Raw genomic sequence first — 576716 nt, forward strand, 5'->3', positions numbered from 1 at the left:
AGAAATTTCCCCTCACCCACTGGTTACTAATGTGTGCACATGTATGACAGCACATGTACCTGTCAGTGAAGGGGGAGGTCAAGTATCCCAGAAGGAGCGCTGAGACGTCATCCACCTGTCTGACCCACTACCCCACTGCTACTCTCAAAAACGTGTCAGTCCCTGATCCTGAGACTCAGAGGAGGGAGAGAAGAGGCTGAAAGAATGGGAATGGGAGATTAGCCCTGAATCTGCATGGCACCCTCCTAAAGAGTGCCTATTGCTTGCTTTGAGGTGGTTGACCCCTTAAGATACATGTGAGGATAAACAGGGACAATGGAATACCTTTTTGTTTGAGCAATGACAAAGCTCTACCCCAAACCTACCCTAGCTCTGCCTCTAACCCCACCTCAGTTCCACGCAGTCCTGCCCCAACCCAATTCTGTACCTCAACCTCCCTAACCCTAGCATTTTCCCTTTTTTTACCTACCAACCCATAGTTCCTCTGCAATATTGTCCAACATTTCTCTCCTTCCCTACCTCTCAACACCCCTCCTCCATGGTGTTAGCATTTCTTTTCTTCCTTCCCTTCCTCCTCCCCCTGTAGTGTCTAGCATTTCTCTCCTTCCTTCCCTTCCCCCATCTCTTCAGCATATCTCCCCCCCCCCCATGGTGTTCAGAATTTTTCTCATTACTTCCTTCCCCTCTCCTCTTCAGCATCTCTCTCCTTCCTTCAGCATCTCTATCTTCAATCCCTATGGTATCCAGCATTTCCCTCTCTTACCTACCCCCAAACTCTTCAGCATCAATATCCTTCCCCACTTTGTGGTGTCCAACATTTACTTTCTTTCTTCCCTCCTACTGCTGCTGCTTCTTCCATATCCTTCTTCCCTTGTGGTGTCCAGCATGTCTGTCCTTCCTCCTCACCCATGGCCTCCTCTTGTGATTTTCCCCGATCTGACACCTATGAGAGTACGTGAAGGGGGCAGCTAATACACTCCCAGGAAGGAGACACATGAAAGGGGTAATCCAACAGTTTGTTACACCTTCTGCCCTTAACATGATGTAGTAGTCATAGACTGGCTCCCATGAAACAGAATCAAACAGAAGGAGATAGAACAGGATGTATAAGTGTCTGTGATGTGTCTGCATTAGGCTCCATCAAAGAGAAATAGTTGATCTCTGAATACCAGAGTTGTCCACCTACTTGGTTATGTGCATTGTCTTCCCAGAAGGCATTCAGTCACCCCAGTGAGCCCTGAAAAATGGTAGAATGAACCATCCCAATTCATCTGTGTGACTTTTCTTTCTTTCTTTCTTTCTGTGCAGATTGAGGATTTGAAGGAGATTCAAGCTGAAATGCACTTGGTACCAAACCCTCACATATGCTGTTATATGAATACGTATAACTACTTCCACTTCAGTCCTTGTTTCAGCAGCTAGCAGCAGGCCTACTACCAAGCTGTGAGAGCAAGAGTTTTCTTTCCTCATATAAAATATGATAGGATAATGTGAACACCAGCCAAAATTAGTGACAGGTTCATGCCACCTCATTGCAAACCTCTGCATAATCGACAGCTTCTGTCAGCTTCCATATTTATTAGCAGAGGTTAGCATGAGTCTGGCCTGTATATACCTGGGGCCTGAGCAATTCTAAGCATTACATGCAAGTACAGTAAAGAAAATGAAGCTGGCTGGCACACCAGTATCTTCAGCTATGGGCACAGAAGAGTAGACATATTCTTGAAACCAACTCAAATAAATTTCATTTTTAGATATAAGGTCAGATAAAGCTTTCATGTCTAGGGGTGAATTACTACTACTGCTACTTATCATTTCTATAGCGCTACAAGACATACACAGTGCTGTACACCATACACAAAAAGTCCCTGCTCAAAGAGCTTACAATCTAGATAAGACAGGCAGACAGACAGAACAATTAAGGGTAAGGGAATAAAGAGGTGAGGATAAAAGGATAAGGCAAGTGAACAGTGGTTAGGAGTCAAAAGCAGTGGTAAAGAGGTGGGCTTTAAGTTTGGACTTGAAAACGGCCAAAGAGGGGGCTAGTAGTACAGGCTCAGGAAGTCTACTCCAGGCGTGAGGTGCAGCAAGATAAAAGGAACGGTCTGGAATTAGCAGTAGAGGAGAAGGGGACAGATAAGAGAGATTTATCAACAGAACGGAGTACCCGAGGGGGGGCATAGGGAGAGACAAGAGAGGAGAGGTACTGGAGAGCGGCAGAGTGAATACACTTATAGGTCAATAAGAGAAGTTTGAATTGAATGCGGAAACAGATAGGGAGCCAGTGAAGTGACTTAAGGAGAGGGCTAATGTGAGCATAGCGACTTTGGCGGAAAATGAGTCGCGCAGCAGAGTTTTTGACTGATTGAAGAGGAGATAGATAGCTAAGAGGGAGGCCGGTGAGAAGCAGGTTACAATAATCAAGACGAGAGGTGATAAGAGTGTGGATAAGGGTTCTGGTAGAGTGCTCAGAGATGAAGGGACGGATTTTGCTGATGTTATAGAGAAAGAAGCGACAGGTTTTGGCAATCTGCTGAATGTGAGCAGAGAAGGAGAGAGAGGTGTCAAAGATGACCCCAAGGTTACGAGCAGTTGAGACAGGGAGAATGAGAGTGCCATCCACAGACATAGAGAAACGGGTGCTGTGGCTGCTGAGGGAGGTGGGGCCAAGCCCTAAAATAGAATGTATACGTGGATTCCATTAACGGCTCAGGGTGAATATCTTTTTTATAACATCTTCCAAGTGTTTAAAAACACATTGAATAATGATCAAATTACTTCTTTTACAACAGTAAATATTTGGCAAAAAACTGTTATCATCTGATTTTCACCTGCCTGTGATAAACTGAACCCATAATGCTGAATATTTTATTTGCAGATAAGACACTTTAAACATAGTATCATTCCAAGAAAACATCACAGTTCAATGATTTCATTTTCTTTTTTCCTGTGGATTAATTTTCTTAAAAGATAATTTTCAGGAAATTAATTCAAGAACAACTGTTTACAATCAACAATGATAACATTTTGCATCAGGCCCCACAAGCCAGAAATTCATGGCCTTGTACAGTTTTCAGTATTCACATTTAAGTAGCATTTTTGTAGGCAATATTGAGTGATAGCTTTCACTTGATTAAAAGGCCTCTAGATTCAACACGATATCTTTTTTCTGGTTATAAGAAAGGCACTACAGAAGAAAATTGGATAGTTCATCTTCTAAGCTATCCTATTAAAAAAAAAATGAATGCAAGCAAGTCATTCCCATGTGACATTCTGTATTTATGCAGTCCCCTCTGTTCAGAAAATATGAATGTCCCTGTTTTACATTCTTAACAAAATGGCTTATTGAAAGCCAATTTTAAAAGATGATTGTCAGCATATTCTTAAAAAGATGAGGAGGAAAAAAATGTTCACAATGTTTTCAGACCCTGTCTTTTGGGTCCTCTTAGATTGACAGCATATTAGATTTAAGAAAAAGGCTCCTCATTTCACATAGCTAAATGAAATACCTAGGAGTATTTGCAATAATATTATCAAGAGGCTTGATGAGAAAAGTCCTTATGAATGCAATTGCATGTACATCTGTTGCTTTAATTTGCTTCTGATAATTCCCATTGGTTTTCACTGGCTTGGTGGTAAGAATAATTACAAAGGAATCATTCTTTTATTCTCATATTAACAATAGAAAGTATTTCCTTCTCATCCGGATGCTTCATATTTTACTGCAAAGATGTTTCATTTAAATGAACTTCAGAATGTTTCCATGTATGTATGTATAGTAAACCATTTCATTATTAATCTGCATTTTTTTTACATCAAATTACTGATCCTTATGATTCAAGATGTCCAATGGCTTCTTTAGTTTGGATGTAATAAATATAGTGAGCCTGATCAGTGCTAATTAAATGGGTAGGAGAGGCATTAGCATTTAAGGCTCTTTGTTCTGGTATTCAAGATTACTTGGCTTCTTTAACTATTCCGCATATGTCTGCACGTGCTCTGTGTTCTTTTAATAACCACAGATTAGTTTTGCCAAATCCATCTAAAGCTTACTATGAGTCTACTAGGAAGAGTCCTTTTTTACATTACTGCTCCTTTTCTGTGGAATTTATTACCTGTTTCTTTGAGAGCTGAACCCTGCTTTCGCCAGTTAAAATTGGGTTAAAAACTTATTCTTTTTTTCAATCAGGCATTTGCTAGCTTTTTATCCAATTGATATTGGTTTGTGTCTGTTTCTATGGGTTGCCTGCATGTGAGATTAAGTTTTTATTAAAGTTTTATGAAATTTAATTTTTTAAATAGTTTTGTTAATTTTGTTTGAGTAATTTTTACTGTGTCCTTGATATGTGTTCTATCTAATTTTGGCATTATTTTCTGACTTTTGTTTTATTTTATTTTATTGTATTCTGCCATGATTTGCTTTAGTGATAAAGGCAGACTTAGCAAATTTTAATAAACAATAAATGATTTAAGAGGCCCTTTTACTAAGCTGTGCTAAGAATGGGCTTAGCGTATACTCACGGGCCTTTCCTGCAAGCTAAGCCCATTTCTAGCATGACTGTCAAAAAGAGCTTTTTTTCTCCTTGTTTTATTTCGGGCCATGTGTTAATGTTAGCTTTAGTGCGTGACCACATTAAATAAAAAAATTACTGCAGGAGCACTTTCCGCCTCTTATTTAGGAGGCGCTAAAGACTCCCGCATTATTGATATGCTAACTGGTTAGTTTGGCAGTAATGTCAGCACGCTAGCTGATTAGCACATCCATGCTCATTCTACACCACTGTCCCCCAAGTGCATTGCTACCAGTGGGGGGTGGTGCTTCAATACTGTAGGGACAGACAGGTTCCCTGAAGTCAGGGCCACCGAGAGACTGAGCCGGGCCTTGGGCAAGGCTTCACCACCCTCCCAGGATTGCCCCCCACACCCCAATCGATACTGCTGTCACCTCCCTCTCCTGCTCCCAGGCCGCTGGCGCCACATTCCCCAGTCTCCACCTACCTACCCTCAGCTCCCTTCTGTCTGCCACCTGACCCCCTGCATTTAAATTAAAAAAAAAATCTCTAAATCGGCAGCGCAGCACTACCGTGCAGTGCCTTCTGAGCGAAAGCAGCAGATCGCCTTGGGTGGGCCTTCCCTCACTGTGTCCCACCCTTGCGGAAATAGGAAGTTACATCAGAGGAGGGCAGGACACAGTGAGGGAAGGCCCGCCCGAGGCAATCTGCTGCTTTCACACAGAAGGCGCTAAGCTGCTGCTTTACAGATTTTTTTTAAACGCAGGGAGTCGAATGACAGACAAAAGGGAGCTGAGGGTAGGCAGATGGAGACGGGACTACGGCTCCAGCGGCCTGGGAGCAGGAAAAGGTGAGTAACCCCGGTACCGGGATCTCCATGGAGGCCTGGGCCCAGGGAATTTTGCCCCCCCCCGCCCCCTCTCTCGGCGGCCCTGCCTGGAGTCCTGAAGAACTTGCCTATAACTCACTGTAGAAAATATGATAGTGAAACAGCACCACCCACTGGTAGGACTGTAGATGGAGGACTCCCACTCAGTTTAGAGGGAACAATCTCTACCCATGACACACCCATCCCCCCCAAAATAAGAAAAAATAAATATCACGCCCTTAGGGTACGTAGATGGCACAACTAATGCAGATCATTTTAGCGTGCCTTGCGTTAGGCCATTTTTGGTGTGTTAGGTGCACATTAGCACCTAATGCACCTTAGTACAAGGGCCCCTAAGTAGTGCTAACAGGGTCATACCAGATTTTCAGCAACACATAATCAAATCTTGCTGCTGAAAATCCAGGCAGACCATTGTGGCAGTATATGGTTAGTGCTAGTAGTCATAGAAGCAGACACGGTTAATGGAGGATAAAAGATAATTTATCGGAATATCAAATATTAAATCAAGCCCAACATGGCAGTGTTTTACCCAGCAAAGGCTGCTTCAGGGGCAAAATATTACCTTTTGGTGTGTCACTTCACCATAGGCTATAGAGGACCTCCAAACTCCAGGGGGCTCTTCGTCTGGGAGCATCTCAGTTAGTGCTGGGGCAGTCCAAGCACTGGGTCAGGGTGCAGCCAAGAGTTATCTAGACACAGCCAATATTCAGCAGTGGTAACTGGATAACTATTTGGTTAACGTAGGATAGCAAAAAGGCCGCCCTAAGTTAAACAGGTTACTCTGGGTACTGCCGTTGAGTATTGGCAGTACTACCTGTAATTCCTGGTGACTGCCTTGTGCCAGTACTTGGATAGGTCCCAACACTGAATACCTGGTCATAGTGTTTAACAAAACCCTGACTGCCGCTGGCTGAATATTGTTTATTGTTTAAAAAGACTTACTATACTGCCTTATGGGACCCTTTCACTAAAGGTTAGCACGTGCTAATGGACATTACTGAATGCTAGTGCCACATAACCAGGGCTTTTTTTGAGGGGGTACTTGGGGGTACTAGTTACCGGCACCTTTTCCACTGTCTGCTAAAATTGACCCATAAGTCCCAAGTTTTAATGGAAGAGCTCAGGCTCTACACACCAATTCTGCCTTGTCATAGATTCTGTGACTGGCTGCATGGGGCCTGGCTATTGTGGGATGGGTCCATCAGTAATCACCTCACCCCTGAAGGGTGGCCTTAGCATTTGAGTATCGGCACCTTTTATGCTAGTAAAAACACACTGCACATAACCCATAAATATTAACTAGGATGCACAGTATTTAGCATGCACTAATGTCTGTTAGCACATGCTAAGCTTTAGTAAAATGACCCCTTAGTGTCACCACAGGATATCAGTTTACAATTGAACGTTAAGGAGAATGCAAGGAAATTGATAAAGAAAATGAATTAGAATCCAAAGATTTGAGAGATCATAGAAGAGAACAAGTGAAGAGGTTAGGTAAGCAGTCAGCCTTGACAAGATCAATCACAGCCTACGGAACGTGGGCCTTGAGACTAGCCTTAAAGTTTACCTAAGAAAGCTTAGCACATAATGTAATCAGTAGTGAATTCCATAAGAATGGGGCTAAAAAGAAGAATGTAGAATGATGCATTGAGTCAAGGTGGGCCATGAGAAGGTTTAGGGAGCAACAGAAGTAATACATCAGAAGAGTGCAAATGATGGGAGGGACAGAATGGAAGTATGAAAGAAGCCAGGTAAAGTGGAATACCTGTGTATACCGCTTTATGTACCAGAGTGAGGATCTTAAATTGAAAATGGTATTGAATGGGAAGTTAATGGTACTGATAAAGGCTAGGGGAGATTTGGTCAAATATTTATGTTTTTTGTTTTGGACTGCCTGATGACATTTAATGGATGCATGTGGGAGGCCGGCAAGTCTTACACTGTAACAGTCTAGCCATGATATAACTGTAGCATGAAAAATTGTCTGAAGATCAGATATGTCCAAAAAGCTACATACAGATCTTAGTTGACAGAAAACATGGAAATAATACAGTCAAAATATGGGAATCAAAATAAAGTTCTGATCCAAAGTAACTCCAAGGTATCTGAATGAATCCTCAAGTAAAACTGGGGAGAGAGATGGATAGGAGGGTTGATCAAGTCAGTGAAGAAACAATATTTTTGGATGGACTATGAACCCATAAGTGCTCATAAAGCCATTCAGTGATTTTAGTCAAAAAATGTTCCAAAGGTAGTAAATCTGGGTAAAGAGAATCTGTGAGATGCAAAAGCAGAATATTATCAGCATGACAGTATGAACAGATCTCACAATCTTGGATGATTGTGGTCAAAGGATTAAGATAAATATTGAAGAGCAGGGGAGATAGTACTGAACCTTATGGAACAGTGCGTGGTAGAGTATTAATAGAAGAGGTGGACAACTGAGAGATGGCCTTGAATGTAAGACAATGGAGAAACGAGGAGAACCATTCCAAGACAGTACCTGTTAAACCAAAAGAAGCTAGTCTGTGCAGAAGGCAGTTGTGGTCCACCAGATCAAATGCTGCTGTAAGAACTAGTGAAACAGCTAAAGTGAAGTTAATTTAGTAAAAGGTTAATGATTGTTTCTGTCCTATAGCCCACCCTTAGTCCAGATTGCAGTGGGTGCAGACTGTGGGTCTGCTGAACAAATTACAAGAATTGCTGAAAAACTTCTTTTTCTAATATTTTTGACATGTACACCAAGTTGGAAACAGGTCAATAATTATTGCAGATGGACAGGTCTAGTGTGGGATTCTTGAGAAAGGGATGAACAAGGACTGCTTCCAAGTTTCAGGAAAAACACCTGTGCTAAGACTATTTTTAGTGAGCTGTAGGATAAGCGGAAATAGGCCAAGATGAGGGATACTCATCCATGTTGATGGAAATGGGTCTAAAGGACATATTGTGGTTCTAAAAGAAGTAAGAAGCCTGGTAATAGAGAACTGAGTTGGTAGAGTAAAAGAGGATCAAGTGGCTACCTTAAATTTATTGAGAACTGGATCTGACAGAGAAGGAGTGCTAGTAGAAAGAGAGACTATGGAAATACCTGTAAGCAAACTTGCTCTGTGAGATATAACGTTGGACTCTAAGGCCTGTGTAATCTCTTCAACTGTCGGGATTAATGAAGAAGCAAATTGGATATGTAAGGAAGTGAGATGAGAAAATACATAGAAAAGTTTTTTTCAGATGATTAGGCGCTGAAGTGAGAAGTAATAAATAAAAAGATATCTTAACGGCCTTTACAGCTAGATGATGATAATGATGATGGCGTTCATTGTGTACAGAATGACTTTCAGATGCTCTTTTATGTCTCCAAAGTCTTTCACCACATCTAACCTAATGCTTCAAAAGACATAAATCACTAATATACCACGGATTACACATTGCAGCCGAGGAGACAGTTCTAAGAGGAGCAATGGAATCCAATGCAGATATGGGCATGATATTCCAGGATCTGGCCATTTCATCTAAAACTAGAGCCCAAAGGAGTAAATGTTTGAGGATCAATTCAACTACGACTTCTAGTATGAAAAGCAGACAGAGAAGGTAGTGAATATTTCAGAATAATGGTCTGGAAAAGAATCAAATCAGTGTGAGACAAAACAATATCAAGAGCATGGCCAAAGGAATGAGCTGGAATAGTGATGTGTTGTTCTAAAGCAAGATCATTAAGTAGTAATGTAAAGCGTTTATCCTGGGGTCTAATGGGAGAGTCCATATAGAAATTAAAATCACCCATTATGAGAAGGTTTGGGAAAAGCCTTAGAAAGAATTGATAGTGAAGGAAGAAGAGTATTTCAGAATAGGAGAAACTGGATATGGAAAGTTCAGTCACTGGGAAAGAACTGAGATAAATAAAAGCTTTTCCTTTCCCCTTGCTGAATATACAGGGTAGTTAGGAGGCACTGTGAATGGAGAGCTTCCACTCCTTCTCTTAACCAAGCTTCAGTTAAGCAGAGAAATGAGAGTTTGAAATAACATCATGAATCAAAGAAAATTTAGAATGACTAGAGCAACAACTCAGCAGAGAGTATTGTAATGTCAGAGCAGATGAAGGACGTTCCTGACATGCAGAGACTCAATAAAACAGGACAGATTATTAAAAATCTTACCCAGGGATGACAGAACTGTGGAAATTTGTGTGCAGAGCAGTGCATTCCAGAACACTGGGATACTTGACAACATACTCTGTAGCAGGGGCATAGCCAGACTTCGAGGTGGGAAGGGGCCAGAGCCCAAACTGAGGCAGCACATTTTGGTCCTCCTCCCCACCACCCCCAACCGCCGCCTTGCCTTCTTGCCGCCCCCCACCCATCGCCACCTTCTACCTACCCACCACCACTGCTGCTACACATACCTTGTCTGGCAGAGATCCCCAACCCCCGCCAGCTGAAGCGCGTTTTCCAGCACTGGTCTCCGGTACCGCTGAATTTCCTGCCCTGCTCTCTCTTCCCCTTATGTCATGTCCGGCATGCTCATTTTAATGAAATTGAGCATGTGCGAATGTTCAGTTTCACTAAAACACGTGTGCCAGATGTGAGGGGAAGAGAGAGCAGGGGAGGAAATGTGGCGGCGCTGGAGACCAGCATTGGAAAAAATACTTCAGCTGGCAGGGGTTGGGGACCCCCGCCAGCCAAACCAGGGGCACAGATCCAGTTTTGGGGGGGTCCAGGCCCCCATGGCCCCCTGTAGCTATGCCATTGCTCTGTAGGTGTTAATCAAAATATGTGATGATTAAACATGCAGAGGTTTTGGTAAGAACAGTAATCTAAGATAAAGTTGCCCTTGGAGTCACCACAAGGAGCATGTCCTACTCCTTGAGCTAGCTCCTTCAGTGCACACACTGATAATGCTATTGCTTTTCTAGCACAGGTAGTGACGTCAGATCCGGTCCTGTTATGTGGGCGGGTCTTAGCTTAGCATAGAGAACTTGCAAGGAAACAGACTGTGCACCTATATAGAGAAAAGAAACAGAGTCAGTCTTACAACCAAACAACAACATAGCAAGTCCAAATGGATAGTATAAATGCTGCTAACACAATTGCTTCTTAATGCAGACACTGATGTCAGATCTGGTCTGGCAATATGGGCGAGGCTTAGCAGGTCATGGAGAGCTAATCATAAAGCCCTTTTATATGCATTCATATATATTTTATTCCAACGCACATTTGTACTTCAGGATTACTTTGGATTTTAGAAATAGTTTTATACATCAGAGAGGGAAGTACGATTTTGCCTGAATCACTCCTGCAAATCACAGTCCAAACTATCAGTTTTCTGATATGTATGCATTGAATCAATGTAAATGCACATGTCTAAGAAAATAACAGTAGCCATACTAGGTCAGACCAATGGTCCATCTAACCTAGTATCCTGTTTTCAAAAGTGGCCAAGCTGGCAGAAACCTAAATAGTGGCAACATTTAAAGAGTCATCACAAACTCCCACAGTGGGAATCAATCCTATGACACTTGTATTTAGCTACTACAGCCCTAACCCTTAAACCAAGCACCCATCTAGGTTTTGTATTGATTTTGTAAAGAAAACTAAAGATAGATTACAAACACAGTTCCTGACCCAAACCCCAGAACTTATGGATTTTAGTCTGAAGCTTCAGCTTACTGGTCACGCTGCTTCCCACATTTACAAATACCTTCTTAGCAAATCCCACACTAAATGTACTGGTTTATGTAGATGCTGGGAGGAAGACATACAGCAACCTATATCAGATAAACTGTGGGAACAGCTTTGGAAGTCCCTCTTCAGATGCTCTAACTTTTCTAATACTACACAGTCTATGTGTATGCTGGTCTTGCCAGTCTCAAGTGGGTAAAATAAAGCATTTTATATTTGACTGTGTGTGTCTTCATAAATACTGGCTAGAAATCTGGTCACAACTGGTAGACATTTTCACCTTCCTGGCTCAATCACTTATCAATTTGTGATTCTCAGGGATCAGTACTACAAGAGTTTGCTGACCCACAGTGAAGGGACTCTTGTTAGCACCATGGTATCTTTAGCACTGAAGGTAATCTTCTCACATTGGAAGTCCCTACACCAAGCCACCTACCAGGAATGGTGGAACTTATTGCTCCAAATTTACAAATACGAATTACACCTTGCAAAGAAATCTTCTCGCTTTGCTTCATATAGGGAAAAATGGCTACCACTTGTATCTTATTTTGACACTGTACAGTGATAAGCACTAAATTAGATGTATTTTAAGGCCTATGCATGCCCCCCCTTCCCTCTTCTTTTCCTCTTTCCTACCTCTCTCTTTTTTCACTTAATCTGAACCTAGATATAGATAGCTACTTCTTAAATGTGAGCTCCAGTATTGCCATACTTTGTAAAATATTGCTTGTTGCTATGTTCTGAGTTCTTGCTTATATTTGTATCGAAAACCATTAAAAGAAATTAAACTATAAAAAAACTAAAATAGTACTAAAATGAAAAAATATATATTGCTCTTGAAAATTGAGAAAGTGTATGCCAAATATAAATATTCTATTAATAAACTAGACCCTCAACTGCCCTGGGATAAGTCATAGACTTTAAAGAAAAGCAAAAAAGGCAACAGTCTACTTGCTACATAAAAGTCTGTTATAAAAAGTAGACCAATACACATATATAAAAACAAAGAAATAATTTATTCAAACCAAGATAAAAGCAGTACCCAACGTGGCCACGTTTCGCCCTCAGGCTGCGTCAGGTGAAAAACTACAAATAAAAACATAAAAATAGTGATAACATCATCTCAAGTTATGTATGTATATATATATATATATATATATATATATATATATATATATATATAAAGTCATAACAGCAAATGATAAATAAAGTACAATAAATGCATTACACATTCAAAAGTAAAATGGAGGAGGAGATAAGACAAGTCACTTTCCAAACATATAAAAGTGTATAAAACGTTGGATGGATTTAATCAAATCCAATAATGTATCAATACATACCTAAAAATCAGGGGTGATCAACATACCCCTTCAAAAAAAGCCTAAAACAAAATTAAAAATATATACATTAATCCCATCTTGATCAGCCCATGTATCACAAACTCTACATCTCACCAGTCAGCTCAATTAAAATTCTCATCATATCAACAATTGACTATATTTCATGGTGTAAAGCATTCAATTACTCACTGTTATAAATCTTCTACAAATAGACCACCTTGAATCCTAAAACTTTATCAGCCTTTACTATAACATCATCAAAAGACATGGCTGCATAAATGAAACTAACTTTCAAAAGACCATAACTCATTCTATAGTAAATATACTTATACATCTGCTTTACTCCATGCTGCCATCTCCCATAACATCACATAGATTAAAGCTGACTACTTGTCAGCAGACACTGCTCTGGATCAAAATGCAACAGCAATACTATCTGTGCTGTGGCTTCCCATTTTTTTAAAAAAAGAGAAAACACTCTATTTCTCCCTCAATCACCAAACAAGCTCATTCTTACTAGATATACTTGTACACAGTGCCTTAGCGAGGGTGCCTGACACCTGGGGCGGGTCACCGCTGCGCACCCCCCCCCCCGGGTGCAGGGCACAGTGCCCCCCTCTGGAGCGCACTCCCCTTCCGGAGCGCACCCCCCGAAACGCACCCTACCTTTCAGCGGGGGGCAGGCGGGAGGGCTGATCCGCCCCCAGTGCACGTCACTGGGAGCTGCGTTGGCTCTGCTGCTTCCCTGCTTTCTCTGCCCCGGAACAGGAAGTAACCTGTTCCGGGGCAGAAAGAGTAGGGAACCAGAGAAACCGACACCTCCCCCCAGCGCGTACACCCGGGGCGGACCGCCCCACCCCCCCCCCTTCCTATGCCACTGCTTGTACATCTACTTTACTCAATGCTACCATCTCACAAACATCACATAGATTCAAGCTAGCTACTTACTGTGCTTGTTAACAGACACTGCTCTGGATCAAAGTGCAACAGCATTACCATCTGTGCTGTGGCTTGCTATTTTAAAACCTCATATCCAGGTCAAAGGTCATTACTTACTAAAAAAATGTCAAAAACTAATAACTTCACATTATTCAATTCTCAACACATACCTATTGCATAAATAGTGACAAAAAGAATAATCTATCTTAATAAACAAACTTGCATTTTGATCCAGAGCAGTGTCTGCAGACAAGTAGTCAGCTTTAATCTATGTGATGTTATGGGAGATGGCAGCATGGAGTAAAGCAGATGTATAAGTATATTTACTATAGAATGAGTTATGGTCTTTTGAAAGTTAGTTTCATTTATGCAGCCATGTCTTTTGATGATGTTATAGTAAAGGCTGATAAAGTTTTAGGATTCAAGGTGGTCTATTTGTAGAATATTTATAACAGTGAGTAATTGAATGCTTTACACCATGAAATATAGTCAATTGTTGATATGATAAGAATTTTAATTGAGCTGACTGGTGAAATGTAGAGTTTGTGATACATGGGCTGATCAAGATGGGATTAATGTATATATTTTTAATTTTGTTTTAGGCTTTTTTTTGAAGGGGTATGTTGATCACCCCTGATTTTTTGGTACGTATTGATACATTATTGGATTTGATTAAATCTATCCAACGTTTTATACATTTTTATATGTTTGGAAAGTGGCTTGTCTTATCTCCTCCTCCATTTTACCTTTGAATGTGTAATGCATTTACATAACTTGAGATGATGTTATCACTATTTTTATGTTTTTATTTGTAGTTTTACCCCTGACGCAGCCTGAGGACAAAACGTGGCCACGTCGGGTACTGCTTTTATCTTGGTTTGAATAAATTATTTCTTTGTTTTTATATATGTGTATCGGTCTACTTTTTTATAAGTCATAGACTTTTACAGGATACAACCCATTAGGGCAAACTCTCATCAGCTCAGACAACTCCCAAAAAGGGAGAAAAAACCCCACTGCTGAAAAAAACCAACTGCCACATATGATCAATACATTGCAAATTTTAGTAACAACTTTACTGAATTTTCAAATTACAGTATGTGCAACAGTTTCAAGGACCCGAGCTGTGTCTCTGAATTTTCAGGACTATGATCAGCTAAGTTCATTTGCTTAAAGAAATATAAAATAACTTGAAACCAGCAGATCAGATTGTTGGAGATCAATCCCTTACAAAAGGAGATATAAGTCGTGATAACTCATATTTCAACAGTAAGCTTATTCCAGATTTTAGCCCCTTGAAATCTGAACAAACATTCCCAATATACTTTCGAGCTCATACCCTTTACAGATGGAAAATCCAATACTAGTTTTTTCCCACTTCTCAAATGATTGTGATTGCATGTAAATTGAAGGAGTCCTCCCACTGATTCTGAATTCAGACCATAAAAACTTTCATGTACTAAATATGCAATTTTGAAATGAATTTGAGATTCCAATTTTAGTCAATGTAGCCTGTTCAAAAGAGTCACATAAACATAGATAATAACAACAAATAAAGCTGTAAAATTTCACATTGAAATTCCAAGTGGTTACATACAAACATGATGGCAGATAAGGGCCCAATGGCCCATCCAGTCTGCCCATCCTCAGTAACCCCTAACTCCTCCTTTTTCTAAGAGATCCCATGTGCTTGTCCCATGCTTTCTTAAATTCTGACACAGTCATCATCTCCACGAGCTCCACCGGGAGGCCATTCCACGCATCCACCACCCTTTCCGTAAAAGAGTATTTTCTTAGGTTCCTCCTAAGCATATGTCCTCGACTTCATCTTATGCCCTCTCATTCCAGAGTTTTCCCTTCATTTGAAAAAGGCTCACCTCCCGTACATTATCACTGAGGTATTTAAATGTCTCTATCATATCCCCTCTCACCTGCCTCTCTTCTAGCGTGTACATGTTGAGGTACATAAGCCTGTCCTTACGGCAGAAACCGCTTACTAATTAATTAGTACATGCAGATGCCTGAGCGCATCTTGAGGTATGTCATTTTAAGCTGCATTAGGTACATATTAATGCCTAACGAGGCTTAGTAAAAGGGTCCAAAGTCTCTTATGACAGACACTTGAAGAAACTAGAAAGTCATGGGATAGAATTCGTCTTATTGTGCATTGGTGATTTGTTAAAAGATAAGAAATAGTAGAACTAAATGGCAAGTTTTCCCAGTGGAGAACTGTAAATAGTGGATTGTGTCAGAGATCTGCAATAAGTCTAAGGGCTCCTTTTACAAAGCCATGCTAGCGATTCTGGTGTGGCAAATGCAACAAAGCCCATTCAATTCCTATGGGCTTTGTTGCATTTGCCATGCATTTGGAAGAAAGGCGGGAGAGAGGAAATATGCTAAAGATGTTTAAATACCTCTATGGCATTAATGCACAGGAGTCAAGTCTCTTTCAATTGAAAGGAAGCTCTGGAATGAGTGGGACAGGATGAAGGTGAAAGAGGGCAGACTCAGAAGTAACCTGAGGAAATACTTCTTCATGTAAAGGGTAATGAATTAGTGCAACAGCATCCCATTAGAGGTTGTGGAGACAAAAAATGTATCTGAATTCAAGAAAGCTTGGGACAAGTACATAGGATCTCTAAGGGAGAAGAAGGGATAGTAGATGGAATAGATGGGCAGAGTGGATAGACCATATGCAGGCTCATTTTCAAAGCACTTAGCCTCCCAAAGTTCCATAGAAACCTATGGAACTTAGCCTCCCAAAGTGCTTTGAAAATATGCCTCATGGTCTTTATGTGCCTTCAGTTTTCTATGTTCTATAACATAGGCTAATATAATCCCAAATACAGGTACACAATGCTAGGTTCCATATTGGAGTGATTGTGAATGGCAGTCTAAAATCAAACAGAACATTAGAAATGTTTAGATAAAGTAGTGCAGTTGCTATGTTAGTCTAATCAAATGAACATAGATAAATGTTAGCAACTGTACTTATGTATAAAATCTTATATTTTGCTACACACACAGGAAAATAAAAATTATTTCCGGAGTGCATAGTGGACACGCATATAAAACAAAATTATCGCCCAGGTCTCTCAGTAGCCAGGTGGTAATTCCAAATTGATGCGCGTGTGCGCATAGGCACACGTGGCTTAATAAAAGAGCTGCTCAGTGAAGAAGTGAATCTACAGTACTGTGAGCAGTATACTTTAAAACTTGTTGACTGGGCTCTGATTGACTTGGAGTTTGAAATTACCCAGCAGTTGCTGTCTGTTGCTTCAGTTTCAGCCTGAGTAAAGAGAGAGAGAGAGAAAGCTCTTTGCTGAAGCCCTGTAAAAAAAAAAAAACAGTTATATTTGATAACTGGTGAACAGCTATATATGTCCTGATCTCCCCAGGTACTTTTTAGGAAGTAACCAAATGTATAGTTAGTTTTACAATTGATCCATATTTCAGTTACCTGTTATTGTTTGCTGACTGCACATTGTCTTTTTGTTCATTGTTCAATTATGACATCCTGATCATAAAAAATTTTTTAAAATAAAATTTAGAGGTGAATACTGCAACCTTTGCCTTGATCTCAAATTTACGTGACAGAAGAGCCTGTGAGTGCCTATCCTTAATGTTGGCATTTGCAAAAAAAAAAAAAAAAAATATGATCAGGATTTCAAGATAGCAAAGCTGGTGGTTTAGCTCCCGAAGAAGCATATAGTGAAATAGAGGCGCTCTGTTGAGCTAACCGAAGAAGTAAAAGTAGAATCCTTCGGAAACAGATAAGTGCCTTTCAAATCCTAAGATTGTATCCTGAATACAAAGTTTGTTCTTATCAACAAGCACAATTAGCATATGATTAGCAAAAAAATCAGAGAAAAATATTTTGAAGAAAAGGAAAAAAAGAGGAGGTTTTTAAGATTTTGGATGTTTATTCTCAGTAGCAAGGTAATTGCCACATTAGTTTTCAAATATATAGATAAAAATAATAGGAAGAAAACTTAACAAAAGGGCTCCTAAAGTTCAGATTGTTTACAGTATTAATAGCTATCAGCTACAAAACAACCTTTAATGCACGACCCTTGGGTTAGAAGAGAGCTGCCTTCTAGGAGAAGCTATGCTGTATTTTAGGAATGTGGCTCTTGGGATTCTGGCTATAGCTCAGGACAGGCTTGAGCATTTCAGTTCTGGCTATTGCTGCAGAATTGTCAGTTCTCCATTTGGTTCCTGCGGGGTTTTTTTTTTTTTTTGCCTTACTTCCTGAGGGCTCAGGATCGCAATGTCATGCTCTTTGTTTTCAGTAATCCTAATTTATACTTTTGTGTTGGATGCATTTATTGGAGGTGCCATTTTAGACTTACCTTGCCGAAACCTAGTTCTTGTCTTGTTCTAGTCTAGTATTCAATCTTTAGGAATCCCTACTAGGCATTTTGTGACAGAATAAACCAGCCAAAGTAAAGGCAGTGGAAAATGGACTCAGTCACCTATATTTTAAAAAAGCTAATAGAAGAACTCAGCTAAATTTGAGTCTAACCTGGAAGGACAGGAAAAAATACCCCAAATGAGTTTCTTTCCTGCACCCTTAAATTTAAACATTATCCCCCAGTGTTAGTAGTTACCATGCACAAGGCAGCCTTAAACTTGTGATCTGCAGGTTGTAAAGCTGCCACCTTCCAGGAGGAGCTGTTCTGCCTCTGGAGTACTTGGTATACTCCATGCCTATCTGTAATTTCTGTTTCTGAGTATCTTAGTCCCTGTCTCCTAACTGGCCCAGCAAGGACAGGCTTAGGGCATTTGAGAATTTCTATCCCACCTCTGGACTTGTTTCCTATCACTTTAGTATTGATTGTTGCCTAGTTGTATCCTAAAAGAAAATAATAAATGCAAAATGAAACAAGATTTAAAAAAGTCAGCAAATGACACAGAAAAAAAATTATATATATTTGTTTGTTTGCTTTACCTGCACATCTCTAGAGAACAATGCTGTGTGGAGCTGTACCTCAGGGTAGCTCACTTCCTGGAGGCTCAATAGTTTGGTTTGTGGACAAACAACTATATTAGCATGTTCACAATTTGGAAAAGTACAATATTGTAAATGCATACCCTGAATCGGCTTATCACAGGAGAAACAGAGTTTATGTTCTGTTGTGAATGAACAAGACTGTGCCTGAATGAAATTCACGATATTTTACCCAAATAAAATTCGTATTGTGTGGACTGAATACCACTGATATTTGTTTCATGCACTTAGAACACTAATTTTATTTTTATTTACTTACCGCCTTTTTGAAGGAATTCACTCAGGCGGTGTACAGCAAGAATAAGTCAAACATAAGCAATAGACAATTACAGCAGTAAAAATATTCAAACAACAATACAACAGATGGCATAGTATGCTACATTATAACACCGACAATACACAATAAAACATTTTAATAGACAGCATAGGGTCCAGGCAAAGATGGAACATATAGATAGATAAGATTGAGTAACAGGAGTAAGAAGATAAGGGACTACTTAAAGGGAGTTACAAATGAGGTCCGAAAAGTGCTTGAACATTATTTTGGCTAATATGTGCAGCCGATGTCATTTACTTCTTCCGTTAAAGGCCTGGTATGTCACATCACACTGAGTGAATATACTCTCATGGGATAGTTTTATGCGCTCTTGTAGATGTTCAAAAATTCGAAGTTATCGATGTTAGTTATTTATTTACCAACTTCTGGTGATTTTGCTATATGGACCCCTTTTGTTTGTGATTATAATTGAAGTACATTCCTTAGCAATGAACAAAATTCAAGCTCAGGGGAAAAACAAGAACAGAAAACGATCGATATCTATTTCTGAAACCACCAAATGTTGTTTAGCTTTGGGCTTTAGGAAGGCAGAAAAAAAACTCCTCTTGTCAGCTACATGTGTGATAACAGTATGATCAAGTGTGTCTCAGAAAATAGTACAAATCTGAGCAAAGGAAATGTCAGAATTGCTAAAAAAAAAAAAAAAAAGCATGGCTTAGCAGTTGTTAATGAGAAATATCAGCATATTGGAAAAGATGAGTAATAATCTTTTTTTGTTTTTACTATAAAATAACATTTTTAAATTTGTGTAAGAACTACCCTTTTCTTTTACATGCTGGTGGTCAACTGAGTTCCAGTGATTGCCATGAAATGTGGCTTCATATGAGGGCATGAAATGTGGTTTAATATGGGGGCAGGACAGGAAATTATTACGGTGCATTATGGCAATTTGCCCATTAATACAAGTTTAAAGGCAATAAGATTAAATTGTACTACTAAATTCTACAAAGCCTAAACTGAAAATCTTCAAAATACCCATGTTGTAGATTCCAACAGAACAGCAGCTCATCATTGGTCAAAAAACCTCCAAATTGTTTTATTCTTCCATGCAAATGATTTTTTATATTGTTTTATATTATTTTTCTTAATCAATGTCTGTAAAACTGCTTCATTACAAAATATCAAATGCAAAACTGGAGAAATATAATACAGCTCGAAGCACACTTATCTTCTCGATCCTGATGAGGTCATGTTTCATTCATGGCTTTCTGAAGGGATATAATGTGCTCAGCTGTCATCTAAAAACAAACTCCTGAGCTTACATGGTTGCATTGCACCAGTGTTAGATGGCTCAAGATATAAAGCAAAATATTCATCCATTCTAGTTTCTTCAGGATCATAAAACTGCCTGGACTGTACAGCTGCTGATGTAACACACTAATGTACTGACAATAAAAGGCCCTTGTGTGGCAGCTTAACCCCTAATGGTAGTACCATGAAACTACTGCTAGGGGTCATGACTCCTATTTTGAATGTAGTGCCAGTGAGGGTCAGGAGTAACTGTGGATTGCTCTTGACCTGAACCCACTAGATACTAGGGAAAGTGGGCTGGGGGGGGGCACAGGGGGGTAAGGGGACTTAAGGAGAGTAGTTCTGCTCAAGGAGGAAACTATTGGGAAGGGCTGCTCATGGGGAATACTTTCAGGGGGGGGGGGGGAATCATGTTTGGAGGAAGTTTTTTGGGAAGGGTCATATTTGGAAGGACCAGGGAGAGCCTCAGTGGGAGAGGGAACCAGGGATCTGTTAAGCCTCCTTTAAGGTGGAGGAGTGGCCTAGTGGTTAGAGCACCGGTCTTGCAATCCAGACATGGTCAGTTCAAATCCCACTGCTGCTCCTTATGATCCTGGGCAAGTCACTTAACCCTCCATTGCCTCAGGTACAAACTTAGATTGTGAGCCCTCCTGAATGTAACTCACCTTGAGCTACTACTGAAAAAGGTGTGAGCAAAAAATAAATAAATAAGGTTCATCCCAGGAGCATCAGATGCTCCTGGGAGACATGATGAATGCAGCTTACAAGGTTTATCACAAGTTGCATTCTTCATGTGCCATGGGAGTCAGTAACCTGTGGTACTGAGATACCACAGGTGTGTGACTCCTGCAATAAATTATAGTATGGTAAAATACCACATTTTACTACACCTAAATAACTATCTCCTTTCAAAGTGTTAAGCTATTAGTTTGATGTGCTCAAGAGTATATAGAGGGTATGCTATTAGTTTTAATTTGCCCAAAAAGGTATGAAGGTCAGGGAAGAAAAATGACACCCCAAAATTGCATTTTCAAATATACACATATAATTTCCCATGTTAAGTACTTGCACAAGAAGAAGCTACAGTGTTCACACAGCAAGCTTGGGGAAAAAAAAAAGGATACTTGTCTTTTATTATTGGCAATAGCTGCAATCCTGCAATCTCTGCAGGTAAAAAGCACCAGTGGGCTTTGTCCCAATAAAGACAACATAAAAATTGACCCCTGCAACACGAAAAATGGAGAACAGTCGCCCAAGGGCCCCCAAAGGGACTACAGTAAGGAAACACTGCGAAGATGTGAAGGTCTTGGTTAGAATGGTGAGCCAAACTAAAAGGAGCTGCCATAAGCACAACAAATCTTTCTTAGGAAAGTAAATAAAAAGTGTTTAAAAAGCATATGGCTTTCAAAAGAATTGGCTGAAAAAAGCAAATAGAAAAAGATTGTTATTGAAAATGGGCATGGTGCCATCAGCTATTGGATCAAACACTCATTACACAAAGCCTTTAGGTTTTCTGAAAAGGATCTTGCTTTGTGTATTTGCAAATGGAATGTGTGAACGATGCTGTTAGCATTTTTGTTAAAGGTCACTGATAATTGTGAAAAAATGGTGTTAAAAACTGCCTAATTAGAACTGTGCTATTGTCGTTCAAAATATAGACCTGGTCAAGTGTCTAATAATTTGTAGAACTAGACTGCGGAATTTATATCCCCACTGAATTCCCAGAGAGCAGCTGGATTTTAATGCATTTCTTTTTATGGGCTTTGTGAAACTGTATTCCTTTACTTAAGCTGGTCCATGGTTTGAAAGTAAATTGTCAAGTGTGATTTTATTTAACATTTAAAAAAAATAAAGGTTCACAACTACTGAAAATCAGACAGTGGGGAAGGGGGAGAGGGGCAAGTGCTGTTCACACTTTTTAAACATAATGGGGCTCTTTTACTAAAGCTTAGCACTTGCTGATATAATCAGTGCAAGGGTTAGATTCTACATATGGTGCCTAAAAATTCCAAAAATCTAAAAATTGTGATTAGGCTGTTTCTGTTTGCAGGGTATCCAGATGATGGCACTAAAAAACTCTGAAAGGGAGAGCTTAAAGGAAATTTTAGGAGAAAAACTCCCTTTGGGAGTTTCCTTTCTAAATAGGAAGGGTTGACCATTTTTACTTATAACTCTGTGATTATTGAGAAGTGCATGTTTCTGAAATAGAATTGAGTATATAGCCTAAACATTCCACGCAGAGGAAAAACTCTGCCTAAGCATATTCTTTAAAATGTAGGTACGATATATAGAATACACCTAGGGGCCACATGTACACCTAAATCTATGTGTGGTCCATGACTTTCTATTTATGTGACTACATTCCCTTGTTCCACGCAGTATATAGAATACACGTGAATGTATGCACAGTATATAGAATATGCCTACTAATCAGCACAGATATGATGTCAACGCATACAAACATCATGATGTTATATTCATGGGGACATTTGCAGCAATGGCACCGAAGAGAAAATTGCCCATATTCTGCTTGGATGACACCAAACTCCTTGCCAGGTTGTTCCTCCACAAGGAAGAATGGTACTTTGTCATCCCAGGCCACAGAAAGGCATACCCATGCTACAGATATTTTTATAGAACATTTCACTAGAAGCTTTGTTCTCAGACCTAAATCCTTAAACATGCTTTTGCAATACTTAATTGTTACAGTAAGATTCAAATGGCTGTTCTTAAGTTTAAACTAGCCAAAGATAGGCCTGCTATTTCAGCAGCCTAGCTGGCAAGGCACTGAATATTCAAGGATAGCCAGCTATATCGCACAATATAGCCAGTTATCTGCTAAGCATTGACTGGGAATATTCAGCGAAAGATAACCAGCACTCAATATTGGGAGGATGGTCTTTAACTACCTTGATTTTTCTATGTTTCAATCCTCAGGACACACCTAGCCACTCAGGTTTACAGGATATCTACAATGAATATGTATGAGTTATATTTGCATACAATGGAGGTTGTGCATACAGATTCATTTCATGCTTATTATGAATATGCTGGAAATCTGACTGGTTGGGTGTGTCCTGAGGACTGGATTGAGAACCCATGTACTACTAGTACTACTACTATAAATCATTTCTATAGCACTACCAGTCGTATGCAGCGCTTCACTATACTATTCTCATAATATATAATCTGTGCATTACTAAACAGTTAGTTAAACCAGCTCAACATATAAAAAAGTGTAACCCAAGGGGTTAAATAATCTCAACTGGGCTGAATAAGGGTTCTATTCAGTGACATCACTCTCAGACATCACTCAGCTGAGCAATTGGTTGTCTGGGAAACGGCTTGCTGGGCAGTTGGGAGGTAAGGTTGAAGCTGGTAGCATGTGTGTTAACTGAGTACAGCTGTGTGTTACAGAAAGTTTATTTTTAAAGAGAAGATGTTCTGTGGTTAAGGTGACTGATTTAGGAAAGAGGTGATTGCTGGTAACTACAGTGTTTCAGCAGTCTATCACATTTGTAATATGATGAAAGTGTGGTGACTGATGATACTGACAGCTGTGTGTGACCAGGCTGGGCAGTAAGTAGCACAGCTCCTGACTAATTCTGCCATGGGAAAATCTAGATTTAGAATAAATCTGAAAGTGCTGTAAAAACTGTTATTTAGAGTCCTGGCAGATAAGAGGGAATAAAAAAAAAAACCACTTCTTTTAAGTGTTTGATTAAGGATCACCTAGTTGGGCTGAGTATGCAGTGAGCCCTGTTGATTGTAAGAACTGAGTATCTTATTCTGGTGACGGAATATGTTAATACTGGAAGAGGATAGGGGTTATTGAATTGATTTCTGATGGGATAACTGTGGGGGGGAATAGAATAGGGAAAAATAATTATCTGTTTTTTTTAATTGGGCTAGCTAGTTAGGGAAAACATTTAAGTGTGCCTACAGAAAACGTGTTAAGTGGTTTAGTTAAGTTTAGGGTTTTTAATTGTTGATTTTTAGAAGCTTAGGTTAGTAGGTGCTTCAGTTCCTGAAACCTGCGCTCTGGCCAGAGATCATCACTGCAGTGAGTCATATGGTACCCAACGTGTAAAAGAGGAAAGGAAAGAAGAAGAAGGCGGGAATTGAAGTATCCTTTCACATCTGTGATCCGCTGGAGTGAAATCATCAAAAAACAGTAAAGTCAAGAGAGTAAAATAATAAACTTGTATACTTACCTTGTGTAGTTTGGAGAACCTGCAGGAGATAAGAGAAAAAAACAAAGGATCAGTTCTTAATATTTGACATATGCAGTTTAGGGTTGTTAAATGTGATTAGAATCACTAGTTAAATAGATACTTATCTGACACTGTTTAATTGCTGGAGGTGGTGTCTGGGAGAGAAACTGGGGAAAGAAACATAGAGTTAAACATAGAATCAAATGATAAAGGTTAAGGTTATCCAAATTTGTAAGAGTCCATGATGTTAAGTTGTAACTGCATGCTTAATGTTACTAAGTTGATGTGAATAGCAAAACCGAGTGATTGCAGTAGGAGTTGCAAAACTTGTGTTCACTGAAGTTAAAAATTTAATACAATAAATTTGTTTTTTCTGAAAAATTCATTCCATCTGAATTAATATTTTTTTTGTATTCCTCATCTTGCTCCTGAGGAATGTCAGAGTGTCTGGCCAGACTACATCTCAGAGGCACTCTGAGTTCTTGATTGGAAAGTTTAATTCTCAGGAGAGACGGGGGTTACAAATTTTTGGCGTAGTCGGCAGGATAGGGCCTTCACTTTAAAAATAAAGTGAAACTGGGAAAGCTGAGATATATGTGTGCATATATGGTGAAAAAATATTTGCTATTTCTGAAGTAATTTGTGTAAAGGTAATTGTTCATCCCGGGTGAGAGAACTATCACAATATTTTGATTGCAAGGGGAGCCACTGCTGTGTGGGGGAAGGGGAATTTTTGTTTTCTTGTTGGGACCACACATCAGGCGACAGGAGAAGAACATGGAAGAACTACTAAGACAAATTGAGGAATTAAGAAATATAGTGGAAAGACCAGAAGAGAAAGCACCAATAATCCAACAAAAGAAATCTTGGAGAGCTGAGAATAGATGGAATGAAAGTTGGGAAGAAAATAGGAGAACATGGGAGAACAAAAAATACGGAGAACCGTCCGTGAATCAGTTCAGGAAAAGGGAAAGATTTCATGAAGAGGATGGAAATAATCAGAGGGGATCCTATTGGGGAGCTCAGCAGAGAAAGAGAATCCCTGTTTGCTATCGTTGTGGGCAGCTTGGGCATATTAGCAGATATTGTGGCGCCGAACTGGAAATGCAAGAAGACCTAAGTTTTGAGAATATGGAGAGATCCTTGAGTCCAGCAAAGCTTGGTCAAAGAGGCTGGAGCCCGGAAAAAGAGAGAGATAAAAGCCTGAACTCTGGAAAGTGTTATTATGTTTGGTACCCGGTACAAACTGTAGAGGAAAACAAAGAGCGGTGCGGAGAACAAGAGCAAGTGGTGGAAGAAGGGCAACAGCAATTAGTTAACTTGAATGAACAACTAGGAGTAAATTCTTTGTCTTTATTCTTCTTCCAGGTTCCTCTTCAGACGGAACTCAGGGTAAATATAAACATTACTGTTCTAATAGTCCTTCTTTCATTTCTTTCTCAGTTAAAAGGATACTCAAATTTGATGTCATTCTGTCAGCTCTTCCTCCTCTTTAATTCACGTTGGGTACCATATCTGATGATAAGCCGAAGATCCTCTGGCCAGGGAACAGGAACCAGGAACAGGCGTGTACCTACTAACCTATGCTTTACAAAATCAACAATAACAACCCTACACCTTAACTAAAATTATTTAACAAGTTATCTATGTTCTTCACTATAAATTTATTCCCTAGCTGGCTATTCCAATTTTAAAAAAACAGATAATTATTTTTCCCTATTCTACGCCCTTCCACACCTGCTTAAGTTGGAAACAAAATATTGGGATACTCTAACCCTTAAATTAATAAAGATTTTTAGATCTTACAGCCAATGCCACAGTACACACAGCATGTAAAGTTCTTTTCCTTTAAACCAGCTCTGCACAATAGTGCTTTAATTCTTTCCCTTTAGCTCATTAGACAGAGGTAGCCACTTCTGTATTGCAAAGCAATTAGAACAGGACGCATCAAATAATTTTCCTTTCAGAGTTACTAATATCAATATTCCCCAAATGGCTATATCTTTAAAGCTTCAGAGCAGCATCACATCTCTCTATGCTTTCCTGAAACAATCAGGCTCCATAGAATTCTGAGTTGCACTACTGCAGCTGGACATTAACCTTGTTAGATACATTTAACTTTTTACACATCCCACTTCAAAAATTTAGGAAAATTTATTTTATCAACACAATAATTAGACTACCCCAACACAATTCCCACCCCTTCAAACCCTTCAAACAATCATTAACATTTCCCTGAAGCCCCTAACCTCGCGTAGGGCTTTACAATTTTAAATACCAAACCTCCAGCACAACTCTAATAACCACACCAAACTTTTTAAACCTTTTAAATCAATTTTCACTCCAATTCCTCAAACAAGCATACACTTAGCACTAACACACATCTACCCAGTGACCAGCTTACCACCCAACTGTTTAACTGCCAAGCTTGGAACCCTCACCCTAGCTCAGGCTGCTAGCACGAGCTCTGCATTCTAATTTCCCTAAGTACATAAACACAGCATTTCTAAACTTTTTAAAACCCATTTTACACCTATACATGCAACCAGCAATTTACATTTATATGAATATTTGTACCTTCTTTGTCCCTGACGCTTGAAAATCTCCATCTCACCTCTGGCACGAGCCTCCCGCCGTTCCATCTCACCAGCTCGCTCTGCTAGCCGTTGCTGCCGTCCACGTGCACTTCTCCCAGCTCGTGCAGCATTAACGCTGCTATTGGCCGCTTTACTTAAAATAAAAACGTTGGGGAAGGGCACCGGAGCCCTTCCCCCCAAAGACTCCAGTCCCGTTCTGCTTTTTTTTTTATCTTCAGGCCCGGCTCTGCAATCAAAAGAGCCGGGTCTCTTTAAGAATGGGGATTCCTTGGCCCTGCGCCGGCAACGTGCATCTGATGTCATAGCGTCAACGTCAGACGCCGACGCAGGGCCAATCGCAGCTAAGCTTCACCCAGGCCTTCCCTCTCTTCAACCCCGCCCCGCCTTTTACAACAGCAGCGTTCCCGCCGGGCCCGAACAGCTGACCTCAGCTTCCCGGACAGCTCCAGCGTGTCTCGCCACCCCCAAACACGCCGCCCAAAACTAGCAGCCCCAAACACCACTGCAGCCCGAGTTTCCTGCAGCACCCGACACCCTCAAAATCGCCGGCCCAAACCTCACTCCAGCATTTTTTTTATCCCTATCTTACCCCAAATAAAAGAACGGATAATTAAGAGTCCCTATGCTAATTCCTTCCCAAACAATGATTCCCAGCCTTATCCAACACAATTTATAAAATAGGTATAAATACCAATAAGTAAATCTAGAAATAACAACAGCCTCAGTTTACAGAAACTGTGCAACAGTTCCAAAGTTCTTCAACTAGAACTTTTCCACGTTGCCAAACTCTCACTTATTACCTTCCTTTACTTACAAAGGAATTCAACTGAGTTGAATAAATGGCTGATGTTCACCAATCTCACCAGGTATCTCTGTCTCATGCAGCAGCTATAGAACTGTAAATAAAACTTCCACTGCTGCCATGAACACTTACAGAGTGACAAGCTGTTCTCAAACTTTTCCAGCATTTCCAATTGTTAAAGCATATTGTCTTGATTCATTCATTTCAGGTTAAAGACTTTCAGACTAGCATGCATCAGCATACATTACTCTAGAGCCTTAAAATCACTGCGAGGCTCTTACAAATTAGTAACTACCCATTTCAGCTCAAATCATACATCAGCCACCTTCAGACTTCACTTTCTCAGTTTGTTTTAAACAGAATTCTAGCACAACTAAACAGAGCACATAACTACAGATCTGTTCAGTCTCATATCTTACCTCCCAACTGCCCAACAAGCCGTTTCCCAGACAACCAATTGCTCAGCTGAGTGATGTCTGAGAGTGATGTCACTGAATAGAACCAGGATAAATCCAATTTTAGTTTTTTTCCCCTTTCATTTCACGGGAGTGAAAGGCGAGGTTAGTGACCTGTAAGTCCCTCAAGTTTCAGCGGGGTGAGTTTAGATGTCGGTCATGACTACTAACAACAGATATTCTGAGCACACCCATCTTCGCTGAAATTCAGGGGGTCCATTACAGGTTTTGGCGTAGTCGGCAGGATTTTTCCTGTTTTGGGGGGTAACCAGTGGGGTAATCTGCAAATACAGAAGTGTGTATTGTGTTGTGGGAATTTGGGAAAAAGGGAATTGACTAATTTTCCATTTTAGAGCTTCCAGTGAGACGGTATAGCTGATTTAATAAAGTTATTGGGGAAAAAAGGGTCTGAGTTTTTGTCTCCCGGGGCCTCTGTTTCTGCAACAAACCCAGTCTCCGGAGAGAAGAAAGAGAAGATGGAAGGGGAAGCCGCCATGGGAAGCCTTACCCTGCCACAAATTGTGACCCACACGGTGGTAATCCCGCAGGATAGAACCATGCCGGATTTTCACGGGTTCCAGAGAGGTCCCGATGACCTTAATGTAGAAGAATGGATTGAGAAGATGAAATCGAGATTGAGAATTTTAAGGGTTCCTGTAGAAGACCAGGTTGAGGTCATTCGTGATCACCTGAGGGGAATAGCGCTGGACACAATCAAGTACTCCTTACTGAGAGATTGTTCTGTGGAGGCCATTTATGATGTGCTCCGCCAGGTCTATGGAGACAAGGTGGCTCTGGGTCTTCGGATCCAGGAGTTTTATAATTACCGGCAGGGAGAACGTGAATCCATCCGAGTGTTCGCCTACAAGCTACAAGAGAAGATGGAGATTATCATGAAGCGGGACAGAAGGAGGATGGGGAATGCCGAAGAATCGTTAAAAGAGCAATTCTTAATTGGGCTGAGAGACGAAGGCTTGAGGAGAGAAATTTCAAAGCGGAGTGAGGACAATCCAGCCATGCCGTTCTCAGACCTGATGCAAGCTGCCATTTGGTGGGCAGGAGAGGAAAGAGAACAACCGCCAAAGAGAATTCTTCAAAGGAACCGGGAGGAAGCTGGCGATTACAGCCATTCTGGGGAGTCAGCTACGGTTGCTATGATGCAACAAATGACCAACATGTTAGCCCGGATGTGCGAGCGTCAGGAGGCGGAATGGGACAGGCAGCGGAGAGAAAGAAATGACTGGAGGTATGTGAATCCCCCAAGGGAACGTGCAGGACCTAGCCAGAGCTGGGGGCCGACAAGAACACAGTCGGGGAAGATCATCTGCTTTCGGTGCCGGGAACCAGGGCATTTCGCCAGAGATTGCCAAAGTGAGAGCATCAGTAGACCTTATGCCGGACCAAAAAGGGAAGAACCAGCTGTACCAAGTACAAGTGGGAATTTCCCAAGGAATAGCAGTGTACGTGGTGATCTGGTAGAAACATCAAAGGGAAGTGATCCTCATGCGGTTGTCAGAATGCAAAGGAACTTGAATAGTATGGAGCCAAAGGAAGAAAAGCTTTTTGGAGAAAAAGCCATTGGAGCCAGTCCGAAGCTTAAAGTGAAGATTGATGGTGTGGAGATGGTGTGCACAGTGGACACAGGATCTAGCGTCTCCACTATCATGGCCAGTTTTTTCTACAAAAACTTCAAAAACACTGATTGCCTGAAAGATGCTAGTCAGCTGACACTGGTAGCAGTTAATGGGACTGATCTACCAGTACTAGGCTACATTGACGCTGACGTTCAATGTTTAGGACAGCGGGTGCCAGAAAGGTGCACTTTTATCGTGAAGGATAATTTCCAGGATGGGCAAGTGGACACTACTTCCTCACAAGGCATTGTGGGGATGAACGTCCTTCGACATCTGGAAGGGTTATTTAAGGACCTATCCAGTTTTATCCTGGAACCAATAAAGATAGCGGGAATCCTGTCCAAAATCACACAGAAACATTCCAACTCCAGAGAAAATGATGGAGGGGTAAAAGTGCAAGGGATCGTGAAGCAAATTATTCCAGATATGTCTGAGAAAGCTGCCAGAAAAACTTCCGGAGTTTTATCAATGTCTGTCTCCAGAAAGATTACCTTTCCGAGTAAGATTATGATTGCAAATATGATGGTCAAATCAAATCGAGAGACTTTTCTGGGAAAAATGAAAAATAGAGAAGTACGAGATGTCATAATCCCGGAAAGGACACAGTTCGCAGATGAGCCACTAAGGGAGAAATCTAATGCGGAACCGGAGGTCAGTAAAAAGGCTAATAGGGGAGATTCAATGATAGTTCCGAGTCTGCTTCAAGAACAAGATAAGTTGCTTCTGGCAGTAAAGGAGGAGGCTGATCTGACCAAGGAGCAATGTAAACAGTTAACCCAGGCGCTCTTAACAGAGAAGCAGAAAAGCAGTTTGTTTGAGGCCAAGATGAGAGAACGGATCAGTACACTAGAGGAAGAACATGCAGCTTTACAGAACAAGATGCATACCAGATATCAGGACACCCAACAAATGCAGCTGACTTTCAAACAAGTTAGTGCGCAGATGGAGAATTGGATCACTCACCTGGAACAAGAAAATGGTATCCTTTGAGACGCAGTTAGCTCTGCTACCAACCAAATGGAAAGCAAGCAGACTTCTGAACTTAATAAATGGCGGCAGAATTGTGCACAGCTCCTGAATGAGTTGGCTGAAAAGAATAGTAAAGCAGCTCAGGAGGAACTGCAAAAGAAGAGGGCAGAACAAGCAGTGGTACAGTTAACGGCTCAACAGCAAGAAGCTGAGAGAAGAAGGGAGGAAATTGAGATCTATTTAAGGAAAATGACAGTACAATATGAAGACATACAAGCTAAGTTGTTGGCCAAAGAGAATGAAATCAAGAGTCTACACAGTAAAATGACGGATACAGTTGTATCCAAACAACAGCTGGAACAAAGAATGATACAATTAATTGAAGAACAACAAGCAAGGGTGGAAGAAGATTCACGCAGAATACAGATGCAGGAACGGGTGGAGCAGAAGGAGCTAATGAAAGTTCAGAAACAAAATTGGCCCACACAGGTGGCAGCCCAAGCCTCTACGTCAGTTACTGCAAGAGTACAACAGGTTGTTGCAGAGAAAGAGAGATTGGGTTTTGTTGTGGTGACAGAGGTTCTCGGGGCGACATAAAATTCAGGACCTCTGGGAGGCTCAACTGGATAAGCTGATAGAAATTTTGGGAAGTAATGACAATGTTTTAAGAATAAGGAATGAAAAGCTGGAGAATGTCTTGTGTACATCCTGACTGGGTGTCTAAAAAATATGGTTGGTACATTATCCTGCTTATAATCGAACGAAAAAAACGCCCAAGAGTCAACCTAAATCGGGAGATGGACGTTAATCTCACAAAAACGAGTAAATCCATATAATCGAAAGCAATGTTTCAGTGCGCCCGTGTCGCTCGTACGTGGACGTAAAAACGCCCAAATAAGAGGCGTGTCGGGGGTGTGTTAGGGGCGGTGATACGACGTGGACGGGTACAACGTATAACGAATAGCGAAATGGCTCTGGTTGAGCGGGAAGATGGGCGTAATATGATGGACCCGAAATAAAAGCGACCAGAGCAAGGGGGAAATCGTCTTTAGACCCATTAGCGTTTGTGTGTAGTTGGAGAGTGGCGATATTGTTGGTGGAAGAGCTGAAGTGGTGGTTGCAGAGAGAAAGCCGAGCGTGTTGAGTACCTGTGACGGTCGTCTGTGTGCCCTGCCTCTTTTTGTGTCTTACCCTTTCACCGTTGTTCCTTACTCCTACTCCTTTGCTCCATCGCCCCCTTCCCCTCCCCCTATCCCTCCCCATTCACTCTTCCCACGTGTATACTCTATTCCCTGACCTCCGTTTGTCTCTGTGTGCCTGTACTGTTTGGCGAGTGAGTGGCCAGAGGGCGTGGTGGCTGGAAGTGACAGATCTGTGTGTGTTGCTGTTTGTTTGACTACTAGTCCTAATACTTGCACTGGTGGTGGGGATATGGATGCACTTAATGCACTTGTGGCATGCATGCTACACGAAGAGGCCACCCACCGCAGGAGGTATTCACGGCCCCGAGTGTTTAGGCCCCGCACCACCTTCCTACAACTCACTGACCAGCAGTGTCTAACAAGGTTCAGGTTTGATAGGGCCACCATTCGTCAGCTGTGTGAGCAGCTGACACCCCTCCTTCAGCCCCAGACACGTAGGAATAACCCCATCCCTGCCCCACCTCAAAATCACTTCCGCTCTCTCTGTCCTGGCCACTGGCAGTTTTCAATCCGTATTAGCTGCTAACACAGGCCTCACCCAGGCTTCTATTTCACACTGTCTCACCCAGTTCCTGGATGCCTTCATGACTCACACCTCACACTACATCACTTTCCCCACCACCCCCCAGGCCCTGCACAACAACATGGCCGCCTTCTATGCTGTTGCTAGATTCCCCTCGGTCATCGGTGTGATAGACTGCACACACGTAGCCCTCAGACCCCCCCGGGCACACGAAGCCACCTACAGAAATAGGAAGGCATTTCATTCTATGAACATGCAAGTTGTATGTGATGCCCAGGGGGAGATATTAGACGTGTGTGCCAGGTACCCCGGCTCCAGCCACGATGCCTACATCCTACAGCACTCGGGCATCTTCCGCAGGTTCGAGCGAGGGGAGTTCATTGGTGGATGGCTACTAGGTAAGTGCAACATGCATGTACCACCCATACTAGACCTCCTCCACTGGCCAACCCTCCGCCCTGGCTTCCTCCACCACAACCCACTATCCAAATCCCCCGCCCCCCCTGTACCTGCTCCAAGCGATACACACTCATCTATCTCATTCTGCTTTTCTGCAAAGGTGACCGAGGCTACCCGCAGAGGACATGGCTTATGACCCCCCTGATCCACCCACAACCAGGGCCAGAAGAAACCTACAACAGGAAACATCGCAGCACCCGGGGGATCATTGAGCGCACCTTTGGTTTATTGAAAAACCGCTTCCGCTGTCTGGACCGATCTGGAGGAGAGCTGCTCTACAGTCCAGAAAAGGTGGCCAAGATCTTTGTGGCGTGCTGTATGTTACAGAATTTGGCCCAGCGCAGAGGACAGCCTCTCCCAGAGGAGCCACAGCCACCACCAGAAGAGGCCCCAGATGAGCTGGAAGAGGAGCCCCCTCCACCCCCAGCCCACAGAGCAGAGCTCAATGCCTACCAGCTTGGCGTAAGAGCAAGACAAAGACTCATTGAAACAAGTTTTAGGTGAATGTAAGTGAACATTTATTTTGTACATACAGTGCATATGTGTTTGGTCACCACCACCACCACCACCCCCCTCCCACACCCACCCCCCTCCCACCAACCCTCACCCTACAGCATGTCCCATCATTTTCCCCTTCCCTTCCCCCGTCCCCTCCTACCCCTCCCACGCCCTTCCTTTGCAGCTGGTGGTGCATGGGAAGTCTCTTCTGAGCTGCTGCTCCCAGTGTCCTCCTCCCTATCCCCACGGCAGCCTGCGGCTTCGGCTGCACCGTGGAAATCGGGCCACCTTCTTGCTTCTAGTGGTCTGGCCACAGGACCCAGAATGGGAGCAGATTGCGCGGGTGCTGCAGGAGTGGGTGCGGAGGCTGAGGAGCGCAATGCCCACCTCTTAGCTGGTGGTTGCTGGTGGTCAGTGGAGGAAGATGTTGATGGCAGGGGCTGCTCCAGCAGCACGGGGGCTGGAGTAGGCGCGGTGCCCTGAGGGCGCAGGTGTTGGATGCTCTGCTCCAGCCGTCTCAGTTGCTGGAGCACCTCCTGGTGGCCTTCACGGTGCGCCTGGAGGAGTTCCTGGTGTGCTCGCTGCTGTGCCTCCAGTGCTTGGCGCTGCAGCTCCAGTTTCTGCTGGCGGTACTCCTCCAAGCGCACGTTGTGGCGGAGTAGCTCCGTGGCCAGCCGCAGGAGTTGCCTCCTTTGGCCGGATGGCCTCTGGCGGGGAGCTGGGCCCTCCTCCTCCTCAACAAAGTCCTCCGGTGCTGGAGGTGCGGCCTCTGCTGGTGCAGGTGGTGGTGGTGGTGGCAGAGGCTGGACAGCTGGTGCAGGTGGTGGTGGTGGTGGTGGCAGAGGCTGGACAGCTGGTGCAGGTGGTGGTGGTGGTGGCAGAGGCTGGACAGCTGGTGGTGGTAGAGGCTGGACAGCTGGTGCAGGTGGTGGTGGACGCGGAGGATGCACAGCTGGTGCAGGTGGTGGAGGCTGGACTGCTGGTGCTGCAGGCTGTGGAGGTTGAGGCTGGATGGATGGTGTAGGGCGTTGGCCTTGCAGGCCACTAGGGCCAGCCTCCTCTGAGTCTTCACCTGTATAGCACAAGAGTGAGGAATAGTGTTGGTGCAAATAACCCACTTTTGTCTTTCAGCATTCATATACATTGGTATGTCCCCCAACCTGATGACCCAGCAAAGAGATGGTGAGGAGGAATGGAATTGACACGGGTACGAAAGAGAGAGGCCCGCAGGCAGCTGGGTAGAGGTGGTGGATGAGCAGCCAAGAGAAGGACACCACTCACAACGTTGTGCTCAAGCTGTTAGTTGTATAATTGTTAAATTGAACAACATTGCAGCATGTGTTGTGTTACTACTGACTTGCTAAACTGCATAGGACTGCTTTATGACCCCCATTACAGGCTCCTTCAGTTGAATGCATGTGGCCCACACTCAGTAGAGCACAGAGGTCACAGGAGGAACTAGGCACAGTTTGGTAATGGGAAAATAGGAGGGAGTAGTAGGGAAGGACGGCCCCCAGAGTTCTGCCACAGTAGTAACCTACACACACCCATAGGAGCCAACTGGAAAGTAGTATTGGGGGTGCTAAGCCCAGTGACCAACACTCCTCCCTGCACAGCTACATGATCTTTCCTCAATATTGGGGGTGCTCACACACACACACAGCACCCACCCTGTCTGCTTGCTCCTATAATACACATGACCACTACCACTACTCAAATAGAGCTTACAATTAATTCTATACATATGGGCACACAGGACAAGTAAGAGGAAACCCAATGACAACGGTAGGGATAGGGAGTAAGGGTAGAGAGCTAGTGAGTAGGGGTTACCAGGTCACAACAGCATCATAAAGGTGGCCTGTTAATATACAGAAAGACAGCCAGAGATACTCCCCCCCCCCACCCCCACCTACCTCCCTCCTCCTGCCCCCCACTCCTCACCTCCCTCCCCCTCACCCCAACTTCTATAACACAAGTGTACTGCAGCACAACAGATACCCCAACTGCATAATGAAACACCTACCTGAGTCCTCAGCCTGGCCCGAGGTGTCCATGGAGCCAATCCCGTGGATGCCCTCCTGGGGTAGGAGGGAGTACACCATCAGCTCCATGGGTGTAAGGTTGGCAGTGTCATTGCCTGGGGGATTGGCCCCTGCCTTCCTCCGAACATCCCTCCTCAGCTTCCGCCACTTCCTCTTGCAGTCCTCCACGTCTCTCCCAGCATGGAAGACAGCATTCAGGCTGTCCCGTACTGCCTCCCATTCCCGCTGCTTTACTGTTGCTGCCAGCCTCTGCCCTGTGGGAGCAAACAGACTCCGGTGCCGCTGTACAATTTCTTGTACCAGGAGCTCCACCTCTGCCTCGAGAAAATTACCTTTCCGGGTCGGCGGCATGCGTGGTGGCATTGTACCAATGGGGTTTTCGAAAATACGGAGTGGGCGTTTATATAGGCGCCAAGAACGCCCATTGAGACGGGGGAATAGGCGTTTCTGATTTGGGCGCTACTTTTTCAATTATACACATAATTCCTAAGCGTGCCCAGCTCAGATAGCGATTAGGAACACATGGTTTCGATTATGAGTAGATAAGTATGGGCATCTCCACCTGCCTTCCCTTTCTTCATTGCCATTTTACCTGCCATTTCCTGCACTGAGACCTTGCCGGTTGTTCGTAATAATCATTTACAGGGTTTTACCCTCACTTAGCATGCTTGGGTACACCTGTGTATTTAGGGGGGGGGGGGGGAAATTATTGTTGGCCCTCAGCCACCACGCCTTCCGTTTCCTCTCTTCCACATCGCCTGATGCTCCCTTCCTTTCTCCCATTCTCTCTGCCTGGTTGTAGCAGGCAGTGTGTGGGGGCCACGAATTTGCTACACTCACCCCAAATCAAGCACCCCTCGGTAAGGGTCATTTCAATCAGGGAGATGTGCAGCTAATGTTCCAGAAGATAAAAGGCGCACTACACAGTCTTGAAACAGACGTTCATGGTAAGCTCTCGTTTGTCTGCCACCCACCTCTTCTCTTTGTGCTCATAGTCAAGGAGTGTGCATTCACTGTATGTATGTAGTCTGGAGTCAGATGTTAGGTAGCTCTGTTTTCACCAGGTTCCTGTGCACTGTACTGTGGGGTTGGCAGGTCCTCAGTGGTGTGGGCCAGCTGTTGGAGGTGCTGTATTGGTTCCCGGTAGCTTCCATCTTCCTTGTTTATGTGGTGTACCCCAGTCCCCATTTATGAAGTGGCCACCCATTCTCAAGGTCCATAGGCGGGGGAGGGGAGAATGATTAATGCAATGGATGTGTATAGCACTTTATGCAACACCTTCCTAAATTGCTCCATAGGTAGTAGGGTAGGGAACATGCACATTACATTGTTTTTAATCGGTAGCCTGGACAAAATGATCGAGGTGGCTACAGGTAGTGCCACTGAGGCCTATGACGTGGTGGTGAGGGAAAGGGGTGTGTGTACAGGTACCAACCCAAAGTAACTGGTGGTGGATAAAGCCTAGTGGCTGCTGTGGCCTAGTGGTTAGAGCACCAGCCTTATAATCATAAGGTTGCTGGTTCAAATCCCACCTAAGGCAAGTCACTTCAGAGACAAAGTTGGACACAAACCCAGAATACTTGAATGTAACACACCTTGGTTCACTACTGGAGAAAGTGTGATCACACCTGCAAATAATGAGCACCATTTTTATTTGTGCCCTTCCCTAACACAAGTATTACATTGCAACTGTGATGAAGTAACCATCCATCTATTGGGTTTCCCATTGTTTCCCTTTTGCTCCTCAGCATTATATACCATAGCTGATGTATTCAATGTGAAAATATGAGCCAGCTGTTTGTAGGTCCTTCTTGGGCCCCCCCCCCCCCCCCCACCCCACCAATGTGGCTTGTGGGTAAAGATATGTGTCCATCAGACAGCAAACACTGTGTATGTGGTACCTGGAGTTATGTGGAAGTGTGTACCTGGCAGATCACACGTGGTACAATATTCATCTCTTATTGATGGCACTCTGTATTGTGGGTCAGTATGGTGGAGGGGAGGGAGGAAGGGAGAGAGAGATGCTGGCTGGCCATTTTTATTCATGAACACAAATATCCAGCCAGCCTCCCCGGCCCAACCCCCCTGCACATATATAGCCATGCAGGTTGGAATGAACAGGTGGCGTTCTGTCTGGCCAACATTCTCAGACATACATCACCTTCTCATTCACACAGCACATTTAATGCTATGCATATTGCTGCCTCCTTCCTCTCAACTCAACAGCACCATTTGGTGATATGTAATGCACAAGGGAGACAAACACACACACACACACCCTGATAGTTATATTATAACAAACATTTATTTCCCCCCCCCACCCCCACCCCTACAAAATAACCCCAACAATGCCCTCCTCCCCCCACAACTCCCCACACACCCCAACATTTCCCTCCCCCCACACACACAACCCCAACAATTCCCTCCCTCCCCCCACACACACAACCCCAACAATTCCCTCCCTCCACCCACACACACAACCCCAACAATTCCCTCCCTCCACCCACACACACAACCCCAACATTTCCCTCCCTCCCCCCCACACACAACCCCAACAGGCCCCCCCTATTTAAATTAAGGGCGGCCACGCCCTCTTAGTAAGGCCCTCTGTAGCAGGGCAATGAGCAGCCCCAGCAGTACCCTTAGTGGGCCCTGGAGCTGCTTATTGCCCTGCCGTAGGGCTGTCACCTCCTGCAGCAGCTGTTGCTGGCCAACTAGAAGTTGCTGCTGGCCAACTATAAGTTGGTGCTGGCCATCTACCAGCTGCTGCAGGAGGCGCACTACCGTAGCCGGGCCAAAGGCTGGAGGTGGCCCAGGGGACACGGAAGATGGCCCAGGGGATGGAGGTGGGCCAGGGGACACAGAAGCTGGCCCAGGGGATGGAGGTGGGCCAGGGGACACAGAAGCTGGCCCAGGGGATGGAGGTGGGCCAGGCGATGGCGCTGCAGGTGGGGAGGGAGAGCCCTCATAAGGAGCTGCAGGTGGGGAGGGGTCCTCAGGAATGTCTATGATGAGGACTCCCTCCTCCTCCTCCTCCTCCTCCTCTTCTCCCTGGTGGGCCGCCTCCTGGCCTGGCTGCTCCTCCTCCTCCTCCTCCATGTGCCCCTCCTCCTGCTCCTCCTGCTCCTGCTCCTCCTCCTCCTCCTCCTGGAGGTGGTGGCCCTCCTCATCTTCCCGCTCGGCTTCCTGCTGGTGGAGCCCTGTGTATGTAAAAGGAGTGTGATTGAGATCAGTGCATACAACATGGCTTGCATAGTGCAGTAGCTGGGTGGCGTGAGGCAGGGGATGGGGCAGGGTGTGGTAAGGCGTAGCCTATGCCCATGGGGAATGAGCTGCATCAGATGACATGACACAGAACCCTGGACCCTCCTCTGATACACACCACGCAGGACATGTTGCCATACCAAATTCATTGCTGACCAGCATGTTTGCATTGTGAGATGCAACGAGGGGTTGATGGGCAGTTGTTGTAGGAGTTATTGGGGGGGGGGGGGGCAGTGGGAAGGGTGTTGAGCACAATTCTTTTATGTGAGTTAGGCCATAACATGCAGTAAAAGTAGGGCCTCAGGCAACTGTACCAGGACACACTAATCAGCCACCACAGTAAGGGGAATAGTAAAGTGTGGCATATCATCTCATTCATCTCGGGGGGATGGTCGGACGTTGCAAGCACGCTCATGGGAGAACCCCTGCAACCTGCATCCTTGATCTGGGACAGATATGGTATTACTAGGTGGCTATTAGGCACATGGGAAGTGATATTGTACAACACATTTGCTTTATTCATGAAATGTATGTAGTAATCTGTACAGGTGTCCTGTTTTTGAATACTTACGCCGAGCCCTGAGGTGCCTTTGCACCGCCCGGATGACGTCGGGCCTCTCCCACCTCACCCTGCGGAACCGCCTCCGCAGGGACTCGAGGTCCCGGTGGACTCCAAAGCGTCTGTAAGATATAAGTTTGGAGAGCAGGGGTCAGGGGTGTTGGTCCTTTTTGTCCTCTGCACACATTCATTTGCTATTCACATACCAGAGAGAGAGGGTCTACAGTGTTGGGGGGGGGGGCACCTCCATTGGTAGTGAATCATAGGAGCCACCTTTTTTCCATTTTGGGGGGTGGAACCCCCAGTGGAGATGACCCCTCCCTCCATACATATTTGATATTGGGGGTGGGGTGGTGAAGCACCCACAGCAGCCACCGAGTTGGTTCCTATGCAGATGATGCCAGAGAGGTGGGCATCAGGCCAGGCAGTACCGTTTGTATACATTATAATGTATGCTTGTTAAACTACTTTATATGTGTTATCATGACCATGTTATAAAGTATGGTATAGGTTTCATTGGTCTCATGCTTCCACTATTCGGAGGCTCCAAAGAGGGGTTGGAAAATGTGGCCTTCACATAACTAACGAAATTGTCACATAACACTAATAGAATAGTCACATACCTAACCTAACGAAATACATTCTTGTAGGGATGTGGGAATGGTGGTCGTTTCAATAACATACAAATTATTGGTGATTGTGCATGTTCCTATATTACTCATGATCCTTGCATGGACACTCCAGTTACTGCTGGTAACATTGATGACGGAGCTGTTATATGTGTAGGTACAGGAGGGGAGGGGGGTTGGGCCATAACCTTACCTCTCTAACCTTTCCCGGATGCGGGACCAGGCTCGCATGGCCTGCAGCCTGGGGGGCAGGTGATGGTGCTGAATGAAGAGCCTGTGCCGGTGCCTTACACACAGCCGCACCAGCATCAGGCTCTCCTCCTGCCCGAAGTTGGGTTCCCTTCGTTGTGCCATTTTTCCACGTGTTGGAAAAGAAGTGCCTTATATAGACGACCTTGCGTGAGGGACGTCGTTTCACGCACAGCTCCATATATGGATGACCATTCCATATATGGCCCCTATCAGCACGTGGACGCCCTCGTAAGCATAGACGTCTTTGACGTGCACATGCCTGCAGGAGTGTGAAACGTGGCTTCTATAGATGAGTATGACGCACCCCACCCGACCCTTTTCACATATACACAATATACATTTACTGCATGTTCAGTAGGTGTACAGTGCATGCAGATCCGCACATTCAGATGGGCACATATGATGAATGTATGGGTGGAGCAGCATGATATGTCTGTAGTTGACACATATATGCGTTCGTCATATATTTCCGTACCTGGATGGCCTGAACAACATGTACTGTACTTGCGATACACCTATGTACATTATTTTACACACCACGTGATTTGGTCGTTTGCACCTGCAATAGTCGACCGTGTTAGGGCGCCCAATTTAGTCACGCTTATGCGCTCGTCATTTGATTGTTTTCTTACAGGGATAATCAATTATCGAAAACCGCCCACACTATTTTTCCATTATACAGGTCTATTTTTGGACGTTATCGTAAGAACGCCCTAATTTGTACTTGGACGATCTTTCCATTTTGCCCCTCTATACTGTATGTACTGATATAACTATTATACCTGCTGAGCCAGATTATGAGAACACTGATAGTGTAAGAAGCTCTAGTAGGAGCACTAAGGCAGTGCATTCTCCATATTTGAGTGGATGGTTGGAGGGATGATTGAGGGTTGGAGGGAAATTTTTGTTTGATTGGTTGGTAGGGAATGGGAAAGAATGGGAGTAAGGATGTATTCTTTTGGTTGGGAGAAAAATTTAGAAAAGGGGGATCTGGGGGTTTGGGTAGAGGTGATGCGAGGATGAGTTAGTGTGATGAAATATTGGGGACAATATTTGTTTTCAGCATGGGTGAATGTAACATGGGGTTAGGGAAAGAAGAAAAAAACAAAGTGGTAAAATGGGGATTTACTTGTGCTGGTGAACATTCCGCCAGTCAGCAATGTAGCTTAGAATTTTGAGAAGGGTTTTGGAATGGGAAGCTAAGGAGGGGTTACCTGGGAGACGGGGCTGGCTGGCAGTTGCAGAGAGGTTCTGGCAACTGAAGAGAGTGGATGTGCTGTTTGATGTGGGACAGGCAGTGTGAAATTGAAGGAAATTAAAAGTTTTAGGAAGTGAGTTTGGTTGGCAGTGAAAGTATTGAGGTGAGAGTGATAGTAAAAGTGAGTTGAGAAAGTGAGATTTGGGAATTTTGTGTAAATGTGGAGTGAATGGTGAAGGGAGTGAGTTGGACAGCCAGAGAGAGAGGAAGTGCTGGGATGTGGCAGAGTGTTTTTGATTGCCAAGGTGAGAGTAGCTGGTGTGCTGTGTGTGAGCAGGTAAAGGGTGATATTGATGAAAGAGAGGGGAAAGAAAGATTTTAAAGGAATTTTGGTGATTGAAGGTACTAAAGCAGCTGTAAGACAAGGGTGTTTGTTTGTAGAGGAGAGCATCTGACAGTGAAAGCGTGAGGCGGTGCTGCTGTGAGTGGGAAAGTCAGAGGGGAAATTTGTGGAAAAGAAAAGTGTTGGAGGGAGTTTGGGTGGTAATAATAGTGTTGTGGTGAAAGTGGGGGTGAAGGTGTGATTGGGGTAGAGTTTGAAATTAATTTTCTCTTATTTGAAGAATTTTGAGAAAATTTTGGATGAATTGCAATGAGACAAGAGCTGTAGTGATTGAATGAAAGCTAATTGATAGCAGGGTGAATGGGATAGGTGGAAACAAGGAAGAAAAATAGGAAGGGTTTGGATGATTTAGGTATCTGTTTGTGATGTAAAGGGGATATGCATGGAATGTTGAGTGTGATACATAGTGGCTGTCAGTCACTCTTGCACAGTATAGGGAAATAAAAAAAAAAAAAAAAAATTAGCTAGGCTTGGAAGTGTTAGGGATTGTTATAGTTAATTTTATTTGTTAGATTGTAACTGGCCACAGTATTTGTTAATATGCCCCACCAGTGAAAAGGATGTTCCATAAAGTAGGAAAGACAGGGTTTTGCCCACTTTGAGTTGCTTAAGTGTGAGGTTTAGGTGGAACCTTCGACCAGACGGGACCGGCTGGTGATCAGAAGACGACAAGGGCCCCGACACAAGAAAGACTTCTGTGAACTGCGGCAATACCTGACAGCTGTCCCGTCTGTGGCCGTGACAACCCTCAGACTTACCCTGTTTCTGGGAGTCAGTGTCTGTGCTGGCTTCTGCTTGTCTCTGTGTCTGTGTCTGTCTTAGGTTCTCTCTGGCTCTGTGTGCTGATTGCCCTACTGAACCTCACCTGTGTGGGCTATGCCTCTTCCAAGATGGCTGCTGCCTCCTCCTCTTTGCCAGTATCCAAGATGGCTCCCGCTGCTCCTTCCTATGGGCTGACTGCTCTGTGTGTCAAGCCTCTGTTTGGTTGCAAGGTGATTGCTGCAGCTGTGGCTCTGGTGTTGAAGGGCTTTATTAGTCACTTGGAGACTACAGTCCTGGCCTTTGCATCTCATCTAAATGTCCTGGTGTATAGAGTGCTCTGTACACAGTTTCAGTGTTTGCTGTGTGTGAGTTTCTATGTTTGTTTAGACTAGTTAGCTTAGGCACCATCTGGCTTGTAGCCTGTGCATAGCTCTGCTAGTTCTCTGTGTTTGTTTTCAGTGCATGACTAGTTAGCTTAGGCACCGTCTGGCTTGTAGCCTGTGTATAGCTTTGCTAGTGCTCTGTGTTTGTTTAGACTAGTTAGCTTAGGCACCGTCTGGCTTGTAGCCTGTGCATAGCTCTGCTAGTTCTCTGTGTTTGTTCCTAGTGTTAGACTAGCCGCCCTTGCTAGCCACTATCCCGAGACTGTGATTGTTCCTAGTGTTAGACTAGCCGCCCTTGCTAGCCACTATCCCAAGACTGTGATTGTTCCTAGTGTAGACTAGCCAGCTTAGGCACCATCTGGCTTGTAGCCTGTGCATAGCTCTGCTAGTTCTCTGTGTTTGTTCCTAGTGTAGACTAGCCAACTTAGGCACCGTCTGGCTTGTAGCCTGTGCATAGCTCTGCTAGTTCTCTGTGTTTGTTCCTAGGGTAGACTAGCCAGCTTAGGCACCGTCTGGCTTGTTAGCCTGTGCTTAGCTTTGCTAGTTCCCTGTGTTTGTTCCTAATACTTGACTAGCCAGCTTAGGCACCGTGTGGCTTGTAGCCTGTGTATAGCTTTGCTAGTGTTCTGTGTATGTTTCCAGTGCATGACTTGTTAGCTTGGGCACAGCTTTGTGGTTAGCTGGTGTATAGCTTCCTAAGTCTCCTGAGTTTGCTCTGTGTATGTTTCTTGTGTATGACTGGTTTGCCTGGGTATAGCGTTCCTATTAGCCTGGGTACAGTTTACTAGTCATTGTGTGAAACCTGCCGACTGCCAGAACCCGGACAGTCCCTGCCTGTCTGCCTTGCCTCCGCCTAGGTGCCAGGGGGCACTCCTGGATCTTCATTCCTGCTGTTCCTGCTTGCAAGTTCCAGTTCCGGGTTTTCCTGTAAGTCCTACCGGCTGCCAGAACCTGAGGGCTCAACCCTCGGGGAAAGGCGGTCAAGTGTAGGTGAAGCCTAGGTCCAGTGTGTTCCAGTCCAGCGGGTTTCACTCCTGTATGTTCCAGTCCAGTGGGGCCACTCCAGTGTGTCCAGGCTAGCGGGCCCCACTCCAGTGCGCACCCGTCCGGTGCGTTCCAGTTCCGAGTATTCCTGTGTAGAACTCCAGTCCGGGGTTCCGGTCCAGGGTTGTCTCATCTCCACCTGGAAGGTGATCTTGCCTGCCACTGCCTCTCCACGGTAGTGGCCTATGGACTCACAAACCCCGTGCTCCCGGGGAAGAAGCCTGAAAGGATGCCAAGGTCCTCGAGAGTGCGGCAAGCGCGAGAGACGCGACAACAGCTAAGTGAACTGGGTTAAATAGTGCAAGAAAAAAAAAATACAAACTTACCTGAAAAGTCTCCCGGGAGTGAAAACTAGACGAACCTGTAAGAGAAAAACACAAAGAATCAAATTCTTTATAATAATAGCCACACACACATAGAAATGAGAGAAAGAGAATAGAGGGGGGAAAAACTGGTTATTTTGAACTCATTGGGTGAAAAACATTAAGCATTTGGACTCCTGTGGTTATTTAAAGGGATAATTGAACATATGTACTTATCTGAATTTCTTTCATTGTATTGATATTGGAAGAGAGTTCTGAAACAGAAAGAATGACAAAATGTTAAAATGATATTTATTTGTGGAAACGTTTAAAAAGTGAAGGGAATTATTCCAAAGGACGAAAGTTTAATTGTCAATGTTATTTGATAACCTTTGTTTTAATATATATTCTTATAGACAAATAAATTCAAACTTTATTAATTTCAAAAAAAAAAAAAACAACCCAAAAAAACCCTACTTCTTTTAAGTGTTTGATTAAGGATCACCTAGTTGGGCTGAGTATGCAGTGAGCCCTGTTGATTGTAAGAACTGAGTATCTTATTCTGGTGACGGAATATGTTAATACTGGAAGAGGATAGGGGTTATTGAATTGATTTCTGATGGGATAACTGTGGGGGGGGGGGGGGGAATAGAATAGGGAAAAAATAATTATCTGTTTTTTTTTAATTGGGCTAGCTAGTTAGGGAAAACATTTAAGTGTGCCTACAGAAAACGTGTTAAGTGGTTTAGTTAAGTTTAGGGTTTTTAATTGTTGATTTTTAGAAGCTTAGGTTAGTAGGTGCTTCAGTTCCTGAAACCTGCGCTCTGGCCAGAGATCATCACTGCAGTGAGTCATATGGTACCCAACGTGTAAAAGAGGAAAGGAAAGAAGAAGAAGGCGGGAATTGAAGTATCCTTTCACATCTGTGATCCGCTGGAGTGAAATCATCAAAAAACAGTAATGTCAAGAGAGTAAAATAATAAACTTGTATACTTACCTTGTGTAGTTTGGAGAACCTGCAGGAGAGAAGAGAAAAAAACAAAGGATCAGTTCTTAATATTTGACATATGCAGTTTAGGGTTGTTAAATGTGATTAGAATCATTAGTTAAATAGATACTTATCTGACACTGTTTAATTGCTGGAGGTGGTGTCTGGGAGAGAAACTGGGGAAAGAAACATAGAGTTAAACATAGAATCAAATGATAAAGGTTAAGGTTATCCAAATTTGTAAGAGTCCATGATGTTAAGTTGTAACTGCATGCTTAATGTTACTAAGTTGATGTGAATAGCAAAACCGAGTGATTGCAGTAGGAGTTGCAAAACTTGTGTTCACTGAAGTTAAAAATTTAATACAATAAATTTGTTTTTTCTGAAAAATTCATTCCATCTGAATTAATATTTTTTTTTGTATTCCTCATCTTGCTCCTGAGGAATGTCAGAGTGTCTGGCCAGACTACATCTCAGAGGCACTCTGAGTTCTTGATTGGAAAGTTTAATTCTCAGGAGAGACGGGTTACAAAGGAGACTTACTTTTCTTGATTTTCAAATAAACAAGCAACTTACTGCGAGCAATTGAAACAAGAGTTTTGTCCTGATAGAATGAGTCTTTGTAACTGGATGCTGAGTTAACTGATTAACAGACTAAAGAGTTAGAGGAAAAATTTCTGAGTTAATGCAGAGGTAGATGTTGAGCTTCAGTGATAAAAGGAAAATGCATGTTTCAGAGGCAGAAAAGGAGAGAGAGAGAGAGAGAGATAGAGAGAGAGAGATTGAGAAAGGGGAGGGTATGGACTGCTTGCTTTCTAAGCCCAAGATGGATATGTTTGCACTGAAGGAGGGGTACAAAGACTACCCTTAAAAACTAGTGAATCTAGAGTTGTACATTGGCTGATGTAAGGAGGTTAGATTGAGAACAGGAGATGGCATGACATTAAAAAGCCGAAGCCATTTCCCTCTCCCCCCCCCCCCCCCCCCCCCCCCGGTTCCCCCATGCAGCAGCCATGTGAACTTATCTAAAACAAACAGGCTCATTTTCAAAAGAGAAGGATGCCCATCTTTCGACACAAATCGGAAGACGGGCGTCCTTCTCACAGGGTTGCCCAAATCGGTATAATCAAAAGCCAATTTTGGGTGTCCCCAACTGCTTTCCGTCGCAGGGATGACCAAAGTTCACAGGGGTATGTCGGAGGTTTAGCGAAGGCGGGACTTGGGTGTGTCAAACACATGGACCTCCTCGACCCATAATGGAAAAAAAGGGCATCCCTGACGAGCACTTGAATGACTTTACCTGGTCCTGTATTTTTTACGATCAAGGCAAAAAAAGGTGCCCGAACTGACCAGATGACCACTGGAGAGAATCGGGGATCACCTCCCCTTACTTCTCCAGTGGTCCACTAACCCCCCTCCCACCCTCAAAAAAATCTTTAAAAATATGTCGTGTCAGCCTCTATGCCAGCTTCAAATGTCATACTCAGGTCCATCACAGCAGTAGTATGCAGGTCCCTGGAGCAGTTTTAGTGGGTGCAGTGCACTTCAGGCAGGCGGACCCAGGCCCATCCCTCCTACCGGTTACACTTTTGGTGGAAAATGTGAACGCTCCAAAACCCACCACAAACCCACCGTACCCACATCTAGGTGCCCCCCTTCAACCATAAGGGTTATGGTAGTGGTGTACAGTTGTGGGTAGTGGGGTTTGGGGGGCTCAGCACACAAGGTATGGGAGCTATGTACCTGGGAGCAATTTGTGAAGTCCACTGCAGTGCCCCCTAGGGTGTCCGGTTGGTGTCCTGGCATGTGATGGGGACCAATGCACTACAAATGCTGACTCCTCCCACAACCAAAGGGCTTGAATTTGGTCGTTTCTGAGATGGGCCTCCTTGGTTTCCATTATCGCCGAAAATCAGAAACGACCAAAGTCTAGGAACGACCATCTCTAAGGACGACCTAAATTTCAGGATTTGGGCGTCCCTGACTATATTATTGAAACGAAAGATGGTCGTCCATCTTGTTTCAATAATACGGGTTTCCCACCCTCCATCGAGATGTTTTACGAGAACGTCCTCAGCAAAACTTGGGCGTCCCTTTCGATTATGCACCTCCAAAGCAAGCAAACCTATCAGCTGCTGCATACATGTCATTCTTTATTGTTGGTAGCATTTTATTTGATCTCACTTATATTTTCAAACATGCTGCTTGATCAGCACACGGATGTACACAGAGGAAGTATCGGTTTCATTGGTTAGAGAAGTAATTAGTTCTAAATCGTAATCAGTGTGTCATTTGGAGGGGCTGGTTATAGGGACTCCCTGTATTCATGCAGAGATGTTTTCATCTAGTAAAGGACCACCAAAACAGACATCATATTATGAGAATCAGGTGTTTCAACATTTACAGTTTCTGTTTATAAATACAAATTAAAATATATATATATATTAATTAGGTTGAAACCTGGGTGCATTTAACATCTTTTTTTCCTGTGTGTACATCAAAAGAAAAAGATGGTATGTAGGAACTTGCTCCTTTGTTTTGTGGAATGCAGTGGTATATTATAAAATGCACCTTTTTTTTAATTGCTACTATTTCAAAGAGAGGTATTGAATAACGAGGAAAGAGCTTCCTTCATATAGAAGTTCTGTCCACAGTCAGTTCTAAATGTGCCAACGTTGTCCAATTCTGTTGATATATTTATTTCTTCTTTAAGTCTCTTGGCTGTAAAAGGCCATTTTTTTTGGAATCTTTGTCTCCCGGCTGTGGTGTTTGTACATCGATGAGTTTGATTTTATTAGGCAGACAAACAACACACCACCAAAATACAAGCAGCACATTATTAGCCGCCAAGTTCATTCAAAGTTAATTATGTTCAATGAAAAATCTGTTGCCTGTTTACTATATGAATATTTCATCACTGTTTCTTTATTACATATTATAGACATTTGATTTAAACTTTGATTGTGTTAATTCATTTATCCATGCAAATGAAATTGCTTGTTAAACCCAAATGAGCAACCTAAGGGTGATTAAACAATTTGCTATAAACTATGCTGTCTATGTTGTTGATTACGTTTGCAATGTGTGTATGGATGCCTGTTCTGGTGTGTGCATGTGATAATGTTTGAATAACTGTCTATACTTATGGCTATGATTTCTGAACATGCGGCTTCATTAGCATATATACCCCAGTTGGGTATATATGCTAATCTCAACTTTGTTAAATATTTCAGACATATCCATTGACTTGCTCCCATGATGTTAACTGAATTTTATTATTCTGTCTCTCTGTATTTCCAAATGTTAGCCACATTGAACCTGAGTTTGTTTGGGATAATGTGGGATATGAATGTCAAATTTTAAAAAATGCTTTATCCACCACCTTTTAAAGCATTGCCTATCCAACTCAATAGTGATGGCACAAGGAAAGAAAGTTTGGTCTGGTGAAGACTAACCTCAAATTAACCTGTTCCTTAGCTGGGCTCTAGTATTACCATATTGAAAATATAACCTTTGGATGCATGACTACGAACAAAAAACACACACTTATTTATGCAATATCACAATTCGTCATGTACAGCCACAAACAAACCTTTTAGGGTGGATAGTATTCACAATGAGTTCTTTTATTATCGACAGATAGAAGAGATAGACTGTGCCCAAACTGGAAAAGTCTTAAGTCATCAACAAGAACAAAATTAAAGAAAAACCAATGGACTGCATATAGAATACACCTGCTCCATGTCTAACTTAGGCGCCAGTATTTACACCAAGTTTTACTTGGCGTAAATGGATGCACCTAGAGCTAGGCACACACATGGCTGCTAGCCCCCGGATTCTATATAGCATACCTAGAGATCCTATAACAATGCGCGCAACTTAATTGGCTTAACAAGCAAATGAGTGCTGATAACAGCACTTAAGTAAAAATTAGCAAAATTAGCACTAATTAAAATTTAGATGCACAACTCGCTAAGCATATTCTATAATGAAGTGCGCCAAACTTCTAATGGTAGGCAAAAACGGGCATGGTTATGGGTGGGAAAATGGGCATTTTGTGGGCATTCTGAAATTTACACACATAGTTGTAGAATATGGCCCAGTTTGCATAAATCTACGCACTGGGATTTATGCCACATTTTCATTGGTATAAATGGATGCACGTAGATTTAAGCGCTGAGATATCAACTAAGCATATTAGGTGCCAATTAGAGAATTCGCTTAGTCGGCACTGATTTCAGCACCAACATTTTAGGTGCCATATATAAAATCTCCTCCTAGGTGTATTCTATAAACTGTGCCTAAATCTAGGCGCAGTTTATAGAATACACCTAGGTGGGCACCATATATTCAATTCAGATCTTATATACCACTAATATCCCCTATTCAGGGTTCATATATAGAATCTAGTCCTTTATGACAAAGACCACTGACCATTTTAGTAGCTACCCTCTGTACATAATCTTCTTTCTTTTTTTTATTTTTATGAATGTACAAACAGAGGAGCCCTTTTACTAAGTTATGTAAGCATCTATGCGTGCCCAATGTGTACCAAAATAAAGTTACCGCCCAACTACCACATGCATCTTGCGGTAATTTTATTTTTGGTGCGCGTCCGATACGCACGTCTGAAAAATAGTTTTTATTTTTGGGCGAGCATAATGGACGTGCACCAAGTGGTATTTGATGCGCGTAGGTCATTACCACCTGGATTCTTTACCACTAAGTCAATGGCTGGCAGTAAGTTCTAAGAACCAAAGTGGATACGCGGCAATTTTGATTTTGCCGCACGTCCATTTTCAGCAAAAAAAAGGCCTTTTTTTTACAGGCACACTGAAAAATGGATCAGAATGTGCCCAAGACCCATGCCTACACTATCGCAAGCCATTTTTCAGCATAAAAGGACCCCCTAATCAAACAAAAACTTGTACAGAAATAAAGAGCAAAGCTCAGATTCCAGTCCACAAAATGTGAGGAGATCCAAGGGTACACAATTTCTAAATGAAGCCTCACTAGAGTCTCATACAGGGGCATCATCAGCTCCTTTTTCCTACTGGACATTCCTCTCCCTCTGCATCCAAGCATTCTTCTAGCTTTTGCTGTCGCCTTTTCTACCTGTTTGGCCACCTTAAGATCATCACATACAATCACACCCAAGTCCACTCCCACTCTTCTTAAGTGCACAAAAGTTCTTCATCCTCTAAACTGTACCATTCCCTCAGATTTTTGCAGCCCAAATGCATAAACCTGAGATTTTTAGCATTAAATCTTAGCCGCCAAATTCCAGACCATTCCTCTAGCTTTACTAAATCCTGCCTCATGTTAACCACACCATCAGGGGTGTCCACCCTATTGCAGATTTTGGTATCATCCGCAAAGAGGCAGATCTCACTAGACAGCCCTTCAGCAACATCACTTAAAAAAACCTTTAAAAGAACTAGCCCAAGAACAGAACCTTGAGGCACACAACTGTTAATATCCTTTTCCTCAGAACGAGTTCCATTTACCACTACCCTCTGTCATTCTTCCACTCAAGGAGTTCCTAACCCAGTCAGTTTCTTTAGAGCCCATACAGAGGGCACTCAGTTTATTTATTAGTTGTCTATGCAGAACCATGTCAAAGGCTTTGCTAAAATCTAAATACACCACATCTAGCACTCTCCCTTGATCCAACTCTCTGGTCACCAAGTCAAAGAAATTAATCTGATTTTTTTGTCAAGACCTGCCTCTAGTGAAACCATGTTGCCTTAAGTCCTGTAATACACTGAGTTCAAAACATTACTATTCTGTTTTAAAGTGTTTCCATTAATTTACTTACCAGAGAAGTCAGACTTACCAGCATGTAGCTTTGCATATCAAGCCTTTAAAATACCATTGCTTCACTTGTGGCCTAGATCCCTACCAGTTCCCGTCCTCCTCATTATCATTCATTCCCACAAGTTTATCTCTCCCTTCCAAACTCTACCCATCACCCCACCAGTCTCCCTCTCTCAACCTTCCTACTCTTGTCCCCACTCATAAGCCCCATCCTCCAGTCAACCCTCCTCCTCACCAATTTTGCTACTCTATTCCACTGTAGCTCAGCTGATGTACCTGTTCCAGAAACTCCAATACAGGTTGTCTCTTGTCTTTACTATTTTTATTTGATTAGATCTATTTATTAAGTCCCTTTGCCAATGTTGCAATGTACTGTTTACTTCATACACAAGGCATCCTCTTTGGGAAATGCCTTGGTATGGGAGCTTACCTTAACTCTACCTGGCACTTCTGGATTCTCCTGTGATCCCCTGATGGTTATTTTATTTTGCTGTTCACTCTGGTATCGCTCTTCACTCCTGCAACATGTGACTCTTGGTGTTAAGACACATGGGTTCCTGAACCCCAGCACTGATTTAATGAGACTTTGAGACCAATGTGGGAATTCAGATACCCGCACAGGTACTCACTGATAGCTGTGTCACTGAACAGAAAAGAGGTTGTTTCAAGGTCATTCAGCAGTAGCTGAGACAAATAACATTTAGAGCAGAAAAATCTGTGGTGCCCCAGGGTAATTTCTAGGTGCCATGGTATTCTGGTACCCAGAATTTATTGAGTCCTGGTCTACCGTTTAAGCTACTGGATAAGCATTATATAAGCCCTCCGATAGAGTAAATGTTTGAGTATTGTGTCTGTGATAAAGGTTGTCGGTTTCTACTAGACACTGTGCATATCTGCAGCTTTTGATACTATTGATCATAATATCTTGATTGGTCATTTGAGATCTATTGGCCTAAGTGGCTTAGGGCTCCTTTTACTAAGGTGTGCTGAAAAATGGCTTGCAGTAGTGTAGGTGCGGGTTTTGGGCACGCGCCGATCCATTTTTCAGTACGCCTGTAAAACAGACCTTTTTAAAATTTTGGCTGAAATGGACATGCGGCAAAATCAAAATTGCCATGCATCACGCGGTAACCAGGCCGTAATAACCTACGCACATCAAATACCTCGTGGCATGCGTCCGATATTCGCATCCAAAAATAAAAATTATTTTTCAGCTGCGCATATTGGACATATGCCAAAAATGAAATAACCGCAAGAGCCATGTGGTAACTGGGCAGTACATTGGGCGTGCATAGACCCTTACGTGGCTAAGAGGCATATTTTCAAAGCACTTTGGGAGGCTAAGTTCCATAGGTTTCTATGGAACTTTGGGAGGCTAAGTGCTTTGAAAATGAGCCTGTTAGTAAAAAGGCCCCTTAAGTTTGCAGTGGCTTGAGTCTTTTTTTAAAGAACAGGAAGTTTTGCGTAATTAAAGATACTGTTAGATCAGCTGAAATAGATTGTCCAACTGGGTGCCTCAGGGATTGGCCTTTTCTGCGATGTTACTTAACATTTTTCTTTTACCTCTTTCTCGTTTGCTGAATTATTTAAATTTGCAATACAGGTTATATGCTGATGATATTCAGTTTCTAATCCAAATTGATCAAGCAATTCATGGTTCTTTTAAAAGACTTTCATTGTGTTTGAATGTAATCTAGCAACGGATGAAAGGAAATCAACTTAAGCTTAAAGTGAATAAGACTCAAATGTTTCCACTATCTAGTTACCCAACTAAAGATGTTCCAGGTTATTTTACATAGATGAGATTTCAATACTTATAGTGAATAAAATCAGAGATTTAGGAGTTTTCTTTGACTCTTCATTGAGTATGAAATTTCAAGTACAGAAGATTATTCAAATGGTTTTCTGTAAACTAAAAAAAAACTTAGAAGACCGAGGGATTTACTTACTCCTGCTAATTTTACAACAGTGATATGGAGTATAATTACACCATGTTTTGATTACTGCAATGGTCTTTTAATTGGATTGCCTAGGAATGCCCTTAGAGCTTTACAAGTAACATAGTAACATAGTAGATGATGGCAGAAAAAGACCTGCACAGTCCATCCAGTCTGCCCAACAAGATAACTCATATGTGCTACTTTTTGTGTATACCCTACTTTGATTTGTACCTGTGCTCTTCAGGGCACAGACCGTACAAGTCTGCCCAAAACTATCCCCGCCTTCCAACCACCAGTCCCGCTTCCCACCACCGGCTCTGGCACAGACTGTATAAGTCTTCCCTGCACTATCCCCGCCTCCCTACCACCAGCCCCGCCTCCCGATCTTGCACCCACATTTCTACAGTGTTGAAACAGCTCCACTGGCTCCCCTTAGAGCAAAGAATTTGCTGTTAGTGTTTAAGGGTTTGATTAAATCTGTTTCTTCAGTGATTGTGACTTCATTAAGAATCTATCAACAATCAAGCGCTTTAAGGTCAGCAACTAAAGCTCAACTGGAGATTCCATCTATCCGTTGAATTAAAATAATACAGGAAATCGTTTTTCAAAGTTCTGTCCATCATTGTGGAAAACTTTACCAATGGATTTGAGAGTAGTACAAAGTTTGGAATCTTTCAAAAGAGATCTGAAGACACTTTTATTTGAACAAGCATTTGGATGGGAGAGAAATAACACACTGTAGAGTCTTTAAGTAGAACTTTAAACTTGAATGATAGAAGAAACAATGAAACTGAAGACAATAAAGGACAATGAGACTATGAGGCTCATTTTCGAAAGAGAAAATGTCTAAAACAGGCTTGTACAACCTATGACCCAAGGGCCAAAACCCGGCCCACCAAGTGTTTTTTTCTGGTTCTTGGAAGTTTAGTAATTCTTATGCTGCTTACAGCAGGATTCCTGCTTCCCCACCTTGACATAGCTCTCTCTCTCTGTGACTCAAACTTATGAAGAGCCGAGTCATGGTGGGGAAGCAGGAATCCTGCCATTTTCTTCTGCAGCCAAAGCCAGGCGAGGGAAAAGAAACTGGTGAAGACGGGGGGCTGGGGGTATATGAGCAAGATTGATACTGTGTGAAAGCTGGGGAAGGGTGATGTCTTATTTGGCAACTATTTGATGAAACATGTAGCAAAAACATAACAGTGCATGTTTTGGCTTCCAAATGTTACAAAATATAAAATGTGACCTCCAATAGAAAAAGTTGGACAAGCCTGGTCTAAAAAGTGGCATAAAGCAGCATTTGGTCGTTTTTCTCACAAAAACATCCAAATTGGTATTTTCAAAACCTATATTCCAGACTTTTTTATGCAGTTCATCTGCAGTGCATCCAAATCTCAAGGGGGCACGTTAAGGGTGGGACTTGGGTGTTCCTAAGACCTGGACGTTTTTCAGCCATAATGGAACAAACCAAAAATGTCCAGGACAAAAACTAAGATGTTTTGAACTAGACCAGTTTTAATAATGCTTCAGCCACAAAAAAGTGCCCTAAATGACCAGATGACCACTGGAGGAATAAAGGAATGACCCCCTTACTCCCCCAGTGGTCACTGACCCCCCTCCCACCCCCATAGATGTAAAAGAAACAGTACATACCAGTCTCTATGACAGCTTCAGATGTTATAGCCAGTCCTATTAGAGCAACAAGCAGGTCCCTGCAGTTGCCTAGTGGGCAGTGCAGTGCACTATGGAGATGGGGACCCAGTTCGATAATCCACTCTGTTATACTTGTGGTGGAAATAGTGAGCCCACTGTACCCAGATATAGGTGACACCTGCAGCCATAAGGGCTAATGTAGTGGTGTACAGTTAGGTACAGTTGGTTTATGGTGGGTTTTGGAGGGCTCACCATACAATATAAGGAGGTAATGATGAGATGTGTACCTGGGATCTTTTATTTGAAGTCCACTGCAGTGCCCTCTAGGGTGCTCCACTGCTCTGATGGGATGTTTGTGTGGCCAGTCTACTAAGAATGCTGGCTCCTCCTACATCCCAATGGCTTCATTTCATGTGTTTTTCATTTGGACTTTTTCTTTTTTTTTTTTTTGAAAATGGACCAAAAAGATAAACGCACAGAGCACAAAAACATCTAGCAAGTGGCCATTTTTGAAAAAAAAAAAAAAAATAGCTGTTTTGAAAATGGCTATATTTGTTATTCAGATTCTGGATAAGTACATATGTTTTGCCATACTGGGACAGACCAAAGGTCCATCAAGCCTAGCATCCTGTTTCCAACAGTGGCCAATCCAGGTTACAAGTACCTGGCAAGATCCCATAACAGTACAATACATTTTATACTGCTTATCCTGGAAATAAGCAGTGGATTTTCCCCAAGTCCATCTTAATAATGACTTATGGACTTTTAAGAAACTATCCAATGCTTTCTGAAACACCGTTATGCTAACTGCTTTTACCACATTCTCTGGCAACGAATTCCAGAGTTTAATTACACATTGAGTGAAAAAATATTTTCTCCGATTTGTTTTAAATTTACTACTTTGTAGTTTCATTGCATGGCCCCTAGTCCTAGTAATTTTGGAAAGAGTAAACAGATGTTTCATGTCTACCCATTCCACTCCACTCCACTCATTATTTTATAGATCTCTATCATATTTCCCCTCAGCCGTCTTTTCTCCAAGCTGAAGAGCCCTAGCGGGAAGTCATCCCATCCCCTTTATAATTTTTGTTGCCCTTCTCTGTACCTTTTCTAATTTCACTATATCGTTTTTGAGATGCGGTGACTAGAATTGCAAAATGTCCAAAGTTAGACTTAAACGTCAAATCAAAAATGCCCCACCACGTTATTGAACAATGTCTGATAAGAAATATTTTTATATGTGTTTTAAAACATTTTAACAGTAGAAAGTAATGTGTGGGGGAGTGTCCAGCATGGCCCCAGCAGAATGTAATGATATGACTTTATTATGAATGCTTTGTTGTAAGCCGCCAAGAATTTTGAGATTGATCAAATAATGTAATAAATAAATAAGTTAGAATCTTTCCAATTTTTTTTTATTTTTTTGTTACATTTGTACCCCGCGCTTTCCCACTCATGGCAGGCTCAATGCGGCTTACATGGGGCAATGGAGTTTATTTATTTATTTATTTATTTATTTAGATTTTGCTTCCTTCTTTTTCCGTAGCAGTTCAAGGTGAGTCACTTCCAGACATAATTGATATTTTCCTATCCTTGATGGGCTTACAGTCTAAGGGGTCCTCTTACTAATCGGCAGTTAGCACTACGGAATGCTTGTTGTGCAGAAAAATGCACCACTGCAGGTTGCGCTCAGATGTCCCGTGGTAGCATCTGTGTACGCTTTCCAGGCACTAGAAAATACTTTTTATTTTTTAGTGCTGGGGGCATGTTTGGCAGTGGAGAGTAGGCGTGCCCAGCGCAAATCGATTAGCACAGCTATATTGCCGCGTGCCTACCAATTAGCGCGTGAGCCCTTTCCACCTACTACATAGATGTCAGTAAGGGCTCACATGCTAATGGCCACACACTAATTGTGAAATTACCGCATGGCAATTAATTGAGGAAATGAAAACTCAGCCATTTTACAGCTGCGCTAAAGATGGCCTTAGTGCATGAGGAAACCCACACACTAGTCATAGTGTCGGCCAGCTTTTAGCGCAGCTTAGTAAAAGGGTTGCTAAGGGCTTAGTAAAAGGGCTTAGCACTTCCTTACACGGGATCTTGCCCACGTGCTAAGCCCATTTCTAGTACAGCTGTGAATTCAGCCCTTTTCTATTTTTTTTGGAGGGGGGGCCTTGTGCTACTATTAGCATTAGCATGTAGCCATTTGAAAAAAATATTATGGGAGCCCTTAGCACCTCCTATTTAGGTGGTGCAAAGGGCTCCCACGTTATGAATGTACTAACCAGTTCGTGTGGCACGAATATCAGCCCATTCTCTGCTCCTGACATGCCTCCTCCACAAATGCAAAAAACCCCCCCAAAAAACTACTGTACGGAGAATGCTTTAGTGTGTCCTGTGTTAGGCACATGATAGCTCTTAATGCAGCTTAGTAAAAGGGCCACTGTATTAGTGAGATTATATTGCGAATTACATTAACCTGTACTGTACAATATTTAAGGCCATGTGCTCGGAACATATACTCAGGTATAAATAAAGTTTATTTAAAGTACAGGTAATGCAATGATTGAAGGCAGTTTAGGGATTTTACACAAGGGAAATGTGCAACAAGATAAATATTGTTAGCAAGGCAGAATTATTAATTAGGCTGGCTTAACAGAAACTCACTTTGATTGAGGCTCGGATTAATTCTTTCTGCTGCTGGTTGGAGTGGTGAAGGAGTTTTTTTTTTCCTTAGCTGGATGGTGGATCCTTTGTCGGGGAAAGAAGTTTTCTATTTGCAGAGTTGTTGCTGGAGCCTGGCTTGGCTCACAGAGATTCAGTGAAAGTCCAGAGGGGTGCAAATCATCCAGCAGGCAGGGTACAAGGAAGAGAACAGGTACAGAGAGATGCAGTTCAGAGAGGTAAAGGAACTGGGATTCTTAGCACACTGCTGCAAACACTAGTCTACTCCTCCACTTTCCATCAGCTTTGCTGTGTCACCTGTATCACATGGCCTTCTAGCATGCTTACCTGAAGTTTTATTTGTTCACTGCTTTTTGATAAATAGTTAATTTGATTTTTAAATTTACCACTTCTGGTTTAATTGTCATTGTAGCTTTGATATTAACTGTAGAGTTTTGTTGATGACTTGGAGCTTTATAGAATTACACTCTTAATGCTTCCTCTTGAGGAGGCATTAAGTGCAACAGTGTTAACTGCAAATGATCTTAATGCACACTAGGGAACCTTTCTGTGTGACAACTGCAGGGACATGCTGGACACTCCCCCACACATTTGTACAGTTAAAATGCAGTAAGAGCAAAACCTTACCACCCTTTATTAAGCAGACCCTTTGTATTGCTAATTTAATTTGCAAGGCTATCCCATCATTAAGTAATTGACAATATTTGCTCTCTTGATTCAAGATAATTGACTGTTTTCCTATCGCTTTCCTTCATGTAATTTGTCTGACTGGTCATTTCTGTGTTGCTTTCACATTGTCTACCATAAATAAGAATTTGCTTCATTTCATGAGATGTGTGAAATTCTCTTTACTTATAACACTGCCTTTTGTTCATCCTGTAATATACTTTCACTTACCCTTCCTATATCATTTATTTATTTCTTTGGATTTATTTACCGCGTTTTGGAAGGAATTCACTCAAGGTGGTATACAGTAAGAATAGATCAAACATGAGCAATAGGCAATTACAGCAGTAAAAATATTGAAATAACAATACAAAGTATGGCATAGTATACTATTTACAATGTCAACACAGTACGTAATAGAATATTTTAATTGGTAGTGAAGGGTATAAGCAAAGATGGAACATATACATAAGTAAGAAGAGTTAGAAAGTAACTTGACTAATTTAAAGAAAGTTGCACATGAGGTCAGAGAGAGATGGTTAAATATTATCTCAGCTAGGGTAGGAGTGGAAAAACATGTCCTGCTGCAGTATGTGCAGCCCATGCCACTCCTTGTGTGTGTGAGTGAGACTAACAGTTATGTCTTCCATTAAAGGCCTGGTTTAAGAGCCAAGCTTTCACCTCCTTCCTGAAGTAGAGATAGTCTTGTGTTAAGCGGAGCCTTTCAGGCAGTGCATTCCAGAGTGTGGGGGCTACTCCGGGGAAAGGCTCACTTGCGGGTATCACATTGTGTAATGTCTTTTCGAGAGGGTGTGGTTAGTGATAGTCCTTGAGAGGATCTTAGTGTCCTTGGTGGTGTGTGTAGGATCATCCTATTGTTCAGGTTCTCAGGGCCATTTTCTTTAAGGGCCTTGAAGATCAGACATAGAGTTTCAAATTTAGCCCTGTATTGTACTGGTAGCCAGTGGAGATTTTGCAAAAATGATGTGATGTAGTCACTTTTCTTGCCTAGGTCAGCCCCTCCCCCAACAAAATACCTGTCCTCCCGAATCACCCACCAACTCCACTCTCCCCTACCCCTCACCCATAGGCACTCCTGGGCCTATCTTCTAAAAGCCCTGGTGGTCTAGTGGTCTCTTTGGAGCAGGAATAATCTCAAGTACTACTACTATTACTTATCATTATATAGTGCTACTAGACATACGGAGCAATCCCCAGTTGCTCTTGCTCATAACAGTTCCAATCTCAAAATGGCAGCCCTAACCTCCTGTGACAGTCTCATGAGTCTGAGGAGTGACTTGGGATAACTCCTACTCTGAAGAGGCCACAATACCACCAGGACTTTTAGTAGGTGGGCCTGGGGAGGTGAGGGGTAAGGGGGTGGGAGGAATAGGTCAGCAGCATGGGAGGATAGTTTTTTCTGTTGGAGGGGCTGGTCTGGAAGCAGCAGGAGTGGCAGTTGTGGTGTGTGTGGGGGTGAGGGTGGGGGGGGGGGGGGGTAGGGCTATGGTTTCAGTTTGAGTTCCAGCTGAAACCATGTGGTGAATTTTGGCTGAAGATTTCGGTTTCGGCTGAAACTGGAAGCCCCAGTTTTGGTCACCTTCTAATGCACATAGGGCCAGATTCTATAAATTGCACTGAAAAATGGGTGCCAGAAAGTGCCCTTTATAGAATTGCATTTAGTACCGATTCCCATGCCCACATTTTAAGCGCCATACTTACGCTTGCTAAAACCTGGTGTAAATGTTGGCACCTAAGTTGGGTGTACTGACCCAGTATTCCATAACTATGTGCACAATATTTTGTAACACCCATGGCCATGTCCCCTTTTGAGTTACACACTATGAGGGTTAGGTGCACTGCCTTACAGAATAGTGTTGCAACCAGAAACGCACAAATATTCTAATGGGTGCCAATTAACTTCAGTATTTGGTTTATTTATTTATTTAGATTTTGCTCACACCTTTTTCAGTAGTAGCTCAAGGTGAGTTACATTCAGGTGCTCTGGATATTTCTCTGTTCCAGGAGGGCTCACAATCTAAGCTTGTACCTGAGGCAATGGAGGGTTAAGTGACTTGCCCAAGATCACAAGGAGCAGCAGCGGGATTTCAACTGGCCACCTCTGGATTGCAAGACCGGTGCTCTAAGCACTAGGCCACTCCTCCACTCCATAGGTTGTTAGCAATTGATGGTTCTGAGCTCATTATTCAATTAATTTGTATGTATGTATTTATTTATTTGTTGCATTTGTATCCCACCTCTTTGCAGGCTCAAAGTGGCTTACAATACATCATGAGTAGTGGAAAAGTGTTAGTATCATAAACATTTAGTATTGCATGATTTTGTTAGTATGATGATAAAAACAAAGTAGTAGTATACAAGCAGATTTTAAGAAACAGTTCTGAGATTAAATAGGCGAGTTGTGTAGTGTAGGTTCACTTGGGTTGGTCTTTTTGGTATGCTCTTTCAAAGAGATGGGTCTTCAGTAGTATGCGGAAGTTCATTCTTTCGTAGGTCGATTTCAAGTTGCGTGGCAGTGCAAATTGGGGCACCATATATAGAACAAGACTGAATTTCTAGCATTTGTGTGCATATCAGCCCATACATGCCCATAGGTGCCAGAGCCGGTGGTGGAAGGCAGGACTGGAGGTTGGGAGGCAGGGATAGTGCTGGGCAGACTTATACGGTCTGTGCCCTGAATAGCATAAGTATGAATCAAAGTAGGGTATACACAAAAAGTAGCACACATGAGTTGTCATGTTGGGCAGACTGGATGGACCGTGCAGGTCTTTTTTCTGCCGTCATCTACTATGTTACTATGTTACATGCCCATAGATGCTGGTTTTCAGGTTATTATCACCTTCATGACACCTAATGTTTGGTACCTGCATTACAGAATTAAACCCTAAGAGCATAAATTAGCTCATAGAGCTGCAGTAACCATTATAGCGCTGGCATGACACAATGTGCTAATTTAAGCGCTAACCCTTTAATTCTATAAAAGTCGCCAAAAATTATGCATGCAATTTTTGGTTATAATCCCCCCAATATTCAGCTGGCAGCAGTCAGCATTTTATTAAACACTGATCGTCACCGGCTAAGTTATCCCCCAATACTCAGTGCTGGGCCATGTCCGGGCACCAACACTAAATAAGGGGAGATAATTTGGGGCGGGTGGACAGCTGAAGGTTAAAAAGAGCCCAGAGCCCCCTCCCACCCCTCCTGACAAATGTCCCCTCTTTCCCTCCCCAAGCCCCGCATTAAGACCCCCCCTGCAAGACCCTCCCAACCCCGCCTCCCCCCAAACACAGTCATTGGGGGCAGAAGCACAACCCCTTCGATCTTGCCCCTTGTGGCATCTCAATATCTTTATTGAATTTTCAACAATCGGGAACAAAATTAGAAAACAGGGCTGTACTTAGAAACTCTAAGGTCAGCCAGCCTGAAACAGGTCCACAGCCACGGTATCCTAAACTCTCAACCCCTCCCCTCACCTCTCTTCCCCTACAAATGCTCCTACCTAATTGTGCACACAATTTAATTGAATAATGATCTAATTAGTGCCAATAATTGGCTTTTTAACAAGCATTTTTTGCACTAATTAGATTTAATTAGAACTTACCAGTGTAAATTTGACTGTACTTAAAAAAAAAAAAAGGCACGAAAACAGGAAGGGTCATGGGTGTAACAGGGGTGTTCCTAGCATTGTTACAGAATGGGGGGGGGGGGGATATGCGCTCAATTTAGGAGAGTACATTTGCACCATGTTTCAGCTGGTGCAAATGGCCACACCTAAAGTTAGGCATGAATCCCAGGCATAAGCGCTAGTCTGTAAACCACGCCTAAATTTAAGCATGGCTGATAGAATAGTGCTTTTTTTTGTGCCAATTTTTTCGGTACCATCTATAGAATTCACCCCTAACTGCATAACTTGAGATGGAGTAGTAAATGGGTATGTTAGAAGTAGGGAATGAGTGTTAGTGCGGGTAGTGCATAGGACTTTATTGCATGCTGTGATCAATGCTACTGCAGCTAAACTTATTGCATAATAAAGTAACTTTATGAGAACGTGCAGGAACATGAAAATACAAATAAAATGCCTTGGATATCTACTAACATGCAGGAACACGCTTAACAGCATACAAGTTTTACACTTACAGCACATTCATTTTTGCATGTGCAAAACTTTACAGTACGTTAGTAAAAAGGTCCTTTAATTAAGTCTTTAAGAGGAGCATTTTTAAGATGACATCTAAATTTACTACTTTGTAGCTTCATCACATGCCCCCTAGTCCTAGTATTTTTGGAAAGAGTAAACAGACACTTCATGTCTACCCATTCCACTCCACTCATTATCTTATAGACCTCTAACATATCTCCCCTCAGCCATCTTTTCTACAAGCTGAAGAACCCTAGCAGTTTTAGCCTTTCCTCATAGGGAAGTCGTCCCATCCTGTTAACCTTTTAGTGGTTAAAGATAGACCTGCTATTTATGCGGCCTATTTTAACTGCTGATCATAGCTGGTTAAGCACTGCATATCTGTACCTAACTAGCTATGTTGCATGATGTAGCCAGTTAGGGCCAGATTCTACATATGGCACCTACAAATTCCACGTGGTAAAGATTTCTGTCTAAGCATATTCTATAAACGGAGCCTAGATTTAGGTGCAGTATATAGAATATGCTTAGGCGTAAATCAGAATGCCTAAAACTATGCGCATCCATTTAGGCCAAATTGGCCTAAATCCATACGTGTAGATTTAAGTGCGCTGGGCCATATTCTATAACTGCACGTGTAAATTTTGGAGCACCTATGAACTGCCCATTTCTCCGCCCAAAGCCATGCCCCTTTTGAAATGCGCACCTTAGAATTTAGGTGCAGTTCATTACAGAATATGCTTAGTGAGTTGTGCTTTCAAATTCTAATTATTGCCAATTAGTGTTCATTCTTGCTTGTTAGGTGCTGTTATCAACGCTGATTAGCTTGTTAAGCAAATTAAGTTAAGTGTATTGTTATAGAATATGCCCGGATTTCAGCATGGATCTCTAGGCGTGCTATATAGAATCTGGGGGTTAACAGCTAGCCACTACCTGTAGGTGTTTAGTGGGAGATAACTGGTTATCTCCAACTAAATATCTGTGGTTAGGTGCCAATATGCTATTTAACCAATCAGCGGTCATGTCTGGCTGGTTAAATAGCTTTGAATGTCATTGGAGACAGTGGCTTCTTTCTCTGAATCTGTAAATGCAAATAATATAGCTTATAACCATGTTTTATTTCGCAGACAAAAAGGTTCTTATCAGCTTTCTGAGGGCTACGCTTCAGCCTCCTGCTGTTAAAGTTGTTTTCTTTTACTTAGAAAATGTATTTATTTGAAACACTGAAAGAGGCAGGTATATAGCAAGCAAACTTGGGTCTAGATTCTCTAGATGTCTGTAGAGCATATTTCTTAAAGAGCAATATGCATTTCTGAAAACTTTCCAATAATAAATACAAAGATGAAGAAGCTTGAAATGATACGTAGATGTGTTTAAAGGGATTGTTCAGCCCTACTCATTTTAGCAATGTTGTTCAAAGTACTTAAGCGGCTACACAAAACTTGAAACTACCTCCACTTCAGGAAGCAGGTGAAATCCTGGCTCTTTTCCAAGCCTTTAATACATAGGGTAACTGACTATATACCCATTCTGCATCTGGACTAGCTTGCTACACACACTCTAGATCAGTTCCTTATCTCTTGCTTAACTATATAAAGAACTTGCCTTGATTTTAGCTAACCATCAAATTATCCCAACAGTCTCTGTACCACGCATCCTGTTTCCATCATATATCTGCTCTTGGTCCCTCAGCTATAAGGTAAACCATATTGTAGAAAATCTTTAGCATCATATCTGAATGTTTAGCTGAATGTTCTAATGCATGCTTATTAGGTGTTGTATTGGTATTATGCTTGCATTGTATTATATCTCTGTTGTTTGAATTTCAGTGCTGTTAGATGTGTTTATTTTTAGTTCTGTTTCATGGTAGTCCTATTATTAGGTTTCAATTTGCTGTTTTTAAGTTTACCTCATTTATTGTATATATGTTTATATTTGGTCATTTTACTACTGTTATGCTGTTTTTATGTTAAGCTGTACCTGCTGTACACCGCCTTGGGTTAATTTCTTCCATTTTTGACCCTGCCGCCAGCTCCACCTTTGACCCCCCCCCCCCCCGGCGCCAACCCTTTCGACCCCCTTTTCCTGCTGCCACCAACCCTCCCCAGCTGTCGGGTACCTTTGCTGGCAGGGGTCCCCAACCCCTGCCAGTTGAAGTGCTCTTCTCCGGCGCGGCCGCGTTGCTGATCTGCAGGGGCAGGTTTCTGTTTCTGTGAGTCTGACATCAGATCAGCAATGCGGCCGTGCAGGCTTCTGAACAGAAGCCTGCCCTTGCAGATCAGCAAAGGTTGGCCAGCAAAGGTACCCGGCGGCAGTGGTGGAGGGTTGGCAGCGGGAGGGGGGTCGAAGGGGTAGGCGGTGGCGGGGGGCAAGGCCAAATCTATGGGGGCCCATGCCCCTGTGGCCCCACATAGCTACGCCCCTGGCTGGCTCTGCCGCCGCTTTTTGCCTTGGCCTTTTCTCGGTTAGGCAATGAGTATCACCGGATTCTCCCTGCAGTTTTATATTGTGAAGCACCACTGCAAGGGTGGTATAAGAGCTGTTGAGAGGGATCAGATCTCTTTATCCTTCCTTCGCACAGCTGGAAGGCATTATGAAGGCAATAATCAATGCAATTTCTGTGGGTAAAATAATGGTTTATCCAAGGAAATGGATGTTTGAAAATTGCCCCCTTCAATGTGGGTAAAATTACACATGTTGTTCTGCATGCTTATTTCTAATAATTAGCAGCAGCCTGAATAGGAGTCTAATAGCCTTTCCTTTTTCATTTTGACTAAATGGTTACGTATTTAGGTTACATCTCTGTAGCTCAAAGAGTGCATCTATTCTTTTGCACATATTTATTTATTAGGATTTATTTACCACCTTTTTGAAGGAATTCACTCAAGGCGGTGTACAGCAAGAATAGATCAAACATGAACAATAGGCAATTACAGCAGTAAAAATGTTCAAGTAACAATACAAAGTATGGCATGGTATACTACTTGCAATGACTACACAATACGTAATAGAACATTATAATTGGTAGTGAAGGGTAAGGCAAAATTGTAACATATAGATGAGTAAGAAAGTAGGAAGAATTAGAAAGTAAGGTGACTGATTTGAAGAAAGTTGCACATGAGGTCAGAGAGATGGTTAAATATCATCTCAGCTAGGGTGGGAGTGGATAAACATGTCCCGCTGCAGTATGTGCAGCCCGAGTCAATCCTTGTGTGTGTGAGTGAGACTAACAAGTTAGTTACTTCTTTCATTAAAGGCTTTCCTTTCTGAGCACACTACCAGAACTCTCATCCACACCCTTATCACCTCTCGCTTAGACTATTGCAACTTGCTTCTCACAGGTCTCCCACTTAGCCATCTCTCTCCTCTTCAATCTGTTCAAAATTCTGCTGCACGCCTAATGTTCCGCCAGTATCATTATGCTCATATTAGCCCTCTCCTTAAGTCATTTCACTGGCTTCCTATCTGTTTCCGCATACAGTTCAAACTCCTCTTATTGACCTATAAGTCATAGGCGCCCGATATAAGAGGCTTGGGGAGGCTAAGCCTCCCCAGCCAGAAGTGCAGCAAGGGCGGGGCGGTGGGCGGACCGTGCGATCCCCGTCTAGTGCGGTATCGCTTCTCCTCCACTGCTCCTGTCACGTCGGCTTTCAACTTCGAGGCTTCCGATCTTTGCCCCCCCCCCCCCCCCGTCTGATGCGGTGTCGCTTCTCCCCCTCCGCTCCTGTACGTCGTCTTTCAACTTCGAGGCTTCCTTCCGGTAGCAGCAGCAGCATCAACAATGATGTAAGCGCTGCTTTCAGCCTGCCCCGGAAGCACTCTCTGTACAGCTTCCTGCGTAGGAGGGACGCTGTCCAGAGAAGGCTTCCGGGGCAGGCTGAAAGCAGCGCTTACATCATTGCTGCTGCTGCCGGAAGGAAGCCTCAAAGTTGAAAGATGATGTACAAGAGCGGAGGGGGAGAGCGATACCGCACTAGTCCGGTTGGTGGGTGGGGGTGGGAAGCGATGCCAGCCAGCCAGCTGCCAGACCAAAGGGAAAGGGGGGTGGAGAAAGGAGGATGTGAGATGCCACATCTAAAGGGAAGAGGGAGGAAGGAAAGCAATGGCAGGGCATGGGAATAGGAAAAAGGAGGGGGTGGAGAAAGGAGTGAGAGTGATGGAAGCAAGAAGGGGAGGCAAGAAAAAAGGTGGGATGCATGAAGGAGAGGAGAGATGCATGAAGACGCTGGAGGAGAGAGAAAGAGAAAGTGGAAAAGTGCAGGGGAGAGTCAGGGACATGCAAAAGAGCAGGGGAGAGCCAGAGAGAGATGGGGGAGAGAAAAAGGGGACATGGAAAAGAGCAGGGGAGAGCCAGAGAGAAAATGCTGGATGAAAGAGGGGTACAGAGAGAGAGATTAGTGGAAAGATGGAGAGAGAAAGAAGGGACATGGGCAGGAGAGAGAGAGAGAAGCTACTGGGGGAGACCCTAGCTGTCAGACGGAGAAATGCTGAATGAAAGGAGGGAGAAAGAGGGAAAATGCTGGAAGGAGGGGGAAAAAAGAGGGAAGACACTGGACTTAAGGGTAGGGAGTGAAAGAGGAAAGACACTGGAAGGATGGGGATAGAGAGGACATGCTGAATGGAAAAGGGTCGAGAGAGAGAACTGTTTAGAATGAAGGGGAGATAGAGGGAGACAATGGATGGAAGGAGAGGGAGACAATAGACAAAAGGATTGGGAGAGGGTAATGGGTAGAAGGATGGAGAGAGAAAGAGGGATGACACTGGATGGAAGGGTAGAAGAGAAAGAGGGAAGGTGCTGGACATGGATGGACGGAGGGGAGGGAAGAGAGGAGAAATTTGGACATGGATGTAGTGGAGGGCAGGGAAGACAGGAGAAATGTTGGATAAGGATGGAGGGAAGGAAAGACAAAGGAAGGAGATGTACACGGATGGAGTGGAAGGGAGAGAGGAGAAATGCTGGACATGGATGGAGGGGAGGAAAGACAGGAAGTACATGCACATGGGGAGGGGAGAAATGCTGGATATGGATGGAGGGAAAATTGCTGAATTTAAGGGCTGGATTGGAACATTTTGAGGGCAGATGCTGAAACTGGAGAAAGGATAGGGACAGGGCTACAGGTGGTAGACAGGACGCATAAGGACACAAGAGGATGGTGGACATGTTGAGAGAAAAAATATCAAATGGAAAGAAGACACTGGGACCAAAGCGAATAGAAAAACTAAATGATCAGACAACAAAGGTAGAAAAAATTATTTTATTCAGAATTTATTAACTGGAATATGACAGCTTTTGGAAATGTGCATCTGTGATATTTTGCATGTAAGTTTCAATTTTTCTAGTATTGCTGCATGCTGAGTCTGACTTCTTGAGGTAACTTTCCAGTTTTGCCTTCATATCTGTTGTGTCATGTGTTTTTCATGTGTAATCAAGGTGCAGTATTCTACTAGTGTGTAGTATTTACAGCCCTTTTTGGTTTTTTTTTTTTTGTTTCACTTGGTTGTGTACTGGTGTTTTAGAGCCCAGAGTAATTACAGTGCTGCCTTTCCACGCATAAGGTTGTAGCTCGTCCTGTCCTTGGAATTAGTGCTGTTATGGTTTGCTAAGGTTATGAGTGTGTTTTTGCACAAGTTTGTGTATAGTGTTTTGCAGTGGAGAGATTGTGTATTGGCTTTACTGAGGTGGCACCAAAACATCGGAAAGGGTTTTAGAGCCTAAATCATGACACACTACCTCTTGAAGGATCTACATATAGTCGTTAATAAAAGGAGCTCATTGTGAACACTATCCATCCTAAAAGGGTGTTTTGTGGCTCTACATGAGAATTGTGATATTATGATCCCTTGTTTCATATTGTCTGCATTTTCCATATGGGTGGTATATTGGTGTATTAGGGTCTGCCTAGTGTTATGATACAGTAAGGTTCTGAGTGTGTTTTTGCACAAATTTGTGCATAGTGTTTTACAGTTAAGGGATTGTGATTAGTATATGCTTTGAGCAACCACTTTATTCTTTGACATATGATACATATCTAATATCTAAATTTAATAAAAGGTATTAATTGTGACTTTTATTTTTACTTATTTTTTTTCTGTTAATTGTTGCTATAATCTCCGCCCCTGGCTCCACCCCTAACCCCGCCCCCTTTAACCTCCCCAAACAGTTGGGCCACCGACCGCCTATGCTATAAGTGCATTCACTCTGCAGCTCCTCAGTACCTCTCCACTCTCATCTCTCCCTACATTCCTCCCAGGGAACTCCGTTCACTGGGTAAATCTCTCTTATCTGCACCCTTCTCCTCCACTGCTAACTCCAGACTCCGTTCCTTTTATCTTGCTGCACCTTATGCCTGGAATAGACTTCCTGAGCCGGTACGTCAAGCTCCATCTCTTCAAATCTAAGCTAAAAGCCCACCTTTTTGATGCTGCTTTTAACTCCTATCTCTTGTTCACTTGTTCAGAACCCTTATTTTATCATCCTCACTTTAATATTCCCTTATCTCTTGTTTGTCCTGTTTGTCTGTCCTAATTAGATTGTACGCTCTGTCGAGCAGGGACTGTCTCTTCATGTTCAAGTGTACAGCGCTGCGTACGTCTAGTAGTAGCGCTATAGAAATGATAAGTAGTAGTAGTAGTAGCAGTAGTACTTTCACCTGCTTCCTTAAGTAAAGACAGTCTTCAGATAGTCGGGACCATTTCCTTTCAGGGCCTTGAAGATCAGACATAGAGTTTTAAATTTAGCCCTGTAGGGTAAGTGTCGAATCTAACTGTATTCCAAGGTTCCTGACTTGTGATATTGTATGAGATACAAACCTTCCATGCCAAAATCTATCACCATGGGTGTATTAGAGAAGCTGAATGAAGAACAGTACATATATAGACTGATTATGGCCAGCTGTGTGATAAAGTGTTTAGACCAGAGCCGTAGCGAGGGGAGCTGACACCCGGGGCGGGTCGCCGCTGCACCCCCCCCCCCCCCCGGGTGCAGCACGGCGCACCCTCCTCCCGCTGGAGCGCACCCCCCCCCCCCCCCGCATGTCCATTTTCAGCAAAAATTTTTAAAAGGCATTTTTTACAGGTGCGCTGAAAAATGATTCTACGCACACCCAAAACACATGTCTACGCTACCGCAGGCCATTTTTCAGTGCGCCTTTGTAAAAGGGCCCCTCAGTTTCCTTGTGATGGATATGGAAGGCACATTTCCTGGCTCCTGCAAGTACACTTAGGACTCAGGGGGTCAATTTCTATTGGGCAAATTATGAATCAATGAACTTGCAGTGGTGTCAGAGATGTCTCTGTAGCATCAAGCATGTCTTGGTGAGATACTTTCTTTCCATACTTGTAGGTGCTAATGGTTAGTCGTCTCGGTTTAGCTATTTGCAGTTCTCTACTCCTCTGCCACTGAGAAGCATTAAAGTTGTGGACTTCTCCTCTCTATGAGTTGCTGAAAAGCTAAAGATCCCATCTGTATTACTATTGAATATAGATATTCAATGGACTTCTGGATGAGAATTTGCACTGCAATTTGTTTTTCAATTTATTGGAGCGAGCTCTGAGATAAATATTTTACAAATTTTTGTTTGTTTTTTTGACTCTGCCGATTGAATATATTTCCTGAACACTAGTGTGTAATGACTGAGAAGGGACGCTTTTATGTGAATGTTTAAAGGCACAACACCACTGTTTTGAGCACACATTTTTAAGTATATAATTTTTGTTGTTTATGCTAGATGGAAATAAAATTTATGTTGATTGTATACTCAGACACCATTTTGTTCACATCTCAAGGCACCAATCATAGAAAAATCAGAGCGTCAAGCTAAAGTTTAGAATGATTTTTTTTCCATTTTTTCAGATTATTAAGTCAGTGACATCCATTCTTTCTCCAAATTGAAACCTCTCAGGGATAAAGGGGTCCTTTTACTAAAGTGTGCTAATGGATATATATATATATATATATACTAGATGTATTCCTATGGGGATCTTATCATTTAGTGTACACTAATCGTTAGAGCACAATAAATCCGTTAGCACACCTTAGTAAAAGGACCCCATAGTTTTAAAGTGATGAATCCAACATTGTTTATGACAATTACGTTGACGGTCTTGATCATCTTCAGTCCAATGTTGTTGAATTCTATCTATAACCCACCAGTGAAGGTCTTGCCTTAAGTGCTTGTTTTTTTTGGAGCTCTTGAAAAACAAGTGGGATCGATACTGTGGCAGTATTCAGCTGGCTCTTGTGCTCATTGAGCCAAATCAAATACATTTTTTCTGAACAACCAAACAAACTAAGGAGCAAGGGCAAACAATTATATACACCGCAAAATCTGAAATGTAATCTGCAACACAATGATTGTTAGGGAGAAAGTTATCAATGTGGGTTATTGTTAAAATGTGTTATTTTTCTTATAACCTCAGTTATTAGTATTTATTTTATTAATTTATATTCCCCCTAAAAACTAAGCAGATTACAATAAAAACATGCATAAAATAAATACAAAACCACATCTGAAAAACAACTTACAACTAAACAAATAAAGCAGTGTGCTGTAAAGTCTCACATCACTGTGCCTATACTGTACTTCAGACCACAGGGTCTCATTGCATTAACCCCAGTATTCTATAAACTGCGCCTAAAGTTTTGGAATGCCCCTCCCTTGATTGGAAGGTTCCGTCTGCCAAATCGGAAAGAAGTAGAGAGATCATAGATGCTTTCCAAAGTGCTCTGCTCAGACAGATGGTGACGGAACCCACGAGGGAGGGAGCGATGCTGGATCTGGTGCTCACAAATGGGGATAGTGTGTCAAATGTGCGAGTGTGTGCACACCTGGAAAACAGTGACCATCAAACGGTTTGGTTTGATATAACGGCTGAAGTGGAGGGCGGCCACTCTAAACTCAAAGTCCTGGATTTTAAGCGTGCTGACTTTAGTAAAATGGGGGAATACCTGAGGAAGGAGATGATAGGCTGGGAGGACGAACAGGAAGTGGAAGGGCAGTGGTCCAGGCTGAAAGAAGGGCCACAGACCTTTATGTAAGGAGAGTAAATAAAAGCAAGAGGAAAAGGAAACCGATATGGTTCTCCAAGCAAGTGGCTGAGAAAATAAAGGCTAAAGAGTTGGCATTCCAGAAATATAGAAAATCTCAAGAAGAGGAACATGGGGAGGAATACCGGATGAAACTGAAAGAAGCCAAGAGAGACGTACGTCTGGCGAAGGCGCAAGCGGAAGAACAAATGGCTAGAAATGTAAGGAGGGGCGACAAAAATTTCTTCAGGTATATTAGTGAAAGAAGAAGGACTAAAAAGGGAATTGTGAGACTAAAAGATACAGCGAACCGCTATGTAGATAACGATGAAGAAAAAGCCAATTTACTAAATAGATACTTTTGTTCGGTTTTCACTGAAGAAAATCCTGGAGAAGGACCGCGAGGGACTGGCAAAAGTACACCTGAGAATGGAATGGATATAGCACCGTTCACGGAAGAGAGTGTGTATCAACAACTTGGAAAGCTAAAGGTGGACAAAGCCATGGGACCGGACGGGATCCACCCCAGAATATTGAGGGAGCTCAGAAAGGTCCTGGCGGGTCCTCTTAAAGATTTGTTTAATAAATCCTTGGAGACTGGAGAGGTTCCGAGGGACTGGAGAACGGCGGAGGTGGTACCTCTTCACAAAAGTGGTGATAGGGAAGAAGCTGGAAACTACAGGCCAGTAAGCCTCACTTCGGTTATTGGAAAAGTAATGGAAGCCATGCTGAAGGAAAGGATAGTGAATTTCCTAGAAGCCAACGAGCTGCAAGATCCGAGACAACATGGTTTTACCAGAGGGAAATCGTGCCAAACGAATCTCATTGAATTCTTTGTTTGGGTAACTGGAGAATTGAATCATCAACGTGCTATAGACGTAATCTAATTAGATTTTAGCAAAGCTTTTGACACGGTTCCTCACAGGAGGCTCTTAAATAAACTAGATGGGCTGAAGATAGGTCCCGAAGTGGTGAACTGGATTAGGAACTGGTTGACGGACAGACAACAGAGGGTGGTGGTAAATGGAGTTCGCTCGGAGGAGGGAAAGGTGAGTAGCAGAGTGCCTCAGGGATCGGTGCTGGGGCCGATTCTGTTCAATATATTTGTGAGTAACATTGCCGAAGGGTTAGAAGGTAAAGTTTGCCTATTTGCGGATGATACTAAGATTTGCAACAGAGTGGACGCCCGGGAGGGAGTGGAAAGCATGAAAAGGGATCTGAGGAAGCTAGAAGAATGATCTGAGGTTTGGCAATTAAAATTCAATGCGAAGAAATGCAAAGTGATGCATTTAGGGAGTAGAAACCCACGAGAGACGTACTGTATGTGTTAGGCGGTGAGAATCTGATAGGTACTGAGGGGGAGAGGGATCTTGGGGTGATAGTATCCGAGGATCTGAAGGCGATGAAACAGTGTGACAAGGCGGTGGCCGTAGCGAGAAGGTTGCTAGGCTGTATAGAGAGAGGTGTGATCAGCAGAAGAAAGGAAGTGTTGATGTCCCTGTACAAGTCGTTGGTGAGGCCCCACCTGGAGTATTGTGTTCAGTTTTGGAGGCCATACCTTGCAAAGGATGTTAAAAAAATGGAAGCGGTGCAAAGAAAAGCTACGAGAATGGTATGGGATTTGCGTTCCAAGACGTATGACCAAAGACTTGCTGACCTGAACATGTATACCCTGGAGGAAAGGAGGAACAGGGGTGATATGATACAGACGTTCAAATACTTGAAAGGTATTAATCTGCAAAAAAATCTTTTCCGGAGATGGGAAGGCGGTAGAACGAGAGGACATGAAATGAGATTGAAGGGGGGCAGACTCAAAAAAGATGTCAGGAAGTATTTTTTTCACGGAGAGGGTGGTGGATGCTTGGAATGCCCTCCCGCGGGAGGTAGTGGAGATGAAAACGGTAACGGAATTCAAACATGCGTGGGATATGCATAAAGGAATCCTGTGCAGCAGGAATGGATCCTCAGAAGCTTAGCTGAAATTGGGTGGCGGAGCAGGTGGGGGGAAGAGGGGTTGGTGGTTGGGAGGCTAGGATAGGGGAGGACAGACTTATACGTTCTGTACCAGAGCCGGTGATGGGAGACGGGACTGGTGGTTGGGAGGCGGGAAATACTGCTGGGCAGACTTATACGGTCTGTGCCCTGAAAAAGACAGGTACAAATTCAAGATATGAGTTTATCTTGGGCAGACTAGATGGACCATGCAGGTCTTTTTCTGCCATCATCTAATATGTTACTATGTTACTATGTTACTAACCCGGCAAAATGCAAGCCCTTTGGCCATGGGAGGAGCCAGCATTTGTAGTGCACTGGCCTCCCTGACATGCCAGAACACCAACTGGGCAACCTAGGGGGCACTTAAAAAATCTTTAAAAAAAACACAAAATTAGCTTCCAGGTGCATAGCACCCTTCCCTTGTGTGCTGAGCCCCCCCCCAAAACCCACTGCCCACAAGTCTACACCATTACCATAGCCCTAAGGGGTGAAGGGGGGCACCTACATGTAGGTACAGTGGGTTTTGGGGTTTTTTTGAGGGCTCAACATTAACCACCACAAGTGTAACAGGTAGGGGGGGATGGGCCTGGGTCAACCTGCCTGAAGTGCAGTGCACCCACTAAAAACTGCTCCAGGGACCTGTATACTGCTGCCAGGTAGCTGGGTATGACATTTGAGGCTGGCATACAGGCAGGCAAAAAATGTTTTAATTTTTTTTTGTGTGTGTGGGAGGGGGTTGGTGACCACATGGGGAGTAAGGGGAGGTGATCCCGCTTCCCTTCGGTGGTCATCTGGTCATTTGGGGCTCTTTTTGGGGACTTGGTCCTAAAAATACATGGACCAAGTCCGCCCGGCGAAATACTCGTTCGAGCCAGCGTTTTTTTTTCATAATAAGGTGAAGCCGGCCATCTCGTAACCCCGCCCCACCGCCTCCTTCCCGCCTTCACTACCCTCCCAACACGCCCCCTTGAAGGTTGGCTGGCACCGCAACGAAAAAGCAATTGTGCCCGGCCAAAATCGGCTTTCGATAATACCGATTTGGCCGGGATTGAGAGATCGCTAGCGATCTCCCGATTTGTGTCAGAAGATCGTCGGAGATCCCTTTCGAAAATAAGCCTGATAGGCACCTACGTGCGCCCAATGCACATCAGTTTTGAGCTACCGCGTGGCCCTTGCGGTAATTTCTTTTGTAAAGAATGCCCTAAAAGTCTCAGGTCCCAAGAGAGACCAGTAGGTTAACAGAAAGTTTTCAGTAGTGGGCAATAGTGAGGCACCCTCAGGAGGTGCATGAAAGAGCGCACAAAATAGCACACCTGCTCCTTGAGTGTGCTCCTTAGATGAATCACAGTAGTTGTTAAAATTTAACGATAGAACTAAGTTGCCCAACCAAGGATCAGGCACAGAAGATAGTGAGAAGCCAACAGACTACTAGTAAACCAAACCTTATTACCGTGTAAGCCCAGAAAATATATGGAAGTGCAACAAATTATTAATCACTCTCCATGAATTAAGCCTATGCAAAGAGAAGCATTAATCATGAACAGCTATCTGAAACGTGAGGTCAGGCAAAATGCAACAGTAGTGCTTATCATGCTTTTTGAAGAACCTTGCCTGAGTCTTAGAAAGGAATAGAAATGATAGTCTTGTCCAGTGGTCTAGGGAGTCTCCCTTCACATATTATGAACCACTTTAGAAATTTCCTGTTCATCTAGGCCAATTCAAAAGTGAAAAAGGAATGAAAAATACTTCCAAATGCATTAAACCAGTTGACATTCTGTGCCATTGTTTGCCAGCAGCTTTAGTAAGTACTGCTGCACAAACATATAGGGAACAGGCTGCCCCAACACAAAGTCAAAGCAGCAGAAGCAAACAAAAAATGGGCAAGTTTGTTTTTTTTACAAAGAGGCAACACTTTCTGCAGAGAGCCTAAAATAGTAGGTTCATCTGTGACTGCAGGGAGCTTCTATAATTGATTCAGAAAGTCACTTAACATGCACAGACAGTGTAGGCACATTTTAAAGATTGATGTTTCCATATTTTCATCCAATTGTTTAAACAAACCTCAAATTAAATGCACATTGTCTCATTTCATTAAAAAGAAAAGCTATGGAAACAAAACATCTCAGATCTCTTATTTTCCAAACAAAAATTTGCAAGATTGATGGAACTGCAGGTTGTTACTGGTTTTTTTTTTTTTTTGGTAGCCAATGGGTTGATTGTGCCAAACTGAGTTGCGTGTGATGAATAACAGACAGGGTTATTCAGGGTGATATAAGAGCAAACACATTTACATTACTGAGTTGAAAAATAAACCTGAATGGTACTGAAAGATTTACACTGGTTCCCAGAGGCCTATTGAATTCCCTTCAAAATCCTTACTTTAATGACTTGTATTTTTTATTCTGGTATGCCACTCGTTTTAAGTAGCATGCTGATTTCTCATACTCTTATACAAGTTTTTCGCTACTTACAACTGAATTTAATAGCGATCTCTTTTCACAGCAGTATTCACTTTGAAGTCATTAAACATTGTTCATTCAGAGTGGTGGCTTTAACCCTTTCAAACATGTTAACATGGCATTTTAGAATGGAGGCCTCACTGGGGAAAAAAAATACAAAGTAGGTCTAAAAACATTTTATTTCAGCTCAGTATCTGGCCAATGAAAGAATATTTTCCCCTCTATTTCTTCAGCTGATAATGGCAGACACCCTGAGGATTTTCATATTCTGGTGCTTGGTCATGGAATAGATTGTGCCTGGCCATCTATCCTTGCTTTACTTTCCTTTTTCTCTGGAATATTTTATTTCTTTTTTTCTTTGTAATTGTAATGGGGTTTATAGAACACTGCCCCTTATCCTTAAGAAAAGTCCCTCTTTAACTAGTCTGGGCCACCTTAAGAGTGCAGATCTTCCCCCAGGAGGAAGTACACTGGAGGGGCAAAGACACTACAGAGAAGTTCAAAAGACAGGGCCAGGCAGAAGTTAAGTAGGCCCAGAGACGAAGGAACTGAAGCCCAAGCCTGTGCCCTTATTGAAGATGTCAAATATAATCAATCCCAAGAATGACCTCTGGTAAGTTAAAAACTAAAATTGGTAAAGAACCAGAGTCTAATAAGGAAGGATGAAATGAAAAAAAGGAATGATCCAGATAAATCAAATAAACTATGTAAACAAAATATTTTATATGATGGTGGAGAGATCTCAGAGTGTGAACTCAGCCAAGCGAGACAACACTGATGTGTGCTTTTACTGCAAAATGAAAATTAGAACTCAATACAAGGTATTAAAATATCTGGATCAATTCTCTCATTCACTCCGTCCAGTGTCTTGCACCTAAACAAACAACAAGTATATGTATAGAGAATATCTCTCCTGTAATTTTTCTTTCACCAATTCATTGAAATACTTGTGTGCTGAATTGCCATAGCACTATTGTGTTATTGAAGACGTACCATTATCTATGAAGAAAAAAGTATAGAATGTGATTTCAAAAGTTTTTTTTATAAACTAAAGAATGTAAGATGCATTAGACACCTTGTCACATCAGATAACTTTTGGAAAATAGTATATTAGACTACTGTAATGGCTTATTAAAAGGAATTACGGGTACTTCCTGGCATAGGTGTAGGTTGACTGTTTCATTTGGGGGGGCAAAGGATGGGCGGAGCACATTAGCATATCATTTGCATATATATATATATATATATATATATATATATATATATATATATATATATATGCAAATGAATATGCTAATATGGAGGAAGGAAGGGAAAAAGAGCTAGCTTTTTTTGGGAATAACCGTAATGAATATGTATGAGATATCAAGCCAGCTCTTTCTCCCTTCCTTCTTTCCTCCTTACCCAGCACTCCCTCTTCCACTCCAGCGTATTTCCCCACCCCCTTTCCCATACCATGCCAGTGTTGATCTTAGAAATGCATAAGCTCTATATGTAGATCCTTCAAGAGGTAGTGTGTCATGAATTAGGCTCTACACCCATTCTGATGTTTTGGTGCCACCTCAGTAAAGCCAACACACAATCTCTCCACTGCAATACACTATACACAAACTTATGCAAAAACACACTCATAACCTTACTAAACCATAACAGCACTAATTCCAAGGACAGGACGAGCTGCAACCTTATGCGTGAAAAGGCAGAACTGTAATTACACCAGGCTCTAAAATACCAATACACTACCTCGTGACACAACAGACTTGACACAAGGAACTAGAAAGCAAAAAATATGAAGGCAAAATACTGAACTGGAAAGTTAACTCAAGAAGTCAGACTCAGCATGCAGCAATACCAGAAAAACTGAAACTTACATGCAAAATTTCACAGATGCACATTTCAAAAAGCTGACATATTCCAATTAATAAATTCTGAATAAAATACTTTTTTCTACCTTTGTTGTCTGATCATTTAGTTTTTCTATTCGCTTTGGTCCCAGTGTCTTCTGTTTTATGCAGTGTCTTCTTTCCATTTGATATTCCACTTTATAGATTCAAAATAAAATACTTTTTTGTACCTTTGTTGTCTGGACATTTTACTGTTCCATCATGCTGGTTCCAGTTTCCTCTTTTCCTGTCTTTCTGCTAATTCTCCTTCAACTGCTTGCTGTCCATTTGTCTTTTCTCTTCTCTCCTGTCTTATTCCATTCCTTCACTACACCTACCTTTGACACATTATTTCTTTTTTAGCTCTTTCCTCTCTGTTTTGTTTCTTTACTGCCTCTCTGCTCACTTAAATTTCACCCTCGTCCTCATCCTCCACCTTTTTAGTTTTCAGCTATCAAATTCCATTTCCTTCTGTCACCCACTAGCTGCCCCATTCCTCTTCTCAGTCCTTCCTCCAACCTTCCATTTCCTTTCATCTTTAATCAACTCTCCATTACCACATTTCTGCCCCCCCATCACTATCATCCTCTCATTTTTTTCCTTCCCACCTCCTCTTTGGCCTCTCCCAAATAGTTCCACCATTTGCAGCATCTTCTTCCCTCTAACCTTCTAGCCCAGCACGCCTGCTCCCTTTCTCCCCTCCCCACCCTTGTAGCCTAATATCTCCCTGTCCCTTCCACACACACACACCCCAGCATCTTCCAGCCCCCCCCCCCTTCCCTGTGGTCCAGCATTTCTTCCTCTCTCTCTTCCCTCCCTCCAATTGTCCAGCATTTCTCCCTCACTCCCTTCTGTCCCTGGATCCACAATCTCCCTCTTTTTTTCTTTCCCCTCTAGTGTATATCTATCCCTCCCTCTCATCCATCCCCATGTACAACCTCTCTTCCCTCCTTCTTCTCTCCCACTGCCCACATCACTCTCAGTATCTCCCTTCCTTGCACCCTGGGCCCAACATCTATCTCTTTCGTCCTCTTCCTTCCCCTTTTAGCATCCCTCCCATCCCCATACAGCATCTCTCTCTGTCTCCCTCCCTCCCACTTCCATGTTCCAACATTTCCCCTTTTCTCTTGCTGTGCATCTGTCCCTCCCTCCTCCTCCACATCCAGCACTATTTCTCCCTCTCTCTCCCCATGCATCTCCCCCCACCAACATTCCCCACCTCCCTCTCTCACCTCTACCTAGCAGCATTACCCCAACAGTGCTCCTCCTGTCTCTCCCTGCCACCAGCCAGCATGCTGCCTCGGTCTTCCCTGCCAGCGCTGCCTCGGTCCCTGACTCCCTGCAGCATTCTTGTGTTCACCCGTACCCGTCGCCATCAGCGCTGCCATTCATTCTCACAGGCAGCTAGCTCCGTTCTCGCTCCCCTTTGCATTGCCGCGTCCTCCGGCTCTCTCTGATGCACTTCCTGTTTAACTGGAAGTGTGTCAGAGAGAGCCAGAGGAGTGCACGCGGCAAAGGGGAGCGGGAGTGGAGCTGCCTGTGAGAATGAATGGCAGCGCTGACGGCGACGGGTACGGGTGAACACAAGAATGCTGCAGGGAGTCAGGGACCGAGGCAGCGCCGGCAGGGAAGACACAATTAAGCCCCGCCAGTTTGCCGGTGCGACTTCCTTTAAGAAGACTCGTTTGGGGGGGGGGCAATGCCCCCCTTGCCCCCCCCAATCTATGCCCATGCTTCCTGGAGAGCTCTACAAATTGCCCAAAATTCTATAGGAAGAGTAATCAGAGGAGGATCATGTTTTGATTATATGACTCCTATCTTAAAATCCCTTCATTGGTTGCCTATAAAATTCCGGATTGAGTTTAAGGTCTTGTTGTTAATGATCTTTCCCCAACACTCAGCGCAACTCTACGACACTACTAACCATCACGCTCTCTCAGATCCTCGCAACAACAGTTGCTTGAGGTTCCCTCTTTTAAGCACATTTACTAGAAGAATATAGGTCTTCTATATTCTATGCTAAAAGCCCTAAGTTGCGGAAATCATTGCCCATGGAACTTCATTGTGTATAAGAAATTACTCAGTTTAAGAAGGATTTAAAGACCCACATGTTTAGTTGTGCATATGGATCATCAGATGAATGATAGTTTCCTTTTAATAGGGATTGATGGTATGTTTTTATTTTCACAGCCCTGTGTAAGTTTGTATTAGTTATTACTATGTCTGTTTTTGTTTTTGTAATTAATTATTTTTGTTAATTTGGATTTTATTATATATGTATATTATGTTTCCCGCTTAGATTGTTGAGATGTGGCGGGCTATAAATAAAGCTTTATTGTTATTGTTATTATTATTATTATTATTTATAGCCGCTGTGACTTGGCTGAGGTAAGCCATTGCTAATACTGAACTGAATATTGCATGTTTGTTTTGAGGTCTGGCTGAAGCCGGACCTGTATTGCTGAGAGAAGACAAGAACTAAAGGCTGTATTTGGGGCATAGTCACCCTAGCAGTCACAAACTGTGATAGGCCTGCCTCTAGGGGTCTGTTTAATAACTGTGTTTCAGATCCGTGTTACTAGGAACAAAAAACATGGTTTGAAGTGTCTCTATACAAATGCTTGAAGCCTAAAAAGTAAGAAGGGAGCACTAAATGAAAAAAGTAGATGTAAGTGGCATCTGTGAGACCAAGTAGAAGGAGGATAATCAATAAGACAGTCATACCAGTAAACAAATTATATTGCAGTGATGGGGTGAATCAAATTGGTAGAGAGGTAGTGCCATATGCAGTGGCGTTCCTAGCTTGGATTGCACCCGGGGCGGATCGCCGATGCGCCCCCCCCCCAGGTGCAGCGCGCCCCCCGCCTGCAAAATTACACCTCCCCCCCCCCCAGCGAAATGACACCCCTCCCGGGTGCACGCCACTGGGGGGGGGGGTGCTGCGGCTCGCGCCTGTGGGCTCCGACTTCACTAACTTCGCTCGTTCGCTGTAGCTCCTTCTGCCTCGGAACAGGAAGTAACCTGTTCCGGGGCAGAGGGAGCTGCAGTGAACGAGCGAAGTTAGCAAAGTCGGAGCCCACAGGCGTGTGCCGCAGCACCCCCCCCCCAGTGCGGTGTGCACCCGGGGCAGACCACCCCCACCGCCCCCCCCTTGGTACGCCACTGGCTATATGCAGTGCTTTTTTTGTAGGAAAAAAGGTACCAGTACTCATTATGGGCAGGGTCACTATCTATGGCTCCACCCCTATGGTAGCCACACCCACAGTAGCCACACCCCTTATACCAGCCATGGCGCATATAAACAAGTATCATTGAAAATACTATACCAGTATAGGAGAAAAAATAACTTGTGATTTTTTTTTCATTATAAATAATTTCTGTAAGCTGTTACAGCTCCAGTATACCCAGTGCAAAATAAGACAGCAGATATAAATTCTCAAATTGCATATATTCCAAACATTAAAATGAAATGATTTTTCTACCTTTGTTGTCTGGTGACTTTGTTTTTCTGATCATATTGGTCCCAGTCTCTGATTCTGCTGCTCTCTGACTGTTCCCTTAACTCCGTTTCCAGGGCTTCTATTATATTTATTTCTTTAATTTCTTCCTTTCTTTATTTCTTGCCCTACATGATCCATAGGTAAAAGCTGGGTCCTCCGCAAACTTGACTGGAGGTGGCATAGAGTGGATCCACCTTTGGCCTATTTTCTCCATCCATATGCAGTTTTTCTCTTCTTTTCCCTTTCCCTCATCTACGTCAGTATGCATCTCCTTCCTATTTTTCCCTCCCCTCCATCCATATGCATCTCCTTCCTCTCTCTTCTCTCTCATCCATCCATGTCCAGCATTTTCCCTCTCCCCTTCCATCTATATCCAGCATTTCTCCTCTCTTCTTCCCTCCATCCATGTTAATCTCACTTCCTCTCTCTTCCCTCCCCTCCATCCATGTCCAGCATGTCAACTCTCTCCCCTCCCCTCCATCTGTGTCCAGAATTTCTCATCTCCCTTAAATCCATGTGCATCTCCTCCTCTTTCTACCTTCCCTCCATCCATGTCCAGCATTTCTCCTCTCCCCCTTCCCTCCATCCATGTTCATCTCACTTCCTCCTCTCCATCCATGTCCAGCATTTCAACTCTCTCCCCTCCCCTCCATCCATGTGCATCTCCTTCCCCCCTCCACCCCACCCCTTCCTCTGTCTTCCCTCTCCTCCATCCATGTCCAGCATTTCTCCTCTCTCCCTTCCCCTCTATGTGCGTTTCCTTCCTGCCTTACCTTCCCTTCAACATTTCTCCTCTCTTCCCTGCCCTCCACTCCATTCATGTCCAGAATTTCTCTCCCCTCCCCTCCTTCCATGTGCATCTCCTTCCTGTCTTCCCTCTCCTCCATCCATGTCCATCATTTCTCCTGCCTTCTCCTCCATCCATCCATGTCCAGCAACTCTCCTCTCCCCTGCCCTCCCCTCCATGTCTTTCTCATTTGCCCCTATCCTTCCCTCCCATCCATGTGCAGTGATTCTTCTCTCTCCCCTGCCCTCCCCTTCCATCCATGTCCAGCAATTCTCCTTTGCCCCTATCCTTCCCTCCCATCCACGTCCAGTGATTCTCCTCTCTCCCCTGCCCTCCCCTCCTATCCATGTCCAGCGATTCTCCTCTGCCCTCCCCTAACCATCCATGTCCAGCGATTCTCCTCTGCCCTCCCCTAACCATCCATGTCCAGCGATTCTCCTCTGCCCTCCCCTCCATGTCCAGCAATTCTCCTTTGCCCCTATTCTTCCCTCCCATCCATGTCCAGCAATTCTCCTCTCTCCCCTGCCCTCCTCTCCCATCCCTGTCCAGCGATTCTCCTCTGCCCTCTCCTCCCATCCATGTCCAGCAATTCTCCTTTGCCCCTATCCTCCCCTTCCCTCCCATCCATGTCTAGTGATTCTCCTCTTTACCCTGCCCTCCCCTCCTATCCATGTCCAGCAATTCTCCTCTGTCCTCCCCTAAGTGGAGGAGTAGCCTAGTGGTTAGAGCAGTGGACTTTGATCCTGGGGAACTGAGTTTGACTCCCACTGCAGCTCCAAAACACATGCAAATACATGAAAACCCATCAACAAATTCACAATTTCTTTAGAACTCTCCCTTTTTTCTTCTTCTTTCCCACTATCCTTCCTTTATTACCCTCCTGATCATGTGCAAAAAGGGCAAATAAGTCTATATATTTACCCTTTAAAATTCTTTGATGCCATCCTATATAATAATTCTCACCTCCAACATTCTAATGTGCCTGGTACCGTGGCTCCCTTGGAGGTGGTCTGCTAGGCAGTTTAGAATGCACTGACATCAGTGATGTCACTGACAGCTGATTCCAAGACAAGGGGAGGTTTCCCTACTCCTCCCCCTGCCTACGAATCAGCTCTCAGTGCCCCCCCACTCGGCACAACAACCAAGCACCGGCGCAACACCAAAACTTCTACCCCCCCTCGACGCATCACCCAAGACCCTCCCCCCAGCGCTTTACCAAAGCCCCTACCTCCCCCCCTAGTGGACACATCAACCCCCTCGCCACCTGCAGCCGCCAATACTAACACTGTCCGGTTGCTGCTGCTTCTCCTGTGGAGCAGCAGCGGCCGGTACAAAAAGAAACAAGCCCCCCAAAAATTTTAAACCTGAAACGTGGCTTCATAGACAGCCATCTGGCATTGGTTGTCGTCTCTGCAGCCGCTCCTCCTCTCCCCTCCACGTCACTGCCCCTGCAGGAAGACCCCGGAGGAGCGCAGCGACATCAGAGGGGAGAGGAGGAGCGGCTGTAGAGACAACAGCCAATGCCAGATGGCTGTCTACGGAGCCGTGTTTCAGGTTTAAAATCTTTTTTTGGCTTTTTTGTTTTTGTACCGGCTGCTGCTGCTCAACAAGCGTTAGTATTGGTGGCTGCGGGTGGCGAGGGGGTTGATGTGCCCGAAGGGGGGGGGGTAGGGGCTTGGGTGATGCGCCGGGGTGGAGGGGCTTGGGTGTTGCGCCGAGGGGGGAGGGGAGGGTCACTGGACATGGGTGGCTGCAGGGGGGGCAGGAAAGAGGGAGGTGGGGAGGGGTCCTGAGACCAGATGGGTGGCTGCAGGGGAGGGCAGGGGAGACAGAAGGGACGCTGTAGGGGGGGCAGGGGGAGAGGAGGGTCGCTGGACATGGGTGGCTGCAGGGGGGACGGGAGAGAGGAGGGTCGCTGCACATGCATGGCTGCAGGGGGAGAGGAGGGTTGGTGGGGAGGGGGTCCTGAGGCCAGATGGATGGCTGCAGGGGGGGGCAGGGGGGGCAGGAGGGACGCTGCGGGGGGATTACCTTGCTAGCGCCCATTTCATTGCCTACCGAAACGGACTTTTTATACTAATTTCTGTATAATATAACAATCCAAAGGAGCAATGGAGCATAACATATGACCCTGATGTGACACACCAGGAGTGTTCTCCCTAACAGCAGCTCCTACCTCTTGTCCAGGTCAGGGCCGCCAAGAGACTGGGCCGGGCCCAGGGCAAGGCCGCCCCCGGGGCCCCGCCCCCCTCCACCGGCCCCCCTCTGTCCACCCCCTGCATTGAAATCACAGCACCTCTCACCTCCGTGTGAAAGCGCTACAGGCAGCAGGGCAGTAGATCGTCTCCCTTTGGCCCTCCTTCCCTCCTTGTGTCCCGCTCTTGCGGAAGTTACATCAGACGATAGCGAGACACAGGGAAGGAGGGAAGGTGGCCCGGAGGGAGGTGATCTGCTGCCCTGCTGCGCTTTCACATGGAGGTGAGAGGCACTATGATTTCAATGCAGGGGATCCGGCCCGGTGGCAGACGGTCGACAACGGAAGTTGGGTGGGACTGCGGTGTCGGGCCCCCCTTGGAGGCCCGGGCCCAGGGAATTCTGTCCCCCCTGTCTCCCCCTCTCAGCGGCTATGGTCCAGGTCCATCCCTAGACACATGACCTACCGACTCCATATCAGAGGACGAAGAAGACAAACTGATGAATCCCAGGAGCCAGAAGATTCCCAGACTTGCAGTGGGTCAGCAGCCACCCCACGCCACTGTCATTTCTCAACATCCAGCCACTGCACAACATGTTGTAAATTACGCAAAAACTTCCTATTCCTCAGCTTTCTCCACAACCCTCTACTGCACATGCCTCTTGAATTCCCTTCAGCCCTTACTGACCACTCCTCACCCTGACCCACCGCACTCACACCCATTTCCAAAACATTAAATAAATCATTTAACAACTCACCAGATACTCTCCCTGTAGAAGGACCCTCCAAGGGATTCTCAGCTCTCAACTCACAGTTTGGAACACCACTTCCAGTCTCCCTGGCCACTGGAATCGTCAAAATGGTGGGAGAAGTCTGCTCTACCGCACTTGACCTTGTTTGAGCCTTAGAAGACTCATCAGACTGACCCTTTTTCTTCGTCAGTGATCTAGACTGAGCAGAAACTGAAGCACCCCCCTCGAGAACCACCACAGGACTTGACTTCCAACTGTTTTAGATGGCCCTTACCGCCGCCTTTCCCTTGACTCCCTCCCATACCAGATTTTATATATATATATATATAAACTTAAAACTAACTCTCCCAATTAATAGCATAAAATAAATTTATTTATTTATTTATTTGTAGCATTTGTATCCCACTTTTTCCCACCAATTTGCAGGCTCAATGTGGCTTACATTTGCCGTAATGGCGGTTGCCATTTCCGGGTAACAGAATTGCAAATGTTATTGCGTCACAGCGCATACATACATGATAACATACATGGAACATAACATATATGGAATAGATCATGGTATATATACATATGCCTACTCCCTTGAAATAAATCCTTTAACCCTGTAATCAACCCAAACTTACCCCACCAAACCATACAACTCCAAAAAGCACTGCTCCTCTATCAGTTCTCCAGGCACAGGAAATAATAAATACTGTCACCGTTGCCTTGCAGCTCAGCCTCAACTGTGCCCTCAAAATATCTCACAAATGGAGAGGAAGCTCGACCACACTGCTGCACAGCCTTCAATTCCCAAAGATGGGATGACAATCTCAACAATCTCTCTCTCTCTTTCAATTTCTCTCTCTTAAATCTATCTCAGCCTGCCCACTGCAACTTTGCAGTCATCACACACACACACACACACACACACACACTTCTAGGGGTATGCATGTGACCTAACCTTCAATTTAAGGATATCTGAATTTCATCACATTCTATTTACATATAAAACCTCTTTTCTTCATATAAGGAGATTTGGTGTCTCTGTCTGAAGAAGAAATTAAGAAAGAGAATAAGAAAGTGCTTTTATAACCCTGAGACGTCCTAGTCTATACGCTGCATACTGATTATACAGGGTTGCTCTGCAAGGCACGACGACATAGGAGACCATCCTGTTTGTTGCTATATCCAGCTTGTGATCATTGCACTCATTATGAATTTACCCCATACTGAGGTAGACATAGACACACTGTTAGATAAACTGACAGTAAATGTAGCATGGAAAGAAAAAGATTTAGAGACAGAAAAACAATGTAGTTAAAATAAATCATCATAAACTACAGAGGGGTCAAATAGAAGATATTTTCCTTCTTTGTCATTGTTTTTTCCCCCCCACAAACACATGCACACAGATACTATCCCGCTGCTGCTGCTGCTTGTTATCTTGGGCAAGTCACTTAACCCTCCATTGCCTCAGGTACAAACTTAGATTGTGAGCCCTCCTGGGACAGAGGAATATCCAGAGTACCTGAATGTACTTGAGCTACTACTGAAAAGGTGTGAGCAAAATCTAAATAGATAAAAATACTGAATCATTTACTTGACTCATTTGAAAATATATGGAAACAATATTACACCAATGAAATGGTCATTATTACTAGTAATCATAGTATATATAAGGCAATATCAGTGGTGTATGCACAGAAAGAGATAAGCTGAGTGAACACTCAAGATCAGTGATCTAGGATTTGGGATCTAAACATTCCCCCCTCCCCGATATTCAAAACTATTTAATAGGCTAAGATCAGCTCCTGGCTGGTTAAATAGGGTTTAAACACCTGTGGATATTCAGTGAGAGATCTGGGTGTCATTGTAGATAATATGCTGAAATCCTCTGTTCAGTGTGTGGCGGCAGCCAAAAAACGAACAGGATGCTAGTAATTATTAGGAAAGGGATGATGAATAAGACCGAAAATACTATATTGCCTTTGTATCGCTCCATGGTGCATCCGCACCTTGAGTATTGCATTCAGTTCTGGTTGCTCTATCTAAAAAAAGATATAGCGGATGTAGAAAAGGTTCAAAGAAGAGTGACCAAAATGATAAAAGGGATGGAACTCCTCTCATATGAGGAAAGGCTAAAGAGGTTAGGACTCTTCAGCTTGGAAAAGAGACGGATGAAGGAAGATATGATTGAGGTCTACAAAATCCTGAGTGGTGTAGAACGAGTAGAAGTAAATTGATTTTTTTCTCATTCCAAAAGTACAAAGACTAGGGGACACTCAAGGAAGTTCTATGGAAATACTTTTAAAACAAATAGGAGGAAATATTTTTTCACTCAATGAATAGTTAAGCTCTGGAACTCTTTGCCAGAGGAGGTGGTAACAGCGGTTAGCGTATCTGGGTTTAAAAAAGGTTTGGACAAAATCCTGGAGGAAAAGTCCATAGTCTGCTATTGGGACAGACATGGGAAGCAACTGCTTGCCCTGGGATTTGTAGTATGGAGTATTGCCACAATTTGGGTTTCTGCCAGATACTTGTGACCTGACTTGGCCACTGTTTGGAAAACAGGATACTGGGCTAGATGGACCATTGGTCTGACCCAGTATGGCTACTCTTATGTTATGATAATCAGTTATCTCCTGCTGAATATCCATGGTCTTTGGCTAGCCACTAACTGGCTATATTGCACGACTTAGCTGATTAGGCAAGGATATTCAGAGCATAACCGGCTATGTTGAGTGGTTAAAATAGGCTGCTTAAATAGCAGGCCTATCTTTACCACTACAAGTTAACCGGTTAGCGCTGAATATCAGCATAGTTGCTTAACTTTTTAGCAGCCAAATAAACCCGGATATTCAATGCTGGTTACCGGATATGGCCCAGCATTGAATATCTGGGTTTTACTCTGGCGGTGGAGAACAAATGCTTTTCCCTCCATTGGCTGAATATTGGACCCCTTGTTATTTGTACTGTCTTCCCTTCTTTATTCTTTCCAACCTAATGGAATGGCAGAAAGAAATTATACCAAAGGGGACAAAAATGTATGCCGATCACTCCTTCCTTTTGTTTGCCTTCTGTCTGGGGGCAAAATAACTCTCCAAACATTTAATGGAATAGGACCAAATTTGACTGAGTGGGTGAGAGGTTGTGGAAGACATTTGCAAAGGCCAGTCAAAAGGGGCAGGAGCAAGGGGGCTTCGCTCCTGCCCCCAATGATCTCCACGGACCACCAGGAATATCGGGTAGGCAAGGGGCCGTCTAGAATTTGGTGGGATTGGATTGGAAGAGCTTGTTCTGGGTGGAGAGGAAGAATGGGGCTTTGATTCCCACAGGCTGGGGGGAGGAGACAGGAAGGAGGAGCTATTTTTGAGGCTACGAAGAGGATCGATGGGGGAGGGGCTTTAAAGTTGAATGATATTTATGCGGGTCTTGGCTTAACCAGCCAGGAGCTGATCTTAGCCGATTAAATAGTTTTGAATATCGGGGAGGGGGGAATGTTTAGATCCCAAATCCTAGCTCACTGATCTTGATCAGGCGACCCTCAGGGGGAGGAATGCTGGCTTCGGCCTAACCCCTGGTAAGCCGTTCCTCAGCTGAGAGGTGCCCAGCTCTACCACCAGCTGCCTTTCAGGTGCTGTGGAGGCAGGGCCGGTCTTAGGCCGAGGCGGCCGCATAGGGCATCGCGCCTAAGGGGGCCCCGCGCGGCGCGCCTCTTCCTCCTCCGCTCCATCTCGCTCTGCTCCTGCACCGATGCCCAACCCCCGACAGCCCTCCGTCCTTTCCATTTCTGTCATCTCCCTTCCTGGAACTGGAAACAGCATCGCGCGACGAGAGCTGATTGTATCGCCGGAACCTGCGCATCCTCTTCGCCTCTTCAGTCAAGGCCAGTGCAGTGCAACCTTCTTCCTCGCGCACCGCTTGGCCATTTTTGGTGTTTCTGCCTCCCTTCACCCTACGTGATGCAGCTGTAACAGCAGAGCAAGGCAGGGGCGGAGTCAGGCAACGCGGACCAGCAACGCTCGCGCCGGTCCCCGCAGCCGTGCGCTTGGAAGCAGAGAGGAGGAAGAGAGAACAAGATGGAGGCAAAGTGGAGCAACAGCAACAGCAGAGCCTGAGACCGGGGCTGTACAGAGCAGAGAGCCACCAGTCAAAGGAAGGCTGAGCGGAGCGGGAAAAGCACATGCTGGCGGCGACTGACATGGCAGCCATGCCTGCAGGCAGCACGGAGCCCGAAATCGTCCTCAGCTACCAGGTACCACCAGGGCCGGTCAGGCCTAGGCGACAGTCTTTCTACACCTGACTTTGTACTCATGAGGGAACCATTATTGCCAGAGGAAATGTTTACTGCCCTTGGGAGAGAAAGCCACAGCCTTGTCTAAACTATGACACATGTGGGGTAATCTGTAAGTGATTTTAGCATGTAGAACAGCATTTTTACATGCTGAAATAGGCACTTACAAAATTGCTAGATGGTAGATGTTCAGAGAAAAAGTATAGGGCAATTCTATAACCGTGTGCCTGTGGTTTTGTGGGGCAGCATATGGGAGGACCGATGGTGGAATACTCAGCTACATGTGTAACTTACAAAATACACTTAGGTGCCTACAGTTACACCAGGTCTTTGAGTACTTTAACTGTGGGTACCTAAATGTAAGATTAGTATTGCTGCATGTTGAGTCTGACTTCTTGAGGTAACGTACATCTTTTTTGGCTACTTGGGGTTGGGGATCTCTGTGTTGCCTCTCTGGTTTGATGGGTTACAGAGTAATAGGGGAATTTGAAAGTACTGGATCTTTTCTTAATTAATATTTTTTCCTTTATTCTCCTTTGTTATGAGAATTGGAACTACTAATTGTAGTGGACTTGAACTGAATAATTTCTAAGGGGGGGGGGGGGGTTCATGATATCATTGTGCTTAATTTCAATCAGTTTTCTGTACAAGTTTAGCTTCATTTGTCTTTATTTGAAATTTCATAAATAAAAAAAAATTCTAAAAATTGAATAATCATCAATGGGGTGGGGCAGGGGCAGGGCTAGGATGGGGCCCCACCAAATTGGTCTGCACAGGGCCCCGCACTTGCTAAGACCGGCCCTGTGTGGAGGACTTGCAGCTCATCTGCATATCCTTACAGCCTTCTCCGGGGTGACACCCAGGTCCACTCCGATCCACTCAGGGCCTCCACTCTAGGTGCCGCGCGCCGGGCATTTTTCTCTTTACATCTAATCTTCTTCCCAGTTGCTAAAGTACCTCAGTCATTTATGGCCCCTATTCACATTCTCTTTCTAGACCTGTCCCTTTCTAATCTTTTCCCTCACCCCCTACCTCTCTCCGCTACAGGAACTCACTGCCCATCCATCGACTTCATCACCTCACCTTCTCTCCTACCCTCTTCCTCCCTCTTGGCTTTTAATCTCCGCCTCTTTCTTCCGACCATTTTGCCTTCCCCATTCTACATAAATACCTTTCGCCTTCGACGCCTTCGTGGCCACACCTCTCCTACTCTCCTCCGCTCTCTTTTACTCCTCTTACTCTCAGCCGGTGACATCAATCCCAATCCTGGCCCCCCTCATCAACTATTATCCCAACTCTACAGATCTCACCGCGACCTCTCTAACCTCATCTCTATTTCTCTACTCCCCTCCTCTTCTCTGCCCTTCTCTTGCGCCCTATGGAATGCCCGCTCTATCTGTAACAAACTCGCCTATATCCAGGACCTCTTTATCTCGCGTCACCTCCATCTGCTCGCCATAACAGAAACCTGGCTCTGCCCTGATGACTGTGCTTCAGTTGCAGCCCTGTGCCATGCGGTTATCTATTTTCACATACTCCTCGCCCTGCTGGCCGTGGGGGCGGTGTTGGACTACTTCTCTCTCCCTCCTTCAGATTTCAACCCCTTCTTCCACCTCAATCTCACTGTGTTTCCTCCTTTGAAGTCCACTCTATCCGCCTTTTCTCTCCTCTGCCTCTTCGAATAGCGGTCATTTATCGTCCCCCTGATAAGTCCCTTTCATCCTTTCTCAGTGACTTTGATGCCTGGCTTGCCTTCTTCCATGATCCTTCCTCCCCCTCTCTCATCCTTGGTGACTTTAATATTCCTGCTAATGATCCTTCCAACTCTTATATTTCCAAGTTACTCGCTTTAACGTCCTCCTTTAATCTCCAACTATGCTCCACCTCCCCCACTCATCAAAATGGTCACTGTCTTGATCTCATCTTCTCCTCCAACTGTTCACCCTCTGGTTTCCTTGCCTCTGATCTTCCCTCCTCTGATCACCATCTTATAACTTTCACACTTAAATCTCCTCCCTCCCAGTCCCATCCTATCTTATCTAATTTATCTAGGAATCTTCACGATATTGACCCTTCATCTCTATCCTCCCATGTTTCAAACCTCCTCTCTACTGTGGCACCATCCACGTCTGTCAACGAGGCTGTTTCTTCTTACAACAATACTCTATCCTCTGCCTTAGACACTCTTGCACCTTTGATGACCCGCCCTGTAAGGCATACAAAACCCCAACCTTGGCTGACTTCTAATATCCGCTACCTACGTTCCTGTACCCGCTCCGCTGAGCGCCTCTGGCGGAAATCTCGGGCCCTTGCTGATTTCTTACACTTTAAGTTCATGCTGACCTCCTTCCAATCTGCTCTTTTACGTGCCAAACAGGATTATTATATCCAACTGACCAACTCTCTTGGCTCTAATCCTCGACTTCTCTTCACCACATTGAACTCTCTCCTCAAGGTGCCCCCTCCCCCAACTCCCCCTTCATTATCTCCTCAGACCCTTGCTGAATTCTTTCACAACAAGGTTCAAAAGATAAACCTTGCTTTCTCTACCTCACTACCTCTCCCTCCACTAGTCCGTTCCCCTCTCTCTCCTTCCCCTCATTCCCTTTCCTCCTTTCCTGAAGTTACTATTGAGGAAACTACACTTCTCCTTTCTTCCTCAAAATGTACCACCTGTTCCTCTGATCCCATTCTCACCCACCTTCTTAATGCCATCTCTCCTGCTCTTATTCCTTTTATCTGTCACATTCTCAACCTCTCACTTTCCACTGCGACTGTCCCTGCTGCCTTTAAACATGCCTTCACTCGACCCTACTTGTCCCTCTAATTACCGACCCATCTCCCTCCTTCCTTTTCTCTCCAAATTACTTGAGCGTGCTGTTCACCGCCGCTGCCTTGATTTTCTCTCCTCACATGCTATTCTTGACCCACTACAATCTGGTTTTCGCCCTCTCCACTCAACCGAAACTGCGCTTACTAAAGTCTCCAATGACCTATTACTGGCTAAATCCAGAGGTCAATATTCCATCCTCATTCTTCTTGATCTTTCCGCTGCTTTTGACACTGTCGATCACAGCATACTTCTCGACACCTTGTCCTCACTTGGATTCCAGGGCTCTGTCTTTTCCTGGTTCTCTTCCTACCTCTCCCTCCGCACCTTTAGTGTTCACTCTGGTGGATCCTCTTCTACTTCTATCCCTCTGCCTGTCGGCGTACCTCAGGGTTCTGTTCTTGGTCCCCTCCTCTTTTCTATCTACACTTGTTCCCTTGGTTCATTAATCTCATCCCATGGCTTTTCCTACCATCTCTATGCTGATGACTCTCAAATCTACCTTTCTACCCCTGATATCTCACCTTGCATCCAAACCAAAGTTTCAGCATGCTTGTCTGACATTGCTGTCTGGATGTCTCAACACCACCTGAAATTAAATATTACCAAAACCGAGCTTCTCATTTTCCCCCCCAAACCCACCTCCCCGCTCCCCCCGTTTTCTATTTCTGTTGATGGCTCTCTCATTCTCCCTGCCTCCTCAGCTCGAAACCTTGGGGTCATCTTTGACTCTTCTCTCTCCTTCTCTGCTCATATCCAGCAAATTGCCAAGACCTGTCATTTCTTTCTTTACAACATCCGTAAAATCCGCCCCTTTCTTTCCGAGCACTCTACCAAAACCCTCATCCACACCCTTGTCACCTCTCGTTTAGACTACTGCAATCTGCTTCTTGCTGGCCTCCCACTTAGTCACCTCTCCCCTCTCCAGTCAGTTCAAAACTCTGCTGCCCGTCTCGTCTTCCGCCAGGGTTGCTTTACTCATACTACCCCTCTCCTCAAGACCCTTCACTGGCTCCCTATCCGTTTTCGCATCCTGTTCAAACTTCTTCTATTAACCTATAAATGTACTCACTCTGCTGCTCCCCAGTATCTCTCCACACTCGTCCTTCCCTACACCCCTTCCCGTGCACTCCACTCCATGGATAAATCCTTCTTATCTGTTCCCTTCTCCACTACTGCCAACTCCAGACTTCGCGCCTTCTGTCTCGCTGCACCCTACGCCTGGAATAAACTTCCTGAGCCCCTACGTCTTGCCCCATCCTTGGCCACCTTTAAATCTAGACTAAAAGCCCACCTCTTTAACATTGCTTTTGACTCGTAACCACTTGTAACCACTCGCCTCCACCTACCCTCCTCTCTTCTTTCCCGTTCACATTAATTGATTTGATTTGCTTACTTTATTTATTTTTTTGTCTATTAGATTGTAAGCTCTTTGAGCAGGGACTGTCTTTCTTCTATGTTTGTGCAGCGCTGCGTATGCCTTGTAGCGCTATAGAAATGCTAAATAGTAGTAGTAGTAGTATATGCAGTGCCAGGGCCCACATAACTAAGCGGGTTAATTTAGGACAGATTTCACTGTAACCGCTTTCACTTGTTGTTCAAATGTAAGGAAATTATCAAAGATTACACCCAGTACATTTAAATGTGATTTTAATGTATATTTATTACCATTTATTGTGAAATCTTTATCTGAAAGTGGATTGAAAATACTACTCATGACCATAACTTTGGTCTTATCCCTATTTAATTTTAATTTATATTCTGTAATCATTGGGAAGGAGGCTTATACCTCTAATCATGCTGGGACATCCCTGACATGTTAGTGTATGGTGAGACCTCAAACAATGGATAGCCTAAAGTGTGACCAATCTGTAGTTTAGCGGAAAGTAAGCACCATTAATTTTGAACTCTTAGATTTTGATCCTGATACAATAGAGACTAGAAAGACTACGAAGACTACCAACTGAGAGACTCTTTTAGCCTCCGGTAGTATTAAGAAATAAGAATGGGCCCTTGCTCTGAATTTCAATGTCACCTTACCAAAGTGAGTTGAAAATTCTTAAGGATGCTGTGTAAATATTTTGGCAAAAACAAAGAAGGAAGGGTAAGACCCTTAGCTCATAGGATAAGGTCATCAGCTCAATGGGTTATTAGCTGTCTAAGCTCTCTAAGGCCTTGATGCTCAGAACCTAATGCCAGCGTTAGAGACAATTAGCACTGGAGTTCTGAGCACTGGGGCCTTTGGTTTAATCCCTATGATCTCTTATATTTTCTATAGTCAATCTGAATAGAAATGCTTGTGCTGTTCTGCATGGTACATGAGGATGTACCGACTTCTCTGTAGCTTGCCTAAGGATATAAACTTGTAAATATCTCTGCTTCTATAAATAAAGCAGCCACATTTGGAACCATAGTAAAAAAAACAAAACAAAACCTGATTGCGTAGACGTAATCATTTGATAAGACTCTACCAGTAGTTTTCCCTACAGCGTGCTGAAACATATGAATTAAAAATAACCAGTTTTGCCATAGAAGGGCCTAATCACACTGAAGGTTTCTTCTTGAATGGATCACTACACCATTTGTTTGACCAGAGATAATTAAGAACCCAATAACCCAGGCAGGGAGTGGAACCCAGCTCTCAAGAACAGATTATAGAAGCAACACAGATGTAATATGGTATTTCTGGGGTCATTACCAGCGAGAGGACTGAAGTAATCTAGGAAACAGTAAATTTAATACAAATCGGAGAAACGTTTTCTTCACTCAACATGTAATTAAACTCTGGAATTCATTGCCAGAGAATTTGGTAAAGGCGGTTAGCTTAGCGGAATTTAAAAAAGGTCTGGATGGCTTCCTAAAGGAAAAGTCCATAGACCATTATTAAATTGACTTGGGGAAAAGCCACTGTTTATTTCTGGGATAAGCAGCATAAAATGTATTTAACTTTTTTGGGATCTTGACAGGTATTTGTGACCTGGATTGACCACTGTTGGAAACAGGGATGCTGGGCTTGATGGACCCTTGGTCTGTCCCAGTGTGGCAATACTTTTGTACTTAGATGCATACTTCTGCTTTATTGTCAAGCCTCAGTGAAACAAAACTAGTAGCATCACCAGTACCAATTTCACCTTCGTTATTGGTTACCAGTTCAAATATCTTTGTAAGATTTCCAAATTGTTGTGGGGTATCCATTAAGGATGACATAGTGGATGAACACATGCTTTTTCAGATTATGAGATAGCAGATGGCTTTTGATAGGCAGTGACAAATACTTCTGGTAGGTCCTACATATTCTCTCAGAACAGACATGGTTGGTGTGAAGTGACATAGACAGCTACACTATGTAAAGGTGGACAGATGGTGTTCTTCTACTGCCAACACAGTGCCAAAAAGAGCTGTCTCTCTGATCACATGTTCATTTTCAACCTTGTCTGAAGCAAAATTTTAACATTGTTTTGGTAGTAGACGAAAATGTGGTCATTTGTAAAGTCTTATTTTCTGAGCAAAGCATGTCAGAAATGCATTAAAGTGAAATCATGAGCAGAAATATCATACAGCACATTTTTGTTTTTAGGAGTTCCTCCAGGCCATGAAAACTAGAATAATATTGTATTGAAATGTGAAACTGTGTTGCAGCATGGACAACATGCAGAAGTGTCATGAAAAGGACGTGCATTAATTTTCAATCAAATTGTAATACAATGAATGAAGGCATTTTTTTATTTATATTTTTAAACAAACTAAATATAGATGGATCTCAAATGAACAGAAAATTCATTCATTTTGGGTACCATGAAAATCTGAGGTCACAAATATTGCCCTTTTTTTTGGTTGGCTAGAGTTTGTAGACCTCAGCACCTCTGGCTCAAACATCGTACATCAGAGTCTCATCGCTATTGCAGGCAGGAACTCTGTTATTTTAATTTTCATCTAAAAGAAGCCAGAAAGACCTATTTTCAGACCCTGCTCTCCTCTTCTCTGAACCCTACTAAATGCTTGTTTCAATTGTTTTTCAGAGCTCTCCACCCCGAAGGATGTATCTTCCTCAGCCTCACTTTCCTCAGCTGATTCTCCGGCTCAGTATTTTCTGTCAAAGGTTGAATATAAAAACATAAGCATTGCCATACTGGAACAGACCAAAGGTCCATCAAGCCCAGTATCCTGTTTCTAACAGTGGCCAGTCCAGGTCACAAGTACTTGTTTTAATGTTCTGGCAAGATCCCAGAACATTAAAACAGATTTTATGCTGCGTATCCTAGAAATAATCAGTGGATTTTCTCAAGTCCATCTTAATAATGGCTTATGGCAGGGGCATAGCCCGGGTGGGCCTGGGCCCACCCAGTTTATGCTCAAGCCCACCCAGCTGTGGTGCACCTTTGCCAACGCCGGAGCAAGCTAGGCTCCCGAATCTGTCTTTCCCTCTGCAGCTGTTCGTGTTCAAAGGGTCACCGGCAGCATGTAAAAATTGCTGCTGCTGTCGGCTGTCCCGGAAGCCTTCCCTCTGCTGTGTTTCCCGCCCCCCAACAATGATGTAATTTCCTGGGAGGAATGTGGCGGAGGGAAGGCTTCTGGGTCAGCTAGCAGCAGCGCAGCAATTCTTATATGCTGCCGCTGACCCTTTGAAAGGTGTTGTGATGCTTCCCGATGCTGCACGGGGGGGGGGGGGGGTTGGAGAGAGAGAAAATTATTGGGCATGGGAGTGGATAGGAGGGAGAAAAGGAGATATGCTGCATGGGGGGGGGGGTGTAGGTGTGGGAGAGATGCTGCATAGGTTTGTAGAAGAGAAGGATCATTGCCTCATCAGCTCGTAATCTTGGCGTCATCTTTGATTCCTTTCTCTCCTTCTCTACTCACATTCAGCAGATTGCCAAAACCTGTCGTTTCTTTCTATATAACATCAGCAAAATCCATCCCTTCATCTCTGAGCACTCTACCAGAACCCTTATCCACACTCTTATCACCTCTCGTCTTGATTATTGTAATCTGCTTCTCACCGGCCTCCCTCTTAGCCATCTCTCTCCTCTTCAATCAGTCCAAAACTCTGCTGCGCGACTCATTTTTTGCCAAAGTCGCTATGCTCACATTAGCCCTCTCCTTAAGTCACTTCACTGGCTCCCTATCCATTTACGCATTCAATTCAAACTTCTCTTATTAACCTATAAGTGCATTCACTCTGCTGCTCCCCAGTACCTCTCCACTCTTGTCTCTCCCTAAGGCCCCCCCTCGAGTACTCCGTTCTATAGATAAATCTCTCTTATCTGTCCCCTTCTCCTGTACTGCTAGTTCCAGACTTTGTTCCTTTTATCTTGCTGCACCTCAAGCCTGGAATAGACTTCCCGAGCATATACGTCTAGCCCAGTCTTTGGCCGTTTTCAAGTCCAAACTTAAAGCCCACCTCTTTACCACTGCTTTTGACTCCTAACCACTACTCACTTGCCCTATCCTTTTATCCTCACCTCTTTATTCCCTTACCCTTAATTGTTCTGTCTGTTTACCTGTCTTATCTAGATTGTAAGCTCTTTGAGCAGGGACTGTCTTTTTGTGTATGGTGTACAGTGCTGCGTATGCCTTGTAGCGCTATAGAAATGATAAGTAGTAGTAGTAACATGGGGGAGAGAGGGAGAGATGCTGCAAAGAGGGGGGAGAGAGAGGGATAATTGTTGGATGTAGGGTAGGGAGGGAGGGAAGGAGAGATGCTGCACAGGAGGGGTGAAGGACAAGAGAAGAAGCAATGTTAGACTTGGGAGGGAGGGATAAATGCTGAACAAGGGAGAGAGGGATAAGGGAGAAATGGTGGACATGGTGGTGGAGGGGAGGAAGAGATGTTGCAGAAAGGAGAGAGAGATGTTAGATTTGGGATGCAAGGGAGGGAGAAAGAGATGGTGAATAATGGGAGAGAGGGAAGAAGAATAAGAAGGAACAAAGTTGAACATAAGGGTGGAGGAGAGGGAAGGAAAGATACTACACAGAAGGGGGGAGAAGGAGGGAGATGTTGAATCCAGGGGTAGAAGGGAGTGAGGGAGAAATGCTAGATTATGGGTGGGAGGGAAGAGAGCGTTAGAGAAATGCTGGCCCCTGGGAGAGGGGGCGCGAGGAAAGAGAGAAGGGACAGGAAGGTGCTTGGAGGGGGTGGAGGGTGGGGAGAGGAGAAAGAGGGAGCAGATGCTGGGCTAGAAGGGTTGGAAGGAGGGAGACACTGGGATGGTAGAACCATGTGGGAGAGGCCAAGGGGGGTAGTAAAGAAATGAACGAGAGGAGAATAGTGATTACAGGGATAGAAATATCATGGGGAGTGGTTTGAAAATGGAAAGGAATGGAAGGCTGGGGAAGAAGTGAGATGGGGAATAGGAGAGCTAGTAGGTGAAATGAGATGGAAATCTGATAGGTATCTGAAAAGTAAAAAGAAGGAAAGGGATTAGAAAGAGAGTGAAATTTGAGTGGACAGAAAGCAGGAAAGAAAAAAAAAGAGAAGAAAGACCTAAAATGGAAAGATCAATATGTCAGAGGCAAGTGTAGTGAGGGAATGGAATGAGAGTGGAGAAAAGACAAATAATTCTTCAAGCAGCTGCTATTCAAGAGAAAGACAGGAAAGTGGAAAAGAGAAATTGGAACTAACATGATGGAAAAATAAAATGACCAGATAACAAAGGTAGAAAAGGCATTTTATTTTGAATTTATTAACTGAAATATGTTAGCTTGATGTCATTTGTGTTCAACAGAAAAAGAAATACATTTCTGTTTTTATATCTCCACTGTAGGAGTACATGCTGAGGTTCCGAGTTCAATTTTTGTCTACATATTTTTATTTCTAATTTGAGATGCCTTGTTCTATATTTGGTGAGGGTCTGTCAGTGTGATTGTAATGGTAGGTGGGAAGATTGGAGGGGAGGCAGTGAAGAGAGGGAATTGGGGGGGAGGCTTCTTTATTTTCTGCCCTGGGTTCTAGCATGTCTTAACACCAGTCCTGACCCTTGCATTCTTTTTTGGCCCATCGCCGGCAGCACTGTGATTCACACAGGCAGCTCCGCTCCCCTTTGCCGCGTCCATCCGGCCCTCTCTGATGCACTTCATGTTTATATAGGGCCAGATGGACGCGGAAGAGGGGAGCGGAGCTGCCTGTGTGAATCGCAGCACTGCCAGCGACGGGCCAAAAAAAGAATGCTGCAGGGACCGAGGCAGCGGCGGGGAGGAGCAGAATTTGAGGCAGGCAACGCTTCTGGACGGCCAGACCCGGAGCCGCGGGAGAAAAGGCAGCGAGGGATGTTGGGTTGGGGCTAGTTAGGGCAGGCCTCGGCCCGCCAAGACCCGCCCGTGGCTACGACCCTGGTGAGACCTTACAGCTAAGTCAATGGGTGGTGTTAAATGGACACGCACCAATTTTTAATTTTGCCGCATGTCCATTTTTGGCCAAAAAAAGGCCTTTTTTGCAGGCACTCTGAAAAATGGATCCCTGTGCGTCTAATATGTGCATCTACAACAGCGTAGGCCATTTTTCGGCACACCTTAGCAAAATCCTCAAATCGGTCCTATTCAAACAAACCCTCACAAAGAACAACCATATCTCAAACAATTAATTATTACTCTATTTACCATTAACTTTCTCATTCATAATAGATTTTCTAAATGTTAAACATCCATAACTATCCCAGTATGTTTATGATATTGTATTGTAAAATTAGATTCTTACTTTCTTATGCATTATTCTCTGTTATGTATCTTATACTGTTTATTGTAAGCCACATTGAATTCAAACTTGTTTGGGATAATGTGGGATATAAATGTCTCAAATAAATAAAAATTTGATTCTCCTTTTTCTCACAGCGTCAATACTAAAACACCAAGACTTCACCCAGCTCCTAGTGTGGATGGATTCTTAACAGTTTATCCCTCTTATTAACAAATCAAATGACCTCTAGCATATATTAAAAAGTCAGCAGCAGGTCTTGTTGCATAGTAGCTGCTGTTCGTTGCAGTCCTCTCTTTATAAAGAATGTGACATACAAGTACTTACATGAAGAGCAGTGTGCTATTTATTTGAAAACCTTTTCAAAGGCTCTCCTTAACATGTGTAATTACAAAAACAAATTGCTGAATAGGTGTAGCAAAAAAAAAAAAAAAAGAAAAAGAAAAATCTGACTGCACTATGAACTGCTGTTTCATTTATTCATAATTCTCATGCATGCAAATTGATGCAAATTTCCTCCCAAAGTGACAAACTGCATCACTCTATAGAATGAATGAGCAGATGAATTGCTATGTAAAATTCCCCTTCTTTCACAGCTTTTTCTATAGAATTATAAATATCTCTGAATGACTGCATAAAGAATGTGTGCATTTATACTGTACCTGACTTAAAATCCAATAAGCATGTAAGAAGACTTGCATCCCCAGCCACCCTCATCCCTTTACCAGTGACCTAGTATTGGAAAAGGTTTGTATATAGATAAAAGCTGCCTGTGTCACATTGTGGTGATGGATGGCCTGATCCTTTGAATAGCATCTGATCCTCATCAGTATCTGTATTTTGAGAGGAATAAAGGGTCATATTTCTAAAGAGGTTGTGCAATAACAGTGGTGTAATGAAGAACTGTAAAAGCCCCTGATGGAGGAGTTTTGTGTCTCTTTATGTAGCTCCAGTTCTACTGGGAAGGTGGTCGGGGCTCAGGGAGGAGTGCCTGGATCTTGTACTTAGAGGGTGGTAGTCTTTGCATAGCTCACACGGGAAAAAAAGGAGTAAACTAGGACCCCTTTTAGTAAGCCACGTAGGCATCTACACGCGCCCAATGTGCATCAAATTGGAGCTACCGCCCAGTTACCGCGTGGACCTTGCAGTAATTTCAATTTTGGCATGCGTCTGCTATGCGTGTCTGAAAAATATTTTTTATTTTCTGGCGTGTGTAGTTGACCCTCTCTTTGTCCCTTCCATCAACCCTCCACACTCCCTCCCCAATCCAGGGTGTGTTCTCTCTCTTTCTCCCCTCTTTCCCTCTTTTCAGCCCCCAGTTCCAGCCCCATTATCCCACCAGTCCCCAGTTTCCATTCCTAATTTCAGCCCCAGCCCTTGTCAGTCCCCAGTTTCAGCCCCTTCCCCTTTTCAGACCCCAGTTCCAGTACTAGCCCCTTTATCCCACCTACCCTCCATTTCATCCCCCAGTTCCATCCCCTTCATCCACCTGCCCTGCATTACAGCCCCCTTTTTCAGCGGCAGACCCATTCTCCCACCTGCCCTTGCCCCAGCCATAGCTCCATTCTCCCACCTGCACCCTTCTCAAACCCCAGTTCCAGCTCCAGCCCCCTTCCCCATCTGAGCCCCCTTTTCAGCCCCCCCCCCAAGTTCCATCCCTAGCCCCTATTTTAGCTGTTAGTTTGAGCCCCAGCCGCAGTCCCCAGTGCCGACCTCCAGCTCTCTCGACAGCCCCCTTCTCATTTCTGCCACCCGGCACCCTGCATTTTATCTTTGAATCAGCAACGCAGCAACTGTGAAAGAAGCAGGCCACCTCAGGCCTTCCCTCACTGTGTCCCGTCTTCACAAAAATAGGAAGTTACATCAGAGGAGGGTGGGACACAGTGAGGGAAGGACCAAGGTGACCTGATTCTTTCACAGACGCCGTGCTGCCAATTCAAAGGTTAGATTTTAAAAATGCAGGGCGTCACATGGCAGAAATGAGAAGGCGGCTGTTGAGGGAGCCGAGGATGGGCTGGTGGAGATTGAGGACTGCGGAGGAGAGGCAACAGTGGTGGCCTGAATAGAGGGACTGGAGCATCCTCTTTTTATTTGTACCCAGGGCGGACCGCCCCCACTGCCCCACTGCCCCGCCCTTGGTACACCACTGCATCAGGGCCTTAGCTCTGAGAATTCAAGGAAACCTCTCCTCTGCTTCTGGCAATTACAGGGTAACAATCTCTGGTGAGGGCTCCTCCTCTTCCCCAGGCTCTCCCCAAGCACTACAGCCAATGGAAACACACTGGGAGTCCTCTGCACTTGTGTTCCCATCCTCCCTCTCTCTCTCCTCTGGAGACCACTGTATTGGGGCCATCCTAATCTACTCTGCTCTAGGGCATTTAACCACTTCCCGGGATGAGCCTGGCCTCTCTGACTCAGCCTCTGGCACAGCACCCTCTCTAAGGAGCCCTTTTACTAAAGCTTAGCATATGCTAATGGACATTAGCCTACACTAAATGCCACTTGGCCCATAGATATCAAATAGGACACGCAGCATTTATCACACTAAGCTTTAGTAAAGGGCCCCTAAGTTTGTGTGCCTGCAATTTGAATGGGTTCTGTAAGGGTGATGTCTTCAAATGGGTTAGTTTTCCTATTCCAGGATATATTGAAGATTATCTCAGGCTCTCAGATTCACTCCTAATGTTCATCTCAGCACTTAAATTGATGCAAAAAGATCCTCCTTGTGGAGTCCATAAGTTCTAATATGCACAGGCAACACATCAAGGTGCACTTGGAAGTTCTTTTAATCAGCCTGTGGCACCTAATACAATTAGGATAATTTATGTATCTTCCTGCCGCATTTTCATGGTCTTTAATTGCATTTGCTGATACTTGAGCCATCTCTCTTTCTTGACACGTAGAACAGAATAGTTACTTGAGGCTGACAGTTCTATTTGTAGTGCTGCTCTTGTGCTTTTCTCCCTTACTACAATGGTGTTTTTTTTTAATATATCAATGGGCCCTTTTACTAAAGTGTGGTAGGTTTTGAAGTTACCAATGTTAAAAGCAAAAATTAACATGTAGTAACTGGAAAGCCTTTGTGGTAAATGCAGCATCTGGCTTGTATTACTACACAAGGCAGATGTTTACGTCATTGCATGATACTGCGTTACATGCAGTTGCATATAGCACATGAGTGGCCGCACTACCTTCCCCTGCATGTAACATAGTGCAGGGCCAGCTGTAAATAATGAGTTCTGATGCAATAACACTCTTCCATTGTTCCGCATCCCTTCCTCTGATACCCCTAGTTACCGATGCCAATCGTCCGACAGAACCCGATCCCTACCCCACATCCATGATCAAAATATACCAACCCACCCCACACTCCCTGATACAATATACCAGATCAATGCACCCAATGACTTAACATACTGAACCCCCACACCTCTGATTAAAATACCCCAACCTCCATTCACTAAGCTCTGCAAAAAGAGTATATGTAAACTGCTTTGACTGTATTTACAGAAAAGCAGAATATCAAGTGTGGAATAAACAGAAACATATAGCCTAACCCCTTCCTATCTCCTGACCCTTCCCCTTGGGACTTACCTGGGGGGGTCAAAATATACTGAAACTGTAATGGGTGCATTATTTGATATAGTCAGTGGCTCAGTGAAGAAAAAAAAGCCTTTCTCCTTCAGTTTGATTTGTCGAGTGCATTCAACTTGGTTGACTGATATTCTCCTGCAGATTTTGGATGTCATTCAGATTTCAGGTACAGTAAGATCTCGGTTCTATGGCTTTCTTTAATACAGGAGGTACAGAGTTTAAAAAAATGTTAGCTGATCAATCAGATTATTGGATCTCCACTGTCTCCTTTGTTATCTAATGTGTATTTACATACCTTTGGTTTAGAGAAATTAAGGTTTGTGACCTTTAATTATGCAGATGACATCACCATTCTTCTAATTCAAAACTGATGTTGCTACCAAATTCCCTGCTTTGCAGTTGATATTTTATACTGTTGAACATTGGATGATGGTGCATAAATTAAAGCTGAATACAGAAAAAACAAAGCTGTTGTTGATCAATAGCTCCAGAGGGCCTGTGGAGTCCAGCATTGTAACTGGTCAAAAAATTTACTCTTCTCCTCCTCAGTGAAGGTTTTGGGGGTGATGCTGGACTCTATGGGCACTTTGGAGCCACAGGTTAATAAGGTGATAGAAAAAACGTTCTCTCTTATGCGAAAATTACATTGCATTCGCAAATATTTTACATCCATCTGTTTCGGCTACTGGTTCAAGCTTTGTATTGAGTTTTTTGGATTACTGTAATGTTATTTATCTAGGCTGTTCTCAAGTCTTAATGTGTAAGTTACAGACAATCCAGAATACTGTGCTATGGTTGATACTTTCTTTAAAACGTTGCTGATCTGCTATTAGTAATATGTAACCTGTCTTTAAATCATCCGTAGTACCTGAAGATTGGAGGGTGGCAAATGTGACACCGATTTTTTAAAAGGGTTCTAGGGGTGATCCAGGAAATTATAGACCAGTAAGCCTGACATCGGTGCTGGGCAAAATAGTGGAAACTATTATAAAGAATAAAATTATAGAGCACACAGACAATCATGGTTCAATGGGACAGAGTCAGCATGGGTTCAACTGAGGGAAGTCTTGCCTCATCATCTTGCTTCATTTCTTTAAAGGCATGAATAAACATGTGGATAAAGGTGAGCTGGTTAATGTAGTATATCTAGATTTTCATAAACCTTTTGAAAATGTTCCTCATGAGAGACTCCTGAGAAAAATAAAGAGTCATGGGCTAGGAGGCAAGGTTTTGGTGTGGATTAGGAATTGGTTATTGGACAGAAAACAGAGGGTAGGGTTAAATGGTCATTTCACTCAATGGAGGAGAGTGAACAGTGGAGTGCTGCAGGGATCTGTACTGAGACTGGCACTATTAACATATTTATAAATGATATGGAAATCAGGATGGCGAGTGAGGTGATCAAATTTGCAGATGATACAAAACTATTCAATGTTGTTAAAACACGCAGACTGTGAAATATTGCAGGAAGACCTTACGAAATTAGAAGACTGGGTGTCCAAATGGCAGATTAAATTTAATGTGGACAAATGCAAGGTGATGCACACTGGAAAGAATAATCTGAATCACAGTTACCTGATGCTATGGTCCGCCTTGGGGGTCAGCGCTCAAGAAAAAGATCTGGGTGTCGTTGTAGATAATAAGCTGAAATCTGCTCAGTGTGCGATGGTGGCCCAAAAAGCAAACAAGATGCTAGGAATTATTAGGAAAGGGATGATGAATAAGACCGAAAATACTATAATGCCCTTGTATCGCTCCATGGTGCGTCGGCACCTTGAGTATTGCGTTCAGTTCTAGTCACTGTATCTCAAAAAAGATACAGCGGAATTAGAAAAGGTTCAAAGAAGAAGAACTGAAATGATAAAGGGAATGGAACTCCTCTCATATGAGGAAAGGCTAAAGAAGTTAGGGCTCTTCAGCTTGGAAAAGAGACGGATGAAGGAAGATATGATTGAGGTCTACAAAATCCTGAGTGGTATAGGATGAGAAGAAGTAAATTGATTATTTACTCATTTCAAAAGTAGAAAAACTAGGGGACACTTGAGGAAGGTATATGGAAATACTTTTAAAACAAATAGGAGGAAATATTTTTTACTTCAACGAATAGTTAAACTCTGGAACTCTTTGCCAGAGAAGGTGGTAACAGCGGTTAGAATATTTGGGTTTAAAAAAGGTTTGGACAAATTCCTGGAAGAAAAGTCCATAGTCTGTATTGAGATAGACATGGGAAGCGACTGCTTGCCCTGGGATTTGTACTATAGAGTGTTTGGGTTTCTGCCAGATATTTGCGACTTGGCTTGGCCACTGTTTGGAAAACAGGATACTGGGCTAGATGGACCATTGGTCTGATACAGTATGGCTACTCTTATGTTCTATCCCGATAGCGAGGTTGCAATAGAGAGCATAGTAGACCAGGTGTGGACGCCCAAAATCGGCTTTCGATTATGCCGATTTTGGTGACCCTGTGAGAAGGACGCCCATCTTGCGATCTGTGTCAAAAGATGGGTGCCCTTCTCTTTCGAAAATAAGCCTGAAAGTTATTCAAATTTGTTAAATAGCAAGAGGATTGTGAAAAATTACAAGAGAACCTTATGAGACTGGTCATCCAAATGGCAGATGATGTTTAATGTGAGCAAGTGCAAAGTGATCCATGTGGGAAAGAGGAACCCGAACTATACTGTAGCTACGTGATGCAATGTTCCACATTAGGAATCACCAACTAGGAAAAAGGATCTAGGTGTTATTATTGATGATACGTTGAAATTCTCTGTGCAGTGTGCAGCGGCAGCTAAAAAAGCAAATAGAATGTTAGGTATTATTAGGAATAAAATGGAAAACAAAAATGAGGACATTATAATGTCTTTATATCATTCCATGGTGCAACTTGACCTCGAATACTGTGTGCAATTCTGGTTATTTCATCTCAAAACAGATATAGTGGAATTAGAAAAGGTACAGAGAAGGGTGACAAAAATGATAGAGAGATGGGACAACTTCCCTATGAGGAAAGGCTAAATCGGCTAAGGCTCTTCAGCTTGGAGAAAAGACAGCTGAGGGGCGATATAATAGAGGCCTATAAAATAATGAGTGGAGTGGAACAGGTACACGTAAATCGCTTGTTTACTTTTTCCAAAAATACTAGGACTAGGGGGCACATAATGAAGCCACAAAGTAGTACATTTAAAACAAATCAGAGAAAATATTTCTTTACTCAACGTGTAATTAAACTCTGGAATTTGTTGCCAGAGAATGTTGTAAAAGCAGTTAGCTTGGCGTGGTTTAAAAACTATTTGGATAACTTCCTAAAAGAAAAGTCCATAAGCCATTATTAAGATGAACTTGGGGAAAATCCACTTCTTATTTCTAGGATAAGCAGCATAAAATGTATTGATGGACCTTCGGTCTGTCACAGTATGTATCATGATCCTAATCACTCCATAATGGTCCAGGCAGATCTGGTTCCTTCTTCTTCTGGAGTTGTCCTCTGAAGAACCTTGGAGATTGGAGTGTTTTCTCACCCTCATCAAGCAGAACAAGGGATCTCTACATGCCAACCTCCAGTCTCTGTCTTTCACAGCCTGGAGTTGAGAGCTTAGAATTTGCTTCCTTGCTTCTTCGTCAGGGTGTCTACAGAGTCTTGATGGCTTCCAGGAAATATTCCACTAAGAGTTGTTACTCTTTCAAATGGAGGAGGTTTGTCATCTGGTGTGAGAGCAAGGCCCTAGATTCCCTTTCTTGTCCTACACAGCCCTGTTTGAATACTTTCTACACCTTTGAGTCTGGTCTCAAGACCAACTCTGTAAGGGTTAATCTTAGAGTGATTAGTGCTTACCATCACCATGTAGAGGGTAGGCCAATCTCTGGACAGCCTCTAGTTGTTCACTTCATGAGAGGTTTGCTTTTCATAAAGCTCCCTGTCAAGCCTCCGCCTATGTCATGGGACCTCAACGTCATCCTCACCCAGCTGATGAAAGCTCCTTTTGAGCCACTTTATTTCTGTCATCTGAAGTACTTGACCTGGAAGGTCTTGGTGGCTGTTACTTCACCTTTCAGGATCAGTGAGCTTCAGGCCCTAGTGGTGGATCAGTCTTACACTAAGCTTGATCGCAATAGAGTAGTTCTCTGCACACACCCTAACTTCCTGCCTAAGGCTGTGTCAGAGTTCCATCTGAACCAGTTGATTGCCGAAAGCACACTGCACATCTTAGACTGCAAGCGAGCATTGGCCTTTTACTTGGAGCAGACTAAGCCCTTCAGACAGTCCACCCAGCTTTTTATTTCTTTTGATCCCAACAGGATGGGGGTTGCCATTGGGAAACATACCTTTTCCAATTGCTGGCAGATTGCATTTCCTTCACTTATGCCCAGGCTGGGCTGATTCTTGAGGGTCATGTCAAGGCTCATAATGTCAGAGCCAACATTGCATTGATTGGAGGCAGCCTTCATTGGAGAAATATGCAAGGCTGCAATGTGGTTATCAGTCCACACGTTCACATCGCATTACTGCCTTAAGCAGGATACCTGATGCAATAGTCGATTTGGACAGGCAGATCTGCAGAATTTGTTTGGGGTCTAGAATCCAACTCCACTCCCCTAGGACCATTTTGTTCTGTTTAAGGCTGCACTCTCACACAACTGTACATAATTTCAGGTTAATTAGTATTTTGACCTCGCCGTTGGAAGGTCCATTTGACCAATGGTTGTTGCTTTCGGTGGGCCTGGTAGCTAGGGATTCCCACATGTGAGAATATGGCCTGCTTGTCCTCAGACAAAGTAAAGATACTTACCTGTAGCAGGTATTCTCTAAGGACAGCAGGTCATTCATTTTCACATACCCTCCCTCCTCCCCTTGGAGCTGATTCCATGCTATAGTATTGTACTGCTGGTCCCGCCCTCTTGCAGGAAGGCAGTCGTGCATGTGCGGTGGGGACACTGTGCGTGCTCTTAAAGCAATGTTAGCTTTTTTAATGCTCTGCACCGGATGATGTGAATGACATCATCCACATGTGAGAATGAATGGCTTGCTGTCCTTGGAAAATTCCTGCTACAGGTAAGTATCTTCGCTTTATAGTTAGCCTGTGTTATAATATATGGAAAATAAGAACGGAAATTAAAACATGCCCATTCTCTCCCATCCAATTTATTTGCTGTAGATCTGAAGTTGTCTGTTAAATATGCTTACTGTTTTTACCAAATGGAATTGGTTGACTTAAATCTGAGCAAACATTAGAGAACACACAATGAACCTAAAGCATTATTACTTTACATGAACAGCTTGTTTATGTAATTGTATAGCGTATCTGATATTTCATTAACTCAAAGCTCTAGAAGAAGCCTACTACTAAAAAATGTGCATTGATGCTAACTGCCTTATAAGCAGATAAAACTGGTGGGATCCCTTATAAGCCATCAAGATATGGAAATATCTAATTAATTAATTATTGTTCTAATCACACTCAAATATCACTAAAGGTAAGTTGTTAAAAACTACCCATCTAAATAATAATAATACTGTGCAATGTGAAAACATAGGAATGGAAGACAATTAGCAGAAAATTTCTTATCATAAAAGATAAAGACAAGAGTTCTCCAGTCACGTTTGCCGATGATGTTAAAATTGTGAAATGGAATATAAGCTAATACAGTATGGCATCAAATGTCTGGAAATTATGTGTATCCTCCTGAACAAAAGGGCAGCTGCCAAGATTCTGGACTAGCTGCTCATCAACAAAACGATACTAAAAATTCAAGGAAATAGAAAACAAATCTACAAATGACCTGGATAGACCACACAAAGGCCTTTAACTGACTACCTCATACCTGGATTCTCTCATGCTTGAGAATGTTTGAAATGTGTGCATCAGAAAGGGAATATTCAAAGGGAATTTACTAATCACCTTTTCTATTCAATATTGCTCTGATCCCCTTAACTTATGTCCTGAATAAAACACAATTGGGCTACAAAGTGTCAAAACAGAGTGGAAAAGTCTCCCATTTATTGTATATGGATGATAAGAAACTATAGAGAGTTGAGGGTTGAAATTGAATTTCTGCTGAACACAGTAAGAACTCACAGTGCAGATTTACAGAATACCTAAAGAGAGCCCAGAAAGTCCGTAACTCAAAACTGAACGGCAGCAACACAATCGAGACCATAAATACCTGGCCATTCTGATGATACACAGATGAAACCAGAGTTTATTTAAAAATGTATTACCCACATTATCCTATCAATATAGGTGGGTTACAATAGAAACATATATAACGTGGAGGGGCATTTTCAATTTGATGTCTAATTCCAATTTTGTAAGTTTTGCTGAAAACATCCAAAAATCAAGTGGCAGTGGTTTTCGAACCTGAAAACATCTACCTTTTTGTTTCGAAAATGGCCATTTGCTAGATGTTTTGTAGACGTTTTGTGCTCAGTGCGTTTTACTTTTGTGACCATTTTTGAAAAAAAAAAAAGAGGGAAAAGCCCAAGGGAAAAACACAAAAACAAGCCATTGGGACATTTGAATTGCCAGCATTCGTAGTAGACTAACCATACAGATATCCCAGCACAGTAGTAGGGCAGCTTAGGGGACGCTGTAGTGGACTTCACATAAAAGGTTCTGGGTACACATCTCACTGTTACCCCCTTATATTGTATGGGGAGCCCTCCAAAACCCACCAAGAAACTTCTGTACCCAACTACAATAGCCCTTATGTCTGCAGGTGTCAACTATATGTGGGTACAGTAGGTTTTTGGTGGGTTTTGGAGGGGTCACACTTTCTACCACAAGTATAACAGTTACAGTGGGATTTTTATTTTATTTTTGTTACATTTGTATCCTGTGCTTTCCCACTCATGGCAGGCTCAATGCGGTGGGCAATGGAGGGTTAAGTGACTTGCCCAGATTCACAAGGAGCTGCCTGTGCTGGGAATTGAACTCAGTTCCTCAGGTACCAAGGACCAAAGTCCACCACCCTAACCACTAGGCCACTCCTGGGTCCCTTTCTCTGCAGTACACTGCACTGACCACTAGGCTACTCCAGGGATCTGCTTGCTGCTCTAATAGGACTGGCTATAACATGTGAAGCTGTCATGGAGGCTGGTATGTACTGTTTCTTTCTCATCTTTGGATGGGGAGGGATTCAGTGACCACTGGGGTAGCAAGGGGGCATCATGCTTTAATCCCTTCAATGGTCATTTGGGGTACCTTTTTGTGATTTAGGGAGCCTGTTACTAAGGCACGCTCACATTTTTAGCGCGCGCTAAACATTAGAGACGCCCATAGGAATGCATTGGCATCTCTAATGTTTAGCGTGCCTACAATTTTAGCGCATGCCAAAAACATGAGCGTGCCTTAGTAAAACACCCCCTTAGTCATAATTGATACATGTCTAGACCAAAATGTCTAACTTTTAGCCCTGGACATTTTTCCCTTGTTCCTTTATGACATGCCCCCTTGTGATTTGGACTTGCTGTAGATGAACTGCATAGAAACACGTCTTAAAAATGGGTTTTGAAAATAGCGATTTGGATGTTGTGGCCAACAAACATCCATCTGCCACTATTTGCTGCTTTTTGAATGTTTTTCTGTTTCTAAAATGAGCCCCGAAATCAACAAAACAAACAAAATTGAGAAAGAATGAACAAATGATAGGAGACATTAAATTCTCAAATAGAATAAAATAAAATGCACATTTCAATCAAGATAAAGAATAAGCTTGAGCAAATAAGCCACTTACCTGTATTAGCAGGACTGAAAAACTCCAAAGTGATGATAATGCATCATGCATCAAGCTTAGCCGAGATTGGGAGGCGGGGCTAGTGCTGGGCAAGACTTCTACGGTCTGTGCCCTGAAAATGGCAGATACAAATCAAGGTAAGGTATACACAAAAAGTAGCACACATGAGTTTATCTTGTTGGGCAGACTGGATGGACCGTACAGGTCTTTTTCTGCCGTTATCTACTATGTTACTATCCAGCTTATTTTCGAAAGAGAAAGATGCCCATATTTTGACCCAAATCTGGAGATGGGCGTCTTTCTCCCGTGGGCGAACAAATCGGTATAATCGAAAGCCGATTTTGGTCGTCTTCAACTGCACTCCGTCGCAGGAACAAACAAAGTGGACGGGGGCGTGTCGGAGGCGTGGTGAAGGCAGGACTGGGGCGTGGTTATTGGCTGAGGAGAGATGGGTGTCTTTAGGTGATAATCGAAACAAGAAGGGCGTTTTGGACGAGAATTTGGTCCGCTTTATTTGGACCCTTTTTTTTCAGGTCCAAGTCCCAAAAAAGTGACCCAACTGACCAGATGACCACCGGAGGGAATCGGGGATCACCTCCCCTGACTCCCCCAGTGGTCACTAACCCCCTCCCAACAAAAACCCCCCCATTTTACAAACTTTTTTCCCAGCCTGTATGTCAGCCTCAAATGTCGTACTCACCTCCATGATAGCAGAATGTGTTCTATCCTCTGACAGCCTTTCCCTGGCTCTGATCTGGCTCTCGGGTGAGTGTGACACCTTTTCTGTTATGCGCACTGCAGAGTCACATCAGCAATGCATTGTGGTGGGTGTAGGGTATTGGGCTCCGTGATTCCACTAGCTTGTGGCAAATGCTCACGATGTTGGTAGGCTCTACTCCCATGGTGCTTTTCCCTCTGCTTACTGGGTCAAAGTTTGCCCTGTTTTGTTTCCGGTAGTCCATGAGGTAGTGGCCATTTTTGTAAGCCAGTTTTAACTCCCTTTCATGTGTTACCCACGTTACTGAAAGTGGGCATTGTACAGCATTCTGCCAGCTCTGACCTACTGCTAATCTCAGTACCAGGGAGACTCTTTGCCAGTGGGGCACAACCTCTGATCTGCAGTTAACTGTGAGTAAACGTGCTTATTCAAATAAAGGACGTTTTCAGAGACATTAGTGTTCAGGTGTCAACTGGTGTGTCAAGGTTCTACAGCAGCAACAAGTCCTAGAGGCCTGCGTGTATGCAGGTCCCTGGAGCACTTTTAGTGGGTACCGCCGTGCACTTCAGGCAGGCGGACCCAGGCCTATCCCCCTTACCTGTAACACTTGTGCTGGTAAATGGGAGGCCTCCAAAACCCACTGTACCCACATGTAGGTGCCCCCTTCACCCCTAAGAGCTATGGTAGTGTTGTACATTTGTGGGTAGTGGGTTTTGGGTGAGGTGGTTGGGGGCTCAGCACCCGTGGTAAGGGAGCTATGCATGTGAGAGCTGTTTCTGAAGTCCACCGCATCGACCTCTAGGGTGCCCAGATGGTGTCCTGGCATGTCACGGGGGCCAGTGTACTACGAATCCTGGCCCCTCCCATGACCAAATGGCTTGGATAAGGACGTTTTTGAGCTGGCCAGTTTTAGTTTCCATTATCGCTAAAAAAAAAACCGTCCAGCTCAGAAACGAACAAATCCATGGCATTTGGTCCGTACAAACTGTATTTTCGAAAAAAAAAAAAAGACATCCATTTTTTTCGAAATGGACTGTTTGTCCCTCCTCTTCACTTACCCATTTTCGGACATAGACGCCCATGGAGATAGGCGTTCGTGTTCGATTATGCCCCTCCATCTTTGAAGTGACATCGATCGACTGGCTATATTTATCATGAAAAATAAGTGAATGGGGTCTGCTTCAAGTTAGACAGACTGTTGAAGAGGAAAAATGGAAACTGAGAGGGTCTTTTACAAAGGCGCATGCACGTTTTTAGCACGCGCTAAAATTGTAGGCCCGCTAAACATTAGAGAGACACCCATAGGAATGTATTGGCGTATCTAATGTTTAGCACGCCTACAATTTTAGCATACGCTAAAAACATGAGTGTGCCTTAGTAAAAGGGGGCCCCAATGATAATAACAAGAAATATAAATATTACGATAAAGCATCATGGTGCCTGTCCTTCAGACAGGGATTATAAAAGGAGGAAGCAACCTCTCTTTACATCCAGTTTGCTAACTGGCTAAGTAAAGGGATAAAGTTAGGACTGCAGAAAGGCTATCCTAACTTTTATCTGCCGAGTAAACCGGGCACCATTCTAAATAATCAGCCAGCGCCTGGTTAACTGCTGGGTTGCTGTACTAACCCAGATATTCAATGCCGGAGGCCAGATATGTCCCAGCATTTAATATCCAGAGTTAATTCAGCTGCAGCTGTGAGTGGTTTACAAGTCGCTTACTGCCATGGGCTGATTATCGGGCTCTATGATTCAATCACAGGCGTTTGAGAGCTCTTTGTCTCTATGTGTTTGTACAGTAGTACTTTCAAAATAATAAGTAGTATTAGATGTTCATTTTCTATGAAGCCAGCAGACGAGATTTTTTTTTTCAAATCACTTCTTTCTATTGTACTTGTTGGACAAGTACACCAAAGGCTAAGGCACTGAGCCCTCTCCGTCCTGTATCTATCTGCTTTCTGGTCAGCTTTTATCTCCATTTCACTCCACTGGCAAATTAACAGGGTGGAGATACGAGTCCAAGGCACTTCACTCCCATTTCCCTTATACATATGCAGATTGCTCTTGCAGAAAGAGTGGAAAGAAATTCAGGGGTTTGTGATAGAAAGCTTTTGTGTGTGTGTGTGTGTGTGTGTGTGTGTGTGTGTGTGTGTGGTGTGGTGTGTGATGTGTGGTGTGTGTAAATCACATTTCTCTCCCTACATCTCTTGAGTTTGACATAAAGTGTATCGCTTATTGTTTTAGATTTATAACCCCACTTTTCTGCAGAAAGCACTCACGGTAATAAACAAATAAATGGAATAAACACAGTAAAATATAAAATATAGTAAATTCAAATTAAATAGGTGTAAATAGGTGTAATAAACAAATTACTTAAGCACTTTTAAAACACATAAATAAACCAATAAACAGCATGATAAAATTCCAAAGTGTTATATAAATGTCAAATGATTTAATCAACAGCCTGCATAAATAACCATGTTGCAATATAATGTCTGAATACCAAATAGTCCTTGGTTAAGCAGACTTGAATTCCAGGACTCAATAGCATAGCAGGAGAATATGCAATCATGCTCCCAGCTAACACTACCTCTGGATAGGGAACTTCTAAGAAAGTGTCACAGGCTGAACTAGGAACTTTCAAGGTAATCTCTTAAATTAGCTTGACTAATTCTCTTCAGTATATGAAATATTAGTGAGAGAACTTTAAACTGTTATTCCAAAGTGTACCACCAACCATAGTCAGTTCATAAACAATGAAGTGATGTGGTCTTTATATTTGATGCTGACAAGTAGATAATTAACTCGGTGCTGTACCATCTGTAATTTTTTTGTACTTCATGCAGGTAACCCTACATATTGGGGAATTACAGTAATCAAGGCGTGAAATTATAGAGGCATGCAAAATAGCCAAATCTGTCTTTTCTAAAAAAAGGATTTAACTGTTGTGAAAAGCACCTAAGTATTGTTGTGAAGTCTGAATCTTCATATTTAGCAAAAAGCAGGAATGTCAAACTCATATCAATGATAGGTCAGATTTGTTAGCAATTTATTTCAAGAAGACATTACTGGGAAGAAGGGATGGCCAAGCCCACTCCAGTGTTTTGATAGGACGATTGTTTGGATGCTGAGAGATTGGCAGCGTCGACTTTGGACCGGGCTGCAGCTTTCTGAAACATGGCATGTTGGCGCAGGTCCAAGACAATTAGGAAATTGATCAAGATGATCTAAGGTAAGTGCTTTAATACATAAAGATATATTTAATATTAAGATAATAAAACTTAGAATTTATTAGAATTGATCACTGTGAAACATTGGGGACCGATGATGAGACCAATGAGTTATCGGGCAGTGTTCCCGGCTTGAAACGAGTCACTGCTGAGGTCTCCATTCACAGATCATTAGACTCCTGTCTATGCGTATGTGGAAACTGTTCTGGGTTGTTTGATATTGTTGATCGATCAATCATGTGCATGCACACCCACACATGAACACACACCACTTGCTCCCTGTCCTCAGTCACCACTGCACCAGCATTCAGCACCTCATAGTCCTAACCCAGGACTTCTGGGGGCAGTGAAGGCAGCCAATCTCCTCCAGTTCACCATTCTCTTTTACTTGCCCTCACAATGCAGGCATCTACGCAGATTTCTGTGGCTATCTTAAGCTGTCATTTCTCCAGTGGCTCCTCCCCATTGTGTCCCTTTCTATTAATTCAGCAAGGCAGGATCTGTCCTGCTGAATATACACTCCACGCATAGGAGCCGGCTCTGTGGGTGCTGTGGGTGCTTGAGCACCCCCAATGCTGAGAAAATTCCTTGTATATGTCCATGGAGGGGTTATTTCCATTGGGCTTAGCACCCCCAATAATTTTGAAAAGTTGGCTCCCATGAGCGCCACGAACCCCCCACCCCCACCCCACTGGAATTATTTCCCTCTTAAGGTATCGCTGAGATTTACTTCAATGATCCTGCTGCTTGTTGTTTCTTTAATCTTCTTAATTACCAAAGCTAGTAGCTGCTCAGTTGCACTTCTCCCTACCCGGACAAGAGCAGCTGATCATAGTGGAAGCACTAACTATACTGCTGCTGCCTTGATTCCAGCAGGGACCGTTATTTCCAAGGCAACTACTCCGGCCCCTCCTGCCTGTTATTCAGGGTGCACCAAATCAGCAAAAGGGTAAATAAGGATCAGAGAACAAAGGGGTAGAGCTAGAGGAGGGTTGATTTTGCTGTCTAAGGGACAGGTGGACAACTTAGCATGCAAGAAACAACCCATGGCCTTATGTTTGATATTCTTGATATCAAGTCTAAGATAATTCAACTCCTTATTTTAGTTTTTAATAGTATAAATTGCTCCTATCCTAAGGATGATGACTAGTGAATTTCTAGTTGGATATTTTGGAGATTATACACATACCTTTGAGATAAGTACTTTTTAATAAAAAATATTTGATGAGTAGTTTTTGAATGCAGTTTTACTAGACTTTATTTTAAGGGTGAACTTTGAACACTTTTCTTCAATGATTAAACACTTCGAGATATTAACTGATAGACACAAAGAATATATGGGTGTCTATTTTCTATAAGCACAAATATTTTGAATGTATTTTTTTCCAAGGATTTTACACCATTCTGTGGGATTGTTTTATCTCCTCCTAATAAAGGCAAGATATTTAATACTTCTATTTTCTATTCTTTGCCAATAAAATGACAGTTGTTGATGGGTATCAAGTCAAGCAATCAATTATAGCTATTGAGTTCCTCCTGCTGGCGTCCTATTGAATTCCTGTGTCTACTTCATCTCAGTCCAGCAATCGTAAGGAAAATCCTTGCTATGATTCTTCACTTAGATTAATAAAACAACAACTTCACCATAAAGAAAGAACATGGAGGAAAAATCGTTCACCTGATACTTTACAAGGCATATAAGTCTTTAGGATACCAGTACAAACAAATGATTCAAGAACCCAAAAAGAAATACTTCTCTAGTCAAATAATTAGGGTTTCCCACTCTGTTAAACTATATAGCATCTTATGGTACTTATCTCAATTGATGTCCTTTTCTTGCCTCTTGATGCCACTCTGTACACCCACACATTGCTATGGATGGGCAATTATTATTCTTCTTAGTCCCAACATAGACCTATGTTTCACACAATGTTTCCTCATGGGACTAAATAATAAAAAGCAGAAAGGCAACTCCTAAAAGGCAGGGCTACTTGTTATTATCTCCTGATTTATATTGTTTTTGCATGCCACTAATAAACCACAGAGGTCACAGTCCTTAATTATATATAATTTTGAGGGGGAAATTAGCCACAGTGATTAAGGGGGGAGAACTAAGAGTAGCCATACTGGGTCAGACCAATGGTCCATCTAGCCCAGTATTCTGTTTTCCAAACAGTGGCCAAGCCAAGTCACAAGTACCTGGCAGAAACCCAAATCGTGGCAACACTCCATACTACAAATCCCAGGGCAAGCAGTTGCTTCCCATGTCTGTCTCAATAGCAGACTATGGACTTTTCTTCCAGGAATTTGTCCAAACCTTTTTTAAACCCAGATACGCTAATTGATGTTACCACCTCCTCCGGCAAAGAGGGATAACTCTCTTTATTACTCCTATAAAAGACTGGGCAGAATGAGAACTTTTACAAAACTTATATGTGTGAAGGAGCAGCTGTAACTCTCAGTGTTCAAATATCAGGAAATGCATGTGTATTCCCTTTCTGAAATGGGGACTACTCGTGTAGATTCTGGTCCCACCCAAGCCTCGTCTAAGTCACAGTATCATAGGGACCAATATTTAAAATGATTTAACTGGTTAAAATTGTTTGGTCAGGGCTATCTGTTGATATTCAGTGGTAATTAACTGTTAGTGCTGTTGAATATCACCACAAACCGCTAAACTCAAAGGCGACTATTTTGCAGGTGGTGCGGGGGCAGAGTTGGCACTTATGTGGTAAAGTGCCAATATTTAGCACTTAACCACCTAAGTTTAGCGGTTAAATTGGATCACATAAAAAGTTAGTCCCATCTTTATGTGGTGTCACTTAGGTGGCTGAGTTAAAATAAATTTCTTTCTGAATAAATTTTCTGAATAAATTGAAAAATATCAAGCAACTACCACCTAACACCGTTCTGGTTACGATGGATGTAGAATCACTATACAGCAACATTCCACATGCGGATGGCATTGAGAATACCTGTTCTCTGGGCACGCTAGTTGATGGGCAGTAGAGAAAATTCAGGGCCATCTTACATAAGTACATAAGTATTGCCATACTGGGAAAGACCAGTCACAAATACCTGGCAAAATCCCCAAAAAGTACAAAATATTTTATACTGCTTATCCCAGAAATAGTGGATTTTCCTCAAGTCCATTTAATAATGGTCTATGGACTTTTCCTTTAGGAAGCCGTCCAAACCTTTTTAAAACTCCGCTAAGCTAACTGCCTTTACTACATTCTCTGGCACCGAATTCCAGAGTTTAATTACATGTTGAGTGAAGAAACATTTTCTCTGATTCATTTTAAATTTACTGCATTGTAGCTTGATCGCATGCCCCCCAGTCCTAGTATTTTTCGAAAGCGTAAACAGACGCTTCATATCTACTTGTTTAACTCCACTCATTATTTTATAGACCTCTATCATATCTCCTCTCAGCCACCTTTTCTCCAAGCTGAAGAGCCCTAGCCACTTTAGCCTTTCCTCATAGGGAAGTCGTCCCATCCCCTTTATCATTTTCGTCGCCTTTCTCTGCACCTTTTCTAATTCCACTATATCTTTTTTGATATGTGGTGACCAGAATTGAACACAATATTCGAGGTATGGTCACACCACGGTGCAATACAAAAGCATTATAACATCCTCATTTTTGTTTTCCATTCCTTTCCTAATAATATCTAACATTCTATTTGCTTTCTTAGTCACAGCAGTACACTGAGCAGAAGGTTTCAACGTATCATCATCAACGACGACACTTAGTTCCCTTTCTTGGTCTGTGACTCCTAACATGGAATCTTGCATGACGTAGCTATAATTCGGGTTCCTCTTTCCCAAATACAGCTATTCTGCAGGCTTGTATGCCCACAATGGCCATGCCTCTGATGGGTTCAGCAAGCTAAAGTGTCACAGATGTTTGTGTGGAGGTCTCAGTTGTAGTGGATGGATGCTAGTTTTTGATTCTTATTGTTGTAACTGGGCTTATCAACAAAAATGGTTTTGCTGGCCCCTTGGGAAACTGGCACATAAGTAGGGTTACCATATGGCTCCAGAAAAAGGAGGACGGATTGAGCCAGCCGGGTTTTACTTCCATTGCTTTCAATGGAAGTAATTGAGCCAGCCGGGTTTTACTTCCATTGCTTTCAATGGAAAGCAATGGAAGTAAAACCCGGCTGGCTCAATCCATCCTCCTTTTTCTGGAGCCATATGGTAACCCTACACATAAGACTGGGGAAGAACTGGTAGGCTACATGATACTGTTCATGCTGCAGTACTATTTGCCCTGCTCCAACTCCACTGCCTCTATTTCTTTGATTCTTCTTTTTTTTGTCCCCTTCTCTTCTGAATCACCAGCTTCATCCTCCAATACAACAGTCTATTCTTCAATGGCTGCCTTGAAGGTCTTCAGGGCTTCTCTATCCTGAGTCATATTTGCTTTATTCTAATGCCCTGGGAAGCTTGCAGTAATAACCTCAGCATCCACTGACATATGATAGAAGGTTGTCCATTGCAATACTAGCCTCTCCAGCATCAAACAAGTTGAATTCTACTTGTAGCCAACATCTTTAATAAAGATGTCCCTGATTCTCGGGCAGCTTATTGCCATCCTCCTTCACTTCCTTAGCATTTTTCTTCCCATTATCTGTTATGAATCAGATAGGAAGCATGGTTGACTCTTTCCAGCCTAGCTGCCAGTCCATCATCCTTGCCCTTATTTCTGCTAAGACATCAGCTGAGGCATAGCTGTCATCTATCAACTGCATGTGCAACACAGTCAGTCTGTGACCTGCTGCTGGTATGCCTCCACTGTATTTACAGTATAGCCTGCCTTTGCCTCTTTGAGCTCCCCCTAGTATGTCGTAGGCATACGTACTGTTCAAATTAGCCTATATCAGTGGTTCTCAACTCAGTCCTCAGGGTATACCTAGCCAGTCAGGTTTTCAAGATACCTACAATGAATATGCATGAGATAGATTTGCATACCAAGATGATCTACATGGCTCTGGTGCAATGCATGCTATTAACCAACCTCTGCCTTGGCCAGCTGTGCCTGCAGCTAGGCATGGGCCTGATTATACAGGCTGGGGATTGCTAGCCTATTAAAAGATGTCCCAATGGACATTTAAGGGCCCTTTTACTAAGGTGTGGGAGGACTAACGCTTGGGTAGCGCATGCCAAACTGGCACTACTGCCGGGCTAGAGTGTGCACCCAGTGGTAATTCTGAGTTTGGCACGGGCTGAATCCCGCAGTAGAAAATAATTTTCTATTTTCTACCGTGGGGGGCATTTCTGGTGGTAATCAGCAGTTGGTGCACTGCATGGTTACCGCGCAGGCAGCGCGTGAGCCCTGACCGCTAGGTCGATGGGTGGCGGTAAGGGCTCAAGTCGTAAATAGGCGTGCACTAGTTTTAATTTCAGTGCATGCCCATTTCCCGTCCCATTAAAAAAGTCCTTTTACCTAGCCGCAGTAAAAAAAATGGGCCAGCACGTGTCTAAAAGACGTACCCACACTACAACAGACCACGTTTTACCACGGTTTAGTAAAAGGACCCCTAAGTAATTGGAGATTAGCAAATGAAAGAGTAGTTCCTTTCTAGAGATTCATACTTACTTGCTCTAAGAAAGCCAAGTTATGTCACAGTTTAAAAGAAGACCCATATATTATTATGCATCCCTTTTGCTGCAATTGCAGTGTTTTATGCTGTATTAAAAAAAGTACCTAAGAAAATAACTGCCGCCACACTCAGGCTAAAGGTCCACTAAGCCCAGCATCCTGTTTCCAATAGTTTCCAATCCAAATCACAAGTACATGGAAGGATGCCAAATGGTAGGTAGATTTCGTACTGCTTACCTCCTGGGACAAGCAATTCTCCAAGTCTACCTTAATAACAGTTTACGTAACATAGCCAAACCTTTTCCAAACTCAGCTACCACTGCTTTTACCACAACCTTTGGCAAAAGTCCAGAGCTTAAGGATGCATAGAGTGAAAATATAGGATCTGATGTTCAAAAGCAATTTAAGTAGACAGGAGAGGATCCTGCCCGCTTAAATTGTGCTCAGTGGCACTTAACCGGGCACTGTTGATGAATATTGGCATTAATTGGTCATGTTAAATACAGGCAGGTGAGGGGTGTTTTGGGGATGGAGGCAGGGAGGAGCTGGAAGGTATGCAGGTTCTGGCTGATATTCAGAACCTGTATACCTTCCAGCTAAGTGTTGTCTGCACAGCTAAGTGACCAAATAGGGCTGCATAAATAGCAGCTATAACTCTTGTCACTTAGGGGGTCTTTTACAAAGCGGCAGTAAGCCCAATGCAGTTTTACCACTCGCTAATCCAGAACTACCACCAGCCCAACATGGCCACTGCTTGTAGTTCTGAATGGAGCGTGCGCGATTTCCATTGCTCCAGAAAGTTTTCTGTAGTGCAGCGCTAACCTGGCGGTAATCGGGCATCGCCGTGTGCTGCCCGGTTACTGTCAGGTTACCATGGGAGCCCTTACTGCTACCTCAGTGTTTAGTGGTAAGTGTTCCCCGCTGCGTGGCCATGCGGTAAGGGTTATCTTACTGCATGGTCATTTTGGGGGGCATTTTACCTGCTACAGTAAAAAGGGCCCTGGCACATGGGATAAAACGGCCCCACTACTGCAGGTCCCTTTTTCCCCACAGCTTAGTAAAAGGACCCCTTAGTTATGTGGGTGCCAGCCTTGAATATCAGCCACTACCTGCATAGCTTCCAAGTAGCAGCCTGCATATCTCACCAGTGGCGTAGCCAGACTGCCAATTTTGGATGGGCCTGAACCCAAAGTGGGTGGGCACAACATTTTCTCTCTACCCCCCCTCCCCCAGCAAAATTTAGTCACGCTATTCAGATGCATTTGTCACACAGGGTAAAGTGCTGCTTTTCAGTGCATCAGATTTCAGAAAATTTATTTAATAGTCTAATACCCTTTTCAGTGAGCTTTCAGAGGCCAAAACCTCCTGCCTCAGGTCAGTATAATGCTGTTACGGTATCCTCGCCTGACCTAAGGAAGGAAGTATTGGTCTCTGAAACTTTATTAACACCATATTACTTTATCCTAAATTAAAAATAAAATTATTTTCTTTACCTTTCTTGTATGGCCATTTACGTTTTCTCATTGTGTCGCTCCCGGTCTCTAGATTCTGCTTTCCTTCGTTTTCGCTTAACTCTTCTGCCATGGTTTCCTGGCCATTTCTCATTTTTCTCTCCTTTTTCTTTGCTTTCTTCAATATTTTTCTGCCTCTCTCTCTCTCTCTCTGTCCTGATTTAATTCATTCTTACTATCCATTCTTTAATTTCCTTCATCTATTTATGGCTTTTCATCTTTTTCTCACCCTTGTTCTCCCCATGTCCCTTCCTCTTATTCTCCAGTCTTTCACTACTCTCCTTTTCCATCCAGCAGCTCTCTTCTTTCTCTCCCCATCCTTCCAGTCTCCCCTCTCTCTCCCCATCCTTCCAGTAGTCTCCCCTCTTTCTTTCTGCATCCTTCCATCCAGTGTCACCTCTTTCTCCCTACCCTTCCATCCAGCGTCTTCCCTCTTTCTCTCCCCATCCTTCCATCCATCTACCCTCTCTCCTGATCCTTCCATCTAATGTCTCTCTCTCCCTCTTTCTAACCAGTGTCTCTGTATCACTCTACCCTTTTCTGTTCAGTGTCCCTTCTCTCTCCACATCCTTCCAGTCTCTCCCCTTTCTCTCCCCATCCTTCCATCCAGAGTCTCTCTCCCCATCCATCCGTTTTCCCTCTTTCTCTCCTCATCCTTCCATCTGTTTTCCCTCAGTCTCTGCCATCCTTCCATCTGTTTCCCTCTTTCTCTGCCATCCTTCCATCTGTTTTCCCTCTTTTCTCCCCATCCTTTCATGTTTTCCCTCTTTCTCCCCATCCTTCCATGTTTTCCCTCATTCTCTGCCATCCTTCCATCTGTTTTCCCTTTCTCTGCCATCCTTCCATCTGTTTTCCCTCTTTTTCTCCCCATCCTTCCATCTGTTTTCCCTATTTTTCTCCCCATCCTTCCATGTTTTCCCTCTTTTCTCTTTTCCTCGTGGAGGCCCGCCCTGCATGCCAGCGCCAGCCCCAGCCCCAGCTCCCATTGCCGGCCACTGCTGCTTTTCCTGTTGAGCAGCAGGGCCGGCGCTACAAAAAGAAGAAGCGCTAACGGCACTAAGGACGAAAAATGTTAAAAAAAAAAAAAGCGCGGCACCGGCAGGCACTGTATTGGCAGCCTTGAGGCATTGGCTGCTGGCTCGCAGGCTCCTCCCGTCTCTTATGTTACTGCCCCTGCGTCGCTCCAGGGGCAGTGACGTAGGAGACGGGAGGAGCCTGCGAGCCAGCAGCCAATGCCTCAAGGCTGCCAATACAGTGCCTGCCGGTGCCGCGCTTTTTTTTTTAAAAACATTTTTCATCCTTAGCGCCGTTAGCGCTTCTTCTTTTTGAAGTGCCGGCCCTGCTGCTCAACAGGAAAAGCAGCAGTGGCCGGCAATGGGAGCTGGGGCTGGCGCTGGGCGGGCCTGGGCTGAAATTGGGTGGGCCTGGGCCCAGCCAGGCCCACCCGTAGCTACGCCCCTGTATCTCACCCCTGTTCTCCTCCCTCCTGACACCTCCCCCCAACAAGTTCCAGTCCCCCAACTGGCCCCCTCACAATAGAACAAGATTTGCTGCCACCCCCACCCCCAGGCCTACCTGACTATCCCTCATGGTTCAGTGGGTCCTTGGGGCAGGAGCAAAGCCCACTTACTCCTGCCCCTTGCAGCTCCTTGAGGAACAAACAAATGAAGCCCACCTGGGACTTTTCTGTAAGAACCTCTTGTAGGTGTGCTAGGGCCACTGGACACACTTCATAAGCAGCCTCTCTAAATTCAGAGCTACCAGGTTACCCAGTTCCAGCAGGGAGACCTTTTGGCCAGTCCTGGTTTTAAATTTATACCCCAATGAAGTGAGGGATTTACAGTCCCTAATTCATCCTATTGAAATCTATGTTGCAGGTTCCAAAATGCAACACAAAAGGCTTGTCAGAAATGTCTGTTTTGGGACTGGGTAACTTGGAAGCTGTGCTCATGCTTCTTGAACAGGATCAGAATTTTTCTGAAAGTTTACGGATTCCAGGCAAAAAGGCTAATTGCAGCCTTCACTTTCTTAGAGATGGTTTCACAGAATTTCAGAACTGGATCACTAATTGTACAACATGGATGTGAAGTAAGCTTGCTAAAAGTCTCTGACAGTGTAATAGCAACAGTGAATTTCGCATAAGGAATTTGGGATTCAGTCCAAGAATTTGACCAGGGAAATAATTTTAACAAGAGTTCCAGAATACTTCCTCCAGAACATTTACTTCTAGGAACGCGGCATCTCATTACAACAGTGGTTCCCAAACCTGATCCTGGAGGCACCCCAGTCAGTCAGGGTTTCAGGATATCCACAATGAATATTCATGAGAGAGATTTGCATGCACCGTCTTCACTGCATGCAAATCTCTCATGCATATTCGTTATGAATATCCTGAAAACCTGGCTGGCTGGGGTGTCTATAGGACCAGGTTTGGGAACCACTGCATTACAGTAACATAACACACATTATTACCCTTCAAAGGGCAAATAGCGCACATTAGGGCCGTAATGCACCTTAATACCCTCCTCTTTGTCTGCACACCATAAACAAAATAAAATAGCTCCTCCCTCCCTTTTTCTTGGCCATGATTTTCAAAGTGATTCACTCACAAAGCTTATGGAAGACCCAATATATTTTTCTCTCCTTCTTATACTGGCCAAAACTTCTTCCATAGGAAAGGCTAGAGCAGGCAGTAGCAAGAGTCTAGTTTTCCCCTTCTTTGTCACAATTAATATTCATTTATTCTAATCCAAAGTCCTTATGAGACCTCTTTGTATTTCTGCAATCATTATTTTTCAAATTGTCTTTATATTTCATGCCATTCAAAAGAAGCAATTTTTTTTTAGTATGCCTTCTCTGCCAGTTGTTCATTATTGCCTTATTCCTCAATATTGTGTAGTCTCTAGATAAATTATTTTCTTGTAAAGACTCAAATTAAAGAAACCTCGTTACTTTCTGTGCACCTCCTCATTTACAAAATGTGAGAAAAGTATTACTACTGAAATTGTGGGTAATAAAGTATTAAATCATATCAGTGGTACAGAAAATTTATAATAAAATTTATAGTGATGTGCTCAGTAACTCAAGGCACCACATATCAATAAATTAAGAAGGTAACGGATTGAAATATCGCAGCACAGCACAAAACAATAACTACACCTTTACAGACTGAACTCTTAAAACAAGAATTGTACTTATCTGGTGGCCGGTCAAGCTAATACTTGTGTTGCTATAGGCTAGATTCTATATACGGTGCTAAAGAAAGCATTACATGTAACTTTAGGTGTGGCCATTTGCACCAACTGTACACACCTAAATTAGGTGTGAAACCCCCCCTTATTCTATAACAATGCATGTAAATGCTAGGAACACCCCCCCTTTCCATCCACACCCCTCCCATTTCTCTGCCTCCTTTTTACAATCATAAGTAAATTTTACTCAAGTAAAGTCCAATTAAATTTAATTAGTGTCAATAATTCTTGTTAAAAAGCCAATTGTTGGCACTAATTGACTTGTTCAGTTAAATTGTACATTCAAATTGGGTATGTGCCCAAATTTGCATGTGCAATTTTTGGTGGCTTTTATAGAATTAGGGGGAATATGTGGTGACAATATGGATGTCCTTCTCAATATTTGTAAACCCAGTCAGTCAAAAGTGCAATCCATGTTCCCATATCCCCAACACAAATTTGTTTCACCATAAGCTTTCTTAGGAGGAAGTGAAATGAAAACCTAAAACACAGAAGCATGTGTCACCAAATCTCACTTGGTAACAATATTATAACAACAGCAAAAATTATATAAAATATCAAAAATCCATGCTAGGGCTCAAGAAAGGTCCTGCCACAGCCAGATCTTTTTTCACCTCAATGATGTTTTCTATTGGTTGTGATGTCACACAAGCAGGGTTAAAAAACAAAACAACAACAACAAAAAAAAACCCAACAAAAAATCAGCATAAAGTAAAAGACCTGCTCGTACTAAAATATTTTAAAATGTTTTAACAGGAAATCTACTAATGTGTTAAACTTTAATTATACTATTGTCCATTCAATTTGCTTAACCTTTGTGGGTACGCAGTATTCCAAAACTATATAAAAAGTTATTCCTTCTCAAGTAATGTACAAGATGCATCTCACCCACTTGCGGATTGAACTTGTAGCATAACTACAAAGTTCAGGTCAGATAACTGATGCCAAGCCACCAGTGGCACTTCCTCACAAAGGGGCCCTTGTACTAAGCTGCAGTAAAAGGGGCCCTGCACTAGCAGCAGCGGCCATGTTTACTATGCGTAAGGGCCCCTATTACCGCAGCGGGTAAAAGGATTGAAAACAGAAATGGTCATGCGGTAAGTTCGTATTTGCCATGGGGAGGGGAGCAGTTACCGCCACACATTGAGGTGACGGTACGAGCTCCTGTGCTTACCCGGCAGTAATCGGGTAGCACGTGATGTGGCCGATTACCAGCGGGTAACCACGTGCAGAAATATTTTTTAAATATTTCTGCTAGTGCCGTAAATGACGTGCGCTGGAACTACCGCTGGCACCCACGTTGGGCTGGCAGTAGTTCTGGGTTGCCGCACAGCAACCCTTTAGCAAAAGGGCCCCAATGAGTTCACAAACAACTAAGTAATACAGAGATTCATCTTCCTGTGAGTATGACCAACGGCCCTGTTTACTAAGCCGCGTTATAGGCGCTTTAACATTTTTAGTGTGCTTTAACCATGTACGTGCGTTAACTGTGTACGCACTTACAATATCCCTATAGGCACCTACACACTTAGCGCATGTGCTAATTGTAGGCGCATTAAAAATGCTAACGTGCCTTAGTAAACAGGGCCCTAAAAGTAAAAAATAAAATAAATAAAATAAAGGTTGCATGGGCAAGGAATACAGTAAACAACTTGGGAGGAATCACAATCTGTTCTGCTGCATAAAACATTTTTTTTATTATAAAATTTTCTGCATCATTAATTTGATTTAACACTTTATTACCCACAATTTCAATACTTTTGATAGGGGCAATAGTTTTTCAAATACATTTCTCCTGTTTTTAAGAAAAAATATTACTAATGTGCAAGTTACAGGATTTGCTATCAGCAATCTGATTTCTTATATATACTAAATGTGTAGAAGGCCTTTCAGGTAGGCAACCTATTATAAATTGTAAGCTCTTTGAGCAGGGACTGTCTCTGTGTGTCTCATGTTCAGCGCTGCGTATGCCTGGTAGCGCTATACAAATGTTATTAGTAGTAGTAGTAGTAAAATGTCATATGTGTGAAGGCACACTAGACGGCTGCTTCAACTGAATGATTATGTGTTTTATAGTGAATGCATGTAGTTTTTGACTCTACCTATGCTCTGCCCAAACTCAGCCCCACAGCATATAGAATATGTTGATCCAATTTGAGCATATTTGCCTTATCTGAAGGGCTTCCAGAAAAGAGATATGTCGAGTTATTTTAAATCACTTACAAGTTACTAAAAACCATCAGTCAAAGTGGAGTACAAACAACAACAAAAAAAACTAATACTCCCTCCATGCAACCACCTCCCTCCTCTCCATACCCAATATAACATAAATAATTATGCCTCTAAAAAAATAAATCATGAAAAATTATTCCGTTTCTCATTCTTCCCCGCCCCCCCCTCCCCAGACAGCACAATCAAACCCCTCTTCAGCCTCAGTAAATCCACGGCAAATATGCATTAAATCTTAATTTGAAACTGCTCATTTTCTGCAGCAGTCCTGTATTCTTTAACTGAAAATAACTGAACTGAGTCTCATGTCATTTGCATTTCTGGTTCCTGCATTTAATTAACTCCTAAACAATCCAATTATCACTAGGGTCTTTTGTTAGTAAATGGAGTTCATTCACTGGAATGAGCTAATTAATTCTTATTGCATTCAGTGCCCTTCATAGAGAATGGGGTGAGTGACTAGTAAATTAGTCCAACAAGATGTATGTCACAAATGGTATTAAAGATTCAGCTGTCTATTAGATATTGTGTCTTTATGTAAGACAGAAGTCCCATAGCAAAAATTACATATTTGTTTTCACGTTTGTGTCATAAATTTTATTCTATTTTCTCTTAACCACAACTGAATAGGTAAAAGTATTGTTATTATGTTCCTCAGCTGTGAAATAAAATACCAAGGCAATCCTTAAGTCACTTTGGTCTCCCCTGTATGCAGTGCATCATGGAGATCCTGAAAATCCAATCAGCTTGCAGCACAAGGGCATTGTAGTTGTTTATCTCAGTAGGAGAATGGAATTTTGGATTTAGTTCAGGCCTTTTTTAGTAGTAGCTCAAGAGGCTATGATGGAAGAAGTTAACTTTGATTTATTGGCAGCAGTGTCATAGCTGCAAGTGGGGTCTGGGCCTACCTGCTCTGGGCTCAGGCCTATCCAGCAGCGTGCACCGTTGTTAGGGCTGGCATTGGGGTGAGGTACAGACTAAACCCCACAGATGCAGGAGACCCCTGTTGTCTAGCATTGCCTTCCTTCTCCATGGTTTACCTTAATAAGTGTCTTTCTTCTAGAAACTGATCAAATTTTGGTTTCAGTAATGGTGCCAAAACTGGCCTGAAATCCTTCTTCTGCCTGGTTTTGGCTTCGGCTAAAAGGCTACGCCCATGGTTTCAGTTTTGGCTGAAACTGAAAATTTGTGCTTTGCTCTGTTTGACTTCCTCCCTCCTCTTCCCCTCCAAAAAGGAGTTGCCTCCCCCCTCCATGTCCAAATGCCCCCCTTGGGCCTATCTTACAATGTCTGGTAATTTAGGGGTCTAGTCAGGGCAGGAATGATCCCCAGTCACTTCTGTCCATGATGGCTCTGCTCTCAAAATGGCTGTCATGACCTCTAGAAGCAATCTCACAAGACTGCTGCAAGAGGTCACAGCAGCTGTTTTGAGAGTACAGCTGACATGGCAAGAGCAACTAGGGACCACTCCTGCCCTGACTACATCACTAGACCACCAGGAATTCTAAGGTAGTTGGGGGGGGGGGGGGGATACTCTTTGCATTCTATGTGTGTGTGCAATGTGACTGCAAGTAATGCAGTTATGATCTTGAATAGTACCTATAGTTTATATGGTAAAATAGAATGCTCCAAATAAATGCTTTTGATACAAAAGTTTAGCAGGAATTTAAGTGTAAATATGGGATAAGATATTTAGGAATTAGTGTAACATAGGGGTAAGAAAAAGGAAAGAAAATAAATTTAACTTACCCGGAGGGTTCTGGAGGCTCTGGGGACCCATTTCTGTTGTGCAGGGTAGCTGGGGTACCAGAAGGAACAGCGCCATCATTTTCGGACTCTCGGGGATGATTGGGCATGTTCCCGAGAGTGAAGGAGTGCACCGGGCACTGCCGTTGTTTCGGGTGACAGGGGATGCGGGTTCGCGGCGAGCAGCGAGGCCGGGAGGTGCTGGGGACTGGAGGATACTCCGGAGGGCAGCGCTGCAGTTCCCGGGAGGCTGGCGGTTTTCGGGCCAGGCGGGGCGATTTTGGGCGCCCTCGCGATTTGGGCCGGTTTTTGTGGTGGCCTGGCCCCGTTCAGCAAGGATAGCGCTGGGTTTTCATGCCCTCTGTTCGGAGGGGCGCAGGGAGCAAGCACCAACGCAGGAGAGATGTGCGGGCGCGTGCATGAGGCGGCGCACCTCATGCACGAATCGGGGCCGCACGTTTTTACGGTTAGGCTGAAGCCTGAGCCTAAATTTTGGGCCGGCTTCCGAGGTTTTTTTGTTTTAACTCCGTTTTCGCGTGAGGACCAGTGGGACCGGAACTAATGGAAGCCATCGAGTGAGGGGAAAATCCCGGTTCAGGTAAGGGGTCTTATGACCCAAAATTTTAATTAGCTTAATTTTTAAATATGTAAATGCGGTTTTTGATTTTTATGTTTATATTATCTTTATTATTTTAACTATAATTAACAAGGATACCCTTGTATTAGAAATACAGGCAAGAAAATTAATACAAGAACATGACCATATCTTCAAAATTATTACAATGTAGTCAATTATTTGAAGCATCAAGTAAAGAAGAAAAATTCAATATACAGATATAATAATTATAGCCTTTCTTAGACCCCTTATCTTAAGAGGGGGAAAAGAATTTAAAGAAGTTATTAGGAATAACTAAAGCAAACAAGGCTGCCTATACTCCAAGTCTATTTATACATTATCTCAGTTGTTTCAGTTCCAGAAACGATTTTAGATGTTCCGGCAAAAAATAGGTATATTTTGTTTGACCCAGCTTAACTATACACTTGCATGGATACGCCAAAAAGAAAGAACCCCCAATATCAATTGTCTTTTGTTTCAGAGCAAGAAAAGCTTTCCTTCTTTGTTGAGTTTGTTTAGTTACGACTGGATAGATCCAGACTTTAGAGCCACAAAATTGGGCTTTAGTATTTCGAAAATATAGTCTTAAAATGGTATTATAGTCTTGCTCAAAAACCAGTGATACAATCAATGTAGCTCTGTCAATTATTGTGTCAGTAGATTGTTCCAGTATATCAGATATATTCTGTAAATCAGGAATATCTTTTTCTTCTACACCTCTTAATTCTCCTCTAGGTAGGGTTACCATATGGCTCCAGAAAAAGGAGGACGGATTGAGCCAGCCGGGTTTTACTTCCATTGCTTTCAATGGAAAGCAATTGCTTTCAATGGAAGTAATTGCTTTCAATGGAAGTAATTGTCCATTGCTTTCAATGGAAAGCAATGGAAGTAAAACCCGGCTGGCTCAATCCGTCCTCCTTTTTCTGGAGCCATATGGTAACCCTACCTCTAGGTCTAGGAATAAAGTAAAGCTTATTAACCGGGGGGATGGCATCAAGAGGAATTCTTAATATTTCATTCAAATATCTTCGAAGTGTGTCCATCGGAGTTACCCCAGTTAAAATAGGAAAACTTAAGAAACGGAGATTGAGGCGTCTATTATAATTTTCAATCTGTTCCACTCTCCTTCTTATATCTGTATTATCTTTAACAACTACATTTTTGAAGTCTTTAATTGAGTCCATTTCTTTTTGAAGTGTTGCTACTTGGTTTAAGAAATCTACTTTCACAGAGTCTACAGTTAATTTTAAGCCTTCCAATTTAGCGTCAAGATTTCCTACATCACCTGAGGTCTTCTGAATTGTTGAGTCAATCCGGATTAACATCCCCCATACCGTTTCTAGAGTCACCTCCGTTTTCTTTGCTGAAGGAGTTCCAGCTCCTTCAGCATTCCGCGCCACCTGTTGCGTGCCTGGGTCCTCTCTGGTCGCCCCTGCCGACACACTTCTGGAGTCAGTGGGGTTTCCCTCCAGGGCCGCTCTTGACGCTGGACACGGAGGTGCCGTTGAGAAAGATGGTGGAGACAGGGAGGTTTCTTCTCCCAGCGGGGACGCCGCTTCTCCCGAAATCCCCGCTATGGGGTCCTCTCCCTGCAAGTTCCTGGAGACACCGGGGTAGAATCGCTCCAATGTCGGCTGGAGCGGCGAAGACGCTGAAGTAGGTAGAGGAACCGATCTCAGCGTTCCCTTTCTTTTGGAGTGTGGCATTTTGAGGAAATAATTATTGTAGCTCAAAACCGATCAGAGCGTCTTCTAACCAAACCGGTCAGGCAGCCATCTTGGTTCCCCACCCGGTTTTTGATTTTTAAAAAATCAGGGATTGATCGGATTTAAATTTTGTTTCCGGATTCGGGTTCGGGGTATTTTTAGGGATTTTTCTGTTAGGTTAGTTTGTGATTTTTAATATTTTTAGGGGGTGATTTGGGGGGGGGGTCTAGTTTTAAGTGGTTAATGAAGGGTTAAATTCTTAAATTCGACGGGGTAGGTGTGAAAAGGGTTGTGTGAATTTTCGGAATACTTTTTGAATAATTTTGGGAACTTTAAGGGGGTGTTTTTGGAGGAAATATGGGACGGATGTAAAACAATGTTAAATTTAAATTTTGAAAACATGATTAAATAGAGAAAATAGTGTTTAATATTTCGGGGTGATTTTGGTATGATTTGGGTGAAGTGTGACTTTTTAATTTGGTTTTTAGTATTTCTCCCATTATTTTCTATGGGAAAAGTAAAAATAAAATGGAGATTCAGTTGTGCTGCCCAGGGTTCCGTTGGTCAGCGGGAAGCAATGGAACCTTGGGAAGGATAGCTGATTGGCTGGGGGATCTCCAGAACTCTGGCTGCAGTTCCGTTGCTTAGGCAACGGGGCTGTGGACAGTTGGGGGGAGGAGCTGAAGACACGGAAGAGGGAGGTTGTGTCCAGCTGTGTGTCAGAGATTGTGAGAGGGTCTAGGTGTTTAAAGTGACTGAATTGAGAGATAGAGGAAAAAAAATAAAAGTTATTTGGATGCTAGTAATGGGGGGGGGGGGGGGGGAATGTGTTTGAACTGAGAGCCATTGGAAATAGGGTTTGATTTTAAAGGGATTGATTGGGGTTATTAAGGAACAGGGTGAATGCGCTGAAGTGTAGAGTGGTGTGTGTGTGTGCAGCACTGGTGCTCCTCTAGAGCAGGGAAAGTAAAAGGAAGGACAGGTCTGGAAGAATAGGTAGATTCAGTTATTTTATTTTTGGAGGAGTAGAAGGCCACAGTGTAATCCCTTTAATTGACACCCAGAAGAACTACATGGAAATTCTATGAGGGAGATAGGGTTTTCTTTCCTTTTAAGTTGTTTAAGTTAGGTTTAGGGTGAAGAACAAGACATCCGGACGGCGAGCGGAGTGAACTGGGCCCCTATGCAAGAAAGACTCCAGTGCTACAGTGACAAGCGGCATATGAGTACAGCTAAGTGACTTGGGAAACAAACCAAATAAAATAAACATACTTACCTGAGGTCCTGGGTTCCATCAGTGAAGCGAGGATCCTAAAAAGACAAAAACAATACAGAAAGAATCAAATTCTTGTATTAAAGAGAAGAAAGAAAGTAAATTAACTTAATAAAACACATTAGTTTAAGGATAGAGTTATAAGAAAAATACATAGGACACTTATCTGATGTAGTTGGTTTTGTTGTTATGGGGTTAACCTGCAAAGGAAAGAAACTGGGGTTAGTAATATTGGGGTTCTTGTAGGTTCAAAAAGTAGAACTTGATTATAAGAGTATTGATGAAATGTTCATTCTGTTTTAAAGTAATTGGTTATTGCCAAATAAAGAACATGTGAATTATTTAACAAACAGTGCCTGGTGCCGTTGAATTCTGGGAAGACCAGCATTCTATTCCTAAATTAGTTTAATTTTCCTCTCCCACTCTTTGAGGACGGGAGACGAGGATAGTGAACCTACAACATTTCCGGTGCTCTGCAGTGTGGACCAAGATCTGACCCGACTACACCTGGTTTTGGAAATCACATGGTTACACCTGGAGCACCGGAGGTGCTTGTTAGATTAGCCTCTCTGTGGAGATATGACATCAGCTGTTATCAGTGGCATAGCCAGACCTGACATTTTGAAGGGCCCAGGGGTACATGGGGGGAGGGGCACTTGGCATATAGGTATGAGTAGTGCTTTGTATAAGCCTAAATAATGCCTTACAGTGCACTTGATGACAGATTTCTAAGTAAACAGTCTGTCCCGCATCAACATAAAAATGACATATACATTTATGGAAACTTGGAAGTTCACTAACATTTTAAAATAAAGTCGCATTATCCCATAACTTATACTTTTCTAGTTTAGCAGACTTGAGTCTGGTCAACATCTCGACACACATCACAGTATCCTGCAAAATAATTACCACAATGTCGCATATCCTTCAACTTTGCTTAATAACAAATAAAAGGGTGCCCTTTTACTAAGCTGCAGAAAAAAGGACCCTGCCATTTTTGCAGCATTCCAAGGCCCTTTTTACTGCAGTGGGTAAACAGGCTGAAAAAAGAAATGGCCACGCGGTAAGATTGAACTTACCACGTGGTGATGTAGGGAGAGCACTTACCACCACCCAGTCTCAATCTCGCTCTGTCACACACACAGTCGCACACAGTCTCTCTCTCTGTCACACACACACACACACTCGCACATTCACTCTCTCTCACACAGTCACTCTCACACACACTCTCTCTGAAACATACACACTCCGAGAAAAACCTTGCTAGCGCCCGTTTCCTTTAAAACAGAAATGGGCCTTTTTTACTAGAAACCAGATAAAAACCTCCGTAGAATAGGATACTAAACACTTGGAAATTCAACATGCTATGTTGAATGATCCTACAGTTAACAACTTTTGTGCTACAAGTATGAATACAACAAATTATGCTCTGAAGAAGCAGCCACTGAAGTTTCACTCTTCTAAAAGCTCAGAGGGCACAATAGTAACATTACAGAAGATTATATTGGAACCATTTCTCTCCTTTTATAAACATTTTTACTCTTCAGAGATATCTGCAGCGGCAATGAACACAGATAATTTTTTTCTTCCCTTCCTTTAAAATGTATAGATGACAAGGCTATGAAATCTTTAGAATAGCCTTTTAGGCTACAGGAGGTTGAAGCATTCCCGGTGCCTTGGACTCAAAGCACCGGGAATGGATGGCTATCCTGTTGAATTCTACAAAGCTTTTAGCAATATCTTATCACCGAAATTATTGAAATTATTCTTATTTCAGGACCAACCAACAGCCGGCTCTACCTTCTCAGAAGCCATGATAGTGGTGTTTCCTAAGCCTAAAAGAGAGACAATGGAAACAAAAAATTACAGGCCTATTTCACTAATAAATGTGGAAGCAAAAATATATATTAAAATTCTTGCAATGAGGCTTAATCAGGTCTTGCATCTATCGTCCATCTAAACCAAATAGGCTTGATTTAAGGGAGACAATCATATTCTAACACAAGACTTTTATTGCCCATATTACATGGAGCTAAACAACTAACCTCTCCTGAGACTGCCTTCTTTTTGGACACAGAGAAAGCATTCAATTATGTCAAATGATCATACCTTTTTAAAGTCATGGAGTGGAACTCATCAAGGGTGCCCGCTATCACCGTTACTATTCAACATTGCATTAGATCCTCTTACAACTTCAATCCATCTTACATCACTGATAAAAGACATACAATTGTATGCGACAGAGTCTAAATTTTTTCTATACGTAGACAATATGGTCATATATCTCTCGTATATACAAGACTCCCTCCCTCAATTGATGTAGACTATACAATCTTTTTCAAATATTAAAGGCTACAAAGAAAATCTGTTGTTCTCTCACTAAATGTACAGTGCACTAAGACATCCCTTTGTGGGTCCCCTATTCAATGGTAAATAAAAGGAGTTAAGTACTTAGAAATTAAGTTCTATATGGACTTGGAAACAACTCTTCTCAATAACAGGGAATGACTTTTGGACAAAATTAGTCACATCATCTCATGCTGGTCCCCCTTATATCTTTCGTGGTGGGGCCATATGGAAACCATTAAGATGATGTTGGTTCCCCTAATTAATTACTCCTTGAGATGCTATCCTGTTTGGCGCCCAACAATTTTTATGCACAACTGGAACGCAAAATATGTTCCTTCTTAAGGCACAATAAAATCCCAAGAATAGCCATGAATAAGTTGAAAGCACTATACACAAAGGGAGGTCTGAACTATCACATCGCTTTTATCTCCCAACAAGGTCTATGGTGGTGTTATGATGGAACTTCAGATTTTTCTCCTCCATGGATAAAAATTGAGCAAATACTACATCATTTTCATCCATCTGAACTGTTGGGTTGCTTATTACCAACTAAATACAACCATCCACTATTTAGTTCTACTAAGCGGGCACTGAAACTGTTGGATTTCTTCACCCAACACCCTTGGGTGACTTCTCACTCAGTCATTATGGTATAGATTTATATAGCCATAGTAATATCACTTCAACACGTCTTCTGGTGTTGATCTCAGACCTCTATGGCAGTGCTATCAAAGCGGTACCTAGTAAGGCATTCCTGGTCAATGAGGTCCAGGAAGTGGGTACTGGGCCTAAATATTCTCATAGTGATATCTCCTCTGGGGTCTCCCCTCCAAACACTCATCCTAGCATTCAGCGCATCCATGATTGATATGCAGGTGTCTCAAAACCACAGGTGCAACCCACTAACCCCAGCAACACCAATGTGTGCACCTCCACCTATTGCACCTAATGAGACCCAGCACACAGCGCTCACTCTACCAGCAACAGCACAGAACCCTCACACAAACAGCAACATAACAGTGCCAAACTGGGACTGGACAAACAGAGCACCAATGAGAGACAGACAAGCAGGTAGAGATGTAGAATGAGAGGTGTGGGTGTTTAGGGGCAGTAAGAGTTTGATGGGGGAAGGGGGCCAAATGCAGAGCAATGGATGGATGTGGCTGGGGGGCTAGCAAGTATGAGCAAGGACTTGAGGAGGTGAGACACAGAGGAGGCAAGGCAGGAAATGTGAGTGTCAAAAGGTCCTACTGGGGCAAACAAAGGTTACAAACAACTCAGCTACTCCACTATTTCTCATAAAAGACCACTTCCACCGCTCCACTCTCCCACTCAGCAAATTCACAAACAGGTCTAAAGACAGGTTTGACCTTGACTTAGATGCTTTTAAAGCAGGTCTAAATCACAATAGTTTATAGTTTATTGGAATTTGCTAAACTGTTCTACCTGCCAGGGCAAAAAAGAGCAGAGCAGTTTGCAGGCTAAAAATGTACTGGAAAGGAAAGGAACTTCATTTAATAACAGGTAAGATGTACAATCACTCAAAGCGAGGAAAAACACACAGGAGAAAATTAAAATAGTCTCTACACTCTGGCTGGTACTTCTGGTCTGCCCATCGTTGCAAAGGCTTTCTTTCTGGCCCTAGGAAGTCATTTTGCTACCCGTTATCGTAAAAAAAAAAAAACATCATAAGAACATAAGAGTAGCCATAATGGGTCAGACCAATGGTCCATTTAGCTTAGTATACTGTTTTCCAAACAGTGGCCAAGCCAGGTCACAAGTCCTTGGCAGAAACCCAAATTGTGGCATCAATTACGTAACGCTGGCCATGTCACACCCTTAAAGTGCTCCTTCTGAAGATGTTTTGTTTTTGGCATTATTGGACTTAACATTTTTCTTTGTAAGTTTGATTATATGGTTTAAACGTTTTTGTGTGAGAAACATGTCCATCTACCTCTTAGACCCATTTTTTGGATGTTTTTTTTCTTTTCTTTATGAGCACGAAAAGCTACAGATTCTCAAGAAATCATAAGTTTACTGATCTGATTGATTCGATTTAACACATCTCCTTGCACTGGTCACATTGTGTTGCAGTAAGTTCTATTTCCTGGACTTGGTAAATTTGTGATTTTTTGCACCTATGAATGGAAATCCATATAAAGTGGATGTTAGGTTCCAAGATATTTGACCATGTTTTTTAGTGGATCCACATTATATGGAGTCACATTGTGTTGCAGTAAGTTCTATTTCCTGGACTTGGTAAATTTGTGATTTTTTGCACCTATGAATGGAAATAATATATACTAGCAAACAAACAAATAAAGCAACCATAGCAGGGTCCAACCCTTTACCGTGTCATAAGTGATCTCACGCTATATCATGCTGTTATATGGGGGGGGGGGGGGGGGTCTGCATTTTTACAGTATTTTCATTTTAGGGTTCACTATTTTAGAGATCATTACAAAGGCAAATCCATTTTTTCCCCAAGGACTCTTTTTACTAAGCGGCGGTAAGCCCAACGTGGGCTTACCACTCACTGTTTAGGAAGTACCGCCAGGCTACTGCAGCAACCTGGCGATACTTCCCATCCCTACTGTACCGTCATTTCTGGTGCTATGCAAATTTGTAGCGCCAGATACTACCCGGCAGTAACGCCCGATTACCGCCGGGTTAGCGCACCTTACCGTCACGTCAATGGGTGGCAGTAAGGGCTCCCTCCCCCCAAATGGCCATGCGACAAGTGCTTTACTTGCCACCCGGCCATTTCCTGAAGGAAAGCGAGACCAGCCCTTTTATAAGCTGCGGTAAAAGGGGCCTTGGTGCGCGTATAAAACACGTGTCCACACCAACGCAGGCCCCCTTTTGCCACAGCTTGGTAAAAGGGGGCCTAAATCACTTACCTAGGATTTCAGCTAGAAAAGGGGGAAAACAGAGCCCTTTGAATTATAGCCTCTTCACTAATGAGCAGAGAAATCACAGCTTCATGTTCTGTAAAACTCATTTAGATTTGCTAGAGAGCCAGTGCAACAATAAAAGGCCTGATACAGGGAGAATAATTAAGATAGTTCAGTGCCAATTACGTTTTCATCTTATAACCACTGTATACAGTTCACAAGCAACCGATGCTGAAATGTCATCACCATATCTTCATGATGAGTGCTTATTCAATTCTTTTCTTCTCTAACATACACATGGACAGACAGGAGCCACCTAAGAGCCCACAGCCACATCTCACTTTGAAAAGGTATTTCAATCAATCCCGGACAAAAGAAGACCATTCTTTCTTAGGAATATTTTTAGCACTCTTATGTGCCTATATGGTCCTTATTTCTTACAGTGAATGCAACAGAAATGTTTTTAGCCCTGCTTAATTATATCATTTTATTATCCTCCACAGTATCTACTGTTTTTTCAGAAATATTTTACTGGGTTTGGCGTCAGTTCTTTATCAAGGTGCGGACATCAAACAGCTGTATCTCAAATACTACATTTTCGAATTTCCTGCCACACACTTCTTATGGCTTACCTATCTTTCTTTCAGAGGTGATACTTGGAATTTTTTGTTGCAAACTACATAAAATAAATAATATTTCAATATGTCTATTAGGGATATGCAAAAGAAATATGATTTGTTTTTAGAAAATGTGGCCTTTCCCAATTTTCATTATTTTTTAAAGTTTGGGTCACACGTTCATATTAATAAAAAAAAAAATTAACCCATCTCAAAATTTTTTATTGCATGGAAATTGATTACATATACATTATTAATTCCTTTTAAGGTGCCTTAACCAAATATGTGCTAATGAATGCACATCCCTAAAGTCTGTGTAGATGTTAAAACCAAAAATAATACATAAAATGGACAGCTTAATCTAGTGCTTCTAAGACAGTAGATAACTACTGACATTCGGGTGCTGAAAATTTGTCCCATATTTTTGGACAGCTGTGGTGTGAGCATTGCAGACATGATAGACTGCATACTGGATAGACTTATTGCAAGCACTGCAATATTTGTGGTTCCTCTGTATGCAGAATGCACATGCTAATATGGTATCACTAGTAGCTAAGAAGCCCACATTATCCTGGCTCAACTTGCTTCCCCAGCCCTGCTTGAGGAGGAACAACTGTTCTCATTCTGGGAGGCAAAGGAACTTGGTCCAACTTTCTACCTCCTGGCATGCCATCTGTCACTTCAGCCAGCAAGCATCACATCCTCATAAGGGGCCTGTATAAAAATATCTGTGGACTGGTTCTGGACAGAGAACAGTTGGACCAGCTCCATAACATGCTGCAGTCTGTCTTGGGTAAGTAGGGATTGCTACATATAGTTCTGCTTTCCCTCTGACAAGCTATCTGGAAAGTTCTGTCACTATAGGGTTGAAAGTAGTATGCCTATGAGTATATCATATCCAAACACACACACCTTAAATCTGCCCAAGCTGTCTATGAGTACTGTATATCTTATCCATACATATAATAAAGGCATATAGTGCAGCACTGAAATCCACAATACAGCATTGCAAATAAAGCAATCTCTGGAGCACTGACAAATACATTTTGAATATAACCCTTCCCCCCTTCATAGACCCCTCAAACTCTCCAACTCCCCTTACATCCCCCGTCCCCTCCTAACAGAGAGAATACAAAACCTAGGAGGTTTAATAAAACCTCACAAGTTTGCTAGAATGGCAGAGGAGGAGGAAGAAGTCTGATGTGCAGCTCCTCCTCTTTCCAAGCTGGAGTGCTGTGTGTGCAGGGAGGCGGGGGTGGGGGGAAGAGTTGCCTGGAAAAAAAGGTGGGGAGTGGGAGGAGGGGCTGGAAAAAGGTGGATGGGGTGTGGGGAAGGGCCTGATAAAAGTAGATGGAGTGTGAGTGTGCCATGGAAAGTGGGTGGAGGGCTGCAGGAAGTTGCATCAGGTTGTGCATTCAATGGGGGGGCGGGGGAGGCTAAAGCAAGGTGGATGGGGTGGTGTATACCATAGAAGGAGAGGGGGAGGGCTGGAGCAAAGTGGATGGGGTGGGGTGTACTATGAGAGGGGGGAGTGCTTGAGTAAGATGGATGGGGTGATGTGTTCTAATGGGGGGGGGGGCTAGAGAAAAGTGGATGGAGTGTGTGTGCCGTGGGGGTTTGCATGGGAGAAGGGCAAAAGACCTTGTGGGTGGAAAGTACAGGAATCTTGCTGGGAATTAGGGGAAGCGCATAGAGAAGGCAGTGAAGGCTGAGGGAAGGGGAGAGAAAACTCTAGAAGGCAGAGTGCTTCTAGAGGGTAGAAGACAGTTGAACAGAAAGGGTGGAAGAGGGGAAGAAAAATTGTAGGTATTCACTCTGGAGAAGGGGCAGAGACAGGGCCACCGAGAGACAAAGCTGTGCCCAGGAAAAACAATATGCCCCCCCCCCGCCTGCCCACCCCGCCCCCTGCTTGCTCACTGCTGCTGCCCCCTGCCTGCCTGCTTGCTGCCTCTGCCACCGCAGCCTCGCCTGCCTGCCACCGGTGCTGTCCCCTCACCCGGTTCAGTCTCTCTCTTGTTTTTCCCTCCTCCCTTCAGCAGTGCTCCTGCCAGCTGCTGGCAGCATAAAAAAGAAGCAATTTACCTCTGGCTGGCCTCTGAAGTGATTCCTGTGCTGTGTGTCCCAACTGTGCAGACACAGGAAGTTGTGTCAGAAGAGGTGGGACAAAGCAGAGGGAACACTTCTGAGGCCTTTTTCATGGGAGTCAGTGCTGTTATAGTATGGTAAGGTTCTGAGTGTGTTTTTGCATACGTTTGTGCATAATGTTTTGCAATGGATGGTTTGTGTATTGTTGTTATTGAGATGACATCAAAACATTAATATCATTTTAGTTTGGCATAATATCAGACAGGGTGTTAGAATATTATGCAGGATCTAATGTGTGCTGAGGTGGTTATCTATAGCAGGCTTATGTTTGATCAGGTTTAAATTATGAGACACAGAGAGATATTTACAAAGCACTTACACTTACAAAGTTCCATAGATTACTACGGAGCTCATTTTCAAAAGAGGAAAATGTCCAAAAAGTGGCATAAATCTGCATTTGAATATTTTTCTCAAAAAAACCGTCCAAATTAATATTTTCAAAACCAATTTTTAGATGTTTTACTATGAGGTTCGTCGGAAGTGCATTCAAATCACAAAAGGGCATGGCAGGGGCATGTTAAGTGGAGGATCTAGGCGTTCCTAACACATCAATGTTTTTCAGCCATAATGGAACAAAACAAAAGTGTCCAAGACTAAAACTAAGACGTTTTGACCCCATAACAGTCAACACCAGATGATGAATTGACAAAGAAACCTTCTGGCAACAAATCTATGACAACGATTGGTCAAAAGATCCAAACTCAAACCACTTTCTCACAAAATGGGACCACAGATGCAAACTTATTCTGGATGAAATCGCCCCTTTACTCTCTAAAACTATACGCACAAAGAAAAAACCTTCACCATGGTTTAACGAGGAACTAAAAAAACTAAAGAAACAAACCAGGAAATTAGAAAAAACTTGGAGCAAATCAAAAGATGATCTCACCCTGTATGCGTGGAAACAAACGCAAAAGAAATACAAGAATGACATTAAACGAGCCAAAAGAACATACTAGACAAAACAAATCACAACCACCGGAACAGACATAAAAAAACAATACCAAATCATAAAGAATTGTCCATCTGCCGACCAGCTGGCCAAATATTTCAACGACAAAATCATTAATCTATGCAACACAATCCCACATGACGATGCAAACATTGATACTTTCCTCGACGAACTGGACCCTGACTCAGAAGAGATCCCAGCAGACCGCTCCTGGACAAACTTCACCCCCCTCAGCACTAAGGAAATTTCCACAGCATTATCCAAACTCTCCAAGTCTCACTGCCACCTGGACCCATGCCCCAATTACCTAATGAAAAATGCCCCAGCTCGATTCATTACGGACCTCACCACCCACCTAAATTTCCTATTTCAACAAGGCTCCTTCCCCTCCGAACACGGCAACATTCTACTCACACCAATACCAAAAAAACCCAAAAAACCAGCAAATGACATCACTAACTACCAACCTGTGGCCTCCATCCCTCTCCTAACCAAACTAATGGAAAATAGAGTGACCTCCCAACTCAACAAATTCATACAAAAATTCTCCATACTACATGAGTCACAATCAGGTTTTCGACCTGCACACAGCACTGAAACAGTACTACTCATCCTAATATCCAAGTTCAAACAAGAAATTTCATTTGGCAACAATATACTTCTTCTGCAGTTCGATCTATCCAGTGCATTTGACATGGTAAATCACAATATTCTTACAAAACTACTGGACAAACTAGGGATCGGCGGAAACATAATCAAATGGATAACAAGTTTCATCACCACCAGATCCTATCAAGTCAAATCAACCTCATCTGTATCATCTGCATGGTCCTCACAATGCGGAGTCCCCCAAGGATCACCTTTATCCCCGATCCTCTTCAATCTTATGATGATCCCTCTGGCTAAATCCCTATCCAAAGCTGGTCTAAATCCCTTCATCTATGCAGATGATGTCACCATATTCATCCCTTTCCAATCCAACCTTGCAGAAATATCTGGAAAAATAATCACTGGCATGAACATCTTAACCTCCTGGGCCAATGCCTTCAAAATGAAATTGAATAAAGAAAAAACTCAATGCTTAATCCTCTCATCAAGACACTCCACTCTACTCCCAACCACCCTGATTACCCCTGATGTCACAATCCCAATATCCGACAACCTAAAAATCCTGGGAGTAACGTTAGACAACCACCTAACGCTAGAAACTCACGCAAAAGCCATGACAAAGAAAATGTTCAACATGATGTGGGTACTGAAAAGAATAAAACCATTCCTCCCCCAAAAAACCTTCCGCAATTTGATACAATCCACAGTACTTACCCACACTGACTACTGCAACAGCATCTTCATTGGTTGTAAAACCCAAATTCTGAAAAAACTCCAAACCGCCCAAAACACGGCAGCCAGACTCATTTTTGGTAAATCACGATTTGAAAGTGCAACACCACTCCGTGAAAAACTCCACTGGCTCCCTATCAAAGAATGAATAAACTTCAAAGTCCACACTTTGATCCACAAGATCCTTCACGGAGAATCTCCAAATTACATGACCAACCTAATCGACCTTCCAGCCAGGAACGGGTCCAAATTTTCACGAACATATCTCAATCTTCACCTTCCCAATTGTAAAGGTCTCAAATACAAAACCTACTATGCATCCAACTTCTCCGTTATAGGCAGCCAACTCTGGAACGCCATACCAAGACACATCAGAACAACCAATGAACATCTACCCTTCAGAAAGCTGCTGAAAACATACCTCGTCAAACAAGCCTACCCAAACGACCCAACTTAACTTAAGAACCTAATCCACACCACTAACATTAACATACCTCAATCCTTCCCCTCACATCTCTCCCTCTTGTCCTTCTCTATACAATTGTGTTATTTCCATCTTGTCCTTCTCTACGCAATTGTATTATCTCTGTGATACTCTGTACCACTCATGATGTCATCCCTGTGATACTTGTAACCACACATTGTGTATCTCTATGACACTTTGTATCCATACATTGTATTATCTCTGTGATACTTTGTACCCATACATTGTAAGCCGCACTGAACCTGCTATCGAGTGGGAAAGAGAGGGGTATAAATGCTACAAATAATAATAACGAATAAGGCACAAGGGTGAATTAGGCAAAAGGGTGAATTAATGACCAGATGACCACTGGAGGGAATCGGAGGTGACCCCCAATACCCCCCTGTAGTCAATGACCCCCCCCCCCCCCCACACACACACACACAAATGTGAGCACAAATATGGTTTAGCAACCTGTATAACAGCCTCAGATGTCAGAGCCAGGTCTATTAGAGCAGCATGCAGGTCCCTGGAATAGTGTAGTGGTCAATGCAGTGCACTACAGAGTGGAGGACTCTGATCCTTATCTCTGTCTACCTGTCACATTTGTGGGGGGAACTGTGAGCCCTCCAAAACTCAACAGAAACCCACTGTACCCACATATAGATGCCCCCTTTACCCATAAGGGCTGTTGTAGTGGTGTACAGTTGTGGGCAGTGGGTTTTGGGCGGCTCAGCAGACAAGGGAGCAATCGTGAGATGTATATCTGGTAGCATATTTTTGAAGTCCACTGTAGTGCCCCCTGGGGTGCTCCATTTATCTCCAGAGATGTTTGGGAGACCAGTCTACTACAAATGTAGGCCCATCCTACATCCCAATAGCTTGATTTTGTACGTTTTTCACTTGGCCTTTTTTTTAATGGACCAAAAAACAAAACGTCAGACGCACAAAACCTCGTTAGAAATAGTATTTTCGAAAACAAAAGATAGACGTTTTTCTGTTTTGAAAATGAACTTCTATCCTATTCAGATTTTGGACGTTTTTTGCAAAACGTCTAAAGTCAGACTTAGACATATCGAAAATGCCCCAACACATAACTTTGTAAGTCTAAGTACTTTGAAAATTATTACATATTGTAATTACTCAATCCTCATTTGGGGGGGGGGGGGTCTTTTACTAAGGCATGCTCATGTTTTTGGCACTTAATTGTAGGCGTGCTAAACTTTAGAGACGCCAATGCATTCCTATGGGTGTCTCTAAGGTTTAGCGCGCTCACAATTTTAGCACGCGCTAAAAACGTGAGTGTGCCTTAGTAAAAGACGCCCTTATTTTGTTTTTACTACTTAATGTATACTATCCCGCATCACTTTTTGTCCTGTTAATCACACAATAAGTTGTTAGCCCCATTGAGTCTGATCTATTGGAATAATGTGGGATATAAATGAAATAGATAAATAAATAAAAATTAGCCCCATTGCCTCTTAAGGGATTTTTGTGAAAATAATTCAACTGCATTTAGATGTGTATGTGGTTCAGTGTTGGTAAATGTTTGAAATACTGAGTTTAAAGTATGTAGCTTGCCATGATAGCCATTAACCCTTCCTCAGGCCTTTAGTCCCTTCACAAGTATGCCAAATTTATGCCCAGAATGCATTACAAGAAAACCTCATTCACTGGCTTTCAATCTCACTCTTTGGGATGAGCCAACCTTGGCATTTCTGCACTCTGGTTCAGCAGCTTCCCTCCCCTCCCTGATCCAGCAGCTTCCTTAACCCTCCACTCTCCTCCTCTGCTAGCCCTGCTACTTCCAAGGAATAAATAAATAAGGAGTATACAGGTGTGGAGCTGCTACCTAGGCTGCACAGCTGATGGATCTGCCAATGCCACCCTTTCCACTATGGCCTTCCTGTTTCTGAGGGGCAGAACTAGCAGAGCCATCAGTCCTGAGTCTGTTTTTGAAGAGTCTGATCCAGTTCTCACTCCTTGTTTTTTGACTCATTGACTATCACATCTACAAACTAAAAAGTGACTCAGTCATACTGTCCACTATGAGGACACTCAAGGGTTTGAATGAAACTGTTCAAGTTAAATGGATTGCTTCAAGTATGCTACCTCTTTGGAGCAATCCATATTTCAAGATTAATAAAATTAAATTCTTGTGGACTTTCATAGTTAAATGAGGGTATTTTATCAATCAGTCATGCAAAAGTCTACCAGAGAAGGTAAAGGTTATTTAATTTGCCTTCTTCATCTTAAGATAAATGGCTGCAATTATGAAATTGTATCTGTCACAGTAAAGTTCATCAAACCTAGCACTGCTGTACTGTGCTGTCAGCTACTTTTTGAGGGGAAAGTAGCATCACAAATTTACAGAATTTTATATAGACATTCTAAATTTAAACTCAATGGATATACAAAAGCTATAAGAAAAAGATGCTTGTTTCTCTTTAATGGAGGACTAGCAGGTTAGGTTTTGGGACAAATAATCTCGTTTCACTGTCTGCTTCTCTTTAACTGCCTGTATCTCACTCTCATTTTGATAGCTCATAGATTGAAGCAAGTAAATTTAAGTAAGCTGGTTTTTTGTGAATTAGAATGGTGAGCTTGGTTTGCATGTTGTATGGATATTCATACGTGCTAGTTTTTTGGAAGACATTTCCTAGAAGAAATTTCTGTAGCCATTACCATTTGAGTGCTACCACACTTGGGGGCTCTTTTAGTAAGCCGCGTAGGCACCTACGCGCGCCCAACATGCACCAATTCGGAGTTACCGCCTGGCTACTGCATGGCCCATGCATTAGTTTCATTTTTTACGCATGCCCGCTATGCGCACCCGACAATATATTTTATTTTCTGGCACGTGGTGAAAATTGGATGGTAACTCTGACTTGATGCACATAGGCGATTACCGTACAGTTAACGTGAGAGACCTTGCTGCCAAGTCAATGGCTGGCGGTAAGGTCTCATACCCAAAATGCACATGTGGCAATTTTTATTTTTCCACATGTCCGTTTTCAGCATTTTTTTGCAGGTGCGCTGAAAAATGGGTCTGAATGCACCCAAAACCTGCACCTACACTACTGCAGGCTATTTTTCAGCGCACATTAGTAAATGGACCCCTTGTTCATCCTTTGGCAGAAGAACAAAGTAGATTTATTGTTGGCCTTTAACTGGAAATACTGTGACAATATCCACTTTCTGGTAAAGTTTATTATGGCTAGCCCAATGATTCCCATGCTCGATAGGAGTCTGGTGTCTGCATTGCTAAAATTGGGTTGCCAACATCTGGACGCCATTTTCTCAATGTCCCTGTATGCATAATGTCATAATGTCATTACACACTGATGTCAAATCAGCGCCAAAAAGTCAATGCCAATATGGCAGTTTTCTATAAAGCCTGCAGAGATTTAGGTGGATTCTATAAACGGTGCAGAGTCTAGTTAGACGTATTCTGTAAAACTCACAGAAATTTCAGTGGATTCTGCAAATGGTGCGGAAACTCACGCTGATTGCAATTCTGTAAAAGACGCTCAGCCTTTACAGAATAGCGCTCTGTGCTTAAATTTTTCACTGCCGATTTTTAGGCACCATGTATCCAGTCTACTGATTGCAAAATACAAATGTATATGTGCACTTTACACCCTAATATTTATACCTTCTCCTGAGCAGATATAAAATATCTGTGGTTTCAAGCTAGGCACAATTTCTGCCGCTTTGGTAATCTAAGTTCCCTTTCTATCTTCCTTTGATTCATATGGTAATGTTGCCTGTATTCCTCCTTCCACACATTTTTATTTTCTGAATGCTGTTTTATAATTGTTTGGGGATTTTTCTCCATTGGTCAACTCTGGGGATCCCTTTTCTTCCTTCCTTTTGTCAACATGTCTGCCACAAAGACATAATAGTCAATGCCATTCTAGTCCTCTTTTCCATTCTTGTCCATGTAAAGGCAATGGTGTTAGAGTAGCTAGGTTATACCTGCTTGTATAATATTAGGTTCTGTTCCCTTCACTGGCCAGAGACTAGGAGGTAACATTCAGTGGGTGGTGGCCAGTGTTTTTTTAAATGCTGACTGCTGCCACAGAAATTATGTCCAGATATTTAAGCTAGACCATGTCCGGGTACCAGCATTAAATAGTTGGGTATGTACAGACAGGTGGTTATTAACCAAGTAAGTGCTGATATTCAGCTCTTAACTAGTTAACTTAAACCAGACAAAGACAGGACTGCTGTGCAAGCAGCTGAATATCCCCTCAGGACTCACACAGTGCCAGTTTACTGGGCAAGAAAGTCTCGTACCCGGTTAATTGTCTTTGAACATCGATCTGTAAATGTTCAAATACAAATCTTCAGAAGATCAGAGTATAAATTCTCACAGAACATTCATTTATACCTAGAAACTACAATTCAATCTTGAATCTAGAGATACAGCTGTCACACTGTTCAGTAGTGGTAGAAGAAGCCATGAGAAAAGCAATGAAATGCAAAGAATTTTCTAACACTCTTCTGTGAAAGGATTACATTTGCTGGATGATTTGGGGAAGAAAGTTTGTCACAGAGCTATATTTTCTGTTACAATAGCTGCCCACCAGCTTTACATGGTTCACTACGCCCATACTATCTGTCACAATGTGTAAGGTTTTCTTGCATATTCTTCAAAAGAAAAAAAGGTACAGGCCAGTTCCCAAAATCCATCAGCAAAAGCTCAGGTCTTCTATTAGGGCATTAGCTTTCCTTTCCCCCTCCTTCAGAAGGGTTTAGTAAGAGTTCAGCTCACTTCCAATACAGCACAGCAGTTCAGAACAAATCTTCATGGACAGCCTTTGCACATCAAACCAATACCACAAATCATCTGCCTTTTCACAGCACAGAGGGAACCCTGTAAGGAGCAGGGTTGGCAGTTTCTCCCATCTCTCAGCACCACGCCCGGTGTGGCCTCCTTCACTGCCTTCAAGTGCTGGGCAGGGCAACCTTTGAATTCTCCTACTCCATGGTAGCTGGCTCCTCTCCCTTAGGCAGCTCTAATGGCAGGCTACTTCCTTCTTCCACATACTCCATGGAATCTCTCTCTCCATTCGTCTCCCCTCTCTTCCGGTGACCAAGAGCCTCCAGGAAATCTGCTCGCCCCTTCTCACTGCTGGGGGGAATTATATACTGATGGCGAAGCCAGGGAAACTGAGATTCATCCTTCCCTCTCCCTCTAGTGGGGAAGGGAGTAACAGGCTCGCCCTAACTTGAGCCATTGCTCCCCCTGCTGGGGCTGGGAATTCATTCCATTTTTTTTAGGACTACTCTCTTCTCTCATTCTTGCAAGGACTTATGGGACATGTAGTTCTGGGCTCAACTGCTTCACTGGGGAATCTCTGGGGCTTGCCTTGTCACAACTGGTATTTTTGGCCAAAACTGAAGTAGGGCTGAGCCCGGATATTGGGCCAGTTTTGGTGCCAAAACCAAAACCGAAATTTGGTTGTTCTCTAGCAACAGTCTTATTTTTGACTATGCTCTAGGCCTCCATTTTCTGCAAAACATCCATCCTGACCTACCTACGAGAGACAGAGTTCAATTTTTCTATCAGCTTAGCTGGCGATCACAACAGATACATGGGCCCTATTTATAATCTGGAACGGATAACACCTCAGTTTTAGTAGTCTTTCCCTGGATTGTCATCTATCATGGACCACCTCAGGAGGAGAAGTTCACCTTCTTCTTCAATCTAACGCCATAGAACATGCCCTGCAACAGAATAGGAATTGAGGTGTCTATTCAAGGAAATTTTTCATTCCAAAGAAGACAGAAGCTTGTGTTGATATTGCATATAAGAGACCTCAATTATAGGTTTCAGTGTTCTATAAATTTTATTAGATAAATGAAATAAATAAATAAATACATAAATATCTCTCTATTCTTCCTTTGCTCAATAAAGAAGTTAGGATTTGTACACTAGATCTGAAAGATGCATACACATATATTTTATTTGTTTATTTTATTTGTTACATTTGTATCCCACATTTTCCCACCTTTTTGCAGGCTCAATGTGGCTTACATATTACCGTTATCAGCGTTAGCCGGTTCCGGTCTGAACAAATACAAGGTATGAATGAATACAAGGTGATATTATGGTAGATAAGTTACATGTATGGTAGGTACAATTGGGGGGAACTTAGAGGGGGAAAGGGGGAGGAAGAGTCAGGTAATGCCCATTACGGTCTGTAGTTATATTGTGTCACAGTTGTCCAGGTGTTTTTTTTTATGTTGGGTCGGTGGGATATGCTGATCTGAACAGGATTGTCTTTAGTGCTTTCTGGAAATTTAGGTGGTCTAGCGTAGTTTTTTTCTTTTGGCAGTGCGTTCCATAATTGTGCGCTTAAGTAGGAAAAGCTGGATGCATAGGTGGATTTGTATTTGAGTTCTTTGTTGCTTGGGGTTTAGGTAAGATCGTGCAGATCTTATGGTATTTATGGTTGGCAGGTCAATAAGGTCTGTCATGTATCCAGGTGCCTCGCCGTAAATAATTTTATGAACAGTCATGCAGATTTTGAAAGTGATACGTTCTTTGATTGGTAGCCAGCGCAGTTTTTCTCAGAGTGGTTTGGCACTGTCGAATGCATTTTTCCAAATATAAGCCTGGCTGCTGTGTTTTGGGCGGTCTGGAGTTTTTTTTAATGATTTGATCCTTGTATCCCACATAGATTCCATTACAGTAGTCTGTGTGGCTTAGTACCATTGATTGTATCAGATTACAAAATATTTCCCTCGGGAAGAATGGTTTCACGCGTTTGAGTTTCCACATTGAGAAAAAACATTTTCTTTATGGTGGATTTCGCTTGGGTCTCTAGTGAGAGATTGCGGTCAATTGTTACTCCGAGAATTTTCAGGTTGTCTGAGATAGGGTGTATCCTGGGGTGTTAATGTTTGTGGGTTTGTATGTATTGTATTGGGATGAGATGATGAGGCAGTGTGTTTTTTCTGTATTGAGTTTTAATTGGAATGCATTTGCCCATGAGTTCATGATGTTTAAGCTGAGCTCGATTTGGTTGGTGATTTCTGCCAAATCATGTTTGTAGGGGATATATAATGTAACGTCATCAGTGTAAATAAATGGGTTAAGGCCTAGGGTGGATAAGGTCTTGGCTAGTGGAGTCATCATAAGGTTGAAAAGGATTGGTGATAGTGGTGATCCTTGCTGTATTCCTTGCAGTGATCCTTGCAATCCATCCTTCTTACAAAAAGTACCTTCAATCCAACCATTTCTAGTACAAAGTCATCCCCTAGAGCAGTGGTTCCCAAACCTGTCCTTGGGGCTCCCTCAGTCATTCAGGTTTTCAGGATTTCCACAATGAATATTCATGAGAGAGATTTGCAAGCACTGCCTCCACTGCATGCAGATCTCTCTGATGAATATTCATTGTGGATATCATGAAAACCTGAGTAGCTTGGGAGCCCCCAGGACAAGTCTGGGAACCACAGCCCCAGAGTATCAAAGTGCCTTGTGGTGACAGCTGTATGCCATCACAGAAAAAAGTATATAGTATTCCCATTTCTGGATGATGGCTTCCAGTGGCTCATCCACAGTCAGAGGTATTAAGATATTAACTCTTCTAAAAAAAATTTAAAAATTCTCTTTTTCAGTCCCTGGTATTCCTTATCAATAAGCTTTCAGAAGCCCGTACTTCATCTATCCAACTTTCGGTTTAAACCCACACTAGCTTCTGAGGTGAAGAGCAGCCATTACCCACCAGTTTCTGCAAGCAATTTGTGCCTGTTATTCCATCTAAAAAAGGCTTTATCTGGGAGCATCACCTGTGGGAGAAGCGGTGTCTGCGACCACAGTGACAGTTGATGATGTCACCGACTTTCAGTTTAAATCCACACTAACTTCTGAGGCATTGCGCCTCAGGCGATGGACTGAAGGGCCATGCCAAAGGGGCACACCGCACCCTTTAGGTACCCCAATGCCAGCTTCTTGCTGCCAAGATCCTGTTATAGAATGCTAGCCTACATCAGAATTGGTACTCCTAAAGGTAGGTGCCAACAGTTACACCAATTCAATGACAGTTATAACTGTTGGTGCTTAATTGTATATATAAACAATATCTCAATCTAAAAGATGCCTATCTAGGCTAAATACTTTTTCATTCACACTGTGATACTTAAGGTCAACAATGTGTTTAATATGTGACGAATTTGTGAAAAGAAAGAGGATTTTAAGTCTAGTGCTAAAAACCTCATGAATGATTTAGACAAAAGACGATATCCCCCTAAAACAGTGAAGTCAGCATACAAAAGAGTGAATTGTAATAATAGAGAGCTAGTATTTCAAAATTCTCATCAGAATGTGGAAGATCTTGTTAAAATGAATACCTTTGTGGCTCAATCTTCAACTGGAGGAGATGGTTTAATCAAAATCATAAAATGTAATTGGGATGTGATGCAGTCGCATCACCTTGTACATGACCAAAAAGTCAGAATGGCATTTTCTAGATCCAAGAAATATCAAAGAAATTTTAAGTCCAGCAAATTTGCCACCCCTTTCAGATAGAAGTATTGGTATTGGTGGAGGACATAAAAAGTGTTACCATTGTAAAACGTGCTCCATGATGGCAGAAATCACTGAATTTACAAATCTGGTTGACGGTAAGCATTTTCAGTTAAAATACAACACGGCCTGTCAATCTTCATTTGTGATCTACATTCTACAGTGCAGTTGCCAGAAATTATATGTTGGAAAAACCACCAGAAATTTACATGTAAGGATCACAGAACATCGTTCCTGTGTAAAGAATCAAAAGAAGGGAGCACCACCAGAGGCGTAGCCAGGTTTTGATCTCAGGGGGAGCAGACTTTTATAAAATAGGCACTGGTTGGTGTCAGCTAGACAGCAGTGTCTGTGTTGTTGCTCAGGGGCTGTGGCGGGCAATGATTAATAAAGGCTGTCTCTGTTGCATCCTGCCTACAAGGAAACAGTAAGTTACATCAGTAGGCAGGACGCAGAAGAGGTCCCTGGACTGGCCAAAGCAGGCGACCTGTCTTCTTACCTTCAAATAAAAATATTCAAATCGTGACCATCACCTCAGGAATAGCACACCCAGTCCTTCCACTGCTAGACACCTTGTTTAAATCAGATGGGCTTTTGTTTGTGTGGCGACTCTACAGGATGTGAAGAACACTAGCCTTGAGCATTTTTATCTTGGGTGACCTTTGGTGGCCCTTGCCCCAGAGCCTACTTTCAAATAGGGCTAGACACTTTGTGAAATAACACAAACCCCTGCAAAAAGACACCCACAACCTATACTGAAAACTTACCACACCAAAACAGCCCTAACCCACCTATGAAAAGACATTGCTATAAATATTACAGTGGGACCTAGAGAAGTGTTTCTCTAGGTGGTCTGGAGTACCCCCTTGCTATTCAGGTTTGCAGGCTATCCACAATGAATCTGCATGAAAAAGATTTGCATGTAATGGAGGCAGTATATGCAAATCAATGTCATGCATATTTATTGTGGATATCCTGAAAACCTGACTGGCAAGGGGGTACTCCAGGACTGCCCTAGAACACAAAACTTACCACACCATAACAGCCCTAAACCACTTATCAGAAGACAGTGCTATATATATTACACTGGGCTCTGGAGCACCAATATACCTACTATTGGGAAACTGGAACAAGCTGCACTGTTACACATTCCTACACAGATACTACATGCTGGAAGAATCCTTCACCTCAGTCACACATGCAGATCATGGACAGACCCTCATCTATATAACATAAGAGTAGCCATACTGGGTCAGAGCAATGGTCCATCTAGCCCAGTATCCTGTTTCCAATGTGGCCAACCCAGGTCACAAGCACCTGGCAGAAACCCAAATAGGGAGTAACAAAAAACCCCAAAAAAACAACAACAAAAATTGAAATAGAGACCACCTGCCCAAGGAAGCCAGACTCTAAACAGTGCAATACTGGTAAAAAAAAAAGAGACAGAAATGTATTTTCTCCTGTACTTTGCAAAATAAAAATAGAAAAAAATGTACATTTTGCAAAGCAGGCACATCTCAGTGCTTACAAAGTATTAAAATAAAAATATTTTTTTCTACCTTTTTTGTCTAGGAATATCTTTTTTTCCATGTTCCATGAGTCAGCCTTACACATTCTTTTCCAGGTTGACCTTTCCATTTCTTCTCTCGCCTCTTGTCTTCTTCCTTTTGTTCTTTACATCTGTTTGGCACTGATCTTTCATATTACGTCCCCACTATCAAATAGCTGTGTATAGAGCTGCCAAGTGATCCAGTTCCACAAGGGAGATTTTTCAATCAATCCTAGTGTGAACTCACATCCCAAATTCATGTGGGATTTGCAGTCCCTGATTCTACCCATCAAAATCTGTGATGCAGTACATCCAAATGACTTAAGAAAATTCACTTGGACCCCTCTACTGTTGTTTGAACAATTTATTTTCTCATTTGCTTTGGTCCCACTGTCTCTTTTCTGTTTGTCTCTGTTTCTTCTGCTTTTACAGGGTCTCTTGCCCATCTGACATTTCTTCTGTCTCCAAGTGCACCATCCTTTTTTCCTCTGCACCACTATTTGTCCTGTCCAGCATCTCTCTTCTGTGTCACTTGTCCCTATCCTACCCCCAAGTTCAGATTCTGTCCATTCTGTGTCCCCATTTCCCCCCTTTTTCAGCATAAGCCTACCTGGTCTCCTTATCTCCCACTTTCTAGCATCTGCCGTCCTGGTGTCCCCATGTCTCCCTTTTTCTAACATTGTCCTGTGTTCCCCCTTTTTCCAGCATTATCCCTGTTACCATCTTCCCCCTTTTCCAGCATTACCTCTTTGTCCCCAACTCACCCATTTTTCATCATTGTCCCCATATCCCCCTTCCAGTGGTGCCCCTCTGTGTCCCTATCTCCTCCTCCCCTTTCCAGTAGTGCCCTCTTTGTGTCCCTATCTCCTTCTCCTCCCATGTGATAATCTTTGAATCAGGGGCGTAGCTACGGGTGGGCCTGGGTGGGCCCAGGCCCACCCAAACTATACTCAGGCCCACCCAGTTGTCCTGATAGGATGTGCGCTTTGGCGCCTTTCTGCCATGGCTCAGTTGAGCGTCCACAAAGTGCAGTGTTTCGGTAGCCAGCAGTGCTCCAGTCCTACTCGCGCTCCTACTAGACTTAACTTTTTTTTTCTTAATTCGGGTCCCCTTTCCTGATCTAGACCTGGCCAGTCTAGCGCTGCACTCCCACGACGCTACTCACTATGAGGTCTGACTCTATCTTCAGTCTGGACTCTGCTGCTTTGCCTTGCTCCCCCCACGCCACATGTGCATGCTGGCGCCACAGTGCACTGCAGACCCGGGAAGCTGTGAAACCTGTACTCATCTTTCCAGCACAGTGCAGAATTTGCTTAGGTAACTGTTTAGTAAATCAGGAAAATTCCTTTGAAAACTGTCTTAATTTCTGCCGCCGCTTTCTCTTTATCCTTTCAGAGGCACTTCTATGTTGCTTCTTTCATTTGCAAAGCGACGTGGTGCTTAAATTAGTGTTGATGCGGCTCCTTTACTGTGCCCTCGCTAGAGCAATGTCAGCCTTTTCTTGACCCTCCCCCTCCCCGCCACCCTCAGCACTGCCCTGCGGCCCCAGGCCAGAACAGGCATAGGAGCCAGCACACACAGAACAGAGCATGGTGCTGGAGTCTGCACTGCCTGCCACCACATGCAAGCCAGCTGTCCTCCAGGTAAATAAATAAAATGTTTTAATTTTAATGTGTACAGTGTAATGTTGGCTGGTGGTGGCTTCCTGGTGGGGGTAGGCTGTTCACTGCCTAGGGCAAAAAATGGTATGTGTAATCATTAATATACCTTTTTTTTCCTAGGCAGTGAAGAGTCCAAAATATACCTTTATTTTGCCCTAGACAGTGAAGAGCCCACCCCCCACCCAGAAACCCACCAACAATAAATTTTAGTAGTGACCAGGTTAAAATTTTAAAAAGGTTGTAAATGTTTAACCTGCATTGCCCAGGTAAAAAAAAAATGTTCTAAATTTAATGTAGGCAGGTCTCTGGGTGGAGGTGGGCTCTGCAGGGACCAGGACATTAAAAAAAAATTATATTTAGTGCTGGTGTCCTTTGGGGGAGGGGGGAGGAGATGACAGACCATGGGGGATGGCTAGGGGGTAGGACAGGGCTGACACTAGGCTACAGGGAGGAGTGGGAGAGGGGGTAAGGTAGGGCTGATGCCTAGCTATGGGATGGATGGTGGGGATGGGCTGATACTGGGCTATGGGGATGGTTGGGGAGGAGAGGGTAAGGTACAGAAGGGAAATGCTGATGCTAGCTAAGGATGGACTTATGTCTGGTCAAGTTTGATATGGCATAACATAACTATATTTAAAAATATTGTTTTTTCTATTAAATATGTTTGGGGTTTATGTTGATGCAGGGCAGCTGTTGGGCAGAGAAATCCATCATCAAGTGTATTCTAAGGCATTATTTTGTAGTATGCCAAGAAACACTACTCATGCTTATATACATAGTGCCCACCCATGTTAGCTCTGGGCCCACCCAAAATGTCAGGTCTGGCTACGCCACTGCTTTGAATAACTGTCTATACTTATGGCTATGATTTCTGAACATGTGGTATGAATAAAGGACAAACTTTTAAATGTCCGGTTGGGTATATATGCTAATCTCAACTTTGTTAAATGTTTCAGAGACATCCATCCATTTATTCACATGATATAACTAAATTCTATTATTCTGTCTCACTGTATTTTCAAATGTAAGCCACACTGAATCCGACTTTGCTTGGGATAATGTGTGATATAAATATATTTTTAAAAATCCTTTATCCTCCTCCTTTCAAGACACTGCCTATCCTGCTGGATAGTGATGGCATAAGGAAAGCAAGTTTGGTCCAGTGAACACTAACGCAAAATAACTTATTCCTTAGCTGGGCCCTAGTATTACCATATTCTACCAGCAAAAATAATTTTTGACACTGTTTTAGTGATACTCAGCTGTTATTTCTTTACTCCTCCAGCTTTTAAGGCACTGCCTATCCAACTGAAACAGCTTTAGCGTTGTTACAGATGGACCAACAATAAAGAACAACTTGTATGCAGTAGATCATAAGTTTGCTTGCTTTGAACTGAACGGCAATGACAGCTGAGGAGGGGGGGAGGTGGAGACAGATTACCCAAATTGGCTCCCTTGTTAAAGTGGACTAGATAGGCTCATTCCACTCCAGTCAATTAAACCTCCCCAGGCAGCTTTCTCCCTTCTCCAGCCCCTCCCCCCCCAGCAGTTTCTCCCCTCTCCAGCCCCCCCCCCCCCCGAGCGTTGCATCTTTCACCTTCTCTTCTGCCCGTCTCTCCCGTCCGCGTGGTCACTTTTTACTTCCCTGAAGCCTTCTCCCTCCTGCGTAGCACCGGCGATTCACAGTCAGCCTTCTGCCAGCATCGGGGCCTCTCCTCAGGTGCGTCCCATCTACTCTATTGCAACTTTCTGTTTTTCACAGAGGTGGGACATGCCTGAGGAGAGGCCCTGACGCTGACAGAAGGCTGACTGTGAATCGCCGGTGCAGTGCTGCGCAGGAGGGAGAAGGCTTCAGAGAAGTAAAAAGTGACCATGCGGACAGGAGAGACAGACAGAAGAGACTGGAAAAGATTAAGAATCGGGAGGGAAGGAGCAGAAAAAAATATTTATTGGCACGAGGCGCATAGGCGCCATTTTTTCTAAACAGATGTTTGGGGGAGTGACCACTCCCCCTGCACCGCACCTAGCTACGCCACTGACAATGGTTGCACACTGTCTAGAGAAACAACATGGTTTTGAAGCATTTTGTTGCTTTACCATTGATGTGGTCCCATTTAATGACAGAAGAGGAGATAGAAATAAAATATTAATAAGATGAGAACAGCGCTAGATCTCTATTTTGAAATCCCTTGAACCACTCGGTCTAAATTCACAGATCGAATGGACTGCTTTTTTATAAAAACATTTTTAAAACATTTTGAGGCAATGTATTATTCAAATGATGAGTGATGTCATTCTTCTTCCGCTTCCTGTCCATATAAAGAGGTTGGCGTCCAAGGTATTGAACGCCATCTTTAAGATTAGCGCAGATGATAAGATGAGTAAGTGAGACATTCCACTGTGAGTTTTTGCTGTGATATGTTTCTTCTGTTTAGTTGGTTGATTATATTAGATTTTTTGTAGGTTTTAGAAGCACTTTGTCCCCTGAAGAAGCTCGATAGCGAATGAAACAGAGAACCCCGTTGGGCAAAGTGAAAGCTAAGTGATTTCAGAATTGTCCGTCATGATACAGCTTTTGTAATTACTTAAGATTAAGATTAAGAAAACAGAAGAAAAATTTAGAAAAAAGGTATAGGTTAAGCCAGTGAATTTGAATTAAAATTGACCAATGATAATACCGGAGCCTGTTATATGCCGACACTAAGATATTACACTTGCTGCTGTGCCTAGACTTTTGAGGTCTTTTCCTCTATTAAACATATTAAACACATTGTTGACCTTAATTATCACGGTGTGAATGAAAAAGTATTTAGCCTAGATAGGCATCTTTCAGCTTGGGATATTATTTATATAAGCATTTTTTGCTGAGATTTTGTCCAGATATTTTTGAAAGGTGCTTAACTGTACCCTGAAATGCCCGTAACATATAATACTCTATTATTCAAAGCACATAGACTTACAAAATTATATAGGTTACTATCAGGCTCATTTTGAAAGAGATGGACGTCCATCTTCCGACATAAATCGGTACTTGGACGTCCATCTCTCAGAGACGTCCAAATCAGTTTAATCGAAACCCGATTTTGGACGTCTCAAACTGAAGTCCATCGCAAGGACATCCAAATTTTAAGGGGGCATGTTGGAGGCATGGTGAAGGCAGGACTTGGGTGTGCCTAAGACTTGGACATCTTTGAGCCATAATCGAAAAAAGCAGAGACGTCCATTACTAACACTTGGATGTTTTCACTCGGACTTGTTTTTCTTACGAATAAGGCACAAAAAGGTGCCCAAAATGACCAGATGACCACCGAAGGGAATCGGGGATGACCTCCTGTTACTCCCCCAGTGGTCACTAACCCCCTTCCCACCTTCAAAAACATCTTTAAAAATATTACATGCCAACCTCAAATGTCATACTCAGGAGCAGTTTTAGTGGGTACTGCAGTGCACTTCAGACAGGCGGACCCAGGCCCATACCCCCCACACCTGTTACATTTGTGGAGGAAACAGCGAGCCCTCCAAAACCCACCAGAAACCCTCTGTACCCACATATAGATGCCCCCTTCACCTGTAAGGGCTATGGTAGTGGTGTACAGTTGGGGGTAGTGGGGTTTGGGAAGGTTTGGGGGAGCTCAGCACACACGGTAAGGGAGCTATGTACCTGGGAGCAATTTCTGAAGTCCACTGCAGTGCCCCCTAGGGTGCCCGGTTGGTGTCCTGGCATGTCAGGGGGACCAGTGCACTACAAATGCTGGCTCCTCTCACGTCCAAATGGCTTGGATTTGGATGTTTTTGACATGGACGTCTTTGGTTTTGAAAATCACCGAAAGTCAAAGACGTCCATGTCTAAGGACGTCCAAATCCAAGGACATCCTTGGTATTTTTGAAACGAAAGTTGGACGTCCATCTTTTTTCAAAAATACGGTTTTACCCGCCCCCGGATTTGGACATTTTACAAAGACGTCCAAATCCCAACTTAGACGTTTCTTTCAAAAATGCCCCTCTATGGAACTTTGTAAGTCTATATGCTGTGAAAATAAGCACCTATATGTTCTGCACGTATTCCAGAGCACATCCATTACCCTCCTATACTCTGTAACTTACGCACATAATTGGTGCCTATAGATGCCATTTATAAAATTGCCCTTACAATCTCGCTCAACTTCCTCAAAGTTGCCTTTAGGTTTCGAGCTTTGGAACTAACTGGGGAAGGGTCACAAGTGCCCAGATCTTTAAGTTTTATGCTCTGGGTGAACAGTTCAGTTCTGGTGGCATTAGATGATGTTAACCAAAATATATGCTATCAATCATGCTCTCTACAAAAAAAACATCTGTTACAGGTGAACAACGTTGCTTTTCATCAATCTACTTTTTACATGTACGTGCCATTAATTTTATAAAAGCCCTTATCTGCATGTACAACATGCTTTACATGAGGTAAAAGCTTTATAAAATCACCATCATAATGTGGTGATCTATGTTTTGTATAGGAATGCTGATTTGCTGTTATTCTTGAAGCCTCTTTGTATGCCTAAGATAGACCTTTTACAAATATGCTTTATGAAACAGGGCTTACTGGTCACTGCTGACAAGGAAAATTCACTGCTTATTATTAAATTAAAAATATTTACATATTTGAATGGAGTTACTTGAATCAAATGGAAAGCCAAGCACCGAGGTGGTTGCATAAATTGCCTGCTGCTGGTTCAGTAGAATTTTACTTTGCTTGTTAATTTTCTTTTTAATTAACTATTATGGTTTCTACTCTGCAGTTGGCACTGAGATCTGCATAATTAATTCTATCAAAAGCATGTAATTGAAGTAAAAAAAAGAGACAAAAAAAGATTTGTTATGAATTGTAAGTGCCTTGATTTATTTTAAATAAGGTCAGGATTTCTCATGTCTGGTTTTAGTGTTCATCCTTTATCGACATTAACTTGCCCGAAGGGTAATAGAACACACAACCATATTACTGAATAGAAAGTTCTTTGTTAGAAAAAGAGAAAACACTAAGTTAATTTAAACTTTTTGCATGAGTTAAAAAACTCTGTTGGGCTATTAATTGGATGAAATAAAGGGAGATTGGAGAGATAACAACATTTGCAACTTTAAGCTTGGAATGTAAGTATGTGGAATAGAGTGAAAGTGTGAGAAAGAAGCTGCTTGAAGTCAGTAATAACATTTATGCAAATAAAAAATTAGTTGCTGAAGAATAACACATACATATTCTATGAACCAGAACATTTAAAATGTTTCCTTTATAGAAGATTAAAGGGCTCATTTTCAAAACAGAAAAATGTCCAAAAAACGGCACAAAGCAGCAAATGGACATTTTTTCTGCAAAAAAAAAACTTCCAAAGCACTATTTTTGAAACACATTTTAAAAATGTTTTTCTATGCAGTTCATCTAAATCTCAAGGGGGCGTATTAGAGGCGGGACTAGGGTGGGCTTACGATTTGTACATTTTTCAATGATAATGGAACATTGTAAAAATATCCAGGGCAAAATAAAATGGGATGTTTTTTGATAGACACATTTCAATAACTAAGTGTCTAAAAATTGCCCAAACTGACCAGATAACTATTGACCCCCCTCCCATCCCCCCTAAGAGGGCTCTATGACAGCTGCAAGATAAAATAGCCATTCCTCCTAGAGCAACAAGCAGGTCCCTGGAGTAGCATAGTGGTCAATGTGGTGGACTGTAGAGAAGGGCACCTAAGCCCATATCCCACCCTAACTGGTACACTTGTGGTGGAAAGTGTGAGAACTCCCAAAACCACAAAATACAGGCATAAGGGTATTGTAGTGGTGTACAGTTGGGTGTAGTTGCTATTCCTGGAGGGCTCAACATACAATATAAGGGGGTTATGATGTGATGTGTACCTACCTGAGAGCTTTAATGTGAAGTTCACCACAGTGCCCCCTAGGCTGCCCCACTGCTCTGCCGGGATGTCTTTGTGGCCAATCTAGTAAGAGTGCTGGCCTTCAGACATCCAAATGGCTTGTTTTTTTGCATTTTTCTCTTGGACATTTTTTGTTTGAAAATGGCCCATCAAGAATGATGCCCTGAGCAGAAAAACTTCTAATATAGGGTTATTTTTTAATCAAAATTACCATTGGCACTGGATTTTTGGATGTTTTTTGAAAACCATCCAAAATTGGATTTGGACTCTAAATCTACATAATGTGGCAATTCTGGTATTGATTGGGTGATCAATGGGATGTAATGCAGCTTAGCTCAAGATATTCTTTGATTGCTTGATTTTCTTATTATTTTCTTTTTCCATTGTGAGTTTATTTTCACTTTTGTTGGGTTTTTGATCTCCTCATTACAGGTCAGATGAAATAGAAATGTTGATTCTTAGGACTGGTTCATTGTTTACAGGTTTTCTTTCCTGTGCTATTTCTACCCGTTTTTCTTATTTTTCAAGTGTACTCAAGTGTATATATATAAAACCCTGGTCCCACTCAAACAGTTCAAGATGTCGACTAAGTTCTTTGGGGTAGGTCCCTGGACCAGGATTTATAAAAAAATATTATGTGTGATGAGCTGGGAGCAGGTTGGGGCCAGGTTAATTCCCAGTAGGCCAGGGAGAGTTTCACCACCCCCTTTCAGCTTCCAAAATAGTCCAACAACAAAATCCATGCACACTCCGGGATTTCTTATATAAAACGGTTTAACTTTACTAACAGGAGAAATGCAAGGTCAAATGGAACAGTTTTCATCAACAGCAACAGGGAAAAAATCAGATGCAACGACCTGATATTTTCTCAGTTCTTTTTGTTTTCTACTGCTATTTATTGTCCTGCCCCTATCGAGTTCTGCCTTGCTCTACCAGGCAGAACAACCCAGGGCTGTTGTCTGTTTTATCAAACCAAACAGACGTCCTGCTGGGCTTTTCCCTAGCTGCCAGACTAAACTGAGGACCAGATGTCCATTTTCTGTCCTCCTGAGGTGTGACTTCCTTCATCCACTTATGACTCAAGCAGGTTGCTTCCCTGTTTCAGTCTCAGGGCTCCTCTCTCTCCGCAGAGTCTTTGTACTTTGGACTCTGATCCTGAGCAGAGTCAATTCCCTTTTTTTAGCAGCCCCTATTTCTTATGCCAGACAGGACACTCCCTTAGCTTCATGGGTCCTACTTGGGGTTTGGCCTACCAAAGACCCCTCACTCAATCCTGGGAGTGGTTTTATCCTTTTCTAATCCAACTCATGGCATAACCAGCTATCAATAATAATTCCCATAACCAGATCAGTACATTAGCTTTGCATCTTGTGATGGGCCCCTTGTAGCCAAGGTTCCACTCCATCTAATCTCCTCTCTCCTGGAGACTCTGTCTGGATTCTAAGCACTTTCTCAGACAGTTGAGGCTTTGGTGTGAGTTCACTGGTTCTCCATAGACTTGACTGTAGTCTGCTTACTGTGTTTTGACTTTTCCACAAGTTCTATCTGAGGTGCTATTATATGATGACCCCCCCCCCCCCCCCCTTTGTGGCTCATGACCTTCACCACCAGCTCATGACTACAGCTAATCTGAACTTTTATCTCTAAGAAAGGGCTCAGAAACAGCTTTTCTCTATAGCAGGCATGGTAGTAGTCTCAGTATCCAGGATTGGGGTCCACTTTACACTTAGGGTGACTCGTCTATATACTCCAGTCCTCCAATCCTATTACCCCTGGTAAAGATTTCCAGTAGTCAAACAATAGTTCTGGTACTTCACAATCCTCTCTTAGTGCCTCTTATAGAAATAAATATGCTTGGTTAGCAGGTTTCATGAGGTTATGCAAATTAGGCCATCCATATAGAAACCCACTCCAATTATCCTTTCTAACCACTCTGTTGGAGGGACATTCTTCGCACAAGCAAACAGTTCCTCTCACACACGTAACTGAGCCCTCCTTCGGGAGACCTGGATCTCCGTTAAAAACAGCCTCCAGCCCTTGGACAGGACTTTCAACTTCCACCACAACTTTACAGTCCTGCAATTGATACTTCCCTTCTCCCCCATTCCTAGCTCCCATCTAATCACTAACGATTGGCGAGGTGATGGTCCCTTCCCTGCCTTCAATGGATGCTGGCGTGGTGTTAATCTCAGTGTGCTTGTCACACCTAGAGCAGTGCTGTTTGAAGGACCTTATCAGATTTTGTCTTTGCTGAGAGTACTTGTTTCTGTTTGACCCATGAAGCAGGTGCAGTTTGTTTTGTTTTTTAAGAAATGTACAATTTTAATACAAGAATATATCTTGATACAGAAAAGAAAATTATTGCTATCCCAAAAATAACATTTAAGGAAATATATATCTTTTATAAGTCTTTAGTTCACAATAAGGGAGGCATTACAATATCAGTGGATATATAAAGAATAACTTTACTATAAAGAAATATGTAGCTAGAAAGGAGATTCCAGGATTACTTAATTATTAGATTATGGAGTCGATGTTATTACTACTCTTGGTTGTGTTGAAGAAGTTACAGCTAATTTGGAACAAAAAAAACATATTTAACTGAGTTTAGTTTCAACATGCATTTATAGGGAAAATTCAACCAGAAAAGACCACCCAATTGTATTACTCTTGGGCGAAGTTTAAGAAACTCTTGACGCCTCTTTTGGGTTGCTTTAGAGATATCCAGAAACATTCTGACTTTACACTTCGGAAAAGACTGATCTCTATGAAGAAAAAATTGTTTCAATATCCAATCTCTATCCGGTTGCAGTACAAGTGTCACTATACGTGTTGCTGGGGTTACACTCAAGTTGTCATCTTCTAATATCTGTGTTAAATTCAGGTTCAACATCTCAAAGGGTACTTCCGTTCCTTCAGGTAATGGGTCAGTTTCCCTTTTTTTATAAGGTAACAAGTAATACATTTTTGATACCTGGGGAAATGCTTGTTCTGGTATCTTCAAAGTTTCAAACAAATATTTTGTAAAGGTTATAAGGGGAGCAATTGACACCTGTTTAGGAAAATGTATTAATCTAAGCAGGTGCAGTTTGCACTGAAACACAGCCAGTGTCAAATCTATTGAATTAAAGGACTTCCTATTGAAGGCCCATTTGTGCTTCTTTTTTTGTGTAGAACAATGAGTACCACTACTATACGGATAGCAAAAGCACTATTCTAAATTATGCAGATAACTGTACGATAGTGGACTGAATATCAATGCTACTTGTAGAGCTATACTAAAGTTATCCGGATAGGTTTACAGAGACTGATTATTGCTGCTCTCCATGCACTTTTTGAGAACTCCCTCGTTCTGCCTTGGCACTATCCAGATAATGCTGGAGTGGTATATAATGATCTTCAGTGACACTATCCTTACAATGTTGGCTTTATGGCTTATTATGTGTTTATTATTTTGCATTATTCTGCGAAGCTCAAGAAAATAAATATTCTGAAAGGTCACAAATAGAGCTGAAGCACCATATTTTAAGGTTGGAAAAAAAAAGAGGACAGGAGTAAGGGAATTTAGTCAGCCTGTTGAAGTTTCATGAGAAATATAATTAATGTATCTTACCACAGTGGAAGAATATTTAGATGCAAATTAATGCTATGTGCTGTTATGTTCTAGTCTTCTTATCTGTCTGTAAGAGTACCGAGATTTAACAAAGGTTAAATATGGGTTTTAACTTCTATTATATTTCATTTTTATTTGGTTTTCTTTAAGCATGGGTGACTGGGGTCCGCACAGAGTGGCAAATGTGGCTCTGGCCACCTTGTTGGACAAACTGGATGGACCATGTGGGTCTTTATCTGCCGTCATTTACTATGTTACTATGTATATCTTTTAACATTTCATTTTTAGTCCATAATCAGAAAAATATGATCCTCTATTCAATAGCTTCCAATATACATATATTTAACTGTGCTCTGAGCAGTCAGATCCAGGATTTATATGTTCTGTATAAAGTTTCCTTCTTTAATGTCTATGAGTCGCTTAATTAGTAAGAAAAGAAAAATGCAGCCACTAGAGACAATATCTGCTAAGGAAATATACTTCTTAACTCCTTAGATCCTTCAGGCATGGGATGCACATATAACTGGATGCATGACATTAAGTACACCTTGGGGCTCATTTTCAAAGCACTTAGACTTACAAAGTTCCATAGGTTACTATGGAACTTTATAAGTCTAAGTACTTTGACCAACTACCTGCTCCCTCGACCCCTGCCCATCAAAAATAGTGCAGCAGGCAAGTATGGGCCTCATAGAAGGCATGAAGCCCTTGCTCAGAAAAGACTTTGGACTAAAGATGTTGCAACTTATCTCGTTGGAAGATTCTGGTCCTTGCTGATCAGTCCATCTAATACTTACATATATTTTGACTTTTTCATTTAGGGGATTTCTTGCTGTGAGCTTTGCTACACATAAAGTGTTTCTTGAGTTCTGACTTTGGGGGTGGGAGGATGGGAAATGAGAGTGGTATGATAGTATGTCTGGGGGGTATGGAGTTCCTTATATATAGAAAAGGGGGAAAACCCTAACATTGTGTTTGACAAATTGCTGTAAGTTTCCTCTGGATCAGACACAACCAGGGAATTCTTTGTTATTTGTTACCACTGCCTTGGGCATGTTTTATTTGTATTCTTTTTTTGCTGTGTTAGCTATGTACCCTTGACTCTTGGTCAACTCACTGTTTATATAAATAAAGGTTTAAAAAAAGAAGTTATATTCTAGAAGGTAAAGATTTTCATGTCCTACCTCAGTGCCAGATGCACATGTAGGGATTCATTCTATAAATGTTTAGAATAATGGCATATTCATGCACATGTATGCATGTATGCACATACATAGCAAAATTTCATCTAAGTGGTATTCTGTATATTATATAGTGGAAATTTGAGAAATGGGCATACATATGGGCAGAGTCTGGGCAGGGCATGGGCAGAATACTATAATAGAAGATTTCTCAACCCAGTCCTTGGGGAACCCCAAGCCAGTCTGGTTTTTAAGATATCCATGACATATATTGCATAAAATGGAGGAAGGGTATGGCAATTTATTTCAGTCATATTCATTTTGGATATCATGAAAATCAGACTGGCTTGGGGGTTCCCTGAGAACTGGGTTGAGAAACCCTACCACAATATATTTCTGGCATTTAGGCGCAAGTACTTATACCAGCTCTATGACCAGCCTGAATTCTACACGCACATCTCACTTGTTCCATTAGTATTCTATAAAGGAAAGTAGATGTAGGCTGTGTATCCAATCTTTCAAGGGACTGAATGAAGACTGAACCTTCAAAGCATTAAGAAGCAGGCATATCTGGTTTATAAACTGATTACTTCTCCTGGATATGCAGTGCTGCTGATAAGGCAACAAGGGAAAGCAAAGATGAGGCATTCTGTTTTAATTTTTTAGATCACTACATTCCAGCGAATTGTCACTCCAAGTAAACACCCACGTAAGGTTGCAGTGGGACAAGGATATCATCTATAATTAGAAAAAAGAATATAGTATTTTGCACTTAGTTCTAATAGGAACAGTATTCCGACTTTCCACAGAGAATTCAAAATGGAGCTATCTATGAAGTTGCCTTTTTTTAAAACCTGCCCAGCACACAAATCCTTTATAAAGAACCCATTGAAAGAACTGTAGCAGGTACAAGGTGCATGCCAAAATGAAATCACCTCACTTCTATATACATTGGAAGTGGGATGGAGCGAGGGGTAAATTTGGAAAAAAACCAAAGACCCAAGTAAACATGTTTGCCTTCATAAAACTTTATTAGTCCATAATTGAAACACTGCTGTAGCACAATGGGAGGGAGGCAGATTGTCTTTTCATGTGTTTCTTTTTCTATTTTGGTGGGAGCATCTTTTTATTATAATTATATTGCACATTAATTTAAAGATAAGATAATTTTATGAAGTAGGTAAACTAATGATATATTAATGGCATGGAATGATGATAAATTAGAATTGGAAAAGTTTTGTTGCATGATCAATGATAATTTCAGTCTGTGATTTGTTATGAATGATAATTTTCTTTCTATAGATTTTTTGAATATTAATATTAATGTTGATGTTTCAGGTGCCATTCAGACTGCTGTCTTCTATAAACCTAGTTTTAATTAACTTCATGATTTTAGTATCATCTTGCATTTCTTATAATAATATTCCTACTGGTCAATTCTTATGTTATTAGGGAGTAATTTTTTAAAGCATTTTCCATATGTAAAGTGTGCCTTACAGGTGATAAATGGCTTTTATAAAATTGCTATTCATATATGCACATGGAAATACTTTTAAAACAAATAGGAGGATGTTGCAAAATAACTCTCCTCTCGTGTGTCTGGGCAAAAAACTCTTTATTTGGGAGTCAATCCCCTTCTTATATACTCTATGAATATTCATGGATATTACATGTATTATCATTACTATTGGTTACATTTTGCTTACACAACCATGATCATGCATTGCTTACAAGAACAACTCTACATGAACAGCTCGTGAACCTGCTCAGGAATGTACAAACATCACCTGCTATTCTGCTACTTTCTCAGGAAAGAACAAAAACATCACATGCTAGATTCTCAGGAATATACAAAACATCATCTGCTGCCTGTATCCAAATACATTCTATCTACATCTCCACCTTTTTTTTTTTTTTTTTTTTTTTTTTTTTTAATGAAATCTCCGTGGTGTGCCAGCTGGAGATGGAGGTGGAGATGTTTGTAATAGCTTATAAACATATTGAGCAGAGTGACGTGTTGGAGTGAATGGACGAGGAAAACATAAAGAAAAAAGGTTAGGAATGCATTGTATACAACAGCAAAAAATAGTGAAAACAAAAATACCAATGACTAAATACTGGATAATAGGGCGGAGCCAGGTCCAAGGGATCCATTGCCACAATTGATCCCATACATCAGAGAGTAGGTTATTATGAATAGTAATATGAGTAGTTAAATTCCGTAGGAAAGCTAATTGTTTGTCAATGGCCTTTGAATTGTCAGATAAATTAAAACAGCACATGTCCTGAAACTCTTCGCAACCATGATGGTTAAGTAATAAAAGATAATCAATGGCTGCTCGATTTTGTAAAACTCCATGACGTAATTGCTGTTGCTCAGCATTAAGTAAACTAATAGCAGTGGAGGTTGCATTGATTGATTTAATTGCCCAACAGGCTAATTCACGAATATTTTTTGCATTTGCCGCTGCCAATGCAGGGACACCTATTAATGAAAATGCAAGTGCCAGATATTCAGTTTGACTCAGAAATTTAACATTATCATTGCAATTGGCAGCAAGGGTCATACGCTTGGATCGCATATGTGAGGAGTTAGAAAATAAAATATGTTTACTGGGAAGTACCATAGTGAGTCGACTTAGACAGCATGTAGTACCATCAGATATATTAGCTGGAATATAATTAAAGGTATACATTCCACATGACCAAAACCAGCCAGGGGGTAAATGAGTAAATTTATAAATATATGAAACATTTTCGTAGGAGCTACAATTTAACAAAGTTGGTCCAAAATTAACACAATTTGATCGGGTACAATTAACCATACGAGCACATGTCATATTGATACTAGCTATTTGATTGGTTCTCACATGCATTGCCAAAGTAGGCGGCAACAGGGTTTGTGTTCCCCAATTATGGTATTCATAAGAAGCATTTCGATAGGATGAATTAACAGGAAGCTGTGAATAAAACCAAGTATCATTTTGCATATCTTTAGGATCATGACATACTGGAATCAGGCAAGTTGCCAAAACTTCTCCAACTGCCTTTTGATGAGAAAGACAGAAATCAGTTTGGTTCAGTGAAATTGCAAACGCTTCCCAAATATTTTTTGTGGGAAGTAATTGTGACTGTCCACAAGGTATGTACAAACAACAACACAGTAGAAGCAATGTAATGGAATTAGCATTAAGCGCTGCAATAATAGCCACTACGAAGTTATCATCAGTCTTTTCAATATGAGCTTTTTCTAAAGTCTCTGTAGCTTGTTGACTCAAGGCTTTAATTTGTCCCCAAGTAACAGGAGCATTAGGTTGACGAGTCACTGACCGTTTGCGTGTTTGCATCTGCGGTCCTTGAAGGGTGAGTGTGAAATTGGGAATTGGGTTGTGAAGACCTTGATGCCACGACATGAGGTTTCACCCACTTTGCTGGAATCCACACCGGGCCAGAATCTGTTTGAACAGCAGCGTAACCACGACCCCAGGTAAGGAGAGGCACAGGGGAACTCCACTGATCAGAAGGTAGTTGTCGGTATATGACCAAAGGACGAGATAAAGGTGGGGCAGGAGTACGAAAATGTTGTTCAAATCTGGAAGAAAAAGTTTTTGTAGCAGGATTATTGATGAGATTGAGATGATTCAGTGTGTAAAGGATTTGTGCTAAGCATTCATCAATGCTTACTCTATGACGGAGAATACCGTCTTTTTTGTAGTCAGATTACTTAAAGCAGTTTTCAGTGTGCGATTAGCACGTTCAACAATAGCTTGACCAGTGGAGTTATAGGGGATACCAAAAAGGTGCTCAATATGCCAGAGGGTCAGGAACTCCTGTAAGGAGGTGGAAGTATAAGCAGGGGCATTGTCTGTCTTGAGAGTTTTAGGAACACCCATGACCGCAAAAGCTTGGAGAAGATGAGAGCGGACATGAGATGTAGTTTCCCCTTTTTGTGCAGTGACCCACAAAAATCCAGAATGAGTATCAACAACCACATGAAGCTTAGACCATTGACCAAAAGGGGGAAAGTGAGTAACGTCCATTTGCCAGAGGCTATTAACTTCCAGACCACGAGGATTAACTCCAGGAAAAAAGGTAGTAGGAGCTGAAAAGGAACATTGTGGACAATTTTTGATAATAGCTCTAGCTTCTTCTAAAGAAATTTGAAACTGGCGAGCTAGGCTAGGTGCATTTTGATGATGAAGTTCATGACTGCAGTGTGCTGTGGAGAAAAAATGAAGATGGCGATCCGCTCGAGCATTCCCTTCAGACAGACCACCAGGAAAAGGTTGATGACTGCGGATATGACCTATAAAGAGAGAAGAAAGGCGATTCTCCAAGTAACCTTGGAGGGTTAACAGTAAAGCATAAAAAGAGGCATCCATTTTGAATGATACATAACTGTCGGGCATGCGACGGACAAGATTAGCACAATATTGACTGTCAACAATAAGATTCAGTGGTTGATCTGAAAATAAAGAAAGAGCCAGGATGATGGCAGCAAGCTCTGAACGTTGAGCAGAGGTTTGTGGAGAGGTAAATTTGACGTGCCATTTGTTCAGATTGTACCAAGTAACCACCCCACGAGTGGGACTACCATCTGTAAAGACGGTGAGAGCAGTAGGGAGTGGACGTAAAGAAATGGGATCATGAAGAGTGATTGGCAAAATGGATGTGCCCTGTATGCGAGGGTCTTTAGGATAGTGGCAATCTATAATACCAACATAAGTGGCTAAAATAAATTGCAAGTCGTCGGAGAACTGAATCATTTTTTCCCACTGCCACAAAGAATGAGGAATGATGAGTTTAAGAATGTCGAAACCAGTCATGAATGTTGCTCGCTCTCGAGCTTTAGTAATCAGCAAGGCTAGTTGCTGGGGCCATTGTGTAATAGTAGAATGGAGAGTATTCTGTAAATAGACCCATTCTATCAATTTCGGAGGAGTTGTATCTTGATATAAGACACCAAACGGTTGTCGGTGGGTGGGGTCTTTGAGAACGCAAAAACAAAAAAGGGCAAATGCATCTCGTCTATCTGTCCATTTTGTTTGTAAGATTTGATCCAATTGTGACAGAATTGTTTGTTGCGATGCAGTGAGTGTCAGCAGGTGTTTTATGACCTTTTAATGCGAGAAACAGGGGTTGTAAAAATTCTGTAGGAAGTTTCAAGTAGGGACGTAACCAATTGAGATTTCCTAAAATCTCTTGTAATTGATGTAATGTCGTGGGAGACTGTAAATTGAGATGAGGAGCGACAGGTTGGGCTGCAGCTTTAGTCATACGGAAACCTAGATATAAATAGGGTTCCTTTTCTTGAACCTTCTCTGAGGCAATTGTTAATCCTGAGGAGGCCAAGATAGAAATTAAAGTAGATTTCCAAGAAGGGGGAAGAGTTATCCCTGCAATTAGTATATCATCCATATAATGATATACCAAAAGTTGAGGGAAATAGGCACGAAATGGTTGCAAGGCTTGATGAACATAGTATTGACAAATAGTGGGTGAATTTAACATTCCCTGGGGCAAAACTTTCCAACAATACCTAGTAGTAGGGTGTGCATTATTGTAAACAGGTACAGTAAAAGCAAAGTATTTATAATCTTTTTCCTGGAGAGGAATTGAAAAAAAACAATCCTTCAGATCTATAATAGCTAATTGATAATCATAAGGAATCAAATTAGGATTTGGAATACCACATTGTAACGGGCCCATTGGTTCTAAAATCGCATTAATAGCTCGTAGGTCATGTAAAAATCTCCATTTTCCGGATTTTTTCTTGATCACAAATACCGGAGTATTATATGGAGAATTGGTAGGCTCAATGTGATTTAATTGTAATTGTTCTTCCACCAATTGATGTAAAATCAACAGTTTTTCTCTGGTAATCGGCCACTGCTCTACCCAAACAGGTTTGTCAGTTTTCCATTCCAAAGGAAGAGAAAAAGACATATTTATGAACTGTTAATCAGGTAGGATCAATGATGCATCTAATTGTTCCAAAAGGTCACGACCCCATAAATTAAAGGGTACTTGTAAAATACAGGGCTTAATATGTCCTAGAACCTTGGTATCGTTAGGATATGTAATAGATAACCATTGAGAACTTTGGGAGGCTGACTGAGTTCCCCCTATTCCTGTCACATGTGAAGTATCTTCAATGGGCCATTCCACAGGCCATTGTTTATAAGCTATGACAGAAACATCCGCCCCGGTATCTAATATACCAACAAAGGGCTTTTGTTGCAATAAAAATTGAGCAGTGGGTCGTGCATTAGAAACCGGTTTTAAAACTGCACTTACCTGTCGCGTAGATCCAAAGCCCCCTGTACGAGAGACAGTAGAAGGAATAGGTGCTGTAAAATATGGTAAAATAATTAATTGTGCCCACGAGTCCCCGGGAGAAATTGTTAAAGGTGATGAGGACCATACTTGAATTTTAACAATGCCTGTGTAATCAGCATCAATAACTCCAGGGATAACATGAATACCTGCCTTCGATGCAGAGGAGCGAGGTAATACTAAACCTACAGTAGCCGCTGGAATGGGTCCTTTAAAGGTAGTATTATATACCAAAACTTCATGAGGTAAGATGGCAGTTTTACATTCCGCTGCAATAAGGTCAATTCCTGCACTACCTTGTGTAGCAGTAGTACTATGAGCAAAAGACCCTTGCACTCCCTTTGGACCGAGGTTAGGAGTTAACCCGGAGCAAAGTTTTTTGGGGGTGGCGGTGTGGAATTAATTGGATTAGAGCGACATTGATTGGCCCAATGATATCCTTTTTGACATCGAGGACATTTTCGAGAAGGTCGAGAAGGTCCTTTTGCAAAGTTGGCACCCCCTCCTGGGGCTCTACACTGAGCTCGAAAATGTCCTGGTTTCTTACAATTAAAACACGTCCCCTGTGGCTTATTACCTTTTTGTATAGCTCCTGCTAACAAATTCATAGAATAACCATGAGTCCCCACATCTGCACATGCGCTCAATAAATCTGCTAAAGTAATTCCTGGGCGATGAGCTACAGTCTGCAATGCCTTTTTGCAATCTGAATTTGCATTTTCTTGGGCTAATTTAATCAATAACTCTGTTTGCGCATCAAGATTATCAATTTGCCTAGTTACAGCTTCCTGCAATCGATTAACAAATTGAAGGTAAGATTCGGTTGCACCCTGTTTAATTGATGCAAAAGATTTTGTTGGTTTATTCCCTTCTGGTGTTCTTTTAAATGCTCGCAAGATACAAGTGCCTATGGCTTGAAAACAGGTATCGTTTTGTTGAATTTGCATATCAAGGGTTGAAAATGGTCCCGATCCATAAATTTGATCAGGCACCAAATTAGTCCCAGTGATAAGTTGTGCTGCTTGCTTATATTCATTATCCCACACTACATATTGCGCAGGAGTTAACAGCATACGGAAAAGGTCTTTCCAATCTTTTGGAGTCATTAAGTAACCGTTACTAATCCCTTCTATCATGCCTTGAACAAATGAACTTTTTAAACCTGATTCTACGATAGCTCTACGTAATTCTCTCAAAACTTGATAAGGTAGAGCAGTCCATTCTGCATGATGTGTTTCGTTCCCTGCCTCTATTGTTGTAGTTCTAGTAACTGGGTATAAATTAGGATTAGGTTCCGAATTATCCCATAGATCATCGTTCCAAATGAATTCACCATTTTTTCGTGCTTGCTGTATATCTAATTGAATTAAACTAGGTCGTTCTACGCTCTTTGGTGTTTTGGTAATAATAACGCTATCATTAGCGTTGTTGTTTTGGATATTTTCAATTGGTTTATTAGGGGTAGTAGTAGTAAAGTCAGGAGTTTTGTTTTGCTCTTCCCTTCCCATATCGGTGGCCAGCCGACAAGAAGGAGGAGAAGGTGTAGGTCCAAGAGTCGCGGGAGGTAAAAGAGACCAGGTCTTGCCTGGCAATTTGTTGGATATATTTTCGTTAGTAATGCCTGTCAATCCAGAAGAGAGAATTACTATAGTAGAATATATCTCTCTCCAAGTCAATAATATAGGAGTCGAAACTCTAGGCTCTAAACGAAACTGCTGCCCTATCTTTTCCCATGTTTGAGGATCGAATGATCCCTTCTCTGGATACCAGGGACATTGACAAACTATTTCCTCAATTAAACGCTCTATATCTTTAAGAGTTATTGGATTTCGGGAGGAACCATATCTTTGCGTTATAGTATATAGCTCCTGTGCATGTTGTTTATGTGATGATGTTAAATTTCCCCCCATACTTACAGTGTTCCGTAGAAGGAATGGCGCGCTGACTGTTCCAGTCGTAGTAAGTACGTCACGTTTTCACCGATCACGTCGGGGATCACCAGATGTTGCAAAATAACTCTCCTCTCGTGTGTCTGGGCAAAAAACTCTTTATTTGGGAGTCAATCCCCTTCTTATATACTCTATGAATATTCATGGATATTACATGTATTATCATTACTATTGGTTACATTTTGCTTACACAACCATGATCATGCATTGCTTACAAGAACAACTCTACATGAACAGCTCGTGAACCTGCTCAGGAATGTACAAACATCACCTGCTATTCTGCTACTTTCTCAGGAAAGAACAAAAACATCACATGCTAGATTCTCAGGAATATACAAAACATCATCTGCTGCCTGTATCCAAATACATTCTATCTACAGGAGGAAATATTTTTTTACTCAAAGAATAGTTGAGCTCTGGAACTTGCTGCAGGAGGATGTGGTAACAACAATTAGCATATTTGGGTTTAAAAAAAAGGTTTGGACAAGTTCCTGGAGGAAAAGTCCATAGTCTGCTACTAATCATTTTTATAGTGCTACTAGACATATACAGTGCTGTGCACATTATATGCAGGTGCATTCTCTGTCCCTAGAGAGCTCCACATTACATTTTTTTCTGTAACTGGGGCAACGGAGAGTTAAGTGACTTGCCTAACATCACACGGAGCTACAGTGGGAATTAAACCCAGGTCACTAGGATCAAAGGCTGATGCACTAACCATTAGGCTACTCCTCCACTCAGTTATCTGCTCTTGAGACAGACATGGGGAAGTTACTGCTTGCTCCGGGATTGATAGCATGGAATGTTGCTACTAATTGGGATTCTGCCAGGTACTTGTGACCTGGATTGGCCACTGTTGGAAACAGGATACTGGGCTAGATGGACCATTGGTCTGACCCAGTATGGCTAATCTTATGTTCTTATGTACAAGCAGCTGGGCCAACAACAGCATACATACTGGGTTGTATTTAGGAAAAAATGGGTTGGCACTGCGAGGTCCATGTATACTTCATAAAATGTGCCTATATAAGGGTGCAGGGAAGTCAGAACAGCATGTCTGATAGGAGCCTATTATAAAAAGAAAAGTAGATATCTACTTTCCTAGATTAATTACACTTGGAAGATTGAGGCGTAAGCACTTAGGCCAGCCATAGTTCTGGTATAAATGCTCATGCCTAAATGCCAAAGATGTGTGTATACCCCAAAATTCTACAAAAGTCCCTACAAATTGCGTGTGCAATTTAACTGAATGAGCCAATTAGCACCAATAACTGGCTTTTTAACAAGCATTTATTGATGCTAATTGGATTTAATTAAAAATTACACATGTAAATTTAGGAGTGGGATCCAAAACCCAAAACCAGTTGCTGCAGAAGGTGGCAGCGATGCGGCAGGCAAGCGAGCAGCACTTCGGGGCACAGAGGCAGCTCCTGGTGCTGGTTGTAAACCTGCTGCAAAGGGCCATGGAGGGAGGAGGACAAAGCCCTCATTGAGAACAATTGAAAAAAGTTATATATTTGTATATTGCCATGCCTGATCTCCCTTCCAACTGGGACCTGGGTGGTTCCTGCTTGGCTTGCTTCCCTGGGGCATAGCCAGAGTTCTGTGCTGGGGCAATAGCCAGAGAAGGCAGCTGCTGCACCTTGCAGCCCAATTGCTGGGCCACAATGTGTACCTGGAAGTTTACCAGCGCTAGAAATTAGAGCTACAGGCCCAATGGGAAGCGGTACAGCAGCTCCAATGGCTGGAGCACAGCATCGAGGCCCTACAGCGTGACCTGCAAGCACACAGTACAGCCCTGATGCAGCAACAAGTGCCATCTCCTTCCACTACTGCACAGCAACCACTAGCAAAGAAGAGGAAGTTGAGATCCTCAGCCCCCCCCCCCCCCCCCAGCCACTGGTCCAGCAGCCACCACACCAGCTCCCCTTCTGGGTCCTGTGCCCAGGTTGCAGGGCAAAACAAAAACCACAAGGTGGCTGGACTTCCAGAGGGCAGCCGAGGCAGCAGACTGCCTTGTTGACACAGAGGGCGGTGGGAGCTCATCAGGGGAGGACTCTCAACAGAGTTCCCCTGCAGCACCGACAGCTGGACTGCCACCAGCTGCTCAGGAACACGGTGGGAGGGGTAGGAGGGGACGGGTCAGGGGAGGGGGCGGGGAAAGTAGATAAGAGTGTATGTGATGAGACATGCTGGGGTACTGCAGTGCACTTCAGACAGGCGGACCCAGGCCCATACCTCCCCCCCCCTGTTACATTTGTGGAGGGAATAGCGAGCTCTCCAAAACCTACCACAAACCTACTGTACCCATATATAGGTGCCCCCTTCACCCGTAAGGGCTATGGTAGTGGTGTACAGTTGTGGGTAGTGGGTCTGGGGGTGGTTTGGGGGGCTCAGCACACAAGGTAAGGGATCTATGTTCCTGGGAGCAATTTATGAAGTCCACTGCAGTGCCCCCCTAGGGTGCCCGGTAGGTGTCCTGTCGTGTCAGGGGGACCAGTGCATTAGAAATGCTGGCTCCTCCCATATCCAAATGGCTTTGGACATTTTTGACATGGACGTCTTTGGTTTCGAAAATCGCCGAAAGTCAGAAACGTCCAGATCCAAGGATGTCCAAATCTAGGGACGTCCAAATTTAAGGATTTGGAAGTTTCTGACGGTATTTTTGAAACAAAAGATGGACGTCCATCTTTTTTCGAAAATACGGGTTTCCCCACCCCTGGATTTGGATGTTTTGCAAAGTCGTCCAAATCGCAACTTGGACGTTTCTTTCGAAAATGCCCCTCTATATATTCTATGTATTTTGCATATGGAATACGACTGCTGTTATTTTAATATAACTGCTCGTTGTTAAAATCGCCAATAAAAACATTTCACAAAAACAAACAAACAAAAAAACAAATGTAGAAATCAGAATTTAGACATCCAAGTTGGGATGTGCATAATTCCAGTAGTATTTTAGAAAAGGGTCTGCTAATGTAGAGTCTCTTCTAAAATACACGTAGAAGTGCATATGTAGTTGCTTGAATGTGCAGCAGAAGCAGTCACTTTACAAAGATGTATGTTGAAAATGTGAACTGTGGAAACTTAGCAACATACACATGTAAGTGCATGGCAGTCATTTTACATACCTAGACGTGGGCATGCCACTAATTTACCAAGAGGCCATAATCCTTAGTAATATACAATTTGAAGGGGGAAATTAGCAATGGAAGATTAAGGGGTAGAACTCCACTCCTTTAACCCTTTAAAGGGTTGGCCGAAATGAGCACTTTTGCCAAACAAGAGCAGCTGATGAAATATCAGGACATTCACATGTAAATTTTGGTTCTGCCCAAGCCCCACCCAAACCACTCCCTCTTACATTCTTTCCAGGAAGAACAATGCTATGTACTGTGGCAAACCTTTACCTTTCCATTGTGCACATAAATTTTAGAATACTTAGATATACATGTGTATGTGCTCACTTATGCTTGTGTACTCAGTTTATGAAGCACTATTCTGCAAATACCTGCTGAACTTACATTGTATGTATTTATAAGGGGGATATATACAGGGGAGGAACATGAGCAGGGTTCCCACTTATACATGTAACTTACAGAATATTGTTAGTGTTTCTGTCACACTTACTCCATACACATGTATGGTGTAAGTGCAGGCACTTAGGGGTGAATTCTATATATGGTTCCATTCACTTTGAATGGGCTGTGTCGGCATTGCTGCATGGCAGCCGCTAGCGCAGCTTAATAAACAGGGGGGGGGGGGGGGGGGGTAAATGTTTAAACAATTTTAAAATATTTTGCAACTATGTAAGGGGTCCCTTTTTTTTGGACACCGTGTATATGTGTAAATGAAGAGTTCCAAAACCTAACTATATATTTTTCAAAAATGAGTTCATATTGGAAACAGACTGCCTTAATAAATACCAATAGGATGTGTGAAATTTGCTCTAAAATGCATTCATTCAGTGAAAAAAAACCAATTCTTATTTTGTCTAGAATTCTTGAAAATAAAAATTTGCCTTTATTCAGAGAACAGCTTTTCATACTTAACAGGTTTGGAGCTCATTTGGTTGTTTCTGAGATGGGCGTCCTCCGTTTCCATTATCGCCAAAAATCAGAAATGACCAAGTCTAAGGATCACCATCTCTAAGGACGACCTAAATTTCCAGATTTGGGCGTCCCCAACTGTATTATCGAAACAAAAGATGGACGTCCATCTTGTTTCGATAATACGGGTTTCCCTGCCCCTTCAAGTCCTCAGAAAAACTTGGGCGTCCCTTTCGATTATGCCCCATCCACGTATACTAATGCTCCTGTTATGGAAAGTAATGTTCTAGATCTATCAACTATCAAAGAGGTTAAATTGTTTTTGTTGGTGGCACTCTGAGAACCATGATGGGGATATATTTATACCGCTATTCAGGAAGGACAAGATAGGAAGAAAGGGAGAAGGAGTGGGGCTATATTTATAATATTAAAGCAGCAGAAGTGCAGGGTTTATAAGGTAAGGAGAGGACACTGTGGTTTAATCTGAAAAGAGAGAATGGCATATGTATTTACATTGGTATAATATATAGAGATCCTTCACAGGCATCATAAGTGAATATATTTAATTGAAACAGTCCCTGGATTGCTGTGAAAGGGAAGGTGCTATTGCTAGGTGATTTCAACATGCTAGATATTAATTGACACATTCTGGCAGCAGTACTATTTAGAAGCAGAGATATATCCTGAATTCTCTACAGGGGCTAACAAAATTCACATAGTAGAGGACGCTACAGGGATGGATGTTTTCAAATATAAAGAGCATTTCTGATGTTTATTGATTTGCATTTAGCTCATTCCTTTCCATTGGTACCTCAATACAAATTACATTTAGGTACCTTTCAGTAGGCATTCCCCTGCCCACAGAATAATTATTGTCTAAGGGACTATCAACTAAGCTGCATTATAGCAATAATGCAGCAGCTTAATGCAAAAAGGATCTGGCCCAATGTAAGGAATGTTCTATTGAACTGTGTCACAGACAGATGCATTCATATCAGCTTATTACAATGCAAAATAAATAAGCTTAATTCTATTATGTTACCTATGTTCTTTATGTAATACCAATTGTATCTTTTACGCTGAAATGGCGAAGGACATGATGGAACATTGCAAGCCACATTGAGCCTGCAATTAGGTGGGAAAATGTGGGATACAAATGCAACAAATAAATAAATAAACTTGCTTGTGTTAAAGTTAGCAAGCAGCATTATTCTAAGAAAATTAACTAAATCTAAAAAAAGGAAATGGGACTTGATATACTGCCTTTCTGAGGTTTTTGCAACTACATTCAAAGTGGTTTACATATATTCAGGTACTTATTTTGTACCAGGGGCAATGGAGGGTTAAGTGATTTGCCCAGAGTCACAAGGAGCTGTAGTGGGAATCGAAGTCAGTTCCCCAGGATCAAAGTCTACTGCACTAACCACTAGGCTACTCCTGGTATTTTGAGATTCAGAAGTGAAAACATGTCTTCCTGTCACTCAAGTCTTTTATCCTTTTTTCTCATATTAGCTGTTTTCCCCATTTGCATCTTTCCTCTCCTACTTTCTCAGTATTATTGTTGCCTGTCATTCTTTTTCTACAAGCTCTTGTATGAACACAAGTGTGTTTTCAAAGAGGCCACTTTGGGAGAATAACTTGCACAGTTATGAGTATAAATCCCTTGACTATCGAGCCCTACATTTTTTCCCCTGCCCTAAATCGGTCTCCATTGCCACCAGCTTTTATGCTCCTGAATGTAATAGTTTACTGAATTTTAGGAGTGTTGTTTCAGGCAAGCCTTATCACTGTCATGCTGCCTCACTCCCAGAATGGTTAGCGTGCAGTTTAAACCCAATACTGTAAGCATACAACATCACCAAGATAGAGTCTCATTCTTAAGCAAATCTTCTTTAATGTATTAACTTGAACAAGGAGAAAATAACTTATAGTTTGTTGCTTAAAAAGTATGTAGCCTCTGCTAACAGAGTCCACTCTCAACCAGTGCACCCCAGACTCATGGACTGGTAGCGTGATTTCAGCACACGCTGAGAGATAATGCTGTATAGTACAGTAGGAGTGATAATGGTTGTAGGTTGTAGACAGTAGGAATGGTAAAAAGACGATGGAATTACAGTGATTTTGGAGGCATGCACTGCTTGCTAAGTCAGAGAGATGCTCTCACTATGCTCTAAGGGGGAAGAAGGAAAAAAGAAAGAAAGAAAGAAAGAAAGAAAGAAAGAAAGAAAGAAAGAAATAAAGAAGGGGGGGGGGGGCTACAAGCCCAGCATGCTAGACGGCAAGCAACCAATAGGAAGCCTCCCATAAATCACAGGGAGTTGTACATGTGGTCTGAAGGAGCCCATTAGAGAGAACTACAAAATTGCATAGATTTGTAGTCCAAGGACACAATTTCATCTCTTAGAAGTACAAGCACTGAATATTTTACATAAACAACATGCAACTTGTCTCCATGAATATGGTGGCAAGATATTCTCTGTCTGGTATCAGTAGATACCACTATTTAACTTCTTAGCTATAAAAATTATAAGCATGTAAATGTCCATTTATATCTGGATCTTAAAGCTTGGCAACTTCTTGCTTGTCTTCAGTTCATTGTTGCTCTGGTGACTTCTCTCTTGCAGTTTTGCAGAAGCTGAAATGAAAAATGGACAACACTAACAACAACACAAAGGAGAGAGAAAACTCTCTGAGTCTCTGAAGCGGAATTGAATTCCTGCCCTCTAGAGAGGTTGTGATGGTTCCCCTTCGCTGGATCCTGAAATATGTTCAGATGAAGAACTGAGAGTCTCCCCTGTTGGTCCCTGTCTTGCCCAATAAGATAAGCACTATGTATTAGATCCACAGTTTCGCAGGATATGACAACCCTCAGTTGCTTCAAAATTGCTTGGTGGTGGAATCCACGCTCAAAAGAGCCAGAGAAGCTAGATCCCTAGATGCCTATGGATGGAAGATGTATCAGGCCTTTATGCTCATCTCCCGTATTCAATCTTACCAGCTCTACACAAGCCTACACTTGTGGAACTTGGTGCACAGTATGTTTGATTTAGAGGATTCTGTTCCACAGAAGCAGGCCAAATCTCTTTGCCAGTTGGTCAAGCAGCAGAAGGCATGTTGAAAGTTCTTGGCCAGGGGCACATATAACACCTTTGATGTGGCATGCAGGATCTCTGCCCAGAGTATTGCAGTGCACAGACTCTCATGGCTGCATGTCTTTGACTTGAACCCGGCCATGTGCTGGGGAGATAGCCTTTCTGAGACAAGGTGGAGGAGGTTGCTGACCTCATCAAGAAACACACACAGACACCATTGATACTCTCTCCTGCTGGATATCTTCTGCACCTTCTTCCTCATCTAGGAGGTTTTTGGGCAAGTCAAATAGTTGTCCCTACTACTCTCAGAGATGTAGATATGCTCCTTCTTGCCAGCCTCAGCAGACTCAGTCCCAGCATGCTCATTCTCATCAACAGTGTGTGTCCAAGGGCCATCCAGCTCTGCAATCAAAGCCAGGGACTAGCTTTTGACTGATTCTAGTCCAACAGAGCATAGCCACAGTAAAGGTAACCGTCCCAGATGACATACTAGTTGGGGGAAGGCCATGGGCGTAATTTGACTGTTTCATTTGTGTGTTGGGGGTGGGGGAAGGATGGGGAGGGGCATATTAGCATATTCATTTGCATACATATATATCTCATACATACTCATTGTGGTTATTCCCAAAAAAGCCAGCTCCTCCACAAAAGCTCACAATATCCTTTCCCAATCCCAATCCGATTTTTAACCAAAGACATCTCACCCCCAACAAATAACTGATGTGAGGGCAGTAGTACTGGATTTAGCAGTTGGTGTAAAGATAGCAGATGTCAGGGCCAGCACTTGAGGGGGAGAGGGAAGAGTTGCTACCAGAGCAATTACTCTGGGCCTCCAGGCCAGAGAGGGCAGGGGTCCCCTCTCAAATTTCTGACTTGGGTCCTGGCCCAGTCTAACATCAGCTTTGTACATTCCAAAAAAATGACATATTCCAAATCACCAAATAGAAAATAAAATTCTTTCTACCTTTGTTGTCTGGACATGTTATTTTTCTAATCACATTGTCCCAGTCTCTGGTCTTTGCCTTCTCTTAACTTTTTTTCCAATATCTCCTGTCCATTTGACCTTTCTTCTTTCTCCATGTCCACCATCCATAAACCCCCTTTCTGTGTCCATGTCTTTATCCTCCCTCTGTGTCATTGTTCTTATCCTACCCCATGTCCAGCACCTCACCTTTGTGACCCTGCTCTTATCTTTCCCTGTGGCCATAATCTCCCCCTATTCCTTACCTCATGTCCAACATGTCCTGCATCCTGTCCTTCCTTGTGTGCAGAATCTCCTCCCATTCTTTCACTCATGTCCATCATCCCCTCTCTGTGACCAGTCCTTCCCTGCATCCATTCTTTCCCCCATTCCTTCCCTCGTCACCAGCATGCCCTGTGTCCTCTCTCTCCAAGTGTCTAGAATTTTCCCCCATTCCTTCCCTTATCCAGTAACCCTTCTGAGCATTCATTCTGGGTATCCGAAATCTTCCACCATTCCTTCCTTCATAATCAGCATGCCCTCTCTATGTCCTGTTCCTCCCTGTGTCCATCCCCCCTCAATTCCTTCTCTCATGACCAGCATTCCATCCCTATATCCCCGACCCCCAATCCAGCATCTTCTTTAGTTTCTGTTCTCCTCTGTGTCCTTTTTCCTCACCCCCAATCCTTATTCCCCATTTTCCCCTTATTGTTCTCTGGCACTCTCTTCAAAGTCTTCCTGTCCCCTACAGCAGCTCTCTCCCCTGCAGCCGCCAAGAGCTCCTGAGCTGTGGTTACCACTGGACCACCCAATGATGCAGCAACGATGCAATATTTAGAAGGCGACGTGGGACCTTTCAGCCACGTCATGCTGATGGCACTGCGGCATCTTGCCCCTAAGACACAGACGTCCTGAGGCTGAAGGGGATATGAGAGAGAGAGAGAGAGATAGGCTGAGTGAAGGCTGAGGAGTGGAGATTTGAGAGAGAGACTGAGAAGGCTAGGGGGGGGGGGAGGTTCAGAAAGAGACTGCACAAAGTCTGAAAGGAGTTGAGAGAAAGAGACTGGGTGAAAGCTTGGGGTTTGAGAGTGAGACTGGGTAAAGCCTGGAGGCGGGTAAGAGCTACTGAGAGACTGGGTGAAGACTGGGGAGTGGGTATGTGTGAGCGAGACAGAGATTTGGGCTTATCTAGAGGGTGCTGTCAACACAGCTGACAGTATGCTTTGGAAAGGGAGACTACTGGCTTTTGCCAGTGATTTGTAGAGGCAGTATAAGAAACTGATTTCCTAAAGTTTCTTTGCCACAGACACAAAATAGGAGAAGAGCCCTTAGAAAGCCACTTTCTAAAGAGCTACTGCTGATCTGGAAGGGGATTCCCCCCTCCTCAACTTCATTTGGGACAATGTTTGAAGAATGGGGAGGGAGAAGCAAGAGAGGTGTCTGCTGCTGGCTCCTAAGGTTTGGGGGTGGCTCCTAGGTTTTGTGAAAATGTTTTGAGGCCTGATTTAAGGTATTAATTGTTAATAATTTAATCATGATTAGATGCTATATGAACCAATGAGGATGTTAACTAATTTCTCTTTTTTATACATGTCCTTGATAAACTCTTGAAAATGCTCTTTTTTTATTATTGCCTTTAGTTAACACTCTCTGCTTTTCCTGTTCTAGGCAGATGCAGCAATTTTTAATTATGTACTATAAAATATGTTTTTATGACTTTTCAGACTCATAATATTAGTTATTGATTGTTCACCTTATGTCATAAATACCAAGGCAAGGTATAGACATAAATTTCCACAGTTACAAAAGTATCAAAAACCCTCAAAGCCCGCCAACATCCATATTTTATTAAGGGTGTTAAAGTATTTCATGCTTCATAATGAAATCACTGTACACTTCTATGTAAGAGGAATTTATATGGGGTTTTTTTTTCCAAACTCTATAGGGTCTCTAAAGCAAACTAATATTCCTTCAGGTAATTTTCAGTTTCCTAAGTCTCAAATGTAGGAGAATTGAGCCATTTAACATTATTCAATTAACAAGCCAACCTCAGGAAAAAAAAAGCTGGGGGGGAGGGGTCCAACTTAGGATAGCACCATACTATTCACCATGCTCTAGCACAATTTTTGCATCTTAAACTACAATTATATTTAAAAGACCTTTAAAAAAACTCAAACTTACCATTGTTTTAAGTCATTAGATTTGAAGTAATAAGGGTAGAAAAGGGCAACAAAAATGATAATGAGGCTGGAACAGTTCTGTCATAAAGTTTGGCTAAGCAGGTTAGGGCTCTTCAACATTAAGAAGAGATGACTGAGAAGGCATATGATAGAGGTTTATACATTCATGAATCAGATACAACACAGACACATAGATTATTTGCCCTCACATGCTATTCTTGACCCACTACAATCTGGTTTTCGCCCTCTCCACTCAACCGAAACTGCGCTTACTAAAGTCTCCAATGACTTATTACTGGCTAAATCCAGAGGTCAATATTCCATCCTCATTCTTCTTGATCTTTCCGCTGCTTTTGACACTGTCGATCACAGCATACTTCTCGATACCCTGTCCTCACTTGGATTCCAGGGCTCTGTCCTTTCCTGGTTCTCTTCCTACCTCTCCCTCCGCACCTTTAGTGTTCACTCTGGTGGATCCTCTTCTACTTATTTCCCTCTGCCTGTCGGCGTACCTCAGGGTTCTGTTCTTGGTTCCCTTCTCTTTTCTATCTACACTTCTTCCCTTGGTTCATTAATCTCATACCATGGCTTTTCCTACCATCTCTATGCTGATGACTCCCAAATCTACCTTTCTACCCCTGATATCTCACCTTGCATCCAAACCAAAGTTTCAGCGTGCTTGTCTGACATTGCTGTCTGGATGTCTCAACGCCACCTGAAATTAAATATGACCAAAACCGAGCTTCTCATTTTCCCCCCCAAACCCACCTCCCCGCTCCCCCCGTTTTCTATTTCTGTTGATGGCTCTCTCATTCTCCCTGTCTCCTCAACTCGAAACCTTGGGGTCATCTTTGACTCTTCTCTCTCCTTCTCTGCTCATATCCAACAGATTGCCAAGACCTGTCGTTTCTTTCTTTACAACATCCGTAAAAATCCGCCCCTTTCTTTCCGAGCACTCTACCAAAACCCTCATCCACACCCTTGTCACCTCTCGTTTAGACTACTGCAATCTGCTTCTTGCTGGCCTCCCACTTAGTCACCTCTCCCCTCTCCAGTCAGTTCAAAACTCTGCTGCCCGTCTCGTCTTCCGCCAGGGTCGCTTTACTCATACTACCCCTCTCCTCAAGACCCTTCACTGGCTCCCTATCCGTTTTCGCATCCTGTTCAAACTTCTTCTACTAACCTATAAATGTACTCACTCTGCTGCTCCCCAGTATCTCTCCACACTCGTCCTTCCCTACACCCCTTCCCGTGCACTCCGCTCCATGGATAAATCCTTCTTATCTGTTCCCTTCTCCACTACTGCCAACTCCAGACTTCGCGCCTTCTGTCTCACTGCACCCTACGCCTGGAATAAACTTCCTGAGCCCCTACATCTTGCCCCATCCTTGGCCACCTTTAAACCTAGACTGAAAGCCCACCTCTTTAACATTGCTTTTGACTCGTAACCACTTGTAACCACTCGCCTCCACCTACCCTCCTCTCTTCCTTCCCATTCACATTAATTGATTTGATTTGCTTACTTTATTTTTTGTCTATTAGATTGTAAGCTCTTTGAGCAGGGACTGTCTTTCTTCTATGTTTTTGCAGCGCTGCGTACGCCTTGTAGCGCTATAGAAATGCTAAATGGTAGTAGTAGTAGTAGTTTTAAATATTAGAAGCATTAGGAGACACATGAGTTTGATTCAATAAATTGCACCCACAGTTAGGTGTCAGGATGATCTGCACTAAGCTAGTCAAACATATAAATGGCAAGAGGCGTACTCACTTGCAAATGCGCAGTAGAGACCCTCTCTGTCCCGCCCCCGCGTCAATACGTGATGACGGCGGCATGACAGAGAGGGAACCTGCGCACCTGTGAGTGAGGGAACCGCCGTCGCCACCGCTCCCCCCCCCAGGGTTGCCACTACCTCTCCCCCCACCCACCCGGAGTCGCCGCCGCCACCCACCCTCCACCCGGCCCGGGTACCAGGCTTCACTATTCAAACCGCCGGAACGGAGCACACAGCTCATCTGAGCTGCCGTTGGCCTTCCTTACCTGCCTGTGTCCCGCCTTCGCCACCGTTACGTCACACGAGGGCGGAACACACGCAGAGAAGAAGGAAGGCCGACGGCAGCTCAGATGAGCTGTGTGCTGCGTTCCAGCGGTTTGAATAGTGAAGCCAGGTACCTGGCCCGGGTGGAGAGATGGCGGAGGGGACTCCGGGGGGCGGCGTCGGCAACTCCGGGGGGGAGGGGTGGTGGCAACCTATCGGGGGGGGGGGCTTTCAACCCCCCCTTCCTTTACTAGCCCGTTTTTACGGGCTCAACGGCTAGTATTATGTAAAGGGTGCTCTGCATAAAGCAGCCTTTATAGAATACTAGGTTACTGCACATTCACTTCTAAGTTTGGGCGCAAGCATTTATGCCTGCCAAAAGCTGGTGAAAATGCTCATGCCCAACTGATGGCAGTTAGGCACGCAAATGCAGGCATTCTATAACATCGTGCCTAATTTCTGGGAACCCTCTTGACAGGTCCATGCCCCTGCCATGGCCATGCCCCCTTTGGAGTTGCATGCTTTGAAATTTAGGTGGAAAAGCAAACGAGTCCATACTCCGCACAAAGCAAGAAAGGAAAAAAAAATAAACAGCGGAGTAGATGAGGAAGGCTGGAGATCTTTTAATAGTTCTTCAATCTGACTCAACATGGACCGTGTGACAGGCCTTGCAACTGGTATATAAATGCAAGCATCGAGTTATACAATTGCCCTTTTTCTGCCAGATTCTGTATAGGTCACCCAAAGTTGGGTGTACAAGTTTGGGTGCAGATCACAGATCCATGTGTAAACTAATTATATAGTTAGGTGATAAAAAAACAATTATTGTCATTAACAGCACTTACAGGATCGGTCTTAGCAATTGCGGGGGTCTGTGCAGACCAGTTCGGTGGGGTCCCCTGCCCCCACCTATCTCTGCCCCACCTAGCCCCACCCCTTGTTCACAAGATGTGTTTTAAAAAATTTTATTTCAAATAAAGACAAAGCAGGCCCCTAATGTTGTGGAGGAGACATCCCTCTACCCCATCCTCTACTCTTCTCGCTTTGCTCTCTCAAAATTATGGTTTAAAAATTTGATGTATTACACTTTCCATGGACCAGAGTTCATCAGTCCTGCTGAAGATACTTGCTACCTAAAATATCGAGAAACATTACGATTTAGAACTAATTAGATGAAACCAATACTTCCTCTGTGTACATCCGTATGCTATACAAGCCGGCATCTATGAAAATATAAATGAGGTCCACTAAAAATGCTGCCAACAATAAAGAACGGCAACATGGATAGAGCAGCTCATAGATTTGCTTGCTTTGATTGGGTAAGGGGATGAGGGGTGCACGGAGAAGAGGGAAAGGGAGACTAACCTCATGGGCTTCAGCAGCCATCTCAATCTAACCGCCTTCAGTTCTCTCCTACCTGCTCCCTTAGTTCCGGCTCGCAGCACTGCTGCCTTCTTCAATTTTTTTGGCTGCTGGCAGCATCAGTGAGGTAAGCGTACTGCCTTCGGTGGCCCCGGAAGCTCTCCCTCTATTGCAATGTCCCGCCTATGCAGGCCAGGAAATTGTAGCAGGGAGAAAGTTTCCGGGCACCGAAGGCAGTGTGTTTACCTCACTGACACTGCCGGTGGCCCAGATAAAAGAAGGCAGCAATGCAGGGAGCCAAAAGTGACTAGGAGAGAGCTGACCAAGGTGGTTAGATTGAGAACAGGAGACAGCAATGACAGCTGAAGCAGGGAGCAGGAGGGAGATGCTAAGGCCGCCGTGGGGCCCCTGGGAGCGCAAGGCACTGTGTGACCACCCCTATCGTCCCTGCTCTGAGCACTTAATTGAAAGTAATTAGGAATTGCGTGTGGATCTGCCCTTCTCCCTATTCTATAACATGCACACCTAAATTTCAAAAAAGCAAAAGAAAACAGCTAAGTAAATGAGAAAGGCTGGAGATCTTTTGTTAACAGGTTGCCCTTTGACCAGCCCCACCAGGGAATTTCCTCCGTCATGCTCATGCTGCGTCTGCCTACAGGAAGTGACATCACAGGAGGCAGATACGACAGAAGAAAAGCCCCAGTGGGGCCGCCCAAAGGCAACCTATTTACTGCACTGTCTGTGCCGACCAGCCACTGCCACTGCTTTGGGAGGGCCACGGCAGGCAGGGAGTGATATTCAGCACCTGAAGAAGGACAGCAGAGGGCAGCCCCTGACCCAGTGAGAGATTTTTCCTCCCCAGCGGGAGTGCGGGAGATGACCCACTGAATGTGGGAGACTTGGCAGGTTTGGCTTTACATTTTTGGTAGGACTGGTGGCAATTCTGTGAAACATAACTACTCAATAAGATTTAAGTTGTGACTGCATTTCTTTGCCATCTTCACTCTGTTTTCTCTACAAACAGTTATTAGCCAGGCAGACCTAGAGAAAATCACTACCTGGCCCTGGGAATGAGTATCAAGAAATGAGTTTACTCTTTGGAATTTGCCATATACTTCCCAGTGTTCTGGACTGACTACTATCAGAGACAGAATGATGGGATCAATAGACTCTTGATCTGACAAAGAGCGGCATAATCGAATGGGGCGCCCAAGTTTTCCTGAGGGCGTCCTCGCAGGACGTCCCCGCGAAGGGGCGGGAAACCCGTATTATCGAAACAAGATGGGCGTCCATCTTTTGTTTCGATAATACAGTTGGGGATGCCCAAATCTCAACATTTAGGTCGACCTTAGAGATGGTCGTCTCCGGTTTTCGGTGATAATGGAAACCGAGGACGCCCATCTCAAAAACGACCAAATCCAACTCATTTGGTCGTGGGAGGAGCCAGCATTCGTAGTGTCTTGCCAGGACACCAATCGGGTACCTTGGGGGCACTGCAGTGGACTAACTGATGCACTAACTGAACGGAAAAAGCCCTTCCCTTACCGATTCCTTAGCGATTCGGAAAGGAATGGGCATGCATGAAGGAAATCGCATGCAAATGACCTGCTTGCTGTTAGCTCATTTGCACACGATTTCCTTTCTAAGGAGGGGAAGCCAGTGCAGAGCAGCCAAGCGTTATGCGTGGCTGCTCTGCGCATGCCAAAGACGACTTCATACACGCAGACAAGCTGTGTGTATAATAGCCGTCTACAACCTTTAAAAAACACAAGTACAGGTGAAAACGTCCAAGTCTTTTTTTTTTTAGTATTGGTGAAGGACGTCCAAGTGTTAGGTGTCTTGGGTCCAAAATGTGGATTTTTCTGTGAGAAGGATATCCATGCCTTTGCTATGCCTCCAACATCCCCTTTATTTATTTGGATTTTGGATCACAAGTAGTAATAGTGGGAGTTGAACTAGCCACCTGGGGATTGCAAGACCAGTGCCCTAACCACTAGGCCACTCCGCTCCCTTGAAATTTGGCCATCCCTGTGGGGAGGGGAGCAGTTCAGGACATCCAAAATGTTTGAAAGAAGGATGTCCACGCCTTCGCTATGCCTCCACTGACATACACATACCTCCCCCCCCAGGGGCATGCATACTGCTGCGATGGACCTGAGTATGATATTTGAGACTGACAAAAAAAGTTTTTAAAGTTCTTTTTTTCAGGGTGGGAGAGGGTTAGTCACCACTGGGGGAGTCAGGGGAGGTCATCCCCGATTCCCTCCGGTGGTCATCTGGTCAGTTTGGGCACCTTTTTGAGGCTTGGTCGTAACAAAAAATGGACCAAGTAAAGTTGGCCAAGTTCTCGTCAGGGACGCCCTTCTTTTTTCCATTATCGCTCGAAGCCCATCTGTTAGGCACACCCCGGTCCCGCCTTCACTACACTTCCGACACCCCCCCCCCCCCCAGGAACTTTGATCATCCCCGCAATGGGATGCAGTTGGGGACGCCCAAAATCGGCTTTCGATTATTCCGATTTGGGTGACCCTGAGAGAAGGACGCCCATCTCCCGATTTGTTTCGAAAGATGGGTGCCCTTCTCTTTCGAAAATAAGCCTGAAAGTCTAGAAAGTCTTTTCTTATAAGGCCATGGAATTATGGCATATACTAGGACTTTTTAAGCATCTTTTGATTTTAGTGTTTGTTGCTCTTTTAAAATGCTCAGTCTCCAAAAAATATAGCTCTTGGACATGCAGGTTGATTGTCAAGAGCAGGAAGAAAAATTACTATGATTTTGCAAGAAATGATTATCTCATCTAACTACTGTGTTGATTTATATAACACATCAGGAGGCATGAGCCTCATGAGGTCACTTTATCCCTGCACTTTTGTGAAGTGTAAAACATAGCTAAGACAACTATACCCTGATTTATTATGAGTTAACTTATTTTGTCGTCAATATCACTAAACTCAAACCTCATTTTCTGTTCCACCAAAATACTTTGTTATAAGGAAAATTCACTGTGGTAGTTCAATTGAGACATAGACATTCTAATCTGCTAAGTATCATTTCAGTTACTTTAATTATTTACACACCTAAATAACCAATTGCTAATGCACAATGAATAAATAATTAGTTTCATTGCTGTAGAAGGTGTAGAAGTCTGAGAGAGTTGAATTCCACATGATGCCCACACTGCCCTGTGTACTAAGGAAAACATTGATTGGGTAATAGCCACAGACAGCGATACTCTTAATAATTTTGGCGCCAAACCAACTCCATTCTTTATTTTAGTGGCATATTTAAATCTTTCTCCCAAACTTTTATGACTCTTTTGGGTTACAGTTGTTTGTTAGTACACAGTACATTTTTTTTTAAAGACAGAGAAAAAAAAGATGTTGTATGTGGAGCAATAAATACTTCTGGCATATTGCCACATACTCCAGCTCCTCACCCAAATTAACAATCAAATCAATGGAGAGACTTATACAATGCCTGATTTGTAGTTATGAGAAGTATTGGGAGGTGGGGGAGACCATACCGATGTGACAGACTGGCAAAGGTCTTAACATTCTTAAAGTGAAGTAACTGACCCATAGACCATTTACCACACTGCCACAGGCCGTCCAGCTAATCACCTTATTTTGATTTGCAGTTTGACATTATGCCACTGGGGCATCATCAAGAAGTTGGATTAACCACCTCTGGTTCCAGTGCTGAAATAGTTGTTTTGTATATAGAGTGTGCAAGTTGTTTACTGTATGTACACATTTTCATGGCAAAAAGTAAACTTAAAGGGAGTTGCAAGCGCGGTTCCCTTTTCAGCACTAACCATACTGGGAAGATCTCAACCACATTGTCCAGAAACCATTCCCCTCCCAATTGTAACATAAAAGCTTTATGGTAGTCAATAGAATTGGGGAAATTCATTCCTCACAGACCTTCCTCCTTCCTCCTTCAGCACTATATGGGGCATCTTGTTATTACATAGAGAGCCCATCAAGAACTGGGCCACCTTTTCTTTCTTTCTTTCTTTCTTTCTTTCTTTCTTTCTTTCTTTCTTTCTTTCTTTCTTTCTTTCTTTCTTTCTTTCTTTCTTTCTTTCTTTCTTAATAAAAACTTAATTCAAAGGAAAGCAGCATCATACTTAATGCATAATTGACTTTAGAGGTTATCGTCGTTTTGGTGGTGTTCAGGCTACCCTATCAGATGAGATACCCTGGTATCTGAATCGGCAGCGCAGCACCAGCATGCAGCCCCTCGCGTCCCCCTGTGAAAGAAGCAGATTGCCTCAAGCTTTCCCTCACTGTGTCCCGCCCTTGAGGAAATAGGAAGTTACATCAGAGTAGGGTGGGACACAGTGAAGGCCCGAGGCAATTTGCTTCTTTCATAGGCAGACACAAGGCGCTGTACGCTGGCACTGCAATGCCGATTCAGATGTTTTTTAAAAATGCTTTGCAGGGGGCTGGGTGGCAGAGATAAGGGGGCTGTCGAGGGAGCTGAGGGTAGACAGGAGGGGACTGAGTCGGGGGGGGGGGTGGCTCTGATAGGAGAAGGGGGCTGGAGCTGGAATTGGGGTCATGCCTGGGGCAGGGACAGGAAGGAGAATGGGGCCATGAATGGGGCAGGGGTAGATGGGAGAATGGGGCTGGGGCTGGAAAGGGGGCCATAATGCAAGGCAGGTGGATGAAGGGGACTGGAACTGGGGGCTGAAAAGGAGGATAGAAATAAAACAAATATAGAAAATAAAATAATACCATTTTATTGGACCAATACATTTAGCATTTAGAGGCCAAAACTTCCTTCCTCAGTCATTACAGTATACTGTTGTTACAGTATCCTATCCTGACCTGAGGAGGGGGTTTTGTTCTCTGAAAATTTGTCAAAATGTATTAAAATTAGTCCTATAAAAATATTACCTTATTTCCATGTTCTACATATAAACATTTATTAACATAGCTACAATACTACTTTATCCTAAAGCAAAAAAAAAAAAAAGTTTGTTGTCTCTGGTTTCTGCTTTCCTCATCTTCTCTTCTATCTCCCTTCCATCCACCATCTGCCTTCTCTCTCTTCCTGCCATCCAGTGTCTGCCTTCTCTCTCTCCTTGCCCCTGCCATCCAGTGTCTGCCCTCTCTCTCCTGTCCCCTCCATCCACAGTCTGCCCTCTCTCTCTTCCATTCACCATCTGCCTCTTCTACTACATCCATTTCTGACATTGATATTACTTCTGATATATTTTCCTGCATCTGTCTACAGCTTTCCATTTCTTTCTTTCACCTGGCCCTCCCAATTTGCTTTTCTTATTCCCCAGTCTTTCACTAACTCTTCTCTCTCTCTCTCCCTCCATCCACACAGCATCTCCTGTCTGTAGGTCTCTCTCTCTTTTCTGCCATCCATGCAGCATTTCCTCTCTATATCTCTCTTCCCTTTTCCCAGTCATGTAGCATCTCTTCTCTCTCTCCCTCTCTCTCTCTTTTTCTCTCCCCTCCCCTCCCATCATGTGGCATCGCCTCTCTCTTCCCCTTCATGCAGCATCTCCTTCCCCTAATCCATGTGGCATCTCCTCCTCCCCGCCAAACATGCAACATCTCTTCTCTCTCTCCCCCCCCCCCCCCCCCCCACGGTGGGCAGGAGCGATATAGGCTGGTCCTAAGGCAAACCATCTGGAACCTTAGAGCTTGCTCCATCTGTCTCCAAATAACAGCTATGAAAGATAATATCAACAATTAAAGAGGCATCCAGGATTACCCAATTCCCAGCAAATTTACTACCAGCACTGCCACAGAGAGTAAAGCAACAAAGGAATAGATGGGTCACGGTAGGCTCAGGTAGATTAAGACCTGTTATACAGAAGCTTTCACCCTCCCAACCTTTGCATCTTTATAATTTCTTTGTTACATTGGATCATTATGATGTTGAGAAAAGGAGTACTGAGGGGAACCAGAAGCAAGAAATGTAGTACAATCCAAGAAACATCCCCAAAACAATGTCAGATCGGTGCAAAGCAGAAAATTCTTGCTACTAGGAGACTCTATTATCAGAGGCATTAATTTAGGAACATAGTTCAATGGTCCCAACCTGTGTTTGGTTTATTTTATGATTCAGTTGAGTTCTTCTGCGTACACCTATCTATGGCGAAACATGGACCATGTTGAGAACACAAAGAATGAGAACATAAGAATTATTTAGTTATAATGATATTATTCACGATGGATTGTAGGAATATTAATCACAAAAAGCTGTTACACTAAAGTGAACATTGGTATGGAGCAACATACCACCGCACCAGGAATAAATCACCATCCAAAGCTAAGTGGAACCATATATAATTTTGACTGCCCAATCATTGAAATAAGAACTGGTTTGTGGACCATGAGATGCATGATATATAATGACTTGTGGTAGGCAGGGATGGACAGTGGTGTTATGAAGGTGGATTGGTTGTATTACATATGAAATGGCTCCAGTCAGTATAATACACCATAAATTGAGCACTCATCACAATATTATTTATTTAGTTTTTGAACAGTTGGTTGATGCAATATGTAAAGATTTGAGGTTTCTGAATATTTGTACCAGATAGGTGGAGAGAGATTGGTAAGCTCGGCTCAGGAGAGGGACCTTGGGGTGAGGGTGTCTGAGGATCTCAAGGTGGCGAAACAATGCGACAAGGCGGTGGCCGCAGCCAGAAGGATGCTAGTCTGCATAGAGAGGGGTATAACCAGTAAAAGAAAGGAAGTATTGATGACCCTCTACAAGTCATTGTCTCTTTTGTAAAGGCACACTGAAAAATAGCCTGCAGTAGTGTAGACACATCTTTTGGGCATGCACAGAATCATTTTTTAGTGCACCTATAAAAAATGCCTTTTTAAAATTTTTACCGAAAATGGATATGCGGCAAAATGAAAATTGCTGTGCGTCCATTTTGGGTCTGAGATCTTACCACCAGCCATTGACCAAGCAATCAAGTCTCATGTGGTAACCGTGCAGTAATGGTCTACGTGCATAAAATGTTGATTACGGTCCACGCACCAGAAAATAAAAATATTTTCCGATGCACATAGCAGACGCACATCAAAAACAAAATTACCACAAGGGCCACGCGGTAGCTGGGCAGTAACTCAAAATTGAGTTGATATATATATGGTGAAAAACCTTAGTGCACCTTAATGAATAGTTCTCTGTTACAACATTTAGAAGCAATAATTGCATAGGCGCCTAAGCGGCTTAGTAAAAGGGCCCCTTGGAGTACTGTGTTCAGTTTCTGAGACCTTATCTTACTAAGGATGTAAAAAGACTTGAAGCGGTTCAAAGGAAAGTAACAAAATGATATGGGATTTGCATTGCAAGATGTACAAGGAGAGACTTACTGACCTGAACATGTATACCCTGGAGGAAAGGAGAAACAGGGGTGACATGATACAGACATTTAAATATTTGAAAGGTATTAATCCACAAACAAACCTTTTACAGAGATGGGAAGGCGGTAGAAGTAGAGGACATGAATTGAGATTAAAGGGGGTCAGACTCACGAGTAATGTCAGGAAGTATTTTTTCACAGAGAGGGTGGTGGATACATGGAATACCCTCCCGCAGGAGGTAGTGGAGATGAAAACAGTAAAGGAATTCAAATGTATGAGATAAACACAAAGGAATCCTGTTTAGATGGAATAGATCCACAGAATCTTAGCGGAGATTCGGTGGCAACACTGGTAATTGGGAAGCAAAACCAGTGCTGGGCAGACTTCTACGGTCTGTGCACTGATCGTGACTGAATAGATATGGATGGGCTGGAGTGTTAATTTTAAGGGCTCAGAGTGTGTTAAATCTTAATGCACATGCTGGCGAGTATTGTCATTAGTCTAAAAAACCTCCGAGGACTATCTTAAATACAGTTATTATTCTATGAAGTGCAATTGTACAATACTAGTACTTAGCTGTGGTCTGTATCCAGATGTGGGCGTTCTCAATAGTCGCGATACAGACCACAGCTAAGTACTAGTATTGTACTATTGCACTTCCTAGAATAATAACTGTATTTAAGATAGTCATTAGAGGTTTTTTTAGACTAATGATGATACTTGCCAGCGTGTGCATTAAGATTTAACACACTCTGAGCGAACCAGTCAGCTGTGCTAATCAATCAGACATCAGCTGTAACCGAGTCTCTGAAGTCTTTTCCTCCATACCTAATTAGGACTATGTAGAGAGTCTTACTTGCTTTTTGGAGGGTTTTATATGTAGTAGAACTTAGCAATTTAATCAATTGAGACAATCCTTCCAGGCAACAGCCTTCTAAGATCTTAAACACTAAACAGACCAACTTAAAATGAACCTGAGCCTGCACTGGTAACCAGTGTAGCTCCACCAAGAAAGGTGTAGCATGATCTACTCTTGATGTACAATATAGCAATCTAGCTGCTGAATGTTGAATTGACTGAATCCTCCTGATCAATTTTGTAGCAATTTCCAGATACAAGGAATTTCCATAGTCCAGCAATGCTAAAATCGATAACTGAACAATAATTCTAAAATGATCCTGTAAAAAAATGGACAAAACAATTGTAGTTGTTTTAGGTTAAAATAAGCTTTCCAAACTAAGTTGTTCACCTGGGGCTCCATTTGTAAGTGAGAAATCTAGAAGCATGCCCAGAACTTTGGAAACTCTCTCAACATTAAGCTGAAACTCCTCATTATTCAAGATGAACTTTGGAATGTTAGATAAGTTCATACCAAACCAAAGAATATTCTGCTATATCTTTTTTTAGATTTGGCAACCAGAACTGAACGCAATACTCATGGAGACATTATAGTATTTTCGGTCTTATTCACCATGCTTTTCCTAATAATTCCTGTTTGCTTTTTTGACTGCCACCACACTCTGAGCAGAAGATTTCAGCGTATTATCTACAACAACACCTAGATCTTTTTCTTCAGTGCTGATCCCCCAAGATGGACCCTAGTGTCAGGTAACTATGATTTGGATTATTCTTTCCAATGTGCATCACCTTGCATTTGTCCACATTAAAGGGATTTTCTAACTGGGCGGAGAATAATACCCCCATAGAATAGGTATTACTAAAGTGACAGATTTTTTCAGAGCCTTGGGGGGAGGGAGGTCCATGCTTTGAGGGTAGGATGTCCCTGGGCGGAAGGACGCTCAGCCCATGGGGAGTAGTTTGAAATAAAATGCAGAGAAATAGTGCCCTGGTACTGAAGACTGATGGATGTGGGGTGGGGGGGGGGGGGGGAGAGGAGCTTGGAAGGAGATTAAGCTACAGTTACTGTATGCCTCTTAGGGAGGGAGGGGTCTTTTGGTTGCCTGCAGGTCTTTGGTTGCCTGATGGTCCCCTGTCAATAGACATAAGAATAGCTATACTGGGTCAGACCAATGGCCTAGCTAACTCAGTATCCTGCTTCCAACAGTGGCCAAACCAGGTCACCAGTACCTGGCAGAAACTCAATTAGTAGCAACATTCTATGCTACCAATCCTGAGGCAAGCAGTGTCTTCCCCCATGCCCATCTCAATAACAGACTATGGATTTTTCCTCCAGGAACTTGTCCAAATCTTTTTTAAACCCAGATACGCTAACCGCTATCACTGCATTCCCCGGCCTCGAGTTCCATGTAATTTCATTGAGTTTTCCCTGGTCTTTGTACTTTTTGAGAGAGTGAAAAATCGATTCACTTCTACCCCATTCTACAACACTCAGGATTTTATAGACCTCAATCAAATCCCCACCTCAGCCATCTCTTTTCCAAGCTGAAGAGCCATAACCTCTTTAACCTTTCCTCATATGAGAGGAGTTACATTCCCTTTATCATTCTGGTCGCTCTTCTTTGAATTTTTTCTAATTCCACCACATCTTCTTTGAGATACTGTGACTAAAATTGAATACAATACTCAATACTTTACTGTAGACACATCCACTCTCTGCCCCTTCAATGAAAATATTTTTTAGCCTGAGTAGCATGCAACTTTGGAACTTACTGTGGGATGCCTGAGTACGTCCTGTAGTAAGCCATTTTAAGGTGTGGTAAGTGCATGCTAGAACTTACTGTAGCTTAGTAAAAGGACGCCTACTATTACTACTACTTATCATTTCTATAGCACTACTAGATGTACGCAGCGCTGTACACTTGGACATGAAGAGACAGTCCGTGCCCGACAGAGCTTACAATCTAATTAGGACAGACAAACAGGACAAACAAGAGATAAGGGAATATTAAAGTGAGGATGATAAAATAAGGGTTCTGAACAAGTGAATAAGGGTTAGGATTTAAAAGCAGCATCAAAAAGGTGGACTTTTAGCTTAGATTTGAAGACGGCCACAGATGGAGCTTGATGTACCAGCTGAGGAAGCCTATTCCAGGCATATGGTGCAGCAAGATAAAAGGAACCGAGTCTGGAGTTAGCGATGGAGGAGAAGGGTGCAGATTTACCCAGTGAATGGAGTTCCCGGGGAGGAATGTGGGGAGAGATGAGAGTGGAGAGGTACTGAGGAGCTTCAGAGTGAATGCACTTATTAGTCAATAAGAGGAGTTTGAACTGTATGCGGAAATGGATATGACGGAAAAAATGCCTGTATTTTGTGTTATTGGCCATGCTGATAACACACATTAGCAATTATTTCTTAGCATTAACAGAACAGCTACCTTAACCAAAGTACTGGGAACATCCTCTACAGTTGGGGCTAGATTCTGTATAAGGTGCCAAAAAATTGGCACCAAAAAAGCACTGTTCTATAAGCCACACTTAAAGTTATGTACAGTTTATAGAATAGTGCTTAGGTCCAGGAATCGCACCTAACATTAGGTGTGGTTATTTTATTTTATTTTACTTATTTATTTATTTGTTACATTTGTATCCCACATTTTCCCACCTATTTGTAGGCTCAGTGTGGCTTACATAGTACCGGAGCGGCGTTTTCAGACTCCGGTACTATGCGCAAACTGGTGTGTGGTGCAAATATACTCGCCTAAATTAGGCACTGATCCCCATTATTCTATAACAACATGTGTTTAATTTTAGGAATGTTCTTACGCCCATGACCCTCCCATTTCCATGTCCCCTTTTTCTTATCATGCGTAAATTAAATTAGCACCAATAATTGCTTGTTAAAAAGCCGATTACTGGTGCTCTTTGGCTCATTATTCAATTAGATTCTACAGAATTAGGGGGTTGATGTATATATGGTGAAAAACCTTAGTGCACCTTAATGAATAGTTTCCTGTTACAACAACTACAAGCAATAATTGGATGTGGAGACCAATTCTGCTTTCATTTAAAGAATTATTTATTTATTTATTTATTTATTTGTTGCATTTGTATCCCACCTTATCCCACCTCTTTGCAGGCTCAAAGTGGCTTACAATACATCATGATTAGTGGAAGAAAGTTAATAAGTAAACATTTGATATTACAGGATTTTGGTCATTTTGATGAAGGTAATAATAGCATAATAGATAAAATAAGTGTCTATAATTTTGGCATTAGCTTATACACCAGCCATAGTTTTCACACATAACTGTGCCCAGACACAAACCATGTGTACGCCCACTTGTCAAATACGCACTGTATAAGATATGCACACATTTAAAGAATAACTCTTAAGCAGATTTTTGGCACACACACACATATTCAATGTATAAATGTAAATACCTTATTTGTAGAATTGCCACCTTAGGGGCAATTCCAAGTGCTATTATTATTATTTTGAATATGGATGGCAAATTTTGGATTTAACCTGTGCCACCTTCGACCTAGAGGATTAGGAGCGGTAAAGGGATGGAGACATATAAAAACTCAAATTATGTGGGCAAAATATGGGGACCCTTTTGTGAAAGCGCAGCAAGCCAGCTCCAGGGGGACTCCAGCAGTGGTTCTGACACCCCACCACACGCCATTCCCACTGCTAGAAAATTTTACAGCACTGGGGACATGCCCGGAGGTTATCGAGCAGCACCACGGGCTGCCTGGTTACTTCTGGGCTACAGCAGGAAGTGGCCACATGGCAAGAGTTTAAGGGGCCCTTTTACTAAACCGTGTTAAGTATCTACGCACACCCAACACATGCTGCCTGGCTACCACGTGGCTCTTGTGGTAATTTCATTTTCATTTTGGTGCGCATCCGATGTGAACGTCTGAAAAATAATGTTTATTTTTGGACGCGCATATTGGATGTGCACCAATTGGCATTTGACGTGCGTAGGTCATTACTGCCCGGTTAGTGCATGAGACTTTACCGCTAGGTCAATGGCTGGCGGTAAGGTCTCAGACCCAAAATGGACAAGCGGCAATTTTCTTTTTGCTGCACGTCCATTTTCAGCAAAAATAAAAAAGGCATTTTTACAGGTGCGCTGAAAAATGTTTCTGCGCATGCCCAAAACATGCGTCTACACTACCACAGGCCATTTTTCAGCACACCTTTGTAAAAGGGTCCTTAACTTACTGCACAGACATTTTCTTAAAGCCTTTTACCGGCAGAAAAAGGGGGCCTTGGGGTATGGCAAATCCATACGCCAACGCCACCGCAGAAAAGGAGCTCATAATTTGTTTTCATGTGCATTGGATTAAATAAAATTTGGAGTTAATGTGTCAAAAATTCTACCCTGATGCACACTTTTGATCCTTTTCACAAATTTGGAAAATGGTGCCTGATTATTCTGAACTTGCTTTCTAATTGTTGTAAATACCCGAAACTACAGATTGGATGGACATGCTCCTTAGATTGTGAGTAAGTGAATGAATCTGATGGGGCTGCTATCAAACATCCCAGGTAGTTCTTATTAAAAATCAAAGACAACTTTCTTAAAACGCCAAAGTGCAGTATGCAATGCAAATCTTGACTGACCTAAATTAAAGTGTGTTGGAGTAGAACTGGCATAAAATGCCAGACAAAAATCCAATTTGAGGCAGACTAATCCAAGCTGGCAGCAGTCAAATTACAGAGTCTCAAGGTTTCAGAAATCTTGGCAGCTTGTAATAAGCTAATAGCAGCTGTTTATATAGTAGCGGTTGACTGAAAGCAGAGCCCATTGGCCATGCAAGTTATATAGGCATTAATAGACTTGAAATGTTGTTTCTCTTTTTTTCAGGAAATTAGATCATCTCAGCAAGGAGTGTGTATCATCCAAGAACACTTCTTCATATTTTAAATTAGTATATAATGTGTTATTTATCGGAAAATACAGACATACAGTTTTACTATTTTACCCATTATAAATTTGTCAGAGGTTTCCCTTTTTCAGCACAGGTCATGGCAGTCAGTGGTTTACTTTGTGTTGTTTTCTGTACTCACTGAGGTTCAAATAAAATATTATTACAATTCAATAAATCAAGATTTTTTTGTATTAACTAGTTGATTAAATAAAAGAGAAATATTTCAAAATATAAATAACTATTACTCTAGTTAATCATAATTATATTTTAATTTATCACATTAACAGCCCTGTTTACTAGTCCAAGCTATAGGTGTGCTAGCATTTTTAGTGCTTGCTAAATGCTAGATACACCCATAGGAATATATGAGTGTCTCTAGCATTTAGTGCATGCTAAAAATGCTAGTGTATCTTAGTAAACAGGTCCCTAACAATACTTGAGTAAGCTTACAATTTGCTAAAATATCAATATAATGACAATAAGCTTCCATTCATTCACAGAAGACTGACATTTAGGTGCCTAAGAGGAACATTTTTGACTTTGGACGTTTGCTGCCAGTGGGTGGTGGCACTTCAATATTGTGTTTTTAATCACTAGGGACAAGCAGGTTCCCTGGAGGCCTACAAGCCTTGCCTGTCCCTCACTGTAGTGCACTTATCTGCACATCGGATAAGAGCATTTTCTGCTTATCTGCACTACAGATTGCCAGTCCTATTTTTCTTTCTACTCTAGATGTCCTGCAATTTGGTTTCACAATGCACCGTATGAATGTGAAGATCTGAAAGTTCCTCACCCAGCTCCTCCATTTTGGCTTCTAGTTCAACTGGACCCTCAACTCTTTAAGGTCGGCATGAAGGGTGTCAATTTTATCTAGTATCTCTCCTCACATAGCTTTCAGTTCTTGCTGTATTTCACTGAGATATTTCTTTCATTTGTGGGAAGCTATGCTGGACTTAACTCCTTCGACACCATCAAGAGCTGAAACATCTGATTCATTTTCTGAGGCTGAGTCATGCAGTAGAGACATGACGAGAAACAAACTGAGCTCTAACATGGGATGGTCACTTACTAGAGCCCAATTTCAGACTTTTGGGACATCATGGGCAGAAAAGTAGTATGGTATGTGTTTTTTTTTTTTTAAGTAAGACTAGCAGAAACCTCACGGATAATATTAGTTTGTGAAAATTACAATACAAATGTCTTTTACAGTTTTATATTTCACAATACTGAGTCTTTAAAGCTTTGTTGCAGCCTCAAGGTTGTTCTCCAAAATGCAAGATTGGCAAGGCAACTTTGGGCCACATGCATGGGCTTAGTTTGGGGAGGCGAGGGGGGGCAGTGCCCCACATGTTTTGGTTCTGCCCCCCCCCAGTGTTGCAATTTTGGGCAAATGTGCTGAGCTTTGTCCATCTCCAGTGGTGGTGTAAGGTTGAAATACTACCTAATGTGTTGTTTGGGCAGTATCTTATAGATCGCCCTATTCTGAGGGTATTACAATCATTTCTGAACAGAGCTGTAGTGATGGCTCAGAAAACTATTTTACTGGTGTGGATCATCCTACATTATGGTATATACAAATGCTACAATTGCTTACTATGGAACGTTATGATATTTCAGACATGGATTCTCCAAGGGGTGTTCGCTTACATCAAATCTGGGAACCATTTTGGATTACTTTAGGGTCGGTTGTGTATAGTAGAATTTTGAACTTTCCTTAATGTGACTCTTTTTATTTGATTGTATGCCTTTGCACTTTTTTTTTTTACACTGTACTGTGAAAGTATCCCTATTCGAGCAATTGAGATGAGATACGGGGGTGGGGAGGGAGGGAGGGATGGGGGAGTAGGGAGAAGGGAGGAAGGGAAATGGTACTTATACTGTATTGTTGATTTCTGCTTACTGTTTCATTTGTGTTCTTGGGTAACTTCTTGAAATCAATAAAAATGATTTAAACATAAGAAGTTAAAACTAGGGATGGCTATGGATTGCTACAATTTATTGTGAGTAGTGAAGGAATGACGGAGTTAGGCAGCCATCAGGTTTTGATGCTGTCTCTTCCTCTCACAGCCGTAGTCTGTTGTGGCTTTGGTCTGCAACCTCAGCACTGCTTCCTGCGGGCCACAACTGCCATTTTTAAAACTGCAGCTTGAAGGGTTTTTTTCGTTTTATACTGCTCTCAGCTATCATTCCGGTCCCATTACAGCTCTGGCTTGCTGGGCTTAATCCTTGGCTCTACCTCACCTGGGCCTAAATCTTTTTTCAGTCCTGTCCTGACAGTCCTTCCCTGGAGCTGCCCTGACCTCTGGACCTCCTATTTTCGCATCTATTTACATTTCATTATGTTGTGTTTAAAGACTGGATAATGGATGCTTCTGCTCAAAAGTTATAAGCTTATGCCCATTCAGTTCTTTTTTATGCATGCTCCTGTAACCCATATAGAAAACTATGAATAATTCAGAAATTCCTGTACTAGAGAATGATCTTGGGAGCTCACCAACCAGCACGAAGAGGATTCTTAAAGAATCAAACCTTTAAAAGTTGAAAGAGGGGTTCAGTTTCCAGCCCAGTGAAGAATTGGGTTCTTTGCATATAGGAATGAATTAGTAGTTTTCCTGGTTCCAAGACAGGAAGAATTTTGAAAGAGATCTTTAGTAAGAATTTGGGAGAAAATAAACTCTTTAATGTATTGACAATTGCCGGTAAATATTGGATTGTTTTGGAATACCTTTTCTTTGTGTATATATGCTACAGTAGATGAGCCTCATATTCAAGAGAAGTAAGAGTCTACAAAGGGTGCACTGATGAGTGACAGCATAGCCTTAGAGAAGGAAACATGAAGGGTAAGTGAAAGGAAATGGAATATAATGGAGCTAAAATCTCTGTCCTCCATAGGCTCAGCATAGACAGGGGGGCATACTCTATCCTGAGCACCTTCCTAGTGCCATAGTCATGGCCTACAGGAGATGACCTGAAAAAACACACAGAAGAACCACTCTCCACAATCAAAACAACAAATGATCACCACAGTGGAGATGATAAAAGAAGCACTAGATACTTTTATTGACAATCTTCATGCGACTCAACACGGCTTAGTTTTGGCTTACAAGGCCTGCATCAGGAGTCTAAAAATATAAACCATATATTCAGAAATAAACAAAATTAAAATATGAACACATAAACAATGATCATAAGACATATTTTAAAAAAACTTCAAAAAGATTGCATATAGATAATGCCCCTATATGAACATTTTATAGGATATAAAAACACAAAACTCTAAAACCTATTTTAATAAGAATACATACATATCATACAAATCCGGAGACCCATATGTTTATCTCTATTATATAAATCATATGTGTCAAAAAATGGTGCGTCTGTATGTACAACCAACATACGTATGAAAAAATACTAAAACATGTTATAAAAGGTGTTATAAAAATGAAAAGAAAGGAAGAGAAACATTAAAAACAATTAAGCTACAAATAACTAATCTTAAGAACATAGTCCATTTAGCCCAGTATCCTGCTTCCAACAATGGCCAATCCAGGCTACAAGTACCTGGCAGAAACCCAATTAATAGCAACATTGTATGCTACCAATCCCAGGGCAAGCAGTGGTTTCCCCCATGTCTATCTCAGTAGCAGACTGCGGACTTTTCTTCCATAAACCTGTCCAAACCTTGATATGCTAACCGCTGTTACTACATCCTACGGCAGTGAGTTCCACTGCTTAACTATTCTTTGAGTGAAAACATATTTCCTCCTTTTTTGTTTTTAAAGTATTTCCATGCAATTTCATTTACTGTCCATGGTCTTTGTACTTTTTGAATGAGTGAAAAATGGATTCACCTCCACCCATTCCATACCACTCAGAATTTTGTAGACCTCAATCATATCCCCCCTCAGCCATCTTTTTTCCAAGCTGAACAGCCATAACCTCTTTAGCCTTTCCTCTATCATTTCCTTATTGTGAATGCATACATATTGTATAAAACTAACAGACTTATATAGGTATTGATAATCATAAATCAAATGTACAAAAAATGATAAGCATGGGGTCCATATGTAATCAGCTAGAAATACATCTGCCAATCCAATAGAGCGACTTTAAAGCAATTCATAACAAAGAAGACATCATATCAGATAACACATCAGTACATAACTGTGTATATATACGCACCTAAACATAGGTGGTATTATACGTAAAAGAAAGACACCTCCAAAAAAGAAAAGCATATATCAATTTTTAGGGAAAAACATACCAGGATGAAGTGCAAAAAAGCAAGCTAAGGATTAAGAATCTGTTAGACATAAAAACATAGGGACCCTTTTACTAAGCCACGTAGGCGCCTACGTGCACCCAACACGTGTCGATTCGTAGTTAATTTTGATTTTTACATGCATCCACTAAATAAATAATTTTTATTTTCCAGCACTGGACGGTAATCATCATTCTGCGTGCACAGACCATTACTGCCCAGTTAACAAGTGAGACTTTATCGCTAAGTCAGTAGGTGTTATTTTGCCAAACGTCCATTTTCGGCCCAAAAAAGGCCTTTTTTGCAGGTGTGCTGAAAAATGGACCTGCAAGCATCCAATACATACATCTACACCAGCACAGGCCATTTTTCAGCGCATCTTAGTAAAAGGACCCCCATAATACCTTACCAAATAATATCCATATGTATGTAAAAAAAAAGAGGGAGTTATGTGCATAGAAAACAAAGAAATATTGGATAAAAAATATAAAAATGTGTATATATGCTACAGTAGGTGAGCCTCATATTCAAGAGAAGTAAGATTCTACAAAGGGGTGCACTCATGAGTGATGGCATAGCCTTAGAGAACGAAATATGAAGGATAACAGAAGGGAAATGTAATATAGTGGGGCTAAAATGATACGCTACTAAGGACCAAGTTAAAATCACTGTCCTGCACAGGCTCAAAGCAGGGAGGTGAGCATACTCTGTCCTTAGCTCCTTCCTGGTGCCATAGCCATGGCCTACAGGAGATGATGACAGTTTCGGAGGAGCTACAGGAATAAGTTTCAGTATTCAGCAACAATGTGAGAATTCTAATAATTACAGGGAAACAGTGTTAAGTGGACGGATAAGTTCTCCAGAGATGTCTTACCACCAGATATGACCAAGTAGCTCACAGAATGCAAAGAAAGAGCATATAGAAACTACACATTACCAAATGAAGCTTTACTACATGTCTACAGAGGTTTAGAACATGTAAGTAGGAATGATTAGGGCCCACTGCATGGTTTACAGAATCACACTGACAGAAATCTCTCTCTCTCTCCCTCTCTCTCTCTCTCTCATTATAGACAGAGGATCTGAAGGAGTGGACCTGCTACCTGTCACTGCATTGTGCTACCTGGCTGAAGGATGTGCAAACCAAAATGGACCAGAAGACAGGTCAGTAGATTAAATAGAGGGCAACCATATCCTTTACTCTTTTGGCGTACTTTATGATATAACCATGATAATCCATATCATTGCACCACTTCTGCAGATGGTAATATCTTTAGTCCTAAGTCTATGTTTACCTATTGTAAACATGTTTCTTTTACAGTCACTCTCAGTACAAAAAGGTATCCTGATTGAGTAGATGACCACTTGAGAGATAAAGGTGTGACCCCTCCTTCCTCCCAGTGGTTACTGACTCCCTCTCACCCCCCCCCCCCCCAAGATGTGAATGTGACAGTGGATACCAGGTTCTATGACAGCTTCAGGTATTATGGTCATTCCTAATAGAGCTGTAAGCAAGTGTAAGGAGTAGCCTGGTGGTGAATTCAGTGGGCTTTGAACAACAGGACCCAGATGCAACACCCACTTTAACTCTTATTTCTGTAGAAACATGTGAGCCCTCTGGAACATAGATATCTCTACTGTATCTGAATTTATAAGACACTTGCAAGCATGATGGTTATTGTAATGGTGTACATTTAGATACAGTAGGTTTTTATCTGTTTCTGGAAGGCTCACAATAACATATAAAGAAATTATGGTGGGATGTGTACCTGGGTTTAAAGTCCACTGCATTGACCATTAGGCTGCCCCTCTGCTCTACAGAGAAGTCTGTGTAGCCATTTTTGTATAAATGATACCAGTCAGACATTTTTGGGCCTGTTTTTTTGTTGTTCACATTTTGGATGTTTCATTTTGGAAAATGGCTGTTCATTTTGGATGTTTTCAGAGCAAAAGCATCCTTGTCACATATTTTTGCACAAGAAATTCTGATGTTCATCCTGTCCAAAAATGGATATGAGATGGGTATTTTTTTATGGACATTATGAGCAGGACATCCCAATTCTGACTTGGACGTACTGTAGAAAAATGCTATCAGTTGCCTTCAGTGAAATACAGGTCAAGGCAGGCTTAGAGCTGAGAACTAGGCCTCTAAAAATCAAAGACCATCTCTGACACAGATAATGTCACTGCAGCAGAAGCTGAAATAAGCAACTGAGAGCTGATAGAGGGAGGCGGAATCTTTTTTCAAAACAACAGGTGGACAGACAATAATAAGAGGCAAAGATGTTTTGGTAAAGGCAGATAACAGGGGGTCAGATGAAAGTAAATAAGAACATCCAGGGGGGTTGAAGGGAAACTTGGAAACATGTGAAATCATTGCTATCAAAGATGTTGATATCTAGGATATCTAAGGATAAGATGCAAAGATTGCCGGTGGGAAAATGAAATGTTAATAGGGATCAATGATAGAAGAATTGTATATAAAGGCTGACAGTTAGGGCATTGGGGGAGAAAAGGAGAAGAAAGAAGAGGAGACGAGAGCAGGAGAGAATGCAGTAAACCGGTTGTGCGTCATGAAGCACTGCTTTTCCAGGATGAGATATGAATGCCAGGTATATGCACTGTGATGATCTTGCGTTAATCCTGCTTTTGGTAAGAGACTTTCTCATATTCACTTGATCCTAGTGTCAGTACTCAGGCTGTGTAGAACAGTCTGGGAATGTACGAGGTCTAAGTAATTAAAATTCCATTCAGTACTTTCAAAAATGCCCCTCAAACTGTGCCATCCACGTACAAGCAAAGAGAGGGCCTGGCTTCAGGAGATGTCAAGTTTCTCTAGACATCAAGCAGAGGTGGAAGATTTCTGGAGCACCAGTAGGATAAAGGAAGAACCAGAATGCAGGAAGGTGTGCTCAGGAGCTGCTAGGAGTCTATTAGTGATCAGTAATAGTGAGACAGGAGGTGGATAAGGAATGCAAGGAGCTAGAAGAGGTTTGAAGGCTATTGTTTCATACTCCATTAGGAGATTAGGACAGCTAAAACAAAATCTTCAGCTGTGTCATCACCAGAGCAGGAAGATCCTTTGAATGAGATGTTGGTTGTTCCAGTGACATAAAATCAATACTGAAATAAGAAAACCCAGTCATCATGTGTGCTAGAACCAGTGCACTGATGTGGGAAGATGTGTCGGGCATTAAGACTGATCTGCAGGCCTTTGCAAGCACTATGAAATGGCATTTGGTATGAATCATGAATCTTCTAACTTCAGCTGAGTACTTGCTTCCTTTCTGCCTTCTTCCTCACTATTCTCATTTTCTTTTTCATTCCCTCCTAGTTACTTGAAAGATATTAATATAGAAACAAATCTCTTCCAGAGAAGGGGAATTGGTAAAACTAGAGGACATGAGCTGAGGTTGTGGGTGGTAGACTTAGGAGTAATGTCAGGAAATTCTTTCTCATAGAGAGGGTGGTCAATGCCTGGAATGCTCTACCGAGAGAGGTGGTAAAGATGAAAACAGTGACAGAATTCATAAAAGTCATGGGATGAACAAAGAGGAACTCTATTTAGAAAACAAGGTATAAAACAAGAATAAAAAATCCCGTAAATGGCTGCAGGTGGGTGGATGTGTGAGTGAAGCTTGGACGGTGACTCCGGATGTAAAGAACTAAGGCCGGTGCTGGGCAGACTTTGTAGGTCTGTTTCTCTATATGGCAATCCAGTTTAGGATAGGCTGGAAAGGGATTCAATGGCAACTTCAGTAACTGGAAGTGAGGACAGTGCTGGGCAGACTTTTATGGTCTGGGTCCTGCAAAAGACAAGACGGATTTGGATAGGCTGGAGTGGGCTTTGATGGCAACTCCAGTAAATGGAACACAAGGATAGAGCTGGGTGGACTTCTACAGTCTTTGTCCCAGAAACACCAAAGAAAGACTCATGATCAAGTATATAATATCAGGTTCATTGTAGATTTAATCATGAATTGATAATGAGTGTGACTGCTGGGCAGACTGGATGGACTATTCAGGTCTTTATCTGCCGTCACTTACTATGTTACTATTGTTACTTGTCTCATCCTGCTCCAATCTTATCCCTCTTCCCCTTCCTTTTCTCTGGTCTCATCCTATTCAGTGATGGTATCGTCCTTTCTCTCCTCCTACTCACTGGTTTCCTCCTTTTCCTCCCCCTTTCCCATCACCCCAGATACCATACTAGTACAGAGTATTGTCTGGTTCGCTAGTTTTTTGGATTTTGTAGGAAGTGCAAGGCATGCCTCAAATGTGTCAGAGGAGGAATGGATTCCCCTTTCAGGCTAGTGTGGCCTAAGATGTGATCCCCCTTCATCACTACATGTAAATTGAAATAGTGCAGGATCTATCACTAGCTATGCGAGGTTGTGACTATCTACACAGAAATTTGACACTGTAAATAAACATTGACTCATCATTTATAGATGTCTGAAATCAGGTTCTTGGGGTTATTGGGTTCCAGGGCTCCATCTGTTGTGTTGCCTCCTGCTCCTTATATTTTTCGTCACTGTATGGAGGGGCCTGGCTGTTCCCCCCTCAGGAGAGGACTGCTTGCAACTCAAGTCAGGTTATGATTTATACAAGGAGCAATTCTATAGTTAGGCACCTCCTTCTACTGTACATGCCCTGATTTCATGCTGTTTTAGCCTATTTTATAATGGCACCTGGGTGCCTGGATTCCATTACAGAATGCCATTTTAACCTGCTATTAGTATGCCTACATGTGCACAACCATAGTTAAACCAGCTAGAATTCTGTAAGCTGCAGGAATAAGTGGCAGCCCTGCCCATGCTTCTCCCATGTCCCGTGTACTGCATGTAGAGGGAGTGAAAGCTTTTTTTTTTTTTCTGTTTCTGTGGCTGCCCTCATAGCCTGATTGCAATGAGGATACAATTAATTACCTCCCAAACTGAAAGAAAGTGAGTCAACTCAAAAAAATCCTGTCATGTTTTGATGTGTCTGTTGTTCCTCCTAAGACAAAGCAATATATTAATTGGCTTTCTGAAAAAAAAAAAAAAGCCTCATAGCGTGAGTAATGCACAGTGATGTGGACCACTGATTTATGTCTAGTGTGACCTCCGGCATTCTGGAAGCTACCTGTGACCTTCAAGGCCAGGGCAATGGTGACCTTCAGATGCACTGGATTGACATGCCATCTCAGAGCAGTAGTCTGAAACTGAGCTTCTAGCTGGTGGAATGAGTTGAAATGGAGAAAAGTAGCACAGCATAACAAATTTTATCTACCGTATTAAACCATGTAACTCAGAATGGTTTACAGAGCAATGAAATCTACACTGCTTGAGTGCAAAAGCATGAAAATAAACTAGTCTATAACTGACAAAGAGATATCTATCTAAAGTTTCCTCTTTGAACGATTTCTACCTTTTGACACAGTATGTTAGATTGTAACTAGTCTTCGATGGTTTATTATTTAGTTCTTATTTATACTCTGCTTTTATTCGATCTTTCATTTATGGTGTTGTATACTTTGCTTGTTGTTTTATTTACTGTAAGCCACATTGAACTCAAGTATGTTCAGGAGAATGTGGGGAATAAATGTCAAAAATAAATATTTGTTAAACAGCCAAAGTTTTAAGTTTTTATGACATTTTAGATAGTCCTGTTCTAATATGAGAACAGTTGACTACAAATTCCAGGATCTTACTGTGACAAAACTAAAGATTGTCTTTCAAGAAGAAGCAAGCTTAAAAGAAAGGAAAGTATTAAAGGAAAGCTTGTTCCTATGAACTGTCCTGCTGGACTGGCAATCAGTAGACAAAGAAGCTAAGCTGCGGTATGCAATAAAGTGTGCTTACCACAGCAAAACAAAATGCTTACTGCGGAACGCGCTCAGAATCCTGTGGTAATTTTTGTATATGTATGTACTATTCACACGCTAAAAAATAAAATGTGAGCTGGGGGTGGGTCAGGAGCAGAGATGAGGTGTGATTAGCACATGAGCTCATACCGCCTTCAAAATAGGTGGCAGTAGGGGCTCACAAGCTAATGGCCACGTGCTAATGGGAAAATTGGTGTGTGGCCATGAGTTAAAAAAAAAAAAAGAAAAATCAGCCATTTCACCCATGCGGAAAAAATGACCTTAGTGTGCATGAATGACCCATGTAAGCATGCACTAAGGCCACTTTTTACCACAGTTTGCTAAAAGGGAGCCCCTAATTGAGATAAGTAAAACAGGACATATCCCGTAAAGAGTCTTAAAAACTTAATATAAAATCAGACTCAATTCTTGCAACTACCAGAAGCCAATGCATGGATTTCTGTAATGGTGTAATACTACATAAGTACATAAGTAATGCCATACTGGGAAAAGACCAAGGGTCCATCGAGCCCAGCATCTTGTCCACGACAGCGGCCAATCCAGGCCAAGGGCACCTGGCAAGCTTCCCAAATGTACATACTGTCATAAAGAGATTTATTCAAAATCATTCTTGTCACAGTGTTTTGCAATAACTGAATCCTGGATAGAGAATGTTTGGAGAGAGCTATTTACAAGGAATTGTAGTAATCAATTCTGGAAAGAAAACATGAGCAACCTTTTGCAAATCATCCAAAGACAAGTAAGGGGTACTTTTACTAAGGTGCGCTGAAAAATGGCCTGCGCTGGTGTAGACGCGTGTATTGGATGCGCGCAGGTCCAGTTTTCAGTGAAGCTGCATAGAAGGCCTTTTTTGTCTGAAAATAGATGTGCAGCAAAATAAAAATAGGCGCACTTCCATTTTGGGCCTGAGACCTTACCACCACCCATTAACCTAGCGATAGGTTTCACGCGTTAACCGGGCAGTAATGGTCTACGCGCATATAATGCCAATTACCACCTGGTTAGCACAACATGACAGAAAATTTCTGGTGTGCGTGGAGGGGCATAATCGAAAGGGGTGCCAAAGTTTTCCTGAGAACGTCCTCGCAGGACATCCGGCGAAGGGGCGGGGAAACCCGTATTATTGAAACAACATGGGTGTCCATTTTTCGTTTCGATAATACGGTTGGGGATGCCCAAATCTGGAAATTTAGGTCAACCTTAGAGATGGTCGTCCTTAGACTTGGTCATTTCTGATTTTCGGAGATAATGGAAACTAAGGACGCCCATCTCAGAAATGACCAAATGCAAGCCCTTTGGTCGTGGAAGGAGCCAGCATTCATAGTGCACTGGTCCCCCTGACATGCCAGGACACCAACCGGGCACCCTAGGGGGCACTGCAGTGCACTTCAGAAAAAGCTCCCAGGTACACAGCTCCCTTACCTTGTGTGCTGAGCCCCCGCCCAACCCCCCCAAACCCACTACCCACAACTATACACCACTACCATAGCCCTTACAGGTAAAGGGGGGGGAACCTAGATGTGGGTACAGTGGGATTGTGGTGGGTTTTGGAGGGTTTACATTTACCACCACAAGTGTAACAGGTAGGGGGGAGATGGGCCTGGGTCCGCCTGCCTGAAGTGCATTGCACCCACTAAAACTGCTCCAGGGACCTGCATACTGCTGTCATGGAGCTGGGTATGATATTTGAGGCTGGCATAAAGGCTGGCAAAAAATATTAAAAAATTTTTTTTTGAGGGTGGGAGGGGCTTAGTGACCACTGGGGGAGAAAGGGGAGATCATCCCAATTTCCTCCGGTGGTCATCTGGTCAGTTCGGGCACCTTTTCGTGGCTTGGTCGTAAGAAAAAAAGGACCAAGTAAAGTGGTCCAAGTGCTCGTCAGGGGCGCCCTTTTTCTTTCCATTATGGGTCGAGGATGCCCAAGTGTTAGGCATGCCTAAGACCTGCCTTCGCTAGGCTTCCGACACGTCCCCGGGAACTTTGGTCATCCCCGCGATGGAAAGCAGTTGGGGGTCGCCTAAAATCAGCTTTCAATTATGCCGATTTGGGCGACCCTGGGAGAAGGATGCCCATCTTCCAATTTGTGTTGAAAGATGGGTGTCCTCTTTCGAAAATAAGCCTGTTAGTGGACATGTGTAAAAAATGAAATTACCACCCGGGCCATGTGAGAGCTGGACAGTAGTTCAAAATTGACGTGCGTAGGACGCACATAGGCGCCTGTGCGGCTTAGTAAAAGGGCCCCTTAGAGTGAATTTGATGTTGTCTTCTTGTCAAAACTAAATCTGCATATTCATTGCTCCTCAGACAAATCTTGAAACCTGATACTGTTGTCTTATGTTGCCTTTTCCTCTTCCCAGCCAGATCACAGAGGAGCCACTTGTGCATACTGCACATTGTAGGAAGCCTACTCACCACGTAGAACATCAGATCAACCACCAGAAAGAGCACACTGCACACCTACACACAGAGGCCTGCACAAAAACAGACATATTAAGAGGCACAGTGACAGAAAAGAAAGACAGGGAGGTAGGGGTTCAGAGACAGCAGGAAGACAAATACGTACAGATGAAAAGATAAAGCAGATAAACAGAGAAGAAAGAGTGAGAGAGAGGAGCAAAAAGGATAAAAAAAAATTAGTTGAGAAAGGTAAAAGGATGCAGAGGACAAAGAAGTATGAAGAGCAACATTGGCTTCAGCAAAACAGGACCAAAGATACAGTGTTCAAACTTTCTGAGAGTTACTGAAGCAATTGAGAAAAGTTCCTGTTATAGCACGTTTCACCATGTGAAATATGGCGCATGTTAAGATGTTTGAATAGTCTAGTTGTACCATTATAAACCACTTTGCTTCTTCTTGAAGAGCAGTAAAGTTATCATATCGATAAACATAAAATTGATATTTAAATTGCTGTGCTTGATTTTTAAAATTATGCATATTCTAAAGCCAAGCTATATGTTACCCGTGTTTTTAGTTATTTTGTCAGTGTGGACTAGTCTTTGTCTTCAAGGCTAACCAAAACCAGGCCTGGCCTCAAGGATTAGAGTTTCACAAGGTTTCAAAAAAAAACTTGGCCTACCTGCATTAATCTTCTGCTACTTGCACATCTGTGGTGAAAGCAAATGCTAAAGAGCTTCTCTGGGCCTCCCGTCTGTTCCATGTCTTTCCTACTTTGCCTTGACTGGACCATGCCCTTTCTGCTTTGTACTGCAGGATTTAAGGTGTTTTTAAGATGACATTGTTTTAATTTTCCCTATTCTATCTGATTGTACTGCTGTGAAAGTGTTGATGAATGAGATTTTTAGGGAAATCTTTGTTTGGATGTCTCAGCAATTCTTAAAGATCAATCCTGATAAAACTAATGTTTTGTGGGTTAGGTCTAAAAGAGCAGTTCCATTGAGGGCTATAGATGGGGAAAGAGATATAAATTTGGATACTCTGTGCCTTCATGATTCTGATATATCTGTAAAAAATGAAATAAAGTTGTTGGAAGTTTCACTCGACTTGGGTTTGACTCTAGAAGTTCATGTCAACCATTTGTCAAAAGATCTTGTTCAAACTGAAGTTATTACATAGAGATATTTTCTAGAAGGCCATTACTTTCAAATTATTATTCAGGCAATTATTCTTACATCTTTGGATTATTGTAATATTTGTTTATTAGGGATGCCTGATAAACAGTTATGAAGACCTCAAGTATTACAAAATGTAGCTACTAAAATGATTCTGACAGGGAAAATGTTTGAGCATGAACCTCCTTTTTTACATGAATTGCATTAGCTGCTTATGCAAGCAAGGATTGAATTTAAGTGTTTACTTTTATTTTTAAAATGTTATATGGACTGAGTCCCAAGTATTTAACGGGTCTGATTACTATATATAAGCCATGTCGCCTCTTATGATCATCAGAGAAATTATTAGCCCTTCCATCTCATATGTGTTGCCGGTTAGTGAACACACAAAAAGATGCATTATATGGAAGAGCTTCTGAACTTTGGAATAATATGCCATCTGATTTAAGAAATAGTTCATATTATCCCCCAGATTCTATATATGGCGTACCGAGTGGCACACCTAAATTTGTGCATGCGGTCATTTTATGCACACTACTAAATTACACAACAAGCCAATTAGTCTTGACAATTGGCTGATAATGAACAATTATCAACACTAATTGGGCATAATTGGAATTTACGCACACTTCGTTTTAGATTTATTCTAAAAAGTGGTGCTCATAAACTCTCACACACACAGCCAAAAAGGGGGCACAGTCATGGGAGGAGTGTTGGTGTGACAGGACCATCAATTACATCTACGTGCATGGTTATAGAATTTGGGGGAGTGTGCCTAGATTTAGGCACAGGCATTTACATCAGCTTTTCATTCGCATAAAAGGTTGCACCTAAATCTAGGTGCATCCACCTGGCCTATGCGCTATTCTAGAAACCACATCTGACTGTAGACACGTTCAACTTGGATGAGGGAACGTTGAACAGCTATTAAACTACAAAGAACAACACTGGATTTTTTGGTTGACAACTTCACATCCTGATGGATTGAATGCAGAGCTGGAATGGTGATCTTTGATTTGATTGGTTTCTCTGGCTGCACCAATCAGAGTGTGTGTTGTCAATCAGCTGTGAGTTGTAAATAGAGGAGAAAAAAAATGCTGTAGCCATCTCTACTGCTATTTCAGATTGAACTTGCAATGGAATGTTTGTGAGTGTTGGCATTGCTGAAGATAATATTATGCTGCTGCTGTCACAAACCTGATCTATCAAGTACAGGGCCAGATGCACATGCACACGACGCTGATTCCTTTCCTCCTAAGTACCCACACTCTGGGCACATCTACGTCTGGACACGTCTACGTCTGGGCGCGCCTACTGTGATATCAGACACCTTCAGTTTAAAACCAGGAATCGTAGTTTTCCTCCTTGCCTCGGCTACTTTCTGGTTGGTTGTACTGGTGTGTTTTTCCTCTTGTTTACTGCTTGACTTCTGCCTGGACCTGACCACTGCTGGAATGCCACCTGTCCTGACTCCTGCCTGGACCTGACCACTAATGGAACGCCATCCGCCCTGACTTCCACCTGTACCTGACCACTACTGGAATGCTGTCTGCCCTGACTCCTGCCTGGACTGACCACTAATGGAACGCCATCCACCCTGACTTCCGCCTAGACCTGTCCACTGCTGGAACACTGTCTACCCTGACTTCTGCCTGGACCTGACTACTGCTAGTACGCTGCCTACCCTGACTCCTGCTTAGGTCTGACGTCGCTTTCTCCTCCTGTCGGAGCCTGAGCTCCTTTCTCTCCCGCCCGACTCCTAAGTCCTGTTGGCTGCCCGAACCCAGGGGCTCAACCGCTGGGGAATGGTGGTCACTGCAGGTGAAGTGTTGGGTTTGCTGACCACTGGTTCTTGGACCAGCCTAAGGGCTCACTTACTTCTTTGGACAACCGTGACAGCTGCATTTTTGTATGTTTAACAATGTTTTTTGTTTTTATAGCGGACCTCTACCTTGAGGAAGTAGTTGAAACCTGGCCATGTTGGCAGAGGCTCCATTTTTGAAAAGCTAAGTAGCTGAATTACATTTTCATTTTTACATTGCAGATTATTTAAAAAAAAGTGCTTAAATGGATCAATGAAGAATGGACAGTACTACATAAGAAATGTTAAATGCAGTACATTTGCCAGGCATCTAAAGATCCATTAAAAACAACAACAACAACACAAAACGTTAAAATGTAAAATGTTCCGTTAGTAGTGACAAGATAAAGTCATTAGTTTGCTGGGATTTTTTAATGATGTATGTTTCTGGGCATCTGGTGAGGACAGCCTCATATAAATAAATAAAGCTTCCCTTTGAAAATGGAATGGAATGAAATTCAGTGAAGAGAAATGTTTAGCCCACAGAACCTACCCTGTTAACTATTAAATTACTTGGTCAAATTCCTTTGAACACTGGCCTAATGCTGCCTGCACTCTGCCTATACTCTTTCAGAAGCACAAAAAAAAGTTAACATATTTTATTTTGCTTTTTCCATTTGTAAACCTTTTTCACATGTAAAACTTTGTAAATTTAATATCTTGGACACATGCTGCTGGATTCTACATATCACACCTTAATTTCTGCGTGGAAATCGAAGTGTATTCTATAACAATGCACGTAACATAATTGGTTAGCTAGCTAATCAGCACTGTCAATTGAATGTTAATGAGCACAAATCGCTAAGTGTATTCTGTAATGTGGTGCTTGTAAATTCTAAGTTACATAGTTGAAAAGGGGGCATGACCACGGGAAGGGCATGGGCATTTCTAAAAACTATGTGTTGTTATAGAATACACCAGCTCTGTGTCTAAATTAGGTGTCAGGATTTACGCCAAGTAAAACATGGTATAAATGGCCGCAACTAAATTGGTCACATGGAGAGGCACTCAGTGTTTTCTATATGCCATGCAGAAATTTAAGCCTATTCTATAAAATTTAGGCATACTTTAAAGAATATGCCTAGCCTATTTTTTTCTGCACAGAATTTTCAGGCATCTTATATAGAATCTACCCAGTGCATGTACATCTCACTCTTTCGGGCAGTCCATCCTGGGAATCTTTCATATGTATCAGAGGCAATTGAGAGTGAAAATGATTGCCCAGCTTCTCTAGTTCTCAGCCCACTGCTGCAGATATGCCAAGTTACCCAGTTCCAGGAGGGAGACTTTTTGATCAGTCCTATTTTTGAACTTATTTTCTAAGCCAGTGTTCTATTTGTGATCTCTTATACCACCACTGAAATCAGCTCTTTGGGTCCATAATGTACCAGGGTAGGGTTGCCGAAATCCAGGACTGGCTCAGAATTTCTCTCCTGGAACTGGATAAGTTGGCAGTTCTCCAGCTCCTCTAACATCTAAGCCTCTCCATTCAAAGCATATACTTGTATAGTCCCCATGCTCACCCACAAACTATTATTGCTATGATACCCACAGCTAGGTTCTGCAATTTCCCTGCTACTTCTGGAGAGGTGAAATGATGGTGGGGGACGGAGTCCCTGGTAGGGGAGGGGGGGGGCAGAAATAAATGTTTGCCTAGGGCCAAATATAATGTTAATCCGGCCCTGCACACGGACCAGTTAAAAATTATTGTCAGACACACTATGGTTCAAATCTGTTGCCTAGAGCCCCTCCCCCCCCCCCCCAAAAAAAAAAATGCAGTTCTGGCTGTGCCACTGTCACTCCCCATATGGTTTCAGAACATAACATCCAATCAAGGTAATGGTTTCTTCTTGCTGAGAAAACCAAACACTTAGAAAATCTTACATAATGGTTTCTCTTTAAGGTAATGTAGACTTGTTAAAGCATGAGGAGAGGGCTGGAGGTAATAAAAATGGGTCAGTCCTCATAGTTTTTCTCTGCAGTAAAATTCAGATAAATATAGTAGCTGGTAATAATAGAGATTAATCGCAGCAGGCAAAGGTCATTACAAATGTAACTTATTTACCATTTTTTCACAAAATGTGCATAATACTAATAATCAACCCAAAAACCCAGGGCTCTGCAGATTCCTTTTTCATGTTAATGTTCACCTAAATTTTAGAATAACTAAAAGTTTTTCTTTGAATCAGCATTTTACAGTATAAAAGGTTTGCTTATTGCAGACATTCCTGTACTAAAGAGCCTTCATTAAAAAGAAGATGCTTTGGAATCATCACTCTGCCATAAAATACTGTAATTCACTTTTTGAAATGTAGAATTGGCCACACTTTTTATTAAACTTTTCACTTCTCAAACAGTTCTTCCTGATGTGATATTCTTATGCACACATGAAGGGCCATTTTATAAGCTAAGGGCTGAATTCTATATATGGCGCCTGAAAAATCTGCACCATAAAGCCACGCTCTTAGCGCTATTCTATAAACTACACCTAAAGTTAGGCGAACTTGATAGAATATGCTCATGCACTGTTCTTGTGGCTAAAATTTAGGTGCACCCATTTAGGCCACCTAAAAGCAGGCACACATCGGGTGTATTCCATAACAGTGCACATAGTTTTTTGGAATGCCCATGACCCGCCCATTTCACACCCATGGCCATGCCCCCTTTTTGGCTGTGCACATTAGCACTTATGTGCACCGCGTTATAGAATACACCTAGAAAGTTGTATGCATAAATTCCAATTAAAACCAATTAGTGCTGCTAATTGGTTGTTAAGTACCAATTATTTTTATTATTATTATTAGCATTTGTATAGCGCTACCAGATGCACGCAGCGCTGAACACCTGATACAAAGAGACAGTCCCTGCCCAAAAGAGCTTACAATCTAAATAATACAGACAGACAAGACAGTTACAGGTGAGGGAAGTAATGGGTGAGAAGGGAGGAAGGGACAAGGGGAGGGCAATTGTGGCTAGGAGCCAAAAGCAGTAGTGAAAAGGTGGGTTTTCAGCATAGATTTGAAAACAGGTAGAGATGGAGCTAGATATATAGGTCAAGGAAGTCTATTCCAGGCATAAGGTGCCGCAAGAGAAAAGGAGCGAAGCCTGGAGTTAGCAGTGGAGGAGAAGGAGGACGACAAGAGAGATTTGTCCAGTGAGCGGAGTTCACGGGGAGGAATGTAGGGAGAGATGAGAGTGGAGAGGTAATGGGGGGCTGCAGAGTGGATGCATTTAACGGTCAGTACGAGAAGTTTAAACTGAATGCGGAAGCAGACAGGGAGCCAGTGAAGTGACTTGAGGAGCGGGCTAGTGTGGGTATAACGATTCTGGCAGAAAACAAGTCATGCCACAGAATTTTGGACAGATTGGAGAGGAGAGAGATGGCTGAGCGGAAGACCAGTGAGAAGTAAATTGCAATAGTCCAAGCGAGAGGCGACAAGGGTGTGGATAAGGGTTCTGGCAGCGTATTCAGAAAGGAAGGGGTGAATTTTGCTAATATTGTAGATAAAGAAGCGACAGGTTTTGGCAATCTGTTGAATATGGGCAGAGAAGGAGAGAGAGGAATCAAAGATGACTCCAAGGTTACGAGCCGAGGAGACAGGGAGGATTTGAGAGCCATTAACAGAGATAGAGAAAGGGGGAAGAGGGGAGGTGGGTTTAGGGGGAAAAATGAGAAGTTCAGTTTTGGTCATGTTGAGCTTTAGATGGCGTTGAGACATCCAAGTAGCAATGTCAGACAAGCAGGCTGAGATTTTGTCCTGGATCGAGGTTGAGATTTCAGGGGTGGAGATGTAGATCTGAGAGTCATCAGCATAAAGATGGTACTGGAAGCCATGGGATGAGATCAGGGTACCAAGGGAAGAGGTATAGATGGAGAAGAGGAGGGGTCCAAGGACAGAGCCCTGAGACACACTAACAGAAAGCGGGATGGAAGTTGAAGAGGATCCACCAGAGTGAACACTGAAAGAATGAAGCGAGAGGTAAGAGGAGAACCAGGAAAGAATCCTAATACTTATTGTAACCCATAGAGGGTTAAGAAGAAAACGTACCTGGCTCCGGGGCCATCGCGTCGGCTGCTGGGGGGATGTTTGGCTGCGTTCGTTGCAGCAGCATGTGTTGGTTGGCAGCGTTCACGCCAGGGCCCAGATTGTTTCTGGCGCGTTGGCGCGTCGGCGCTATAGCGGCACTAACGAGGCTGCATCGCGGGGCAGAGACAGAGTGAAGGGGAAGCTCAGGGAGGGTTAGAGAATCTGATTGGCCCTGCGTCGGCGTCCGACGTCGACGTAATGACGTCGGACGTTCATTTCTGACGCAGGGCCTGAGGATTCCTTTTCTTAAGGGAACCGGCTCTATTTTAAGGTACCGAGCCGGTTCCGAAATGAAAATAGAAGCGGCGTGGGACCGGAGGAAGAATGGGGGAGTGCTCCGGTGCACTCTCCCAGCGTTTTTTTGTTTTAATAATGTGGCCAGTCACGTTGTGGGCGCTCCACGCGCCAGGTTAAAGAGAAGGAGAGCGGGGTGCATCGGAGGTGGCACGAGCCGGTGCTGGCTCGTGGAAGAGAGAAGCAGGAGGCTCGTGCCACAAGGAAAAGAGGATTTTTGTGCTGGAGGAGCCACAAGGTACAAATATTTGTTTTTAATTCAACAGCTGTGTTTGTGTAGATGTTTAGAAATTGCTTAATTGGGTCTAAAAAGGCTGTGTTTTTAAAAAAAAGAGATTTAACGGGGCAGGAGGCTCGTGCTTAAAGCACGAGCTCGGGGAGGTTAAGTTAAGATTCTAAACTGTCTTTAGGGACAGTTGGGTGGGTATTGAGCTGCTGAGAGGACGCAGGTGTTAGAGTCCCTCAGAAAAGTTAAAGAAATTACTTATCAGTGAAGAAACATTGTAAATTGTGGTTGGATGTAGTGTGTGTGAATGCACAGAATTGTAGTAGTTAAATACAAAGAGCCCGCGGGTATTTTTGGCTCTGAGGTTGGTGAGTGAGAGACTGAGCTGGAGGTAGTTTTCCTAAACTTAAACTTTACTACCTTAATTTAGCTCAGTTCTTGAGAATTCTGATTAATAAAATATTTATTCTGACCTGGTGTGACCCAAAAGGTTCAGAATATGGGCTCAGATAAAAACTGAAGCACAGAGATATTATACTGAATATCTGGATCAGTGCCTTAATATTTGAGGGTGCTGTTTTTATATTAATAAGAAAGAAAAATACAGCCATTACCTGTTTTAAAGAAAATTGAATTGGAACTTATATATAAAGAGTGATGTGCTGTAAAATAAATAAATAATCCAGAGAAAGCTAAAAATAATTCAAAGAAAGTTATTCTGAATTATATGTTTAATGCCTAAGAGCTGTTAACAGGTATAAGTTTAAAAATCAGATTACAACATAATCTGAAGTTTATATAATTTTTTTTAAAAATCTTTTGAGGGTGGGTTATAGCTTAGGGATACCTAATTATATTTTTATTTACTTGGGGTAGCTAGCAAATAGGAAAAAAAATATTAATATACTGATGGAATGCATATGTAGGGAACAGGTTTTCTTTCTTTAAGTTCTTTGAGATAGAGTAGTAGGAGTGTGAAGCGGATCTGTTATCCAGTACAAGTTAGTCAAATCTTCTATCAAGCTCATGCTGGCCAGTGAAGACGGAAGTCCATGTCAAGAAAGAAGAGGATAGAAGATCAAGGAAGTATCCTTTGATCCTTCATTCTTAACCCTAGAGAAAGAAACTTATCACTGATCAGGGGTGAGAAGTAGAGCAAAGCTACAGATTTTATACTTACCTTGCATGCACGACTGGAAGAGAACCTGAAAGAAAAAGAACAAAGCAAAGAATCAGCCCTTACAATTTCAAGGAGAAAAAAAAAATTAAGCACTGTTTATGTAAAATTTGATATGATAGCCGAGGTTTTTTTAAGAGAAATACTTATCTGACAAATTGTCTTTAGGCGTTGCTGGAGTGAATATTTGTTATTTTCCTAACAAGAAAAAGAAAAATGTTATAACAAATCACTTGCAAGTCAATAAATGTAATTTATTTCTGAATTCAATATTCGTTTAACTGAGTTTCTTATTTAGTTTAATTTCCCTTCTTGTTTTAGAAACAAGAAAGCGAGGATAGTTTTAAAATGATTGAATCTCACCTCTGTTAGTCTGACAGGGGGGTCATCTGAGGTATTGCTAAGGTATTTGTAGGGTGAGCCCTTGTTTCCAGAGGTGAGGTCACATTATGTACATAAGTGTGCACATACTGCAAAAGTACCAGCAGGGTGCCTAAGTTTTATTTTCAAATACCTGTTTAACTTACACAGTGCATATTTGCAAAGGGGTGAACAGAGAGGTGGAGCATAGTTGGAGTCTTAGGGGTGCTTTTACTAAGCCGTGTAAGCATCTACATGTGCCCAACACGCGCCAAAATGGAGTTACCACCCGACTACCGTGTGGCTTTTGCAGTAATTTCATTTTTGGTGCACGTCCCATACACGCATCTGAAAAATCTTTTTTATTTTTGGGCGCACGTAACGGACCCACGCCAAGTGGAATTTGGCACATGTAGGTCATTACCACCTGATCACCGTGTGAGTCTTTACTGCTAGGTTAATGGTTGGTGGTAAGGTCTCAGACCCAAAATGGACGCAAGGCAATTTGCCGCACGTCCATTTTTGGCAAAACTTTTAAAAAGGCCTTTTTTTACAGGCGCGCTAAAAAATGGATCGTAGCGTGCCCAAAACCCACACCTACACTATCGCAAGCCATTTTTCAGCCTGCCTTTGTAAAAAGACCCCTTAGTGCGGCTTCCAGTTTTACTGTAAGAGGTTATGTCTATCCCTGCTGTATTTAGATGACAGCTCTTACACCAGATATATGGCTAGTGTATCTGTGGGCATTGAAACATTAGGCATACTGGGCCCGATATTCAGACCGCGGGAGGTAGGCCACTGACTGTGGATATTCAATGTTGGGCCGTTTCTGGTGACCGGCATTGAATATCTGGTTTTTTTTGGCCGGCTCAAACTTAACTGGCTAAGTGAATATTCAGCGCTGGCTGGTTAAGTTTATAGCGGTCAAAGATAGGACTACTATTTAGGCAATCAGTTTTAGTTGCTAAAATTAGCCAGCGAGCGCTTGAATATTCACAGATCGCTGGCTCTATCGTGCTCACTGCAAATATTCAGTGGAGATAACCAGCTATCTCCTGCTAAATATTAGTGGTTAGATGGCTAAATGCCACTTAATGACCAGGAGCATTTCCTGGCTGGTTAAACAGTGCTGAATATTGGCCGGACTGATACAAGGTTACACTAGTATTTTATAACAGAATAGGCTCCTACCACACATCCTCAGAGCACCTAAGTGGAGACGCCCAGTTGTAGAATTCCCCCCTTTATGTTTAGGGGATGATTGTAGATGAGTTGCATGCAATTTACATATGCAGAAAATGTGGGGTTCTGCTGGCTGTCCTAGCTGCTAATACTCAGAAGACAATGCTGAATGGAAGCCATTTTGAAGACACGGCACAGGTATGTTGACACTTATCCATCTTGTGTGTCATTGGCAGATTATATGTTTGTTATGTAACTGTTCGATATATTCTTGTCAGGTTCTCAGGTTCAGAGCCCGCGGGGCCGGGCTCTGGAGCAAACGTGAGCCCTTGGGCTGCTGCCGAGGAGCGACAGCAGCAGGCAAAACCAACCAACCAACACTGGGTAAGCACACCGGCAGGGACTGCAGGCACTGCCCAGCGAACCGGAACACATGGACTGGAATCCCCCAGACTGGAGGACACAGGACTGGAACACACACCGGACCGGAACACACTGGACTGGAGCACACCAGACCGGAACACACACCAGACCGGAACACACTGGACTGGAGCACACTGGACTGGTCCGCACAGCTTCACCTGCGCTTAGCTACTAAGCCCCCCAGGAGTTGAGCTCCTGGGTTCGAGTAGCCGACAGGACTTACTGGATACCGGATGACATAGGGACCAGGACTGGAAACAGAAGTGCTCCTAACCCTAAACTGATCTACGTGCTCCCAAGCCCTAAACCAGCAGGAGTGTTCCTAACAGTAAACTGACAAAAGGACTTCCTAAGCCCTATACTAAACAGGAGCTCCTAAGCCCTGCTCAAGAAAGGGACTTCCTAAGCCCTAAACTAACAGAGCAGGGAACTAAACACAAAGCTAACATAGGTGCTACTAAGCACCAAGCTACAAGCAGAGCTCTACACTAATAAGCTAAACACAAAACTAACAAGCTACCTAAGCACTGCTCTAGCAAGCTAGATACAACTAACAAGGTGCTTCCCAAGCACTACTCTGGCAAGCAACCAGAAGAGCTCCTAGCACTAAAAGGGAAGACAGGGGAGCCACAAGGGAAAAGATGGGAAGCTAACACATAAGCCAAAAGTGATTCTAAATCACCAAACACCAACAGCAAAGACTGCAATGCTCCCAATAGCACAAACACCAGAAGTACTTCTAACAGCAAACTCTGCAGTGTTCCTAACAACACCAAACCCTGAAGTACTTCTATCAGCAACAGAGCTTCCAAAGCCCTACACATAGCAATGCTTCCAAAACCAAGAGGGAAAAGCAGGGAAACCATAAGGGAAAAGCAGGAAAGCTAAACACACAGTCACCAGTGCACACTGCACTAACACTAACCTGGACCTTAGCAAAAGCAAGCAGGGAAACTAGACACAAAGTCAGAAGTGCACACTGCACCACCCTACCTAAAGCAAACACCACCGTTGCAAAGGCTCTGAACTTCAGAGGAAACAACACCACTTCCTTATCAAGGCCCTCCCTGATGATGTCACACTCCCTAGACCTAGGCAAAAGCACACTGACCCAGAGAGGCCCAACCCACACCAATGCAACACTGTGAAGCACTTGAAGCCAGTACACCCAAAGAGAGGTAGAGCAACTCAGGCAACACACACACAGGTGCAGTATAGTGAAACAATTAGAGCCATGCTGCTGGAAGCTGCCAGCACAGAGAGACAGAGCCAGCTCAGAAAGGACAGAGAAAAGAAACAGAAACCAGCTAAGAAGCTGACCCCCAGGAAAGAGGTAAGTTTGAGAGGGGTTCAGACCCCAATCATAACAATTCTATGTTCAACTGACAACCCCTGATGCAGACTGTTACCCGAAACACAGTCCATGCTGGGTCCTTCGATTAAATTTCGCTTTTGAGGCCAGCTTCACTCTCTTTGGTTTGTGCTAAAATACTATCAGGCTTTTTTTCAAAAGAGAAGGGCGCCCATCTTTCGACACAAATCAGGAGATGGGCGTCCTTCTCTCAGGGTCGCCCAAATCGGCATAATCGAAAGGCAATTTTGGGCGTCCCAACTGCTTTCTGTTGTGGGGACGACCAAAGTTCCCGGGGGCGTGTCAGAGGCGTAGTGAAGGCGGGACTGGGGTTTGCCTAACAGATGGGCATCCTCGAGCAATAATGGAAAAAAGAAGGACGTCCCTGACGAACACTTGGGCGACTTTACTTGGTCCATTTTTTCTTACGACCAAGCCTCAAAAAGGTGCCCGAACTGACCAGATGACCACCGGAGGGAATCGGGGATGACCTCCCCTGACTCCCGCAGTAGTCACTAACCACCTCCCACCCTGAAAAAAACAACTTTAAAAACTTTTTTTTGCCAGCCTGAAATGTCATACTCAGGTCCATCGCAGCAGTATGCAGGTCCCTGGGGGAGGGGAGGTATGTGTGTGTCAGTGGAGGCATAGCGAAAGCATGGACGGCCTTCTTTCAAACATTTTGGACGTCCTGAACTGCCCCCCCCCCCCCCCACACACAGGGATGGCCAAATTTCAAGGGAGTGGAGTGGAGGAGTGGCCTAGTGGTTAGAGCACTGGCCTTGCAATCCAGAGGTGGCCAGTTCAGATCCAAAATCCAAATAAATAAAGGGGGTGTCAGAGGCATAGCAAAGGCATGGACATCCTTCTCACAGAAACAACCAGGCATTGACATCCTTCTCACAGAAATATCCACATTGTGGACATCCTCAACTGCCATTGCAGGGACGGAAGCATAGTGAAGGACATCCTTCACCCATAATCTAAAAAAAAAAAAGACATCCCTGACAAGCACTTGGATATTTTCATCTGGACTTGTATTTTTCTAAGGTTATAGATGGCTATTATACACGCACTTGTTCTTCATTGGCTAAAAAAAACCTTCATGTCTATATTTCTTTTTTACTTTCTTCTTCCTTTCTTTTATAGTTTTGTTTTTATATTTTTAAAATTTTTTTAATCAAAACTGTTGTAAAGTCATTGAATATAGCACTTTAACACATCTGATCACAAAGCCGTTCACACAACCATAGGAGCTGGCACTTATCTTTTATACCTATATATTCTGATGGGGTCCCGTTTTGCCCATCATTCACAGCAGGCTTTATCAAGGAAATCCCAGGTCTGGTAACTGCCAACATTCTTCTATAATATCGATGTTGTGCTTTCACATTTGTACTGTAGCTGAGTTCTTTTTTACTGCCAGCATAGATCGGATATAGTTATGTAATGCAAGGTTCCACATTAGGAGTCACCGACCGGGAAAGGGATCTAGGTGTCATCGTTAATGATACATTGAAACCCTGTGCTCAGTGTGTGGCGGTGGCTAAGAAAGCAAATAGAATGTTAGGTATTATTAGGAAAGGCATGGAAAACAAAAATGAGGACATTATAATGCCTTTGTATCGCTCCATGGTGCGACCGCACCTCGAATATTGTGTTCAATTCTGGTCATCACATCTCAAAAAAGATGTGGAGGGGCATAATCGAAAAGGACACCCACGTTTTGCTGAGGACATCCTCGCAAAACATCCCAGTGGAGGGGCGGGGAAACCTGTATTATCGAAACAAGATGGACGTCCATCTTTCGTTTCGATAATATGGTCAGGGACGCCCAAATCTTGACATTTAGGTTGTCCTTAGAGATGGTCGTCCCTAGACTTGGTCATTTCTGATTTTTGGAGATAATGGAAACCAAGGACGCCCATCTCAGAAATGACCAAATGCAAGCCCTTTGGTCGTGGGAGGAGCCAACATTTGTAGTGCACTGGTCCCCCTGACATGCCAGGACACCAACCGAGCATCCTAGGGGCACTGCAGTGGACTTCACAAATTGCTCCCAGGTACATAGCTCCCTTACCTTTTGTGCTGAGCCCCCCCCCCCCCCCAAAACCCACTACCCAATTGTACACCACAACCATAGCCCTTACGGATGAAGGGGGACACCTAGATGTGAGTACAGTGGGTTTCTGGTGGGTTTTGGAGGGCTCACATTTACCACCACAAGTGTAACAGGTGGGGGGGGGGGGGGGGAATGGGCCTGGGTCCGCCTGCCTGAAGTGCACTGCACCCACTAAAACTGCTCCAGGGACCTGCATACTGCTGTGATGGACCTGAGTATGACATTTGAGGCTGACATAGAGGCTAACACAAAATATTTTTAAATATGTTTTATGAGGGTGGGAGGGGGTTAGTGACCACTGGGGGAGTAAGGGGAGATAATCCCCGATTCTCCCCAGTGCTCATCTAGTCAGTTTGGGCACCTTTTTGTACCTTGGTCGTAAGACAAACAGGACCAGGTAAAGTTGTCCAAGTGCTCATCAGGAATGCCCTTTGTTTTTCATTATGGGTCGAGGACGCCCATGTGTTAGGCACGTCCAAGTCCCGCCTTCGCTATGCCTCCGACATGCCTCCGTGAACTTTGGTCATCCCCACGACGGAAAGCAGTTGGGAAACGTCCCAAATTGGCTTTCAATTATACTGAATTGGGCGACCCTTTGAGAAAGACGCCCATCTTCCGATTTGTGTTGAAAGATGGGAGCCCTTCTCTTTCAAAAATGAGCCTGATAGTGGAATTAGAAAAGGTACAGAGAAGGTTGAAAAAAATGGTAAAGGGGATGGGACAACTTCTCTATGAGGAAAGGCTGAAGCGGCTAGGGCTCTTCAGCTCGGAGTAAAGATAGCTGAAGGGAGATATGATAGAGGTCCATAAAATATTGAGTGGAGTGGAACGGGTAGACGTGAATCGTTCGTTTACTCTTTCCAAAAATACTAGGATTAGGGGGCACGCAATGAAGTTAGAAAGTAGTAAATTTAAAATGAAAGAAAAGTCCATTAACCATTATTAAAATGGACTTTGGGAAAGCCCAATGCTAAGAAGCATTAAATGTATTGTACTGTTTTGGGATCTTGCCAGGTACTTGTGACCTGGATTGGCCACTGTTGGAAACAGGATGCTGGACTTGATGGACCTTCAGTCTGTCCCGGTATGGCAATACTTATGTACTTATGTAGTATCAAGGTAGTCTCTAATATTACTTCAATGTGTATCATTTATAACTAGGAGCTTGATCTGAAACCTGGAGATTGTTCATAGAATCACTCCTACGGAATTGTTTAATGGCTTAAATAACACAAAAGCAATCTGCAGCTTTAAATTGTAAGAAAAGAAAAGGTTTAATTCTTCAAGTTTTTGCTGTGTACATTAAATCATGGGGAGACACAATTGCATAAGTAACTTGATCATCATTACAATCCATACTTGATTGACAGGCATGTCTGATCTGCAGATGGGACTGATGAAATTCTACTACCTGCAATGATAATGGTCAAACTTTATATTTTCCACAATGATGATGACCAAGTGTGTCTGATCTGATAAATTTTATAGTGGCAGCAAGCTATAGCATCCCCTGTAATGTTTTGATCTGTTTACTCTAACAAACAATTTTTACACTGTAGTTGAAAAAAATAACAAAATCTACATTTGTTTATAAAGTTCATTATTATTTTATGCACAATGTGTGCATTCATTTTTGAAATTGTATTGGAGAACTGATCATTTCAATGAGTTTTACATAGCAGTCATCAGTAGGAGAGACCCAAAAATCAATAACATTTTACAAAAAAGCTTAAAATGATCAATTTTTCTGTGTGTGTGTTTTTTCTTTATCACTTATGGTTCCTTATTATTTTCTTCCTACACACACCTCTGTAGTCACTTAGGAGAACAAGCTTTGAGCTTCTGCTGGAAAGGGGTGCCATGTGACAAAACCAAGCACTCAGGATGAGACAAATGAAGCACTATTTTATTTCAAAGTTGGGTTTTCAGAAGCAGGTCACAGTGGTGAGAAAAGTTTTCCTTGCTAGGTATCTTGACAAAATTACTAGTCAGGAGAGAAAAGTGGTTCCTGTTGTGCCAAAAGTCACAAGTTCATCCTGAAATCAAAACAATTTCCCTCCTCCCCCAGGAGCCTGCTGAGATGCATTTGCTGAGAAATCATGTTAGGGATGGAAGTGTACCTGCAGAGAGAAGAAATTAGGCTCTTATAAAACTCCAGTTTGAAACTGCATCATGGTATGCAATTTGATCACCTTTCTGTTACTGGGCAGCTTTGTCACAATCAGTTCTGTGTCTCAGAGGGATGATGATAAATACAGAACAAGTCATTCCACTGATTTTTGATGGAGAATTAAAATGACTTTGCCCATAGTCAGGTGAGTTGGGAATTTATCAAGTTGTGCTCCCAGTGAAAATGCTAATATATTGTTTATTAATAAATGTGATGTAATACCTTTTTTCGTCAAAAGTGTTCTCAGTAATCTGTCATTGCACTAAATCTGACATTGCACTAAAAGGCCAACTATTGGGCTCATTTTCAAAAGAGAAGGACGTCCATCTTTCGACATAAATCGGATGATGTACGTCCTTCTCCCAGAGACGTCCAAATCGGTATAATCGAAACCCGATTTTGGACATCTCCAACTACAGTCTGTCGCAAAGACGTCCAAATTTCAAGGGGGCATGTCGGAGGTGTAGCGAAGGCAGGACTTGGGCGTGCCTAACACTTGGGTGTCCTCGATCCATAATCGAAAAAAGTAAGGATGTCCCTGATGAACACTTGGATGTTTTCACCCGGACATGTTTTTATTACGAATAAGGCACAAAAAGGTGCCCGAAATGACCAGATGACCACTGGAGAGAATCAAGGCTGACCTCCCGTTACTCCCCCAGTAGTCACTAACCCCCTCCTACCCTCAAAAAATATCTTTAAAAATATGTTGTGCCAGCCTCAGATGTCATACTACTACTACTACTACAACTACTACAAATCATTTCTATAGCACTACCAGTCGTACGCAGCACTTCACAATTGAACATGAAGAAAAAGACAGTCCCTGCTCAGGTCCATGACAGCACATGAAGGTCCCAGGAGCACTTTTAGTGGGTACTGCAGTGCACTTCAGACAGGTGGACCCAGGCCCATACCCCCCTACCTGTTACATTTGTGGAGGAAACGGAGAGCTCTACAAAACCCACCACAAACTCACTGTACCCATATATAGGTGCTCCCCTTCACCCTTAAGGTCTATGGTAGTGGTGTACAGTTGTGGGTAGTGGGTTTTTGGGGGGAGGTTGGGGGGGCTCAGTAGACAAGGTAAGGGAGCTATGTTCCTGGGAGCATTTTATAAAGTCCACTGCAGTGCTCCCTAGGGTGCCCGGTTGGTGTCCTGGCATGTCAGGGGGACCAGTGCACTACAAATGCTGGCTCTTCCCATGTCCAAATGGCATGCATTAGAACGTTTTTGACATGGACGTCTTTTGTTTCAAAAATCGCCAAAAGTCAAAAATGTCCATGTCTAGGGACGTCCAAATCTAGGGATGTCCAAATTTAAGGATTTGGACGTCTCTGACGGTATTTTCGAAACAAAGGATGGACGTCCATCTTTTTTCGAAAATACGGTTCTCCCCGCCACTGGATTTAGACGTTTTGCAAAGACATCCAAATCGTAACTTTGGACGTTTCTTTCGAAAATGCTGCTCCACGTGTCACATTGCTCTACCTCTCTCAAGGAAGCTGGACCGATGCTCAGGAGGACATCCTAGATTTCATATCAAACATCTGCACAAACCAAAGAGAGGTCCTATTACTTAGATATAAATCTATACCTAGAAAAACAGCATGACACTAACACCAGAAGTCTAATGGATTTCTTAAACCAATGGAATTTTAAAATAACACAAGCCACACAAGAGGTCACTTACTAGACATACTAGTCCACAGATTCTCAGAAAAAAACCACATACTAGAAAACTACAAATGGGAAGCAGTAGTAATATGGTCAGACCACAGAAAACTCACACTTACAATACAATGGAAAAAGAGCAACACAAAAAGAAACCTAGCACACCACAAACTTTCACAACCAGAGGAGAGGTGAACTGTCAAACTTTCTAGACAACAGTGTTAGATGAATATAGCAATATACAACCCTCTAACAGCACTTCATGAGAAACTGGGACAAAGTAAGTGAAAACACACTGAACAAAATAGCACCACTCAAAAATAAAACAAAAAACAATCATGGCCATGGTTTTAATGACGAGATGCTATAAATGAAAAGACTATGCAGGAAATTAGAAAGAAAATAGACCAAAACCAAAACAGAAACAAACAAAACCATATAGAGTAAAGCCATAAGAACATACAACAGCACATACATAAACCAGGAATAGATCAACACAAAAAAAATATTCAAACTTATGAATAGTCTACTGAAAACCCAAACCATACTAGCATCAAATGAAACACCATCAACTGAAAAACAGCTCGCACTATATATCGAACAAAAAATAATAAAGAGAAGAACAAATCTAGAGAAAACACAAACATCCATCTCAGATTTCCTACACGATAGCGAAACCAATGATAGCATCATAGCTGATAGAATCTGGTCCGACTTTAAAACCACCCTTAAACCAAAACAGTTGTTACACTCTGTTCCACTCCTCCAGAGGTGCAGCCTGCTTGCGCAGGGTATGGGCATTCGAGGATGCGGTGACCATCTTGGATGTGGTATCTCCAGGATAGGACGGCCATCTTGGAGATGGGCGTCTCAGGTTGTGGCAGCCATCTTGGAGAAGGGCAGCATCAGGAAGGAAGCCTATATTTGGGCGTATGGCATCTCTTCTGATGGAGGCAGCCATCTTGGATCAGCTGCACATGTTTGAACCTAATTCCTACACTATTTAAAGCCCTGCCTCCAGTCCTTCCTTGCTTCGGCTTCTAGTGCTTAGAGGTCGTGGTCTATGTCTGTGTTCTACAGCCGGCTAGCTTTGTTTCTGTGATTCCTGTGTACCAGACCCTGGATTGTTGCCTGACTACGCGCTGTGTTGCTGCCTGCCTAGACCTCGGACTGTTTCTCTGACTATTCGCTGCTGATTCCTTAGCTTCTGGACGGTGTCTGCTCTCCCTGCGGTCGCTACCCAGGTGAAGCTAGGGGTTGTCTGGCTGCCTGACCGAGTGCGGTGTCACTCCATCTTCGCCGTGCTCAGTCAGGGCACAAGGGCTCACATTCCCAGACATAACAACAGTTAAGACACTATTGACTAAATAATCACATGGAAACTGTATGTTCGATAACTGTCCCAACTACATGATGAAAACCCACCAGACTGGTTCATAAAAAACCTCACCAAACACATCACACACATTTTTTCGAAGGGACAATTCCCATCTGACAAGTGTGTCATCATACTCACCCCAATCCCTAAAAACACAACAAACAGCGACAGCATCACAAACTACAGACCAGTAGCCTAATTACCACTACTGACCAAAACGAGGGAGGGTCTGGTAGCACAACAACTAATGGACTACCTGGCACAATTCTCAATCCTTCTCAAGTCTCAATCAGGATTCAGACCACAACACAGCACAGAGTCAGTCATGACCACTCTGATAACTAAGTTCAGAAGTCTAATATGCCAAGGACAGAAAATCTAACTACTACAGTTCAATATGTCAAGTGCTTTCAACCTAGTAGACCACACATAGTAACATAGTAGATGACGGCAGAAAAAGACCTGCATGGTCTATCTAGTCTGCCCAACAAGATAAACTCATATGTGTATACCTTACCTTGATTTGTACCTGCCTTTTTCAGGGCACGGACCGTACAAGTCTGCCCAGCAGTATTTCCCGCCTCCCAACCACCAGTCCCGCCTCCCATCTCCGGCTCTGGCACAGACCATATAAGTCTGCCCTCCACTATCCTCGCCTCCCAACTACCAACCTCTCTTCCCCCACCTGCTCCGCCATCCAATTTTGGCTAAGCTTCTGAGGATCCATTCCTACTGCACAGGATTCCTTTATGCACATCCCACGCATGTTTGAATTCCGTTACCGTTTTCATCTCCACCACCTCCCGCGGGAGGGCATTCCAAGCATCCACCACCCTCTCCGTGAAAAAATACTTCCTGACATCTTTTTTGAGTCTGCCCCCCTTCAATCTCATTTCATGTCCTCTCGTTCTACCGCCTTCCCATCTCCGGAAAAGATTTTTTTGCGGATTAATACCTTTCAAGTATTTGAACGTCTGTATCATATCACCCCTGTATGGCCCTACTCGACAATATGGGAATCAGCAGAGCAGTGGCAATACGGTTCAATGGATTCCTAAGGACCAGATCCTACATTGTAAAGTGAATAACCAACTATCAGTCTCTTGGACCTCAAAATGTGGGATACCACAAGGCTCACCATTATCACCCATACTGTTCAATATCATAATGGCCCCACTCAGCATAAAACTGGAACAAATGGGTTTCAACCCATTCATATACACAGATGTCACCATCTACAATCCTTTTAACAGCAATATCACAGACATACTAGACAAGGTCAGAAAAGGCTTGGACCTCATGGAAAATTGGGCCACAACCTTCAAACTCAAAGTAAACAGAGACAAAACGAAATTCCTGGTTCTATTCAGTCCACATAACCCCACATCATACCAAAGATGTACAATCAACCACCAAACCGATCAAATTGAAACACAACTAAAAATACTGGGAATCATTTTCGATAAACATCTAACTATGGACAGTCAGGTATCAGCAGTTATATCAAATTGCTTCAAAACACTATGGAAACTTAGAACGATCAGAGACTATTTTCCAAGACAATCATTCCAACTAATATAGGTGCTGTGGAGGATTTGCAGAGAAATATTTTCTCTATACTATTTTTATTTGCTCTCTGCTATTTCTTATGGCTTCAGTGTAGTTTCTCTTCTTGGTACTTTCTCTTCCCAATCTCTTTCTTCATCGGAAACCACTGTATACTGCAGGAACACATTGCTCACCTTTTGTTTTCATCATCTCACCATCTCTTTTGTCTTCTCCCTTCATCTGTGCTTTCAACCTTCAATATTTCCTTTCTTCCTTTCATTCAACCATGTCCATTCTGTCTGAGTACATCTCGTCTTCATCGCTGTCATTATGCTTCTCCTACTCTTCTCTGTCCTCTCTTGTCCTTCTCCTGCTCTCCACTGGGGATATCAATCCCAATCCTGTTCCTCCACATCAGCTCTCATCCTATTCGTGCAGGTCACACCGTGATGTCTCCAATCTAATTTCTGTTCCTCTCCTCTCCCCTTCTTCTCTGCCTTTCTCATGTGCTCTGTGGAATGCCTGCTCTGTCTGCAGCACTCTTTCCTACACCCACGACCTCTTTATCTCTCATACTTTCCATCTGCTTGCCCTAAATAAGACTTTGCTTTGTCCTTAAGACTCTGCTTCAGCCACAGCCTGTGCCATTAAGATGATCTTTTCTCCCATACTCCTCGCCCAGTTGGTCGTGGTGATGGTGATGGGCTACTACTCTCACTCTCTTGTAGATTTCAACCTCTTCTTCCTTCGAAGTCCACTCCATTCCTCTATTCACTCCTCTACCTCTCCAAGTAGCAGTCATTTATCTACCCCCTGATAACTCCCTTTCTTCCTTTCTCACTGACTTTGACTCCTGGCTTTCCTTCTTTCTTGAACCTTCATCTCCTTCCCTGATTCTTGGGGATTTTAACATTCATGCTAATGATCCCTATGACTCTTGTGCTTCTCAGTTTCTTATTGTAACATCATTTTTCAATCTTCAACTATGCTCCACTACCCCTACTCACCAGAATGGCCATTGTCTTGATCTTATCTTCTTTTCCAGCTTCTCACTCTCCAGTTTCTGCACCTCAGCTCTTCCCATCTCTGACCATCATCTGATAACTTTCACACTTAAACACCTCCTCCCCAGTCTCATCCAATCTCCATTTAGGAATCTTCAGGCTACTGACTCTTCTACTCTGACCTCCAGCATTTCAAACTTCTTGTCAACCATTACATTATCCAAGTCTGTCAATAAGGCTGTCTCTTCCTATAACACTATTCCCTCCTCTGCTCTGGATACTCTTTCTACTCCCATTCCCTGTTCTGTAAGGTGTACCAAACCACAGCCTTGGCTGACCTCTAGAATCCGCTACATATGTACCTGTGCCCGATCTGCTGAACGCCTTTTGCTGAAATCCCATGCCCATGCTGACTTCATAAATTTCAAATTCTTGCTGACCTCCTTCCAGACTGCTCTTTCACTTGCCAAACAAGACTGTTACATCCAGTTGACAAATTCTCTTGGCTCAAACCCTTGACATCTCTTTGCCACACTGAACTCTCTCCTCAAACTGCCTTCACCTCCAACTCCCCTTTCACTTTCTCCCCAAACTCTGGCTGAGTACTTTACTTTCATGATAAGGTTCACAAGATTAACCTTGAATTCTCAACCAAGTCACCTCCACCTCTCCTTCCCCTGACGCAGGCACTCTTTGCCGAAACACGGTCCGTGTCGGGGCTATACTGGAATACTGATTTTGATTAATAAAGGAATTGTGTCCCGTTTTTGAAGGCTCTTGGTGATTTGTAACATACTAACAGAACACTTTTACAGAAAAAGTATGGGTAAGAAGAAAGAAAGGAAACTATATTATATTATATTATATTTTTCTAAGTTAATTTCTTTCCGGAGTGTTTTGATTAGCCATTATGGGCTCTGCATCCACTGTGAATTTTTACTTTTGTGTACTGGAAATATATTCAAGTAAATAAATTTGCAGGCAGATGCAGCCAATATTTTAATGAATGGATTATCTCTTGGTACTTGGGAACAGCAATTTTGGATATCCAGATTTTTGGCATCGACTAATGTCCTCAAATGGCCTGCCAGGAATCTTCGTCTAATGCGGTAAGAATACATTTGTGATGGCACTGCAGTTTAACAACAACAACAAAAAAATAGTCATAAGGCTGCCAGTCAATAGTTGTTGTATACTGAGTTTAGAAAATATCCTCAACAATTCAAAAGAATTTATTTATAAAATATGGGGCCCTTTTATTAAATTGCATTAAGCGCTAACATGTGCTTAATGGAGGAGAAAAAGCTTACTAAAAAACATGTTAAAGCATTTTATGGTAATTTGCCTGTCGGCACGTGCTAATCATATATTTATTTATTTCTTTGGAAAGGAACACGTCATGGGGGGAATGGGTGTAGAAGTATTATCCAGCTAGTATATTCATGTTATTGTGCACAAACTGGATAACGCTGACAACATGGGAGCATGTAGCGTCTGCTACATAGGAGGTAGTAAGTGCTTCTTCGTTAATATTTTTGTAGTTCTCACATGCTAATGGAAATGTTAGTGTGGGACCTGCAAAAACAGTAAAGAAAAAAGTCCATATTTTAGAGACATGCTAGAAATGGGCTTAGCACATGAGAAAGACCCACAATAAGATGAACTATGCCCATTTCTTAGTGTATCTTAGTAAAAGAGCTCCGATAATAGGGGTCCTTTTACTAAGGTGCACTAACAGATTTTTAGAGAGCATTAATGACTACCCCACACTAAATGCTAAGATGCTCATAGGTATATAAAGGGTGTAATCATTTAGCGAATGCTAATCACTAGTGCGCGCTAAGAGGTCCTTTTACTAAGGTGCACTGAAAAATGGCCTGTGATAGTGTAGCATGTGTTTTTGGCATGCGCAGATCCATTTTTCAGCACGCCTGCAAAAAATGCCTTTTTACAATTTTTGCTGAAAATGGACGTGTGGCAAAATCAAAATTGGCGTGCGTTCATTTTGGATTTGAGACCTTACCGCCAGCCATTGACCTAGTGGTAAAGTCTCACACTGTAACTGGGCAGTAATGACCTACGCGTGTCAAATTCCACTCAGTGCGCATCTGATACGTACGTCCAAAAATAAAAATTACTTTTCGGATGCGATTATCGGACATGCACCAAAAATGAAATTACCGCGAGAACCATGCGGAAGCCAGGCGGTAACTCCATTTTGGCGCACAGTAGGCACACATAGATGCTTACATGGCTCAGTTAAAGGGCCCCTAAATCCATAACACACCTTAGTAAACAGACCCCTTAGTTAACCTAAAACAATAGGTTTTCATCAACATGCCTCTTACATTATATCAGTAATTGATTTCAACTATGGTTGCATTAACATTGATTAATTATAAATATAAAAAGTCTTTTTGTCTGTATTAGCCCCCTAATTCTATAAAAGTCACCAATAATTGTGTATGCAAATTTGGTTGCACGCCCAATTTGCGTGTTCAATTTAATTGAATAACGAGCTAATCAGCACCAATAATTGGCTTTTTAACAAGCAATTATTGCCACTAATTAGATTTAATGAGCATTTGTGTGCGTAAATTTAGGCAGATTGTCTTAGGTTATTGTGTATTGGTCAGGCCCCCCTCCTGATGTGGACTAAAGACTGTACTGTTTTTCTGTAAGGAAGTTTTCCCTGACTATTTTCTTTGTAAATTATTGACATTTTCTTGACAAAGTTCTCTTTGGAGTGAAACGTGTATATATAAATAAATAATAATAAAGTAAGTATACACTTTTTTATTCATTTTTAGGAATGAATCTAAGTAGAAAATATATCCTTTAGCTTTTAGCACTATATAAAATGCAGTTGGGAATTGAATATTAAAAATAAACTCTGCTCTGATGTGCAGTGGAAGGAAGTATTTAAAAGGTAACTTTGACCCTAGCCAGGCATGCAGTCATTTACATATGTGAGCAGCCTGTGTGTCAGGCTGCAACTGCTTGGAACAGACAGCTCACTGTGAGCCTTATTCAATGTGCTGCTCTGGTGAGCTATCATGTTTTGACACCTTTAATTTTGATACATTGGAGTATTTTTTAATGTTTTTGGCTGGTTTATGGGATCTTTTAATTTATGTATTTATATTTTTGCATATATTTTTAGTACCAACCAGACAGGGAAACATTTGATTGCTCTGCTGGGTATGTAACGCTTGTTTTTCAGTATTAATATATGAGTTGCTGTTGCTCTTAGATGTTTTATATATTTAAGGTGTATTAAGTTGTAGGTGGTTTTTGTTGTTATTATCTGATGGCCTTTTATGTATTTATTTTACAGTTTATGTTAAGCTCCTGACGCAGTCCTTGAGAGGGTGAAACATGGCCATGTTGGGCAGTTAGAGGAAAGTTGTATACTGATTTTATTTATCTAGGTTGAATAAATTTTGTTTAACTCCACTACGTGGATCTCTTCTTCTTTTTTGCTATTCATTGTGGATATTTATTCAAGAAAGCTTACCATAACAACGCACTCCAATTGTCAATTAATAAGATGTACACTGGACTTTCACAATATCTAATTCTTTATTTTCTATTGCTCAGACTAACTTTGAAGTTTAATATTCATGATGGTTTAAGCTAAGTTATCCCGATTTTTATTATAAGATGAACTTTCTTTCCTGAATACCTACTCCATTCTGTCTACTCTACCTTAACTATGTATTTCTTTTTTCCGGAACTGGTAATCACCATTTCGGGAAACTATGTAAGCCACATTGAGCCTGCAAATAGGTGGGAAAATGTGGGATACAAATGTTGTAAATAAATAAATATCCTGAAAAACTGACTGGCTAGGTGTCCCTAGAACTGGGTTGAGAACCATTGTTCTAAACTAAAGGTCCTGAGTAATTGAACACTGATTTTCTCATTCTGGATAAACAGAGTGCAGTTGCAACAATTCTTCGAATGATGGTGATAATGTATAGAGGAGGTAATTTTATAAAATATTTTTTACACATATATGCTCATTGCGTAAAAGGCCTCTTATAAGATTACCTTGTGTGAAAAGTATGTGTAGTGCAATTAGCTGCATACACATGACTTTGTGGTCAGCATGCCAGAGTCCAGAGTCATCATCGGCATAAAAAACCCTTTCATAGAAGATTTAGTTAAAACTCCATGGAATGTTCAATTCTGGAGTTTTAACAAAATCTTGTATGAAAGGGATTTTTATGCTGATGAAAGAGATGAAGAAATGAGCAGCGATGCACATGCTGATGAAATTCAAAAACCTCCTCCTGTCACTTTTGCAAGAGCGTACGTCTAGTATTGCTTTACAAATGATAAGTAGTAGTTTCTTCGTAATAAAAACACGTCCGGGTGAAAACATCCAAGTGTTCATCAGGGATGTCCTTGCTTTTTTCGATTATGGGTCGAGGACGTCCAAGTGTTAGGCACACCCAAGTCCCGCCTTCGCTATGCCTCCAACACGCCCCCTTGAAATTTGGACATCTTTGCGACGGACTGTAGTTGGAGACATCCAAAATCGGGTTTCGATTATACTGATTTGGACGTCACTGGGAGAAGGATGTCCATCTTCCGATTTATGTCAAAAGATGGACGTCCTTCTCTTTCGAAAAATGAGCCCAATAGTTGTCCAGTTAGTGCAATGTCAGATTTAGTGCAATGACAGATTACTGAGAACACTTCTGATGAAAGAAGGTATTACATCACATTTATTTATAAACAATATATTAGCATTTTCACTGGGAACACAACTTGATAAATTCCCAACTCACCTGAGTGACTATGGGCAAAGTCATTTTAATTCTCCATCGAAAATCAGTGGAATGACTTGTTCTGTATTTATCATCATCCCTCTGAGACACAGAACTGATTGTGACAAAGCAGCGAGATTGATATTCAAAAAGTCAAAATATGATAGAGGAACCCCACTACTCATAATGCTACATTGGTCAAATTGCATCCTTAATATATAATATTAATATAATATATATATATTTTATATATATATAAAGTACTTTTATATATATATAAAAGTATAATATAATATACTTTTTCCCTGAATCTAATAACAGGTCTTCAACAAACCTGGGACTCTGATCTGAAGATACATTTAACGGATGAACATTGGACTTCTTTCTGGACTAATACAATGAGACCACTCTCATCTGCTTCCACAACGCAATCTATGCTCATGCTTTACCATCAAACCTTGTGGTCTCCTCGCAAATTAGCCTCTACTGGACTAACCAAGGATGGTAGTTGTTGGAACTCTAGCTCTTCCACTGGAACATTGTTACATATGATGTATGAATGCCACTTTATTACATTTTTCTGGTCTGATGTATGGTCTAATATAAATATCTTTAACCTATCCTCTAATAGCTTCTCTACAATAGTCATGCTTGAATCTTCTTTGCCTGATGTTAATCTTCCAGTCACATAAAAGACTGACATTCTTCTTACCAATGGACAGAAACATATACTATCCAACTGGAAATCGTTCCAATTTTTAAATATTCATTTTTGATGGCATCCTGCCCACTTAAATAGCTTTGAATATCGGGTTCAGTGTCCTCTTTTAAGAAAGATCACAGGTCTTTTCTTTTCCAATCTACATACTTTTAACAAATGAAAGACACTGAAATGTGACAAATCTTTATGTTGATCATGTTGAAAACCAATAGCTGTAAAATTCTCCTTTTGCTGACTACACCACCTGTACAGTACCACTCCCTTGGATTTTTGCAACCCAAATCCATGACCCAGATTTTTTTTAATTAAATCTTAGTTGCCAAATTCTGGACCATTCTTCAAGTTTTGCTAGATCCTGTAACCAAGTGGGTTACATTATTATTATTAATGACATTTATAACCCACATTAGCCCAAAACAAACAAACAATAAAGTGAATAAAACACAACAATGTATAGAATATAACACAAATTACAATAACTTCAAGAAGCAAATTTATACATGTCTAGTAAGTAACCAGGAATTTAGACTATCTCAAGGGCATACAAATAATTAAGGGTGGATATGTGAGAGCATAATTAGGCAGGACTAGATGGGAAAGAGGATGAAATGAAATTAAGAAAAGGGAATTAAGTTCAAATAGAGTCTTTGTATTCAGAAAACCAGACTGAAGATATGTGTTTTTAGAAGACTTCTGAAAGTTAGGTAATCATCTGTAAACATGATTGATTTAGGAAGAGAATTCCAAATTTTGGTGCCTTGATTGGAGAAATTAGCAGTGTGAATTGTTTAATATATCACATTCTTACAGATAGGGAAATGTAAGACAGGCTATTCTCTAGATGATGAAACAGCATTACGAGGGGGTAATTCAATAAGATTATTCATATATGACAGAGCTTAACCAAACAGGATTTAGTGAATGAATATGCATAATTTGAAAGATATTCTCTCTCTTATTGGTAACCAATTTAGCTCATATAAAAAAAGGAGTGGCTTTGGCGAAATGAGGAAATCTACGTATAAGGCAAGCAGCAGTATTTTAAGCTGTTTGCAATTTTTTGAGAAGACCACCTTTAAGCCTAGCATAGATGGAATTGCAATAGTTGAATTTGGTGAGGACAAGGGATTGAACCAAAGTAAGAAAGACAGATTTAGAGAAAAATGGCTTCAATCTCTTTAGCTTCCAAAGTAAGTAAAAGACACTCGAGGTCAACTTAGAAACTTGGTTTTCAAGTGTGAGGAAACGATCTATTGTGACTCCCAAGATTTTTATTGAAGACTCAAGAGAATAGGTGTTGTTCTAAATAGCAAAATTACGAAGATTCATAGGATGGTGAGGATTAGTTACTGTTAGTTTTATCCATGTTAGGTTTTAGTTTGCAATTAGAAGCTCATGATTCCATACATTTTATCCCTAGACTAATCATGAGTTATGCCAAGTAATTCTTTAGAGAATGGGATACAAATGGAGACATCATCAGCATGTATGTATGTTGAAAGACCATGTTTTTCTAAAAGATGATCAAGAGGAATCAACATAATGTTAAACAAGATCGGGGAAAGAAGGGAACCCTGAGGGACCCCATAGCCAGGAGACCAAGTGGAAGAAATTGCACCTGATTATTTGACTTGATAAGACCTAGATCTTAAGAAGTCAGAAAAACATTTCAGGACAGCTCCACAGATTCCATCAAGAATATTCAAAAGAATATTATAAATAATTTACTTGGGGTATGGAGGTTTGAGGGGGGGGGTGTCTCTGGGCTCCCCGTTGGCATTTGGTAGCCAGTGGAATGGTCCATTGTGGCTCTAGAGGCAGTTTGAGGTCTCCAAAAGGGAGCCACACTGTTCCATAATGCTGCCCGGTCGAGGAGGGAGCTTTCCCAGCAAGGCACAAGTAAAAAAATTGCCAGCATCGACCTGTGTAAGTAGACTCCAAGCATGCATGGTTTTTCACGCATGTGCAGTAGCACTCCTGGGCCAACACTAGGCCCTAAGTGAAGCTGGGGCCTAGATTTTAGAGGTGCCTGGTGGGGTTCCATGGTAACCACAGTAAAATGTGATGTTTGCCCTTTACTGCAGATGGTCCACTGGGACCCAGACCAGTGGTGGAGGTCAAGTTATGATCTTCTGGGGACCAGGTAAGGGCTCTGGTGGCCCAAGAAATTGTTTAGTTTATTTAAAAAATATGTTTTTGGTCCCGTTGGGTCAAGGCTTAAACGGTAAATTTTTGATGAAATATAATGGAGGTTATAAGTTCCTGAGAACCTCTTTAGATGGGCTAGAACTTTGAATTTTTTGGAAAAAAATCATTTATGTGGTCAAATGAGAAGTTTTTAGTTTGGGTCAGTTCTGAGCTTTAAATGTGTGTGTGTGTGGGGGGGGGAGGGGGGGGGTTTGAGCGGGTGTCACTCAGGGGCCATGCAGAATTTTATTAGAGTGGACATCTCTGGTTTTATGGGGATTTTGAGAGTAATTTATGACAAAAATGTGTGGATGTCCTTAAATCTATGTTAAAATGTATATAAAAAAAAGAACAGTATGTGTAGTTTGACAGCACTAAGGGTTATAGGACATTTTGAACAAATTTCATTGTAATTTTGAGGTATTTATTATTAAAAATTCAAGTTTTGTATTATTCTCCATGGAGACATTCTCTTTCAAAATGGAGAATTGTGGAAAAATTAGTTAGGGTCCATGCTTCATAACATTCTGTGATCAGATACCTGATTGGTTAGCAGAGGCTGCTGCAATCAGAGTCACCATCTCCCTTACCAACAACCTGCCTGGTAGTGGGGAGAGGGGCTGAAGACACCAAAGAGTGAGTACATGTGTGAGAGAGCTATGACTGTGTGATAGATTTCTGAGCCAGAAAGTGTTTGAAAGTTTTTTTCCTTCAAGTATTTAAGTACTGAGTGAAGGTAAAGTGAGCTGGAACTGAAAGGTGTCGGATTTGTTCAAGAAAAATCTGAAAACTGAGTATGCTGTTTGAAAGTTTTGTAATTAAGACTGAGGGAGAGAAACCGATTGTGTGACTGTGTGAAACAGGTTTATTTAAGTGGATTAGCTCCAGTGAAGTACCAAGGGAAACTGGTCTACAAGGCTTATTTTGGGCTTGAAGTAAAACAGCTTGTGTGTTATGCATGATTTGCTAGTGTTACAGTGTGGGAGTTTGCACACCTTTTGGAGAGACTGAGTAGCTGTGGGAAGTGTGACAGTAGTGTGCAAAGAAGAGTGTCCTTCTTTAGTTAGGGTATATAGTGAAAATTATAGGATATGTTGCAAAATTAACATTTATTTTCTCAGCTAGAAATCCCCAGTAATCCCTATGCGCCAGCTAGGGATGTTCCTGATCTTAGACATGAAGTAAGTCTCTTTTATTGATTTGTTTTAAAGTGTAAGGCAGTAGGTTCTAAAGCTAGAATAAAAGACATATACTCAAAAGAAAGTTATAATTATAGAGTAAAAGATAGAAAGTAAGATTACTTGGTCAATACTTATCTGATGGTTTCACTGTTGTTCCAGAACAATATTACTGTAGATTTAAACTGCTGGTTAAATTGTTCTATATGAAAAATTGTTTGAATATATGTTCATGCAACAAAAGAACTAATTTTGTTAACTTAAACACCACATTTTCTATACCCCAAATCGGGTTTAAAATAAAGAAATAACTTGTATTTACTATCTGTCTAGTTACTGAGTCTCAAAATCCTTTTAGTTTCCATTCCTCTCCATAGTTTAGAACTTTGGAGGCGAGGTTAGTTTAATTGTCTCTGAGCTCAGCAGTGAGCTGTGAGCTTGAGGTATTTGGCCACGGGTAATGGTAGAGCCCGCAAGTCCCTCTGAGACTCAGCAGCTACAATCCCTTCTCATGTTATCCATTCTTTTCAGGATGTCTACCTTATTGCAGATTTTGGTAACTTTGGAGTCTGGTCAGGGAGGGAAGGATCGGAAGGGTGTCTGATTGGGGATGTGAAGGGATCAGCCTGTCACATTGGGTGTGAAGCTGATGGGGGGGTGTGATGGGGAGCTGGGGAATGGTAACACAGCTGCAATTATTTCTCCTGTTGAATATTGAGCCATGGCCACTGCATTACATACCCAGACCAATTGAACAGAGAGTCCATGCTTTTGGCCCAGGCATGCAAAGCAGCGACCATGTGTTAACTGTCTACACTGTGCAGTATATGCAGACAACACCCCCTGCATTCACTGCACAGGCTTTGCACTTATCAAAGATTAATTTTAGCTGTCAACATAAGGTAAATGCAAATCCTACTGCACTTTAGTAAAAGAACCCCCAAGTTTCATTTTATTGTTCTTTCAAAAACTTCAGAATGTTTGGGCACCACTCCATTCAAACAACCCTTCTCACTCCTTCATCCAGTATCACACATACACAAAGAGGTTAGAAAGAATTTCATGAGCCAAGCTCCACCTACTTTCCCCACTTGTTTGCCTTTTAAAATATATTTTTAAGGAGTTTATGTTTATTTTTTCTTGACATTTAAATGTAAAAAGACTGAAGTCTAGAACAAAACATAATTCCTGTACTGTGGCTAAATATTCACACTACATGAAATGGTTTTCATTGACTCTTCTAATGGCATGACACCACTGACATAAAGTAGTAGTTTTGTGTAATTATTATTACTACTAAGTAGCATAATAAATTAATTTGCTTGGGCTTTTTTTTGCTTCATTAATTTTCCACCGCAGTGTTTAAATGAATGTTCTTCTCTTGTGCCTGAATTTAATTTATTGTTTTTTTCTTCTTCCTTTGATCTCAGTTTAAAATGTATCTGTAATTTTCAAGAATTAAAAAATAATTTTAAAAAGCTCCTGGGCTAGTCAGACTACCCTCCTTCTCTTTCACTTTATCCAGCACACCTTAGACATTCATCTGCACTGTCCAATGCACCAGAGAATCCAAGGAGCCAGTCACTGAAAAAGAGGCATCTGAGTAAGAATATGCTTTTCCCTTCTGCTTGTCCATTGTACAAGCTATTAAATAAATCCATAGTTCAGTCACTCAGAGCTCCTCAGTGGAGGTTCACTATCAGCTAGCTTGGTTCGGCACTTCTGCCTACCCCATATCAGATGAAGTCAAACACCACTTACTAGAAAAGTGACAATAGGACTGCAGTCCAGCCTGGACATTGAATTCACCTCTCAGATTAACTTCAACTGGTTTCCTATATTGCTTTTCTGTGTGAGTTGGCAGGAAATCAAGGGGTCCTTTTACAATGGCATGCTGAAAAATGGCTTGCGGTAGTGTAGGTGCGAGTTTTGGGTGCGTACCGATCCATTTTTTAACAAACCTGTAAAAAAGGCTTTTTTTTTTGCTGAAAATGGATGCTTGGCAAAATCAAAATTGCCACTGGAGGAGTAATGGGAGGTCATCCCCAATTCCCTCCAGTGGTCATCTGGTCATTTTGGGTGAAAACGTCCAAGTTTTAGTTTAGGACGTCTCTGTCTTTTTCCATTATAGCTCAAAGACATCCAAGTCTTAGGCACACCCAAGTCCTGCTTTCTCCACGCCTCCGATACGCCCCCTTGAGATTTGGACGTCCTTGCGACAGACTTTCGCTAGAGACGTCCAAAATCAGGTTTCGATTATACCGATTTGGACATCTCTGAGAGGTGGACGTCCAAGTACAGATTTATGTCAAAAGATGGACGTCCATCTCTTTAGAAAATGTGCCTAATAGGGAATGTGCATCAGCCTTGTCATCCTGCGCAGACCACTCCTTATCCCTCCCCTCCTCTTCTAGGGTTCCTGTCATCTGAAAGGCCCATGTTATAAAATGGAATTTAAATATCTAGACCTTTTCAGATATTTAAATGCTGCTATTTAGATGTCAAGAAGCTTCAAAAATAAGGGTCCTAGTCTTCTATGGTTCACTGAAAATAGATTACAAATTTAGGAACCTAACTTAAGATTCTAAGGGGCTCTTTTAATAAGTTATATTATGCAGCTAGTACAGGTTTTACCACACATTAGACATTAGTGCAGACCTGTGCTAATGTCTACTGTCCCTTAAAACAAGCAGCATTGGATAAAACCCACGCTAGATGTTTAATGCAGGTAAGGGGTGGGAACTAGGCATGACTTGAGTGGGATAGAGGTTTTTCTTGCTGTAACAGCTAGTATGCGGGTAGATACCACGGGTGCCAACAGCGCAGCTGCACTTACCACCATCTCAAGAAGAGGCAGTAAGTGCAGCCACACTACCAACAGTCCTATAGCATAGCTGCAATGAGGCCACTTCCCCTGTCTGATTCCCTCAATCTCCCCACACCTGATCTGATTCCTCTGATAAGCATCTCACTGATTCCAAGCCCTACCTGAAGGTTCAAAACCAAATCCCCCCACCCACCTCCGGACCCTCATCACTCATGGGAACTTCCTGAGGATCTTCCTTGGTGGAATAGTGGGGTGGTGTGGAAATGCTCCTCCTCTGCTACCATCCTGTCTGGCTTGTAGATAATCAACACAGTTATGCACCCTGGAGTAGAGTCAAAGAGCAAAGGCCATAAATCGTGAGGCCCAGGAACTTATGATGTGATCTGATATCCTTACAGGCAAACAGGCCTGGGAAAGGAGGAAGCATAAACAAACATAAGAATGTGGTCTAGCAGGTAAGGGACACCAGATAGTTTTGAAAAAGACCAGATGATCCCGAGTAAGATAACTTGCTGAAGCCTTGTAAATCATTGTTAAATACAAGTGTATAAAACTAGCTGTTTCAGTTCAGTATGTTGGAGTGATAGATACAGAAAACATATGTATGCAGCAGTTCTATCCTCCCATGAGAAAATATTATTTGTATCAATACTTGGTAAGTAAATAAATTACTTTTCTCATAAACGGCAGCCTCGGTCTTTTATCTCTACAAATTGTGGGTAACTGGTATATGAAGATTTGGAGAGGTGGTAAAAAGACCTAAACATTTACACTGAATTAATTAATTCAGGTTCCAGGTGCAAAATGGCACCCACTAATTCCTTTATGGTAGTCTCACAGTACTACTGCTAAGGGTCAGCCTACTGCTAGTGTCACTATTTCAGGGCATGCCCCTATTTGAGGAGGTCAAGAAGGGGAATCAGATCTGAGGGGAAGGTATGTGTGGGGATGGGGTGCACCACCATGGTAGAGGTATGATTAGTTTTTTGTTTGTTTGATTATTAGTGAGTGAGTCCACACTTCATTACCTGCGGAACATGCAGTATGAGGGAAAGTCTATAAATGGTGCTCAAAAATCAGATCTGGAAAAAAATCAGCATTAAGCGCCATTCTATAAAGAGCTCTCCAAGTTGAGCATCAGTTATAAAATAGCACTTAAAGCCGATTCCCATGCCCCACATTGGGCATCGGTATTTACATCAGCTGAAACCTAGTGTAAATGTCGGCATCCAACTCATAGCATTTGGGCGTAGAAATGGCATTATTCTATAAAACCACATGCAACTTTTCAGAACGCCCCTGCTCCTCCCCTGTCCATGCCCCCTTTTGAGTTGCATGTTAGTCGATTTAGGCAGATGCATACACAAATCCCAATTATTGTCATCTAACTGCAAAAATTGATTGTTAACATCAATTAACTGCTAGTCAATGGCACGCTAAACAATTTATTTGCTTGCGCATCTTCAATCCACGCTGAAATTTCAGCACCCATATTTGGGCATCATATATAGAATTCAGGGGTATGTATCTGTTCTATGCAGTGAATGCAGGGCAGATGCCCCACACGTCCCCTGCATTTTCCACATATACTTTGCCCTTACCATGCGCTAGTTTTTGCAACTAATGCACAGTAATTGCAAAACCTTACCACACTGTGATGGGGTCTACAGAATATTGCCCTTCTCCCTTAAGGAAAGTCCCACCGATAGCCAATGCCGCCTTAAGAAAGATCCTTCTATAACTAATCAGGGCTACCTTAAGAGCACAGGTCCTGCCACGGGAGGAAGTGAGCCAGGTGGGGCAGAGCTGAGACTGGGAAGTTTAAAGGGAAGAGCCAGACAGAGGTAGAGTGAGACCAGAAGACAAAGAGGAGGGACCCCAGCATATGCCTTGACTGGGGACATCCCTATGCTGTGATCAGGCTGAGGTAAACCCTTGCTGCTATTTGAACTTTGCAAGTTTGCTGGAGGTCTGGCCGGAGCCAGACCCGACAAATAAAATATAACTGAAAGACTGTGTTTGGGGCGTAGCAACCCCGCTCCCGCGGGCTGTGTTTGAGACTACCGCCAGAGTTGGCTTACTTCTGTTTGCCAAAACTGATGGGGTTTTCCCCTTCTATGCCCCAGGTTCTGTGAAGAAACAGGCCTGGGAATTTCTGTTCTTGTAAATAAATACTTATTTTTGCATTCTACCTTTTGTCCGGCTGTATTATTTTCTCCGGCCATGCTCAACCCCGCAAGGGGTCTAACACACTTTAATTTTAAAAACAAACATAATTTAAGAGCATGCGCACATAGTCAATGCTACAGTACTTTCATGGAAAGGGAGAAGAGAGGTTGCATCATACAGCCACCATTGATATGAGGCCCCCAAACCTAACCTGATGTGACCAAGAAGGTTTTAGACAAGTAGGTGACTGGAACAATAGATGGAACAACAACAGGCTATTCTGTAATGATGGACTACATTATTCTGTGTCAGGAAAAAAGATCTAAGTGAAAACTTCAAACAATATGTGGACAGGCATTTAAACTAGAGGAAGTGGGTGGCACATAGAAAAGACTGAGTTCAGGATGTCACCCAGCAAAAGCATGATAGTAAAAAAATAATAAATAAATAACAAGAGACATATTATCTCATTGATGAGCAACAAAGGAGAAGAGATAAGCAGAATAAAAACTATACAAAGTACAAACAAGCCATTCAAAAATTGCTGAATGGCTATGATCACAAATGCTCACAGTCTAGGCAATACATTTTCAGCTATGGAAGTCCTAATGATGGAAATGAATGAGGACATTGTGGCCATTATGGAGACATGGTTCAATAAGTTTTATGAATGGGATATTTCCATGCTTGGTAATATTCTGTTTAAGAGGAATAAAGATGGTAGAAAAGAGGAAGGGAAGGGGTAGCTCTTTTGTCAAAATCAATATTAAAGCAGGTAAAATATGAAGCTCTATGGATCATCTGTGAAAGAGGAAATGACACTTGCATCCACATTGATATGTTTCACAGATCTCTGACTGAAATGGAAGAAATGGACATAGATCTGCGAAAGTAGAAATGAATGGTGGCAATAATGAGAGAACAGAATCTGCCAGATATGGAATGGAGCATCCCATCTGCAAAACTGGAAAGAACTAGAGAGACTGTGGATGACATACAAGGACATTGTCTCAGTCAAATAGTGATGGAAGCAACCAGGGAAAGGGCAATTTCAGATAAACTACTCACAAATGGAGAAAGTGTGTTTAATGTCTTGCTACGTGCCCGCAGGGCCGGTCTTAGTAATTGCGGGGCCCTGGGCAGGCCAGTTCTGTGGGGCCCCCCTGACCCCTTGCCTAGCCCCGTCCCTTGCCCAAACCCCACCCCCAAATGACAAGGATTTTTTTCCCCAATGTTTTTTTTTAATTTAAGATTTATGATGAGTGATCTTTGTTTACCCAATGGAGAAAGAAAGAATGTGGGGTCAATTTAAAGCTGGAAGATGCTACTTCCAGTCCTACCTACTGTTTGCCTGTTTTCCCTGCATGAGGCTATACCTTTTGTTCTCCAAAGTACTTATATTTTGTGGTGTTATTTATTGGGATGGGAAGCGCGGGGCCCCTGGGAGCACGGGGCCCTGTGCGACTGCCCCTATCGCCCCTGCCTAAGACCGGCCCTGCATGCCTGGTGCCCGCATCACATGGTATAGTTTAATATAAAAACTAAGGTGGAGTCCAAATATACCAAGCTCAAAGTCCTGGATTTCCAATACACTGACTTCAGTGAAACAGGGAAGTACATGAAGAAGGGGTGGCAGTGTGACAGGAGATAAGAAAAGAAGAAAGACAGTGGGCTACACAATGGCGTAGCTAGGTGGGGCGCAGGGGGAGCGGTCGCTCCCCCAAACGGATTTTTAAAAAAAATGGCACCTATGCAATTTTGAACCAGTGGGGTCGGCACATTTTTTTTTTTAATTTGCACTTTCTCCTCTCCCTTCTCACCCCACGGTTCCACAACACACTTCTCTCTCCAGAATCTCCAAGCCCAACACCACTCTTAGTCGCTGCTGCAGCAGCAACAACAAACCACCTGATTGAGCCCGAGCCCGTCGTCGGATCCTTCCCTCTGCTTGCGTTACGAGTCCCGCCCTTGCGCAAACAGGAAATGTCTGAGCTAGAGGAGCGAGATGCGGTAGGGAGAAGGAATCTGACGCCGGCTCTGGGAGTGCTGTCGCTACAGGGGCTGTTGAACGAAGCAGGTTTGACGGTCCGGGGGGGGGGGGGGACACAGAAAGTGGCGCTGGACTTGGAGGGGGGGATGGAAGGAGAGAGGGGAAACAGCGATGCTGGACTCGGGGAGGCGGAGACAGGGGAATCAGAAAGCAGTGCTGGACCCAAAATAGCTCTGTTTCCAAAAATTGCCATGATAAGGCCAATAATAATTTAAATAGAGCTCACCTGTTTCCAATCATGGTAGCTGAGCTGATTACAATTAGTCTTAGATGAAGAATCAAGCTGTTTCTGTTGTATGAATTGAATTTGAAGCAAAGAGCTAAACATATCAAATATGGAGCTATTTAAAGCAGAACGAGTAAGACTACTTAACGATCAGTGTGGGTGTGAAATTGTAAGCGATTCCCTTGTTTTCTTAGAAGAAGCAATTGGCTAATTAGAATTAGGTGCTTAAATATTTGGATAACATAAACTACCCTGAAGAGTAAATGTGCATGACTGAATATGAATATCTGTCCAAAATAAAAACCAAAAAAGGTTTTGAATTTGATATTCACCCTCTCTCAGTCAAAATAAATTTTAGAGGACCTATAAAAACCAGTAGTTGATCTTAGTCTGTCTTAACAAGAGTTACAGGATTATTTCTGGGAGCTTCATCTATGCACTATTAGACAAAGAGACATTCTTTAATAGGATGCCTGGTAGTGGATCACTTGGCAGCTCTATACACAGCTATTTGATAGTGGGAACATAAAACGTAAGTTCAGTGCCAAACAGATGTAGAGAAGGAAAGGAAGAAGACAAGAGGAGAATAGATGGAAAGGCCAACCTGGAAAAGAATTTGTAAGGCTGACTCATGGAACATGGAAAAAAAGACTGGAACCAGCCAAATTCCCAGACAACAAAGGTAGAAAAAATATTTTTATTTAATATTTTATAGGGATTGAGATGTACCTGCTTTGTAAAATGTACATTTTTTTCTGTTTTTATTTTGCAAAAATGTACATTTTGCAAACATGTTTATTTTGCATTTCTGTCTTTTTTTATAGAGTCTGGCTTCCTTGGGCAGATTGGGGGGTGGGGGGGAGGTCTCTATTTCAATTTTTTGTTGTTGTTGTTGTTGTTTTGTTTTGGTGGCTCTGTATTGTGTATTAGATTGGTAGCAAGGAATGTTGTCACAATTTGTGTTTCTGCCTGGTGCTTGTGACCTGGGTTGGCCTGTTGGTCTGACCCAGTATGGCTACTCTTATGTTATATAGATGAGGGTCTGTCCATGTTCTGCATGTGTGACTGAGGTGAAGGATTCTGCTAGCATGTAGTGTCTGTGTAGGAATGTGTAACAGTGCAGCTTGTTCCATTTTCTCAACAGTAGGTATATTGGTGCTCCAGAGCCTAGTGTAATATATATAGCAGTGTCTTTTCATAGGTGGGTTAGGGCTGTTATAGTTTGGTAAGTTATGTGTTCTAGGGCAGTGTTTCCCAAGTTGGTCCTGGAGTACCCCCATGCCAGTCAGGTTTTCAGGATATTCACAATAAATATGCATGACATTGATTTGCATATACTGCCTCCATTAAATGCAAATCTTTTTCTTGCAGATTCATTGTGGATAGCCTGAAAACCTGAATAGCAAGGGGGTACTCCAGGACCACCTCTAGGGAAACACTTCTCTAGGTCCCACTGTAATATTTATATCACAGTCTTTTCATAAGTGGGTTAGGGCTGTTATGATGTGGTAAGTTTTCGGTATAGGTTTTGGGTGTCTTTTTGCAGGGGTTTGTGTTATTTCACAAAGGGGCCTGTTTACTAAGGTGCGTGTTTTTAGAGCGCCTACACTTAGCGCACACGCTAACCATGTAGGTGCCTATAGGGATATTGTAGGCACATACATGGTTAACGCGTGCTAAAAATGATAATGCTGCTTAGTAAACAGGGCCCAAAGTGTCTAGCCCTATTTGAAAGTAGGCTCTGAGGCAAGGGCCACCTTTGGTGGCCCTTGTCACCCCAAATAAAAATGCTCGAGACTAGTGTTCTTCACATCCTGTAGAGTCACCACACAAACAAAAGCCCATCTGATTTAAACAAGGTGTCTAGCAGTGGAAGGAATGTGTGTGCTATTCCTAAGGTGATGGTCACGATTCGAATATTTTTACTTTGTAGTTAAGAAGATAGGTCGCCTGCTCTGGCTAGTCCAGGGACCTCTTCTGCATCCTGCCTCCTGATGTAACTTACTGTTTCCTTGTAGGCAGGATGCAACAGAGACAGACTGTATTAATCAGTGCCCTTGAGCAACAACACAGACACTGCTGTCTAGCTGACACCAACCGGCGCCTATTTTATAAAAGTCTGCTCCCCCCTAAGATCAAAACCTGGCTACGCCTCTGGGGCTACATTGAAAGGAGCTTCAAAAAGGATCACAGATCTTCATGTAAGGAAAATAAATGCAAGGAAACAGATATGGTTCTCTTAGAAAGTCGCTATAAAAATAACAGCAAAAGGTTGTGTTCACAACTTACAGAAGACGACAAGAAGAGAAACACAGAAAAGAATATCAGATAAAACTGAAAGAGACAAAAGAAAGACATCAGGATAGAACACGTACAACTACAAGCAGATGGTTAAAGATGTAAAGGACTTTTTTCAGATATGTTAAGGAGAGCAAAAAGGCCAGAGGGGAATAATAGGATGAAAATGCTGAGAACTAATGTGTGGAGAATGATGAGGAAAAAGAATAAATGTTAAGCGCTTCCTTTTTTTCAGTTCCATATATTTTATTTATTTTAGAAATTAATCAAAACACTGAAACAAGAAAGACACATTCCATATAATAATCTACAGGAAACCATATGGAAAGTGCAATATATAGCAAAATAAACACGTGTCAAGAGATTCCAACTCTTCCAAGGAACAAGTGCTCTAATCAAAGAAACAAATATAGATCTTAAATCCAGGTTAACTGGCCACTCCTTTTGAATAACGTTTTGGTGACTCAAATAATCGCAGAAATCTGCCTTTATAACTATTTTTCTCTGTGTTGTTAGCTTCATACTTGGTTACCAGGCATGGTGAGTTCCACCAGAAACTATGATCACCTCACTTCTTAGTGATCTCCATAGCACTTTGGATAAGGGTCTCATGGCCTTGATGGTTTCACTTGAACTTTCCCCTGCTTTTGATCTTGTCAACCATTTGTTGCTTCTCTTGAGACTTTCTGAAATTGGCCTTGCTGTTTCTTTTGTTGTCCGTGTCAGTTCTTTTACCTCCACCTCATAATCTTAACTGTGGTGCCTCTCAGGGTTCAGTTGTTTCTCCCCTTCTTTTCAATATTTTCATTAGCTGACTAGCCACTCTAACACAATTTTTTAACATTTATGCAGATGATATTTTGCTGGTATATCCTGTCTCATCTTTTAATGTCAATCTTCAGCCCCTTCAGGACTGTCTTACTGCCTTGGCACTTTGGCTGGCTAAGAACAAATTAAAATTAAAGCCAGAAAAAACAGCAGCCTGTTGGATTTCATGATTATTGCCACAACCCAGTTTTAGTTTAGTTTCTATCAATTTGATATACTGCCTTTATTGATGTACAAATCAATGCAGTTTACATATACTATACAGGTACTTGCACTGTCCCTGATGGTCTCACAGGCTCCTCACTGGCTCTACCTTTTTTTCAAATGCTCCCATTATATTTGAAGGTGCAAGATAAGCATTTATTATATAGAGCTCTCTAATGCAATCTTTGGAGGGGTCGGTGTGCCAGGTTGCCCATAGCGGTTCTTCGGAAACCATGGGTGCTTTGCAAGATTTTTCTGTGACTCCCCTGGAGACTTTTTTTCCCCTCCAAAGAACATTTTAGCTGGCTGGTTCATACCATCCCAGGCTCCTCATCTACCTCACTCCAGGGCAACATCATCATGCGTCCGGCCCAATCCACTTGGGGCTGGCTGTGCAAACATCATTTTATGGCAGCAGCAACACAATTTTTGTCTATACAACATAATCGTGATTTTCCACCTGGCTCTGTTTCTGCAGTGTTTCATCATTGGGACCATGGGTGTAGTTTGACTGTTTCATTTGGGGGGGGCAAAGGATGGGGCGGAGCATATTAGCATATTCATTTGCATATATATATATATATATATATATATATATATATATATATATATATGCAAATGAATATGCTAATATGGAGGAAGGAAGGGAAAAAGAGCTGGCTTTTTATGGGAATAACCATAATGAATATGTATGAGATATCAAGCCAGCTCTTTCTCCCTCCCTTCCTTCTTTCCTCCTTACCCAGCACTCCCTCCATCTTATAAGGCACTGCCTACCCAACAAAAACAGTGTTAGAGATCTGGCCATCTGAATTGATTTATTTTCTCCTCGATCTTGTAAGGCACTGACTGCCTACACAACAAAACAGTGTTAGAGATCTGACCATCTGAATTGATTTATTTTCTCCAGTAGCTAGGGGGCTGATCCTTATATAATACGAAAAATTAGAGCATAACTTAAACATTAAACCCCCCTGTTTACTAAGCCATACTAGCGGCTAGAGGTGTGCTAATGCCAACACATCCCATTCACTTTGAATGGACTGTGTCAGCGTTGCCAAGCGGTAGCCGCTAACACAGTTTAGTAAACAGGAAGGTAAATGAGATTCCACAGGCAACCAATGTAGTTTCAAAAACAAAGGTGTGACCCTTTTAAACATCAAAACTTTGTATATCATTCATGCCCTTGTATTTAATATTGTATGAAGTTTCTTCAGAACAGCCTCCTTACATCCCAGATAAATTATGTTGCAATAATCAATGTTGGCCAATAGCATTGTTTTGAACAATTAAACGAAATATATCAGGAGTAAAGTTGAGTTTCCATAATAACCTAAAACCTTTAACTGCAATTGTCTGTGTTTTGGGTTCAAATGTAAGATATTTATCAAAAATCACCCCAAGAATCTTCAAGGTGGATTCTAAAGGAAAGAGAATCCTATCGATGCACAAATTGTTTATGGTCAATCCATTGAAAGGGCTACTAAGCTCCAAGAATTTGTTTTTTTACCTTATTCACCTTCAATTTAAAAGTTGAGGCCCATAATTCCAGGAAGTTTAATCCTTTCTTCATCTCTGAAACTGTATCCTGAATATCACCTCGAAAATGGATGTGTATTGTGATATCATCTGCATAAATCAATGGCTGAAGACTCATGAAAGATAGTTTCTTCCCCAGAGATGACATCATGATGTTAAATAATGATGCGGTGTCTGCACCTGAATATATATGAGAAGAAACTTGAATTTCTAAATATATATATATACCCTAGAAAAAAGGAAGGACAGGTTAGATGTGATACTGATGTTTTAATACTTGAAAGTTATTATAGAACAAATGAATCTTTTCCAAAGAAAGGCAAGTTGCAGAACTAAAGGAAACAAAACGATGCTGCAGGGATATAAACTTAAAAGCAACATCAGGAAATGTTTTTCCACTGAAAAGGTAATGGATAGCCGGTGTACACAAAAACAGTGATTGAATTTTAAAAAAAATGCATGGAATAATCACAGAGGGTTCTTAATGGCAAGAAGATGAAATCTAACTGTAGAGCATTTCCACCTAAAGCAAAAGTTAAATGACATTTTCCACTCCATAAAAGACAATGGGGGAGGGGGGAAGTAACCTGTACCAAGTGGCAGTTACAACCTTTAACTGGATGAACCATGCAGGGCTTTATCTGCCATCATTTATTATGTTACTAGGATATGTTTTAGCAAATGTTTCTTTTATTTCTATTTATTAGCAATCCACAAACCTTGCCCATGGTATTTCATTTCCTGAAGATTCTATCATTAGGGACTTTGTCAAATACCGACTGAAAATCAAAATATACTGTGTTAGTTAGTTCACCTTTATCCACATGTTTGTTTACAACTTCAAAAAAATCTAATTATAATTGGTAAAGCAAGACTTGCCTTTGCTAAACCCATGCTGATTCATTCTGAATAAGCTGTGTCTCTTTATGGTCTGTAATTTTGATTGTCAGAACAGCTTCTACTATTTTGCTTGGCATCCAATGAATACTAATGAATGCATTTCCTTAACACTGAAAAAGCATGTCGAATTAGTTTTGCCTCTATGGAAAGCTTCCTTTTTAATGTCTTTCTTGGCCTGCCTACCTCTGTGTTAAATATAACTTGCCAGTGCTTGGGCTCATCCCTGTTTTCCTCATTATGATCTGTTTTTTTGTTTTCTGTAAGATGCCCTTCTGGTTTTGATTGCCTTCGTCACTTCACTATTAAACTATGCCGGCAACCTTTTGGTCTTCGGCTTACCTTTTTTTTAATGTGTGGAATCCATTTTATCTGTACTTCCAAAATGATATTTTTAAATTGCATCCACGATGGAGAAGTGAAATATGGGGGAGGGGGATCCATGAGCAAAGATCTTGATGAGGAGTGGTGATAGGGAAAGAATACATTGAAGTTAAGGTGGAAGGCTGAGAAAAAGATTAAATGAGGCTATCCTTATATGGAAGATTGACCCCTAGTAGTAGTAGCACGAGACTACCATTAGGGGTCATCAGTGCCATTTTGATACCCGGAGCCAGATAGGACAGCATAGGAAGGAACCACTCCTGCCCAGTTCTACAATATTACCTGGAATGACCCTAGGGTGAGTCCTAGGGGTGCTGGAGGGTCCAGGGGTGAGGGAAGGTTGTTTTTGGGTACATAGAAGGAGCTTTGTGTCAAGGGACAGGGCTTGTAGGGGGATCCAGACAAGGGTGCTTGGGGGGGGGGGGGGGGGGAGGCCAGGGAAGCTCAGATCAGGGGAATGGGTGATCAGGGGAGCTCAGACCTTGGGATGATCTGAGTAGTGGGGTGTCTGTGCTCCTATTTCTTGGGGCCATTTCTATACTTGATAACAATATATCCAAATAGGGAATGTACTGCGAGTCCCAGAGCCAAAACTCACAATTTATTTCAAAACGGCTCTAGTAATATTTCAAAAAACTTTTAATTGTTATAATTATATTAATATATTAACTGTTGGTAGCATGGCTGCACTTGGTAAATGCAGCTGTAGTATCGGCAGTCAGTACAGCTAGTTCACAGTACCACAAATGATGAATACACATTTATGTTTTCATCTCACCCTTGTCCCACCCTAGGGCCAAGACATTTAAATCCCAGCTTCCTAAAATCAGTTTAAACATTTATCATATATAGACATTTATGTGCCAGAATTTAAATGTCTAAATCACATATATGGCTTCTAAAATAAGGGCCATAGACACATACACAGACAAGATGGATAGAACAAACCAGGCAAAGTATATGTATAGTCGAATAAGGTATGTGGAGCTAGTCTTGGATATAAGGTATATGGTAACTAGTCCAGATGCTGAGTAAATATCAGTTGCCACATGTATTAGAGGCTTGGGAGAAAAGCCAGGCTTTCACCTGCTTCCTGAAGTAAAGATGAATTCGCCCTAGAGGTATCCTTCAGCAGACATTAGATGTGCACTAGCTAGGTGGCTGTCATGACTTTCCTGATTGTGAACTGCATAATCCTTCAGAATTATAATCTTAAGTCTGGAATGATGAAAGGGGGGGTTGGGACTTCCTACTGAGGAATTCAGAGGGGGTGAGGGTAGGTCCTTACATTCATATGGTACTGTCCCTTAGGGGGCACTGCATTCAAGAAGCAAGTTTTTTCACTCTGGGGAGTATGCTGGCAGACTTTGAGAAAGAGGAGGCTGTGCTAGAAATTGGAAGGCATTGTTCTGGTGAAAGTAAGAGAAGGTGCTGTAGTAGCTGGGAGTGGCAATTAGGGGAAAGTGATGCTGACATTTGAAGGATAAAATAGCACCTAATGCACATTCACATGTAACCACCAATTATCAGTACCTAAGTAGCATGTAATTTGCAGAAATACCCCCAAATCCCAAAATTTATTGGCCTAAAGAGTTGAGGAACAAACCTCCTGAAAGAGGTCCATAGCTACTAAAGTATTTAAGAAAAGATGATCACAATATAAAAGGTCTCAGATTTCAGATCAAAAGGTACACTAAAATCTCCTAAAATACAACATATCTAAATTAATTGGTAGCATAGTAAAAATTTCCAAAAAGAAAAAACAATCAGATCCCATGTACATACAGTAGGAGGATCATAAACCAACATAAAATAAAAGCAGTATAAATCAATAAAAGGACATCACATTGTTTCTCAAAATCCACAGCAATCTTTTAAAAACAAATTATTATCCCAACAGTTAATAATCTCTTTTTTTATTCCTCTCATGATATTTTGCTTCCAATAAAAAGTTCACTGGGCAACATCTATTCATTAATTTTACATCTGAGTTAACAACCAGGATTTAGTAATATAAAATATCCAGACTGGCATCAACTATGAAATCATGAATCACTGATGTCTTATTATGGATGGATCTAGCATTAATTAAATCAGTCTGAGTCTGGGATAATGAACTTATTCTCCTTCTGAATGTCTATTGAATACAAAAGAATCAGGGTAGGTGGTAGGGGCATAGCTACCATTGAGTGAGCCCGGCAAAATGCCCAGGGCTGCCCAATGGTAGGGAACATCTGAAACTGGACCCCCTTTCCTCCTTTTCCTCCCCACCCCCTCAACTAGGTCTGATGACTCACCTCCCCTCCCCTCGCACCCAAACAGGGCCAGCATCTGCCTACCTCCATTGTGGGTCATGGGTCAAAACCCTCCGATTTTTTTAAAAACATAATTTTTCATTCTGCATATTTATTTTACTCTTTCACAAACTTTCTTCATCAGGATCATAACAAGGAGGAGCAATAAAAATGAAGCACACCTAACTTAATCATCCTGAAGGGGTCCCATTTAGCCCATTGCTTTTTCAAGGAATATATAATGGTACTTCATCAATCAATTGCTCTACATTCACAATCTTCTATACATCATGTGCCCAGGGACGTATCTGCATGGGGCCATAGGGGCCTGGGCCCCCGCAGATTTTGCCCTAGACCCCCCTACCGCCGTCAACCCTCCCTGCTGTCGTTGTTTACCTTTGCTGGCGGGGGACCCCAACCCCCCGCCAGATGAGGTCCGCTTGCCGCCTTTAAAGATATTTCTTCAGCTGGCGGGGGACCCCAACCCCCGCCAGCCGACCCGACGCCTTTAAAGTTCTTCTTCGGCCTCTGTGGCCGTGCTGTAGTTGACTGTTCAATCCAGTTCGGAGTCTGACGTCCCAGCAGGTTGGGCCAAAGAAGAACTTTAAAGACGTCGGGTCGGCTGGCGGGGGTTGGGGTCCCCCGCCAGCAAAGGTAAACAACGGCAGCGGGGGAGGGTTGACGGCAGGGGGAGGGTGGAGAGTCGTTGGTGGGGAGCTTCTGGCAGTGGCGGCAGTGGCGGCAGTGGCGGCAGTGGCGGCGGCGGGGTTGTTGGGGGGGGCTAAAATGTGCCCCCTCTCTGGCTCTGGCCCCCCCTACCGCCAGAGTCCAGATACGCCCCTGCATGTGCCATTTCTTAAAATAGAGCAAAGCTCTGCTCATAGCTGAAAACAATAAATATACTGTGTTATCTTGTACAACAGTCACATGGCTCCAAAGATATTCTATCTTATTCATCTTTAACTCAATATTAACAGCATATAGATATCAAAAAACAAGAAAAAAAAACCCACTTACACTCCTGTATAGTAGCATGCTCAGTTTCAGTGAGCAAAACCTTCAAAGATTGCGCCAACACTAAAAACGCTGACAATGCTCATAAATATCAGCTGACAACTACAGATCCAAAACTGTGGTAGCTAACATACTCCGCTTAATCGCGGAGAATGTCCAAACTTATGAGGTGGTAAGGGCTCATGTGCTAATCACATGCTAATCATTTAGCATGCAGCAATGTAGCTGTGCTAACTGATTAGCACAGAAGCACCCACTCTGTGGCTCCCAGACACCCCCCCCCCCCCTCCATGGTAAAAATAAAAAGAATTTTTTTTGATCAGGTGGTGTGTGTATGCTAACCCTGAACTTACCTCAGGAAGCCTCAGCGCGTCCTGTGATAAGCCCTTTTAAGCAGCAGTAAGAACGCACTAGTGCATACTGCAGCTTGGTAAAAGGATCCAATCTTTGGATGAACAACGTGCTAATTCAAGTGACTCTAAAATTGATTCCCTACTATTACAGTGTAAATACAAATATATTATGATATGCTCAGAAAAAGCAACCAGTACAATATTTCAATGCTTGACTGAAGGTAATAGAAGTGGCCACAGCAGCATATCTCAAACTAAAGCAGCAACAGCAACTTATTTTGGGGATTCAGTTCCCAGAGGGAACACTGGTCACTACCAACAATGCAGTTTTGGCTCAATTTATATCTTTTTATAAAGAACTATATACTTCTGAGGTGCAAGGTCATGATAAAGGGATAGAGAATTTTCTTAATTATCTTCCTAAAAATCAATTGACGCAGCTCAAAAGCCAGAATTTGAAAAAGAAATACATTTGAGGCAGAAGAGGCGATTAAAAGTCTTAATATACACATGACTTCTGGGATAGATGGATAACCAGTTGAATGTTATAAGACCTTTAGTAAAATTCTTGTACCAAAATTGTTACAATTATATTTAATTTAATTAATTAATTTATTTTATTGCATTTGTATCCCACATTTTCCCACCTTTTTGCGGGCTCAGTGTGGCTTACAATACATTATGAATGATGGAAATACATTTTGTTACAATTCGGTTATGGATTACATTGTGAAGAGTTATACGAGACAAAATCAAAGTATCGTTAAGGAATATATCAATGGAAAAGAACGTTGAAACATTGGAAGGAAACAACGAGGAGCTAAGGGGCAATATATCATAACAGAAAACATATGATATACATTTTTTTTTTTTGTGAGTAGAGGTATGAGTGTGGTGAGGTTTCAGGATAGAAAATTCATAAGTGGATGTGTTGATGTATTAATGTCAACACTTATATCCCACTTGGTTACCATCTTCAAAGCAGGTTACAACAGAATAATATTACAATACAACATAAAATAGAGGCAAATTACAACAAAAGTTTCAATACCATAGCTAAATTATCCCAGTAGTAATATGACAGATATTTCATAAACAACCATGTTTTTTACAGCTTTCCTAACACATATAGGGCTGGATTCTATATATGGCGACTAAAATCTAGGCGCGTCCAATTCATGTGCCTAGTGGTATTCTATAAGCCACACCTACATTCAGATGTGGTTTATAGAATAGCGAATAGGCCGGGTGGATGTGCCTAGATTTAGGTGCAGCCATTTACGCCAATTAAAAAGCTAGCATAAATGCCTGTTCCTAAATCTAGGTGCACTCCCCCAAATTCTATAACCGCACACATAGATATGATTGATGGTCCTGCTACACCAACACTCCTCCCATGACCACGTCCTCTTTTTGGTAGCCAGACCTCGAGGTGGAAGGGGGCCAGAGCCCAAAGTGTGTGTGTGTGTGTAGGGGGGGAACATTTTGGTTCGCCACCCTGCCGCGCACCTCCTCCGCCCTGCCGCTCCTCCCACCACCGCCCTGCCACTCCCTACCCACTGCCAACTGAAGCCTTCATCCAGCACTAGTCTCTGGCACTGCCACATTCCTGCCCTGCTCTCTCTTCCCCTCATGTCTGGCATGCTCGTTTTAATGAAATTGAGCATGCATGCATGCACAGTTTCACTAAAACAAGCACGGTGGACTGTGAGAGGAAGAGAAAGCAGGGCAGGAAATGTGGCAGTGCTCATTTCAGTAGAAAGTAAGTGGGAATTTTTACCCTATGAAAGAGACTAGACCACAGACACAAAAATCTTATATAGATAATAGTGTCTTGTAGGTCAGACCTTGGTACATGCCTAGGTTTCTGAGGGTAAAACCCACGTTTTTGTCAATTGTTGTATGATCACTCCATACGACCCTTTGGGATTTTGATTGGCTGTTTTTTCAGTTTTTGTTGTATTAGATTACAGAAGTAGAATTAACAGCCCATACTGTCTACTTGAACAATGGCGCTTAGATCCCATGACACTGGAGGCTTTTCAGGGGGCTTTTTCAAAAGCAAACCTCTCATGAAGCGAACAACTAGAGGCTGTCCAGAGATGGGCTTACCCTCTACACGTTGATGATAAGCACTAATAGCCAGTGGCGTACCTGTATCACAATACAGATGCTGTGTGCTCTGTGACTAACTCAACAGTGCCGGCATAACATGAAACAGATATGGTGGACTGTTGAGTTAGTCACCGAGCACACAGCACCTGTATTGTGATGCATACTAATGACTGGAGGTGGCGTATTTGAACAGCCAACGGAGGTTTAACGGACATACAGAGTTTGTCCATGAAGAACAGTCATCCAGCGTTTATGTGGAAACATTTTCACTGCGTCCAAGCGGAAGGCGTGGCGTTTTTAGGAAAAGGACCATTTTGCTGGCAGGACTGAGTTTTGATTATTTGAGTATGATATAATGTATAAGCATGGCAAAACATATGCACAATACGAAACAGTATAAGTATGCAGTTTAAAATGTAAAATCAACTGTTTTGTATTTAAATTAAATACAGGTGTGCAAGGTGAGCGGAGGAGTGAATGTGTGAGGTTTTAATAGTAGGCAGCAGTGCTAGTGAGGTTAGCGGGCATTGCAATACAATAAAATGTTTTTGTGATAAAGAAAAAATACTGGAGTCTTTGTGTAGTCGAAGTCAATACTGGTGCCACAAGTGGCATCGGTGTCGGAGACCACACTGTTGGCTGAGGGCCAGGTGGGGCCACAGCAGATGGTATGGCAGGTGCAAGCACCCCTGATACCAATGCACATTGCTGCATAAGGCCATCCAGCAGCTCAGGGAGCAAGGCCCGGATGTGCTCATTGAGGGCTGATACCGGGAAAAGCTGGGATGCTGGTTGGGGCACAGGTTGCAGAACCATTGGGGTCGATATGGGAGCAGGATCTCGGCTGCTTGGAGACAGTTGCATCGGCACCTCCTGTATGGAGGGAGAGTGGTCCTCCCAGTGCCGACGCTTCTTAGGTACTGAATCCTTCAATGCCTTGGAGGTCCCAGCACCATGTATCAAGGATGGCTAATGACGATGCTTCTTGGCCTTCACCTGAAGCATGTTACCCAGGCTCCTCAGTGCCAACGAGAACAATGTCAAAAGCTCACGTCACCTCAGGGGTCAGGTCCGACAATGGATGTCCCAGGGGGCCTGCACAGCAGGAGGCCTCAAGACAGGTGGAGACCCACTCAATGCCTCACTGCTACCAGTGTCTAACGATCTCAAAGCAGTCATGCTTACCAAGACTCCCGATACCGGTGCAATGCTCGACATCGATACCAATGCCTCTAACCTCAATGCCGATGCCGAGGAACCGAACTTGGCTCCAAAAATCTTCTCTTGTTGAGCCTCTCAGGAAACCTGGGTCCTCTTCTTCATGCGAAGATGGAGAACACAGTTAGCAGGGCTATGGTCGAGCCCAAGACACTGCAGACACCAAGAATGGGTGTCCTTTCCTGAGATAGTTCAACTGAACCGGGTACAGCGCTTGAAGCCACTGGGAGTCTTCGTGGACATGGACAGGAGAACCTCGTCAGCCAAATTAAACGACTCAATTGTGCCTAAAAAGGAGCAAAGGCATGAATAAAGAACCCGACGAAGTCAGTGCCTAAAAATGGCCCGTGACATCAAAAAAGAAAGAAAACTTAAACCCAGGCAAAACTCACTAAAAAATAAAGAACAGGTTTGAAAAGGTAAAAATTTAAAAAACACAATGAAAATAGGAAAAAGAAAAAGCCGAAAGGCACTAAAAGCTCTCTGAACTGGGTGAGTGAGGAGAGGATCGAAAAGATACAGCTTCTCAAGCGGAAAAAAGAGAATTGAGGAGACCGCATTCATGCAACGGGCAGGGAAGGCACTCGCGCATGCACAATGGAGCACGGCTCGCACTTCACAAAGCTCTACTTTTTTTACTTTGGCATAAATGCCAGACTGTGCGATGCGAATTGGCATCTACCCACTTGTGAGAATATTGGAGCCTGCTTGTCCTTGGAGAATAAAATTTACACACACTTCTATAGAATATGCATAAATAGAGTGCACAGAAATGCTAATTAGTGCTGCTAATTGATTGTTAGTACTCAATTAGTCGTGCTGATTGGCTCGTTAACCAATTGTGTGTGAATATTGGTTGTGAGCCCAAATCTGTGCGCCTCACTTGAAGTGCCATATATAGAATCCATGGGAATATGATGGAACTCGGTCTATATGACACAAAAATTAGGAATGATTTTTGAAATGTGTAACAGTTATATTACTCTGTGCTTTGTTGTTTGCCTTATATATGACTGGTCCCTAGTTGTGTTTTGTTATGTTTATATCTGTAACTGTTTATTTTCACGTGTTAAGTTTCATATGCTTGGAACTTTGTATTGAATCCATATTATTAAGAAGAGTGAACTGAAAAAAAAAAGGCAGTCGGTCAATAGAATGAAATACCGTATGACACCTTCTAGTAAATAGTTATACTCTGAGTTTTCTACAAACCTTCATGCAAAATTAGATACTAAATTTGTTAATTATCCTTTCTAAAGCATTAATCCATTAATCTCATCTGGTAGGTAAACATACCCGTATTAAATAAATTCAGAAGTAGGCCTTCCTTTCAAACTTTTCATTTTCCTTTCTAAGTTCAGAAAAAAACTCTACACAGTCTCTAATTGCTCAATGAGACTGGTTTCTTAGGTTATTCTTTAAAACTGTTCACGCAATATTTTGGTCATTTGGTTCATTCTGAGAAGTGAAAGCTTCATAAATCTTATATTGCATAATGACCGTCTTAATCCATTTAATAGACCTTAGACAGACACCGTTTAATTGACACTGTGCTTCAAAATTAGTTCTGTGGATAAAGGGAGAAGTGAGTTTTCGACAATATCCCAACTTAAAACACTTTACTGTTGGATGCCTAGCAGCAGAATTCACCCATCACAAAATCACAGAAGACGGTGTAACAAATTAATATAAATGGAGTCATTCTTGAGCAACTCCACCTGCTTTGACTTGTTACTCTTGGACACTCCAAAATAGAGTCCAAGTTCAGACGATCAGACCTGCCTCTAAATGAATCACGCAGGTAAATTATAGCTTCATTAACTCTCTTCAGAAAAGCAGGCTTACAGAAATTAACCTTCACAGAGCAGTATATAATCCATTGCCATGAACTTTGGTGTTTCAACATCTAAGAATATTATGGTAATACCGTGTCTAGTGCAAAAGGATATATTCTAGTATCTTGCATATTAGTCTTGTAGGTGCAAAGAACAAGGCTTATCATTTTTGTTTACAAAATTTAATGAAAATGCATTCATAATCTTGAAAGCAAGCTAAGCACACAAGGTGTCTGCAAGCGTCTTTTGTCAGTAATCAAGAGGATTATTATTAGGTAATAATAAACGTTATTCATCTTCATAATAGCCAAATGACAAGCTGTTTAAAAATAACAAATGACTACTTCTCATTGACTATTGCAGGGTGATGATAACCTTTAAGCAAATAAGTCCTCTTTTCAAAGACTTCCTAAATTATTTTATCGATTGAATTGAGACATTTCATCTTTGCTAAAAGATTGGATACCTTTTAAGATTTCTTGTCTGTGGAAAGAGCTATGCAAAGTCATACCCAAGAAAGTACAGATATGATAACACGGTGTTTCCTTTCAATAATAAAAGGAACTTTGAAGAAGATTGTAATTAACAAAATTATTTTGAAAGGGTAACTTTATTATATCAGCTTCTGACAGCTTTTTCTTTGAACTCATAGGAGGCAATTTTCAAGTATCCTGCTTAGCTGCTATTAATTTCCATGCTTAATGCAGACTTTGAAAATGAAGACAATACAGTTTTTTCCCTTTGAAAATTAGCAGCTGAAAAATATATGTATGAAAAGTCCATATACTTTCAAGCTGCTATTTGTGTGGGTTGTTTGAGTGAGGCAATATTGCACATGGACAGTTGAAAATCAACTACACTATTGTATTCATCCATCCTAAATAGGGTTGCCAACTGGCTGGTTTTTAAATGGCCAGACTGGCTGCTGTCAGACACATCAAACTGGCAATTGAAAAGCTGGTTTTCTGTCTAGTTGAATTGGAAAATCTGGCAATTGACAAGGCTCAACCCAAAGCACACACACAGTTCTACCAAATACAGTAGCTGAGCTGAGGCACACCCAACAACTGCAGTCCAGCATCTCTTATCTCTTGCCCCTCACAGTCCAGCATCTCTCTAACTCCACACCTCCCTCCCCCCATCTCTGGCATCAGCAATTTATGCACACTGCCTCCAATCATTCTCTGAGCCTTCCCTCTGCTGCATCCCGCCCACACAGGAAATAGGAAGTTGCATCAGAGGAGGCAAGATATGGCAGAGGGAAGGCTTGGGGGCTGAGTAGGGGCAGTGTGCATGAGTTGCTGCTGCTGGAGGCAATAAGATAAGTTAGAAGGACCTTGGGGGTAGGGAAATGGACAGAAGCTAGACTGTGGTGACTGGGGAAGAAAAGACAGGAGAGAGATGCCAGACTGGAGGGAGGAAAAGAAGAGGAGGAGGAGAAATGCTGAACCAGCAGAAGAAGGGAGGGTGAGATGCTGGACCTAGGAAGGGAGATTGGGAAGAGAAGAAAAGAGAGAGAAACATACTGGATGGAATGGGGCTGGAGAGGGGAGGCTCTGGCAAGAGCGTTAAGAGAAGATAGAGGAAAGCAGAAACTAGACATTGGGACCAATATGATTAGAAAAAATAAAATGACCAGACAACAAAGAAAAATTAATTTTATTGTCTGGTTCCTGATTAGAATGTTGGTTTTTTGAACGTACATTTGCCAGATCTGGTATTAGACAAGGAAAGATATTTGGGAAAGGACCACAAAGCTCATTACCAAGCTGTGCCTTCTTCAGCTTCAGATATGATTGCATCCCTCTCTTACCATGAGTCCAAGAGCAATTGCCCTAGTTGCACCCCTCCATCAACATCATTTCTGACATATGCTATCTTTACATTTTGCATCTTTTTCTATTTCTCCAGTGTTGTACTACAAGCAAGGTCTGGTTTCTTGATTTTCAGTATAATTTCTGTCTACATATTTCTATTTCTATTTCTAGAGTATGGTCACTTGCCCCCTAATTCTATATGGAGGGGCATTTTTGATATGAAGTCGGACTTTGGATGTTTTGCGCTAAACATCCCAAATCTGAATAGGAAGAATAGCCATTTTCGAAACAGCACAACATCTATCTTTTTCTTTTTTCTTTTTTTTTAATGGCCACGTGCAAGATGTTTTTGTGTTCTGTGTGTTTATCTTTTAGGGTCATTTTCGGAAAAAAGTCCAAGTGAAAAATGTAGAAAATCAAGCCATTGAGATATAGGAGGAGCCAGCATTCTTAGTAGACTGGCCACACAGATATCCCAGAAGAGGAGTGGGGCACCCTAGGAGGCACTGCAGTGGACTTCATATAAAAGCTCCCAGGTACACATCTCACTGTTATCCCCTTATACTGAATGCTGAACCCTCCAAAACTCACCAAACATACTGTACCAACTGCACACCACTGCAATAGCCCTTATGGGTGAAGAAGTCACCTATATGTGGGTACAGTAGGTTTGGGGGGAAATGAGGGAGGGCTCACATTTTCCACCACAAGTGTAACAGGTAAAGTGGGATATGGGCCTGGGTCCTCCTCTCTATATTGCACTCCACTGACCACTACACTACTCCAGGGACCTGCTTTCTGCTCTAATAGGCCGGGCTTGTAATTAATATTTTTAATCACATCTTTGGGGAATGGGAGGAGGGTAGTGACCACTTGGGGAGTAAGGAGGGTCATTCTTGATTCCCTCCAATGGTCATCTGGTCATTTAGGGCACTTTTTATTTTACCTTATTCATTCTAAAAACAGGTGTAGAGCAAAGCGTTGAAGTTTCATCCATAGAATTTTTTTGTTATGTTCCATTATGAATGTAAAATGTCCAAGTGTTAGGAGTGCCCTAAGCCCACCCTCAAATCGCCCCGACATGTTCCCTTGTAGTTTGGACGCACTGCAGATGAATTGCTTAGATAAATGTCTGCAAAATAGGTTTCAAAAATACCGATTTGAACGTTTTGAGAAGAAATTTGTCCAAATGCTGCATAATGACACTTTTTGGACATTATTGTCTTTTGAAAATGAGCCCCATAGCATGCCACAAGTTAGACATCAAGTAGGCACCTCACTTTTTTAAAATTATTTTTATTAAAGTTTTTAATTCAAGTAACCATCACCCATCAAGCAATTATGCCTTCAAATCCCCCATCCCCCTCCCTCCCCCCATCCCTGCTAGACTTGTAATCTAACTGATGGCCAGTGTCCAAGTAACGCCAAACACAGAAGAAAGCGGACCTCCGTAGTAGCGCTCTAGAAATGTTAAGTAGTAGTAGTAGTAGTAATGGAAAATCCAAGAGAAAGGGCACAGCAAAGGTGACAAAATAGATGAAGCCAATCAAACTTCTACTGGACTGAAGAAAAGTTCACAGCAAGAGTTTATTATTCAAAAAAATGGACTCGACATGAATCATGTTTCGGCCACTCTGGCCTGCCTCAGGAGTCCCTGTATGGCACAGTGCTGTTGATTCTTTAGGAAAAGTCTTCTCCCAATGTTGGGGTTTGCTTAACAAGACCTGGAAAATGTTGAATCAAAGAAACCTTTCAGCTCCTTTATGAACGGCACTGCTCAAAAAGCATAAAAACTTATGGTTGCATAAGTTTTTATGCAAGCAAACATGCTGGCCACAACTAGCAAATTTGGCACATCTTCTAAGAAGATATTTTCTTTAGCATGAAAGACTTTGGAAGACAGGAGAGATAGACTGAATCCTGAGATTGTTGATGACTTATTCCTCCACAGATTAAAAAATCATAACCCCGTTAGGGCATACGGAACGAGTTGTAATTTGTACCTCTGGACATTTTAACAGGGTGGATTAGGATTCCTTGCGGTAATAGAAGTCAGCTATTGTTGCGGTTGGAAGGGTAGAGGGTGGTGGTGGTAGGGTTATTATAGTTGCTCATTGTTATTATTGTTTTCTGTTTGTGATTTATAAACAACAGTTGTACAGCATATTGTTCCTTTTTATACTTTAATAAAAACATTTAACTATAAAATCATAAGTGTTAAAAGTGTTCAAGGGTTCTGCAGATGAGGACGGAGCCCATGGGGATGGGACAGGGACAGAACCTACGGGGACGGGGCGGGGATGGAGACATGGGCTCTGGGGACGGGAATAGAGACAGAATCTGTGAGGATGGGGTGGGGACGGAGACAAAACCCACAGGGATGGGGCAGTGATGGAGACAAATTTTACAGTAAGACTAATAGAAGGTTGCAAGTGACGTGGCCACATCACACCATTTTTGCAAAAACTTCACTGGCTACCATTACAGCACAAGGCTAAATTTAAAACTCATCTGATCTTCAAGGCCCTTAAAGGAATTGGCCTCGAATACTTGAAGAACAGGACGACCCTCTACACACCTCCAAGAACACTAAGGTCCTCCCAAGGGGTATCCCTAACCACACCCTCTCCAAAAGACATTACATGATGTGATACTCGCAAGCGAGACTTTTCCGGAGTAGCCCACACTCTCTGGAATGCACTCCCTGAAAGGATCTGCTTAATGCAAGACTATCTCTACTTCAGGAAGCAGGTGAAAGCTTGGCTCTTCAACCAGGCCTTTAATGGAAGAAGTAATTAACATTTTAGTCTCACTCACTCACTTACAGAAGGAGTGACATGGGTTGTACATACTGCAGCAGGACATGTTTATCCACTCCTACCCTAGCTGAGATAATATTTAACCATCTCGCTGAACTCATGTGCAACTTTCTTTAAATTAGTCACCTTATTTTCTAACTTCTCTTACTCTCTTACCTATCTATATGCTCCTTCTTTGCTTATACCCTACACTGTGTATTAATATATTCTATTATTACGTACTGTGTTGACATTGTAAGTAGTGCATATGTCATACAATGTATTGTTATTTGAATAGTTTTACTCTGTAACTGTCTATTGCTTATGTTTGATTTAGTCTTACTGTGCGCCTTGAGTGAATTCTTTCAAAAAGGCGGTAAGTAAATCCTAATAAATACAATGTAGATGTCTAATTGCCGACTTATTCCAGTATTCTATAATGCATTGGGTGCGCAAATTTGCTGTTATAGAATACTAGTTTTGTGCCTAGATTTTGGACACTTAACTTTTAGCACCTTTATAGAATCGTGCCCTTAGTGTTTAAAACTTTTTGAAGGAGAAAAACTTGCCACCTGCCACACCCATACCCTGAGAGAGAAGCAAGTGGAAATATAGTTTCAAGAGATCAAGCCAGGATCAGGGGTGAGAAATTTTTGGAAAAAACTGTATTTCCACTTGCTTCTCTCTTGTGTTGAACTTTTGTGGAAATTTTTGGACCTTTTATTTCTACACCCATACCCTGCCCATGTTCCATGTCTGCTCCACCCATGCCACACCCTACCCTTCCCCATGCTTCACCCCTGCCCCACCCTCAGCAAATAACTATATCTAGGGTAGCAGTGCAGGCTTGCAGACCACATGGGCTAGGGGAAGTACAAGAGACTGCACTCTTCAGCCTCCATTGAGCCATAATTCCACAACACATATTTGCTTCCCACATATGGCATTCAGGCCAAATTCTGCATCCCCGACTTTTTCCTAATAATGAGTGCGGAGCAAAGATAAGATATTTCCCCATATCTAAACAAGCATACAGGAGAAACCCTTTCTAATGTGGCTAACCTCATGTTAGTTATGGAACTGGTGGATACTTTTAGCCTTTTTCTAAAGTGGCTAAGTACATGGCAGTTATACAATTCAAAATCCCCTAAATTCTATAAATGGTGCTCAACATTGTGGGTACAAATTTGGGCATACTACTACTTCCTTACTACTTCTAATAATTTCTATAGCGCTACTAGACATATGTAGTGCTGTACACATTATATGTAGGTACTTTTTCTGTCCCTACAGGGCTCACAATCTAAGTTGTTTTTGTACCTAGGGCAATGGAGGGTTAAGTGACTTGGCCAAGGTCACAAGGAGATGCAGTGGGAATGGAACCCAGGTTGCTAGGATCAAAGCCCACTGCACTAACCACTAGGCTACTCCCAATTTGTACATGCAATTCTCAGACAATCTGAAAATTCTTGGCGTCACCATTGATCGAAACCTCACTCTCGACACCCATGCGAAGAATACAACGAAAAAAATGTTCCATTTGATGTGGAAACTCAAAAGAATAAAACCTTTTTTTCCCAAGAAACATCTTCCGCACCCTAGTTCAGTCATTAGTAATAAGCCACTTGGACTATTGTAACGCTCTGTACGCAGGCTGTAAAGAACAGACCATCAAAAAACTCCAAACAGCCCAGAACACCGCAGCTAGACTCATTTTTGGAACACCTAAATACGAAAGTGCGAAACCCCTAAGAGAGAAACTGCACTGACTCCCGCTCAAGGAATGAATTGAGTTCAAGATCTGCATGACTGTACACAAAATCATTCACGCAGATGCCCCACTTTATATATTAAACCTAGTGGACTTACCGCCCAGAAATGCCAAAAGATCGGCCCGCAAATTCCTCAATCTGAACTTCCCCAGCTGTAAAGGAATGAAATACAAACAGGCTTATGCTACTACCTTTGCGTACAAAAGCACACAGTCTTGGAACGCACTACCCATGGCCCTGAAAACCATGACCAATCTAACCAGCTTTCGCAAAGCTTTGAAAACACATCTCTTCAACAAAGCCTACAAAAGTCACCCTCAATGAAACAAATCATTCCTTAAACCACCCAAGTACACCAAAACACACCTCTCACACGACCTTACCTAACACCTTCCATCTAAATCCTCTTTCACCTCTGCTTATGATCGACTGTTTTTTAAATCATGTAACGACGTTATCATATCAATACTCTGTAAGCCACATTGAACTGGGCACTAACACTCAACTATTGGCACTAATTGGGAACAATTTGAATTTATGCATGCATCTCGCTAGGTGCAATTCTATACAGCTGTGCATGCACATTTTTTAGCATGCAAATAAAAGGGGGTGCGGCCATGGAAGGAGCATGCGCAGGTCAGGAACAGTCACTAAAGATGTGCTCAGTATTATAGAATACAGGAGATCCGCACCTGATTTAGGAATGCGGATTTCACCAGGTTTCAGTTGGTGTAAATCCTCTCACCCAAAACCGGCTGTGGATCCCGGCGCTAAGCTCTATTCTATGAGTGATGGCCAACATGCAGCACTATTTATAGAATAGTACTTAGCGCTCATTTTTTTCAGCGCCCAAATTTGAGCGCCATTTACTGAATCTTCTCCTATGTATTCTTACATTCTGCTAATTACCACAAACTGGTTCTATGCGGATTACGATAAAGAAGCTAGTCATTATGAGGAAGTACAATTATACCAAATAAAAGACTTAGCAACAAAATACAATTGAAGCTGGTGCTTAGTTTAAGTCTCTTTCTAACGTCGTTAAGTATGTGGAACTTATGGAGCCAGTAAATACTTTTAACTGCCTCTTGGGATTCAATTTTCAGCCGGACCATGTTTCCTGAGGAAATACCTAATTGCATTTGAAATCTACTCTCATAACTGTACAGATCTTGCGACAAGAAAATGACATTTTAAGTATGCCATTATAAAGCAAAGTACACATATAATCTTAAGAGCCATTTCATCTCATGTGTATAGTTTGATGTAATTGCACATCTGCATCAAATTAGTTATCTGCCAGATACAATATCAAGGGAGTAATAAGTCATATGTAAATTATCCTGATTACAGATAAGTTATCAATTAAGATCTGCATAAAACATACATAATTTAAGACCTGGAGATACACAGGATCACTTGATTGATCTAATTCCTAAACATATTCTGCATTTGTTGAATACGTACAACATATTGCCAGCACTTAGAAGTTTGGGTTTGGTACATACAGTGTGCAATTTTTTTTTCCTGTCAGCTTTCTATGGAGTTATTTTCCTAATGGAAGTCTGTATCCTCACTCCTTTCTCTGAATCCTTGGAGCTTTCATTTGTCTATTAGGGATGTGCAAAATATTCGATGCTGAACTCATATTCATTATCTTTTTAGCCTTGATTAAACACCAACCTCCTCAGAGTGACTTTTAATTTTATTCTCTCAGTTTTCCTCTGGTTCAAATTACAGTTTATATAACCCATTTATGGCCTAATTCTACATATGGCACTCAAAAATGCATGTGGAAATTTGGGTGCATGCCAGTTTCCGTACACAATTTAATCGAATAACAAGCCAATTAGCTCTGATAACTGGGTGCTAATAATTATCAGCGCTAGTTGGCATCAATTAAAATTTATGTGCACATTTTTAGGTGCTGGGATTTGTGTAAACGTTTTATGCATGGATCCAAAAAAAGAGGAACGGCCATAGGAAGGGCATGGGCAGATCAGGGGCATTCCTGAAATTTACATACAGTTTTATAGAATAAGGGAGATCCATGTGTAATTTAGGAACGAGAATTTAAATCCAGTTTTACTTGGTATAAATCCTCACACCTAAAATTGGGCACAGATCCCAGAACCATACGTTTTTCTATACCAAAAGAAATAAGAAGCAGCTCAAACTTCCTTCAATTCAGGAAAGAAATGAAAAACTATCTTTTTGCAGTCCCTGATTCTACCCATCAAAATCTGTGCTGCAGTACAACCAAAATGACTTAAGAAAATGCACTCGGACCCCTGCAGGGTTGCTAATTTGAAGATATCAGAGATGTGCATTTTCAAATGCTGTCATATTCCTAATATCAAATTCAAAATAAAATACCCTTTTCTACTGTTGTTAGAACAATTTATTTTTTTCAATTACTTTGGTCCCACTGTCTGTTTTCTGTTTTTCTCTGTTTCTTCTGCCTTTACAGGGTTTCCTGCCCATCTGACATTTCTTCTGTCTCCAAGTGCACCATCCTTCTTTCCTCTGCACCACTCTTTGTCCTGTCCAACATCTCCCTTCTGTGTCCCTTGTCCCTACCATACCCCCAAGTTCAACATCTGCCCTTTCTGTTTCCCCATCTCCCCCCTTTTTCAGCACAAGCCTTCCTGGTCTTCTCATCTCCCCCTTTTCTAGCATCTGCCCTCCTGGTGTCCCCATGTCTCCCTTTTTCTAACACTGCCATGCCCCCATCTTCCCCCTTTTCCCAGCATTACCCCTGTGTTACCATCTTCCCGATTTTCCAGAATTACCTCTTTGTCCCCATCTCATCCTTTTTTCACCATTGTCCCCATATCCCCACTCCCCCTTCCAGTCCATATCCCCACTCCCCCTTCCAGTAGTGCCCTTCTGTGTCCCTATCTCCTCTTCCTTTTTTCAGTAGTGCCCCTCTGTGTTCCTGTCTCCTCCTCCCCTTTCAAATAGTGCCCTCTCTGTGTCCCTATCTCCTCCTCCCCTTTCCAATAGTGCCCTCTCTGTGTCCCTATCTCCTCCTCCCCTTTCAAATAGTGCCCTCTCTGTGTCCCTATCTCCTCCCCCCTTTCCAGTAGTGCCCCTCTGTGTTCCTATCTCCTTCTCCCTTTTCCAGAATTACCTCTTTGTCCCCATCTCATCCCTTTTTCACCATTGTCCCCATATCCCCATCCCTTCTAGTAGTGCCCTTCTGTGTCCCTATCTCCTCCTCCCTTTTCCAGTAGTGCCCTCTCTCTGTCTCTATCTCCTCCTCCCCTTTCCAATAGTGCCTTCTCTGTGTCCCTATGTCCTCCCCCCCCTTTCCAGTAGTGCCCCTCTGCGTCCCTTTCTCCTCCTCATAAGTACATAGTACTTTCCAATAGTACCCCTCTGTGTCCCTCCCTATCCAATCTCAGTTTTCGTGGATGTAGCAGCTCATAAGTTTGCTTGATTTGTTTGGGGTGAAGGCAATGACGATGATGGCTGCGCAAGGGAGTGAAAACATTAACCAAATTGGCTTCCTTGCTTACAGGACATACTGTACTAGAAAGGCTCACTTCCACTCGTCTATTAAACAAACCTCCTTGGGCAGCTGTCCCCCCGGATGCTTGCAACTTTCTCCCTCTGTTTCTTCTACTGCCCGCTGTCTCCCGTCTGCGTCGTCATTTTTACTGCCCTGAAGCGTTCTCCCTCGGCACCAGCGATTCACAGTCAGCCTTCTGCCAGCATCGGGGCTTTCTCTTCAGGTGCGTCTCAGTCCCATCTCTGCGGAAAAGAGGAAGTTGCGTTAGAGTAGGCAGGAGTCTGGGACGCGCCTGAGAAGAAGCCCTGACGCTGGCAGAAGGCAGACTGTGAATCGCCGGTGCCGAAGGAGAATGCTTCAGGGCAGTAAAAATGATGACACAGACAGGAGACAGCGGCCAGCAGAAGAAATGGAGAAAGATGCAAGACAAGACTATGTGGCAGGCGGCAGGGAAAGTTACTGGCACGTGGCGCATAGGCGCCATTTTTTCAAAAATCTGTTTGGGGGAGTGACTGCTCCCCCTGCACCCCACCTAGCTATGCCACTGGGTCCATCATCATTACCCATATGTCTATTGTGCTTCCGCTGCTGATGCATCAAGAAAGCGGGGGGTTGCTATACTAATTCACTCTTCTTTGCAGGTCCAGGTGGTCAGGGTCAAGCGGGATCCTGTGGGAAGATTCCTATGTTTACAGGCTCAATTGAATAATTTTGCGTTCACCCTGGTGGCTGTATATGCGCCTAATGAATCTCAGGGAAAATTCTTTGTACAGCTCAGTAAAGCTGTTTACTCTGATCCCTATGGTAAATTGGTCTTGGGAGGTGACTTTAATGCATCTTTGGACCCGTCTTTGGATAGATCTAGAGGGGCGACGAAGGTAGATATCATTAATTTCTGAAGCTTTGGGGGACTTGGTAAAGTCGCTTGCAGTGTGTGACGTATGGAGATTGCATTATCCAAGAGTTCGGGACTATTCTTTTAATTCACATTCACATGACTCTTACTCTCACATTGATTATGTACTAATGGATGTATCATTAGCTCAGGGTAGCTGTCTTTCTGGAATAAGCCCCATTACTATCTCGGACCATTCCCCGGAATGGGTGCAATTGTCGTCCTTTTGTGAGGAGGACAGAGACAGCAGGTGGTCCTTGAATGTTTCTTTGTTAAGAGATGATAGTGTAGCTAAATATCGCACTCTTTTGAAAGAATATTTAGATTTTAACATGACCTCTGGACCGTCTATGGGGATTGTATGGGACGCGTTGAAGGCAGTTTCTCGGGGTTTCTTTCTGCAACAGGCTAGTGCTCGGGCTCGGGCCCGGCGAAAGGAGATAGCCGATTGTATTTCTCAATTGTCATCATTGGAGAATATTCATAAATCTAGGCCTTCGATTGCCATTTTGCGGCAGATTCAGTCTTTCCGGTTGAAATTAGATAATATTTACACAGAGCAATTGCAATTTATTCAGGGTCAGCATCAGCTTACCCAGTACTTTAATCATAATAAATCTGGCCGGTCATTGGTCCTTAAGCTGAGGAAACGTAGATTCGATCGTACTATTCTTTGTGTTGGAGATGGCAAAAATACGATCTCTCTATATAAAATGCACCTCCAACGTTCTAATGAAGCCTCTGTTAGCCAACATTCTAAGTGAAGGGGGTGAGATCGCATTGTGTCTGCCCCGCCCACGCGTCAAACGTGATGACGTCGAGGGCGGAGCAATGACACTCAACCAATCGCATCGCTCGGCAGCGAAGCGTCAGGGAAGGAGGCGGTGCTCTAGACGTCTAGCCTTCCCTTCGCTGTGTTCCGCCTTCTTCTGACGTCAAGGATGACGTCAAAAGAAGGCGGAACACAGCGAAGGGAAACCTAGACGTCGGGAGCACCGCCTCCTTCCCTGACGCTTCGCTGCCGGAACCGCCATGGAGGTAAATTTAAAAACAAGAAAAAAAAAAAACACACATGTTGGGGGGAGAGAAGAGGGTGGCCACTAAAGTACAACAATGGGAGCGGGAGGGCAGGGGAGAAACGACAGCATGGATGCGAAGGGGGGGGGGAGAAGAGGGCGGGCCAGGCTGGGACATGGCAGAGAGAGGACCATGGATGCGAGGGGGGGTCATGGAAGGGAGAGAGGGGACTTGCTCGAAAAGGATGAATGCAGGCGGCAGGGGACAGAGGAGCATGGATGGCCATGGATTGGGAGGGGAGGGCTCAGGGAGAGAGGGGAATTGCTGGAAAGGGATGAATGGAGGGGGCAGGGGACAGAGGAGCATGGATGGGCATGGATTGGGAGGGCAGGGCTCAGGGAGAGAGGGGAATTGCTGGAAAGGGATGAATGGAGGGGACAGATGGGCATGGATGGATATGGATTGCAGGGCAGGCCTCAAGGAGAGAGGGGAATTGCTGGATAGGGATGAATGGAGGGGCCAGGTGACAAAGGAGCATGGATGGGCATGGATTGGAAGGGCAGGACTCAGGAAGAGGGGAATTGCTGGATAGGGATGAATGGAGGGCACAGATGGGCATGGATGCATATGGATTGCAGGGCAGGCCTCAGGCAGAGAGGGGAATTGCTGGATAGGGATGAATGGAGGGGGCAGGGGACAGAGGAGCATGGATGGGCATGGATTGGGAGGGCAGGGCTCAGGGAGAGAGGGGAATTGCTGGAAAGGGATGAATGGAGGGGACAGATGGGCATGGATGGATATGGATTGCAGGACAGGCCTCAAGGAGAGAGGGGAATTGCTGGATAGGGATGAATGGAGGGGCCAGGTGACAAAGGAGCATGGATGGGCATGGATTGGAAGGGCAGGACTCAGGAAGAGGGGAATTGCTGGATAGGGATGAATGGAGGGCACAGATGGGCATGGATGCATATGGATTGCAGGGCAGGCCTCAGGCAGAGAGGGGAATTGCTGGATAGGGATGAATGGAGGGGCCAGGTGACAGAGGAGCATGGATTGGAAGGGCAGGACTCAGGAAGAGGGGAATTGCTGGATAGGGATGAATGGAGGGCACAGATGGGCATGGATGCATATGGATTGCAGGGCAGGCCTCAGGCAGAGAGGGGAATTGCTGGATAGGGATGAATGGAGGGGCCAGGTGACAGAGGAGCATGGATTGGAAGGGCAGGACTCAGGGAGAGGGGAATTGCTGGATAGGGATGAATGGAGGGGACAGATGACCATGGATGGATATGGATTGCAGGGCAGGCCTCAGGGACAGATGGGAATTGCTGGATAGGGATGAATGGAGGGGGCAGGTGACAGAGGAACATGGATGGGCATGGATTGGGAGGGCAGGGCTCAGGGAGAGAGGGGAATTGCTGGAAAAGGATGAATGGAGGGGGCAGGGCACAGATGGGCATGGATTGGGAGGGCAGGGCTCACACTCTCTCTCTCATATACAATCTCTTTCTGACTCTCACTCTCACACACTCTATCTCACACTGTATCACATTCACTCTCTATGTGCCACACACTCACTCACACACTCGCTTGGTCTCATACACTCACTCTCACAGAGAATCTGTGTCTCACACACACTCTCTCTCACACTGTGTCTCACATACACACTTGCACACACTCTCATTCTCACACACACACTCTCTCACAAACACACCCACACTCACTCTCTCTCTCACACACTCACACTTTCACTCTGACTCTCAAACAGTCACTCTCACATACACTCTCCCAAACATACACACTCCGAGGAAAACCTTGCTAGCGCCCGTTTCATTTGTGTCAGAAATGGGCCTTTTTTACTAGTATTATATAAATCTTCCTTGATTCGTCAGAGGTTTCAGTCTTTCTATCAGTCATTATATTCAGCTGATTCCACAATTTGTCAGGATGCTGTTGCGGCCTTCCTTTCCTCTCTAAGGTTACCTTCGTTGAAAGAGGAGCAGAGATGTATGCTGGATGGTGTTATTCAGGTGGATGAAGTTATTAAAATTATTAGGGAACTGCCCATTGGGAAGGCCTCAGGCTTGGATAGCCTACCAAATGACTTTTATAGGATGTTTAGAGGGGAACTTACCTCCCTATTGGTTGAGATTCTTAATAGCATTCGAGAGGGGGAGGCTCTTCCGCCGTCTATGAGGGAAGCTTAGATAGCTGTGATTCCAAAACCGGGGAAAGACAAGACTGATTGCGCCTCATACCGTCCCATTTCCATTCTCAATTCAGATGTAAAGATTATAGCTAAGGTTTTGGCGAATCGACTAGCGAAAGTCCTACCTGATTTAATACATCCAGACCAGGTCGGGTTTGTTCCACAAACGCAAGCGAAAGATAATATACGTGGAATGGTTAATTTGCTTCATGTAGCTAAAACTACCAAAATCCCAGTGTGCCTTCTGGGCCTAGACGCAGAGAAGGCTTTTGATCGCGTACACTGGCCTTTTATGTTCAGTGTTATGGAAAGAATGGGGTTTGGTTCTAGGTTTCAGGACTGGACTCAAGCACTTTATAACTCTCCCAGAGCGTGTGTACGAATTAATGGTGGGAACTCTTCGATGTTTTCCTTGACTAGGGGGATGAGGCAAGGGTGCCCTTTATCACCAATGCTATTTGTTTTGGTTATGGAACCTCTGGCTATTGCTATTAGGTCTAATATTGATAGACTCCCTTATCTATCCTTTTTTTCTCTTCTTTCCTTTCTCTTTTTTCCTTTCCCACCTGTTGTGTTTCTTGCTTCCTATGTTTTTCCATCATTGTTTTCCTGTTATTTGTATTCTTGGAAATTAATAAAATATTTGGAAATAGGTCTAATATTGATATATCGGATATTGTAGTAGGGGATATGGAGTACAAACTAGCAACGTTTGCTGACAACATCTTACTCTCTCTAACCAAACCGTCAATTTCTATGCCTAATTTGCTTCAGCTCTTGGTGGAGTACTCTGCGGTGTCGGGTTTTAAGCTTAATATAACTAAGTCTGAAGCTATGGCCGTTGGTATTCCCAGTCCGTGCCTTGAGGCCTTGCAAAAAACTTTTTCCTTCAGGTGGGTTACGCGAGGTATTACATACTTGGGTATTCGCCTTATTCCGAATTTTTCGGATTTATTTTCGGCTAATTACCCTTCTCTCCTGCGAGATATCTACAAGGATTTGGAGGCTTGGAGTGCTATTGATTTGTCTTGGTTTGGTAGGATTGCCTCATTGAAAATTAATGCACTGCCTCGCCTGATGTATCTTTTTCAGGTTCTCCCTCTTCGTTTGTCGCGCAACTTTATGTCGGGTATTCAAGATCGCTTCCTTTGTTTCATTTGGGCTAATAAAAAGCCACGTCTTCTGAGAAACTTGTTATATAGGGACCAGAAAAAGGGAGGATTGGGCGTTCCGAATTTGTTCTGGTATTATAAAGCGGCTCAGGCTTTGGCTGCAATAGAGTGGTTTCATGCTAGCCCCCAAAAAAGATGGATCCACTTGGACAGAATTCGGTAGGTGTATGCCCTTTGCGTTCTTTAATTTGGCTACCTCGGAGATTTCGTTCCTTGGGCCGGGACATGTGTCTATCTATCTCGACCACTTTTTATTACTGGGATAGCTTGATAGTTAAGCCTGATCAGGTTTTTTCTAAGCTAAGTCCAATAACTAATAACCCTCTTTTTCCGCCTGGCCTTGTGCCTGGGCCATTTGTTAATTGGTTTTCTGCTGGTCTGAAGACGTGGGGTCAATTTTTTGATGAAGAGTCGATTATTCCCTCTAACGAACTAGTGGAAACGTCCATAATTTCTCCTGCTGACAAGTTTGCATATTTGCAAGTGAAGCATTTTCTCTCTATGGCTTCTATCAGGGCCAAGATTCTTCGGGAAGATTCTTTTTTGGAAGATTTATGTGAAGATTCTAAGGGAACAAGGGGTCTTATTCATGTTTGTATTCTTATCAACGTAGGAATATGCGGTCCCGTGCAGATCATGACTTGCGTTGGCATCGGGAGCTGGGCTTGACATTGGATGATTATGATTGGAACTCTATGGAACTTGCTCTGTCGAGGATTTCTATTTCCATTCCCTTAAAAGAGAATGCCGTCAAATTTTTATATAGGTGGTATTTGACTCCAGCTCGCTTACATCACATGTTCCCGATGGCTTCTTCAATATGTTGGGGGGGGGGGGGTGGTGAGAGGGCGAACATGGGTCATCTCTGGTGGTCTTGTATTAAGGCTCAGGCATTTTGGAGAGCTATTCAGCACAGGCTCCAGAGATGGATAGCTTGGCCTATAAAATGGTCTGCTGAATTTTTTCTTTTTTCTAAAAAGCCCCCTGGTCTGACTACATTTCAAGCATTACTGTTGTGACATGCTACTTCAGCGGCTCAGTGGAAGTCTCTGAAAGTTCCTTCTTTGGTAAAATGGTTAAATAAATTGTGGTATATGTGAGATGGAGAGGCTTTAGGCCCTACGTCATAGAACTTTATCTAAATGGGAAGCAATTTGTAACCCTTTTATTCATATTGTGCCTGTTGAGTTGGTAGGTGGTTGGGAGGGGGAGGTGGGTGAAGGGAGTGGGTGGGTAAATAGGGGGGGAAAACCTTGTTATAAATATTAGAAGTACACTGTTAGAAAACTTATTCCATGGAGACCATTGTGGCTCATTTAGTTGTCTTAGCAATGTTGGTATTGTTCGGTTTACATAAGGATATAAACTACCTGCCTATGTATTGTTTCTCCATGAGTACAAATTCAATAAAGTCTTCTACAAATTAAAAAAACAAACAAACCTTGAATGATCAAGCAGACTTTACAGGGCATTCCAGCTCCAATCCATCACATGTGCTCTCTCGACACAAGCATCAGAAAAAATGGCAACAGTTTATTTATTGTGGAAAATGGAATGATCTGTATTAACAGTTGTGAGCTGGTCACCCTTCCAGACTCTGGCCAGGGCTGACCCTGCTTAGCTTCCTCCACACATACACAGTCACTGCTGGGCTCTAGCCTTCTCAGTAACTCACAGGATTCTGTCTCAAACACTGGGGAGCTTTCTGCCTCCTCTTCTCCCTTCACAAAACACTCATCAACACCAGGCTTCTTATAATTAAGTGTTTTATTAATGGCCATTTAACATGTTCCTCATGGCTTATTCACTCTTTAACACCAACATTTCTTCTTCTTTAACATAAACATTCCCTCAAGTCAAACATAACCAAAAAGGCACTTTACTCAGAGCTTGCTACTTAAATCCTTCTCAAACTTAAGACAGTTCCTCAAACTCCAACAGTTAAACACAAGCATCTACTTTCCTTCTCCAGCTGTCACCTTTTCCAGCGAGAGCTTCCCCAGTGTTTCCAGCTACCTGCTACAGCTTTCCACCACTCTCTTAATAAAGCTGCCTGCAACCCTCTCACACCTGGTTCAATTTCCCAATCCACTGCTGGCTTCTCACTCTCCTACCTAGAGTCCTCCCCTGACTCTGATTCTCTTGCTGCTGCAGTGCATTCTGGACTTTGTAGTTCCCTACCTCTTCACACAGTGCAGCGCAATTGTCATTAACTTGTCAAACACAAATTGTCCTCTGGAAGCCGCTGTTTAACCTGTACATGAAGCTTGACCTCATCTGTTCACACTGTGCACAATCACCCATCCATCTTTCAAACAGAGAGTAAGAACAACAACTTTGTAAATAAGCATTGTCCAATTTTATTTTCCACACTTCATAACACATAACACATCAGGGTTTTACCCTGTAATAAACAATTTGTCATTGATTTCTTTTTGAACATTGTACACATTACAGTTCTTAAGGGTTTCGTACCGTGTATGAACACTTTTCATTAATGTCTTTTTGAGATTACACACATAACAGTTTTCATTTAAGGGTTTTGTACCATAATAACATTTCTTATTGATATCTATTTGAACATTGGACACATTACAGTTATCATTAAAGGGGTTACCCCGTATGAACATTTTTCATTTATGTCTTTTTGAGATTACACACATTACCGTTGTCATGTTGCGGAGGGTTGTGAGGTGGCACAGCGCAGTGGATGCGATCAGCGACTGATCCTATCATTTCGCTGATCACATCCACCCTCTGGGCCAGGTCACGACACTCATCTTGTAAGCGCCTGAGCATTTCCTGTACTTGCTGTAGTTTGGAGTTGGAGTGTGAAGAGAATGTTGGGAAGACGGGGGTGTGTGACATCAGACACAGGAGATGGGAGAGGGGTTGAAGGGGGCTGGAACTGGGGGCTGAAAAAAGGGGCAGAGAGAGAGGGGACAGATCCTAGATGGAAGGGGGAGCGAGAGGGAGGGCAGACCCTGGATGGATGGGAGAGGGAGGGCAAATGGTGGATTGAAGGGGCAGAGAGAAAGGGCAGACAGTGGAGTGGATGGAAGGGAAAGGGCAGACAGTGAATGGAAGGGGCAGAGATAGAGGGCAGATGTGGATGGAGGGAACAGCAGAGAGGGCTGACACTGGATGGCAGAGAACGAAGACAGATGCTGGATGGAAGGAAGACGGTGAAAAGAAGACGAGGAAAGCAGAAACCAGAGACAACAAACTGTAAATAAAATATATATTTTTGTTTTTTTGCTTTAGGATAAAGTAGTATTGTAGCTGTGTTAATAAATGTTTATAATAGAACATTTAAACAAGGTAATCTTTTATTGGACTAATTTTAATACATTTTGACTAACTTTCGGAGAACAAAACCCCCTTCCTCAGGTCAGGATAGGATACTGTAACAGCACTATACTGTACTGACCCGAGGACGGAGGTTTTGGCCTCTGAAAGCTAAATGTATTAGTCCAATAAAATGGTATTATTTTACTTTCTATATTTGTTTTATTTCTATTTGTTAATTTGTAAAGTGGTGATTGGTACTTGTTAGTTTTTTTCAAATTTACATCTGCTGTCTTTATATTTTGTACAGTACTAGGGGACAGTTTCTGTTTCTGTGGTGTTGCATTGTATGCTGAGTCTGGCATTGGGGGGTTCAGTTTAATTTTTGTCTAAATAGAAAGTTTATGATTACTTATTCTATAGTGGATTAGGGTGTATCTGTGTTTGTGAAAAAGACATGGCTTTCAGTCGGCATTGACTGTGCAGGATCTACGATCTGTACTATTCTGTCTGGTTTCGTTTTACAATAGGTGAATTGATGTTCTAGTGCTCACTGTAGTGTTTAAGATGCTTTCCTTTTCCTTGTGTGACTCGTAGAAATGACTGCTTATGGTATGGTAGAATTGCTCTATAGGTCCTGAGTGTTTTGTACTCTCGGCATGCCTAGTACTGGATTTTTTTTTTTGGGGGGGGGGGGTGTTAAAAAATGACCGGCCCCGGGTGTCAACTACCCTAGGTACACCACTGACTGTTACCACTTTCACTGCTCAGCAGTTCATATCTTGCATGTTTAACTTACCTGTTCATTGTTTGCTACAGTGCTGGCACTCTCTTCCTCCTCCCAAAAGGATATCACTTCACTTACGCGGGAGCTTAAAGATGAGGTGCAAGAACACTGACCATGCCCTCTCCAACCAGGGTGGCATTTATATAGAGGGGTCAAGGTATACCTCCCCCTCGATCAGAGACCGATCTCCCTCGGACAAGGAGGGGTACTGGTACTTGAAACACCTGGAACAGTGAAAACATTGTTATGGATGTAATGTTGGCTAATGTCCTTTTGTGCTCACGTTGACCTTTGATCATCTGTGCAATAGAGGTACATAGAGGAACTCACTGGATCTGAACGGGGATCTAATTATGCTGGTGGACGGCCTGTCTGGCTCCTCCTTCTTCACTGTAAAAACAGTACTAATTTAGAAGAGACAGATAGTAAACAGATGTGAACATAGTTTGCTGTTTTTATTGTGTTCCATTGTTTAATAATTTAAATAGACGATATTTGTTATTACTACTCACCTCCCCCCCCCCCCCCATCTGGAGGGCTACACCTTCTCTTGCCTGCCAAGGGGAGACAAGCACAGACGGAATAAAGAATGAGACAGTACATATTGGGTAGATAGAATCATCATGGCTAGCTGTTACTGTCTTCAAACTGTACTGACCTCTCCCCCTTCCCCCCGTCCCCCCTCCCCTGCTGGAAAACACAACTCACAACTCACCATTGCCCACTTCCTTGTCAGGGCTATGCCGTGTCGCGCCTGCTGAGGTGAAACAAGCACAGAAGGAAGACAGTATGAGACACTATATATTTTGTGTACATAGATCCATAATGGCTAGCTGTTACTGTTTCCTGTTTTTTGGTTGTTCCACTGTTTTAATGTGCCATTTGAATAAACGCTATTTGCTTTTCAAATGGGATCCGTTTACATTTTACTATGTTGACTAACTGTTCTATCCTCTCATGCATTGCCACCACCCTCCCCCTGCTGGATAGTACAACTCACCATCATGCCCTTCCTTTGGTGAGCTACACCTTCTCTTACCTGCCAAGGGGAGACAAGCACAGAAGGAAGAGAGAATGAGAGTACATATTGGGTACATAGATTCATCATGGGTAGCTGTTACTGTCTTCAAACATTGCCCTCCCCTTCCCCCCCCCCCCCCCCCCCCCTCCTCTGCTGGAAAACACAACTCACCATTGCCCATTTCCTTGCCTGGGCTATGCCGTGTCTCGCGTGCTGAGGGGAGACAAGCACAGAAGGAAAAGAGAATGAGACAGTACATGCATTGCCACCCTATTACCCACCTTTATGAACCTCACCTCTCCTACATGCCCCCCCTTTCTGTGACCTCCCCCCCCCCAACAGTGGACAGATTGGGTGGCAAATTGGGAAGCAAAACCAGTGCTGGGCAGACTTCTACAGTCTGTTCCCTGAAAATGGCAAGGACAAATCAAACTCAGGTATACATATAAAATATCACATACCATGTAAAATGAGTTTATCTTGTTGGGCAGACTGGATGGACTGTACAGGTCTTTATCTGCCATCATTTACTATGTTACGGTACTATCCAGCTCATTTTCAAAGGAGATCGCCAGCCATCTTTCAACACAAATCGGGAGATGACCAGCGATCTCCTAAACCCGGCCAAATCGGTATAATGGAAAGCCGATTTTGGCCAGCGCCAACTGCTTTCCGTCGCGGAGCCGGCCAAACTTCAAGGGGACGTGTCGGTAGGGTAGTGAAAGCGGGTGTGGGTGGGACAGGGGCTTGGTTTGAGATGGCCGGCTTCGCCCGATAATGGAAAAAAAAAGCCAGGCTTGACGAGCAATTCGCTGGCTTTACTTGGTCCCTTTTTTTCTCGACCAAGCTTCAAAAAGGAGCCCCAACTGACCTAATGACCACCGGAGGGAATCGGGGATGACCTCCCCTTACTCCCCCAGTGGTCACCCACCCTCTTCCACCCCCCCAAAAAAATATATTTTTTGCCAGCCTGTATGCCAGCCTCAAATGTTATACCCAGCTCCCTGACAGTAGTATGCAGGTCCCTGGAGCAGTATTTAGTGGGTGCAGTGCACTTCAGGCAGGTGGACCCAGGCCCATCCCCCTCCACCTGTTACACCTGTGGTGGTAAATATGAGCCCTCCAAAAACCCCCAAAACCCACTGTACCCACATGTAGGTGCCCCCTTCATCCCTATAGGCTATGGTAGTGGTGTACAGTTGTGGGTAGTGGGTTTTGGGGGGGATTGGGGGGCTCAGTACACAAGGTAAGGGAGCTATGCACCTGGGAGCTATTTTTGAAGTCCACTGCAGTGCCCCCTAGGTTGCCCGGTTGGTGTCCTGGCATGTGAGGGGGACCAGTGCACTACAAATGCTGGCTCCTCCCACGACCAAATGCCTTGGATTTGGCCGGGTTTGAGATCGCCGGCCATCTTTTTCGATAATACGGTTTGGGACTGCTCTTTGTGACGCCGGCCAAATAGATGGCCGGCCATCTATTTGGCCGGCGCCATTCGATTATGCCTCTCCACGTAATAACACTACCAACACCTTGAAAACAAAGCACAACCTATCAAACTTTTGGAAATCACTAAAAACTTACTTATTCAAAAAGGCATAACTTGATGACCCAACTTAAATGCCTCGATCCCACAACACAACGAAATTAAGACTCAAATTGATCACAACTGAACCCTTCCTTGGCTTGTGAACTTTTCTTTTAGGACATTATTCAAACATTTCCTAAACCCTGCTAAGCTAATTGATTTTACCACATTTTCTGGCAACGGATTCCAGAGTTTAATTATATGTTGAGTGAAGAAACATTTTCTCAAGTTTGTTTTAAATTTACTACTTAGTGGCTTCATTGCTTGCCTTCTAATCCTAGTATTTTTGGAAAGAGTAAACAAGCAATTCACATCTACCCGTCCCACTCCACTCAGTATTTTATAGACCTATATTATATCTCCCCTCAGTTGTATGGTGAATTAGATGCAAAGCACTGATATAGAAGGCTAAAAGAGAATATATAGAGAAACTTGCTGCAGAGGCAAAAACTCACAGTAACAACTTTTTCAGGTACATCAGAAGCAGAAAGCTTGTGAGGGAATCTGTGGGACCATTAGATCATGAAGGAGCAAAAGGGGCACTCAGGGAGGAAAAGCCATAGTGGAGAGACTGAATGAATTCTTTGCTTTGGTTTTTACAGAGGAAGATGTAAGAAATCTACCTGCATGAGAAATGGTTTTCAAGGGTGATGATGCGGAGGAACTGAAAGAAATCTCCGTGAACCTGGAAGACGTACTGAGCCAAATCAACAAATTAAAGCACAGTAAATCACCTGGACTAGATCGCATGCATCTAAAATTTATGCTGCTGTTCCCATAGTTCATCAGGACAGGGTTTTCAGAAATCCACAACTGGTCAAAAATGCCCTTATGAAGATTGAGTAAACTGGTAGCTGAGATACTCCACACAAACCCCCTAAGTCTATAAAAATCACCAAAAATTGTGCATGCAATTTAATTGAATAATGAGCTAATTAGCATCAATAATTATCTTTCTAACAATTCTTGGCACTAATTGGATTTAATTGGCATTTACACATGTAAATGTAGGCACAATCTGAAAAAGGGGGCGCAGAAATGGGAGGGTCATGGGTGTAATAGGGGCATTCTTAAAATTAACACACGTTGTCAAAGAATAACAGGGATATGCACCTAATTTAGGCATGCACATTTGCACCATATTTCAGTTGGTGCAAATGGTTGTGCTTAAAGTTAGGTGCAATTCCTGGGCATAAACGCTATTCTATAAACCGTACCTAAATTTAAGCACGGCTTATAGAATCACGCTTCTTTTCAGCGCAGAATTTTATGGTACCATATATAGAATCTAGCTCAAAAAGTCCAAATAAATATAAATAGTGATATTGTATTTCATTCCTCCAGCCTGTAGATTTTTACTGGGAATAATCTGAAGCTACATAGCACTGGACTAAAAGAACATTTTGGCCAAAAGACATGGCACAGGCAGGTGGGTGATTTGATGTTCCCAAACTACAGCAGGCTAAAGGCTAATTATTATTCACTGTAAAATGAGCATAAACGTGGCAATTATGTTTTCAGCCCAGTGAATGTGATATATTAAAACTATCAGCTTCACATCTTTTAATAATAGCTTTTGTGTATCTCCACCAAGATGCGTGAAAATCAAGAGGGGGAAAAATACAATATTATAATCACTAAGCTTTTAAAGGCAGTGAGATGGAAACTTTACTGTTTTCTGTCCCTCTGCTTCCCTGACAGCATCCATTAGCAAAGCAGTTATTGCAATATTTGTGGTTCCATTGTCCTTGACTTCTATCTGTTCTGAGAGATTGAAGGAGTTACTGATGTCTTTTTGATGGACTGTTCTACAATACATCTTGTGAAAGCAGTAGCCTGTCAAGTAATATTGAGTGAAAGTTTGTTTTTCTAACCTTTACACTGATGCTGAAATTTTAATCAGTTAGTAAATAAACCAAGATTAGAATGAAATGAATTCTCATTCATCTCCTTGGTATTTCACTCATTTTAGTGCAGACTGATAACAAAATGACTGCAAGATACAAATATGTCATGTCAGCTGGTGGCTAGTCTGTATTAGAAGCTTCTGCTTTAGAATCAATCACAGAAAGCTCAATTCATCTGAAATAGTTTTGAAAGGTAAACATGGAAAATATTTTAAAATTCTGAGCAGCAGCTATAATAAAAACAGATATTTGCAGACTATTTACAATCTTAAAGGTGCTGACTGCTAGGAACAATGTATACCACAGATGTTCAAATTTGGGCCTATTCTGAGCGCCTGAGACAAACAGAGGAACACAGACACTAAAAGATACAGAAAAACAGAGGCAAGCGGTGTCACAGAGACACATGCGCACACATACACACACACACACTAACACATACACAGACAAACAATGGCAGAGGAACACACACCCAAATGCACACACATACGTACAAGCAAACAACCAGAGGCAGAGGGTCACACACCCAAATACGCACATGTGAACACACACACATAGTGGCAGAGGGACATACTATAAGTAGATTCTCTCTCATACACACAGGCTGGCTCTAGCACAGTGAGGGAGTGATGGGAAGCTTTGAAAGAAGAGGGTGGAGGTAGACAGAATGGAGCTGTGGAGATGAGGCTAGGATGGCAGGTAGATTTATTGGTGGGACGTGTGTTAGAGAGATTGGGAAGTACAGTGATACCTCGGTTTTCGTTGATAATCCGTCCGAAAACAATCAATGAAAACCGAAACAGATGAAAACCGAGGCAATTATTTCCATAAGAATCAATGTAAATCCAATTAATTCATTCTAGACACTCCAAAATACATACCAAAAACACATTTTATAGAGAATAAATATAGTCCCATGATAGAGCTAAAGGGAAAGGGTTAACTTATTAGCAAGGGAAACAACAGGGAAAATTAGATTTGAGCACATGTGATTTTATCTTGCGTGCGTTGCGTTAGACGCGCGGGGTGATGCTCACACAACGAGAAACAACGCCACAATGAGCAGGAGAATGCGTGGGTTGCCCTTTGTTTTCGCAAAATTAGCAGTGAAAACCGAGGCAACCAAACTTTTCACTGAAAAAATCAATGAACACCGAAACCGACGATAACCGAAGTCAATGAAAACCGAGGTTTCACTGTAGAGGGTTTAGTAAGGACAGAGGAGGTGATGGTTAGAGGATGTGAAGACTGACTACCTACTGAAACACCAAACAGCATCACAACACACTAATCAACACTCAAAATTAGAAAAGACATCTTCTTTCCTGTAATGAGTTACGTACACTGGAGGCTTACAGAATATAAGGCAAACAGGAAAGCAGAAGATAACACACTGGCTTCCACATGGGGAGTGTCAAACATCAGGTTTATATTGTGGCACAAACGAGAGACCTGACATGGGCGGTGTTTCTACGGGAACACCCACCTGCGTCAACAGTCAGATACAATACTGTATAAAAAAACATATATACAACCCAAAATAAAACCTTGTTTCAAAACCACAAATTAAAAATCAAATGAAATTAGAAAAGAAAAAATTCTATTGGAAAATACTGAAAACAATGGGCTGCACTTATAAGAAAAATGTAACAAAAATATAAGCATAAGATAATAAATATATAAACAACAAAATATTTAAAAACACTATAAACATCAATAGACCTTACAAAATTACAGAGATTAAAAAAAATATCAGTGACAGGTATGAGCAGTATAGCAGTTAAAACATTGCATCAGAGAGTTCATAGATCCACTTAACTAAAGTGATCAAAGTAGGGTCATCTTAGATGATAATAACTAATACAACAAATCAAAAGGGGCAAGTGGAAAGGGGAGAAAAGTCAAATAAATGAGTAACTCAATGAAACCCACCTTAAAACAGCAAAGCTATATTATTCTTCCCAATGTGCATCAGTTTGCATTTGTCTACATTAAAATTTCATTTGCCATTTGGATGCCCAGTCTTTCATTTTCCTAAGAGCTTCCTGCAATTTTTCACAATCCGCATGCATTTTAAGAACGTTGAATAGTTTTGTGTCATCTGCAAATTAATCACCTCAATTGTTGTTCTGATTTCCAGATCATTTATAAATATTTTAAATAACACTAGTCCCAGTACAGATCCCTGCGGCACTCCACTATTCACCCTCCTCCATTTAGAAAAATGGCCATTTAACCCTACCCTCTGTTTTCTGTCCACTAACCAATTCTTATTCCACAGAAGGATATCGCCTCCTATCCATTGACTCTCAAATTTTCTCAGGAGTCCATGAGGTACTTTGTCAAACATTTTCTGAAAATCTAGATACACTGTATCAACTGGTTCATCTTTATCAACATGTTTATTCACACCTTCAAAGAAATGAAGCATATTAGTGAGACAAGACCTCCCTTGGCTGAATCTATGCTGACTGTGTCCCATTAAACCATGTTTGTCGACGTGTTCTGTAATTATTTTCTTTATAATAGTTTCCACTATTTTGTCCAGCACTAAAGTCAGGCTTACCGGTCTGTAATTTCCTGGATCACTCCTGGAACCTACAGTTACATGCCTAGAAAGGGGCATATTTGGAATGGAGAATGGGTGTGCACTGAGTGGGACTGGAAACTATGTGTGCTTGACATATTCTGTAAGCCTCCTGTGTACATAACTCATTACAGGAAAGAAGATGCCTCTTTTAAGTTTGAGTGTTGGTTAGTGTGTTATGATGCTGTTTGGTATTTCAGTGGGTATTCATTCTTTGTTCATTCTCTAACCATCACCTCCTAAACAGAAAAAAAGATACTACATTGCAGAAATCCAAAGGCAATTGAGTGACAGACATTATTACATTTCTTTATAGTTTGACCCTACCCCATCCTTCCAAAAGGACATAGAAGTCATTCAGCTTGCATCTGAAAGAAGTTTCCTCACTACAAAGGAAAAGGATTTTTTAACAGTTAAACATCAGGTCATCCCAACAATATACATTGCCTAAAGTTTACAAATCCGCCATGCAACCACCAGGGAGACCGATCATATCAGGCACGAACTTCCTTTCCCACTCAACTGATGCTAGATTGATTCAGCACTGCAGCCTCTGCTATTTCCAGAGGTGTGAGCCCTGCAAAGCTGGTGGAGGAAGGAGCCTCCATCACCATGGGGCCAGACATCTCTCTTTCTCCTCTGCTTCACAATCCACTGCTGTGTCCGGCAGTCCCATCGGCACTGGTGTCAGATTCTCAGAAGGCAGAAGTCGCTGTTCTGAGCTCTGGGCCTGAGGCAGTACTGCCTGCTGGTTTGACTGCAGCAGGGGCGTAGCCACGGGTGGGTCTGGTGGGCCTTTGTCCCAGGCCCACCCAGCAGCAGCTGGCCTGGCTGGCAAAAGACTGCGTGACACAGATCGCACTCCCTCCTGACCTCCTGCAGCGATGACATAATCCTTAGAAAGCAGCGCGGGACCTCCCAGTCATGTTGTGCTAATGAGCTCTGCAGTGTCCGACACAGACTTCCTGTTTCCGTGAGGGCAGGAGTCACTTTGAATGGGCTGTGTCAGTATTGGCGTGCGGCATAGTAAATGGAGGGGAGGTGTACAGCCTAAGGGGCCCTTTAACTAAAGGGTTGGCACGAGCAACAGGCTTGCCATGCGCCAATCCAGAACTACCACCGGGTACAGCAGGAGTCCTGCGGTAGATCCCACCCCCATATCCGGTGCTATAAAAATATTTTCTATTTTTGTAGTGCTGGTGCTTACCTGGCAGTAGGTTACCACCAGGTTAACAAGGGAGCCCTTATCGCCACCTCAATGGATGGCGGTAAGTGCTTCCCCCAAATGGCCGTGCAGGAAGTGGTTCACTTACTGCATGGACATTTCTTTTTGACAAAAAAAAGACAGCTTTTTACTCACTGCAGTAAAAGGGGGCCTCAGCGCACGTCAAAAACATGCATTGATGCTAGCGCAGGCCCCCTTTTACCGCATCTTGGTGGATGACAAACTTTATAAATGCTTCAGATTGCGTAGGACATTTTGGCTTAGTATTGTCTTCTTTTTTAATGTTTTCTAACATAGTTGTAAAATGTGGAGGGGCATTTTCGATAAAATGTCTAAGCCCAATTTTGGACATTTTGCTAGAAACATCCAAAAACTGAGTAGTGAATGTAGCCATTTTTGAACCTGAAAAATGTCTATCCTTTTGGTTTGAAACTGCCATTTTCCTAGACGTTTTCTGCTCAGTGCATTTTTATTTTGGGACCATTTTGGAAAATAAAATTTCCGAGAGAAAAACGCCTAAAAACCTGCCATAGGAAAGGGTGGTGGAAATGAGCCCCTAAACATTAGAAAGCCCAAAAGGGCCTCCAAGGCTGGAACAATGGTGCAATCTTTAATCAAAGGGACCTGACATGGGCCATGTTTCGGTGCAGCATGCGCCTGCCTCAGGGGTCAAAAATCAATGTCCTTAAAAATGAACAGATATCCTAAAACATCCTTTGGTAGACTTTCTGCAGCAGATCATACCAAACGCTTCTGAATGTAGCAGCTGGAATCACTGGAAACCTTATTAAAAACTGGCATTACATTGGCCATTCTCCAATCTTCTGGTACCAAGCTTGATTTTAAAGTTAAATTATATATTGTTAAAAATAGCTCTGCAAGTTCATTTTTCTTTTCTATAAGTACTCTGGGATATATACCATCCAGTCCAGGTGATTTGCTACTATTGTAATATTGCACCATTACAATTTCCAGGTTTACAGAGATTTGTTTCAGTTTTTTTTTATTTTTGTTACATTTGTACCCCGCGCTTTCCCACTCATGGCAGGCTCAATGCGGCTTACATATTGTATACAGGTACTTATTTGTACCTGGGGCAATGGAGGGTTAAGTGACTTGCCCAGAGTCACAAGGAGCTGCCTGTGCCTGAAGTGGGAATTGAACTGAGTTCCTCAGTTCCCCAGGACCAAAATCCACCACCCTAACCACTAGGCCACTCCTCCACGAGTTTATTTGACTCATCAGCTTACAATACCATTTCTGGCACTGGTATTTCTCCCATATCTTTCTTGGTGAAAACCAAAGCAAAGAATTAATTTAATCTCTCTTCTATGGCCTTGTCTTCCCTGAGTGTCCCTTTTACCCCTCAGTCATCTAGCAGTTCAATTGATTCTTTTACCTGCTTCATGTTTCTAATATACTTAAACCACCAAGCTTGAAACAGTAGAGCAAAAGGAAAGCAACCTCTCACAGATGGTGTCCAAACAAAGTCTTTATTGAAAAGTTCTTCTAAAATAGTAAGGGAGACCCGACATGACTCCTGTTTCGGCCTAGACGGCCTGCATCAAGAGTCTAAAAGGTTGTACAATGAAATTAGATGCTTGACCTCGTGGACCTCCCACCCAAAAATGCCAAAAGATCTGCCCATACTTACCTTAATCTACATTTCCCCAGCTGCAAAGGATTAAAATACAAACTAACACATGCGTCCAGCTTTTCCTACAAGAGCACGCAGATGTGGAATGCTCTTCCAAACCACGTGAAAACAATTAAAGAAATAACAAACTTTCGCAAATAGTTGAAAACCTATCTATTCACCAAGGCTTACCACAAGAATCCATAACTAACTACAACTCATCAACACCTCTCCCTCACTTTGACCGTTTTCTTTCTATAACTGCTTGAGTAGATCGACTGCTAGCCTTGTTATTATTATATCTCTGTACCACCAAATGTATTTCTGTTCCCTGAAATGGTGAAGCCATTACAGGATTTTGTAAGCCACATTGAGCCTGCAAATAGGTGGGAAAATGTGGGATACAAGTGCAATAAATAAAATAAATAAATAAACATGGACATGTATATATACATAAAAATAATAATAAAATGATAAAATAAACAAACATAAGAAAGATCCATACCTAGTAAATTGTCATGCAATATGTGTTCCTAGATCAGTCGTCAAATGGCAAAATATATAAAAAAGGTAATAAAATCAATATATATTGAAAAAGGAACATGTGCAGATCTGAATCCCCATAGTGATACTATGTTTGAGTGATGTGTTTGATAGTTTCTTTGTTATAACTACACACTCATTGCAGATTGTTTATTTGTGAGAATATACAAATGTGTAAAAGGTCCATAGTAAATACCAATATCCAAAAGCTGCCAGATATACAGAGACAAAATTAATAAATATCACCTTATTAAAACATATTATACGTTATTGTGAATCTGAGAACTTACATGTTAAATCTAACAAATGATATACAGAAAAAGTGGATAATAATGAACGATAAAACATACTTCTATAACAGCATATAAAGTTAAAAACAAATGACAAATGAATCATACATATCTATAATAACACATGAAATTTAAAAAAAGGGGGGAGCCCAAAATCGTCATAAAAATGCCCTCTGTGTGTGACTGCCTATTATATTTAAAAACATTTTTACTACGTGTTTTTGCCTCCAGCGCAATCTTCTTTTTAAAGTCTCTCTTTGCCTTCCTTATCAGCACTTTGCATTTGTCTCGCCATTCCTTATGCTATTTCCTACTATTTTCAGTTGGATCCTTCTTCCATTTTCTGATGGATTTTCTTTTAGCTCTAATAGTTTCCTTCACCCTCACCTTTTAACCATGCCAGCTGTCATTCGGCCTTCCTTCCTTCCTTCTTTTTTAATTCATAGAATATATGTTGTCTGGGCTTCTGGGATGATATTTTTGAATAGCATCCATGCCTGATGTAAAGTTTTGTTCCTTTGCAGCAGATCCTCTAAGGTTTTTTTTTTTTAACTATTCTTCCCATTTCATCATAGTATTTAACTTTCAAAAAGGAGACTAACATATTGTAATGATGGGAGGCATCTCACTGTGGCAGGAAAAAGAATCATTGGTGAGAAATTCAGACAATATGTTTCTAGGCATTTAAACTAGACTGTGGGGGTGGATTTTGGAAGCAGTTCAATTCAGGTAGTTACTCCCAGCAAAAGACAAGCTGTGACAGTAGTAAAGAAAGCAATGAAAACAACAATCTTAGTAATTCACTTCTTAGCAATACAGTAGAAGGTGAGACTAAACAAAAAACTAGATAAGAAGATGAGACTGCCACTAAAACATATCTGGAAGTCAATGACCACAAATGCTTGCAGTCTAAGCAACAAAAGTTCATGATTTGCAAGCCCTGATGGTGGAGGCAGATTTAGATGTTGTTGCTGTCATGGAGACATGGTTCAATGACTCCCATGAATGGGACGCAAACATACTGGGCTATAATCTATTCAAGAAGGATAGAGATGGTTGAAAAGGTGGAGAGAGAGCTCTATATGTGAGAAACAATATCAATGTGACTGAAATGCAGGGGGCCTGGGGAAAGGAAGAAGCGATATGGATCAGTGGCGTAGGAAGGGGGGCAGTGGGGCGGTCCGCCCCGGGTGCACACCGCTGGGTGGGTGTCAGCTCCGCCTTTTCCCTGCTTCCTCTGCCTCAGAACAGGTTACTTCCTGTTCCGGGGCAGAGAGATCAAGGAACCAAAGAAGCCGACGCAGCTCCCAGCGACGTGCACTTGGGGGCGGATCGGCCCTCTCGCCCGCCCCTCGCTTCCTAATGCAAGTAAGAATGCGCTCCGGGGGGGAGGGGGGCACCGAGGGGGGCGCCGTGCTGCACCCGGGGGGGGGGGGGTGCGCAACGGCGACCCGCCCCGGGTGTCAGCTACCCTCGCTACGGCACTGATATGGATCACCTTGAAAAGAGAAGATGGAACCTCTATCCATATGGATGTTGTCTACAGACCTCTGACACAATCAGAGCAGCTTGATAAAGATCTGGTTGTAGATGTCAAAAGGTTGAGAAAGAAAGGGGAAGTGCTGTTACTGGGAGATTTCAACCTGCTGGATGTGGACTGGACAGTTCCATCTGTGGAATAAAAAAAATAAAAAAAATAGAGAGATTATGAATGCCTTTCAAAGTGCTCTGCTCAGACAAATGGTGATGTAAACCATGGATCTGGTGCTCACAAACGAGGAAAGTGTGTCTAATGTCTGAGTGGATGCCCATCTGTGCAGCAGTAATCATCAAATAGTTTGGTTTGATATAACAGCTAAAGCAGAGGACAGCTACTAAAAACATGCTGAAGAAAGAGCTGATGGAATAGGAGGACATACTGAAGTGGAAAGGCAGTATTCCAGGCTGAAAGCTTTAAAAATGGCTACTGACCTTTACGTGAGGAGAGTAAATAAAAACAAGAAAAAAAGGAAACCAATATGGTTCTCCAAACAAGTGACTGAGAGATGAGGAAAAAGCGAATGTGCTAAACAAATACTTCTGTGTTCACGGAAGAAAATCCTGGAAAAGACCGTGATCGACTGGCAAAGATACATACGAGAATGGAATGGATATCACACCAGTCACGGAAGAAAGTGTTTATGAACAAGTTGAAAAATTGAAGGTGGACAAAGCCATGGGACTGGATGGGATCCATTCCAGGATATTGAGGGAGCTTAGAGAGGTTCTGGTGGGTCCACCTAAAGACTTGTTTAATAAATCCTTGGAGACAGGAAAGGTTCTGCGGAATTGGAGAAAAGCGGACGTGGAGCCTCTTCAAAAAATGGCAACAGAGAAGAAGCAGGAAATGGCCAGTAAGCCTCACTTCGGTTATTGAAAAAGTAATAAATAGAAATAAAACAAAACATAGAAAAGAAAATAAGATGACTACGTTTTTATTGGACTAAGTCAATGCACTTTTTGATTAGCTTTCGAAGGTAATCCTTCTTCTTCAGATCAGAAATAAGCAAATGTTGCTAAATAACAGTATATATAAGTGAAACACCAAAGCATTCCAATGACAGTTTCACAGGAAGAGGGTGGGATGGGTAAGGTGAGAAACAGGGAGAGCTGGATGGATAATAATAATAATAAAACTTTATTTATAACCCGCTATATCTGCAAGAATCAAAGCGGGGAACAAGCCACACACAAAGCATAAAAGGACAAAGCAATAAAATTATTTCTTTACTCAGCAAACTATAAAAATTACTAAATTACTCTAACAATAAACATACAGCAGATTAAATATGTGTAGTATTAAAATAGTATCATACATCAAAGGAACCAAAGGCCTGAAAAAAAATAAATGAGTTTTTAAAGCTTTTTTAAACTGATCCATGTTCTGTATTAAAAGAATTTCAATGGACAGTGCATTCCATAATTTCGGACCTTTGATGTAAAAAACAGATGATCTACATTTATCCAAATAAACCTGATGAAATGAAGGCACATCAAGTAGTTGTTTCTGAGATAATCTCAGGGAATGGGCAGGTTGATAGCACTAAGAGTTGGAGAAATTTTACCATTTAATATTTTAAAAACTAACAATAAAATGTTAAATTCAATATGAAATTTTACAGGAAGCCAGCACAGTGATTTCAAGATTGGAGAAACATGATCATAGCGGGAACCTCCTTTAATCACTCGGGCTATGGTCTTCTGAACAAGTTGTAATGCCTTCAGCATAGTACCGGTAATCCCCATTAACAAGCCATTGCAGTAATCTAACACTGGACAAACTACAGACTGCACAATTTTATGAAAGTTTTCAGCATAAACCAGTGATCTAATATGCCTTACAACCCTTAATTTATAAAATACCTTTGCTATTATATTTCCAACCTGATTTTTCCATAGTGTAGTGTCAAGTTGCACTCCCAAATTTCTAATCTGATGGACAATGGGGATATTAACAGAGTCCATGTTAAAAACCTTGGGACAACATACTCCTTTTGTATCAGAGAGGAAAATAATTCGAGTTTTCAAAATGTTCAATTTCAAATGATTTCCCTCCATCCATTGCACTATTTTTGAAAGGTAAAATCTCAGTTTAACAAGTGTGTCTTCAAAAGAGTTCTCAACAGGCAATAAAAATTCTATGTCATCAGCGGGGAGAGACAGGGAGAGATGCATGGTAGATAAGAGGGTGACATAGCAGCAGAATGTTATGGTTTTTAATGGGCTAGAAAACCAGCTCTTTGCTAAGTCCTGTCTGGAAAAGTAATGGAAGCATTGCTGAAGGAAAGGATAGTGAATTTCCTGGAATCCAAAAGAGTAAAAGTTCCGAGCAAACATGATTTTACCAAAGGTAAATCAAACAAATTTGATTGAATTCTTTGACTGAGTGACCAGAGAATTGGATTGAGGATGTGCACTAGATGTAATCTACTTAGATTTCAGCAAAGCCTTTGACATGGTTCTTCATAGGACACTGGTTAGGATCCAAAGAGGGGCATAATCGAACGTCGCCGGCAATCTATTTTGGCGGCAGCGCAACAGCTGGCTGGAACCGTATTATCGAAAAAATGGCCGGCCATATTTTTTTTGATAATACGGTTTAGCCCGGCCAAATGCCAGACTTCGCCGGGTTTGAGATGACCAGTTTTGTTTTTCAGCGATAATGGAAAAAAATGCGGCGATCTCAAACCCAGCGAAATCCAAGGCATTTGGTCGTGGGAGGAGCCAACATTTGTAGTGCACTGGTCCCCCTGACATGCCAGGACAGCAACCAGGCACCCTAGGGGACACTTCTAAATTTTTTTTTAAAATATACAAATACCTCCCAGGTGCATAGCTCCCTTACCTTGGGTGCAGAGCCCCCCAAATCCTTCCAAAACCCACTCCCCACAACTCTACACCACTACCATAGCCCTTATGGGTGAAGGGGGGCATCTACATGTGGATACAGTGGGTTTTGGGGGGGTTTGGAGGGCTCAACACTTACCACCACAAGTGTAACAGGTAGGGGGAGTGGGCCTGGGTCTGCCTGCCTGAAGTTCACTGCACCCATTAAAAACTGCTCCAGGGACTTGCATACTGCTGTCAGGGAGCTGGGTATGACATTTGAGGCTGGCATACAGGCTGGTAAAAAAAAGGTTTTTATTTTTATTTTTTTAGTGTGGGAGGGGGTTGGTGACCCTGTAGGGAGGTCATCCCCCATTACCTCCGGTGGTCATCTGGTCACTTGGGGCACCTTTTGAGGCTTGGTCGTGAAAATAAAAGGACCAAGTAAACCCAGCAAAATACTGCTTAATGCCGCTTTTTTTTTTTCCATTATCCGCGAAAGCCAACCATCTGGTAGCCATGCCCATGCCTGCCCATGTCCCGCCTTCGCTACGCCTCCGACACACCCCCTTGAACTTTCGCCGGCATGGCGACGGGAAAGCGGTGATGGTGTAAAAAAAAGCTGCTTTCGATTATACGGATTTCGCTGCTTTTGAGAGATCGCCGGCCATCTCCCGATTTATGTCGGCAGATCACCAGCGATCACTTTCGAAAATAAGCCTGAAAGTGGATTAGAAATTGACACTAGAGGGTGGTGGTTAATCAAATTCACTTGGAGGAAGGAAACATAAGTAGTGGAGTACCTCAAGGATTGGTGCTGGGGCTGATTCTGTTCAATATATATGTGAGTGACATGGCCAAAGTGTTAAAAGGTAAGGTTTACCTATTTGCAGATGACACCAAGGTTTGGTCTCCAATATTGATTGCTTTTTCTGAAAGAATGAAAGAGCTAAACTAAAGCTAAAAGCTAAGTACCTATTATATTAAAAAAGCTTTTAATTTTGATGAAAAATTTCTGATAAAATAATAAAATGTTGAGAATGAAAGATGGACTAAAAGATAAACTTATAAAAATGGATTAATGAGGATTACGCACCCATCCTAAAGATTGCTTAGCTCAAGTCTCAGATCCTGTGGCATCTGATAGATCCTAAAAAGAATTTTTGATTCTGCTTACTGATATAAAATAAAACTGTAGAGTAAAACTGTAGATATTGAAAGAAGTTGGGCGTGTATATGATTGATTTGTTTGCCCCCTTCATTTGGTGAGTGTAAACTGATGCATAGTTAATTATAGTAGATATCTTATTTTTTTAGGCTTCTTTTGTTTATAGACACTTCCAATTGTGCTTTTTCCTTGTATCTACAAACTGCGTAGAAGCTGATGGGGATAATGTGCATCCTTTACCCTGCTCTCTCCTTAAATATGCCTGGCTTTCTTTCACCATTGTTGAAACCTCTCTATTGAGATTCCCTAAATGTCCTGTTTCAATAGTATCCTAGATATCCTGGAGAGTAGGTGTAGATCCCCACATCCATCTGTTTGGACATAGATGTGCACCCTCCTTCTGAAATAGGGACTGCACCATTACTTTTTCACCCTGCCCTGGTTCAACTCCAGTTTTGCATAGAACTATGCACTCCCCCTCCCCCATTTTAGTTTAAAAGATGCTCTACCTCCTTTTTAAAAGTTAGCACCAGCAGCCTGGTTCCATCCCAGTTAAGGTGGAGTTCATTCTTTTGAAACAGGCTCCCCCTTTCCTAGAATGTTGCCCAGTTCCTAACAAATTTAAATTCCTCATCCCTGCACCATCATCTCAACCACACATTGAGACTTCGAAGCTCTGCTTGCATTTTGAGTCCTGCGTATGGAATGGGGAACATTTCTGAAAACACTACCCTGGAGGATCTGGACCTCAGCTTTCTACCTAAGAGCCTAAATTTGGCTTCCAGAATCTCCCTCTCACATTTTCCTATGTCATTGGTGCCCACATGTACCAAGACAGCCAGCTCCTCTCCTGCACTAAAATCTAAAATCCTATCTAGGTGACATGTGAGGTCCGCCACCTTTGCACCAGGAAGGCAAGTGACCAGATGATCCTCATGTCCACCACCCACCCACCTATCTACATGCCTAATGACTGAATCACAAGCTACAACAGCTGTCCTAACTCTTCCCATCTGGGCAGATGTTTTTGGAGACATATCCTCAGTGCGAAAGGATATTGCATTCCCTGATGGGCAGGTCCTGGCTACAGGAGTACTTTCTACTTCACCAGGGTGATGTCCTCCTTTTAGGAGACCTCCCTTCTTCAAGGCAGCATAAAAGCTGCCAAACTGGAGGTGGGACTTCTCTACAACATCCCTATAAGTCTCCTCTACATGCCTATCTGTCTTTCTCAGCTCCTCCAAGTCTGCTACTCTAGCCTCGTGAGAATGGACTTGCTTGCTGAAAGGTAGGAGCTCTTTGCATTGGACACACATACCGTATTTTTCGGACTATAAGACGCACTTTTCCCCCCCCCCCCCAACTTTTGGAGGAAAATGGGGGGTGCGTCTTATAGTCCGAAGGTAGCGAGGTCCGAGTTCGGGATCGCCCTCCCCCCGAGTTCGGGATCGCCCTCCCCTACTCACGTCACGCGATGTTCCCTGGTGGTCTAGTGACGTCGGGGCAGGAAAGAGCCCCCTCTTTCCTGCCCAGCGTGCTGCTCTCCGTCCTCCTGTATGCTGCCTGACGGTCTCGGCGAGATTCAAAATGGCAGCCGAGAATTGAAGTCTCGGCGGCCATTTTGAATCTCGCCGAGACCGTCAGGCAGCATACAGGAGGACGGAGAGCAGTGCGCTGGGCAGGAAAGAAGGGGCTCTTTCCTGCCCCGACGTCACTAGACCACCAGGGAACATCGCGTGACGTGAGTAGGGGAGGGCGATCCCAAACTCGGACAAGACGCACCGGAGCACCTAGGTTTTAGAGGAGGGAAAAAGGAAAAAAATTTTTTTTCCTATTTCCCTCCTCTAAAACCTAGGTGCGTCTTATGGTCCGGTGCGTCTTATAGTCCGAAAAATACGGTATATAACCTCTCGTCAACTGGGAGATAATCATATATGTGGCACTCAATGCAAAAGATTGAATAGCACCCCTCTCACTGCTGGACTGCTATCTACATCTTAGTATTACTGAGTTGTTCAATAGTTTAAAACTTGTTAAGGTACTAAGGATATTAGACTAATATAAAAGAGCCTTTAGATTATATGGTATATTGTGATTTATTTCGTGTTTCTTTCTCAGAAAGTAATGAAATGTAATTAAAACAATGTAATGAAGACTCCCCTCTTGTTATCCTAATTAGAACAACTGACTATAAATGAAGAGATGAGCTAGGGGTGGGCATGAGTTGGGGGGTGGGTGGGAATGAAGACTGAATTAGGCCCTGTTGTTCCTTCTAGAGGATATCTGTTAATTCTGTAGGCTGTGGCAGAAAGTTCAAAGTTAAAACTATGTGAAAAAGGAGTTTACACTGTGGAAACTAAGCTGTGCTGTAAAAACTCTAAACTGGGTTTTCCTTTCCTGTGACAATCAGCTCTGCTGCACACTGATGCTATGGTAAACTCTAGAATAGTCCCTTAACTGCTAGCCTATGGAACTTAATAGAGACTTTAAATGCTAAACAAACAAATAAACAAAATCCTATTCATTAAACTGCCTTTGCTAAATACATAGAGTAACTTAGAAACAAAGACAACTGAGATTACCTATTTAAATCTAAATCTACCTTTCCCAAGTTGAAAAGCAACTTCCTGGCAAATAACTTACCAACGAAGTTCTGTCTTGCTCTGGAAGTCCTCACAGACCATTGCTGTACATATGTAAATATGTAGATATGAAGCAGCTGTTTCTGCATTGTCCCAAGCCCTCAGCCATGTTGGTTGTGGGCAAGGAAGCATGCAGAAAAGAGAGCAAAGTATAGACTAGGCACTGCCTATGCACACCAGCTGGTTGGTACCGGAACGGTGGCTATTGTGAGACAACATACCTTTACTTTGAGGATTTCTATGCAGTCTGCCCAAAAGGTGAGGGGCTGCAGGATGAAGGGGGTTCATGAGGCTGGTCACTTGCAGTAAGTTATCAGTAACAGACAGGGAAAAGCTTAGAGTAGGCAAATTGTGGCTCATATTAGTACATGTGGCCCCCTACCTGGGGCCAGCAGTGCAAATGTGTATCTTTGGCAAGCAGCACCTGTGATGGAAACTTGGTTCCAGCCTCCAGCATGGAGCTAGACTGGGGGACCGGAATACCAGGTTTGCACCAATGTTTATGTCACGGACCATGCAGCCCCATCAATCCCAGCTTTCCCTCAGACTAGATACCTGTGGCAGCATCTATGTAGGATAATGACCAGATTGTTAACCTCCAGGAAACAGATGGATACAAAGTGCAATGGTGATATAAGTGGGCAGTTTACCCCATACTGTGACCCACAATGATGTTTCTGTGTCCTGCTTTATATTCTCATGACCATGTAGCTGTGGCTACGAGTTAATTTCCTTTGGTCATTTCACCTTCAAATTGTTTCCCCAATCCCCGGAGGGACACTGGCTGAGCTCATGGCTGTACGGCATCTGGAAGTGGAGCCCTTTCCTAGCCGAGTCAAGAGTCCACATATTGCCCTGCCAGGTCCTGGGGGCAGGGCAATATGTGGTGAGTTGGTGAGGAGATGGTCCAGGAATCAGTCTCAGAGACATGTGCATGCACTGACAACATTCCCTGGAAGTGTAAATTAAAAAAGACTTAACACCTTCAATTTTGGAAAAAAAAAATCAGACCTGCCTGACTTGGAGCAGCATATATTGTGCTGATTTCTCTCTCTCTCTCTCTCTCTCTGATTCTCAGGTTCCTGGGTAGGACTCAAGTTAATGGAGTTAAAACCAGTTATCACTGGCTGTGATGTGCCACACATGAAGACATAATGACAATAAATATGCCCATACTATTGAATTTTCAAAAGTATGTGCATATTTATCTCTCAGAAGAAGTAACTGCATAAATGTATCAGGTCTAATTAAGTACAGGTACTTTTCCTTATGCAGTCTTCAAAGTGAAAGAATGCATTACTTCTGCTCTGAAAATCTGTGCAGTTATCTAGGAAGTCAGTACACCAAAAAAAAAAACAAAAGGGGAGCATGCTGCTTTTAGACTAAAGGATGAAAGTAACACAATAGAATTTTTAACAATAGTAAAATGCACATATAGGACTAGATTCAGTAAATAGGGCTCACATTTGGTCATAGAAAAAAAATTAACATTATTCTATAAATGCTGTTCTAAGTTGGGCAAGCAAAATACAGCGAAGCTGACACAAAAAACTAGGAGCTAGATGATGTGTAGGTCATATAAAGGTTTTATTCAAACATCCGATGGACGACATGAATTGTGTTTTGGTCACAAAGGCCTACATAAAAACATAAGAACATAATTATTGTCATATTGGGACAGAACGGAGGTCCATCAAGCCCAGCATCCTGTTTCCAACAGTGGCTAATCCAGGTTACAAATACCTGGCAAGATCCCAAAACAGTACAATACATTTTATGCTGCTTATCCCGGAAATAAGCAGTGGATTTTCCCCAAGTCCATTTTAATAATGGCTTATGGACTTTTCTTTTAGGAAGTTATCCAAACCTTTTTTAAACCCCGCTAAGCTATCTGCTTTTACTACATTCTCTGCCAACGAATTCTAGAGTTTAATTAATTGCCTCAGGAGTCTCTTCAATACGGATATGTTCAACACTCAAGCTCTCATATAGCACCAAAGCACATGCAGTATAATCGCTTAAGCTATCATAGCCACTGGTTTGTTTTGCTGTTTCACATACGAGCCAGTGGCTTTGATAACTTGAACCTTTAGTATTTAAATGTGTATTCTGAGGGATGGCACAGCCATTTCTGAGCAATGCACAGAAAGGACAGACTACCTTTCAGGTGGAAATATATACATGAGGTCAGTAGCTGTTGTTGTATGACAATGACTTGTGTTCTCCACTCTCCTCCAGCTATTGGTTGAGCCTGGGGCTACTGCAAACCATACTCCTGATATCCTGAAACAAGCGGCAGCAAAGCAACACTGCGAGGCAGACTTGGGTTTTGTTTTTTGTATTGTTGTATGTTTCAAACTTCCACTAGAGGTGGCAGATAAGATTCTGTGCCACTGGGACCTCCAGGCCTGGGTCTCTGGTGCTCAGGGACGCATGCAACTGGTGCAGAGCACCACCTAACCCCTGCTGCCGAATAATCACCCTCCCCAGAACCAACATCACCGCTAGAATTCTCCGATATACTTTCTGCAGTCAGGCTGGCAATGCTAAGGAGATGGAGAAGTGGATCTGTTCCTTTAGGAATGTTGGTTTTTTTTTTTCTTTCTGTAGTTACCCTGCCATACACACGGTTTTCATATACACAGCTTGCATGCATGTATGAAAGCTATGTCTAGCACACGCTTCTCTGGTCATGTGCAGAGCAGCCACACTTAGCGATTGACTACCCTGTACATTCACAGCTTAGCAGGTGGCTTTTTCCTTACTAAAGATGTTCGCTGTTTTTGCAAGCAGCTCAATTGCATGCGATTTGTTTTTAGAATTGTTCGCTATTTCCAACTCAACAATTTTCACTGAGGTAAAAATAACAAGCGGTTCTTTCCAGGGACTTTTGTGCATCGGGCCCTTAGCCAATTGGCTTTCTTCATTTTTCTTTCATTTTCTGGTCAGCCTTGCTTCTCTTTTCTTCAGGCGCGTCACCTTACCAGGGGAATAATTAGCCTTGTCTGCAGGGCATTGCTTCAGGGTTGACCAGTCTTTCTCCCACTCCTAGTCCCAAACTCCCATTCTGCCGCTATAATACTCACTACTTCACAAAAGTATAGATTTAAACACTGTGGCTGGCATTTAAAAAAATGCTGACAGCAGCATTTGAATATTAACTTGTTAGAAGCTTAGCTGAAATTGGGTGGCGGAGCAGTTGGGGGGAAGAGGGGGTGGTGGTTGGGAGGCGAGGATAGGGGAGGGCAGACTTATACGGTCTGTACCAGAGCCGGTGATGGGAGGTGGGACTGGTGGTTGGGAGGCGGGAAATACTGCTGGGCAGACTTATATGGTCTGTGCCCTGAAAAGGACAGGTACAAATTCAAGGTAAGGTATACACATATGAGTTTGTCTTGGGCAGACTGGATGGACCATGCAGGTCTTTTTCTGCCGTCATCTACTATGTTACTATGTTACTATGTAGTACTGTGTGTAGATTTGCTTTATTTTTCTTCATCTTATTATTATTGGGTCCAATATTCAGCCCGTGGTGGTGAGCGTTTTGCTTACCACCGACAGAATTATTCCTGGATATTCAAATCCAGGACCTATGCGGGTTTCAGCTTTGAGTATCTGTTTATTTTTAATCCGGCTAACACATAGCTGCCTAAGTTGATATTCAGCCCTTAAACAGCCAGGAGCTAGCGCATAAAAATTGGACAGACTTGTATGCAGTCCCATTGATGCACTAAAACTGGTCTTTTAAGGGCTGAATATCAACACTTAAGTAAGCAAGCACTGACTTCAACCCCGGAAAGTCTCTAACATAGCCGGCTATGAGTTAGGCATTAACCACAAATTTCAGCAGCACTTAGCCAGTTAAGTGCTGCTGAAAATTAGTGGCCAGTTCGCCCCAACCAAGCAATTTAACTGGTCAGTGGCTGGCTCAATTGCTTTCAATATCAGCCCCATTATTATCATGACTATAATTATAATAATAATAATTATTGTATCATGATTTTACATAGACTACCAGATGCTCTTAGCTGGATTTGGCATCTTTTATTAAGTGCTAGTTCTATGCAGATGAAGGGGGACCGGTGGGGGGGGGGGGGGGCGCAGAGGGGGACCGGGGAGAGAGCCTGTTAAACATTTACCAGCACACCACTGTATATATAGGTATTTATTTGGTACCTGGGGCAATGGAGACTTGCCCAAGGTCACAGGGAACTGCAGTGCGAATTGAACGCAGTTCCCCAGGATGAAAATCCGCTGCACTAAACACTAGGCAACTCCTAGGACCTTCAGCTCAGGTTTGGAAAAAGAAATAATTTTAAATAATAACTTGTTCTGCAGTTTACAGTAAATGATACAATGCAGATCACAATAAATTAAAGAAACTAGCCAAGTACTAGGTGCTACAGCAATCATAACATAATAGACGACAGCAGATAAAAGAAGTGGAGGAGTAGCCTAGGGGTTAGAGGGCCTGTCTTGACATCCAGAGGTAGCTGGTTCAGGTCCCACTGCTGCTCCTTTTGATCTTGGGCGGGTCACTTGGCCCTCCATTGCCTCAGGTACAAAATTAGATTGTGAACTCTCCTCGTCCATCTTTGTCTCTCTTCCCTTTCCCTTTTACTTCTTACCCTGTTCTTTCTCCCCTGACTAATGTAATTGAATCATCAGTACATTGTAAGCCACTTTGAGTCTGCTTCATGTGGGAAAAAAGTGGGGTATAAATGTTCATAAATAAATAAATAACCCTGATTTGACTCCTCTACAGAACTGCCTTGAAAAGACAGTAACCTGGTTTTCCTCCCATTATCTTCTTTTAAACCAACAGAAAGCAGTGGCACTGAGGGCAACTGACTACCACACCTACCCCTCCTTACTTTCTCCATTAATTCAAGGAACACCAGCTCACGTAGTTGATTCCTTCAAGTATCTTGGCATTCATATCGATAGCACCCTTACCTTTGCTGCTCATATCTCTGCTATCGTAAATAATATTTTTTCTCACTTCACCTTATCTGTTCCCTCCATCTCTACCTAACTGATGAAAGTTGTGCTACACTTCTTTATTCCCTGGTGGCTTCTAAGCTTGACTACTGTAATATCATCTACACTGGCCTACCACTTATCTCTCTTAAGACACTCCAAATGGTGCAAAACACGACTATTCGCACCCTATCCCGAGCTAGATGGTTTGATCATGCCACCCCACTGTTAAAACTATTCACTTCTCATTAAATTTAAGATCCTCACCATCACTTTCCATGCTCTTCATTCAGTTTGCCTTCCTTACCTTGTAGCTCTGACCACGCACTTCCACCCCATGCATATCCTGTGCTCTGCTTTTGACTCTCATCTCGCTATTCTTCTGGTACATATGCTAGGCTAGAGTCCACTCGTCACTCAGCTTTCTTTCACCTGGCACGGTCTCTTTGGAATTCCCTCCCTCCAGATTTGTGATCTAAACTTTCTAATCCTCATTGACACTGTCTCCTAAAGGCCCACTTGTTTTCCGTGGCATTGAATGACCTTCTTAATTAGCTTTTCAACTGAGGGGGCCACCCAGCTGAGGTTCAGTTGACTGTCAGTATTTCCTCCCCTCTCCTTGCCCTCTCTTTCTCATCCCTGTTTTCCTCCTTACTTATTTTCCTATTTCCTGTGTTCAATTGGAGGTCTTTTCCTTTTCACATATTTAGTAATGTATACCGCTTTGATGTTCTCTGGCTAAAAGGTAGTTTAAGAATTAACTGAATAAACATAAATATGTGGCCAGTTCCCACCAGTGCAGCCTTCGGTAAAATGGTGATTTTTTTTTTAATGACCAGTGTGTTCAGATGTTGTTCCAGGTTTTTTAATATTACTCCAATTGTGCCAATTAGTACAGGCTCCACAATTGCAAATTTTCACCAGAGTTGCTTAATTCAGTATTTAAGTCTTGATATTTTGTAATCTTCTCCAGCTGCTTGGGCTTCAATACAGCTGTCTCCTGGTATTGATCTATTGTGTTTCTTTTGTTTTATGTTCTCCACTTGTACTGTATTGAGAAGCGGGCTACAGCTTGTTTTAAATAAATAAACCCTCCTCCTTCTTGTAGGCCTCCTCTGGTCTACCTTACACTTTCTCTAGGGTCTAGTGAGATCCAGGCAGGAGCGATCCCCAGTCACTCCTGTCCTTGCCAATGCTAAGTTCAAAATAGCATTGGATACTTCAAGTGCAGTCTCATGGTACTCATGCTAGGGGTCAAATTGCCATATAAGGATGTTTTTCCTGTATATGGCAACTTGTTCCTTAGCAGTGTTTATTTTATTTATTTATTAGGATTTATTTACTGCCTTTTTGAAGGAATTCACTCAAGGCGGTGTACAGTAACAATAGATCAAACATAAGCAACAGGCAATTACAGCAGTAAAAATATTCAAATAATAGTACAAAGTATGGCATGGTATACTGCTTACAATGTCAACACAATACGTAATAGAACATTATAATTGATAGTGAAGGGTAAAGCAAAGATGTAACATATAGATAGGTAAGAAAGTAGGAAGAGTTAGAAAGTAAGGTGATTGATTTAAAGAAAGATGCACATAAGGTCAGAGAGATGATTAAATATTATCTCAGCTAGGGTAGGAGTGGATAAACATATCCCACTGCAGTATGTGCAGCCCGAGTCTATCCTTGTGTGTGTGAGTGAGACTAACAAGTTAGTTACTTCTTCCATTAAAGGCTTGGTTGATGAGCCAAGCTTACACCTGCTTCCTGAAGTAGAGATAGTCTTGTGTTAAGCGGAGCCATTCAGGCAATGCATTCCAGAGTGTGGGGGCTACTCCAGAGAAGTCTCGCTTGTGGGTATCACATCATGTAGTAGCATGAGACTACTGCTAGGCACTGCCAGTGCCATTTTGAATCCAGCATCAGCAAGGGCAGGAGCAACTCGGGCTCATTCCTGCCTGAACCCTACTAAACCCCATGGAAAGTGCACAGTATCAGAGGGTGGGAGGGTCTCCCAGGTGAGGGAGCTTTAATTTGAATGGGTCTTCAGGGCGATTTAATGGAGGAGGGGGCTTCCCACTGCTGGCTAAATATTGATCACATCATCTTTTTGCTGGTGGTACTTTTTAGGAATTTCACCACAAGCCACATTATAAAATGTATATACTAATGAACTTTTTTGCATGCATTTTCATATTTTGCACCTCATTGGTATGAAAGCCATGGTGTCACGATTGTGGCTGTGACTCCTCTTTTGACTCACCTTTTCTGCTGGTCAGCTCATGAGCTGTCTTCTTTCCTACATTGTTGTGTTTGTCCTGTGTGTTCCAAGCCTCACTTTGATATTGAGTGTAGGGTTTCTACTTCCTGTGTGTTCCAAGCCTCACTTCGATGTTCAGTGTGGATTTCCTGCCTCTGTTTTGTAGGGTTTCCACTTCCTCTGTGTTTCAAGCCTCACTTTGGGTTCTGTGTATTTCCTGTCTCTGTCCTGGTATAAGGAAGTGATGCACTTTCATTCAGGGCCTTTGCAACACCAAAGGTCCCCAGGTTAGTCTGTGTGCTTGTGAGCACTTCTGCCTAGATCCTTGTTGCTTTGTTCTTAGCATGTGTGCCCGTGGGCACTTCTGTTTCTGTCTGTTTGTTTGCTTATCTGACATTGCTGTCTGGATGTCTCAACGCCACCTGAAATTAAATATGACCAAAACTGAGCTTCTCATTTCCCCCCCCAAACCCACCTCCCCGCTCCCCCCATTTTCTATTTCTGTTGATGGCTCTCTCATTCTCCCTGTCTCCTCAGCTCGAAACCTTGGGGTCATCTTTGACTCTTCTCTCTCCTTCTCTGCTTATATCCAGCAGATCGCCAAGACCTGTCGTTTCTTTCTTTACAACATCCGTAAAATCCGCCCCTTTCTTTCCGAGCACTCTACCAAAACCCTCATCCACACCCTTGTCACCTCTCGTTTAGACTACTGCAATCTGCTTCTTGCTGGCCTCCCACTTAGTCACCTCTCCCCTCTCCAATCGGTTCAAAACTCTGCTGCCTGTCTCGTCTTCCGCCAGGGTCGCTTTCCTCATACTACCCCTCTCCTCAAGCCACTTCACTGGCTCCCTATCCATTTTCGCATCCTGTTCAAACTTCTTCTACTAACCTATAAATGTACACACTCGTCCTTCCCTTCACCCCTTCCTGTGCACTCCGCTCCATGGATAAATCCTTCTTATCTGTTCCCTTCTCCACTACTGCCAACTCCAGACTTCGCGCCTTCTGTCTCGCTGCACCCTATGCCTGGAATAAACTTCCTGAGCCCCTACGTCTTGCCCCATCCTTGGCCACCTTTAAATCTAGACTGAGAGCCCACCTCTTAAACATTGCTTTTGACTCATAACCACTTGTAACCACTCGCCTCCACCTACCCTCCTCTCCTCCTACCTGTACACATTAATTGATTTGATTTGCCTACTTTATTTTTGACTATTAGATTGTAAGCTCTTTGAGCAGGGACTGTCTTTCTTCTATGTTTGTGCAGCACTGCTTACACCTTGTAGCTCTATAAAAATGCTAAATAGTAGTAGTAGTAGTACTTGTGTCCAACCTAGTCTGTCTTGCATTTCTAGTCCCTTCTAAGTTAGCTTCAGTTCCTTACTGTTGTATCTGCCCTGTTTGTCTTTATCTTCCGTTCCTTTCTGTTGTATCTGCCCTGCATGTCTTTAGCTTCAGTTCCTTACTGTGCGTCTCTGCCTTGCAAGCCTTCAGCTTTGGTTCTGTCCCTGTTTGCCTGTCTTTACCCCAGTAGTCTTTAGCTCCAGTCCCCTCCCTGCTTGGATCTGCCCTGTTTGTAGCCAAGCTTGTTCCAGTATCTGGTTCCAGTCCAGTCAAGCCAAGTCCATTCCAGCTTTTGGTTCCAGCCCAGTCAAGCCAAGCTTGTTCCAGTATCTGACTCTAGCCAAGCCAAGTGCATCCTGAATCCTGCCCAGTCTTGCTTGGGGGGTTTTGCATCCTGCTGCCGCTTGACGACAGTAGGCCAAGGGCTCACATTGTTCCAGAGTTCACACCTGGTTGTCCAAAGCCTGGGAACAAGACACATGGTACCTTAAAGTACTATCAGGCTTATTTTCAAAAGAGAAGGGTGCCCATCTTTTGACACAAATCAGGAGATGGGCGTCCTTCTCCCAGGGTCGCCCAAATCGGCATAATCAAAAGCCAATTTTGGATGTCCTCAACTGCTTTCCATCATGGGGATGACCAAAGTTCACGGGGGCATGTCAGAAGCATAGCGAAGGCAGGACTTGAACATGCCTAACACATGGGCATCCTCGACCAATAATGGAAAAAAGAAGGGCGTCCCTGACGAGCACTTGGGCGACTTTATTTGGTCCATTTTTTCTTACGACCATGCCTCAAAAAGGTGCCTGAACTGACCAGATGACCACCGGAGAGAATCGGGGATAACCTCCCTTTACTCCCCCAGTGGTCACTAGCCCCCTCCCACCCTAAAAAAACTTTTAAAATATTTTTTGCCAGCTTCTATGCCAGCCTCCCTGACAGCAGTATGCAGGTCCCTGGAGCAGTTTTAGTGGGTGCAGTGCACTTCAGGCAGTTGGACCCAGGCCCGTCCCCCCCTACCTGTTACACTTGTGGTGGTAAATGTGAGCCCTTCAAAACCCACCAGAAACCCACTGTACCCACAGGTAGGTGCCCCCTTCACCCCTTAGGGCTATGGTAGTGTTGTACAGTTGTGGGTAGTAGGTTTTGGGGGAGGGTTTGGGGGCTCAGCACCCAAGGTAAGGGAGCTATGCACCTGGGAGCAATTTAGGAAGTCCACTGCAGTGCCCCCTAGGGTGCCCGGTTGGTGTCCTGGCATGTCAGGGGGACCAGTGCACTACGAATGCTGGCTCTTCCCATGACCAAATGGCTTGGATTTGGTCGTTTCTGAGATGGGCGTCCTCGGTTTCCATTATCGGCAAAAATGAGGGATGACCATTTCTAAGGTCGACCTAAATTTGGTGATTTGGGCATCCCTGACCGTATTATTGAAACGAAATATGGATGCACATCTTGTTTCAAGATGGGACGTCCTGTGAGGATGTCCTCAGGAAAACTTGGGTGTACCTTTTGATTATGCCCTCCACATGTTTTTTTTTTTGTTACATTTGTACCCCACACTTTCCCACTTATGGCAGGCTCAATGCGGCTTACATGGGGCAATGGAGGGTTAAGTGACTTGCCCAGAGTCACAAGGAGCTGTTTGTGCCTGAAGTGGGAATCAAACTCAGTTCCTCAGGACCAAAGTCCACCACCCTAACCACTAGGCCATTCCTCCACTCAGTTAATAGTGGTTTGGAGATTTGCTGAAGATTACTTCAGTCAATGTTACTTTGAGGGGCATTTTTGATATGACGTCTAAGTCCGACTTTGGACATTTTGCAAAAAACGTCCAAAATCCAAATAGGTAAGAAGGTCATTTTCTGAAAAGAAAAACGTCTATCTTTTGTTTTTGAAAATACTGTTCCGAACGTTTTGTAATTTGGATGTTTTGTTTTTTCATCCATTTTCGAAAAAAAAAAAAAAGTCCAAGTGCAAAATGTACAAAATCAAAACATTGGGATGTAGGAGGAGCCAGCATTTTAGTGAATTGGTCCCCCTGACATCCCAGGACAGCAATAGGGCACCCTAGGGGGCACTGCAGTAGACTTCATAAAATGCCCCCAGGTACACATCTCACCATTGCTCCCTTGCCTTGTTTGCTGAGCCCCCCAAAACCCACTACCCCCAACTGTACACTACTACCATAGCCCTTATAGGTGAAGGGGGCACCTATATGTGGGTACAGTGAGTTTCTGGTGAGTTTTGCCCAACACTAGACTACTCCAGGGACTTGCATGCTGTTCTAATGGACCTAAGTATAACATCTGAGGCTGGCATTTTGGGGGTGGGTGGGTGGGTGGGAGTGGGTTAGTGACCACTGGGGGAATAAGGGGAGGTCATTCCTGATTCCCTCCAGTGGTCATCTGGTTATTTAGGGCACCTTTTTGTGCCTTTTTCGTAATAAAAACAGGTCTAGCTCAAAATGTCTAAGTTCTAGTCCTGGACGATTTTGTCTTGTTCCAGTATGGCTGAAAAACATCTAAGTCTTAGGCACGCCCAAGTTCCGCCCTGAATACGCCCTTGGCACTCCCCCCCCCCCCCTTGAAATTTGGATGCACTTCTGGCAGACTTCAGAAAAAAACGTCTAAAATATGTTACGAAAATGCTGATTTGGATGTTTTTGTGAGAAAAACATCCAAATGCAGATATGTCACTTTTGGACTTTTTCTCTTTTGAAATTGAGCCTGTTTGTCTTCAGGGAAAGCTCTCAAGTTTGAGGAAAAATCTTAGGGTTAATTCTGGATTCCAGATTGTCCTTTGAGTTCCAAATTAATAAGCATATACGGAAGTTTTTTTTTTTTAACTTACGTAAACTGAGAGCTATAAGGTTTTTTATGAGTCCTACTAGCTTTCGCATTATAGCTCAAGCTATTTTGAATAGACTACTCAGTGAAGTTTTTTAGGGACATTTTATTTCACAAGAGCTCTATATTTCCAGTGTCAGTGATGGAGGTTCGTCTATTTATCACTTCTGATACAAATTCTCAACTTATCAAATATGTGTTTGCATCTTTCCTACACTCTAGCTTTGCTTCACTGTCAAATCTACTCAGCACCAATAACATTTTGGGAGCAACCAAATTTAGTTAGTCTCAAGAGTAGTTGCTCTGGTAAAACAGTGCATACACAGAGTATAATGTTAACCTCCCAGTTGCTATTTTAGGCCCCACAATCTCTCCCCACTGCAGTATAATTCCAGTAGTACACGACAAAAAGTCCAAATCGGAGACTTATTTTGACATTCTAATTACCATGTGCTCAAAGCATGAATCTGTAAGAGTACACCACTCCCTGTCATAACTGCAGGAAAGTCTTTGGAATACTATGATTACAGGTTAATTATGCTCCTGACTGAACATACTCTTTCTATGTGATGCATTAGGACGGTTCAGAATTGCACATGCATTACGCTGGGGACTGTTTGTATGATTTACTAAGACTTTTTACCCATTTAGTAGATATGGGAAAGAAGCTTAGGGAGACATTTAGCCAAAATGTGCCACATAGTTGCTGAATTTCCAAAACTTTGCAACACAGTTTTCAAAACCCCGCTGTCTTTGAGCTGCTGCAGGGAACTAAAGTTGTAATTATTATTTTAGGAAAGAAGTATGCACCCATAGGGAAGAAAATCAGGAATAGGCACTCTTACCACATTAAATATACTACTGACTTGCTCTGTCTGAAGTGGCCTGAGGGAAAAGACAATCTGAGTGGATATGGAGGGAGAGAATAGTGCCCCGGGGCTCTGCCCTTTGTTTAAGTTTATATTTATTGATGCTTGATATACTGCCTTTCTGCAGTTTACAATAAAAAAAATAATATCAGAAAGGAACTTCAAATTCAATAGGAAAGAAAACAGAAGAAAAGCAATATAACAGCAGGAGAAAAGAGAGAAGATACAGCTCAAGCAAGCACTACCACACTCTCGAGTCAGGGAAGGTCTGGGCAAACAGAAAGGATTTCAAAGCAATTCTAATGTAACCAGAGGAAAAAAAATGTTTTTAAAATTTTAACTGGCCTCCAGATCTTGAGGATGCTCAGGAGAGGGTTGGGTGATGGTCCCTCAATGGAGGTGGACCCAGCATGTGAGTCGTGTTCCCGATGTGATCTGTGGGGTTCTGGGCCTCCCTGAGGCAGAAGGTAGATGACAGGAGTCTCCAGAAAAGTCCCTGGATATGCTGGGGCCTGGGCAAAGCAGAGGATGTTGCCACATACACACAAAGCTTCGCAATGTGTGGTGATGTCGCTTATGACATCACGTGTACATACGCGATTGGAAGAAGAGACTCGATGGCTCCAGGAAGTATCCCAGAGTCAGGGGAACACTGTGCCACCAATTATTTAATTTAAAAAAAAGTGGAGGACACTTGTTTCAGACCTGGAAGGGGTCTTGGACTGTGACGGGCCACAATTGGGCCAAAAGTTAAAATTAACGTGTTCACACATGTGCGGAATGTGCAGCGTTTTAAAATAAATTTTCCCTTGAGAATGCTGGGAGATTGGGAGGTTTGTAGAGCCCATTAATGTGCCAATTTTGGAGTGATAAATCACATATGTGAAGACTGGCACTGACACCGGCAGCTCTTACTAAATACAGTGCAATCCGTTTACGTGCAAGGGTCTGGGACCAAAGAAATACATGCAGTTACCCAGAGCATGCACTTAACCACTGTGACCCAAAGAAGCTTGACATCTGATAAACATATGTACAGTACTGTTTATTATATGTACAGTATACAGTCTCAGTTAACTGACATTATACAGTCTCTGTTAACTGATGTTAGGCTTACTTGAAGTAATCAGTCATACACTCTTGTGTCTGTGAGTTCCATAGACTGTGTCTGCCAGACAGTAAAAACTGTCATAGCACTGATATCCAGTGGCCTCCAGATAGGCCCGCATGGTGTTGAGACTCTCCAGTGCTCTTGCAAAAGTGACAGGAGGTTGTTGAATTTCATCAGCATGTGCCTTGCTGCTCATTTCATCATCTGTTTCATCATCAGTCGTTGCCTATGTGTAGGCGCATATCTCAACATTAGTGCTGTCGTCAGCTGTTTGTAGATCGTAATCAACAGCTATGTAGTGATTAAACTCCTCTTCAGTAACAACGGCTGGGATGTCAATAGCCTGTTCATCTGATGCGTTTGCAACAGATGCATCTGTTTCGTCCCTCTCCACATACCTAACAAAGCTTGCCCATTTGTAGCAGTTCACAATGGTTGCCTGTGTAGCATGATTCCAGGCTTCTTTCTGCATATGTAGGGAATCCAACAGTGATAGATTACAAGCCAGTTCAACAGCAAGTTTATCCTTGCCAGTCTGGTCATCCATAACGCTCATCAGACAGCGTAGCACAAGAGCCCGATAATGTTGTTTGAAATTGGCTATTATGCCCTGATCCATAGGTTGGATCAGAGAGGTAGTGTTTGGTGGCAGGAAGATCACCTTGACGTTAGACAGCCTGACGTCATCACAGTGTGCAGCACAATTATCACAAAGCAGCAAAATCTGACGCTTTTGTGACCACATTCTAGTGTCTAACTTCTTTAGCCACTGCTTCCAAATTTTCCCCCGTCATCCATGAATTTGTGTTAGCCTCATATGACACAGGAAGTCGCTAAACATTCTTGAGGCAACGGGGCTGTTTGCTCTCTCCAATGATGAGTGGTTCCAACTTCTCACTCCCATCCATATTGCAGCAAAGGAGGATCGTCAGTCGGTCCTTCAACGTTTTACTTCCTATAGTTTCAGCTTGTTTGAATGCAAGTGTTCCATCAGGAATTGCTCACCAGTAGAGACTGTTCTCGTCAGCATTGAAAATGTGACGAGGTGCAAACTCGTTCAAGATGGTAGGAAGAACTGAAACAACCAATATTCAGCACCAAAGTCATCAGTGTCTTGTTTTTCATCATGCTGTTTCTTGAATTTTATGTTGTTCCTCTCCTTCCATCTTTCCAACCATCCAACAGTGGCTTTGAATTCAGTTAGTCCAAGACTTGCAGCTAGCCGATTAGCTTTCTCCATAAGCAGTGGACCACTGACAGGAAACTGTCTGCTCCTGACTTGAGAAAACCACCAAAGAAGAGCATCTTCTACCTCCTCAGCTTTTCCCGCCCGTTTTCGTTTCCGGTGTGGATTTGTATTGTTTTGCCAGTCTTCCAGAAGCTGGTCTTTCTGCCTCAAGATACGTGCAATTTGACTGGGATTGACACCATATTCTTTAGCAATAGATGCTTGACTTTGTTTGTTTTCTAATTTTTTAAGAACTTCTATTCGTTCAGCCAGTGTTAAAGTCTTACAGTTGTGCGACGACAACAACGACAAATCCACTGTACACTCTAACAACATTCTTTTGCTTCTTCTGCCTGTGGCAGTTAACCAACGTGATTTCAAATTTACCACCCCTTTGTCACGCACCAATCGGCTTCCATATTCCGCGCGTGCACTTATGCGGAGTCTTTCCTGCAGCGCAGCGGTCTTAAACCATGCATATAAGTGAATCTTGCACTTATCAGTGGTGTGCTAAACCGAAGTTTGTCCCCATAGAAATTGATGGTGCCAAAAAACGGGACCGAAGTACGGTATGCAGTTAAACAGAGCATTTGCTTATCCGACGTGCACTTAAATGGAGTGCACTATATTTGTATAATTTAAAAAGTTGTAGCAGTATTTAAATTAGAAGGCCAAAAGTGTAGTTTGATCTTTTTAAAGCCCTGTTTAAGTGCAAAATGCTGCAGATGAATAGACCAGTGGCGTAGCCAAGGGTGGGCTCGGGTGGGCCCAGGCCCACCCTTTTTGGGCTCAGGCCCACCCAGTAGCAGCACACCTACGATTTGGCAGGCAGGGATCCCCAAGCCACACCAGCTGAAAACTCCCAATAAATGTCCCTCCTGTATACCTTGTAAATAGCAGATCTTTGCCTGCATCGAGCAGCGACTGATATATACTGTGCACTGGCCCCACAGCCTTCCCTCTGATATATTCCCACCTATGCAGAAATAGGAAGTTGCATCAGAGGGAAGGCTATGGGGCCAACATGAGCAATGTGTATTAGTTTCTGCTCGCTCCGGTGAAAATCTACTATTTAAAAGCTAGGCAGGGGAGGGGGGGGGGGGGGGTTGAGAGACCATATGGCATGCAGGCAAGAGATGGAGAGACCAAATCACTGTGGGATAGGGTGGAGTTCTTCTGCCCACCTATCTTGGGCCCAGGCCCACCCAAAATTGAGTGTCTGGCTACGCCCCTGGAATAGACACCTGTTTGGAGTAATTTGGGTTTCTAAAATTGCAGATTTTGACATAAAACAGACTAAAGCATGGCTGTGACTTGGTTTATAGTGTTTAGAAGCAAAAACGAGGGTTTAAAATAGTTGTTTTAATGTAAAATAGAGTAATGGAATGTCTATGAGTTTTGAGTGCATGTAAGCTGTGTTCTGATTGGCTGCATTAGTCAGTAATGGACCCTTGTCAGAAACTGTTAGGGAGAGAACAATGGACACCACTGAAGAGAGCAGAAGAGCTGCTAATACTTTGTGATAGTTTGTGGTGTGTGAAGAAATGTAAAGCGTTGAAAGTGAAATTGTTTCCAGATAATAAATTTAATAGTGTTTAATGAGTGAATGGAAAAGTTTTGAGGAAGTAATTTCTGATTTTAAAAAGGAAATTATGTAGTACATTAGAAGTTCAGTGAAAGGTAACTAATAATTTCTCATTGAATAGTTTATTGAAAGAAAGACAAGAATTGGCTAAGAAAATATTGTCTTGTGAATGTAAACTGTTTTAGATCTGACAGTTTTAAGGAAAAATTGAACGTGAGAGGGTTTCCTGTCAGAAATTGACTGAAGGAGTCTGGAAAGCTTACATATCTCTGACAAAAGTGAAATATTGGAAATAAAGAAACAATTAGTATTTAGAACTAATTGATTTTTAGTGAAAGGAAAAAAATATATTCCAGAAAGTTAAATCTTTAATTCAAAGAAGAACAAAAATATTTCTTGAGTTAAAGAAATAATTTCCTCAAGAAGTTTAGACATAATTGGGAAATGATTATTTACAATTTTACTAATTATCCAGTTTTCCTCAGAAACCAATTGTTTGGAGTGTTTGTTGTTTGAGTCTGAGTGACTGCACTGCAGCTGAAGAAATCCAGTATCCAGAAGATAAGAACATAAGAGTAGCCATACTGGGTCAGACCAATGGTCCATGTAGCCCAGTATCCTGTTTTCTAAACAGTGGCCAAGCCAGGTTACAAGTACCTGGCAGAAACCCAAATTGTGGCAACACTCCATACTACAAATCCCAGGGCAAGCAGTTGCTTCCCATTTCTGTTTCAGTAGCAGACTATGGACTTTTCCTCCAGGAATTTGTCCAACCTTTTTTTAAACCCAGATACACTAACCGTTGTTACCACATCCTCCGGCAAAGAGTTCCAGAGCTTAACTATTCATTGAGTGAAAACATATTTCTTCCTATTTGTTTTAAAAGTATTTCCATGTAACTTCCTCTAGTGTCCCCTAGTCTTTGTACTTTTGGAACGAGTAAAAAGTCAATTTACTTCTACTCGTTTTACACCACTGAGGATTTTGTAGACCTCAATCATATATCGCCTCAGCCGTCTCTTTTCCAAGCTGAAGAGCCCTAACTTCTTTAGCCTTTCCTCATACGAGAGGAGTTCTATCGCTCTTCTTTGAACCTTTTCTAATTCTGCTGTATCTATTTTGAGATACAGCAACTAGAACTGAATGCAGTACTCAAGGTGTGGATGCACCATGGAGCTATACAAAGGCATTATAATATTTTTGGTCTTATTCACCATCCCTTTCCTAATAATTCCTAGCATCCTGTTTGCTTTTTTGGCCACCGCTGCACACTGAGCAGAAGATTTCAGCGTATTATCTACAATGACACCCAGATCTTTTTCTTGAATGCTGACCCCCAAGGTTGACCCTAGCATCAGGTAACTATGATTTGGATTATTCTTTGCAATGTGCATCTTTCTATTAGCTAACTTAAACCCCCTGCCTTTTACAAAGCTGCGCTAGCAGCTGCTGGTGCGATTTCGCCCGCACAGCCCATTCAAAGTGAATGGGCAATGTCAACATTGCTGCGTGGCTTTGTAAGAGGAAAAGTATAAATAAGACTAGTAAGGAATATAGACAGAATTTATTCTGAAAAACTTTTATTATTTTATTAGTTAGAAATACAGTGCAGGTATCCTGTGACAAACAGGTACATATTACAGATACACACATTTAGGGCTTCTGTTACAAACTGAACGGGCTTCCTTTCATTTGCCGTGCTGGGAATCGCTAGCTTGATTTAGTAAAAGAGGCCCCTTAGAGAGCCAGCCTCTTTCCCTTTATTTTATTTTAAAGTGAGATTACAGGGAGAAGGCACATATGTTTTCCCTCCCTTCTTCCCCCCCCCCTTCTTCTTTTTCCCCCCATACCCTCTCTCTTTCTCTTAGCACCTTATCATCACTCTCTGTCTATTTTCTCACATATATATTCATATATATTTTTTTCATGTGCTTATTTTTTTCATGTGCATGTTTCAAATCTACCTCACCCCTTATTATCTATACACTCTATTTGTCTATACATCATGTTGCCACTTTGTCACTCTTTGTATACTCCTTGTACTCTCTCTGGCCAACAATTTTTGGACACCTACAGACTCTTGTATGTAACCAATCAGATACTGTTTGGAACCCTGTGTTTGCTGTCTATTGTGTAAACATCACACCTTACGTTACTCCCTGTATAAGCATTTGTTTTTGCATTACTGATACATGCATTTACTCTGCAACACCATCTTTTCAAATTTAATTCTTTTAGAGATTATATGACTGTTATTTTAATATTACTTTTATGGATTTGAAATTGGTTATAATTTTGCTCTGTTTTTTACATCTATATATGTTCATTTAGTTTTAACTCATATATATGTTTTGAGATGTTCATTTAGTATATACGTACACTGATATATTTATTTTGTATGCAGTATTTATGTATTATTTCTGTCATTATATTTGTTTTTATAGACTCCTGAGGAAGGCGCTACGGCGCCGAAACACGGCTGTGTTGAGTCACCTATTCACAATAAAAATCATTGTTTTAACTAATTTATACGTCTGCCCCATTGTTTAAATAGAGCCTATTTTCCCCACCCCTTTTTTTGTGAAGGCACATATGAAGCCATTCAAAACAGATGAAGAGCTGAACTAAAGAAAGCTTGAACAGATAAATAAAAGAAGAAGACAAACTTAAAGACTCTGGGACTTTTAAAAAGAAAGAAACCACTCATACACATATATGACACTTACCCATACTTACCTATTAGTAATTTGAAGATCCTGAAAAGGGAAAAATAGTTTGTTTTTTTTGTAACATTTGTACCCTGCGCTTTCCCACTCATGGCAGGCTCAATGTGGCTTACATGGGGCAATGGAGGGTTAAGTGACTTGCCCAGAGTCACAAGGAGCTGCATGTGCCTGAAGTGGGAATTAACTCAGTTCCTCAGTTCTCCAGAACCAAGGTCCACCACCCTAACCACTAGGCCACTCCTCCACTCCATGTTAAGGTTTAAACCTACATTTAGTTACACCTCTAAGAATGTAAGTATTACTTATCTCTTATAGAAAAGAATAAAAATACTCTGTACAAGAAAAGGTGGGTTTAAATTGTATAACAGTTTTACATATTAGCATAAACAATTTAAAATACAATTACACTATATTTACCTGAATTCTGATTGTAAACATTTTGTTTGGAGGAGAAATTTAGAATTGTGATTATCTGGATTCAGTAGGCACGTTTCTAAATTACTTTTAAATATTCATTATACACTTTAACATTATAATCCATTTTAACTGTTTTTAAAATATTAAGTTCAATAAACTAACTGATTTGCACTTCCTTCAGTGTATGCATATTTATGCCTGAGTGAGAAAATTGGAATCTTTAACACCTATTGATTCTCTTAACATCACACACACACTCACTTCTAAAATAATTTATATTGGTTTTCATCCATTTCTTACTTTAATTGGATGAAATAATTTCTTTTGTATCACCTCCCTCCTGAAATTTGATTTAGCCTGAGGTAACTCGGCTATCCATGACTACAGATATGTAAAAGAATAAGACACCCCACTACTCACAAATCACATAATACTCACATATACATAATGCACGCCCAAAACAAGAACCATAACAACCCAACTACACCTCACCTATCCTATGCACAACCTTTAAGCAACCTACCAAATCAAAGACACAACAACCAACCAACTGGAATAATCACCGGATATGAACACCACCAACAAAATGAGGAAAACAACGACAACAACAAACCCAACTACCGAAGAAACAGACAACTAATAAAAATAAATACATCAAACCCCACTTTGGAACCCTACCACTCAATCCAACTAGGATACATCAATGCAAGATCAGCAGTAAGCAACTCAGCAGACTTACTAGACTGGATCATCACAGACAAACTAGACCTCCTATTCATCACAGAAACCTGGTTCCATAGTCCCACAGACCCTGCAATCCTCCAAACGTGCCCACCAAAATACAAAATCACGCACTGGACAAGAAATGGAAAAAAAAGAGGAGGCGGAATAGCTATCATATTCAAACCTGAATACACTATCACAATCACGGGCGAATCCATCTCACCACAACTTGAAATTGCATCGACCAGAATCAACCATTCAAGCCTAATAGGACACCTCAACACAATCCTATTCTACAGGCCACCAGGTAAATGGCAAGACGCCCAAACACAACTCTTGGATTTCATTTCGAATTCCTGCGTATCAGCCTCAAACATCCTCATACTAGGCGACATCAACCTACACCTAGAAGATGACACCTTACCAAGTACAAGAGAATTCAAAGAATTCCTAAAACTCTGGGATCTGCAAACACCCAACATACAACCAACTCACGAAAAAGGACACACACTAGATATCATAACGGAAAGACTAGAACCGGACTCAACTATCATACTCGCTAATACAAGATGGACACCAACACCATGGTCAGACCACCATAGAGCAAATGTCACTCTCTGCTGGCAAAAAACACAACTAAACACGAATAATAAACATGAGCGAACAACCTACACAACGAGAGGGAAAATAGACCCCTCAACATTCTGGCAACAGATCTACCAGAACGAATGGACTACAAACGCTGACACCATCCAATTCCTCCAAGAATGGGATGACATAAGCACAACAACATTAGACAAAATCGCCCCAGTCCAAACCAGAACTACACACAGGAAAAACGCAAATCCATGGTTCACCGAAGAGCTGAAAAAACTAAAAACACAAGTCAGGAGACTAGAACGAGCCTGGAACAAAAAGAGAGATGAACAAACACTAAATGACTGGAAACTACTTCGGAGAAAATACAAATATACCATAAAACAGATGAAAAGACTTCACTACAAAACATTAATAGGACCAAACTACAAAGACACACATAAACTCTTCAACCTCGTGAACAAACTATTAGACACCTCACCAGTTACAACCAACGACAAAGATACACCAAGTGTCGACAACCTAGCGACATACTTCAAGGAGAAAATTATACTACTACGGCACAAGATACCCACTAGCCCTACAGAATACACCACTCTTCTAGACTGCCTAGATCCAGAAGAAGGAATATTCCCAGCAGACAGAACCTAGACCGAATTTGAACAACTGCCAGAAGACCTCATCTCTAAAACTCTTAAAAGATATGCTAAATCCAACTGCAAACTAGACATATGTCCAAACAGCCTCATGAAATCCGCTCCCCAGAAATTCATAATAGACCTAACAAACCACATAAACTACATGCTACAAAATGGACTCTTCCCAAAAGAAAAAGGAAAAATCTTGCTCACCCCTATTCCTAAAGATACAAAGAAAAACACGAGCGAAATAACCAACTACAGGCCAATAGCATCTATACCACTAATAACCAAGTTAACTGAAGGTATGGTAACTAAACAACTCACAAACTACCTAGATAAACACTCAATACTGCATGACGCCCAATCAGGATTCCGATCGAATCATAGTACAGAAACAGTATTAATCACCCTTATGACCAAATTCAAACAAATCATCGCAACTGGCAACAATATACTCCTCCTACAATTTGACATGTCAAGCGCCTTCGACATGGTAGATCATGGAATCCTGCTACACATACTCGAACATTTTGGCATAGGAGGAAATGTCCTGAACTGGTTCAAGGGGTTCCTAACCCTACGTTCGTATCAAGTCACATCTAATTCAACCACGTCCAAGGCATGGACACCTATATGTGGAGTCCCACAAGGATCACCTCTTTCACCAACCATTTTCAACCTAATGATGATCCCTTTAGCAAAACTCTTATCAAACCATAAGCTCAACCCGTACATATACGCCGATGATGTAACAATATACATCCCATTCAAACAAGACACCAAAGAAATCTCCAACGAAATCAATCAAAGTATACACGTCATGAACACATGGGCAGACGCATTCCGCCTGAAATTAAACGCAGAAAAAACCCGATGCCTGATACTCACCTCCCAATACAACACAAATGAATTCAGCGCTATAAACACACCAACCCTAAACCTCCCAGTCTCAGAAACACTAAAAATCCTTGGAGTCACCATCGACCGCCACCTAACACTCGAAACCCACGCAAACAATACAACCAAGAAGATGTTCTATGGCATGTGGAAATTGAAAAGGATAAGACCATTCTTCCCAAGATTCGTCTTCCGCAGCCTAGTGCAATCCCTCGTCCTCAGCCACCTGGATTACTGCAACTCACTATACGCGGGCTGCAGAGAGCAAATAATGAGGAAACTTCAAACAGCCCAGAACACAGCAGCCAGGCTCATCCTCGGAAAACCAAGATACGAAAGGGCGAAACCACTACGAGAGAAATTACATTGGCTTCCACTTAAGGAACGCGTTACTTTCAAAGTTTGCACACTAGTCCATAAGATCATCTACGGCGAAGCCCCAGCGTACATGTCTGATCTAATAGACCTACCACCCAGAAACGCTAAAAGGTCATCCCGAACATACCTCAACCTCCACTTCCCCACTTGCAAGGGCTTGAAATACAAGACGCTACACGCGTCAACCTTTTCCCACATGAGCACGCAGGCCTGGAATACACTACCGCGCAACCTAAGAATGATTAACGAACAAGCTTCCTTCCGAAAACTACTGAAGACGCACCTGTTTGAACAAACTTACGGAAAGAACCAAAACACATAGAGTCCATACTCACTGTTCATCAATGCAACATACAACCACTTCAGATCCCTCATCCTGTAATCAATTGTCCCACTGTCTCCTCCTAATGTTTCTATGTTGATGTCCCATTGTTTCATTCCTAATGATAATCGAATGTCTCACACAACTCTGCACAACGTATTCCATATTCAAGTTGTTACAAATGTATTTCTACTACTCATATCTTATTGTAAGCCACACTGAGCCCGCAAAGAGGTGGGAAAATGTGGGATACAAATGCAATAAATAATAATAATAATAATCTCTCAGCAGAGGGTGGCTACCCTACATTTTGAATAGAAGCAGAAAAAGAATTCCAGAGAAAAAGGTTGGTCCAAAAAAGGCACCACGTCATGTAGATTCTACTTTAGCACAGAAAATGAAAGGGCGGGCTAGACGACATTCCTAGGCAGCGCAAAGAATACAAAAAGAATGATAAGGGGTTACCTGAGAATGCACATAAGGAGATATGCCAAAGTGAAGGATTTTATACGGTAGTTAAGCCCTGTCCAGTGCATTACAAGATGCACAGGGATATGACAGTACCTAATTGGCTCTTAGGCTAGCTAGCTGTACCAATGAAAGGAACAATGCCACAGATGGAATATATTATATTTTATTATGAATAGAAAAATAATAGTTATCTATGGCAAATGCATGGTCAGATTACAAAAATAGCTTGTACCAAATATAGATTATCACCAAAATATATACAAAGATATATGAATATCCAAAAGGACTATCTAAATGAGTGATCACACACTAATCACAAAACTGATATTCTGCTGATTATGAAAACATACACCACTAACCTGATTTGTGCAAAACATTTAGCAGCTAATGATTCACTGACCACCAATCCTGATAACCAATCTATCACAGATAAAACTGATGACTAAGCCCTGACTAAAGGTAGTATATTTTTATTTATTTTATTTTTGTTACATTTGTACCCCGTGCTTTCCCACTCATGGCAGGCTCAATGCGGCTTACATATTGTATACAGGTACTTAGTATATGTTATCTGACCTTGCCATCTGGCAGACTTCCAATGGTAAAGAAACAGATTCCTCCTCTGGGACTCAAGCTGAAGCCCCCAGTGAATCTCTCAGTCCAGGAATAAAGTCCAAGGTCTGTATTCTGGATACAGATGGCACAGTCTTATGGGGAAGCTGTGTATTGTAGCGGAATTAACCTTGTTAGTTTGGTACAAGGTATGCACTTCACTGGTGTATGAAATCAGTCTCTTGCTCTCTCTCTCTCTCTCAGAGCCTTCTATCCTCCAGCAAGTCTTCTGGTCTTCTCCTTCTCTTCAGTCCAATGTTGGCATCCATCTGGGTCAGATGATACCTATGGACCAATCACAACTGGCATAATAATGTCCATCCAAATTCATGGTCATGAAGAAATTAGCAAAGAAGCTGTTATCAGATGGCATGCAAACCTCCCTGATGGATCCCATACTCCTGGAGCCATCTGTGTCTTTCTCCTCCATTCTTCCTAGGAGATAACTGGGCTAGTTTGCAACAAACAATACTGTGTCTTTGGATGAAATCATCTTGGTATGCCCAGCAGTAATTTTCCTTTTGTAGAAAAGCTGGTTTCTGATGGTTACAGATGTATTCAGGCCACAGGCTGTAGAATCCATATTGTTATAAAAGAATGGTTCAGGCTTGTATAGGCCCCAGAGCAGCAAAGGTGAGATTGCATGTAAATACCCCTACAGCGCCCACAGGAGGAGGGAGTCATTGCTAGTCTCTCCTCCTGGATTGAGGTATGGGGGGGGGGGGCTTGCTAGCCCTCAGGTGGGTAGGTGGGGGAGTCTAGTAAGGTTATAGTAAGGGTCCCACTAGACCACCAGGTTTTTTTGTATTATCGAGGGGACTTATGTGTTTAGGAGGGTAGGGGGGTTTAGAAGATCACTGGACCACCAGGGCTTAGGTTTGATAGGTCCAGGCTTGAGCGCATGCCCAGGCATAATCCTCCCACAGAAGTACCCCTAAGATCAATGCTAATAATGTGTGCCTAAATTTGCATGTTATTAGCATTGATCATTGGGGAGTTCATTCCCCACACTGATCTGGCGGTATTTTTACCGCACTGTTCAGAATAGTGTGGGGGTTCTGAGCATCTGCCCTTGAGTCTAGAATGGACTGGAGTATAGTGAGATCTGGTGATCGAGGATCATAGCTAGAGATAAGAAGGACATCATCTGCATTGAAATAGGCTGAAATTAAAAAAAAAAAATCCTGAATAAGATTAGCCAGGGGACTCAAATAGTTATTAAGGAGAAGAGGAGCTCTTTCTACTCTCTACCTGCATATGTCCGCCTTTTCATGCTTGTAAGCTGCTTCCCAAGAAGAACTACATCAGGCCTAATCCTTTGTAAATGGCCTCACTGTTTAACTTAAAGGTCATGTCAATGTTTTCTTGTTTCTTGTGTGTCTGTTTTATCAGATTGTAAGCCTCAAGAAGCTTGGGTTATCTACAATATGAATCTATAGAGTACTGTGCACAACTGTTATACAAAAAATTAGGGCTATACTGAATATTCTTATTTGATTAAATTCGGCCCACTAATAGTGCCCTGAATACATTATTTGTATTTGGCCAAATAATGTTTTGCATTTGAATATGAACAATCTGAGCTCTACTGTGTTAATCCTACTGAAACAAACACTTGATTTCTGATTCTTTATTTATTCTGTTAAAGCTCAATGCCAATTATTTGTATTTGGTATTTATATTCAGCTGAATAATACTTTTCATTATTCGTAATCGGACGAATAGTAAAATATGCTATTCAGTACAGCTCTACAAATAATAATAACAACTTTGACTTTAGTTCCAATATTTTTATTGTGTTTTATAAACGATAACAAATGGCTAAGATAAAGCAATTAGCCAGTTTATTTTCTTAAGTTATATTGAGTTTGGTGGGAGCTCAGCTAATACACGTCCTGCTCACATGGTGCTCAACAGCGCCCCCACAACTTTGACTTTAGAATTTTCCAAACATTTGATATAGTTTGAGCTAGGGTTCATTTTGATATAGCAAATCTGAGGCTTCTAATGATCTTAGATACTTAAGTCTTGAAAAGGTGCTGAGGGAGGACCTGCTGAGGGCAGGAAAGCTTCACTGGTGTATCTTACCTGCAGGAAACTGCATTCAAACTTAGGAAACGGTAAACCTGGTGTTGAATAGGTAATTTTATTCTGGCTGATGTTCAGCGCCATTTAACCAGCCAGAAATGGCTCCTGGCTGTTTAAATAGCACTTAACCGGCTAAGCACTAATATTAGTTGTGGGACAGCTGGTTATCTCTACTGAATATTGGCACTTAGTGCATCCTCCCAGATTCTACACAGTGCGCCTAGAGATCTGTGCCGAAATCAGTGCGGATTCTATAACAATGCGCGTAACTTAACAAGCTTACATGGTAACATAGTAAATGATGGCAGATAAAGACCTGAATGGTCCATCCAGTCTGCCCAACAAGATAAGCTCATTTTACATGGTATGTGATTCTTCATATGTATACCCGAGTTTGATTTGTCCTTGCCATTCTCAGGGCACAGACCGTAGATGTCTGCCTAGCACTGTTCTTGTACTAAAAGTTCTGAAGCTAATGTCGAAGCCCCTTAAAATTTACACTCCAGCCCGTCCATATCTATTCAGTTACGATCATGGCATAGACCGTAGAAGTCTGTCCAGCACTGGTTTTGCTTCCCAATTACTGGCGTTGCCACCCAATCTCCACTAAGATTCCATAGATCAATTCCTTCAAAACAAGATTCTTTTGTGTTTATCCCACCCATGTTTGAATTCCATTACCATTTTCATCTCCACCACCTCCCGCGGGAGGGCATTTCACGTATCTACCACCCTTTCCATGAATAAAATACTTCCTGACATTACTCCTGAGTCTGCCCACCTTCAACCTCAATTCATGTCCTCTAGTTCTACCACCTTAACAAGCTAATGAGCACTGATAACAGCACGTGTCAAGCACGTCGCTAAGTGTATTCTGTAACAATGTGTGCTCAACTTCTAACACAAGCAGGCAAAAGGGGGCATGATTATGGGTAGGGAAATGGGCGTTTCATGGGCATTCTGAAATTTACTTGCCTAGTTACCGAATATAGCCCAGTACGCCTAAATCAATGTGCAGGGATTTACACCAAGTTTTTGTTGGTGTAAATGGATGCACATAGATTTAGCTACTAAAATATAAAACTTAGCGATTTCTAAAATTTGTGCCTAAATCTAGGTACCGATGATAGAATATGCTTAGTAATTATTTAGGCGCCATATATAGAATCTCCCTCATAGCAGCTAACCAGATACATCATGCGATATAACTGACTACCCACGGATACTCAGAGCTTCACCAGCTAAGTTTTATTTTATTTTATTTATCATTTTACTTAATTACATTCACATTTATCACATAAATGTAAGGAAATACAGAAATTAATATAAAAAGGAAAACATTTTCTCTCAACAATATATATTTACATAATTGTCCACAATTGGAAGATCCAAGATCAGGAAAACAATCTTAAAGAAAATAAGAAAAACTCAAAATGGTTAATCTTACACTTCACATTTTCTGAGAGAGGAAGGTTAATTGGTTATTGCAGCCGGTACAGTGGTAACTGAAGGAAGTTGCTGCAGAGGATTCTTCATCTGTTTCCACAAACTATTATAATTTCTTAGGTTCAAACAAATAAGTAATAAGGAAATACAACACTTACAAGGGAATCGCGCTAGGAAGGTCCCACCTAGGGCAATGATTCCTGGCTTAAAAGCCAAGACCTCACACCTCCCAGTCTGCGATTCCCTTGATGTGTCAGGAAATATATGCATCTTTGAACCCAAAAAACTATCAACCATGTATCGGAAATACAATTTCAAAACATTGTTCCTATCTAAATCAAAGACGAAAGTCACTAATAATAACTCTATCTATAACTTCTGAATTTTCCAAAATGTCAGTTAAACTTACATCTCTTTTCTCTGATAAAGAAGATTTTAAAGGAAATATAATTTTAGTCACCAAAAGGTGGCTATCAGTAGGTATTAGCAAAGTATCAGAGAAATATTTCTTCAAGAATTCAGTAGCTGATATATAGGATATTATAGGTAAATTTATCATTCTCAAGTTATTTTCCCTTAATTGGTTCTCCAGAAATTCCAATTTTTACAAAAAAGATAACTATTCTTCATTACCAAATTATCTGATTTTCATAGAGAAGCCATTTCCGTAATCAAAGTTTCTATTTTTATATCTTGGACTTCCACTTTGTTAGATAAGTATTAATATAAATTCTTTAACTCACATAGTGAAAAATTTTAAACATCTGAAGAAGAGAGTTATTCACATTCTGCTGCAGTTCCTATAGTACGTCCATTATGACATTATTGGCTTCACCAAGTCCAATTTCTCCACAGAAACCGCTCCAGATATCTTCGGGGGGAAGAGCTCACTCTCCAATCCCCCAGTTGGTTTATTATCTGAGTCGATGCTGCGCCAGGACCTCCTCGGGTAAAAATGAAAATCCTAACCCACTTCGGGCGTTTCCATTATTGACCTCCATAGCGAAGCATTACTATTTCTGGATCTTGGAGGGGTCATGCCAACAGGGGGACTCAAAGTCATTCCCTCCACTGAGATTCGGCAATAAAGCCTTGCTGTTCCCCGAAGCAAGAACCGATATCCCTGACGTTATGACCCCGAATCTCTCCAAAATAGACTGAGAAGTGGTGGGAACCCCAGCCGTGTTTGAGGAGGACAGCACCACGGCTTTGCCTTTTCTCTTCCCCATTCTCTGGGGAGCGCGCCCCCTTCTTCAGGCATTCTGGTGTAAAACGGGAACTCAACTAGCGTACGTCCTCCCTCAACGCCATCTTGGATCCTCCAGGTTGGGACACTCTTTGTCTGGTTTCTCCTCAGAGGCCTGTCTGATATGGGTAACCCTACAGCATAGCCCTCTGAGTCATTGAAACACGGAAGCCCCTCCACCACTTACAAGGTGGTGTCCCTTCGGAGGGGACCAGCTAAGTTTAATGGCCAAATTGGACCACTTAAATAGCAGTCCTATCTTTGGCTGATTTAAGCCAGCCAAAAAAACCCTGGATATTCAATGCCGATCAATAATGAGTGGAGTGGAAAGGGTAGAGGTTAATCGCTTGTTTACTCTTTCCAAAAATATTAGGACTGGGGGGCCCACAATGAAGCTACAAAGTAGTAAATTTAAAACAAATCAGAGAAAACATTTCTTCACTCAGCATATAATTAAACTCTGGAATTTGTTGCCAGAGAATGTAGTAAAAGCAGTTAGCTTAGGGGGGTTTAAAAAAGGTTTGGATTGCTTCCTAAAGGAAAAGTCCATAGACCATTATAAAAATGGACTTGAGGAAAATCCACTGTTTATTCCTAGGATAAGCAGCACAAAATGCATTGTACTTTTTTTGGATCTTACTAGGTATTTGTGACCTTGATTTGCCACTGTTGGAAACCAGATGCTGGGCTTGATGGACCTTTGGTCTGTCCCAGTATGGCAATACTTATGTACTTATATTGGCAAAAGCAAAAAAGAAGTTCAAGATAAAAATTATTGAACATAGGAGCTGCATGAGGAAGAAATGATAAGAAAAACCTCTTGTGAAACATTCTATCAAATGTTATGTATATTTTAGGTTCTTTACCATCTCCACCTTCCACATTTCCTGAAGAGGAAGTAACAGTCATCTAAAATATTTTACAGATGGACCAACGTTTCATTTTTAGATTCTGTATGGTTGCTCCATGTTGATTAAATCAGGAGATTGACTCTGGAGTTTTTGTGAAACACCTTTGATTATTCATATGATACCAAAATTGTATTATGAGATCTTTTACCCAATTAATACATTGTTTTATTTATATTTCTTTTGCACAGTTAAATGATTTATTTATTCTCCATTTACTGGCAATAATGAGTACCATCAATTATGAATTTCTTGTTGTTTTGTTTGGTTTTAAAGGGTGATGAGTATAAGTTATTATGATTGCAAATTAACTGGTTAATGATTCTATATATTGAATGATGTTCTTCTGGTATATAATTTATTACTTCATACTGGTTTCATTTTATAGTAATATAATTAATTCTATAATTGGTTTGTTATTTATGTTCTTATGTCATTATTTAGAGTCCATATATTTCTAATTGTTTTCTTATGCCATTATTTTCTATCTACTTTGAAAAAAATCATCTATATAGAGAAACCACTCAGAAAACCAGCAGAAGAAACATTTAACATTTTAACAATTATAAACACCAAACCCCCCTTCCCTAACCCCAAACCAAAATCAAGACAAACCAGAACTTGTGGACTCTTATCCAAGCCTAGTCAACAAAAGGGAAGGAAACACAAGATGAGTAAAAGCAGTCAGGAATTCAGGACCCACCTTTGCATTCTGTGAGGCATAATGGTCTAAAATGGTTCCCAGACAGATTGAAATTGCCTCCAGTGACTAGGGTGGTCCCAGACCGCTTTATGACTCTCTAAGATCTTATGCAGAGGAAGACAAGACTGAAAAATATGCTGCACTTGTGACTGAACTTGGGTTCAAAAATGCATAACAGGCTGACAGGACCAGAACATATGGCTAAGAGTGGCATCAGAGGCAGAACACAGAAATTCTCATCCTGAAAACTCTTTTTGGTGAAATATAGGCCTGAATCAAAAATTTATATCATTGCTCCCAGTGCAGAATTTTCTATTTAATATATATACTTTTGATATTTTAATGGATATGTCCTCTGGTGTGATCCAGAAAAATTTTGATAAAAATTGTTAACCTCAGTTAATTGTATAATTAACGAACCAATTCCAAATTTAGGGGTCTTTGTACAAAGGCGAGCTAGTGCTTTTAGCATGCGCTAAAAGTAAGTGTGCACTAAATGCTAGAGATGCCCAAATATTCCTATGTATTCACTAGGCAAATATACACTTCTACTGATGAAGGGAGTAGTTAGAACAATTATCTCATAATATTCAGCTTCAAAATCACCTTGATAATATCATATTCAGTGGTCTAGTTCAACAGTACCCTTTAATTGGATCATCAGATCCGCGTAGCTACCTCTATAATGGCTAGAGTGAGCCAAGCATATTTTGGAGGTAGTGTCGTAATCCTCATTGATCCTATTATTTGGTTATATTTTTCAAAACTTTTTATCTTTTTCTTTAGTTGTCAATAAACTTATTATCATAATACTTAGCGTTATTTTTTAAAGCTTTTAATCTTCAACATGCATGGTGGAGACTCGGTTAAACCGACATAGATCCATGTTTCGCAAAAAGTGCTGTATCAAGGCAGTCTCCTATAAATCAAATCACAAGGTAAATAGTTTTCACTACTACTTAATCTAAACATTAAAGCAAAGGTCTACATAATAAAAAAGCACTAGACCTGTATTCTTACGGCGGTTTTTCAAAGATGACCACTATTCTCTTAAATGAGTGCTTTTATATTACACTTATCCGAAGCGCCAATCAGACTTTAGGTCTAGAACAGCTGATCAGGTGCACTCACTAGTGTCAGTAATTAACAACAGAGGTCACTATCAAATAAGAGTCATCCAATCGATTTCTCGATTAAGCCCATAGGGCTCTATCATGTTCAAGGTGAATATCCAAAACTGTTCCCTATAATTCAGTAACTTTTCATAATCACCGCCCTCCCATCCCTCTTTGATATGATCTATTATTCTCCACTTCAGGTCCGTTATGCTATGCTGGTACTCAGTCCACTGTTGAACTAGCGGAGCTTCTATTTTATTAGTCATGATCCTGGATTTGTGCTCCATGAGACGAGTTTTTACTGGTCTCATACTACGTCCTACATAAATTTTATTACAGGGACATTGGATAATATAAATTACCATTTTAGTAGAACAGTTAGAAATACCAGATGATTTAACAATACGACTAGAATTAGGATCAGATCATGATGGTCCTGTTATTGAACTACAACACCACTGACACTGCCCACACAGGCCATGATTAGACACTTCCTGTGTGTTTGTACGTTAGTAATTTTTCCAAGTTAGCATTTCTCCAATATTTTTTAATCATGTAAATACTATCACTGGTGTTTCCGAAAATACATTATCCAATTGAAGTACATGCCAGTGTGACATAATGATATGAGCTATATTTTTTGCTAGTGAAGAATATGGTAGTACACATACTGCCCGATTTTGCTCTTCCTTTTTCTTGTAGGTCAAAAGTAATGCTTGTTGAGCAAAGTGTGCTCTCAAATATGCTCTTTGCACAGTTTTAAATGGGTAGCCACGTGTCAAGAATTTCTCTGTCTGATGTTTCGCATGGAATTTAAAGTCCTCCAGGGAGGAACACAATCTTCGTAAGCAGATGAAAGCTATTATAGTGTAGATAGTTGTTACGATCCGTGCTTTTTCTATACAGAGATGTCCTTATTGTCCGTTAGACAGCAGGAGCGGGACCTTAGGCAGAATATATACCATTTGGACAACCTCACTAAACAACATCGGGCTACCCCTGCTCAACAAGAAGAGCTACATAAAGATAGGATACAGCTTTCGATCCTAGAACTTACTACTATACAAGAACAACTACAGCGGACACAACAAGAATATTACGAATTTAATAATAAAGCTATCAAGCTTTTGGCATATAAGCTGAAACAGTTGTCTTACCATAATGCTATTCGTACAGTGAGGGATGAAACAGGGCAGGTCTGTGATCAACCAGCTGACATCCAAAGAGCTTTCTTGCAATTTTATAAGCAGCTGTATAAACCATAGAGCATCCCCTCCATAGGAGATATTCAGTCATTTTTGGAGAGGGTGGATATCCCCAAAATAACTGGGGTGGAGCTGGAAATGTTGTCAACTCCTATTGAGCTTGATGAAATCTTAGTGGCAAACAAAAGCTTACCAAATGGGAAAACACCAGACTTAGATGCATATGGTAATCGCTTCTATAAATGTTATAGATCTTTATTGGCCCCACTATTACTAAAAATGTTTAATTGGATCTCTACTAACACCATTTTACCGTTGTCTTGGAGACTGGCAAATATTACTTTACTTCTTAAACCTCATAAGGATCCTCAAAGTTGTGGATCATATCGACCAATCTCCCTATTAGGGACTGATTACAAGATCTTCACAAAAATCCTGGCTACATGGTTACAGAGGGTACTACCATGTTTGGTCCATGTTGACCAATAGGCAAACGTTTGATAATACTCGACGAACTCTCCATTTAATTGAGAGAGTGCAAGAACAGAGTGGACCTGCGGTTTTCTTGTCACTGGACGCAAAGAAGACCTTCGATAGAGTTTGGCCCTACCTGTTCACACTCATGGAGAAGCTGGGATTCTCGGGGCATTTTATGCACTGGGTCCAGGCACTATATAGGCAACCAATGGCTCAACTAAAAATTAATAATTCCAATACCTCACCCTTTGAATTGTTTTGATGTACACGGCAAGACTGTGCACTTTCACCACTCTTATTTGCTCTCTCCATGGAACCCTTAGCCATTCTCATTAGGGAAAGCCCTCTAGTGCAGGGGATACGGGTGGGTCACCAAGATACTAGAATTATGTTATTTGCTGACGATGTACTCCTTACTTTATCCCAACCACAGACCTCATTACTGGCTGTAATGGACATTCTAGCATCATAGAGTGAAGTTTCTGGCTTTAAAATTAATGTACATAAATCAGAGCTAATGCCTATCAATATACCATCTGAGTTACAACTATCACTAAAGACAATCTTCCCATTTAAATGGGTCCATAGGTACATTAGATATCTGGGGGTTAATCTGACGCCAAAAACCAGTGATACCTTTCTAGAAAATTTTCACTCTAAACCCGAAAGAGCTATTCTTGGAGTTGGAGAGGTGGGGATGTCTCCGGTTATCCTGGGTGGGTAGGATAGTGGCAATGAAGATGACATTACTGCCTAAATTGTTTATTTATGGCTCTACCAATTAATATACCACTCTTCTTTTTTTAAATCAATCAACAGAAAAGTATTTGCATTTATTTGGCGCAAGAGACCCCCAAGAGTAAATAGGAACATCCTTTATCAGACTAGAAGGGCTGGCGGCATGGGGGTACCAAATTTCATACTGTATTATAGGGCAGCATTGTTTCAAACGCTGGCTATATGGCAGAAGGGGCTCCTTAAACTTTGGACATATATTAATCAACATATGCTGGGAGATACCCCACTCTGAGCAGTTCCCTGGCTCCCCTTGCCAACTTTGCAGGGGCTTCTACCCCGGATAGGTGGGCAGATGGGTGTGGTGTTGGGGGCTTGGGTGAAATGTAGATCACATATGTTTCCCGAGCGGAGGTACCACCTAGCAACCCCTATCATGTACGCCCTGGGTTTTACCCTGGGTAAAATTGATTCTACATACCAAAGGTGGGCAGCAGCATCGCTTTGGGAACTGGGTCAGATCTGGGAAGAGGGAGAATGCATTGCGTTTGAATCATTGAAAGAGGAATATGGTTTGTTAGATAGAGATAATTATCAGTATATGCAAATTAAAGTCTTTATTCACCGTAAATCTAAGTCCGACTTAATGCTGGCAGAAGCTGAACTGGAAAGTGCATTGCGTGCTGGCACTGACGGGGGGGGGGGGGGGGAGCTGTAGGATATGCTTCGCTCTACTCCACAGATCCCAACCTCTGCTTGCCTGTCAAAACAGATGGGAATTGATGCTATCATCCCACTATGAACCCACAAAATGGACTAAGACATTTAAATATTTTTTGAGTCTCTGTGGCAACCCCCTTGATGGAAAATGGCTATAAGATGTTATACCAATGGTACTTTACTCCATACAGGCTATCTCACATATTCAAGTCGGGGTCGGCAGCTTGCTGGCGCCAATGTGGTAAAACTGGTACTTTTTGGCATATTTGGTGGTCATGCCCTATCATTCAGGGTTTTTGTACAGATCTTCACTCCCAATTGTTAAAGGGCCTTCCAGGGTTGCCAAACCTGGTGCCTGACACTTGCCTCCTGAATGTACAACAACCGGGCATTAAGAAAGATCTTCACTATCTTCTATCCCATATCTACACAGCAGCTCGGATAGTGATTGCGAAATATTGGAAGCAAGCTACAGTGCCATCGGTTAAACAAGTTTTTAACAAGGTCGACTATTGCTGCCTTATGGCTAAGCTTACCGCTAAAAGGTGAGGACATATTGTACAATTCTCTAAAATATGGGCTCCTTATATGAAATGGCGGGACATTTCAGTCTGAATGTGTAGGATTGGCATAGGGATGGGGCTTTTTCTTTGTGAATCACCATATCTAAGTTTAATGACTGGCTTGGTTAATTTAGTTAGGGGAGGAAAGGGGGGGGGGGGTTTCAATGGGTGGGAGGGTATATGGCATGTTAATAATGTAACAGATGTGAAGATTGTTATTTTCTTTTTGTATACATAACCATAAGGATTGTTAATAAAAGTGAATTAAAAAAAAAAAATAAGTATTCTGGTTCCTCAATCTGCCCAAACTAATTACAGTCTCTCTGACAGGATCCTGGAGGCAGCTTGAAATGCAGGATCTTCTTCTGAAAGAGGAGCCAAATTCAGTGTACAATATCCCCTCTGGACACCGAAGCCCACCACAAATTCCTGGGAAGCCTTGGCTGCACATTGTCCTTCACCAAAGCTACTTCTGGGTTGTGGGAGTACCACCCATTTGATGGAGCTTATTTATCTTTTATTATTTATTAATAGTCCTCGATATATCACAAGTGATCCCTGAGACAACTATGTGGTTTAAAATTTCTATTACATGTACTTTGTACTGTCCCTAATGGGCTCACAATCTAAGTTATATATTGTACTTGGGGCAATGGAGGGGCTAAGTGACTTGCCTAGGGTCACATGGAGCTGCAGAGGGAATTGAACCTGGTTCCCCAGGCTCTCAACCTACTGCTGACTGTCAGGCAGCAGAAGGAATTGAGCCCAGTTCTGCAGGTCTGCAACCTGCAGAAGCTCTGTCCAAGCTGTTGCCTGCCATGTCAGCAGCCAGCCCGACTGAAGAGGAGAGAGTCTCAAGACCGGAAGCATCTTGAAACTGCTCCAAATTGGCCTATTTCATCATAGGGAGCCGGGGAAAACTCCCACACTTTTACCTGCCTCTTACCCATTAACAGGCAGGTAACGGCTCGATTAAATACCAGCCTTTAGGAACACTGGAGCTTCTGCAAGTGCGACTGTTTTCTATGTTGCCATCTTGGATTGAAAAGTATGTCTTTTTGTAGATGACATGAAGATTTGCAATGAATTGGACACCCCAAAGGGTATAGAAAACATGAAAACAGATCTACAAATATTAGAAGAATGGTCTAATATTTGGCAGTAAAAATTTAACACAAAGAAGTGCAGAATGATGCCCTTGGACAGTAGAAATCCAAAGGAGTTTTATATACTAGGGGAAAGAGACTGAAATGCATGGACTGGGAGAGGGACCTTGGGGTAATAGTGTCTGATGATTTCAAGGCTGCAAAAACAATGTGACAAGGTAATGTCTGTAGCTATAAGGATGCTAGGCTGCATAGAGAGAGGAATCGCCAGCAGAAAAGGGGAGGTATTAATGCCCTTGTACAAGTTATTGGTGAGGCCCAACTTGGAATACTGTATTCAGTTCTGGAGGCCGTATCTTGCTAAGAATGTAAGAAGACTTGAAGCAGTCTAGAGAATGGCAATGAAAATGATATCAGATTTGCATCAAGAAATGTATAAGAAGAGACTTGAAGACCTGAAAATGTATACCCTAGAGGGAAGAAGGGATAGAGGAGAAATGATACAGGCATTTAAATACTTGACGGTATTAATCTACAAACAAGTCTTTTCCAGAGATTAAGAAGTGTAAAACTATAGGACATAAATTGAGGTTGCAGAGTGGTAGACTTAGAAGTAACTTTTTCATGGAGAGGGTGGTAAATGCCTGGAATGCCCTCCCTGTGGAGGTAGTAGAAACAAAAAAAAGGTGATGGAATTCAAAAACATGGGATAAACATAAAGGATAAACATGAGATAAACATAAAAGGATCCCTAAATAGAAAGAGGATAGCATCAAAATGAAATTCAACAGATACAGTATGAGTTAATTAATGATGGACAAAGGTAGTATTTAGACAACTCCAGCAGTGGGAAAACAAGGCCAGTGCTGGATAGACTTCTACAGTCTGTGTCCCATATATAGCAAGATAGATTAGGACAGGCTCGAGTAGACTTCCTGAGTCAGTACGTAAAGTTCCGTCTCTAGCCATATTCAAATCTAGGCTACAAGCCCACCTTTTTGAGGCTGCTTTTAACTCCTAACTCCTATTCACTTGTTCAATACCCATGTCTGCTTTAATCATTCCCATGATAAGTAATTTCCTAGTAGCTAATTTGTCCTGTTTGTCTGTCTTGATTAGATTGTAAACTCTGTCGAGCAGGAACTGTCTCATACATGTTTAATGTACAGCACTGAGTACAAATACTAGCACTATAGAAATGACAAGTAGCAGTAGTAATAGCTGAGAATTAGGGCCAATGCCAGGCAGACTTGTACAGTCTGAGCCCCAAAAATGGCAATAACAGATCAGGATCAAATATGCATATTTTATACCACAATCACGTCATATGCCATGAGTGCTGGTGCTGTGTATCTCAGTGGGGGAGGTGAAGACATCTTAAAATGAAACTTAGTAAAATGTTGTCATTTAGTAATACTATTGGATTGTTGGTTCAATCATGAATTAATAATGAATGTGACTGTTGGAAGATTGGATGGACCATACAGGTCTTTATCTGCAATCATTTACTATGTTACTATATTACTTTTAGGTGCATCAAAACCCTACACCATGGCCTTCTTTGCCAATCCAGAGAAATCAATACTACCAGCCCAGGTGTCTTTCTATTCTCTGAAAAACTCTGCCTATCAATGGCTGCAGTGGAAAAACAAAGAGAAGACCTGATTGAGACCATGGTTAAATTAGAATGTTTAGAACCGCAGAATTAGAATTTTTGATGAATTATTTTAATACAGTATGATTTATTTTGTAGGACCAGCCTGACGCAGCATGTGGAAAAACATGGACCATGTAGGCATGGGTCTGCTGCAGAACATCTAACTAATCAGCACAAACAAAGCAAAGTGTTTTCATTTATAAGTATTGCCATTCTGGGAAAGACCAATGGTCCATTGAGCCCAGTATCCTGTTTCCAACAGTGGCCAATCCAGGTCACAAATATCCGGCAAGATGCCAAAAAAGTACAGAACATTTTATACTGCTTATCCCAGAAATAGTGAATTTTCCCCAAGTCCATTTAATAACTGTCTATGAGCTTTTCCTATTTACACACTGGTTATAAAATAATTTATTAAGCAATTGAATAAACGTTTGTGTGGACCAATGACGAGTTCGGTGAGTCACAGGGAAGAGTGCTTTGTGTGCAAAATGTCAATGCTGAGATCTAAAAATTGATACTCCTTGACTAAATTTTTTAAGGCACATTAATGAATGAATGCATATTCCTTCTGTGAACTGCATTTTATTTGTTTTGGTTTGAGGACACAAGAATTCTGAAGTAGGCTCACGTGAGCAGCCCTGCACATAAATCTCCAAGTGGGAGAAAGCAAAGGAACAGCTTTATTTACATAGGTTTAAACTTGAACTAAGACTGCCTTGTTTAGTATTGGTGAATGAGGATGAGGAAGCAGGGAAAGAGGGTCCAATCATGCATAACACAAAGGAGACAGACACAAAAGCTCAGACTCTTCCTGGATTAATTATACCAAAGATGTATGCCACAGTGCAAGGAGTGGCAGGCACTGTCATAGCACTAAGGAGAGCTGTATTGATGAACTCAGCTTGATCTTACAATATATGTTGTCTCTGAATTACTGACTTTAGAGGGACTGACAGTCAATAAAGGCAGACAATATCCCAATGTTTTGTTTTTTGTTACATTTGTACCCCACGCTTTCCCACTCATGACAGGCTCAATGTGGCTTACATATTGTATACAGCTACTTATTTGTACCTGGGGCAATGGAGGGTTAAGTGACTTGCCCAGAGTCACAAGGAGCAGCCTGTGCCTGAAGTGGGAATCAAACTCAGCTCCTCAGTTCCCCAGGACCAAAGTCCACCACCCTAACCACTAGGCCACTCCTCCACTCCTTTTGAAGTACAGGTCCACACATTTCCTTTTATACAACTATAGATAGTCGCAAAGTAACAGCTTCTCCTTTTTTTCTAAACTCTTCTCAGTTTAAGAAATCTGATAAAATTATTTGGGAATCGGTAATATAAAGCATCTGAAGACAATGCAGTCTCAAATAAAGTAAGTACCATTCTGTAGTAGCTTTGTGGATTTGGGATTGCTAGTTTAATAACAGTGAATCTGTAGATGGATTTGGAAAGCTTCCAATTATCTGGAGAAGATATTAAGGGCCAGGTTTGCAAACAGTTTATATACATATTGTACGCCTAGGAAAACCTTTTTCTAAACTAAGCCCTGATAGCTCCCCTGCCTCTTTTGATTTACTAGATCTTTTTTTTATTTACATACAAAATAAGCTACTTCTCACACTTTACTTCCCTTACCATTCTCCTCTACAAGCAAGAATAATCAAATCTTCTTTTGAAAATGCAACCTCCATCCTTTCCCCCTGGAGCAAATTATCTTGTCAACTCACTTCTGAAAATGACACAGCAAACAATTAGTATGCATTGTTGAAAATAAGTTTTACTGTAAGGAGTTTGCTATTATATTTCAACCTGCAACCTTCTTTGCAGACTCCATGGCTCTAATGAACACAGAAGTAACATTTACAAAAGTTCCATTGTAGTACAGTCTAAATTTTTGTGGTCAGATTGTAGTTTACAGTTGTATTCGTAAAATGTTAAAAAGGGGTGCTGTGTTAGTCTGGTATAACAAAAATGACATAGGCAGCAGGCACCATATAGATCAACCAATTTATTGAGACACAAGCTTTCAATGACCAAAGTCTACTTCATCAGATTCCTACCAATCCTTTATTCTTATGAACTGAATCGCATGCATACAAATCCTGAATTCCATACATATGGGTTCCAGAGGCTAATTTATGAACATAACTCTCAAAAGGGCCCTTTTACCAGGGGCGTAGCCAGACACCCAATTTTGGGTGGGCCTGGGTCCAACATGGGTGAGCAGAAAAACCCCACCCCATCCCACAGGTGATTTGGAGGGACATTTTCGAAAGGGACGTCCAAGTTGCGATTTGGACGTCCTTGCAAAACGGCAAAATCCAGGGGCGGGGAACCCATATTTTTGAAACAAGATGGATATCCATCTTTCGTTTTGCAAATACCGTCAGGGACATCCAATTCCTTAAATTTGGACATCCCTAGATTTGGATGTCCCTAGACATGGATGTTTCTGACTTTCGGTGATTTTCGAAACCAAAGACGTCCATGTCAAAAACGTCCTAATGCAAGCCATTTGGGCGTGGAAGGAGCCAGCATTTGTAGTGCACTGGTCCCCCTGACATGCCAGGATACCAACCGGGCACCCTATGGGGCACTGCAGTGGACTTCATAAATTGCTCCCAGGTGCATAGCTCCCTTACCTTGTGTGCTGAGCCCCCCCAAAACCCACTATCCCCCAACTGTACATCACTACCATAGCCTTTACAGGTGAAGGGGGCACCTAGATGTGGGTACAGTGGGTTTCTGGTGGGTTTTGGAGGGCTCACTGTTTCCTCCACAAATGTAACAGGTGAGGGGGGGTATGGGCCTGGGTCCACCTGTCTGAAGTGCACTGCAGTATCCACTAAAACTGCTCCCGGGTATTGCATGCGCTGTCATGGACCTGAGTATAACATCTGAGGCTGACATGACATATTTTTAAAGATGTTTTTTGAGGGTGGGAGGGGGTTAGTGACCACTGGGGGTGTAATGGGAGGTCATCCCCGATTCTCTCCGGTGGTCATCTGGCCATTTCAGGCACCTTTTTGTGCCTTAGTCATAATAAAAACATGTCCGGGTGAAAACGTCCAAGTGTTCGTCAGGGACGTCCTTGTTTTTTTCAATTATGGGTCAAGGATGTCCAAGTGTTAAGCACGCCCAAGTCCTGTCTTCACTATGCCTCTGACATGCCCCCTTGAACTTGGCCGTCCTAGTGATGGAGTGCAGTTGGAAACGTCCTAAATCGGGTTTCCATTATACCAATTTGGACATCCCTGGGAGAAGGACATCCATCTTCCGATTTATGTCGAAAGATGGACGTCCTTCTCTTTCGAAAATAAACCCATTAGTCTCTTCTTCTCTCTCCTGCACGGCATATGGTCTCTCAAACATCCTCCCTCTCCTGCATACCTTTTAAATAGCAGATTTTCACTGGCAGTAAGCAGTGACTAATACACACTGCTCATGTTGACCCTACAGCCTTCCCACTGATGCAACTTCCTGTTTCCGCATAGGCGGGAATACGTTAGAGGGAAGGCTGTGGGGCCGGTGTGAGCAGTATGCAGGCGAAGATCTGCTATTTACAAGGTATGCAAGATAGACAATTGCTGGGAGTTTTCAGCCAAGTGGCTTTTGATGCACATAGGTCATTACCGCCCGATTACCGCGTGAAACTTTACCACTAGGTCAATGGCTGGCGGTAAGGTCTCAGACCCAAAATGGATGTGTGGCAATTTTCATTTTGTCACACGTCTATTTTCAGCAAAACTTTTTAAAAGGCATTTTTACAGGTGCGCTGAAAAATGATTCTGCGCATGCCCAAAACACGCATCTACACTACTGCAGGCCATTTTTCAGCGCGCCTTTGTAAAAGGGCCCCTTAATGTCCTTAAATTCAATTTGTGTTCTCTTATTCTGATTCTTAAACTTCGTGACATCATATCTATATAAATCTTCTGACAAGGACACTGTAATATATAAACAACAAAATCAGTTTTACAATTTAAAAATGTATTATGAATGTACTTTTTATTGTCTAAAGGATTAACAAATTATTTACAACCCAAACTTTTTGTGACTGCTGCTCAGTCTGTCTTCAGGAACCAGTTGTCAATCTTACTTTGAACATCTTCCATTTATTTTGGATGGAGAAAGGAAATTTTATCTTTCCTTCACATTGCAAATAACTCTCCTCAAGCCCTGTGATCAGAGCTGGATCCTTATTTACATCTAACCCTCCTGGACAACAAAGAAAAAGCATACAATTATCTGCATCAAATTGGACCATCAACCGGACCATCCAAGGATATCAGAACCAGAAACTCTAAAATTCATACCTGCAATCCATGAGTCAAAACTTTATTTTAACTGTATTTATTTCCAAAACTCTGAATTTGTTAGATTCCTTAAAACTACAGGCAAATATTATCAATTCCCTCTACAAAGTAATTCACATAGAAGTGCTAAGAGTGCAGCCATTTGCTTTCTGCTGTTGCTAGAAGCCTTTGATCTCACAGGCCTGATCTGAATTTACAACTTTAAAAAGGTCTGCTTCTTTCAGAATATTTAAAGCCTTAACCCTGCATTTGCCAATTCGTAAGACTGTGAACTCCACAGAGTGGACAGCAGTGCCATCCAGTGAAATGTTGCCTAACTAATTTCTGACACAAAAAATGTGCATTGGGCTCAAACATCAATCAAGTATCCCAGTGGTGTGTGGGAGAGGAAACCATAACCTCCATAAACCAAAGAGAAGGTAAAAGTGCAAGAGGTCAAACACCTACATAACAGTACTTAAAAGATCACCTCATTGCCACACCAAACCTACCCCCAGACCATCCTTGGGAAATATAGGACTGGTGAATGCCAGATGAGCTGCAAAGAAATCATCAGTGATCCATGATGCCATAAATTAACAGCATCTTGACATCCTAGGAATAAGTGAAACCTGGCTAGATGAAAGTGGGGGTTTACCACTGGCTGAACTATGCCTAACAGGTTTCAACATCCAACATCAACCAAGACCAGGAAGACAGGGTGGAGGGGTAGCAGTCTTGGTTCGGGATACAATCAAACTGCGGAGAATATCCATTCCACAGCTTGTGATAAACACAGTGCTTGCCCTATCCTGAGGAGGCCGCCAGAGGGCACTCTCTGTCTGGAAACAGAGAAATGCCATGATATGGTCCCTAGAGGGAGCTCCCATTGGACATCAGGGTAATGACCTGAAGGGGCCAGTAGAAGGAGCTCCAGCCAAGGACTGAACATGGGGACCAGGGAGTACCTGTAACAGAGGATTCTCCTTTAAGAGAAAAGGCACCCAGAAGGTTCTGGACTCTTCCAAAACTAGGAGGAGGGGCCCAGGAAGGGTGGGGTGGCCTATTATCAGCCCTATTTAAACAGTACCTAGGGAGGAGATGGGAACCTGGAGAGCCTGAAGCCTGCTGGAGGAGATTGCCTGGAGGAGCAGATGGAGGGACCCGGACTGACTGAAGCCTGAAGACAGCAGGGGGAAAGGAAGGTACTTACCAGGCTATGTTATTGATGGACTTATGCATTATTTGAAATGGACTAACAGCTGTGGGGTGGAGGACAGGATGGTAAAGTTGTGGTGAATGAAGAAAGTCCTGTCCAGGGGTGGAGGCTGTTTAAACTGAGACCCAGGTCTCCCCAAGGGAATGGGCTCAGTGAGTGTATTTGCAAAGGAGTAATACTTGTAAAGAAGTTGTTCCCACAAAACTGAAGACATGTACTAATAAATTGAATTTGCATTTGATGACTGCCTAATTTGCATATTGGTGAAGGCTGGAGAATCCGAGTTATAGTCCCAGGGAAAGTGCAGTGGGTCACTGTCCTTGAACCAGAGGAGTGACCTGGGCACGGTGGACATAACTGGAAAGGATTTCCAGTAGGAGGAAGGCATGGCTGAGCAGTCACCCTGAGTGAGAAGGGAGCCCAGGATACTGAGGTTGGTGCTTGCAAGTTGTTGGGAGGAGATGTGTTGGAGTTCTGCTCAGGAGCCCAGGGCCAGTGAGGCAGGGTGGAGGGCAGGAAGAGCACACAACTTTACAAGCTGCTCAGAAACAGAGTGCTAGGAAGCTGGGTAGAGAGCGTGTGAGCCTGGACAAGAGCCAGTAGAGGGCCTCAATACACAGAAGCACCCCTGGGGGGTTTACAAGCTACATGAATCTGAAACTCTTTTAATACAACTTGAAGAGGAGAAACCAATCTGGCTGCTCACGGTTTACAGAGCACCTTGTAACAACACATTATCTGTACAAGAACTCCTAGACCTGATTACTCAAGTGACCCTTACCCTATGCTGGTGATCATGGGAGACTTCAATCTACACATCAAAACCCCAGATACCACCACAGCCGCCTTCTTGGACACGATGACAGCACTAGGATTTACACAGGTGATCAATTCTCCAACTCACGAAAAGGGTCACATACGAAACCTGGTATTCTACAAAGGGGTGGATATCCTAGAATTCTGGGATAACAGTATTAAAAAGCTACAAGAATGGTATGGGATTTGTGTTACAAGACGTATGAGGAGAGACTTGCTGACCTGAACATATATATCCTGGAGGAAAGGAGAAACAGGGGTGATATGATACAAACGTTCAGATGTTTGAAAGCTATTAATCCACAAATGAACCTTTTACGGAGATGGGAAGGCGGTAGAACTAGAGGACATGAAATGAGATTGAAGGGGGGCAGACTCAAGAAAAATGTCAGGAAGTATTTTTTCACAGAGAGAGTGGTGGATACTTGGAATGCTCTCCTGCTGGAGGTGGTGGAGATGGAAACGGTAACGGAATTCAAAAATGTGTGGGATAAACATAAAGGAATCCTGTTCAGAAGGAATGGATCCTCAGAAGCTTAGCGGAGATTGGGTGGTTGGAGGCGGGGCTAGTGGTTGGGAGGCAGGGCTAGTGCTGGGCAGACTTCTATGGTCTGTGCCCTGAAATGGCAGACACAAATCAAGGTCAGGTATACACATAAAGTAGCACATATGAGTTTATCTTGTTGGGCAGACTGGATGGATCGTGTAGGTCATTCTCTGCCGTCATCTACTATGTTATGATCCAGCTCATTTTCAAAAGAGAAGGGCGCCCATCTTCCGACACAAATCGGGAGATGGGCATCCTTCTCTCAGGGTCACCCAAATTGGCATAATGGAAAGCCGATTTTGGGCGTCCTCAACTGCTTTCCGTCGCGGGGACAACCGAAGTTCAAGGGGGCATGTCGGCAGTGTACCGAAGGCAGGACGGGGGCATGGTTAAGAGATGGGCGTCCTCGGCCAATAATGGAAAAAAAGAAGGGCGTCCCTGACGAGCATTTGGCCGACTTTACTTGGTGCCTTTTTGTTCACGACCAAGCCTCGAAAAGGTGCCCAAACTGACCAGATGACCACCGGAGGGAATCAGGGATCACCTCCCCTTACTCCCCCAGTGGTCACCAACCCCCTCCCACCCAAAACACAAATTAAAAAACATTTTTTTCCGGTGGGGGGCGTGTCAAGATGGCGACCTGAGCATTTGTGTTGATCGATCGTGTCGGATCTGCTGGTGATTCCTTACCTTTTTCATGTTCCAAAATGCCCCATACAAAAAGAAAGGGGCTAGTGAAAGGCCAAATGCCAGTGGCCCGAACCTCCTCTTCATCTCAGCAGTCGATAGAACGATTCACCACGCTCATTCCAAATACCAAGGTGTGCGATTCCGAGCTGAGGATCGAAGGAGGAGCCTCAGTACTCTCGGACTTAGAAACATCACTATCGCCGCCAAATAATCGACCTCCGTGTCCAGCGTCTCTAGAACAGAGTGAGGAGATGCAGACCTGTACGGAAGTCATTCAGGGTCAAACCTCTCATGGCGTCGACTCTTTCCAGAACGCCGAGGGAACAACTTTGGAAGAAAATCCTCCCACGGAGATTACTCTTCAGGTGATTTGGCAGGCATTGCAAGGATTGAACCAGACTGTTTTGAAATCTGCTCGGGAAACCTCCCAGCTCGTGAGTAAAATTGATTCTCTAACTTGTTCTTTTGAAAAGACTAAGCAGGAGACAGCGTCTCAAATGGAACAAATTCAACAAGAAGTTAAAACTTTAAAAACAACAACTGAATCTTTGATTGCAGACAAAACTATTATACATAGGAAGATAGAACAATTTGAAAATTTTAATAGACGACTGAATCTGAGACTGTTAAATTTTCCCTGGGTAAAAAATGTGAGCTCTACGGAAATGTTTAAAAAGTATTTACAAGATATTTTGTTGTTTCCGGCTTCAGCTATACCCCCTTTAAATAAAACGTATTATTTGCCGATTCCTGTGCAAGCTGAACCTGGGGATAGTGATGACAAATTGGATCACCTGAGGAGACTACCTTTAGATCAGCAAGTTATACAAGAACCTTTGGATATTTCATTGATATTAGAAACATCATTTTCTGAAATAGAGCAGCGTAGAACTCTTTTAGTATCTCTTGTCGAACAGGACTTAAATTTGGTGTTGAAGCTATATTTCAGGAACTCTTTGAAAATCTTTTGTGGTCAAAGAATTTGGGTATATCCTGACGTTTGTAAAATAACTCAAGATCGGAGGAAAATTTTTTTTGACTTTTCGAGAGGAAACTCGAGCTTTGGGGGCAACATATTTGCTTGCATATCCATGTAAATGTCTGATTAAATATATGAGTATAAAATATATATTTTATGACCCAGAACATCTTAAAGCTTTTTTAGAAATGAAAAAGCTAACCACTAAACCTAAAGAGTAATATGAATGTTATCACACTGATTATCATAGAATTAATGGGAATGTTAAGGTCAGGCCTATAGCCTTTTTTTTCTTCTTTCTTTATGGATCTCCTATTGTCCTGATCACTCCCCCCTTCTTGTATAATTTTGGTTGTGGTCTAAGGAATTGTATAATTTGATATATGAAAATTTTGTGTGTTAAGATTTCTTCAGTAGTATGTATTCAAAGATATACAATGTGTTACAGAAACATGTTAATCGTGTAAAAACTTATGAAAATTTAAATAAATAAATAAATAGCATTTTTTCCAGCCTCTATGCCAGCCTCAAATGTCATACCCAGCTCCATCACAGCAGTATGCAGGTCCCTGGAGCAGGTTTTATTGGTTACTGCAGTGCACTTCAGGCAGGCGGACCCAGGCCCATCCCCCCTACCTGTTACACTTGTGGTGGTAAATGGGAGCCCTCCAAAACCCACCCAAAACCCACTGTACCCACATATATGTGCCCCCCATTACCCTTTAAGGACTATGGTAGTGTTGTATAGTTGTGGGTAGTAGGTTTTTTTTTTCGGGGGGGGGGTTGTGGGGCTCAGCACCCAAGGTAAGGGAGCTATGCACCTGGGAGCAATTTGTGAAGTCTACTGCAGTGCCCCCTAGGGTGCTCGGTTGGTGTCCTGGCTCCTCCCACGACCAAATGGCTTGGATTTGGCCGCTTTTGAGATGGCCGTCCTCGGTTTCCATTATCGGTGAAAACCGAGGCCAGCCATCTCTAAGGTTGACGATCTCAACATTTAGGTTGACCATCTCTTAGATCGACCTAAATGTTGAGATTTGGCCGTCCCCGACTGTATTATCTTGTTTCGATAATACGGGATGCCCTGCCCCTTCGCCGGGCCGTCCTTCGATTATGCCCAGTTACTATGAAATAACACCCCCATCATGGTCCACCCTCTGCTGAAGAAAATCAACCTTGATCAGGACAAACTTGAAAATTACAGGCCAGTATCCAACATCCCGTTTCTAGGTAAACTCATAGAACAAACAGTCTTGTGTTCAACTTAATGACTGGTTAGAAAAGAGAAACTGGCTAGATCCATCTCAATCTGGATTCAGACCTGGTTATGGTACAGAAACGGTCCTTGTATTCCTACTAGATGATCTTCACAGAAACCGAGACAAGAGATTTGCCTCGACGTTAGTATTGCTTGATTTCTCTGCACCTTTTGACATGCTAGAATGACTGACTGACAGAAACAGGTATCCATGGAACAGTACTTGCTTGGTTCAGATCCTACCTATCAGACAGGCAACAATCCATAATGTTTGGCAGCAACTCATCACCACCATGGACACTGACCTGCGGGGTACCAGAAGGATCGATACTGTCGCCTATTCTGTTCAATATCTACCTCAAGACACAAGCTGAGCTGATTCGGTCAATGGACACTCAGTTCTACCTCTATGCGGATGATATGCAGCTACTTATACCCATTGAACCTGACTTACCTACAGCCTTGAATAAACTGATTACCTGTCTAACATCAATTCAAGAATGGGCTAAACACAACAAACTTTGCCTGAACCCAAGTAAAACTGAGCTTCTTTGTGTCCCTATCACAAGTGGATACATACCTGACATCAAAATCCCTTTTAGGAAGTATGAACTTCCCCTTAAATCACAAGTCAGAAACCTTGGAATACAGTTAGATTCAATACCTACTCTGATTCCCCAAATCCAAGCAATGTTCAAGAGCTGCTGCTACTATTTGCGACAGCTACACTGCCTCTCTCCTTTCATCGAGAAGGTAAATCTTATCCCAGTTGTACATGCCATGATAACATCAAGACTGGATTACTGCAATGCACTATACAATGGTCTGACTACAAAGGGCATGCACCAGCTCCAGTTGATTCAGAATGCAGCAGCAAGACTCATAGAAGGTTGCAAGCGTTGTGACCATATCACACCAATTTTGCAAAAACTTCATTGGCTACCAGTACAATACAGGGCTAAATTTAAAACTCTAATCAGACTGGCTTTATGCATGGAAGACATTCTTATGACAATACCAGATTATTTACTAACATACTTATACAAACACAAAAATCAAATACTCCATATGTGGCCATAGGTCTTGACGCCGAAAAGGCTTTTGACCGCGTAGAATGGCAATATATGTTTCATACCTTAAAGTGGTTTGGTTTCACACAAAACGCTATTAATTTGATAAAAGTACTCTATACCTGTCCATCTAACAAATTGTTTATTAATGGTCAATATTCACCTCCCTTCCGGCCAACAAGAGGTACAAGACAAGGATGTCCCCTCTACCCATTACTATTTAATATCGCCCTGGAACCTTTACTTTTAACTATCTTACAGTCAGAACATATTAAAGGTGTAGAATTGGGAAATATATCAGCCAAACTTTCTGCATATGCCGACGATGTATTAATATATACAACTCCTTCATCTATACCTCACATCCTAGATGTAATTAACAATTATTCACGAATATCTGGATACAAACTAAATCCCACTAAAACAGAAATATTACCACTAAACATGGCCTCTAGGTCATACCAATTTACTATGACCCATTTTAAATGGTCTCCCACGTGCCTGAAATATCTGGGTGTATTATTTGGTTCTAATATTAATGAAACTATCAACCTCAACTCTACATACCTTTTGAATTGTGTGACGGAGATGTCAAATAAGTGGTCCCCACTTAAACTATCTTGGTGGGGAAGATTAGACACCATAAAAATGATGATAGCACCGAAAGTGAATTATATTTTAAGTATGTTACCGGTCATGTTAAATGCCAGTACATATAAAAATATGGAAAAAATATTGTCAAAATTTTTATGGTCTAATAAACCTCCTCGTATTGCGTTGAAATATCTTAAATTCCCCAAACATCATGGAGGTGTCAATTTTCCAAATTTTTTGGACTATCATAAGGCTTTCTTACTAAGACAAAGCTCTTTATGGATCACCTCAAAAGAAGAACATACTGACCCACTTTGGATAAAATGGGAAGCTGAGATCTTTAAAGCTACTCCAACACCTCTCTTACCATGGTCTTCAATACATAAATCGGATTATAATCCCATCATATCCGCTTCTCAATCATCATTCAACACATTGGACTCATGTGTTAAAATATCTATCCATTCGACTACTAAGATACAACTTTGGAATAATCCAAAACTAAAAATCAATGGTAAATGTTTTGCTTGGCCTAAATGGATAGAAGCAAAAATATGGTTTCTACATCAACTATTGGACAAATACAAATGGCTACCTTTCTCTACACTACAGGCAAAGTATAACCTACACAATCAGTGCTACTTTCAATGGCTACAACTAAAACACTGCATTTCTGAAAACTTTGATATTAACTCATTAAAGGATGAAACTCCAAGTTGTTTAACATTATGCCATCAGTTGGCTAATGGGAAAAAAACGGCATCAACATGGTACAAAATCTTACAAGATCACTCTTCTCATTATCCTTCAGCTTTACAAAACATTTGGAACAAAGAACTCAATTCTCAAATTACTGAAGAACAATGGGAAAAATTCTGGACATTATTATATAAATCTTCAAAATCATCTGCTCTTACCCAATCATCAATCTACATCTTGCATAGAGCTATGTGGACACCTTACAAACTTTCCAAAATATCTAAAGAAATTTCAAATAGATGTTGGTCTTGTAACAACCATGTAGGCACATTAGACCATTTAATTTACCATTGCCATATACTGGATGAGTATTGGTCTCATATAGAGGAAACTATTTCTCAAATTCTAGATTTTAAGATCTCATTAACATACAAAATCATAATCACGGGAGAATTTGGTTTAGACACGATACTACAACCACACCTAGCTAAATTACTTCGTATATTGATTCAAGTTGCTTTAAAACTGATATGTCAAAACTGGAAGGACTTTACGAAGTTATCTTATGATATGTGGTGGAATACAGTATGTCTATACGCTAAATATGAAAAAGCTGCTGCTGAGAAATGCGGTTCCCTTGTAGCATTTAATAAAACCTGGTCTCCTATACTCAATTACTCATCCAGTTAATATTAATTATTATAATCTATGCAAATATAAATGGGTACTAATTACATATATATGTATAATTTCTTATCTCCACCTCTAACATTTAATAATATGTTTACTCCTATAGTTATAATTACCTGTAATGTAACAGCATCAGGGATTCTAGAGATGATGTAAACACTGTCCATAATTTTTCTATAAGTCAGTGTACATGTTCTAACTTGTTAAACTGTTATTAAGTCAATGGTACTTAATTTCCTTTTTTATTGTTATATCCAAATTAATAAAAATGATTGAACAAAAAAAAAAAAAAAACTCTATGTCTGATCTTCAAGGTCCTGAAAGGAAATGGCCCTGAGTACTTGAAAAATAGGATGATCCTCCACACACCGCCAGGACACTAAGGTCCTCCCAAAGATTTTCACTAACCACACCCTTTCCAAAAGACATTACACGATGTGATACCCGCAAGCGAGCCTTCTCCGGAGTAGCCCCCACACTTGGAATGCACTGCCTGAAAGGCTGCACTTATCACAAGACTATCTCTACTTCAGGAAGCAAGTGAAAGCTTGAGTCTTCAACCAGGCCTTTACTGGAAGAAGTAACTAACTCGTTAGTCTCACGCACACACACAAGGAGTACTCAGGCTGCATATACTGCAGCAGGACATGTTTATCCACTCCTACTCTAGCTGAGATAACATTTAACCATTTCTCTGACCTCGTGTGCAACTTTCTTTAAATCAATTACCTTACTTTCTAACTCTTCCTACTTTCTTACCCTTCTGCATGTTACATCTTTGCTTTACCCTTCGCTATCACCTATAATGTTCTATTACATATTGTGTTGACATTGTAAATATTATACCATGCCATACTTTGTATTGTTTTTGAATATTTTTACTGCTCTGATTGTCTATTGCTCATGCTTGATCTATTCTTACTGTACGCCTTGAGTGAATTCCTTCAAAAAGGCGGTAAATAAATCCTAATAAATAAATAAATATTTTCCTTGCATAGTAATATTACCAATGAAACATCCTCCACATTTGTAATGCCCTTGAATCACTGGTTTCTTCCTTTTTTCCAAACAGAACTGCAGGGCTTAAAATTTCTTTTAAATTCCTTTCACATGAAAACACAGTTCTCAACTCGTTTGCTTGAAAAACAGAATGTAATCTGACAATGTCCTAATTTTCTTTATTATATTAGCCACTTGGCTTCCATTGGCACAATCTCATTACACATATCTGGATTTCTTCCTCTTTTGTTTCTGCAGAATTCGATTTTTTCATCAACAGCCACTTTCTGATATTAAACTTTGTCCTCCTATATGCTACATTCAAAACTTGCTTCAGATATTCTCTTTGTTGTAATTTTGTTTTTAAATCAGTAGCTTGTTTTTTTTACCATTTCTATATCAGAACAATTACGGTGTATCTGCAGAAATTGTGAGAAAGGTAATCCTTCTTTCAACTTTCTAGGGTGGCAGCTGTCAATTTTTAAAAACATATTTCTGTCTGTTTTCTATAAACATTTGTAGAAAAACAATGATCTCTAGTGATCCGAGAAGAGAGCAAGGCTTCAAACGCATGTGTTATAATTCACCTGGGGACTAATGACCTGGCCAACAATAGCAAGTTTACAGCACAGAGAGAGTTCCAGAAGCTTGGGGAGGGACTGAAATCTTTGGTTTGAACTGTGGCTTTTTCTGAACTAATTCCTATGTGGGGGAGGAGAGAGGAAAGACTACGTAAAACAGAGGAATTCAATAAGTGGCTTGAGACATGGTGTAAAGAAGGTTTTAGATACATAGGAGAATGGGGGAAATACGTGGAAAAATAACAGGCTGTACTGTAATAATGGGCTACATCTTTCTGTGATGGGAAAAAGGATCATTGGGGAGAAATTCAGACAGTATGTTTCTAGACATTTAAACTAGAAGGTGGGGGGTGACAAAAGGAAACAAGGGATTTCGGAAAGTCACCCCCAGAATAAACATGATGGCAGAGGGAAAGGTCACGTAAATATAGAAAACCACCTAAACTCACTAAGCACATGGAAAGCTATGTGCACAAATGCATGTAGTCTAAGTAAAAAGGTTCAAGACTTGCAAGCCCTGATGTTTGAAGAAAACTTGGATATTGTTGCTATTACGGAGATGTGGTTCAATGATTCCCATGAATGGGATGTGACCATACCAGGCTATAATCTTTTTAGAAAGGATAGAGAGGGCCGAAGTGGTGGAGGAGTGGTGCTGGATGTGAGAGACAATATTAGAGCAACTGAAATGCGGGACGCTGGGTAAAGGAAGAAGCTTTATGGATCGCCCTGGAAAGAGAAGACGGAACCTGTATCCGCACAGGGGTTATCTACAGACCTCCTGCGCAAACGGAGAAGTTAGACAAGGATCTGATAGAAGATATTCAAAAGATTGGTGTGAAACGGGAGGTGCTACTGTTGGGAGATTTCAATTTGTCTGACGTGGATTGGAACATCCCATCTGCGGAATCGGAAAGAAGTAGGGAGATTGTGGATGCCTGTCAAAGTGCGTTGCTCAGACAAATGGTGATGGAACCCATGAGGGAAGGGTCGATGCTGGATCTAGTGCTCATGAATGGAGGTAGTATTTCCGATATCCGGGTGGGTGCCCACCTATGTAACAGTGATCATCACACCGTATGGTTTGATATAAGGGCAAAGGCAGAGTGCGGACTCACAAAACTCAAAGTACTGGATAAAATGAGGGAATATTTGAAGGAGCTGTTGGATTAGGAAGGCATAGGATATGTGGAAAAACAGTGGTCCAAGCTAAAGGCTGCTATAAATATGGCGACTGATCTTTTTGTGAGGAAAGTAAACAAAAACAAGAGAAGCAGGAAGCCTATATGATTCTCCAAACAAGTAGCTGAAAAAATAAGGGCAAAAGAGGCTTTGTTCAAGAAATACAAAAGAACGTAATGAGAGGATCATGGAAAAGATTATTGGGTTAAACTCAAAGAAGCGAAGAGGGAAATACAACTAGCAAAGGCACGAGCAGAAGAAAAAATGGCTAAAGATGTAAAGAGAGATGACACAACCTTTTTCAGATATATTGGAGAAAGGAGAAGAGATAGGAATGGAATTATGAGACTGAAAGATAATGAGAATGCTACGTGGAGAGTGATGAAGATAAAGTGAACGTGCTAAACAATTATTTCTCTTCGGTGTTCATGGAGGAAAATCCTGGAGAAGGACCGTGGTTGCTGCTGAGGGAACATCTGGGAATGGAGTGGATACTGCACCTTTTAAGGAAGAAAGAGTATATAAACAGCTGGAGAATCTGAAGGTAGACAAAGCTATGGGGCCGGATGGGATACATCCTAGGATACTGAGGGAGCTCAGGGAGGTCCTGGCGGGACCTCTTAAAGATTTATTTAATAGATCTTTAGAGACAGGAGAGGTTCCACAAGATTGGAGACGACACGATGAGGTCCCTCTTCACAAAAGTGGAGACAGGGAAGAAGTGGGAAACTACAGACCGGTAAGTCTCACGTTGGTGGTAGGAAAAATAATGGAGGTTACAGGACCCAAGGCAACATGGCTTTACCAAAGGAAAGTCCTGCCAAAAATGAAACTCAATCGGCATAAGACGTCCGCTATGGAATCAAGAAGGGGATTCTATAAATGGCACCTAAAAAATTGAAACAGAAAGAAAAGTGCATAGCGGTATTTTATAAACCACACTAAAGGTAGGCACAATTTATAGAATAGCGTTTAAGTCCAGGGATCGCACTTATAATTAGCCACAGCCATTTGCACCAATGAAAATGTAGTGCAAATGCCCATGCCTATTTTTAAGCGTGGAGCTCCTTATTCTATAATTACACACATAACAAAAAGTATGCCTCCGATCTGTCCATGGCCCTCCCATTTTCACGCCCCCTTTTCCGACTCGTGTGTAAAATGTAGGTGCAGATCCCACACCTACATTTATATGTATACATGTTAATTGAATCTAATATGTACCAATAATTGCTTGTTAAAAAGCCAATTATTGGTGCTAATTAGCTCATTATTCAATTAAAATGAGCCCAAATTTGTACACGCATTTTTAGCACTTTTTTTTATAGAATTAGAGGACAAATGTCTACCATTTGACAACTGACCTCCTGTTCTCCAATCCAGAAGATAGCTATAATGATTGTCTTTAATGATCTGTTTATGGCATCCCTTTCAACCCATATTTTTATTATTTGCATGAAGTCTTTATTAACAGGTTAAACATTCAGTAAAAAGAAGAAGGGAAGCACCAAGGCCATACAACACTCTCCTTTCAACCCATATTCAGTGTTTTTCTGCAGCACTAACAGGAATCTCGATCAAAGCACATTTAATAGCTTGAATAGTTAAATAAAGGATTCTGCCTACATTTATTTGGGTATCAGAAGGAGGTCCTCTAAAGCTGTATACCTTCAAATTTTTTTTTATTATGTTCACAGATTTGTATTGATTTTAAAATCTAAATATACCACGTAGAACAAGAAGTGGTTAACAGCTCTAACACTGAAACTCCTACAGTTGGGTGGATTATTTATATACAGTTGAATAATAAATAGGGAATGAATTATCAAAGCTACAAACAAACCAGCATGGGCCTATCTAAGTCAAATCAGAAGCTTTCTTTCATAGCCCTCCAAATATTAAGAAATGCCCTAGATTTATTTAACTGTTCAGCAGTCACGGTCTCATATCCTATATAATAATTTCCAACTCCAACGTTCTGAAGCTGACTCCCGTGGCACTGAAGGGTTCGTAGGGTTCATGCTGCCTATAACCATCTGGCTCACTGTCCCGCCCTCGCGTCATAACGTTATGACGTCGAGGGCTGAACACTGAGAGGGAAGGGGACGCAGCATAGTTGCCAGGCAAAGCAACGCAACCTCACAAACATAAGGGTGTTGTCACCCCTCCCTCCCTCCCTTCCAGTTCCAGGCCCCCTCCCTCCGATGTTTAAAAGTCATCTTCACTTACCAAGTCAGGGTTATGGCGGCCAGCAGCAGCGGTAAAACGCGTGCAGCCTCGGCCCTTTTCTCTTTCTCAGCTGTGGTCCCGCACTTGCGGAAACAGGAAATGAGGGCGGGACCACAGCTGAGAGAGAGAGAGAGAAGGGCAGAGACTGCAAGCCTTTTACCGCTGCTGGCGGCCGCCATAACCCCAAAGAGGTATGTCAAGATTACTTTTAAACTTCGTAGGGAGGGGGCCTGGAACTGGAAGGGAGGGAGGGAGGAAGGGAGGTACGACGATCCTGGAACTGGGAAGGAGGGAGGGAGGGAGGGGGGACCCTGGAAATGGGAGGGAGGAGGGAGGGGGACCCTGGAACTGGGAGGGAGGGAACCTGAAACTCGGACGGAGGGGGGACCCTGAGACATGGAGGGAGGGAGGAAGAGAGGGAGAGGTGGACCCTTAAACTCAGAGGGAGAGAGGGGAGACCCTGAAACTTGGAGGGAGGGAGGGAGGTGGGGGGAACCTGGAACTTGGAGGGAGGGAGGGGGACGACAACCCTGGAACTCAGAGGGAGGGAGGGGGACCCTGGAAGTGGGAGGGAGGGACGGGGGGACAACAACCCTGGAACTAGGAGGGAGGGAGAGGGACGACCCTGGAACTGGGAGGAAGGGAGGGGGGGGCACCCCTGGCACACACTCTCAGTCTCACACACACACACTCTCTCTCACAGACACACTCGCACCCAGTCTCACTCACTCTCTGTCACACACACACACGCTCGCACATTCACTCTCTCTCTCTCACACAGTCACTCTCACACACTCTCTCTCAAAAATACACACTCCGAGGAAAACCTTGCTAGCGCCCGTTTCATTTCTTTCAGAAATGGGCCTTTTTTACTAGTTTGTATATAATACACATTGTAGTCCACCGCAATTCCATATTCAACTGTGAATTGTCCTTCCAATTCCAAAGAGCCATTTAATTTCAAATGACATTAAAAAGTCAAACAATTTTGCATCTGACACAGAACGGTCCTGATTAAGTCCTCTGGACTTCCTCATAACGTATAAATTGGAGTTTTTTTTGTATAAAGGTAGCGTCATACATATCTTTGCTCAGTCTCCCATAAGCCTGCACATTGTACTATTTACTGTTTTGCAGGACCAACAAGTTCTGTTAGAAGAGTTAGTTTTTGCTCGATTACATAAGTACATAAGTAATGCCATACTGGGAAAAGGCCAAAGGTCAATCGAGCCCAGCATCCTGTCCCCGACAGCAGCCAATCCAGGTCAAGGGCATCTGGCAAGTTACCCAAACGTACAAACATTTTATACAAGTTATTCCCGAAATTGTGGATTTTTCCCAAGTCCATTTAGTAGCAGTCTATGGACTTGTTCTTTAGGAAACCGTCCAACCCCTTTTAAAACTCTGCCAAACTAACCGCCTTCACTACGTTCTCCGGCAACGAATTGCAGAGTTTAATTATGCGTTGGGTGAAGAAATATTTTCTGAGATTTGTTTTAAATTTACTACACTGTAGTTTCATCGCATGCCCCCTAGTTCTAGTATTTTTGGAAAGCGTGAACAGACGCTTCACATCCACCTGTTCCACTCCACTCATTATTTTATACCTCTATCATGTCTCCCCTCAGCTGTCTCTTCTCCAAGCTGAAAAGCCCTAGCCTCCTTAGTCTTTCCTCATAGGGAAGTTGTCCCATCCCTGCTATAATTTTTGTCGCCCTTCACTGCACCTTTTCCAGTTCTACTATATCTTTCTTGAGATGCGGTGACCAGAATTGGACACAATACTCAAGGTGCGGTCGCACCATGGAGCGATACAACGGCATTATAACATCCTCACATCTGTTCTCCATACCTTTCCTAATAATACCCAACATTCTATTCGCTTTCCTAGCCGCAGCAGCACACTGAGCAGAAGGTTTCAGTGCATTATCAACAATGACACCCAGATTGTATGGCATCCATATAGCATACAGACAATGGTAATGGCATTCAAAGAGAGACCTTCATTGATTTACCCCAAAAGCAGGCTTTGTCCTCTTCAGTCACTGTAAGCCTCAGTTTTTATTCCCATATCTTTTCACCTTGAGAACATATAATACTCTGTCCAAGCCATAAAGGGATCCTTTTACAAAGCGGTGCTACCAATTAGCGGCATGCTGAATGCAAAGAAGCCCATTCTATTCCCATGGACTTCTTTGCATTCAGCGCACGCTAATCGGTAGTGCCATTTTGTAAAAGGATCCCTTTATGACTTGAGAGGCTCTTGCTCCTTCCCAGAGGAGATGGATTGGGAGCAGTTCTTCCAACATGAACTCCGTTCACATGTTCATTAAACTGGTTCAATATTTTAATAATTTCAATGCACAGAAGGCAAAGAAGCTGTTGACATCTGCAGCCCAAGAAACTTTGCAATCTTTTTTTTTTTTTCCTTTGTAGTTCAGGCTTCTCTGTTTTTCACTGATTAAAGAAGAACTCAGTACATATTCCTTCTTTATAAATGTCTTTCCCTACTACACACTCTTTTAGATCTTTCTCTCTTCACTCATTTGAAATGTTTTCACAGGATCTCTGCATATCTTCTGAAAACAGCTATCCTAGCAAAGAACTACAGTAATTCCAAATTAAAAGTACTGAAACTTTTTCACAGAGGTCCTGATAAATGTTTGGTGGGCAGAAACCAATTGCTCATACCCACAGGGATACACAAGACTATTATCAGCCTGGATGTAGGGACTGGACTGAATTACTTACAGATTTAAGAAAAGACTCTAATTAAAGTTAGTGCTACAATACAGTATTTTTAGAAGTTAATTAGATTTCTTGTTGTTAGTGTAATTGAACAGTCATGATAACAAATCCCCAAATGTCTTGAGTTTATAATATAAATTATGAGCAAAGACCTCATGAATTAAAAAGAGATCTAACAGATGCAATATGGGATTGGAAAACTAGATAACCAGAGTCTCATTACTTCTAAAGAGCTTATTTTCTCCCATTTAGTAGGTAACATTTTAAAGTGCCCTACCCATGAATGTTCAGCAGAACTATAAATAGTCAATAGCATACCCAAATCAACATCTAGCAGCCCAAAAGCCAGGAATGTGTTCAACAGTATTCTATAAAGGCAAAACAGCCATGCAAATATACATTATGTCATTTACATGTATATGGCCTGAAAAGGGACACCTTTGGTGCAGAGAATGGATATGTGCTGGGAAGGACCAGGAACCACATTCAGATGGTGTATTCTATATATATTGAGCACATGGATAACACCAAAAAGGTGTATCTTTTGATCTGGGGCATTTTCTGGTGCATTGTGCTGCTAGTTGACATCTCAGTGTGTGGCCAGGCCTCATTTATCCTATAACAAGCAGTTTCTCTGCCTTCACTTAACCCTCTATACCACCATTAAACCCCACTCTGCTCTATTTGTGCCTTTCTACCAAACACCCTTTCCAACCCTCTAAATACCTGCTTTTTCCTCCCTTCCCTCCGCCCCTCCATGACATCTCTCTGTGCAATAGTTAGTGTGTGTGTGTGTGTGTGTGTGTTTGTGTGTGTAGTCCTGTACCGTAGCTAGCGGTGAATACTGGGTGCAACTGGTGGTAGGTATTAATTGCTATTGGTGTTTACTGTGTTCTACTAGTGGTGGATAAGAGCATGAGTAAAGTGAGTTGTTGCTTTTCTGGGCACTGACATGCAGGAGAAAGAGGCAACAAAGGAGATGGCAACCTCCTATACTGACAGTCTACAGGCCCAAAACACAATTCACAGCTATGACAGAGGACTGTATTACATGAGGGTATGTCAGAATTCACCACATGTATGGTAGAAAGACACAGCTAAGACTAATATAATGATATGCACTCTGGAAATAATAATAAACACTGCATCCAAACAGCTAACTAAGTTCACCCTCAGTATAAGTTCTGACAGATCATAAGAACATGTAACTCTAGTAAAGCAAAGAATTTGTATTTACAAGAATATAATAAACAAGTGACTATTTACAGGAATGACATAATGATATATAAGACATTTTCAAACATAAGGTTCTTATGCTTATCAGAGATAAGTTAGTACAAACACACACTTTACCGTATTGGCATTGCCTAATGTAATCTGTTGGGTTGGTCGTGAGCCCTTGGGCCCTGGCCGAGGCCAGCAGAGCGCCGACCCAGCCCAAGGGGAGACCGACCCACCACCACACACCCCAGCTACACAATACCTCTAAGCTACCCTCCCCCATAGCACCTCAGGAAGAAAGGGAAATAGGCATACAAGCGGGCCTCGCGGCCGAACGGGAACCCAAGCACTCAGAGCCACTCGTGCAAGCCTCACAGCCGAACAGGAACCCAGAAACCCACATGGAGGGGTGAAAGAACCCAGGGACCCCCCCCCCCCCCGGGAACCCAAGAAGTCAGGTGCAAAATACCCACCAAAGGGCAGAGGGAGTAACACCCCCAGGGGCCATACCCTCCCAGGGGACTAGCACAGGACAGGGGAACTAATACAGCAAGCCCTGGAACCCCCAGGGGACAAGGGGAGGGCCCCCAGAGGACCAGGCTACCCTCCAAGACACCACAGCCAGGCCCTCCCCAGGACAGAGGGGAAAAGAAAACCTAAAGGCCACAAAAGCCAGGGAATGGTACAGTAAACCAAAAGGGTGAGATAGCTCCCCCCAGCCAGAAGCCAGAGGCACCAGACACAAAAGGGAGGCAGAAAGCCCTTGCCTCAAACTCACAGAAGGCAGAGACACAGTATACAAAGGGTTAAGCTGCTGAACCAGTGGGCAACCTAGGGAGAGAGAGAGCTCCTAAAGTAAAGCTCCCGCCAGCACAGCCCACACAGTCAGAGGCAGGGACACAATACACACAGTACACAAAGGGTGAAACTCACTGCACACAAGGCAGGGACACAATACACACAGTACACAAAGGGTAAAACTCACTGCACACAGGGAAGAGAAATCCTAGAGTAAACAAACAACTGGAGAGAACGCTCTCAAGCAGCCCAGCAGCAATGGAGGCTGAACAAAGCCCAGCCCCCACTGACAAGCAAGCAGCTGGACCTGATTACAGAGCCACACACATGCAGTAAGCAGCTACCCCAAACAAAGGGAAGGAAAAGAAATCTCTAAACACAAACACAGATCAAAGCCAGAACACAGAACACGTTCTGAGAGAGAACTGTACGGCTTTTCTAGTCAGGAAAAACAAACAGTGGATCCAAAAAAAAGTCCTCTCACAATGAGTGTCTTCCTGAACAAGGTCTTTATTGAAAGTAACACAGTTGACCCGGCTTTTCTAGTCACCAATAAGTGGAACGCCAAAGCAGAGCAAGAAGTAACATGCAGGCTTAAGTACTCCCCACTGACGTCAGCACAAACCCTGGCAGCCAATCAGAAGAGATGTCCCCCCTCTCTCCCTGCCAAACCGGCAGAATCATAACACCTAATCATAACACCTAATCTGTCACCCACAAGCAATTACAAAGTTTGATCATATAACCTGCATGTGTTGACAGTGTTTCTCAGGGATGACTGAAGAAGCAGGGTTTGTCTTCTTTAAGGCAGTGCTTTCTCAAGAAGGCTAAAGTATTTGGTGAATTGATAGAAGATAAGATGAAAGTCAGATGAGTCTTGAAAGGCTAAAGGAAGGGTAAGGTTAAGGTTTCTTCCAGCTAAAGAGGTCCATCTTTTATTCCCTTTCTGTTATCATAATGTCTGATGTTCTGATAACATTTCAGGAGATGATTGGCTTGAGAAACCGCAGGAATGTTTTTGACATCATTCAAGATACAGTTCTTGGAATTCTGGGCTCCAAACAGTCTTGTGACATTATTTCTGGGGGTTTTCCTAGAATTTGGGTTCCAATGAGTCTGGTTGCTTAGCAGGCACATAGGCATGTTCAGGCATGCAGCAGTCTTTATTCAGAGCAAGCATGACTCTACAAAATATTCAGGAGAAGCAAAGATGTCTGGATTCTAAAACAAAGAATTGCAGGTTTGTTGATTTCTTTCAAGCATTTCACAGGTGAAACTCTGTTATATGATGGCATGGGACTTACAGACCTATGCCTGCACAGATTCAGATTTGATAAGGAGGCAATAGTGCACCTATGCAACCAGCTACAGGAATACCTAGAGCCCAAAATATGGAAGGTAAAGACCCTGTAGGTTCACCTGAAATTCACCACAGCACTAGCCTTCTTTGCCACATAATCATTTCAGACACCCCTCAGGGCCACAGCTGGCATCAGCCAACCAGTCACCTTACTCTACCTTGCTGTTTGTACAGACCTTTCTCCAGAAAAAAACATACAATATATTTGCTTCCTTGAGCAAGAGCAACAACAAACCTTGACACATTTCTATCAGCTGGTATGTCTCCCCTCTCTGTCCAGGGCAATAGACTGCAACCACATAGTTATAAGACCTCTTTCAGGGAAGGAGGCAATCTATAGGAACTAAAAGTCCTACATTCACTAAAAATGTGTTCCTCATCAAACATATAAATGGCAAGTGACCATACTCACTTGCAAATGCACAGTACAGACTTCCCTCTCTGTCTCGCCCTCGCGTCAAGACATCATGACGTCAGAGGGCGGAACAGAGAGGGAAACGGAGTCGAATTGTTGGCCGCCGCCGCTGCCATCTGGAAAGGAACATCGCGCGAAACAACCTCCACCCTCCCCCCATCCCCACCGCCGCTCCCGCCCCCCTCCGTATCGGGCCCCCTCCACTGACCTGACAGCGCCTCTCACCTCTGTGTGGAAGTGCTGCAGGCAGCAGCAGAGCGATCTGCTGTTGCCTGCAGCGCTTTCACACGGAGGTGAGAGGCGCTGTCAGGTCAGTGCAGGGGGTCCAGCACGGAGGGGGGAGGGAGCGGCGGCGATGAGGGTAACTGGACATGGGGGGAGGGCAGGGGTGAGAGGCCATGGTTGCTGGACTTGGGGTGAGAGCAGGGCACAGAGGAGGGTTGCTGGACATGGGGGGAGGAGGATCGGTGGACGGGGTAAGGCCAGGGGAGAGAGGAGGGCTGCAATACTCGCCCGTTTTTACGGGCTTAACGGCTAGTATATCATAATTGATGTCAGTGCATGCTATCCAGGATCCAGTCATGATGCCCACATCTGTCCCCATATGGAATACATGAGTGTTTTCAGATTCACCAGATCATGGAGGAATATATGCAAGGTGAGCTAAGCATACCCACCTACTCCCCTACATTCACTAATCAGCTATATTTCCCCCCACAGGTGACTCTCACCATGTACCACAACCTGCTTTGCAAGCCTCAGGGTCCACCAACTTTCTGAGTTTGACAACCCATACAACAGTAGGTAAACATTCACTAACATTTGCTCCCTTTCCTTTATGTGATAGAGGCTGTCCTCTATAGACCTGCTGCTGATCTCTATTGTCAACCCCCAGATACAATGAGGCACACAGGAATACCAAGACTATGATGTAAAGGACATTTTACATCTTGAAATCACAATTCAAGTGCTTGAACTGGTCAGGGGTAGAAGTGCTCTACACCCCAGCTAAAGGTTTTTACATTTCCACAGGTTGCTGCATGATCCAGAACCTGGTACTCACACCCAGTATGGTAGCCCAGAGGGATCAATGTTGCCAAGGACTGACAGTGATAAAGAGGGAGAGGCTGTACAACATTGGGACCCAACATCTCCACATGCATACCGGCGTGCAGTGACTATAGGAAGTTAACTCATCCTAAACATTTCTTATGTGAAGTGACCCCATATTCATTAAATCTTCCTCCCCCCCACTAATTTGTCTCAGTATGATAACAAGTCCAATGTAGATCTGATATTCAAAACTATTTAACCAACCAGAAAAGGCTCCTGGCTAGTTAAACAGTGTTTTAGTGCCTAATCGTGGATTATCAGTGGGAGATAATCGGTTATCTCCACTGAATATTCGCTGTTAGCTGATAACCGTCTATATCACGCAACATAGCCAGTTACGCATGGATATTTGGTGACATGAGTGGCTATGTTTAGCAGTTAAAATAGGCCACATAAATAGCAGGCCTATCTTTAACTGCTAAGCACTTAACTGGGTAGTGTTGAATATTGGCTTAACTGGTTAAGTTGCCAAGGTAAAAAATGAACCGGGATATTCAATGTCGATCACTGGGAATGGCCGGCATTGAATATCTGGGTTTAATGCTAGCAGTGGACAACAAAATTGCTGCCTGCAACCAGCTGAATGTTGAGGAGGTGGGGTGTCTACTAATGTGAACAGATGTGTACAGTGCCCTTGTGTGAAACCATAATCCTCACCTAATGCCCTATTTACTCCCTCTGCCATAGTAACATAGTAACATAGTAGATGATGGCAGAAAAAGACCTGCACGGTCCATCCAGTCTGCCCAACAAGATAAACTCATATGTGCTACTTTTTGTGTATACCTTACCTTGATTTGTATCTGTCATTTTCAGAGCACAGACTGTAGAAGTCTGCCCAGCACTAGCCCCGCCTCCCAACCACCAGCTCCACCACCCAATCACGGCATGTCCATGCATTAGGGGAGACACCTGCAAAAACACTCGGGAAGTAAGGGGAGGTCATCCTTGATTCTCTCCAGTGCATTACCTCATCATTTAGGGCCCATTTTGTGCCTTATTCATTATAAAACCAGGTCTAGCTCAAAACTGGCTTAATTTTCAACTACTGGACTTGCCTTCAAAACCTGCTCCAGCCCATCCAGATCTAATTGGGACACAGACCGTAGAAGTCTGCCTGACACTAGCCTAATTTCCCAACTACTGGATTTGCTGCTTAAGCACAGCTAAGTTGTTTTGATTCCTTTCTCTTTCCATATAGGAATCCTTTGTGCTCATGCGTTCTTGAATTCCGTTACTGTTTTCGACTCCACCACTAGGATGGAATTCCAGGCATCCACCACCCTCTCCATGAAAAAGTACTTCCTAACATTACTCCTAAGTTGACCTCACCTGAAACCTCAATTCATGTCCGCTAGTTTTACCGCATAACACTTCTCTGGAAAATATTTGTTTGCATATTAATACCTTTCAAATATTTAAATGTTTGTATCAAATCTCCTCTAGGGTATATATATTCAGGTCCTCAAGTCTCTTCTCGTAGGTCTTTCGACGCAAAGTCCGTACAATTTTTGTCTCTCTTCTCTGATCTGCTTCAAGTCTTTTTATGTCCTTAGTAAAATATGGCCTCCAAAACTGAACACAATACAATACTCCAAAGCAGTAAGGGCTGCAGCTGTTTTCTAGGCTGCACAACTGATGGCTCTGCTGATTCCACCCCTTCTGATGTGGACTTCCTGTTTCAGAGGGGAAGAACCAGAAGAGCCATCAGTGGTGTAGTGGCTGTGGCCTAGACACCTTTATGCCACAATTCTTTTTCAACAGGAGGCGGCTTGGTTGGCAGAGGTCTAAGGAAGCTGTGCTGCTGGAAAGGAAATGGGGTAGGGGGGACAGTGCCACTGGACCAGGGGTGAGGAGCTCATCCTCAAAAATTTACCCAGAGCTCCATAAGTGGTTAAAGCGACTTCTTGCTTCTAATATGCCTAAAAAGGTTTTTTTTTACCATATGTTTTTGTCTCCAGTACAATCTTCTTTTCAAAATCTCTCCTTGTCTTCCTTATCAGCGCTTTGCATTTGACTTGCCCTTCCTTATGCTGTTTCCTATTATTTTCAGTCAGATTGTTCTTCCATTTTCTGATGGATTTTCTTTTAGCTCTAACAGCTTCCTTCACCTCACTTTTTAACCATGCCGGCTGTCATTTTGCCTTCCTTCCTCCTTTTTCAATACATGGAAAATATATGATATCGGCTTCCAGATTGGTATTTTATTTTATTTTTTTTGTTTACATTTGTACCCCGCGCTTTCCCACTCATGGCAGGCTCAATGCGGCTTACATGGGGCAATGGAGGGTTAAGTGACTTGCCCAGAGTCACAAGGAGCTGCCGGTGCCGGGAATCGAACTCACTTGAATAATATCCACACCTGATGTAAAATTTTGACCTTTGCAGCTGCTCCTCTGTTTTTGTTTTGTTTTTGTTGACCATTCTCCTCATTTAATCACAGTCTCCTTTTTGAAAGTTAAATGTTAATGTAATGGATTTCCCGTGTGTACTTACTCCAGAGATTATATCAAATCTGATCATTTTATGATCACTGTTATCAAGTGGCCCCAGCACCACACTGTGCTGCAGTTCTTTCTGTTGCCTCTCCCTTAGCTCAGTATTGTAACAATTTCCAAATGGTTGCATTCCTCTCACAGGCTGCTGCCAGAGAAAAATATGTCAGTTAGAATGCTTTCTTTCTCTCTCAGACAATTTACCTCAGTCAGAGAGCTATCCTGCTTTTCAAAATTGTTTTTAACCAGAGATTTCTTCTTCTCCTTCTGTGTCTCAAAACCACCTCCCTTTACTCAGTGCGCTGGAGTCGAGTTGCCAATATCCGAGTGAAAAGATTTTATAATCCACTCTAAGCAAGGAAATAGGCCTATATGAGGTACAGCAGTCAGGATCTTTCCCGGACTCAAGTAATAAAGCTACATCTACCTGCCAGCCACATATCTATTCGAGTATAGGAATTATGGAGAGCCAAATAGAATGCATAGTCTCACTTTCCCGAATGATAGAGACACTACACATCCTCCAAACCAAAGTGAGATTAAAATCACCACCCATAATCGTTGTTCCTCCTCGGAATTCTAGGATCTTATGTTTCAAACATTCAAAAAAGGAACCTTGATCTGAGTTGGGAGCATAAATATGTAACAGGTAAAAAGGCGACCATTCAAAACTCTGCCTTAACCACACAGTGAACATTTTTATGTATTAAAATCACAACCCTATTAGTCTTTTTACAATTTTTATTAGTAGCCTGAAAAATATAAAGATAGTATCTGTGCACTAGAGGTTTTTCATACATGGGGAGCAAATGAGTCTTTTGAACAAACCCTACTGCCTTATTGGGATGTCTGTGGTGCCATTCTAAGAATTCTGGGCCCCCAGAAATCCCAATGACTTGTTTTCGTGCATTTTTCCCTTGGACATTTCTTTCTTCCGAAAACAGTCACAAAAGAAAAATGCACTGAGCAAAAAACATCTAAAAAATGTCCAGGAAATGGCCATTTCAAAACAAAAACAGAGATTTTTTTCAGGTTTGAAAATGGCCGTATTCACCACTTGGTTTTTGGATGTTTTCAGCAAAACATCCAAAGTTTGATTTAGATGTCATTTCAAAAATGCCCCTCATAGCGTTCTATGAATGGAGGAGTGGCCTATGGTTAGTGCAGTGGACTTTGATGCTGGGGAACTGGGTTCAATTCCCTCTGCAGCTCTGTGTGACCCTGGGCAAGTCACTTAGCCCTCCATTGCCCCAGGTACAATATACTTAGATTGTAAGCCCATCAAGGACAGTGCAAGTATCTGTATATATAAACCGCTTTTATTTGTGTCTCAATAGAGGCATTATATTAAATTGATTTAAACTTAAACATCTAAAGCACCAGACAAAAGTGAGCTTACCAAACAAACAGAAAAATAAAAATAAATAGGAGCCATACTTCATCAATCAAAAATATATAGTACAAGAACTTTTAGCATTTAAAACAACAGCACATAAGGAGTATTTAAAACAGCATAATGCACACTTTCTAGCTCTCTCTCTCACTCTCCAGCACACTCCAGTCTATTAGTCAATCTCCTACAGTTCATAAGATATGACAGAGCAAACTTGCTAGCTCTCTAGGTAGCCATAATGGGGGAGATTCTATATATGGTGCCTACAAAATCAGCTCTGAAATTGGTGCTGACTAAGCATATTCTATAATTGGCACCTAAATGTAGGTGCCGATTATAGAATAAGCATAGTTGATATATCAGCACCTAAAACTACACACATCCATTTACACCAACAAAAATGTGGCATAAATCGAGGCGTGTAGATTTACACACACTGGGCCATGTTCTATAACTATGTGCATAAATTTTGGAACGCCCACGAAACACCCATTTCCCTGCCCATAACCATGTCCCTTTTTGCCTGCACACGTTAGAAGTTCAGCATACTTCATTACAGAATACACTTAGGCAGTCTTTTACTAAGGCGCACTCACGTTTTTAGTGCATGCTAAAAATGGGCATTCGCTACACGTTAGAGACGCCCATAGGAATACATTGGCGTCTCTAACGTTTAGTGTGCGCCTATTTTTAGTGCGCACTAAAAACGCGAGCGCACCTTAGCATAAGACCCCCTTAGTGAGGTGTGCATGTAAATTTTAATCAGTGCCAATTAGTGCTCATAATTGCTTGTTAAATGCTGTTATCAGCGCTCATTAGCTTGCTAAGCTTGTTAAGTTATGCACATTGTCATAGAATCCACGCCAATTTCGGCGCAGATCTTTAGGCTCACTATATAGAATCTAGAGGAATGAGTCTGACAAACTACTTCCCGTAGTTTTCTATATATTTAAAGCACCAGTCAAAAGTGGACTTAGCATACAAACAAAAAAATAAAAGTAAAAATTAAATAAAAACAGTCATTTTATATGTTTTATTAATAATCGTTTTGCCCCTGAAACAGCCCTGCAAAGGGTGAAACATGGCCTGTGTTGGACATCTGGTTCTATTATCTATTGTAGTGAATAATATCCCTTTAAATATAAGATTTTCTTAGCTTTTACCATATTAGTTCTTAAGGATCGTCTGCCCTATTGTTTTCTTAATACAGTGATAGGTCAGGTTTTTGCCATCTTGATCCTTGTGAATAATTTGCAGCGTAATATATTGCATTGCCTAGTGTCATAAAATAAACATCATGAGAACAATTTACATAGAGTGTTTACTTGTTAGGCCAGTCTAAATTCTTGTGAACTTAGAATGCATAATTTACATGGAGTACTAATTCAGGCAGAGTAAAGAATTTACACAAATATATCTACTGTGGTATGGTTAGCAAAAGCATGCAGAAAAGTTTGCGGATGAAATACCCTGATGCACTTGACATCAGTACATAATGTAGAGGCTGATACTGGAATTAATTATGAATGTGTGTGTATAATATTTAAAAAAGTGTTTCTATTGATATACATTAGTAGCAGTTACCAATAATTCATATCTTTGTACTGTATACAGATCCATAAAATAGAATGGGCTCAATATTCAGCTGGCAGTGATCAGCGTTTTGCTGACTGGCACCGGCATTATAACTGGAAATTCAGTGCTGAGCCATGTCCAGGCGCTGGCATGAATTTCTGAGTATACGTTGCTGGCCGAAATTTAGCTGGTTAAATGCAATATTTGGCCCTTAAACACCTATAAAGAACTGTATAAAGATAGGAATGCCTTTTATGCAGTTAATTTTGACTGGTTAAGTGCAGGGGTGTGGCCAGACAGCAGATTTTAGGTGGGACTAGGCAAGAAGTGGGTGGGCATCAAGCGTTCTCCCCCCCCCCCCCCCCCCCCCCACACACACACCAAAAAAAATATCTCAGGTTGGTGGGAAAATGTTTCTCTCCACCTTGTCAGTCTGCAGCAGGCATGCGCTGAAAACTGAGCATGCGCAGGTGCCAGTATCTTGGATAGTAGCATTTCTGTTACCATCAGGGGAAAGTCTTCAGCTAGCAGAGTTTGGTATCCCCAACAGCTACTGCTAAACATGTGCTACTATTAGGTGGGCCCCGGCCCACCCAGGCCCACCTGTGGCTACACCACTAGTTGAGTGCCAACTCTAACCCCGGAATGCCCCCAAAGTAACTGGTTTCAGCTTGACTGCTACCTGGGCATTTTTAGCAGCACTATCCACTTCAGTTCCACTGAAAATGCCCAGTTAGTCCTGGACAGACGGTTTAAATGGCCAGGAGCCTCTCTAGTCTGTTTAAATCATTTTGACTATCGGGCCCAATGAATATAGTTAATAAAAACACCAAAAGGATTATGTTTTTCTAAGAGAACCATTCCAATAAGTTGTTGACCACTGAATAATGTTTTTGTTCTAGTTACATGGTCTCTGAATATCATTTTCCCTGAATCAGTTTTTGATCCTCTTAATAGTGTATCAGTCCAACTCCTTTTATTCTTGTAGGGCAATGACACTTGTATTGTAATGTACTGAAATATCAGTTGGTGTTATGGTATAACTTAATTGTAAGGAAACGGTTATTTGTTGCCATTCATTGACCCTCTTTTGCTAATCAGCAGTAGACATATTGGACAGAATCATGGGGGTTATTTATCAATTAACAGAAGTTAAATCTTGCCTGTGAGCAGTTAGGCTGTTGCCTGATTGCATGCCTACTTGTTGTTGGTACTCTTGTGTATGCTTAATGGAAAAAAAAATATTAGCACATTAATACACGAGAATCACAGAGTAACAGCAAAACTGTGGATTTTCTATATATCCACAGACACAGAGTATGAGCTGGAAACAATAGATAAAATATTATTCTCTTAAGTAACACTTCTCAGAATTTACTGTTATGGTTTGCTTGCAAATTAATTGAACCACCTTTGAGTGGAGGAGTAGCCTAGTGGTTAGTGCAGTGGACTTTCATCTTGGGGAACTGGGTTCAATTCCCACTGCAGCTCCTTGTGACTCTGGGCAAGTCACTTAACCCTCCATTGCCCCTGGTACAAAATAAGTACCTGAATATATGTAAACCACTTTGAATGTAGTTGCAAAAACCTCAGAAAGGCAGTATATCAAGTCCCATTTCCCTCCCCCCCCCCCCCCTCTTTTTCTCCACTGCTAAAGTGTATGCATTTTCTTAAAACTGGATTCATTACTCCTGTTAGCACAATTAATCCTTTCATATGCAGACCTCTTTGTGGGGCTGTCCTTCCCTATATTCCCTCTGGTAAATGGACTCTGATTCCACTAATTCCAGAACTTGTAGCGAGAGACCATAATACTTACCCCCAGGGATAAGCAGTTGCTTTCTCTAGGTCTACCTTAATAACGGGTTTTGGACTTTTCTTCTGGGAATCTGTCCAAACTTTAGATAGATAGATAGATAGATAGATAGATAGATAGATAGATAGATAGATAGATAGAACTGCTGTTATCACAACTTTTGGCAACAAGTTCTAGAGCTTAGCTATGGCACCCAGACAAAATAGCATGTTCAAAATAGCCCTTGGCAAAAATAAGAAGTATAGTAAAAACTCTGTCTCCCTCCTTCTGGGGGTTCAGCATCTCTTCTCATCTCCCCACTTCTCATCTGAGGTCTGTTTTTCTTCAACTCCCTCTCCAGTGAAGCATCTTTCTCTCCGCACTCCTGTGTTCTGTCACCTCTGTCCCAGTATCCCCTTCCCTGTATTCTGATATCTCGCTCCCTTCCTCTCCTTCCCATGGTCTGGAAATGCATCTCTTACCCTTCCTTTCCACCCACCTCCCAACATAGTCCAGCATGTCTCCCTCTTCCTCCTGCCTGCCCTGCATGGTCTGGTATCTCTTTTCCCCCTCCCCCGACAATCTTCCAATGTTTATGTGGACCACCGGCAGCATCAACAAGCTGCTTCGGCTGGCTCCGGAAGCATTCTCTCTGTCATATCTTGCTTATGCAGACATAGAAAGTTGTATCAGAAAAGGTGGGACACAACAGAGGTAATGCTTCTGGGTCCAGCCAAAGCATCTTATTTTCCTTGCTGATGCTGCTGGAGGACCATAGGAATGTTGGAGGATAGCTGGGGAAGGGGGGGGGGGGGGGGGGAAGGTACAGGGCAAGTAGGAGAAAGAGGGAGACATTCCAGATAGTGAGTATTGAAACTGGGGTGGTAAAGGGGAGATATAGCTCAGCTCAAAGCAGCAGCAGGACTCAGAAAGACTCACAGTTGCATCAGGTAAAATACTTGGGAGTGGGCCCTTTTGTCGGGGGGGCTCATATGTCAGGGGCAAAATTGTGGGCAGGCCCTTTTGTCAGGGGCTAATATATTGGGGGGCTATTTTGTCAGGGGCTTTTTTTTGTCTTTTGTTGTTCTTGCTGTTATTGGAGCTATTTTGTGTTTGTGATCCCTGAGGCAACTATGTGTTTTTACAATTTCTATTACAGGTACTTTGCACTGTCCCTAATGGGCTCACAATTTAAGTCATATTTTGTACCTGGGGCAGTGGAGGGCTAAGTGACTTACCCAACCTCACACAAAGCTGCAGAGGGAATTGAACTTGGTTCCCCAGGATGTCAACCCACTGCTGACCGTCAGACAGCAACGGGAATTGAACCCGGTTCTCCAGGTCCGCAGGCACTAACCATTAGGCCTATATTTTAAATGTGCAGTTTTATGGACCTTCAATACTAAAACTGAAATAAAAGCAAAAGGGATGCTTGGGTGTACAGGAAGAGGAACAGCCAGGAAGAAAAAGGAGGTATCAGGGTCTTTGTATATCTCTGTTGTGACCTCATTTGGAGTACAGAAGCTAATTGGTTCACAGGGCAACTACTAAAATGGTGAAAGGTCTTCATCATAAACCATATGGGGATAGATTTAAAGATCTCAATATGTATACTTTGAAAGAAAGGCAGAAGAAGGGATATATACTAGAGACATTTAAATACCTCCATGGTATAGTAGCACAAGAGGTAGGCCCTTTCAATAGAAAGGAAGGTCTGGATCATAAGATCAACAGATGAAGGTGAAAGTGGATAGGAATAATGTAAGTAAATATTTCTTTATGGAAATTGCGATGGATGTGTGGAACAGCTTCCCAGTGGAGTCAAGAACTGAGGAAGGGATTTGAGAGCTTAGTAGCTGGTATAAGCAGATTGGATAGGCTGTATGGTCTTTATCTACGTTTCTATGTAGCATAGGTGTTTCACATATGCCCACCAGATTTAAATGTATGTCTGCCTTCAGTCGGTCATTCCATTCCCTTTTTAAAACATCCTTCACAAATTTATATTTATATTTATGGTTATTGTTAACTTGCTATACCACTCTTCCTAAACATATCAAAGTGGTATAGAAAAAAATCAAAGGGACAGAAAGAAAAGAACAACAACAACAAAAAGTTAGGTAAGTAAATAGCCTAGGAATTGAACAAAAGAACAGACTACAGCAGAATAGAGTATAGCATCCTCCTTTCCAGCCCCTCCCCTGTTCAGGCCTTCTTTGAATTTAGAGAAAGCAGTCTCAACTCTACGATACTAAAGTAAAGAGTTCCATAAAACTGGTGTTAAAAAGAAGAAGACTGACTCACAGATGCTACAAAGCTAACCATCAGCCGATATAGGAACCACTATTAGACAATTTTGATCTAGGGAATAAGAGCTTGATCCAGGATATATAGTATAAATAGATCAAATAGGTAATTTGGGAATGATTTATGTACTAATACTAGAATTTTAAATTTGATTTAATAGGATCTGGAAACCATCGATGTTCTTTTGAGCAAAGGAGTAATGTATTCAGATTTACAAGAATGAGTAATTAGATTAATTGCTATGTTTTGGCAATGTCCAGTAGCTGTAGAAGGGTAGTCATTCCATCAGGTACTATTGCTAGATCAGGTTGACCTTTCATGAATTCATACTATGGCCCTGGCATCTAGTACTGGCAAGGACCTTTTCCTTATTAAGCCACTAGTTCAAACCACCCAAACCGTTTTAATTCAGCTTTCATTAAAGGCTCATCCATCCAGCTTTTTGGATATACTACGCATGGAAACTAAACAAATTTTGTCTAAACTTTCCCAGGTGATATTCAGCAAGTGGTGGTCAGATTTGTTTTTGGTAAGTGAACACTATTTTGCTTTGTGCTTTGGGAACTTAAAGATTGGGGTTTAAAGGAGGAATTGTAGGTTAGTGATAGGCAAAATAAAAATATAAAAAAGCATTTTATCAACTAATCTCCATAATCTCTTCCCCTTAGTTTTAAAAACTTTGTACCACAGCATTAACAGATAGACTCTAGCAGGCACTGCAGGATCTAGTTCATAGGCGCCCCGTATAAGAGGCTTGGGGAGGCTAACCAGCTCATTTTCAAAACTGATCGCCGGCCATTTTCCGACATAAATCGGGAGATGGCCGGCGATCTCGGAAAAGCGGCCAAATCGGTATAATCGAAAGCCGCTTTTTTGGCAACATCGCCACTTTCCCGTCGCATTGCCGGCCAAAGTTCAAAGGGGTGTGTTGGCGGCGAAATGAAAGCAGGACATGGGCGAGCATGGGCGTGGCTACCAGATGGCCAGCTTTCGGCGATAATGGGAAAAAAACGGCGATAAGCAGTACATTGCCGGGTTTACTTGGTCCTTTTATTTTCACGGCCAAGCCTCAAAAAAGTGCCCCAAATGACCAGAGGACCACTGGAGGGAATGGGGGATGACCTCCCAATACTCCCCCAGTGGTCACCTACTCCCTCCCATACTAAAAAAAATAAAACTAAAAACCTTTTTTTGCCAGCCTGTATGCCAGCCTCAATGCCGTACCCACCTCCATGACAGCAGAATGTGTTGTATCCTCCGACAGCTTTTCCCTGGTTGCGATGTGGCTCTCGGGTGAGTGTGACACCTTTTCTGCAGAGTCACATCAGCAGTGCATTGTGGTGGGTGTAGGGTACTGGGCTCTACTCCCATGGTGCTTTTCCCCCTGCTAATTGGGTCAGAGTGTGTCCAGTTTTGTTTCCGGTAGTTGATGAGGTAGTGGCCATTTTTGTAAGCCAGTTTTAGATCCCTTTCATGTGTTACCCACATTAGAGAACTTAGTTATTAACTTGAATGTGGCTGAAAGAGGGCATTGTACAGCATTCTGCCAGCTCTGACCTACTGCTAATCTCAGTACCAGTGAGACTCTTTGCCAGTTGGGGCACAACTTCTGATCTGCAGTTAACTGTGAGTAAACGTGCTTATTCAAATAAAGGACTTTTTCAAAGAGATTAGTCTTCTAATCAAGTGACATCAAATCCGACCACATCAGCTACATGGACACCTGAATGCGGAGTTCCACAGGGATCCTCCCTCTCACCAACCATATTCAACCTAATGATGACACCCTTGGCCAAACTACTATCGAATCAGAACCTAAACCCATATATATATACGCTGATGATGTAACGATCTTCATCCCATTCAAACAAGATCTAAGAGAAATCTCCAATGAAATCATGCAAAGCCTGCAAATCATGAATTCCTGGGCAGATGCATTTCAGTTTAAACTTAATGCAGAGAAAACCCAATGTCTAGTACTCACCTCGCAATACAATAAGAATAAATTTACTACTATTAACACACCAAAACTAAATCTACCAGTTTCGGACACCCTAAAAATTCTTGGCGTCACCATTGATCGATACCTAACACTTGCGAAAAACATAACTAAAAAGATGTTTCATTCATAGAAACATAGTAGATGACAGCAGAAAAAGACCTACACGGTCCATCCAGTCTGCCAACAAGATAACTTATATTTGCTGCTTTTTGTGTTTACCCTACTTTGATTTGTACCTGGGCTCATCAGGGCACAGACCGTATAAGTCTGCCCAGCACTATCCCTGCCTCCCAACCACTGGCTCTGGCACAGACCGTATAAGTCTGCCCAGCACTATCCTCACCTCCCAACCACCAGCCCTGCCTCCCAACCACCGGCTCTGGCACAGACCGTACAAGTCTGTCCAGCACTATCCCCGCCTCCCAACCACCAGTCCCGCTTCCCACCACCGGCTCTGGCACAGACCGTATAAGTCTGCCCAGCACTATCCCCGCCTCCCAACCACCAGCCCCGCCTCCCGATCTTGACTAAGCTCTCGAGGATCCATTCCTTCGGCAAAGGATCCTTTATGCTTATCCCACGCATGTTTGAATTCCGTTACTGTTTTCATTTCCACCACCTCCCGCGGGAGGGCATTCCAAGCATCCACTACTCTCTCCGTGAAAAAATACTTCCTGACATTGTTCTTGAGTCTGCCCCCCTTCAATCTCATTTCATGTCCTCTCTCGTTCTACCATCTTCCCATCTCCGGAAAAGGTTCGTTTGCGGATTAATACCTTTCAAATATTTGAACGTCTGTATCATATCACCCCTGGTTCTCCTTTCCTCCAGAGTATACATGTTTAGTTCAACAAGTCTCTCCTCATATGTCTTGTAACGCAAATCCCATACCATTCTCGTAGCTTTTCTTTGCACCACTTCAATTCTTTTTACATCCTTAACAAGATACAGCCTCCAAAACTGAACACAATACTTCAGGTGGGGCCTCACCAATGACTTATACAGGGGCATCAATACCACCTTTCTTCTGCTGGTCACACCTCTCTCTATACAGCCTAACAACCTTCTAGCTACGGCCACCGCCTTGTCACACTGTTTCGTCACCTTCAAATCCTCAGATACTATCACCCCAAGATCCCTCTCTCCGCCCGTACCTATCAGACTCTCCCCGCCTAACACATACTTCTCCCGTGGATTTCTATTCCCTAAGTGCATCACTTTGCATTTCTTCACATTGAATTTTAATTGCCAAACCTTAGACCATTCTTCTAGCTTCCTCAGATCCTTTTTCATGTTTTCCACTCCCTCCCGGGTGTCCACTGTGTTACAGATCTTAGTATCATCCGCAAATAGGCAAACTTTACCTTCTAACCCTTCGGCAATGTCACTCACCGATCCCTGAGGCACTCCACTACTAACCTTTCCCTCCGAGCGAATTCCATTCACCACCACCCTCTGGCGTCTGTCCGTCAACCAGTTCCTAATCCAGTTCACCACTTCAGGTCCTATCTTCAGCCCCTCCAGTTTATTTAAGAGCCTCCTGTGGGGAACCGTGTCAAAAGCTTTGCTGAAATCTAAGTAGATTACGCCCATAGCTCGTCCCTGATTCAATTCTTCTGTCACCCAATCAAAGAACTCAATGAGATTCTTTTGGCACAATTTCCCTTTCGTAAAACCATGTGTCTCGGATCCTGCAACTTATTGGCTTCCAGGAAATTCACTATCCTTTCCTTCAGCATCGCTTCCATTACTTTTCCAATGACCGAAGTGAAGCTTACCGGCGTGTAGTTTCCAGCTTCTTCCCTATCACCACTTTTGTGAAGAGGGACCACCTCTGCCATTCTCCAATCCCTCAGAACCTTTCCCTTCTGCAAGGATATATTAAACAAATCTTTAAGAGGACCCGCCAAAACCTCTCTGAGCTCCCTCAATATCCTGGGGTGGATCCCGTCTGGTCCCATGGCTTGGAAACTAAAAAGAGTTAGAGCATTTTTTCCAAGGACTGTCTTCCGCAATCTGGTACAATCATTGGTACTCAGTCATCTGGACTACTGTAACTCACTCTACGCTGGTTGCAAAGAGCAAATACTTAAAAAACTCCAGACGGCCCAGAACACGGCAGCCAGACTAATATTCGGCTCATCAAAATACGAAAGCGTGAAACCCCTAAGAGAAAAACTACACTGGCTTCCACTAAAAGAATGCATCACATTCAAACTCTGCACCCTAGTCCATAAAATAATCCATGGTAACGCCCCAGCCTACATGTCAGACCTAATAGAATTACCACCCAGGAACGCAAAAAAATCTTCTCGCACATTCCTTAATCTTCATCCTCCCAAGTGTAAAGGTCTGAAATACAAATTGATGCACGCATCTATCTTTTCCTATATGAGCACGCAGCTCTGGAACACATTGCCACGGAACCTGAAAACGACTTATGAACTGATCAATTTCCGAAAACTACTGAAAACCTATCTCTTCGACAAGATATATCACAAAGATCAACATGTGTAACTGTATAATCTTTAAAACTTCCAGAATTGTCTTATAATGTCTGCTGCTTTAACACTATTATGTATTTCACCACCATGTAATACATAACCCTCTGTAAACCAAATGTATATTCTCTTCTACTTCCAATATCCATGATGAATTGTAAGCCACATTGAGCCTACAAAGAGGTGGGATAATGTGGGATACAAATGCAATAAATAAATAAATAAGATTAGTCTTCAGGTATCAACTGATGTGCCAAGGTTATACAGCAGCAACAAGTCCTAGAGGCCTGCGTGTATGCAGGTCCCTGGAGCACTTTTAGTGGGTACCGCAGTGCACTTAAGGCAGGCGGACCCAGGCCCATCCCCCCTACCTGTAACACTTGTGCTGGTAATGGAAGCCCTCCAAAATCCACTGTACCCATATGTAGTTGCCCCCTTCACCCCCTAAGAGCTACGGTAGTGTTGTACATTTGTGGGTAGTGGGTTTTGGGAGGGGTTGGGGGGGCTCAGCACGCAAAGTAAGGGAGCTATACATGTGAGAGGTTTTTCTGAAGTCCACCACACTGACCCCTAGGGTGCCCAGCTGGTGTCCTGGCATGTCAGGGGGACCAGTGTGCTACAAATGCTGGCTCCTCCCACAACCTAATGCCTTGGATTTCGCTGGATTGGAGATGGCCGGCATTTTTTTCCATTATCGCTGAAAACAAACCCGGCCATCTCAAACCCGGCGAACTCCAAGGCATTTGGCCAGGCTAAACCGTATTATCGAAAAAAAAGATGGCCGGCCATCCTGTTTCGATAATACGGTTCCGGCCCAGCTGTAGCGCTGCCGCCAACATAGATCGCGACGATCTATTTGGCGGCGACGTTCAGTTATGCCCCTCTAAGGCTCCCCAGCCAACCGTGACCGTACCCTGCTGCCCCCACAGGTGTAGGGCTCCTTCCCTCCCGACTCAGCTCCCTGACCAGCAGCCTGACTCAGCTCCGTTCCTCCCCCTCTCCCCTGTGCGCATTTTACCTTCTGTGGCAGTGACATAGTAAGGAAGAAGGCACTGCGGGCTCACCTCTGGCTCCAGCTGCTCCTTCCCTCTTCACACAGTGTCCCCACCCTCGCGGAGGAAACAGGAAATGCATCATCGGAGAAGGTGGGACAGTGTGAAGAGGGAAGGGAGAAGCTGGAGGCGAGCCTGCAGTGCCTTCTTCTTTACTGACGTCGCTTCCACAGACAGTAAAGGGTTAAACGCTTGGGGGGGGGCAGGAAAGAACAGAGAGGAGGGCTGTCAGGGAGCAGAGGGAGGGCAGGGAGAATCGCTGGACATGGAGGGGAGGGGTGGGCAAGGGAGAGACAGATCGCTGGAGGAGGGGGACGGCAGCAGGGGGAGAGAACAAATCGCTGGACATGGAGAGAAGGGGAGGGAAGGGGGAGGGGAGAATTGCTGGCCATGGATGGATGGAGAGAGAGGATAGAGGAGAGAAGGGGAGAGCCGGGGGAGAGAAGAGATCCCTGGACATGGATGGATGGAGGGGAGAGAAGGGGAGAGAGGAGAATTGCTGGACATGGATGGGTGGATGAAGGGGGGGAAATCAGGAAAGAGATGCACATGGATGGAGGGGGGAAGGGAGGAGAAATGCTGGGCATGGATGAGTGGAGGGCAGAGAACAGAGGAGAAATGTGGACAAGGATGGAGGGAAGGAAAGACAAAGGAAGGAGATGCACATGGATGGAGTGGAAGGGAGAGAGGAGAAATGATGGTCATGGATGGAGGGCAGGGAAGACAGAGGAAGTAGATGAACATGGATGGAGGGAGGGGAGTGAGGAGAAATGCTGGATATGGATGGAGGGTAAATTGCTGAATTTAAGGGCTGAATTGGAACACTTTGAGGGCAGATGTTGAAACTGGAGAAAGGATAGGGACAGGGCTACAGATGGTAGACAGGACGCATAAGGACACAGAAGGACTGTGGACATGGTGAGAGAAAAATATCAATGGAAAGAAGACACTGCAATAAAACAGAAGCCACTGGGACCAAAGCTAATAGAAAAACCTAAATGCTCAGACAGCAAAGGTAGTAAACATTTTTTATTCAGAATTTATTAATTGGAATATGTCAGCTTTGGAAATGTGCATCTGTGATATTTTGCTTGCAAGTTTCAATTTTTCTAGTATTGTTGCATGCTGAGTCTGACTTCTTGAGGTAACTTTCCAGTTCAGTATTTTGCCTTCATATCTATTGTGTCGTGTTTTTCATGCGTGATCAAGATGTAGTATTCTGCTAGCGTGTAGTATTTGCAATGCCCTTTGTGTTTTGTTCTTTTGTTTCACTAGGTTGTGTACTGGTGTTTTAGAGCCCGGTGTAATTATAGTGCTGCTTTTCCATGCATAAGGTCCTGTCCTTGGAATTAGTGCTGTTATGATTTGGTAAGGTTATGAGTGTGTTTTTGCACAAGTTTGTGTATAGTGTTTTGCAGTGGAGAGATTGTGTGTTGGCCTTACTGAGGTGGCACCAAAACATCAGAAAGGGTGTAGAACCTAAATCATGACACACTACCTCTTGAAGGATCTACATATGGTCATTAATAAAAGGAGCTCATTGTGAACACTATCCACCCTAAAAGGGTGTTTTGTGGCTCTACATGAGAATTGTGATATTATGATCCCTTGTTTCAAATTGTTGATGGTCTGCATTTTCCATATGGGTGGTATATTGGTGTATTAGGGTCTTCCCAGTGTAATATTTATGGTACAGTAAGATTCTGAGTGTGTTTTTGCACAAAGTTGTGCATAGTGTTTTGCAGTTGAGCAATTGTGGTTAGTATATGCTTTGAGCAACCACTTTATTTTTTGACATATGATACATATCTAATATCTAAATTTAATAAAAGGTATTAAATGTGACTATTTTATTTTTACTTATTTTTTTTGTGTTGTCAGACAATTATGGATGTAAGCTCCGCCCCTGGCCCCACCCCTAACCCCAACCCCTTTAGCCTCCCCAAAACAGTTGGGCCACCGACTGTTCCCCAGGGGTCTGTGCTGGGACCGCTACTTTTTAACATATTAGTTTAGTCTTCCCGCTCACCCCTAGGACAACTCTTCATTTATAGTCAGTTATGGGTAATTAGGGTAACAAGCAAGGAGTGCTCTTACAGAGTTTTAAATACATTCATTAACATCTAAGAAGGAAACACTATTTTAAATAAATCATACAATATACTATATAAACTAAAAGTCATTATTATATTAGGCTAATATCCTTAATACTTTAGCAAGTTTTAAATTATTGAAAAACTCAAAAACACGAAGATGGAGTCAGCAGTCCAGCAGCGAGAGGGGTGCAATCCAGTCTTTTGTATTGAGTGTCACATGTATGATTATCTCCCAGTTGGTGAGATGTCAAATGTGTGTGCCCGATGCAAAGAGCTCCTAGCTCTCAGAGAACATGTCCGTTCTCTTGAGGCTAGAATAGCAGACTTGGTGGGAGCTGAGGGAGACAGAGAGGTACATAGAGGGGACCTACAGAAATGTTGTAGAGAAGTCCCACCTCCAGGCTGGTCATAGCCCCTGTGCTACCCTTGGAGGAGGGAGGTTCCTAGAAGGAAAGCATCCCTCTGGTGAAGTAGGAAGTACTTCTGTAGCCAAGACCTGCCCACCAGGGGATGTACTTTTCTCTTGCACCGAGGATATGTCTCCAAGTGCTGCCCAGGAGGGAAGGGTTCGGACAGCTGTTGTAGTTGGTGATTCAATATTAGGCATATACGATAGCTGGGTGGCTGTGTGGACGGAGGATTGCCTGCCTGCCTGCCTGGTGCGAAGGTGGCGGACCTCACACGTCACTAGATAGGATTTAGATAGTGCTGGGGAGGAGTCCACGTCTTGGTACATGTGGGTACCAATGACATAGGAAAATGTGGGAGAGAGGTTCTGGAAGCCAAATTTAGACTCTTAGGTAGAAAGCCAAATCCCGAACCTCTAGGGTAGCATTTTCTGGAATGCTACCAGTTTACGCGCAGGGCCAAGCGACAGGCAGAGGCCCGGAGTCTCAATGCGTGGATGAGATGATGGTACAGGGAGGAGGGTTTTAGATTTGTTAGGAACTGGACAACATTCTGGGGAAGGGGGAGCCTATTCCGAAAGAATGGGATCCACCTTAACCAGGGGTGGGACTAGGCTGCTGGCATCGGCATTTTAAAAGGAGATAGAGCAGCTTTTAAATTAGAAATGAGGGGAAGGCCGACAGTCACTCAAAAGCCGCATGGTTCAGGATAAGATATCTTTCAAAGATATCGCCAAAACAGGGAGATAGGGTATCCTGATAATGAGGTTGCAAAAGAGACCATAGTAAATCAGGTGTTCTTAAATAAAAATAAAAAACACACAAAAGATTGCAAATTAATATTGTCAAGTACTGAGCATGATGTAAATAGGAACAACAAACATAGTTTGAAATGTCTATATGCAAATGCCAGGAGCCTAAGAAATAAGATGGGAGAGTTAGAATATATTGCACTAAAAGAAAAATTAGATATATTAGGCATCTCTGAGACCTGGTGGAAGGAGGATAACCAGTGGGACACTGTCATACCGGGGTACAAATTATTTTGTAGTGATAGGGTGGATCGAATTGGTGGAGGGGTAGCATTGTATATTAACAAGAGCCTTGAATAAAATAGATGAAAATTCTGCAGGAAACAAAACACTTCTTGGAATCACTGTGGATTGAAATTCCATGTGTAAAGGTGAAAAGGATAGTGATAGGAGTGTACTACCGTCCGCCTGGCCAGGATGAACAGACGGATGCAGAAATGTTAAAGAAAATTAGGGATGCAAACAAACTGGCCAATGCAATAATAATGGGTGATTTCAATTTCCCCCGATATTGACTGGGTAAATGTAACATCAGGGCATGCTAGGGAGGTAAAATTCCTTGATGAAATCAAGGACTGCTTTATGGAGCACCTGGAACAGGAGCCGACAAGAGAAGGAAAAATTCTAGACCTAGTCCTTAGTGGAGCACATGATCTGGTGTGGGAAGTAATGGTGCTGGGGCCGCTTGCTAACAGTGATCATAATATGATCAGATTTGATATTAGCTTTGAAGTAAGTATACATAGGAAATCAAATACATTAGAATTTAATTTAAAAAAAGAAGCCTATGATAAAATGAGAAGAACGGTGAAAAAAAAACGGAGCAGCTGCGAGGGTCAAAAATTTACATCAGGTGTGGATGCTGTTCAAAAACACCATCCTGGAAGCCCAGGCCAAATATATTCCGCTATTAAAAAAGGAGGACGGAAGACCAAACGTCAGCTGGCATGGTTAAAAAGTGAGGTCAAGGAAGCTATTAGAGCTAAAAGAAAATCCTTCAGAAGATGAAAGAAGGAACCGACTGAAAATAATAAGAAACAGCATAAGGAATAGTCAAATGCAAAGCGCTGATAAGTAAGGCTAAGAGGGACTTCGAAAAAAAGATTGTGTTGGAGGCCAAAACACATAGTAACAATTTTTTTAGGTATATTAAAAGCAGGAAGCCAGCAAAAGAATCAGTTGGACCGCTAGATGATCGAGGAGTAACAGGAGTGATCAGGGAAGACAAAGCTGTAGCAGAGAGATTAAATGAATTCTTTGCTTCGGTCTTCACCGAGAAAGATTTGGGTGGGATACCGGTGCCAGAAATGGTATTCGAAGCTGATGAGTCTGAGAAATGTAATGAATTCTCTGTAAACCTGGAGGATGTAATGGGGCAGTTCTACAAACTGAAGCGTAGCAAATCTCCTGGCTCAGCTGGTATTCATCCCAGAGTACTGATAGAACTAAAAAATGAACTTGTGGAGTTATTGTTAGTAATATGTAATTTATCCTTAAAATCGAGCGAGGTACTGGAAGATTGGAGGATGGCCAATGTAACTCCGATTTTTAAAAAAGGTTCCAGAGGAGATCTTGGAAATTATAGACCGGTGAGTCTAGCGTCGGTGTTGGGCAAAATGGTAGAGACTATTATTAAGAACAAAATTACAGAGCATATTCAAAAGCATGGATTAATGAGACAAAGTTAACATGGATTTAGTGAAGGGAAATCTTGCCTCACCAATCTACTACATTTCTTTGAAGGGGTGAACAAACATGTGGATAAAGGTGAGCCAGTTGATATTGTGCATCTGGATTTTCAGAAGGCGTTTGACAAAGTACCTGATGAAAGACTCCAGAGGAAATTGGAGAGTCATGGGATAGGAGGTAATATTCTATTGTGGATTAAAAACTGGATAAAAGATAGAAAACAGAGAGTAGGGTTAAATGGTCAGTATTATCAATGGAGAAGGGTAGTTAATGGGGTTCCCCAGGGGTCTGTGCTGGGACCGCTACTTTTTAACATATTTATAAATGACCTAGAGATGGGAGTAACTAGTGAGGTAATTAAATTTGCTGATGACACAAAGCTATTCAAACTTGTTAAATTGCGGGAGGATTGTGAAAAATTACAAGAGGACCTTACGAGACTGGAGGACTGGGCATCTAAATGGCAGATTGCGTTTAATGTGAGCAAGTGCAAAGTGATGCATATGGGAAAGAGGAACCTGAATTATAGCTACGTCATGCATGGTTCCACGTTAGGAGTCACAGATCAAGAAAGGGATCTAGGTGTCATTGTTGATACGTTGAACCCTTCTGCTCAGTGTGCTGCTGCGGCTAAGAAAGTAAATAGAATGTTAGATATTATTAGGAAAGGAATAGCAAACAAAAATGAGGATGTTATAATGCCTTTGTATCGCACCATGGTGCGACTGCACCTCGAATATTGTGTTCAATTCTGGTCGCCGTATCTCAAAAAAGATATACTGGAATTAGAAAAGGTGCAGAGAAGGGCGACGAAAATGATAAAGGGGATGGGACGACTTCCCTATGAGGAAAGGCTAAAGCGGCTAGGGCTCTTCAGCTTGGAGAAAAGGCAGCTGAAGGGAGATGTGATAGAGGTCTATAAAATAATGAGTGGAGTGGAACGGATAGATGTGAAGCGTCTGTTTACGCTTTCCAAAAATACTAGGAGTAGGGGGCATGTGATGAAGTTACAATGTAGTAAATTTAAAACGAATCAGAGAACATTTTCTTCACTCAATGTGTATTAAACTCTGGAATTGTTGCCAGAGAATGTGGTAAATGAGGTTAGCTTAGCGGAGTTAAAAAAGGTTTGGATGGCTTCCTAAAGAAACAGTCCATAGACCATTATTAAATGGACATGATGAAAATCCACTATTTCTGGATAAGCAGTATCGAATGTTTTGTACTTTTTTGGGATCTTGCCAGGTATTTGTGCAGCTGGATTTGGCCACTGTTGGAAAAGGGTGCTGGGCTTGATGGACCTTTAGTCTTTCCCAGTATGTAGGTCTAAGAATCTTGGATGGGTGAAGATTTTAATATGGGAAACTATTCTTAAACAAATGTTCTGTTGACCCTAAGGATACTTTTAATAAGAATTTGGAGATAGTTAAGGGCTATTCTGTTAATAAAAGAATGTGGTTTGAGATTATCCCTTCTGTACATTCTAACTTTATTTGCTTACTTAGGGCCCCATTTACTAAGCGGCGCTAAAGGCATTTACGTAGCGCGCGCTGTTGTAGGTGCCCACATATTCCTGTGGGGCGCCTACACAGCGCCATGTTCATTTTGTGCACGCGCTGAAAATGGTATTAGTGCAGCTTAGTAAACAGAGCCGGTTAACCGAATTAGTGGTCTTAATATCTCCGCTAAAGTACCGGCTATGCCCAAGCTCTGCTCACAAACCACCTCTAGGATTTTGAGATGACGTGTTTTTGGTACTACTGCAAAGTTAGAATTTTTCTGATCATAGTATATATTTTATACAAATCCTTCAAAATGCTTGAGTTTAATCAGGATCATTCTTTTGTCATCACTCACTGTGCTGATGAGGCAATTAGCCTACAGTAGGTTGTCTTTAAACTGATTCATTTGGCATTGGCAAGCTTCTTTTCCTCAATTTTATTGAGGTAACCTAATTTTTAAAGCCTTTCCGTAAGATGACTGGGGTTGAGATGAGTTGTCACATTTCTTTATAATATGGCTTATGTATAAATGGAAGTGAAAAATTATTACCTTAATTACTATCATTACTTAACTGCTTTCAGTCATTTTATATATCTTTTCAGTACACTTCTCCATTCTCGTCATTTTATATTGTTCTTAACAATCCTCCGCACCTTTATCAGTTTTTTGTATTGTTACTTCTCTGAATTGTGTGTCATGATTCCCCCACAGCATCTTTACACACTATATATTTTTTTTATAAATTTTATTGAGTTTTGGTTTCAAAATACATAAGTAATAATGTAAACAACATTTAATATTGATCTACCTTTATTCTGAGTTATTCACACTTGTGATGTTGTCATGTTGCTTTAGAGCAGTGTTTGTCAATCTTTTTGTGGCTGGAACCCCCTAATAGTGGCCAAATAACATTGTGTGACCCCCATGGAGGTGCAGAATATTGATGCACCAATTGGAGAGCCCGCCCACATCATGACCTAAATGTGGGAAGCTCTGCTTTAAAGAAACTGTATAGTGTATAGAATATTATGAGACTTTGGTGGTGCTTGATCGGTCTCCTCATCCTGTTGCCTCTGTCCAATCCATTGTTTTCTCTACAGGCAGCGAAGGAGGGTTCAGCCTACTTGGCCCCCTTCCTATCATCATATTTATGGCCCATTTTGGACTTTCTCACCTTTCCTTTAGTTTCTCTTTTTATCTAATCAATTTCTGTTCTCCCTTCCTTCTCCCACTGATTCTTCTGCCCTCTTAACTGTCATTGTACACTTGATTTCACAGTTCATGTAAGCCGCTTTGAGGCTGCTTTAAGTGGTATAAAGCGGGGTATAAATGTTCTGAAATAAATACATAAATAAATAAAATATGCAGTGTTGTTAAAAAAAAATCTGCAACAGGCAAAAAATGCTCTCGAAAAGTTCCTTTTTGTAATTAGTGTTGAGCAATCTGGTTTGCATGGTGAGCATTTTGTTTTGCATGGAAATCAGAATCATGTTTCAGACAGAGGTGGGAAGGGGGCAGGGGTTTATGGCTAATCACAGTTGAAGCATAAAGGCTCAAAATAAGTTTGCATTATGTCTGCATATAGTCTGCAATTCATAGATGAATCAAATAGTCTGATGTTAGGAACAAGGTAGATATAATGAATATATTTACATATTGATTTGAACCTGAACTCTGCTTTACAAATTAGTCCATTTTAGGGCACAGTGAACATTTGAATATTCACAGACTTATGCTTCAAGGTGAGCTGTTTGAAAATGTGCAATTAGATTTTATATGCTTCAAATACATTGAATCTGCAAACGTTCAAATAAATACCAAGAATTACAGGTAAGCACTGATTTTATTTTAGGGGTGGCAGGGGACAGCAGGACAGGAGGGAGAGAAAAAAGACTGGCACAGATCATTCAAATAAAATCAAGTCACGTGCTTCCAGATTGTAAACTAGATTCAAATCTGAGGTTCACTTATTTTTTAACTTTTACTAAATCAACATTTAGAAGACCAGGTTAGCATTTTTCTCTTGTCAAAAGCACTTCTCTATCATGATATAAAGGGAGAAAGACCGGACCGGATTTATCATTGACAGCTCTTCTCCCGGCTGAGGATGGGGGGGAGGGGGTGATTTGTACAGAACGTAAAAAGTCATTGACATCTCCTGGAGGGAGGGTTTGATGCCCTAAGGTATCCAATCAGGTCGGCAGTTTGAACCATAGGGTGCCAAATGGACACTAATTATTTCACTCAGACGTGTTCAGGGGTACCTTCTCAGAAGGAAGGAGTGCTGTTTCCCGATTGGCTAATTCAATTTGCTTCACTGTCATTAGCCTGTGTCAGAATATTCATGAGCAGCAGGAAGGAGTTCCACTGGTTCAGGCAAACAGCAGCCACTTAAGAAAAAGAGCAAAGAGAAAGAGCGGTCCCTGCATCCAGCAGGGCTATTGATTTGCTGTCCTGTTCCGATCTCTGAACAGTTGACAGAAAGAAGCGGAGAACAAACTGGAAGAGAACCTACCACTGTACAGGACTAAAAACGAGCAAGGAAGCTACAGCTGGGTGACACACTTTTTTGACTGCGTGTGAGAAGGACTCTGCTATTTTGGGAGTAGTGATGCTGATGTGAGGGGAAGGTCTTCGAAAGGAGGAAGGAAAGCTGATCAGAGAGAGAGAGAGAGCGCGAAGAGGTAATATTTGGATGTTTAACCCTATATTTTATTTCATTTTAACACAACCTGTGGATGCAAAGAAATGGAGAAATGAGAGGAGAGAGAAAGAAAGAAAGAAAGAGAGAATGAATGGTTTACGGTTTAAATCCCAGAAGGATGCTTTGTTGGGAATTGTTCTTATCTTTCCCCTCGTGGGCTGAGGAATAGCTTCTTTTGGAGATTGTGATCAGCGAGGAGTGGAATATTAAGAGGCAAGTGCAGGTTTTTCTGCTGTTCTTTATTATTTTTTTTTTTTTTTAGGCATGTCTCTTCAGCTGAACTTTTCAAGTAGCTGGGGCTTCACTTTCCCACTTCTTCCTGCTAATTTTAAACTCTTTGAAGATAAGGCAAACTGTACAGAAAATACACAGACAGTGAGCATGAAACTGTCCTGGTCTCACCTGCTAGGATGAAACCTGCCTGGAGAGCAGCCGTGGAGGGGTGCAGGGCAAACTACATAGAACTTAGAGTAGAGATGGACAGCCAGAAAAGTTTCATTTTATGTCATTTCTGGAAGTGTTTGTTTTGATCGTTGTCGGTTTTTGTCACAGGAGCAAAGTCGTAAAGCGTGCACTCTTGTGAAAGAGTGTGGCCTATAAATTTGTGCGCTCTTTTCCTGATAGCTTACGTATGTGTGTGCTTTTCATCCGTGCATAGGGGGTTGCCCATGCGTGATGGTTCAGGCATTCACAACAGTGCACCTACTTTCGGAAATAGGATGAAAATGAAAAAAAAAAAAACCCCCACAAAATTTGTGATTGTTTTCTTCTCATTTTTGGATACGTCTTTGACATTTCCCATATCGTTGCAAACGACAGTCCATCCCTAGTTTAAAGGAGGGGTGAATAGGGAATTACTCGTCCTTCTATTGCTGTCACATTTCTAACTCTCACAAGCTGAGCTGTCTAATTTTCACTTCAGCCCAGTTTTTCACTTTCTCACAACAAACAAGTAGAAATAAGTTGCATTCTGAACGTCTAGGGAATCCCAATACAAATTTGAATAAATTTCACATTTTAGTAAGAAGAAAAGAAATACATCAACAACCTGTCCTGTTGTGTTTCCTATGCTTCATGCCTCAGGTAACCTGAGGTTTGGCTGTTTGAGGTTACTGGCTAGGCTGCCTTTGCTTGGTATAAGTAGAGACAAAAGGAGAAAGTCATTGGGGGTGGATAAGTAGAAATGTTTTTTAAAATAATGATAACATATGGGGAAGGCTTATAGGGGTCGAAAGGAATTACTGGTATTGGGTTTGATTGCACTGGAGATTATGTGAAGTTGTTCACTTGGAGTTTTCCTTGATGTTCCTGTTTCGTATAAAGCCAATAAAAAGTATTGAAAAAATGATAAGAGAAGTTATTGTTGCAATATTCATGAGCCAGAATACACAGCATCTAATAAAAATCTGCCTTTTTCACACTGAAAAAAAAATAATTGGGGAGGAAAAGAGCTAATTATTGGCAGTCATCGCTAAACCCAAGGCAGCTGATGCTGAGAAGAGCCAATGATGCAATTTCCCTTTAGTTGAGAAACAGCAGGGAAGTCTTTGCCAAACCTTGCTGTAAACACTGAATAAGATTTCATTGTAGGTTGCTGTGACCAGAATAATCAAGCTTTTAATTGTTTCTCTGATCTGAAGGTTGTCTGATCAATGCTGCCCTGTGTATTAGGAATGAAGGCAAGACAGAGAAAAAGCAAAAAAACAAAAAAAAAACTGTTATATATCAAACTGCAGTTTAAGTTCTGCCTAATTAGGCAGGGTGTATCTCTGAAATATGTGATATTGCAATACCCTTTACTCTACTTTGTTTTATGCTTGGCATACTCAAAAGTAATTTGATAAAATAAAAATCAGAATTATAGGGGACAAAGCTAACTAGAAATAATTGTCACATAGGATGACTAATATCAGCTAATGAATCTTACCTCTGTGTTTCACTTGGTTGCCAGCTCAGCAGGGATAAAGGCTAATGGAGCTGGCTTTAAGCCCCTGTAACATGCTTGAGATGGGGATACAAGATTTGACTGATAAGGTTCTCAGTTTCTAAAAGTGTATTGTCTCGATGTCACAGCTAGCTAGCAAACGATAATCTTTCATAGAACAGGCAAGAAGGAAAGCATCCTGTTACCTGGAAGAATATTGTTTTCGTAACTGCTAAAGTGGCAGGAAAATGTGCATTGAAAGGTATGACTTGAAATTTTCAAGTGCATTTCACCTATTTTAACATGTGTGCATATATGCATGGTGTCTGTGTGTGCATGTATACATATACTTACCTTAATTTAGTTCTAGGGTTGCCAACTGGCTCCAGATTCACCCAGTTGATCCAGTCCAGGTTTTACCCCATTGACTGCATGGATTTTTAGTTCTGATTTAGAAACTGGATTCTCTTCTACGTTCTCTCCTCATATTCAAAGATCAACATAATTTATGCTGGATATCCCCAAACCAACTTGAAAAAAGCATGCCATCCACCTAGTATCAGTCTTGTCCCTACTGAGAACATCATCACTGGTCCTGCTCAAATACTGAATCAGTTTTAAAATTTGAATGCTTGTGTTTAAGGCATTTTGGATAGGGACCCCACCCTTCCTCACTGTTCTCACCATTCCCTATACTCCCACCCATGTACTTCATAAGAACATAAGCATTGCTATACTGGGACAGACCAAACGTCCATCAAGCCCAGTATCCTGTTTCCAACAGTGGCCTATTCAGGCCACAAGTACCTGGAAAGATCCCACAAAAGTAAAACAGATTTTATGCTAGAAATTGTGGATTTTCCCAATTCCATCTTAATAATGGCTAATGGAATTTTTTTTTTAAAGGAAATTATCCAAACCTTTTAAAAACCCTGTTAAGCTAACTGCTTTTACCACATTCTCTGGCAACAAAATTCCAGAGTTTAATTGCATGTTGATGTGAAGAGATATTTTCTCCATTTTGTTTTAAATTTACTACTTAATACATTGTTTCCCAAACTGTGCACCGCTGCAAACTCATAGGGTGCTGCGAGGGAGATGGGAGTTCACATGCCAAGCGCCATGTGCATGAAGTACTTAATCCCGGGCCTCATTTCAGGGCCACCCCCTGCAAAGCAACTGCTCCTGCCCCGGAACAAGGAGCAAGGAATACCCCTCCTTCCACAGCGATATTCCCTCTACATGGCTGAGGTGAGCTACCAATCACAGCTTTGATCGGTAGCTTACTTCAGCCACCTGAAAACAGTGAGTGCGAGCCCAGATGGTGGCTATTACTGATGCAGGTTGGGTCTGCCAGGAACATAGCTGTCCTCCATTGGAGAGAGAGAGAGAGAGAGAGCAATTTGTAGTGCAGTTAAGTGCAGCTGCAGCTTTCAGGCCTACCCCTGGGGCCCATCTGTAGTGCAGACCCCAGCCCACCACTGGAAGAAGCAACCAGTACCCACCTGCCAATAAGCTGCTGGAACCTGGAGGACCGCCTGGCCCTTTGTGAGACCGGTGGAGCTGTTCTACAGCCCAGCCAACTTAAAAAAAAAAAAATACATATATATATATATACAGTGCAGTGCAGTCCGCTTAAGTGCAAGGGTCTGGGACCAAAGAAATGCGTGCACTTAACCGTTGTGACCCAAAGAAGCTTGACATCTGATAAACATATGTACAGTACTGTTTATTATACGTACAGTATACAGTCTCTGTTAACTGACGTTAAGCTTACTTGAAGTAATCAGTTATAGTCCTCTGTACACTATTGGGTTTGTGAGTTCCATAGACCACGTCTGCCAGACAGTAAAAACTGGCATAGCACTGACATCAAGTGGCCTCCAGATAGGCCCACATGGTGTTGAGACTCTCCAGCGCTCTTGCAAAAGTGACAGGAGGAGGTTGTTGAATTTCGTCAGCATGTGCCTCGCTGCTCATTTCTTCATCTGTTTCATCATCAGCCATTGTTGCCTGTGTATAGGCGCATATCTCGACATCAGTGCTGTCGTCAGCTGTTTGTAGATCATAATCAGCTACATAGCGATGAAACTCCTTCAGTAACTCCGGCTGGGATGTCAATAACCTGTTCCTCTGACGCGTTTGCAACAGCTGCATCTGTTTTGTCTCTCTCCACATCCTTAACAAAGCTTGCCCGCTTGTAGCAGTTCACAATGGTTGCCTGTGTAACATGATTCCAGGCTTCTTTCTGCATATGTAGGGAATCCAACAGTGATAGAGTACGAGCCAGTTCAACAGCACGTTTATCCTTGCCAGTCTGGTCATCCATAATGCTCAGAACAATCCGCAATGCAACGGAGAACTCGAACGCCCCACGGGAAAACACAAGTGCAGATAAAAGTGGGATGTTTGACCACGGAAAAACAAATCCTGGAAACAATATTGTTTCCAGGATTTGTTTTTCCATGGTCAAACATCCCACTTTTATCTGCACATCCATAACGCTCATCAGACGACGTAGCACAAGAGCCCAATAATGTTGTTTGAAATTGGCTATTATGCCCTGATTCCATAGGTTGGATCAGAGAGGTAGTGTTTGGTGGCAGGAAGACCACCTTGATGTTAGACAGCCTGACATCATCCCTGTGTGCAGCACAATTATTACAAAGCAACAAAATCTGACGCTTTTGTGCCCGCATTCTTGTGTCTAACTTCTTTAGCCACTACTTCCAAATTTCCCCAGTCATCCATGAATTTGCGTTAGCCTCATATGACACAGGAAGTTGCTTAACTTTCTTGAAGCAATGGGGCTGTTTGCTCTTTCCAATGACGATGGGGTTCCAACTTCTCACTCCCATCCAGATTGCAGCAAAGGAGGATCGTCAGTCGGTCCTTTGACGTTTTACCTCCAGTAGTTTCGGCATGTTTGAATGCAAGTGTTCCATCAGGAATCGCTCACCAGTACAGACCGTTTTCAATCAGCATTGAAAATGTCATGAGGTGCAACTTGTTCAGATGGTAGGAAGAACTGAAACAACCCATTTTCAGCACCAAGTCATCAGCGTCTTGTTTCTCACCATGCTGTTTCTTGAATTTTATGTTGCTCCTCTCCTTCCATCTTTCCAACCATCCAACAGTGGCTTTGAACTCAGTTAGTCCAAGACTTTCAGCTAGTTGGTTAGCCTCTCCATAAGGCAGTGGACCACTGACAGGAAACTGTCTGCATCCTGACTCGAGAAAATCACCTGAAGAGCATCTTCTACCTCCTCAGCTTTTCCCACCCATTTTTGTTTCCGGTGTGGATTTGTATTGTTTTGCCAGTCTTCCAGAAGCTGGTCTTTCTGCTTCAAGATATTGACACTATATTTTTTAGCAATAGATGCTTGACTTTGTTTTCTAATTTTTTGTAAGAACTTCTATTCGTTCAGCCAGTGCTAAAGTCATACAGTTTTGCCGCGAAGACAACGACCCCAGTGTACATTCTAACAACATTCTTTCGCTTATTCTGCCTGTGGCAGTTAAAGGGGCAGTAAATTTGAAATCTCATTGGTTGTCAGGCGCCAATCGGCTTCCATATTCCATGCACACGCTTATGCGGAGTCTTTCCTGCAGAGGAGCAGTCTTAAACCATGCTTATTATCGAATCTTGCACTTATCAGTAGTGCGCTAAACCTAAGTTTGTCCCCATAGAAATTGGTGGCACTAAAAACGGGACTGAAGTATGGCATGCAGTTAAACAGAGCATGCGCTTATCCGACATGCACAACAATATATTTAACTCTGTTGTTTGAATTTATATATGACTGTTAGGGGTTTTGTTGTTATTGGAATACAAATTTTTACATAGTCCAGGTTTTTAAAAAATCTGTCTTAAATTAAAAATTATAAAATGCTTTGCTTGTTTAAATTTAGATATGGCTTTTTAAAATTTAATTAGATATGACTATTAGGGTTGTTGTTGTTGTTGTTGGAATACATTAATCTGTGTTACGGTATTTCTTTTGACTTAGAATAATTTTTTCACGGCACCCCTATCTCAACAACAGTCAGGCACTATACATAGTTTTAAGAGTTGAATGGAGCTCACTATCAATTAGTTCTCAATATGCTCAGCTTCTTCACACTTATATCTTATGTTACACAGGTCAGTAGGATCGGAGAATCATAATAGGATCTGTCAGATTAGCGTATCCGCCTCCATTTTGGCTGAACAATTCAATGAGCCAAGCACATTCTTAGGGGTGGTACCGCAATCCTCATCAATCCAGTTTTTTTTTCTTAACTTTTTTTTACTGCTTTTTACTATTAATCCTTATTTTGGTATCAAAATGATTTTTTTATATGTTTTCAGTTTTCTTTACAATATGAATTTGCAGAAAGTTTAGCATTGGTACTTAGCTTTTAGGCTATATTCAGCGATACATGATGGAGTGTACAGGGCATGAGGGGGAAGAGAGAGCAGGGCAGGCAACGCAGCGCCACCGGAGACTGGCGCTGGAGAAGGCTTCTGCTGGCGGGGGTTGTGGACCCCTGCCAGTCAAGGTATTTACTGCAGTGGTGAGAGGGGAGCGGCAGGGCGGCAGGGGTGGGGAGCGGCAGGGCAGTGGGGGGAGGGCGGTGATGCGGCAGCAGACCAAAATTGCCCCCCCCCCACCTCGGGTTCTGGCCCCCTCCCACCGTGAGATCTGGCTACAGTACCCCTGGTTCTCCTTATCTCCCATCCTCTTTAATATCATATCAAGGTGAGCACCCTCTATACAATCGGGCTTAGTGCCGATTTCCATGCCTAACTTTAGGCATCAGATTTATGCCTGCTGAAACCTGGTGTAAATGCTGGTGCCCAAGTTAGGTGTGCTGAGGTCATATTCTATAACTATGCACACACATATTTGGAACTCACCTGACATGCCCAAGGCCATGCCCTGCCCCCTTTTGAGTTACATGCTAGTAGAGTTAGGCACCATGCTGTATAGAATAGCATGCATCATCTAAATATAGACTCCTATAAAATATCTCGCGTCAAACGTATGTTTAGATTTATAGGGGAAAAGCCTCAATCCCGGCGTGCGCTCCTTGTGTTGTAAATCAACGTAAGGGAGCACCGCCCGATCATCACTGGCTAAAAAACCCCTGTTTAAGTAACCCACTTCAGTTCTCCTATTTCTCAAAACAACTCAGAATGATGGTTACTTAGCTTCACTGCTGAAACTCTCTTAAGCAGTAAACCGGAACACAGTCATCTGAACCCAATCCACGGCCCGACTCAGCCCAAGTTTCGCCTTCTTCCTCAGGGTCCGTGGGTCAATCAACTGTATCTATCAAAAAATATAACACGTAAATCATACGTTTGGCGTTCTTTAGTGCGAACAGTATCGCCTCCAACCTCAATTCCATGCTCCTTACTTCAATCGGCTCTTCGCTTCTCCCAATGTGAACTTTACAAGATGGCGTCGACATTTATAATGGATGACATCAGACGCTATATTTAGGCTCCGCCCAGCTTCCTGCTAGGCGGGACTAACTTACGTGAAACTTTTCCCTTTCAGATCAAGTATTTGTAACAGTTACTTTAAGACGGAACTAATCAAAAGAACTGACTCCATTCAATTCTAATGTTTAAACCCTCCGGTTGTAAAGAGTGTAAACGGTATATCCATCTCTGTTCCTGTTGTAAGAGGACCAATCTTCTATCGCCTCCTTGTATATCCCATTTGATTTGTTGTAAAATAATACATTTGAGCGCATCAAAAGGGTGATTAAATTCGATGCAATGCATGGCTAAAGGAGCGGTCTTCTTTTGTGTATTAATGTTGCTCTTATGTTCTGTGAGTCTAATGGTGAATTTCCGTGATGTTTGTCCCACATAAACTTTCTGGCAAGGGCATACTATAGCGTAAACCACCCATTCTGAACTACATGTGGTATCTTGATGAAGGATGTGAAGTTTTTTCGTCCTCGGATCTATAAACTCCTTTGTGTTATCATTATTCACACATGCTACATTGTCCACAACTTCTATGTCCCACTCTCTGGGAATCTGATATATAAGGTTTTCTAAGAATAGCTGGTGCCAGAATCTCTTTAAGGTTCCTGCCTCGGCTATACGCCAGTCTTAAATTGGTGTTCTGTAATTCTGGCAGAGGTCTGAATTATATGCCAATTTTTCTTTAATATCTTAGAGAACTGGGTTGCTTCACTTGTGTATTTCAATACACAGGTGACAATATCTTTCCCCTCTTCTGTCTCTTTTTGTCTGGGAAGAAGGAGATATTCACGGTTGTTATATTTCGCTCTTCTGTATGCACTCCTAATCACCTTCATTGGATAACCTCTCTCATGTAAACGTTTCCTTAGAATTTCGATTTCTCCTTAATTCTATCTCACTGGAACAAATGCGTCTATAGCGTAGAAACTGGGAAATAGGTAAGCTGTCTTTAGTTTCTGCGGATGACAGCTGCTATATTCTAAAAATGTATTTCTGTCAGTTGATTTACGAAACACTGTAGTCTCCAGTTTCTTGTTTTTCTTAGTAATCAATACATCAGGAAAGACATGCTGTGAAGATCTTGTTCATATGTAAAGCGCAGTGTGGGATGACAAGCATTCAAACATTCAAGCGCTTTCTTCAATTCTTGTTCAGTCCCTGTCCAAATACAAAAAACCGTCATCTATGAATCTTAACCAGATTTTTCACTTTCGCGAACCATGTGGACGTGTATACATGTTTTTCTTCAAATCTGGCAACAAATAAATTGGCTACCGAAGGGGCGATAGTCACACCCATGGCCACCCCAGTTCTCTGTTTAAATAACCGACCTTCAAATTGGAAATAATTATTTCTCAGAGCTATAGCTGCTAGTTCAGTTATAAATTCTGTGGGGACATAAATCGTTTCTCGTGTTTCCAGAAATTGTGTTATTACCTCTAAAAGCCTCTTCCTGGGGAATAATGGTTGTAAAGGCTAACTACATCCATTGTGACCAATCTCCAGTGTTCTTGTAGATCTCCCAGCATTTGCATCCGGCTCAAAAAATCTGTGGTGTCTCTAATATATGATCTAGTTTCCTGAACAAAGGGCGTAAAAAAGGTATCTACATATATTGATAATGGCTCTAATATGGAGTTCCGACTGGAGACTATTGGTCTTCCAGGAGGATTCTGTAGACTTTTGTGAATTTTAGGTAAGGTATAAAAGGCTGGAATGCGTGGGGCTTTTTTGTTTAGAAATGCAAATTCTTTTTGTGTTATATAACTTCGTGCAAAGCCCACCCCAGTTATCGAAAAGATCTCTTGCTGTAACTTTCTCTGTGGGATCCTCTCTAATTCTTCATAATCTAACGGGTTGTGTAGTTGTCTCAATGCCTCTGTAATGTAGTCTTGTTTATTCTGCAAAACCACAGCTCCTCCCTTGTCAGCCTTTCTAATTATTATTTCTGTGTTGTTCCTAAGTGCTTCAATCGCTAATCTTTCTTGTGAAGTACAATTATAATATCTGTTATTTCTTCTAAGTTCCAATCGCTCTAACTCTTTAATGACTAATTGTTTGAAAATAATAATAGCTGGTTCGGGGGGAGTGGGGGGCACCCATTTCGACTTAAGTTTTACCCTAGATGTTTCTACTCTAGTTTCTTCCCCAGCAAAAAATACCTTAATGTGTAAATTCCTCAAAATCTTTCTAATCAACCCGACTTTGAATGAATCGTGTGTCACTGTTGGTACATAGGTTAGGCCTTAGCCAATACCTCTTGTTCAACTATAGATATCTATATCTAGATAGATTCACTACTACCGATTCCTTCACTGTTGTGATCGGTGTTGTGGGTCGATCAATAGGTTCTTCGGGATAAATCCTGTCCTGTCTGTTTCCTCGTCGGGGGCCTCTGCCCCTCCTCCGTCCTCTTTTGCCTCTCCCACGGCCTAAAAAACGTGATTCACCTCCCGATGCACTGGAATCTGTATCTACTGTATCTGGTCCGCCTTCCTCGAAGGCAGATCTTTGTGTATCATGTTCTCTATGTAACCAAGGATAAATCGCTTTTTCTGCTAAATCTTTCTCATCTCTGTGAAATTTTTTGATTTTTATTCTTTGTATCTCGTACCTAAATTGATCCATCTTGATTTTTAATTCATCATGTTGTTTACTAAAGTTCTCCATCGTCTCTCTCTGTTTAAGTAAATCAATTGTGGCTTCTATGTCTGTCTTGATTTGTGTTGCTACCTCTTTTGTTTTATCTATGATCAAAACCATAAGGTCTAAGGAACATTTATTCAATATTCCTGCCCACTTGTCCTTAAACATTTTATCTTCTAGGAATAATCGCGGTTCTTTATTGATCCTAACAACACAAGGAGCGCACGCCGGGATTGAGGCTTTTCCCCTATAAATCTAAACATACGTTTGACGCGAGATATTTTATAGGAGTCTATATTTAGATGATTATTGATTGTTCCGACTGCCTATTGCTCCGTTATTGATTAGTAGTAGAATAGCATGCAGCCAGATACGCATGCATATTTTAGTGAGTGCCAATTAACTTCAATAATTGGTTCTTCAGCACATACACAAATCTAAACAAGCAAATCTGGGCACCATATATAGAATCCGGGGTTTAATGTGCAATTGCAAGGAGGGCATACACATAGGCAGGGCTTGGGCTAAGCATAGGTGGGTCCCACATTTACATACGCAGCTTGCAGAATATTGTAAGTTGCAAGCTAAAATGCCGCATTTACTCTTGTTATTGATACGGCATAAGTGAACACACCTAGATGTTACTGTATAAATTCCGACTTACACTAGTATTTGTTGATGGAATCTGAATACCCAGGTGCCAGTATGGAATTAACGCTTAGTTAGTCAGATGTATGGGTGTGAGGATTGTGCCCTGGCATGATCAGAGATACCAAAAATCAGGACCAATTAATTTAAGTTATGCAGCTCTTCAAGAGACTGCAGCAGTAACAATCAGCATGAAGTTTACAAGCTAGTCTATGGCACTCCCAGCCCTTACATGGCTTTCTTAGACAGCAAGAAGCTCTGCGACATGGGGGACAAGGCAAGTAATTATGTACCAGCTCAGAGATCTCATGCAGATTTTCATTGCTGTTGCTGCTGCTTACAGAGTGGGACGATCAAGCAGTGTGCTGCAGAACACCCACTTGTCACATCTTCAAGGGAACACCCTATTACTCAATTAGATTGTAAGCTGTGTCGGGCAGGGACTGTCTCTTCATCTCCAAGTGTACAGCGCTGTGTAAGTCTAGTAGCGCTATAGAAATGATAAGTAGTAGTAATCTTCAAAGATGGGAAGAATGACTTCCCCTACCTACCTACCCACACACCCACATGTGGCTAAGGCTGACCCTGGAGCCAATGTCAAGGAGATTTATTGTTTTATTTCATAAGATCTGGTATACTACTCTTCATAGTCCATAGCAGAGCCGTTTACTGTGTCTAACAAGCATATATCAGACAGCTGATATCACAATAAAAAACATACAGGGGTGGAGTCATAAGGAAGGGGAGAGTGACGGCACAACAGTTTTTCAATTCAAAAACTTTATATATAACGGAGGAAACATAAGGAAAGTAGAATAACAAAGAATTGGGGTACAGCTCCAGAAAAGATAACAGTGATGGCTCTGATTAAGGCCCTCCACAGATTGTTTGCTTGAAACAGTCGAGTTATTGTTCCTATTTTAAATTTCTTATGTGAGTGTTCCTACCTAATATCTGTTGGAATTCCAAAGCAGAGGGGCTACACAATGAAAAGCCATCTGGTCGATATTCAAAGTGATTTCACTGGCCAGAAACAGCTCCTGGCTGGTTTGTTTTGGGCTAACCAGTTATTTTCAGTGGCATTTAAACCAGATAGGACTGCTGAAAATGTCTGGTTAGCACCTATCTCTAAACCGGCTATTTTGGAGGCATTCTGGGACGGAGTCAGCAATTCACCAGTGAAGAGCCGGTATTCAACACTTAACTGGCCAAGGTGACCACATAAAAGTCAGTCCTATCTTTATGCGGTGCTGCATAGCTGGATAAGTGCTGAATATCACTCTTAAACAGCTGTGCTTTAGCCGGCTCCCCAAACCCGGAAATTCAATGCCGAAGCCTGGACATGACCTTTTATTGAATTTACAGGCATAACGCCAGGGGCGGTCAGCAAAACGCTGAACGCCACCAGCTGAATATCAACCACCAAACCTAAGTTTAGCCAGCAATTCTGTAAATTGGTGCCTCCTTTTTTGGCACACAATGCAAAGTAGGGAGCACCAGTTTCCAACAGTATCAGGGTGGTTTGATGTCATTACAGAATACTGGCACAAACCCATATTGGTGTAGCAAAAGAAGGCACACCCACGTTTGCCAAGTCAATGGCAGGCATAGGAAGGCACATACATCTGAGTGTATTCTATACGATGCATGTATTGGTGGGTGACACTCCCATGTCCCACCCATTCTTCCTCCCACACTTATGCCCCCTTTCACATATTCCTAGTGGTTAGAGCATTGGTCTTGAACTCCAGAGGTGGCTGGTTCAAATCCCACTACTGCTACTTGTGATCTTGGGCAAGTCACTTAACCCACCATCACCTCAGGTACAAGCTTAGATTGTGAGCCCACCTTGAACAGAGAAATATCCAGTGTACCTGAATGTAACTCACCTTGAGCTTCTACTGAAAAAGGTGTGAGCAAAATCCAAATAAATAATAAAATAATAAATAATAATTGTGCACTGTGCCGTTTACCTACAAACTTACAGAATTGTGATTTGGGCAAGTATGCACATAAGTGGCACCTATTCTGCATTTACACGTGTCAGGTGCACCTTATTTGGAATTGCCCTTCATGTGTGTCAGGAATGGCTTCAGGTAAGCTGCTTTGAAGTCAATGCAATGTGGATGCTGTACAAAAATACCATCCTGGAAGCCCAGGCCAAATATATTCCGCATATTAAAAAAAGGAGGGAGGAAGACCAAATGACAGCCGGCATGGTTAAAAAGTGAGGTGAAGAAAGCTATTGGAGCAAAAAAAAAAAACCCTTCAGAAAATGGAAGAAGGAACTGATTGAAAATAATAAAACAGCATAAGGAATGTCAAGTCAAATGCAAAGCGCTGATAAGGAAGGCAAAAAGGGACTTTGAAAACAAGATTGCATTGGAGGCAAAAACACATAGTAAAATTTTTTTTAGGTATATTAAAAGCAAGAAGCCGGTAAAAGAATCGGTTGGACTGCTAGATGACCAAGGGGTAACAGGGGCAATCAGGGAAGGCAAAGCCATAGCAGAGAGATTAAATGACTTCTTTGCTTTGGTTTTCACCAAGAAAGATTTGGGAAAGATACCAGTGCCAGAAATGGTATTCAAAGCTGACGAGTCGGAGAAACTGAATGAAATCTCTATAAATCTAGAGGATGTAATGGGGCAATTTGACAAACTGAAGAGTAGCAAATCTCCTGGACCAGATGGTATTCATCCCAGAGTACTGATAGAATTGAAAAATGAACCAGCATTAGTAATATGTAATTTATCTTTAAAATTGAGCGAGGTACCGGAAGATTGAAGGATAGCCCATGTAACACCGATACTTAAAAAAAGTTCCAGAGGGGATCTGGGAAACTATAGACCAATGAGCCTAACATTGGTGCTGGGCAAAATGGTAGAGACTATTATAAAGAACAAAATTACGGAGTATATTCAAAAGCATGGATTAATGAGACAAAGCCAACATGGATTTAGTGAAGGGAATTCTTGCCTCACCAATCTATTATATTTCGGGGTGAACAAACATGTGGATAAAGGCGAGTCGGTTGATATTGTGGATCTGGATTTTCAAAAGGCATTTGACAAAGTACCTCATGAAAGGCGCCAGAAGAAATTGGAGAGTCATGGGATAGGAGGTAGTGTCCTATTGTGGATTAAAAACTGGTTAACGGATAGAAAACAGAGAGTAGGGTTAAATGATCAGTATTCTCAATGAAGAAGGGTAGATAGTGGGGTTCCTTAGGGGTCTGTGCTGGAACCATTGCTTTTTAACATATTTATAAATGATCTAGAGATGAGAGTAACTAGTGAGGTAATTAAATTTGCTGATGACACAAAGTTATTCAAAGTGGTTAAATTGCAAGAGGATTGTGAAAAATTACAAGAGGACCTTAAGAGACTGGGAGACTGGGTGTCTAAATGGCAGATGATGTTTAATGTGAGCAAGTGTAAAGAGATCATGTGAGAAAGAGGAACCCAAACTATAGCTAAGTAATGTGAGGTTCCACATTAGGAATCACCGACCAAGAAAGGGATCTCTGCATTGTTGTTGATGATACGTTGAAATCCACTGCTCAGTGTGCTGCTGCGACTAAGAAAGCAAATAGAATGTTAGGTATTATTAGGAAAGGAATGGAAAACAAAAATGTGGATGTTATAATGCCTTTGTATTGGTCCATGGTGCAACCACACCTCGAATATTGTGTTCAATTCTTGTCACCACATCTCAAAAAAGATATAGTGGAATTAGAAAAAGTACAGAGAAGGGCGACAAAAATGATAAAGGGGATAGGACAACTTCCCTAAGAAGAAAGGCTGAAGCAACTAGGACTCTTCAGCTTGGAGAAAAGACGGCTGAGGGGAGATATGATAGAGGTCTACAAAATAATGAGTGGAGTGGAACGAGTAGACGTGAATCATTTGTTAACTCTTTCCAAAATTACTAGGACTAGGGGGCATGCGATGAAGCTACAAAGTAGTAAATTTAATACGAATCAGAGAAAACGTTTCTTTGCTCAACGTGTAATTAAACTCTGAAATTCGTTGCCAGAGAATGTGGTAAAGGCGGTTAGCTTAGCAGGGTTTAAAAAGGATCTGGACTGCTTCTTAAAGAAAGTCCATAGACCATCATTAAATTGACTTGGGGAAAATCCACTGTTTATTTCTAGGATAAGCAGCATAAAATGTATTGAGTTTTCTGGGATCTTGCCAGGTTTTTGTGACCTGGATTGGCCACTGTTGGAAACAGGATGCTGGGCTTGATAGACCTTTGGTCTGTCCCAGTGTGGCAATACTTATGTACTTAAGTGTCATTTTCGCCTCATGGACTTATGGAAATACGTTATAGGAAAACAGTCTATTGAGGATTTCTGGACTACGGTATGGTCCTATTGCTTTCACTTCTCTGTTTCATTGACACTTATTAACATGCAGTTGAGAATCCTCCATATTAGAGAGATTTGCATGCAGTGAAGGCAGTGCATGCAAATCTCTCTCATGAATATCCATTATGGATATCCTGAAAACCTGACTGGTCGGGGGTGCCTCCAGGACCAGGTTTGGGAAGCACTGCTCTATACTACATATCTCACTTCACACTGAATACACAAATGGCAAGCGCAATCATGCTGGAGAGGATGTTCCATCTGAGGAGATATGGCACAGATGGTGAATATGCTCACATGTTCAATCTTTTTGGAAACTGATTAATTACATATATTACAAACCTACTCCAGGTAGAAATTCCATTGAACCTTCCTTTCATTCTCCTGGGAATGCCACCACAGCATTTAGTTTTATCATAAGCAATTAGATTTGATCAGACAATTGATGCTTACAGCCAAGGTGTGCGTTACACAGAAATGGAAAGACTCAGTATTACCTTCTCAATGCTTCTGGCTGGATAAAGTTTGGTGAGTGGCTGGAATGGAAAAACTAGTCTGGCTATGAAAACATAAACCTTGGAGACACATTCTTTTTTGGGATTCTCTTTTTTGGCCCTTCCCACTTTTTAAAATTAGCCCATTTGATTGATTTAACCTTTACCAATATATATATATATATACTTGTAATTTTTTTATGGATTATGTTTCCCTTCCTGCTGGCCTGATTACGCCACCTAAAGTAAGCTTCTTCTACACCTAAAATACGCTTTCTCTCATTGTTCCTAGTTCTTTCTTTGCTTTTCCTCTTTCTCTGCCTCTTTTACTATTGGTTACTACATGTAGAATCACTTATTCGTTATATATTGCAGCCTTTCTAGATAATGTTTGCATAAAGTTACACTGCTATTTGTTCATTTGCTAGGTTTTTGACTCACTGCATTGTTCTTGATATGATTATAATAATAAAAATTATTTGAAATAAAAAATGTGTGCTAATGCTTTTGCAAGCAACACATGTTGTTAAAACATTGTTCGTACATATAACTTCATTTCTACACATTAAGGGGGTCATTCTGTAAACAGCGATCTCGTTTTATATGGTAACAATGTGTGTAAATGCCAGAGTATTTAGTCATTTATGTGGTGTGCAGACACATATATATGTAAATAACCATTTTCCAGCTATGTAGGTAGGTATCAAAATGCGAAGGTGCATACCTTTGTAGGTGGGCCTTCACATGGTAGAGTTTGGTTGGATCGTGAAGGGGCACACATGCATGAAGATGAGAAATTTTTATAATCTATGTGCAATCTTTTGCAATCTAGGTACACTTAAGATGGCTTTTAGTAGTATTCTATTTTTAAAAAGTGGGTACTTAAAAAAAAAAATATATATATATATATATAGAATAGGCTTCTAATATATGCTTTTCTAACACCTAAATCTAGGCACCCTGTAATACAATTACCATTCATGTGTTTTTTAACATGTCTGAATTAATACACAGCCCCCTAATATTCAAAACCATGTAACCGTCCAGGCTCCTGAGCGCAAGAAAACCGTATACACAGTGGCTGTGACTCTGCGGCTTTGCAAGTTAATGTATTACTTGGATTGCTTTTCTTTGAGATGCTGTGTTTTATAGAATTTCTGAACAGATACCCCATTCCTGACGCAGGCACCTTTTGTTGCCAAGACACAGCCTGTGTTGAGTCTACTGTATCTGCTCTTTTCATAAATTATACTACAATCAACCTCTGGAAATCCTGTGTGTTTTGGTTGGTCATCATCCCTTCCCTACTTTTTCAGTGTTTGACAGATGATGTATACCATAGGGTGGTTTGGGGGATGGCCCTGTCACAAGAACTGTGGGTATTTCTGTTGATGAGGGAGATTATAAGGGGGGGGGTTGAGGGTGGGGGGTATTGTAGGTGAGTGGGTGTTGTGGCATTGTTCTTTCTCATATATTTTTAGATTTGGGGTGATAGAAGGGGTGGGGGTGGAAGTGGGAAGGGAGGAGTTTTTAACACCCTCAATAGGTGGTTCACTATAAATTTCCTCTCTTGACTAGCAGGCTATGCATTTTGATGTTTTTTTAGGCTGGGTGCTCCGATCTGGTGGTAACTGGGCTCTTTAGTACTATGGCAGATGATCTTCTCCAGCTATCTCTGCTCCTAGTTGTCAAATAGCCACATGGAACGTGGGAGGAATTACCTCCCTAGTGAAGCATTCCAAAATCTTAACAGTTCTTAGACAGGGAACAGACATTGCTTGTTAACAAGAAACTCGTTTGACAGATCAGAAACACTTGAAACTCAAAGGGGGGGGGGGGGGGTCATTTTGCTTCCTCCAGGAGGAGGGGAGGAATTACAGTTCTCATTAAAAAAATCATTAGCTTGTACTGCAGAGGTTTTAGCAAAAGAACAAAAGGGGAGATATTTGTTGTTAAAGCTTTGGTTGCAGAGGAGGGAACTATACCTTTTGGTAGTTTATGGTCCTACCCCATATGATAAAACATTTTACCCCTCTCTTTTGAAATGCATGCTTCCACATCTGGGGAAGGCTCTTATGGTGGGGGACATGAATTTGCTTATGGATGTCTCCTTTGATAGCACAGCCTGCTCAGGAGCTCGACCCGGGAGGCATGTACTGCCATCTTTCTGTCAAAGATGTCCTTGCTTGATGGATGCCTGGTGGTTGCATATCAAAAAAAATTTTTTATTCACATGAAAATTAAAAATTTAAAAACCTGATGTACATAAGGTTTTTAAATTTTTAATTTTCATATGAATAAAAAAACGTTTTTGGTATCCTCATCCACTCTCCTCACTTTTTGTTTTATACTCCACGGTTTCGTGAGGGTTTTCACCTCCTTTTTTGGTTTTTGCCTGGTGGTTGCTCCATCCCGTGGAACTCGATTGTACCCATCAGTCCCAAGCCCATGATACCCTCTCGAGGTTGGATTATATTTTCACCTCAAGTACAATGTTTCCTTCGGTAGCAGAGGTAGTAGTAGGATCTGAGGCAGTCTCCGATCACACCGTAGTGTGAATCAACCTTGAGGCACCATCCCATTTTCATACGTTTCCCAGTTTATCTAGCACACAATATTGACTTTCATTCTTACTTGGTCTCTAAGTGGGACACCTTTATGGTTCATAATGCCCAATATTTAGATCAACCAGACCTCTTTTGGGACACTGCAATGGTGGTGGTGTATGAAGAAATCATAGTGTATAAGGCAGTGCAGCATAAAAAGTTAGCAGCGAGCATTCTTAACTTACAGTCCCAACTACAGAGAACAAAATGGGCTTACATGAGTTCTCCTACTTTTGAAACTAAAAAAATATACCTCTCAACACAAGTAGCATTAAATACTCTTATCCATGAGCACATTCATCATAGTATGATTCTATCAGAAATATCGCTTTCATAAATATGGCAATAGGAGTGGTAAATGTTAGCCCATATTGTTAAAACTTTGGGGGGGGGGGGCACTCAAATGATTGCATCCCTGCATGACCACATGGGATAGGTAGTAAACAAACATGACCAAATTGCACAACTTTTATATGATCACTTCCAGGCTCTTTATGCGGAATGGCCTCCCGTGGTGGACCCTCACATTATAGCAGATTTTCTGGATAGGGTAGGCCCTGCCCCCGGTTGTCAGAAGACAATAGTCAAGTGTTAAATGCATCCCTATAAGCCAATGAATTGCCACATGCCATTCAAAAGTTGAAACCCCTTGGTTTCTCTGGAGAATACTATAAATTATTCCAGCAGCAAATTATTGGACCCTTACTCTCGTATCATAAATCAGTGGTAGAGTCCAGATCGCATCCACTCCATGGAAATGTGACCCTTATCACGTTACTTCTTAAACCCTGCAAGCCTCACAAGCAGGACAAATTATACCGACCTATATCACTACTTTAAGCTTTTGGCTAGGGTGCTAGCTACTCTCTTAGCGAACTGCCTACCATCTTTAATTAGCACAGTGCAGGTTGGTTTTGTAAAGGCTCAGCAATCAGTTCTTAATTTCTAGCTCATTGCAAGGCATATGATATTCCTGTTTATTTATTTATTTGTTGCATTTGTATCCCACATTTTCCCACCTATTTGGAGGCTCAATGTGACTTACATTGTTCCGTCATGGCGATCGCCATTCCAGAGTGAGAGATACAAGTAGTATTACATAAAGAACATGAGTGATGTGGAGAGGCATAATCAAATGGCACCGGCCAAATAGATGGCTGGCGATCTTCGGGGCCGGCTCAGCAAAGGGGCGGAGCCAACCGTATTTTCAAAATATGGTTTGGGCCGGCTAAATCGATTGCCGGGTTTAGAGGAGATGGCCAGCTTCGTTTTTCATCCATAATGGAAACCAGGCCTGGCCAAAACTGGCAAAATACAAGGCATTTGGTCATGGGAAGAGCTAGCATTTGTAGTGCACTGGCCCCCTTCACTACTACTACTACTAACTAGCATTTCTAAAGCGCTACTAGGGTTACGCAGCGCTGTACAATTTAGACATAGAAGGACGGTCCCTGCTCAAAGAGCTTACAATCTAAAAGACAAGAGAACAATCTAAAGACAAGTGAACAATCTAGAGGACGAGTGAACAGTTAATCTGATAGAGTGGATAGATAGGGGCATTCTGTCTATCTAGAGCGGTTAGGCGCCGAAGGCAGCATAGAAGAGGTGAGTTTTAAGCAGAGATTTGAAGATGGGTAGGGAGGGGGCATGGCGTATGGGTAAAGGAAGATTGTTCCAGGCATAGGGTGAAGCAAGGCAGAATGAGCGGAGCCTGGAGTTGGCAGTGGTGGAGAAGGGTACTGAGAGAAGGGCTTTGTCCTGTGAGCGGAGGTTACGGGCGGGAACATAGGGGGAGATGAGGGTGGAGAGGTAGTGAGGAGCCGCAGACTGAGTGCACTTGTAGGTAAGGAGGAGGAGCTTGAATTGTATGCGATATCTGATTGGAAGCCAATGAAGTGATTTGAGGAGAGGGGTGATATGAGTATATCGGTTTTGGCGGAATATAAGACGTGCAGCAGCGTACTGAACTGATTGAAGGGGGAATAGATGGCTGAGTGGGAGGCCGGTGAGGAGTAAGTTGCAGTAATCAAGGCGAGAGGTAATGAGAGCGTGGACGAGAGTTCTGGTGGTGTGCTCAGAGAGGAAAGGGCGAATTTTGCTGATGTTGAAGAGGAAGAAGCGACAGGTCTTGGCAGTCTGTTGGATATGCGCAGAGAAGGAGAGGGAGGAGTCAAAGATGACTCCGAGGTTGCGGGCAGATGGGACGGGGAGGATGAGGGTGTTATCAACAGAGATAGAGAGTGGAGGAAGAGGAGAAGTGGGTTTGGGAGGAAAGACGAGGAGCTCGGTCTTGGACATGTTCAGCTTCAGGTGGCGGTTGGACATCCATGCCGCGATGTCGGATAAACAGGCCGATACCTTGGCCTGGGTCACCGCGGTGATGTCAGGTGTGGAGAGGTATAGCTGAGTGTCATCGGCATAAAGATGATACTGGAAACCATGAGACGAGATCAGCGAGCCCAGGGAAGAGGTGTAGATTGAGAAGAGAAGGGGTCCAAGGACAGATCCCTGGGGAACTCCAACACATAGTGGGATGGGAGTGGAGGAAGATCCATGGGAGTGTACCCTGAAAGTGCGGTGGGAGAGATAAGAGGAGAACCAGGAGAGGACAGGGCCTTGGAATCCAAAAGAGGATAACGTGGCAAGAAGTAAATCATGGTTGACAGTGTCAAACGCGGCGGAAAGATCGAGGAGGATGAGGATGGAGTAATGACCTCTGGATTTGGCCAGGAGCAGGTCATTGCAAACTTTAGAGAGTGCTGTTTCTGTCGAGTGCAGAGGGCGAAAACCGGATTGAAGTGGATCGAGGATGTCATGAGAGGAGAGAAAATCAAGGCAGCGGCTGTGAACGGCGCGCTCAAGTAATTTGGAAAGGAAGGGTAAAAGAGAGATGGGGCGGTAGGTTAGAGGGGCAGGTAGGGTCAAGTGAAGGTTTTTTTTAGGAGAGGTGTGACAACAGCGTGTTTGAAGGTGTCAGGGACAGTTGCCGTGGAGAGAGAGAGGTTGAGGATGCGACAGATGGCGGGGGTGACAGTATGGGAGATAGTGTTGAGTAGGTTGGTGGGGATGGGATCAGAGGAACAGGTGGTGCATTTCGAGGAGGAAAGAAGGCGGGAAGTTTCATCCTCGGTGATCTCAGGAAAGGAGGAGAAGGAGACCTGGGTAGGTTGGTTGAGGGAGAGGGTTAAAGGGTGAAGGGGAGGTGGAGGTTTGGTCGTGAACTCAAGGTTGATCTTTTGCACTTTGTCGCGGAAGTAGTCGGCCAGTGATTGAGGAGAGAGAGAAGGGGGAGTAGGAGCGGGGGGCACTTTTAGGAGGGAGTTAAGGGTGGTGAAGAGACGACGAGGGTTGGAGCTGAGAGAATTGGTCAATTGGGTGTAGTAGTCCTGTTTTGCACGGAATAGGGAGGAGTGGAGGGAGGATAGCATGAATTTGTAGTGGAGGAAGTCTGAAAGGGTACGAGATTTCCTCCAGAGGCGCTCAGCGGATCGGGTGCAGGAGCGAAGGTAACGGATGCAAGGAGTCAGCCAGGGCTGGGGATTGGTGCGCTTTGTGGGACGGGAGATGGATGGCGCGAGGGTGTCCAAAGCAGAGGAGAGAGCGGTATTGTAAGCGGAGACCGCTGTGTCGACAGTTACGAGGGACGTGATGGAGGGGAGGAGATTAGAGATAGTAGATGATAGGGTGGAGGGGTCAATAGCCTGGAGGTTCCTGGAGGTGGTGGTTAAAGTTGGACGGGGTGGAGGGGGGGGGGGGAGTGAAGAAGTGTGAATGTGATCAGGTGATGGTCGGAGAGAGGAAGAGCTGAGACGTGGAAATTGGAGGGTGAGCCGGAGGAGGAGAGGACGAGGTCAAGACAATGTCCGTCACGGTGAGTAGGGGTGGTGGAGCACAGCTGGAGGTTGAAGGAGGATGTTAGGGTGAGGAACTTAGAAGTATGGGGGTCGGATAGGTCATCAGCATGTACGTTAAACCTTGAGTTCACGACCAAACCTCCACCTCCCCTTCACCCTTTAACCCTCTCCCTCAACCAACCTACCCAGGTCTCCTTCTCCTCCTTTCCTGAGATCACCGAGGATGAAACTTCCCGCCTTCTTTCCTCCTCGAAATGCACAGAAAAGATCCTTCACATGCCAGGACACTAACTGGGCACCCTAGGGGCACTTCTAGAAATTACAAAAAAAATAAAAATAGCTCCCAGGTGCATAGTTCCCTTACCTTGGGTACTGAGCCCCCCCAAATCCCTGCCAAACCCCACTCCCCACAACTCTACACCATTACCATAGCCCTATGGGGTGAAGGGGGCACCTACATGTGGGTACAGTGGGTTTTGGGGGGTTTTAGAGGGCTCAACATTAACCACCACAAGTGGAACAGGTAGGGAGGGGGATGGGCCTGGGTCCACCTGCCTGAAGTGCACTGCACCCACTAAATACTGCTCCAGGGGCCTGCATACTGCTGTCAGGGAGCTGGGTATGACATTTCAGGCTGACATACAGGCTTGCAGAAAACTTTTTTTTTTTTGGGTGGGAGGGGGTTGGTGACCACTGGGGGAGTAAGGGGAGGTCATCCCTGTTTCCCTCCAGTGGTCATCTGGTCAATTGGGGCACTTTTTTGTGACTTGGACCTAAAAATAAATGGACCAAGTGCAGCCGGCGAAATGCTCGTCTGAGCCAGCCATCTTTTTTCCATTATGGGGGTGAAGCCGGCTATCTCGTAAACACGCCCAAACCCTGCCCCCGTCCTGCCTTCTGTACCCTCCCTTGAAGGTTGGCCGACTCCGTGACAAAACGCAGTTGGGGCCGGCTAAAATTGGCTTTCAATTATACCGATTTGGCCGGGATCAGGAAATCACTGGCCATCTCCCGATTTGTGTCGGAAGATGGCCGGCGATCTCTTTCGAAAATAAGCTCAATAGTAGAATTAAGCAATCAGGTATGAAGAGATCACAATCGGAATAATAGATATAATGGTAATGCGTTAAAATTCACATGATGGATCGTTGCGGTATGCCTTGTTGAAGAGGCAAGTCTTCAGTGATTTCCGAAAGTTGGTTAGGTCGTGCATTATTTTCACGTCAAGTGGTAATAGCTGTGTGCTTATGTAGGAAAAGCTGGATGCGTGTGTTAATTTGTATTTTAGTCCTTTGCAGCTGGGGAAATGGAGATTCAGGAATGTGCATGCTGATCTTTTAGTATTCCTGGGTGGCAAGTCTATGAGGTCTGACATGTAGACCGGGGCATCTCCGTAAATGATTTTATGAACCAGAGTGCAGACCTTGAACGTAATACGTTCTTTGAGTGGAAGCCAATGTAGTTTTTCTCTTAGAGGTTTGGCACTTTCGTATTTTGTTTTACCAAATATGAGTCTGGCTGCAGTGTTTTGGTATGTTTGAAGCTTCTTGATGATTTGTTCTTTACAACTAGCATAGAGTGTATTACAGTAGTCTAGGTGACTTAGTACCATTGATTGTACCAAGCTGCGAAATATTTCCCTTGGGAAGAAAGGTTTAACTCTTTTGAGTTTCCACATTGAATGGAACATTTTCTTTGTTGTGTTCTTCACATGGATTTCAAGTGTGAGATTTCGGTCAATTGTAACTCCAAGAATTTTCAGGCGGTCTGAGATGGGAAGGGTAAAGTTTGGTGTGATTAAAGTGGTGGGTTTACTCTTGTTATGCTGTGATGAGAGGATAAGACATTGTGTTTTTTCTGCATTAAGTTTTAATTGAAATGCATCCGCCCATGTTATATTGGCAAGCCTTGATGCAGTGAAGGCCTTCGATCGGGTGCATTGGCAACATCTCTTTCAGATGTTGACTAGAGTGGGAATTCAGGGGTGGTTTCTTCAAGCTCATCAAACATTGTATTCTACACAGGCACAGTTCCTTGTTAACAGGGACTGATTTCCTATAGGCTACGGTACTCGACAAGGCTGGCCCCTTTCCCCTCTTTTATTTGTATTATCTCTGGAGCCACTCCTTAGGGTGATCAATGCCACTTCACACATATACAGGCTAGAATTACATGATCATCAAATTACGTCATTGGCATACGCAGTTGACATAATGGTGTTTTTAACTAACCCCCAAAAGGCCCTCCCTTCCTTGTTGAGCGTGATTGACCACTTTGGTAGTTTTTCAGGATTATCGCTCAGTTACTCTAAATCAAAGGCTCTACCCCTACCATTGAACGTAGAACAAGAATAGGTTGGGTCCTTCCTTATTGTGTGGGAGGATTTGTTGGTGCAGTATTTGGGGGTATTGATACCAGGGCATCTGAATGCTTTATATCATACAAATGTTAAACCTCTTTTGGAAGATACATGGCTGAAGTTGCATCTCTGGAAGTCATATCCCTTATCTTTGTGGGGTCACATACATTTGTTTAATATGTTTTTTTTGCACCACGGTGGCTTTACACTTTTCAAATGTTGCCTTTATTCCATAGACGTATGGAGGAACGGCAGCTGCATCACTTTTGCAAAGTAATGTATGGTTGGGAAAGAAGTCCCATATGCCACTAGCCCTGGTACAGACCCCTAAGGCCTATGGAAGCATGGGATTACTTAATATTAAATATCTGATGGTAGCCAGTGGTATGTGTCACATTAATGATTACTTTCTGGGGTGCACTACAGCCACATTTTGCACACTTCTAGTAAGCTGCCAGAAGAGGCCTTCCTGCAATACCCGTTGCTTGAGGCTTCTAGAGAAGTTTGGCATTGGGTAGACATCATTTCTCAGCTACAGTGACACCATATCTATCTCTCTGTAATAACCCAGCTTTTCCCCCCAGGACATCCACTATTTCTGGGATAAGCAGTATAAAATGTTTTGTACTTTTTGGGGATCTTGCCAGGTATTTTCGGAAGATGGGGGGGGGGGGGGGGGGGGGGGCTTTTATTCCTGTAGGTTCTATTTCAATGTTTGTTCCAAAACCTAAAGTTTTCTTTATCTGTTTTGATCTTATGGCATGGAACAGAAAATATGATTTTTAAACATAAATAAACGAAAACAAAATTATTAGTAAATAGAAAAACAACAGGTGTTAAAATGTTGAAAAATGAGAACAGACCCATTAATTCAATGCCCTTGTACAGGCACTAACTTTAAATGCTATCAAATTAATGCAAAATGCATTTGCATATAATTAACATGAGCTAGTTAATGCGTATTAAGGCCAATGTCAATAGACTTTGTACATTGGCCTCTTTCTCTATCATTCCCTCGTGTATTTCATTCCACTTTGAAGGCTATATCAAAGGCATTTACCTGGGTAAACAGAAATGTAACAAATAAAAGAGATTTTGAAAACTGCCCTTCTTAAAGACTGACCAAAGTTTGTTTGGATTCCATTTACTGTACATTACCACACGCTAACTGGTTAGTGCACTGATATCACAGAAGCTCTTACCGCCTACAAAATAGGTGCCGGTAAATGCTCCCATGGTAATTTCTAAAAATGGTTGTGTACTAATGGCAACATTAGTACATGGCCATTAATGAAAAGATCGAAAATCAAGGTTTTTATGGCAGCAGTAAAAATGGCCTTAGCATGCGGGAAAGAGCTGCGTGAGGGCGCGCTAGGCCTTATTTTTATCAAAGCTTACTAAAAGGACCCTTTGATTTTCAAATGTGCATGACTATTTCACCCTGTTCAGCCACACACAAAAATGTCTGGTATAAAAGGCCTGGTATTCAGCCATTGCTGATTAATGTTTTCTTGACCGCCACTGGTGTTAAACCCAGAAATTCAATGGCAGGTTATGTCCAGGCACTTACATGGGTAAGTGCACACATATGGGTAAGTGCACACATATGAACATAAGTACAGTACTAGTATTTGCAACATTTACATGCATAACGTGTGTTAAATTTTGAGCACCTGTGTTAACCTTCACAAGTGTGTGCTTTTTACAATTATTAATATTTAAATAGAAACAATGCAACTACTATTAATCATTTCTATAGTGCTACTAGATGTATGCTGTGCTTTACACATTATACGCAGGCACTTTGTGGGCCCTCTAGGGACAGAGAATCTATGTTTTTGGACCTGGAGCAATGGAGGGTTAGGTGACTTGCCCAAGGTCACAAGGAGCTGCAGTGGGAATCAAACCTATGTGGCCAGGATCAAAGTCTGCTGCACTAACCATTAGGCCACTCCTCCAGGCATTTTCTCTTTAAAATGTAGCTACAGTAGAGGCCTTAAAAGGTCCTGTGTAATTTGCAGATACCAGGGTTGTTTAAAAACTACTCTGTAAGGTTTATGGTTCAGGGATTCATTGTATTTGCAAGCATTATGCAACTCTAAACACGCTCAAAACAGGAGGGTAAATCTATAAATGGTGCTTTTATCTAGGCACTAAGAATGCACCTATTTTGAGAACATCCTATAAAAGTAGGGGTCTATTTTTCTGTATAGAATGCCAGCATAATAAGTAGTATATACACATAACCAATTGATATTCAAAGCAAGTTAACCGGCTGGGAACAGCTGCCGACCGGTTAGCTCGCTTGTTCATGGTTATCCAGTCATTTTCAGCAGAATTTAACCACTTAGTGCTGAACTTCAAACCAACTATGTTGTGGGGGTTCTGGGGGCATTCCAGGGGCGGAGTTCGGTTGTGTCCCGATATTCAGATGTAACAGGCCAGTTTGGCAGATAAGTAAGACCACATAAATAGCTGTCCTGTCTTTATCTGCTAACCCATGGCCAGTTAAGTCTGACATTAACTTAACTGGTCATGTGCTAGCCAGCTTTTAAAAAAATGAAAACTCAGTACCAAAGCCAAGACATGGCCCAACATTGAATATCCGGTTTTAGAGCTAACGGCGGACAAAAAACTGTTGTCCACCGCTGGCTGAATATTGGGGGGATATATTTTAGGCACAACCACTTTCCACTTACATCAGTCATAGACTTCATGTAAATGCTTGCCCCTACAAAAGAACGAGCATAATTATGTACCAGGCCCAAATTCTACAACATAAATTACTACCTCCACTATATGTGCCATCGCATTTAGCTACCATATTATAGAATAGAGTGTAGCCAAAATATTGTCATTTATGTGTAGATGTGTGCAGATACACAGGTATTCTGGTCAGTTAGATGTGCTCATGGCACATAAATGCTGGCACTCTCCTGATAGAATTACCCTCAAAAACAGTAATTTTATAAAGCTTTTTATTTAATTTATGTAATTTGACTGACCACTCTTCAAAACCAACAGGACATCAGAGCAGCTTACAAAGGTCAATCTAAAATGGGGACCCATCAGATAGACATCCTACTGTAAAATCAAGCCCATTCAAAAGTATGGCCCTGACACTGAGAGGATTTCTTGGCAGGTGAGGCTCCTGCCCAGTTAAACACCACTGAGCTAGCCATCTGGCACTTGAGCAGGTAGTGCTGTTGAATATTCCCTGTGACGTCCGGTTAGTGCCGGGGTGGTCCAGGAGCAGAGCCTGGGCAGAACTGGCACAACTGGTTAGAGGTGACATTCAGTCCGCTAACCGGTTAAGTAAGTGGATAAAGTTAGGACAGCAAAAAGGCCATCCTAACTTTATCCACAGAGCTAATCAGACACAGGTCTGAATATCATCTGGTGCCCGGTAACTTCTGGGTGACCGCACATACTGGAAATTCAGTACTGGAGTCCAGACATGGTTGGCATTGAATATTAATTCAGCCTGCTGCTGTAAGTGACTTAAAATCGCTGACAGCTGCAGGCTGAATATCTTCCTACCCTATATTATTACTTATAATGCATCTGTTAGTAAGATATGTTTCTTATCAAAATCTTCTAGATATAGATATGAGCCCTTTCCATTAAGCACTTAACACAAAACTTAGTATGCCTTAAGTCACCAATTCTACAATGGGGTGCCCTCTTTTAAGCATCCCAGTGCTGCACGGGGAGTACCTAGTTTATTACGGCATCTGGGCACCCTTTTTCCATTATAGACTGCTAACAGGAACCCACACCCCATTATGCTAGGACTAGGACAGGTGTAAATGGGTGTATCTAAGTGTGGCTGGCATTACATGTAACTTTGATTATTTTTCCCGTGCCCCTCCCATGTTCTGTCTGTCAAGGCATCTTAAGACGTAATATCTGTAAAGCCTTAATATCCTGAAGTATAACCTCGGCACACCAGCACACACCTGAAGCTTCTTTATTTTCTGAAATTTCCTTTATTGAATAAATATAGATAGTTTACTCACAGTCAGATGTTTAGAAGTGTTGCCCCAAGGCAACAGAGACTCTGTAATTCTGAGAGCTGTTAACAGTGGTTGGAGATAGAAATCTGAAGATAGGCAGCTTTATTGCAGAGGTGGGAAGATAATTAAACAGATGCAGAAGTAGTTCAGAGCTGGGTGGCTGAAATGTGTAATATCTTATTAGAAAGTATTAATGAGGTAAACAACGAGTTCATTGTGAGGGGTTTAGCAGGACAAGTGCTGTCTGAAGCAAGATAGAGAATGCCTCATGAAGAAGGAGAGGCCAAAAAAGGTCTCACACAAGCCCAGGGAAGAGGAGGTAAAGGGACCAACAGGGACAGAGCCTGCCATCAGGTAGCAGGGGTGGTCCCAGAGGGCAGCCCTCGATTGGAGGGAAAGGTCATACTTAGCTGACCTGTCAGGACAGAGATAGTAAGAATGACCAGGAAATGATAGCAGGTAGACAAAAGAGCCAAGCTTGGCTGAGAAAGAGAAGAGGTCTTTGCAGCAGAATAGACCAATAGTAACAGTCTTTATACAGACAAGCAGGGGTGACTGCACTACAGGTGAGACTACATTACACACAATGCATTACTCATATACCTTTGCAGTGAGGACTGCAGCAGTAAAAATCATTAGAAGTGAGAATAACAGTAAAGATATTAAATACATTTTAGGGCCACACTATGAACTAATAGTTGGTCTAATAGATGCAGAAGCACATTAGACAACATAGCACCACTACAAACAAGAACCTCATGAAGTCACAACTCAATACCATGGTTTAACAAAGAACTGAAAAAACTAAAAACACAAGTTAGAAAGCTAGAACGAGCATGGAATAAAAAGAAAGACGAATTTACATTCAACGCATGGAAACAAATGCAAAGAAAATACAAATATGCAATTAGACAAACCAAAAGATTATACTACAAAACTAAAATAGGGCCAGACTACAAAGACACGCATAAACTTTTCCAACTCGTGAACAAATTACTAGATACTACACCAGTTACTTCAACCATCACAGACACCCCATCAGAAGACAACCTTGCTAAATACTTTAATGAGAAAATTGTAAAGCTACGACTCACGATACCACTCAATACCACCGACTATGAAAAGTTCATTGATTGTCTGGACCCAACCCCCGATGAATACCCAGTAGGCCGAACCTGGACAAACTTCGCCATACTCTCTGACGATACTATCACCCAAGCGATCAACAGGTTCGCCAAGTCCCACTGCAAACTGGACATATGCCCCAATAACCTACTAAAATCTGTCCCACAAAGATTCATAACAGACCTTACGGCGCACCTGAACTATATGTTACAACACGGACTCTTCCCAAAGGATAAAGGAAACATTCTACTTACCCCAATACCTAAGGATTCAAAGAAAAAAAACATGCGACATAACCAACTACCGCCCAGTAGCATCTATCCCTCTGGCAACCAAACTAATGAAAAGTATGGTAACCAAGCAGCTTACCGACTACTTAAAACAAATTCTCAATACTACATGAATCTCAATCAGGATTTCGATCCAACCATAGCACCGAAACAGTGCTAATCACTCTTCTAACCAAATTCAAACAAGCAATTGCAACTGGCAACAGTGAACTTCTCCTACAATTTGACATGTCCAGCGCATTCGACATACAGTAAGTCATAAAATATTATTAAACATCCTAGAATACTTTGGGATTGGAGGAAATGTTCTTAGCTGGTTCAAAGGCTTCCTAACCGCAAGATCATACCAAGTGATATCTAATTCGAATACATCAACTCCATGGAAACCAGAATGCAGAGTTCGCCAGGGATCACCGCTCTCACCAACCCTTTTCAACCTAATGATGACACCTCTGGCCAAATCATTATACAATCAAGGCCTCAACATCTACTCAGATGATGTCACGAACTGCATCCCGTTCAAACATGATCTAAAAGAAATCACTAATGAAATCAATCACAGCCTCCAAATCATGAACTCATGGGCGGATGCATTTCAATTAAAACTTAATGCAGAAAAAACATGAACCAAACCCACCACTATAAACACCCCAAACTACACCCTTCCTGTTTCAGTTAGCCTGAAAATACTAGGAGTTACAATTGACCGAAATCTCACACTAGAAAGCCATGTGAAAAATGCAACAAAGAAAATGTTCCAATCAATGTGGAAACTCAAAAGAATAAAACCTTTCTTCCCAAGGGAAATATTTCTCAGCCTAGTACAATGGTGCTAACAGGCTTATTTTTGAAAGTGATCGCCGGTGATCTTCTGACATAAATTAGGAGATTGCCGGTGATCTCTCAAAAGCGGAGAAATCGGTATAATCGAAATTGGCGTTTTTCACACCATCGCCGCTTTCCCATCGCCACGCCGGCGAAAGTTCAAGGGGGTGTGTTGGCAGTGTAGTGAAGGCGGGACATGGGTGGGCATGGGCGTGGCTACCAGATGGCCGGCTTTTGCAGATAATGGAAAAAAAAGCAACGTTCATCAGTATTTTGCCGGGTTTACTTGTTCCTTTTATTTTCACGACCAAGCCTCAAAAAGGTGCCCCAACTGACCAGATGGCCACCGGAGGGAATGGGGGATGACCTTCCCATAGTCCACCAGTGGTCACCAACCCCCTCCCACACTAAAAAAATACAAATAAAAACCTTTTTTTACCAGCCTGTATGCCAGCCTCAAATGTCATACGCAGCTCCCTGACAGCAGTATGCAAGTCCCTGGAGCAGTTTTTAATGGGTGCAGTGCACTTCAGGCAGGCAGACCCAGGTCCATCCCCCCCCTACCTGTTGCACTTGTGGTGCTAAGTGTTGCGCCCCCCTTCACCCATAAGTGCTTAAGGGCTATGGTAATGGTGCAGGGTTGTGGGGAGTGGATTTGGGGGGCTCAGCACCCAAGGGAAGGGTGCTATGCACCTGGGAGCTATTTGTGTATTTTTTGAACATTTTTAGAAGTGCCCCCTAGGGTGCCCGGTTGGTGTCCTGGCATGTCAGAGGGACCAGTGCACTACAAATGCTGGCTCCTCCCATGAGCAAATGCCTTGGATTTCGCTGGGTTTGAGATGGCCGGCAGTTTTTTCCATTATCGCTGAAAAACAAAACCGGCGAACTCAAACCCGGCAAACTCTGGCATTTGGCCGGGCTAAACCATATTATCGAAAAAAAAAGATGGCTGGCCATCTTTTTCGAAAATATGGTTTCCGGCCAGCTGTTGCGCCGCCGCCAAAATAGATCGCCGGTGACCTATTTCGCCGGCGACGTTCAATTATGCCCCTCCACGTCACCTAGATTACTGCAATGCAATCTATGCCGGATGTAAAGAACAAATCATCAGGAAACTCCAAACAGCCCAAAACATGGCAGCCAGACTCATATTTGGTAAAACAAAATACGAAAGAGAAAAACTACATTGGCTCCCACTTAAAGAACGTATTACATTCAAAATCTGCACTCTGGTTCATAAAATCATTTATGGAGTGGCCCCGGTCTACATGTTAGACCTCATAGACATACCACCCAGGAACACTAAAAGATCAGCACACACATTCCTGAACCTCCATTACCCTAGCTGCAAAGGATTAAAATACAAACTAATATTTGCATCCAACTTCTACTACATTAGCACGTAGCTATGAAATACATTACCACTCACCGTGAAAAAAATTTGCGACCTAACTAACTTTCGGAGATCACTGAAGACCTACATGTTCAACAAAGCATACCACAATGATCCATCCTAATTCTGGACAATGAAACTCAAGCCTTAACTGAATAAAACCTAAATCTCTATACCAAACTACCAAAGCCTGTTCTACCATGAACAAACTTTCAACGAAATACCACACTATCTCTTATTCCTAACATGAACTCTTTATACCTGACTGCTTAATCTACTATGTCAATCATGATTTTTAATGTAACACCACTTGTATCTCTCACTCTGGAATGGCGATCGCCATGGCGGAACAATGTAAGCCACATTGAGCCTGCAAATAGGAGGGAAAATGTGGGATACAAAAGTAATAAATAAATTAAAATAAATAAATAAATAAATAAATAAACTAGTGTAAGGCTGTCGGGGTTCAGAACACTGTCCACTATAGCAGTTACATGCAGTCTCATAGAAAAGTGCATAGTGTACAAAGTAGCACTTTCTGAGCATTAATGAGCACTTGGTTATAGATTCACTTTATGTTAGCACAGACCCATGCTAACAGTCAATGTGGCAAATGCATAGCATACCCTAGTTCACACATAAACGTCATAGCATGGAATGGGCAAGGACTGTGTTTTGCTGTTAATGCAGATAGCACAGTTCACTTAATCCCAGCTCAGTATATGGTGATAAGTATATTAGTATTACCTGCAATACAGTTAATGTATGGTAAGTACATTGGAACAGATTCTACATTGGCGCAAAAAAAAAATTGGCACGGATGGAAAATGTGACTACACATATTCTATAAATGTACCTAAAGTAAGGCATGTTTTATAGAATCTGCATAACGCTTTACATGTGATTAAAATTTAGGCACAGTCATTTACACCAATGAAAAGCTGGTGGAAATGCCCACACCTAACTTTAGGCACAGAATGTGTTAGTCTGTAACACTGCATGTAAATTTTAGGAATGCTCACAATGCGCCTGTGCTCGTCCCATGACCACACCCCTTTTTGAGATCCACACGGTAGAATTTACGCAGACTACTTTATAGAATTCGCTTAGCAAGTAGTGCGTGTAAATTCTAATTAGTGCCAATTAGTGCCGCTAATTGCTTGTTAGCATCCAATTATTGGCACTGATTGGCTTGGTAAGCAATTGAGTTGCACACACAAATCAGAATACGCTCAGTTTTGCACATGCAACTCAAGTCGCACTATACAGAATCTGGGGGATTGTGTCTGCATTAACCGTATTAAAAAATGATGGCTAGGCCAGGGGTAGGCAACTCCAGTCCTCGAGAGTCGCAGGCAGGTCAGGTTTTCAGAATATCCACAATGAATATGCAGGAGATAGATTTGCAAGCACTGCTTCCATGGTATGCAAATCTATCTCCTGCATATTCATTGTAGATATCCTGAAAACCTGACCTGCCTGCGGCTCTCAAGGACCGGAGTTGCCTACCCCTGGGCTAGGCAGATAGATAGATAGATAGCTATAGATTGCATATAGATATATAGATACAGACATAGAAAAAACGAGAGAGAGAGAGCACACAACAGTCTTCAAAGCAAAGTCCCTTTCCCAAAGAGCAGTCTCATTACCTATTGCAGGTACTTAATGTCAGTTCTGTAGGTTGAAGTACAGGGAAATTCATTAGCGTTCCATTAATAGAGCTCTGTTTGGACCCCATGGCATTCAGACTGGTGCCTCAGTTGTGACCTCTCATCACTAACTCTGCTTCTTCCTTACCTGTCACTTCTGTGTATAGCCTTGACTGCAAAAGGAACATTTTGTAATGCTCTAATCCAATAATATCTTCATTCCATTAGAGTGCATGTGAGTGAGTGTGTGTTTGTGCTCATATATTTGTGTGTGCTTGAAGAAATATAAAACAAATAAGAAATAAAGGTATTAAAAAGTGGTTACTGTAGAGGAAATAGAATTGATGTCAAAAAATGACTCTTCCCTAAATATTAAAAGAACATGTTTAGTACAAACTAAAATATCTTCTTTATCTATTAAACAAAGCTTACTAAAATGTTGTTTTGTTAAAGCTGAAACCCTTCTTGTATATAGAGGTTATTTGAAATGCATAGTGTATCTATTTTTAAAAAATTGCTTTGTCAGACACATAATTGTTATTCATAACAAGTCGTCTGAAAAACAGATCTCATCCTTTTAAGTACTGAATCTTAGTCAGACTAATTATGACTAAATTACTGCATGTTCTGTGCTGTATCAACTAATTACATGGTAATAGAATGATAATTTCATTTTGCGGCAATATCTACATCTGGTTATCATATCAAAGGATTGCTTGACAGCTGACTGAATGATTGGACACTAGAAAGTCTGCGTGAAATATTTGTGCAAAACACCCAACAAAACCAGAAAATTTTGAACCATTTCCTTTATATTATCACTATCTGTGTGCTTGTGGATTTACTTGTTATCTCTCCTACAACACACAAACAAAAGCATTGAACCAGTCCGTATTTTGCGTCCATTGAAAGCAATGTAAGTAAAACCCAGACTGGCTCAACCTGTCCTCCTTTTTCTGGAGCCATATGGTAACCCTAGCCAGGGTAGGCACAGGGCCACACTGTCTGGGAGCCAATGAGGCCTCCAAAACACATCCCTTGGACACTTCAGCTAGGGGCACCTCACTTCCCGTCTCTCTCTTCTCTGCCCCCAGATCCAGCATCTACCCCTCCCCCACATGCAACTCAGCAAATTCCCATCTCTCCAAAATCCTTTCCCCCCGCCACTCTACCTTAGAACTCTATCACTGCCTGTGCCAGCCCCACAGGCTTCCGTCTGCCACATGAATCCCTCGCTGTCATCATTTCCTGTTTCTTCTCTGACTGGATGAGGCAGGGGGAAACCTGTGGGTCTGGTGCAGGTAGCAGACATGAATCGCTGCTGCTGCTACTGGTGACCGTTCTGAATTAGAGCGAACAAGGGAAGGTGGAGGGGGGGGGGGGGTTCAGAGAGAGAGGGAGAGTTGCTGGGTTGCAGGCAGGGGAGAGGCAGATGCCAGATCCGTGGGCGGAGGAGAGGGAGAGAGATGCAGGCAAAGGGGGTGAAGGGAAGTTTTGGAAGAGCCATCAGTATTTACCGTAGGTCCACACATGTCAACCATGGGCCCACCTAAAATGACAGGTCATCTCTGTTCGTTTCTCAGTGAACAAAGAAAACACCACCCGAAAGGGTGGAAGAACAAAGACACCCCTACAATAAGTCACAAGCAAAAAGCCTGTAGATGGGAAGTGTAAAATTTGTATCAAACAAACAACTATTTTCTCTGAACAAGGGCAACTTTACAGGAGTTTGCCAAGAAGATAAACTGCGCCATAGAGCAAAATGCTTCTCCCATCTACAGACTTCTGACGCAGCTGGCAAAGCCAAAATGACACCATGTCAAGTCTCGGAAGTGTTTTGACCGTGATAAACTTCTCATACATTGGACTTTACGCCTCTTTGTGATTTCGAGTGCCATCTGATAAACAAAAAGGAGGAGCAAACCTCACGTAACCGAGAGAGACAAACAAAAAAGCGAGATAGAAACAAGGAGGACACCCTACTCTTCTCTTGTTGCCTCATTTCTCAGTGAACAACATGAGGTAGATTTTTCAAAGACAGGAGCTATATAGGTACAAATTGGGGGGTGACAAGTATAGAATAGAGACCCCCCCTCTCCACCCCCCTTTTTTCTGTTGTGTTCGCAGGAATGCCACAGAACCTGTGGGGTTCCCATGGGAATGGAAGCAGTTCCTGCGGGGTTCCCGTTGAAATGTATGCATCATCCCTGAGGATAGAGCTTTGGCACCCATGCCTTAAGTGGATTTATATTTTTTTTTTAAAAAAGGGGCATTCCAGAGGAAAGGGGATGAAATTACTTGTACACATGAAAATTTTAAAATATGCATGTACTTTACACCTTCCAGTTAGATGGTATAAGTTTTGCATGTACTTTTAGCCACATGTCAAAATGCCTTTGTACGCCATTTTACTGGAGTAAATATGAGTCTCTGCTTGGGGAGGGGGGGGGGGGGGGGGGAGGGCAGAACTAACAGTCAACTGTAAATTACCATATGCTGTTTCTTGAGAGAAAGGGGTGTTACAAGGCTTAATGGGTATAATGAGGCATTGAATAAGCATGAGCTTGAAGTTTGACAGTAGTAGCACTAATCCTGTGTCTACTGTCTATTTGCATGCCTTTTATATGCATCCCAACCACAGGAGTGGAAAGAAAAACAGTGTCCCATGAAAAGTCTCAGGAGCCAGGAGGAGAATGAGATCAGAATCATGCTCTTCAAAAAGCAGACTGAGGACATCCAATGTAGAAATAAAATTTACTGGTACTGTGTAGAGTCTTCTCTCAATTAATTTTATTTCTACATTGGATGTCCTCAGTCTGTTTTTAGAAGAGCCTGATTCTGTTTCCACTCTCCTTCTTTTATATGCATCCACCATTCCATGGACTTCAAAAATTCGAAAGTGGAGAGTATCTCTCACATTTACTGTATTCAGAAGCACTAAGGGACCCATATACTCATGAGTGGAGAGTATCTCTCACCTTTACTGAACTCAGAAGCACTAAAGGACACATATACTCATGAGTGAAAATTTCAATGTTACCAAAGTGACAGCGACAAACACAGAAGAAAACAAACCTCCGCACTGGTCAAACCAAAGAACAAAATCACAGCGAAGGAAACAGAATGGATAATGTCAAAAAAACTTCTACTGGACTCAACAAAGTTCACAGCAAAAGTTTAAGTCATAAAATATGGACTCGACACAAGTCGTGTTTCGGCCGCTCAGGTCTGCCTCAGGAGTCCCTGTGTGTTATTGCTAGAGTGATTTCTGGAAGATGAAGAGATCTTCTGAAAATATGCAGGTAAACTAGAACGAGCTGTGGGTAAGCAAACCTCTTATCTCAATGGTATGCTGTCGCTACGAGATGAGCATCATCTCAAAAACATCCAGAGATGATGCTCGTCTCGTAGCGACAGCGTACCATTGAGATAAGAGGTTTGCTTATCCACAGCTTGTGGTCATGTAGGTGGGGAAATAGACACTTAAGTCCACCTGTATTTTATAAAAAGCTCAGTTAACACTAGGTTTTTTATAAAATATATATGGTGCCACTGAAGATAAACCTATTCCCCCTGTATCTTCAGTGGCACCATATATATTCGCTTTTGGAGGAAATTACTTTTTGGCGAAGTTCTTGAAAAGATTGTGAAGGATTTAGGTGACTAAATTTCAGCGTCTTCCAGAAGACAGACCCAAGGCTAGTTCAAAACCAGGTTCTTTGAGGCCTTGTCTCCAAGAGACTCGCTGTTACCTCTTGGTCGTGGGTTGTCCTTCCAGCATTCTAAGTTCCAGCAGTGGTCTTCCTTTCGGAGTGACAAGCAAACCTCGGGTGCAACAGCCAGACCTCAGGCTCCAGGACACTCTGTCCAATGATGGGGCACAGGTCCACTCTCCGGTTCTGTCCATTCAGGATCAGCTAACCCTTTTTTACGAAGAGTGGGCCAAAATTACGTCAGATCAGTGGGTCCTAGATCTCATCAGAGATGGCTACAGGCTAGAATTTGCATTGCCTGTCAGACTCCTTTTTGGAATCTCAATGTGCCATGATGGTCACAAAAGTGGCTGTGAAGGCCACGTTGCAGATGTTGCTAGATCTCAGAGCGGTGGTTTCTGTACCGCAAACCGAGGCACGCATCAGATGCTATTCCATTTACTTTGTGGTTCCTCAAAAAGGAGGCTCCTTCAGTCCTATTCTCAACAACTGGAAAGTGAACAAATGTCTTAGGGTGCGCCATTTCCGCATGGAGACCTTACGGTCGGTGATAGTCTGTCCAGCAGGGGGAGTTTCTCACGGCCTTGGAATTGAAAGAGGTATATTTACACATCCCTATTTGACCCCCTCATTAGAGGTTTCTACGGTTTGCAGTGTTTGGCTGTCATTTTCAGTTTTGCAGGCTGCCCTCTGGCCTAGCTACAGCTCTTCTTGACCACTAGAAAGTGAATGAATGTCTTAACGGTGCGCCATTTCTGCATGAAGATCATACAGTCAGTGATAGCGTCTGTCCAACCAGGGGAGTTTCTCACAGTCTTGGACTTGAAAGAGGCTTATTTACACATCTTGATTTGACCCTCTCATTAGAGGTTTCTACGGTTTGCCGTGTTACTGTCATTTTCAGTTTCACGTGCTGCCCTTTGGCCTAGCTACTGCTCCTCGCACCTTCTCCAAGGGCAATGTAGTTGCAGCAGCTTTCCTCCAGAAAGAGGGGATCAAAGTTCATCCGTATCTCGATGATTGGGTAATCCGAGCAGACTCGAAACAGGACAGTCGAGCGGCCACCTCTCGAGTTTTGGACTTCCAACAGACCCTTGTTTGGGTAATCAATCTTCCCAAAAGCCGCCTAGTTCCCTCACAGTCTTTGGAATATCTGGGGGTGCTTTTCGATACGGCTCAGGGACATGTCTTCTTGCCAGAAAGCAGGAGGCTCAAGCTTTGTTCCCAGGTTCATGGCCTCTTGTGCTCTTCTTGCCCTCAAGTCTGGGATTACATGCCAGGTTCTCTGGTCGATGAAGGCCTCTCTGGAGGTAGTTCCATAGACGAGGGCACATATGCATCCTCTCCAGTATGCTCTGTTGCGCCGTTGGTCTCCTGTGTCCCAGGATTATCAACTTTGGCTGCTGTGGCTTTCACTCGCAAGGGAGAGCATGGCCTGGTGGCTGTATGCCTCCAATCTCCAGAAGTGAATGCTTTTGGCGTCCCTGCAGTGCCAGCCTCTCAGGGTAGGGGCCTCACTGTCTCCACTGAATAGCACAGGGACATTGGTCAGAGATGGAGGCGAAGTGTCCCGTCAACCAACTAGAATTGAGAGTGGTGATGCTAGCTCTCAGGGCCTTTCAGGATTTCCTGGAAGGTCAGGCAGTTCAAGTTATCTTGGATAACACCTCGGCGGTAGCTTACATCAATTGCCAGGAGGGCACTTAGAGTGTAGGGTTGGCCTTGAAGGCATCCAGCCTGCTGCAATGGGCAGAGACTAATCTCTGTATTTCAGCGACTCATATTGCAGGCCAGGCTAATGTTCAAGTCAACTTTCTCATCATCTCGATTCGGCAGAATGGGAATTAGCGACAGAGGCATTCCGTCTGATCTGCCAATGGTGGGGCTCATCGGAAATGGATCTGATGGTGACCAGTCTAAACGCCAAGATAAGCAAGTTCTTCAGCAGAAGAAAAGAGGTTGGCTCTGTAGGATTGGATGCTCTGTTATAACTCTGGCCTGCGTTGGGCCTTCTCTATGTCTTCCCTCCTTGGCCCTAAATCGGATTCCTTCTACATCGTATCAGACGTCATCAGGGTCTCATAGTGTTAGTGGCTCTGGATTGGCCACGCCATCCGTGGTTTGTGGATTTGGTTCGACTTAGTGGAGCTTCCTCTGCGACTCCCAGTCATACCCAGCCTTCTTCATCAGGGTCCGGTGCGAATGGAGGATGCCTCCCGCTTTGGGCTTATGGCTTGGCTCTTGAGAGGGCGAGACTGAGGAAGAAAGACTATGATGATTCGGTCATCACTACTTTGCTTCAGTCTAGAAAGCATTCCACAACTATGGCTTATGCCAGGGTGTGAAGCACCTTTGAGGCGTGGTGTGTGGGGCGAGCTTGGTCTCCCTTTAAAGCATCGGTTTCTCAGATCTTGGCCTTTCTGCAGGAAGGTCTGCAGAAGGGGTTGTCTTATAACTCTCTTACGGTGCAAGTAGTTGCTCTTGCCTGTTTCCATGGTCAAGTGGTTGGGTCTTCTCTTGCAGCTCATTTGGATATGGCGTGATTTCTGAAAGGTTTACTTCATCTTCACCCTCCACTTCGGCGCACATGTCCTTCTTTGAAGTTGAATTTGGTGCTTAGTGCATTACAAGGTGTGTCCTTTGAACCTTTGCATTTAGCATCAGATACGATCTCACTCTGAAGACGGTGTTTTTGATTGCTATAGCCTTGGTGCGCCAGGTATCTGAACTTCAGGCCCTGTCAGGTCGGGAGCCTTTTCTTCAGTTTTCGGAATCTGGCGTTACTCTGAGGACGGTTCCATCTTTTTTGCCTAAGGTCGTGTCTGCCTTTCATTTGAATCAGCCACTTTTATCTTCCCTTCTTTAGGAGGTCGGATTTTCCAGAGAACTTTTCTCTTCTTTGCCTTTTGGATGTTCGTCATGCTATTCTCCGGTATCTTCAGATGACTAATGAATTCCGTTGCTCGGACCATCTTTCTGTACTTTTGCCTGGTCCCAGACATGGTTATGCTGCATCCAAGGCGACCATCGCTCGATGGCTTAAGGAAGCCATATTTTCAGCTTATGTGGTGAAGGGTGCGATTCCTCCTCATGCTCTGCGTGCTCATTCCACTCGAGTGCAGGCTACTTCCTGGGCAGAAATGGGTGTACTTTTTTTTGGATGATATCTATCGAGCAGCTACTCGGGCTTCTCGACATTCTTTTGTTAAACACTACAGGTTTGATGTAGCAGCGCGGGATGATGTTCATTTTGAGGCTATCTCGGGGAGCAGCGGCTTCCCACCCTATTTACAGGATTGCTTTGTTACATCCCACCAGTTCCTGGATTCATCTGCTGCTGAGGCTAAAGAAAGTAAAATTATGTCTTGCCTGATAATTTTCTTTCCTTTAGTCACAGCAGATGAATCCAGGATCCCTGCCCTTTATTTGCTGTGGCCACGCGTTTCTGTTTTCAGATTTCGGATGGGTGATATCCGAGGTGTTAACAAAAACAAAAATAGACAGTGTATTGTGCATAGTTCAGTTTTGTTTTCATTTCGGAGTCGTATTTTCCTTGAATTTCCACGTGTGTGCGTTCCGCTGTTGACGTATTGTTGTGACGAGGGTTTTTGTTGGTATGTTTTATTCTTCTCCTCTGCTTTGGGAATGTGGTCTATACTGAAGTGAGAGGGAGCTGATGTTCAGGATCACTGCTTTCACTTCAGTGTTCTCTATCTCCACCTGCTGGTAGGTGGATACAACCCACCAGTTCCTGGATTCATCTGCTGTGACTAAAGGAAAGAAAACTATCAGATAAGATATAGCCACATTCTCTGCCAATGAACTACAGAGTTTAATTACATGTTCACTGAAGAAATATTTTGTCCAATTTATTTTCCATTTACTACTTAGTAGTTTCATTGCTTGCCTCCTAATCCTAGTATTTTTAGAAAGAGTAAACCAGCAATTCAGGTCTACCTGTTCTACTTCACTCAGTATTTTAAAGATCTCTTTCATATCTCCCCTTAGCCATTTCTTCTCCAAGCTGAAGAGCCATAGCTGCTTTAGCCTTTCCTCATAGAGAAGTCATCCCATCCTCATAATCAGTTTTGTCACTCTTCTCTGTACCTTTTGTAATTCCACTATATCTTTTTTGAGATGTGACCAGAATTGTACACAGTATTTGAGGTGTAGTCACACAATGGAGTGATACAAAGGCATTATAACATTCTCATTTTTGTTTTCCTTTCCTAATAATCCTTAACATTCTATTTGCTTTCTTAGCTGCTGCTCCACACTGAGCAGAGGGTTTCAAAGTATCATCAATGAAGACACCTAGATCCTTTTTCTGGGCTGTGATTCCTAATATGGAACCTTGCATCACATAACTATAGTTTTGATTCCTCTTTCCAACATGCATCACTTTTCATTTGCTCACATTAAATTTCGTCTGCCATTTGGATGCTCTGTCTCCCAATCTCATAATGTTCTCTTGCAATTTGTCACAATCATCTTGTGATTTAACAACATTGACTAACTTTGTGTCATTAGCAAATTTATTTACCTCACTAGTTATTCCCATCTCTAGATCATTTATAAATATGTTAAAAAGCAGCTGTTCCAGCACAGGCCCATGGAGAACCCCACTATCTAATCTTCTCCAACGAGAATACTAACCATTTAAACCTACTCTTACGTTTTCTATCTTTGAACCAGTTTTGAATCCACAATAGGACATTACCTCCTATCGCATGACTTTCTAATTCCTCAGGAGTCTTTCATGAGGTACTTTGTCAAACGCCTTTTGAAAATCCAGATACACCGTATCAACCGGCTCACCTTTATCCACCTTTATCCAATGTAGTAGATCGGTGAGGCAATATTTCCCTTGACTAAATCAATGTTGGGTTTGCATCATTAATCCAAGCTTATGTATATGTTCTGTAATTTTGCTCTTTATAATAGTATCTACCATTTTCCTGGAACCAAAGTCAGGCTCACCAGTCTATTATTTCCCAGATCACCTCTGTAACCCTTTTTAAAAATTGGTGTTACATTGTCTACCCTTCAATCTTCCAGTACCATGCCTGATTTTAAGGATGAATTACATATTGTTATGATTCTTCTGACACAGGCAGATGGTAGTTCACTCCTTTCACCATCCTTTCTCCCTTTACACATAGGGATTCCAAGATGTCTCCTGCAGAATTTTTAGTCTATTTGATTCAAGGCCCTCCTTAACAAATAATGCTACCCCCTCCACCAGGTCCATCCACCCTTTCACTGTGATATAATTTATGCCCTGGTATAGCAGTGTTTGTGTCCCATTGGTTATCCTCCTTCCACCAGGTCTCAGAGATGCCTATTATATCTAATTTTTCATTTATTGCAACATATTCTAACTTTCCCAGCTTATTTCTTAGGCTTCTGGCATTTTACATATAAATGTAAAATGCCAGACAGCGCCAACAATGTTGTTTCTATTTACCACTTGCTCAGCAGTTGACAGTGATAATTTGCAGTCTTAAAAACCTGTCTGCTCTTTATTTAAAGACTAGTAAAAGAGGCTCGTTTCTGGAGCAAATGAAACGGGCACTAGCAAGGTTTTCCTCCCCAACACCCCCCCTTCTCCCCCCCTCCCTATTTACCTACCGACCCCTTCATCGTTCTGACGCCATTGCTCCGCACCTCCTGAACGTACCGTACGCCATTGCTCCGCCCTCGGTATGTGACGCCATTGCTCCGCCCTCGACATCATCACGTGTGACGCGAAGACGGGGCCCTGAGACTTGGCGATTTCGGTGGCTTCACCACCATGAACCCTTCGAACCCGTCTTGAAGGAAGTGACAGAAGTGACGTCAGTGTCTTCAGAACGTTGAGGGTGAGTTTTATTATATAAGATACTTGTTGGTCTACTATGGTCTCTATTGCAATTTCGCTATCGGGATGCCCTATCTTCCTTGTTTGGTGATATCTTTTAAAGAGACTTTATTCCAAACCATGTGACCCTTCACAACTACCTCACTCGATCACTATATAACCTTGTATTTGTATTGTATTTGTTATTAACCAACTTGGCGAACGCCTTTGACGGTACTATGTAAGCCACATTGAGCCTGCAAATAGGTGGGAAAATGTGGGGTACAAATGTAACAAATAAATAAATAAACTGTTGGCCTGCCCCCAGTTTCTAGTTCAAAAGCTGCCCTATCTCCTTTTTAAATGTTGTTGCCAGCAGCCCGTTTTATGTGTGATTATTGTACACGTTTTTATTTTGATTTGTAATCTGTCTATATGATAGGAGGGCTATAAATGAACAAGATAAGTAAATAACATGCTGTAGTCATGTGCTACATGCTTTATTGTATGTAAGTAAAACAATAGAGGCTCTATAGATCCACAGGTAGTACAGATGAAGTAAAAAATGAGCCAGTATAGTGGATACAAGTTTGTTGTTGTATTCTGTATATATAATATCAGAAGGTTCCCACACAATGGGGGAGATTCTATATATGGCGCCTTAAAAATCAGCGCTGAAATCAGTGCTGACTGAGCGTTTTATATAATCAGTGTCTGGATTTAAACGCTGATTACAAAATACACTTAGTTCATATTTCAGCGCCTATATCTACGTGCATCCATTTACACCATCAAAATATGGCATAAATCCCAGTGAATAAATTTAGGCAGCCTGGGCCATATTCTATAACTAGGTGCTTAAATTTCAGAATGCCCATGAAGCGCCCATTTCCACACCCATAACAACTCCCTTTTTTGCCTGCACGTGTTAGAAGGTTGGCGCACATTGTTATAGAATATGCTTAGCAAGTTGTATGCCTAAATTTTAATCTATGCCAATTAGTGCTCATTATTACTTGTTAGGTGCTGTTATCAGCTTTCATTAGCTTGTTAAGCTTGTTAAATTACACACATTGTTATAGAATCCATGCCGATTTTGGCGCAGATCTCTAAGGGCATCTTTTTCTAAGGCGCACTCACGTTTTTAGCACACGCTAAAAAGGTGGACGCGCTAAACATTAGAGACACCCATAGGAATGCATTGTTGTCTCTAACATTTAGCGTGCCTACAATTTTAGCGCATGCCAAAAACTTGAGCGCACCTTAGTAAAAGACCCTCAAAGTGCGCTATATAGAATCTGGGGAATATGTGTGTATTTTTATTTAGATTTGTTTATGATTTCTTTTATTCATAATTGGCTGATTTGAATTGGATTTGTATTTATATTGTGGGAATATTTTTATTAATATACATGTTATGTTTTTAGTTTTACCCCTGAAGCAGCCTATTTGTGGGTGAAACGTGGACCAAGCCCGGTGCTTGTATTGATAAGCGAATTTTGTATATGAGAACTATACTCTGGGATCTGCTTTTTTTTTTTTTACTCCATCATTATTATACATTAGTACATCTAGAATGCACTTGCATAATTGAACATTTCATATGTATGGATAAAGGTATTCAGCCCAGAAAATGTAATCATTTGGGCCTAGTGTATTTCATTTACTGGCAGATTCAATTAGTTGATTTAAAGATTGTATTCTTGAGTGGTTCCATGCGCATATGATATTCATCACCTTATAAATCATTTCAGACAGCAGATCAATCTGTCCTAAAGTTTTCCATTTAGGGCTTAGCTCAAAAGTAGTAACAATAAAACAAAAACTTACCAGAGGGCACAAAAATATCAGAGCAGTTTCTTGCTTTTGACAGTTTCTTAAATATTGAAAAAGTATAACACTGGCGCTCCTTAGACTATCTGGAACTAATTCAGTTTAATGTTCAAAGTTAAGCATGTGAACTAACTGTAATCAATGTGTCTGACTTTGATTGCAACACTGCCATTAAACCATGACTATCTCTGTGTTCAGCAATTTTGGTAAAGCCTCTTCAACAGCTTGGGTATTTAATATAAGATTCTGACCCTTACTCATAAAATACTGTGTTCTGAACAGACCTAATATCTCTCTTCCATAACCTTCCACATCCCATATGTCTCTTTTACACATAGAACAGGGTCGACCCACGTCAATCTACCACCTGAGGTGAGGGCTGAGATGGCGCACCCCCCAGCCATGATCTGGCATCTCCCCCCTTCCCCAAGCCTACCTTTTTTTTCCAAATAACGGCAAAGGCAGCGATTCCCATGGAATAACTTGTTGCTGGCACCACCCCCTTCTCTCTACTTTGGCCCGCCTCTGAGGCAACAGGAAGTTATGTCAAAGGTGGGCCGCAGAGAGAGAAGAGGCCGGTGATGGTGGCAGGGCAGCCCATGGGAATTGCTGCCATCACCGACTTTTAATTAAAAAAAAGGTAGGCTTGGGGAAAGGGATTGAAGAAGGAAGAGACGAGATAACACTCCCCGAGGCATACTGCCTGAGGCCCCCACCTCAGGTGACCTACTAGTAGAGCCGCCCCTGGGTTTCGTGCAGCCTTTAAGATGTATTTATTTCAAAAAAACATATGGGGCTAGATTCAGTAAATGATGCTCAAAATTTGGTGCCAAAAGAATTGGCACTGAATGGTATTCTATAATGGGCATTCTGGGATTGGTGCACTTTATAGAATAGTGTGTAGTGCCGGGATCTGTGCTCAACTTTGGGTACGAGGAGTTACACCAATTGAAACCAGGTGTAAACCTAGCACACAAATTGGGTGCGGATCCACACTACTCTATAACACTGTGTGCATTTTAAGGTACACCCCTGACCTGCCTGTGCCCCTCCCATGACCATGCTCTCCCCCCCCCCCCCCCCTTTGCAGATCTGCGTGGAAACACTTAGGTGCTATTCTATAAATGGGTGCATAAGTGTATTTTCATGTGGATCTGCCATTTCTGCCCTGTTTCAGCGCCTTACATCAATTAAGAAGCTATTTCATGTTAAACATTTGGTGTGGAAGTAGCACCTCACATTCAACGCCATATATAGAAATTCCTCTGATGGTGTCTGACTAGTGTTTGAGACCACTAACAGGCTTATTTTCGAAAGAGAAAGGCGCCCATCTTTCGACACAAATCGCAAGATAGGCGTCCTTCTCCCAGGGTTGCCCAAATCGGCATAATCGAAAGCCAATTTTGGGCATCCTCAAATGCTTTCCGTCGTGGGGACGACCAAAGTTCACAGGGGCATGTCTGAAGCGCAGCGAAAGCAGGACTGGGGCGTGCCTAACACATGGGCGTCCTCGACCGATAATAGAAAAAAGAAGGGCGTCCCTGACAAGCACTTGGCCGACTTTACTTGGTCCATTTTTGTTACAACCAAGCCTAAAAAAGTGCCCGAACTGACCAGATGACCACCAGAGGGATGACCTCCCCTTACTCCCCCAGTGGTCATTAATCCCCTCCCACCCTTAAAAAAAACCCCTTTTTAAATATTTTTTGCCAGCCTCAAATGTCATACCCAGCTCCATGACTGCAGTATGCAGGTCCCTGGAGCAGTTTTAGTGGGTGCAGTGCACTTCAGGCAGGTGGACCCAGGCCCATCTCCCCCCTACCTGTTACATTTGTGGTGGTAAATGTGAACCCTTCAGAACCCACCAGAAGCCCACTGTACCCACATGTAGATGCCCCCCTTCACCCCTTAGGGCTATGGTAGTGGTGTACAGTTGTGGGGAGTGAGTTTTGGAGGGGATTTGGGGGGGCTTAGCATACAAGGTATGGGAGCTATGCATCTGGGAGCAATTTCTGAAGTCCACTGCAGTGCCCCCTAAGGTGCCCGGTTAGTGTCTTGGCATGTGAGGGGTACCAGTGCACTATGACTGCTGGCTCCTCCCATGACCAAATGGCTTGGATTTGGTCATTTCTGAGATGGGCATCCTCGGTTTCCATTATTGCCGAAAATCGGGGACGACCATCTCTAAGGACGACCATCTCTAAGGTCAACCTAAATTTTGTGATTTAGGCGTCCCCGACCATATTATCGAAACGAAAGATGGACTCCCATCTTGTTTCAATAATACGGGTTTCCCCACCCCTTCGCTGGGACATCCTGTGAGGGCGTCCTCAGGAAAACTTGGGCGCCCCTTTCGATTATGCCCCTCCATGTCAATTAAACCATTTATATAATTTCCCAGGCTTGACATCAGCTCTGTATTTCCCCAGATCACCTCTGAAACCCATTGTAAAAATCGGATGTTGGTCACCCTCCACTTATTGTTCATGATTGTGAAGGGATATTGGTATTGTTTGTATGGGGGTGAGAAATGTTATTGTGGCCCTTGAGCCACCGTGTTGCTTTTGAGGGAGCTGGAGGTGTTATGTTAGGGCTGCCAGGCTCTTTTTTGTGTGTGTGTCTGTTTGTAGGCACAGAATGTGCTATTTTGTAGCGTCCAGGCCCTATTTTAGTGGGGTTAGGTGGCGTTATGTTGTGAAAACTGCTCCTATTGTTGCTTTTATCGTGACGGGAAGCGTTATGTCAAAGCTATCAAGCTCTTGTTTTTGTGTGGGAGAAATAATTGTTGGGGCCTCCAAGTCTCTTTTGTGGAGGTAGGAGATGTTATGTTTGGAGAGCAGTTTTGTGTTGTTGTTTTTTTAATTATCATTTAAACATTACAATATTCAGGCAAACATCAGTACCAAGATACAAAAAAATCAGAAACAAACTTACAAGAAAATCATAACTTCCAAAGTATACATAACACCCATAAACAGTGATTCTAAGTGGCAAAAAGAAAGTTTTAAAACAATAATACGATAAGGCTCAAGAGCAAATGTTACCACCAAAGTAGTCTTTGAGTAATAACCTCCAGAGAAGATTAAAAAAAAGAAGTTAAATTCATATCTGTTTCACCTCTAGGCTGAGAAACTGAGCCGACGGAACTCCTAATGCCCGGAATATACTGAGCCCTGGTGATAGGAGGCAAAGCATCTGGAGGCATTTTCAATATCTCCACCATGTACTTCTTAAACATCTCAATCACAGGGAAAAGTTCAATAATCTCACATTAGGTCTCCTAACCTGATTCTCCAAATATTCCAAATGTCGAATAAAGTTTTTCCTCCTTAAGACTACGTCCAAACTTTACACAGCATGCCCTTTACATTTCAGGTAATCCAATTCCTGGGTTAATTGGCCAGTTACTCATACCTGAGCCAGAACTGTATCAGAAATTATTTATTTTATTTGTTACATTTGTACCCCACATTTTCCCACCTATTTGCAGGCTCAATGTGGCTTACATAGTACCGTCAAGGCATTCGCCAAGTCGGTTGATAACAAATACAAGGTTATATTGTGGTTGAATGAGATAGATGTATAACAGGCACTATGAGGGTCAAGGGAGTGAAGATTGTATGTTGTCCAGTACATTCACTGGTTATGCTGTGTTGCTGGGTGTGGGGATTTACGGTGTGTTGGTGGGGTAAGCCTTTTTGAAGAGGTTGGTTTTTTAGTGATTTCCTGAAGTTTAGGTGGTCATGGATTGTTTTCATGGCTTTTGGGAATCCATTCCATAGTTGTGCATTTATGTAGCAGAAGCAGGATGCGTAAGTTGTTTTGTATTTAAGTATTTTACAATTTGGGTAATGTAGGTTTAGGTATGATCGTGATGATCCGATTCTGTTTCTGGTTGGTAGATCTATGAGATCTGTCATGTATCCTGGGACTACACCGTAGATTATTTTGTGGACCAAAATGCAGATTTTGAAGATGATCCATTCTTTGATTGTTGTTTGGTGCTATGTTCCAGTCCCTGACCTCCTATATTTTAGGGGTGGGAGGTGTTATGTTGGGGACACTGAGTCCCTGTTGGCTTGAAGGGAGCAGCAGCTGTTATATTGGGGCTAGTACTTAGTAAATGATGGCAGATGACAACCTGTATGACCCATCTAGTCTGCCAACAGTGTGGCCACAACATAGTTTTTTTTTAATCTTTATTCAAATTTTTTATTTAATCTCAAAATTATTGAGACATTGAAATCTACATTAAATTTACATAAGGTCAATAATAAATCCAAAGGAAGAAGAATCAAATTTAACAATTTTCGTCCTCCAAATAAGAAATATGATTCCAAGAATTAGAAAACCAAACAAGGAAAATAAAAGAAAACATACAGTTGCCCCCTCTTTAGTCAACCTCCAGCCTGCTATTCAGGGAGGGCATATAACATTTACTTCCATTCTTGCATCAAAGAAAATCAATAAGCTGTTTAGAGACCATGAATTGATATTGTTTACCCTCAAGCACTATATTACAAATACAAGAAAAACACAGTACGAAATTAGCTCCCATGGCCTCAACTCTGGGGCGCAGGGCTAAAAAAGCCCTGCGTCTCGTCTGTGTTGGCCTAGAGAGGTCAGGAAAAACTCTAACTTTTGAGCCCATAAACAGTTTTTCTAAGTGTCTTAAAGTCTTAAAATAGCATTCCGGTCTGGCTCCAAGACAAAGGTGACCAACATAGTTGTCCTATGAATAATAAGTTCCAATGAGTTTTCCAGGAAAGAAGTAAGGTTCATAGCTTCTCCCACTACTGGTAAGGGGAGCTCTCCATCCTTCCCCTTGGGACTCCAGATGTATTGAGCACGTGTAATAGGAGGTAATGAATCCTTATCCATCCCTAGAATCTCACTCATATTTTTTCACCATCTCCAAAGGGGGAATTAGTGGAGACTTGGGGAAATTAAGAAACCTTAGGTTAAGTCTTCTAACCTGGTTTTCCAGGTATTCCAAACGTTTATGAAGAAAATTTTTATCTTTAACCAAAGCTGCTTCCAAAATCCCCATTTCTTGTATCTTAGAGTCCATATTTTCCATCTTAGAGGACTGCTGTGCAGTCTCCTGTGCCTGTATCAGAACGGCTTGTGAAATAACATTAATATCGTTAGTATTCTCTTTAATCATAGCCTGCATGGAAGAATGTGTGCTGTAGACCATGTCCCACAGTGACTCTAGCGTCACAATGGCAGGCTTGATTATACCACTTGCTGGTAAAGGGGAGTGAGACAAGGTCTCCTGGCGGGATAACTTGGAGACAATATCCTGAGGTAATACCTTTAAGGCCTGCGAAACCGAAAAGACTTGTTCCTGAGTCCCGTTCACTTTCGCTGTAGTCCTCCCCTCAAGCAGCACTGGTTTCACTACTCCGGTGTCCATTACTGCTTGGGCTACTGTGAAAATCTCACTCCCCGGCTGGCGTGGTGCCGTGCATTCCGCGGGACTCAGAGAAGACCCGTCTCCGCTCTCTATCAACGTCAACGCGTCGAGAGCTGCAGAAGGAGATGAAGTACTTAGAGGGCCCGGTTGCTTCTTCTGGAACTGCAAAGTTGTTTGCTTCATCGTCGAAAAGGTTCCAGGAGTTGAAGGGATGTCCTTCACCTTTTCCCTCCGTTTCCCCATCGTATTTGACGGGTCTGAGGCCACGAATGAGGCAAAAATTCGCACCTTCCTTAGAAGCAAACTCGGGTGCATCTGATCAAAGCACCATCTTGGAATCGAGCCTCCGCATGCAGAGACTTGCCACAGCATAGTTTAATCATACAATGTCACCTGAGATCAACATATAGATCAATGTGCTATTATATCCATCCTTGTCCCATACCTAATTATAGGGTGGGCTAACCTCAGAGTCAACCTGAAGGCTGCTAATTTTTGGATCCTTTTCTAGAATTAAGTATGATGCTATCTTTTTGTTTAACTGAGACTACTGTTAAAGCACTCGTCGCACAATAGAGCCATTTTTCCAAGAGTTGTTGTACTACCACTAACTGCTGTTATTTTAGTTGATAATTCATCCCCTCCAGGAGTCTCTCATGTTTTTGTGGTGTTGGGAGGTATATTGGGATTGTTGTACTCTTAATATTGTTTTGAGAGGACCAGGAAGTGTTATGAAGTTATTTATACTGAATCTTCTGCTGCAAATGTCACTGTACACTAGGGATGCAAACATAGAAAATGTTCATTTTGTGTCTCTTCCCATGTTGTTTAGGGGAATGTTCATTTTGTTTGGGGGTTCCCCCCATGTCATCATGATAGAGCACAAAAAACAAACATTTCCTGAACCTCCTTGTTCCCCTGAGCCCCTCCCCCACAAGCACTGGGCCTCCTTTCCATGTCTGCTCCCCAACCAGGATCAAAGGACCCCCTCCCCCATGGACTCCACCCCCAGATGCCTCCAGATCTATATAAATCCCTGGTGATCCAGCAGGGGTCCACTGGAGCGGGAGCAATGCCCATTTGCTCCTGCCCATGGCTGCTCCCTAGACAGGTGAAAGGTCATGGCCATCGTATTGGATGCAGCTATGGCCATGGGCAAGAGTGAATGGGTATTGCCCCTGCTCCAAAAGATCTCTTCTGGACCACCAGGGATTCAGGTAGGCCCAGGGGACCTATGGGCAGTGGCTGCAGGCTGGAAGGAGATCCGTGGATCATGGAGAAGACGAGAATTGTGGGGGTCATGTAATTGCCAAACGTCTTGTTGACAAATGAAACCCTACCTGTTTTCATTTGCCAATGACAGGAAATGGCATATCCACTGTCATTGTTACTTACTGGCCATCCCTACTGCACATCACTGATGTTTAAGCTTGTAATCTTGCTGCAGCTCAGCTCATAGTTCAGCTTCAGCTCAGATATAGATGGTCTGATATTCTCCCCTAGAATTTTGTGATAATAAGCACAATTCATGATTCTATCAATGATGACAAAATTATCCAGGACCTCATATGGCTGATCTGCTTCTGTGAGTCTGGAGACCGGCGCTAAAGGAGACTTCAGCTGACGGGGGTTGGGGACCCCTGCCAGCAAAGGTACCTGGCGGGGGAGGGTCAGCAGTGGGGGATGGTCGAAAGTAGAGGAGACCAGGCTAAATCTGTGGTGGCCCCACCTAGCTATGCCCCTGGTGTGCACTAAATGCTAAGAAGCCCATAAGAATAAAATGGGCTTCTTAGCATATAGCTTGTAATAATCATTAGTGAACCTTAGTAAAAGGAACCCATAACATCTTATCAGTGCTGGTGCTTGGACAAGGCCCAGTATTGAATATCCAAGAATAATACAGGAGGTGGTTTCAAAAAAACCTCACCACCACCAACTGAATATTGACCCCCCCCCCCCCTGATTTTCAGAATACCCAGGGCTTTTTTGAGGGGTTACTTGGGGATACTGAGTACCAGCACCTTTTCCATTGTGTGCTAAATTCCCCAAGTTTTAATGAAAGAGCTCAGGCTCTTCTGCCTTGTCATAGATTCTGTGACTGGTTGCAGGGGGGCCTAGCTATTGTGGGATGGGTCCCACAGTGATTACCCCACCCCTAAAGGGTGGCCTGGCATTGGAGTACCTGCACCTTTTTTGCTAGAAAAAAATGCACTGAGAATACCATTCCATTTGGCCAAATTGTTATCTGAAAGAGCATTTGCAAGCTGTTGTGAAGTATATTTACAATGTTTTTGCATGAAACATGCACATTATTTGAATTTGAACCTACTGGTAAACAACGCCATGTGCCCTGTTCACTAAGGATTTTCTCACAGACACAGGATGGAATAAAATTCTTAATAAACGAAGTGCCATATCTACCTGCATATGCAAGAAATAACCTAAAGCTTCAGAAGTATATCTTATGAAGGGAATTTCTTCAGTGCTTCTGCTCACATACTTTATACTATTACCCCAAACAAAAATGAAATTACACAGTTCCTTTATGCTCGCTTTGATTTAGTTCACATGTTGTAATCTACTACATTCCTTTTGGCCCACTGTAAGGAGAAAACAAAGCTATTACCACTGCCACTAGAAACAGCCACTTCCCTGTAACTTTAGAATGCTCACCTCCTGAAGCTAGAAGTGAATTGTTTTCTTAATATCATAATTTATATCTTATACTACTCCAGTTTGCAACATTGGTTGAGAAGTGTTTCATACTGATGTAAAATACATAAAAATATTCTCCACGATATTTATCCAAATCCATGTGCACAGTGGCGTACCAAGGGGGGAGGGCGGTGGGGGCGGTCCGCCCCAGGTGCACGCCGCTGGGGGGTGCCGCGGCGCGAGCCTGCTGCGAGAGTTCGCTAAATTCTCTCGTTCGCTGCAGCTCCCTCTGCCCCGGAACAGGTTACTTCCTGTTCCAGGGCAGAGGGAGCTGCAGCGAACGAGCAAAGTTAGTAAACTCGCAGCAGGCGCGCGCTGCGGCACCCCACCCCCCAGCGGCATGCACCCGGGGGGGGGGCTCTTTCACCGGGGGGGGGGGCTTTCGACAGAGGGGGGTCCGCACTGCATCGGGGGGCGCTGCACCTGGGGGGCGGGGCGCCGCCCCGGGTGTCCGCCCCCCTAGGAACGCCACTGCATGTGCACCTATCATTCACCTTTCAGGGACTTCTAACTTTCATCCATCCAGTATGCACTTTCTATGTTAAATGTTTGAAGTTTCTAGTATACTTTAGCACAGCGTTTCCCAAACTGTGCGCCTCAACATCTCTGGGGTGCCATGGCAAATCCCAACCTCCCTCCTGGCCGAACCGCTACTGCACACAGCAGCGGCAGGAAAAACAACAGAAAAAGAAACAAGCGCGGGACTGCAGCAGCCTTCAAGCACGTGCTGTCAGTTCTGCCGGTCTTCTACCGCCGGAACTGGAAGTTGACGTCAGCGGGGGCAGAGGACCAGCAGAGCTGACAGCACATGCCTGAAGGCTGCTGCAGCCCCGCACTTTTTTTTTTGTCATGGCCAATGGGGACAGGAAGTAGACGGCGTTCGGGACTCAGAGGCGACTGCTAAGGAGGTTGGATGAAAACAAGAGACGGGATGAAGTCAAAAAATTGAAGCCAATAGGTCGGTAGTCTCTGTTTCCATTCCCATTCCAAAAAAAAAAGCAAGCAAACCTATGACCTGCTGCTTCCGAGTTGTCATTCTTTATTGTTGGTAGCATTTTTTTATTTAATCTCGCTTATATTTTTAAACATGCTGGCTTGTGCAGCATATAGATGTACAAAGAGGAAGTATAATAGTGGAATAACTTTTTATAGGTAGAATAGTAATTTGTTATAAATCGTAATCAGTGTGTTATTTGGAAGGGCTGGTTATAAGGACACCCTAGCACTGATATATTTGTGCAGATAAAAAGATGGAGACCTGTGTGGCTGGGGGGGGGGGGGGGGGGGGGGGGGAGACCTGTGCAAGGTAATATAAAGTTGTATTCAAGTTAAACCTCTCATCTACTAAAACCTGCAAGAAAATCTCATGGGCCTATATATCCATGCATTATTCACTGTATTTATAGCATCATGATCGGTAAGAGCTACCCTACCAAGTTTGACTCACACACAGCACCAATACACTGTTTCACTCCTACCTCTTATTCACACCATGTCCCATGTAATTGCAGTGCACCACTCACATAATTGTACTGTGTACACATCACAACATCACTTTATATGTCATGAGGAAACTAAAACACAACTCAAGAAATATCAGTAAAATAAACTATTTATAAGAAAGCAACTAAGAACATTTTTATTTTTTTTTAAATATTTTGGAGTGAGCCTCATGGTATCTGTGTGTGCATGCATGATGAGTGGGGGTAGAGGAGGATTTGACTGGACTCTCAATTATTTTCACAACTACTACTGCTTCTGGGAGTGCAGCACCTTAGCAGTCCCTCTGGATCTCTTCTTCTAGCTTCTGTCCCTATAGCTGTAGGCACAGCATGTCGTGGTAGGACCGCAAAAGAAATAACATAATCAAAGACACACTTTAATGCATTTAGGGGTCCTTTTACTAAGGTGCACTGAAAAATGGCCTGCAGTAGTGTAGACGCGTGTTTTGGGTGCGTGCAGAATCATTTTTCAGCACACCTGCAAAAATGCCTTTTAAAAATTTTTGCCGAAAATGGACGTGCAGCAAAATGAAAACTGCCACGTGTCCGTTTTGGATCTGAGACCTTACCGCCAGCCATTGACCTAGCAGTAAAGTCTCACGCGGTAACTCTCGAATGGAGAGTTGTTGGACATGATTGGAGGGAAGGGAAGTCAGGAAGGAGATGCACATGGATGGAGGGGAGGGCAGGGAGGAGAAATGCTGGACATGGATGGAGTGGAGGGCAGGGAATAGAGGAGAAATGTTGGACAAGGATGGAGGGAAGGAAATACAAAGGAAGGAGATGCACACGGATGGAGTGGAAGGGAGAGAGGAGAAATGCTGGTCATGGATGGAGGGGAGGGAAGATAGAGGAAGTAGATGCACCTCACCCTATGCTTGGAATAAACTTCCTGAGCCCATACACCAAGCCCCCTCCCTGCCCATCTTCAAATCCTTACTCAAAGCCCACCTCTTCAATGTCGATTTCGGCACCTAACCATTATACCCCCCCCCCATTCAAGAAATCTAGAGTGCCCCAAATCGATTGACTGCACATTTTTGTCCTTTAGATTGTAAGCTCCTTTGAGCAGGGACTGTCCTTCTTTGTGAAATTGTACAGCGCTGCGTAACCCTAGTAGCGCTTTAGAAATATTAAGTAGTAGTAGTAGTAATGACCTATGCACGTCAAATGCCACTTGGCACGCGCCCAATATGCGCATCCGAAAAAAAATTTTCTGAGGTGTGTATCGAATGCGCGCCAAAAATGAACTTACCGCAAGAGCCACATGGTAGCCGGGCAGTAACTCCATTTTGGTGTGCGTTGGGCATGTGCAGACGCTTACGTGGCTTAGTAAAAGGGCGCCCTACAGTCCTACTTATTCGTAGCTAACTTTTTAAAGCACAATACTTATTTCCTTTCCCCCCTTGTTCATAATGTAAATGCCAACCCTGTACTTACTACTGTTGCCCATATAGGAGAGCATTAGCTGTTCCCCCTGATCAGTGGCTGGTCTAAGGAATGAATGTTTCCTGTTTAAGAGGATAATAATTTGTCCATAATCCCTACTATTATGTAGTGCCTCGTAAAAGTCTTCACACTCCTGTACATTTTTCACAATCTGCTTTGTAAAAAATACTTTTCCTTATTTGGTAGCTTTACCCCTTGTACTGTGAGACTTCTGCTAAGGGTTATCTGGCATCAGTTTGATACCAGCAGCCTAGGGCACAGAAACAACTGGGGATCGCTGAGATGTCTTTGATGAAGGGGGGGGGGGGGTATACTTCTATCACCTACTTTACAATTAGCTCCTTAAGAGGGCAGACTACACAGGGCAGACACTTACTGAAGCACACAGCACTGCTTTACATACAGTGGCACACAGTGATTGAGCACCACCCTACCTGCCCCTACAAGTAGAGGCATGCAGGGCTAGTTGTATATAAACAGTTCCCACACTGACGCATTCCCCCCCCCCCCCCCTCCACTTTTGCATCCTTCCATGATCCTCCCCAGTCACAAATGATAACCCCCCCAAGAGCACTCGATCCCTTCCCCACACCACTGATCACCATACCCCTACTCCCCGATGATACCCAATCCCCTGATAACTACAGTCCACCCTCTGCCAGCAAAACCGTGCCCCCATGGTCTACCCACCCACTTCCACACCTGACCCCGCACCCCAGAACTTACTCCGAGGTCAGCAATGGTGATTCAGTGGGTCCCGAGCAGCAGTGATCCTCCTCTGTGCTGCCCGGCTCAGCACCATAATCCAAAATGATGCTGATGACCCCTACTGGCAGTCTTGTGCTGTCATCAGGAGTGGAAGTATAGTGATTGGAGGTGGGTCAGGTGTCAGATCAGGAGATATGCTACTGTGTGATCTGTATCAGTGTGGTGAGCTACCAGACTGCTGGTAGCATTATTGTACATACTGCCTCCTCCTGAGGTGGTGGTAAGTTCAGCTGTACTATCGGCAATTATGATGGCTAGTGAGTGGTACCAACCCATACACTAACTGTCACAGCTGGCCACACTTCTGCCTGCCCATGTCATGCTCATTTCCCACCCACTCCTGGGTTAAACAGCTAATGCGGGTCACATTACTATCTACCACATACTAAACCAACCCACGTTAACAGTTCAATGTAGCTTAGTAAAAGAGTCCCAATGTACATTAAGGTAAAATAATACACAATTTTGCCATTTTAATACATATATGGCAAAAATAGTATGTTCATCAACCACCGGCATCAAGTATGTTTGGAGACAGCATTCATCTTCCAGTAATCTATGCAGAACCAGATGCTCTCATCCAGTTTAGGTACCAGCACAATAGGGAATGACCACTTACTGGTGGATTCCTCAATAGCCCTCAGTTCCAGTATCTTAGCTATCTCCTTCGCCACAGCCTGCTGACAGGGTTGTGGAATCTGGTATGGGCACTGCTGGATCACCAATCCTGGGTCTGTGATAATATCATGGAACGCGAGATGGGTCTGGCCCAGCATGCTAGAGAACACATCCCTGTTGTGGTGGACTAACTGTTCCAAGTCAGCCTTCTGTATGGCTGAAAGCTGGTCTCCAAATGGAACTTATAGTGGCTCTGGCTGCATTGGAACCTGTGGTCCGATGTCATCTTCCTGGACTAGTGCTGAGGTCACTGGAGCCCATTTCTTAGTTTGACATGGAAGATGCTTGCTTTGTTTCTCTTGTCCAGTTGGGCCATTTTGTAATTGACAGGTCCTGTCTTTTATACTGTTTCATAAGGTCCATGCCACTGGCATAGAAGCTTACTTTACTGTTTGTTTGGTTGATATGTGTGTTCCAGTTTAGAAAGAGATTAAATTGAAACACTTGAAATAGGAATGGGAGGCTGGAGCACAGGAAGCAGGAACAGAGGAGCTGAAGACTGGATAGTGGAACAGAAACAACAGATCTGGAACTCTGGAACACTGGAGACAGAACCAGCGGAGCTGAAAACAGGGTACTAGAACAGGAACAGCAGAGTTGGAACTCTGGAAACAGGAACAGCGGAGCTGGAAACTGAGTACTGGAGAAAGGGCCAGTCTTAGCAAGTGGGGGCCCTGAGCAAACCAGTTTGGTGGGGCCCCCTGCCCCCACCTAGCCCTACTCCTTGTTGACAAGATGTGTTTTAAAATTGTTCAAACCAAGCAAATCTTGTACAGAAAAACTAATTCAAATAAGTACTATGCTATCATAGGAAACCTTTGGGTTTAAAAAGCAAATCTATGTGGATGTAAGGACTGGATAAATGAATTAAAACAAATGCCCTTAATATGTAATATTTGGTAGCAATAATGAAGCAGTGATTGACTATTCACGTAGCAAGCAGCCTGAGCCAACAAATTTATTTTCCAGTGAACATAATAAACGTTGTATGAACTTGGCAGTTAATAGTGTGCTGAACTAGACAATGTTGGCACATTTAGACTGACTCTGGACAGTTCTGCAGGAAGGAAACTCTTCCCTCATTATTCAATATCTTCTCTGCAAAATAGTAGTAATAAAAAAAGAGGCAAGTGCATTTTTATAATATACCACTGCATTCCAAAAAGCAAAAGGAGCAAGTTCCCATATGCCATCTTTTTCTTGTGATGTAGGCACAGGAAAAAAAAATGTTAAATACTTCCAGGTCTGAACCTAATTAATGATTTTTTAAAAACTGTACTTATAAATAGTAAGTCTGATTGTTAAGCACCTGATACTCATAATGTCTGTTTTAGTGGCCCTTTACTAGATGAAACCATCAGAATAGAGTGAGACCCTATAACCAGCCCCTCTATATGGCACAATGATTATGATTTAGAACTAATTAGAAGAAACCAATAATTCCTCTGTACACATCTGTATGCTACACAAGCCGGCATCTTTGAAAATATAAGTGAGGTCCGATAAAAATGCTACCAACAATAAAGAACGACAATTTGGATAGAGCAGTTCATAGATTTGCTTGCTTTGTTTGGGTAAGGGGATGAGGAGTGAATGGAGGAGAGGGAAAGGGAAACCAACCTCATAGACTTCAGCAGCCGTCTCAGTCTAACCACTTTCAGCTGTCTCCTACCCATTCCCTTAGTTCCAGCTTGCAGCACCACTGCCTTCTTCAGTTCTCCGGGCCACCGGCAGGGTCAATGAGGTAAGCAGACTGCCTTTGGCAGCCCTGGAAGCTCTCCCTCTCTTGCAGCGTCCCACCAATGCGGGACAGGAAATTGCAGCAGAGAGAAAGCTTCCAGGCCGCCGAAGGCAGTGTGTTTACCACACTGATATTGCCAGCGGACCAGATTGAAGAAGGCAGCGCTGCAGGGAGCCGAAAGGGAGTAGGAGAGAGCTGACCAAGGCAGTTAGATTGAGAACAGGAGAAGACAATGACGGCTGAAACAGGGAGCGGGAGTGAGATGCTGAGGCTGCCGCGGGACACCTGGGAGCACGAGATCCTGTGCGACCGCCCCTGTCACCCCTGCCTAAGACCGTCCCTGACTGGAGACAGGAACAGTGGTACTGGAGACAGGAACAGTAGAGCTGAAGTCTGGCTATTGGAACAGGAACAGCAGAGCTAGAACTCTGGAACACTTCCAGGTTACTATACCAGTTCTAGCTGCTCTGAAAAAGTTAATATAACACACATTCTTTAGCATACTTAAACTTCTCACTTCTAGAACACTTTACTTTTATACTCCATTTTGTTTTTGCTAATTTATGGATTTGTGCACATGGAGTATTTTCAGCAGATAAATAGAGAACAAAGTCCTTTTTATTCAATTAACAAATCAATTGTTGCTCATACCCTTTTTACAGATCCTTTCCTACTTTGCACAGCTTCTCATTAGCAAGCAAACTTATAGGTAAATCAATATATTCTCTTAATTACTCTATAAGCTACCGTGGTTCTTGAAAGAAGTAGCTGAAAAGGTAAGGAAAAGAGGTTAGCCTTCATAAACTACAAGAGATTACAGAAAAAGGAAAACAGGCAACAATGTCTGTAAAAGGAAAAAGAAGTTGGTAAAGTAGTGAGGAAAACCAAGATGGAAATGGAAGAAAAAACAGCCAATACGGTAAAATGGGGGAAGGGGAGGCAAGACTTTTATTAGATGTGTCAGTGATAGGAGGAAATGTAAAAGTAGTATTGTCAGACTCAAGAGAGAAATGGAGGCATATGTAGAAACTGATGAGGATAAAAAAGAAATACTTAAAAATATTTCTGTTCTATTTTCACAGATGAAGGGCCAGGACTATAAAAAAGAAATACAAATAGGAATGGATTTGAGGTAGACTGTTAGGTAAACTAAAGTTAGAGAATGTGATAGATGTGATGGGCTACACCCAAGGGAAGATCTGGTGGCTCTGATGCTTCTTCAGAGTTGAGAGAGGTCTTGGAGGTATGAAAAAAGACACATGTGCTCCCTCTCCACAAAAAAAAAAAAAGAAGTAAAGAGGAGGTTGGGAACTACACACTAGTTAGTCTGACCTCGGTGATGAGTAAATTAATGGAAACACTTCTAAAAACAGAGGATATTATGATTTCTGGAATCCAATGGATTGCTGAATCCAACATGTTGATTTTACTGGAGTCAGGTTCTGTTAGATGAATCTGATTCATGCTGGATACAGTGAACTTAGGTCTTGCTAAAATCTTTCTCACAGTTCCGCATAAGCTACTTATGAGTAAACTGAAGATCCATGGTATGGGCCCTAAATTAACTGACTGGATTAGAAACTCATTCAGAGGGAGGCAAGAAGGGTAAGTGGTAAATGGAATTCAATCTGATGTGCCACAGGGATCAGTTCTTGGTAGGGCTGCAGTTCAATATAGATTTAAAAATTTGAACTGTGCCATTAAAGTTGTGGTATAGCCAGCTATTCATGAGGGGGCATAGGGATGGACTGAGGGGGGGGGTACAGGGATGGATGGGAGGGCATGCATTTCCTCTCCATCCCCACCCCTCCCACCCCATATTAGATATCATACATTTGCTGGTGGGGATGCCAAAGTCAGTTGAAGAAATCCACTACCAAAATGTCCCCCTTCCTCCTTCTGCTGCTTCAGGAGTGAGGAAGTCAGCGGGGTGCCTCCAGCTGCTGATGCCGGCACTCCCCTAGCATGCTCAGTTCATGCATAAACTGAGCATGCTTGGGGAGTACAAGAGTTGGTGGCTGGAGACACCCACTGACTTCCTTGCTCCTGAGGCAGTACAAGGAGGAAGGGGGAGAATCAGGCAGTGGATTCTTCGGCTGGTGGGGCTTCAGCTACCCTACCAGCCATTGAATAGGCACTGTAGCTTTGGAGGGGGTGTTCACCTATTCCCTCTCTCCATGTGCCTTCACCCATTCTCCCTCTCTCCATGTGCCCCCGCCCATGCCTTCACCCCTTCTCTCTCTCTCTCGCCATGTGGCCCCCTGTACCTTTACCCTTCTCTTTCTCCATGTGCCCCTACTGTGCCTTCACCCATTTTCTCTTTCTTTCTATGTGCCCCCGTGCCTTCACCCATTCTCTCTCTCTCTGCTTTTGCCACTTATGCCTTCACCATTCTCTCTCTCTCTCTCCATGTGCCCCCCCCCCCGTGCCTTCACCCATTCTCTCTCTCTCCTTGTGCCACTTATGCCTTCACCATTCTCTCTCTCTCTCCATGTGCCCCCCATGCCTTCACCCATTCTTTCTCTCTCTCTCTCTCTCTCTCAAATGTGCCTTCCCTCCCGTGTTCTCCATCAATTCCCCCCTCCCTTTCGCATTGTCTGTCAATTCCTTCTCCCTCCCTCATCCACTCACTCACCTGCCTTCATGCCTGCCATCTCTCCCAGACTTCCAGTAACTTTTGGTACCCTACTATGTGTGAGGAGGGCACATTCTTCTTACTTACACTATGTGAAAGAGAGTGTACTGTTCTTAAAGAGTGCACACTCTTTTCCCAGTAGTACTTGCATGCACAAAGCATCAGGAATGCTGAACCGTATGAACAGAAAAATTCTGTGCAAGTCATATACTGCATGTTACTAGAATTGCAAGTTATCTCACTCTGGACACAGGTGAGGTAGACAGGTAGGAATCCCCTGTTAATTTACATAGCTAGGGCTTCTAATTTAGGTTTTAATTGATAAACAGCAATTAAAACACCTCAATGCAAACAAATAAGTATTAATTGGATAAACTAGAAAAACACCACTTGTGCAAGTATTCTGTTACGCTTCCCCTGTCTTTTCCTGCACCCTTCATTTAGCTTTTATGCCATTTATAAGCAGATGACTTCTGAGTGACACAAATGTACTTATCTGATTCCACTGAAAAAGTCACCCAGCAATAGAATATCTGTGGCATGAAGACACCAATAAACAATGATTTTTGGTTCTTTAAAAGAACTCCTAAATAAAAGGAAAATAAACACCTAAATTTATAATGTATAAACACTGGAAAATAGAAGCCCTATAAATAGGCAACAGAGAATTAGACCAGTCTCTTGATTGGAAATCTTGGTGGGAGGGGTGGGGCTTGGCGGAAGATAATAATGAATATGAAATACTCAGATGTCTATTTCAGACATTTTGCACACACCATAAATTTCACATAGTTTCTGAAGAGATGGGTACCCGTGGATGGCAATGCAAGGTTTTTTTTGTTTTGTTTTTCCAGAATACAATCTAATAGAAAAACTTACACTGCAGTTACCATGCAGGGACGCATAAGCTGGATAAATGAAAATGGGTTAAATGCAGCATTTATTTATAATTATTACTTAAGGAGTACTGGCAGCCACCTAACCATAAAAAAAAAACTTGCACAGTTTTATAAGGTCCCTTCTATAAAGAGCTTACTTTACAGGCCTCCCAGTGCTGGTGGAATCAAAGCCAGATTGCCAGGCTTTTCAGACTCATGATGCCTAGTCTTGCAGGTTGAATCACAATAGCTGGAAGGATTAAATTCAAAGAAATCCAGTCAGATGAGGATTCTTTATAACAGGTATTAGTTTACCCAAGAGCACCGAGAGCCTTTTGCCCAGGCCTCTTCCTTCTGCCTCCTATACCAGAAAGGTTCCAATATTTCCCCCTCTTCTCCCAAACCCCATCTCATGTCATTCTTTTGGAGTTCATAGACAAAAGTTCATTGTTTAGTTTGTGTTCACAGATACTTGTTTAATTGCTGTAATGTGAGTATATTTATGTTTAAATCATGTTTATTGACATCCACACAACCAGTAAACATATATAAAAAATTCTGGTACAGAATATCATATTTTATATATATAACAATCATTTTTATCAACTGAACTTCCCCCCCCCCCCCCCCCCCCAAGCTCTGCACATCTAACTGCACCGAAGGGTGCACTTCCAATTAAATGTTTAAGATGGTGCTTCGGGCGCACAGAGTCAAAGTCCTCCAAAAAATCTCCCAGGTAGCCTGAAAATGTTGACCAGTGTCATGCACAAAGTTTCGAATCTGCATTTGGTCCATATGAAGTTGTGAGATCATTAAAGATCTCCAATGTTGAAAGTAAGGAGCATTTGTGTCTAACCAGTAGGTGAGAATAGTTTTCAATGCACACAAGACCGCTTTGTTTGAAAAATCCATAAATCCTTTGATATATGTATGCCTTTGGAATGGTATTCCAAATAATAATGGAGATTGTGTAAGCGAACAGTTCCAGAGCTGATTTATATATTGCAGCAGGTGAATCCAAAATTTCTTTACCACCGGACATAGCCAGAACAAGTGGCCTAATGTTGCATTTCCAACTTGACATTTAGGGCATTTTCCCCTCTTAAGCCATATGTGCTCGACAAATTCTATGTGGAGATATGTATAGCCGCAGTGCAAATTTATAGAGAGTTTCTTGATGTGAAACATTAATCAAATATTTATCAATTCCCATAACAAAACTCTTCAATTGTTGCGATGTAAGAGGTTCTTTTAAATCTAGTGTCCATTGCTTAGCTATATGAGCATAATCCAGTTCTTCGGCTGTGTCTTGCAAAAATGTATGATGAAATGTTAAAGGTACTTTCAACTGAGCACCCAGGGAAAGTGCCTCAGCCAAAGTCTCTTGAATGTTTTCCGTAAGATCTGTCCAATCAAGAGATCGCACATAATGTCTAAGCTGGATATAAGCAAAATAATCCTTTGACGACAAAGAAAACTCTCTTTGTAGCTCCAAAAAGGACTTCATCGCTCCCTCCTCCATAAGGACTTGCAGGAGATAGATCACTCCATTCTGCACTCAAGATGTAAATACACTGTGTCCCCTGCTCAGGGGAAAGGCTGGATTATCTCAGATAGAGAGGAAAGGGGTTATGGCTGCTAAAAAATGGTGTCTTCAGCACAGCCAATGCCACACTTGTCTGTTAGTCTTTAATATAGGATAATCTCTTAACAGCCAAGGGGGCAGGAGACCATTAGTATGAAGGACAACACTAAATTGACCATTTGGCAGAACTTGAGTTGTAACAGAAAATATGGATGTATTGCAAAACTAGTCATTTATGTGGCGCACGCCACTGGCCACATTCGGGTATCGAAGATTAAGCAATCCCATACCTCCCATAGATCTTGGAATCTGTAACACCTTAATCGGTAATCAAGGCCTCTTGCCCCGCCACAAGTAGATCTGTAAAGCCTGATCTAGCACACCTTCATCTCTCTTAGTAAGGTATACAGGTAACATCTGAAATGTATACAGCCATTTAGGTGCAATTAACATATTAAATAAGTGTATCCTTCCCCAAAGTGATAAAGGGAGGGCCTGACAGATTCAGGGGCCCAATGCTAATAGTGAGAGTGCTACCAATTTTTGCAAACTCAAAGTGAATCCTGAGACAACACTAAATTCAGCAATCACTTCCAACAAGGAGGGTACAGTCCTGTCCGGCTGAGTTAATACAAACATAAGATTATCTGAATAGGCAAAAGTTTTTATCTGTTGTTCTAAAAGTGAGACTCCTATAATTGTCTTAGATTTCTCTACAACCTAGATTAATGGTTCCAAAGACAAGACAAATAGTAGGGGCAACAAGGGACATCCCTGACCCATGCCTCTAAGTATAGAAAAAGGGGAGGTGCGCTCTCCATTTATCTTAATTTTCACCCGTGGCTCACAGTACAATGTGCGGACTGCCTGAAAAAAACATCCACTAATTTCCACCCTCTCTAAAACTGCAAATAAGTGAGTCCATAGCACCTTATCAAATGCTTTTTCCACATCTATGCTAAGAGCCAAGGCTGGAATTCCATGAGCTTGACAATGACACAAAGCCAGCAATTTTTTTCTGGTGGTTACTGAATGACGCTCTTTTATAAACCCCACGTCGGCACTCCCCACCAAGTGAGGAAGATGTGTAGCTAAACAGTTGGCAAGAATCTTAGATAAAAGCTCAATAATATTAACCTCTCTCACAATATGCTAATATATCAGCCTAAGCATTTATTGTACATCTGTATTATGTACTAGACTTCTACAAACCTAAATTTTGTAACCACCTTTTTAGCAATATGTAAGCCACATTGAACCTGCCATATGGTGGGAAAATGTGGGATACAAATGCAATAAATAAATAAATAAAATAAATATTTATTTATCTATCTACATTAATTAACAAAATTAGGCGGTAAGAATCCTCCAACGCCCTTACTTTACCTGGCTTGGGAATGAGTGCAGTGGTGTAGCCAGACAGCCAATTTTAGGTGGGCCTGAGTCCAAAGTGCGTGGGCATAAAAATTTTCTCTCTGCTTCACCCCTTCCTCCCCCCACTCTCCACCCCTCCCGAGACACCTTCCAACTCAAAATATACTTTGGCTCATGAGGATCCCCAAGCTCTGTAAGCTGAAGACTTCCTCCAAAGATGGCCAGAATTCCCTTTTACTAGCTTAGCAGGCATCAGCAGCATTGATGCCAGCACCCCACGCATGCTTAGTTGTCAGTGGCTCAAGGATGCTACCGCCATCTGCCAAGCTTAGTAGAAGGGAGTTTTGGCTGCCTTCAAAGGAGGTCCTCAGCTAATGGAGCTTGGGGATCCCCATCAGCTACAGCAAGGGTCAGGACTAGTGTTAGAAATGCTAGGTTTTAGGGCAGAAAATAAAGAAGCCCCCCTCCAATTCCCTCTCTTCCCTGTCTCCCCTCCAATCTTCCCACCTACCATTACAATCACCAGGGGCGTAGCCAGACTTCGGTGGGAGGGGGGTCCAGATCCTGAGGTGAGGGGGCACATTTTAGTCCCCCCGGCGCTGCTGACCCCCCCCCCCCCCCCTCTTCACCACTTTTGACAACTTCCCGGCACCAGCGCCAACTCTCCCCCGCCACCGCCAGGTACCTTTGCTGGCAGGGGTCCTCATCCCCCACCAGCCAAAGTCCCCTTCAGCGCTGGTCTCCGAGTCTGGTGCATTCGCTGATCTGGATTCTGTTTCTGTGAGTCCTGACGTCCTGCATGTTCCTAAGTGCAAGACATCAGGACTCACAGAAACAGAATCCAGATCAGCAATGCACCGGAGACCGGCACTGAAGAGGACTTTGTCTGGCGGAGGTTGGGGACCCCCGCCAGCAAAGGTACCTGACGGCGGCGGCGGGGGAGGGTTGGTGGCGGGAGGCGGTCAAATGTGGCAGGGGAGGGTCACTGGCGGGGGAGGGGTGAAAGCAGGGGGGCCAGGGCTAAATTTGCAGGGGCCCATGCCCCCGTGGCCCCACCTAGCTACGTCCCTGACAATCACACTGACAGATCATCCCAAATACAGAACAAGGGATCACAAATTAGAAATAAAAATATGCAGACAAAAAGTGAACTTGGAACCTCACCGTGTACTGCAACAGTGGAAAAATAAAAACAGAAATCTGTTTCTTTTACTACTGAACACAAGAAAATGACATCCGCTATGCACATTTCTCAAGCTAACATATTTCAGTTAATAAATTCAAAATAAAATGCCTTTTCTACCTTTGTTGTCTGGTCATTTTTTCCCATGTTAGTTCCAGTTTCTCTCTTCCACGTTCTGTTAATTCTCCTTCAAGAAGTTGCTGTTCATTTGTCTTTTCTCCTCTCTTGTTCCATTCCCTCACTACACTTACCTCTGACATATTGTTCTTTCCATTTTAACTCTGTCCTCTTTTTTTTTTCTTTCCTGCTCTCTGTCCACTCAAATTTCACCCTCTGTCTCACCCCTTTCCTTCTTTTTACTCTTCAGATACATATCAGATTTCCCTCTCCTTCTTTCACCCACTAGCTTTCCTCCTCATCTCACTCCTTCCCCAACTTTCCATTCCCTTCAATCTTCAATCTACTCCCCATTATCATATTTCTACTCCCTGTAATCACTATCCTCCTCTCGTTCATTTCCCCTTGGCCCCCTTGGCCTCTCCTACATGGTTCTACCATCCCAGTGTCTCCCTCCTTCCAACCCTTCTAGCCCAGCATCTGCTCCCTCTTTCTCCTCTCCACCCCCTCCCAGCATCTTCCTGTCCCTTCTCTCTTTCCTCTTGCCCCCTCCCCTGGAGGCCAGCATTTTTCCCCTCTCTTCCCTTCCACCCATTGTCCAGCATTTCTCCTTCACTCCCTTCTACCCCTGGATTCAACATTTCTCTCTTTCTTCCCTCCTCCTGTGCAGCATCTCTCCTTCCTTCTTCTCCACCTCATGTTCAACATCATTCCCTCTCTTTTTCCTCTTCTCTCCTCCTGTGCAGCATCTCTCCTTCCTTCTTCTCCACCTCATGTTCAATATCATTCCCTCTCTTTTTCCTCTTCCCTCTCTTTCATTGTTCACCATCTCTCACCCTTGCATCCCAAGTCTAACATCTCTCTCCCCCATGCAATATCTCTCCATCTCTCCCTCCCCTCTACCACCATATCCAGGGCTTTTTTTGAGGGGGTACTTGGGGGTACTGAGTACCGGAACCTTTTCCATTGTCTGCTAAAATTGACCCATATTCCCCATCTATGACACACCAATTCTGCCTTGCCATAGATTCTGTGATTGGTTACAGGGGTCCTGGCTATTGTGGGGTGGGTCCCTCAGTTATCACCCCACCCCTGAAGGATGGCCTGGTATTTGAGTATCACCGGCACCTTTTTTGCTAGAAAAAATGTACTGACCATATCCAACATGTCTCTCAACCCTCTCTCCCCTGTGAAGCATCTCTCCCTCCCTCCCAGATCCAATATTTTCTTCTGCTGTATCCTTCACCCCTCCTGTGCAGCATCTCTCCTTTCCTCCCTACCCTACATCCAACAATTATCCTACTCTATTCCCCTCCTTGCAGCATCTCTCTCTCCCCCTATGTCCAACAATGATCCTACCTGCCCATGCAGCAACAATTTTCCCTCTCTCCTACACCCTTTGTGCAGCATCTCTCCTCTCCTCTCCATTCCCTCCACTCCCATGCCCAACAAGTTTTCCTCTCTCCAAACCCCTCCCTCCCATGCCCAACAATTTTCCCTCTCTCCTACACCACCCAGTGCAGCATCTCTCCTTTTCTCCCTCCACTCCATTCCCAGGTTCAACACATTTCCCTCTCTCCAACCTCTCCTGTCCCATGCAGCATCGAGAGCGCCGGAGCACTTTAAAACTTTGAAATTCAAAGGTTCGCCGGCAGCGTATAAGAATCGCTGCACTACTGCCAACTGACCCAGAAACCTTCCCTCTGCCGTATCTTTCCTCCCAGGAAATTACATCACAGTTGAGGGGGGGGGGGGGGGAAGACATGGCAGAGGGAAGGCTTCTGGGTCAGTTGGCAGCAGCATCAGCACTGCTTACATGAGCGCTTAAATAAGCGCAGTAAGTTGAAGAGGAAAGGTTTCTGGGTAAGCCTGCAGCAGTGGCAGTGATTCTTACATGCTGCTGCTGGCAACCCTTTTGAATGGGAGCAGCTGCAGGGCTTCAGCATTGGCACAGGTGTACCGATGCTGGGTGGGCCGGAGCCCAAACTGGGTGGACTAAGGCCCACCTGTGATTACGCCCCTGAATGAGTGTAATCAAAGCTGTGTTTTCATAAGTAGGAAATGCACCAGTAGACACCACCTCAGTAAAATAATTTAGCAATGGTTTCAAAAGTGAGAATTTCAGCATTTGATAAAATTCTCCTGAGAAACAGTTCTCTCCAGAGACAGTGCCTTTCTTTAAAGACTTTATTACCAGCCGCAATTCCTTGCCCGAAATAGGCTTATTTAAGGCCTGCACAGTATCAGTAGACAGAACCGGAAGCTGTGCCTTATCCAAAAATGTTTGTAAAGTGGAGGAACTATGAGACGCAGATTCTGCATACAAAGCACTAAAATGGGCAGTCAAAATCTCCGTAATACTGTCCTTATTAGATGTAAGGTTTCCTGCTGAGTTCTTTAGCATTGTAATCGCCCTAGAGCCTCCCCACGCCTTTACAACATGCGCTAATAATTTCCCCATTTTATTGCCATATCTATAAAGCCTAAATTTCCTATTCAGCATACTTTGCATCGTGCGTTTCTGAGTGTGTTTAAATGGATCTGTATAGAAGCTATGAGCTCCTTCTGTTGGGGTGAGGGAGCGCTAATGTATTGGTGTTTCACCCGTTGCAATCATTTCTCTAAGTGTGCTATACTGGATGCCAAGATCTTATTCCTACAGCTCACAAATGCAAAAATACACCTCGAAGCATGGCCTTAGCCGCGCTCCAGAATAGCATAGGTTGGGATTCATGTTGTGCATTATCAGTCACAAAATCCCTCCATTTTTTCAAGTATTGCAAAAATTCAGAATTACGAGCTAAATAGCTAGGAAAACACCATCACCATTAGATCCTGTGCTTGGAGGAGTCTTAAGTACCACCCATATTAATGCATGGTCAGAAATCTCTACTAGACCTACTTCTGCGGTCTGTATGGCTGAAAACATTGGGGTAGAGACTAGAATATAATCCAGTCTGGCATGCGTGTTGTGTGCCCGAGACATATGTGTAATGTCCCACTGCTCACTCCATTCTCTCCAGCTAGACTCCTCAGCAGCAAGGGGTACCAGGATCAAGGCCACACAAAATTGATATTCTACCTCTGTCAAGCTGGGTGCAGGCTGGGGCCAGCTTGACTCTGGTAGATTGAAGGGTAACTTTCTTCTGGCACAGATCACAGTTCATTCTCACACAAATGATGAGGAGTCTTCAGGGTGAACTTTTAACTCTTTACTGAACACAATTTGGAAAACAGTTTATGAAAATCGCAACTCAATATGTATAGTTCAGGGCATTTGATGGTCATAGAACAGCTTCAGACATAATCTCTTTTATCTCTAGGGCATGCAACAGTCTTAATCAGTATCATCATTATCCACTACAGCTCTGTTCCAATCCCCCAGAAGCAAGTCTCCTCTGCTCCCACTTCTCCCACCTGGAGTCTTCTTTTCCCCAGGCAAATGTTTTCCTTAAGATTTCTCACTTTGGAAATCAAACTGTGGGCACCCTCTGCAGTTCCGAGATTTCCCCATTGGTACTTGGGTCTTGGTGGAAGAGGGCAAGCAAAGACTACATTTTCACAAAGTGAACCTCTTTTATAATCTCCTGGTCCTACCTACTAAGGCTGGTGCTGCCTACTAAGGCTGGTCCCTCCCATGTCCACCCACTAGGCTGGCAATCCCATCCCCTGTTGTCTTAGTGACCCCCAGAAAACCTTCCCACTTTCTGCCTGTAGCAGAAGCATTTTTCAGAGGGGGAAGGGTCACACTAGCTAAATCAGTGTGTGGGTATGGTTGTGTTGGCTAGGTCTCTCCTCTACTTTCCTTGCAAGTCCACCCTCTCCCACTAACCTCAGGTCTCACCCCTCTGTGGAGACCTTTGGGATGGTAACTACTGGACTTCCAGGTTGACTGTGCTTGTCCCTGCTGTAGCTTCCTGGAAGCTTTCCTTGGGCTCTGAGGACTGGCTGTTCTTTCAAGAGCTATCCTCCTCCACTGGACTCCTAGTGATAGCCACACCTAGAGAGTCTTCTCCCTTGCTGGGTCGCTAGTTCCAGTCATACCCCAGAGGCCTTGTTCCTCTCTGGTCTTCTCTTCAAGAGGGGTTTGCCGGCTCTTAACAGGGCTCTGTAACCACCAATACCATGGTTCCCCACTTGAGGGTTACCTCTGCTCTTATCAGCCCTAGGCACCAATAGTGTCTCTGCAGACCACTTTATTCTACCCTGAGCTGCTCTCAAAGACTACTGCTCTTCTTGTCTTCAGGAGAGCCTCTAGGATTACTCACCTGCTGGGGTTCAGAATTACCAGCCCTTAATAGGGCTTTGCAACCGCCAATAGTGGGGTTTCCCCTTTAGAAGGCTGTCACTTATCTCAGCCAGAGCCATAAGAGATGGCTCAGCATGAGACAAACTGTTCTCCCAAGGTAAATTCTTTCTTTCTCCCCACACTGAATTCTCAACCATGCCACCAATCTCCCCCTCACCTAAACTCATGGGGAGAAGGTTTTCCAATTCCCATGTTCTGAACCAATCCTCTTCATTCAGTGTGTGTGTATCATTTATCCACAAGCTTAATTCTCTTCATTGAATTAATCACCTCAGAATGTATAGAAGTACTCCCAGCAACCTGTCTGCTGCCATTTGCATGCAGGCAGAGCTGGGGGACATATCCCACTCCTGCAAATGTAACAGTGTTCAAACAGCCACATTCCTGTGACGCTCTACTAAGGCAAGCAAACTGACAGTTCACTTTAGAAAGAATAAATGTATTTGTGTTAAAAATCACTTTATCAGGAAGAGTAGCCTAGTGGTTAGTGCAGTGGATTTTGATCCTGGGGAACTGAGTTCAATTCCCACTGCAGCTCCTTGTGACTCTGGACAAGTCACTTAACCCTCCATTGCCCCTGGTACAAAAATAAGTACCTGAATATATGTAAACTACTTTGAATGTAGTAGCAAAAACCTCAGAAAGGTGGTATATCAAGTCCCATTTCCCTTTCCCTTTATTCTCAATAAAACCCACCCAAGGAGGGAGGAGGGGTCTTTATAACTTTAGTTGATTGGTTCCAGGTTGGCCTTACCTATTGCAAGTTCCTATCGATTAGTTGGCATTCCCCAGGGTTGCTGAGCTCTTAGACCGCAGTCAGATTTGCACTGCCCACTCAACCTGGAGGTCAGGCAGGCCCTGACTAGTGGCAGGCAAATCACCCTGGCTGAGGTAGACTGGAACTAAAGGCAGAAGATGTACTGAGACTGAAGATGAGAGATGTACTGGAGCTGGAACCTGAGGATGTACTGGAGCTGGAGGCGGCCTGAACCTGAAGAGACGCTGAAGCTGGAAGTGGACTGAAGCTGAAGAGACACTGGAGCTGAAGATGGACAGGAACTGGAGACTGGAGAGAGAGCCAGAACTAAAGATCTCAGAAGTACTGGAGTTGGAACTGAAGACTGGAGATGTGCAGGAGCTGGAGACTGGAGAGAGAGCCGGAACTGAAGATGTACTGGGGCTAGAACTGCAACACACACTAGAGCAAGGCCAAGGGACCTGTTGCAAAGGCAAAGGGAAGGAAAGCCCAACCTACTTAAATGGGCCCAGGCACATGACATCATCATGGGTGCCCCGATGGTCCTCCAGTCGCTGGCCCTTTTAAGAAAGTTTCCAGCGTGCAGATATCTAAGGATCCTGGCATCAGCCATGCTGGCAGTGGCAGAATAGGAGGCAACCCACCAGGCCAGGGGGAGGACCTGGCAGAAGACCTGTGTCTCTGAGAAGTTTACTGAGCCCCGTCCCAACGTCCCGCACCAACGGCAGGTGAGCTAGGGGTCAGGGCACAGCAGGAGCCGTGACACCAGTATTTGTTGTTTTTGATGAGCCTTGCTAGCTCGGGATTCCCACAATGTAGAATATAATGACCGCTTGTCCTTGGAGAAAGCAAAGTTACTCACATGTAACAGATGTTTTCTAAGAACAGCAGGGCGTATATTCTTATATACCCTCCCACCTTCCCTAGAAGTTGTATTTTCTTAGCTTTTTGAAGTCAACTGCTGGTCCCATGCAAACGAGTCTGGCAGGAAGGCACTCGCGCATGTGAGATTGGACCTATCAAAATAGAACACTGCCAGGCTCTATCATTGATGTCACTCACATGTGAAAGTATATGTCTCGCTGTCTTTGGACAGCACAGGTGAGTAACTGCTGCATCTTTCAAGGGCTGCAAAGCAGGGACATTTTAATATGCTTCCCTTCTAATATGCATGGAGATTTCTCCACATATTATATCAGCTTTACAGCAGAAAAGTGTATATTCTGGTTTTCAGATCTCCTGAAAAACCTGCTTTGAGGAACATAACATTTTTATTTCCACTGTGTAATATACTGTAATCTTAATTCAAATAACACTTTTATGACATTCTCCAAAGTTTCTAAATACAGTTTCAGTGATAAATGCATGACATAAGAGAGTCTAGACATAATTATATTTCAGTTCCTTTGTTCGTACATTACTTTGTAAAATGTCTTTTTATCATTTTACTGACAGTGCTGTCAGTCTTGTAGTTTTAATATTTATCTCCTATCAGTGCATGCCATCCATTTTGATGAAAAATGAACAGTATCAGAACTGCTTAAAACTGTTATAAAAAGTACAGACAAGCTTTAATATACCAATTGACCTTAAGGCTGCATTGTACGTGTAGTAACACTGAGATGCTTTTAAATCTTAAACCCTGGCTACCCATCAAAGTAGCCATCTTGATTTAAACATTTCTGACATTTCTACCTGGATGTCTCACCACCATCTGAAACTAAACATGACCAAGACTGAGCTTCTTATCTATCCCCCTAAACCCACCTCTCCTCTTCCCCCTTTCTCTATCTCTGTAGATAACACTCTCATCCTCCCTGTCTCATCAGCTCGTAACCTTGGGGTCATCTTTGACTCTTCTCTCTCTTTCTCTGCACACATCCAACAGACTGCTAAAACCTGTAATTTCTTTCTCTATAATATCACCAAAATTTGTCTCTTCCTTTCTGAGCATACTACCAAAATCATTATCCACACTCTCATCACCTCTTGCTTAGACTACTGGAACTTGCTTCTCACAGGTCTCCCACTAAGCCATCTCTCTCCCCTTCAATCTGTTCAAAATTCTGCTGCACGACTTATATTCTGTCAGTGTCGCTATGCTCATATTAGCCCTCTCCTCAAGTCACTTCATTGGCTCCCTATTAGTTTCCACATACTGTTCAAACTCCTCTTGTTGACTTACAAGTACCTCTCCACTCTTATCTCACCCTACAGTCCTCCCCGGGATTCTGTTAATTGGGTAAATCTCTCTTATCTCTACTCTTCTCCTCCAATGCCAACTCTAGACTGTGTTCCTTTTATCTTGCTGTACCATGAGCCTGGAATAGACTTCCTGAGTCAGAATGTCAGGCTCCCTCTCTGACAATCTTCAAATCTAGGCTACAAGCCCACCTTTTTGAGACTGCATTTAAGTCCTAACCCCTATTCTCTTGTTCAGTACACATGTCTATTTTATCATTCCCACCTTAAGTATTTCCCTTATCACTTATTTGTTCTGTTTGTCTGTCCTGATTACACTGTAAGCTCTGTCGAGCAGGGACTGTATCTTCGTGTTCATGTGTCTAGTAGCACTATAGAAATGATAAGTAGTAGTAGTAGAAGTATTTATTTCTTTATTTAAACATTTCTAGTCTGCCTACAACCAAGCAGATTAGAATAAAACATAAATAATAAAAACTAACACAAATAAAACTCTTTTTATGTCAAGCAAGACAAACAAATCAGCCCCATGCCTGTGCAATCATATGTGTCTTCAATAATTTATGAAAGGATGCCATACTGCTACACAATCTTAACATCCCAGGTAAAGCATTCCAAATCTGCGGACCAGCAAACGAAACTACAGTATTTCAAGTACAAGATTACACATCACAAACAACAAAAAAAGTCAAACCAGATTCTTGACAAAAGAATACACACAAAACAACAACAACAACAAAATTCTTTAGTATGGTTGTGCACACAGTATTTGTTTAATAATAATTCATTGAGGTATGTTTAGGGTGTTTTCTTTCTATTATCCTTTTTTTTTCTTTTGTTTCACTTTTAGCATGTGCTATTTGTTGGATTATTTGTAGCAAACAATTAGCAGATTTTAGTACACACAGCTTCAGCCTTAGAAATGCCAATTTCCTTCTTCATCTCTCTCTCATTCACCCCTGAATAATTCACTGCTGAGTCACTTCAAAGTTGAAGCAACAAAACATCTGTTTACTCACAGTTTGTAGCTAGATTATAATCAGACAGGCTTATATATACATATTACTATACATTTGTATTATCAGCTCCTTCCATGTGCTTAGATGGTAATGGATGCTCACACCACCATAGATCCTCTCAGGTTAGGAGAGATCATGAGCTCCATGTGCTCCATGTGCTGCATGTGCTGCATCTAACCCCCACAGGAAGTTGCATAGCTGTGTGACCTCTCTAAGTAATTCACATCAGAGGTCACAGAGTAATCACAGAGAAATAATAGGTGACAGGCAATGCATGTAAAATACAATTACATTCCAACAAACCCCTTCTCATGCATAACTGTCATGCAATTATTTATTCATACAAAGTCCAAGCTTTATACGCAGATTCACAAAATGTTCTCTGGGTAACGGTTTGGTCATGATGTCAGCTGTCATCTCACTGGTGTGACAACAGCGTAGACTGATGACCCCTTCTTTCGCCAACTCTCGCACGTTGTGGTATTTCGTTGCGATGTGCTTGGTGCGCGACTGAACCCTGTCACTCTGTGACAGTCGGATGCAGCTCTGATTATCTTCCATTATCTGGATTGGTCTTTTTTCAGCTATTCCAAAATCCAGCAAAAGTTTTTCAATCCACATCAGTTCTCTGCACGCTTCCGATACAGCCACGTATTCAGCTTCTGTAGAAGACAAACTCACAATACTTTGTTCATGACTGGCCCATGAAATTTGTACACCTCCACACACAAACACATATCCACTTGTGGATTTATAATCAGAATGATCCCCTGCCCAATCTGAATCACAGCAACATATCAGTCCTGGATTACCATTGGCTGAAATCCCCAATCCACAATCAATGGTACCCTTTAAATACCTTACCATCCCTTCAACTGCAGTCCAATCCGACCTGGTAGGTGAGCTGACCCCTCCGCTCAAAATTCCCACTGCATTTGCCACACCAGCCCCGTATGTGGTAGCTAGATATAAAAGTTTACCTATGGCTGATCTATATTGGATGTTATCTGGTAAAGGTTCTCTTACTGTTTCATCCTTCAGAAAATCAGTGATCATGGGAGTGCTTACAACTTGGGCATCTTGCATACCTAAACTTTCAATAAGCTCATTTATTTTCTGCTTCTGGCTTAGAAGATAAGAACCATCATTTTGTTTCTCAATTTCTATACCAAGATAGTATGACACATTACCAAGTTCTTTTATCTCAACATTGTGGTTTAAACATTTTACAATGTCCTTGTACTCTTGCTCACTTTTGCTTGCAATGAGCAGATCATCAACAAAAGCTAAAATGTATGCATATTGTCCATTTGTGCACCTAGTGTACAAGCATTTATCTGCTTCACCTTGCTTAAATCCTAAATTTGTCAATATTTCATGCAATTTTTCATTCCAACATTTTGCACCTTGCTTTAATCCATAAAGACCTTTGTTTAATTTACACACTAGCTGTCTTTGTTTTGTATTTATGAAACCTGTTGGTTGTTCCATGTACAAGTCTTCAGTTATATCTCCGTGAAGAAATGCTGTTTTCACATCAATGTGGTTGACTTGCATGCCTTTTGAGACTGCAATGCTCAGAAGTGTTCTTATTGTCGTGTGTTTCACTACAGGTGCAAACACTTCATCAAAATCTTCTCCATATTTTTGAAGATATCCCTTTGCCACTAATCTGGCTTTATACCTTTCCACTTTTCCTTGTGCATTCCTTTTTAACTTGAATACCCATTTGCATCCTATAGCTTTCTTGCCAGGAGGTAATTTTGTAAGAATCCAAGTATTATTTTTATCCAATGCATCAATTTCTTCTTGTGCAGCTTTACGCCATTCAGCAGCTTCTTCTGCTGGCATTTTCTCAATCTCATCCCATGTTAAGGGCTCTTGAGCTTCTGCTGACTTTGTTAGGTAAGACAGTCTTGGGGTTGGAACACCTTTGTTTTCCCTGGATGAGCGTCTGACAACAGGTTGGTCTGACCTTTCCGCATCCTCTAAATCTGAGAGTCCTTCTCCAATTGATTCCCCTTCTCCAACTGTACTGTCTTCTTCAATGATCCTTTCTGTGTCTATTTCCTCTGCCTGTTCCTCGTTAGATACAGGTGAGTTGCTTTCAGACATCTGCCTTGGTATGGCATTTATATACACTGGCATGTCTATTATGGTTCTAGTTTCATATTCTGGATGATAAGGCTCATCTGGGATAATCCAGCCTTTATCAACCCTTTTGTTTTCATCAAAATATGTAACATGTCTTATGCCAACAATGCCAGTTTTCAGATTCAAAATTCTATATCCTTTGTGTCCTGGAGTATAGCCAACTAAAATGCCCCTTTCTGTTGTGGAATCCAGCTTATGCCTTCTTTGCTTTGGTACATGAGCATATGCTGTACTTCCAAATGTTCTTATGTGTGACAGGTTTGGCTTCCTACCATGCCATGTCTCATGTGGTGTGCGCTCAGCGCCTTTAGTTGGCATTCTGTTTTGTAGGTACACTGCTGTGAGAATGGCTTCCCCCCATAGTCTTTTAGGGAGATTGCTATCTGACAGCATACATCTGGTCATTTCCACAAGTGACCTAAATTTTCTCTCTGCAACAGAATTTTGCTCTGGTGTATAAGCTACTGTTGTGATATGCTGAATGCCTTCTTGTTCTAGAAATGTGCGCATGCTTTGTGAAGTGAACTCACCACCATTGTCGGTCTGAAGAACCTTTGGTTTTCTTTCAAATTTATTGCTCACCATGGCTACGTATTTCTTCAGCATGTCTGTGACTTGACTTTTCTCTTTCAGCAAATAGGCCACACAGTATCTAGAGAAATCATCCAAGAATATTAGCACAAATCTGTTATTTCCCAATGATGGGATATTAAACGGTCCACATAAGTCACTGTGTATTAAGTCCAGTACTTTATTACTCCTATTTCCTGTGTATGCAGGAAATGAGGGTCTCACACCTTTTTGAGTAACACAGTCTATGCATTTCTCCATTTTACCAGCATTTGCACTTATCTGAATGCCAGTGGCTAGTTGCTTACTGTAAAGATCCTGGATCACCTTAGAATCACGATGTCCCAGGCGGCGGTGCCAGATTTCCGGACTATATTTACCATCATTCTTCCTTACTTGCGCCATATGTGAGGCTTCACCTGAAATGTTCAGCTTATAAACATCATTATGCATAAAAGCTTCAGCATACACTTCATCATTTTTAGAGATTGTGCACTTACTGTTTTCAAAATGAATCACAAATCCCTTCTTATCTAATGTAGATACACTAAGCATATTGCAAACTGCTTGGGGAATATACAAGACATCACTTACAGGAATTTCTTTAACTTCATTAGACACTTTGCATTTTAAGAATCCAATACCTTTTGCTTGGATCTTAGCAGTCCCTGCGTTTGCAGTTTTAAGAATTCCTTCTTCTGGACACATTTCCTGAAAGAAATCCTTACAATTGGTTAAATGGCATGTGCTCCCCGAATCCAAAATCCAAGTACTTTCATTTGAATTATTATTTACCATAGTCAAAGATTTTTCTGCCATTAGAAAGCCCTTGTGTTTATCTTTGTCCTTCATACATTTCCTGGTTTGAAAATTCTTTAGTTCCATTGGCTTAGGTGAGCTAGAGGGAGTGTTTTGTGTTTCCTTACACCATTTAGATACATGTCCCTCCTTTCCACATGAGTAGCAAATCAGCTTGCCCTTGGGTGGAGTTTTCCCATAGCTCCGCCTTCCTCTGTTCTTTGCCAAGAAATTTGTTTCATTTCTCTCTGACTTGCTTTGAGAACACATCTCCTCAGAATCATTTATTATGCATTCCTGCCTTAGTTTTGATGTTGCCTGTTCAAAAGATTGCCCTTCAATGGCCTCATTTACAGACCTAAAAACATCAAACTTCTTTGATAGTGAGGTAAAAAGAAATGCTCTTTTCAATGCATCACACATGGGAATTCCAGAAAGTTCTAGCTTTTGAAATGAAGACATAAGATGCATAATGTGATCATTACATTTACTTTTATCCCTTAATTTGGTTTCATTCAACTCTGCCAGCCAAATTGGTTGCTGCTTTGCATATGTAGTTGCATACATAGTTCTCAGTTTATATAAAATGTCCTTTGGTGTATCTTTTCCCTCCACTAATATGGCTTGTTTCTCTGAGAGAGCTTCCAAAAGCATGCACTTCACATAATAGTTTGCATTGTCCCATTCAGCCATATTTTCAGCTGTTCTGTCTTGATCTAAGCATATATATAATCCTTTTGCTCGAAGGAGACATATGAATCTTAATTCCCACTGCTGATAATTAAACTCAGTTAATCTAGGCACCTTGAGAGAATAGAACAATGGTGAATTTCTTCCCTCAGCCATTTTCTTAGCCTTCTGTCTGCTGTGTGGGGGGAGAGAGAGACAGACTGAATCTTTCCTTTAAAACTTAAGAGAAAAATGTGGCCTTTTTTTCTGCCTGGTAATATTTCTCTTCTTTTTCAATTCCTGAGCCCTGGGCCCATAACCCTTTTGTTGGATTATTTGTAGCAAACAATTAGCAGATTTTAGTACACACAGCTTCAGCCTTAGAAATGCCAATTTCCTTCTTCATCTCTCTCTCATTCACCCCTGAATAATTCACTGCTGAGTCACTTCAAAGTTGAAGCAACAAAACATCTGTTTACTCACAGTTTGTAGCTAGATTATAATCAGACAGGCTTATATATACATATTACTATACATTTGTATTATCAGCTCCTTCCATGTGCTTAGATGGTAATGGATGCTCACACCACCATAGATCCTCTCAGGTTAGGAGAGATCATGAGCTCCATGTGCTCCATGTGCTGCATGTGCTGCATCTAACCCCCACAGGAAGTTGCATAGCTGTGTGACCTCTCTAAGTAATTCACATCAGAGGTCACAGAGTAATCACAGAGAAATAATAGGTGACAGGCAATGCATGTAAAATACAATTACATTCCAACACTATTTGCAAACTGCAAACACTGAAGCAGAAATGAAAGCAAGCAAAAAAAAAAAAAAAAAAAACCAAACAAACCCAAAATGAATGTCATTGACAGTTTTTCCGTTTTGTTATGCAATGGCATGCTGTGTTTTTCATTTTGTTTCAAAATGAACAAGCACCTTTCCTCTATAGGTAAGAGATAATCTTTCATGAATCGAAATTGCATTATGCAGTGAGATCCTGGGTACATGCTTTGTATTAAATTATTCAATTATTTTATCATTTTAATTTTCCTTTTCAGTATCACTTTGCACCTGGGTTTATGGCTATGATAGGAATGTGATTTATGTTCAACTTCTCTGGCACTCATGAGACTATACATTCTGTGTACCTAATCGTGTCTCAGGCAAGAGAAAATGTTTTAGTGTGCATTTATTCTAAACAACATGTGATTATGGAGAGCGTCTATATATCTGCAGCGGAAACACTTATCAGAACTGAAAAAACTTGTGCTAAGAACACAGGGGCTGATATTTAAAGCAGGGGCTGCAGCAAAAAGATAGCTGGATGAATTATTTGATTGTCTTCACACATGATATATACAGTGGTCCTAACCATTTTCATGGAATGCTGAATTTATTTAATCATCTTTTTATTATGATAGAAAGGCATCCCAGGTGTGGAACACAAATAACTAAATAGAACAATGTATACAGGTTATATTAAACAATACATGCACTATCATGCCAATTTACCTTTCAATATAAAGTGATTATGAAATAAATAATAAAAGAATGCTGTCTTCGGTAAAAAATTAAGAGGAAAAGAAATAAGAAACAAACACATGTTTTAAACTAAGGATTAAAACTTAATAATTAAAGACTAATTTGAAAAAATATATTACGAGGTTTTTAGACTGATGATGATCACCACAACCCTAGTTAAAGATGCCAAAATCTAAGTAGGCATCTGGGTGTATTGAGGTCTTTTCCTCGTTTAAGCAAGAGTAGAGATATACATCTTGCAATAATACTGGACTCTATATTTTGTATAATTTGATTTTTTAGAGCCACAGTTATCTTTCCCCTTTTTTGATGCATGTATTGTTTAGTATAACCTGTATTATCATGCCAATTTACCTTTTCATTCCCACCCCTCCCCCTTCTTCCCATTATTGCAAATCACAATGAAGTAGAAATCCAGTACAAAACAAAGGTGTCCTCATCTAAGGATTAAGCACTCTGCTATGTGCATGCGGTGTTAGTGAGTTCCAAAAGGACTCCTAGATGTGTATAGCTCTTTGTATGATACCATCCCCCCTCCCTTAATGGATATATTTATTGTGTCTTGGTAGAGGTTGAGTATCACTATATCTGGATGTTTGACCCCATTCCAAGAACATCTCGGTCCCCTCTTCCCCCTAAATAAATACTTGTAGAGTTATCTCCAAAAATAACTTCCTGGTTGTACCTAATTACTACTAGAGTAGAAATCTCCATCTTATCTGTTGCCTTCCATATTGTATATGTGACCCACATGTTTGATGTTAAATGCAAACTGAGTGAATGTTTTATAAAGTAACTATACTAAATTCCACCAAAAATGCTTGCTTAAGCTCTTTTAGTGGTAGATGTGTTTTACTACTGTTGAAAAGTAGCTCAGCAGGTAAGACTAAAATGCTGGCAGAATTTATTTAGTTATTTGAAGTCATATTGCTTTTCAGCCCTAATGGGACAAATAAAGCAGTTTAGAATTTTAAAAAATGTTGGATCAAAGTAAAGGAGAACTTCAGTCAGACAGGGAAGAGAACAGAGGGAGAAGCATCATCACCTTTCGCTTTTTTAAACGAAAATCTGGTAATGGACAAAATACATTAATCACGTAAATCTGATTCTGTTCATTGCTTTCTATTCTGCCATTGGTAAAAAAAAATGTCTTCATTTTCACCTTCCATTGCCCCTGGTACAAAATAAGTACCTGAATATATGTAAATCAATCTCTCCTTTTGCTCATCCTATCTTTGTTTACCTTTCCATGCTCAATTTACGTATCCTCAAAACCCCACTACTACTATGTTTACTACAACTTGTAACATTCTCCTTCAAGACTTTGTAATTCTATTTACTATGTAAGCCGCATTGAACCTGCTATGTGTGGGAAAGCGCGGGGTACAAATGTAATTAATAATAATAATAATAATCCATTTGGCAGGCCCACATTTTTAAATCAAAGTACTTATGCAGTTAACACTGGTGCTGACAACACACGTTCTTTTTTGAATAGGGATGTGCATTAATTTTAAATGAAATAGGGAATGTCAATGACATAAACCCATGTTGTTTCATGTCACTGACAAATGAAAATGAGCAGAAAACCCTGACAGAATATCATGTTTTTTTGTGTGACATCAATAACATGTCCTATTTGCAAATAGTATAACTAGTGTACACTGTGCTTATGTGTTCACTTGTCCTGAACAGTGCATATATGTTCAAATAATATTATGCATTTTTCACAAATAATGCACACTATTCATGGAAGAGTGTGTACACTTTACAGAGTATACACATGTGTACACAGTGTTCCCATGTGTGCACTTGGGAAAGAGTGTACACTTGTCATGAACAATGCTTGCATTGTTCACATATAATGCACATTTTTCACAGAAGAGTGTGCACACTTTCCAGAGTGTGCACATGTGTGAACCATCATGCATGTGTGAACAGGATGCCCATGTATGCAATTGGGAAAGAGTGTATACTTGTGAATAGTTCATACTATTTGCAAATAGTATTATACATTGTTCACAAATAATGCACACTTTCTGAAGTGTGCACATGTAGGAACCATTATGCATGTGTGAATAGTGTGCCCATGTGTGCACTTGAGAAAGAGTGTACACTTGTAGTGAATAGTGCACACTGTTTTGAAAGATTGTGTGCTCTTAATGACATTGCTTTTGTGCCAACATAATGAAAACAAAAACAAATAAAATGAACGTTCCCAGAAATAACACGAGAAACAACATGAAGCAAAAACTTTAGAGTTGCACACCCTTATTTTGAATAGCGACTCCTGTGTGGTAAGAGGACATTATGTTTTAAGCCTGCAAAATAATTTTTCACAGTATAGTCTACTATCTAACAGTATCAGCCTAATATTGGAGGAGTAGCCTAGTGGTTAGCGTGGCAGACTTTGGTCCTGGGGAACTGGGTTCAATTCCCACTGCAGGCACAGGCAGCTCCTTGTGACTCTGGGCAAGTCACTTAACCCTCCGTTGTCCCAGGTACAAATAAGTACCTTTATATAATATGTAAGCTGCATTGAACCTGCTATGAGTGGGAAAGCACAGAGTACAAATGTAAGAACAACAAAATTAAGCCATTAATTTTATAAAAGTCGTTAAAAATTGTGTGTGCAAATTTGGGCATGCACCTAATTTGCATGCATAATTTAATTGAATAATGAGCTAATTAGTGCTAGTTGGCCTTTTAAGACACAATTATTGGCCCTAATTAGATGGAAATGAGAGGGTCTTGGGCGGATCAGGGGCATTCCTTTAAGTTAAGCACATAGAGAATAAGGGCATCCACACCTAAATTTATGCGTGGCTATTTGTACCACGTTTTAGCTGGTACAATGGCCAAACCTAAAGTTAGGTGCAATTCTTGAGCATAAGCGCTATTCTACAATCCATGCTTTACTTCAAGCTCAATTTGTAGAATAACATTTTTCAGTGCTGATTTTTGTGGGCAACATATATAGAAATCATCCCTAAATGGATAATGCCAGCATGGTCACAGCACTGCCCATGTATTAGGTGCCATTCTCTACCATTGTCCCAGGTGCAAATAACCTTAGATCGTGAGCCATTAGGGACAGAAAGTACCTGCAGAAATAGTATCTGTAAACCACTTTGACTGTGTTTACAGAAAGGCAGTATATCAAGTGTGGAATAAACATAAAAAACTTATGCAGATATATATGTGTTAAGTCAACCACTAGTACCATTGTGTCATATGGTGACCGTACCCCAGGGGCATAGCCACACACCCAAATTTGGGTGGGCCTTGGCCCAAGATGGGTGGGCAGAAGTACTCCGCCTTGTCCCACAAGTGATTTCATCTCTCCCTCTCTTGTCTGCATCCATATGGTCTCTCAAACATCCGCCCTTCCCTGAATACCTTTTAAATAGCAGATTTTCACTGGCAGCGAGCAGCAACTAATACACACTGCTCATGTTGGCCCCACAGCCTTTCCTCTGATGTAACTTCCTGTTTCCGCAAAGGCGAGAATACATCAGAGGGAAGGCTGCAGGGCCGGTGTGAACAGTATGTACCAGTCACTGCTTGCTGCAGGCAAAGATCTGCTATTTAAAAGGTATGCAGGAGGGACAGTTGTGAGTTTTCGGCTGGTGGGGCTTGGGAATCCCTGCCAGTCACATTATAGATGTGCTGCTACTGGGTGGGCCTGAACCCAAAGTGGATGGGCCTGGGCCAACCCAAGCCCACCCTTGGCTACGCCACTGCCGTACCCACTGGAAATGTATCCCTCTGTTCTTAAAGGATGCCCTTATTTCACCTTTTCTTATTATTAAAGACATGCATTTTTGTTTTTATTATATTTGTTTTATTTTTAATTTGTGCTATTTTGAAGAGATATTAACAGGCAACAAAAACAAGGTTAGGGTTTTTTTCCCCACAAATATTTCCTGATTTGTTTTTTTGTTTGTTTGTTTGTTTTTGTTAGTTTCATACATTTGTTTTAATAGGGAATTTTTAGTATTTTTAAATCAATTTAATGTGCACTTCCTAATGAATTAAGACATGCTTAATCAAGTTAGTGTGGGTTAATATTGCATGCACAAACTGTTTTTATGGCACACTGATGAAAGCACACTCCTACTGTTTTATTTAGCATACACTGAGGAATGAGGATTTGTGGAATTAGCAGGGTCTAGCCCAACTCTTGACATTTTTAATTGTTTCCCTTTGGAGCCATGGTTTAAAGTATGCTGGTTAAAATCTCATCAGGATTTGAACTAATTAGTCCAGGTGTTAATGTATTTGTGCATCACATGCTAAGTGACACTAGAGTACCTTTCAAGCTACCAGAATCATTGTTTGAGATTTCTCTATCGCACTACAAAGACACACCAGCACTTTTCTGTATAGGAAGATTGCATGTGTTTTATTTCCTTCATATTTTTTCAGAACTCATGGACTCCTGATTCAGGCGATAGTGCCAAAACACAGCCTGAGTCAAGTCCACATGTACCTAACCATCAGAGATTCTTGTGATTCATCACCATAAAAGACATTTTTGTGCTGGATCACCTACCTTGTCCATTTGGTCAATCCCACTGTGTTTTGGTTTTTTGCCTTTGCAATTTGTGGGATTCTTTTTTTATGGAAATGACACTAATGCGCATGCTAAACTCAAGCACATAGGACCTCTTTTACAAAGCCGCACTACCGATTCTCGGTACGGCAAATGAAAGAAAGCCCATTCAATTCCTATGGGCTTCCTCTCATTTGACATGTGGGAATCACTAGCGCGGCTCTGTATAAGAAGCCCATAGGTTCCTAAATTAATATTATTATAACATTTGTATCCCGCATTATCCCAAACAGAGTTCAGGTTCAATGTGACTTACAATCCAATTATAAGCAGGTACTATTCTGTGCCTAGAGGGTTCACAATCTTGGTTTTTGTGCCTGAGGCAAAGGAGGGTTAAGTGACTTGCCCAGGGTCACGAGGAGCAGCAGTCCGCTGCACTAACCATTAGGCACTCTAAAAATTAGCATGCAGGTTCATGAAATTATGCAAATAGAATGAGAATGAATTCATCAGTTCTTATCCTTGTTACTAAGCACTGCATTGGGGCCCCGGTAGAGTCAGTACCACCTGGAGGCGCACTCTGAGCAAAATATCACAGAAAATGTTGACATGCAAGCTTGTAGTAAGCACACTCTGTCCTTTAATGTAGAATTTTAGTACGTATATGATATATTATCATTAACTTAGGGGTCCCTTTACTAGACTGCTAAGCACTAACCCCACTTAGGGCCCCTTTTACAAAGATGAACTAGCGTTTTTAGGGCTCATTAAAAATAAGCGTGCACTAAATGCTAGAGTCCATATATTTCTATGAGTTTCTATAGCATTTAGTGTGCGCTAAAAACACTAGCACACCTTTGTAAAGACCCCCTTAAATCAAAGAAAAAAGCCTACTGCAACGTGTAATTAAACTCTGGAATTCATTGACAGAGAATGTGGTAAAGGTGGTTAGCTTACTACTACTACAAATCATTTCTATAGCGCTACCAGTCGTACGTAGCACTTCACAATTGAACATGAAGAAAAGACAGTCCCTGCTCAAAAGAGCTTACAATCTAAGTCAGGACAGACAGACAGGACAAATAAGGGATAAGGGTAGTACAGACAGATAGGACACACAGGGAAAAGGGACTACTGAAGAGAGGAAGACAAGATAAAGGTTACGAGCAGGTGGCAAGTTAGGAATTAAAAGCTTAGTGGACGGCTTCCTAAAAAAAAGTCCGTAGACCATTATTAAAATGGACTTGGGGAAAATCCATTGGTTATTTCTGGGATAAGCAACATAAAATGTATTGAACCTTTTTGGGATCTTGCCAGGTATTTGTGACCTGGATTGGCCACTGTTGGAAACAAGATGCTGGGTTTGGTGGACCTTTGGTCTGTCCCAGTGTGGCAATAGTTAATTTTTGCAGTATTTTGCCTCTTAGCATGTGCTAATCACACATTCTTTACTTTAATTTTATATTTCTTTGGGAGGGGATGTGCTATGGGCGGGGTGGGTCCCTTTAGTGATCACCCCCCCCCCCCCCCCTAAAGAGTGGCCTGACATTTGAGTACCGGCACCTTTTTTGCTAGAAAAAACTCATTGCAAATAAACATATGTTTTGCATGCCCACCAATATTTTTTTTACTAACAATTTTAGTAACTTAGGGTCCCTTTTGCCAAACTGTGACAAAAGGGAGCCTGTGCTGGCATCAGTACGTGTCTTTAACGTGCACCGAGACCCATTTTACCGCAGTGGATAAAAGGTAGGTCTTTCTTTTTTTAAAGAAATGGTCATGCGGCAAGTGAAGCAGATGCCATATGGCCATTTTGGGGGAGAGCCCTTACCGCCACCCTGTGAGGTGGCGGTAAGGGCTCCCACACTAACCCAGTGGTTACCGGGCAGCATGCAGCACTGCCTGATTACTGCCGGGTACACACTAGTGCTACAAAAATAGGCATATTTTTGTAGCGCCTGATATGACGGTGTTCTGGGGATGAGAAGTACTACCAGGCTGCTGTGGTAGCCCAGCGGTACTTCCTTTTTAGCGAGCGGTAAGCACGTGTTGGGCTTACCACTACTTTCTAAAAGGGACCCTTAATTACTAATGTGCATTAAGGGAATAACCTACAGTTTTTGCCTCTTAACATGAGTTAAATGGCCAAAATTGTGTGTTATTTTGCTTTAATGACTGTTAGTTTAAGATACTGCGGACTGTATAATAATGAGATGCAAAGCATGCAAAACACCTCATTATTATATAAATCAAATCATACAGCTTGCTTTGAACTTTGCAAGTTGTGTCATTTCAGGAAAAATAATGTCAACCTAAAGCTGTCCAGAAGCATGTGACCAGATACTTCTGAGTGCCATCTTAAAGGGGCTGGCCTGGATCAAAAAGGCATGTGATCTTGGGGTCTCCCAACCTCTATTGAAAACCAGAAGGCAGTCAGATTGAAAAAATGATCAAATCCCAAAAAAACAATCTGAAATTACAGTTGCATTGTGATCAACATGTAACTGAATGGGGGGGGGGGGGGGGGGGGGGGGGGGGAACCCAGAAGACCTTCAGAATTTTTACTTTCATTTATCAGGTTATATACAGCATTGCACTAAGCTACATGATGTCATTAGTAGAACTATTGTTACCAAACCTTAAGAAGAAGCTGAGAGACAAACTCATTGCCCACTTTCCCAGCTGTAAAGGGATGGTCTATAAATCAGCCCACACCGCAGGTGTCCCATATAATGCAGCCAGGTGGTGGAATGAATTGCCCAAGGATACACGACACAAAACCACCTATGAAAGCTTTTGCCAAAAACTGAAAGCATTTCTATACAAGAAATTCCTGCTGATATATGCAACTTAACATCAAGCTGCAGACATCCTGACAAGCTATAACTGATCATTGTTTCTGCACACCCCACCCTGGCTATGTAAACTTACCTTGCTTCTTGTGCCCCTCACCTGGGAGCTGCTTACCCCCCCCCCCCCCACCATGCCCTCTCTAATCCCGTGTCCATGATCTTTCTTTTCACTGCCTTATCATGCATCCCTGACATCTCTTAATTTAGTGTAAGCCACACAGAACTGAGTCCTAGGCTCAGACAAGTGTGGGGTATAAATTCAATAAAGTAAAGAAGCCTTTGCAGACATTCACATTGAAATATCTCAGCAGATTAGGCTAAACATTTCTTTGACTGGTCTTAAAAACTTCCAGAGCCATTTTTATATCCTCTTTCAACTACTCTAATTCCTGCACACACTTTTTGTGTTACTAATGTGTGTACTTTAAATCTAAATTCCAGTTCCAAACTTTTCTAATCATATAAACGTATAAGCAGTGCTGGCTTTAAAAACTATTTCCAGTTCAAAACTTTTCTAATTTTAGGATCAATACCGGGTGCAAAAACTATCAAGATGCAGCTAGGAAAATATAACTTTAGACCCTATGAGGCCACCGTTTTACCTGACAGCATTCAGGCTTCTTCAGAGGTATAAGCCCAACTTCTTCATGTTCTTGTAATTTTTCATTAAACCAGCATTATTTTTGTTCCCACAAACCGGCTTCTCTGGTTTCTTCTGTGCAATCAGCATGGCTTCTATCTGCTAAAGGAACGCCATTGCCATTATGAATGCTATCAGCTGAAACGGTGACCTTGTAGGCGACATTGCAGCTGTTGTGTCTTCAGATTACTAAAATGAGTAATGCTGTAATTTGAGATGAATGATCCAGAAATGAGTGAATGCCACAGAATTGTCTAAGAGCATAACAACAAGACTTCACTGTAGCATTCACTTATGGTTCACAGGTTAGTTTGTTATCAATAATGATTCTGAGGTATTTAAAGTAAGGAACCAAAGTTAAGAGGTGTACCGCAAAAAAATGGAGCTATAGTCAGACTGGAAAGGTGACCAGCAATCCAGCAACCGATTATCTTAGTATGATTAAGTATAAGAAGTTTATCAGATAGCGATTGAGAAATCTTTGTTGGTGCAGATTGCAGGTTGGAGATGTCAGTAGCAAGTGGATTGGTCTACTGAACTATAAGAAGATCATCTGCATAAAAATAGATGGAAAGACCCAGATACTGAATTAGTAGAGCAAGGGGACTTAAAGATGTTGAATAGAAGGAGAGCGAGCACAGAGCCTTGTTGGAGACCATAGGAAAGAGGCTGATGGTGAGAGGCAGAGGTAGTAGTGGCCACTAAATAAGATCTGTCTGTCAAAAAAGAATTGAACCAGTTGAAGACATCATCTTTTATGGTTATATCATATAGATGAAGAAGAAGGAGAGAGAGGTCAACAGGTCAAACACTGCTGTCAGGTATAAAGAGACCAGCAGAGCAATATTTCCCTTATCAAATGCTGAGTGAAGATCACTGAGGAGACTTGCAATAATTGTCTCAGTACTGTGTCCATTTCTGAACCCAGATTATCAGGGATGGAGAACATGAGTGTCCTTAACAAATTGTGAAAGTCTATTTGAAGACAACTTTTTCTGCCAACTTTGTTACAAAAAGAAGATTGGAGATAGGATAGAAATTGGAAACTACAGATGAATCCAGGGTCTCCTTCTTCAAAGCTGAAGGAATTTTGGCATGTTCCCAGTAAGTAGTACAAATTCTTGTGTTGAGACTATTGTTGATGGTAGAAGACCATGGCAAGGGATTTTAAACCAAATGGAAGGTATCAAGTCAAGGAAGCAGATTGCTGGGGGAGCAGCTGGGTGAACAGAAGAGGACTAAAAGCTGATAAAGAACAAAGGTCTGATAGTGGGGCAGGAGAGAACAAAGGACTGGTAGTCGCAGAAGAGTGATTATGAACAGGCAGAATTAAATGGGCTAATGCAATTTTTTGGTGAAAATAGCAGTTAGCAAACTCAAGGGCTGAGATAGCCACAATAGGGGCTGCTACAGTCTGCAAGGTAGTTAAGTGTGAGAGTATGAAAAATAACCTTTTTTTGGCTTGCTGGAGATGTGTAAAATTAGAGTAGTGTAATACTTCTGCTTGTCTTATTTCAGGACAGTATGGTAAAAGGAAGTCTGCTTTGTATTGGCATAGAGAGGTATCAGTCCAAGATTTCCTCCATAGTCGCTCAGAGCATCTGACTGGCAGAGAAGATGACAAAGTCCAGCATAGAACTAAGGCTGGCATACTGTTCACCTTTTATGATGATGCTTATTATTATTGTTATTATTATTATGGCATTTATATCCCACATTATCCCAAAAATGGGTTTGAGTTTAATGTGGCTTACAGATTGAAATTTAAGATACAGAGTTTTAAGGGGGTCTTAAACTAAGGTGCCCTAGCGTTTTTAGCTCACACTAAAAATCAGCTAGCCCTAAATGCTGAGACACCCATTATATTCCTATGAGCGTCTCAGTATTTAGCACCAGCTGATTTTTAGTGTGAGCTAAAAATGCTAGTGCATTTTAGTAAAAGACCCCCTTAGTGCGTCAATATTGAAAATTATGTTCTATAGTGATAGAGAAGGTTGGGCAGTTTGTAAATATTAATATATTCATAAATTTAATTTAGTAAGTAGGGTACTTATATCCATTGGTTATTCCAATGACTAATTGTCTTAGGAGCCCTTTTACCAAGCTGCAGCAAAAGGCGAACGGCATTGGCGCATGTTTTACACACATGCCGAGGCCCCCTTTTACCGCAATTGGTAAAAGGGAAGGTCTCGCTTTCCTGCAAGAAATGGCCAGGTGGCAAGTAAAGCACTTGGAGCACAGCCATTTCAGGGGGGAGCCCTTACTGCCACCCATTGAGGTGGCGGTAAGGGCTCCCATGCTAACTCGACGATAACCAGGCAGATTACTGCTGGGTACAGTCCAGAGCTACAAAAATAAATAAATTTTTGTAGGTCTGGAAATGACAGCGCAGTAGGGGTGGGAAGTACTGCTGGGCTGCTGTGGTAGCGAGCAGTAAGCTTAGTAAAAGTACTACTACTACTACTTAACATTTCTAAAGTGCTACTAGGGTTACGCAGCGCTGTACAATTTAACATGGAAGGACAGTCCCTGCTCAAGGAGCTTACAATCTAAAAAGACAGGTGTACAATCTAAAGACAAGTGTAGAGTCCGTCTGGTAGGTGATACTATATTTCATGAGAGGTTAGGTGCCGAACGCGGCATTGAAGAGGTGAGTTTTAAGCAGAGATTTGAAAATGGGTAGGGAGGGAGCTTGGCGTAGGGGTTGAGGAAGATTGTTCCAGGCGAACGGTGAGGCAAGGCAGAATGAGCGGAGCCTGGAGTTGGCAGTGGTGGAGAAGGGAACTGACAGGAGGGATTTGTCCTGTGAGCGGAGGTTACGGGCGGGGACATAGGGGGAGATGAGGGTAGAGAGGTAGTGAGGAGCCGCAGACCGGGTGCATTTGTAGGTAAGGAGGAGAAGCTTGAATTGTATGCGGTATCTGATCGGAAGCCAGTGAAGTGATTTGAGGAGAGGAGTGCTGTGAGTATATCGGTTCTGGCGGAATATAAGATGTGCGGCAGCATTCTGAACGGATTGAAGGGGGGATAGATGGCTACGTGGGAGGCCGGTGAGGAGTAGGTTGCAGTAGTCAAGGCGAGAGGTAATGAGAGCATGGACGAGAGTTTGTGTGGTTTGCTCAGATAGGAAAGGGCGAATTTTGCTGATGTTGAAGAGGAAGAAGCGACAGGTCTTGGCAGTCTGTTGGATATGCGCAGAGAAGGAGAGGGAGGAGTCGAAGATGACTCCAAGGTTGCGGGCAGATGGGACGGGGAGGATGAGGGTGTTATCAACTGAGATAGAGAGTGGAGGAAGAGGAGAGGTGGGTTTGGGTGGAAAGATGAGGAGCTCGGTTTTGGCCATGTTTAGCTTCAGGTGGCGGTTGGACATCCAGGCTGCAATATCAGATAAGCAGGCCGATACCTTGGCCTGGGTCTCCGTGGTGATGTCTGGTGTGGAGAGATATAGCTGGGTGTCATCAGCATAAAGATGATACTGAAAACCATGAGATGAGATCAGTGAGCCTAGGGAGGAGGTGTAGATTGAGAAGAGAAGCGGTCCAAGGACAGATCCCTGGGGAACTCCAACAGATAGTGGGATGGAAGTGGAGGAGGATCCATGAGAGTATACTCTGAAGGTGCGGTGGGAGAGATAAGAGGAGAACAAGGAGAGGACAGAGCCTTGGAACCCAAAAGAGGACAATGTGGTAAGAAGTAAATCATGATTGACAGTGTCAAATGCAGCGGATAGATCGAGCAGGATGAGGATGGAATAGTGGCCTCTGGATTTGGCGAGGAGGAGGTCGTTGCAGACTTTAGAGAGTGCTGTTTCCGTCGAGTGTAGAGAGCGAAAGCCGGATTGAAGTGGATCTAGGATGGCATGAGAGGAGAGAAAATCAAGGCAGCGACTGTGAACGGCACGTTCAAGAATTTTGGAGAGGAAGGGGAGGAGAGAGATGGGGCGGTAGTTGGAGGGGCAGGTAGGGTCAAGTGATGATTTTTTTAGGAGAGGTGTGACTACTGCGTGCTTGAAGGTGTCAGGGACCGTTGCAGTGGAGAGAGAAAGGTTAATGATGCGACAGATGGAGGGGGTGATAGTATGGGAAATGGTGTTAAGTAGGTTGGTGGGGATGGGATCGGAGGAACAGGTGGTGCATTTCGAGGAGGAAAGAAGGCGGGAGGTTTCATCCTCGGTGATCTCAGGAAAGGAGGAGAAAGAGGCCATGGTTGGTTGGTTGTTGGATAGGGCTACAGGCTGAGGAGGAGGTAGTTTGGTAGTGAACTCAAGGTTGATCTTTTGTACTTTGTTGCGGAAGTAGTCAGCCAGTGATTGAGGAGAGAGTGAAGGGGAGTGGGGGCGGGGGGCACTTTGAGGAGGGAGTTAAGGGTGGTGAAGAGACGACGAGGGTTGGAGCTGAGAGAATTGGTCAATTGGGTGTAGTAGACCTGTTTTGCAAGGAATAGGGAGGAATGGAAGGAGGATAGCATGAATTTGTAGTGAAGGAAGTCTGAATGGGTACGAGCTTTCCTCCAGAGGCGTTCCGCGGATCGGGTGCAGGAGCGAAGGTAGCGGATGCAAGGGGTTAGCCAAGGCTGGGGACTAGTACGCTTAGAGGCATATTTTCAAAGCACTTAGCCTCCCAAAGTTCCATAGAAACCTATGGAACTTAGCCTCCCAAAGTGCTTTGAAAATATGCCTCTTAGTGGGATGGGAGGTGGATGGAGCGAGGGTGTCCAAAGCAGAGGAGAGAGCGGCATTGTAAGCAGAGACCGCTTTGTCTACAGTCTCAGAGGACATGATGGAGGGAAGGAGATCAGAGATACTAGAGGATAGAGTGGTGGGGTCAATAGCCTGGAGATTCCTGGAGGTGGTGGTTAAAGTTGGACGGGGCGGAGGGGGGGGTGAAGAAGTGTGAATGTGATCAGGTGATGATCGGAGAGAGGGAGAGCAGAGGCGTGGAAATTGGAGGGTGAGCCGGAGGAGGAGAGGACTAGGTCAAGACAATGGCCGTCACGGTGGGTGGGGGTGGTGGAGCACAGCTGGAGGTTGAAGGAGGATGTTAGGGTGAGGAACTTAGAAGCGTTAGAGTCGGAAGGGTCATCAACGTGAATGTTAAAGTCTCCGAGAATGAGGGACGGAGATGAAGGTTCAAGAAAGACAGAGAGTCACGCATCAAAGTCGGTGAGGAAGGAAGAGAAGGATTTTTCAGGGGGGTGGTAGATGACTGCGACTCTGAGTGGGAGCGGGTAGAATAGGCGGATGGAGTGGGCTTCAAAGGATGAGAAGCAGTGGGACTGCGGTAGGGGGAGGGGTTGGAAACTACAGGAGGGCGAGAGTAGTAGCCCAACGCCTCCACCGCGGCCAATTGGGCGGGGAGTGTGGGAGAAGAGATAACCTCCGTGGCAGAGGGCCGCGACTGAGGCCGAGTCTTCCGGGGCCCTTAATTTGAAATGTTTATTTTATTTACTTATGTATTCATTTATTTCCACTTATTTAAAAACATTTATATGCCAGCCTGGCAAAAATCATAATAAATATGATCTGATTTTGGCTACTTTTGATGTTCTATTACATTAAGGGCCGTGTTTACTAAGCCTTGCTAGAGGCAAGTTAAAGTTTTTAGCCCACGTTAAGCATTAGTGCACGTTAACCGTGTAGCTGCCCATAATATTCCTATTGGCATCTATACGGTTAGCGCTCGCTAATTTTTAGCATGTGCTAAAAACACTAAAAACTTAGTAAACAGGGCCCTAAGATTCATACAGTCCACAATGGCCTACACAGTTCTATGAGGATAACAATAAGAAGGCTGGGATAGTCCAGGAATTACATGAACATTAACTGATAATCAATTCTTACATAACTATTAGATTGATTACTTTTAGATACACTTTTAAATTGTTATCTATAATCAATTACTAGATAACAAATATTTTTGAAACAAAAATGTCTTTACTGCTTAATATCCTGATGATAAGGTAATTGGTACAGAAGTCTGACCTAGAAAAATGTACCTTCCCCCACTCCAGGAGTGCCTCCTTTTTCTTCTTTATGATTTATTGTCTTGTATCTATGATGGTTTGTTTGGTGTTGACTTGCGATTCTTTTCAATGATGTAGCATTCCTTGACAAACATACTGTACCCTTCTCCCTTCATAATTTTACTTTATAATTCTGTACAGCTTTGAACTCAAACACCAGCACACCAGTACCACTATAATGCAGTCTGTGATTTACTTGTGTACTTGGGTAACATCATCCTTAACTTATTCCATATTGATCAAATGAAGTCGGCAAAGCACTTTACAGCTAATCACAACTGTATTGTTTAGTCCAATAAAAAGACATCGCCTACAGTTTGTTTTATGACCTTTGGTACCACAGGCAATTAAAAAAAATCCTGTCTTCACTAGTAAGTGAGAGAATCCTTTAAAAAAAATGCACTGCTATGTGGTTAATAACCTTTCCTTGTATTTTTATCCAATAGAATGCATCTCCTTCAAAAACTGTAATGAAATAAAATTGAAACTCTATCTCCATCAGCACTGACTCGCATATGAGCCACTGCCCCTCTCCCTTTTCCCCAGAAACTAGGATCAAACAATTTGAAAGATGATTTTTTAAAGAGCGAATAGATTTGGCTGCAGCATCTAGAATATTAATCTCAATAACATAGTAATCTTATTTACCCTAACTTAGCTACAGAGAATGGCTCACACTCTTTATTGTGCCCACAGCTCGGATGACCAGTTCTATGCCTTATTGCACACTGGCATCATCTGGCTCTAAGAAATTGGCCTCAAACTCAAACAGCATGTTCAAGTATCTTGGATAGGAAAGGGAGGAGGGAGATGGGGTGATATTTGGAAGGGCAGGTAGGGTCCAATAAATTTTTTTGAGGAGTGGTGTAAATACGGCATATTTGACCGCATCAGGAATAGTTGCAGTGGAAAGTGAAAGATTGAGGATATGACAGATAGAAGGGATGACCGTAGGAGAGATAGGAACAGGTAGTCAGTTTGGAGGAGGAAGGAAAATGTGGTTTCCTCTTCAGTGATTACAGAAAAGGAGGCAGATGTTGAAAGAGGGTTGACAATGGACTGGGGGGGAGGAGAGGTGGAGGTGACTTGGTTGACAACTCAAGGTTAATCTTGTGAACCTTATCATGAAAGTACTCAGCCATAGTCTGGGGAGCAAGTGAGGGAGGGGGTGGGGGTTGGAGGTGAAGGCACTTTGAGGAGAGAGTTCAGTGCAGCAAAGAGACATCAAGGGTTTGAGCCAATTTAGTTTTTCAAGTGGATGTAGCAGTCCTGTTTAGCAAGTGAAAGAGCAGACTGGAAGGAAGTCAACAAGAATTTGAAATTTATGAAGTCAGCATGGGCATGGGATTTCTAGGCATTTTTTTTGCTGGTTCATTGTTCCTGCCAAGCTGTCTTGATCCCCGAGGCTTTACATCTGGTTTCTGTTTTTCCTTTCTTCCTGATGCCTCAGGATTCCAACTTCTTGTCAACCTCTTTGTTTTTATTAATACTTTTTTTTACCCTTTTCTGCATTTTTTGGAGGTGTGGAGGCATTTTTTCAAAGCACTTAGACTTACCTGTGGAACTTTGTAAGTCTAAGTGCTTTGAAAATGAACCCCAAAGTGAAGTTAAAATTTAGCTTGAACACTCCTAGATCTCATCTTATTCTTGTCTAATATCAAGCCTTGAGTATCTTTGTAGAGCTGCCAACTTTTTGAAAGAAAAAAAAATCGTATTTATTTATTTATTTATTGCATTTGTATCCCACATTTTCCCATATCTTTGCAGGCTCAATGTGGCTTACAATACATCGTGAATGGTGGAAATAAATAAGTAGCCTACCACTACCCATCCCCCTCTTCTGCCCTACCTCCTGACCACCTCCAACAAATAACTACAGTGATGATAGTGCAGGCTTCTTCCCCTGTAAGCCAAATTGATGAGGGAGTGAGGGAGTACAAGAAGATGATCTCTTCAGCCCCACTGAGCCACAACCCCTTCTTAGTCCTAACACATATATGCTGCCCCATACACATGATCCATCCCCCAGAATCCCCTATATATTTAATCCTTCAAAGACAGTACTTCACCAGTACAGTATACACACACACATTCACACTCTATAGTATGCAATATGTGCAAAAAAGCACCATCCAATCTATAGCCCCTCCAAGGTTTCCAACTCACTCTAGGTCAATCAAACAGTCTAATCCAGTTCTAGTTTTGCTGTATGACTTTCTTGCTATGATTGAGAGAAATGAGAGAATTAGAATGACAATTCCAAGTAAACAACAGGACAAAAGAACTTCTTTGACTGAGCCTGGATGAGCTGATAACCCTCCATTCCTGCATAATATAATAGTCTGTTCAATGGTCCTTGAGATTCCCACCCAAATGGTCACCAATTCAAAACTATCCAGCCTGCTTCCAGCCTTCTAGGGATTCGGGAGGGGGGGTGGAGAGAGAGAGAGAGAGAGACTAAGCCTGCTGACTCTTTTCTCCCTCCTCGTTTATTGGCTAATTACTGGAACTGTGTTCTGCTGACTAAATTCTGTGGACCCAGGCAGATTATCTGACCTTGTTCTCTTCTTCTCCTCATCACACACCTCCATCCCTCACACCATTCATCCTACCCCATGTATCACACACTGCTCTCCTCGTGTTCCCAATGTATATCCCTTTCCCATCCCTCCTCTCTCTTCTCCACCACTTTTCTTCCTCATCTTCCACCCCTTTCTTTCCCTCTCCCTTCTCATCCAGCATCTATCCCCCACCCATTAAATATCTTTCTTCCCCTACCTTGTTTAGCATCTCCCTTCTTAGAGATCTATATTGAAAACCAGGATTGCCAAAAAGTCTCTCTCCTGCATTCGACAGTTTCCTTATGAAGTACTTTTAGTGATTCCTTGCATACCCAGAGGATTTTCTTTGGACTTTATTTATCTCTTCCTCAAATGAAAAACCTTAAATTGGGTTATTCCCATTTTAGATAAAAACAGTCCAGTTTTGTGCAATCTGAAAAACTTTGTAACGTCTATGACCTTCAGGTTTGGGATGCCTTCACCTGAAAGTCTGTGGCTTCAAGCTGTATTTCAAAGCTTTTTGCTTCCAAGACTCTAACTCCTGGTATTCCAGTCCAGTGGCTGCAGCCTCTTTCGCTTCACTGCTTCCTGTTCCCAAAGCTCCAGTTCCTAGTATTCCAATCAAGGCTAACACTACCCTAGCTTCTGTGTCCACTGCTGCCAAAGGTCCAGCTCTGGGCATTCTTGGTTTCAGGGGCTCTCATACTGTAGACTCCAATTCCAGGGACTCCAGCCCTGGCTTCTTGCTTCCACACCAGAGAGCTCAGCTTTAGGAAGACTCCATTTTTGATGGTTGTTCCTGCTCCTAAGTCAGACACCCCAGCTCCAGGGACTTCAGTTTCCATGGGTTTCAAACCTGTCCAGAAGGGATCTTGCATTCCTGAATCCAGCTTCCATAATTTCGAGGATGACTCTAAAGACCCTGATACTGGTGTAAAAATGAAAATGCTATGACATATTTCAGTTGATGTGGGAACCATGTGTTCAATTTCAGAAGAGTTGCAGCTGAAAGTATTAGGTGTGGAATGCAAATTTGTGTTTGTTTTCTGGATGTGGTGGGTCCTGGGAGGTGGCACCAGCAAATGATGTGGCAAGTTTTGAGAGGCAAAGGGTGAGAAGTGGAGATCTGCTTGCTTATAGGTATAGTATGACTGGCCATATGTTTGGATTTGTGTGACAGGTTCCAAGTGCGAGAGAAAAACTGTTTTAGTTTGAATGAGGGACGTTTAGTGGGCACTGAGTGATACAATGGTGTTCAAGTAGAAAGGTAGGTTGCTGGCTCTGGGATTACCAACCCATTTGTAGTTTGTATGTTGCTTGCGGTTGAGCTTAGTAGTGGTTGATTTGGAATTCTGTTGAGAAGCATGCCTTGCATGATAATTGAGTTCTAGGGTTGTAGGGTTTCAAGAATACAAGTTTTTGGAGTAATTGTATGCATAGATTTTAATTGCACTGTCTTTCATTTGTTCCATGAATAATAAGAGACTCATAGACCAGACCAATGCTAATATTGAATAAGATGAATGGACAGCTGAAAATCCCATCTTTTAATATTAAGGGAATGAATAAGCCAATCAAGACAAAGAAGAAGCTAACCTATATAAATAAGTTTATGCCTGATCTAGTGTTATTAAAAGAGGTGCACCTATTATTTCAAGAATCCCAGAAAATTAATCCTTTATTGCCCTGTGTTCCCATCAATATGTTCCCATATGGCTTATTACAGGAACATTGAACACTAAAGGGTTAAGGGACACTGAGCTCAAAGATTGTCTCCTTAAGGGATCCTGTTAGCTGTATGATATAAGATGTTATCCTTCACCTTTAGATGTTACTGAATCACAGCCAGGGTGCCTTGACATAAATCACAAAGAGGGGAATAATCGAACGGCGCCAGCGAAATACATGGCCGGCGATGTATTTTGGTGGCGCCGCAAACAGCTGGCCAGACCCGTATTTTCGAAAAAGATGGCCGGCCATCTTTTGTTTCGATAATACGGTTCCGGCCAGCCAAATGCATTGGATTTAACCGGGGTTTGAGATGGCCGGCTTCGTTTTTTAGCGATAATGGAAAGTTATGTCGGCCATCTCAAATCCCGGCCAAATTCAACACATTTGGCCGTGGGAGGAGCCAGCATTTTTAGTGCACTGGCCCCCCCTGACATGCCAGGACACCAACCGGGCTCCCTAGGGATCACTGCGGTGGACTTCAGAAAAGCTCCCATGTGCATAGCTCCCTTACTTTGGGAGCTGAGCCCCTCAACCCCCCCCAAAACCCACTACCCACAAATGTACTGCACCCACTAAAACTGCTCCAGGGACCTGCATACAGCCTCTAGGACTTATTGCTGCTGTATAATTTTGGTACACCAGTTGGCACCTGAAGACTAATCTCTTTGGAAAAAGTTCTTTATTTGAATAAACACGTTTACTCACAGTTAACTGCAGATCAGAGGTTGTGCCCCACTGACAAAGAGTCCCCTGGTACTAAGATGAGCAGTAGGTCAGAGCTGGCACAATGGTGTACAATGCCCTCTTTCAGCACCATTCAAGGTAAGAGCTACGTTATCTAACATGGGTAACACAGGAAAGGGAACTAAAACTGGCTTACAAAAATGGCCATTACCGCATGGACTACAACAGGAAACAAAACAGGGCACACTCTGACCCAGTAAGCAGGGGGAAAGCACCAGGGGAGTAGAGCCTACCAATTACCAATACCTACACCCACCACAATGTATTGCTGATGTGATTCTGCAGTGCAATTAACAGAAAAGGTGTCACACTCACCCCAGAGCCACATCACAAGCAGGAAAAGGCTGTCGGAGGACAGAACACATTCTGCTGTCATGGAGGTGGGTACGGCATTTGAGGCTGGCATACAGGCTGGAAAAAAAGTGTTTAAAGTGGTTTTTTTTTGGTGGGAGGGGGTTAGTGACCACTGGGGGAGTACGGGGAGGTCATCTCTGCTTCCTTCCGATGGTCATGTGGTCAGTTTGGGCACCTTTTTGAGGCTTGGTCGTGAAAATAAAAGGACCAAGTAAACCCGGCGAAATACTGCTTAATGCTGTTTTTTTCCCAATATCAGCGAAAGCCAGCTATCTGGTAGCCATGCCCATACCCGCCCATGTCCCGCCTTTGCTTCGCCGCCGACACACCCCTTTGAACTTTCGCTGGCGAGGCGATGGGAAAGCAGCGATGCTGTCAAAAAAGCAGCTTTTGATTATACCGATTTCGCCACTTTTCCGAGATCGCCGGCCATCTCCCGATTTGTGTCGGGAAATGGCCGGCGATCACTTTTGATTATGAGCTGGAAAGTAGCTGAGAGTCCTCTCTTTCCTGTGATTAGAGGAACCTCCATCCCCATGTAGTCACACAGGTCAAAAACTTTGTACGTTCGGTTTCCTGCACTTCAGTATCACTTTTATGCCTTTTTAGTACTGGTCTGGGTGACACAATAAGGCTTAAATGTCTCTGAGTGCTACATGGATCAGACTGGGCTTGAAGGTTCTGCCTTGCAACTGAAGGAATAGAGGTGGGAGATATGAAACCTAAGACACAGTTGCTGTGTGGAGTCTCTACTGTATAGTCAGAGGATGCTGCTGCTGCAACCAGAGCCTCCCACTGATTATACTGGACACTCCTATTGTTCTACAACTTTCCTGCATCTTCAAGCTTTCTCTGGAAAGTGTCAGAAATCATAAAATTCACCTGAAGGATGCTGGTCTGCCTGCCTACATATGAGATCAAACAAGTAAAAAATCCCCAAAAACAACTGGTACGAAGAAATCGAAACACCCAAAAAACAGTGTAAGCCGTACTGATCAAGATGAATACTGTTCAGAAAATACTCATCAAGAGTATCTCAGCATATTGGGGTATAATAAAAAAATAATTAATAACGAGAGCCCTCAGACTTGTATATCATCCACTCAACAGCACTAGAAATAGGCTGTTATTACAGGATGTGAACAGATGCCCTCTCTTTCATTGGGCTTACTCCCTAAATGTGCACAACTCAATTAAAGGCCAAAAGTGCAATCAAATAAATCACTCTTGAATGTCCAAACCAATAAACAATTGTTCATATATAAACTCAAAGTTCATACTTCCCAAATAAGCAAACAATTCTAAACAGTTTCATAACTTTCACAACTCAGTATCAAAATGGTACTTATCTGAAGACCAGGAGTCCAAGAGTCATCATTCTCCAAAACCGTGATGAAAATTTTAAATCAATTCAAAGAGCCCCCCCCCCCCCCCCCCCCCCGTAACTTGTTCAATTCATATAGGACACTGCTTCAAGGACTAGGGTGAGCACGTTTCACTGCAAAGACTCCCGTTCAAAATGCACATTCACTGCCCTGTGTATGTCTATATAGATATCATATAAAAGTAGACACTATGGGGGCAATTCTACAATTGTTCACCTCCTTTTAGGTGCCCCAAGGATACACAGTATAAGTCTATTCTAGAACGGAACCTGGATAGCCAGGTTCTGTTCTAGAATACTAATATAACTCAGTAGCAGCACACCTGACACTTAGAAAATCAAAGAGTGTATGGATAAGCCATGAATTTCCAAAACAGCAGAAAAGAGGATCTAGAGGAAATGTCTGTAATGCTTTATTAGTAATCCAATGGTTATAGTAAAATCCATATGAATATGCACTGAGGCAAAAAAAAAAAACAAGGTCTGTTCAATAGACATGTAAACTCCACTGGAGAAGGATGCAATCCTATGCTAGGACCTAACACAGATCTGTGTTTCAGCATGAGTGCCTGCTTCAGGGGTCAATATGTCTGCTCAAAATGGTATAAAAAAAACAGAATACGGCTGACACCTCTGGGGTAATGGGTATATAGTTGTCTATTCTTGTACTACCTTCTATTAATACCCAGGCCATCGGGCTGTCTTCCATCATCAGGCTGTGGGTCCTTCTGTCTTCCCTTCCATTGTCCTTCCATTCTAGAAGACTAGTAAAACCCAATAATGGCACACCTAACATTTCAGGCACTTGCAGTTACACTAGCCATAGACCTGGCTTTGTAGCAGTAGGGCTATGGAATTCAATGCCAATTGAGCTCAGATTAGAACAAGGAGGGGCGTAATCGAACGCGAACGCCCATCTCCATGGGCGTCTATGTCTGAAAACGGGTATGTGAAGAGGTGGGACAGACCGTATTATCGAAAAAGATGAGCGGTCCATCTTTTGTTTCGAAAATACGGTTTGGACGGACCAAATGCCATGGATTTGGTCCCTTCTGAGATGGGCGTTTTTTTTTTTTTAGCGATAATGGAAACTAAAAACGCCCAGCTCAGAAACGTCCCAATCCAAGCCATTTGGATTTGGTCTGGGAGGGACAAATGTACAACACTATCATAGCTCTTAGGGGTGAAGGGGGCAACTTCATGTGGGTACAGTGGGTTTTAGAGGCCTCCCATTTACCACCACAAGTGTTATAGGTGGGGAGGGTATGGGCCTGGGTCTACCTGCCTGAAGTGCACTGCAGTACCCACTAAAGGTGCTCCAGGGACAGGACTTGTTGCTGGTGTATAACCTTGGCACAGCAGTTCACAGCTGAAGACTAATCTCGCTGAAAACATCCTTTATTTGAATAATCACGCTTACTCACAGTTAACTACAGATGAGAGTTTGTGCCCCACTGGCAACGAGTCTCGCTGGTACTGAGATGAGCAGTAGGTCCAAGCAGGTAGAATGGTGTACAATGGCCTCTTTCAGCAACATTCAAGGTAAGAACTAAGTGCTGTAACGTGGCTAATACATGAAAGGGATCTAAGACTGGCTTACACAAATGGCCACTACCTCATGGACTACCGGAAACAAAACAGGGCACACTCTGACCCAGTAAGCAGAGGGAAAAGCACCATGGGAGTACAGCCTACCAACTACCAACATCGTGAGCATTTAACACAAGCTAGTGGAATCACGGAGCCCAATACCCTACACCCACCACAATGCATTGCTGATGTGACTCTGCAGTGCCCTTAACAGAAAAGGTGTCACACTCACCCAAGACCCACATCAGAACCAGGGAAAGGTTGTCAGAGGATAGAACACATTCTGCTGTCATAGAGGTGGGTACGGCATTTCAGGCTGGCATACAGGCTAGGGAAAAAAGTTTGTAAAGTGGGTTTTTGTTGGTGGGAGGGGGTTAGTGACCACTGGGGGAGTCAGGGGAGGTCATCCCCGATTCCCTCCGGTGGTCATCTGGTCAGTTGGGGCACTTTTTTGGGACTTGGACCTGAAAAAAAAGGGTCCAAGTAAAGCGGACCAAATTCTCATCAAAAACGCCCTTCTTGTTTCGATTATCAGTTAAAGACACCCATCTCTTCTCGGCCGATAACCACGCCCCAGTCCCGCCTTCGCCACGCCTACGACATGCCCCCATGATCTTTGTTCATCTCCATGACGGAATGCAGTTGAGGATGCCAAAAATCAGGTTTTGATTATACCGATTTGGGTGCCCACGGGAAACAGACGCCAATCTCCCGATTTGGGTCGAAATATGGGCATCTTTCTCTTTCGAAAATAAGCCTGAAGATTACCTACAATTTTGCAAACAGCTGAAGTTTTGGCTGTTTAAAAGGCATTTAGAATTTTAGATAGACTTTCTGTTAGATAGAATGATTATATTACAATTTTATATAATACTGTGAGGTGATTTTATAAACATCTGCTTGAACCTGTAAAATGCAATTCTATATTCTTTAATTGCATAGAAAATTATACCCTCAGCAAGCATGCAAGTTTTATCATTGAGTATGCTAAAAACAAATTAGCATAGAGGCTGCAAAGAGTGGCATCAGAGATAGGAGATTTGTTAAACTTTTATATTTTTTTAGTATAATCCTTTATAAATCTTATCTCTTTTTAATTACTATTATCACAGGAATTAAATATTCTGATTTTATTTCCCTTCCCCCTTTGATTCTTATGGGGTTGGGTCCTGCAAGTGGTTTGAAGAGTATTCAAATGATGTAGTGTGACAGCTGAGATGTGGGTAATTGTTACTGTCTTCTTTAGTTTTAGTTGACATCATATCTACAGAAAACCAGTGTGCCTCTGCCACCTCCCCTCAACACACACACCCCGTTCCAAATGTTTGTAATCTCAGAACAATGGCTCTGCATGTCCTGAAAGGGATAATGAGAGTCATGTGTATGATAATGAACCTGCTAATATGGGATGCCAAGAATCTAGCATCCTACAACACATCAGTGTAAGTGGTATTTATTCAATATTCTGAGGATATGCTGTGTCTCTGAGCTGTGTTGTTTTAACAAAGGAAGTAATTCTTTTTCTTTATGGATGTTTGAGGAGAACTTTGCCAGAAATGTTTCTAAGTCCTGAATTTGGATGAATTCAGCCTGCAGTCATGATAAAATAATGCAAAATGAAAAGGGATAGCAAAGTACTGTGTCTTGCAGATCAGTCAATTAGGTTTTTGCTAAAAAGTAATTATCATACTAGATGGTATTAGTAGCAGTGATATTACATGTTCTTTGTCTCTTTTTGATATCAGCTCTCACTTGATGTAAAACCTTCTTGATAATTCACGTTTCCCACATCTTTTGCATCTCTCTGTAATATTTCTTGCTCTCTTCAGTCCTTTCTAGCTTCCTGTAATTCTCTCTCTCTCTCTCCCTCTCTTCCTCCATCTTTTGTAGAAAAGCATGTTTATTTTGCTCTCACACTAATGACATTTGAAGAGTTGAAAACCAGTTAAAGTACACTTATCAATGTACAGCATCGCCAGCCATCTTAAAGACTGAGTGGAAATCAATATGTTCCAATTCGTTTTAGTCAAATAATCTCAGTTTAGTGATCCTAAAAACTCCAGAATCTTTTCAGTGCCCTCTTTCCTTCTTGTACTGCCTTCTGTTTTGCCCTTATTACCACTTACTTTGTGACATATTGCCATTGTGATTCTGCCTCATTGAACTTTGTGTTTTGATTATACTTTTCGCTTCTCTATCTGAACCTTTCTATTTGGCTGGACAGCTTGAAATCTAACTCAGCTTGGCTACCAAATTCCCTGGGGAGAGTGTCTCGGACCACAGCATGTATATGTGCCTTGTATTTTTGACAGATGGGAATCTTTAGAACAAGTATTAATCGATTCAGTATGTGTTTTATAAAATCTTTTAGGCAATTTTTAAATCTTAACCCCTGATTCTCCTGATCATAAACTTGTTAGTCTTAAATAGTTTTCTTAATAAATGAATTTCCCACAGTCTCTTTTGGTTTGGTTCTCCTGCTTTGATTGCAGGCTTTATAACAGGGGAGTCCAAGGTATTGCCTAAGCTCACTGTTATTCCAGTCTACACAGCCTGTTCTAACCATTCCTTTTCCAGCCTGATGTGGATTGCATCAAAGTGGAACATCAGCCAACATCAGTGAAGGTTCCTAGGGGGCAATTCTATTCTCGGTGCCAAACAATGGCCCCACCCAGATGTACGCCAGTATTTTATAAAAGTAGCGATAGGTAGGTATACACTTTATAAAGCAGGCATATACACAGGAGCAAAAGTATACACCCACATGGATATCCATTCACATCTCTGCATCAGCACATAGTTGTATGTGTCATGTGCACTGACGTAGCAAGCATGAGGACAGTCCCAAAATGAACGTTAGAAGCAGGAAACCAAATTCTCTCCTCCTAACCAGACTTATGTTGGACTGAGAATACCAGCTGTTCCCTTTGTCTAGCCAGAGGAGGACGGAGCAAAGATGTGCAGTCAGTTGTCTTAACAAGAGAGCTTCCTACCCCTCACACAGTAGGAAAAAATACATGCATAGGTCTGACAGCACGTGAACCTGTCAGAAAAATGGAAGGCCAGTACCCAGGAAGGTGTGTTTTGATGTCATCCATCTGCCTAGCCAAGTAGCCATTATCACACTCAGACATTCTTCTCAAATAGTAATATGAAACTGTGCAATGGCCTTAAGGCTCAGAGAAGTGACAGAGGAGGTTGAAAGAGTGGGAACAGAAAAAAGACCACTAAGCTGGATGACACAACTCTGAGGGGTGGCATCCTTCAGATACAGGGGAAGGTAGTTGAAAGGGGGAGCACATAAGCTCCCAGAAATGAACCATGTGATATCAGTAACACAGCTGCTACCTGAAGGGCCCAGCTGAGTGGAGGAGTGGCCTAGTGGTTAGGGTGGTGGACTTTGGTCCTGGGGAACTGAGGAACTGAGTTTGTTTCCCACTTCAGGCACAGGCAGCTCCTTGTGACTCTGGGCAAGTCACTTAAGCCTCCATTGACCCATGTAAGCTGCATTGAGCCTGCCATGAGTGGGAAAGTGCGGGGTACAAATGTAACAAAAAAAAAAAAAAAAAAACAGAATCCTGCACTGCCACATTCTCTGCCCCCATCAACATGTAGGAATCTTATCCTGAGGGCCTGCTTCAGAAAGCATCACACAGAAGGAGATAGAAAAGGAAGTGCAAGTGTCTGACATGTAGCAGATCATGTTGCTATGACAAAGGCAAAGGCTTATGCCCTGGATACTAAAGCCCAGTGGCGTACCAAGGGGGGGGGGGGGCGGTCCGCCCCGGGTGCACGCCGCTGGGGGGGTGCCGCGCGCCTGTTGACCGATTTCGCTCATTCCCTTCCTGCTGCTCCCTCTGTGCGGAACAGGTTACTTCCTGTTCTGGGGCAGAGGGAGCAGCAGGGAACGAGCGGACTCGGAGCCGACAGGCGCGTGGCCCCCCCCCCAGCAGGTAAAAATGCACCCAGGGGGGTCGCGCTGCACCTGGGGGGGGGGGTGTAATATCACCGGGGGGGGTGCTCCACACGGGGGAGGGGGGCGCATCGGCGATCCGCCCCGGGTGTCAGCCAGCCTAGGAACGCCACTGCTAAAGCCAGCATGCTACCTCATAGGCACATTGTCCTCTCAGTACCATCACTATACACACATGCTCTGATGGAAACTAGTGCCATTCATCCACCACAGAGGGCCCCGCATGGTGCAAAGGGACCTCTCTAGTTCAACTGTGCGACTCATCTTCTTTCTCCCCTTGTCTCCCTCTCTGTTCAGATTGAGGATCTGAAGAAGAAAGCCAGATTCTGCACCTGCATTGATAAGATTGGCTGGAGGAGGTCCAGGCAGAATTGAAGTAAGCAGGTCAGTTCCAAGCCTTCATAAATATTGACACAATTATTGAATAGCCACATGAATGCATTTAACCACAGCAGGCCATAGGAGCCAACTTTTCAAAATGATTGGGGGTGCTGAATGAATGCATACTTGTGCAAGAAGTCCTGGCATGCTGCTCAGAGCCAGAAACAAATAGCGGGGAGTAGTGGTAGTCCATTTATGTGGCTGCCAGTATCCCTGCCAGCAAAAGTAAAGGAACTCAGAGATGCCAAGGGTGGCCCATCTCAAAGCTGGAGATTTACCACTGCTATTCTGGAGATTGAAGGCCAATGAGTGAGGTTTTTCTTGTGGGCTCCAGCCATGTCTAAAACCAGTTCTGGCAGATGCACATTCAAAAACTGACATGTACATAATACATCCAAAACTTAATTATTATCTTCTCAGTTCCATCTTCTAAAATTCTAGACAGCAGCTGTACAGATCAGCAGGACCCAAAGCAGTCCAAAACAAGTAAAGTCAGAAACACAGTTTACACCTAATTATTCAACCACCCATAGGATTCACCTTTGGGTTTAAAAAGCAAAACCTTGTGCATGTAAGGACTGGATAAACAAATTAAAACAAAATTTAAAGCAAATTTCCTTAATATGTAATTATTGGTAGCAATAATGAAACAGTGATAGAATATTCACATAGCAAGCAGCCTGAGCAACAGATTTATTTTCCATTGAACATATTTATTATTTATTTATGTATTTATAATATTTATACCCCACATTTTCCCGTACAAATTAAAATTAAAGTAAAATAATTAACTTTGTATGAACTTGGTGGCTAATATTGTGCTAAACTGGACAATGTTGGCATACTTAGACTGACTTGACAGAACTTCTGCATGAGAGAAGCCCTTCACTCATTATTCAATACCAGCCTTTGAAATATTAGTAATAAAAAAAGGCAAGTGCATTTTTATAATATACCACTGTTTATTATCGAACAAAGCAAATAACCCTCTCAATGTATGTTACTGAATTACTAAGGAGGAAAAGACATCAGATGCTCAACCTTCTCTGGTAAAGATTAGATTAACTTTACGTGGTTGATGCCTACAATATCCATCATTAAAGGACATTTCTTCTTGAAGCGGATATCGGGCGAGCTCCTCATCAGTCAAAAACCTCCTGTTGAAGCTTCCTTCTTTCTTTTATGGGGAATTCTTATAGTCTGGTGTATACAGAAATATTGGCTGCACTTATCTGAGCTTGTAGCGGTAATCTGGCTGGGGACACTCTACAGTAAACTTCTGTTTCGCTATGTGCTTCTTTAGGAGCGAAGTCCACCGCCTTGATAGGTGCTCTGAAATGGCATATAAATCTGTAAGCGTTGAGAGGCAATAAGGAAGTGGCTACAGAGTAAGGTCTTACATTCTTAAAGTTGCTTACCTTTAGTGTTCAGCTTGAGTCCTGATCGGAATCGAACTACAAGATGGCCACAGGTATTTAAACCTGCGGAACTTAGACCCCGCCTTCTATAGGGTAGGGCTTAAATTCCTAAAAGACGCATACCTCCAAAGCCCTTCATAGGTTTAAAGGAAAGCGTTCCATTCTATTCTGTTATTAAGGCCTATGGGAGCTAAAGAGTTTAATTTATATATCCATCGCTGCTCTATTTGATATAGTTTTCTATCCCGGTCTCCTCCTCGTATAGATCTAACTACATGATCTATTGCCACGCATTTGAAATCATCAAAAGTATGGGATTTTGCTTGACTATGTGCTACGAGGGGAGCCTCCAGTCTTAGATGCAAGAGATTAAATTTATGATCACTCAGCTGTTGTTTTAGCTGTCTGGTGGTCTTCCCCACATATATTTTACTACACGGGCAACGCAATATATATACTACGTGAGTAATTTCACAGTTTGTATGCTGTCTGTTTTGGTATTTTTTCTGATCTTGAGGATTGCAAAAGACTCCCGTATGTATCATGTTAAGGTAAAAAAATACATTTGCCACAGGCTTCATGACCTGGAATGATATCTGATTCCGGACGTTGTATTTTTGATTGTAATATATCTCTTAAATTTGACCCACGTGAGTAGGCTATTCTTAGATGATTATTGCAAAATGTAGGGTGAGTTTGTAGAATTCTCCAATGATGTCTGAGTATATTGGCCACTTTTCAGGAGCCTTGTGTATAACGAAGAACACAGGTTTGAGCATTTAAATCTTCTTTCATGGTTTTTGGTAATAACAAAGTCTGCCTGTGATTATACTTGGCTCTGGTATAGGACTTATGTAGAACTTTATCGGGATATCCCCGCATTTTGAATTTCTGTAATAGGGTTCTTGCTTGTGTTTTGAATCTATGGTTTTCACTACAAATCCTCCGGTATCTCAAAAGTTGAGAAAATGGTAGGCTATCCGTGGTTGCTCTCGGATGGTTACTCTGATAATGCAGTAGGCTGTTGCAGTCTGTTGGTTTAACATATACTTCTGTTTTAAATGATGATTTCGTTTGAATGACGAGTATGTCTAGAAAGATTATTTGAATAGATGATTGTTGCATGGTGAACTGTTTGTGGATATCCCTGGTGTTTAACCATTTGAAAAATTGTTGTAGTTGTTCTTGGGTTCCTTTCCATAACATGAACACATCATCTATGTATCTGTGCCATGTGTATATAAACTGTTTCCAAGGGTTGTTTAATAACCATTTGTCTTCATAATAAATCATATATAGGCAAGATATCGACGGGGCGCAGGTGGCGCCCATTGCCACCCCTTGGTTTTGTTGATAAAATTGGTTTTGGAACAAGAAGTAATTTTTTGTTAAAGTTGTTCGTGCCAACGTCATCAAAAATGAGGTGGGTATCTGATGTGGACGAAGTCTTTTTTCTAAACGGTCTTCAATAATTTCTAAGCAATCCGCCTGAGGTAGGGATGTGTATAAAGCTGCAATGTCTAGAGAGACCAATGTAAGAGGATGAGCTTCAGGAGGTATTGTCTCTAGAATTGTCAAAAAATGGGTGCTGTCTCTTAAATAAGTCCCGCTATTCTGTACCATGGGACTAAGAAACCAATCTATATATTGGGAGAGTGGTTCCAGTACTGAATCAATGGAGGCCACTATGGGTCTGCCGGGAGGGGCCACTGGATTTTTATGTACCTTGGGTACAGTATAAAATAAAGGGACCTGAGGATGTTTTTTATTTAGAAAGCACAAAAGAGGAGTGGGAAATGGACCAATGACTCCAGGAGAATGGGAGATAAATTTAGAAAGGCAAATTCGTATTTGGTCAAGAATCCTTCCTCTAAACCTTTGCATGTGATATCTAATATCATTTGTTGTATCTCCTCTATTGGGTCTTTTTGCAGAAGGGTGTATGTAGACCTGTCCGCTAACTGCTGTAAGGCTTCTTTGATATAGTATTCTTTATCAAGGACTACTAGAGCCCCTCCTTTATCAGCTCTCCGAATGATAATTGTATCATCCATTTTTAATGCTGTTAAAGCTGTCCATTCTTCTCTCGTCATGTTATAGTTATGGGCAGGTTTGTTCATAATGCATGTTACATCATCTAGGATCAGTTTTTTAAAGGATACTACTAATGGATCTACCAGTCCTGGGGGATTCCATCTGGATCTGTTTTTCTTGATGGAATGGTCTGGTATTTCTTCCTTGTCCACAAAATAAACCTTAAGGTTTAACACTCTAGCGAATCTTTCGATATCAATATAAAATTGAAAAAGATCAAACGGAGTTTGTGGAAAAAAGGAAAGACCTTTATGTAAAACCGCTTGATCCATGGAACAAGCAGTTTTACATAAAGGTCATAAAGTAGCCATACTGGGTCAGAACAATGGTCCATCTAGCTCAGTATCCTGTTTTCCAAACAGTGGCCAAGCAAGGTCACAAGTACCTGGCAGAAACCCAGCTCATGGCAACACTCCATACTACAAATCCCAGGACAAGCAGTTGCTTCCCATTTCTGTCTCAATAGCAGACTATGGACTTTTCCTCCAGGAATTTGTCCAAACATTTTTTAAACCCAGATACACTAACTGCTGTTACCACATCCTCCAGCAAAGAGTTCCAGAGCTTAACTATTCATTGAGTAAAAAAATATTTCCTCCTATTTGTTTTAAAAATATTTCCATGTAACTTCCTCTAGTGTCCCCTAGTCTTTGTACTTTTGGACAGAGTAAAAAATCGATTTACTTCTACCCGCTTTACATCACTCAGGATTTTGTAGACCTCAATCATATCTCCCCTCATCCATCTCTTTTCCAAGCTGAAGAGCCCTAACCTCTTTAGCCTTTCCTCATACGAGAGGAGTTCCATCCCCTCTATCATTTTGGTCACTCTTCTTTGAACCTTTTCTAATTCCACTATGAGGCTCATTTTCAAAGCACTTAGCCTCCCAAAGTTCCATAGAAACCTATGGAACTTAGCCTCCCAAAGTGCTTTGAAAATATGCCTCTAAATCTTTTTTGAGATATGGTGACCAGAACTGAATGCAATACTCAAGGTGCAGACGTACCATAGAGCGATACAAAGGCATTTTAGTGTTTTTGGTCTTATTCACCATCCCTTTTCTAATAATTCCTAGCATCCTGTTTGCTTTTTTGGCCGCCAATGCACACTGAGCAGAAGATTTCAGTGTATTATCTACAATGACACCTAGATCTTTTTCTTCAGCTCTGACCCCCAAGGTGGACCCTAGCATCAGGTAGTTATGATTCGGACTATTCTTTCCAATGTGCATCACCTTGCATTTGTTCACATTAAATTTCATCTGCCATTTGGACACCCAGTCTTCCAGGTTCCTAAGGTCCTCCTGCAATATTTCACAGTCAGCACGTGTTTTAACAACCTACATAAGGTTGTTAAAACACGAGCTTGAATAGTTTTGTATCATCTGCAAATTTGATCACCTCACTCGTTCTGATTTCCATATCATTTATAATTATGTTAAATAGTACTGGTCCCAGTACTGATCCCAGCGGCACTCCACTGTTCACCCTCCTCCATTAAGAGAAATTACCATTTAACCCTGCCCTCTGTTTTCTGTTCAATAACCAATTCCTAACCCACACCAGAACCTTGCCTCCTATCCCATGACTCTTTAATTTTCTCAGGAGTCTCTCATAAGGAAATTTATCCAAAGCTTTCTGAAAATCTAGATATACTACATCAACTGGTTCACCTTTATCCACATGTTTATTCATGCCTTCAAAGAAATGAAGCATATTGGTGAGGCAAGACTTCCCTTGGCTGAACCCATGCTGACTCTGTCCCATTAAACCATGTTTGTCTATGTGTTCTGTAATTTTATTCTTTATAATAATTTCCACTATTTTGCCCAGCACCGACATCAGGCTTACTGGTCTATAATTTCCCAGATCACCCCTAGAACCATTTTAAAAAATCGGCGTCACATTGGCCACCCTCCAATCTTCAGGTACTATGGATGATTTTAACGACAGGTTACATATTACTAACAGCAGATCAACAGTTTCATGCTTGAGGTCTTTGAATACCCTTGGATGTATGCCATCTGGCCCAGGTGACTTACTACTCTTTAGTTTGTCAATCTGGCTCAATCTTCCAGGTTCACCAAGATTTCTTTCAGTTCCTGCACACCATCACCCTTGAAAACCAATTCTGATATAGGCAGATCTCTTTTATCTCCTTCTTCCATAAAGACAGAAGCAAAGAATTCATTCAGTTTGTCCGCTATGGCCTTATCCACCCTGAGTGCCCCTTTTGCTCCTTCATGATCTAACAGTCACACGGACTCCCTCGTAGGCTTCCTGCTTCTGATGTACCTGAAAAAGTTGTTACTGTGAGTTTAGCCTCTGCAGCAAGTTTCTCTTCATATTCTTTTTTAGCCTTCTTTATTAATGCTTTGCATCTGACTTGCCAGTGCTTATGTTGCTTCTTATTTTTTTCATTTGGGTCCTTTTTCCATTCTTTGAAGGACAATCTTTTGGCTGTAATGGCTTCTTTTACTTTACCCTTTAACCATGCTGGCTGATATTTTCTCTTCTTTCCACCTTTGCAAATACATGGAATGCATCTGGACTGGGCTTCCTAGATGGTATTTTTGAAGAACGTCCACCCCTGATTTAGTGTCCTAACCTTTGCAGCTGATCATTTTAGTTTCTTTTTAATCATTTTCCTCATTTTATTATAATAGCCCTTTTGAAAATTAAATGCAAATACAGTAGATTTTCATTGCGGGTTCATCCCAGATAGTAGCTCAAACTTGATCATGTCATGATCACTATTTCTCAGGGGACCTAACTCCACCACCTCTCACACTATGCCCTGCATGCCACCAAGGACCATATCCAAAATGGCTCCCCAGCTGCTCCAAAAACCAGTCATTTATTACACCTAGAAATGTTATCTCTCTGGCACTCCCTGATGTAACATTTATCTGGTCAATATTGGAGTAATTGAAATCACCCATTATTATAGCATTGCCCAATTTGCCAGCTTTCTTAATCTCTGTAAACATTTCTTCATCTGTCTGTTCATTCTGTCCTGGCAGACGGTAGTATAGCCCTACAAGAATACTCCTTCCCTTCACACATGGTAATACTTTTAAAATGAATAGTAGAAAGTATTTGGTCACTCAATGAAAGTTAAGCTCCAAAACTCATTGCCAGAGGATATGGTAATAGCAGTTAGCATATCTGGTTAAAAAAAAAGTTTTGGATAAGTTCCTGGAGGAAAACTCCATAATCTGCTGTTAAGATAGATATGGGGAAAGCTTTATTCATCCCTGGGATTGTTAACATGGAATCTTGCTATTTGGGATTCTCCCAAATACTTGTGACCTGGATTGGCCACTGTTGGAAGCAGCATACTGGGCTAGATGGACCATTGATCTGACCCAGTATTGCTATTCTTATGTTCTTGTGTTCAAACAGACATGCAACCAATAGTGGAAATGGCCATAGAGGAAGGACCATTGTTTCAGCACCTTGAGTGTGTCAGCAGTGAAAAAGCATTGATTCAAAGTCCTACCAGTAGAACACAGAACAATTCTATGTTCTACTGTTAGGACTTTGAATTTTGAAACAATTTGAATTTTGTAAATTTCAGTATCAGCCTGAAAGATGACATGTCATGCTACTGAATAGCTTCGTATGTAAGAGGCAAGTTTATGGATATCCATAATGGACTTCAGCTTATCCATTACTTTAGGGGTTACACTGATTGCTGATGTTGGCCCAGAAGAAATTTAAGATTTTAATGTTATTTGAGACAGTGAGGCGAAATGGTCCTGCATACCTGAGAGAAACTTTTGATGGTATGCCCTTGGTCAGGTTTTGTGATCTTCTCAAGCACTTCTGCTTTGGCTTTGGAAGTCTGTCGCATGTTTGACAAGCCAACACTTTCTCAGTAGTAGCTGAAATTCAATAAGGGTGGAACTGAATTATTTATCTTGAAAGCAAAATGTAAAATCATAGCTGCTCCCAGATTGACTGACAGATTTTATGGTGATGAGCATTTTGCTAGGAGACACAGGACAGATTTGTAGATGACTTTATGAAGTACTTTTTATACGTATATATTTTTGCTTTATTTGTTTTAAATTATTTTTATTTATATTATATATACAACTTGGGGGAATGCTATTTGATCTCAGGAACATGATTTATAAGTGACGATTAAATGAAATGATACAAGAAAGCCAGAAAGAAACAGAGAAATGCACCACAAGATTTTTATCCCATTGTATATTAGCGGGAAAATTATACAGTAGATTATCCGACAAGTTATTGGGTTTTATCTTTTAAAAGGCTTTACTGAGAAGATGCATAAAAGTATGATTATAAATTTCATTTTTGGTAAAGTCTGAGTCTTTAATAAGTTTTTTTCTCAGAGGAGCAGAATAAAACTAAAGGTTAAGTTGTCACCTCTGCGCTTTAGACTGAAATAGTCTGCCCTTTATTAAGAAAGGTAAACTGAGAATACCAGTGCTTCACAATAAATCTGATTTCAAAAACTAGAAATTATATTTGATAAAGCCCTGAGATACCATTTCCAAGGCGGTAATAATAGAGAGGTGGAGAGTCCTTTAATCAACCCCGTGGACCTATTAAATTTTCTGCAGTCTGTCCTTATTTTACGTGTGACTGTTACTGATTTTTGCTCAGACTGAAGTAGTACAACACCCTCAACTGACTATGTTATGTAGTCTCGGAGAACAAGAGGTGGGTAACCTGACTCTATTAAGCAGCTCTTACAAGTTATCAGTTGCAGAAACAATGTACCACAGTTTCAAAAACAAGAGATGCTTTCTGAGTCATGAATTTAAGATTGCTCTTTCAGTATGTCCAGGCAGGCATGCATTATTGAATTGTATGCTGAGCTCTTTCTACTGTACAGCTAATGCGGCTAATTAATTTCATTATCTTTCAGTCAAACTGTTTCTTGATTGACTGCAACATGTAGTTTGTGGTGTGGTTACAAATATTTTAATTACCTTGAACGAACAAAGCTTGCTGCTTCTGCTGTTACATCGTGGTTATCTTTCTTTCTGACAGTAAGTACAGCACAGTATTGAACAACCAGTGCTTGCACTAATCAAAGAGAGTTAATGCATTTACCCAATCAAGGCTGTGCTCTGCATTCTCTCTTTATTACACCCATAGCTCTTTTTATGGCATTTATTTAGTGAGATTATACACAGTAGGGAACACACATAGGTGAGCAGCCAACTTGATGCAGTAATTAGTCCATAAATATTGACATGACTAAAAGGTTACAGTGAAAATGCTTTGCCCCAGGGGGTGATGAGGACCAGTGATTATGTTTAAATGCAATAGCCACGTGCATTATTATCCTCTGGAGGTCATGATATCAACCTAAGGGATATCAAAGTTCACGGTAACCCGCCCTATTTCTGTCAATTTCAACAGAAAGTAAACCCTAAACACCCTCAAAATTAAAAGAAAAAAAAAGACCATGCCAGTGGGCAAAATATATGTACACATAGGGCTGGATTTTATAAATGGTATGTAATTTTACATGTGCAATTAGACTGGCTAACAAGCCAATTAGCGGCAATCATTGGGTGCTAACAGTCAACTATTGGTATTAATTGACAACAATTTGGATTTGTGCTTGTATTTTTCTACGTGCTATTCTAGAAAGATCTGCATTCAAGTCTTATAGCATGCAACTCAAAAGGGGGCATAGCTATAGGGTGAATTGTGTATGATGGGGAGGAATTGAGGGCAGACTAAAGTGGTGAATCGTGTGCTATTCGGGGATTGGGGTCAGAGTAAAAGGGTGAATCGTGTGCCATGGGGAAACTGGGGGCAGAGAAAAGGGGTGAATGTGTCATGGGGGGGGGGTTGAGGGCAGAATAATGGGGTGAATGTGCCATGGGGGGATTGGGGATAGACTAAAGGGATGAGTGTGTCATGGGGATAGGAACAGCAAGCTGAAGAGGGCTGTCCATGGGGGATAGGTTTGGGGAAGAGATACAGTAATAGCTGAGAGGGGTAAGGAGAAAGAATGAGAGGCTGGGGTATTGCATGAAGGGGAAGACTTTAGGGGCAGACAGAATTATGGGTCATGTTGGGATTTAGAGGGAGAGAGAACTGCAGTTGGAGTGAGAGAGGGAACTGAGGAGGCTGGAGTATGAAGGAAAAGGCAAGTGAGGGAAGGGAGAAAGTTCTGGGTATATGTGGGAGAGGGGCTGGAGCAGTAAGGCGCAAGAGGTGGGTGTCTGTGTGTTTTGGGGGGAGTGCAGGAGACAGCGCTGGATGTATATGTAACTTGGGGGACAGGGTGGAACAGGAAGGAACAAGAAGTTAGCATATATGTGGTTTGGGGGAAGGGAGGAAGAGTGCACTGGGTGGATGGGTGCTGGGGGGGGGGGGGTTGGAAGGGGGACCTGGATGTCCATGCTGTGAAGATAGGATAGGGAGAGAGCCTTCTAGAGTTTTCTCTCCTCATCCCTTAGCCTTCACTGCCCTCCTTATGCTCTCTCCCCCTATCTCCCAGCAAGACCCCTGTTTTGCCATCCCAAGGTATCTCTCCCATCCACCCCAAGCCCCATGACACACAGACACATACCATCTACCTTTCTCCAAGCCTCCCACCCATGACACAACACACACACTATCCACCTTTTTCCAGCCCCTACACCCATGAAACACACACACTATCCACCTTTCTCCAACCCCCCTCCCCCTGCCATCAATCACACACACACACACACACACTATCCACCATTCTCCAACCCCCCACCCATTTGACACACACACTATATCCACCTTTCTTCAGCCCACCCCAACCTATGACACAAACACACACACTCCATCCACTTTTCTCCAACCCCAGCCCTCCTCTCCTTTGGCACAGACCATCCCATCCACCTTGCCACAGCTCTCCCCCCTCCACCCATGGTACACAGACCCCCCCCCCCCCTTGTGGCATACACCACTCCAGCTTTTTTTTCCAGCCCCTCCCCCCAGCTTTTGAGCCACATGGACCTTAAAGGAACAGCTGGGCATGTCTGGATCCTAGATTTTTGGGCTGGATCCTACATCCTAAGAAAGTTTGTCGAGCTCTGCATTAAATTGTAGGCATGTATATCACCTGTTATGCTAGTATTCTATAAATGAAAGTATGTGCTTACTTTCCTGTATAGAATAGGTGCCTTCTAGGTGCCTAAAATATAGGGCACTGTTATAGAATCACCCTCATACTTGCATATAATGGTATATACCTCAAAAATGACTTTATAAAGTTGTCCCTGTAATGTACTATAATGTACTAAAGTGTATTTATATATAAACTGTCAGTAAAAGGATCTACAGTAAAATACCCAGGAAAATAGACAAGAATCTTGAAAGGAAGTACCTGTCCACTGGAGCTAATAAAAAACTCATTCTACAGTTTTCAGTAAGAAATCATGAAGTCCAGTTAAAGTGGGGTAGCACTTAACAAGCCTTAACTCACAGCACTTGAAACAGAAGCACGATGGGTTGTTAATCAGTAAAAAAAAAAGACTGAATCCAGAAGCAAGTATCTAGCGGTGGGGGTCTCCGACGGCTGGAAGTTGCCCTTGGTGGGCAATGAGGCACTTGGGGTGCAGCAATACACAGTGTATAGAGATTCTCAAAAGAATTAAGAGGCACACTGAGAGTTGAAATAGAAAAGGACCTCTGACAAAGGCATTGTGTCAAAACACGGCCGTGACAGATCAGCCCATCACTAAAGATCTTGCAGTGGTTCACGTCTCCGTGTTTGGCCATCTTCGCTTTGTATTTTGACTTTGTGCAGATTCTTTTCTTTGTTTGGCCTAAATTTAGGTACCAATAGTGTGCATATGATACAGAATAATGGTACTTATGGCATGATAGATGCCAATAATTGAAAGTTAACTCAATCCCAATGATGCTTTCTCGTATATCAACTTCACCTCAGACCTCAGCGGTGCAGCTCGCCAACATGTACATGTGAATGGAGGTTTCTTAATGTCCGATGAATGTAAGGAATTACCTTGATATAGCAAAACATAGTCTATGTCGGATGACATTCCCTGGGCTAAACCTATACACAGCATCTTAAAGATGAGTACATTTATATACTTGCTTTGGATAAAAGGTTAAGCTGGATAATTTTAATAAACAATTAGGTAAAAGTAAAATATAAAATAAAAAGCATACACCTGAATGACCAATGACGAGATGGGAGCATAAGATTTGCCAATGAAGAAATATATACATATTGGCGAGCTGCACTGCTGAGATCTGAGATGAAGTTGATATATGAGAAAGCATCATTGGAATGCTTTCTTGAATTTTGTTTGCCTGGAAAATTGGAAATAATTGATAGTTATGCACATCAGTGCTATGCAGGTGCTATTCCGTAACTGGAGTGCAGAAGTTGCTTAATGCGCAGTTGCAAGGAGTACACATGGGTGGAACATGAGTATATCATAGGCCTGTCACCAAGCGATGCACACAACTTATAGGATACTATCAATTATGTGTGATGCATGGTGTACTTGGGTGCATCAACTTACACCAGCCATTGACATGGCATACATTTACACGTCCAACTTTTGGCATACTAAAGTGGCCTTGTACTAGAATTCTATAAAGGCTTAGGCACACAAAGAAGATTAGCCAGTAGGAAGTTAGGAACATGGCAGAAAGTATGCTAAAGCCCTGTACACTTTACTGCTATCAGTGCAATGTATTCACACTGCACAATGCACAAACTAATTATATGTGTTTTGGCATCTGAAAGAAATTGCAGAGTCAGTGAGATTAAGGATAGACCATGGGTTTCCAACAAAGGAGAAAAAAGACACTAGAAATAAAAGGTTGATAATAATTTAATAAAATATAATAGGTATGACAGTGTCCATCAAAAGACATAAAATAATAATAGAACAGAAACAATGTCTGTCCAACTGTCATATAAAGTCCACCAGAAAGTAATACAGTCCTACGCATGGACCCAACAAGGATCCGTGTTTCGGCACGAATGTCTGCTTCAGGGGTCAATGTGTTTAAATATCACAAACAGAATGTAAACAATGAATAAATAAATATTACAAAGTAAAATACATGCACAAATGAAATAAGTAAATAATTGAATGTGTAAATTCAAGGTGAATAATTTAACACTTAATAAACAATATACAAAGCGTGGAAAATAATATCCCAAAAAGATTTATCATAAATATGTCATAATGTATGCATATTATAAATATAGTATATAAATTATATCTGGAATGTACATCAATCATATATTCAAAATGTAATCATTAAAACATGAATACATAATGCTAAATTACAAATGAATGCATCTCAAATTATTGTCAATAAGGGTTACCCAGTGGGAAAAAAAACAACAATATCAATGTGAATAAACAGAAAAAACATAACCTGATAAATGCAATAAGAAGTGTAATATATACAAGGCACCTCTGTAGTGACAGTAGTAAACTGATAAGTAAAATAAGCCTTATGTAACTGACTTGTAAAAAAAACCTGAATATGAATAACATGATAAACTGATGAATGTATAAAAATCCAGGAGAAAGAAATCAAAATCTTATAGAATTTGTATAATACGTTGGCTGATGATCTCTGTGAAAGAGGTTGAATGGGAGGGGGTAAGGTGTAACAGTGACATAAAAACATAATCAATAATAACCAGATGATTGATCAGAAAGGAATACAGAATGACAGTAACATACACAACCGATGAATTTAATCAGAATCAAGTCAGTGAAGTGTAAAAATGGCTGGTGAAATAAGCTAAAAACAGTAGGCTGGGTACCACAGATTAACAACACTGACAAAATAAAAAATGAAGCCAACATAGCAGTAAATCAGAAAATTGGATATAAGAGAAAAGCGAAAGATGAAGAAGGGTGAGCAGTGAAAAGTAGAAGCAGTGAGACAGCGGGAACCGGCATCAGAGCACTAATCTGATGAGACAAAAAAACAGCGCTGAGAATACAAAAACATTAGTCATAAATGTATCAGAAAAGGACCCAATGAAAAAGTGCAAACACAAAAATATTAAGCAAAGAAAGTTAAAAACAAAACAAAAACTCACCACTAAGGACAGTAGAAGCAGTTAGCGTGTAGACATCAAAAGCGTGGTAAGGCAGAAAATGCCATACATGCACATGCCACTTTTAGAAGGATGAAAAGCACAGGTGTACAAAACAGGGAGTGTGAAGAGTGTGTAATAAGCCCAAGAAAAATGACAGACTAAATATAATCAATTGCAAATCCAGAGAGCTATGTCATTGAAATGAAAAATAGTATGAACAGCTAAGATGAGAAAGTATGTCTAAAAAATGTACTAAAACAGCATAAAGATGAATATAATCACGCAGGAATGGCACAAAAGAAAAACGTGTATACATGTGCAAAAAGTGAACAGTTAATATGGCATAAAAGCAACTGAGATATGTACCACAAAAATACAGAATGTCCATAATAACCACCAATTTTTAATGTAGGCATCCATAGCATGCTGGCAATACAGACAAGTCTAAATAAAAATTAATGAAATCAATGGGGTATATTCAGACACAATGTATGGGTCTTTTCTTTTCTGTGTTTTCGATGTAAATGGTTGATTAAATATCAATACACCTGTTTCGAGCCTACTGTTTCTTAGTAGAAAATCCACAGAACCTCAGGATACAGGACTATTGTCCTTGACCAGACCTATGTCTAGTTTTTAACTCAACAGATGAGGATTAGTAGATCTGTGATAAATGGGTAGTTCTATAAAGTGGATGCTAACATTTTTGCAGCAAATACATAGTTTAAAATTTATTAAATTTTTCTATACCACCATTAACTAACTAGCAGATCACAGCGGTTCACAATCTAAAAACAAACTAGTAAAGAAAAGAAAGGAACTACACATCAAAACAGGAAAAAAACAACAAAGTCAAGCAAATTCAATCAAGGATAGGTCTAGCAAGAGAAAAAATGGTAGTATTTGGTAAGACTAAGATAAAATGGTAGGAACAATGGTGGTAATCCTGGAAAACAATCCTAATTTGAATCGGACACTTGGTGAAAAAGCCATATCTTCAGAGCAGATTTAAATTTCTTAAAAGAAAGTTTAATGCGAATTGAAGGAGGTAAAGAGGAACAACATCTCTTTCAATTATGCTATAAAAAAGGTGATCTTAATAAATACAAATATAAACATACAATACTGTAATTTACATGTATATCTCTGGCAACTAGGCGTGAGTATTTCTACCATGTCTGTGTCTAATGTAAGCACATACATACGTATATATCCAGTTACACGAGTATTCTGTAAGGCGAGGTAGGTGCCTACTTTTCTTTTAGAAAAGATTCCTTTCTTTTTAATCCATGATATGTTATTGAAATAATTTTGTGACGTTACAATAGCAGTATAATATGGAATGATCACATGGAGTTATCAGAGCTATCATTATGAATTCTTAGATATGTATTTATCTAAACTAGACCAAGTTTTTGAGACATGAAAAGTTGTACCAAGTTTATCTGCTAATGGAAGTTCAAACTTATGAATTTGTAAGACTGTGTAAGTGCCTTCTGAGCACCTAAATATAGTGCACTGTTATAGAATTGCTGCTATAGAGTTTACCAAATACTTTACCCTTTCTCTTTACTGTACTTAGCTAATTCTTTTCCCTTTGATTTGTTTCTTGGGCTTTCTCATCTATCATAGACTGGTAGGGGGGACCTGTATGATATTTTTCTGTTGTTGCGATTTTCTTTTCTTTCATATCTTTTGGTTACCCATCTATATTAAGTGATATTGCTTGTATTTGTTACTTGTGTAAAATTGAGAAAAATAAAATTAAAAAAAAAATCACACCTGCTCCAAAGAAGGTGTAAATATGTATGTCACGGGTTCCCAAACCTGTCTTGCAGGAATCCCAGGCAGTCAGGTTTTCAGGCTATGTACAATGAATATGCATGAGATCCTGACTACATGAGATAGATTTGCATACCAAGGAGGTATTGTATGCAAATTGATCTCATGAATATTCATTGTGGATATACTGAAAACCTGACTGGCTGGGGCTCCCCCAGAACAGAAAAAAACCCCAGTCTACTGCAGAAGTACAACAGACAACCCAACAGCCAGAGCGATCCAAGGAAGGACAAACACAGCAAGAGTTTATCCAAATGTCAACTTTAATGGAAAAAGGACCCAACCTGCACAAGTTTCAGAAAAACCTTTGTCAGGGGTCACATATGTTTCCACAGGACATTCACAGATTCAAAGCATGTACTGCAATACCTGTGTTTAAAAGAAAAATGAGGTCCAATTTCAACAGTAAAAGAATGCAGCCAACAGTCCAGAGCTTTTTCTATGCAGATGCTGCTGGCTGCGTTCTTTTACTTTTGATATGTGATCCATCATTAGTGTAACCCTGATCTCACCACAAGTTCTGGGCACCAGCTAGCTCTTTGGATCAGGTACCCAAAACCAGGGCCACAAATTATATTTCTGTTTTACTGAGCTGGGCGCATGCCAGTGCCAGGCTTGACCCTTGTAGGCCGTAGGGTTTTAAGCCACACTGCTATTTCTTTTCCAATCTATGAGTTATCAATAGAAATCAAACAAAATTAAACATGGAAAAGAAAATAAGATGATACCTTTTTTATTGGACATAACTTAATACATTTCTTGATTAGCTTTCGAAGGTTGCCCTTCTTCATCAGATCGGAAATAAGCAAATGTGCTAGCTGACAGTGTATATAAGTGAAAACATTCAAGCATTACTATGACAGTCTGACAGGGTGGGAGGATGGGGGTGGGTAGGAGGTATGCATGGGGACATCAAAGCATATCATTGATATTCTAACAGGATGGGTGTGGATAGGTGAGGGGTGGGGTGATCAACAGAGACATACAGCTTTATGGTTTATAATGGGCTAGGAACCTCAGATCCTTGTTAAGTCCTTTCTGTTGGGTGTTAAAATATTCAATCATTCTGACTTCAAAGGTCTTACGTTCTTGTATGGTTTTAAAGTTACCTTTCAGGATTCTCATTGTGAAGTCACTGGTACAGTGTCCTGGTCCTGTAAAATGTTGACCAACAGGTGTGGGAACCCTACTGGCACCAGCATTGTTCATGTGATGTCTATGTAAATTGAATCTTGTCTTAAGCATCTGGCCTGTTTCTCCAATATAGCATCCTTTGTTACATTTTTTACACTGAATGATATATATACCACATTGGAAGATGAGCAAGTGAAAGATCCCTTTATGTTGAATATCTTTCCTTTGTGGATGACTTTGGGGTCCTGTGAAATATTTGGACGGAGGGTGAAGAAACTCTGAAACAATTTTATTCTGCCTTCAATACATACCATCCTACAATCAGATTCAAAATTGACTACTCCCCAGAAAAAGTCAATTTTTTGGACACCACGGTCTCAATCAGTGATGGCTTTATACAAACATCTATACACAAGAAACCCATAGACAGATGCAGCTACCTCCACAACTCCAGCTTCCATCCTTCACATACAAAAAGATCCATCATTTACAGCCAAGCCACAAGATACCACCATATCTGCTCAGACCCAGGGGACAGAGACAGACACCCTAAAAGCCTGACTGCATCCTTCAAACAGAAAGGCTACAACCCCAAAATAATCTCCAAGAATATTGCCTCCTCCCTCAAAACACCCAGGGAGAATCTGCTACAGTACAAGGAGAAAAGATCCACAGACAGAATCCCCCTTGTAGTAACATACAATCCAGAGCTGGAAAAACTGAGGAAAATCATAAGAGATCTACAACCTATACTCCAGGAGGATGAATTACTGAAAAAATATTCCCATCCCCACCAGTACTAGCCTTCCAACAGCCACCCAACTTAAAACACAAGCTAATCAGAAGTAAATTTCCATCACAGACTGAAAAGGAACAGAAGGGCACACTTCCCTGTAATTTATCCAGTTGCAAACTATGCCAAAATATTTCACAGGACCCCAAAGTCATCCACAAAGGAAAGATATTCAACATAAAGGGATCTTTCACTTGCTCATCTTCCAATGTGGTATATATATCATTCAGTGTAAAAAATGTAACAAAGGATGCTATATTGGAGAAACAGGCCAGATGCTTAAGACAAGATTCAATTTACATAGACATCACATGAACAATGCTGGTGCCAGTAGGGTTCCCACACCTGTTGGTCAACATTTTACAGGACCAGGACACTGTACCAGTGACTTCACAATGAGAATCCTGAAAGGTAACTTTAAAACCATACAAGAACGTAAGACCTTTGAAGTCAGAATGATTGAATATTTTAACACCCAACAGAAAGGACTTAACAAGGATCTGAGGTTCCTAGCCCATTATAAACCATAAAGCTGTATGTCTCTGTTGATCACCCCACCCCTCACCTATCCACACCCATCCTGTTAGAATATCAATGATATGCTTTGATGTCCCCATGCATACCTCCTACCCACCCCCATCCTCCCACCCTGTCAGACTGTCATAGTAATGCTTGAATGTTTTCACTTATATACACTGTCAGCTAGCACATTTGCTTATTTCCGATCTGATGAAGAAGGGCAACCTTCGAAAGCTAATCAAGAAATGTATTAAGTTATGTCCAATAAAAAAGGTATCATCTTATTTTCTTTTCCATGTTTTATTTTGTTTGATTTCTATTGATAACCTTAAGAGTGTACTAACACGGCTACCACACTCCAATCTATGAGTAAATTGACTTCACTCGCTCTACAATGAAACGCTCCACTCCAGGATTTATGTTAAATGCAAAACACAACTTTATTGGAATGCTGAAACAGGCAGATATCCAAACTTCATACTTTTTTTTATAACAAACCGCTCACTTTACTGAAAGAGGCTATTGTGCCAATCTACGACTTATGATGTAAAGTTCCATCTACTAAATTAATAGTCTTTTGAAAATCCTAGAGTATGTATTTATTTACAGTATCCTCCAGTCCTCCAATACCCATTCTTTCTGGCAGAACAATCCAAGGCTATGGCTTCCTGCTCCTTCCATGGCAAGCTATCCCTCTGGGCTTTTCCCCAGCTGCCGGACCCACTCAGGATCGGACCTCACTTTCCGTCTTTCTCCTCCAGAGGTGCACTTCTTTGAGCTGCTGCCTCTGGCACCAAACAGGCTCTTCCTGTTCTGCTCCCAGAAGGTTAACCTTTTTTCTACACAGCAGGAGCTCTCTTCACAGTTACTGCTTTTATTAACAGAAACTACTCCTTGGTTCAGCCTTAGGTTATTGGGCCTGATCAGGATATCCCCTCTCCTCATGGGTCCTGGCAGATGTGAAGACAACCAAAGACCATGTACTCACTAAAGCTATAACTTGTATAGCCTTCCAACTCCACCCCAACTATGACATCCCTTGTCACTTAGAATTCTCTCCTAATCCTCCCTCTAGGCTGGGTTCTTCCCACCCTCCCATCCATGCTGTTCTTCCTCCCTCCCCCCCCCCCCCCCCACCAGTGAATCTGGAGAGTTCTACTCACCAATTCTATTTATCCCTTGGGGAAATCCAAACACCTAATCTACCAGGGGATTACATTAGGAAATGAATGGGTAGGCCCAAGGACATGTCTTGGAAATGTATAAGAAAATTAGGAACATCTATTAGGAATTACATACTAAGAGGGTTTTTAACTCACCTTTGAAATTCCTATAAGAAGGGGGGCAGACTCAAGAAAAATGTCAGGAAGTATTTTTTCACGGAGAGAGTAGTGGATGCTTGGAATGCCCTCCCGCGGGAGGTGGTGGAGATGAAAACAGTAATGGAATTCAAACATGCGTGGGATAAACATAAAGGAACCCTGTTCAGAAGGAATGGATCCTCAGAAGCTTAGCGGAGATTGGGTGGCAGCACCGGTGGTTGGGAGGCGGGGCTAGTACTGGGCAGACTTCTACGGTCTGTGCCCTGAAAATGGTAGGTACAAATCAAGGTCAGGTACACATATAAAGTAGCGCATATGAGTTTATCTTGTTGGGCAGACTGGATGGACCGTACAGGTCTTTTTCTGCCGCCACCTACTATGTTACTATGTAAGAGGCCCTTTTACCAAACTGCGGTAAAAGTGGCCTTAGTGATGCTTACACGGGTCAGTCCCATATACTAAGGCCATTTTTACCGCATGGCTAAAATGGCCGAGTTTTCTATTGTTTTAACTAATGGCCATTCGCTAATTGTATCATTAGTGCATGGCCGTTACCATATGAGCCCCTACCACCACCTATTTTGTATGTGGTAAGGGCCCACATGCTAACTATGTGCTAATTAGTTAGTGTATGGCAATGCAGCTGGGCTTCTTGAATAGTGCAGTACACGCCTTCTGTCTACCCCTGACCTGCCCCAGTGTTAAAAATTAAACTCTTATTTTTTAGCATTTAGGAAGCACACGCAGATGCCAAAACTATGGCAGGACACCTGAGCATGCCCTGCAATAAGGCCTTTTTTGCTGTGTTAAGCACACATTAGTACTTACGGCAGCTTGGTGAAAGGGCCCCTAAATTAGTTCAATAAAAAAAGGTATCAAATTAATTAATTTACCTTTACAGTGGACTAACATAGCTACCACACTATTTTATCTGAGGAGTTTCCCTGATATCCACATCATTTCATTGAATTCATATATATAGTCGAGTAAAATCAGTTCTTTTGCTAAATCACAATTGTCTATTACAAATATTATGATAACTTAGCTAGTGCATTTCTCCATTAGTTTCACTTGAGTTATGTTTGGCTTTCCCTCTAAGAAACCACTCTCTGCAGAGAAAGGCACAAAACAAATCAACGTGAACTAATGAAGAAATAGCTTCTTTTGAATTAGTTTTAATAACAAGCATTAGAATCAAAACTAGTACTAAAATCAATTAGACATCATGGGCTCAATATTCAGCCGGTGGCAGGCAATGCGTTTGCTGTCCACCGCCAGTGTTAAACCTGGATTTTCAATGGCAGGCTGTTTCTGGCGACTGGCATTGAATATCTGGGTTTATTTTGGCCACTAAAAAGTTAACTGGCTATGCCGATATTCAGCACTAACTGATTAACTTTTTAGTGGTCAAAGATAGGCCTGCTATTTAAGCAGCCTATTTTGATTTCTCAGCATAGTTGGTTTGGAGCTGAACATCACATGATATAGCCGTTAACTGTGATATACAGCAGGAGACAACCTGTTATCGCCCTCTGAATATCTATGGTTAGACACTTAAACGCTATTTAACTGGCCAGGAGCTGTTCCTGGCCAGTTAAATAGTTTTGACTATCAAGGGGAGGAGGGCATGATATCTCTTTTATAGAGGCCGTCTATGACTTCCTTATGAAATAGGTAGTACTGATCAGTGGCGTAGCCAGACTGCCAATTTTGGGTGGGCCTGAACCCAAAGTGGGTGGGCACAAAATTTTCTCTCTACCCCCCCCCCCCCCCCCAGCAAAATTTAGTCACACTCAGATGCATTTGTCACACAGGGTAAAGTGCTGCTTTTCAGTGCATCAGATTTCAGAAAATTTATTTAATAGCCTAACACCCTTTTCAGTGAGCTTTCAGAGGCCAAAACCTCCTGCCTCAGGTCAGTATAATGCTGTTACGATATCTTCTCCTGACCTAAGGAAGGAAGTATTGGTCTCTGAAACTTTATTAACACCATATTACTTTATCCTAAATTAAAAATAAAATTATTTTCTTTACCTTTGTTGTATGGCCATTTACTTTTTCTCATTGTGTTGCTCCCAGTCTCTAGATTCTGCTTTCCTTCGTTTTCGCTTAACTCTTCTGCCAGAGTTTCCTGGCCATTTGTCATTTTTCTCCCCTTTTTCTTTGCTTTCTTCAATATTTTTCTGCTTCTCTCTGTGCCCAGATTTAATTCATTCTTACTATCCATTCTTTAATTTCCTTCATCTACTTATGGCTTTTCATCTTTTTCTCACCCTTGTTCTCCCCATGCCCCTTCCTCTTATTCTCCAGTCTTTCACTACTCCCCCTTTCCATGCAGCAGCTCTCCTCTTTCTCTCCCCATCCTTCCAGTGTCTCCCCTCTCTCTCCCCATCCTTCCAATAGTCTCCCCTCTTTCTTTCTGTATCCTTCCATCCAGTGTCACCTCTTTCTCCCTACTCTTCCATCCAGCGTCTTCCCTCTTTCTCTCCCCATCCTTCTACCCATCTACCCTCTCTCCTGATCCTTCCATCTAATGTCTCTCTCCCTCCTTCTAACCAGTGTTTATCTTTCTACCCTTTTCTGTTCAGTGTCCCTTATCTCTCCACATCCTTCCAGTCTCAACCTTTTTCTCTGCATCCTTCCATCTGTTTTCCCTCTTTCTCTGCCATCCTTCCAGCTGTTTTCCCTCTTTCTCTGCCATCCTCCCATCTGTGTTCCCTCTTTCTCTCCCCATCCTTCCAGCTGTTTTTCCTCTTTCTCTCCCCATCCTTCCAGCTGTTTTCCCTCTTTCTCTCCCCATCCTTCCAGCTGTTTTCCCTCTTTCTCTGCCATCCTCCCATCTGTTTTCCTTCTTTCTCTGCCATCCTCCCATCTGTTTTCCTTCTTTCTCTCCCCATCCTTCCGTTTTCCCTCTTTCTCTGCCATCCTCCCATCTGTTTTCCCTCTTTCTCTCCCATCCTTCCGTTTTCCCTCTTTCTCTCCCCATCCTTCCATTTTCCCTCTCCCGATTCAGGCCCACCAGCCCCAGCTCCCATTGCCGGCCACTGCTGCTCTTCCTGATGAGCAGCAGGGCCGGCGCTACAAAAAGAAGAAGCGCTCAGCTGACTGAGCTGAGTGCCAACGCAAACGATGACTCAATGAGAAAAAATGTTTTTAAAAAAACGCAGCACCGCAGGCAGCCTCGAAGCATTGGCTGCTGGCTCTGCAGGCTCCACCCGTCTCTTACGTCACTGCCCCTGGAGCGAAGCAGGGGCAGTGACGTAAGAGACGGGAGGAGCCTGCAGAGCCAGCATCCAATGCTTCGAGGCTGCCTGCGGTGCCGCGTTTTAAAAAAAAACATTTTTTCTCGTCAAGTCGTTGTTTGCGTTGGCGCTCAGCTCAGTCAGCTGAGCGCTTCTTCTTTTTGTAGCGCCGGCCCTGCTGCTCATCAGGAAATGCAGCAGTGGCCGGCAATGGGAGCTGGGGATGGCGCCGGCGCGGGCCTGAAGGAAAAGTGGGTGGGTGGGCCAGAGCTGAAAATGGGTGGGCCTGGGCCCACCCAGGCCCACCCGTAGCTACACCCTGGTACTGATACATATGGAATCAAATTTTAGAAAGGATGTGCACATCGGAATTGAGACGTCCAGGTCAGGATGTCTGATGTTCCACTAGCATTTTAAAACAGGAATTGCAGATTTAGGGTCTGGAGGAGTAACCTAGTGGTTAGTGCAGCAGACTCTGATCTTGGGGAACTGGGTTCCATTCCCACTGCAGCTCCTTGTGACTCTGGGCAAGTCACTTAACCCTCCATTGTCCCAAGTACAAATACGTACCTGTATATAATATGTAAACCGCTTTGAATGTAGTTGGAAAAACCACAGAAAGGCGGTATATAAGCCCCATTCCCTTCCCCCCCTTTCCCCCTATTGTATAAAACATCCATAAATGGATGGTTATGTGCAACAGGAACATTAATTTAATAACCATATGGGTCTAAAATATCAACGGGAAAGCACAGGTACATAGGGAGCAATTCTATAAAGGGTACCAAGATGCAGTGCTAAGCGTTAATGCTATAACAGCATCTGGGAGACCAGATTTCATTATAGAAACTAGTGTAATTCAACTTGTACATGTCATTTACAGTAGGTGTAAATGCGCTTATCTAAATATGGCAGCTTAGTTCATAATGTATAGGTATTCTTTAAGGGGCCCTTTTTCAAAGCAGCAGTAAGCCCAATGTGGGCATACCGCATGCTAATCTGAAGCTACCGCCGGCCCGAAATGGACGCTGGTGGTAGTTCAAGCCCCAGCACAAGCCATTTTCCGCAATAGTGAAAATATTCAAAATATATTTCCACAGGTGCTAACTCGGTGGAAAAAGGGCAGTGCTTCATGCTACCCAGTTACCGCTGGGTTAGCGCGGGATCCTTTAACGCCACTTCAGTGGGTGGTGTTAAATGCTCCACCCCCCACCCCACATGGCCATGCGGTAAGAGCAATTTTTGCTGCCTTTTTACCCGCTGCGGTAAAAGGGGTCTCAGCGCACAGCAAAAATGGCCCCTAAGTTACATACATATATGTAGGACCCACTGATGCCCCATTCATGAGCATCTGACCTCCAAGGCTGTCTGCATGACTTGACCAATATAGCTGACAACATGACGGCTTGAGTTTCAGCCAGGACTTCTAGTTATTACTGTGTTGGAAGCCTCCTTCACAAACCTAATCACAGGATTAACTATGTTTCAGCAATGACTTCTAGCATTTCATGTTATCCATTTGCCATTCATTCCAGTGCATTTTCCAGTTTCTGTGTCCAACTATACTGCCGACATACTAGTTTTGACACTTTTACTCTTTTGGAGTTACATTTTTTGTGAGTTCCTGGTAAACTTGGTTTGAAGGTTCTCTCTTGTTTTATACCTGATGGAAAAAAAAAAACAAACCTTGCAAAATCAGACCTATGTTGTAGCTTTACAGCAATATATTCCAAACATGCTCTTGTGCAGTACATGAGAAAATATCAATGTTAAAAATGTATGAGTAGTCTTTTTGCAAAGTATTCTTTACTCGCTATTTCTGCAACAAATTATGCAGTTAGAACTGGAAAGACATCACTATGGGAGTATAGTATGTCAAAATGAAAGTTAGATTGTATATCTGGGCTGTCTCATTGCTCTGGAATATTCATGTTAGGAGATTTATAGCTGTGATCCTAGAAACCAGGTTTGTGTGTGTTTTGGTTTTTTGATGTTCAGACTTGATACCGTGAGATTTTTCTAAAATTGTAATCAGAGAAATAGCTATCGCTGGTTAAAAAATAAAAATAAATAAATAAATAATACAAATACAGAAAGAAGCAGCCTGGACTTGACTGAATTCACTTTAAAGTTGTATATGTCAGGGACCTTTGTGCTCCATGAGAAATGAGAGTCCCAGCCCCATCTCTGCTCTCTGTCAACCATTAGACCTTGGCAATGAGCTAATTGCTTTTGAAGGATAGCCAGTTTCCAGCCGTTATAGGCAGTTCATCCATGTCAGGAATGGTAATGCATATAGACAACTGCACATTAATTTTAGATTATTCATTCTGACAAGACAAGACTGTTGATTGGGAGGTTTAATGCAACTGTTGGTTTAGGCAGACACAGGATGCCAGAGGCCTGAAAAAGACAGAATAGTGGACTTTGTGTGGAGGGGGAAGGGTAGACAAATCTAGGAAGACTATTTATCAGGTAAAGATACTTGAAATAGAGAGAGATTTTGAAATCCAGTGGCATGTTGGAAGTTACCATGACAATTTAACGCTCCCAAGCTGAGACAGAAGAGCGCCACGAGAAAGCTGCTTCCCATGAAAACGAAATGCTTTGCGTATAGCATGGAACCAAGGAAAAAAAGGTAGAAAGTGCATCAAAAAGTTAATCAAATACAATTTAGAAACATGATTTTACTTGAAGGTAATTAAGGTCCGGTTTGTATTGTTTACAGTAACTGAAACACTTGGCTTCTTGCTGTAATTAATTATATTGTACTTTACAACTAACCCCTTATTAAGAGTTAGGCAAGTGTGTGTAGAATGCATCCTGCAGGATCACTTTGCATAGGTCATCCAGGTTGCAAAACCAACATATAGGTCTCAACACTCAAAATAATGCTACCATTTTGTAAAAAAAACTTAGTAAACATGAAGCCCTATAAAATATATACAGAGCTACCCTAGAAGCATTTATGTTTGGTGCTATTCAAAACAGGGAAAACCGTCTTATAAATTAAAATGTTTTGCCTTTTTTTTTTTAATCGCAATCACTAGGGAGTTTGCAATTTGTAAGTAGTGCTACGTACATATATAAGCAAAAAGGAGGAGTAGGGTGAGCTGGCTCTCTCCAAACAACGAGAGAGACGTATATAAAGTTCCAAATTTTTATTGAGAAAACCAAACAATTCGACACAGCTGTGTTTCGGCACCTAGAGTCCGCCAAAGGTACCGTTTTTTTGTACTTCAATCGGTATCATTGGCAGACCCTAGAAGTCTATCTTCCTTTGGATTCTCAACATTGAACTTGTTCCTTGTATCTACAACTTCATACAAGAAAACATCAAACCCATTCAGTGCCGTAGCGAGGGCGGCTGACATCTGGGGCGGGTCGCCGCTGAGCACCCCCTCCCTGGGTGCAGCACAGCGCATCCCCCCTCGGTGCACGCACCCCCCTGGAGCGCATTCTTACCACTGGCGTACGAAAGGGAACGGGTGGGAGGGCCACTCCGCCCCGAGTGCACGTCGCTGGGAGCTGCGTCGACTCCACTGGTTCCCTGCTCTCTCTGCCCCGGAACAGGAAGTAACCTGTTCCGGGGCAGAGAGAGAGCAGGGAACCAGAGAAGCCGACACCCCCCCCAGCGGCGTGCACCCGGGGCGGACCGCCCCACCGCCTCCCTTCCTACGCCACTGAACCCATTATATTGTAAGATTCTTGAGGCAGGCACCCCAGTGCTGAAACACTGCTATGTCGAGTCGGTTGGTTTTCTCAATAAAAATTTGGAACTTTATATATGTCTCCCTCATTGTTTGGAGAGAGCCAGCAAATGCTACTCCTCCTTTTTGCTTGATTGACTTGCGTAGGGGTTCAGTGCACCTCCACCTTTTTTGGTGGGTATTCACTTGCTCTTGTACATATATAAGACAGGAGTTTTCAATTTATATGTGTAGTTGATGAATTTTGTACACCTACATGTCCCTACAGAACTGATTAAGATGTGGAGCTTCTAATTTCACACTTTTGACAAAAAGAGTTCGATTTCATTACCAGAGAAGTGAACACAATCCTATACTCAAGCACTTGTCCAAATCCTAGAGCAAAACAATGTTAGCTGTGTGTTACACATGACTTGGAACAGGTATAAATGCTGATAGAAAGATTTCACAGGATATGTGTGTATTGTTCTAAAATATTGAAAAAAAAAAATATATATATATATATATTCAAAACGTGCCTTTATAATTTACATATTGTGAAAAGGGTCTACTGCTTCCCAGCAAGGTGGAGCCGTCCACCAGCCGTTTGCCAGATCTCACCACAACTGCAGACAGTGGCTAGGTTAAACCATTTTTATTATCAAGCCAATAACAGCTGTCACCAACTTCAGTACATAGGTTATTCCCAAACAAACAGCTTCCAACCACATAGGTTTTCAGTAAAGCAGGTAAATAAAGCAGGCTTCCAAATAAGTCAGGCTTCCAATAAAGCAGGTAAATAAAGCAGGTTTCCAAATACATCAGGCTTTCAATAAAGCAGGTTCCTCTCACCTCCAACACCCTTCCAAACCCTCAGGATTTGGCAATCCCTGCCTGGGAACTCTCCCACTCCATAGAGGCTTCTCCCCCTCCCTGAGATTCTTCTCCCCCCTAATCTACCCCTCCTTCCATATAATCCATCCAATCATCTTCTTCCCTCTCCATGGGCCCCTCTGTATTCCAGCTGGACGCATGAGATATTGATTGTGTCCAGGGGAACTGAGCTTCTTCCCTCTGCCTCCCCCTAGTGGGGGATGAAATTATAGGCTCAGCCTGGCTATCCCCCTGGCTCTCTCTACTGGAGCTGGGAATCCATTCCCTTGTTTCCAGATTACTTTCTGCCTCCCTCCTTGCAATGGCTTCTGGTACTTGTATTTCAAGGTCTAAATGCTTCATCCCAGCCACCCTGGCAGTAGCCTTGTCACAATATAAGTAATGTTTTATCTAAAATTGGTACACAGGTAAATCCATTATTTATATTTGCAAATTTTCATCTAAGCTTCTTTCAGTTTCAAGTGGACTAAATTCAAGATTTTAAAACCTAAAGCCTAGTGCTCAGTGATTTTGTTTACTTTGTCTTCTTTTTGTAACTCTGACCTCTACTTCAGATTAAAGTTTGTGGATCACAGCTTGAATTTGTGTGTATGTGTGATTTGTGTATATGTGTGTGTGCTGTTTACTGTTTACAGTCACAATAGCTGTTACTACAATGTAAGTTACCAATGTCTAGCTACAGCTGTTGTATAACGCTTTCAGTGAATCTGTTTATAAAGACAGTTAATAAAACTTAATAAATAAATATATTTATAATTGTATTATATAATTTATACACACATACAAACAAAAGAGAGAAAAAATATTGAATATATTTCTCTCTCATACATACTCACTTTCTCACTTGTTCTGTCTGTGTGTGTGTATATGTGTGTGCATACAGACCTATATATACTTTGTTTGTTTGTTTATTTATTTATTTACACACACACACATAACGCAAGAGAGAGAAAGACATATAAATCTAGTATATCTATATCCATCTCTCACACATACTCAATATCCTGCTTGTTCTCTGTGTGTGTGTGTGTGTGTGTGTGTGTGCGTGTGTTTACACACACAGAAAACGGGAGAGAGAGAGAGTATGGGTGAGAGAGAAAAATATAGAAATAAATATAGACGATATATGTGGAGGTCATTTTCGAAAGGACATCCAAGTCAGAACATTCCAAACAGATGACCATGGAGGGCATAATCGAAAGGGGCGCCAAAGGTTTCCTGAGGACGTCCTCGCAGGACGTCCCGGTAAAGGGGCAAGGAAACCTGTATTATTGAAACAAGATGAGCGTCCATCTTTTGTTTTGATAATACGGTCGGGGGCACCCAAATCACAAAATTTAGGTCGACCTTAGAGATGGTCGTCCCCGATTTTCGGCGATAATGGAAACAGAGGATGCCCAACTCAGAAACGACCAAATGCAAGCCCTTTGGTCATGGGAGGAGCCAGCATTCATAGTGAACTGGTCCCCCTCACATGCCAAGACACCAACCGGGCACCCTAGGGGGCACTACCATGGACTTCAGAAATTGTTCCCAGGTGCATAGCTCCCTTACCTTGTGTGCTGAGCCCCCCCAAACCCCACTCCCCACAACTGTACAACACTACCATAGCCCTTATAGGTGAAGGGAGGCACCTACATGTGGGTACAGTGGGTTTGTGGTGGGTTTTGAAGGGCTCACATTTACCACCACAAGTGTAACAGGTAGGGGGGGATGGGCCTGGGTCCGCCTGCCTGAAGTGCACTGCACTCACTAAAACTGCTCCAGGGACCTGCATACTGCTGTCATGGACCTGGGTATGATATTTGAAGCTGGAAAAAATATTTTAAAAAATGTTTTGAGGGTGGGAGGGGGTTAGTAACCACTGGAGGAGTAAGAGGAGGTCATCCCTGATTCCCTCAATTGGGCATCTGGTCATTTAGGGCACATTTTTGTGGCTTGGTTGTAAGAAAAAAAGGACCAGGTAAAGTCATCCAAGTGTTCGTCAGGGACGCCCTTCTTTTTTCCATTATCGGTCGAGGACACCCATGTGTTAGGCACGCCCCAGTCCCACTTTCATTATGCCTCCGACACGCCCCCATGAACTTTGGTCATCCCCACGATGGAAAGCAGTTGAGGCTTTTGATTATGCCGATTTGGGCGCCCCTGTGAGAAGGACGCCCATCTTGCAATTTGTGTCAAAAAATGGGAGCCCTTCTCTTTCGAAAATAAGCATGCATCTCACATGTATTTTCGAACTGGGAATATATGAAGATTTCCTGTTCAAAAATACATTAGATGGACGTCCATATGCTGTAAATGTCTAGCATGAACATCCTTTTTAAATTATGGATGGGGGGGGGGGGGGGGAAGAGGAAGGGACAGAAACATCTGTATGGCAACGTTCTTTAAAAATGGCCACACAGACATCTCTGCAGAGCAGAAGGGCAGCCTAGTGGTTAGTACAGTGGGCTGTGACCCAAGGGACTCAGGTTCAAATCCCCCTTTAACTCTTTTATTTTGTAATTGTAAGCCTACTGTACCTGAATGTACACCACTTCTATAGTTTTTGGGCTTGCAGGTAGCTTATATTTTTACGTTTCTGGAGGGCTCACAATTACAAAAAAAAAAATGCCAAAGTGAGATTTGGACTTGGGTCCTTTGGTTTACAGTCCCCTGCACTAAACACTAGGCTATGCCTCAGACTTGCTGTTTGCTTTATTATGAATGCCTATAATACTTGAAGTTGTCATAGAGCCTGGTATCCCCTTTCTGTTTCACTTTCAAGGGGGAGGAAGAGGGACAGCAGCCAAGGAGGTGTCATGCATTAATCCCTCCAGTGGACAGCTATTCGATCAAGGGACCTTTGTACTCTGGATGTGCCTGAAACTGCTCTAAATAAACATATCCTTCTTTTCCTTCGGTAATTGCTCTTGGACGTCCAGATTTCAGGCCCTTTCTAATCCCGCCCACAACATGCCCCCTTGCTATTTAGGCATATTGGATGTCCCTTTTCTGCCTTTGCAAAATCGATGCTTGGACATTTCAAGCACATGGACATCCATGTCGTCATTTTGAGATGTCTATATGCTTTGAAAATAAACACCATATTGTTATGGCTCAAATATTTCACTTCACAGCTGAACTTCAATATTGTGTTTGGTATTGTGACCACCTATATCAAATAGTAACAGAGAAACACAGTAACATAGTAAATGATAGCAGTAAATGATCTGTATGGTCCATCCAGTTTGCCCACCAAGGCAGCCAGTGGTTGATGGTCATTTAAGTTTTTTTTGTTTGTTTGTTTTTTTTACAATCTGTTTCTATGTAGGCTCAGCAAACATCTTCTGTGCTTATGCCAAGCGTTTTTGAATTCCAGTACTATTTTTGTTCCCACCAAAAGGGTATTCCAGACACCCACTGCCCTCTCCATGAAAAAGTATTTCCAGATGTTACTCCTAAGTCTACCACCCTGCAACCTCAATTGATGTCCTCTAGTTCTACCACTTACCCATCTCTAAAAAGTTTTGTTGTATAGTAATACCTTTCAAGTATTTAAACATCTGTATCATATCTCCCCAGCCTCTCTTTTCCTCTAAGATATACATATTCAGGTCCTCAAGTCTCTTCTTATACATGTTTTGGCACAGACCTCATACTGTTTTTGCCACCTTCCTCTGAACTGCTTCAAGTCATTTTCCTGCTGATGTTCAAAGCAAGTTAACTGGCTGGTAGGCTGCTGACTGATTAACTCGCTTCTTTGCAGTTGTGCGGTCATATTCAGAGGCACTTAACTGGTTAGTGCCACTGAAAATGACCTTTTAGTGCCAAACTTCAAGCTGGCTATGTCGAGGACTTTCCAGAGGTGTTCTGGGGGGCAGAATCCAGTTATGTTCTGAGATTCAGTGGATAAATAAGACCACACAAATAGCTGTCCTATCTTTATCCGTTAACCCATGGCTGGTTAAGTCTGAATATTAACTTAACTGGTCATGCACTAGCTGGCTTGATTTAAAAAAAAATGGACCCAACATTGAGCTACCAGTTTTAGTGCTGGCAGTGGACAAAAATTGTTGTTTGTTGTTGGCTGAATATTAGGGGGGGGAGTATGTTTTTAGTAAAATATGGTCTCCAAAACTGAACACAATAGTCCAAGTAGTGCCTCACAAATGATTTGTACAGGGGCATTAACATCTCCTTTATTCTGCTGGTTATGCCTCTCTCTAAGCAGCCTAGCATCTTTCTGACATTGGCCACTGCCTTGTCACATTGTTTCACCACCTTGAAATCCTTATACCATCCCAAGGTCCATCTCCCAGCCCAGGTGCTCAGTCTCTTACCCCCTATCACATACAGCTCCTTTGTTTTTCTACTGCCAAAGTACAACACTTTGCATTCTTTTGCATTGCATTTTAACTGTCAAACATTAGACCAGTCTTCTAATTTAGGTAGATCACTTCTCATGTTGACTACACCTTCCATCATGTCCACTCTGTTGCCAATCTTAGTGTCATCTGCAAAAATATATACTTTTCCTTCTAACTATTTGATTGTGCAAAGTTATTGAATAGAATATTCCTGTGGCACTCCACTACTCACGTTTCTTTCTTCTGAGTTCCATTTACCACCACCCATCAGCCGTCTATCAGCCAACATATTTGTGATCTCATTTACCACCTCAGATCCCATCCTCAAGCTATTCAGTTTATTTATGAGCCTCTAATGAGGAATAGTATCAAAGACTTTGATGAAATTTAAATAAACCACATCCAGTTCATGCTCTTAAGTCAGTTCTTTTGTCACCCAGTCAAAGAAATCAATCAGATTCATTTGACTTTGCCTTTAGTAAAGCCATGTTGCCTTGGTTCTTGTAGCTCATTTGATTATAGAAAGTTAACTATCTTTTCTTTCAGCAGTGTCTCCATTACCTTTCCTACCACCAAGGTAAGGCGCACCAGTCTGTAGTTACCACCTTTGTGGAGAGGACCACATCAGCCTTTCTCTAATCTTCAAGGATCTATTAAATATCTCCTTTAGAGCCCACCAAACCCTCTCTAAGCTCCCTCAATATCCTGGGCTGTAACTCGTCTGGCCCCCCTGGCTTTGTCCACAATCCACATTCAGTCTCGCAATTGTTCTTAATTAACACTCTCTTCTGTGAACAGTGTAGTATCTGTGCTATCCCTTATGCAACTTTATCAAACATCCAGATTTTTCTTCTGCTTGTGTTTTTGCTATCCTGATTTCTTTCTTCATCTCTTTCATCTTAATGTGGTATTCTTTTTTGTGTTCCTCTTTGTGTGATCTTCTATATTTTTTGAATGCTACTTTTTTTATTTTATTTTTGTAGCCATCTCTTTGAAGAACCACATTGATTTTCATTTCCTCTTGCTTTCACTTACTGTACTTACAAAAATATCTGTTGGCCTTTTTATTAGTGTCCTTTTAAAAGCGGGCGCCATCTTTAAACATTGGACCCATACACCAGCGAAGAAGATTTGCTGGATTTTTAGTTTCAGGAGTATGGCATAATATATTCCATGAAAAAGCTTGAAAGAAGAGATGGGCGAAACGGGAATTGTATTCACAGTTAAGTGCTATACCGGAGCTATATAAATTTTAAAATATAGAGAAATAAGATAAAAATGGTAAAAAAATAAAAGGAGAATTAAAGCTGGAGGTTTTTTAAGCCGATGAAGATTGTGGTTCTGTGAGTCTCAAAGTTGAAACAAAATTGGACTGCAGACATTTTTTCATTGTGATGAAAGTTACATAGAGACAAAGTAATTTGGTTTCCACAGTGTTGTTAGCACATTAAGTATATATGTCAACCGGATGAGGCTATCTACTAGCTAATGGAAAGGTGTTATTTCCTTGGTTGAAGAGTAGGTCTCAGTTTGAAACCATGATTGAAAATACTACGCTGAAGCCATAAGGTTGAAAATACAATGCTCAAAACTCTTGGTTATAAATAATAGATTGAAGTGTCAATTCAAAAAGATTCAGCTTCTACCAATGGTTTGATTAACCCAGATTCTGGACTTCAAGAAATTTCATGGAGAACAGCATTTGTCAACTTTAGTGAATAAAAATAGTAACATCCCACGTCTCATAAAATCTTGGATGTCTCAGGAAGCCAAGAAAAACTCTTTTATATAAAATTTTAATCTAGTCCCTGCTCCTAAATCATGAAAGACATTATCACTGTTTATTCCAAAATAGAACATTATTATCCCTTTTCTGGCATGTAGAGTCACACTATTGATGCCACCAATATCGGAAGCTGGGTAGAAGAACAATACTGAGTATGGTGTCAGTCCAAACTAAAAGCAGATGCTAAAAACACTTGCCTAATCTTAAGTCACAAGTGAGAAAACAACAAGGCAAACATTCCACCAAATCCAACGTGGAGGATAAAAGCAAAAGGCAGATGTAATAAGAAGATAAACTGTCTTTATTTAAAATCCTAAGACTTTTGGAGATTTACACATCTGTGCCCGACATGGCCATGTTTCACCTTGAAACGGCTGCATCAGGGCTATGTTAATGCTCCTTCCTCTGGGTGTGTTTGTTTAATTGGGAAAACTGAGGAGTATTTACCACTAAGCATATTTCCTTTCCACAATTAGGAAGGTTTATCTTCTGCTCTAACACCAGCATGGCTTCTTATCTCTAAATTCCACAATACAGAGCACACAGTCCAGAGAGGCTTGGGAAGAAAGTGACTAGTGAAAAATGGACATTTTAATAAGGCTTTCTAGCCATCATTTCCCCAACATCTTATTAACATAGATGATATTTCTGGTAGAAGATCACTGGTTATGGGTATTGATGTTATATGAATACAGAAGAGAAATGTAGGTAAGCATGGTGTTCACCAAAGACTGGACACATTCAAACACAGGCAGCTAGAAATCACAATTGTGCATCCTGTCACAACAGTCACCAGGAAGGTGCTCTTTCCAAGCTACTACTTGTGGTTTTCTGTGTGAGCCAAGTATTTCTTCACTGGCAATTGATGTCTCTTTCAATAATTAAAAAGCTAGCTGCTTAGTCACAGAACAAAATACATCTACATCAGACACTAATCCATCCTTCATTGCTTAATGGGCAGAAAGTCAGATACCAATTCATGTCATCCTTTGAGTGGCAACCCTTTACAGAAGTCAAGGTTCCCATCATTTGTATCAGCTCTGTAAGACTGTCAAGAACCCTTTAATGCATTTTCAGACTTGTTCATGTGATTACAAAAGGGCTTCTTGTGCTATATGCTTCACATGATTTGTATCAATGCCTGACTGAATTCAGGAATTACTGCTGTAGGTCCCAGGATGCTCATGAGTAAAAGGCCATGGCTGAGACTCTTCTCCAGTTGGTGTTCCAGAGGGCATCCCAGCAAGCCATCTCTATTAATTTTTGGATCTGATCTTATATTATGTGATAGGTGCACATATAGGAGGCATTTTAGGAAAATCATTTTTGCAGTGTATTGTCACACACACATGTAAACAGCTTCTTATAAGATACCAACTATAATCATCAACTGGTATAAAAGTAAGTGGGATGACATTGTGTAAGTAGACATGTACATGGGCAGAGACTGAATGAAGCATGGACAGTTCATAAGTAAGCATGTAGATTATAAAATATGCTAATCTACACATTAGCATATTTTATAATCTACACATGTCCTTGCAAAATCTAGGTACAAGCAGGGGCGTATCTGAAAGTCGGTGGTAGCGGGGGCCGAAGCCAGAGTGAGGGGGCACATTATAGCCCCCCCCCAGCCACCGCCGCCATTTCCGACCCCCCCCTGCCACCGTGGGTACCTTTGCTGGTGGGGATTGGGGTCCCCCACCAGCCGAGGTCCGCTTCCTCCTGCCGCTGCGAGGTTTTTTAAGTTCATCGGGATTCGTCCTCCGTCACTCTGTGCTGCTGTTCAAAGAAGCTGCTAGCTGAATGCAGTTTCGGACTGAGTCTGACGTCGCTGCTGCACGTTGTACATGCAGGACGTCAGACTCATGTACAACGTGCAGCAGCGACGTCAGACTCAGTCCGAAACTGCATTCAGCTAGCAGCTTCTTTGAACAGCAGCACAGAGTAACGGAGGACGAATCCCGATGAAGAACTTAAAAAACCTTGCAGCGGCAGGAGGAAGCGGACCTTGGCTGGTGGGGGTTGGGGTCCCCCGCCAGCAAAGGTACCCACGGCGGCAGTAGGGGGGTCCAGGGCGAAATCTGCGGGGGCCCAGGCCCCTGTGGCCCCACGCAGATACACCCCTGGGTACAAGACAATTTAGTTTGTTAAAAATGTGATATACCACCCTTTGCAGGGGTATCAGGGCGGTGTACAAATCTTTACACCTGCAAGTATGAATGATTTCTGCTTATTATAAAGACACAGGTGCCTACATGTCCACTTAAACCAGATACCCTGCTATAAAATTATCCTCATATAGTTGGTGTCTCTTATATATTCTTGCCTATATTGTTGTTTAGGATTGTAGGCTTCAGTATTATAAAATGTGCTTGCCTGATGGTTTCTTTGTCTTTCTTATGTTTTGCTGCCCAATAAGTGTGAATATTCATGAGTTTGCATGCTGTTTACTTGAGCTCCCAAGTACCTGTAATTCAAAACCAACAAAAATCACTCAGGACCTATAGAGCTAATCTAGTTCACTGTAACACCACTAGCTCACAGAAGTAACACATGCACCTCCAGCTGCTAGCGCAGCTTTGTAAACAGGGGTTAATCCTAAATTTAAAATAAAGTTATTTTTCTACCTTTGTTCTCTGGTTTCTGCCTTCTTCTATCTTTTCATAACTCTTTCCAAGGATCTTCTGCCCTGCCATTTTCACTCTCCTCCTGTCTTCTTTACCTTCTGCACTTCGTCCAGCTTCAACTTTGGTTTGTTACTTTCAACTTTCTTCCATTTTTTTTCTGCTGCTCTATCCATTCAGATTTCATTAATTTTTATTATCCAGTCTTCACTTTCCCTCTTTTTACTGTGTCCACCTACAGTTTTCCATCTTTTCCCTTCATTCCAGCCCCCCATTCTCATTCCTTATTCCCCAGTTTTTTTTTTACTAACTCTTTCCTCTCTCCTCCCAGGCTCTTTCTACCTCCATGCCCCCAACATCCAGCATTTTCTCTCTCTCTGCCCCTGCCATCCACCATTGCCCCTGTCTGTCTCTGCTTCTGGCATGCAGCAATGCCACTGTCTCTCCCTCCACACCAGTATTACTCTCCCGCCACACGAGCATATCCCTCTCTCCTTCCTGTGCTTGATTGCTCTCCTTTCTCTCTCTGTCCCACCCAGCATTGCCTTTCTTTCTCTCTCCTACCATCTAGCATTGTTCCATCTCTCCCTTCTCTCTTATGCACCTATCTCCCCCCCATCCAGCATTTATTGTCTCTCTCCCATCCCTCATTCAGTATTGCTTCTGTCTGTCTCTCTCTCTTCCATCCCATCTTTTGCACCAGTCCACCTCTGTCTCTTTCTCTCTCTCACCCCAGTCAAGTATTGCCTTTATCTTGAGTCGCTCCAGTCCAACATTCCTTCCCTCATTTATATCCCTTTTACCTCTCTCACCCCTCTGCCTCTCTCCTTCCCACCCGCCATCATGCAGTATCTTTCCTTTCTCTTGGTGCCTTCTCCATTCGGCAGGACCCTGACTCTACATACTGCTACTTACTCTGGCAGTTCCACACCCTCAAATATAAACCTCCTTGATCCTCTCTCTCTCTTTCTGGGGTGGAGCTTCCTGAGGAAGTAGCGCATGCAGTGCCGCACTTCTTTAACTTTCCTGTCAGGAACCTTGAAAGAAAGCAAAAGTTTCTGCAGAGCTCCTCCCAGCCCAGCCCCTCCACTTGATTGATGTGACCAGACCACCACCAGGGTTCAAGGCACCAAGAAGAGGAAGGAAAGATGCTGCATGTTGGAGGGTGGGTAGGGGAGAGAGGGAGGGAGTGAAGAAGCCCAGTATCTCTTTTCAATCCCTACCCTGTGGTCCAGCATCCCTTCCCATCCTCTGCCCACCCCCTCCCTGCAATACTCTGCCTTTTAGCAGCGACAGCGTCAACAATCAAAGCAGCCTTCCCTCCAGCCAGCCCTAGAAGGTTTTCCTCAGTAGAGCCCCGCCTCAGGAACAGGAAGTTACGCAGAGGGAAAGCTTCTAGGGCTGGCAGGATGGATGGGAGGCTGCTTTGATCTTCATCGCTGCTAAAAGTCAGAGGATTGCAGTGCTGGGGGAGGGCACAGGAAAGTTTCAGAAACCAGATCGCAAGAGGGATGAGAGAGAAATACCAGAGTGCATGCGGAGGGGCGGGTTGCATGCCGGCCAAGCAACTAGCGATACCTGAGACATGGGTGCAGGGGGCCTGAGCAGGGAATGGGAGGCCTGGGCCCCCGAGGCTCCACATAGCTACGCCCCTGGTATAATGTGCTGGATGCTATTTTGTAACTTATGCATACAACTCACACAGTGCATATTGGCAAAGGGCTGTGCGCAAGGGTGGACCATAGGCTGGCAATGGATGAGTCTCCTAGTTACGCATGTAACTTCCAGAATATTATTTGCTATGCACTAAAATGCTGCATTTAGGCCCCAAAAGTTACGCCTGCCTTAGACATGGTGTAACTGTTGCGCCTACATTTAGGCGTGCCAATGCCAACTTATGCTAATATTCTATAACAAAATCTAGGTGCATAGATGTCGTTATAGAATTAGCACTTACCACACAGCATTGGCATTCCCAAATTATAGAAATAGAGAAAAATGAAGGTGGATAAAGACCATAAGGCCTATCCAGTCTGCCCATCCATGTCATCTCCTCTCCCTATCACTCTCTTAGAGATCCTACGTGCTTATCCTAAGCTTTCTTGAATTCAGATATATTCTTCATCTCGCAACCTCCACCAAAGTTCCTTGAATTCACCCTTTTTGTGAAGAAGTACCGTATTTTTCGGACTATAAGACGCACTTTTTTCCCCCAAAATTTGTGAGGAAAATGGGGGGTGCGTCTTATAGTCCGAAGGTAGCGAGTTCGGGATCGCCCTCCCCTACTTACGTGACGCAATGTTCCTTGGTGGTCTAGTGACGTCGGGGCAGGAAAGAGCCCCCTCTTTCCTGCCCAGCGCGCTGCTCTCCGTCCTCCTGACTGGTTCCTGACGGTCTCGGCGAGATTCAAAATGGCCGTCGAGATTCTCGGCGGCCATTTTGAATCTCGCCGAGGCCGTCAGGAACCAGTCAGGAGGACAGAGAGCAGCGCGCTGGGCAGGAAAGAGGGGGCTCTTTCCTGCCCCGACGTCACTAGACCACCAGGGAACATCGCGTCACGTAAGTAGGGGAGGGCGATCCCGAACTCAGACAAGACGCACCGGAGCACTTAGGTTTTAGAGGAGGGAAAAAGGAACATTTTTTTTTCCTATTTCCCTCCTCTAAAACCTAGGTGCGTCTTATGGTCCGGTGCGTCTTATGGTCCGAAAAATACGGTATTTCCTGGTACTCCCGAGTCTGTCCTCCTCATCCCAGAGATTCCTTTTACTTGAAAGAGACTTGCCTCCTGTGCATTTATGTCATGCAGGTATTTAGACGTCTCAATCATATCTCTCCTCTCCTGCCTTTCTTCCAAAGTATACGTATTAAGATCTTTAAGTCTGTCCTCATACACTTTGGATTTAATTCTATAAATGACACCCCACCCAAATTTGTGTGTCAGTAAAAATTAGTGCTAAGTGCTATTCTATAAATGATGCTCAGAGTCGGGCACCATTTATAGAATAGCATTTGGGACCAGGATCCATGCTCAATTTTGGGTGCAAGGATATTCCCCAACTAAAACCTTGTGTAAGTTTTCATGTCTAAATTATGCATGGATCTGCCTTATTCAGTTGAACTGCTTGCAAATTCCAGTAATACCCCTGGTCCTCCATGCCCCTCTCATGGCCACACCACCTTTTCAGATTGGCGCCTAAAGATGTGAGTGCAAATTTTAATCAAAGCCCATTTGCGATGATTATTAGCACTCAATTTTTGGCACTGATTAGCTCATTTATCAATTTAATTACAGACGGAAATTGGGTGCGTACCCAAATTTGCACATGCAGTTTTGAGCACCATTTGTAGAATTAGGGCATTTATGACAAAGACCACTGGCTATTTTAGTAGTCACCCTCTGGACTAACTCCATCCTTTTTATATCTTTTTCAAGGTGTGGTCTCTAGAATTGTATACAGTATTTTAAATAAGGTCTCACCAGAGACTTATAAAGAGGCATTATCGTCTTCTTTTTCCTGCTGGCTATTCTTCTCCCTTTGCATCCAAGTATCTTTGTAGCTTTCACCATCAACTTTTCTACCTCTTTGGCCACCTTGAGATCATCACATATGATCACATCAAAATCCCGCTCCTCTTCCATGCACAAAAGTACTTCACCCCCTAAACTGTACTGCTCCCTCAGGTTTTCGCAACCCAACTACATGGCCTTGCATTTTTTTTAGCATTAAATCTTGGCTGCCAAATTACGGACCATTCTTCAAACTTTGCTAGGTCCCTCCTGGTGTTCCCCACATCATCAAGGGTGTCAAACCCCTACAACCCAGTGCTAGAACATTTGGGATTATTTAATTATTAGTGCTGTGCAGTAGATCTCAGAAATACACTCTGTGTAGCAGCATCAGTGAGTGAGTTTCAACCAACTACTCAGCAATTTCTTTCTATAGTACTGATTGCTTGTATAGATTTCTTCTTTTCTTTATTACTTTCTACTGCTTTTCCCATTCTCATTATCTGCCAGATTTCTCTCCTCTGTAGTCATCTTGTTCAAGATGAGTATTATGTTAAAGAGGGGCTTAAATGTCATATTGTATTGTTCTTTTCCTGTTTCACAAAGCCACGCTCATGCTGAAGCAGAGTAAGTGGTTGGAAAGGCTACTCAACATCTACAGCAGCAATCCTACAGGAAAACAAAAGAAGGGACCCAGTCACAGTCCATTATGTAAACACACAGAAACAGAGAAAAATTTAAGCAGATACAGACCATATGGCTTATTCAGTCTTCCCATTCATGCCATATACTCTCCCTATCACTCCTTTAGAGTAGAAGTGAATCGATTTTTTTACTTGTTTCAAAAGTGCAAAACTAGTGGGCTCATTTTTGAAAGAGAAGGGCACCCATCTTTCGACACAAATCGGGAGATGGGCGTCCTTCTCCCAGGGTCACCCAAATTGGCATAATCGAAAGCCGATTTTGGGCACTCCCAACTGCTTTCTGTTACAGGGACAACCAAAGTTCCCGGGGGCGTGTCTGAAGCATAGCGAAGGTGGGACTGGGGCGTGCTTAACACATGGGCATCCTCGGCCGATAATGGAAAAAAGAAGGGTGTCCCTGACGAGCACTTGGCCGACTTTACTTGGTCCATTTTTCCTTGCGACCAAGCCTCAAAAAGGTGCCCGAACTAACCAGATGACCACCGGAGGGAATCGGGGATGACCTCCCCTTACTACCCCAGTGTCACTAACCCCCTCCCACCCTAAAAAAAATACTAGCCCTGCCTCCCAAACACCAACCCCACCTCCCAATCTCGGCTAAGCTTCTGAGGATCCATTCCTTCTGAACAGGATTCCTTTATGTTTATCCTATGCATGCTTGAATTCCGCTACCGTTTTCATCTCCACCACCTCCCGCGGGAGGGCATTCCAAGTATCTACCACTCTCTCCATGAAAAAATACTTCCTGACATTTTTCTTGAGTCTGCCCCCCTTCAATCTCATATCATGTCCTCTAGTACTACCACCTTCCCATCTACGGAAAAGGTTCGTTTGCGGATTAATACCTTTCAAATATTTGAACGTCTGTATCATATCACCCCTCTTTCTCCTTTCCTCCAGGGTATACATGTCCAGGTCAGCAAGTCTCTCCTCATACGTCTTGTAACGCAAATCCCATACAATTCTTGCAGCTTTTCTTTGCACCGCTTCAATTCTTTTTACATCCTTAGCAAGATACGGCCTCCAAAACTGAACACATTACTCCAGGTGGGGCCTCACCAATGACTTATAAAGGGGCATCAACACCTCCTTTCTTCTGCTGGTCACACCTCTCTCTATTCAGCCTAGCAACCTTCTGGCTACGGCCACCGCCTTGTCACACTGTTTTGTCGCCTTCAGATCCTCAGATACTATCACCCCAAGATCCCTCTCCCCGTCTGTACATATCAGACTCTCCCCGCCTAACACATATGTCTCCCGTAGCTAGGAGTTAGCCAGGAGATTGATACAATATTGTAGTCATTTGTAACTAAGAGGCTGCATTTTCTAATTAATGGCCACGCGCTAATTTTGCCATTAGTGTGTGGTCATTAGTGCATGAGCCTCTTCCGCCACCCATAATGTAGGTGGTAGAGACACGCGCTAAACCTGTGTTGATCAATTAGCACACGGCAATGCCTACACACTAACCAATTAGAGCAGCATACACCCACTTTCCACTCCCAGACCCACCCACCCACCCCTCCCCAGTTCTAAAAATGTTTACTTTTAGCAAGTCGATAGTGCATGCACATCCCAAAATTAGGGGCCCTTTTACTAAAGGGTTGGTGTGCAGCAACAGGCTTGCCATGTGCCAATCCGGAACTACTGCTGGACTACTGCAGGAGCCCAGTGGTAATTCCCACCCCCCTGCATGTGTCCTTTCCAGCGCTACAAAATTATTTCTATTTTTGTCCTTAACCAGCAGTAATCGGTCAGCGCCACACGTTGCCCAGTTACCACCATGTTAGCGCAGGAGCCCTTACCACCACCAATGCGCTCCACCTCCCCGAAATGACCAGGCAGCAAGTGGTTCACTTCCTACATGGCTGTATCTTTTCCACGCACAGATGCTAGCGCAGGTCCCCTTTTACTGCAGCTTAGTAAAAGGGTCCCTTACTGCAGAACACCTCAGCGCACCCCTTGGTAGGCCATTTTTTGCTGTAGTAACCACAGATTTGTAAAAGGGCCCCTTAGTATGCAAGAAAAGTGCTGTTTTCATGTAAAGTCTGCACAATGCATCTTCCAGACAGGGATTCCACAAGAGGAAAACACAGGCTAGATCATTATGAAACACCTAGGAAGGTTGATCATTTTCTTTTTATGGACATGAAAGAAACACCTAGATTAATTTGAGAGGTGATTCAGCATCTTCAGGGGAGACCCTTGGCAAGGAAGAACAGAGAGGAAGTTTTGGGATATGTGAAAAAGAGAAAAGGGAGACTGAATAAGTCTGAGGTTATGATAAGGTGCCATGGAATTATCTGACCTGACTGGATATAGTCACAATCAAATAAGCTAACAAGATCTTTTTAGATTTTCATTGAAAAATAAAATCCAAAGGAAAAGGAAAATAATTACCAGAAGTCATCTCTGTTATCATAAAGGACCATTAGTGCAGCATAATTAATAGTATAGCAGCCATTTGTCATGGCACCCCACACAGTTAATGGGGGGGGGGGGGGCATCAACTGGTCCCTTAAACTCCTAATTCTTAATGATGAAAATATTTTTTTACAGTATTCAAAAATTATTCAGTTTTAAATTTTCTTAAATATTTTCTGGTTCAAAATGAACCAAAATCAAAATGATGCAAAGTGTTGAAGACTGTGGAATTGTGTATGAGTGCCTGTATTATTAAGGCTTATCTTTGCATCAACAGAGACTATACAAGGAGCTCCTCTAACTAATGCAGATAACGTATTTGATTGTGAATCTTCATTTACTAACAGCTGGACATGCTTTTTGACTAACATAAGAATAGCCATAATAGGTCAGACCAATGGTCCATCTAGCCCAGTATCCTGCTCCCAACAGTAGCAGGATACCTTCTGCTCAGTGTGCTGCTGCGGCTAGGAAAGCGAATAGAATGCTGGGTATTATTAGGAAAGGTATGGAAAACAGGTGTGAGGATGTTATAATGCCGTTGTATCGCTCCATGGTGCGACTGCACCTTGAGTATTGTGTTCAATTCTGGTCGCCGCATCTCAAGAAAGATATAGTAGAATTAGAAAAGGTGCGGCGAAGGGCGACTAAAATGATAGCGGGGATGGGACGACTTCTCTATGAAGAAAGATTAAGGAGGCTAGGGCTATTCAGCTTAGAGAAGAGACGGCTGAGGGGAGACATGATAGAGGTATATAAAATAATGAGTGGAGTGGAACAGGTGGATGTGAAGCGACTGTTCACGCTTTCCAAAAATACTAGGACTAGGGGGCATGCGATGAAACTACAGTGTAGTAAATTTAAAACAAATCGGAGAAAATGTTTCTTCACCCAACGTATAATTAAACTCTGGAATTCGTTGCCGGAGAAAGTGGTGAAGGCGGTTAGCTTAGCAGAGTTTAAAAAGGGGTTGGACGGTTTCCTAAAGGACAAGTCCATAAACCGCTACTAAATGGACTTGGGAAAAATCCACAATTCCAGGAATAACATGTATAGAATGTTTGTACGTTTCGGAAGCTTGCCAGGAGCCCTTGGCCTGGATTGGCCGCTGTCGTGGACAGGATGCTGGGCTTGATGGACCCTTGGTCTTTTCCCAGTATGGCATTACTTATGTACTTACTTATGTACAAGTACGTGGCAGAAACCTAATCCTAGTGCAAATAGTGGCTTCCCCACCACCACCACGTCTATCTCAATAGCAGACTATGGACTTTATTTGCTCTTTATGAAAGTAAATATCACAGCATTGGATGATGTGCCATCATGTGTGAAACTGAGCTATGTTTCTACAGTAACGGGTTAGCAATTTTTTATTAACATTTCTTGGTGCATATCCGCTGAGATTTGGTATAATTTCCCGCAAATCCATCAAGGTTCTGAGAGATCAAGAGAGACCTACTCTGCAAGAAAATGTAAAACATTTTTCACCACTCAAGAATGTAAAATTGCAAGACAAACAGATTATATAAAAACCTTTTGGCGTGAATTCACATAGAATGTTCCTGCCAATGCTTAATTAAGGAGGACTTTATCAACTATAATTGAAATAATATTGACCAGAGGTGAACACAGCAGTAGCTTCAAAGGAACAGTATATTGGAGAACATGCAGCTGTGACCTCAGCATTCTGATCACTCTGTCTGTACCAATTACATATTCAGAACGAATATTTAACTGTGCCTATTATGTGCCTCTTGCCTAACAATCCTCTGATCAAAATGCAAAGAAAGTTCAATTTAATTTTTTAGTATCCTCTTAGTCCTGTAAGCATGGTGACTTGGATACTTATTTTTCTAACAGAAGAGTAAAATCTTTGGACTAGACAAGCGAATTAATGCATTTTACTCTGAGTTTTGAAATAATACTGTAGAATCTAATTAAAGTATCCCTAGTTCCATACGGCCTTTATCTGGATTAAAATTAATTGCACTGTGAAGAGGGCAAATGCCAATGTTCATTTTCTCTTTCTGCTTTACATTTGTCTCTCTCCTATTCCCAGTGCATCTATATTATATGTAGTTGATTTTTTTTTTTTTAAATAGACTTCATTTGCAGAAAAATTACATTTGTTGAATTGTTATAACCTGGTATTCACAGAAACTCAGGAGTGGCAAAAGGGTTGGTGAAACTTTTAGATTTATAGATTTAGGCTCAGATGTAAGCCAAGAGCAAAACTGGGCGACTGTAAATCCAGCCTGATCAGGAGACACCGGGAAGGCCAATCAACATGCGCCTCTTAATAGTACAAGTAGAAGAGACATGCTGATTATGCAGTCACTGAAATGTGGCCATGTTGGGTTTGGTCCTATCCAATATAAGTTTTATGTTCTTTATGTAACCCCCTAGGGGTTACTATGGCGATGGGAGTAAGTAGAGCTGCCTAAGGTGGGGGGGGGGGGGAGTTGGGAGACTGGAACAGTTATGGATGTTATGAAAATATGATTTACAGTGTTCTTATTTATGTGGTAGGACTGTTGTCATACTGAGCATGAGGTCTTTGGTTACCCTAACCCCTGCCAGGACCCATGAAGTAGAAGGGGCATTGTCCCCAGCATCAGAAGCAGTGACTGCATTTGGAAATTGATCTATGCTGAGGGGCAGAGGTTGAAGTAGGGTTCGCCTGTGGACTTGTAAGTCAGTATAGATGTATTGCCTATCCCTCTTTCACCACTTATACCCCTCTTTACTATTTTTCATTATAGTTCTATTTCTCCCTCCCCTTACTCCTTTTCACATTTTCTTTTTCCTTTTTTCCTCTTTTCTCTCTATCTAGTTTAGAATAGTAAGTCGCATAGATATATTTTTATGACTTGTGGGATAGCAAGACTGAAGTAAACTTGAAACTTGAGAAGAGGGAGAAAGAAAGAACACTCCTCCCCCCCCCCCCCCCCCCCCCCCCCCCCGAGTGGAACAGGGAAGATACCTGTTCAGTCCAGAGGCAGGTGAGAGGAACCGCGCCTTTGGGGGAATTTCTCAAGAAATTCAGTTTTTCTCCTTAAGGCTGTTAAATCTTTTATCACAGTCTCTTAAGTATTTTGTAATCTTATCGTCATACTCTTTATTTTGTTGTTTTAATGTCTCTAATTTAAGATCCACTGCTCTATTTCTCTGCTCATATCAGCAAAATCCTGAGTTAGTTTTTTGTATTTGAGGACATATTGGAGGAGTAGCCTAGTGGTTAGTGCGGTGGACTTTGATCCTGGGGAACTGAGTTCAATTCCCACTGCAGCTCCTTGTGATTCTGTCACTTAACCCTCACTTTAATGTTCCTTTATCTCTTGTTTATCCTGATTGTCCTAATTAGATTGTAAGCTCTGTCAAGCAGGGAGTGTCTCTTCATGTTCAAGTGTATAGCGCTGCGTACGTCTAGTAGTGCTATAGAAATGATAAGTAGTAGTAGAACTATTCATCCCTAAATGCAGGAAAAATGCATATATCTTATAGTATTCTAATAGTTACATGTGTAAATGGGAGTCTCCTTACAAATACATGCTGTATAAGTTAAACACGCATTTTCAAAATAGTGCTGGGTTGGAATTTGAGCATTTATGTGCATATATGCATATATTGTCACGGTCGTTGACGTCCGTGCCTTGTTCGTCAGTGCCTTGCTCCACCTAGACCCATTAGATTTACATGCAGTTCTTGCCAGTGACCTGTGGGGTCACTGTGGGGTGGGGGAAGCTAAACTGGTGATGTCATCAGTGCTGAGCCCTTCTTAAGCTGGCCTCTGTGTGTAACATAGTAGACATAGTAACATAGTAGATGACGGCAGAAAAAGACCTGCATGGTCCATCCAGTCTGCCCATGACAAACTCATATGTGTATACCTTACCTTGAATTTGTACCTGTCCTTTTCAGGGCACAGACCATATAAGTCTGCCCAGCAGTATTTCCCGCCTCCCAACCACCAGTCCCGCCTCCCATCACCGGCTCTGTTACAGACCGTATAAGTCTGCCCTCCCCTATCCTCGCCTCCCAACCACCACCCCCTCTTCCCCCCAACTGCTCCGCCACCCAATTTCAGCTAAGCTTCTGAGGATCCATTCCTTCTGCACAGGATTCCTCTATACATATCCCACGCATGTTTGAAGTCCGTTATCGTTTTCATCTCCACCACCTCCCGCGGGAGGGCATTCCAAGCGTCCACCACCCTCTCCATGAAAAAATACTTCCTGACATCTTTCCTGAGTCTGCCCCCCTTCAATCTCATTTCATGTCCTCTCGTTCTACCGCCTTCCCATCTCCGGAAAAGATTCGTTTGCGGTTTAATACCTTTCAAATATTTGAACGTCTGTATCATATCACCCCTGTTCCTCCTTTCCTCCAGGGTGTACATGTTCAGGTCAGCAAGCCTCTCTTCATACGTCTTGGAACATAAATCCCATACCATCCTCGTAGCTTTTCTTTGCACCGCTTCCATTTTTTTAACATCCTTCGCAAGATACGGCCTCCAAAACTGAACACAATACTCCAGGTGGGGCCTCACCAGCGTCTTATACAGGGGCATTAAAACCTCCTTTCTTCTGCTGGTCACTCGTCTCTCTATACAGCCTAGCAATCTTCTAGCTACTGCCACCGCCTTGTCGCACTGTTTCGTCGCCTTCAGGTCCTCAGATACTATCACCCCAAGATCCCTCTCCCCGTCCGTGCCTATCAGACTCTCCCCGCCTAACACATACGTCTCCCTTGGATTTCTACTCCCTAAGTGCATCACTTTGCATTTCTTCGCATTGAATTTTAATTGCCAAACGTTAGACCATTCTTCTAGCTTCTTCAGATCTTTTTTCATGTTTTCCACACCCTCCGGGGTGTCCACTCTGTTGGAAATCTTGGTGTCATCCGCAAAAAGGCAAACTTTACCTTGTAACCCTTCGGCAATGTCACTCACAAATATATTGAACAGAATCGGCCCCAGCACCGATCCCTGAGGCACTCCACTACTCACCTTTCCCTCCTCTGAGCGAACTCCATTCACCACCACCCTCTGGCATCTGTCCGTCAACCAGTTCCTAATCCAGTTCACCACTTCGGGTCCTATTTTCAGGCCGTCTAGTTTATTTAAGAGCCTCCTGTGGGGAACCATGTCGAAAGCCTTGCTGAAATCTAAGTAGATGACGTCCATAGCACGTCCTTGATTTAATTCTCCCGTCACCCAGTCAAAGAATTCAATGAGATTCGTTTGGCACGATTTCCCTTTGGTGAAACCATGTTGTCTCGGATCTTGCAACTTATTGGCTTCCAGGAAATTCACTATCCTTTCCTTCAGCATGGCTTCCATTACTTTTCCAATAACCGAAGTGAGGCTTACCGGCCTGTAGTTTCCAGCTTCTTCCCTATCCCCACTTTTGTGAAGAGGGACCACCTCCGCCGTTCTCCAATCCCTCGGAACCTCTCCCGTCTCCAAGGATTTATTAAACAAGTCTTTAAGAGGACCTGCCAGAACCTCTCTGAGCTCCCTCAGTATTCTGGGGTGGATCCCGTCCGGCCCCATGGCTTTGTCCACCTTTAGCTTTCCAAGTTGTTGATACACACTCTCTTCCGTGAACGGCGCTCTATCCACCTCATTTTCAGGTGTACTTTTGCCAGTCCCTCTCGGTCCTTCCCCAGGGTTTTCTTCAGTGAAAACAGAACAAAAGTATCTATTTAGCAAATTGGCTTTTTCTTCATCATTTTCTACATAGCGTTTCGTTGTATCTTTTAGTATCACAATTCCCTTTATAGTCTTTCTCCTTTCACTAATATACCTGAAGAAGTTTTTGTCTCCCCTCCTTACATTTCTAGCCATTTGTTCTTCTGCTTGCGCCTTCGCCAGACGTACCTCTCTCTTGGCTTCTTTCAGTTTCATCCGGTATTCCTCCCCGTGTTCCTCTTGAGATTTTCTATATTTCTGGAACTCTAACTCTTTAATCTTTATTTTCTCAGCCACTTGCTTTGAGAACCATATCGGTTTCCTTTTTCTCCTGCTTTTATTTACTCTCCTTACATAAAGGTCTGTGGCCCTGTTTATTACTTCTTTTAGCCTGGACCACTGTCCTTCCACTTCTCGTATGTCCTCCCAGCCCATCAGCTCCTTCCTCAGGTATTCTCCCATTTTGTTAAAGTCAGCTCGCTTGAAATCCAGGACTTTGAGTTTAGAGTGGCCGCCGTCCACATGAGCCGTTACATCAAAACAAACCGTTTGATGGTCACTGTTTCCAAGGTGCGCAGCTACTCGGACATTTGACACACTATCCCCATTTGTGAGCACCAGATCCAATGTGGCTGCCTCCCTCGTGGGTTCGTTCACCATTTGTCTGAGCAGAGCACTTTGGAAAGCATCCACAATCTCTCTACTTCTTTCCGATTTTGCAGACGGAACCCTCCAATCTACATCCGGCAGATTAAAATCTCCCAACAACAGTATCTCTCTTTTCTTCCCCAACTTTTGAATATCAGCGATCAGATCTTTATCTAATTCTTCCAATTGTGTCGGGGGTCTATAGACAACACCCACGTGGACCAAGGTTCTATCCTCTCTTTTTAAGGTGATCCATATCGCTTCTTCCTTTCCCCAGTTCCCTGTCATTTCAGTCGCTGGGATATCATTTCTCACATACAGAGCTACTCCTCCACCTGTACGTCCCTCTCTATCCTTCCTAAAAAGATTATAGCCTGGTGTGCACTCAGTGTTCTGGCAATAACCCTTGATTGAGCCCAGACGTGCCTGAGGCTCTGCTAGTTCCATCTGCTGTTTCATTGTCAGGCCCTGGCCTGAAGCATTGCTGCAGCTTTCTCCTTCTTGTTCTGTTCCAGTGAAGCCTGCTTCCAAGCCTTGAAGTCCTGAGAGCTACTTGCCCTTCATCTGAGTCCCCAGTCGTCCACAGTGTATCCCTGGTCGTTGGCTGCAGTGAGTAGGCTCTGTGCTGAGTTTTGGACTGTGTGTGCTGGTAGCGCGGCTGTTCCTGGTTCCTGTTTGCTGCACTGTGCCTGTGTGTGTTCTTTTGCCCTGGGAGCATTGGCTTGGGCATTCCTTGCTTAAACCTTGTCCACCCTGGGAGTATCGGCTCGGGCATTGCTTTATTTAAACCCTTTTGCCCTGGGAGCATTGGTTCGGGCATTGTTTTGCTTAAACCTAGTTGCCCTGGGAGCATTCGGCTCGGGCGCCTCTGTGACTGTTTTCTTCTTTGCCTTCAGCGAGCGGAGTGGACCGCTCAAGTTCCCTCTCTGCAGTGCAGGTCTACAAGAGACTATTTTTCCTTTGCCCTGCTGCTGCTCATCTCCGGCTTCTGAGAAAGCTTGTCATGGAGGTCCCGCGGCTTACATGATAGTCCTGACAGAATGAACCTTTATCTGACTGCCAGCGATCTTACCGCTTCCAGTTAAGTGCTGCTGCTTTCCATTGCCCGCCAGGGCAGGCCTTTGACTAGTCTATTGTGCTCTTGTGTTTGCTTTCCTTGTACAGCTAGGCTGTCTTACTATTTGCCAATATTGTATGCTTAATGTTTTGCTTTGCTTTATCTAGTGTTAGGATGTGCAGCTAGGCTGCTTATTGTCCTCTCTTCTCTTACGTTATTGCTGAGCCATTTGCCTTTTTCCTTGTGTTTCTTTTGCTGCCATTAAAGCTACCTTAGTTCACCTCCATTTGCAATCCAGTCCAGGGACACTCTTGTCTCTATGGGACTCCGTCTACCCAGAGGTGGTTGACGCAGCCACCCCTGGGCCAAGGGCTCACAAACATCACACACACATGCACACACACACACACACACACACACCCTTTTATATATATATATATATATACACTTCAATGCCATTATCTAAACATATGGGGCCAATTCTATAACTAGGTCCCTCCTTTTTGGCACCCTAAGGGTGTATGGTAAGAGCATATTCTATAAAGGAATGTAGGCTGCTAGATTATTGATGTACCTAACATTCACAAGCTCATTTTTTAAACAGAAAAACATAAAAAAAAACAGCACAACGCAGCAGATGGACTTTTTTTGTCCAAATTTTCCCAATTGCTATCTTCAAAGTCCATTTTTAAGACATTTTTCTATGCAGTTCATCTGCAGTACGTCCAGATCACAAGTAGGCATGTCAGGGGCATGTTGGAGGTGGGATTTGGGCTTCTGCCATAATGGAACAAAGCAAAAACGTCCAGGGCCGCCGAGAAGGGGGGGGGGGGGGGAACAAAATTCCCCAGGCTCGGCCTTCAAGGGGAGTCCGGCGCCAGCAAACGTCTGGGTCTGTCTCTCTCCTAATCCTGTGTGCCAACCGGAACCCAGATAATTGCATTCATGCAATAACCCGGTGTTAATGCAATCATCTGGGTCCTGGCACACAGGAGCAGGAGCAATCAGACACAGAAGGTAAGGGACCGGGTGGCCAGAATGTACCATAGAATGTTTAAATCAGAGAATACAAAAGTAAGAGAATTAAAAATATGTACACTGCAAACTGTGACTACAGAAAATGGTGACGTTTCTCAGATTCTCCAACAAACATAGCAGAAGCATGCTCTTTTAATCAATGTTTTTCTTTCCTCACTAAATCAAATGATGAGCGATAAGACTGATTACAGAAATATGCACTCACTCAAGTAAGGAAATCTATATTTATGAGGCTGCCATTTGCCCTCATTGAAATGTAATTGTTTGCAGTACTATATAGTTCCATTGTTTCAGGTAGGTTCTTTCCAGTTTAGTTTTATTGACTGTTTTCAAAATATAGAGCACAAAAAAGGCAAAGCATCTTCACTGAGAGGAAAAGAACGGATTGCACAATAATTATAGCAAAAGAATTAATTATACAAAAGTTGTGAAGTGTGTGCTAGAGGTATTACAAATAGGTTCTTTTGCTAAGCGGGTAGATGGAGTGTGTGTATGGGAGAGTGGAATTGTATGAAGAGGTGTATAAGACTGGGGGGCAGGGTGTATCTGTTTGTGTGAGTGTTATATATAGGAGTGGTAAATGCAGTTAATATAGCTAGGTTTAAAAAGGTTTTGACAAATTCCTGGAGGAAAAATCCATAAACTGTTACTAAGGTATACTCAGGGAAAGGTAACATGACCCCTAATGGTAGAACAACAAGAAGACTACCACTAGGCATGCCATTTTTGGAGGTGGTGCCAGCTGGGCAGGAGTGACTGGGGATTGCTCCTGCCTGATGACCCACTGGACTACTAGGTATGGGCTGTGGGCCTCAGGGAGAGGGGGGAATCAAGGATCGGGAGTGGGATTGAGGATGAGGGGTCAGGTGAAGATTGGAGGGACGAGATTAAAGATCAGAGGAGTCGTGTATCGATTAGGGGTGAGATTGAGGATCAGAGGGGTCAGGTGAAGATCAGGAGTAGGACTTCAGATTTGGGGATCAGGTGAAGATCAGGGGTGGGGGGGACTGAGGATTGGGTGGGGTTGTCAACTTAATGGCTCTTTAGGCAGTTGCCCGAGAGCATCAGGCCATGGCTTTGAGGCCTGATGCTCCCAGCTGGTAAAATATACCATGGTTTATTGTGTATACCCGGTACATACTGCAAGCCACAATATAGTATTTACAAAGTAATGGACTACTTTACATGCATTTGCATGTTTTGCATATTATTATTTTGTAATCTGCAGTGATGTAAATATCACTGGGTAGGGCAAGACAAGCTGCATTAGAGCCCTTTAAGTCACATTAAGAAGCAAACAATGTGAGTTAAGGCCTTAACCGGCCTAGGAGCGTGTATAAATTTGTACAAGGTCCTCTCTGCATTATCGGGGCTGGTTCTGAGTGTCAGAACCAGCCCCGATAATGCAGAGAGGACCTTGTACAAATTTATACACGCTCCTAGGCCGGTTAAGGCCTTAACTCACATTGTTTGCTTCTTAATGTGACTTAAAGGGCTCTAATGCAGCTTGTCTTGCCCTACCCAGTGATATTTACGTCACTGCAGATTACAAAATAATAATATGCAAAACATGCAAATGCATGTAAAGTAGTCCATTACTTTGTAAATACTATATTGTGGCTTGCAGTATGTACCGGGTATACACAATAAACCATGTCCATTTTATAAAGGCAAAATACCATATATTTGTGTAAAATATCACATTCAATAAAAACTCTGTATCCCAGAAATGAAGATTGCAAAATTCAAGAGTGAAGACTGCATTTATTTATTACCCTGCAAACAGATTACTTGGGTATCGTCAAAGGATTTTGTTGCATGTCCATTTTCAGCAAAAATTTAAAAAGGCCTTTTTTACAGGCGTGCTGAAAAATGGATTGGCACACGCCCAAAACCCATGCCTACACTACCACAAGCCATTTTTCAGCACACCTAAATAAAAGGACCCCTTAGTATTTTATCCCCAGCCAGTTGGAACATACCCTGAAAACTTGGAAGTCTTATGAATCACGTACTTCACTATAAAACACGTGATTCATCAGTCAGCAGTATGCTAACCAGGAGGAGCTCAGCGTTGAAGACCCATCTCTTCAAGAAAGCCTACCCTAATGACCCAACTTAACTTCAAGCTCACCCAAATGATTCCTGTCCTGACGATTACTATGGATCCAATAAAAGTCCTCTCACAATGAGTGTCTTCCTGAACAAGGTCTTTATTGAAAGCTACACGATTGACCCAACACGTGACGTGTTTCGGCCGTAAAGGCCTGCATCAGGGGACCCAACACGTGACGTGTTTCGGCCGTAAAGGCCTGCATCAGGGGACCCAACACGTGACGTGTTTCAGCCATAAAGGCCTGCATCAGGGAGACCCGACACGTGATGTGTCGGGTCAATCGTGTAGCTTTCAATAAAGACCTTGTTCAGGAAGACACTCATTGTGAGAGGACTTTTATTGGATACACCGTTTGTTTTGCCTGTCTTTGGTTCCCTTGTGGAGAGCTCACCTTCTGTGGGTGTTTGCTTCGTTCTGACGATTACTATACCTTAGAACATGTCTCCCAATCTCCTTATGCTCATCCTCAAGCTTTTCTTCTCCTTCCTTATTACGCTTTACCCTTCCCAATTCTTTTCCTTCTACACATCCTATCTTTGTTTACCTCTCCATGTTAATTTACATATCCTTAAAACCCCACTATTACTATGTTTACTACAATTTGTAATATTCTCCTTCAAGACTCTGTATTTCTATTTACTATTTACTATGTAGGCCGCATTGAGCCTGCTATGTGTGGGAAAGCGTGGGGTACAAATGTAATAAATAAATAAAATATAAACAGGTAGGAAATTCTTCTGCTAATCTGTTGAGGGACCACTGGAGAAGAATTGGGCAAGAGATCCAGCAAAAGAAGGTTCAGTGAGATGAACTGAGGGGAAGAAGATCAGAGAAGAAGAAATTGCAAACTGAAGGGTCCCCCATTTTCAGAGTACCCCACTTTACCCCGTTGGAAAGATGTTGGATGATACAGAAAAAGTCATAATGTGAGCCCCCTATGGCACAAAATTGCCCACTGTAATCTCCCCCCCAAAAAAATTCTGCACCAAATAGCACAAGGTAGTAAGAGGGAGAAAAAAGTCAACTCATCCGCTGATTTACATATTTTGCATATGTCTTGCTTAATATTACTGTAGTCATAGTTACACTAAATAATGATTGGTGCTCCACAATAGGAGCTTTGAATATATCATGGCAAATATAATATTGGTCTCAAATTATTATTTCTTTTTAATATTAAACTGTTTAAGTATTTGTACTTTAAAGTAAATTTGAATCTGACATTTGGTCCTATATAGAAATACCTGTGCATATATGTGGAGGAGTATCCTAGTGATTAGTGCAGTGGCCTCAGAGCCTAGGGAACTGGGTTCAATTCCCACTGCAGCTCCTTGTGATGCTGGGCAAGTCAGTTAGGGCCCCTTTTATCAGGCTGCGGTGGCCACACCAAGACCCCCTTTTATTGTAGTGGGTAAAAGGTTGTTTTCAGCCCAAAAAAAGAAATGGCCCTGCAATAATGAGGGGGATTGGTGAGCAGCCATTTCCAGGAGGAGCCCTTACCACCACCTATTTAGGTGATTGTAAGGGGGCTCCTGCACTAACCTGGCACTACAAAAATAGAAAAATATTTATATCAAGCCGGAAATGGCACACAATGGGAGAGGGAACTAGGAACTAAATAAGCACCTGTATATAATATGCAAACTGCTTTGATTGTAACCACAGCAAGGTGGTATATCAAGTCCCATCCCCTTTCCCTTTAAGGAAAAATCGTTCTGTTTTCCAAACACCTTTAAAGAAATGTATAAAACAATGCATTGTATAATATTAATGCTGCTCATTTTTGTTGGAAATAATATAGAACTATCATCCTCTATTATATTAAAATCTTAAAGACAGGTTAATTTTTAAACTTGGTGGTCAGTAGTTGTTTTTGTTTTGATTTTTAAATACCAGCTACAGACCGATGATGATGATATAAGTAACCAGTGTAGAAGAATCATTACTGGTGAATATCACTGCTGATAGTCCATTGCCTTTATAAATATTATCTTTAGAAGGTGAAAACGCGGTGAATGTGAAAGAATATGTAACATGAGTAGCACACTAGGGGATTACTATATACAAGGATTAGAATGCAGAGCTAATTGCAATCTTTCTATGCGCTCATGTTCTCATTAGCACGTGGCCATTTGGAAAAATTACTACATGTGCACTCGTCGCCACCCATCTTGAAGGCAGTAAGGGCTCGTGTGCTGTGTGCTAGGACAAAAAACAGTGAGGAAGTATAGTCTGAAGCAGGAGACTTTAAACATTTTTTAATATCCACAAAGGCATAGTAAAATCCTTCAACTCAACTACAAAATGCTTCCTCACTTTTCTTCTTCCTTGAAGATAATATGAGGCTTTAACCATTAGGCTATTCCTCCACTCCAATGTTAAGGAAAGTGGTCCGAAATTTGTGTTCATTTCTCTGTTTCCAGCTGTTTTCTTTTCATTCCACAGGACCATTTAAATACATTTAGAATAAAAACAACAATAAAAACCATTGCTATTTCAGTTCACACTACTGTGACTTCCTTACCAATATATAGTAGAAAGGGGGAAACGCATTTTGTGCAGTGTTTTGCAAACCAGACTCCTGGCATACTAATGAAAACATCTAATTATTCCCCGTGCCAAGCAGCCCAGCTGAGCATGACTTTTAATTTTTTCTTATCCATTGCAACTGGTTGTTGCTGCTGTTGTAACTGCCAAATGTATTGTCACAATGGAGCTCGCTTCCTGCCTCGTGAAGCAAGCAAACTTGTTTTATCAGCAGAAATCCATAGAATGATGTTTTCGTGCACAATGGATGAGTTGAAACATTTGCACTTACTGTACTTCCATCGTCCTATTCTAAAACTGGATCTGCTTGCCTTTATAAGATGTTTTAAATAATTATTTACAGAAACTAGAATGGATTAATGAGGACTAAAGTATGATTGGATGTATTTCAGGGCAGTAAGTAATGGCATCACAGCCCAAAGAGCTCATACTGTTATTACACTATTAACTTGATTGTATTTCAGATCTTTTAAGAAAACAGAAAATCATCCCGTGCTTGATTCCTGGCATTGGTGGGAGGCGGGGCTGGTGGTTGGGAGGCGGGGATAGTGCTGGGCAGACTTATACAGTCTGTGCCAGAGCCGGTGGTTGGGAGGCAGGGCTGGTGGTTGGGAGGCGGGGATATTGCTGAACAGACTTATACGGTCTGTGCCCTGAAGAACACAGGTACAAATCAAAGTAGGGTATACACAAAATTAGCACATATGAGTTATCTTGTTGGGCAGACTGGATGGACCGTGCAGGTCTTTTTCTGCCGTCATCTACTATGTTACTATGATTCCTGGCTTTGGTGATTAAAAGCATTGCCATCCTCTGTTAAAAACGTGTCCCACCTATGATAGAAAGGACACTGAAAATCATTGCTATGATTGTTTGTAGATTGGTCCTTTACTCAGTATCAAACAATACATGATCAGCTTCCATACAATGTTCCTGATTCCCAGTACCTCATTCCTTGTATGTGGAGTCATTCTCCTGAGATTATGAGCATCTGGAATTACGTGATGGTCTTTGTGTGGTCTTGCTTTTCTCATAATGACATTAAGATGATGTTGACTCTTTTATATCTCTCACGGAGATATAGCTTAATGGTTTGTGCAATGCTCTCAGAACCAGGTGAACTGGACTCAATTTCCACTGCAGTTCCTTGTCCCTCTGGACAAGTCACATAATCCTCCGTTGCCCCAGGTACAAAATAAGTATCTGTGTGTAATATGTAAACTGCTTTGATTGCAACCATAGAAAGGCAGTATATCTAATCCCATCCCCTTTCATACATATGGGGCTAGATTCTATATATTGCACAAACTAAAATATGCCTAGGCATATACTATAAAGTATGCCTAAATTCAGTGTGATTTATAGAATATGCTGAGCACCCATCTGTGTGACTAAATTTAGGGGCCCTTTTACTAAGCTGCGTAAGCATCTATGCATGCCCAACACATGCCAAAATGGAGTTACCACCCGGCTACTGCGTGGCTTTTGCAGTAATTTCATTTTTGGCGCACATCTGATACACGTGTCCGAAAAATAATTTTTATTTTCGGATGCACACCAAGTGGCATTTGATGTGCATAGGTCATTACCACCCGGTTACCGCGTGAGACTTTACAGCTAGGTCAATGGCTGGTGGTAAAGGTCTCAGACCCAAAATGGACGTGTGCCAGTTTTGAGTTTTGCCACACGTCCATTTTCGGCAAAATTTTAGAAGGCATTTTTTGCAGGCATGCTGAAAAATGGATCTGCGTGCACCCAAAACACGCGCCTACACTACCGCAGGCCATTTTTCAGTGCACCTTAGTAAAAGGACTCCCTAGTTAAGGGCAATTACGCCAAGTAAAATTTAGTGTAAATGCTGATGCCTAAATTAGGCGTGGACCAGGTATATTCTATAACAACACACACCCTTTATATATGCTGATGATGTCACCATTTACATGACTTTCAGAAAAACTATTCATGAAATTTCTCATAAAATAAAACTAGATCTTGATTTAATGGAAACCTCGGCCTCCGAATTTAAACTAAAGCTCAATAGAGAAAAAACTAAATTTCTGATTATTACTAACCCTTCTGATCATAATGCTTATAATTGTTTTTTTTCATTGATAACACCCTGAAAATATTATGTGTGTCATAGATTGTCACTTAACATTCGAATCTTAGGTACCCTTGGTAGTAAAAAAAAGTCTTTCAGATCCCTATAGAAACTGAAAAGAATCAGATCCTATTTCCCATCAGAAACACTCAGACTGTTAGTACAATCATTAGTTCTTACTCAATTTGATTACTGCAATGCCATGTATGCTGGTTCTAAAGTTTACTCACCAAATAAACTCCAAACAGCCCAAAACACAGCAACAAGAGTCATATTTAGAGCATATTGCTTTTAAAAAGCCTCTCTGCTGCTACTTAAACTGCATAGGTTCCCTATCAGAGCAAGGATAACTTTCAAATTATGCGTTTTCATCTACCAAATAATTAATGACACCACCCCTGACTGCATGCAACCTCTGATCAATCTCCCGTTGCACAACACCACATGTGAATTGACGAACTATCTAAGACTTCAGTTCCCAAACTATAAGAATGTAATTTATAAATCAGTTGCAGGAGACTACAAAAGTGGAGAGAACAACGAAATCCCACGGAGAAATCCTGGACCAGATGGCATTCATCCCAGTGTACTGATAGAACTGAAAAATGAGCTTGTGTAGCTATTGTTAGTAATATGTAATTTATCCTTAAAATCGAGCATGGTACCGGAAGATTGGAGGGTGGCCAATGTAACGCCGAGTTTTAAAAAAGGTTCCAGAGGAGATCTGGGAAATTATAGACCGGTGAGTCTGACATCAGTGCCGGGCAAAATGGTAGAGACTATTATAAAGAACAAAATTACAGAGCATATTCAAAAGCATGGATTAATGAGCCAAAGTCAACATGGATTTAGTGAAGGGAAATCTTGCCTCACCAATCTACTACATTTCTTTGAAGGGGTAAACAAACATGTGGATAAAGTTGAGCCGGTTGATATTGTGTATCTGGATTTTCAGAAGGTGTTTGACAAAGTACCTCATGAAAGACTCCAGAGGAAATTGGAGAATCATGGGATAGGAGGTAGCGTTCTATTGTGGATTAAAAACTGGATAAAAGATAGAAAACAGAGAGTAGGGTTAAATGGTCAGTATTCTTAATGGAGAAGGGTAGTTAGTGGGGTTCCCCAGGGGTCTGTGCTGGAACCGCTGCTTTTTAACATATTTATAAATGACCTAGAGATGGGAGTACTACTACTACTACTACTGTTTAGCATTTCTATAGCGCTATAAGGCGTACGCAGCGCTGCACAAACATAGAAGAAAGACAGTCCCTGCTCAAAGAGCTTACAATCTAGTGAGGTAATTAAATTTGCTAATGACACAAAGTTATTCAAAGTCATTAAATTGCGGGAGGATTGTGAAAAATTACAAGAGGACCTTATAAGACTGGGAGACTGGTCATCTAAATGGCAGAAGATGTTTAATGTGAGCAAGTGCAAATTGATGCATGTGGGAAAGAGGAGCCCGAATTATAGCTACATCATGCAAGGTTCAACGTTAGGAGTCACAGACCAAGAAAGGGATCTAGGTGTCATCGTTGATGATACGTTGAAACCTTTTGCTCAGTGTGCTGCTGCGGCTAAGAAAGCTAATAGAATGTTAGGTATTATTAGGAAAGGAATGGAAAACAAAAATAAGGATGTTATAATGCCTTTGTATCGCTCCATGGTGCGACCGCACCTCGAATATTGTGTTCAATTCTGATCACCGCATCTCAAAAAAGATATAGTGGATTTAGAAAAGGTGCAGAGAAGGGCGACGAAAATGATAAAGGGGATGGGACAACTTCCCTATGAGGAAAGGCTAAAGCGGCTAGGGCTCTTCAGCTTGGAGAAAAGGTGGTTGAGAGAAGATATGATAGAGGTCTATAAAATAATGAGTGGAGTTGAACGGGTAAATGTGAAGCGTCTGTTTAAGCTTTCCAAAAGTATTAGGACTAGGGGGCATGCGATGAAGTTACAATGTAGTAAATTTAAAACAAATTGGAGAAAATGTTTCTTCACTCAACGTGTAATTAAACTCTGGAATTCGTTGCCAGAGAATGTGGTAAAGGCGGTTAACTTAGCGGAGTTTAAAAAAGGTTTGTACAGCTTCCTAAAGGAAAAGTCCATAGACCATTATTAAATGAACTTGGGGAAAATCCACTATTTCTGGGATAAGCAGTATAAAATGTTTTGTACTTTTTTGGGATCTTGCCAGGTATTTGTGAGACCTGGATTGACCACTGTTGGGAACAGGATGCTGGGCTTGATGGAACTTTGGCCTTTCCCAGTATAGCAATACTTATGTACTTATGAAAAACAGCAGAGGAACCAAAAGTGGGAAATGGATCAGGTGCTCTAAATGGAGACTAAGAAACACTCGATATACTGTCTAATCTTCAAAACAATCTTTTGTTGGTGATTCATAGATGTGACGACATGGTACCATGCATCAGAAGTCTATATAAACAAAAACAATCAAAATCTCTTAAATATGGATAAAACATCAAATAATAGTTTAAAAGAATCAATATAAAACTGAAAATAAAGGACAAATATTTGCAAGGTTACATGTAAAAATTCACAAATATAAAAGTATATGGTAATATATCAAACAGCATTTATATAGTCATATAATGAAATGGAAATTAAATATATATAAAAAGAAAATGGACAAAATTTGAATAAATCAGAACAGATGACCAAGAGAACCTTGAGAGATATATAATGACATATTCATTTTAAATTGGACATATACACAATCGTATAATAAATACACAATCATATAAAAATGGACAATAGTTAATAAATGCAAATACTATGACATAAATTAAAATACTACTACTACTATTACTACTACTTAACATTTCTAAAGCGCTACTAGGGTTACGCAGCTCTGTACAATTTAACATAGAAGGACAGTCCCTGCTCAAGGAGCTTACAATCTAAAGGACACGTGAACAGTCAGTCTGATAGGGGCAGTCAAATTGGGGCAGTCTGGATTTCCTGAAAATGACACACATGAATGTACCATTGAAGATTAAGATAGTATATCGAGTGTTTCTTAGCTGATCCATTTACCACATTTATAAATCAGTTAAATATCTAGGCTCTAAATGGTGGCACTTCCTACCTATTAATATAAGAAATATACAAGATTATACTCGATTTCACAAAATACTATGGGCACCTTTTACTAAGCCGTGTAGGTGTCTACGCATGCCAAAATGGACTTACCACCTGACCACAACGTGGCTCTTGCGGTAATTTCATTTTTTGCACGTGTCCGCAAAATAATTTTTATTTTCGGACGTGTGTAGCGGACGTGCACAGGTCCTGACCACCCAAATTCTTTACCGCTAGGTCTATGGCTGGCGGTAAGGTCAGAGACCCAAAATGGACATGCAGCAATTTTGATTTTGCCGCACGTCCATTTTTGTGAAAAAAGAGGCCTTTTTTACAGGCGCGCTGAAAAATAATTTTGTGCGTGCCCAAAACCTGTGCCTACACTACCGCAGGCCACTTTTTACCATAGCTTAGTAAAAGGACCCCTAAAATCTTTCTTATTCAAACAGCACCTCACAATGGCTAATCGACTTTAAACTTGATTATTCTTGTGATTTTTCACTCCTATTAATTACTATCAGGCTTATTTTCTAAAGAGAAGGGCGCCCATCTTCCAACACAAATCGGGAGATGGGCGTCCTTCTCTCAGGGTCACCCAAATCCGATTTTGGGCACCCTCAACTTCTTTCCATTGCGGGGACGACCAAAGTTCACGGGGGCGTGTCAGCAGCGTAGCGTAGGCCAGACTCGGGCGTCCTTAAGAGATGGGCTTCCTCGGCCAATAATGGAAAAAAGAAGGGCGTCCCTGATGAGCATTTGGCCGACTTTACTTGGTCCATTTTTTCTTGTGACCAAGCCTCAAAAAGGTGCTCGAACTGACCAGATGACCACCGGATGGAATCGGGGATGACCACCCCTTACTCCCCCAGTGGTCACCAACCCCCTCCCATCCTAAAAAAAAATTAAAACATTTTTTTTGCCAGCCTCTTTGCCAGCCTCAAATGTCATACCCAGCTCCATGACAGCAGTATGTACGTCCCTGGAGCAGTTTTAGTGGTTGCAGTGCACTTCAATCACACGGACCCAAGCCCATCTCCCCCTACCTGTTACACTTGTGATGGTAAATGTAAGCCCTTCAAAAACCCACCAGAAACCCACTGTACCCACATGTAGGTGCCCCCCTTCACCCCTTAGGGCTATGGTAGTGGTGTACAGTTTTTGAGAGGGGTTGGGGGGGTTGGGGGCTCAGCACACAAGGTAAGGGAGCTATGCACCTGAGAGCAAATTATGAAGTCCACAGCAGTGCCCCCTAGGGTGCCCGGTTGGTGTCCTGGCATGTGAGGGGGACCAGTGCACTATGAATGCTGGCTCCTCCCATGACCAAATGGCTTGGTTTTGGTCGTTTCTGAGATGGGTGTCCTCGGTTTCCATTATCACCGAAAACCGGGGACGACCATCTCTAAGGTCGATCTAAATGTTGAGATTTGGGCGTCCCCGACCATATTGTCGAAACGAAAGATGGAAGCCCATCTTGTTTCGATAATACGGGTTTCCCCGCCCCTTCACGGAGCCATCCAGCAAGGACGGCCCCGTTCGATTATGCCCCTCTATGTAATAACTCTATTTCTAGAATTCATATGTACCTTCCCTGTTATGGAACTAAATATTCATTTACATAGATATTTTATTTTCAATGCATTTCAACCTTTACAATTACTCTTTTGTTACAAATTCAGAACATTGTTCATATGTTATAGTGGAACTCTAACATTATGAATTGTACATAAACTGATCTCTTTCTACTTGTTAATCTCTGTACGCCACATTGATTTCAAACATACTTGGGATAATGTTGGATATAAATGTCATAAATAAATACATTTTGGAAATGCCCATGAGCTGCCAATTCCATGCCCCCTTTTCAATTATGTGACTTAGAATTTATGAACATCACGTACAGAATGCGTTTACACAGGTGTGTATAAATTCTAAGTAATATGTCTCAACCCAAGGTTGAGAGGGTATTATATACAAATGTACAACAAAATAAAACTCTCTCATGTAATGGCAAAAAATAGTAATTTCAGCAATAGACTAAAGATTCTGTGGCGTGCATCTGTTTTAATGGGAATTAAAGGAAAAGCCTCTGAATTTAACCCAACCCAAGTAATTATTTAATAATAACAAGGGTTGAGAAAGCTTCTGCTGGGAATTATATCATCATAGGCAAAAACCCTTTTAGTTCCAAAATGAATGAAAAGATGCTAAAAGCTCAACAGAATTAGCTCGGGATCCATATAGCATGTGAAAGTCAAAAGAGTAACTTAGCTTTCAAGAGCAGATACAAAGCAACAAGTGGGTCATCGATCAAACACACCGACTTCAGCCAAGGTTTCGCTAGTAACGCTGTGTCAAGGCTTGAGTAACCATAAAGGTTCACAATATGAGCATGCTTCCCGGTTGCTTCCTTGATAGGTTCAAATTAGGAAAATGGTTTGTAAATGGTTGGAGTTTTTTTACTTTCCGTTCTTTTTTTCCTGGTCTGATCGGCCAATGATGTTACTGGAGATTCCTTTAAGGGATTAAAAGCATTTTTTCTAGTTATTAATCCCAGAGTTGTGAGACCAGATGTTTTGTAAATAATTAGACCTTATCTGCAAGCCCACCTAGTGCATAGAATTTATAGACTTTTTATTTATTTATTGAAAGGAAGAGCTACAGTTGATAGTGGGATTCTGAATTTTGGGGCCCTTTTACTAATTTGCGCCCTTGTACTAAGCCACATAAGTGTCTACACGCGCCCAACGTGCTCCAATTTGGAGTTACCGCAGGTGCTGGATGTGCATAGGCCGTTATGCACCTTTGTAAAAGGGAACCCTAATGCTTTACCGCGTCCTCTGCTAGGCCAGGTTTTTCTTTTTTGCGTCAAGTGCAGTTTAGTGAAAGGGTCCATTAGTGATTTTATCAAACAATGTATGATTGTGTTGGTTAAATGAAAATTAGGAATGTGTATGGTTGCAGTTTTATTTCATTTACTTCTTTTTAGGCAGTGTTTTAGCTAATGATGTGTGCTGTTAATAATATCCCAATCTCTTTCATGACGGATGGGTGAGATTATGCCCGAGAGGCCTGAAACATGTTTCCATGCTTGGCCCAGATTTTTTAACTTGACCTGTGCAACCTGTAGGCTTAATTCATTCTCAATCACTTGTCCCTCAAATTTTATTAGTGAAGGATTAGATTGTAGGTCACAGACTACAAGTTTTATTTATCACAGAAGCGTGCTTTGAGGAAGGGAGTAGGGTGTCTCCAGTTTCTTTCTGTACTACAGGTTTTTGCTTTAAGGCTTGCAGCAAGAACAGAAGGGTGGCGGTAGTCTATGCCAGTGGCGTACCAAGGGGGGGGGCGGTGGGGGCGGTCCGCCCCAGTTGCACATCGCTGGGGGGGTGCCACAGCACGCACCTGTCTGCTCCCAGTTCGCTACGCTCGCTAAATTCTCTCATTCACTGCAGCAGCTCCCTCCTTCTGCCCCGGAACAGGTTACTTCCTGTTCCGGGGCAGAGGGAGGGAGGGAGTTGCAGCGAATGAGAGAATTTAGCGAGTGTAGCGAACTGGGAGCAGACAGGCACACGCTGCAGCACCCCCCCCCCCCCAGTGGCGTGCACCCGGGGGGGGGTGTCATTTCGCGGGGGGGGTGCGCTGCACCCGGGGGGGGGCGCATCGGCGATCCGCCCCGGGTGCCGTTGAGGCTAGGAACGCCACTGGTCTATGCTAAATCATTTGGATCCGCAAGGTTAGAATTAAAGGATATTAGCTCTGTTGAGCATCTTATGGTGAAGATACCTGATCTTCTGACTTTTTGTTGTTCGCTATAATATAATCCACCTAGGAATGGAAATACAGTAGGGTCTAGACTAAATTCATTAATTTGCTCTAAGAACTGTTAAAGAAGATGCCTTACTAAGAGTTACTGTTCAATTTAAATAACCAGAAGCTTCAACTACCCAGAGGAAAGTTATAGACTTTTCAAAAAACCTCAGTGGCGATATTTATCACTGGTTTCTGTCTGACTGAAAAAAAAAAACAATGGCGGGAAACAACTCCTAACCCTGGGAGAAGAAAAAAAAAACACAGTTGAAAAAAATAGTAAAAAACTTGGCAGAATGAGTTATAAAGTTAGGCTTACAGTAGGAAAATAGTCTGAGACAACCCCATCCTGACTGACAAAAAGCTGGATGTAAGAAAACTGGACATAATGGTAAAATAGACAAAACACCAGAACGGCATTAATCATAGAGATGTTTGACCCTGTGTGAATCATGTAGAGAGAGAAAAGATCCTCAAGTACCATGAAATGCCATCCAAGACCAAGAAAATATGGCTGAAAGATACAGAAATATTTCCCATCATTTTGAGTGCTCAGGCTTGATCAAAAAGAATTCCCAAGCACACCTGGATACAGTACTTGTTGCATCTTACAAACTCAAGAGGGAAGCTCTCATTGGCACGAAGCAAGTTCTACTGCGAGTCTTAGCAGTAGTTTATCGTTTATGGTTTATTAAAACTTGCTATAATGCCCAAGCTGACTCACAGATCTGGGCAGTTTAGAGTCTAGATAAAACATAAAACATTTAGAAAAAGGAATTACAATGCTTGGACAGAAAGAACTTTCACTCACACCAGACCATTCAAACTTTTGTTAGGCAGTAGCAAGAGCAAAACAGGGTCAGGGAAGAGAAGAGAGGGAAGGAAAGTGAAGTTTGGGATAGGGTGAGGGAGAGGCTGAGATTGTACTCCACATACCCTGGCTTAGGACTGAAGTTCATTCCTGTTATATTATGCACAAAACTAAGGGCCCTGTTTACTAAGGTCCACTAGCGTTTTGAGCGCATGCACAAAATTAGCGCATGCTAACTGTGTAGGCGCCCATAGGAATATTGTGGGTGCCTACACAGTTAGTGCACGGCTTTGTAAACGGGGTCCTAACTATGAAAATACATTTTTTTGCTAGAGTTTTTGACATCCTAATTAATGTAAGAAGGGTATGTGCTTTGTTCAGACATCTACCAGCTTTGGATTACATTCAGCTGATAACATGTTCCACTTCCTACACATATCACCCAGAGTCAGGCCTTGACCTCTGTGGGCCCTACATTTGGTCCAACCACTGGGTTTTACAGTTTGATCAGCTGGGGGAAGACACCATTTACAATCAAAAGGAACTAAGAGGAAATGGGCTTTTTTTTTTTTTTTAGAAAGGATTTACAAGTTGAATTTGAGATGTCCAGGTCAAGATGTTTCAAGTTCTGTTCATTCTGAGGAATGAACATTTATGCATCAGTTATATATGATGGGAGCATTCATTTTATACCATATACATCTGAAATATTGATAGAATAGCACAGATACATAAATATGTTTGTTCCAGCACACACATGTGTATGTTACAAAATAGCAACATATATGTGTACTGTAAGTGCTGAAACATACACATTTATGTCAGTCATTTTAGAGTATGCATGTATTTTTTTCCAAAGCTGACACACAGCCCAGTATCCCTTGGCAGTTTTAGGTTTGTGGGGGGACAAATACCACTGTGGGATTACTAGGGCAATATTCCTAATCTGTCCAATGGAGAGCTGTATAGACAAACAGAAGAAGGATATGGTTCGCATGGTAATGAGACTTGGACAAAAAAGTAAGAAACGACAACAGGTGATGGAGAGACTGTATGTCATATCAACCAGTCTTTATTAGGAATTGGACTCTATGGTGATGGCTTGTATTACAAATAGAAGTCAATCTATGGCACAAAAGACTCAACATAGCCATGTTTTGGCATTAGGCCTGCATCAGGACTTACAGTACCAGAACTCAGTTGTGAAACTCACAAGCACTAAAAGCCTTGTCAGATAAGCTCAAGTAAAACCTCAAAGTTAACAACCTCACAAAGTTGATGAAGACAAGCCTGTCTGTACAGCATATCTTGATCACCATGGTGTGTACAGTAATCACAAATTCCTTATTCTTTACAACTATAACTTTATGGGATAAACATAAAGGAATCCTGTTCAGAAGGAATGGATCCTCAGGAGCTTAGCCGAGATTGGGTGGCAGAGCTGGTGGTGGGAGGCGGGGCTGGTGGGAGGCGAGGATAGTGCTGGGCAGACTTGTACGGTCTGCGCCCTGAAGAGGACAGGTACAAATCAAGGTAGGGTATACACAAAAAGTAGCACATATGAGTTTATCTTGTTGGGCAGACTGGATGGACCATGCAGGTCTTTTTCTGCCGTCATCTACTATGTTACTATGACCCCAGCATTTTTCTTTCTTCTCTAGTTCTAAATATGTTGAAACAAATGGATGAGACTCCTGAATTTCTCTTTAGGTTGTTCTGCATACTCCAGAATACCACCTGTTTGTAAGACAACACATATACATGGCCATTGTATTTAGCTTCCATATGTAAATCAGAAGAAATAAGGGTTAACAAGCTACTACTTATCAGTTATATCACACTACTAGATATACACAGTGCTTGAAAACAAATAACAACGATACTGAGTTAGTTCATAAAAGTCCTATAACTTCTTTGTTGATGTTTATTGCCTTGCATCAAATTGAAATAATGCAGCAACCATACTTCTTTATTCCACTAGAAATTTGAATTTTGATATTCTTTTCAACACCTCCATCTGCCTTATGATGTTATTAAGGTTGACCAAGTATGCATGCAATAACTTATCATTACCCATAAAAACAACATGTCCCATCACCTTTGTCCACAACGTGATTCTGCAGTAACTGTATCAAATCTATTTCTACGCTGCATTATCAACACTGAATTGGTCTTGTTCATCAGTTCCCTCCATTTTGCTAGTTGAAAAGGAAAAAGATCAGATAAGGCCCAGTATGATTTGTTCTGGCAGTTATTGGCAAGTTCCTGCTGTGAAGGAAACCATTGCCAACTGGTGTGGAAAGCCAACCTGCCGTACAATGACCAAACAATAGGAGACCCTTCTTTTCTATGTGTGTACCCAAGCATATACCAACATCTTTGCTGATGTGCCGGCTCATTTGAACCCTAAAGAGGCAAATGAAAGAGGAGAATCTAGTGAAAGAACAGAAGAAAAGACAATTAAGTGAAAACAGATTGAAGGACTGTTTTGACTACATAGCCTGATGAATTGTGACATTGTTGCATGGGTTTGAAAGCTAGCTGAGTATTTCCTTAAGATAAAGGTGACTGACTACAAGATTGATTCTGGAAGATGAATTTAATAATGAGTTGTTTGAAAGCAGGAATAGAAGCAGGACCTCTATTCATCTTTCTCTTGCCTGCAACGAGAAAACGTAAAAATCATTCGTGATGAAATTGGATTTTGTGACATGTGAAGGGTAATTATATAATAACTAGTCATCTGCATTTGCATGCCCATGATGTGTGCACAAATTAACAGAACACTAGGACTTTCACACATAAGTAGCTCTGGAATCCACACTCAATTTTGGGCTCAAAGTTTCATCAACTGAAATCTGGTGTAAATCTCGGCGTGTAAGTTAGACACTATTCTACAACACTATGCACATTTCAGGAGAATGTCCCTGAGCCGCCTGTGCCCCTCACATGTCTGTTTGCATATCTGCGCAGAAACACTTAGATGCTATTCTATATAGGGGGGCGTAAATGTGTTTTTGTGCAGATCTGACATTTCTGCCCCGTTACAGAACTTGTTTTCATGCCGAATAGCACCTGACATTCGGCACCATATACAGAATTTTAAAATAAGCATTATTTTACATTACCTGCCACTTCTAGCCTACATTAGCCATAGAAGCTCAATGTGGCTTACAGCATATAGATAATAAATAGAAATAAAACAAAACAGAGAAAAGAAACTAATAAAAACTAGCTAATACATAAATGACTATATATAGCAAACCAAAAAAAGAGCAATAGCACCCTAGTATCTCATTATCCACTCCTACCCTAGCTGAGATAATATTTCACCATCTCTCTGACCTCGTGTGCACCTTTCTTTAAATCAATCACCTTATTTTCTAACTCCTCCTACTCTCTTACCTATCTAAGGGGTGTCCTTTTACTAAGGTGTACTTAAAAATGGCTTGCGGTAGTGTAGGCGCAGGTTTTGGGTGCGCGCTGATCCATTTTTCAGCACGCCTGTAAAAAAGGCCTTTTTTAAAAGTTTTTGCCGAAAATGGATGTGCGGCAAAATCAAAATTGGTGCGTGCCCATTTTGGGTCTGAGACCTTACCGCCAGCCATTGACCTAGCGGTAAAGTCTCACGCAGTAACTGTTAGGTAATGACCTACGTGCATCAAGTGCCACGTGGCGCATGGCCAATACGCTCATCCAAAAATAAAATTTTTCAGATGCGCGTATCAGATGCGTGCCAAAAATGAAATTACCACAAGAGCCACATGGTAACCATCCGGTAACTCCATTTTGGTGCTTGTTGGGCATGCGTAGACGCTTACACGGCTTAGTAAAAGGGCCCCCCTTATTTTCTAACTCCTTTTACTATATGTTCCATCTTTGCTTATACCCTGCACTGTCTGTGAAAATGTTTTATTACGCATTGTGTTTACTTTGTAATGTAGCATACTATGCCATACTTTGTATTGTTATTTGAATATTTGTACTGCTGTAATTGTCTATTGCTCATGTTTGATTTATTCTTACTGTACACCGCTTTGAGTGAATTTCTTCAAAAAGGTGGTAAATAAATCCTAATAAATTATGGATCCAAAAATTTTCAAAATAGAACAGACTTTTAAAGTTTTTCGAAGCAAACCATAAAATCCCAAGGATCTAAATTCTAACTGCAGAATATTCCAATGAAAAGCCAAATAAGAAAGCCAGCTGAATGTAATCTTTTATAAACAATGGGGGAGATTCTATATATGGCATCTAAACAATCGGTGCTGAAATCAGTGCCAAGTGTATTCTACAATTGGTGCCTAGATTTAGGCACCGATTTTAGAACACACTTAGTTGATATTTCAGTACCTAAATCTACGAGCATCCATTTACACCAACAAAAATGTGGCATAAATCTCAGCACGTAGATTTAGATGCACTGGGTCATATCCTATAAGTAGGTGTATAAATTTCTCTGCCCATAACCACACGCTTTTTTGCCTGTGCATGTTAGAAGTTTTACACATATCATTACAGAATACGCTTAGCTAGTCATGCGCTGAAATTCTAATCAGTGTCAAATAGTGCTCATTTTTGCTTGTTAAATGCTGTTATCAGTGCTCATCAGGGGCGTAGCCAGACACCCAATTTTGAGTGGGGCTGGGCCCAAGATGGGTGGGCAGAAGAACTCCACCTTGTCCCACAAATGATTTGGTCTCTCCCTCTCTCGCCTGCATGCCATATGGGCTCTCAAACATCCCCCCTCCCCCGTATACCTTTTAAATAGCAGTTTTTCACTTTCAGCGAGCAGCAACTAATACACACTGCTCATGTTGGCCCCACAGCCTTCTCTCTGATGCAACTTCCTGTTTCCGCATAGGTAGGAATACGTCAGAGGGAAGGCTGTGGGGCCGGTGTGAGCAGTATGTAATAGTCGCTGCTTGCTGCAGGCAAAGATCTGCTATTTACAAGGTATGCAGGAGGAACAGTTGTTGGGAGTTTTCGGCTGATGGGGCTTGGGGATATCTGCCAGCCACATCATAGGTGTGCTGCTACTGGACGGGCCTGAGCCCAAAGTGGGTGGGCCTGGGCCCACCCAGGCCCACCCTTGGCTACACCACTGGTGCTCATTAGCTTATTAAGCCAATTGAGTTGTGTGCATTGTCTGCGCCGATTCGGCACAGATCTCTAGGCACACTATATAGGATCTGGGGGAATGCTCCTACAACTAAGAAAAGAAAGAGTCAGAAAATTCCTAGACTGAAAATGAATATCCTTTCTGATAAATGAAAGTCCCAGCATGTGGCTGGGTGCCATTCCATGTATGATTTGGAAAACAAAGCGTGCAGCTTGCCTCCACAGGTAGCCAATGCAATGTCGATTTTTTTGCAACCTATATATACAACGTTGCAATAATCCAAACTGGTCAGTACCAGAGATTGTACTAACAAACCATAAGCGTCTAAAGAAAAGCGGTTTCCTACACCCCCCCCCCCCCCATCTCCGACCTCCACCATGGGAATGCCTATGGAAAGCACATTTATACACACACACACATATATTATTGTCAGCACAAGCTCTTGTACATGCGTGTAACACTACATGGGTCATAAAAGGGGACCTTTTAAAAAGGCATGCTGAAAAATGGCCTGCGGTAGTGTAGACGTGGGTTTTGGGTGCACGCAGAATCATTTTTCAGTGCACCTATAAAAAAGACCTTTTTTTAAAATTTCTGCCGAAAATGGACGTGTGGGAAAATCAAAATTGCCGTGCGTCCATTTTAGGTCTGAAGTCTTACCGCCAGCCATTGACTTAGCGTTAAAGTCTCACGTAGTAACCGGGCGGTAATGATCTATGCGCGCCCAATGCCACTTGGCGCATGTCTGATACTCGCGGCCAAAAATAAAAATTAATTTTCGGATGTGCCAAGAAAGAAATTACCTCAAGAGCCACGCGGTAGCCATGTGGTAACTCCATTTTGGCATGCATTGGGCGCGCATAGACACTTACGTAGCTTAGTAAAAGGGTCCCTTAATTTCTTTTGTAAAAGAGACTATACCAACAGAAGAAAGTCTTTCTAAAATCACCTCCTTAATACATATGAATCCATTATGTAACTTTATCGAAAAAGAAACCCAGAAGTGAAAGAATTATATTACCTTATCTTAAAAGAGCAAAAAGTTATTTAAAAGTCACTATAATAATGGTTCATTTTAAACTGACAAGTGAATGCTTTAATCAGGCAGGGAAAATAGTTGATTTTTTTAAACCTACAGTTTCCTGTATTTTGCTAATGAATATGATTTAAAAAAAAAAAAAAAAAAGACAGAGAAGGCTACTTTAAATTCTAGGTCCAAGTTGATTTTTTGATCAGCTACTGCATTTCTTCATTTTCACTGCTAAACTCTTCCAGAATCATAATTGTACTAGTCATCTGACATTGCCTCTATTATTAAAAACGGATGTGGATACAAATATCAGACCTTAGTCCTTAACACAAAAAGCACCAAGAGCCTTCAAAAATGGGACAAGTCCTTAACACAGAAAAGTGACAGTATTTCTTAGAGGTCATTGTACATAGTTGAAAGAATGAAATGAAAGGTACTTCATATGAAAAAGAAAAACCCTTTCTTGTGTTGTACACTATTAATCACCTATTTAATGAGAGCTGTAATTAGTACTCTTTAAAAGTCAATTTTGCACTGCATTTTGAATTCTTATGGGTGGCTAAATTCTATTCTGAAGAATGAGGAATAAATTCTATTCTCCAGCAGGCCAGTGGGACAAGTTAAAAGAAATATCCCTTCAAGCAATTAAAAATGCAAGTAATAACCCCACTGAGATTAGTTCTTGCTCCAATTAATAGTGAGGTTGTTTCAGCATCAGCTGGCCTGAGGGAAACCTTATAAACTGGTAGCTGACTGTTAGCAAAAAAAAAAAAACAGATTTCTTGGGAAGTATTCATGAATTTACAATCCTTTGAAAGGGAGTTTAGCAGCAGATGCTGTGTTTATTTACTGTAGAGGCTCACCAATATTAAAAGAAAGGGCGATCTAATTAGCTTTTCCAAAGCCTCCAATGTACTCTTGCTCTTAAAACAAGACTGCTTATTTTCATGCTATGAGTAAATACCTGAAGTGTTGCATTTGCTAGGATAGCTGCATATTTTGGCAGAGTTCTTGACTTATAGGTTGAGCTTAGGGTGCAGTGTATGAAATATGAATGAATTGGAAATTCAATCATCATCGCTGTTTGTTTAAAACATTTTATTTGTCTATACACTTCTGAGCATGAAATACAAATGATTGTCCCCACTCTTCCCATTGAATGATTTTGCATAACTCACCCTGTGCGTTGCTTCTGGGATTCAGATTTCAGTGCTTTAACTGTTGGAACAAAAGGCCTTTCTATAGTCTGCAGTGATAGGCTTGGAGGGATGTCTGCTCCTTAAAATGTCCAGGTCCTTTTCTCTGGAGTGGTGGGGGGGGGGGGCTTGAAACGGCAGTGGGTAAAAGAGAAGAACTGGTGTAGTGTTAGAAACAGAACTTGCCCATAGGGCATAGAAAATAGGCAAAGTAGATTGAACCTCAAGAGGAGTGGATAATCAAGTCGTGAAACAGGAAAAGCGTGATTTGTGTGAGATATTAAGGTAAGTCGCAATGATTTTCCTTACAGTATAATACATGACATCTTCTTGTGCACTTCTCAGTAGAGGGCAGAGAGGATGTGAATATTTTCCACCGCAAAAGAAAGTTGTTCATGAAGCAGGGTCCATAGGGAATAGAGGTTTCTAGACTCTGAACAGCACAGTATCTAAATGACATTGTGAAGAATTGCTGAATTAGGTTTCACTCATTCCTTTTAACATTATTGCTGTACGTTAAAAGTTTTAATTGTAAGACTATCTTAAGATACATTCTTGTACTTGGTACAAAACAGCATGAGTTGTTCACATATGGAAAACTGGTTTGCAACTATAACAAAACCAGTGTGTGTATTTGTATCAAATATTACAATGAGTTTCATGCCCTGAAAGTAAATTCTAGTTTAGAAATTAATCCAGCATGTCACCTTGATAGCCTCTGCTCTGACTGCTGTTTACAAATACATTCGGTTGGCACATTTGCAGAACATTGAATTCCACTCTGGATTTCAAATGATTTATTTATTTATTTATTTATTTGTTACATTTGTACCCCACATTTTCCCACCTATTTGCAGGCTCAATGTGGCTTACACAGTACCGTCAAGGCGTTCGCCAAGTCAGTTGAGGACAAATACAAGGTTGTATAGTGATCGAATGAGGTAGTTGTGAAGGGTCAGGAGGGATGAAGATTGTATGTTATCCAGTACAATCATTGGTCATGCTGTGTTGCTGGGTGAAGGAGTTTACGTAGGATCATTGGGGTAGGCCTTTTTGAATAGGTTGGTTTTTCTTTTCTTCTATGTATTTTCAAAAGCACTATTTGAGGGGAAATATCTGATACATCACTTTGAAGGACACTTTATTAAACAGAAAGTCAAAAACTGTATACAATTTTTGCATCTTAAAGGGTCATGCATTTCATATACTGCCTTTCTGTGATACAATCCATAGTGGTTTATATATTACTAGCCGTTAAGCCCGTTAAAACGGGCGAGATTTGTGTTTTGCAAAATGTAATAATTCTCACCTCCATCCAGTGGCGTAGGAAGGGGGGCGATGGGGCGGTCCGCCCCGGGTGCACGCCGCTGGGGGGGTGTCGACTCCGCTGGTTCACTGCTTTTCTGCCCCAGATTTTAACCACTAGGTCAATGGCTGGCGGTAAGGTCTTAGACCCAAAATGGACACGCGACAATTTTGCCGCACGTCCATTTTCGTCAATAATTTTAAAAAGGCATTTTGCAGGTGCACTGAAAAATTATTCTGCGCGTGCCCAAAGCACACACCTACACTACCACAGGCCATTTTTCAGCACACCCCTGTGTGTTTTTTTACTAGGGATTTGAAAGGTAACATGTCTGGAACTTTGTATTCAGCAGTAGAGATTAATATGTGGATAGCAGTCTGCTTTCGTATTTTAACCCTCATTGTCAGGTTATTAAGGTAGCCCAGTTCTGAACATGAATACTCAAATCACCTTTCTAAAAATTAGATATCTTCTTGTTTGCGAGCTAATCATAGGAAACATCAGTGTAAAAAAGTAACCCTTCAAGTGAAGAGCTAATGTTATGTTATGTTACTTTATTCTTGATATACCACTATTATTACAATGCAAATCAAAGTGGTTAACAAAGCAAATATCAAAAGATAAAATAAAAAAGGAACTTCATTACTCAATAGGAAAGGACTCAGGGGTGCACTGAAAAACGGCCTGTGGTAGTGTAGGCGCGGGTTTTGAGCATGCACTGGTTCCACTTTTCAGCGCACCTGTAAAAAAGACCTTTTTTTAATTTTTGCCGAAAATGGACGTGCGTCAAAATCAAAATGGGTGCGCATCCATTTTGGGTCTGAGACATTACTGTCAGCCATTGACCTAGCGGTAGAGTCTCCCATAACCATGCAGTAATGAGCTACATGCGTCAAATGCCATTTGGTGGACGTCCGATAGGCGTGTCCGAAATTTTTTATTTTTTGGACGCACATATCGGACGTGCACCAAAATTGAAATTATCACAAGAGCCACACGGTAGCCAGGTGGTAACTCCATTTTGGCGCGCATTGGGTGCACGTAGATGCTTACGCGGCTTAGTAAAAAGACCCCTTAAGTATTTAAAACACACATGTAGGTATACAAAGAGGTACTCCCAACTGCCAGTTACATCCCCACTCCTAATCTGAGTAAGCCAAGTTGAAGACTGAAGATTTTATTTATTTATTTATTTGTACTTGTATACCACAATTTTCCAAAAATGAGTTTCGGTTCAATGTGGCTTACATTTAACAGTTGTTCGAGATTACATTGATTCAATTACATTTACAAGGTTGTATAATGCTGTTTTTTCATGGTGGTTGGCAAGATAACAGTGAGTATGGAATAGTCATTGGGTTTCTTGAGAAGATATGTCTTAGTTCATTTGTTAAATGAAAAGATGCATTACAGTTAGAGGTTGTGTTGTGTGCTATGCATGACAGCTATGCAACCCTAATCTTTATTTAATATCAAATAACTTTATTATGTTTTCTCTTGATATTGTATAACAGCATGACATCAACAAGCGATGAAACAGTTACGATAGAACATGTACTTAAATAACATAAACTGTTTTATATCAAAGATTTAACAAAAAGAAAAAGGCAAAAGTATCATCACACAAAGCCAATGAGAAGGAACGATTCTATTGAGGTGGATTTCAACCAGATAATGATACTAAATTTAAAAAAAAAAAACAACAAACAAACAAGAACAAAGGAGAACTTCATAACAAAGCGATAACTATAGTATGTAAAAAGAAAAAGAGCTTAGTACAAACGGAGATATGTATTGATACCGTAGTGTAAATTAGGAGAGATATTATCATAGATGGTACAGCTTTGTAACACAATAAGAAGCACCATTAACAGTACAGGAAGATAACAACTTAAAAGACAATTCTATAAATGCAGTTACACACGCCTTGCATAGGTAAGTACACTGAGAAAGCAACACTTAGCACGTAGGTGCATTGCGCACTCTTCTCTAAGACAGCACATAACTGCATTGGCAGAGCATGGGAGGGGTGTGGGCATTTCTCCAACATACATTCACAACTTAGACAATGCTAGAAGTTATGCACTTTGCATGGCAGATTTA

This window comes from Microcaecilia unicolor, chromosome 1 (assembly GCF_901765095.1).
Source record: "Microcaecilia unicolor chromosome 1, aMicUni1.1, whole genome shotgun sequence".
Classification (NCBI taxonomy): domain Eukaryota; kingdom Metazoa; phylum Chordata; class Amphibia; order Gymnophiona; family Siphonopidae; genus Microcaecilia; species Microcaecilia unicolor.